The 576,716-nt window shown below is 37.1% G+C and overlaps 1 long non-coding RNA gene and 2 pseudogenes across 2 annotated transcripts; 1 reads left to right on the forward strand and 2 right to left on the reverse strand.

Annotated features, from left to right (window-relative positions):
* Positions 1 to 133,034: 133,034 nt before the first annotated feature.
* On the reverse strand, positions 133,035 to 439,158 carry LOC131478554 (uncharacterized). 2 transcript variants are annotated; one of them, XR_009244546.1, is made up of 4 exons: positions 439,053 to 439,158; positions 263,542 to 263,631; positions 171,179 to 171,251; positions 133,035 to 133,154 (listed from the first exon to the last, which is right to left on the reverse strand). It is a non-coding gene; the product is annotated as an uncharacterized LOC131478554 (long non-coding RNA). The 2 variants fall into 2 exon arrangements; XR_009244547.1 differs by having other exon boundaries at positions 133,050 to 133,149.
* Positions 335,557 to 336,243, reverse strand: LOC101529050 (adenylate kinase 4, mitochondrial-like; annotated as a pseudogene).
* A 37,534-nt stretch (positions 439,159 to 476,692) lies between the features above and the next one.
* LOC118760463 (small ribosomal subunit protein uS5-like) lies at positions 476,693 to 479,365 on the forward strand (annotated as a pseudogene).
* The last annotated feature ends 97,351 nt before the right edge of the window (positions 479,366 to 576,716 follow it).

Consider the following 576,716-nt stretch of genomic DNA (forward strand, 5'->3'; position numbering starts at 1 on the left):
ACATTCATACCACTAACAAGAATTTTATCGTGAAGTTTTTACTCATTTCCTCAAATAAGTTATTCCCAAATGCTGGCGAGAATTATTTTTTTCTTGACACATTTTTCAATATGGTTTAATGTTTAAGTAGATCAGCTTTAGAGTCAGATAGCATATGTTCAAAATCTTTTCACAGTAGTGATTGAATATATTATATCTAACCCATTTTGTCTTAGTTCTCTTATCTGCAATATAGGAATGGAGATAATACTCACTTCAAGGATAGTTATTGAGACATGACAAACATGTTGACATGTGCAATTTTTGTTTTAATGTCTGCATCATTCTAGAATTCTAGAAGCAAGGATGTTCTGCACAGATTAAAATTAACCTTTGAGTTGATAAAGGGTTTTCTTTTATATTACAATAGAAAATTATGTCTAACTGCCATTCATGGTTAATTTTTTAGTCTTCCTATTGGAAGCTGAATTGTCTTCGTTTGCAACAACCATCTCCTTTTTTTATATTTTATTATTATCATTATCATTTTATGATACAGTTCCATAGGCTCATGGCATTTCCCTTATCCCCACCAATTCCCTCCCCCCACCTAGTTCCCCTATATCATTACTATAGTCTAGTTCTTCAGACACAGTCATATGTCCATCATTGCGGGCATGGACAATGGCAGAGAGTCCAGCATCCTATTGTCAAGAAACAGTAAAACAATTTCATTGCAAGTCCACCTTTGTCTGGAAGTGAAGATGCATACTACATTGTATCCTCACATCTGGATATATTAGTCTCCATTTCACAGTTACTATACATCCCCTTAAATGAAAAGTTACAATACAAAATCAACAACAGGAAGAAAAACAGAAATTTACAATGCCATGAAGTTGAATAACATGTTACTAGATATGACAGTCTCCATTACACAGCTACTATACATCCCCTTAAATGAAAAGCCACAAAAGAAAATCAACAACAGGAAGAAAAAAGAAATTAACAACACCATGAAGTTACATAACATGCTACTGAATGACTAATGTGTTGCTGAAGAAATGAAAAAGAAAATCGAGAACCTTCTTGAAGAAAATGTTACTGTATGATCTGTGAGTCATTGAATAATTTAATCAGAAGAAACTGTTTTGAAGAGATAAAACTAACAAAAATAAAAACATCAAAATCCTTGAGATAGAGATTCTGCTGATTTTTTTAGGAAAAATGTGTCTCTACTAGACAACAAATATATGGGTTTTGTTTTTTAATACAGTCTACTAATCTATGACGTTTGATTGAGCTTAAGCCATTTACATTCAAGGTTAATATGTATGGGTGGTAATTTGGTCCTGTCATTTAGCAATGGGCTGTAAATTGATTTAGTCTTCTGTAGTCATTTTACTGGGATGTTCTTCCCATTTGCATTTGGTTTTGTTTGGTGCTATTCCTCTTCTCTGTGAAGAGAACATCTTGAAGTATCCTTTGTAGGGCAGGTTTGAAAGAGGCAAATTCTTTTAGCTGTTCTTGACTGTGGAATAATTTTATTTCATTTCCGAAGACAAAATAAAGCTTTGCTGGATATGTTATCCAAGGCCGACAATTTTTTTCCTTTTAGAATCTGGAATATGTCACTCCATTCTCTTCTTGCCTGTAGAGTTTGCTGTGAGAGCTCTCCTGTGAGTTTAATTGGCATTCCTTGATATGTCAATTGAATTTTTCACGTGCAAATGTAAGGATCTTTTCCTTATATTCAATTGGAGAGAGCTTGAAGATCATGTGTCTTGGTGAAGATTGTTTTTGATCAAGCCTGTTGGGAGTTCTGTGCCCCTCCTGGATGTTGTTTCCCAATTCTTTCTCTAGATTAAGGAAATTTTCTTCTATTATTTCATTAAATTCATTTGGAAACTCAGCTTCTCTTTCTGCACCTTCTGGGACTCCCATAACTCTTATATTTGGCCTCTTAATAGTGTGTTTCAATTCTTGAATAATTTTTTGGCCTGATCCAGCTCTGCTTGCAGCTTTTTGTTTGCTTCCCCCTGATGACAGCAAGTATCTTCCAATTCTGAGATTCTTTCTTCTGCTTGCTTCATTCTATTTTGGAGACTCTCCACTGTACTTTTAATTTGCTCTACTGTGTTCTTCATTCCTGATATATCAGCCTTGATTTGCTTTATTGCTTCCTTAAATTCTTTGAACTCTTGTATGTGCTTCTCATTATTTATCAGAAGCTTTATTAATGAGTTTTCTGAATTCTGTGTCCCCCATTTTCTCAATGTCTTGTTCATTGAATTCTGAGGTTGGCATAGGGTTTTGCTCCTTTGCAGGGGAGTTTTCGGTAATATTCATTGTGCCTTTGTCTCTTCTTTTGCTCTTGATCATTGTACTTCTGGTTCAAAGAGTCTTCTCCTTGGGGCAGGTTTCTAAGCTCTGTCACCCAACAGGTCTACAGTTCACTTTTGCTTGTTGCAGTTGGTACACAACTTCTTGCTTGCAGCCACTGTGCCACAACCTCCAGTGAGTTCCAGGTCTGGGTTTTTATGTTAGACTTCCACCGTGGTCTCCACAGCCCCAGCTCCTGGCTCACCACTCTGCAACTCCTGTGATGCCATGCTGAGGCTGCACCATTGTCTCTGTAACCTTTCTCCCACTTCTGGTTGGAGCAGGTCCCAGGATTAGAGAGACACCAGGTGTTCTATATAGCTAGGCTGTTGGTGGCACTGATCTTGCCAGAACCTGTTTGAAAATTAGGTCTGGGTGCCACACGGACCTATTTTGACTGGTATGATGCCACAGACAGTATTATTTTCCTATGGGACCAGTGCAATCCATGGAACTCAGTGAGATTTTTTTTTTAAAGATTTATTTATTTTACTACAGAGTCAGATATACAGAGACGAGGAGAGACAGAGAGGAAGATCTTCCTTCCGATGATTCACTCCCCAAGTGAGCCGCAATGGCTGGTGCTGTGCCAATCTGAAGCCAGAAACCAGGAACCAGGAACCTCTTCCGGGTCTCCCATGCAGGTGCAGGGTCCCAACGCATTGGGCCATCCTCAACTGCTTTCCCAGGCCACAAGCAGGGAGCTGGATGGGAAGTGGAGCTGCTGGGATTAGAACTGGCGCCCATATGGGATCCTGGTGGATTCAAGGCGAGGACTTTAGCCGCTAGGCCACGGCGCTGGGCCTGAAACTCAGTGTGATCTTGAGAACTCAGCACATGCGCAAGTTTCACTGTTGTCCCTTGCAGTCCTAAAGCTATTGCCACAGTGCACAAAATGGCGCCTTTTGTACCATTACTAGAGTTCATGATCTGCTGGCCATCAGGTCTGAGGGCTACCCAGGCCTGTCTTGGGTGGAACCTGTAGAATGCCACGTTGGTGCAGTTCACTCAGTTAGAAATGAATTCACTCCCAGCTCAGCATATGTTCAGTCCTTTCCCTTTCGTTTGCCTCCTTATACAAAATGGCTACCAATTTGGCTCTAAGAGGCTGACTGGGCTGTGAAATCCACGCTGTTCTCACACTGTCCATCTGGGATCTGCTTCTGTGTCTCTCCTCCTGGTCAAATCAAATGGACCAGCAGGATGGACAGTTCTTTGGGTTGACCTCCCAAGCTCCCAATGAAAGTCCCTTCTCACCTGGTTGCTGGTTGAGTTCTGGCTGCTGGTGGAGCTCAGATTGCCGTTAGCTGAATGCTGCTGGAGTATCAGTCACTACAACACCACACCATTGTGTCTGCTGCTTTCCTGTGTCTGTCAGTCTCCAGGTACCCTTTTGCTGTTGTTTTGTCTTTTCCTATTTACTGGAGTGTGTCCTACCTGCTTCATCCTGATTTAAATGTTTTTCCATTCGTTTAAATGTATCCTTACCCAATTCTGCCATCTTGATTCTCCGGCAACAACCATCTTCTAAAATGAATCCCACCCATGACTGCCATGACAATTTTTACGATACTTAAAAATTTCAGTTTGTATTAGAAATGTCTTTAATTAATTAAAACTAACTTAAGCTCTTAATTGTGATGTCATTTAGTGATTCAAAATGGTACCATAAGTTTTCATTGTGGGTCAGCTACGAAGTGCATACACGTTTCACAAATTACTAGACATATGCTATGATGTATTAATATTTTACAATTGTACCCTTGATAATATCAATTTCTCCTAAGTTGTTTGAATCAATTACAATTAAGTTAATTTAATTTGGCCTCTTGAATACATTATTTTATGTACTTTCAAAGAATCACTTTCTTTAGGTGGTCAAATTGTAGTTGCATATATTTATGGAGTACAAAGCAATGTTAGCATTCATGAATATAATAGGAAATAAATTGGTTAACATATCACCATTTCCAATACTTACCAATTTTTATAAAGACAGCATTTAAAATTTACTCTTGGTGAATTTACAAATATATTGGTACAACAGTGTGCAGTAGCTGTAAAAAATGATTTGTTCTTGCATTTCAACTGAAGTTTGTAACCTTGGATCCCATCTCTCCCATTTTCCTACCTCTAGGGTTTCTATTCTCTGTCTTGTGAATTCAGTTGTTTCAGATTTCATGTGTGACAACATGATGTATTTTATGGTGCTTATATATTTTTTGCTTAGTGTAATATCTTAACCATTTCTGCAGTTTAGACCAATATCTTATTTTCATTAGATTTTGCAATACTTGCCCAATATCCCTGTCAATATTTTAAAGCCTCACCAATTAATACTTTATAGTGTCAATGGAGTACTCTTTTAACAAATGTAAGTATGCTAGTTTTCTTTTACTTACAACTCATTGTATACTGATTGCCTCCTCTAGAAATCATCTCTTTAACAGGATCATGCCTATTCTTTATGTACTTAACACTAGTGTTTTCCTTTGAAAAATATATGGGGGAATATAACAGACCATTATTTCCTTCAAAAACTGTGTATGTATCATTATGACATCCCCAGTGCCCAATTTATTTTCTAGCACATATGACATTCAGAAATTTTCTGTTACTAACCAAATAGAGCCTTTCTGATATTTGATCTGTAGATCAAAATAAATGAGCCTCTAATTATAACTGTACTTGTTATAAACCTCTTTACCTTCGGTTATATATTCAGTAGCTAAAGTTTGTTGATTTAGGTTCTTGAATTAGATTTCAGTGAAAATCATTGCAATGTGGATGTGATTTTTATATTATCAATAAATAGAATAAAAATCTAAAATATATTCATATTGCATAGCCTGTGGTCTACACATTTCATGTAATTTCTTCTAAATATGTGATTTGTGAGCAAACAGATCAACTATGGCCTATCTAAAGTGCTTTACACTGAAGTATATGTTTTATTTTGCTTTTGGTTATATTTAGCATTCGAGGCAAGCAAGAGAGTTGTGAAGGTAGTGTCATAGACTGTATAAAGCATTACCAAGATAATGTTAGGATTTTCTTGATATATCATGAAATAGATATTGAAGAGAGTCTTGAATTCCTTTATAATTTTTTGGCAATGAATATTTGCAAGAAATATGATATAAATTTCTATAATACAATAGAAATACATTGACATGCAAGAAGTCTATTCAACGCTGCCTGCTTATTTCTTTGGGAAGTCAATGCTGTTTTGCTTGTTGATAGAGTATGGAAACTAATCTTCAGTTTCTATTTACTGGGTTTTAGGAAGTAGTCTAATTGCTGCTGTAGTTCTAAAGCATATATATTTTTTTCAGAAGCAGAAATTTCAACTCTCATCCCATTGCATTCTGTTCTGTAGTTTTGAAGTTTGAGGTAATAGTGAACCATAGTTTGCAATGGCTTATTACTGTTACCAAGATGAAGAATCATATTTACAAATTTTCATACAAATTTCTGATTTCCAAAAAACTGCTTTTCTTCTATCTGTATAAGTGTAATATCCAACTGAAACATATTTTTGACATTTCAGAGAAGCAACTTAATCTCACCTAAATTGCTAAAATTTGTGTGTGTGTGTGTGTGTGTGTGTGTGTTATCAAGATTCATATATCCAGTCAGGTTCTGTTGTAGAATAATTTGTTCTAACTATGTTGTATAATCAACGATTGCAGTTAGCTATATTGAGAAACACAATCACTGCAATCATTATTTAAATATCTACTAAATTCTTTGTGGTGTTAAATAGCTTGTTTAATGATGTGCAGAAATCTAGAGTTATTGTATTTATTTGATAACTGGTTTCCCCTAAGAAGTAAACATGTCTACTTCAGACACATTTCTATAGGCATTAAGATGAATTTGTTATTTAAGAGGAAGATGGAAGAAGGGAGGGAGGGAGGGAAGAAGGGAAGAAGAGAGAGAGAAATGAAAGAACAAGAAGAGATATAGAGAAAGGTGCCTCCCTTTCACTATCAAAATACTTTCAAGTACTGGAACTCTGATAAGAGTTAGGAGCTGTGAACCTAATCCATGTCTCTCATGTAAGTCTTAGGAAATCAATTACTTACTCATGAATATCTGGGTCTTCATTACCAGGAAGATAGAACCAAGAATAGGCATTAAACCCAGATACTCTGATTCAGTTATACTACAAGACAAGTTTAATATTGAACATTTCTGTGTTATGTCACAGCCATTCACATTAAATGCATCAGATATATCTTTTATGACAGAGATCATCTTAAATTGTAGGGTCTGAAATATAAGAAATAATTACTTAATGTCTCCTTTTACATGAAATACTTAGTTCTTCCAGCTAGCAAGGAATAGAAGCCAGGTAGTCAGGAGAGTCTCTACTGATTAAATTTACCTTCAAGAAACAAAATTTATCAGTACTGAGATATACTTCTAAGTAAGAGATAAATACAAAAGATCAATGACATACATAAATCTGACAGCATTAACATTCAAGTTTTAGCTGGCCTTCACCATGCTCTTCCTGATCTCAGTTTTGAGCAAAGATTAACAAATGAAATAAGCCAACTTTCCTACGAAAGAAGCGCAAGTAATTTACAGGAAAAATATTATCCAAAAATGTTACTCCATAAAATCACATATTTGGCAAAATATTCTATCTAAAATATATAAACTTTCATAAGTCAATAAGGAAATAAACAGCCAAATTAAAAATGAATAATTTCCATTTCAAGCTGTATAGCAGTTGGTTGTGTATAAACCAAAATTGAAATGTCAATGAAGTAGTCACAGGATGTGTTTAAGAGCTTGCATTTTCTAACGTATCAGTCACTCAATACCATATCAGTTAACTCCAAGATGTTGTAAATTGTTGTTGAAGTTGTGTTGTGACTTTTCATTGGAGGGGATAATATTCTGCTAGCTCTACTTTCAGACCATGGTCTCCCAAGGAAATTGTTGAATTGATCTGGACAATAAAATGCTGGACTCTATGCATGGTCCATGCTTGCAATGAAGGAATTTACTACTGCAACAATGTGGAGGAATTCAGTATGGGGGAGGTATTTTTATAGGGGTTGGCGGAATCCCAGCACTTATGAAACTGTGTTATAAAATGAAATAAAAAGAAAAAAATACAAAAAATAAAATAGCCAGAAAAAAGAATATACTAAATTTTAAAGTGAACACAAAGTATTTTCTCCTTCTATTTTGTTAATGTACTTGGTGTACTTTTAATATTACTCCCTCTTTAAATGTGCAATAGACTTTATCAGTAAAACTATCTGAGCTTTAATTTTATATTTTAACTTTTGATACTAAATTTAATTCACTTTATTCATGTGGGATTATTCATATTGTTATTGTGTATTAATATCTACAGAGTGTATTGTTCTAGGAACGATAATTTGAGTTATGTAATTTGCTAAACCATGATTCGAAATTGAAAATATTCTCAAATTATTATAATATCTCTTACATTCACGTGCTATTATTTTTCATTCCTGGAGTTAGTTGCCTGTTTTCTTTCATGTACTTATTTTTCCCCTTAATTGTCTTACAATTGAAGTCTATCAGTTTCATTCACCTTTTACAAGAATCTGTTTTGGGCTTTGCTACATTTTAGATTGCTTTGCTATTTTTGATTTTATCAACATTTTGTATTATATTTTCTTCCATTTTCTCTTCTTTTCATACCTTTCTAACATAGCATTTAAACATCTTAGCATCTCCTTTGTCTGAAGTGTGTATTAACCTCTTATTCTTACGCTGATGTCGTGACCTTTGTTACAAATTTGGGAATATGCAAAATAGCACTATTCATCAGGTCTTATTTGAGATTCTTTTTATCATTTCTTCAAAATGTTCATATTCACATTTACATTTTTAGCGTTTTATTTCTTTACTAAATCAAGCTGTTTCTTGTGATATGGTATGTGCACTATTGTGTGAACAGACTTTTTTGGTCCTTTGTCATAGTTGTTGCTTCATTATTGCTTTCTGCACTCATTGAGGTCATGTGAAGGTATCTCTGAGACTTCTTACCTTCCTCTGTAACTAAAGAATCCAGATTTATGCCAAGACTTCATATTTGGTAGTGACTCATGAGTTATGGAAAAATTTTACTAATCTAGATTTCTTTCCTTCACTTCTGCTTCCATGGCACTAACTAGTGCAGACCTAGAGCTAACTTTGTAAGGTTGTCACATTTTTATGCGGAAAATCTAAAAGTCTGAAGAATTCAGCTGTCTTTCAGCACAAAAGCTGCAAGCTTTTGTTTTCTATACATAGCTGACAGTCCTATGTATGTAAAAACTCTTTCCCCCAAATTTGAAACTTTGTCTCAGTAGTACTGCTTTCCAAGCCTCAGTGCTCCAGAAATGAAATCTGTGGGTTCTGAGGTCCCACACATATGTGACAGTGCTTACGCAGCTTAAGCTCAAATAGTAGTAGCCTGTATCATATATTCCTCATAATTTTACTGATGTGGCTCATTAAGTGTGAGATTTTCTTGAGGCTCACATCTTTGCTGAAGTCAATATGGCTATTTTGTTTTTTAACTAAGCTCCATGTATCCCATAACTTTTGGGGCTTCTCACTGGCTGTTTTTTGGTTTTTTGGTTTTAGTCCTTGAGACCTCTTTGCTTAAGTCCACATGTCTAGCAGTTTTCTGACGACATCTTTGATGAAATCTGAATCCCTTCCTTGTGCTTTTGCTTAGGTCTGCTTACCTATCTAGCCTCTAAAGAACTTTTTGCATACTAAAAGTCTGGATAATCTGTATTTCGATTTGACAAGTCAAACACTACTCAACCTTAGGTCAGAGCAGTTAAAAAACATAGTTCAAAACTGAAAGCCCATTAATTTTTCAAAGTATACACAGCAATAAATTTCAAAGTCAGAGACTTATGTGGCTTGTATTTTATGTGATATCACCAAAGCATAAGGTCACCCGTATGGAATTGTGAGAAACTTCAACCTCCAGGAATTTTGTTTCAAAATATCTATTCCACGGTATTACTAGATCAACAAGCTAGGACCTAAATAAGAAAAGGAAACTAGAGATCAAAGAAAAAATTTTATTTCTGAAACAGTTTATGCTGGAGAGTGTGGCTTTTTACTATACTTAACTAGGATACTAATAACTCTTTAAATATAAGAGCCTTATTATCTAATTCACTGGGACTATTAAAAGGAAATATAACATATAAACATTTTATTTTAAAATAACTAGGCTCATTTAGAATACTAGAATATGAGAAGTTAAAATACAGAACAAAATTATCAAAAATTTCAGTGTATAAAGTGCAGAGATGGGACATACAGTTCTGGGGGATTACAATGTTTTTGTGTGATTTTCATTTTGAGTGAATTACAAAAGTAGAATTTGGAAGATAGGGAATTATAATCAGTTGTGAAGACAGAGTATTATTTGTATCATCATTTTCTTTAAAAATATTGTAGAGATAAAGTGTATAATTGTGAAATTGATGGCAACACCATCAAGGGTAATGGAAGGGTGGCATGAAGATTATTGAAGTAGGACAGGAAGAGAGTTACTTTATGGATTTTAAAAGATACAGGATATTAAACAAATGTGATAAAAACATATCTGAAAAAAATAAATGAGAATCAGGGAGGATCCCCAACTTGCTTCTGTGGACCTATTAAATATACACTTCAGGGAATGACAACACATCAGTTACTAGTGATATAAGTGATTTAGTATCATGATGGAGAAACAGATTCCAGCTGGTGGGGAGGGAGGAATAGAGAAAAATTTTTACATAACAATTTGAATATGTGTGTGTGTGTGTGTGTGTGTGTGTGTGTATTCCAATAAGGAAAGCTGTTCCAATAAGGAAAGCTTAGAGCAGACAGGAAACAGTTAGCTTGGACTCATGTATACCTTACTAGGTAGGACACAAAGATTAGTTACTACTTACCAAGGTATTGAAGATTTCTCTGCACACCCCTCCTAAAACTGTTCTGCACCTCAACTGTTGATATATGCCTTGTTAGAGTTATAACCCTGTTTGGACTATCTGCCAAGTTCACACTAAAATTATGCTTCAATACAATAAACAGCTAAATACAAAAATGAAAATAGACACAAGACAGCTGAATAGTATTCTATAACAATTTTAAGGTGTATAGCAGCCGGTTGTATATAAACTAAAATTGAAATATCAATGAAGTAGTCACAGGATCTGTTTAAGAGCTTGCATTTTCTAACATATCAGTCACTCAATACCATGTCAATTAACTCCAAGATGTTGTAAATTGTTGTTGAAGTTGTGTTGTGGCTTTTCATTGGAAGGTTTGATATTCTGCCAGCTCTACATTCAGACCAGAGATGATCTCCCAAGGAAACTGTTGAATTGATCTAGACAATAAGATGCTGGACTCTATGCGTGGTCCATGCTTGCAATGAAGGAAGCATGACTGGATATGAACTGTAATACTGCTATAATATGGAGAAATCCACCATGCGGGGAGAGTACGGGGAGGGTTTGCGGGAACCTCAGAGCCTATGAAACGATGTCATAAAATTAAAATGCAATAAAAAAAGAGATAAATGCTGAGATTTCATTTTGGCTGATAGGTTAAGATTTGAATAGATAAGGAGAAAATTTCTGAATTAATATGAAAAACAAAAAGGTACTCAAGAAGGAATAAGTACACCTAGCTTTTCTTTGCAGTTAGAGTGGATATAAATGACCTTATGTATGTATATATAATACTGTATAATTTATTACCATATGGTTCTTTTTTTTCCCTTCCTCATCTCCCCCTCCTCATCTTCACTCTACTCTCTACTCCCCTTTCTGTGCCTGCTGAAAAGTACACATGCTCAAAGCTTTATCAGTAGAGGACTCATCTTAAGTGTGATCAAATATATTTCAGGAAAATTGACATAGAATCTGTAGATTAGTCATCTCAGACCAACAATGTCTGAGTATGTTATAATTAAAACCTCTGTGCTACATAAATATTTAGAGCCTAGCTCTCTGATATGGGTATGAGAAAAAGAACACTGAAAAGTATTGGGTTGATGGAATGAAGGCATGGTTTCTGGTGAAACGCATGTGTCCAAAGTAAATACTTTAGGCTAAGAATCTAAAGATTTTTTTTTTTCATGGACAGAAGTAGATTTGACCTTTGTGCAGTCAGCTGCCACTGTAATGTGATGTGTTGACCACTGCAAGGGCTTCTACAAACTGCTACCCAAATCTGTTCACTTCTTAGCACCCATTTGATATGTGCCAACTTTAGACATTAATTCTAAAATGTTCCTCCTCCTCCCATAAATTAATAAAATATGCATTGTTAGACTGTAATTTGTTTAGTGTCAATTTATCGAAGAGATCTAAACATATGATTATGGACAGGGAAAGTTTCATAGGGAAGGAAAATCCAAAAATAAAAGTAATGCCTGGGATGATTTGGTAAAGTTGTTGGAAGTTTCAACAGCCAAAACTTAAAATGAGGGATCAAGATTACCTGAAGAAATAATGTAAATTAATAGATAGTTCAGTCACTAAATGTTCTAGTACTAGGTTCTGCATTGGAATTTGAAATAAAGAAAAATTGAGTGGGATGTATAAACTAAGGTTGAAAACTGATAATAATTATCAGCTCATCAATTCATCTATACCTAATTGTAATTAATATATCTGTTGAACCATCAAAAGATAGTTTCACTTTGACCAAGTATAACTGTACTACTTACTTGACATTATGCCACATACTGAAGCCACAAAGATTAAAAAAAGGAAGAAGAAAAGAAAAATATATGTTCTCTCATAAGGGTCTTAGTGTTTGTCTCCCTGCTTTCTCTACTAACTAATAAAACATTATATTAAATGCGCTATGATTTGAACAAGTATAGTTTGCTACATGCGCACTTAATAGATATGAACAACCAAATCTTGTTTGTTCCTAAGGAATGCTTTCTGGCATAAGTTGAATTCATGAGACTTGAATAAATCATCTAGCAGATGAAGGAATAGCAAATTGATCATAACTAAATTTGAGAAATGCAGTGTTTATTTTTATAATAGATGTTGGGTTTACCTTGAGAAAAAAAACACTAGTGGCTAAAGACAGCAGTGAGTCAAGGTCATTTCTGAAGCAGCAGTGTAAGCTGAGTAATCCAGGAATATAAGCAGCTGTGGAGTAAATATTAGCCCTAACTGATTTGCAAGCAAAATTCAGCCCTACCACCATTCCAGAAATCTCAAGAAATCCTCTATGGGATAGACCAAGAAAGCCAAGTGGAAGAAATGAGTCAGTCTAATTTGGGCATAAATGTCAATGTGATTACATTTTCACCCTTATGCTCATGAGGCCGGAGGACATTCAGTTTATATAACATTGATTTTTAGCCAGGCCAGCAGGGCATTTGTGGGTCACAAAAATATCCTTCACTGCCTTTTGCCTATTTACAGCTGGGGGTTTATAATATGATAAATCATTGGTGAAAAGAGACACCAAGAGAGTGATCACCAGTTGATTGGAAAATAAAGGGGAAATGTATCAGACCCTACAGCAAGGACAGTCCAAATAAAGTACTTTACAAAGAGTTATCTATTGACATCTGACACCATTAGGCCCTTGGGACTCCTTCTGAAGCTCAAGGCTCATAACAGAGTGTAGTTGTAGCCTCTGGCTCACACATATGGACACAAGGAATAAATGCTTATTACACATGATTTTAGATACCCTGCTTATTTTAAGATCTAGACTTTCAGATCATAATTTTAAGAATAATATACTTTTTAAGCACTGGCCATATTACCCTGAAAGAATAATATACTTTTAGGTCTAAAACTAAATTGCATATCATTCAACTGTCTATAACTAAGTGCCTCAAAATACTACTATACATAATATAACAGGTAGTATTGATCATTAAAAAATTGTGTGTTTGAAAGCAGACAGAAAGAAAAAGAAAAAGATAATGAGAAAAAGAGGTCTTTACTTATTCACACCCCAAATGGCTGCAACAGGTAGTGGTCAGCCAGGCTGAAGTCATTGGCCTAGGAATTCATCTAGATCTGCCATGTTTGGTGCCATCTTCCATGTATACCTACGCACAGTATCAGGGAGCTAGATTGAAAGTAAGACAGTCTGGACTTCAGATGTGATCTTATCCTATGCTTGCATCGCAGACAGTGTCTTTTGTGTCAAACCATCGCCCCCTTTCCTCATCATTTCAGTTATCTCCATTTTGTGTACATGTAGAATTGCCCTACTGTGAGTACTTCATATTCAATTTTTTTGCTTTGTTACCAGCATTATGTGATCCAATTGGTCTGGATAAATCATAAGAATTTTTTGGTTGCTGCTGGTGTTTCTTATTGAACTTCTTGGTGGCTTCAGTATGAAAATATAAATTTTGTGTCTACAAAAGAAATCTATATGTCTTCTGTTCCTTGCTGAACCTTGAGACATCTGTAAGAGCAGAGATTGTGTCTGTGGATCAACGTTACATCTTAATATCCACTGCATTGACTGTCTGGCAGCTGTTAAGCATTTAAAATATTTGTGAAATGAACAAATAGCCATTTTAAAGGCCTATGTTCCATGGAAAATGTTTTGTAAATTACTTCTAAAATACATTAACTAAATTTGCCAAATGCCAGCTACCTGATTTTATGTTTATATTTTTATATCTAATCTGCAAAGGAGCACTATCATTTGATAAAAATGTGTATTAGTGGCACCCACAGATGCTACAAAATGTCAAGATTTAATAATGAATACTGAAATAATAGGACATTCTCTGGGAGAAATTTGTGCATAAGAATCCTGCATAATTAGACTATTCTAGCTAAACATTGACTCCAATTTTGCCTCTGGTTTGAAACATTTTTCAGTTGCTATGTGAACATAAATGATGTAGTCAAAATGCAATACAATGATTAAATGATAATTCTGCAAAATATCTTTGGGTATTGTGAAAATGAGTCTGTTTTATGTTTTAGTTGCTTCTCAAAAATAGATAAGATCTCCTGGGAAAGACACTGGTTTATAAATAAATTGCATATGCTTTCTGGATGATAGATGTTCAGTTCAGAAATCTTTTGTCACTTTTTATTGGGATCACCATCCTGTAATATACAACATGCTAGTTTGTCCTCACAGGTTTGCAAGAATCACTGCCAGTTATTGATGTGAACAGACATCAACTGCTAATCCCAAAGCCCAGTTGTTCACATAATGAAATGTAAACCCCTTAATCAAACCTCATAGCCAATTTAAAATCACCCATATCACCCATGCACACATCATGCTTTCCTTTTCCTTCCTTCCTTCCTTCCTTCCTTCCTTCCTTCCTTCCTTCCTTCCTTCCTTCCTTCCTTCCTTCCTTCCTTCCTTCTAGTGTAAGTACCTAATAGGTCCTTGATCATCTGCCCTTCTCTGGTTAGGAACTCTACCACCATGAGTGAAATGACTGTGTACATGTTCTTTTTGGCAAAGTAAATGAAGCAGATAGAGGAAATGGGTCTAGTTTTTCTTCAAACTATTTATCATGAGAATGCATCAGTACCATATTAAGTGATCTATATTTTTCTGGGAACTTTGATGAATTCAGTTTCCTTTTTCACATCATCATCCTCCACCACCGCCTCCTCATTCCCTTTCCCTTCACACCTCCTTCTTCCCCTGGCATCCCTACCATCCTCTCACTGTCTTCTCTCCTCATTGTCTTCCCATCCCGTGGTTCAAGTATTTGTGTTTCTGCTTATTTGCCTGTGTGAGTGATTCAAGCTACTTTAGAGAGCAAAATAATAGGAGCTAAGATGGCATTGACATTCGCATTGAGATTGGGACAGCATAACTGCGTATTAGAAGAATTACTGATCTGTAGAAGATATGTGGGTTTCAACTCAATTTTGTTCATAACTACCTAAAATCTAGTTAGACAAACTCTTGGAATGATCTCAATTAATTGGAAAATACTACCTTCATTAATTAAAGTGCCTATGATGGCCTTAGCATCTAATGATTTCAAACCTGTGATATTTTACTTACTTGAGTACCTTAAATGGGGCAAAAGACATATTTATTTTCAACCACCTGTAAGTCTAAAATAGTTTTCCAAATTATGAAACAGTTTTACCATTGAAAAATGCAAATCTACTGTTAGACTTATTAAAGGTAAATGTGTTGTGACAGTAAAAATATTTTGCATGTGTATAATAAAACATGAACTGGGCCCGGCGGCGTGGCCTAGCAGCTAAAGTCCTTGCCTTGAAAGCCCTGGGATCCCATATGGGCGCCGGTTCTAATCCCGGCAGCTCCACTTCCCATCCAGCTCCCTGCTTGTGGCCTGGGAAAGCAGTTGAGGACGGCCCAAGGTTTTGGGATCCTGCACCTGTGTGGGAGACCCGCTTGGGAGACCCGGAAGAGTTTCCTGGTTCCCAGCATCGGATTGGCGCGCACCAGCCCATTGTGGCTCACTTGGGGAGTGAATCATCAGATGGAAGATCTTCCTCTCTGTGTCTCCTCCTCTCTGTAAATCTGGCTTTCCAATAATAATAAAATCTTAAAAAAAACATGAATTATAAACATATTTTTATACATCTCAATCTGCAGTGTTTACTTATAATTAACCAAATACTAAGCTAAGTATGTTTAATGGACCGCTTGGAAATAGACAACAACACATAATGGTAAAAGTTGAATACCACACAGTAATAGATCATCCAGAAGTACAATAAATAGATACTGGATTTGAATATACTTTAGATGAAGTGCATAGACCTAACATACATACAGAAAATTCCATCCAATACCAACAGAATATAAACACATTCTCCTCAAATATCTGTAACCACTCTTCCAGATATATCACATTATGTTGTAAAACAAGGCTTAACAAATGAATCAAGCTTGAAATAATGTAAAATGTGTTTTTTCAGCAACATTGTTACAAAACTATAAATTGGAGAAGAAATAGAAAATTCATAAATAAATGGAAACGATGCAACATGCTTTGGAATAGCCAGTTGGTCAAAAAGAAATTTAAAAAACAAGTAAAAAATAGAAGCAGCATATGCTATTCGAAAAAATCAGTTATAAGAGAAAATTAATAGAAAAACACATGAAGAATAGTGAGATCACAAATAATCTGTTTACCCTTCAAGAAATTAAGACTAATGAAATACAAAGTCATCTCAAGGAAGTAACTAATAAAGTTTAGAGCAAAAATAAGTGAAATACACAACTAAAATGCGAAATATGAATGAAACTAGGACTTTTTCAAAAACAAAATAGCAAAGCCTTAAGCAGTGGTAATAAGAAAGCAGAGCTATAAGGAGTATAGAAATTTTCTGTGCTACTTAAAAATCTGCTTTTAAATATTTTTTAATTAAAAATTAAGGTTAGAAATAAAAAACTACAATACTTTATTTTGTTCCTTTGCCAGCAAAAATTATTCAAAATATTTAAATCACCAATTTGTGTTCTAATTTGCTTTCTGGTTATTAGAATTTGTCAATCAACAAGAACATATTTTAGTTTTCTTTGTTCCTTTTTTTATATTTTTTATATCAGTCTCTAGGAAAATAGCTACCAATTCATAAATGATGTCTCAAAGCAGACATCCAAATTTTGATAGTGTAAATGATAATCTAGATTATCTTCTGAAAATCTTTTGAAATTGAGGATGAATTACTTAATATTGAGAATGAAGGCAATGTTCTTCCCAAGTAAGGCTACAGTCAGCTTGATACCACAATATTCATATAACTATCTGAAGTCACTAACACTGCTCTACTTACTACAAACATTGATTTGCTAAAAACAGTGCCTCAAGCCACATATGAAACATACTCATTGCTTCAATACAATATATTTATATTAAAATTGTTTGTGAAAGCAAGGAAAATAAATATTGAAAACTCATAGTACACTAATTATTTTTGCAACATATCAAATGCTATCATCTCATTTAGCATTAACAGGATGAATACTCCATTAAAGATATCAACAAATAACAACAAAAAAATTTAAAACATCGAGTATTCCTCAGGAGTATAGGCAAAGGCTATATCTCATCCCTATAGATTGGAATGCCAATCTCATTCATATAGATTACATTGTGTGTGCTCTGCCTGTTAGTTTTTATGGATCAGGGGGAAATATATGATATTTGTCTTTTGGCTTATTTCACTAAGCAGAATAGTTTCCAATTGAGTACATTTAGTTGCAAAAGACAAAATTTCATTCTTTTTTATGATTGAGTAGTATTCCATACTGTATTTATTACAATGTTTGCTTTATTCATCTGTTGATGCACTAAATAGCTTAAAAATTATGAATTGAGCAGCTATAAACATGGGGTACAGATACCTCTTTTGTATATTGATTCCATTTTGTTCAAACAATTTCCCAGAACTGAGGTGGCTGGATCATGTGGAATATCTATTTTTAGAGTTCTGAGGACTCTCCATAATGTCTTCATAATGGTTGTACTGGTTTACATCCCACCAACAGTAGATGAGTGTCCCTTTTCCTCATTCTTTCCTGCATTTATTCTTTTCTGTATAATAACCTTCTAATTCGGATTACGTGAACCTACAGTGTTGTTTTCATTTGCATTTCCCTGATAGCAAGTAAACCTGAATATTTTATGTCTATTTGACACTTGAATTTCATCTTTTGGAAATTGATTGTTCATGCCCTTTGCCCATTTTCAAATTTCTATGTGAAAGACAACACTACAGAGAGAAGGGAGACATGGAGAGTGTTGTTCCACCTGCTGTTACACAGCCCAAATGCCCACAGCTGAGCCAGTCTGAAGCCAGGTACTTCTTCCCGGTATTCCACATGAATTTGAGCCATCTTCTGCTGATTTCCAAGGCCACAGACAGGGAGTTGGATTAGAAGAGCATCCAGGACACAAACTGTTGCCCATATGACGTGCTGGCACTGCAAGTGGAGGCTCAGCCTGCTATATCACAGGGCTGGACCATTTGCCCACATCTTAAATGGATTGCTTTCTTGTTGTCAAGCTGCTTGTGCTCATTATGGATCTTAGGTATCTTTGTGAAGTTTGCACATATTTTTGGGGGGGGTTGCCTCCTCACGTTGTTAGCAGTTTTCTTTGCAGTGCAAAAGGGTCTTAGCTTAATGTGATCCCGTTTTTGTTATTTTTTTTTTAATTTTTGCTTTAATTACCTATGTTTCTGCACTGCTTTATAAAAGACTTTACCTACACCAGTGTTTTGCAGTTTCTCTTATGTTTTCCTCTAGTAATTTCAAGTTAGCAGGTCATAGATTTAGATACTTAATCCATTTTGAGTTTTTTTTTTTAACAAGTGCAAGATAGGGATACTTACTCATAAATTTACTTTAAAGTTTTTATTATGAAATGTTGCATTTTATTAAATTCTTTATCTTCATCTGTTTAGATAGTCATGCTTTTTATTCTTCAGATTGTTAATGATGAATCACTTTCATTGATTTGCGTATGTTGAACAATCCCTACATAGCACAATACATTCCACTTGGGTTAGATGAATGATCTTTCTGAGTTGTCATTGGATTTAATTAGTTATTACATTATTGACAATTTTTCTGTCAATGCTCATTAGAGATGTTGGTTTGTGTTCTCCTTGTTTGCTGCACATTTTTTCTGGTTTTGCAATTAAGGTGATGCTGACCTCACAGAAGGAGTGTGGGAGGATTCCCTTTTTTTTCAATTTTTTTGAATATTTTGCAAAGAATTGGAATTAGTAGTTCTTTAAAAATTTGGTAGAATTGTGCAGTGTAAGATATGGGCTTTTTTTTAGTGGAAGGGTCTTTGTTATGGAGTCAATCTCATTAATTATTGGGCCATTTATTATGACTCAATTTAGGGAGATTTTATGTTTCTGGAAATTAATTTCTTCTTTATTTTCCAATTTGTTAGCACATAGCTATTTGTAATAAATCCTGTTCAGTTTTATATACCTGTGTTGTCTGCTGTCATATTTCTCATTTCTACTAATGATTTTATTGATTTAGGATTTGTCATTCTTTTTTTTTTTTTTTTTTTTTTTGGTTAGTTGGGCCAATGTTGTATTGATTTTTTGTTGAAGAACCCTCTTTAATTCACTGAAATTACGTATTTTTTGTTTCAATTTTGATTGTTTTCTAATTTTAATGATTTGTTTCTTGTAATTTTTCTAGGTACTTGAGATGCATTTATAGATCATTTATTTTATTTGATGCCTTTCTAGTTTTGATATAGATACTACTTGATAAGAAATTCCCTCTTAACCATACTTTGGCTCTGTCACATAAATTTTGATATATTGTGCTGGTAATTATTCGTTCCAGTGATTTTATAATTTCCCCTTTGATTTCTCCTATGACTTTTTAGTATATTCAGTAGCATGTCTTTAGTCTGCATATATTTGCATATTTTCTAGTGTTTCTTGAGATAATGATTTCCAATTTCATTCCGTAGTGGTCAGAAAAGATGTATGACTTCAGTTTTTTTTTTTTAATCTGCTAAGGCTTGCTTTATGCCATAGCATCTGGTATATCACAGAGTAGGTTCCAAGAACTGATGTGGAGTATGTATTCTGCATCCATGGACTGACATGTTCTATATATATATCTATTAAGTCCATTTGATCCATAATATAGATTAACTCTGTTTTTTCTTTGTTGATTTTCTGTCTAGTGCATCTGTCCCTTAGTGAAAGTGGGTGCTGAAGTTCCCCATATTTACACTAGTGTTGTTTATGTTTCCCTTTAGATTCAGTAACAACTGTTTTAAGTAGCTGAGTTTTCCTGGCATTGGGTGCTTATACATTTATTATAGACACTTCCTGTTGAGTTGATACCTTAATTTTAGTAATGCACTTTTTAATGTTTTAATGTTTTAATAGTTTTCTGTTTAAAAAATCTATGTTTTGTCTGATATTAGTATAGCTACACTTACTCATTTTGCCTTTCTGTTTGTGTGGAATTTCTTTTACCATCCTGTCAATTTCAGTTTGTATGTCAGTTGGTGAGGTGTATTTCTTGTAGGCAACAAATTTATGAATCTTGCTTTTTAATCCATGTAGCAGTAAGTGTTTTTTCGTTGGGGTTTATACCATTTACATTCAAACTTGTTACTGAAAATTAGCAATTTTATCCTATGCTTTCTCCATTTGCTCTGGTCTACTTTTTTACCTTTACTAGGGAATTTTCTTCCTTCACATTCCTTCATTATGGTGATTGTCATTCTCTTTTCTGTGTGTATGGCTTAATGGGTGGTAGGAAATTCTATATTTTCCATTTTGTTTTGGAAATCTTTGTTTCTACTTCATGCATAAATGAGAGATTTTCTGGGTATAGTATTCTGGGTTGGAGGTTTCTTTCTTTTAGGATCTGGACTATGTCTCTCCATTACCTCCTTAGCCTGTTGGGTTTCTCATGAAAAAATCAGCTATTGTTTTAGTTGGGGATCCTCTGGGCATAACATGACATTTCTTTCATGCACCACTTAGAATCATTTGTTTATGTTTTACTATTGATAACTGTGGTATAATATGTATTAGGAAACAATGTTTACTGCCTATAAGGAGTTCTGCTTTCTTCCTGTATTTGGATATTCCTTTCTTTTTCCACACCAAATTGGACTAATTTCTTGTTATTATTTTGTGGACTAGACCTTTTAATCCATTATGTCTTTCCAAACCTTTAGGAATTTCTGGGATATGTGTGTTTTGTTGCTTAATGGTATCTTATAAATCTTGAACAATTTTAAGCTTTGCTATTTTTTTAATCTGGTTTTTAGTCAGATTGGAATATTTCCAAGGTTTTTTTTTTCTTCCATCTTGTATATTCATTCTTCTGCTTCCCCAAGCCTGATGTTAAGGCATTCCACTGTATTTTTATTTGGCATGTTAAATGTATTATTTCAATATTACATTTGATTTTTCTTCAAAATTTAAATCTCTTTGCAAGCCTTTTCATCCATGTCACGAATAGATGTATTTCAATAATTTTTGTGTGTGTGACTTTGAGTAATTGTGTGATCATTTTTCCCATTCTTTTCAGGCATTTCATCAATCTTTTCCTCATCACTTTCGAATGTTGATAAATTGTTATGTTCCTTTTGGGGAGTCATTATGTCTTCCTTGGCTTTGTTTCTTGCATTTCTGTGTATCCATTTAGGCATTTCTGGAACAATTACTGTTTTTCACCCATTTTTTGTCTTTGAAATATGCCTCTGTTGCTTGGTGGAGTTACAGCTCCTTATATGTAGCTATCCAGAGGTATGTGCTGGTTGTGGGTAACACTCGGTCAATGCTCAAGTGACCGGGGTGAGAGTCCACAGTGGGTTGAGAGTCCAGAGTGACAACTTAATTTGTGCATGGTAGATTTCCTTTTTTAGCAGCATTGGAGCATCAAGGATCTTGACTGTTAGTGGAATCAAAGCCTCATCACCACTCTCTTAAGGTGATCAGTGCCTGAGTTTAGCTCATATTCCCTACAATCTCCAACTATACATTTTTCCATATGCCCAGCTTTCAAACTACTCTCAAATGCATTATTGTGCAGCCACAGAAGTTCCAGTTAATGCATGAAAAAGTCCCATAGTTACAGGCTGTGGAAACTCCCCTCAACCCTGTGAGTAGGCCCTGACTGTAGAGAGCAGAGCCATTTGTAGCTCCAGAATGCTCTTAGTGCTTTGCCTTCGCCTCCTGTACTGCTGAACCTCTCCTTGTGGCTTGTGTGTGTGTGTGTGTGTGTGTGTGTGTGTGTGTGTGTTTACACCTCACAACCACGGATGCATGATCAATCCTGGACAGGCCAAGAGCACCAACTCAAAATCAGTGGTGAACATGATTTTATCTCTTCAATAAGATGACCTAATCACATGCACCCACACAGAGTTGAATGGACAGCATAGGCACAGCAAACACTATAACCTTAACTGAGCTCATTCCTTGTTTTTTCACAGCAGTTCCTTGCTGCCTTCCATACTATGGCTTCTCCCCACTGGTCTGAGGCCTTTGTAAAATAATATAAGAATAATGTGTATTCATTCCCCTCAACAACCTGCTGTAGCACTTCATTCAAAAGCTATGTCACTATGATCCATGAGATTCTCAGCCAGGCAATGTCATCAGTGACTATAGCTACCACATTCTGCTCCTACTTGTTTCTCCAGATCTGTTTTGTCCCACAGTTCCTGGCATGGTTTCTCCTAGTTGAGATGGCATAGATCTCGCAGTTTACTAGTGGCACTGGCTTGCCAACACAGCTTACTGCAAGCAGCGCTTGATGAGCTCTGCCCTCAAGTCCCACAGAACTTCCATTGTTCTCCTTTGCATATGCACCAAAATCTCTATCAGACTTTTAGAAATGACATACTTCCTTCATCATTTCATATCTAAAAGCAACCCAAACTAGTGTGGCTATCCCCCTATTCAGCCATCTTGTACCTCCTGAAATGTAAGTTCAGATGCAGAAAATCAAGTTTGTTTTATTAATACTATTTGGCCCATCTTTCTGAAACCATTTGAAAGGTATAATGTGTTCAGAATTATTTCTCTAGCTACTTTCTGTTAGCTTTAATAATTATGATATGAAAAGGATAATACTGATAAGATAAAGCCAAGACATATGGTAAGGATACTGTTACTCAACAGTAGCAGGAAAATATTTGACTGTGAAATGCTCCAACTTCAATCTTGAAATAGGATACACATGTTTCTCAATATCTATATTAAGACAGGCTTCCAGACTGATATAAATACATTACGTATAAGTGGCTGATCACTCAATGTTCAACTTGCTGTATAGCTCCAGTTCTTGGGAGGGCAATAAGTATTTGTTCTTCTATTATTTTGGAGAGTGAGTTTCCAAAGGCCACCCTATATGAGCTATAGTATATATGTACAGATACACTAATGAGAAGCTTATTTCAAAATAAGTTCTATTCATATTTATATAAAATTCAAATCCTGGCCTTCTTAAATTTCTCCCACAAAGATAGCCATAAAATTTTAAAAACAATATTATGCATATTCTAGAGCCCTCTTTTGTGCAGCCACAATCTGTTCTGTCTTACCACATTTGAGTTGGTTGACTAAAATGCAGAGCCTAAGTATTAACTAGCTAAATTAATATGTACCCTGTAAAATTGCTAGGAAAACATGGGAAACTTCTAAAAGCCTTGACTGACAGGAAGATAATGCATTCCTTATTTGAAAAAGCCTTACCACTCATACTTAATATCCCACTCAGACTCAAGTGGAAAGTAATTTTTTTTCTTTTGCTTTCTGTTCGATTTTATCATTAAAGTAATTCTCAGTTCTAAGTATAGGAGAATTCAAAAGTGGTTCTCCTTGTCTATTGTAAAATTCATAGCACTTCAATTGTTTTCAGTCTCATAGGCAATTTTACAAGGTTATTCAGAAACAGAAATGAGTAATACCAGATATTCTTTGGTATATGACATAATCCCATATATAAATATTGATCATATGGCCTATATGACTTTTGAATTATCCACTGCATATTCCTGTGGGATAAAAATCAATAGTAATAATCTCAATATGAAACTTTTTCTTGCAAACATTAATACTTTGTCATACTTAGTACATTCTAATTGCTTTGTAAATAAAATTTCAGGGAAAATCAAGAAAAAACTACTTTTGTTCTTCAATGTAAGCATGCGGAAACCTATCAAAGATAATTTCACATGTGATATTGAGTTAATGTACAGAGTACCTGTATCCATCAGCTTTTCAGTTAGAATGATGTCTTCTTTGAGATATAAGCCTCTGATAAATCTGTTATAACTTATTGGGTAGTTGTGTCAGAATATTTGCACAGTGAGATAAATATTATGTAATTCATTTCATTGTATTTTTGCATTAGAGTTGAGAAAATATGTTTGTATAGATCATATTATGTAGGAATTTAATGCAATAAATTTAATGGAATAAAATGGAGCACTATTGCATACTTACTTTAGGAGAGCATTAGCTGATGGTTGTGTCTAAACTCTATACCGCTATTAAAAAAGGAAAAAAAATTATGGAAATTCCATTCTAAAATATGAACCCTTCTGTCATCACAATACTTTTATAATTCAAATGTATCACAAAGCAGCAAATATATGTCTGATTTCTTTCAGACCATGTCCTATGCTTACGAAATATCCAATGACTCATCTAGCTTATTGCCTTATGATTTTTAATTGCAAGGTCAGTGCCAATATGAAACAGGCTTATATATACATTTTACACCCAGAACATAAAAAAAAAAATTCTTGATTAAACATTGAACAAATTTCAATTAGATTTTCTGTGAAAAGAATCATTGAAGTAGTCACTTTAATGGAAATAAAGCCATATATTGATTTGCTTAAGTAAATCGATCAGAAATCTCCCATACATCCACCTAAAGTGAATCTCACCTAATTTGTATGCTCCGATACAATTGCAACAGAGGTGAAAAAGGGGTTGAGAAGGCAACAAACTGTCCATGTGGGTGCTAATTCTAATCCCAGTGGACCCACTTCCCACCCAGCTTCCTGCTGGTGACCTGGGAAAGCAGTCAAGGATGGCCTAAAGCCTTGGGACCCTGCACCCACATGGGAGATTCCAAAGAGTCTCTGGTCTCCTGGCTTCAGATCGGCTGAGCTCCAACCATTGTGGCTGCTTGGGGACTGATTCCTCGGACCAAATATCTTCCTCTCTGTCTCTCCTCCTCTCCATATATCTGACGTTGCAATAACAATAAAAATAACCCTTAAAAAGAAAGGTTAGAGTAAACCTATTAATCCTTCTATTGCTTTTTTCTTTGTGACCTTGTTCCAATTTTAAATCTATCAGTAAGCCACAATGATTTTACATCATAAATGAATCACAAACCCATACACTTTTACCTATCTTGATGACATGATTCTGTAACCATACTCTCAACATGTTTTATATTTCACCACAGTCATAATACCTGCATTATCTCTAATTCTCATCCGATTCATTCTTCATATTTTTGGGAGTGTGATATTTTAAAAATAGATGTTGCCATTTCTTAAACTCACAAATATCATGCAAGAACTTAATATTTTATTAAAAAATACAAAATTCCTAAATATATTCTATGAAACCTTTTAGAGTAAGCCCCTTACTCACTTCTCCTTAATCTCCAAGAAGTTCTTTCTCAGGGTAGGAAAATGTAAATTGTAATAGGTGAATTGACAAGTTTTAGACCTAAAATCTCCATAAGACCAGTTTCAATGTTCCTCTGAATCTCTTATGAATTCCACGTTCCCACAGCAAACATTGCTGGTTTTCAGAATTTTATATATGGAAAATAAATTATTCAATAAACGCTAATTACTGGTCTTTTAATAAAACCTAACTGACCTAGGAGAAAGTACTGATCAACTTCACATCCAAGCTTGTCTACGTAATGGGGGCAGAATTAAAAAAACAAATGTAAAGGTCACAGCCCAGTGCACTGGCTCATTTACACAAAGAGACCTAAGCATAGCCTATATAATACCTCATTCCTTTCCCACCCCCAACATGTGCCTTACTGCTACATTAACAGAACTGCTATGCAATAACAGTGGAATACAATGGGAAGAAGTTCATGTCTCCAGCCTTATTTTAAAAGTATCTGGGAACCTGAAAGATAAGAGAAGGAACTAAAGGATACTTGAAAGATATTTTAGCCTAAGACATCTATAATAATAATACTATACCCCCAACTACTAGACAGATCAGATAAACATCTCCCAAAGGACCTATTTGTGTCAGTTACCTTTATTCATTATTGCTTGTCTGATTTTAAATAAAACTCATATATAGTAAAAAGTTAAATACAAAGTTTGAGAAGACACAGCAAACTTTGGAACCAGATTTTGATATGGTACAGATATTGCAAATATCATAATATGAATTTAAGACAACTATGAGTATCATGCTGGAGGTTGTAATAGAACAAATGGACAATATGAATGAACAGATAGATTATGTAAAGAGTTAGAAATTCTAAGTACATAAGGAAATTACAGAAATAAATATTTAGAGATTAAGAGTACTGTCCATAAGAAAAAATCAACAATTTACCAAATTGAAATTGAGAAACTAATGTTAAAGAAGAAATAGAATATGTATGAACTGTGGGAAAATGTTCAAATGTATAGCAAATGAATAAGGAAATTTAGAAAGAGAGTAAGAAACAGAATAAATACTTTGAGAAATAATGACTTAGAAGAGATCCCAAATAAATCAGGTATGAAAACATATCCAGGAAGCCAAAAATAACACAAAGAAGTATAAATGCAAAATATCTACTCCTTGGCATGTTATAATTGTATAAAATTAAAATCAAAATTTTTGCATGAAGCCAAAGAGAAAAATAAAGCTTACCTTTACATGAACAGAGTTCAGAAAGGTATTTTCTGCCTCTTGCAATCATGCAATTAACAAACGAAAGACCAAACTCCACCCATCTTAGAATTCTGTATATAGATTATCCTTAACAAAGGTAAAGAAAGAAATTACAAATTAGATATGATATAGATATCAGTTCTATAATAAACATGTGATATGTTCTGTAAATATCTACAGGTAATAACATAACATTAAAATAAGTCAGTAAAAACTGGTAGAACTGAGGTGACACCTTGGCTCAACAGCCTGATCCTTTACTCTGTGGTGCTGGCATCCCATGTGGGTGCTAGTTTAGTTGCTGGATTGGATCCTGCTGCTTCACTTCCCATCAAGCTCCCTACTTATGGCCTGGGGAAACAGCAAAGAATGGCTCAAGTCATTGGGACACTGTGCCCCCACGGAAAACCTGGGAGAAGCTCCTGAGCTTGTTATCAGCTCAGCCCCAGTCGTGTAGTCATTGGAAAGGAAACCAGCAAGTTTAGCAGATAAAATGAAATAATAAATGTTAATATTTTCATCCAAGATCATAGTTCCCAGTTTATGCAAGTATCTATTGATAATATTTAGTAAAATTACAGACTTTCTCTGATTACTAAGTTGTATTTTATTTTATTCATGTGTGACAAATATCCAGTATAAAACTTTGAGAAGTAGTGTGAGTTGTGGAATGGTTTTTGTAGAGGCATAATCTAACTTTCATTATAAAACGATCTGTCTGGCCGCGTTGAATGGGCATTAGGAATATTACAGTGCAGCATGAAGATAATTAGGAGACTGTCATAATTCTAGCAATAAAAGATGGTGACTTCACATTTTGGCTCTTAATATCAACAATTTTCCACATGATCTTTAGTTTCTGTCTCATTCTCAAGGAAAGCAGGTATATATGGCTCAGGGCTTGAATTATCTTGGTATGTATGCAAAGTCCCCATTTGATTACTTTGTTATTCTTCCTTGAATTCTGGTCCTGATTTCTATCTACCATTATAAAACTATTTTGATGCTTATCCAACCTTTTCTTAAGGTAAAAATGCAGCATTCTTATGAGACTATCTTCCCTATGAGGCTTACATGTCTACTAACAAGTTCTTAGTGCCATTCCTCTATCTTCTCCCTCTCTCGCTTACTTCATATACAAGTATGTAAATGTTTGTAATCATACTGGTGATTTTATTGGTTTGTTTCTAGAAGGAAAAGATTTGTATTTGATTAGGAAGATACACATTTTTTAAAAGAAATATTTATTTATTTGTATTGGAAAGACAGATTCACAGAGAGCAAGAAAAGCAGAAAAATCTTCCATCTGCTGGTTCATTCCCCAAATGGCCTCAAACTACTATTCAAATTGGCTAGAGTTGAGCCAGTCAGAATCCAGGAGTCTTTTTTAGGGTCTCCCACATTGGCACAGGAGCTCAAGGACCTGATTGATCCTCTGCTTTTTTTGCACGCTAATTAGCAGGGATCTGGATCATATGTAGAGCAGCTAGGACATCCCATATGTGATGCCAGCACCAGCAGAGGATTAGCCTATTGAACCACAGCAACCAACCCAATGGAAGATACATCTTAAAAAATTGTATGGTTCCTTTAGCAAAGCAAACATACCACACATAAGATCCCAGGGTTTCTGTCTGTCTGTATATCTATCTATCTGTCTATCCGTCTATCCATCCATCCATCCATTCATCTAATTCAGTCCAGGCTAGTCCAGTCCAGTCCAGTCTAATCTATGTTGGTGGTGATGACTGCATGTTACTGTTTGACATTTTATATTTCAGAATAAAATTAATAAAGGTTGATGATAATTGCTAAACACTGAGGCACACTTATTGAGCTGTAGTTGTCCAGTAAACATCAGTTCCTATTCCAGATCATGACAAGATCAATTATTTCCTGTTTTTGCCTAAATTGTGTCTACGTGGTGGAAGAACCATGCATCTTCTTTAAGTTTCTTTTACTTTTCTATTTATATAAAAAAAGATTCCATGTATTTAATACGTTCATAATTTTAAGCACATACAGATAATTCTCAAGCTTTCTTCCCATCTGCTCCCTTTCTTTTGTTTTTTTTTATTCCTTTTATTTTTAGCAATAATATACTTTCAGTGTACTTTATATTCAGAGGGTTACTCCTCCACTGAATTAATAATTCAACAAGTGTAATGGAGAAAGTCCAGTGCTCTGCAGAGATTTTACCTTGTTTTCCAAAGACTAGTTGGCTGTGTATGCACAGATTAATTTCTATGGGTTTCTAATCAGTTCCATTTAAACATATGTCTATTTTTGTGCCAGTACAAATATTTTTATTGTAACTGATAAGTAACATGTCTTGAAATCTAGTGTTGTGACTCCTTTGGATTTGTATTCATTGTTTCAGAGTGAGGGAGCTAGTTGGAGTCTTTTGTGTATCATGATGAATTTTAGGGTCTTTTTTTCTATGTCAAGAATAATGTACTTGGCATTATGGTTCTAATCACATTGGCTGTAAATTTCTTTTGATAGTATGGACATTGTGATGATAATGTTTTTTCTAATTAATTAACCTGGAAGATTTCTTCATTTGGGAGGTCTTTGTTAAACGTTTCATAATTTTCTTTGTAGAGAGTCCATGTACTTGATTAAATTCATGCCAAGGTATATTTTTTGTAGCTCTTGTAAATGAGACAATTTTTAAACACTTTTCTTTCTCTGTCATGGTATTGTTTGTATATAAATGGTATTAATTTTAATATTCTGCCACTTTTAAAAATCCCCTATAAATTCCAAAAATCTGTTAATGGATTCCTTTGATTCTCCTATGTGTAGAATCATGCCATCTGTAGAGATAAATTGACTTCTCTGATTCCAGTTATGTAAGAGCACTTACCTCATTTTGATGACTCTACCCTCTGAAACTAATCACTCCCTGAATTTCTATCTCTTAAACCTGTACCACACAGAGTATGAAATCCATAAATCTGGAGGGAACATGAACCTTTAAATTTTTACTGTTCCTTTCTGCTGTTTCTTCTTCTTTTTCTCTGTTAAACATGATTCAACAGCCTTATTGATAGCAATTTATTTGAAGGACATTTCCACTGGCACGTGACTGATCCCATCCCATAATTTTTACTGCAACCTATGTTAGATCTATTATTTCCCAAAGTTGAGACTCCTCCTCAGAATTTTGGTGAGCAACATGGAAATAGTTAACAAAAGCAGGGAGTTTACTGTAATTATTCCTACCATTTGAATCTCACAAGTATTAATGAGCAAGAGATGTAAGCTTTTATTATATGAATTGAGTGAGACTTAGAACTTGTGTAACAAGTATTTGTTGATTTAGTAGAAATTGTGTTTCACTAACAGGGTCATTCATCAGCATGAGGCACTAGCAGCAGTGTATACAGGAAAATCAATTTTGTAGAAGACTCTGAGCTTACCAGAAGCCTTATTCTCTGAAGGTAGGAGATTCAGTTTGGTTCCTGATGAGTAAAAAAAGCAGACAAAAAATGATTATTTTAAACTGAAGCACATATCATCGCTGTGCTGTGTCAAGTTTTATAAGTGAAACCAGTTTAACAAAACTTTATGGATTTAGTAACCCTTTATAGTGAAAATAAATCCTTAGGGTTTTAGCAAAACTGAAAGACTCAGTGTTTCAGATGGGTTTTACAAATACAAGTCACCTTTCCCATCATCATAAGAATTTGCATCATCATTGTTGACAGTATTTTGCCTTAAAAGATAATAGAGAATCATTAACTTCTGTTTGATTAGAATTTCCATGCTTAGTCTCTATCCAATTTTTTCCACTGCATTTACTGTTAGGGACAGGATATATTACAGGTATGTTCATCCAGAGCAGAATTGTTAGTTACCACCATGTATGGTATACATCCCTGCCTTTCAGGACATTACGTTAGAGGAAATGGCAGAAGAAATAATTCTTGTTTGAGTAGACCACAACTCTGAAGGGTGGTTTATACAAATGTTTATTTACCTTGAAATGTGTTGGGATGGTGAAAATACCTGTTTCAGCACTAATTATATATGGATGCTGAATCATTTAGCATGGCATCCAGAGAAAGAAGGTCTTTTTGTGTTAGGACATTGGAAGGGACAGTACAAAAAAAAAAAAAAGAAGAAGAAGAAGAAAAAGAGAAAAAGATAACACTTAGAAATCTCTCACTTCACAATTTTCCTGAGGGCTTATGGCACAGTATATGCCTTTCGTATTGACCACGCAACAACAAAGAAGTATAAGGCTTCAAGTTAATTTGGCTTGGAAGGTATAATTAATGGCAAGGGGTCCAGCATCCTATTGTCAAGATACATTTAACAGTTTCATTGGGAGTCCATCTTCGATTTGGAAGGAAAGATACATACTGCATTGTATATTCACATCTGGATCTGATAGCCTCCATTACACAGTTACTATACATCCCCTTAAAAGAAAAACCATAAACAAAATCAGCAACAGAAGGAAAAATAGGAAATTTACAACAACATGAAGTTAAATTACATACTACTAAATAATCAAGGTATCACTGCAGAAATGAAAAATAAAAGGCCTTCCTAAAGCAAGTGATGCTGCTGTGTGATCTATGAGCCAGTAAAGAAATTAATAAGAAAAAAACTTTTTTGAAAGAATCAAAGCAAAATGATCAAAACCCATGAGATGTAGAAAAACAGTACTGAAAGAGCTATTGTTCTTGTGTTTTTCATGAATGTTGCTGTATATCAGAAAGAAAATATGATATTTATCCTTTTGGAATTGACCTATTTCACTGAGCATAATGGTCTCTAGTTGAAACCATTTGGTTGCAAATGGGAGAATTTCATTCCTTTCAATGGCTGAGTAGTATTCCATGGAGTTGTACTACAGTTTCTTATCCACTCCTCTTTTGACAGGTATCTGGGCTGTTTGCCATGCTTTGCTATTGTAGATTGTTCTCTTGTAAATATAGGATACAGATCCCTTTCTCATGCACAGATTTTGTTTACTTTGAATATATTGCTATAGGTGAGATTGCTGAGTCATATGGCGGGCCGATTTTTAGTTCTCTTAGCACTCTCTATAGTGACTTCCACAGTTTTGTTACTCATCTGCACTCCCACTAACAGTGAAGGAGGGTAACTTTCTCCCCATATCCACACTAGTAGATGTTGTAAGTAAATTTCTGAATGTATGCCAGTCTCACTGGAGTTAGGAGGAACCTCAGTGTGGTTTTCATTTTTATTTCCCTGACAGCTAGAAAGCCTGATCATTATCTGTTAGCCATTTGAATTTGTTCTTTTGAAAAAAATGTCTCTTCATTTCCTTCACCCATTTCTTCAAAGGGTTTTTTGTTGGACGACTGTTGAGTTTCTGAAGCTCTTGTAAATCCTGGATATTAGTCCCCTATCTGTTGGGTGATGTGCTAACACTTTCTCCCATTCTGTTGGTTGCTGCCTGGTTGATCATCTCCTTTGCTGTGCAGAAATATTCAATGGTTGAGAAATTGTAATTAAAGTCCCCTTAAAATAGTGGAGAGAAATCTCAAATACCTAGGAATTAACCTAACCAATGATATGGAAGATCTCTATAATGAAAATTACAAAATTTTTTTAAAAGAATTAGGAGAAGACATTAAAAGATGGAGAAACTTTACCATGTTCCTGGATAGCAGGATCAACATAATCAAAATGTCCATATTACCAAAATTAATATAGATTCAACAAAATCCCAATAAAAATCCCAACAGCATTCTTCTCAGAAATAGAAAAGAAGATATGAATGTTCATCTGGAAACACAAGAGACCACAAATAGCCAAAACTATCCTGAAGAATAAAAATCAAGCTGTAGGAATCACATTTCCAGACCTTAGGACATAATAAAGGGTCATCAGAATAGTCTGGTACAGAAACAAAGAAGCTCAATGGAACAGAATAGAAACCCCAGAAAAGAGCACACACATGTATGGCCAATTAATATTTGACAAGAAAACTGAAAACAATCCTGGGGAAAAGCCTGGTCTTTTCAACAAATGTTTTTGGAACAATTGGATGGAAGCCTACATAGGTAAGAAGCAAGACCCCCCCACCATTCACCTTATGCAAAAATCAGCTCTAGATGGATCTAGGACCTAAATCTGCACACAGAAACCATAACACTATTACAGGTAAACATAGAAAAAGCGTTCTCCAAAATACAGGAATTGGGAAAGACTTAGAAAAATTACCAAAAGCACAGTCAAAACCAAAATAAACAAATAGGACAATACCAAACTAAGAAACTTCTATGTACATACTTTGTGAAGTGTCAGTTTATAACTCCTTCTTGCGAAAGTCAGAGTTTGTTTCTCAACCTTTTAGTATGATATTAGACAAGTGATAAAATTTAGCCAATTGAACACCAATAGCAATGAAACCAGAAGATTAAAAATTCTGGCCCATTAAGTCTTGCCCTCCATTTTCATGTTTGGTATGCAATCACCAAGTTAAAGAAGCCTAGTCTACTGGATAATGAAAACTACATAACACGTTCACCCCCATTGCTACAGTTCACAAGAAGCAAACTCGTGGAAATTAAAGGCAAACTTAGGAATTATCCCAGCCTTAATAACAAGAACTATCATGGTGAAGCAGACCTACCAAATCATAAAGTAAATACATTATTTTTGTTTTAAACCACCAGTTTTGGGGGTAGCTTGTTATGTAGTAAAACAAAAATGACATAAATGAATATAAAAATCTATTACAGTATGTGTAGTGTATAGCATTGTTTATCCATCACTTGTAAATATCACTTGACTTGACCTTTCCCAATTTTTCTAATGCACGTATATGAACTTTTCCAAAATGCTGACATATCCATCATGCTCCTGCATCTCACTTGCCTACAAACATGTACCTCTCCAAAAACCCTTCTTAAAATAAATCATTAATTCAAATCATAATACTTCAACAAGGATGCCACAGAGTTTTTACTTTCAATTTTATTTTTTGATCTTCTTTTACATAAAAAATTAACATAGTCTTTTAGATGATTGTAGTATGCTTCAATAGTTGACTTATGAGTTAGCTTTGGCACAGTGAATAAATAAAGTTTATTGAGTTGTTAGAAGATACAAGACATGTGATAGATTCTGGAGACATAAAGATGAATAAGACACAGCCTTTTTCTCAAGTTATACACATTTGTAATAAAGAGAGACAAATAATCATGCAGTTTAATGTTTTGAGAGAGGTCTCTACAGTGGTGATCTAAACACAATGTTGACAGATTCAGAACACCTTTCAGGGTAACTGACATTTCAGAATACTTTCCACCACATCTGTATTTTTGTGATGAACTCTTGACAAATGGTGTGTACAAAGTTGCTAACAAAATGTCAGCTTTTGACAAACAAAACACCCTAATTTTTCTGAATATTTGCTTTTAAACTAGTATTGTTTTTCCTATTTGATCGTTAAGGGGTGTGTGTGTGTGTGTGTAGAATTGTTTTTAAAAATTGCCTAGCATCATGTTTTGTAGCTTCAAACTAGACTTTAGACATTTTCACTACAGAGATCATATAGTCATGCTGCCTTTTTTTCCCTAAAACTTTATAGAACTTGAACACCTACGGAATGAGAGATGGAAAGATGCCAGATATTCTATCCCAGGTTAAAAAGCAACTTAGTGATGTACCTTTTGTCGATATCATCTGTAGGTCCCTGAAGGAACTGTAGCCAAAGTATTTTTAAAAGTGTCTAGACTTGACTCAGTACTTCTATTTATGCCCTAGCTATACTGGACTTCTCAGTTCTTATAATGTGTCAAGGTATACCCAACAACCTTTAATCTGGTCTTTGTTTTGCCTAGAATGTTCTCCTCTTGGGTTATAGCTCACTATCTCATAGATGGAGCATCACTTCTGAACGAAGAAAATACTCAATATTCAGGTCATTCTGATAAGAACAGCAACATAATTTTGAGCGTATCTGTAATTACATATTATGTTATCTCTCAGAATAATTCCACATCCACTGCCTTGTCTCCAGTGGCAATTTGATTACAATAGGCATTCATAACATCCATCAATTCATGTAAACAGATGTGTAACTTACTAAAGGCAGTCCTCTGTAGGAATGGGCATTTTGCTCTGATACAAAACATTCCTTATGGTGTTATAATATGACTTTGAATGGAATTATGCTTAAAAAGTCTGTACACATTTTACTCAGTATACACCTGATTATTAATCATATATACAACTGCTTTCTTGATAATGAGAGATGTGACTCTGAAACGCAAAAGGTACACATCGCATACACAGTATCTGGTAGTGTATTGTGAATTCCTTGTAAGAAGTTCTTAGCTGAGTTTAGAATTGTGGGTAGTTGCTGGAAAGTCTCCTTGGGATAAACCCACGTGGAAAGGGGAAAAAAACAGAATGAAGCTACTGTGAGGAATAAACAGTGCTGGTGATACAAGTGCTTACTTCCTGAAGGTTTTCCCATTAAATTCTGCTTTATTCCATAAAGTCAGCTACACAAAATCTATCACTGGTATTTTCTGTATCTTGTATTTGAAATTTTACCTTAATACATAATTTTCACAGGGGAAATGCAATTATCCTCAGTTCTAGGCAGACTTTTATAATTAATATTATTTTCTGGTAAAATTAATATTTCAGGGAAAAGTTGACAATGACTCAGGCTTTATGTTAATGTAATATAATAAAGACCAATAAAAACATTCAAAGTTTGTTAAATACCAAAGTGCCAAATTCAAGGAATAGTTGAGTACTGAAAATGTGGCAGGACAGAGGCTGTGTGTATACTGTGCTCACAATGTGCAAATTCACACAGAATCCATCCAAAGGATCAGAAAGTCCTAAGCTGTTATCTATTTCTAGAAAAGCAATGGCAAAATATTACAGGCAGTGTATGAAGTATGAGTTTGGGTTGCATTCACAGTGGCCAAATTTCCATTGTTAAAATTCAGTAGTGAGTTCCAAATCACTAGCAAACAGTGAACACCAGAATGAAATTTTTATTTTACATATCAAATTAAGAGAAATTAACAGATTGGTAATTGCTACTGGAGATAAGAAGTGTGACATTAGTGATGAGATTTCATATTGGTACAAGTTTTCCAGAAGGAAACTTTATAATAATTCTCAAGAGTTTCTAAAATATGAATATTTGGACAGAAACCAAGATGACAGCTTTGTAAGAGGCTCTAACAATGACCTCAAATGCCCCTAAGAAAACATGAATATGAACATCCATATATCCACCAAGCCACCTTCACCAGAGCTCCATAAATTAGCTGAGAGGCCACAGTGTCTTACATTGCTGTACACTTAAGAAAAAGCACGTTGAAGAAAACAATGATAAAAATGTTCTCTGGATCATACCTAGTCCAGGTTCAAAGCTCATAGCATAGACAGGTGCCTCCTGTTTGGGAAGACAGTCAACTGAATCCCAGCACCAGGCCCACTGCAGAAAAATTCAAACTGTTAGAATTCAAATTGTGAGAGCCAGATAAATTGTAGTGGGAAAAAATCTAAAGAGCTGACAAAATCTAAAGAGCTCAGAACCTTACCTATTTGCTCAAGATGAACCTCTGGACTTGTCAGCATCACTCCTGTGCTCAGGACTCTGCTGGAAGGGAGCATTATATTCATGTTAACATATATCATTGCCAGCCTCAGGTGGGCTTGACAGATATTCCTGGGTGGTTGTTGAAACAAATGTATATGGCACCCATGTTTTTCAATCACAAGGGAACTCTTAATAGGTAAAGGGCTATGTTACTTCTTTCCTACAACCTTTGGCACATAGCAGGGGTTCATGAAACTGTCTTGGGACACAGTCCACTACTCAGTAAAGCCCAATAATAGATATATCCTTATGGCTTCCATCTCTAAGTAAGTGCTTGTGGAAATAGGATCTGCCTCCATACCAGGCATAGATCTGTACCCTAATTAGACTTGTTCTGGCAAATATTACAGCCTGCTGCTCCTGGGCTTAGTGTATCCAATCAACCCGCTTTTCATGGGCTTAGTGTATCCTTACAGTATGACTGTGAGGCATACTTGGGTAACTGAAAGACAGCCAATATCATCCATGTATAACATTGTGCAAATGGAAAAGAATCACAGACTCAGTTAAACTGGGAAGTTAATTAAATCATACTATCCAAAACTATTTGTGGATTCAATTAAATCCTGGTAAAACTCCAATTGGCATTTTCAGTGAGCTTGGGGAAAATGTTAAAATTTATATAAAACCACAAAAGGCCCCTAAATAGGCTATGACTTTAAGCAAGAAGAACAAAGCGGGAGTCATTAAACTATATGATGTCAAATACATTACAAAGCTACAGTAATTAAAACAGCATGTCATTGCCATAAGCATATCCATAGACAAATAGAACAGAGACCCTAGAAGTAAACACCACATATCTACAGCACACTAAATTTTTTTAAAAAGGTTATTTATTTAAAAGACAGAGGTAGAGTGGGAGGGGGAGAGAGATCTTCCATCTGTTGATTTGATGAGTCATTCCCCAAATGACAACAATGGCCAAGGCTAAGCTAGGACAAAACCGGTAGCCAGGAGCTTTATCTGGTTATCCTACATGGATACAGGAGCCCAGGTATTTTGTCCATCTTCAGGACCACACTTAGTAAATGGCAATTCCAGTAAGATTGTTATACTTCAGTATAATCTAGAAGGTACAATTAATTCTGAAATCATGATATTATTAATAAGTTGCCTCATATTCTGAGATTCATTCGTTTGACTATACTCATACAATATATGTTCTAATGGTTTTAGGTTAAATATCCAAAAGAGCAGATTTTTGCTCTCATGAACAACAAAATTCTTAATATGTTGTAAGATATGATTGAAAGATGTACGTGGCATCGGTGATTCTGTGGAGAAATTTACTTTTCAATACAAGTTGAATACATAGTAATGCATCTAAAGGAAAAAATGAGAAAAATAATGCTTCAGATACTTTCTCAGAACATTTTCCAAAGATATTTGAGAGTTTCTTTTAAAAGAAGCATATTTATTTCATGCTTAGTGTTATTTTTCCAATAAGAATCATTGCTTGCTTAGAATTTAGTGATCTTTTTTGAGCTAAGGTCATCATGTTTTAGTAAGCTCTGGAATAGTTTGCTAATGCTTACTACTTCCTAGGAGTTGTTGAAATAGGGAAATGAACGAGGTAACTATGAAAGTATTTTAACTTTATTATAGGGAAAGGAAACAACAAATTAGTGTTAATTGTTTCTTAATGGATTATTTGATATACAAGAAAAAGTTCTGTTACACATTTAAAAATAACAATAAAACTGTGCACTGTTATTTACCTTTACATTCGTGAAAAGCAAACAGGGTGAATATTGCCTTAGAGGTGACTTAAATATGACTTACTGATTATGAGCTTGCCAAGTGGAAATGGGCCAATGCAACATGACTGCTTAAAAGGAAAGGCATTATTTGGCAATACTTTTTGTACCCAGATAATCAAGGATTTTACATGGACATTTTCACAACTGTCCATTCCATTATTGACTAAATTAAGCAATTAGCAATTTAAAAAACCCTAAAACATGTAGTTTATAATGGACATTTTTTTTATTTTTTTTTATTGTTAATTATTTTGCATTATGTGACAGTTTCATAGGCTCTGGGTATCCCCCCCTCCCTCCCCACACCCCTCCCCCCGGTGGATTCCTCCACCTTGATGCAGTATTACAGTTCAAATTCAATCAAGATTCTTTCATTGCAAACATATACCAAGCATAGAGTCCAGCTACTTATTGTCCAGATTGGTTGAACAGTTTCTTGGGGAGACCTTTTCTGGTCTGAAGTTTGAGCTGGCAGAATATCATCACAGTCAATTAAGAGTCCCAGTATAACATCAACAGCAATTTGCAATGTTATGGAGTTGACATGGTTTTGAGTAACCAGTGTATTAAAAAGAAAAAAAATAAATAAAAAAAAAAAAAGGAAAACAAGTCCTAGCCACAACCTATGATTAGCTCATTGACATTTCAATTTAGTTCATATACAGGACCGGCTGCTCTATACCTTAAAATGGCCATAAGGCACCATTCAGCTGTTTCGTGTCCATTTCATCTTAGTATTTAGCCAGTTGTTGTGTTGAAGTAAAATTTTGCTGATCTTGGCAGATTTTAGGATAATCCAGACTGGCTTGTAACTCTAACAAGATATATGTCAACATTTTAGGTGCAGAACATTTTTTTTGGGGGGGGGGTGTGCAGGAAAATCCTCAACACCATGGTGAGGAGTAAAACTAATCTTTGTGACCCACCCAGCGAGGCATGAGCCAATCCATGCCAGCTCTTTCCTGTCAGATTTCAAGTTCTACTTTCTGTTGTTTATTTATTTTAGGTTTTTTTGTTTTTTGTTTTTTTGTTTTTTTGTTTTTTTTTAGTTTGTATGATTGTTTGTTTGCTGTGAGGGGTTTTCGAAGCGATCCCGATGGTCATTGCGAGGGAGGGGGGGTCCAGAGGTGGAGCCAGGCTCGGACCAGAGAAAGCTCTAATCCAGTATTTTTTATGGCTTTAAATCCAGCCTGTGATATGATGCTCACAGAGATAGATTTCTCACTTGTTTCCACTTTGTACAGCCACATATCCCATATGTGTAACAGAGATGCAGTTAGTTGAGCTGTCTCCTTGTATTTCAAAGGGTCCACATTAGCAGGAACTCTAATCAGGAATGCAGCCAGAACCCCACACTAGGTACTAGGACACAGGTTGCATAAATGTAGATGTAGATATAGATAGATAGATATAGAAAAATGTATTTTTCCATGATATAGTTTTGCAGGTTATAGGAATTCATCCCTCTCACTCCTCTTCCTCCATTCCCATTTTCCCCTGCTGCCATTTTTGCCCATATTATCACAATAGTATAGTCTAACAAAATAGTCCTAGCTGGTAACTATTATGATTAGTGAAGTAAACCAGTTGCAAAGGATAAATATCATATGTTCTTTTTTCTTTTTGATATGAGATAGCCAGTATTCAAAGTGCAAGTGCAAGATATGTATAATATTTGTATATATATTATGTATGTATAATATATGTGTATGTATGAACATATACACATATATTTTCATAAAAATGAACTATACAGGGGAGCATAGCATACCATACCAAGAATAAAAGCACTATGCAGTATATGTCTGTACTTCCAAATAAATGTAAGATTTTTAGCCACTATTCTAGGCACCAGCACTGTGGCACAATGGGCTAATCCTCTACCCTGTTGTGCCAGCATCCTATATGGATGCTGGTTCATGCCTCAGCTGCTCCAGTTCTGATCAGCTCTGTGATTGGATGCCTGCCACCTTGAGTAAAAGAAGCAGACTGAGTTCTGGGCACCTTACTTGGCCTAGCCCAATTCTATTTGTTGCTTGCAGTTTGGGGAGTTTCTCTCTTTCAATGTCTCTCTTTTTCAAATTAAATTAAATTAAAAAAACACCTGATTTAAAATTATGACTGGTTTTATCATTGCTTTCTCACTCCAATTGTACTGGTTCAGTGTTTTTCCCATAAAATTATCCTGCAAGAGATTCCTTTGCATGATCTGTTTTCCTGGCCTAGCTACAATGATAATTCCCCAGTTAACTGCATGACTTGCTCCTTTAGCCTCTTAGGATATTTTCTCCAGTATAAAATACTTTGTATAAAATTCTCCCTCATCATACCATTTGAAATTAAACATCTACCTCAGTACTCATTATCTCCCTACCTCACATATTTTAACCTCTGTGGAGATAAGCATCAGCATATCATAAACAAGTACCTGTAAATACATACTATGAGAAAATCTGTCCAAGGACTTCAGTTTTTTTTTACTATTTAATTTTCCAGAAACTTTTTGAGCTTACCTGATGCTTTCATTTCATACACTAGAATATAAGATTACAAATGCAAAGATTTGTCACATTTGTTTCTATATCCTCCAGATTTACAAATATATCTGGTGCATAGTGTATACTCAGAAATTAATCAAGCACATGCATACTATGCCTTTTATTTAATAAAAACTGAATAATGACTAAAATATGCCATCCCTATTACATAAAAAATCATAGAGAAAAATTCATAGCTGATCTCTCACAGGAAACTCTATAGGCCAGAAGAGAATTGAGTGACATCTTCCAGATTCTAAAAGCATAAAATTGTTGGCCCAGGATAACATATCCAGCAAAACTTTCCTTTGACTTTGAAAATGAAATAAAACTCTTCCACAGTAGAGTGAAAAGAATATGCCTCTTCCAGGCATCCCTTACAAATGATAAAGATGTTCTCTTGACAGATAAAAGGAATATCACCCACCAAAACCAAAGGCAAATGTGAAGAACATCACAGTAAAATAACAACAAAAGACTAAATTAATAAGCAACCCATTGGTAAAATGACAGGACCAAATTACCACCTATTTATATTAACCCTAGATGTAAGTGGTTTAAACCCATCAGTCCAACATTAGTAGACTGAATTAAAAAAATCTATTTGTTGCCCACAGGAGACAAATTTCACCAACAAAGATAAGCAGAAAGTATATCTCATGCATTTTCTTGCTTTTTAGTCTCATTTCTTCAAAACACTTTTTATCTCAAATTTTTCATGGACTCATAGATCATAGATCATAGCATTTTCTTCAAAAAGATTCTTGAATTTCTTTTTATTTTTTTCAGTGACAAATTAGTCATTCAGCAGCATATTTAACTTTGTGGTGTTGTAAATTTCTTTTTTTCTTCCAGTTTTTGATTTTGTTTTGTGGCTTTTCCTTTAAGGGGATTATAGTAACTGTAATGGTGGCTATCATATTCAGTAGCATGTTATTCAAGTTTATGGCATTGTAGAGTTCTGTTTTTCTTCCTGTTGATTATGTTTTTTGGCTTTCCATTTGGGGGGGATGTACGGTGACTGTGAAATGGAGACTAACATATCCAGATGTGAGGATACAATGCAGTATGCATCTCTACTTCCAGATCAAAGATGGGCTCCCAATAAAACTGTTAAATACAACTTGACGATAGGATGCTGGATTACCTACCATTTTTTATGCCTGTAACGATGTACTTATAACTGTTTATGAAGAACTATGCTATTATAATACTAGAGGGGGAACTCATTGGGAGTGTAGAGAACTTGGGGAAATCCCAGGGCCTATGGAACTGTATCATAAGATGATGATAATAGTAATAAATAAGGAATATATATATATATATATATATATATATATATATATATATATATATATATTGAAATAACTGATGCATACATAACTATTTGATGTATCATGTAAAACAAAGCCCAGGAATAAATAAAATGTTTTGGCACAGAGGTTCACAAATACTTTACACTTATTTTTACCATGTATTTTAAGATTTATTTCTTTTCATTGCACAGTCAGGAGGAGAGACATAGAGAAAGATCTTCCATCAAATGATTCACTTCCAAAGTGGCTGCAACGGCCAGAGCTCAGGCAATCTGAAGCCAGGAGGCTGGTGTCTCTTCCAGGACTCCCATGTGGGTGAAGGGTCCCAAGGCTTTGGGCTGTCCTTGACTGCTTTCCCAGGTCACAAGCAGGGAGCTGCTTAGGAAGTGGGGCACCTGGGATTAGAATCTGCACCCATATGGAATCCTGGCACATGCAAGGCAAGGACTTTAGCCACTAGGCTACCACACCAGACCCTACCATGTATTTTAAAAACTTGAGTTTTTATATTTGATAGGGAGTTACAAGAAATAAATAATTAGGCCAGGAACCCTTATCTTTTCCTTTTTAGTAACTTTAGTTTTCCTTATTATTGTTATATGAGAACAATTTAATTATGTTTTTGTACACTAGAACTACCCTTTCAGTGGATTCAATTGGCTCAGTAATTATTCCTACCAAACTATCCACTTGAATTTTTTCTTTGTTCCTTTCTTCATTTTTACTTTCAAAAAAATGTCCTAAATGCTTTGACACAGCAGATATATTTGTGTATCTATAATATTAGACCTACAATCACCTTATTTATGGACATTGCCCACAGGATTAGAAAAGCCGAGAAAGAGGAAAAAATAGTTCTTCATGTTTTGTCAGTCTTTTCACTCCTATGATATCTTCCATTGTAGGGGTACAATAAATAAATATTGTGATCTATGAATGTATCCCAAGTTAATACAAATATTAATTTTCCCTTAATTCCTGTCATATGAATAAAACTTGTTTCCAAAAATATCCAAAGGATATACATCCAACAGATGTCATCAAATATGTCATCCATGATTTCCAATAGATGATGACAATGCAATTAATGAGAATTAAAGCAAAACTAGCTTAAAAATATTTGTTTTCTCAAAACACACTGGAAATGCAATAGACCCTTAGGAATAATTTATCTTTGAATATATAATGAATCATTTAATCATAAATATGTACTAAAGAAAAAATAGAACAAATGCATTCATTGATTTCATGTTTTTCTATTTTGACTAAGTATGGTTTTTTGAAATTGTTTTTTAATTGAAAAGGCAGGTATACAGAGAGAAGGGGATACAGGGGAAAAGATCTTCCATCTGCTGGTTCACTCCCCAAATAGCTGCAGCAGCCATTCCTGAGCGTATCCAAAGCCAGAAAGCCAGGAGCCAGCAGCTTCTTCTGGGTCTCCCTCGTGGGTGCAGAGTCCCTAGGCTTTGGGCCATCCTTGACTGCTTTTCCAGGCCACAAGTAGGGAGCTGGATGGGAAACAGGAACGCCACAATTAGAACCAGCATCTGTATGGGATCCCAGTGGGTGCAAGTGAGACCTGGAAGATGCTCCTGGCTTCAGAACAGCTCAGTTCCAGCCATTGTGGTCACTTGGGGAGTGAATCAGCAAACATAAATTCTTCCTCTCTGTTTTTCCTCCTCTCCGTGTATCTGAGTTTCCCATAAAAATAAATAAATCTTTTTTAAAAATAAAGTCTAAATCACCCAATGAGCTATTTTCAGATTTTGCAGAATCTCAAAATAAAATTTTTTAGATGTACATATATCTGGTTGTGTATGCATCTGGGAAAAAATAAAGTTTTTGAAGGGTTCATAAAAATGCATATTATAAAACCCCAACGCATTGAAATAATATGACATTTTAGTTTTTTTTTCATGAATGTGTTGCAGTATCCTTGAATATACAACCTAGAGAAAGTTGGACATTGCAACATCTTATCACACATTTCAGAGTCCTTGGAAAGGACAATGCAAGGGGATGTGATTCAGGCCTCTCTTTTTTTAACATCATACCCTGAGCTTCAGAAATGAGTTTCAGGTCTTCACTCAACACTCTGACACTCTTCAGGTTTTATTTTGTTTTGTTTACTTACTGTATTTTCCTGCACCAAGGCTCTCTGCTATCAGAGGACTAATGTACCCATAACTAAATTAAGATTCCTATCTAATATTTGATAGCTGTGGCCCAACAGAAAGTCCATTTCCTTCTATTTGTGTAATCACATCTTTTATTATTTTATGAAGTATATTTGTCTTCATCCTTTTGTCTACCTTTCTGTATTATATTTTACATGTTACTTGTAAATAACAGATGGTTTGATTTAAAAAATCATTTAATTTTTAAAAGATTGAAATAAAAAGAGTGAGAAAGAGCAAGCAAGAAAGAATTTGCAAGAAAGCACTTCCATCATTGGCTTAGTCTTAAAATTGCTTCAGCAACAGCCAGGGCTAGGCCAAGACAAAACCAAGAACCAGGAATTCCAACCTAGTGTTCTACATAGGTGCCCAGGCCCAAGCACCTGAGCCATCTTATGTGGCTTCCCCACGTGCATTAGCAAGAATTGGCACTCTGACATGCCAGGAATACAAATGAAAGCATAACTTTGGTGCCAAAATACTGGCTGTAACTGGCAATTTTATATTGTAACATTTAGCATTTATTATTAATGTACTTCTGTTAATGATTTGATTTTTGCCTAAGTTTTCTAAGTTTTGGTAGCTGTGTTATAGTTGAATGAATATGATAAAATGAACTTGTGTGTATGCAAACACCTTTGATGCTAAAACCACAATCAAAATAATGTAAATATTCAGTATCTCTCAGGGTTTTCTTTTGCTTCTTTGTTGTTTTTGTTTTGTTGGGTAGTCGTAGTACTTAACAACATGAGATATACTCCTTCAAATTTTAAGGTGAGAAATACTGTTTTGTCAAGTGCAAGCACCATGTGGTTAAGAAGGTCTCTAGAATTTATTCATCTTAGAACAATTTAATCTCTTTATCCATTGAGCAACATTTTCCTTTTTCTTTCCAGACCTTGCCAGCTACTATTAAATTATCTGCTGCCATGAGTTCTGCTTTTTAAAATAATTTATACAAGTAGAATCACACAGTATTTTACTTTGTTGTTATTTCACATAACTTAATATCCTGTAGGCGCATACATATTCTAAATAAAACTTTTATCATTTTTCTAAGGCTTAATTACTCTCCAGTATATGTATACATCATACATTCCTTATCACTATATGTATGGAAACTTGGATTATTTTCACAATATGACTGTGACAAATGCTTCTTTAAACATCAAAGAGCTGATGTACCATTTAGACACTGATTTCAATTATTTGGTATCTCATCAGCTTGTGGGGGGTAGCCACTATTAAGTTCTCTGATTCCTTGACTATCATAAATGTCTAAAATGAATGAATCTAAACAAGTATGCTGTTAAGTTACTGGCTCATTTCACTTAGCATAAAGGCTCGCAGATTTGTAGAAAATAGAAAAATTTTCATGTCTTTAATCTTAATATTCCATTTTATTATATGCCATATTTTCTGTATTGATAGATACTGATGTTACTTACAAATTTATTTATTTATTGTTGTGAATAGTGCTCCAATTGATATTAGAATGCAGATACTTTATTTTTCTGGTTTGTAATTTGTATGGATCCATACTCAGAAGAGGAACTACTAGGTAATGTGATAATTACATTTTTAATTTTTGAGGAATACCTATACTATTCCATAGCTCATCTATAATTTTACATTGTCACCAACATTTTACAATGTTCTTGAAATTTCCCATATCCTCAGTAACTGTAGTTATTTACTGTAATTTAAAATAATAGTTTAACACATAAAAACAATAACTAATTCTTAGTTTGGTTTGCAATTTCCTACCGATTAATGTCATTGAGCTTCTACTTGTACACTTGCTGATTATTTGTATGTCGTCTTTGAAGGGATCTGTATTAAATCACTTTCTTCAATCTTAGAGTGATGTATATATTTTCCTATTGTATTAATTCCTTAAATATTCTGGAAAATAATTCCTTATCAGATAAAAGTTTGTAAACGTGTTTTCCATTGCATAGGTAGATTTTATCATTGTGATGAGTGTGCATCTTTTGCTGTGCAGTAGCTTCTTAGTTTGATGTAAAATCACTCATCTATTTCATTTTTGCTAACTTTGTTATTGATTGCTATATCTAAGAAAATATTGCCAAGAACTATTTCAGGAAGCTTTCCCCTGTGGCTCTTTTAGGAGTATTATTGTTTATGTTGAACTCTGTAATACATTTTTAGTTTATGGTTGTATGGAACAGGATAATAGCCCCCAGTTTTAAATTTTATTGACATGCAAATATTGAATTTTCCTACACCATTTTTTGCAAATTTTGCTCTTTTCCCTGTTCTGTGTTATTGGCACTCCTACCATAAAGCAATTTATGGCAAGTAATCAGAAAAATTGTGTATAACCAATGACTCAAAGAAGAATTCTAAAGGGAAGTAGAGAATATCTTGAGATAAAATGATAACATAAAATACTGGAATATATGGAATATTGTCAATACAGTAATAACCTGGAATTTTAGAATGAACATAAAAACCATAGTAAAAATAGAAGAAAAATATAAGCAACATAATGTTATACCTTGCTATTATTGACCTATTGGTTGCAACTTCACCCCAGGAGTTCAAATGCTGGGAGCTTGGCCATCAGTGTGGTGGTGTGAAAGGTGATGATATGTTTAAAAAGTGGAGCCCTGTAGAGATTAATTATGTTCTTGAGAGCCCTGTCCTAAGAAAGAATTGAAATAGCCATCCAGTAGCCTTGGTTAATTTCCTTAACAGTCCTTAACTTTAGTGTTACTATTAGATTTCTCTGTCTTATATACACTCTGCTATAATGCCATCCATTGTTGAGGTAGGTGGTTCTCAAGGACCACGACCATGCTGTTTGAATCTTAAGGCTCCAGAATAAAATTTAGTCTAGTTAAATAAAGTTTGGCTATTAAAAAAATAACTAAACTTGAATAGTTCATTATAGTGACAGAAAATTAATTAATTATATACTTTAATGTAGAAAGTAGAAAAAGAATAAATGAAGCCCACAGCACAAGTAAAGGAAGAAAAAATTAGGACACTAATAAATGAAATATACTAGAAAAACAGCAACAAAAATAAAACTAGAATGTGATTTTTAATAATAAAAATAAAGGTGATAAAACTTTGAAAAGGCTGAAAATAAAAGATGCAAATTTTAAAATCAGAGACAAGAAAATTTATACCACAAAAGTAAGAATTCTTACATAAATACAGTCTAAATAATGGAGATCAAAGTTTGAACCAATATATATATACTATGCATTTTTAATTGATAATCACACTTCTAACAGACATCTAGGAACACATTATTTCACTATTAAATTTTACCAAATATTTAGAGAGAAGTTACCATTAGTGCTTCTCAAACTCTCCTGAAAATTCAAAGAGGAGTAATATTTCTACCTCAATGTATAATAAGTTCAGCAGTACTCTGATTCTTAAACTCAGAAGATACTAAAATAAAAGTAATTACAATATCCCTGTTAAATATACTTGTACTAGCATGAAACAAGTTACTAGCAAATTCAATTGAAAAGCACATAAAACAGAATCAACCAGCATGCTTAAGTGGAATTTACTCTTGAAATGCAAGAATAATTCACCATATACAGCTTAGTAAATGGGATAGATTACATTAAGAAAAAGCTTTAAAAAAACCTCACAATCATCTTAATGTCAAAGCATTTAACAAGTCAATACACATTTTATTATTTGTTGTAAATGAATGTATTTTATGATATTCAATAGGCTTTTATATACACATTTATAGAAAAAAAATAGTCAACATTCTAGGGAGAAAAGGAGTGTACCTCAATATATAAAGTTATTTTAAGACTATTCCATGGCTAATATCATATTTAAGGGAAAAGAATATATCTTGTTTCAGTATTTGATAGCCTTCACCAATTCAGCCTTTTAATTTAGGGATTTTTGTTGAGAAAATTTTACCTAAGTATTCATTTTTTTAATTTTACCAATTATAGATATAGTCCTATTTGCTATTTTTTCATGCTTCTCTTGGTGGATTGTGCATTTTTAGAAAAGTTTCCATTTCATATATGCTGTGTACATTTTAGTGCAAAATTGTATAATCATATGCCTTTTTATTTTTCTAAAATTAGTCTTAGGGTTTGTAATTACCTTTCTACCTGTAAGTAAATTATGCCTTCTCTCTTTTTTCTTCGCCTATGTGTAACTTGTTAATTTTGTCGATCTTTATTTTTTTTTAAAAAAAGCAAACCTTTGGTTTTTGATGTATTGTTTTTTATGTATTTTTAGTATGTTCTATATCATTATGTTCTTTTTCTATTTAGTTGTGTAAGTTTTTCAATTAAGTTTTTTTGTTTTCTTTTTAAAAAATGTAGTGTATAATTGTATAGCTCCAAAGTCCCCCCCACACACATTATTTACATGCTATTGAATACATGTGGTATTTTTTTGTGTGTGTGTCAATATAGTTCCTAACTGCTCTTGTGATTTTTTTTTTCCTTCTGTCAACTGCTTGCTAACTCACTAAGGTCCAAATTTTCAACTTAGTGAAAACCGATATAGATGCATTAAAGTAGATGTACAGTCATATTCTAGAGCTTATGTGTATTACATAATCATTAAACATGAAAATACATTTTGCTCTATAAAGAATATTATAGGACAATGAGTATCATATAAATATAAGGTGTCCTATAAATAGTGCATTAGGCAAATATAATCTTTCATACACTGGACAATAAACCAGAAAGTGACTTTAATGGTTCTTTTGAAATCATTAAATTCAATTTAATTGGGAACTTAATTTAATTTAATTGGAAAAATATTTTCAGTGAAAAGGTTCAAAAAATTTAAAGATTTACATTTAAATTTGAAAATAATTTTCTTTAGTCTCATTTATTTTTTACACCATTTGTGTCACTTGAGAGTGTTTTAGTTTCTCATATAGAATCAGATATCATCTCGGACAGTAGTATATCCAGGAATATTACACATTTCTTCTTATGTTTTCTCAGTACATAATTTTATGTATGCCAGGTAGATGCCTCTTTAAAATAAACACAAAAACAAACAGAGATATTTCTTGTCTTTTTTACAATATTGTGAATAATTTTTGCATTTATGACATACATCAATTATTCAGGCCAACAAAGGCTGATAACATCTTTTTCTTAATTCTAATGGGAAATATTTGAAAACTAACCACTTGGGTATACACATACGAGCATTGAAATGCTTATACTTACATTGGTTGATACACATCTACTCCACTGACTTTTCTCCATCAGTGAACTCTGACAAGTAGTTTCACTATATTCTAGCATGTTCCAACAATAGCATATTTTATTTATAGCCATTTTATACCGAGAACTTATCAAATCAATAATCACATGAGACTCTCATTTTACTTGTAATATTTTCAGATGCAGAGTACACTTATATTTTATATTTTCCCTCACTGATCCTGCGGCTTGAAATGTAATATTTCAAAGGCATGCTAGCATGTCATATCAAGTGAATACATTGTTAACAACAAAAGAAAAACAGAATGTGATTTTGAATTTTCTACAATTTCAAACAATTGTAGAACTGCCTTACTCCCAAGCACACACATGACTACTTGTCAACAAATAACCACAAGTAGCAACATTTTAGTTTCTCAGGCAGCAATCAGTACTTTACAGTACATTACTATGCAATAAACATTTCCTCCATGTTCTATTATCTAAAGAATTTTTTGGGATACTTCCCGTAGAAAAATAAGTGCAAAAATTAAGTCATAACATGTCAGTAATTTTCAAAATGTTTCTTTCTTACACATAAAATAGTCACAAATCTTTTGAATTGTGAAGTTACTCTTTTTTTAATAAATGCATTTTACAAAAATAAAATGTATACACCCAACAATTAATGAATACATGGAAAAATAATCACCTAAGAGATTTGTGTGGCTGTACCATGCAGTGAAATACAGATCCTAGGTATAGAAAGGAACTTTTGAAAATGTAAATCTCCTGCCTGGTGCAACGGCTCAATAGCTAAATGCTTACCTGATGCTGATGAATAGCCATCATCAGAATTCCATATGAGCACCAGTTTGTGTGCCAGAAGCTCCACTTCCTGTCCAGCTCCCTGCTTGTGGCCTGGTGAAGCAGTCGAGGACTGCCCAAAGCCTTGGAACCTGAAAGAAACTCTTTCCTTTAGATAGGCTCAACTCTGGCTACTCAGGCCACTTGGGGAGTGCATCAATGGACAGAACATCTTTCTGTCTCTCCTTCTCTGTAAGTCTGCCTTTCCAATAAAAACAAGAAAATCTTTACAAATATTATTAAAAAGGAAAGCTTAACTAAAGCTGGTATCAGTGTTTACATTATTTTAATTTTATTTCTTTAATTTCTTATACTTTTTTTACTTTCTGGCAATAATCACAAATATGGTATTCTCAGGAACTTCATTCATATCCTTCCACCTAGAGATCATTATTGAACTACTTTGCACAAAATTAAATTGTATTTGATCCATTAATTACTTTGTTAAAAAGTATTATTTCAATTATATTCCTAGGATGATGTAAAACATGTAGATACACATATGCAAACACAATTTGGAAAAGGAGAACTTAAAACCTAAACCTTTCCAGTGTGTAGCAAGGTGACTATTAGGTAAAATGAGCAAAGACTCCCATAATGATCATCTCATTGTTCCAATGACGGAAACACTGAATTGAATTATATAAACTATAGTTGGTTGTGAATAAATGGAAGCTTCCAGAGAAAATGTTTACTCATTTCATGAGTTCACAGTTGTAAACTTTCTGAGGCAAATTCTTAGAACTGGCTAACTTGAAAACTGATACAAAAGGAAAAACACAAAACCTAAATCATGATCATTATATATGTGTGTGTGTTTATTACACACACATGCAAATATGCATATATATTATGTATATGAAATTCATGTGTATGAATTTATATGTTCACATCATGGGTAACTTCCATTTATACACTCTTACACATGAGCATGATTTATACATTTTCACTTCACCTAGGTCTACATTATTACATCTTGAACATTTCTAGTGTCTGTGTCAGAATAAAGTCATGTTATTTTTCTTGTACATTGATAGTATGATGCATAGTAAACATTTTTTAGCCTTGTCCTGATAATGAGAACCTTGGCATGAAGGTCATGCCTATTGTGGCCAATAAGCTGTGTCAAGTATTTCAAATAAGAAAACAAGGAACAGATGAGAAATAATTTTTCATACAGAAAAAATGCATATATACATTTTAGGTAAAAGCAGAGTCTTAGTCTGACGAATGAATGCAAAAAGCTAGGGCTCTCGAAGCATTGCTGGAGAACTCTGTACACAGTTAACTTATTAGTTGTTGGAATGTTTCTGTGGGGTTTGAAAGCAGAATAGCCGTAACCTACTTTCCTCAAGACAGTCCAAGACAGTCCAAAGTAATTAATTTTAATGAATTGATCACCCACTGGGTTGCTATGGGCTATGATCTATTTTTTAATGAATATGACCAGAAGTTCAAATTCACACGAAATAAGGGGAGCAAGCCATATTAGTCAGATATAACTCTTTCCTGTGGTAATTTCCACATTAAGACCATACTCATATATGTGGCCAGTGTTCTCTGACAGTATAAAGTAAATGCGGGCTTTTTTGTGACTTCTGTAATGACACTAGAAGTGCATGCTACTTATGACATATGTCAAAAAAATCACTGATGGAATAAGACACCAAAGGTTCATAGAAATGTAACTTCCTCAGTTGAATGTAGACTGCAAGATATCTGCTAGAATTATTACATTTAAAAAAATTAGGAAGATTCAGGTGCAATTTATTAAGTACAAAAACTTCTAAAGTTCAACTGAATGGCATGTTGATTGGTCACTGGGGAGTTCCAATCAGATAGTACAAATTTTCTCCTCAGGGAATCTGTGCCAAATATGTGTGTTTCCACTAGAAAGCATGTTTCTCATCACCTGTAAACTCTGGATATCTATTAGTATGAAATTTACAATGGAGATTTCTATAGGATGCAGCAGACAAAATGAATAGATTTAAACTGACTCCACAATTTCTTTTTTCATCTTTGTTTAGTATTGAGATATTTTTGCTTCTGCTCAGTTGCTTAACTTTTGTTAGAAAACCTGTCCATTTCTCCTTCCAAGTGGAATGCACGTTTCTGTTAATCATCCTAACAATGAGAGGGCCAAATCTGGACATTGCAAGAAGTATCCATATGACCTCCCAAATCTAGTGTAAAATAATTATTGTAGACTCTTAAGTCCCCTTATGAAATGTTTCTCCTGCCTTGGTATTGTCTTTGTTTCTTTGTTTTGGTATGTCAATCTAGCTAAATTGAGAACCAGTATGAGAAACATACACAGAACTCGAGTGGTAGAGCTAAAACACAAATTATCATACTCTGAAGGTTGATGCCTAGGTTTCAGATCTGTTCATGTACTCTTCTGTTGATATGTTTCGTCATTCTTGTGGAAATTCAGTTCATCCAACAACTCTTCTGTTGGACACAATATGTTTACCTTCACCTTTCCATCTTCTGAGCCAGTCTTTATTATACTGTCATTGCAACTCATTCTGCAGGTTAACTCTATTGTTGAGGACAATGATTATGAGAAAGAAATGCTGTTTTCATTTTGTTTTTATAAGTTATACTTTCTCTCTTAGAATTCGGTTTTTCCTCACAGGTTCTATTTGGTTCACACTCTCCTCTATTTGAATCCAGCTTTTCTCCCCAACTACTGGTCCTGTTGATTAAATAACTGCAACATGTCTCCATAGAGATAATTCTGACAAATTATAATGTTTCATACAAATGACTAAAATCTTTATTCTACGTAAGCCCCCTCCACCAATTCTTTAACACACTCATTCTGCATCTGTGGTTGAACCTTAACTGAAACCTGTATTAAACATAAGATACACTGTCTTTAACAGGGAGAGATTACTGACACAGTCTGTAATACTCCTGCTTTTCTGGACCATCCTGAATAATGTTATTTTATCTGTACTTTTGATAAATCAGAAACCTATGCATGGGAAATAGCTACCAAATACAAATTCTATAAGAATTGTACGTTGCTATTGTTCCATTTGGCATGTTTTTAAAATGAATATCTTACTATTTTGTAGCCCATGGCAATGCTGTGACCTTTTCAATATTCCATAATTAGATTGGCTGCAATTCTACTTTGCCTCCTGTTTACAGTCTAAGCAGCCTCTGGGAAAGGAGCAGAGTGGCCAGCTGTTCACAGTTGAAAATACTTTAAAGGTCAAAGAAATAGAGCATTTTAACTGTCTATTCTATTGAAATGCATTCAGTTGTCTTTTTTTTTTTTTTGTAAGAATCAAAAGCAACAGGAAATGTACTCACTGTAAAACAAAGATTAAATCATGAAATGTAATTTGGAAGCTTCTCAACTGATTTACTTATAAGTAACGCCTGAACAGAGAGAGAAGTGTGCTTTTCAAACTATTTTGGGTTTTGTTCCTCTTGAATAACCTCTTTTTGACTTGTAACATACCTCTTTGTATATTACCTCAAAAATAGTTTACCTTAACAAAGTTCAAAAAAAATGGTAATGATCCATCTAGTACGATGAATGATGTGCTATCCCTCTTATTAAGTAGTCATATTTCAGTCATATTTCAAGAAATGCAAATGTTAACAGATGAAATTGTTCTGGTTAACAGAATTGGAAGGGTTAACCATGATTCGTTCTGCTTGACCCTTTTTTTTTTCTAATTGAACAAATTTTCTCCTAGTGACAAATAGTGAGTAGAAACCAGGTTACCTTGACTTGATGTTCAAATAGAGCTCCTACCTAATCTACCTCAGCAAAGAATTTATAGAGAGCCTTGTTTATCGTAACTTGAGAAAAAGATTACAGGAAGAGAATGGAAAATATCCATGTTCTCTGTAAGATTCAGAATAGTTGAGAAAATCTAAAAGCATGTCACTTCAATATTATTAAACCATGCTTCTCTTTGATTAAAAGATTTTATGGCAAGAGCCATAAAAACCAAGGTCAACTTTCCACCTAGGGAAGCAAAATAGAAAAAGCAGAAGCCTTAAAAAATGTTCAATTACATAATTATAGAAGTGTCACGGAAACATGGACATACAACATTTTCAAAGTACTGCTTAAAACATAGGACTTTTAGGAGTCCTGTACACAAGGGTTGACTGTTGTGACTTTACCTGACCTGGGACAAGTATGAGTCATAATGATATTGCCCAGATGTCACCAGGACTGGACTTTGTAGGTGACTCACTCAAGAGAAAAAAATTTTATTGGGATAATGCAGAACTTGTACAGACCAACATAATACTGAAAAATTTAAACTAGTGTGTATATTATGATAGAAAGCATTTTTGTGCTTCTAGACATGTGGTTAAATAAAAAGGGAAAATAGAAAACAAGAACCGTTTTTAACAGTTCATTCATGGAAAAAGTAGCTTCTCCTGACTGGCTTGGATTTACCGAATTGCTTTTAAATGTCCATGTTGATGCTTTGGGATTCAGGCAAGTTTTGTTTTTTTTCTGGGCATAATTTCTCTGTTGGGGCTCTACCAATAATCTTACCAAGTGCATACATTGTTTTCAAATGTAATGTAAACTCAGCTTAAACAATTCAGGAATACAACCTAATATTCAGAAAGAAATACTGGGAAAATTTAAGGCAACCTCTATGGGAATAATGAAGATGCTTATGGATATTCATTGCAATAATTTATGTGAAAAATTTTATGACATGTCATTTATGTATATAGAGATCTCCCAAGGATTATTAATTTTTTATGTTTCAGAAGCATACATGGGGAAAATAAGAGAGGTACTTTTAACCCTATAAGGATTGTCCATATTGGAAAAAATACTAAATTATAGTACCGGAGTCCAGCTCCAGCCTGGGTTTCAGAACTCAGGAAGGGTGCGTGGATGAGGCGCAGAAAGAAAGAGACGGACCACTAGGATTCCATGATGATAGTGGACTATGGAATAATGCCGTCCGCTTTATTTAAGCAGAATCAGTCAAACTCTGGCTCAGACTTTCCATGTCATGGTCAAGTGGGTGTTTCTAAGGACAACCCTGCCACCTGCTTTAACCAAAAACAATAGAAATTCCTGCTACAATTCCTATCCTACAACCTAATCTTGTATCACAAAGAAAAGGAGAACCTAAAGATTAAGGAAAGAATGAAACCCTAAATACAGGCCCCTTGATTAGCATAAGGTCAATGGGGACAGCCAAAACAGTAGGAATAATAGAAGGCCCTTTTCGTAAGACATTATCATTGACATTAACCTCCAAGTTCACATTGTGTAAAAAGCCAGTCTCACAATAGCAAAAATGCCTGGACAGATTAGAATTCTTCCACAGGGTGGCCCGGTATCCATGCAAAGGAAGGTGGAGCTGCATCCAGGTGGCTGTAGATATCCACCGGGCCCTGCCTCAGAGGGAGGTTCCTTGCGGCCCTGCCAGCAATGGAACAATGTCTTCACACCCTCATGTCCCCCACATCCACTGCACGGACCCCAACATTATAGTCTGACATATATGGCATCATTTGTAAGGTAAATGGCTTGTTTACAAACGTGATAATTTATGTATGGCTTGTTATATTTAATTATATAAATATAGTGATGCATATATATAATTACACAAAATATATAATTACACAAAATATATAATTACACAAATATATAATTACATAAAATATATAATTACACAAGTATATATAGGTATCACACAAAGCTTACTGTTTTTCTATATGCTGTTACTCTCCTGCATAAGTTAAAATGATTTTAGGGTCCGGTGTGGTGGCCAAGCAGTTAAAGTCCTCTCCTTCCAAGCACCAGGATCCCATATGGGCACTGGTTCAAATCCCGGCAGCCCTGCTTCCCATTCAGCTCCCTGCTTGTGGCCTAAGAGGGCAGTCTAGAACGACCCAAAGCCTTGGGATCCTGCACCTGCATTGGAGACCTGGAAGAGGATCCTGGCTCCTGGCTTCGGATTGGTGCAGCTCCGGCCATTGCGGCTGCTTGGGGAGTGAAACATCGGATAGAAGATCTTTCTAAATCGTCTGTGCTCTGTATATCTGACTTTGCAGTAAAAGTAAATCTTCACAAAAATGATTTTAACTATTTTTAAAGTATTTAAATATGTCAACTAAGATTGTACTATACATTTTCTATCTACAACAAGAATAATATTTGAACATATAGCTTTAGGTATACATACATGGTTTATGTGTGCCATGTTATATTGTTGTATCAATTTGAATACCAAAGAAAGAGCTTATTTCCAAGTAACAAATATGGAGAGACTTCTTTCAACTTCTCCAGTGGGGAAAAAAGAAAGCTAAGGGTTTAAAAAATAGAACTTTTTTTTGTTTGTTTTTTTATTAATTACATTGCATTATGTGACAGTTACATAGGCTCTGGGTTTCCCACATACCCTCCCCATACCCTTCCCCCATGGTGGATTCCTCCACCTTGTTGCAATATTACAGTTCAAATTCAATCAGGATTCTTTCCTTGCAAACTTATGCCAAGTATAGAATCCAGCATCTTATTGTCCAGATAAGTTGAACAGTTTCTTGGTGAGACCATTTCTGGTCTGAAGGTAGAGCTGATAGAATATCGTCCCAGTCAATTAAGAGTCCCGACATAACATCAACAATGATTTACAACATTATGGAATTGACATGGTTTTGAGTAACCAATATGTTAAAAAAGCAAAAAAAATGCAAGTTCTTAGCCACATCCTGTGATTAGCTCGTTGATATTTCAATTTTAGTTTATAATAGAGCTGGCTGTTATACCCCTTAAAACGGCTATAGGGTACTATTCAGCTGTCTCATATCTATTTTCATTTTACTATTTAGCCGTTTATTGTGTTGAAGTATAATTTTGCTGAACTTGGCGGATTTTGGGATAATCTAGACTGGCTTATAACTCTAACAAGACATTTGTCAACAATTAAGGTGCAGAACAAAAAATAGAACATTTTTAATATACCTAAGAAAGCTGGTGACATTAGTTAAGTTGAAGATTGGAAAGAAAAAAAAAATCTACCATTTGTTAGAAGGAAGGAATATTTCAGAGATTAATATGTCAATAAATTCCCATATTCAGATTTACAGTCTAATAAAACGTGTATTTCAGAAAAAACTAGAATATGGGAATTCACTAGCAATATGTAATAAATTAATAAAAATAAGACATTTCAGAATTTTTGAGATGTGAGGATGATATTCCAGCCAGTATATAAAGACAAGTTAACTATTACAGGACAAGTCTGCCTATGAATTCAAACTAGCTGGATAGTGTTTGAGGCAATTTCTGTTAAATAAGTCATCAATAAAATCCAAGACAGTCTATGGGCATGTAAATTAAACTAAATCATTTCTCTTTCAATATTACCGAATATCACAATTGCCTACAGGTTTGCAAAATATGTAATTGGGACTTTGGCACTATATGATGCTGATTAAATGTGTTACAGAGAATATGATTATACTTTTTAGCAAAGTTCTTGATCACCAAAATGAGAGGATTCCAGCTATGAAATTGGAAACCCCAGAAAAGTAGACATGTAAGAAACACTATAAAATCTAGTCCCACCACAAAATCTGACATTTGGAAAATCTCAGAACCGAAAGGCAAAGATAATGAAGGTAGTCTGACAACACTGTTCGTTGATGTTGTTTATAAGACAAATGTTAATTTTGATGTACTCAAAACTATTTATCATCTGTGGCATGTAAGAAAGCGTAGCAGGGACCAGTGTTAAAGTATAATCGCTACATGCATTGCCTGCCATGCCAGCCTGTCATAAGTATGTCATCTCATGTCCCAGCTGCACCATTTCTAATCTAGTTTCCTCCTAATGGCAAAGGAAACAATATGTGTGGGGAGGGTGGCTCAAGTGGGAGACCTGAAGAAGAACCTGGCTTCTGGCTTTGGTCTGGCCCATCTATTGCTATTATGGCCATCTGGGAAGTAAACCAGAGGATGAAAGATTGTATCTCCCTCACTTTCACTCGCTTGTTCTCTAAGTCTGACTTTAAAATAAAGAAATCATTTTTTTAAAGTAGCACAAGTGCTAATAAAAATTGAGGAGATACTAAACTTAAACTCATGCAGAAGCAGTGTGGCTGTTTAAGTAGAGAAGATGGTAAATTCAAATAGGGTGCCAAGTTCCAAAATTAATAGAAAAACAAATAGAAAGTATGATGTTGTGATGTTAAAATAGTTAAAGGTTCTTACAATATCTAATTTCCTCTCTTGATATTATTTCTTTACAAAGTACATCAAACCCTATGTGTATCATACGAATTGAGTTCCATAAGAGTATCAATTTGTAACCTATACCCAAATTAATGTATTTGATTGGAAAATACTGTGGTTATTTCAATAACAGTAGTATCTATTCCTGCTACCATTATTGAGATATAGTTTGCACATGAAAGACTCAGTTGTTTAACTAAATAACTTTACTATATTTATAGATTTATGCAATCCTCATCACAAGCTAAATTTAGAACCCCCGGAAGAGATCTCATACCAAGTAATAACTATCCCCTATTCCTCAGTGCATATGATAAATAATAGTTTAATTATTGTCTGCATGACTACTGTTAAAATTATACAATGTTGCCTTTTTGACTTTGTACAACAAAATGTTTTTAAGGTATATCCATACTGTAGAACACATCAGTATTTCATAGTTTTTACTACTAAATACTATGCACTTGTGTACATTTACCACACTTAAGTGGGTTGAGCTTTTTGGCTATTATAAGCAATGTTGTTATGAGTATTTGCATATAAGTTTTTTTATATAACTTTTCATTTACCTTGGGAATCTAGTCAGGTTTTATAATTCTGATAGATATGGTAATTACCTTCTTATTATTCTATGGAACTTGCAGACTGTTTTTCAAGGTGGCTACACTGTTTTATAGTTCCATTAAGAATTTAGGAGTGCTTCAATTTCCTTATATCTCCAACACTATTGGTTGGTGTCTGTCTTTATTCCTACATACAACCTAGTGAGTATTACTTCTTTGTACTATATTGTGATTTTCTTTCTTATTTCAATAATAATGATGTTTTACACATGGGTCATTGCATGTGTTATTTTCTATTATTATCTTTCAGGAATTCTCTATTAGATATTTGCTTTTTAAAATGAGTTTTTAAATTATAATTATTTTAAATATATTCTAGATGGAAATCCTTTAACAAGAATAGTTGAAAACATTTTTCTCATTCTCTAATTTGTATTTTTATTTTCTTCATCATACTGTTTATAATACAAGGTTTTTCACTTATGTATTTTTATTTTTATGGCTTACTTCTTTTCTGTCATATCTAAGAAAACATTGTCTCCTTCCCTTCCTCCCTCCCTCCCTTTCTCCCTCTCTGTCTCTGTCTCTCTCTCTCTCTCTCTCTCCACACACACACTCACACACACACCTTGCAAGTACCACAATCCCATATGGGCACTTGTTCTTATCTCAGCTGCTCCATTTCTCACCCTGCCCCCTGCGTGTTGCTTTGCAAAGCAATAGAGGATGGCTCAAAGCCAGGGAGCCCTACACCTGCATGGGAGACCTAGAAGAAGATTCTGGCTCCTGGCTTTGGATTAGCTCAGCCATTGTGGCCATCTCTCCTCTCTTTTTCTTTCTTTTTCCCTCCTAGCCTCCCTCCCTGCCTTCTTGCCTGCCTCCCTGCCTCCCTGCCTCCCTGCCTCCCTGCCTCCCTCTCCGTCCCTCCCTCTTGTTGCACCTTGCTAAGAACAGAATACTCCGATGTGTTTCAGATTGGCTGCCATTCACTCCACTTAGTAGATAAATAAGGGAATTTTTGTCTGTGTCCACTCTGAAAAGTGAATGAATCTCCTTGTATTCTTTCTCACAAAGGTCTGGAGTTTCACTCTGACAGAGTTCCCTTGGAGCTTTGGTGTTCAGATTGCTCACACTGCATCTCCTATAGTTTGTCAACCACAGATTCCATTTTCCTACGCCAGAGTTTGTCCACATCCAGTTTTTGCTATGCTAAGTTATAAATCACTATTTATTCATTTTGAGACTGTGGTTTGCTGAATGTTCTTTTTTCTCTTACAGACTTAGCAAGAGGTGGTGCTTTTAATGTTTTTTCCAGTTTTTACTTTTTACAGAGTAATGAATTCTAAATTTTCTATTGTGGACCCGAAACTGGAAGTCCCCAGTTCCACTTTTTTCAAAATTATTATGATTTTCAACTCCAGAATTCCCACGTTTCTTTCTTTACATATCCTTATTCATGGATTCTAGTTGGAGAAATATCACCATTATACATCCCTTTAATTCTTTACACATGGCTCCCCTTAGATATTTCAATATGTTTAGAGTAGCTGCTTTGAATTCTTTGTCTGCTATATCTTACAGCTGTGCCACATAAAAGGCAGCTTTTAACCTGCTTTCAAAGTCTCTATGGGTCACAATTTCCTGTTTCTTTAAGTGGTTTATAATTTTGTTTGAAAAACTGAGCATTTTAAATAATATGTTGCGATCATTTGGGGAACTAACTGCTCATTCTTGGGACTTATTGCTGTTTGCTCTTATGCTTGTTCTTTTTTAAAATAACTGTTAGCAAAATTCCGTGAAGTCTACTCCCCTATATAGCACTCAAACTCCAGTGTGGCTCCAAAGAGCAACTAGACTTAGCTATGCCTGACAACTCCTGACTGGTTTTAGCCAGGCTTTCGTTATTGTTTCTTTCTTGCATAACTCGAGATCCTAATGGCCTATCCTCCATACATTGATAGTACACTAAGCATTTAGCTTCTACATATTGCTAGTGGCTTGCATTATTGTTTTCATCAACTCCCTGGGGCATATGTTAGTGAACACTGTGATCTTTTTAAAAATTACTCCTTGGCAAGAACTGGAATTCAAGTTTTTGAGGCCTGCTCTGATCCACCCCATCCCCAATCCAACCCCACCACTGCAGGCAGGGCATCTAAATTATAGTACAGCACCTCTGGCTCAGTAGAAATGGGAACTAGTGCCACTTACCTGGCTGTGGTCATCATTCACAGGGCTGCTCTGCCTTTCAGATCTAGAGGGGGAAGGATGTATGGATAATCCTCAACTAAGGAATCCACCCAGAACAGCTCTTACATTCCAGAAACTGGGGGGAGATGGGTGATCCCATCTCACAGCCAAGCTCACCAGAGACGATTTTTCACAACACTGGTGTTATATGGGAAAGAAAGCTTTCCCTCTTCACCAGTCGTATTCCCATAAGTGGGAAGTTGAAATAGGATAGTGGATGCTACTTGGATGATGCCACACACTACAGATAGGCTTTCTAAAACAGGTTGTAAAAGAGGAGTGTGCTGATATTCACTAAGTACTAAAGTCAGAATTGCCCTTCTGCTTCAGGTATCTTGAGATGGGATCTGCCTTGTAACTGACAAATTTGTTGAAACATATACCTCCCCCCGCCCCCAAAAAAGAGATTTGAGAACATGGAAACAGTCTTCACTTTCAAGTAAATGCCCCCCCCCCAACTGTTTATACAGAACTTGTGTAGATTTCGTTGAATAAATGCTTCTCAATTGGTTGAAAGCTCTTTGATCAAGCTCTGGAGATTTTGAAAGTTTGTTTCTGTTAATTTTGATCTGTGTAATAGATGTTTCTCTGGGGAAGAAGTTTCTCTGAGCTCTTCACAGAACTAACATTCCAGGAGTCTGTGAAAAACGCAAGGTTGACTTTCAGATTTTAAAATCCATGTATATTACTCATATATTCACAGGGTTTTATAGTCAAATAGGAATCCCAGCCTCCCAGTTTGAGTCCTGGTTGCAGCACTTCCAATCCAGCTCCCTGAGAATGTACCTGAGAAAGAAGTAGAGGATATGCTAACCAAGTCCCTGTGCCCATGTACCTGACCCGGAAGAGTTCCCAGGCTCTGGGTTTTGGATTGGCCCAGCTCTGGCCATTGCAACCATTTTGGGAATGAACCAACAGTTGGAGAACCTCTCTACCTCTGTGTCTCCCTCTCTCTCTTTGCAACTCTGTCTTCCAAATAAATAAATCTTTTAAGAAAATTGCCATTTAATTATATATAGAGAGAGAGATATATAATGCATAAGAGTATTAATATGCTAATATGTCTTTATGAATGGTCAAGAGAATGATATAATATACTCATATCCCAAACTTATATGACCAATTTACTATTTTTGTTTTTGTTTCTATTTTTATTTGCATGTTTGCTTATTTTTCACCTTTTTTGAAATAACAATTCTCTTTCTGTACATACCAAGAATTATTTTTACTTGAAAGACAGATTTTACAGAGAAAGAAAGAGGTACACAGAAAAATCTACCATGTCCTGGTTCACTCCCCCAATGTGTGCAACAGGTAGAGCTCAGCTGATCTGAAAGCAGGAGGTAGGAGCTTATTCTGCATCTCCTGTATGGGTACAGGGGTCCAAGGACTTGGTCACACTCCCCTGCTTTCCCAAACCACAGAGTGCTGAATCAGACATGGAGCAGTCAGGGCACAAATTGGCACCCTTATGGGATTCCAGCACTACAGGTAGAGGGATGAGCCAGGTCTGCTAGAGAGTTCTTGAGACTTTATTATTGAGAACACTGCTGGGAAAACATTGATTGAACGTAATACCTACCAAAACTAGTCAATTTACCTAGATCTTTCTAATATCTGAAGAACAGTTTAATATGGGAACTGTGTTCACTTGTTACAGAGCACATGCATTACCTAACTACACATCCAGACTACATAGGAGCACCTGTAGAAGCTGAAGTTGTTGTTAAAGTACAAGCTGTGAAACAGTATTTGTGGATAAATTTTGAAGTGCCAATTTCAGTTTTTAAAGTCAAAGTGTAAGGTCACACAATGGGAATAGGACACTAAATTGCATTGTCAATTAAAGGGAATAGGGGAAATCACAGCGCTTAGAGAAATGTATCATAAAATGATGATGATGATATAATAATAATGAAAAATGGGGACTAGCAAAAATTGTTAGCCAAGCTACACACCAGGTCATCTTAAGAACTAGCAATACTACAGAATTGTTTTGTCCACACAAAAGGAATGCAGCAGTGTCATTTACTGCACAAATTTACCCAAACTTTTGTCTCAAAAATGTTCTGGGGACCAGCTTCCCATGCAAACACTAGCATGCCATTTGGGTTCCGGTTTGTGACCTGGAAGCTGTAGTTTCAATCCAGTTCCCACGTATGTACAGGGGCTTGAGGATAAGTCAAGTCCTCAGGCCTCTGCACATATGTGGGAGAGCAGATATCACCTTACACCGGCTCAGCTCTGAGTATTGCAGCCATTTGAGGCATGAGCCAGTGGATCGAAGACCTTCCTCTTTTTTTTTTTTTTTAATCTCTCCTCTCCTTGCAAATCTATCTTTAAAATAAGGAATAAATTTTTTAAAATTTTGAATATATGAAATTGTTTCTAGAAATTCATGCTATTTGTGAGTAGCATGTTTTAGATGAAATAGGCTGGAATTTTAGGAATCAAAGAAAAAAACATATTATGTTGTATTACTGTATACTTCCAAGTATTTATTTACATGGGCAACATGCTTCTATCTAAACCTTGGTCTTCTCATCCATAAAATGAGGATGACGATACTTATTAGGTTAGCTTGGAAATTTAATGACAGATTAGGAACTTTCAAATGGCTTATAGAGAGCATAGTTATCACTATATTTCAACCCCTTTAAAGATTATTTCATACTAAATTTTAACTACTTTGTTTTTGATAATGCAAATGTCACAAATTCTTAGTAGCTAAAATAATATCTGGAATTTAGTTGGAATTAGCATGTTAATTTAATTGAGAGAAATATGTAAGTCAAAGAAACATTTATTGGATGACTGTTGTATATCAGGTATAAATTGTTTTCTGGGGTTTAGTCACCAGAACAGTTCTGCAGTCATAGTTATTCTCATTAATAACTGGGAATAAAAATGTTCTGAAACGGCCCAGAGCGGTAGTGTAGTGTTTAAAGTCCTCGCCTTGGACGCGCCAGGATCCCATATGGGTGCCGGTTCTAATCCTGGCAGCCTGCTTCCCATTCAGCTCCCTGCTTATGGCCTGGGAAAGCAGTGGAGGACAGCCCAAAGCCTTGGAACCCTGCACCTGCATGGGAGACTCAGAAGAAGCTCCTGGCTTCAGATTGGCTCAGCTCCAGTCATTGCAGCCACTTGGGGAGTGAACCATCAGATGGAAGATCTTCTTCTCTGTCTCTCCTCCTCTCTGCAGTCTGCCTTTCCATTTAAAATAATAAAAATAAATCTTTAAAAATGTTCTGAAACTTCCAATTTATTTCTATTCAGATAGTTAGAAGTAGAAAGAAAATATATGTCTGACTTTAAACATGTTTCCTTCTGGTATGATAAACTTGAGTACATTTCGCATATTCAAACATGCCTGGCCATATTATTATGTGACTAAATATGAAAAACTAATAGAATGTTACCAGCACAGCTTTGGAATTTGGGATATTTTTCATAATTGCAACTCGCAATTTTCATTATTTCACAAAAGCTTGATTGGGTAGAAGTTCATTATGTAAGCTTCCCTGGCTTGCCTGGTGGTAGTTATCTGTAAAGAAGCAATCAGACACTCTGTCATTCAGTATCAATATGAAAACAAAGGTCCAAAAAGACAGATCATAACACTTATGTCCATCTCAAAGTGAAGAACTATCTTGAGAGACCTATGATTTTAAGAATCTTAAAATGTTTCTAAATTAATTTTACTAAAATAATCTATATTCTTGCCAAATTAAATCAAAATTAAACCTAAATTTAATAAATAGATTTTGCTTTTTTGTACTCTGCTATTGTGACAGTGTCCTTTATGGAAAGCTTTCAAAAAAAAAAAAACCACTAAAGAATCTGATGGATGCAATCCGTGTACGCTTTTACACATTCATAAGATTGCCTTTTGTATTTGAAATGTGCTTATAGGGGGCAATTATAATGTTTTAAAAGTTATTTGTGTAAGGGTAATCAATTCCTCTCCCTGTGATTCAGAACACTGTTAATTTATCAGCACATTCGCAGTGCTGGAGGGGCAAAAAGAGTACTGTGAAAGCATTAATTAATGTAGATTGCCTGTCTAATCCAAGCAGTGATACATTTTACTTTATGGTTCTTGATGGGTATGTGTTATAAACTAATAATATGTCAAAAGTATGATTTATAATGGCTTTCATACAACATTCTCAAGGAATTACAGCCATTCCATTTAATTATTTCAAGAAACATGTACTAAATGGTAAATGTGAAATGTGTCAAATTAGAACTAAAGCAATGGTGTGCACAGCAAATTTGTTTACAATTAAAATGCACAACAACTAATCTTTTTGAAAAGCTTGCTCTCAGAATCTAGGTAATATATTTCTAAACTTCCTGGCACTTTCTATGTTTATGTGAATACTAAGCTTTACTTAGGGAAATGTGGCTAATTTAAAACAACCCCAGAGAAGAGTGAGTTTGAAATTTAGATTTTTGACTACAGAGATCAATGTTGTTTTGTTTATCCTGACTGGCCATTAAAATATGTGTACCTCTATTGCAAAATTATGTGGTGACCTGTAAATATGTGCAATTTAATGTTAGCAAATAATTGTAAATTATTTTATAATATGAGAACATGGCATCCCTTGAATTCTTCCTCACTGCTCAGAGGGGAAAGGCACATCTTTGCTTATTTTAATGTAACCATATCAACTCATAGCAGAAACCAATATTATCATATCTCCTTCCTATAAATGATAGACAAAGATTTAATTATTTGATAGATAATAGGGAATGCCTCAGATGCGTTATTCTTCCCATAATCCCTGAAGGGTGTCATATTGTGATTTTTCTTTTAGATAAGAAATACCATAAGAAAAATAGGACATTTTATAGACAATTGATAAGCCCTATATTATACAATTTGATTGTACTTTGTGATTTTGATGAATTATCGCATTTTAAAATCCAGGGGAAATTACACCTTGTCTCTTATCAAGTTATTACTTTTCATATTTCTGCATTCAATTGCACACTCTTTTCCAGTATATTTTTATCATTTCTAAATATAGGAGCAAATTTGAGGTAACAGGTTTCAAAAAATACCCAGCCATTATCAGCTAATTATTTATTCAAACACTGACTTAAAGGAAAGATTTCAGAAATATTTATGGCTTTCTATAGTACTCACTGAAACCAGTGAAAATTTGAGGCTTAACACAATTTTTTCTAACACTTCTTCCTCAGTTAACAGTGTAACATACATTAAAACAGCTACTTCTATCTAAATGAAAAACAAATGGAAAATTATGTTGATTTATTCTAACATGCTCTAAAAGTTTTTCAAGTCTTGTCCCATAATCTTGAAAAACAATACAATAAAATTCATAAACACCAGAATCCACATTAGTCCCTTTCTCAAGATTTAGAAATATTTCACATTCATGTTTTCTGGAAAATGTATACTAATGCAATGCAACATCTATGATCATTAATATAACTTTGATTTACTGATATCATGATTCTAGAGTTTCAAAAGAGAATGTCCTTTTTAGATGTGATCATCTGGACGAAAGAGGCCAGACCTCTGTAACTAAAAAGATCAAATCCTTACTTTATGGCCATAAAGCTCTCTCAAAGGGTTATAATTTGTTTTATGCTCTCATGCATATGTTCCATATTGAATGCCAGCTTTGATTGACCACTTGAAATGCCACATCAAAAATAATACTTCTCAGCTGTGTCATGACTCATTAGGAAAGGCTGATGGCGTGACTTGGCATCTGATATGAGTATAGGAAGGAGTACCAAACCTAGCTATGAGAGTTATTTCCATGCTTTAGCAATAAACACTTACATGTAAAGTTATCATGTTAAACAGGGAGAACCATTATGGTAAACGAAGAGATTATCAACAGGGAAGGACAACAGCAAAGTAATCGTCCAAACAATTCAAAAGAATGGAACTTTTCCCCCATTTCCCTCAAAACCAAAGAAAAAAGCTTCTCTGTAATTGCTTAATTGAATAGAATTACATCTTTTAAAGTCTATTTTAAACAAAGCAATTCAGAAAAACAAAATTGATTTTTTTTCATTTACATTTTGAATTTTGCTATAACCAGGTACTTTTCAGGTTAACTGACCAAATAGTAACAAGCTTTTGTAATTTAATTATGCATGGCAGTATATATTTACCTTATAAAGAAAACTAATCTTGTATTTTCTGGAGATTACAAATGTTCACCAGGTTTCTGAGAACATGGAACCAACCTAGTTACTCCTAAAGAAAGCAAGGTTTGCTTCACTTCCTGCCTCAAGTGAAAAGTCACGTTCGAGATTATTCAAATTGAGTGGATACAGTTTAATTCGAGATTATTCAAATTGAGTGGATACAGTTTAATGAACATGGTGAAAACCTGCTTTATCCTTGCCTGAAAGAGCTAACAGAGGCTTAAAAATATATGGCAGAAGAAAGTGTGTAGAAAGTATTTCATTATGACTGCTCAGGCCGTCACAGCTATGGCAAAGAGCACATTTGGGCACACAGAAATATATTCATTTGAAAGCATGATTCTGTATGTGCAGGTGATACATTACTTTTCCACAGATGCATGTACCTCCCTAACTTTGATATTTTTTCTTGAAGATTTATTTATCTTTTTATTGGAAAGGCATAATTATCGAGAGAAGGAGAAACAGAAAGATCTTTCGTTCACTGGTTCACTCCCCAAATGGCTGCAAAGAGTGGAGATGAGCCAATCTGAAGATCTAAAGCCAGGAGCTAGGAGCCAAGAGCCAGGAGCTTCCTCCGGGTCTCCCACATGGGTGCAAGGTTCCAAGGCTCTGGGCCGTCCTCGACAGCTTTCCCAGGCCACAGCAGGAAGCTGGATGGGAAGTGGAGCAGCTGGAACACAAACAAGCACCCATATGGGATTCCAGCAGATGTTAGGCAAGGATTTTAGGATTTAGCCACTAGGCTATCATGCTGGACCCTTAATATGTTTCTTTTAAAAATGTATTTTTATTTGGAAGGCAATTTTTAAATTTATTATTTTTAGTTCATTAATTACATTGTATTATGTGACACAGTTTCATATGTACTTGGATTCTCCCCACCCCTCCCCAAACCCTCCCACCATTGTGGATTCCTCCACCTTGTTGCATAACCACAGTTCAAGTTCAGTTGAGATTCCCCCATTGCAAGCTTATAACAAACATAGAGTCCAGCATCTTATTGTCCAGTCAAGTTCAACGGCTTCTTAGGTATACCCTCTCTGGTCTGAAGACAGAGCCAGCAGAGTATCATCCCGATCAATTAAAAGCTCCAACATACCATCAGCAAAAATTTACATCATTATGGAATTAATTGACATAGTAATGAGTAACCAATACGTTAAAAGTAAATGCGAGTTCTTAACCACCTTCTGTGATCACCTCATTGACATTTCAATTTTAGTTTATACACAACATATAACATACATAACATGTTATACATAACATCATATCATCTTAAATTAAGGCGAACATGTGGTATTTAACCTTTTGGGATTGGCTCATTTCCCTTAGCATTATGGTTTCCAGTTTGGCCCATTTGGCCACAAAGAACTGCATTTTGTTTTTTTTTTAATAGCTGAGTAGTATTCCATGGAGTAGATGAACCATAGCTTTCTTATCCAATCCTCTGCTGATGGGCATTTTGGCTGCTTCCATGTTTTTGCAATTACTGATTGTGCTGCTATGAACATAGGAGTGCATGTTGGTTTCTCATAAAACAAGTGTTCTGGATATATTCCTGGGAGTGCTATTGCTGGATCATACGGTATGTTGATTTTGAGTTGTTTGAATGTTCTCCATACTGATTTCCATAGAGGCTGTACCAGCCTGCAGCCCCACCAGCAGTGGAGTAGGGTTCCCTTTTCCCCGCAACCTCGCCAGCAAGTGTTGTTGGTGCTTTTATTCATGTGGGCCAGTCTTACTGGCATTAGGTGGTACCTCATTGATGTCTTCATTTGGATTTCCCTTATTGCCAGGGAACTTGAGCATTTTTTCATATGTTTATTTGCCATTTGGGTTTGTTCCTTTGTCTTGAAGTGTCTGCCCATTTCCCGTGCCCATTTCTTGAGTGGCTTGTTTGTTTTGGTGTTTTGGCTGTTTAGTAGTTCTTTCTATATTCTGGAAATTAGCCCTCTATCACCTACGTAGTGCGCAAAGATCTACCCCATTCTGTGGGCTGCTTTTTTACTTTATTGATTGTTTCCCTTGCTGTACAGAAGCTTCTTAGTTTGATGAGGTCCCATTTGTTTATTCTGGTCTTGATTTCTATTGCTTTTGGAGTCCTTTTTAGGAAGTCGGGACCTACCCCTAGATCTTGCAGAGTATTTCCAAATTTTCTTCCAAAAGTTTAAAGGTTTCTGGATGTAGGTTTAGATCTTTTATCCATTTAGATTTGATCTTAGTGTATGGTGAGAGATGTGGGTCTTTTTGTTTCTACAGGCTATCAACCAGTTGTCCCAACAGCATTTATTGAACAGACCTTCCCATTTGCCAGGATTATCATTTGTCCTTTTGTCAAAGATTATTTGGCTGTATCTGTGAGGGTTCCCGTCTGATGTTTCTATTCTGCTCCATTGATCTTCCTCTCTATCTTTGTGCCAGTACCAGGCTGTTTTGATAACCACTGCCCTATAGTATGTCCAGAGGTCTGGAACTGTGATTCCCCCTGCTAACTTCAGGATGGTTCTGCCTATTCGTGGTTTTTTGTGTTTCCAGATTAACCTTTGGATCATTGTTTCCAGTTCCGTGAAGAATGTTTTTGGCAATTTGGTTGGAATTGTGTTGAATGTATATATTGCCTTTGGCAATATAGACATTTTAATGATATTGATTTTACCTATCCAAGAGCATGGGATGTTACTCCATCTTTCGAGGTCTTGTTCAATTTCTTTTTTAAGTGGTTTGTAGTTTTCCTCAAATAGGTCTCCTACATTTTTGGTTAGGTTAATTCCCAGATACTTCATACTTTTCTCTGTTATTTTGAATGGTATTTTGCTGGTTAGATCTTTTTCCAACTTGTGGCTGTTTGCATACACTATGGCTGTTGATTTTTGTTCATTAATTTTGTACCCTACCACTCTACCAAACTCTCATATAAGTTCTAGCAGTCTCTGTACTGAGCCTCTTGGCTCTTCTATATAAAGAATCATGTTATCTGCGTATAGTGAAAGCTTGACTTCTTCATTTCCCATTTGCATTCCTTTGATTTCTTTTTCTTGTCTTATGGCCTCAGCAAGTACCCCTAGGACTATGTTGAATAGTAGTGGAGAAAGTGTACATCCTTGTCTAGTTCCACATCTCAGTGGGAAGGGTTCCAGTTTTTCTCCATTCAGTATGATGCTGGTGTTGGGTTTTTCATATATTGTTTTTATTATGTTGTGGATTTTTCCATCTATGCCTACCTTGGTTAGGGTTTTTAGCAGGAAATTGTGTTGGATTTTGTCAAACTTTTTCTGCGTCTATTGATACTATCATGTGATTCTTGCTTTTTCAGTTTTTGGATGTGGTGTATCACATTTATGGATTTCCTTATGTTGAACCACCCCTGCATTCCCTGGATGAATCCTACTTGATCCGGATGAATGATCTGTCGGATGATTTTTTGAATTCTATTGGCTAAGATTCTGTTGAGAATCTTAGCATCAATGTTCATCAAAGAGATAGGTCTGTAGTTTTCTTTCTCTGTAGGATCTCTGTCCGGTTTTGGGATTAAGGTAATGTTGGCTTCATAGAATGAGTTTGGAAGGGTTGCTTCCTTTTCTATTGTTTTGAAGAGTTTTGAAGAGTTTGTAGAGGATTGGGGTCAGTTCTGTTCAATATGTTTTGTAGAATTGTGCAGTGAAGCTGTCTGGGCCTGGGCTTTTCTTTGTTGGGAGATCTTTAATCACTGATTCAATCAGTCTAGTTGTTCTAATGTTTGTATTAGCTCTGTTGTTTCTTTGTTGAGTTTTTGTTTTGTTGATCTGTCTATAGTTGTTACCAGAATGTTAAGATCGCCCACTATTATTGTGTGTATATCTATGTCTCCCCTTAAGTCTGTAAGTAATTGCTTCACGTAGCTGGGTGCATTGGAATTAGGTGCATATATGTTCATGATTGTAATTACTTCCTGGTGGATCAATCCCTTCACCAATATATAATGTCCTTCCCTGTCCTTTTTGATGTCTGTCAGCTTGAAGTCTAGGTCATCTGACATTAGGACAGCTACGCCAGCCTTTTTTTCTCGTCCATTGGCATGAAATGTCTTTTTCCATCCCTTCACTTTAAATTTCTTAGAGACTTTTCTGGTTAGATGTGTCTCTTGTAGGCAGCACATAGTTGGGTGCTGTTTGATGATCCATTCCATTAATCTATGCCTTTTTATTGGTGAGTTTAGGCCATTTGTGTTTAGAGACAATATTGAGAGAAATTGATTTTGGGCTTCCAGGAGCACGTGTAAGTGTGCAAGTGTGTATTTGCGACTATTAGAGTTTCTGATTGGTTGACTATCCTCGTATGGATTTTAGTGGGGAGGTCTTCCCATTTGCCATCTTTGATTATGGTTTTCATTTTTTCTTTGTGGGTTTAGCACTTTCCTGAGGAGATTTTCCAGAGCTGGTTTCGTGTTGATGTATTCTTCGAGTTTCTCTTTACTGTTGAAGTATTTGATTTCATTCTCTTTGCTGGGTACATTATTCTTGGTTGGCAGTTGTTTTGTTTCAGGATTTGATAGGTTTTACCCCATTCTCTTCTTGCCTGGAGTGTTTCTTCTGAGAGATCTGCTGTGATTCTGATTTGCCTTCCTCTGAAAGTAATCTTATCCTTTTTTCTTACTTGTCTTAGAATAGGTTCCTTGTATTCACTTGAAGGTAGCTTGAGGACCACATGTCTGGGTGAGGATCTGTTTGGCTCGAATCTGCTGGGGGTTCTTTGTCCTTCCTGGATTTGTGCTGGATTTATATTTCCAGTGTTCTGGAAGTTCTCCTGTATTATCTCATTGAGCACCCGTTGCAAGCCTGTCTCCTTTTTCACTCCTTTGGGAAGGCCTATTATTCTAATATTTGATTTTTTGAGGTTGTCTTTCATTTCCTGTATGGACCTATTGGCTTTCTCCAGATTTGTCTCCAACTGTTTGATGAGCTGCTGTCTTTCATTCTGATTGTCTTCCAATTCTGATATTCTGTCCTCTGCTGTGTTCATTCTGTTGGTTAGGCTTTCAATTTTGTGCTCTATATCAAGGATTCCCTTTTTGACTTGATTTATTTCTGCAGTGATATGGTTTTGAATACCTTGGACTCTTCCCAGCGCTTCTCACTGTCTCTGATGAATTTCATCACTAGTTTCTTAAATTCCTTATTTGGTATTTCCTCTATGTCTTCATCTTGCATCTCAGATATTGAGATTAGTTTTTGGTTGTATTGGGAGGGAGTGCTTGATCTTTCTTCTGGGTCATTGCTTTTTCTGATACTTATCCTCATTGTGGTTTTGCTTCTTGTTGTTTTGGGATTTTAGCGTCTGACTTGTTTGTCCACAGCCGTTGCCCTCATTGCTGTAATCTGTAGGAGTTGTGATCTAGCTGCTGCTGTATGGGGTGCTGGCATAAGCGTTATATTTCTTACTCTATTGGGAACAGCACGTGATGGTGGGGTTGTTGTTGGGTTGCTTCGTTTGCGCCTGGGTTTATATTTCTGCCACCTGGCTCCATTGCAGCTAGTTGGTTAGGAGTTGTCCTATGTGTGCCAATAGGGGAGGAGTGTAGATGATAGAATTTGTAACCTTGGGCTTCTTGTCTTTGCTCTGGGTAGTTGTATAGCTTGAGGTTCTACACCCAGCCTAACCCTCACAAATGTTTAGCCTTGTTGGGAAGCACACTGCGGTGGCCCTGCTTGCCTGTGCTTCTTCTTGGTTCAGCAGATCTGTTGCGTGGCGCCAGCACCTCTGAGGCTCCAGCTGAGTAGAGCAGGGGGTGCTGCCTGAGTCACCAGCTGCTTGATGCGGGCTGGGTTGGAAATTTCTGTGGGCCTCAGTGCCGAACTCTGCTCTCCAGGATTCCCACTCAGAAGTGCTGCTCCGCTGAGAGGCGCAACACCGCCTCCCGCCACCAGGCAGGCAGGCTTTTCTGAGTGGGCTCCCACTCTGAGAGCCTGTCTGGCCGATTCCACTGAGTCAGCTGTGGCTCTGGTTTGGGGTCTCCGGCTGAGCCCGGCAGGGCATACTGCCTGATTCACCTGCTACTTGCTGTTCAGGGTCTGTAGATCACAGCCCCGAGCTGGGTCAGGAGGCTTTGTGGGCCAGCCCTAGTGCCAGGCCCCACCCCCTAAAGCTCCCATTCCAAGGCGTTGCCCCACTGAGATTCATTCTGCCGAGCTGCACCTCGGCTCTGGGTCACAAGCCTAGCACAGCGGGGGTTTCTGCCTCAGTGCCGAGCCGAGACTCTCCTTCAGGCCTTGAAGTTAGCACAGCAGAGGCCTCTGCTGCTCGAAACTTGAAATCCCCAACCCCGGGCTCGGTTAGAAATTTCTGCGGGCCTCAGCGCTGAACTCTGCTCTCCTGAATTCCCACTCAGAAGTGCTGCTCTGCTGAAAGGTACAACACCGCCTCCCGCCACCGGGCAGGCAGGCTTTTCTGAGTGGGCTCCTGCTGGGAGAACCTGTCTGGCTGATTCCACTGAGTCAGCTGTGGTTTGGCCTCTCCAGCTGAGCCCAGCAGGGGATTCTGCCTGAGGCAGTGGCTGTTCTCTGCTTTGAATTCACAGCCCTGGCCCCTATATGAAGCTACTTTCTCAGTTGCACTTTCTCAACAGTGGAAGCAGAGCCCTAAGAGGCACAGAGCTGTGAGGGGCACGCAGCCGTGCCCCTACTAGTTTGCTCTTCTGCCCAGGTCGTGAGGTTCTGCTGAGTGTTGCCCAGCCTCTGGAGCTCAGGCTGAGCCCAGCAATAGGATCCACTGGATTCTCTAACAGCCAGTCCACTGTTCGGAGCTAATATGGGGATTTCTGAGCCCCAGTCCCACAGCGCCACTCCAGTTCCCTCTGCACTCTCTCAAAGCTGCTGAGCAGTTGGGAGGCACGCTTCTGGTAAATCTCCCCTGCTTGTCCTCCACTTCTGCAGGGGATGATGCCCCCTATGATCAGTCCAGTAGCCTCCTCTCAGGGCTCCTGCCCTCCAGTGGACTGGTGCCCCTGTCGGTGTGGGCGCCTATCCTTCCAGCCGCCTCTGTTTTCCCTGGGACGGTTGAGACTCTGCCGCCTTCCCCCTGCCTGGGATCGTGACTCACCAAGTTTCTCGCAGCGTGCTGTATTTTCTTTCCCACTTTTTGCGGCTGTTCCTTCACGCTGTGTAGATCTTCTTGCTTTAGTGAACTCCAGTGACCTTCCAGCTCTTCTCCCTACAATTTTGTGTTTCCTGGCCTGTTTCTCTACTGGATCAGCTCCCCTCTTTCCCTACTCCACCCTACACTAGCTCTCTGCGGTCGGCCATCTTTCCCCCCGAATCTTGAAAGGCAATTTTACAGAAAGAAGGAGGGGGCGGCAAGATCTTCCATCCACTAGTTCACTCCCCAGATGGCTGCAACAGCCAAAGCTGAGCCCGTCAGAACCCAGAAACCAGGAACGTCTTTCAGGTCTCCTAACTGGACACAGGGCAACACTTGGGTCATCCTCTACTGCTTTCTAGAAGGGAAGCAGAACAGTGTAGACACAAACTGGCCCCCATATGTGATGCCAGCACTTGAAAGTAGATGATTAACATTTTGAGCTATAGTGCCAACCCTTGATATATTTTTTTCTGATTTTATTTCTTCTTCTCATAGACCTTTTTCATTGTTATGCTTGTATAGTTTGCACTTACCTAAAATAAGCTTTCAGGTGTTTAATTTATTAGTATCACATTAAAAATATGTATATGGGGCACATTCCTGAAAAAAAATTGCCTGGCTATGGTACATCTATCCCATCACATGTCGACTAGCCAGATAATGCTAGATCTGCGTATAAGCAGTCTGCAAAAGTGAAGACCAAACAGAAACATGGGAAAAATTTCATTCATTCAATGTAAGATCTGAGGTCAAAAGGTAAAAGAAGCTTTAGTTAAATTCAAAATCTGAAGAAGATAACTTCTCAAATATGTAAGTAACCATTGCTTAAGGTGCACTTTTATTTTAATTTATTGAACACATACTCTGTGCATTTTATGATAAACCTGCATGCTAATTAATATTTTTAGGGCACATTCAACAAAATGCCATCGAATAACCTTATAACAGTTCCATAATTAAATGAACAATGTAGACAATAAATTAAATATGCCACATAAGTATCACTTATATTTTCCATGATCTTATGTCTCTACCCAATCTTATACTTTAGTAGTCCATACTTATGTCTAAAATAAAAGAATTTCTCTTTGCATTTCATAACTGATTAATTCTTGAATTTTATGAAAGTGATAGACTTATGTACATTTATTTTGTAATCAAACCTTTATTCAAGTTGTCAGTTTCTGGAGAATTGTCTCATTCTTTCATTTAGAATACAGTATCCTTTTCCTTCTATCTGATTCTGTCAGTTTCTGTACATTGAGCAAGAACAATCACCTCTTCTACTCTTCTTATTACTGGCATTATGTGGAAGATTTTCACCAATCTGTCTGTTGGCCAGGGATTTTCATGTGTCTCTAAAATCTTTTCTTTTGTATAGACTTCTGTCACTAGTTTTGATGTTCCATTGGAGCTTAGATAATCCAATCAATACCTCAAGACCAGTACAAAGAAGCCAAATTTTGTTATTTAAACTGCAAAGGTTGAGGTGTGAATTTTAAGTTCCAATTTCTTCTATCTTTGTGGTAAATCTGAGCATGGTAGATCTCCCATTCTCCCTACACAAAGCTGAAGAATCTGTCTTAATAAATTTCTATATTCATATTCTCATTACACTGTCCAGTTACAGGGAGATAGTTGCTAGATATGGACATAGCTGCTAGGTATGGATCTACCTCTTTGCCTTCTGTGGTCTAGGTCCATTCATGAATGCAAAGTTCCATACATTTTCAGAGATATTGTCGTTAAGGAGATAGTCCCTTGAGTAGGAGCTATACAAATTTCAATTTGTGTATGACCAAATTCCTTCCAATTAGAAAGATTGAAAATAGATTTGTCATTGAGATGAGCTAGAGGGAACAGCTTCTGAATAGCCAAGATCTACCTGGTGGAGTAATACTGTTGAATATGTTAGCTATCCCGTGAAAGTTCATTAGAAGCCACACTGTTGAGTAGCTACAATAATGGTTTGCCATAGCCATCTTCCACAGAGAAAATATAAGCCACATGTTTCTGCTACTTTTCTGTATTGCTCCAAGTAAATGTAACCCCTGAATTTTTTTAAAGATTTATTTTATTTTTATTGGAAAGTCAGATATACAGAGAGAAGGAGAGAGAGAGAGGAAGATCTTCCGTCCGATGATTTATTCCCCAAGTGAGTGCAATGGCCGGTGCTACACCAATACGAAGCCAGGATCCAGGAACTTCTTCAGGTCTCCCACATGGGTGCAGAGTCCCAAGGTTTTGGGCTGTCCCCGACTGCTCTCCCAGGCCACAGGCAGGGAGCTGGATGGGAAGTGAAACTTCTGGGATTAGAACCGGCGCCCATATGGTTTCCCGGTGGATTCAAGGTGAGGACTTTAGCCACTAGGCCATGGTGCCAGGCCCAACCCTGAATTTTTTTTATATGTACCTATTTAATACCACTTCTTTGTTCTGTGATCTGGGGAAATTTGTACTCACCTAGTTTCTTGGTCCAGACCTGACAGTTTTTTAAATATATATTTATTTTTATTGGAAGTGCAGATTTACAAAGGAGAGTCAGAGAGAAAGCTCATCCATCCACTGGCTCACTCCACAAATGGCCACAATGGCTGAACTGAACTGACCCCAAGTTGGGAGCTTCTTCATGTCTCACATGTGTGCAGTGTCCCGTTTGGCCCATCCACTACTGCTTTTCCAGGCCATGAAACTGGTTGTGAAGTGGAGCACCTGGGACACGAATGGGTGTTCATATGGGATGCCAGCACTTGGCAGAATTAGAGAATTAGCAGTTGAGCCATTGTGCCATCCCCGGGGCTAAAACGTTTAAGATAGAATCCTTTGAGAAGTAGTTGTAGAAGTTATAGTGCTGGATGCACTGGATAAACACATTCTTGGAAGAAACACAGCTGTTCATTTGAAGTTCTTTTTTGTACAGTTCCTGAGATATGAAACTCATAATGTGTTAATGCATCAATAGGCAATTCTCTCTTTTTTTCACCCCATGGTCCAGTTAAACTTCTACATTCTCTATTCCCAGACCTACAGCATGTAATATATACGGCAATGTTTGGGAGCTATGAAAGTCAGGGAACTTAATGGTTGTACACTGGATGGTTCCTTTCACAAAGGAATATGTCACCTTCCATGGATGAGTTATCACTGGGCTAAGTCAGGAGACAAGGCTCAAGAAGTGTCTTGTTTTCAGGGTGCTGGAACATTATTATTTGTCATTGCCATTAACATTCCAGTGCAATTTGGTAGTTGGACTTCTATGTAGCTTCCAGAAGAATGTATCAAGCCAATCCTGAGGAGAAATGTGGGCATTTCATTTAACAAAATCATTTTATTTGCAAGGCAGATTGACAAAAAGAATAGGAGAAATAGAGGGATACAGAGATCTCCCATCTGCATGTTCACACCCCAAATGACTTCAACTGTCAGGGATTAACCAGTCCAAAACCAGGACCCAGGGACTGCATGATAGACTCCCACATGTTTGACAAGAGTCCAAGTACTTATGCAATCACCCACTGCCTTCCAGATGGATTAGCAAGTAACTGGACTAGAAGTACAGAAAAACCAGGACTCAAATCAGCAATGCTGCTTGGGACACTGGCCTCATGTTCAGTGACTTGATTGGCTGTCCCATGTGGCTGCATTTTTATGATTTATGTATTTTTAGTGGAAAGACAGATTACATTTATAGAGAGGAGAGACAGAAGAACCTTCTATCTGCTGTTTCACTCCTCAAATGCCCATAACAGCTGGAGCTGAGCCAATCTGAAGCCAGGATTGAGGAGGTTCTTCGTGGTCTGCCATGCGGCTACATGATCTCAAGGCTTTGTGCCATCCTCTACTGCTTTCCCAGGCCACAAGCAGGGAGCTGGATGGGAAATGAAGCAGCTGGGACATAAACCAGTGCCCATATGGGATCCTGATGCATGGAAGGCGAGGATTCAGCAACTGTGCTGTCAAACTGGGCCCGTGGCTGCATTTTAGAAACACTTTCTAACTACTGCTTCTAAGGAACTGAAACCTTTTAACATGCTTATACATCCATATAAATGTACCAAGTTTGTGTTATTGTTGTTTGGTCTAGAGAGACATGCATATGCCGGTCCGTTTCTAGGGCCAGAAGTTCTAAGATTCAGTTCCCAGGGGTAGAAGCTGTGAAAGTTGGAGTGAATGATACATAAACTCCTTTCAGGGAGGTTAATAGAGCTGGAATTATCTCTGGGGTAAGGTGACAACGTAGCCTGAAGAAGTGCCCATGTGCTTCTCAGATTCTTGGAGCAGTAATACTTATGGACCCCTTTCAACTTCCTCATGCATTTGAACAGCCGAGCTGCTTTGTATCAACTGAAAGAGTGTGTTCCTTCCAGCGAAAGATAGGGAACTGCATTTTAAGCCTCTTTCCAGTACTGTTCCCAGGAACTGAAGCCACTGGAAGTGTTTGGCCACCCTGTTAAAATTGTCACTTAATTCCTGTGCTCTAAAGACACTTATGTGTATCTAATCCCTCTGCTCAGAGATACGGGGAATTAATATCCAAACCACACAGAACAGTCGAGGTTATGTGGAATACATGAAAAAATTGTGCTTTATACTATGATATGGGATTTCTTTCACAGTATTTGGTATGGTGCCTGGTGCAGGGCCTTGCCCAAATGTGCCTCAGCTTTTCTTATTCATTCAACACAGATGTTTTTCTGTTGCTTGGTGGATAGGAATATCCCAGCTGATTTCTGGAGTTTTCTGGGGAATTGATCTATGCATAAATATTTATTCTGTGCATTAATGTTTGGAGAGAAAATCAAGAGATTCCACTCTTGTCATGTTGCTGAGGTCACTTCTATAGTATATTTCTAAATCAGCTAGTATGATTTCTCCAACTTTATTTTTTTTAAATATTTGTTTGACTCTTTGATGTCTTTTATGATTCCACATGAATTTTAGGATTTTTTTTAATGTCTGCAAAAGTGCCATTTGGCACTGGCTTTTTATTTACTATTTATTTGAAAACAGAGATGCAGAGATCTATATGCTGCTACATAATTTTCTCACACATAAATTTTATTTTTTTCTTTTTTAAAAGATTTATCTTATTTTTATTGGAAAGTCAGGTACACAGAGATGAGGAGAGACAGAAAGAAAGCTCTTTCATCTGACTCACTCCCCAAGTGGCCACAATAGCTAGAGCTGAGCCAACCTGAAGCCAGGAGCCTGGAAACTTTTCCAGGTCTCCCACATGGGTGCAGGGTTCCAAGGCTTTGGGCCATCCTCAAGTGCCTTCCCATGCCACAACAGGGACCTGGATGGGAAGCATGGCTGACAGCATTAGAACTGGTTCCCATAGGGGATCCTGGTATGTACAAACTGAGGACTTAAGCTGCTAGGCTATCTTGCCGAGCCTACACACATAAATTTTCACAAGAACTCAGCTGGACCAGGCCAAACCCAAGAGCAAGGAATTCAATGCATGTCTCCCACATGTGTGACAAGGAACTCACATGCTTGGGGTATCTTATTTTGGCATTCTAGGAGCTCTGATATGGGATGAACACATCCCTAGTAGCACAAAACTGCTAGTTATGCAATGAAATTTTAATTTGAATGCCACTGAATCTCCACATTTGTTTGACTAGTATAAACATTTAACAAAGTATGTCTTTAAGAAGTGGTTTGGAGAACACTCTACATCTAACCACATGGAAGAGAATGAAATTGGAACTTTATCCTGCAGGCTACTCAGAACTTAGCTAAAGCAAACTTGTATATCATACCCAAAAGTGTGAATGTCCCTCCTCTTTGGAAATGGCCATTTCATATTTCAATTAGCAGCTTTTTAGTGTCAAATCCAATTATTTTTGCTGTGAAATTTACCTTTTTGCACTTCCTAGTCATTTGTATAATTTTCAATATGTCCTTGTAATTCATTGATAGATCATCCATAAGAGACTTTTTGATTGCTTGCGAGTACCTGATGTTGTAAATATTCCTTTCAACACTCTTTTTGCTACATCTCATGGGCAATGCTGTTCTTGTTTTTATTGACATTTCTTTAGTGCCACATGGATCATGAGGTAGCATCAATTTCTAAAAGAAGATTTTATATTTTCTTTTTCATCACTATAGCAATGCATGGGTCAGTCTGTGGCATGTTGTTTAACATGTTGATTAAGATTTTTCTGTTTTTCTCTATTGTGGACTGTGTTCTCTGGCTCTGTATTTAAGAGGATGCAAAATTGAAGTGTAATAGAGACTGACGTGTCCAAATGTGAAGACATAGCACAGTATGTCTCTCTGCATTGAGACCAAAAATGAATACCCTGTGAAACTGTTGAATGTATCCTGAAAGAAAGAAGCTGAACTCTGACATTGTCGATGCCTACAATGTCAGGAACCATTTTAATTGTGGAATGATGGACTAATGATTTTTCATGAAGGACCACCCATTGTAATACTAGAGGGGAATCAGTGGCAGGCAGGGGGGATTTGGGAATGGGAACAGGAAATCCCAGAGCCTATGGAGCTGTATAATAAAGCAATAATTAAAAACAGAAAATACAAAAAGCATAAATATTCTAGAAGAAAAGACTTTTAGTAGCCTAAAAACCTAAGTTAGAGCTAAAAATTTATTATAATCCACTATTTATTTATATAGTGAGATAGAGTTCATGTAGAAAGTCATAGTAGTACTTTTATATAAAATTTTCAAAATGACATTTGCTTCATCATTTTATTTCAGATGTATACTCTAATGGTAATTAATTTTTATATTATCTGTATTAAACTGAGGAGTGTGAAAATATTTGATGTGGATTTATCTTTTATAAGCGATATCCTTGATGATGATCAAATTAATGCATACATGGCCAATGGGATATTTCCCAATGTTTAGTCTTGATAATTTACCAAAATTTTGTAGCTTTGTTAATGATCATATTTTCAGCCTCATATTTTCTGATTTCTATTGAAGAGTCTGCAGATTTTTCCTTGAGGGAACCAGTTACTTAGAAATGATATGGTACATCAAAATATAATTACTTTTTCAGTATTTTATCATATATTTTGGTGAATAGATTTTTAATTACAATTATAAATCTGTTCCTACTTTGCGTTTTTGCCTTTTCTATTTAGTATTACATTTAAATGATTTGCATACATGATATGAACTAAGGATTAATTTCATTTTCCCTCACAAATGTATTCCTTTTGCCTCACTTCCTAAATTCAAAAGCATTGCTTAAATTTTAAGACATGATTTTGGTTTTTGGCTTCAATATCCTCTATTAGTTAAGTACTGTTTGTTATTAAAGTTTTCCATAGAGAAGTGAAACAAAGTGATTATTTTTTCTCCGAATGTTTTTGGAAAGTCTAATCTATCAAAATTTTGTCTTCTTGAAATAATAGTCATAATCCTTATTGTATGACTTACTTGGCTTCAGTTATTTGGAACTCTTCAAAACTTCTTGTAAATTGTTTTCTGACAAATTACACTTGTCTTTATAATAACGCTGACTCTGTAGAAGTTAAATTTGATCTTAATCTATTTAGAATTCCCATAATTTCATCACCCATAGTTCTTTAATCCAGCTGTGCATAGTATATCTAATTTACTGAACATACAACTTTGATCACATATAACTTACATATTTTGCATTACCTTCCTATTAACTAATGATTCTCTTAGGTACCCCCAGTCTATCATACCTTGAGGTTCTGACTGAGTCATTAGAATTAAATAATTTTCATTTTTTCCTACTGTATTATAAACTGGTTGAATTTCATAGCTAGCCTTATATTGATGTCTAGAAACACTGGGGTTCTTAAAATTCCTCTTGACTGGCGTTTGCCATGTCTACTCTAAGTTATCTCATATGTACAGACATAAATTGAGGGTTACTTTTTTCTGGGACATAGGCCAAAATTATGTTCCCTACATAATTTTGCTACCAATGGTAAAATGAGAATAACTCAGGCTGATTATCTTTAGGCAAGAACTTTCTATGGGATAATTGATGAGTTTCCTTATGACCAGGTTGTGTTTGACAAAATGACTGAGAAAGCATATGCATGTGATTCTAAGTTCAGCTGTAATATAAGTGGACTGTTCCAGAGCAATGTCTAGGCATTTGGGGGTAATACCTGAGAAGGGTAGCCTTTTTTTTCCATTCCTCTAAATTGTAACTAAATCATAAAAGTGCTGTGGCACAGGATTAACTATAAATTGATGGAAAGGGGAAGGTTTACATGTTTAATGACAGTGCTAATGAAAATCAAGCAGAAAAATTGACCTACATGCTCATAACACAGCCTGATTTTATGGATATGCTTACTTGCTTTCTTATTGCGTTAGCCAAAAATATCCCCGTTGCTGTCCCTTCATTGAGAAACATACTCATGTTTAAGAAAATAATGATCAAGAATTGGGGAATACACTCTGCCATAGATAGTTCTCAGCTTTCCACTTGGTTAAGCATGGAGGTCAACAGTGTGCACTGAAACTGGAAAATCTGTTAGAATGGATGGTACTCACTTAATCCATGCTGCTATTACAGAGGTCCTCCCCAAACCTCCAGTTGAACTGCGTATTCTGTGACTATGATTTGGAGTTGGATTTTGAGATACAAGATGTGTCTTAAGTGTGCTGTCTTTTTTCTGTAACTCATATTCTGTTCTTAAGAGGCCCCCTTTAAAGAGACAGGGTTAGATTGGTTCTTTTATTTTAATTTAGAAATCATTCTTTTTATTTATTTTATTTTTGCTTTAATTATTTATTTCCTACCTAGCAACAAACATGTATTATGTTCTTGGTGTGTGTTGGGGTGATAGGCACGTGACAGGAATGATTAACTGACCTTACACTTAACATTGTGAACTCTAAGCAATGTATCAGCAATGTTAATGAATATATAATGAAAATACAGCACAACAGCATAATGTTTGAAGTGTTCTAACAGAGAATACAATGGAAATAGGTACCGAGCATTAATCAACTTTTTGTCATTAGAAAAGGCCTCTGACAGAGAAATTACATATATTTTCTTGCATAACCAAGAAAAAGATATGGAACTATAAATGAGAATGTAGAATGTCATGGTTATACATTGCGTGTTATCAGTAAAGGTACCGCACACAGATCAAGGAAGCGCTAAAATACAAACATGTTCTGCAATGGTTAAAGCCACAAAGAGATGTCAGTAGCATTATCTCTCAACTTTAGTACCTTTCTCACAAATGTTCACATGTGTGTGATGCACAAAGGTGAATGGAGATTAATGGTTTTTCTATCTTTTGTGCCATTTTGAATTTTAAATTTTGCTGATTCAGACATCTGTGCAACTAGCCAGCTGTTAACCTGAGCACTTTTAGAAGTTACATGAACTATAACAACAACCAGTGGCGTGCTCTTTCATGAAATCTCTCTTTCTTTCCATAAGTGATAGGCCCTGAGTCTAAAATAGAATATGAAGTATCACTTTTGAAATACCTAATTTCTGCCTTTATATTTGATGCTTGGTTTTTGTTTTCACACTTACTATTCATGATTAAGAAGTACTTGGAAGTCTGTCACTAAAACTTCACTAATGGGGGCCTGGCACGGTAGCCTGGTGGCTAAAATCCTTGCCTTGTACCCACTGGAATCCCATATGGGTGCCAGGCCTAATCCCGGCGGCCATGCTTCCCATCCCACTCCCTGCTTTTGGCCTGGGAAAGCAGTCAATGATGGCCTAAAGCCTTGGTACCCTGCACATGCATGGGAGAGCCAGAAGAGGCTCCAGGCTCCTGGCTTCAGATCAGCTCAGCTATGGCCATTGCATCCACTTGGGGAGTGAACCAGTACATGGAAGATCTTTCTATTTCTCCTCTGTATATCTTACTTTCCAATTAAAAAAAAATCATAAAAACTTCAGTAATGGAAGAGATAAGAACAGAAACCTATTTGTTTCCAAGCCTGTTATTAATCATTATCCTTAAAGTTTTTTTTTTTAAATATAGCATTGAATGTTTAAACATGAAGAGAGTAATTTGCTTGAACTTTCAAATAGAATGGCACTTTAATTTCCTGAAATGGTAGATAGATTCTTATATGGAACTCAAATAATGCTATTTAAACTAATTGTTTTTAATTTTGATTTTTCATCATACAGTTGCGTAGGCTCAGGGATTTCCCCTCCCACCCTCCTCAATGCCCCTCCTCCCACTGTTTTCCTGTTTTCCCCTATATTACAATGCATACTATATACAGTCCTTCAGTAACAGTCTCACATCCATCATTCTGCTATTTAATTGTATCGTGTCAATTTTAAATATAGACAATGGTAGACAGTCCTGCATCATATTATCAAGATATATTTAACAGTTTCATTGGGCATCCATCTTTTATTCAGAAGTAGAAATGTGTACTGTCATGTATCTTCACTTCTCAGTATGTTACTTTCCATTATACAGGTCCTCTAAGTGAATATATCTATATACATGTTTATGTTTATATCTATGGATCATTTGATTGACATGAAGGTTGCTTTATATGCGAGAGAACAGAGGATATTTGTCCTTTTGGGATTGGCTGTTTTCACTGAGTATAAGGTTCTCTAGCTGGGACCATTTTGTTGCAAATGGTAGAATGTCATTCTTTTTCATGGCTGAATAGTAGTTCATAGAGTCTACTTTTAAACCTTTTATTTGAAGAATATGCTGCATACTGCAAAGTGTACTACCCTTAAATATAAAGCTTAATAAATTATTTCACAATGTATCCAAATATGTCAGCACCATCCAGTTAAACAAAAATTTAACTTTTATTTTAAACAATTTTTGTTATTATAAGAATCTGTTTCATGTACATGTACATCATAAATGGAATTCTAAGAGAATAATCATACTTCCCTCACACTTGCAATCCCCATCATTTTTTATTTTCCTTTAATTTTTGTATTATTAATTTTAACACATGATTTAATTTACCACAAATTGTTCTGTTCAGCTTAGTTTAAGAACTGCTAATGTTAACCTTAAGTTATGGAAGTTACAAAAATGAATGATACCAGGTTATGGAAATGAGATATAATAGAACATGGACCTTAGAATAAGACATATCTCGGGTTTACTACAAATTATTCAACCACGTGGAAACTAAGTTTTCCCTTTTTATGTAAGGGAAATATCTGTGTTGTAGTGCTAAATTAATTAAATGAATAATTTTATATAATGTGTCTAGAAAGAACAATAGCTGGTACAGAACAGTTAACATTGAGGTTGTAAGTTTCTGGCAAGCAACAGTGCAAGCCACCTTGATCTAAACTGTATAAATTAAAATGGAGAGAAATAACTAATCATCTGAAGTGAGCTGTTCTGTCATATCACAGCTTAGGATGCCTAGTTGGAGCATTTAGTTTTTATTTTAATTGAACTGTACAGTTTTACAAACAACAAAACAAAGATATTTCACATACAGGCATATGAATGCAAAATAATGAAAACTAGAAAAAAGATTAAATGGAAGCATCTCAAAAGTGTCACCTTTGCTAACTGCAATCTGTGTGATACGGTTGGCCTTTGTTTCAGTTTTTAACTCCAGGTCATTAAGCTCAACCTAAAGGTTTATGAAAGTTATTATAAATTATTCAATGATGTTTCATCATTCAGTCCCCATCATTCCATCTTAAGATGAACCACAACCTGTGCACTTGACAGCAACTTCTCTCCTTTAGTGCCCACATATTTTGTTAATTTTTAACCAAACTCTGTAGCATTTGTTTACATCCTGCCTTGTATTGTCCTAATGATTCACATTTGTGAGCATTTTTCCCCCTTGTGCTCAACTTAAACCCTCTATAAGGATTCCTACAAGAGTTTTGTTATTTGTAAAGAAAAATAGTGATGATACTTGTATTGTCAAGAGGGCTTAGATAAGAAAGAATGAATATAGATGACAAAGTATATGAAAGTGCTGTGAGATAATACATTTAGGAAATGAGACTGGCTAAATTCTGTTCAGATTGTTCTGAGAAACACTTGAGGTGAGGGAGCATTTCCTGTAATACTTCAAACAACACTGGAAAAGAAAGGAGCTGTATCAGTATCAACTAAGGTGGCTAACAGAACTGTTCTTATACTCTGCTTTATTTTTACTTTGCTAATTGGGGATTTTGAATTGTACCAAGGTGGACGATTTATTATGTTTCACATAAATGAATAATAGTTAAAATCTTAGACACATTCCCCTACCTTACATTTTCCTAGTAGTTTGCTTTATGCTTTGGGATTCTGATCTCTAATCTTGCCCAACATTGAGTTGAGGGTATCAAATAAGAACTTCAACCTGCTCGAAACTAAACCTTTCCAAACCTCTACTGTCAATGTCAAACCAGCTATTATTGTGGTCTTTCCAATCTCTTGATAAGAAATACTTATGCTATTGACTTAGAGGTCCAGAAAATTAGAAATTTAGTTATTTTATATTGCCAATTCAGCTGTTAGGTGTTTCTTTTTAATGAAAGCCTCTAATGTCCTGTTTCTATGTCATACAGCATATCCTACCTGCCTACAAGTCTGTCAACTCAGTCTTCAAGTTATATCTAGGATGTAATCATATCTTAATAATCACATTGCTGTGAGCTTGAGTATTTTAATAACCAATTTTAGTCTTCCTAAATAATACCCCATACCATCTATCCTCAGCACACAACCACTCAAGTTGTTTGGTTAAAAGATTAGTAAGATCACGTTACTTCCCTGATGCAACCTGTCCAATGAACTCTCATCTCATTCAAAGCACTCAGAAAAAAAGCAAAGTTCCTGCTAAGATGTATCAAGTCCTATGTAATCTGCCTGAATTATTTCTCGGATTTCAGCTCTTCCTATTCTCCTTCTTACTCAGAATCGGTCACACTGAGTTCTTAGTAAGCCACAAATACCCTAATCATCCTCTGACCTCATTTTAATTGTACTTTTTCTCTTTAATTAAAGTATTCTTCCCCCAAATATGTACATGGCTAGCTTCTGCATTCCTCCAGACATTTACTCAAAAGTTATTTTCTTGATGAACACTCCATGATTATTCTATCAAAATGTTGACATCACTTTGATAGTAAAGTTGCTCTTCTCTGAAAGCCACATTGCTTGATTCCTTTTCTTCTTAATATCTGAATTGCCTTGTTTCTCCCAATAAGATGTAAGCTCTTTAAATAGCCAATTAATTTCCATTACCTATAAATGCAATCATAAATAAATACAGTTTTTGTTAAAGATTTATTTATTTTTACTGGAAAGTCAGAAAGGAAGAGAGACAGAGAGGACAATCTTCCATCTGTTGATTCACTCCCCAAGTAGCTGCAAGGGCCAGAGCTGAGCTGATCCAAGGCCAGGAGCCAGGAGCCTCCTGTGGGTCTCCCAAGTGGGTGCAGAATCCAAAGGCATTGGGCCATCTTTGACTGCTTTCCCAGGTTACAAGTAGGGAGCTGGATGGAAAGCGGGGCTGCTGGGATCAGAGCAAGCATCCATATGGGATCCCAATGCATGCAAAGAAAGGACCCCAGCCACCAGGCTACCATGCTCAGCCCCCAAAATACAGTTTATCAGTAAAAAAAATTAGTGAACAGAAGAAGTGAGACCATCAGTCAGCATTTATCCAATTTTCCTTTTGAAACATTTGCTAACTAAACTACAGGAAATAAATGCAGAATAATAGTAATTTTTTTAAAATCAACTGGAGATATTTTTCTGCCACCATGTGCTAGGATGAAAAAAACCAAGTCCATATATAGTAAGTGCAATTAACCTAAGTGTACCTTATATTATTAAAGATTACCTTAAAAATGATGAAAAATGTCTGAAAAATGCACAAGAGAAACTATCATTCATTTTATAGTAGAATGTGAATCTATTCTAAGTAGTAAGAATTACACAAAATGACTTGACATACAGGATGACTATGAGAGCATATCAGAACTCAGCTAAAAAATTAAAAATTTTTTAAAGTATGCAGATAAGGGAGAAGTCACAGTCTCTGTCATACAGGAAAAATTGATCTTAAGCTTTTGAGAGACATTAAATGCAATAATAGAATCATGTAAGAGACCATTTTGAGAAAAGAAGTAAAGGACTGCAACCCATCAAGTTAGTCTAGTTGGCATTTATTCTACAATCATAAATGAAGTTTATTCTCTAGCTTACCATTCCTTATAAAACTACCATAGAGGTCAAGGCATATTTAAAAATAAATCATTCATGAAATTTTAGTAATAACAATATGCAAAGCTGAAAAATTATGTCAATGCAAGCTATAAATACTGGTCTTATTTCAGACTGCTTTAATAACAGTATCACAGACGGTGAATTAAATAAGCTAAATTTATATCTCAGTTTTATAAACTGAAAAACCCAAGATCATTGTGACAACTGATTAACTCCTTTGTGACTTCCCACTTCCTGGTTAGCAGACAAATGGTTTTTTGATCTTACTTAAAATGGTAGACTAAAATCGTTTCGGTTGTGTCTCTTCCTAAAACAACAGTAAATCTTACCCTTAAGGGCTACCTTCTCATGACCTAACTGCTTCCTGTAGTCTCTATCAGCAAGTACCATGAAAATGGGGATAAAACTGAACATATCAAAGGGCAGGGAGGTCAACACAAGCATTCCATCCAAAGATTATGATGATAAACTAAATGCAAATGACCAAAATTCTTGAAAATTATCGTGAAAACATAACAGTGAAAGATGTGTGTAGGAAAAGAAGAGATGTGATAGCTAATTTTATTTTCCTATGAAAGAGGATATGATTAAATTCTTGTTGCTAAAGCCTTGAAAAGTTGAGTCTATATTTTTCGAAAATACCATACTCAAAGCAGAATATGAGCCTTCACATAAACAAACATGCAAAGAGAAAACCATCATACCAGAAAAATCAGCATAATAAAAAATTTAAAACAAAATAAGATTATTTAAAATATGATATTGATTATAAATATTTTGACTCTCTTAAAATAGACTTGAAAATGAGCAATACAAAAATAAAGTGACTCAAATATTAACAACCAAAAGCAGATAACATCAATACTATAGAAAATAGTTTGTGAAACAATAAATAAGACAAAAGATAATTGTTTCTCTCTCTCATACACACACAGTCAAAAACCCGAAGTTGAAGTGACAAAAATAGGTGATTTAAACACATAGTTTAACATTAAGATATAATACTAAGAATTAGAAGTAAGCAGTGTTATAAATTGTAACTACTCATATTACATATATAAAATTTTGCTGTAGGGCCCAGCACAGTAGCCTAGCAGCTACAGTCCTCACCTTGCAGGTTGGGATCCCATATGGGCCCTGTTCTAATCCTGGCAGCCCTGCTTCCCATCCAGCTCCCTGCTTGTGGCCTGGCAAAGTAGTCAAGGACAGCCAAAAGCCTTGGGACCCTGCACCCACGTGGCAGACATGGAAGAGGCTCTGGGTTCCTGGCTTCAGATTGGTGAGGCTCCAACCGTTGTTGCCACTTGGGGAGTGAATCATTGGATGGAAAATCTTTCTGTCTCTCCTCCTCTCTGTATATCTGATTTTCTAATGAAATAAAATATTTAATTTTTTTTTGCTGTAGAGAGAATAGTCTTCTAAAGTGCATATAAGGCATTTTATTATTGCTCATAAATTTCAAAATTGAATTTTATGTTCTTTACTCATATCCAATAGCACAATCAATTTTAAGTTTAAAATATAAATGACCTGATCAATAAAATGAATAGATAATTGTTAATTCAAAAAGTACATCAAAATTTCAATTAGCAACTCACTGAAAAATAATATAGTCCTCTGTCTTCTTTTCAATCCTTCCCTTCCTTTAACAATTCAGTCTTAAGTCTATTAGCCAGGGTTTAGGAAGATAGGCATGATGCTGATGTTGTGTGTTGAGGAGCCCAGCAGTAGAGCAGTGCTAGGTGTCCAAATCTGAGTGTAATGAAGGGATATCTCTGTTAAGGTGTGTGGCTTGGAGTCTAGTGTAATAACCCAGGCTGGAAAAAGAAGGTTGTCATAGAGGAAATGGAGGGGATTTCATCTGTCACAGCACAAACAAGGTGAGGAAGATGTTCTGAGGAGCCCTATGTGTATGAGGCACTAGAGCTAGAAGCTGCTATGGGCTATGTGTATACTGAGATGGTGCAGTGTAAGAACAGCATGTAAGAACATAAACAGGATGGATAGGGTACCTATGAGAGGGTGCTGGTGTGTGTTATTTGAACTTGAGCAAGCAGAGCATCCACGTGATGAAAATGTTTTCATTTAGAACAGCAAACTATTGAACGTGAAAATGAGTAGAAAATGGCAAAGCAATCTCCCATGAAGAGATAGAACTTACAATGCTGTGGGATGACATCTGGATCAGACACTCATGGAAGGGAAAAATGATTGGTTACTTACTGGATAATTGACTAAGTAAAGACTTATGGGAATGATAGAAATGAGTCTTTTTACTATTGGAGAAAATATTTACAAGTATGGGAAGTGAAGAATTAAAAAATTCGATTTGGAGTGGAAATTAAAGCATCAGCATACACTTGCAGTTTTCTATGTAGAGAGATGCATTGGTTTTATATGTATTTCAGAGTGTATACATTTAATACATGTATGAATATATATTCTGCACTGAACACCAACAGATTCTAGGATCAACAATACCTAATTAGCAATGAGCACATGCAGTTCCTCAGATCTTTCCTTCTTTATTAGGTTATTTAAAATTATGTGTGAGTTCACTTCAAGGCCCAACACACACACACACACACACACACACACACACACACACACACACAGAGGTGGGGAGGATATATAAATACAAACCATCAGTTGGTTTACTTAGCAAATGCCTGTAATGACAGTGACTGGGACAAACCAATGCCAGGAGCCAGAAATTCCATATATGTATCTCAGGAGGATGGCAGTGCCCCAAGCAACTGGGTAATCTGCTGTTTTTCTAGGAATATTAGCAAGGAGCTGGGTCAGAAGGGGAGAAGCTGGGAATCAAACAGTTGCTCATTTGATATGTGAATATCAATGTCACAGATGATGGCTTAACCTGTTTTGTCATGCCAGACCCCAGACTGTTCTTTCCGTGTAACAGATTTACTGAAAGAACCCAAGGTTTCTTGGAGAAACTGTTGAACCCATGGTTACAGAAAAAGTATAGATGACTGAAACATCTTGTGACAGAAAAAATGAAATACTCAAAGAATGGGGTTTCATGTGAAAAGTGCATGGAAACCACACTAATCATTAGACAAGCTGGTGACAGTATAGATACTGAAATAAATAGTGGGAATGGGATAAAACAGAAAGTCATGAGTTCATCCAGATATAATTGAAAGTTTGATGACAAAATAGGGTTGCAAAAATAACAATATGGAGAGAATATTTTAAGAAATACTAAATATAGCTTAAATTTTATAAAAGACACGAACATAATCAAGCCAAAAATCTCAAAAAATTGTATGTAAATGAAGTTAAATAGATCCATACCTAAACCCATTATTATAAAAATTTCAAAAGACCAATATAGAGAATAATGCCCTCCCCCTCAAATGAGAGGTAACTCATGGTGTGCTTGATACGATTTTTTGTTAGGTTTTTCATTAGAAATTTGGCAGGTAGCATGGTATTGGGTGGTGTATTTTAAGGGTTGAAAGACTCTCATCTTGCAAGTTGTCCTTTATGAGTTGGGTGGGAGTGGGCAGGATTTTTGTCACAGTAGGTTAAACTGCAGTTTCAGACACCCAAATCCATATCAGATACCCTTATTCAAGTGCAGGTTCCTAGGCTTCCAATGCAGTTTCCAATTAATACAGCAGAGAGGAATCATTTGATGGTGCAACTCTTGAGTCCCTCTAACCCACAGGAGATCCAGGTGCATCCTTCTGTCCTTGTTCAGTCAAGCTCCTACTGTTACAGGCATTTGGGTAGTGTACTAACAAATGGAAAACATTTCTTCATTTCTTCTCCCCCCCTTTTTTGTCTCCCCTTTTTGAATCTTTGCAAAAACATGGAGGAATTAAGACATATGCAAATAAACAATCACTTCATTAACACTATATTTACAATTTGAAACGAAAGGACGATAGACAATCACTATAGCCATATGAGGAAATAATGATCTCAGGAAAGAAAAATATATTGCAGTAAAGCTACTTTTGCTGGTGTCTTGGTGTGGTTTTCCTTTGCCAACAAAATACTTTATAATTTAGTGAGTAAAATTCTAAAGATTGGACAGTTCAACATAAAGGCAGCAGCAAATCTGGTATCTGGTGAAATCTTGCTTCTGCTTCGTAGGTGTTATCGTGTTGCAGTATTCTTGTAGGGCAGAATGAAATAGGGATCTTGCTTAAATCTCTCTTAAAATAGTATTCATTCCATAGCATATGGTTTGTCTTGGTGTCAGACATTTGTCAAGAGTTAGCCAGGGAGCTCTACTCATCATGATCACTCTGATATCCAGCTTTATAAAATCCTAATGCCAGTATGTGCTATCACAGTAATGTTAACGCGGAGAAGTCTACATAGCTGTCTTGAGAAAAATGACACAGAATTTACCATATGATTTGAGATTTTAAAAGGAAAGTAAAATTTTGGGAAATTATCATGGCAAATATGACAGCTCCCAATAATTAGAGTTTTTTGATCATGTTAATGACGTTATTAAGTAATGTTACATTTTTTATATTGCCGTAAGGAAACATTTGAACTCTTTGCTTAGATCCGCAAACAATGATCTCTAAAGAATATAACAAGTTATCCCTGGGTTAAAAAAAAAAGTATATTCAAAGTGCAAGAACCAGTCAATGGATTTTTTAAAGGATTTATTTAAAATGTGGAATGACAAAGAGGAGAGTCAGAGAGAGCTCTTTCATTTGCCAATTCAGTCCCAAATAACAGCAATGGCTGTGGTTGGGCCAGGTTGAAGTCAGAAATGTTGAGCGCTGTCTACCTCTCCCACGTGACTGGCAAAGGCCCAGGTTTTGGGGCCAACTTCTACTTCCTTTTCAGCTGCATTAACCAGGTAGCTGGATTAGAAGCAGAGCACCTAGGGGCCAGTGCAGGTGCATAGCAAACTAAACCTCTGGGTATAGCACTAGCATCCCTTATGGGCTTTGCTTCTGATGCAGCTCTGCTTGTGACCTGGGAAAGCTTCAGAGCGTGATCAAGGTTCTTGGGCCTCTGCACCTACCTGGGAGACTTGGAAGAAGCTCCTGGCTCCTACTTTCAGATGGGCTCAGCTTCAACCATTGTGGTCATTTGGGGAATGAATCAGGATGGAAGACCTCTCAATCTCGTTCTCTTCTCTCTATGAATCTGCATTTTCAGTAAATTAGGCCATACCCTAATTCACTGAAGCACAGCATCTGCCCAGATAAATGAATTTTGTGTAGCAACTACAGAAAATTCACAGATGTGAAATCACTCTTGAAATTACAACTAAACCTTAAGAAGTTGTCACTCTTTGAGTATCAGTATATCAAACAAAATAATTATGTGAAATGTTGATTAAAATTGCCCTCCATTTTCTAACTGTATAAATATTAATACAATTTTTCTCAACATATCTCAACAACTAATAAAATCACAATATATCAATTATCTTCTCTTAAACTGGTGGCTATTGATACTTAAATATCTTAATGCCGTTTTTCTCATTGTGGTTTTGTTGTATTGGAGAAAATAGTTATTTTTAATAAAAATCCTAGTGAAAATGAATACATATATTAAATTATATTTCTAACTTTAAACATCAATACACATAATCCAACACTTTTTGGGCTCCTCAATTTTTAGAAATATAAAGGGAATTCTGGACATTTGGCCTAGCAGTTGACATTTCTTGATATGTTCAGTCTGGAGACAAAGTACCTGGGTCTGAGTCCCAGGTTAGTTCCTGTTTTGTGCTTCTTGTTAACATATGCTTTGAGAGGCACAGGCAATAAAGTATTTTGTTGTTGCCGAGTTAAAGCTTGAACCAAGTTTTGCATTGTTATGCATTTAGAGAGTGAACTAGTAGATGGAAACTCTCTTTGTACCTCTTTTTCTTGCCCTTTCAAATAAGTATACTGTGAAAATAATTTCGAAATTTACATACACTAGGATTCCTGACAACAGAACGTTTTATAATTATTGAAGTAGAGAACTCTATAGTATTATTTTTGGACAACTTTGAAGACCTACTTTCACCACATGGTCATTAGGTTATTTGCATTCTTCTAGCTATGTTCAATGCAAACATAAGGACACAAATTAAATAGTAAGTTGAACTTAATTTGATTGTGGTTTTCCAAAACCAAAATAAAGACAGAGGTATTTCAAGTGTGTTAAAATTAGTGTTTATAGCAGGTGACTGCAGAACAAAATTTGGGTAATGAGCAAAAAAAAAAAACTCAAGGAGATGAGGAAATTAGATATCTGGGTATATTAACGCCTATTGGAGTGAAGATATAACCAGTGGACACATTATGGACTCATTAATTTGAAATTATGATTAGCTTTCGATTCTTGACATGGAAATCTAAGTTATGATAACTGCAATAACTATATGATGTAAACTGAAGTAAAAGATCACTGGAATATATCATCACTGTTAATGACAGAACTTCAGAAAATGTTGGAAGGAACAGATACTTGTGTATATTGAATTTACTAAAAGTGTGACAGAGTGATGTGATTCTAAAATAATTAAATTGTTGTCACGGAAGAAGTGACTCAGTAACTGGTGGATGAAACCCAAAAATAAAAAATGAAGAATGGATGCAGTCTGATGTCATGAAATTCAAAGTTTATTAATAATTCAGTGAGCAAATATCACAGTTGTTTCATAGAATGACATTGAATAATGGGGGAATGTTAGTGAGAAAGTGTATGAAATAGTTGTTCTGAGTCTGAATTATTAAAACATATAAGATTACTCTATTAAAGTATTCATGTATGTAACTACACTTGTAAATATTCTCAAGATAATGTACTCGACAACAATTCAGAATGCTAACAAAAGAAAATTTTGGTAGAGAACATGGGTCAGTAGAAATTCTCTTTCAGTACTGGTGAAAATGCAAAATGGCACAGCTAACTTGAAATACAATTTTATAACCTTTTAAAAATCTCAACATAATTTTAGGATATAATGCAGCAATAACATTCCTTGATATTTAATCAAAGCGATTGAAAACTTATGTTCACATAAAATCTAAACATAGGCATTTGCAACAGCTTTATTCATATTTGCCAACAATTGCAAGCCACCTTCAGCAGATGAGCAGATAAATAAACTGTGCTACATCCAGACTATGGACTACTACTAAAAACTCAATGGAAATGAGCTATCATGCCATGGAAAAACAAATACATACTGCTAATTGAAGGAAGGCTATCTGAAAGGCTACACACTATGTGACAGTAATCATGTCCTTAAAAAAGCAAACATCAGTAGATAACAGGTTTTCCATTAACTGAAATTAATCTAAAACTAGAAGTAATTAGAAAAGTAGGCATGTTTTATAACAGAATATAAATTATCTGGTACTATCCAAGGAAAGAGTTGTAAGATTTCTAAAGTAAACATCCCAAATATTAGGTTTGTGATTGCAAAATAACCTGTGTTCTCAAAGAAAGGCATTAAACATACTCTCCTAAAATTGAACTATGAAAGCACTTCCTAAAGTTCATGGAGCAAAAGTATTTAAAAGGTAAATCTGCATTGGTACCAAATTTTTCATCCATATATTTTATTACATATATTTCCATAATTTTTGATTGCTTAATATTAATGATCTTGTCTTCAGTTTATCAGTTATACTCTGTTCTTTGCCTGTACCAATACCACAGATAATTATATGAAGTTTTGAAATCTTGGTAAGGTAATTATATCCTCCTGATTATCTTGACCAATTATTCATAGATTTAATATTAATCAAGATCCATGAAAAACTCTGTTGGGAATTTTTAAACTTAATTGCACTGCACCTATATGAGGCATCTTCAAAAACTTTGTGATAATAAAAGATGTCTCATGTTCAGTTTAATAAACATGTGGCCATGCTTTATTAAAATCCAGGTGATTAACCATGTTTTCCTACAACATGACCAACTCTTGATTATATTTTAAACAGCTGAAAGTACATACTTGTGTGTGTGTGTGTATGTGTATGTACTGTTACAGAATACACACACATGCACAAACACAAAACCCTTGCTTTCCAAGGGTCTTATATGCTTGCATTTTAGTTAGTTGTATTCTAAAATTACCAGCTTATGAATAACACTGTTTAAGTTGCTATGATATGTTAACTATAAATAATTACACAATGTACAAACTTTGCTAAATGCTCTTCATTCCGTAAGTCTCTATGCAAATAAGAGACACAGATCTTGGTCATTAATCATACCACTTTTTCAATATTTTTTGCATATTGTTCACTGTATATCTTTTATTCAGCTTACACAGAGATAAAGGAATATATTTTGTTTCCTTCTGTCTTCCAATGATAAAACCATACACCTTTCTAATGAGAATTTATTTATCTGAAAGGCAGAGTTACAGAGAAAAAGAGGAGAGACAGAGACGTATCTTCCATCCACTGGTTCCCTACAAAAGTGCCTGCAATGGCTGAGGCTGTGCCAAGCCAAAACCAGAAGCCCAGAACTCTTTCTTGTTCTCCCACATACATAGCAGGGGTCCAAGCTGGAGTCACCTTCTGGTGATACATTAAAATGGAACTGAATGTAAAGTGGAAAAGCTAAGTATTCAACTGGTGCTCATAGGTGGTGGCTTAACCAACTGTACCACAACATCATTGCCACCCTTGTTGCATTTGATACTAAATAGATAATCATGAGGGAATAAGCAGCAAAGTTGAAAGTACAGCAAATAAATCAGAACAATGAAACTGGAGGTAAAGTATGATTAGAGGATCTGAAAATGATGACAGAAAAGGCTACCAAAAAAAAGAGATGGTGAATGTAAGAGGAAGTGATAGAAATCGGCCTGGCAGAAACTATACTGTCACTTATATAATATTCAGCTTCTTCACACACACCTACTCCTCATAGAAATGAGGAAATATGGATTTCCATAGTACATGTTTAAATCAATAGTTATTACAAACATTCAAGATTATTTTAGGGACCCCAGCACAATGACTCCATTGGCTAATCCTCCCCCTGCAAGCACTAGAATCCCTTAAGGGCACTGCTTCATGTCCTGGCTGCTCCACTTTCCATACAGCTCCATGCTTATGGCCTGCGAAAGCAGTGGAGGGTGAACCAAAGTCTTGGGACCTTGCAACCACCTAGGAGACCTGGAAGAAGCTCCTAGCTACTAGCTTCATACAGGCTCAGCTCTGGCCATTTGGGCCACATGGAGAGTAAAACCAGTGGATAGAAGATCTTTTTCTCTGTCTCTACTTCTCTCTGTAAATCTGCCTTTTTGAGAAAAATAAAATTATATGCATATATGGACATAGCAAAAGTTTTTTCCACTCTTCTACCTATTTATTTGTTATCACGCAGTCATCTACAATTCCATTTTGTTGTCTACAAATATTTATTAAACTTTTCCAGGAATTATTTTGTAGTCCACAATTAAATACAAAATTCCCCGTGGGATTCCTATTTTTTTCTTTCTTTTCCATAGGCTCAAGAAATTTTCCGTTCAACCCTCCCCATTCCCCCCCACACACCATTTTCCCCTATATTATTACAATAGTCTATTTCTTCGGCAACAGTTACAAGTCCATAATTCTGCTATTCACGTGTATCAAGACATTGTAGTCATAGATAATGTTAGAAAGCCCAGCATCCTTTTGTCAAGATACAGTTAACAGTTTCATTGAGGATCTATCATTTATTCAGGAGCAGAGATGCATACTGCAATGTATCTTTACTTCTCAGTATACTAGTCTAGTCTGAGGACACTAATTGCAAATGGAATGAATCAGTAAGTGATACAGCATAGCCTAAGATAATGCAAAATGTGAGGGAAATATTAGTAGGAAGAAGAACAACAATGATGCAGGCTGGGTGAAATTTCAAATAGCATAGATAGGGCTTACAAGGGTGAGGTGAACGGTGGTTGAAGTAAACGAGAGAAATTCTTGCAGATATCTTATGAAAAAGCGTTCCGTATAGGGAAAAGAGAAACTGCAAAGGCCCTGATAGGAAAATGTTTTTCAGAACAACAAGGAGCCAGCATATCCGAAACAGAGATATTGTAGAGTGGTGGAGGTTTATAGTTAACAATGATGTGAGAGAAATAAGGGATTAAGGTTGTAGAGAACTTTGAATTCATTGTAGAGACTTTGACTTTGACTCTGAGTCACCTGGGAAATCAATGGTTAGAATTGAGGAGTAAAAGAATCTGGGTTAGATTTGAACATGATTTCCTGAGCCTCTAAGTTAAGAACAAACCTTGGGAAGTAGTTAGAACAGAAGTGGAACCAGGAACACAAGTTAATAGGCTATTGCCATAATTCAAGAAATTCATGATGTTTTCTTGGTAGCAGTGAAAAGGAATAAACATCCAGATTGTGAATATACATTTAAGATGTAATTTGGAAATTTTTCTAAAGAATGTGAGACAAGAAAGGAGACTGACACAAGTATAGCTTCAAGGATCCTAGCATGAGTAGCTAGAAGGATGAAATTAAATGAGATGCAGAAGCCTGAAGAACAAAGTTGGAGTAGGGCAGGATCAGGACCTCAGTTTTGAAATCTAAGAACACAAATCTGATCTTGTAATTTCAAAATCATATTCTTATTACTTATAAAGCTCAAATTTCTTAGGATAATCTACAGAAGTCTGAATGATATAAATGTAATCTATGCTTTTAGGTTCTATCACTCACTATCCACTTACTAAGCCTTTCCCCACTTTCTAAGTCACAATTCTTCATTCTCTTCCTTGCCCCTATAAATTCCTGATATTAAGTCTTTTGTGGCACAAGTTTCATTATCTACATCCCATATAAAACTAATGAGCTCTATTTGAACAAGACCATAACTTACTCATTTTCACAGAAATGTCCATCATCTGTTCAACAAATATTTGTGTGATTTAGAAAGAGGAAATGAATGTATGGATAATGAGGAATGCATAATATTTATTTGAACTCAAATCTCACAAAAAATATTAGGTCAAGCAGCAGCTGTAGTTACAAGATCCACTCAAAATAGAATGATACATTTTAGATTAATGTGGAAAAATATTTTTTGACATCCTCATATACGTTTTTATAATGTTCACTTTCCATAAACTGAAGATCTTGTTAATGCATAGATTTCAATTTTTTGTCAGTATGATCCCATTAATTTTATATTCTATGTACTTAAGAACATCAGATTTAAAGTTTCACTTCAAAGACAGATTTTTCCCATGGAATCTTCAAAGTCATGAATCAAAGTGATGATCTAAAAAACAAATATAATTTTGCCTGCAGCTAGACACAAGATGTTTACAAATTAGTCCTCATCTTTTCAGCTGAATGAAGTGTTCATTGCAATCTAAAGGACTGTGTGCTTGGATCAAGGCCAGAGACATTCTCAAAGCTGATGGCTTCGTGTTACAGGGATGCTAAGATTTACTGATGCCAGATATATTCTACCTAAGGTGTGTAAATATACTAAGGCTCAAATCTGTGTGTCAAATTTAATGGCTCAGTATAAGTTCCTGCATATTTGTTGGCTGTACCTTGTTTAGATTCTTTCATGGACTGTACCCTCCTCCAATTCATATGTGGAAATTATATTCTGTAGTATCTCATAGCATGACTGTATGTGGAAATAGTGTTCTTAAGGAAATAATTTATATTAATGTAAGACCATAATCTAAAATGATCCATCTGTTTTAAGAGGAAACTAAGATGCATACAAGTGACAGGGAGATAAAATTAAGCAAAAGAGTATTTGATGATCCATTAAGTAGAATCCACAAAATGAAAACAATTGTGCTGACATCTATAAGAAGATGCTTGTTATTCATTTCATCCTTGTATGATAATTTGTTGTGGTAACACTAGCAAATACAAGAATTACTATTGCAATTCAAATTTAAATTAAAGAATATATGGGGGTTTGAATATTTCCACTACGTTTTGATGCAGACAAGCATTGGGGAGACAAGATAGTAAGGAATGTATCTACTTTGAAAGAATTGCAACGCAACATATTTTTTGTTTTAGTTCCCAGTTGTTCATGATTTCATTTTAACTAAATGAAACTTTGCATTGAGATACTGAATACAAGACTTCAACACATACCAGAATAACTTGGGGAAAAGTTAAAATTGTATATTCTAAAGCTGGAATAAGAGTCAAACTTTTCACTTAAAAAAAGTTGATGAGCCCTGCGCAGTACCTTAGTGGCTAAATCATTGCCTTCCATGTGCTGGGATCCCATATGAGCATTGGTTTGTGTCCTGACTGCTCCACTACCCTTCCAGCTACTTACTGGTGGCCTGGGAAAGCAGTGGAGGACAGCCCAAAGCCTTGACACCCACGTGGGAGACCCTGAAGAAGCTCCTGGCTTCCGGCTGTGGATCAGCTCAGCTCTGGCCTTTGTGGCACTTGGACAGTGAACCAGCAGATGGAAGATCTTTGTCTCTTCTCTGTTTAAATCTGACTTTCCAATACTAATACATTAATTTTAAAAATCACAGTTGGATATTAGTGGTCTACAGATCCTAACCACAATCACAGAAACACTGACATAGGAATTTATGAAGTAAACGCTAAACACAATGAAAACATAATTTACTAGGTTTCCCAAAGTAATGCTAAAGTATGGAGAGTATTCACATGAAGTACTTTGTTACTTAATCTTCCTATATCCCAGTGATATCCCAATGTTTGCTTGAAATTGCCCATGGTAGGGATATATGCATACAGACATAGGCCAATGCTACAACTTTAGGTACCTTTCCCCTTCACAAAATTGGTTTACCAGCACAATACAGGAAATAGGAGATGAATGTCTTTCCTTACTGATCCTGCATTTGGCCACAACCTCTACCTGAAAGGTCTTTTATGTTACTTGACCACTTCTGTGAATTAGCACATTGGACAGGGCTTTGAGTATGTCCTTTGCAAGGAAATATTGCATACAGTACTGCTATGTATTCTGTAATTCTGCAGAGATAGTTACTGAGGCTACATAGAAGTAGCAGTAAAATAAATTGCCTGCGAGCATGTTTCCTAATGGGAAGTTATATCAATAGAAGTTGGGCAGGATTCTAGACCAGTGAAGTTCCTAAGAGAAAACTTTTGAGATGGAGGAAGGCAGTACAGAGGCCATGAAACAAATCAAGTAATGCTGCTGACGATTTTATCAAGCGTAATTGAAAGTTGTCTCAAGAACTTTAGTAAGCAAATATGTACCTTTGTTTCCAATTCTTAGTAATTATGCTATCCTGCTCTGAATCCTGAGAGTTTGAACTTTTCTTCTTAGTTGTAGAAAGAACAATTCACCTTAAAATTTCTTTATAGGGCTCGGCAGCGTGGCCTGGTGGCTAAGGTCCTCGCCTTGATCCCATATGGCCGCTGGTTCTAATCCCGGCAGCTCCATTTTCTCTCTGTCTCTCCTCCTCTCAGTATATCTGACTTTGTAATAATAAAATAAAATCTCAAAAAAAAAAAAAATACAACTCTCCAATAAAAACAAATAAATCTTTAAAAAAAAATTTCTTTATAAATTTGTGTATGAGTAGATTATATAAATGTAAACAAAATACAGAAAACAAAACCCAAGCAAACACAGATAGGTGTGCTTCTATGTTAGAGAAAATGCTGCTTTTCCATAGAAATGTGTTTGTCCACCGGAAGTCCTGAAGGTAATATGCTAATGGTGAAAAGTCTCAACACCATATAGTAACTGATGAGTGATTGGTGTGGTGGTGCTTATTTCCAGGATTAGGCCAAATAATGTGATTAGACTTTAAACGCATGGAATTTTTCAAAAATGTCTTTAAAATTACTAATATTGTATGCCTAATAATGAAAACTATATTACGAAAGATTAGCTGTATAATGCAATACTTTCAAAATTAAATACATTTTAAGCTTTTTTTAAATCACAAAGGTAGTTCATAACAATATAAGAAAAATGGAAAGTCCAAAAGCAAATAAAGGGGGGAAACATAGTTTCTTCTAATGTCATAATCTAGGGCCCAGAGCAATGGCTCAATTAGCTAATCCTCCCATTGCAGTTGTCAGGATCCATATGGGTGCCAGTTCATGTCGCAACTACTCCGTTTCCAACCAATTCCCTGCTTGTGGCCTGGGAAATCAGTAGGGGACTGGCAAAAATATAGCCACATTGTGCAATAAAACTGCTTGTAAAGCATAGAAAAATTCACATATGTATAGTCAATTGGATTTCAACAATGGTGCTAAGAATACACAATGGGGTAAGGAAAGCTGCATGTGTACAGGATGGTAGGAAAACAGGTATTCATATGTAGACAAAGGAAAACTGGACTCTTCTCTCACAACACATACAAATTTCAATGTAAAAATAGATCAAAGCCTTAAAATTAAAAGATAAAACTACTAAAGGAAAACAAGAGAAATAACCTACTGCATTGTTCTGGGCAGTGACATGGGACATATGACCTAAAAATCACAGCCAACAAAAGCAAATATAGGCCAACCATTTAAACCAAATTTGAAACTTTTGCATATCAAAGGAAACATCAGAGTGAGGCGACACCTACAGACTTGAAGAAAACATTTGCAAACCATACAACTCACAAAAAGTTGGACAATGTGGCCATATTTTTGTCAATGCCATGCTATTTTCATTACTGTAGCTTTGCAATATATCTTGAAATCAGCCCGATCACTCCAGCTTTATTCTTTTGTTCAAGATAGCCTTAGTTTTCAGTGTTTATTGTACTTCCATATGAATTTTATTATGTTTCTCTCTCTCTCTCTCTCTCTCTCAAAATGTGTATCAGAGTTGTGCTAAGGATTATATTGAATCTTTACATTGCTCTGAGTAATACATTTTAACAATATTATTTTTTCTCAAATCAGGAAAATTTTTGCAGTTTATTCATGTCTTTGATTTTAAAAAAAACTTAACAGTTGTACTTTCTTGGTAAAGTCAACTCCCAAGAATTTTTTATGGGATTGTAAATGATTTTCTTAATTTTTTTCTTCATATAGTTTATTTTTAGGGTATGGAAATGCTGCTGATGCTCCTGCCATTTGGCCATTTAGGGGAACGATGCATTGTGTTTCATTGAGTTCCTTGAGTTAAGTCATAGGCTGTGACGCCAACATCCCATGTGGGCAATGGTTCAAGTCCCAGCTACTATGTTTGCAATGCAGGAAACTGCTAATATGCCTGGGAAACCAATGCAAGATTCCCCAAGTCCTTGTATGCCCATGTAGGAGATATGCATAGTGTTCCAGGATTCAATTTGTCCCAGCCCTACCCATTATGATCATATAGGAATTGAACCTGCAAATGGAACAGCACTTGCTCGCTCGCTCTCTCTCTCTCTCTCTCTCCCCCCCCTCCCTCCCGCTCGCTCGCTCCCCCTTCCTCCCTTCTTCCCTCCCTCCCTTCCTCTTTCTTCCTCCCTCCCATTCCATCCCCACTCATCCCCTTCCTCCATGTCAAACACATAATTTAATCTTAGAAAAAGTATTGCTCTGATTTCTACCATTTTCATTTTCATCTTCAATTATAATGCATTTAATATTCATTGATTTTGGAGTGGCAATAGTAGCTACATAACATCTTCATGAACAAAATTTGTCTACATTTCTAACCTTTTTAACATGTCTGCCTTCAGGTGGCCATCCTTTTCTCTTTGGCGATGGTTTCATTTATTCTGGGTAATTCTGTGAGTGCTCTTCCTAAGTTCTGCTTTGACATTTTCTGAACTCATTGCTGATGCTCAAAAAGGATGAGGGCTAATGCTGCTCTCCTGTCTGATTAATGACATGTGTTAATAATACTGATGACTCAATTCTGTCATCATTTGGCTTTTGACTATATACAGCTTGAAGCAGCATCATAAGGCAAGGATGATCTCAGGAAACAGAGGGGCAGTACAAAATAAGCTTCATACTTCTAAAGCTCCTGCTAGTCCTTAGTCATAAACCATTTTTGGCAATTCCTTCCAGACATTGGTGATCATTTAGCACAATTTTTTGGCATGTGTGATGCTTATTCATGCTGAAGTCTTCCACTTTAATCATATAAATTACTAATGATAACTAGTGGTAGGGACAGAGAGCAAGAGCTCATATTCCTTCAGGATACACAGCCTTCACATATCCTCTGTAGAGTCAACCACTTACTATATTTTTTTTCAGAATTTATTTCTCCAGACATTGCTTATTATATCAGAATTGTTAATTAGCCTCTTAATTATAGTTTGTAAAAATGTGAGCCCAAGAACTACCATATTATAAGATATTGAGACTCATAATTAAAGTTCCAGAGCTTATGCATTACATATTTTTCAACATGTCATTTTTGCACATATTGAATAAATAGTGGATTTGTTAAGTTTTCCTGAAGAAAAGAACAAGACAGGTAGATGTTACTGAGATGTGGAGAAGCGGTGGGAGTGGTGTATGTTCAGTGCCACCAGCACTTATCAACAATTATCTGAATACCGTGATCTTCCTGCTGCAAGTATAGCTGCTTTTGGAAGCAGAGATTCACCAAATGAAACTTTTTTTATGGTATCTACAAAGCTTGAGAAAATAGTTTTCTGTTCTAATTACCTCTTCCACATATTTTTTTTCCAAGCAAGGTGTCCTGAATTTTACCTAGTATATAAAAGCTGCAGTTACAGCAGGTCACAATGATCTCACCCAGCTGGAACAGGTCACAGTGATCTCTCCCAGCTTGAACAAGTCACGGTGATCTCTTACTTTTTCTGTGTACTTGCAGACCTCTGTAAGTGCTACCCAACTGGGAAATGCTTACCAACTGTCTTCATTTTTCTTGAGCTTCATTATGTGTGCAATTGTGTCTTTTAAATCTGGTCACAAACAAAAAAATTGTATGCTCTGCTCTGTTCCTCATAGAATCTAAAAATGATGATGCAATTATTTACAGGTACTCAAAAGTCTATTTATTTATTAAAATGGAACAGGAGGCTGAGACTACACAGCTCTCGGGCATGAGTTACAATTTAGGTGAATAATGTGTTAATGTGTTGCAAGTTGGACCCTGGGGAAGCAAAGCTCATGGTGGCTGCTGTCTGCAGCAGCCCTTCCTAATGTTGAATACTGTAAAGCATGTAGAAATATTTAAAAGGCATTAGCCACTTAATTCTTCCCTCAGGAACTTGGAATTGATTTGCCTTAACTGCATTTTGAGTCTGATGCAGACCAATAAAAAATTTTGTTTCTAAATTGTAGTCACAGTTGATAAATCCCAATGTATAGAAATGTGGCCTTTAATTGCCTCTTAAACATCTACTGTTTTTTATAACAGGAGTGGTTCTCTCTCCCACAATCAAAGCTCCATACTTTGAGGAAAAACAGTATCAGTAGGAATACTGTTTCTTTAAGAAGAAAAGTGATATTCCAAAGTAAAAATACATTGAAAGCTCTAACTTGTCTTTATGAAAAAAAAAATGAAGATCCAAAATGACCAGAAGTTATGCTTAGGTTTCACTATTCAAAATATTATATTGAACAAAATAATTTTTGCCTGGAATAACTGCACACATTCCTGAGACATGATAATTACTTTTCTAATAAATACAATGTATACCAACAGGTGTTACATTTTTTAAAGTCAGGGACCTTAGCCTTAATAATTAGGACAAAATTTAATATACTAATTATAAAACTAATTTGTTTCTAAAATCCAGATGGCTTTCTGCCTTCTGCCAAACTCAGTATTCTGAAGCTGAGTATTATAAAATTAATTTGTTCACTGTAGTAACACAAAAGATAAATGGGGACTTTATTCCTTTTATTTTTCTTTTTTTTTTAGCACTTAGTTAATTTTAGGTCATCTGAAAAGAATTGTGTCAGTTCTGTCATGATCATCTGTTATAAGCTCTCTAACTTTGCAACCATTTGAAATTTTAAACTGAGTTATGATATGTTTTTACTGAGGGGAATTCTATCTTGTGTTCAAAGTGACTACAGAGCTTTTCCTATGGTTTGAATATCTACACTCCCTAGTATAATTTATGTTGAAATGTAATCCCCAGTGCTAAACTATTACAGAGGGCCTTCAGGAAATACATAGGGCATGAGGGCTCGTGATTGGGAATAATAGCTTTATAATTAGTGTTCAGGTTGTCTTTCAGTCCCTTTTGCCCTTGGTAATCCTTGGGTCATCTGATGACATACAAGAGATTACACTTGTAAGGCAGAAAAAAAAAATCTACCCTGTCATTCATTCTGCTATTGTCTTGATTTTGGATTCTACAGCCTATAGAATTGTCAGATAAAAGTTTCTATTATTTGTGATTCAGCCAGTCTAACATTTTATTACACCAACCAGAATAGACTGAGAGCCGTTGTATGAGGAAGGTGTAATGTTAATAGATGTTGTTCAGTTTAAAATCATTGATTATCAAATCTGGTGACATCTTTATCAAGATTGTACACCTTCTAGAAAAGGAAAATTTAGTAAATCAGCCAAGTTTTAGAGGTGTATGGTCTAGTAGAAGAACTACCACCTTTGCTTTTAAAGATTTATTTATTTTTATTGGAAAATCAGATATACAGAATGAGGACAGACAGAGAGGAAGATCTTCCGTCTATTGATTCACTCCCCAAATGTCTGTCATAGCCAGAGCTGTGCCAATCCAAAGCCAGGATCCTGGAGCCTCATTTGGGTCTCCCACATGGATGCAGAGTCCCAAGGCTTTGGACCATCCTCAACTGCTTTCCCAGGCCACAAGCAGGGAGCCGGATGGGAAGCAGGGTTGCCGGCTTTAGAACTGGCACCCACATGGGATCCCAAAGCGTGCAAGGTGAGGACTGTAGTTGCTAGGCTACCATTCCAAGCCCTGTTGACGATTTTTAAAAGATTTATTTATTTATTTATTTATTTATTTATTTATTTATTTAGGCACAGAGTCACACATAGGAGACTCAGAGGGAGAGATAGCTTCAATTCACTGTTAACTTCCTGCATGGCTAAAATACCTGGAGCTGAGCCAGGAGCCAGGAGCTTCTTCTGGGTCTCCTACAGGCGCAGGGTCCCAAGGCTTTGGGCCATTCTTGACTGCTTTCCCAGGCCACAAGCAGGGAGCTGGATGGGAAGTGGGGCTGCCAGTATTAGAACGAGCATTCATATGGAATCCTGATGCATGCAAGGCAAAGATTTTAGCTACTAGGCTACCACGCCAGGCCCTAAAATCTGCCACCTTTTGAAACTCAGTTAAGTTCTGGAATGTTAGTTTTGAATAACTATCGTAGCCATTGATCCATTTGAATCTGAAGCAGAGGATGAAAGAGTCTCCCTCCTCCACTCTTTCTTTCACTCTGTTTCAAATCAAATAAACAAATCAAGCAAACAAGCAACAGATTCTAGCACACTGCCTGTACATGGTGGGAACATACAGCTTGGCCTTGAACCAGCATCCATACGGAACACTGGCGTTGCACGCAACACTCTGCCTACTATGCCTCAATACTGGCCCCTTGTTTTTTTCTTTTATGTTTTAGCTGCATACTTACAGTTTATTTTATCTTATCTTAACTGCCCACTGAAGAAAGAACTTAGGATGAAGTTAGTAGAATTCCTCAAGAGCCTAGACAAGGGCTGTAATCTATTTCAATAAAGAAAAGTAATGTATGTGAGATACAAATTTCATTTTGAGATTTGGAAACTTCACTTTTCAAATGTTGCCTTATGTGAAAGTAGCCTCCAATATGTCACCTCATTGTGTTTTCTGTCCTTATAATACTTGCTATACATGAATTTAGAAATTTTTATTTTCAATAACATAATAATAAAAATACTGTCCTACGATAAACCTTTAACCCTTGTTGCGTGTGTGTGTGTGTGAGTGGTTTTTTTTAATAGTTGCACATCAGGATATATGATATTGGTGTTTCTGGGACTGGCTTGTTTCAGTAAGCATAATGGTTTATACTTGGGTCCAATTTTGTTGCAGATGGTAAGATTTCATTGTTTTTATGGCTGACTGGTATTCCATGGTGAAAATGCACCACATTTTTAATCCATTCATCTGTTCTTGGGCATATGGATTGTTTCTACATCTTAGTTATTGTGAAATTATGGAGTTGCAGGTATTTCATATATAGACTTCATTTCATTTGGATATATATTCCAGGTCATATTTTTACCTGTCTGAAGTATCTCCATACTAACTTCCATAGTGGTTGTATTATTTGCATTCCCGTCAGCAGTGAATTCGGGTATCTTTTCCTTGCATCTTCGCCAGTAATTAGATTGTTGATTTCTGTGTGAAGGCCATTCTTAATGCAGGTGGAAGGAACCTCAATGTGGTTTTTATTTGCATTTCCCTGATAGCTGGAAAATCTAAGCATCTCTTCATGTGCTGGGCAGCCCTTTCAATCTCATCTTTTCAAAAATATCTGTTCAGGCCTTTTACCCATTTCTTTAGCTGGATTGTTTGCTTTGCTGCTGCTGAGTTTCTGGAGTTCATTTTAAATCCTGGATATTAGTCCTCTGTTGTGTAATTGGCAAGTATTTGCTCCCAATGTGTTGATGGTCTCTTCACTTTTATTATTTTTAAATATGTACCACAAATGTATAGATTTTTACTTTGTTGACTATGTTTTTAATTTTTATAAGGCCTAATTTATGTAATTTTATTTTGGTGTTTTTTTATTTGAACACTGTGACACTGAGTTAATCAACTTTTTTGAGAATTGACTGAAAACGATTTTTTCAAATAAACAACGTTTTGTTTCATTATTTCTATTAGTTATTGTATTATCTTCGATCTTTTTTACTTTTATTTTTCAATTGACTCATAGTAATTCTATATTTTATGGGGTACATCTTGACAATTTGGTACATGTTTAAACTTTGTAGTGACCAAAACAAGGTAACTAGTATTTCCTTTTCCTTATGCATTTATTCTTGGAGTTGGAATTCTTCAAGCTCCTATCTTCTAGCTCTTTCTAAAAATATGATAAATCATTGTCAGCTGTAGTCACCTGGATATGCTATAAAACACCATAATTTGTTCTTCTCATCAAATTGTATTTTAGTACCTAGTAATTGATTTGCTTTATTCTAACCATGTTTCATATGTCTTTGGGTTTCCTTTGTTCGACTTTCTTGTTTGTTTTTGTTTTCTTTGTTCTGGTAATGTTTGGACAGTTTTCCCTGAAATCTAGCAGGGTTTTTGTTTGTTTGTTGTTTGTTTTAATGAGGAAAACATTTCTCTCAGTTTTGTTGGGTTGATTACAGAATAGAATACTCCAAAGTTAATCAGGATATTTAAAGCTCTGTATTAGTGTTCAATTTCCAAGTGTTACTGAGCTTGGAGAGCCACTCAAAGGTAAATGTCTTGAGAGTCTTCTCAGATTTTAATATGAATATACAACAATTCCAAGGCTTGTAATAGGTTTTTCAAAATCCCTAATATATACAGCTAATTCTGAATGTCCAACCCTCCATATAAAGCACTAATTTTAACATTCTCTCCTAAGAATCAGGCTGTTAAAATTTTTACATTCTCTCCTACAAATCAGGCAGTTGAATAGATGCCTCCACTATAACATTTTACCTGAAACCCTGCAGGGTTTCCATTGTTCTTACTTTGGCTTTGAGCAAGACTGATTTATTGCCAGGTCAGATGAAACAAAAATTAATACATTGAATTATTCCTTCAGTTAACTGCTCCCATCACCACTATCATAGTAGAATAAACAAGATAACTAACGTGCAAAAAATTGTCTGTTCTTCTCATTGTAAGCCAGTTATCTGGATCCCACGCCGATAATGCAGACATACTTACTTCTGTTTCTAGACTGTCACTAAGCTATTAATAGAGCAAGAGTAGGACCATTTAAACTCACCAGGTAGTATATTTATTGTTGTTTAAAGATTTGTTTATATTTATCAGAATGAAAGATTTACAGAGAGAAAGATCTTCCATCTGTTGTTTCACTCCCCAATAGGCCCCAATGGCTGGAGCTTCCTCCTAGTCTCCCATGTGTGTGCAGGGTCCCAGTGCTTTGGGTGGTGGTCCTCAACTACTCTCTGAAGCCACTAGCAGGGAGCTGGATGGGAAGTGGAGCAGCTGGAACATGATCTAGCACCCATATGGGACTCCAGCACATGCACAGCAAGGATTTAGCCACGAGGCTATTGCACCAGTCCCAGCCTATGTAGTGTTACATTTCCTGTTTCCTGAGTGTTTGGGTGTTTATTTTAAACCTTTTATTTTAGAGTTACGACAGTCTATCTTTTTGAAGATTTGCTTAATGGAAAGACGGAGTGACGCAGAGAGAGGGAGAGATAGAGAGTCTTCCAACTGCTGCTCACTCCTCAGATAGCCACAAAAGCCCTGATATGGCCAGACTATAACTAAGGGCCAGTACTCCACCCAGATCACCATGTGAGAGAAAGGGACTCAAGAACCTGAATCAGTGCTCTTCCTACATACCCACCCAGTAGTGTCAGCAGGAAGCTGGATCAGAAGCTATGGAGCCAGGACTCAGATCAGGGCTTAGGCAGGTGCTATGGGTGTCCAGAGTGGCTGCCCAGGTGCTGCAGCACATAACTCAGCTCAGCTACACCTCTGTATTTTTCAGTGTTTGTTTACATGGGAGGACAGACATTTGGAGCTGCCTCAGTCACTATTTTGCTGGCATCATTCTGGAACTAACATCTTTAAAATTTTCTCTAATCTTACACTTGAAATGTCTGAATGTGATTCTGTGATTACCCCCACCCAGCCAAATTTTAGAGATAAAGCCAGGGAAACAATTTCATTGGTTACTTTGAGAATTCTAATGTGAGGAAAAAAAATCTGAAAATATCAATGCTATCATTCAGGGAGTAAAGTAGTTTAAGGTATTTGGGAAAGGAAATTAAGAGATTTGTTTTCATAGAGTAAATGGGCTTGCGGTGAAATATTTATATGGAAATATTAAGCAGGTAATGGAAAAAGAGTGTTGGTAACTTAGTGAAGACTTTAAGACTGGTGTCACTGCTATGACGACAGTGGGTTTAAGCCATCACCCACAGTACAGAGACAATATCTGAGTTCTAAAACTACTTAAAGATTGATATATTCTGGAGAGTTCGAGCTATGCAAATGCCATGGGAAAGATTTTTGAAAAGATAAAGGAAAAGGAATACTATAAATATTATTAGACTTGTAGTTCTAAAAGTTGGTTATGGGGAAAAAAATACGTGACAGGGCTACCAGTTAAACCCAATCATTTCTACATAACTAATGAGGAGCTATCATTTTTTCACAATATGAAACCTCTCCTTTGCAATATTTTTGGTAACACTTGGATTGATGCTGTTTGAACTCTGAATAAAATACTGCTTCAATTATTCCATTCTGATTTTTCCTCAGTGAATCACTTCTCTATTTTCACAATTGTTATTTTTCTTTTACATATGCAAACGCTGTGTCAGTATTCTTTGTTGTCCATAATTGATCCTAATTGGTTCTTCTTTCCTCCTTTTATTTTGTCTAACAAAGACTAGAATCTGTTATATATTTATGTCCTTTATTGAAATTATGAGGTAGTGTTGTCCTGCTTATCCAATCAGTTACATTACTTCCAATCTAGATACTTTGTAGCAGACAGGAAATAGTAGGTAGGTATTTATCATAAGTGGTACAAAATAATCTTACAGAAATTAGAAAAACTTTGTTTTTAGTTATGTTAGTATCATCAGCCTTCAATGCACTATCCTTTTATTCTGGCTATCTAAATTACCCCTATAGTTATGTATTTAGCTCAAACACAGTAATGAAGCATTTTCATGACCATACCCGTGTGTCCCAATTTTATCATTTCTCAAGTTTTTGGGTTAACTATTAGTTTTCATGCTTAATCACATATTTCCTAATTTTGCTGTTTAAACACATCATGGGACTTCACAAAGTTGATAGAAATGTAATTACCATGTAAGTTTATGCAAAAAATTTTAAATTCTTATAAGGTACCATCACAAAGTTCATGAGAAGTATACATTGTAAAAAAAAAAAAAAAGAGCTATGCATGCATTTCAAAAATATTTGCACCAAAATAAGTATTTGTTGCATTATGGATGTCATTTGGGAACTACAATATGAATTTTGGTTGAAGTAAATCTTACAGCAGGTTCAAACAATGCTGCTTAATAAAAATATTAAGTTCTTGAGCTAGCGGCATAAAAGTTGTTGTGTTTGGGCCCGGCAGCGTGGCCTAGCAGCTAAAGTCCTCGCCTTGAACGCCCCAGGATCCCATATGGGCGCCGGTTCTAGTCCCAGCAGCTCCACTTCCCATCCAGCTCCCTGCTTGTGGCCTGGGAAAGCAGTTGAGGACGGCCCAATGCATTGGGACCCTGCACCCATGTGGGAGACCTGGAGGAGGTTCCTGGTTCCTGGCTTCGGATCGGTGCGCACCGGCCCGTTGCGGCTCACTTGGGGAGTGAATTATCGGACAGAGGATCTTCCTCTCTGTCTCTCCTCTATGTATATCTGACTTTGTGATAAAATGAATAAATCTTTTAAAAAAAAGTTGTTGTGTTTGACATCTGCTTTGTTTAGTTTTTTTTTAATCATATAATAATGTATGATTGGTGCAGAAAGGGGAGAAAATAACTACCATCAATATTACAGCACCCTTAGGCATAATGAAGATGTTTAGGGATTTAAAATGACATTTTTAACCTACAAAGGCAAAAGAAAAAAAACTGTCTTCTATAGGATTTCATTTATAAGTTGTTCAAGTTGTCTTCTGATTGTTGCTGGTGCCTGAGTATATTGCCAATCCATTTGTGTTTCTTTCTATCCTTCTTTGGCATACAGAGTGATATGGGATGGCATCCTAGGTGGCTCTCACTATAAATTCTGCTCTCTTTGGAATTAGTTTCAGACCTGTCATGTTCTTGTGATGTTTTTTGGCAGGTCTAAGGGGTGGTAACAGTATGAATTTATACTCACTCAGTGAATGTGCCTCTTATATCAAACTTTTTCTTCTTGCAAGCTGAAATTCATTCAACAAATACCTATTCATTTCATATTTTGTCATTGTCTTTTCATTCTACATATCAGGAATCATCATAGGTATGTTTAAAACAAAATGTAATAAAACACGATTCATATACTCAAAAATTAAAATTTAGGAAATAGTTATATTTGTAATCTTAGATTCCATGATCCCATCATCCCATGAATATCAAAGAAAGGTTAGCAAAATCAATTTGATGTATTTTCGTAGTGCCTTATTCATGATTAACTTTAATCTTATTTATCACCTTAACACTTTCTATGATCTCTAGTTCTCATAAAAATACAAGGAATACAATATCTTACTCGAGCTGGTCAATGCTTATGCCCCTGCTACCATTCGATTCCAATATGAAGTGCAATACTCATTTCATGCTATGACACAGCTGATAATTTGCTGTGAACTGTGATCATAATGTTCCATTTATACTACTGCCTGAAACACTGCCCATGACACTGAGTTCAAAATTTACTGATATGTAAATGAAATTCATGCCTTAATCTTCCAAGGCACTACTAGTCTTGAACCAAACGTGTTATAAAAAGGTAATAAATTTACTCTACTTTTTTTCAATCTTCCTCATAATCCACATAATAATGAATCAAAAGTGGTAAATGAAAATGAAACAAATTCTGAGGAAAACCTAAATCTTAAAATCGACACAAGAATAGGTTTTCTGCATAGACAAATACCTAATACAGAAATTGGAATTAGAATTTAAAGCCTCCTTTTTAAAGCAATGAAATTTCACACCATGAAATTTCACATTTATTCAATTAAACATTCAAGAACAAAATAACAAAAAAATTAATAGTACAAAGAAGATACAAGGACTGGGTACTACCTGCCTCATTTAGGCGGCCAGTTTAACTCTTCTAGAATATTAAAATGATACAATAAAGTAAAATTACGAGTCAGTCTTTCATACACATGAGTGAAGAAGTACAATGCTTAGAAAATAAGTGAATCTTGTTACATATGAAAGGATAATAATTGAAAATGTAGATTCATGAGAAATTTAAGGATGGTTGGTTGAATGTCCAAATGAATATGTTTCAGTTAGAAACAAAGCAGAACACCCTAACAGGGTTTAGGTTCCCACCAAGGGGCGCGTGTGCTGGAATGGGGGCTGCGTCCTATCTAGGAAACAGTTGTAGTCACCCAAGGCACTAGTGTGGGCTGGGATTGGATGCACCAGGCCAGTTCAGACCCCAACACCATCTGGTGTCATGGAGAACCAGGGTAGATGTGGGACTGACTAGGCTGGGTCTTAATCCCCTACTGAGCCATGTGTGAGCTGTACGTGGGTATGGACGAGCCATGGCTGGGCTGAAACATCCAACAACAAGAACCAGAATGGGGTGAAAGCCAGCCAGGAAAAGCCACTGTTCCTGCTAGGACAGGAGGTGAACTGAGTAGGGTTGGCTCAAGGACCCCCTGGTATGCGCAAAATCTGGCATTGGAGGGGTTCTGATGGAGGAGCCTGGGCAACTCCTCTGGCAGGACACAGTCCCTGCAGATAAGCGCAAGAAGCATGATACGAAACAGCCCAGAATAGGCCATGGAAAGTTTCCCACTGGCACACATTCGGCATGGGTCAGGGGCAGACCAGGCTCAATCAGTTCATGTCATCCACTGGCAAATCCGAACACCAGAACAGAGTGTGGGTTGAGCTGGGTTTGGTTGCAAAAAAACCAGTACACATTATGGAATGCCAGGGCGAGGTTGCCTGTACTGGATTTGACTGTGGCACCCAACCAGCACACGTGAGATCCAGGAAGGGAGGGGCAGAGCTGGCAGGGGGCCGGACAGCTACTCCTATTGGAGAGCATGGGCTGGGATGGGGACAGACCAGACTAAGCAAGGCTGCAACACCTGTGTACTGCATGTGGACTAGATCAGGGAAAAGCCAGGCTGGGCTGATTATTCCTGCGGGTGCAAGCATAAATTAGAGCAGGTGAGGGATGTTTGGGCTTAGCCGCAGCATCAGCTGGCAGAAGCTGGCACTGGGGACTAATTCTGTCAAGTCAAATCACAGAACCACCTAAAGAGTGCATAAACTGGGACTGAGAGAGACCTGGGAGGGAAAAAGTGGGTTCCTCCTTCTTGGGTCACTACTCCTGCGGGAGGGCATGAAAACTAGGAAGGGGGCTGGGGTGGCTAGACAGAGAGGCACTCAACAACATCTGTGAGGGCTGGATAGTTGAGCTGGTTAGATGGAACTAAGCTTTAATACCCATTGACAAGTACAAGAGCCCAATGGGATGGGGGACAGACTGGTCTACTGCTACACATACTGGCAAACCAGGGTAGGGGTGGGCCTGATGGGGGTTATTGTGGGTCTCCCCGACAGGGCTGCAGCTCCCACTAGTTGATGTAAGGGCCGAGTATGTGCTGGACAGAACCAGACTGGACTGCAACACCCATTGGTTCCAGTGCAACTCGGGACTGAAAACAGAACCAACCCAGCAATTGCAACCACCAGCTGATCGGGGTGAGGGACTGTGCCGGGCCCTGTGCTTGCTAGAACATACAAGAATCTGGTCTGGGAATACCTCAAGGTTTCTTTGGAGATCTCCCCAATCAAACTGCTGGACTCAGCACTCTAACCAAGAAAAGACAGAAGACAGAACAGGTCAATCATTCATCTCAGCTATATGTTGGCAGCGAAATATGGGGCAAACGGTGACTTTATGATGGACCATATCAATCAGTGGACGACCTCATCGAACGAAACTGGCAGCGATTCATAACTGGAGAACTATCAAAACCACTTGAGCAAGGATCTCAGAGCATGCCCCACATCCGGGACTTGGGGTGGGTGGGAAACCGGGTGGGGCTTCTCCCTCAATATCCCCCTTTACCTCGGATACATGATGGAAACAATATGGACATAATAGTATTACCCACTTCCCTATGCCCCCTGAACCTTTTTTTTTTTACCGTAATTAACTATGTAAATATTTTCAACAACAATACAATAAAATAAATTAAAAAAAGAAAAAAAAACAAAGCAGAAATATCTTAGCAAAGGCAGTTAGTAAAGTCCAAAAAGTGGTAGTAATTTATTTATTTATTTTTTATTTATTTTTATTTTTTTTGAAAGATTTATTCATTTTTATTACAGCCAGATATACACAGAGGAGAGACAGAGAGGAAGAATCTTCCATCCAATGATTCACTCCCCAAGTGAGCCGCAACGGGCTGATGCGTGCCAATCCGAAGCCGGGAACCAGGAACCTCTTCCGGGTCTCCCACGCGGTGCAGGGTCCCAAGGCATTGGGCCGTCCTCAACTGCTTTCCCAGGCCACAAGCAGGGAGCTGGATGGGAAGTGGAGCTGCCGGGATTAGAACCGGCGCCCATATGGGATCCCGGGGCGTTCAAGGCGAGGACTTTAGCCGCTAGGCCACGCCGCCGGGCCCAAGTGGTAGTAATTTAAACGCTTAGAAAAATAGGAATTGTAGAGAACTGCATTACTCTGATAAAGGATATTTTTCTGAAACATAAAATGAAACTTTACATTTTGTTGTGAAATATTGGATGCTTTCCTTTGTGATTCTAAATATTGCAAGAATGCCCATTATTTTCATCTTTATATGAAATTGTGTAGAATTTCCATTCTGCAGTAACATAAGGGGTAAAAAACCTACAAAGACTGAAAAGGGATAAATTCATCTCTCTCCAAAACTGAGTGCATACTTGTAAATTCCAAAGAAGTCTAAAGATGCTGGACTAGACATGTAAATTTGGCAAGATCAGGAGATGAGGTAATACAAGTAAAAATTTGTATTTCTACCTGCCAACCACAGCATTCATATTTTATTGTGGTTGACATGTTTAACATGCCACTATCCTCCTAGCAATTTTAAATGCATAATATGATATCATTATCTCTAGTCAAGGTGTGTTACAGTGTATTTTAAGAATGTATTCATCTTCCAAAACCAAAGGTTAAAAGTTGAGAATAGTCACTTTCTACACCATCATGTCTCTAGTCTTTGGAAATAAGTATTCTTTCTAGTTGTATTCGCTTGACTATTTTAGATAACACATATCTGGAATTGTATATTACTTGCTCTTCTGATAATGGCTTGTTTCCTTAACATGTCTGAACCTTGAGTGAATTATAGTAATGATACACTTCAAGAGGTTCTCTTTTTCAGGCTGGGAAATATTCCATTGTATGAACATACCACATTGTGCATATCTAGTCAACTGTTGATAAGAATGAAAGCTACATCCACATTATGGCTATTGTGAAATGCAAATATCTTTTCAAGAATCTCATTTCAGTTCTTTAAGTTACCTAGAAGTAGGATTACTGAAACATACATGGATATCCTATTTTTACTCTTGCAGCTCCAACAAATTAGTTTTTTTAAGTAGATGAGTTTTATATAGTAACCAAGAATGTAGAAAGGTTTCAATTTTTACACAATCCTGATGACTTTTTAAATTAATTTTATTTGAATAGCAGATGGATATGGAAAGTTTTCCCATCCACTAGTTGAGTCCACAAATGTGTACAACAATCGTGTCTTGTGCAGATCGAAATCAAGAGCTTGGAACTCATTCCTGCTCTCCCACATTGGTGATATTTTTCTCAAAGTATTACAATAGTATATTCATTCACTTAACAGTAACAACCTTAACAATATTCAAAGGTATCATGACATAAGTACAGGATGGAGATAAAAATAAAATTGCATCTAATCAAGCTAAATTAAGATAGAAATGGAAAAATATATAGTTTCTAGATTTTTAATGTGTTTTGAGGTAAGGAAATGTGATGGCTCCAGTTTGTTGTTCTTTCTGAAGAACTCTGACTTTTCAGCATTAGGATTGGTTCCATATGGCCTTTAAAGATTAATTGGGATTGAGATTTTCATAATAATTATATGGAACCTGTGGACCATTTGGGGTACTGCAGATATTGCAATATCAAAATTTTATATTTTCAAACCATGAATACCATATGCGTTTCATTTACTTTGATCTTTTGAGCATTTTATCAGTACTTTATACATTTCAAAGTATTAACATTTCACCTGAAATTTATCCCTAAATATTTTATTTGGTTTAATGTTATGGTGCAGAGTATTTTTTAATGTCCTTTATGATGGGTCTGTGTTAACATACAAAAATGCAACTGATTTCTGTATGTTAATAGGTTTATTGAGGTAATAATTGGGGCCCAAATTGTACGTATTAAATGTGTACAATTTGAATGCACAGATATGTTAATTTTTGTGAACCATATGCACAAACGCATAATAAATTTATCACCGCCTAAAAGTTTCTCCTGCCCTTTATGTTGTGTTGGTTTTCTCTGTGTTTATGTATGGCAGAAACACATAGCATGTACTCTTTTTTTAAACAATGACATATACACATTTTACATGTGTATATATTACGTGAATAGAAGATTCCTAGAATGTGTTGAACTTGCATTACAGAAACAGTATGCACTGAACAAAAAGGGGTTTTCCCTTTTGTCCCCATTCCGAGGTAACCATAATTCTACTTGGTGCTTTTGAATTTGACTAGAGGAGATATCTTATATAAATAGAATAAAACACTATTTTTCCTTCTGTGACTAGTTCATTTCATGTACAATAACATTTTCAACATTTATGTTTTCACCTACAAGATTTTTTTCATTTTAAATAATAATCAATTCTATATCCCATATTTTTATTATTTGTTCTGATGTGAGTGATGCTTAAGCTGTTTCTATATCTTGACTACTGACAACAACACTATAATGAACCCGAGAGTGCAAAATCTTTCAAAAATCCTGATTATAAAAAAATCAAATTTCAAGTCTTTTGGATAAATATACTAAATTAAGATTGGTGGACCATATGGAATTTCTCTTTTTAAAGCTTTGAAAGCCAAAGTACTGTTTTCCATAGCAGCTGCACCATTTTACATTCCTGCCTCCCCCAACACTGAACACGAGCTACAATTTCTCCACATCTTTTTGTGACTGAAATATCTTACTTAGCATAATGGTTTCCAGGTTCATCCATTTTGTTGAATACGGCAGATTTTTCTTCATTTTAAGACAAAATAAGTATCAAAATGTGTTGATTTTTTTATCCTGCAAACTACTGAATTATGAGATCTCTCTTTTTTTTAATTTGTTAGGCTTTTCTATGTATGTCATGTCATGTATAAATGAGGATAAATATCTTTTTCATCACTGATGAAGGATGGCTTTCATTTGGGTACTGTGGATATTCTAGTATTTAACTTTCTTTCAATCCGTGAAAACCGTATGTCTTTCCATTTACTTTTATCTTCTTTTGAGCATTTTATCAATTGCCTAAGTGCCATAGGTGGTACTTCCAGCACCATTTGTAATAGTATTGGCAAGAGAGTGATCCTGAAGGAAAAGCTCTTGATTTTTCATCATTTATTATGTTAACTGTAGTATCTTGCAATTTCCACCTGTTGCTACCTTGTTGAGAATTGAGAATTTTAGTTCTGGAAGTTGAGATATTTGTCAGTATTTCTTTAACAGCTTTTGAGATGATCATAATTATCCATCATTGATTTAACAAGATGCATTATATTAATTGATATTCATGTTAAACCATCCTTGCATCCACTGGATAAATTGCACTTGGTTATGGCCATTGGGTTCACTTTGATAATATTTTGTTGAATTTGTACATTCACCAGGCATGTAGTTTTCTGGTTTTGATTGCTTGTTTGCTTTATTGTTTTTGTTTTTAGTTTTGTTTTGATGGTCACTGTTATCAGGATAATGCTAACCCCATACAATGCATTTGTAATTTTTCATTTCCTGTTACTTTGGAAAAGTTTGAGAAGATTTGACTAAATCTGTAAATCCATCTGGTATTTGGCATTTTATTATCAGAGGTTTCAGATTATTGATTTAGAATCAGCTAGGTGTTACATTTTTGTTACTACCAGATCTATTCTTGATAGATTGTATGTTTGTAGGAACTGATTGCTTCAAGGTTAAGTTTTCTTATGGTAGTGTCATATGGCTCTTCTTTCATTTCATACTCCCTCCTTTATTTTCCATTTGTTTGGTTATCTGTTTTATTTAAGCCTAGAAAAATATCTGCCAATTTTACTCCCCTTTTCAAAATGACCACTCTCAGATTTGTTGATCTAGTTACATTTGTTTTTCTGTCCCTATTCTGTTTATTTCTGATTTAATCCGTATTATTTTCTGGTAAAGTTAAGCTTGTATTTTTCCTCATTCTGGTTCTCTGATTCATATAGTGATAGTATCAGAGATCAGTGAAGGCATTTTTCTTTGTGTACTTCCCTCAGTAGATCTGCTTTTGCTGTACCCCATGAGGTGAGGTATATTCTTTCCATGTTCATTTGTTTCAAAAGCTTTTTTAATATATTTCTAAATTTATTTGCCTCATTAGTTGATGAACATATTGTTCCATGTGTACATTAGAAAAATGTATATTGTAAAGAGATTAGATTAAATGTTCTTTAGATGGTTGTTAGATTTCTTGGGTTTAAATCTACTCTTTATTAATTTTTGTCTGGATGTTCATAAAGAAGTGTATTACTGTCATTTGTGGTGATTCTGTTCAAATACACTGGTTTCTGGACAGTTAATAAGAATTTTAACCTACGTTAATGATTTTTTATATGTATTTTCTTTTCTTTTTTAGAGTATATGGCTACCCAGAATGAGGACTGTGAAGCTGGATCTTACTCCACAGAAAGGAATTTCTGCCAATGAAAGGAAACAAAGTAAATGTAAGTACATGCCATTCCTTTTCCATGAGCAACGTTTTACTTTGAAATCCCTGAAAGCACATAACCTATTATAATATTCTATGAGTGATTCAGAAATTACTTATTATTTATATTTTATTTCAGATAATCTCTCATTTTGAAGTAATTTTCACAAATATTTTCGTAAAGTGAGATGTGATTTTGGTCACCAAAATTTAGCATTTCTTATCATAATTTTTATGCAGTATTTGAAAGATACTTAGTTTCAACATTTCTCCTATACACAATGACTGTTAGCCTTCTTTAAAACTAGTAGGATAGTAGAAACAAATACTATCTTCTTTATGAAGATTTATTTTTAAGGCAGAGTTTAAAGAAAAGCACAGCGCTATAGATCTTCCATCCACTGATTCATTTTCAAAATGGTCACACAGCCCAGGCCTGAGCCAAGCTGCAGTCAGGAGCTTCGTCTAGGGCTGTCAAGTGGGTGCAGAGGCACAAGGGCTTGGGTTATGGTCTGCTATTTCTGAAGCTGTGTTAGCATAGGGATGGATTGGAAGAAGAGCATTCAGGACTTGAACTGGCATACATACAGAATGAATGCCAGGTGGTGGATTAACTCACTGCACCACTGAAACGGCTCTATATCACTTTCTTAGTTACGTAGGTGTTAGATGTACATAAGCATGATAGCAATCCATAATGAATAGACATTTTAAATAATTTTGATAACAAATGTTTATTACCTTGAATGCGATGTCTTTTTCAATACTCTCTCCTCTTACCCTTTATTATTTTATTAATTTGCTTTCAACATATCCCTAGTTTCTTTAGGTATCTACATCTTTTATTAATTCATTCAGGTGGAAACATTTCCTACACTACATTTCTACGTATGCAGACAGCCATAGTTGGAATGTGCCATCATTAAGACTTACAGAGAGAATGGCGTTCTACAAACTGTGAAAAGGTACCAAAAAAGTGTTAAGAAGTATGAGTTACATGGTTTTCATATGGGTTCCTGATTTTATATTAATACTATGTATAAAGTTGCAAAGACATTTCACCAAAAGAATAATACAATCTAGGTGTTATGGGGATGAAGACATAAGGATTTCTAAATTTGCTCCCTGATGACTCATTTTCCAAATAACCCAGAATTGAGTCACCTGGCCTTGAATTTGAACTCTAGCATTTAAAGGCCTGTGTATTTTAAAAAGTGAAAAATCTTTTCAGGTTATAATTAAATTATATGCATGTAATGAAAAGCAGAGTGTGAAAGTAGATGAAAAGTTAAATGGGGAAACTTCAAAAAAAAAGATAAGCTATTAAAACTCAATCTGCCTGTTGTGAAGGAGTTTGTCAAATTGTTGCTGTGAAGTTCTCAAGAGACTGACAGCAACTTAATGCCATTAATATTTCATACACTTAAGATAGAATTGTCAGTGGAGCCAGATGTTTGTTTAAGCATGAGCATGACCAGAGACTGTGCTATTATCACACTGCTAAGTAAGTAAAAATGCAATTAGAGGGCAGTTTGTGAGTACATAGTTAATTGGATGATGTGAATATTTGATGACATTGAACTAAGGTTGATGTACTCTATTCACAAAAGGCATGTATTTTCCATTAATATCTTTCATTAATTCTTGATGTGTTCAAGGAGGCAAAATTTCTGTATGATGACTTATTTTTATTCTCTAGTCCACTTTCCACAGAGGGCAAATGGTATCCAAAATTACTGCCAACAAGTAGACATGTAAAATTTATTTTCATCAGAGAAAATTTTTTTTGGTTAGAATGAGATGTATTTTTTTTTTTTAGGATTTATTTATTTTTATTGCAGAGAGGAAGATCTTCCGTCCGATGATTCACTCCCCAGGTGACTGGAACAGCTGGAGCTGCACTGATCCGAAGGCAGAAGCCAGGAACTTCCAGGTCTCCCACGTGGGTGCAGAGTCCCAAGGCATTGGGCCATCCTCGACTGCATTCCCAGGCCACAAGCAGGGAGCTGGATGGGAAGTGGAGCTGCCAGGATTAGAACCGGTGCCTGTATGGGATCCTGGTGTGTGCAAAGCGAGGCTTTTAGCTGCTAGGCTATCATGCCATGCCCAGAATGAGATATATTTTATATAAATTTTTATTATGCTGCACGATATATTCTTATTTTGAAATGAAAGAAAAAAATAATCACTGATTGTTTATTACTGAAGTATTTATTGAGCTCTCATTATGTTCCAACCATATTTTCTCTTAGCAGTGTCATCTAAGAAAGTAATTATGATTTTTCTGTTAAAAGTAAATGAAAAATAAACCTAGCTAGATGAAATAACATTACAGCAAGGATTTGTATGTAAGAGGTTTGACTATGAAATCTATAATTCAAGTGTATATTTTGGGAATCAGAAAAGACATCTGTTTGTGATAAAACAGTGATATAAATTATTAAGTCATTAATGATAGAAAATAAACTGACAGCTCCAGGTATTTTTCATTCTGTTTTGAAGTAATTGGTATTTGTGCTTTTAAATTTCTAACTCAAATATTTAAGATACTACTATTTCAACTATTGTTTGCAGTATACAAGACTTCATGATGGCTTCAGACATGAGCAAGATGTGTCCTGAATATTTACAATTAGGTAATTTGCTGTCTGTTTATATAGCTTTATCTATATAGACTAGTGTATATTTTTTTGTTCTTTAGAAGATAGACTTGGAGCCTACAAGGTTATATACACAGGTGTACAAATAGGTACACAGCTGTAATGGGATCCTACAATGCAAATATATAATCTGTCTACAGGTTGAGATAAATATATGCATACCTATATGTAGACAGAAATGGATATTAAATGTATTGTTTATAATAATATAAACTATTATATCTGTGATATTACATATAGAATATTATATAATTATGATAGAATTGCATTAACTATAATTGTATATTTTAATATATATGACAAATATATGAAATTATTGTATATTGCTATGTATGTATTAAAATAGTATATATGTCAAAATATGAAAATAACATTACATTACTATATATAATTGTTATCTAATACATAAGTTATATAATATATAATATACAATATATCAAATATACATATATAATTGATCATTGCATAATATACATATTTTAGGATGTTAAATATTTTCTATTATACATGTATATGAGTAACATGCATATAAACTTATGCACAATATATAATTTCATTGTTATACAGCTGTATATCACAAATTACATGTTCTATAGTATTCTGTATAATCTTCTGATATATAAAATATCATTAGGCATTGCTTATAATTACTAATTTATATATAATGTGAATTTAAATTTATATATTTATGAATTATGTATTTCATGCATATATCTATGCTGAGTTCATATATTTTCTAAGTCATATGCATAACGTGAATTAATGATTGTTTTATGTATAGCTATATGCTTGAAATCAATATATATAAAATATGAATGTCAGTATGTGTTCATTTATGTTCATTTACATATGTATTCTATTTTGTATATATTCCTATTTACAGTGTCAGATATATATCATGTATTGAAAATATGACATGTATAAAAAATATTTCATAGTGTTAGTATTAATATTTAACATGTGTAATTATATAATACATGTAATTATACTGTTAAGCAATATAAAATTGCATATTGTATATTATATCTATATAATGTATAATGTATATATCATTGAGTATAAGAATGAATACATATTTTTATTTGATACACATTGTCTATTGTTTCATATATACTATTGAATTTATTACATTATAATTCTACATAATATAAGCCATTAATATTCAAATACCAATGATTATGCATTATGATAAAATTGTATATATTACATATTCATATATACATATATCTAAACCTCTAGACATTATATAATTGATATGTTTATAATATATAACGATTGTATATATAACCACATTCTACTTTCTCATGTGTATTACTATATCCCAGTATATATTCCTAATACTATATAGATTACTTAATGGAATTAATTTATATGTATTAACATAATGTCACAATCTTATGATATATATTTGATACATTTTAATGTACATGTTAAAGATTTTTGTAATAAATTTTACATGCAAAATCAGTATAAAACATGTATAGTATATAATAAACTATATAGATACAATATACATAATATATAAACATTTCATATATACATATATCTACCTATACACATTTTAACATTCAAACTTACTTAAATATGCAAATATATCTAGTATTTCAATGAGATAATGGAATATACTTGAATATATTGGATACATTAGAATGTTTTTAAATTTATGTGTAATCCACATATACATTATGTATTATATACATTACATATACATAATATACATAAAATTACATATAATTCAAATAGAATATATCAAAATATATTTTGATATATTCTAAGTATGCACATACATAATATGCATATATGATATATGTATTACATCTATAGTATATAAATGTTAACATACTATGTAAAATATATGTATAAAAATTGCATATATATTTTTATATATTACATATTCATCTACACATTGCATGTAATACATGCTATATATTATATCAAATACATCATATACTAAATATATAGTATATATGATACATGTTATGCATATATTATGTAAATATATAACGTATTACTATGTGATATATACTATACATGTATATATTGTATTTTTGATTTCTGTTATATGAACCTGAAATTTATATATTGCTATGACTTATATACCTTTAAAATGTATATTTTATATTAAACACATATTTATATATTATAGAAATATATTCTAATGCAAAAAAACTTGTGTAATGCACTTTTATAACGTCCACTTATAAATTTTAAATGTATAATTATGTACTTTTATCATGTCTATATACATTAGTTTAAAATATATTTCTAAATATCTATCTGCATACATAAGCTACTAGGCCCTAGTCATGTGGATAAATATGTACATTAATACACTTGTATGTATATGTGCATATAGGTATGTTATATATTTGGACCCTATCATCTATGAATGTATCTACTTATATCTATGCCAAATACAATCATGAATAGGCTTCAAATATATAATCTACATCTATATATAGATGTATATGTATGTTACACAATAATATTCAGCTAAACTATTAATCTATGCATTCAGAAATAGTAAAATAAGCATGTAAGCACTATGTAGATTAATACATCTATGTCTATATATTTATACATAGGCATATGAACCACTATACCTGTAGCTATTATGAAATGAATAGGCATATGAACAACACTCTAAATAAATGCAGAAATGTTTATAAATATATTTAATTGGTTTCTTGTAGCCTATGTGTACATTTACATCTCTGTATATCCAGATAGATATACATATAAACATACATGTCTATAATAGGCTCCTTGGACACAAATACATATCTATAGATACATATCAATATCTATATACCAGATGGAGTATAGCTAGCTATATAAATACACAGTACATGCAATACAGTTTAAATTTGTATATATAATGTTGACATTTATAAATTGTGTATAAAATTATGTAAGTATATGATATATAATATGTATGTGTATTATATATTATAACATATGTAAGTATATGGTTATATAACAGAATAAAACTATGCATATGTGTTTATGCATACATGTGTATGATTCTGTATAGTACATTCATTCAGTACATATAAGTATGATGTATGTAATATATAACAAACTAATCTGTATTGCATATTCATATATCAGAAATAATATACATGCATATTATATAATCTGATATAAGCATATATCACATTATATATACAAATATCTGCACATATAAACTTATCTATATAGATATGTAATATTGCATCTATACATATAAACTATTTCATATGAAATATTTAATACAATTATTTTATAGTACATAATAGATATCTATACATATCAATATAATCTATGAGTGTTACATATCTATATACATGTCATTTATACCTCTACATCAGGATAGATACGCATATATTCATAACTATATATTATACACATAGTTTAGATTATATATTATACATAACGTACTATATGCAATCTGTATATCATATATGCTGTATATTTTTCATAATATAGACTATTATATAATTACACTACACATATAAACTATCCATATCTACTCTGAGATGTCTCCATTTGGAGAGAAATAGAATTACAACTCAGACCTTACCCATCATCCATGGCACCTTCATTACAAAAATACAGCAGCTAGCAACTCTCCCACAAGTAGCCATCTTCCACTACATAAAACAAAAAAAGAAACGATGGTCCTGAGAAACAGCAACACAGACAAGGAAGCAGCAAACACAGTAGGCTTTCCAGACCAAGTTTCCATTAACCTCCCTGACCTCAGTCCTCCCACTTAAGTCTTGCCCCAAATGTACCAGAAGCAAGACAAATTTGCCTTTACAGACACCAATTAAACAGGAAGCTGCTTTCTTAAGAATTTCCAGGTAATACTATCAAAACAGGTGGCCTTTGGTCTACTTACCTCCCTTTGCCATGAATCTCCTACTTTTCCATATCATTTCCCACAACCTCTCTGCTATCATTCAATTTTGTTTCATTTGCCACTGTGGGCTTCATTTGGTTATGCTCACTTTCTTCAGGAGGACTACTGACCACACATCTTGCTACTTCTATCTCTGCTTGTATCACTCCGCTCTAATACCTAATGATGAAACATTTTCCTATGGCTGCTCCTGACTACTGCCCCATGTCCTCCTGTCTAATCCCCATCCAAGACTTCCTTGCTGCACATCACTTGGACTGTATATTCACGCTCACTTTTTCACTTCTAAATCTCCTCTGTTTACACTCAATTCCATCTCACAATCTGCCTGGGGATGCTAACATCAGGGCATATCTCAGGTAATGCACAGTAGCAAATAGCATTTTCAGACACAGGACAAAGCCTCAAACATTATCCTTCAGGCCAAGTACACTGGGCCAAAAGTCCTGTTTGACAAAACACACCGATTCTCAGCTCAGTTACCACCAAAACCCTTTCCCAGGCAAAGCTCTTTTTTGCATCACAAAGACCTCTTTCCAGGGGCAACATTACCTTTGGGCATACCTCTGGAATTTTGTGAGGTAATAATCAACATCATTGGCCTGTCCAACTACTTGTCACACTTCTCTGTCTCCATTGAGGCAAAAGGCAAACTCACTGAAAAAGCCCTGTTCTCAGCTTCTCCTAGCCACTCTATATACATACCACACTAGTAACACTTTTTCGCCAGGTCCATGGATGCTGTTCTACTTATCATGGGTCGTTTCCATGGCAACCTGTATCAGCAAACTGAAAAATTACACTGCCTTTTTTTCCACATACATTCAAAAATTCTAGCAATTATTTCCTCATAGATACAAACTTTTATTCTTCATGACAATAAACCACCAAGAATGATACAATTTAATCACAATGCCTTACGTAAGCTTCTCACAAGCACCAAATTGGTGGGAACTCTCCAACTGCGAGAACAAACCAGGAACAATAAACAGACACTTGTGAGACCATCCAGGCCTACTAAGGTCTTGGCCACACCTTCAGGTGGGTGGCACCAGCATTGCCCACCCATTTTCTAATTAATTAAGAGACCACCTGTTAGAGTCCGGGCCAAAGCCCCCGGATGTCAGGGTGCGAGCTAGTCAACCCCCGGAGAACGACAGAGAGTCTCACTGGTAATGCAAACAGCAAACAGAGTTTATTGTGCCAGCATTCTGGGGTCAGACCTCACTTGGGGCACGCAGGCCAGCCAAGCTGGGCGGTCGGACCCCGAACAGCCCAAGACAGTAGCTTATGTAGGCCCTCTGGGGCTGGGAAATATATCAAAAGTAACAACCTTAGACATGTTCACTATTTTAGGGCTTCAGGCACAGGGAGCTGTTCCGTTCCCATAACCACTATCTTTATGGCTCATCCCATTCTCACACTCTTATCTTCCTCCTGTTCCTGGGACCAGAGAACTGTGCCCTTGCCTTCACAAAGTTGCAAGGCAGCAAAGAACAGATTTATCGCTAAAGCGGAATCCTCCCCAAATCCAGGCACCTCCTGGCCTAGCAAAGTAACAGTTGTTCAGTACAAAGGAATCACACTGCCCAACATATTACCCACACTCTAACACACCAATGCGGAACATCTTACCTGTAGATTCCCCGCCCAACAAGGAGGGGTCAGGGAATGCTTAAAATCCCAAGACCCTTCCTCAAACCTTGGTGTCTGTCTCTCCCTCCTCTTTCGAGAGGCACCCCACCTCCCTTCCCTGCTCACCTGGTCCCTTCGCAAATAAACTTTTCTGTCAGCGACAGATTCCTGGCTTTTTATTTCTAAACTAAGCTGAGGAAAGAACTCACCAGGCGTTTCTGGTAACAACTTGGGCATGTAAAGACCTATTTTCCATCCAACACCTTTCATATATGAATAGGAGGTCATTTTCCTTTTAGGGACCAATATTTACCTCTGTTCCTGCATTAACTGGACTGGAACTTCTACTCTCATTTTTCAGTCTCCTAATACTAACATGGTCCTTCCCAAACCAATCTGTACTAGTTCCAATGACTGCAAATACCCACCAGAAAAGAGCTGTCATTCTAATACCACTCCTAGAAGCTTGGCAATTGCTGCTGGGATGGGCATATGGATAGGAGGATTTACCACATCCCTCTACTACTATTATCAGAATCTACCTTTTTTAAAAAAATATTTATTTTCTACTAGAAAGGCAGATCAGATTTACGGAGAAGAGAAACAAAAATATCTCCCATCTGCTGGTTCATTCCCTGAACAGCTGCAACAGCTGGAGCTAAGCTAATCCAAAGCCAAGAACTTCTCCCAGATTTCTCACATGGGTCCATGGTCCCAAGCCTTTGGCCCAACCTCTACTGCTTTCCCACACCCTAAAACACAGCTGGGTGGAACATGGAGCAGCCAGGACACAAAGGAGCACCCAAATGGGATCCTGGGGTTTGCTAATTGAGGATTAAGCCACCGAACCATCAGGCCATAGTGCTGGGCCCTACCAGACCTCATCTAAAGAGATGAAAGATAATGTTTAAAAGGATATATCCAAAGGCTTTTTTTTTTTTAAGTTCAAGGCCACAACCTTGGTAGTAATAACATTACAAAACTCAGGGGACAGCAGTTAATTCCCACTATGCTAATCTCGCTAATAAAGATTACATTTTTTTGGCTGTCCACAACCTGTGTCCATACACCAGATTAATACACCATTTTTCTTGATTTTCCTGTTTGATATATTTTTAATAATAGATTTATTAACCTTGTTGCTGTGAAGCAAACTAACATGCCAGTGTAACAGCTTGACAAAAGCAAAAAAACAAAGGGGTAGGGATAGTGAATGAGAGGGGACAAGCACCTACACCTCTAAATCATTCATTAAAAATTTGAAATACATTAATTCTATGTAAGGGTTTTTTTTAATTAAAAATGAGAGCATCAGGCCTGTGAAGAACAAGAAAAGCTAGTGGCTATTTATTCTTACAGGGAAATGTTATTTTAGACCAGTTACTCTAGTCTTCACAAAATGTGAACCACAACCTGACTTACAGGATATCTAAAATTCTATAGCAAATGTCTGACTCTTGAAACAAGTGGTTTCAAAAACCATCCTGGACACGTTGGCTTGCACTCCTTTCTCACTTTCTTCCTAATAATTCGTCTTCTTGTTTCTCTTAGGGCTATGCATCTTTCATCTGCTAAAAGGATTTGTTCCCACAGTGGCCCACAAACCGGTCAAACCCATGTCAACAATATCGTGCTTCTACAAAGCCCCATATGGAGTCACTGCTCCTGCAATGTCAATCCCAGCACTTGGCAGGGAATAATCACTCCCCTAACTAGTGACTGTTCACTTCACCCTCCCCAGCCATTCTACAATCCTATTTCAGATTCCACTGCGCTGCTCTTTTACACAATCTCATACACTTGCCCCCTGCACCTTTTTCAACCCTAAAATTCTCTGAAATGAACACCTTCATGACAAAACTCTGAAAACATTATGTTCCTCAGCAGAATAAAAACTGCATATCATAAACCCTGCACCTACATCATAACTCTAAGATCAGGAATAAAACAAATATGTGTACTTTCACTACTCTTAGTCAATATAGAGATCATAGAGAAATAAGAGAAAGAAATAAAGAACGTTTAGGTATGAAATCAGATGATCAACCTCAGTATTTATAGATGATATCATGGTCTATATAGGAAAATCTAAACATTGCCCCTACAATAAACTATTACAACTGATTAACTCAAATTTCATGGTACAAGATCTATAAAATTATTTTTAAATGCCAATATTTCATTTGCATGAAATCACAGCAATTCTATTTACAAAAGTTACAGAACATAAAGTACCTAGGTATACCTTTTACTAAAAAAGTGAATGATTTCTACAAAGAAAATATAAAAACACTGATGAAATTAGCCAAAATAAACATTTAAAAATGACTACACTTCCCACATTGTGGATTAGACAAAAACATTAAGATTCCGTAATAATCAAAATGATGTAATTCTTATTAAAACCCTAATGACAAATTTTAAAATTCATATAGAACCACTGGATACCCCCAAATTGCCACAGCAATCCTGAGCAAAAAGATCAATGTTACCAGCATTGGCTGATTCAGAGATCTTTGTACACAAGGAAAAGCATTTAGTAAGTGAGGCAACTGCATCCTTATTGAAGATATCATGCAAGCATTCCAGCATGGAACTGAGAACCCAGTTTTCATTCACATTAGAGTCTTCTAATTCAGGGTCCACTGTTTTTCCTCTTCTGTGCTACTGTTCGGTGGGGAGATTTCTAGGCATGAAATTAATGAAAGATCCTTCTAGCCCCATCCCGATTCATTTAGGGCATAGAAGGAGATTCCACTAAGTTGTTCATGAGGGAGAAGAGGACTAGGATACACCTAAAAGTTTTCTTGGCATTGGGGAAGACATCTAATGTACAAATGGTGATGTCTTCTAAGCTTCTTTCCTCATTCAGCCACACAAAATTCTTATTTTTGTTTGGCAGTTCCTTTCACACATTACAGGCTAATCTTTACCTTCTTAAAGGTACATAATGCTGGGACTCATTTATAATCTTGTGTTGCTGAAGTTGGCCGAGCTGTCAAGCATTCCCTAATCTGTCATGCAAGTCTGGAGCCTGAGGCTGTGGCATCTGTCCTAGCATCAGGACCGGCTTAGAGGGTCAGTCCTTGGTATCACTCTTAAGTACTGAGCCTTCTGTGATGTGTCTGCAGCTGACTTTTACTGCCGTCAAATCCTCATAACAGCGCCTGAGCCAAAATCTAGTGAACTTTATTCTCCTTCCATCATCTGTGTGTACCTCTTTTCTGAGTGTTGCGCCTAGTGTTGAGGAGACAAAACACAGACAATGCTGTGTACCACTCAGGTAAACCTGCTCTCCTTAGCATCTGTGGAGATATGTTTACATGTAGGTAGTTATTCAACTTGAGGTTGCTGCTGCAAGATGAGAGCTTCAAACTCCTTTTCTGTCATCTGATGCAGACTCTTCAATAAATCTCTCTGTCCTTCGAACAGAAATTTGAGTAAATACCTCTGTTCTTTCTTGTAACTTACCTTCTTTTAATAAATACAATCCAGAAATCTCCAATCTAAAATTTAGGCCACATTTAAGTTTTCTTACAGTAATTTGATTTCTGACAATGTTTTTTTGTTTTTTTTTTCAACTCACATATCTATACTTATTTCTTCAACCATGTAACCAATGCATTCTGTTGTAGTTTATTACCTTTCCATTATATAAATTAATTTCCTCTAGAATAAATTCATATTCACATTATTGGATGGCCATGTTATTATTTTACATAATTTGTAACTTTTGCTTACAAAATCATTTTTAGTCAGAGCTTATTTTTTCCTTCCTATATCTCCTTCTGTATATACATATACCTGCCTTCATAATTACTCCTGCATTTGCTTTCACGTGACTTTCACATAGTCCTACAGGATCATGTAATATATTCATCTTTACAATTTTTCAAACTTGTACTGGTATTAGAAGATATTTAAAATCCTTTCTGTGGAACAGTGGTGCCTTGGTTTACACAGTAGGCCCTTATCTATTCATTATATCCATAGCCTTAGGGAAAAAAAAGCATCCCTATGTATACTGTCAACAATAGTTTATGAGAATCTAAGTTATGAAAAGGACCTATGTTAGCTCTTGGTTTCAATCAATATGATTGCTTGTAACACCCATATTTTAGCTGTAGGTCTTATTTTTTTCCTTCTGCATGAATCTGTTGTGCAGAAACCTGCAAATACAACCTCACTTGATATTTTGTCTCCATTCCCATTCTTGTCATAAACATGATACCTAATGTGGAGGGTAGCCACAGGACATCTGCTAGAGTCTCTCCATCAACAGAGGAATATCAGTTCCTCAGCTCTGCTCAGAGATGCAAATTACCTACCTAGGATCATCCTCTGGACCACAGAAAGCAAATTCCGAGGAAATGTTACAGACACCAGTATGCCTCTTCTGTTATGGTCCAGATTTTAGTGGACAGCCTCTGGCTGTCTGGCCAGATGCTCCTTTACAAGCATATGGTAGTAGTCATACTAACTAAAAAGCAACTGCTGTTACAGGCATACCCCTCATATTGCAAACCGTGTTGTAGCAGTTGTCTCCGGCTGCCTGGCCTGCCTGTCTGATACTTCCTTATAGAATGTTCAGTTGGCTCCAGTAAATTTTTTTCATTGCCTGTTATCTAGGCCTCGATGTTTTCCATTCTTGTGAAACAGGTAAGATTCTTATCTTTCAGGAAGAAAGGAATTTCAGGTATGCCTCTATGTTTCTTCCTTCATTTGGTCACACACATTTTACATGTTTCCTTCAGCCCTTCTCACACACACATACACTAGCATCTACCCCTAAGAGATGTTTGTCCTACTTTCAAAGATTATTATGCCTTTTGAAAATTTATATTGCCTATTTTTTATGAAGAAAGGCTATGTGTTTTTTAACCAGGTGTTCACCACTTTTGATTTTCATCCAAATCATTTCACAGGAAATGCCTATATGACATATATTATGTTGTTTAAGGTAATAGGCATTTTCTGTCTTATTGATTCCCAAGCTCTTGGCAGCGCTGACTGATGTTTGCAATCCTATGTGTCTTGTATTACTTTCCACTTCTAGCCTCTATTGCAGAAGTTTGTGGAAAATATATGCGTAAAAGGTTGTTTATTTTGTTTTACACATTTTTACTCATGGCATATGTGAGTACATCTGCTTTTCTACCCTCTCACTAGTTACTCCTCCAGCTCTGTTTTTGACTCCACCAAGACCTCTAAGATGTTGGGGTTCCTTAGAAAAAGAGAAAAAAAAAGCACATCTGTGTCTTCTTCTCTTCCCTATCTGTACTGTGTTGAGATTTTCCATAATTCCATGGCACCAATTACTAAGGAGAGATCTGTTCTTAGGCATGTATATCTTCAACCTAGAGGTCTTTCCTCAACTCCAGAGACTTGCACTAGATGCTTTCTTTTGTTCTCTCTTACGTGCTTCATAGGTATCTCAAGTGAAAGATTATAATTATCCTCATGATTTCTCCCAAACTTACACCCCTCTTCAATCTTACTCATCTCAGAATAGTCTTACATGAAAAACTGGAAAATATGGACTCATATGTGTCTGTATTTTTCCTCTTATTTCATGCTCATACATATGTATAAGTGCACATACATTCAACCCATCAGAAAATCCTATCTATAAAATATCTGAATTCAAAATATTCATGGTCTCATTTTAGAACAGGACATGTTGAGATCTTAAATGGGTTGACATGATACCCTTTCAAATTGTTTATTCTGCAAAACACAATCAGGATGACAGTTGTATCGTAATAGTAATTAAAATATCACATGCTTTCTCCTTAAATCCTCTAATAGTTTAAAAATGTACTTACAATAAAATTAAAAATCCTAAAATGACCTGCTTATTAACACAGATTTTCCCCATCATTACATTCTATATATGGAGTTTCTTCAAACCATAATGGAAAAATGGAACTAAAAGTTAAGTTTATTTTGGCCCAAAATTTTTCAAGACCCTTGCATACTAGTTCTAAGATATACTTTGGGGGGAGGGGAGTTTTATTTGAAATGACAGATAAACAGAGGAGAGACAGAAATCTCCTGTCCCAGCTTAAGTACCCATTCTGTCTTAACACTCAAGGCTAAAATGGGCAAAGCCAGAAGTCAGAAACTCCAAACAGGTTCTCTGTCACAGATGGTAGGGGCCCGTGCACTTGAACCACCGTTTGCTTCCCTCACTAGTACACTAAGTAAAAGCTGTATCAGAAGCAGAGCAGCTGGGACTCAAACTGACACTCCAATATAGAATGACAGAATTACAGGAGGTGGCTTTACACAGTATGCGACAACCCAAGCCTCCAGAAGATGCACTTTGTATAACTATTCTTGCCTTGATTTCCAATTTCAGTGATGGCACAAATGTTTTTAAATATCTTTAATTCCATTATCCATGAATGTTCTGGAGTGCCATATGACAATGTTTTATCATCTTTAGTTCTTGCCCCAAAATCTGCCTCCAAAGCTTATCTCCCAAGGTAGTTGCGTGATTTTTACTTCTTGTCATGCAGGTCTCAATTCACATTCCACCTCCACATAGATCCTATTCTTGGCCATTTTGAATTAGGACATAGGCATTAATCTCTCTTATAATGCTCCTTTGTTCATAACTATTTGCCAGAGGCCATTTTTATTGGATTCTACATTTGTTTATTTTTCAAATATTCCTTTCTTGTACTTAATCATTATTGGATTCTTGTTGATATCTAATATTAAAATATCTAACACCTCCTCCAGTTTGAAAGCAAGTAGCTACTGACATATTAATCAGATAGACGCAAAAAGAGACCCAGTAGGCAAGTACCATGTGACTCTCCAGGCCCTCACACAGATTCTCAGAACGGCAATATTTCCAAGTTTCTGGTACACATGCACATAGACAAAAAAATTCCACTTCACAGTCCTCTTTTGAAGGACTATGTTCTATAGAGAAGACTATTCTCATTAAAAATTTTCAAGCCATTGAACATCAGTGTCTGCATGAACAAATGCAACATGCATGGTTGGATTCAACATCATCCACTAAGCTTTGTTTGGGAAAATAATGTCCTTTGGACTAGAAAATGTATGCTTATATAACTGCTGTTATTATACATATACACACTTGACATCTCAAAGAACTAAATACAATTTCTTCTTCTAAAAGGTCCTTATAAAAACTTAATGGTACTTAACCCAGTCAACGGCTTCCCAGCATTTTGATTACTGTGATTAAAATACCTAGCACATGTGGCTTGAAGGTCAGTCAGCATCAACGCCTGAGCTGTGCAAGGGATATAGAACAGAGATCTACATATGGGCACTTTACGTTTAATTATCCTTTGAATAACATTTCAATGGCAATTGAATGGTGCAGCTGTTTGTAATCAACTTTGTACTGTGCTCTCTTGAGAACATAAGATACGTAACTGCTACTGAATTTTGCATTCAAGTTGGTCTAAATCAGGTTGGTTTCTTTTACAACCAGTGTGTTCTATAAATGCGAACTATGAATTATAAGGATGTATTCAAACTTCTTGTGATTTGGGAGCATTGTTATTCTTGAATTACTTTTTTTCCGGTCAAAACAAGTTACCTAATATCAGCTTCCATACAGCTAAAACTGATGTTAGTAATATATTATCTATAATATCCTCAGTTTTCCTGATGAAGACACTATCTTAAATGAGTTAAATATATATTCTGTAAACCTGTACTGCCTACAACCAAAAGCTTTCATTTTCTATACTCTTTGGTGTAAACAGAACTGTTAAAAATAAACATCTATAAATGAGAGCCATGACTGAGTGTGTAGGTGAATAGGGCCTTCCTCACTTATTGAAGGAAGAAACTAATGCTCATGCAACAAAAACTTCCAAAAATCTGTGACCAAGAAAAATATCCTTAGAAATTACACAGAAATCATATATGTGAGTCATTTCTTTGATTTAATAGCTGCTAGATTCCCAGTGGTCACAATAAATCTTCATTTAAAAAAATAAACTGCAAAAAAAAATTATTTGGAATATACACCAATGAAAGCTGAGAGTAGCAAACTAACTTATACAGCATAACATAACTCTAAGAGGCAAAACTAAACTGAACTAACCAGGTCAATTGACTACAAAGGTGCAACTTTGAGTGAACATACAGCATATAAGCTGCCCTCTCCCAAGCTTTTGGCAGTGCATTCTTTTTCACAAATATAAGACTAAATTGGACAATATATACAAATTATATGACAGACATGTTTGTACCACCATGGCAGCACTCAAAATGCTAACTTTAAAGATGAATGATAGTTACTGGAAAGGAAAAACACTTAGTAACTCAGTTTGTATGGAAGGAATGTGATGAAGCAATGGACACTGGGATTATGTTAATAATGTTGTTAGTGATAGAAGTGTATACAGGGGTCTCTGTTTCTCCTTTTCCTCCTGCCACTATGGCAGGGGGTAAGGGCCCTTTCTATCTCAGAGCCCCCTCCCGTCACTAGGACGGAAGTCTCCTTTCTCAACTTTTCTAATAAATCTTACTTTAAAACTAAAAAAAAGTGTATACACAACAAGAATGTTTCTCCAACATATAGAAAGATGATGTCCACATAAAGAAAGAAAAAATGATAATTAAAACTATAGTGAGGTACTATAGCTCAAATATCAGGGAACAATTAAATAACACAACACTTCATGTTTGAACTCCAAAATGTAAAAGACCTTGGGAGTTCTCACTCCATCCCTATAACAGAAAATCCTGGTAAACTGAAATCCATGGCTGTTCCAATGTGATCATTTAGAATAATTAGATTAATTCCTTAAAAGATACAAACTTTCAAGTCATATTAGGAAAGACAGATCATCTGAAAAGTTTGTATCAAGCACTTACATAAATAAATAGCAATTTACCAAAAGGATTATAGCAGGCCTAGATAGTCTCATTGGTCAATACTACCAGTAAAGGAAGAAATGATATTCACTCTTCTAAACATTCCACTTCTACAACATAGCAGGGAAACACATCTTATTTCATTCTATGAGACCTGCATTGTGTTAAAACCAAAGTCACACTGAAGACATTATCAAACATAAGCAAATTATAGGCCAATAACTCATCTGATCATACATGCAAAAACTACCAAAATACCAATTTAATCCAGTAATAAAAACAAAGAACTATAGATGAAGACTGAGAGATAGTTCCACTATCTGACTGGTTCAGTATTAGAAAATAGAGCTGAATAATCAATACGCTAAAACAAGAAAATTGATGATGCTATCTATTCTTCATATAACAAAATTCTAAAAATACCCGTAACTTATTTTTTTAAATTTTGAGAAGCAACTAGTATGGAGTAGTTCTTCTATGTGATTATCTATACGAAGCCTATGATAAATATAGTATTCAATATCAAGAGCCTGGCTGTTTTCCTCCTCAAATCAGGAACTAGACAAGAATATCCTCTCTAACCCCTCCTGTTTAGCATACCAGGAGTAAAAAAAAAAAAAAAAAAAAAAAAAGCAAATGAATTTACACTGACTAAAACAAAGAAACAAAGAAAGCACCTTGTTTTCATGCAATATGATTTTTAATGGTAAAAAATATGCAACAAAGAGGTCAGCATTATGGCTCAGTGGATAAGACCACTGCTAACAATTCCAGAATCCCATTCCAGAGCACAGATTGAAGTCCTAGCTGCTCTGCCTTCTGATCCAGCTCCCTACAAATATGCCTTGGAAAACATGATGGCTTCATTCCTTGGGCCCTTGTAACACACATGGGAGACCAGTATGGATTTCTGACCTTGGACTGGGTTGGCTTGGACCAACCCAAGCCAATTGTAGCCTACTGGGGAGATAGCCAATAGATGGAGGAGCTTTGTCTCTGTTCTTTCACTCTCTGCCACTATATCTTTCAACTAAAGAATTCTTTTAAAAAAGACTTAACAAAAATTCAATACTAGTGAAATGTTGTTGGGAAAAGATACAATAATACAGTATAGTTGCAGGAATACAAAATTAATATGTCAATGCATGTATACATGTGTACAATTAGCAGTGCAATTTGAGATGAAACTAGCAATATCATTTATGATAGCACCTAAAACTGAATACTCAGATATAATTCTAACACTGTATTTATAGGATATATATGCAGAAATCTACACAATTCTCTAGATTAAAATGGAAGACCTACATAAACTGAGGAATATTATTGTGTGTTTGTGGTCAGGAAATTCAGTACTTTTAAAGGTATGAATTCTCTACAATAAAATCTATAAGTTCAAGACAATCACAAATTCTATCAAGATAGTTTTTAGAAACTGGATAAAAGGTTCTAAAAGTTACACAGAAAGGCTAACAGCCTAAACTAAAATGGCAGGTAGAACAGTGCCCTATTTGCCCAAAGATTGAATTCCCTGTTCTAATTCACAGGAATTATAAATATGTTATATTTCATGTCAAAATGGATATTGCTAAAAATGAAATTAGGGTTACTCATAAGATGACATTACAGCTGGGAGATTATCTTGGACAATGTAACACTATGTTTTGCTATATAAAAATATTTCCTGTGAGTTTTTGCAGATTCAATACAAGTCATAGATATAATTCTAGTATAACAATTTTTATTTTTTCACTTTTCTCTGTGTCCTCTCTCTATTCTCCTTATCTCTATTTCTTAGTTTTTAAGATATTCTTAATTTATTTTATGCTAATTTATTCTCTACTAAATAAAGAATTCAATTGCAAAAGGCAAAAACAAAAGATCCTAGTTTAGCAGGAATATAGGTAAATACTATAATAATCACTTGCAAAGATGTTCATTTATTAGCCAAAGATCACTAACATTATAGTAATATAACATTCTTAACCACTCTCCTGAGAAAGAATAAAACAAAGTTAGTTTGTTTTAGACAGAGAAGTTTTATTTGTAAAGTGACTAGATGAATGTGGAAAGAAGAGAGCAAGGGAAAGCACCTCCTAAGAGAAGGCTGAGAGATGGGGTGCCTGTTGAAAGAAAAGTGGGAGAGTTACTCTAAAACAAAGTTTGAAAAAAACTATATTTTCATCACTAGCGATAAATACATGCATTTGGTTGGGGTACAGAGTCATAATTTTTTAGCTCCCAGATGCACTAGCAAAAAGCTGGACTGGAAGTCAAACAGCCAGGACATGACCCAGTGCTCACATGGTATGTGTCTCAGGAAGGAGCTTCTCATTGTTAAGGAGCTTCACTTCTTAAGAGATTTTTAAAGTTTGAAAAGGAGAACAAAAGGAATAGGAGACAGAAAGATGTGATTATGGAAACAGTAGTCAGGGAAAAGACATCATACTGCCATTTTCACTTCAAATTCCACTACTAAATGTTTTAAGATTCATAAATCTATTTATGAATTACAGTCACCATAGTATATGAAATCAAACCTAATGAAAAATGCATAATAAAACAGTACTAAAGATAGATCATAACTTATGTATCTGGTATTTCTATAATAAAATAATATTGTAGAATAAGTAGTTTTGAATGCTATATTGAAAAATTTCTATAGATATTCAGTAGTCAAAATATTATGCTATTGATAAAAAATAAGAGCATAAATAAATGAAACAAAATAAAGGCACAAACTAGACCTACACAAATTTTGTCAGTTGATTTTAGAAAAACTCACAAAAAAACCCAATTCTATAAAGCTATAATCATCTCTCAAAAATTATTTTGGGTATCCATTGCTAACAAAAACGGAACCTTACATCTTTCATGGTAGTTAACTGAAAACATCACATCACTAAATGCAAAGTGTAAATTACAAAGCATTAGAAAACATAAGATTCTTATGTCCTTGAAGTGGTTTTACATATAACATAAAAATCATAATTTATTTAATATAGTTGATGCTCGATGTTATTAAAGTTTAAACCTCCAGACTATGACAAAACACTGAGACTGAAAAGGTAGACTTGAAGGACAGATAAGTAAATCACATATATGATAGAAGATTCACAAAATACTAAAAATAATCAAAGAACTCATAAACCTTAACCATAAAAGGCTAACAAGCAGACAAAGTACCTGGTTAAATAAAGATGATGATGCACATAAAAACGTATGTTCACTATTACTTATCATTAAGATATTGCACAATAGAAGAATATACAGCAGATATTTGCATGTTGCATGTCTTATAATGTCTGCTCCATGTATCAGAGTGTGTGAGTTAAAGTCCTAGCTCTATCTCTCATTCCCATTTCCTTCTAATGCACCCCTGAAATAGCAGATGACCTTTAAAGTACTTGAGTCTCTACCACCTATGAGCTTTGGCTCGGCCCTGTCCTGGTTTTTGCAGGCATTTGAGCAGTGAACCAGAGATGAAACACACACACGCACACTCTCTTTCCCACCTTCTCTTCCTTCCCACCTCTCTCCCTCACTTACTGTTTCTCTCCCTCCCTCTACAGCTTTAAAGTAAATAAATAAAAATAAAATATATGGTGCCATTGCATACCTATTCGTGCGGCAAAATTCCTATACATCAGTAGAAAAATCAAATAACCCAACTGAAAACAGGCAAGGACACTGAGTAAGCACCTCTCCAAAGAAGATACACAAATAATCTACAAATACAAGATGCTCATTATTACTCAGTGAAACGTCATCACAACCATAATCAAGGATCACTTCAGGGCCCGGTGGCGTGGCCTAGCGGCTTAAGTCCTCGCCTTGAATGTGCCGGGATTCCATATGGGCACCAGTTCTAATCCCGGCAGTCCCACTTCCCAACCAGCTCCCTGCTTGTAGCCTGGGAAAGCAGTCGAGGACGGCCCAATGCCTTGGGACCCTGCACCCATCTGGGAGACCTGGAGGAAGTTCCTGTCTCCTGGCTTTGGATTGGCACAGCACCGGCCATTGTGTTCACTTGGGGAGTGAATCATCGGACAGAATATCTTCCTCTGTTTCTCCTCCTCTCTTTACATCTGACTTTGTAATAAAAATAAATAAATCTTTTAGAAACAAAGGATCACTTCAATCATTTAAGAATGATCGCCTAACGTGCACACAAACATACACATATTTTTGTTTCTTGTATTTCCTACCTATTGTGAATAGTCTAACAGTGAAGATGGGAATATAATATCTGTTCAACATACTGATTTCAATTCCGTTGCATATATACTCAGAAGCAGGATTGTAGGCTCAAATGTAAGCTCCACTCTTAAGCTTTTTTGAGGAACCTCCATTCTGTCTCTAGTACATCAACTTATATTCCCCAACAAGACTAAACAAAAATTTCCTTCTGTTCACATCCTTAGCACTTGCTATCATTATGAGTAGATACATTCAAAAAATTTCACAGTAGGCCCACTTCTGACAAAATAAATTCATGGAAAATTGAATTTAAAGGTAAGTTAATTTTGATGTAAAATTTTTGAAATGCATGTACATTTTTAGAATATGCATTTTCATGAACTCTTTGGAAGGCTTCTTGTACTTTGCACAATAGTACCTGCAGTTACCAGTGTTGTATTGTGGGTCAACTTGGAAGGAAAGTGAAATGGACATCTTGAGGCACAGTTGTTGTTTTTAGCCCTTTTATATACTCCTCTAGAACTCCGCTATACTTTTTCTTAACTTGTTCAACATTATGATTAGTGGTATGTCAAACCTGTTAATATAGAGTGGAAATTTTGCCCTTGCAAAAACTGAAAATTAGGAGGACTGAGTTTAGAAAGGGCGCAAGGCAAATATGCTTTTCTTCTTAGCCATGAACCTAGGAAATACATGAAGGCTGTTCTCTTTATATTAGTAAAAAATGAAAACAATGAAACTTTTTAAAAATGTATACTGGCTCCTGCCTTTGGATCAACATTGTTATGGCCATTGCACCCATTCTGAAAGTAAACCAGCAGATGGAAGATTTTTTTTCTCTATTTCTCCTCTCTGTAAATCTGATCTGCCTTTACAAAAAGAAATCTTTAAAAATATATTAAAAGTATTTATAGCGTTTTAGGATGTCAATCACACTTATATTTCCTATCTTTACTAAATGAATTGAACTAAAATAACCTAACAATACCGATTGCTGGCAGGAGTACAGAATTGTAAGTCTGCTTTTGAAGACTGTATTTTTTTTTTACAAAGCTTAATAGCCTTACTATACAAACCAGCAACCATAGTTGTGATATTTTACCAAATTGAGTTGAATATTTATGTCCACACAGAATGCATCTTAATTTCCATAGACGCCTTATTCAGAATCACCAAAACTTAGAATCCTTCAAGATATCTTAACAGGTCACTAGAAGAGCATATTGTGCTGCAGTCATGATATAATGTTCTGCAAAAAGAATGAGCTTTTGAGACTTAAAGTAATACAGATGAATAGTATATGGAAAATGCAGGTTGCAGGTGGAGCAAGTACGAAGATGGCCGACCACAGAGAGCTGGTGTAGGGCAGAGTGGGGACAGAGGGGAACTGATCCAGCAGAGAAACAAACCAGGAGAAACAGAATCGTGGGGATAGGTGTAGGAAGGTCACTGGAGTTCGCTGAAGTAAGAAAATCTACACAGTGTGGAGAGACAACCATAAAAAGGAAAAAACAGGAGACAGCATGCCACGAGAAATTTGGTGAGTCACGATCCCAGCCAGGGGGAAGGCGGCGGAATCTCAGCCGTTCCAGGGAGGACAAAGGCGGTTGGAAGGACAGGTGTCCACACCGACAGGGGCACAGACCACTGGAGTGCAGGAGACCCTAAAGGAGGCTACTGGATTGAACAAAGGGGGCATCAACACACGAAGATAAGTGGGAGGGGGGTTGCCCGGAAACGTGCCTCCCAGCAGGTCAGCAGCTTTGAGCGAGTGCAGAGGGGACTGGAGCTGCGCTCTGGGACCGGGTCACAGTAATCCCCAACTCAGCTCCGAATGGTTGACTAGCTGCAAGAGACTCCAGTGGAAACTTGCTGGGCTCAGCCTGAGCACCAGGAGTGGGGCAACACTTGGCAGAGCCTCCCTGGACAGAGGTGCAGGCTGGTGGGGGCATGGCTACATGACTCCCATGGCTCTTCTCCCAATGGCGGAACACCTTTGAGAAAGTGCAAAAAAAAAAAAAAAAAAAAAAAGAAAGAAAGAAAAGCCTTGTAAAGGGGGCAGGGCAGGACTGTGAACTGGAACAGATCCCCTGCTGTGCTCAGAACCGCAGGGCAAGTTCTCCCAGCGGATAGAAGCTGGAGGCTGCTAAACAAAGCCTGCTGGCCTGGCAGCGGAGTTGCTGTAGTACATCTCCCAGTGGGACAACTCTTTTGAGTGGGAATTCCGAGGAGAATAACTTGGCAGATCTTTCCAACCCAGCCTAGGGTGTAGATTCCAAACCACAGGAGGCAGGTGCCCAGGAGAGAGACCCCCGCAGTGTGCAGCACGGGCCCCCAACCCAAGAGGCAAGACGCAGCTGGGCAGGCCTGTGGCCTGAGGTGGCGCAGAGGCCCTGGCTACGGGCAGCTGGCCCCAAGCCCAAGAGGCAAGACGCGGCTCTGAGGACCTGTGGCCTGAGGTGGCGCAGAGGCCCTGAGACCAAGAGGCAAGACGCGGCTCTGCGGACCTGTGGCCTGAGGTGGCACAGAGGCCCCGAGCCCAAGAGGCAAGACACGGCTCTGCGGACCTGTGGCCTGAGGTGGCGCAGAGGCCCTGAGACCAAGAGGCACGACACAGCTCGGCAGAGTCAACTAACCCAGACGGAGGCGTGAAGCAGTGTGTCTCCCAGTGGGGCAACGACCTTGAGTGGGAACTGCAGGGGAAAGGCCTGGCACTAGGGCTGGGACATAGAGCCTCCTGACCCAGCTCAGGGCTGTGGTCCACAAACTCCGAGCAACAAGCAGCTGGAGTCTCAGGCAGAACGCCCTGCTGTGCTTAGCTAGAGCCCCAGAGTCAGTGGCACCACCCAACAGATCTCCTGAACTGGGATGAAACACAGGCAAGCAGGGCCGCAACAGGGTGTTTCCCAACAGGGGAATACATCTATTATGGTATAGTTGGGTGTGGAACAGCAAGCTCTACATCTACCCAGAGCAAAGAGAAGAAGCCCAAGGTTACAAACTATATCATTTACACCCTATCACATTGGCACACATAGGACAACACCCAAGCAACTAGCTACAATGGAGACAAGTGGCAGAGATATAAACCCAGGCGCAAACGAAGCCAATCAACACCCACTTCACCATCATCTGCTGTCCCCAATAGAGTAAGAAGTATACTTAGGCCAGCACTCCATATAGCAGTTGCTGGGTCACATTTCCTATAAGCTACAGCACCGAGGGCAACGGCTGTGGACAAACAAGTCAGACGCTAAAATCCCAAAACAACAAGAAGCAAAAACACAATGAGGATAAGTATCAGAAAAAGCAATGACCCAGAAGAAAGATCAAGCACTCCCTCCCAAAACAACCAAAAACTAATCTCAATATCTGAGATGCAAGATGATGAAATAGAGGAACTACCAGATAAGGAATTTAAGAAACTAGTGATGAGATTCATCAGAGACAGTGAGAAGCACTGGGAAGAGTCCAAGGAATTCGAAAACCATGTCATTGCAGAAATAAATCAAGTCAAAAAGGGAATCCTCGATATAGAGCACAAAATTGAAAGCCTAACCAACAGATTGAACACAGCAGAGGACAGAATATCAGAATTGGAAGACATTCAGAATGAAAGGCAGCAGCTCATCAAACAGTTGGAGACAAATCTGGAGAAAGCCAATAGGTCCATACAGAAAATGAAAGACAACCTCAAAAAAATCAAATATTAGAATATTAGGCCTTCCCGAAGGAGTGGAAAAGGAGACAGGCTTGCAACGGGTGCTCAATGAGATAATACAGGAGAACTTCCAGAATACCGGAAATATAAATCCAGCACAAATCCAGGAAGGACAGAGAACCCCCAATAGGTTTGACCCAAAGCGATCCTCACCCAGACATGTGGTCCTCAAACTGCCTTCAAGTGAATACAAGGAAACAATTCTAAGACAAGTAAGAAAAAAGGACAAGATTACTTTCAGAGGAAGGCAAATCAAAATCACAGCAGATCTCTCAGAAGAAACACTCCAGGCAAGAAAAGAATGGGGTAAAACCTTTCAAATCCTGAAACAAAACAACTGCCAACCAAGAATAATGTACCCAGCAAAACTCTCATTTGTATTTGAGAATGAAAATAAATATTTCAACAGCAAAGAGAAACTAGAAGAATACACCAGCACGAAACCAGCTCTAGGCAACCTCCTCAGGAAGATGCTAAACCCAGAGAGAAAAAATGAAAACCAAAATCAAAGATGGCAAATGGGAAGACCTCCCCACTAAAATCCATACGAGGATAGTCAACCAGGCAGAGATTTTAATATTCGCAAATACACACTTGCACACTTACACGTGCTCCTGGAAGCCCAAAATCAATTTCTCTCAATATTATCTCTAAACACAAATGGCCTAAACTCACCAATCAAAAGACACAGATTAACAGACTGGATCATGAAACAGGACCCAACAATCTGTTGCCTACAAGAGACACATCTAACCAGAAAAGCCTGTAAGAAATTTAAAGTAAAGGGATGGAAAAAGATATTTCATGCCAATGGATGAGAAAAAAAGGCTGGGGTAGCTATTCTAATTTCAGATGATATAGACTTCAAGCTGACAGACATCAAAAAAGACAGGGAAGGTCATTATATATTGGTGCAGGGACTGATACATCAGGAAGTAATCACCATTGTGAATATATATGCACCAAATTCCAACGCACCTAGCTACGTGAAGCAATTACTTACAGACTTAAGAGGAGACATTGATATGCACACAATAATAGTGGGTGACCTTAACACTCCGCTAACAACTATAGACAGATCAACAAAACAAAAACTCAACAAAGAAACAACAGAGTTCATACAAACAATAGAACAACTGGACTTGGTAGACATTTATAGAACTTTTTATCCTATGACCACAGATTATACATTTTTTTCAGCAGTACATGGCACCTTCTCCAGGATCGACCACATGATAGGACACAAAGCAAACCTAAATTACTTCAAAAAGATAGGAATCATACCATGTACCCTCTCAGACCACCACGGAATGAAACTGGAAACCAGCAATTCAAAATGCCCCAGGAAATACAGAAACACCTGGAGGTTGAACAATATGCCATTAAATGAACAATAGGTCAGGGAAGAAATTAAAGATGAGATCAAAAAATTTATGGAAACCAATGAAAACTCTGACACAACATTCCGAAACTTATGGAACACAGCCAAAGCAGTGCTGTGGGGTAAACTCATCGCAATTGGAGCCCATGTCATGGCCCAAGAGAGGCACCAAATACAGGAACTAAACACACACCTCCAGGAATTGGAAAAACAGCAGCAGAAGAGCCCCACACACAACAGGAAACAAGAAATCATCAAAACAAGGAAGGAAATTAATCAGATAGAAACACAAAAAAAAACTATACACAAAATCAATGAATCAAAAAGCTGTTTTTTTGAAAAGATAAACAAGAGAGACACCCCGCTGGCCCGACTGACAAAGAAAAAACAAGAAAAAGCAAGAATTAACAGCGTGAAAGATGAAAAAGCCAACATAACAATAGACATTACAACCATTAAGAACATAATCAGAAATTACTACAAAGCACTGTACTCCAACAAATCAGAAGATCACCAAGAAATGGAAAAGTTCTTAGACTCACACCACCTGCCAAAACTTTGCCCAGAGGCAACAAACAACCTGAACAAACCCATAACTGAAGTAGAGATTGAATCAGTGATTAAAGATCTCCCAACAAAGAAAAGCCCAGGCCCAGACGGCTTCACTGCAGAATTCTACAAAACATTCTGAACAGAACTGACCCCAATCCTCTACAAACTCTTCAATACAATAGAAAAAGAGGCAACTCTTCCAAACTCATTCTATGAAGCCAATATCACCTTAATCCCAAAACCCGACAGAGACCCAACTGAGAAGGAAACTACAGACCTATCTCTTTGATGAACATTGATGCTTAGATTCTCAACAAAATCCTAGCCAACAGAATTCAAAAAATCATCCAACAGATCATTCATCCAGATCAAGTAGGGTTCATCCCTGGAATGCAGGGGTGGTTCAACATAAGGAAATCCATAAATGTGATACACCACATCCAAAAATTGCAAAACAAGAACCACATGATAGTATCAATAGACGCAGAAAAAGCTTTTGACAAAATCCAACACAATTTCCTGCAAAAAACCCTAACCAAGGTAGGCATAGATGGAAAAATCCACAACATAATCAAAGCAATATATGAAAAACCCAACACCAGCATCATACTGAATGGAGAAAAACTGGAACCCTTCCCACTGAAATCTGGAACAAGACAAGGATGTCCGCTTTCTCCGCTGCTGTTCAACATAGTCCTAGAGGTACTCGTTGAGGCCATAAGACAAGAAAAAGAAATCAAAGGAATCCAAATGGGAATCGAAGAAGTCAAGCTTTCACTACACGCAGATCACATGATTCTCTACATAGAAGACCCAAGAGACTCAATACAGAGACTGCTAGAACTTGTACGAGAGTTGGAAGAGTGGCAGGGTACAAAACTAATGAACAAAAATCAACAGTCATAGTGTATGCAAATAGCCCAAAGATGGAAAAAGACCTAACCAGCAAGATACCGTTCAAAATAACTGAGAAAAGTATGAAGTATCTGGGAATAAACCTAACCAAAAATGTAGGAGACCTATTTGAGGAAAACTACAAACCACTTAAAAAAGAAATTGAACAAGACCTCGAAAGATGGAGTAACATCCCATGCTCCTGGACAGGTAAAATCAATATCATTAAAATATCTATACTGCCAAAGGCAATATATACATTCAACGCAATCCCAATCAAATCGCCCAAAACATTCTTCACAGATCTGGAAACAATGATTCAAAGGTTCATCTGGAAACACAAAAAAACCACGAATAGCTAGAACCATTCTCAAGAACAGGAAGTTAGCAGGGGGAATCACAGTCCCAGACCTCTGGACATACTATAGGGCAGTGGTTATCAAAACAGCATGGTACTGGCAAAAAAAATAATAGAGAAGAAGATCAATAGCGCAGAATAGAAACACCAGATGGGAACCCACACAGATACAGCCAAATAATCTTTGACAAAAGGACAAATGATAATCCTGGCAAATGGGAAGGTCTGTTCAATAAATGCTGTTGGGACAACTGGTTGACAGCCTGCAGAAACAAAAAGATAGACCCACATATCTCACCATACACTAAGATCAAATCCAAATGGATAAAAGATCTAAACCTACATCCAGAAACCTTCAAACTTTTGGAAGAAAATGTCGGAAATACTCTACAAGATCTAGGGGTAGGTCCCGACTTCCTAAAAAGGACACCAACAGCATTAGCAATCAAAACCAGAATAAACAAATGGGACCTCATCAAACTAAGAAGCTTCTGTACAGCAAAGGAAACAATCAACAAAGTAAAAAAACAACCCACAGAATGGGAGAAGATCTTCACGCACGACATAGGTGATAGAGGGCTAATTTCCAGAATATACAAAGAACTACAAAACAACCAAAATGTCAAAACAAACAAGCCACTCAAGAAATGGGCACGGGAAATGGGCAAACACTTCACAAAAGAACAAACCCAAATGGCAAATAAACATATGAAAAAATGCTCAAGCTCCCTGGCAATAAGGGAAATCCAAATTAAAACATCAATGAGGTACCACCTAACGCCAGTAAGACTGGCCCACATGAATAAAAGCACCAACAACACTTGTTGGCGAGGTTGTGGGGAAAAGGGAACCCTACTCCACTGCTGGTGGGGCTGCAGGCTGGTACAACCTCTATGGAAATCAGTATGGAGAACATTCAAACAACTCAAAATCAACATACCGTATGATCCAGCAATAGCACTCCTAGGAATATACCCAAAACACCTGTTTCATGAGAAGCCAACATGCACCCCTATGCTCATAGCAGCACAATCAGTCATTGCAAAAACATGGAAGCAACCGAAATGCCCATCAGCAGAAGACTGGATAAGAAAGCTATGGTTCATCTACTCCATGGAATACTACTCAGCTATTAAAAAAAACAAAATGCAGTTCTTTGTGGCCAAATGGGCCAAACTGGAAACCATAATGCTAAGGGAAATGAGCCAATCCCAAAAGGTTAGATACCACATGTTTGCATTAATTTAAGAGGATATGATGTTATGTGAAATATGTTATTTTATGTATATTATGTTATATGTTGTATATAAACTAAAACTGAATTGACAATGAGGTGATCACAGAAGATGGTTAAGAAATTGCAATTGTGTTTAACATATTGGTTACTCAATACTATAACTATTAGTTACACAACGAAGTTAATTGTTGCTGAGGGTATGTTGGAGCCTTTAATTGATCGGGTTGATAATCTGATGGTTCTGCCCTCAGACCGGACAGGGTCTCCCCAGGAAGCTGAGAAACTAGACTGGACTATAAGATGTTGGACTCTATGTTTAGTTTATGCTTGCAAAGAGGGAATCTCAACTGTACTGGATCAGTGGATATGCAACAAGGTGGAATATTCCACATGGGGGGAGGGCGTGGGGAGGGGAGGGGTGACTCCCAGTTGCAATGAAACTGTATCACATAATACAATGTAATCAATGAACAAAAAAAATAAAATAAAACTAAATTAGAAAAAAAAGAAAATGCAAAACAAGTGATCAGATAAAAGTTGTTAGCTGATCAGGAGGTATGAGGGTAAAAAGATGGTTCAGTAAGTTAAGCATAGAGTATGTTTTAGAGTAATGTCTATATCCACCACATTTCAATCATGTGTGATGCATGATATTATCTATTTGTCAAAAGCTATAAAACTTTGCAATGCAAAAGTGTGAACCTTAATTTATGCATTTCAATAAAATTAATTTAGTGGGTCAGAGGAATATAGGATATGACAAAATAATTATATTGCAAATGTGTGAAAGAGACTCATTATTGAATGGTGGGGAGAAAGTGCCAACAACTTTAAATATGAGTGGACACCAAAAAAGTAAAATATACTATACAGTGAAAAAGCCTGCATTCCTACTTCTGAGTATATATCCAAAAGAAATGAAAGAGAATTAAATCTCTGATATTTTCACCCTCACTGTTAAACTACTTGCAATAGACAAGAAATGCAAAGCACATTGTGCATAAACCCTTCAGTTGTTTCCCATGAGAATAAAGGTAGCAATTACAATATTGTAGATGTACTGTACTGGAACTGTCCTGGATCACTCAATCAAATGAATGGATGGCAGAATCTAAGTGTTCCACTATAGGAGAAAGAGGTAACAGATAATCGAGTATAAAAAGCAGTGATGAATTACAGTTAGCAATATCAGTATGAATTAATTTTTAGCTCACTATAAATATGGATTGAAAGAAATTTACTGCATATGTGTGTGTGTCTGTGTTAGTAAGACACACATTTTCCAAACTAAACCTACTGAGAAAGCCTTGAAGTAGTGATTTCCCAATAACAAGGGCATACGTAATATCAAGACATTGATTTCCAATATAACTTTTCTACAGAAGTAATTAAGAATTCTTGGAGAAATGATCATATGACTAGTGGCAAAAATATATCAGGAGATCGTGATTTGTTCCATACTGTCATGAAGTATGGAAATGCCAGTATAACAACACACAATGATGGGAATACAGCAAAGGGATTCAAGAGTCAACTTAATGACCACTCACAGGCAAAACTGGAAAAAGAATCAATGAGATAAAATTGTATTGTATTCCACAGTATAAAATAATAGTAAGTTCATACCATTATATCTAAAATAAATATATAAGGAAAAGTAGAAACTTCACATGCTCAGAAAAAAATTAAGTACTTTATATATAACTTTATACCTCAAGATGTAGAGCATAACTTTTTGGGCCCCGGGGGCAATAGCCTCGTGGCTAAATCCTTGCATAGCATCTGCCAGGAACCCATATGGGCGTACTTAATGTCTCCACTGCTCCACTTCCCTTCCAGCTGCCTACTTGTGGCCTGGGAAAGCAGTCAAGGATGGCCCAAAGCCTTGGGACCCTGTACCCGCATGGGAGAAGAAGTTCCTGACTCCTGGTTTGGATCAACTCAGCTCCTGCTGTTGTGGCTGCTTGGGTAGTGAAGCAGCAGATACAAGATCTTTGTTTCTCTCCTTCTCTCTATAAATCTGACTTTCCAATAAAAATAAATAAATCTTAAAAAGAGTGTAACTTTCTACTTCCATTTGTAGTTAGCTTTCTGCTAGTATAGCACGGAAAAGTGGCAAAAAGATATCAGTGGAGAAACCTAAAAAACAGTACTGGAGTGAACAGGTTTCTGCAGATTGAGTAAGACATGGGTCCCAAACTCATGTATATATCTTAGCCTCAAAGTCATAAGGTAAAGGCAGTAAGAAGCTGGAAATTGAATGCAGTTATGGTGTTTCACAAATGACCTTGTGAAAAAAATCTTAGGTCTTTAGGAAGATACCTTCAGAAGGTAGTTCTCACAAGAGGGTTGGTTAGGGAAGATGAATGGAGCCCAGCTTCTCTCTACCTCATTTGTCATGTCATGCCTTCTCTGTGTGTGCTTCACTGCTGTCGTCCTCTGGCCAACCAGATAGTTGAACCAAATGGACCCATCCACTCTTGGATTGGGAACTTCCAAAATGGAGAGTCAAAATAAATGTCTTTCCTTTGTAAATACCTTCTCACAGACATTTTGTTACACTTACACAAGGCTAATACAGTGACGAAGGTCAATATCAGCAACCATATGTAATGTTGATGATATGTCCCTTGAGATGATGAAAATGACACTTTATTTCCCTATTTTTCCTACCAAAACACTGTAACCAAATCTAACATGAAAAAAATATCAGACAAATTCAAACTGAAGGGAAAGCTACAAATTACTTGACCTGTTTTGTTAAAAATGTTATGATCACAGAGAACAAGCAACTTTTGAGAAAATGTCACAATATAAAGGAGCCTAAGGATATATGAATGATTTAATAGAATGTTTTACTGTAATGAGAATCCTGGAAAAGAAAAAGAACCTTAGTAAAAAAAAATAATAAAATAAAATATAGAATTATTTCATATTATGATTGGCTCGTTACTTACAAAATGGTATTAATATTAGATATTAACAGGGAAAGTGGGGTATCTAGTATATGGGAATTTTTTTGAATGTCTTCATTGTTTTTCTGTATGTATGTAATTCTTTAAAATGAAACAGTGTGTCCAAAATACAATTCATTCTGTTAGAAAGGCTAAAGGAAAATAAGGATGTATGCATAGATACCCATGTTCTGGTAAGATAATGAATTTCTATAACACTTATGAGGGAGAATTGGTTAATAAGTAACAAAAATATAATTTGTTTTTCAAAACAATTTAACATCTTAGAGTTCACCGTGAAATTGCAATCACAATACAACATTTCATATATACAAGGTATTTGCTGCAGTAGTTATAATGCATAACACTGCAAATATCTTAAGTGTCTTCCATTAAAAGAATTGTAGAATAAATTATGTTGAATACACTCAATGGGATATTATGCAACTGCAAGAAAGAATGAGAAAGAATCTAAGAGCTTAAATGGAGTGACCTCTAGGACTTAGTTAAATGAAAAATAAAGTATAAGGTATCTATGGTATACTAATTTTGTAATAAAAATGGAAAAATTATGAAATATACAAAGATCTGCAAGGTTATTTTGAGGTCAACAACTGGTATGAATTAGAATAACAATAACAGCAGCAACAAAATTACAACACCATGCAGTTGAAAAAAGTGCCACTGAATAACCAATGTATGGGCGACGAAAAGAAAACATGAAAGATCAGGAATTAAAAAAAAAGATACATGAGTCAAAACTGAAAGAATTGGTTACCTAGGGGATGTGTAGGAACAAGACAGAAATGATGAGAGATGCAAATGATTTACAATGTAGTGAGGCATTAAAAAGACCCCTCAGGATTTGCATTTCTCATTAGTTCTAATTTTTTCACCATGTTCACGGTTTACGTATTTCAAATATATATAATAAAACCACAAAAATTTAACAAGAACAAGTGAAGCTGCCAAAGAAATAACCTTAGTTTAAACATTTTGAAGGTAGGAAGGGTCATGATGACTTAGCCAAGTAGCATTGGAACATAATTTTGAAACTATATAACCTCAGATTAAAGACACAGAGAAACAGGTATGTGGCACAGTAGTTAGGTCACCTCTTGAGACAGCCTCATCCCACGTTGGGGACTTTGGTTCAAGCCCAGCCAATTCATTTTCTGGTCCAGATTCTTGGCAAGGCCCACTCTGAGTGGAAGCAATTAGTAGACTGAATAATTGAGTCTCTGCTATACATATGGGATACCCAAATTGCATTCTAGGTTCCCACTTTCAGCATAACTTCTATCTACTGAAGATATTTGGGGAGTCAGCCAGCACAAGGGAGATATCTCTATATTTGTCTCTTTTACTGCATTTGGAAGAAAGTGAAAATAGGGCCCGGTGCAGTATTCTAACAGCTAACGTCCTCACCTTGCAAGCACTGGGATCCCATATGGGGGCCAGTTCTAATCCTGGTGGTCCTGCTTCCCATCCAGCTCCCTGCTTGTAGCCTGGGAAAGCAGTTGAGGATGGCCCAAAGCCTTGGGAACCTGCACCCACGTGGGAGACCTGGAAGAGGCTCTGGGCTCCTGGTTTTAGATTGGCTCAGCTCTGGCCGTTGCAGCAACTTGGGGAGTGAATCGACGGACGGAAGATTTTCATCTCTGTCTCTCTTCCTCTCTGCCTATCTGCCTTTCCAATGAAAACAAGTAAATCTTTTTTAAAAAGTGAAAATAAATATGCAAAGAATGTTAGTTGTTAATGATATCATCATGATCAAAATTCTCTTTAGTATGTTACTGGTTTTGATTTACTGTCTTGTGTATTAACTTTCTCTCTCCAATTGTAACTTTCATAGGCAAGGTAATGTTTCTTAAGTAAAGTTAACACTGTCTGTGATTTCCAAGAGAGTGCTGGAGTCATAATACAATCCTGTCCAAGACTGGTATCAACCAACTATTTTGTTTTTCAGCTTGGACCTAGTGATTTCCACGTGTTTAGACTTATGTTAGTTCTCCCACCACTATCCAAGTAGGGCAGAGAGATACATGACTTCCCTTGTAAGAACTGGTTGATTCCCAGAGAGAAGGGAAGACTGCATAGTCTGTCTTGCATTTTATAGAAGTGCATCATCTGTGGCAAACGGTTCATCTTGGGACATCTTGACTACTAGTCCAAGACACATGGGTAAGTAAAATGTTCTTTTCAAACATCATCCTAAAACTAATATGATTAAAACACTTTTCGAAATCCGCAAAATTTCATTCCAAAGTTTTACTGGCACTTGGTTTATTCACTATTTTGAATTAGCCACATTCCTCTTGTCTAGCATGGGGTTATCCAACATGCAACAACACTACGTGCCAGCTGCCCCTCTCAGGCTGTGGCCTAGAAACCCCACCCTGGGCAGCAAGTGCTCTTATCAGAAGATGACATTTTGAACTGCAGCTCTTCTCCAGACTCACAGATTTAATTCCAACCTAACAGCTGTACTGCAGCCCATGAAATATTTACATTGTTGCTTGCTAAATTATATACATTATTTACCATATCATCTATTAAATATTTATTTCCCTTCCAAATATGTCATGTATCACACCCTAATGCTCTTGTTTCCTTTAGCATTACAGCAGAAAAGGCCAAGGCCTGCAGAAGCCTGGAGAAAAGTGATTGTGACAAACAAGAAAGCGGAGGAGGAAAAAAAAGTTAAGAAAAGCAGAAGGAAGTTCCTAGAAAAGGGAGTCGGTGTTACAGCCTCACTTTTTGCTCAGCTTTCCCTTCCTCTAGCTAGCATCGTCACTTATCTCACTTAATGAAGGTGTTTATTTTCCAGTAATTCATATATACAAACAATCTACCCAAAAATTAAAAAGAAGCTGTATTGTCTATGTGAGCTATGTTAATGGCCAGATTTATAAAATCCCTTGGTAAGCAAGGTTTAAAATGGCATCAAAAGTCAAGATACCAGTCCATCATATTAAGAACTCTTCTTGCAGTAGCAGCTTAAACTTACATCTGCTGTGCCAGAATCACATATGGGCACTCTTTTGAGTGCCAGCTGCTCCAGTTCCAATCTGGGTCCATGATAAAATGGCTAAGAAAGGAATGTGACATGGTCCAACTCCTGGCTCCCCTGCAGCCCCTTGGGATGCCTGGAAGAAGTTCCAGGACCCTGGCTTTGGTCTGGCCCACCCCGGATATTGCAGCCATTTGTGGAGAAAATCAGATGAAGAGTCAGTCAATCCCTTTCTCTCTGTTCCATTTCTCTCATTCTCTGTGACTCTGCCATTCAAATAAATCTTTAAAAAGGAACATGGAATTGAACACATTCAATCAAATCTAGTAGAATAAAAGTCAAATACATTCGAATATCCTTAAGCAATGTGATATTTCACTCTCCATGAATCATGAAAATCATTAATAAATGTGTTGTCAACAGGATGTATGTGGCACTTGCAATCAGTAAAAGCTACCAAAGTATGGACCAGTAGTAAATGACGCCAAACTCTGAAAAGCATTGGTGGTGTCAGGAAGAAAACTTATCTTAATGGTCCTCATTTAAGCAAGATTTTAACTTCTCTAATGCCCTGAAAGCAGGCACTACTGGGATTACTAGTAAACTATAACTTGTGTATTTCCCTTTCTAATGAAATGAATAGAACCTTGATATTTAGAGGGGCATACTAAACATTGAACGTACAGCTTTCCTGGCCCCTGAGGTTGGCATATGATTAAGTTTCAGCCAAAAATAAGGGGTAAGTAGCTGTACTGTGTGGAATGTCCAGAAGTTCCTCTGCTTACAGAGACTCATGCCTTCTCACCTTCTTCCAACCTACCGCTTGAAAACTGGAGATGAGTGGAGCCCAGTAGCCCATCTTGGACCATAAAGATGAAAATCATACCATAACAATCAAGCTGCAAAACGTTGGACTTGTCTGGCTGTCTGGTGACCAAAGTGCTTCTAGCCAGCCTTTACTGCCTACTTTTGCACTGTTTTACATCAGAGATATTACTCCCTGTTTTGTTTAAGCTACTCTATTTTGAGACTCTGTGTTATACAGCCAGCCTTAATCTATACAAATACAACTAAGTTCATGCACTGTTTCTGCCTTTAGCCATTTCCACATGCAGGGAAGGATGTCTGCTTGCTCTCAAATCTTTCTGAAGACAGTCTTTACAAACCCAGTGGTGCATATATAACTTTGAATTTTTGCAGATGTAGTTAACGCTGCAAAGAGTATGAAGGCTGTTTTGGTTCCTACTCATCTGAACTCAAGGGCTACCTATGTATAGTTAATTATCAACATGATAGTTTTGTTCGCTCCAATTTAGACTGCACCAGGTTATGAGTAGGTTAGTGCATCTGATGCACTAAAACATGCAACAATTATTGATGTCCACAACCCTGGAGCTGGCAAAACCTCAATAGTTAATCTTCATTGCTGGACATGAGTACTTTGTAATTATTTTGTAGATATAAATGATCAACATACTCAACTTATACATAGATTTTAATTTTTTAAAAAGAATTATTTTTTTAATTGGAAAGTCAGATATACAGAAAGGAGGAGAGAAAGAAAGATTCTCCATCTGCTGATTCACTCCCCATGTGACCACAACTGCCAGAGTGGCGCTCATCTGAAGCCAGGATCCCAGAGCTTTTTCCGGATCTCCCACATGGGTGCAGGGTCCCAAGGCTTTGGGCCATCCTTGACTGCTTTCCCAGGCCACAAGCAGGGAGCTGGATGGGAAGTGGGGCCGCTGGGAGTAGAACTGGGGCCCATATGGGATCCCGGTGTATGCAAGGCGAGGATCCCAAGCACTAGGTTACCATGCCGGGCCCTAGATATTAAATTCTTAAAACCCCATTTGTTTCACATGGAAAAAATGTTTGAAAATTCCCTTAAACTACATTTCAGGCCAACAAACATTTGTTGAGTGTTTGTCATATGTTCGGAAATAGAAAGCACACTGATTTGAGTTTCAACAAATGCAAAGAATATAAATGGACTCTCAAGAGTGAGAGAAACGCCGACAGTTTTGAAGAAAGCATTTCAATATAATTATGATGAAATGAATGGATGCTATAATTGCATTTTTGTATTATGTGTAGTCATCTAGGGCATCGATACTTTTTAAATCCTCTCTATTTTTTCTTATTTTGCTTTGATGAGATACACTGAATAACCTTGTATTGCAGCTGGGGTTTCCTGAAATCTCTATTCTTGAACAAAAAGCACTGCAGGTGTTTTTATAGGAAAAACACCGCTTAAGATGAGCTTAAATAGATCTTAGATTTGTTATTAAGCTTAATGCTTTTATAAACACTTCAAAGACTATTTCTATATCAACAAGGTCTTCAGAAAATTCAGGTGAACATCCTTGACCTTGATTATTTCAACGTATAAGGTGAAAATGACTATTATATGTCATAAATCATCATAACTTCCTGAGTTTTCACTTTCACCTTGTGAAATGAACCAAAGTGCCCCTAAGCTGGGTTGAAATGGTATACTACTATATTATTAACAAAATTTTGCAATATGAAAATGAAGGATCTGCAAAACATTGGCAAGACAATTAAAACAGAATATTGCATTGTTTTTTGATCTTTAAACCCAATGTAATTTCACTTTTTAAGCATAGTTTCTTCCTTCCCAAATATTCATTTTTTAATTAATTTGAACTTAATAAAGGATTTAATAAAAAATTTGTTACAATGGATTAATTCACTTATTAAATTAATTAAAAGACAGAGAGACAAAAGAAGAGACCAAGAGACATCTCCCACTAACTGATTCACTCTCTCCAACACCGACAATAACCGGGTATGAGCCAAATAAAACCAGGAGCCTCAAATTCAATCATGGTCTCCAAGATGGATGGCAGGGACCCAAGAAACATATTCAATATTATGTTCTGATTTCCAGGGCATGCATTAGCAGTAAATTAACAGTCAGAACTTACACCCAAGACACTCTTGACAAGAGATGCAGGCACCCCACGTGGCAGCAATAAACTGTGCCAAACACCTCCCTATTCTCCTCCTAAATAAGCGATTTGCCTGATTAATTTTACTCGCATAATCCACTTATATGATTTACTCATTTGTACCCTTTTATATTCTATATATTTTCTGGAATCCATGACTGATTCATAGGAATGGCAACTGAGTAATAAACAATTTCATGGCAATAATAGGTATTCCAATGCTACTTTATACATATGCAATATTGTATTCTAGATCACATAATTGCATATCAAAATGGGGTAATGAAAGAAATATGGGGGGGCACAGCACAGTAGCCTATTGGCTAAAGTTTTCACCTTGCATACACCAGGATCCCATTAGGCGCCAGTTGTGTCCCGTCTGCTCCAAATCCTGTCCAGCTACCTGGTTGAGCCCTGGGAAAGCAGTCGAGGGTAGCACAAAACCTTGGGACCCTGCTCCCACATGGGAGACCCAGAGGAAGCTCCAGTTTTCTGATTCTGATTGGCTCACCTGCGGCCGTGGCAGCCACTTGGGGAGTGAATCATCAGATGGAAGATCTTCCTCTCTGGCTCTCCTCCTCTCTGTATATCTGACTTTCCAACAAAAATGAATGATTACGCTCCCAGTGCAATAACAGTGGTTAAAGTCCTCACCTTGCATGCACCGGTGATCCCATATAGGCGCCGGTTCTAATCCCGGCAGCCCCGCTTCCCAACCAGCTCCCTGCTTATGGCCTGGGAAAGCAGTCAAGGATGGCCCAAAGCCTTGGGACCCTGCACCTGTGTGGGAGACCCTGGAAGAAGTTCCTGGCTCCTGGCTTCGGATTGGCTCAGCTCCAGCCATTGCAGCTGCTTGGAGAGTCAATCAACGGATGGAAGATCTTTGTCTCTGTCTCTCCTCTCTGTAGATCTGCAGCATCCTAAACCTCAGTCTGTTGCACTGGAATCCCACGTGGATGCTAACTCCTGTCACTGCTGCTTCACTTCCACTACATCTCTCTCCCAGCTTCAGATCAGTCAAGATACTCTTCTCAATCTCCCAATGTGGGTACAGGTTGCCAAGGACTTGGGACTTCCTCTGCTCCTTTCCTAGCCATAAGGAGAGAGATGTAGTGAAAGTGAGTTGCAGCTATTTGGGGAGTGAGCCAACAGATGGAAAACCTTTTCTCTCTCTCTCTCTCTCTCTCTCAAATTCTACCTTTCAAATTAATGCAAATAATTTTGATTAATACATGTGCTTAATTTTAAAAGAATATTTGATTAACATGCAAAGATTAGTATTTATGGGTACAGTGTGCTATTTTAGAACATACAATATCAATAGTGCCAGTACCATGATTTGGCAGGCTAAGCCTCTGCCTATGGTCCATCACCAGTTCAAGTCTCAGCTGTTGTAATTCCAATCTAGATCCCTGCTAATCACCTGGGAAAGCAGCCGATCAAGGCCAAGTGCTTGGATACCCTAATGGGAGACTTAGAAGAAACACTTGGTTTCAGACTAGTCCAGCTAGGGCATTGCAGCCATTTGGGGAGTGATGTAGTGGAATCAATCAATTAATTTCTCTCTCACATTCTTTCTAACTCTGCTTTTCAAATACAAAGTGAATAAATACTTAGAAAGGACATATATGGCCAAGCTTGATGGTATAACAACTACTCCTCTACCCACAAGTACCAACATCCCATACGGGTGCTGGTCCCTATCCCAGCTGCTTGACTTCCAATCCAGCTCTCTGCTTTCCGCCTAGAAAAGCACTGGAGGATGGCCCAAGGTCTTTGGTCCCTGCACTCACGTGAGATGCCCAGAAGAATTTCCTAGCTCCCAGAGTCAGATCATGTCAGCTATGGCTATTATAGTCATTTGAGGAGTGAACCAGCAGATGGAAGACTCCTTTTGTGCCAAAACATTTCTTTAAAAGTAAAATAAAACTGTAAACACATAGCATGTAATATAGAATTAATTGGCCATATAAAGGCAATTGGTATTATAATTAATATAAAATGTACTGTATGCATTCCTTAGGAACAGTAGCAATAAGACAATCCTACTTCCCTCACTCCACTGCTCCCTGCCTCCTTCCAGCATTTGCTTTTCCTTACTAGTTTGTGTGTATAATCTTGTGTAATCTTGCATCCCATTTTTTTAGTTTACTTATTTTCACTTCATGTGAAAGGCAAAGAGACAGAATATACAGAGAGGTTGATGTGTTGGGGGAAGAAATGGAGGAGAAACAGAGAAAGAGTGCATGAATGAGTGAACGCATTTCCATTTATGGGTTTGCGTCCTAAATGCCTACAGCAACTGAAATTGAGCCAGGAAAAAACAGGAGGCTGCAACTCATTCCCAATATCTTTCCTGTGGGCTGCAGTTCAAGTGCTTGAGCCAGCACATACTTCCTTCCAGGTGTACATTATTAGTAGGAAGCTGGATTGGAAGCAAAGTAGCTAGGATGTAAATCAGGAGCTCTGATGCAGGCACACCAAGTGGAATCTTAAATGTCACATGCTTATCCAGCCTGTCCTTTAATTCACTAGAAGTTAGGGAGAATCTGTATGGCCATGCTACTTGATTCTAGTTCAAATTCTGGAGTGACTTTTAAACATAAATTTGAGGTATTATTCAGCCTGCATGTGTTTATCAAAAAAAGAAGACAAAAATTCAACTTCAGAAATGCAGCTAAATGGTCATCCTCTAAAGATGAAGAGCTTTTACTTAGTATCTTCAGTTCTGATAGCATCTCTCTAAATTTCTTCCCCTGTGCATGAGCTTATTTTTCACTTGTACTTATTCAGAGTCTTGCGGGGAGAGGAGAGGTGAGGGAAAGAGGGGGAAATGGGGACAGAGAAAGAACAAAGAGGAGAGAGGAGGGATCTGAAATGAAAGGTTTTAATAGAGATTTGGGCCAGACATTCTATTCATGCTTGGCATTAGGAAAAAAAAAGGGAAATCAAATGGCATCCATTTTCATAATACTATTTTCCTTACATTCCATCCCATCTGGAAATCTTCTCAGGTCACTAATTTTTTGAACCTCCAAATTTATTTTTAAATTAGTTTTAATATTTTCTATATACAGTTTTGTATATAGACACCTCCCTTTCACTCTCCCCCTTCTAAACCTCCACCCACCCTATTTTCCTTCATATTATTACAATGTATAGTCCTTCAACAACAGTCACAAGTCCAAAATTATGATATTTAAGTAATCATGGCATAGTAGATATAGGCCATGGTAAAAAAAAATCTAGTATCATATTATCAAGGTATATTTAACGGTTTAATTGGGAGTCCTCCATTTATTTTGGAGTAGGGAAGTATACTGCAATGTATCTTTATTTTCTGGTATGCTACTCTCCATTACAAAGTTCATCTATAAGAATGTATGTATATACATGTTTACCTATAGCTCACTGTGGTTTGTGTGAATGTTGCCTTATAAGGGAGAAAATATGTGATATGTGTTCTTTTGGGATTGGCCTATTACACTGAGCATAACAGTCTTCAGTTGGAAATATTTTATTTCAAATGGTAGAATTTCATTATCTTTAAACCCAGTAATACTCCAAGGACTATATATCCCATGGTTTCTTTAAAAATATTGAAAACGGAGACTTGCAGAGAAAAGGAGGGAGAAAGAAAAATCTTTCCTCTGTTGGTTTACTTCCCAAATGCTCCCAATTGCCAGAGCTGAGTGTATCCAAAGCCAGAAGCCAGGAGCTCCCTCTAGATCTCCAATGTGGATGCAGGGTCCCAAAGATTTAGCTCATCCTCTGTTGATTTCCCAGAGCACAAACAAGGAGCTTGATGGGAAGTGGAGCAACCGGGGCATAAGCCAGAGCATGCAGGCAGAAGATTAGCAAATTGGGCTATCACAGCAGCCCCACCAGAGTTTCTTTATCCATTCCTCTTTCAATGAGCATCCAGATTGTTTCCATGTCCTCACTGTTGTGCATGTGGTGCTAGGAATATAGCACTGTAGCTTATTTTCTAATATGCAGATTTCACTTCCTTTGGATATATTCCCAGGAGTGGAATGGCTGGGTCCAATGGTAGATCAATTTTCAGTTCTCTGAGCACTTTCCCTATTGACTCCCATAGTTGCTGCACTTGCGGATACTTCCACCAGCAGTGGAGTAGGATACCTTTCTCCCCACATCCATGCTAGCAGGTGTTGTTAATAGTTTTTCTAATGTAAGCCAAGTTCACCAGAGTTAGGTAGTACCTAAATGTAACTTTTATTTGTATTTCCCTAATAGCTAGGTAGCCTCAGCACTTTTTGTATATCTATTAGACATATGAATTTGTTCTTTACTTATTAAAAACAACTATACAACAACAACTCAGAAGATCTGGAAGAAATGAATAGTTTACTGGACACATACAATTTACCAAAACTGAATTATGAGGCAATTAAACAACTATACAGACCTATAACCAGGACAGATATTGAATCAGTAATTAAATTCCTCCCACCCAAGAAAAGCTCTGGACTAGATGACTTCACTGTTGAATTCTACCTAACGTTTCAAGAAGAACTTACACTATCCACCACAAACTATTCAAAAAATTATAAATGGAGGTGATCCTTCCAAAATTTTTCTACAAAGACAATATCACCCTAATATCAAAGCCAGATAGAGACACAATAGAGAAACAGAACTACAGACCTATATCCCTGATGCATCCCATAGATGCAAAATACTAGCCAACAGAATCCAACAATACATCAGACAGATCACTCGCCTGGACCAGGTGGAATTTAGTCCTAGTATGCAGAGATGGTTTCACATATGCAAATCAACAAATCTGATACACCTCGTCAATAAAATAAAAGCCATATGATCATATCAATGGATGCAGGAAAACATTTGATGAAATTCAACACCACTTCATACTAAAAATCCAAAGCAAGATAGGCGTAGGAGCATTTCCAACCCTCTGTTGCTGATATAATATGACAGAAAGGAGTAGTGCCCTTCCTTTTCCCGCTTCAGATACAGGAGAAAAAAACCTGAAACATTTGCCCATTTGTCCGCCAACCTTCCTTAGAACTTGAACTTCTACAACCTAATCAGAGACCCATGGGTGTGCATCGATCCAAACTATGTAAGCAATATTTAAAAATTACAATTTAAAAAATAATAAAATGCATGAATTATAGCTTCCACACTAAAAAAGGGAAACTTACATAAAACAAGCAAAGGAATATATGAAAATAAAACAATGCCAGCATCACAGAGAATGGAGAAAGACTGGAAGCTTTTCCACTAAATTTGGAACTAGACAGGATATCCACCTTCATCATTGCTATTCAACATAGTATGAGAAGTCCTCACGAGACTTATCAGGCAAGGAGAAAGAACATGGGAATCTAATTGGAAATGGGGAATTAAAATCATCCCTGCTTGCAGATGACATGATTCTATACACGGGAGAACCATAAGACTCAGTAAAGACACTATTGAAACAAAATCAATACATACAACCCGATGGCCCTACTATACACAAAGAACTCCATGGCTAAAAAAGAACTTGGAAGTACAGTCCACTTTTAAAAGTGGACAACAATCTTAAACAGCACAGAATAAACCTAACCAAAGATAAGGAAGGCCTCTATGGTGAAAATTACAAAATGTTTAAAAAAGAAGGAACACTAAAAGAGAAATTTATTATGTTCCTGGATTGGTAGATTCAACACCATCAAAATGACCATATTATTGAAAATAACACACAGATTCAATGTGATCCCAAACAAAATCCCAGTAACATTCTTGTCAGAAATAGCCAAGATACAAAAGTTCATAAAAAAAAAGTTCATCTGAAAACACAAAAGCCCATGACTAGCCAAAGCTATCTTCAACAACAAACACAGAGCTGGTGGAATCACAATTCCAGATCTCAAGGCATACTACAGTGGTCTTCAAAACAGTTTGGTACAGAAATAGATGAAAATGTCAATGGAAAAACACAAAGACCCCAGAAGGGAGCCCACACATGTACAGCCAACTAACCTTCAACAAGGGAACTGAAAATAATCCAGGGGTAAATTCTGGTCTCTTCAACCAATGCTGTTGGGACAATTGGATAGCAGCCTGCAGATGTGTGAAGCAGACCCCCATCTGTCACCTTATACAAAAAAATCAGCTCTAAATGGATCATGACCTAAATCTGTACCCAGAAATCATCAAACCATTAGAGGAAAACAGGAAGCGCTCTCCAAGATACAGGAATCAGGAAAGACTTCTTGGAAAAGGCACCAAAAATACAGGTAGTCAAAGCCAAAATAAACAAATGGGACCATTTCAAACTAACAAGTTTCTGTAAAGCAAAGTGAATGACCAATAAAACAAAGAGGCAACCACCAGAACAGGAAAAAATCTTTACATACCACACAACAGATAGGGGACCAGTATCCAGGATTTACAAAGCGCTTCTGAAACTCAACGGCAGCAAAACAAACAACCCTGTTAAGAAATGGGCGAGGGAAATGAGCAGGCATTTTTTCAAAAGAAGAAATTCAGCTAATTCTAATCCATTTGAAATATATTTCCCAAATTAGCCTTTAGGATTTAAGCATTTAAATTCCAAGAAATTATTATGGGTATATAGAATTTAAGAATGAAATCAAACAAAACCCAAGTTTCATCAGTTCAGTCATTAGGAACAAACTGATTTTAAAAAAAGAAGCAAAATGCTCTTTAAAAGTGAGATTAATTCAGTTTCACCAGAGAAATAAACCAGTCCTGGCATTCAACCAATTCTGCAGGCTTCCTTAGGGGCCAAGTTCTGTCTGCACATCAATGAAACAATCAGTATTTGAGACACGAAGTAACTTTTGGCAGACATTGAAAAAGACACCAAATGGTCTCTGTCTTTGCTGTGATCAACTGTGAAATGAAAACCTACCATTTAAATCACTCCTAGTGCAACCTAACTCATTCTCCCTGATCTCAATGCAGAATAAATCTCAGTGCCCTCTGCCCCTTGGAAATGTTCTTACAATAAATGCAACAATGTAAAGGTTCTGTAGGTTGGAACATCTTTTCGATTTTCAAGTATATTTGATATTTCAACTTCAATTTGAAATTTAACCGATCAGTACAGTGTCTGGACGAAGTAATTGCCAATATCCTTTAAGTATTTGTTCTACTAGTTATGAGCTATATGGTCTTGGTCAAGTCACTTGTTTTAGCCTTACCTTTCTTCAGTTGCATATTTAAAAGTTAAATTTCTCTCAAAGTTTTTCTTTTGATTCTATGAGACTCTGAACTCAACTAGATTTAATCGTGAATTTAAAATGTCTTTCCCTCTGCCAACCATCAAACACAATTTTGCGGAATTGATGTAGCTACTTCTTTGTAAGGTAAGGGATGTCTTACATAGGTCAGGAATAGATATGTCTTTATTGGACAATATGCCATCAATTCAAACAAAAAGTTCCTCTACCGAACAGTAAGCCTCTAAAACAACTCAAACATATCTGTCTTCTACCGAACAGTAAGCCTCTAAAACAACTCAAACATATGTCTTACAAAATTTTATCCTTATGCAACCTAATAATACTCAGGTGTAGGGTTGGCAAGGATGGTGTTCTTTGATCAAAGTCATTATATTTTCACTTTGGGAGAAATGTACTTGGTTATTAAATATTATTATGCACTATAACACAAAACTCTGGTAATAATATAGGTTAAATAAGATTCTTCCTGTTAAGGTATGTGTTGTGGCTGAACTGTAAGGAATTTTAGGCATACTTCTAAATTAGGAAGGCTTCTATAAAATTTTGAGATCACGTAACGTAGGAATTCCTGTACTCTGGGGAATACCAGATGAAAGTGCTTAGGTTAACCAAATATTTACAGTGGGCACAATGCAACCACAGGGAGTTCTAAACCTTTACGGAAAACATAATTACTATTTTAATTGGGAACTTATTTTACTCCCCTAATTGATATAAACGCACATGTACATATATATACATGTGTAAATACATATGGCATATATGTATATATAGTTTCTTGCTAGCTTCTTGTTAGTTTACAATGGACAAATAGATTTGAATAGACTGAGAAAATACATTCCAATTTATAAAAATGTATTTAAAGCAACTCTCATTAGCAAAATATATTTTATTACATTAATGTATATTGGCTAATTCATCTCCTTAAGCCTTTATATTTTCTTTATGATAAGTACATTAATAATTCTGTCTTATTTTGAGTTGATTAATTATTATGAATTACTGGCATAGATAAGTTCATCTCAGAGTAAAAAAGTTTTGAGAGTTAAACTTCATTTTAAGAATATGTAGTTCCTTAGGGAGAAGTGCTTGGAGTTTCTTATGCCTCACTTCTTAGTAGGACAATTTTCCCAATATAACATAAATATATTTGATATTTTCTCATACTTATTTTTGCTGATGTTCCCTAAGTGTTTGATGTGCTAGGTTCCCACACTAACAGGAACAAGGCTTGATTTCAACTGACAGACGTTGACAGAAATTATTAATTCTTTATGAGAATCCAAAGTTAGGCAAATACACACCAACTGTTCTATAGCTTTGGAAACAGAAAAACAGTCTACCAAATTACAAAGTACACGAGTGCTGTGGAGGCAACATAAACCCACTCAATGATCTAAAATGTGATTTCTTTCATCCATCCTCATTTCCTGTTGGCTTCAGTGCCAGATGTTTGATAACTTCAAGCATTTTGACATCGTCCAAATAACTGCATGAGTAACTGAGACATATGTTGAAGCATGAAAGAGAGAGAGAGAGAGAAGAGAGAGACAGAGACAGAAAAGGCTGGTGGGGAAGCACATGTTTGTAACTCTATGTTTATCTTGGAGATGCTCTTTTATATAAATGCCTATATTCAAGTCTAAGAATATAGAACCTGAAAACAGTGGAAGGTGTTGTGCCAGGAAGGACTGGGACTGATTTTATGTATCTATCCACATTTGTTTTACCTCACATTATCAATTTTAGTGCCTCTGTTTTTTCAACTATAGATGGGAAAAAACTGGAAGGATTTCAGTTTCATAGGAATGTCTGAAAATTAATTCATGTAAAATACCTAGCATACTGCTTACAACAGAAAAAGCAGTCAATAAATAGTAGTTATAATATCAAGGAATCCTGAAAGGTTGGATTACTTTGGAGAGTTTTCAAAGGAAGAAAAAGACCAGAACAAGATATTTTCTTTATGGGTTCAATATATACCGAAATTTCCATTACTGGTGTGTATATGTGTGGATGGATGGATAGATAGATAGATAGATAAGACAATGTAGCAGTTAAGAAGTTGATCTCTTTAATCAGATATATCAGTTAAAATCCTAGCTTTATCAATTATAAATTTAAACAATGTATTTTATATTTCTGAGTTATAATGAATAATGATGAATAATGATGGTTATTTATAGTATCTATTTCGCTGTATTCTGAGCACTCAATGAGCACTGAATTCACATAATGCATTGTAAACATTGCATAGATCATACAGCAAGCAGACAATAAATGGCAATTAGCATCATTGTTGCCAGTGTTCCTTAACAAATTAGATAATAATAATGGTGGAGGAAACCTTATGATATGGTACATGAATTCAAAACCATTCTTTTACACATAGGATGATTTGTTGCAAAACCTGAAGTGACCAGTTCAAGGCCAGTTATTTGTTTACTGGCTAACCTATGATGGGATCTGGGCTTCTCATCCAAAGTTAGGACTATTTTTAGTCTATTACAGATGCCTATGCTTATAACACAAAGATTTTTTTTCAAGAAGCCTTCATAGGTTGCCATGGGTTCATTCAGACATTAAACAACACTTTGAGAATTCTTTAAATGTTATATGATCTTTTTATTCCCAGTCAAGAGACTTTTGGGGGTTTAAGTGGTAGCTAAATATTCATACCTTTCAGATGCAAAATCTAGCCAGATGTCATTTCTAAAGCTTTCAGCATCATTACTGTAGCCATTGGTTTTACTGTTTCTACTTCCCCATCCTTGATCCTAACATCTTACAACAGATATATCCTTAGCTTTATATTCATTTACTATCAATTACCTCCACCTCAATACTTTCTATTATTTTCTTATAGCAGTATTCTATATCAATATTATCTAATGTAGTAGCCATCAGTCACATATGGCTCTCAAGCTCTTGAAATATGGCTAGTGTGAATTGAAAACTAAAATTTAAACTTTGCTTCATTTTAATTTAAATAGTCACATGTGGCAAATGGCTGCCATATGAGTCTGAGCAGTACTAGAACCTAATACCAACATTTTTTTTTCAGTTCAGGCAAGATATTCTCCCTTGTTTTATGTGAAAAAAAAGCAACTAATGAAAGGGCATATCTTTCCTTGACACATTTTATGGTGAAAAGTATCTAAAATGCTACCACGTTTGAACTATACAATATGTTAAACAAGACATTTTACTGTTTCAAAATAGTTTAACTCTCCCCGTGCAGAGGATCTGAAACAATTTAGGTGAATAGGTCATATGATGTTGAGTAGAAGACTCTGGTGAACAGCAAAGGAATCAGTAGAAAACAAGTCTGAATAAAAGATTTAGATTAAACCTGCACTAACTTTTCTTGAACTAGCTCTTTTCTGTGGTAAAGACTCTATCTGATCTATCTTACAGAAGTGTTATGAAAATCTATAAAAATAACTGATTTAGAGTAATTTTAATTGAAATGCAACAATAACTAAAGCTAGAATTATCTGCATTTGATAACTCAAATTCCAAGAGTTAAATCCTGGAAAAATAAAACAAAATACCATGACATTTTATTATTAGAATCTGAATAAGAACTCACAAATATTACCCAGCATTATCACAGACTATGTATCCTAATGTCAATGTGGATGAAAGTTGTTACATAGATGCACTTTCATGATTATTTCTCTCCTGTTCAAATATAATTCAAGTCAAATGAATGCACAATAATATGCTTAACAACTATAAAAAGGCAACTAAGAATCAATACATTATGCACATGTGAATAGAGATGGTGTTAGCCAGATCCCCACTTCCAACACATTCACACTATCACTTCCTAAAACTAAATTGAAACTTTGTATACTTACAGATTTAGTTCTTAGACATTTCAAAAGTACAGATTTTATGAGTTTTTCGAAGATGTCAAATTGGTTCCCTCAACCATCACCCAGATGTAAAATTTATTTGTGATAATTCTTAAAAGATGCACCCACAGCTACAGAAGAATCATCCAAGGGAAGGAATTTATAACATACACATTCTTGACTTACACATTTCAGAAGATATTCAGGCCCTGCAAATCTGTTTTAGTGAACTTGGTCTTTGCATAGAGATTTTCTTGGTCTGCAATAAAGATAGACAGAAAAGTATAATTTATGTGAGAATTTAAGACTCCATAGTCATCTAATGATAACTCAAATGTGTTTTAATTTTAATTTTCTGTTAATTTACTGATATAACCAAATAACTGGAAAAGAGTGAAATAGTGGCAGAATCAAAACATTCAGGGTAGGCACTGTGGTACAGTAGGTCAAGCAGTGATTTGGAACTCAGACATCCTACATTACAGTGCTAACTCAAGTCCTGACTATTCCTCTTCTGTTCCACCTCCCTGACTATGTACCTTGCAGGCAGCATGTGATGGTCCAAGTTCTTGCATGGGAGACCTCAGTGGAGTTCTGGCTCCTGTCTTCTGCCAGACCTGTCTGTGGCTATTACAGTTATTGCGGGAGTAAACCATTAGATGGAAGTCTCTCTCTCTCTCCTTCTCTCCCTTCCTCCTTCCCTCCTGTCTTCCTCCTTTTCCTTTCCTCCCCTTCTCCTTCTCTCCATCTCTCATTCTGAAATGGCACATTTCCAAATTCCAGACCAAGTATATTATAAATTCTTCAATGGCTAGCACATTATTAACTTCATAAATTATCTCTCACCTACACTCTATTGCACCAAATCTCACACTGAGTCAAGGTTGAGTAGTGGACCCTAAGGAAGTGTTCATGAGAAAGGGGCCAAGTTCACATTTCACATGTATCTAAAAACAACATTTTCAACCTAAAGTTTTACCTATTAACTCTACCATCTCTTTTTTCTTCTCAAAAACTGTGATTGCATCCCAGAGCTAAACCAGATGGTGAGTTCAATAACACCGCATTATGAAGCCTGTCAACAGGTAATTCAGCAACGAAAAACTCTAGATTACATTGGGACCCACACCAGAGGAACAAATCCTGGAGAAGTTTGGGAGTATGATTTTACAAAGGTAAAACCGGGACTGTAAATACTTAATAATGTCAGAGAACACCTTCTCAGGCTGGGTGGAAATGTTTCCCACCAAGCATGAAGCCACTCAAGAAGTAGTAGAAATAAATAGATAGGTAAATAAATGAATAATTACTTCACGAAATAACTTCCCAATTTGGCCTACCACTAGCCATGCGGTCAAACAATGGGCCCACTTTCATAGTCCAGATAAACAGATTAGTTCTAAAAATTGGAGATAATTGGATGAGTTTGCTATTCCTTGCCTTGTTGAAAGCTCAGTGTGCTCCTTACATAAAAAGGACTCATCCATTTAAAATCTTGGTTGCCTACCTCCCTGTTTCTAGAATTGAGGAAGAAGGACCTCCAACAGGTCCCTAATCACACCCACCGATTTGTGTGAGGATTCCACTCCTCAAGCCCACAGTCTGGAAAGAACAGACAGTTGCTGTTTGAGCCAGGAGATCTGGTTTGCGTCTTACAACATCACCCAACCAGCCTGAATGCAGGGTGATAGGCACCTTTCACCATCAACATGATGATGCCCACAGCTGTCAAGGTAGCTGGGAAGCGACATGGGATTCCTAACAGCCAAGTGAGGAAGGACTCCACCCTGGAACCAGGTGGACAGGCAGCTATCCAGAAACTGACACCAGGACCAGCTTCACCTAAAAAAAAAAAAATCTATTCTCCTGGTCTCCATGGTTAAGTCCCTTGCTTGATGCCCTGGGCAGACCTGTTGCCCTGTTGGGTCTCACTGTATTCTATCAGGTATGACCCTCTAGACATGAATGAGTCCAACATCGGAATCTAACTAAACATCAGTGAGGAATTCCACAGCCCAGACAATAGAAAATGGTGACTGTGGGCCCGTTGTGGTAGCCTAGCAGCTAAATCCTCGCCTTGACCAAGCTGGGATCCCAAATGGAGCTGGTTCTAATCCTGGCAGTGCTGCTCCCCATGCATCTCCCTGCTTGTGGCCTGGGAAAGCAATAGAGGATGGCCCAAAGCCTTGGGACCCTGCACCTGCGTGGGAGACCTGGAAGAGGCTCTTGGCTCCTGGTTTTGGTTCGGCTCAGCTCCAGCCATTGTGGTCATTTGGGGAGTGAATCAGTGAATGTAAGATCTTTCTCTCCATCTCTCCTCCTGTGTTTATCTGACTTTGCAATAAAAATAAATCTTCTAAAAAAATGGTGACAGTAAGGCTAGGTCTTCTGAAACATTTTTGAGACATGTCCAGAACCTGAGCTTTGCCATAAACTTGGATTCTTAGAAAATCGTGAAAGAGAAGTGAGAGTGCTTATCTCATTCCAGGATGAGTTCTTTTCTTTTACAGCTCAGGCAGGAAGCAGTAAGCTGATTCACCCAAATTTTTTCTGTAAACAGAATTGGAAGGACCTGTTTACCCGGTTCTGCTGTTCCTATTGGGTGGGATGCTAGTCTTACTTAGTTGCTACTAAGTGGGATGCGGCTCTTCCTGATTGGCTAGCTTAGGGTGCACAATGCTTAAACTGATTGGGTGTACGTGTTCTGCACCCCTGTAGCTGATGGAATGATTCCCACCATATGCCAGTGTTCTCTTAGCTGATTGGAGGGTTGTTACTTAAAAACTCCTGAACACGGCTGGTTGAGGCTGCTCCCCTTTACCACATATGGTGGAATGGGGGAAGCCACTGGTCAACGTTAGCTGATGAATAAAGACTGTTGAGTTTCTTAAAACAAAACAAAAAAAACCTTTTTCCAATAATTCTAGAGAACAGGACAAATTGTGTGTGTGTGTGTGTGTGTGTGTGTGTGTGTTGTGTCAAAGTAACAGATAACAGATGTTTGAATCTTAACAAGATACCAAATGCATTTTTAAACATCCTCCTATGGCGTTTATGTAAGTTTGATTTCTGATCCTTCAAAAGCAAATCAATCCAATGATTACAATATTCCATATGATTGTGAAGCAACAGATGGAAAACCAATTTACCTCTCATCATTTCAAGTGTTTATGAGCAGAAAAATTTGTAAAAGATGTTAACTTGTACCTACATTTATCTGTTATGAATTAAATTATAGTTTCTTAAAATCAAACATATTTACTCTGCCTTCTAATTCTTCTAATTTAAATTCTTGATGTTAAACTAGTGCAGAAAAACAGTCAAGCCTTTTTAGTCCAGAATAGGACTCACCACAGCTTGGGCAGGACAAAAAAGATGACTATCTCTTTATTTGATAATGTTCCTGTTTCTTGATATCACTATACAATTATCTTCAGCTAATTCACAGCATGATAATAGATAGCTAAGATAGTTAACATGAAGGAATTAAAATATATTCTACCTATTAATGGGGAACTAGTCTAGTTTGGGAGAAAAAAACATTTCTATAACAAATATTCAACATCTGCAAGCCAATTTTCAACAAATGGCAATTCAGATAATGTCTACCCCACAAACTTCTGGAAAAAGTGTTGCTAGCTACTAAGTGTCTAGACAAACTAATCTAACACTTTCTAGGGTTTCTAACCAGGAACTTGATAACTAAATCATGACTACTGTAGATTCTGAAATCACAGTAGTGAATAAGTTAAATATAAGTTCTCACTTCATGTAATTTAGGCTACAAGTCAAACAGCGAATAAATAAAACAGGATGAGAAATATTATAAACAGGAAATGCAGGTGTTATGAAAGTTTCAACCTAGTTTTGTGGCCAGGTAAGGTCTCCCTGAGAAACCAAGGGCTCCGAGCCACAAACGAGCATAGGGATTGGTAGAATAAAATGAGACTGGAAATTAGAGTATGAGGCCGAAACAGTAAATAAAAAAATCAAAGAAGCTACAAATACACATGACTAGAAATCAGAAAAGGTGGTGAGTTTCAATATTACACCATAAAGTGCATATTAAAAGTATAAAATGGAATTGTATGTGTTTTTGTTCAGTTACCTAGAATTAATTGCAATTATTAATGCTCCAATGTATACTACTTATTCAAATTGATGATTTGTGCGATAAAAACTGCTGAATCCTTCAATGATACATCAAACAAATAAATATGGAAGTAATTTCCACATTATCTTAGTTCTAGATTCTTGTTTATTTTAATTTGAAAACAATTACAATATGTTCTGAAAGCTGTTACTCTTGGGTCTGCCAGATTTTTCAGTCAATATATTATAACAATTATTTTATAATTGAAGCCCCTCAAATTTTCAGTTTCAGAGCACAGATACAATAATATAAAATTCCTTAAGATTTTTAAAGATTAATTTATTTTTATTGGAAAGGCAGATATACAGAGAGAAGGAGATACAGCGAGAAAGATCTTCCATCTTTTGTAAAAACCCTAAATGGCTGCAATGGCCAGAGCTAAGCCAATATGAAGCCAGGAGCCAGCAGTTTCTTCTGGGTCTCCCACGCAAGCACACAGTCCTAAGGCGGCCATCCTCTACTGCTTTCCCTGGCCACAGGCAGGGAGCTGGACAGGAAATGGAGCAGCTGGAACACCAATTGGCACCACATGGGATCCTCATGCGTTCAAGGTGAGGACTTTAGCCACCAGGCTACCATGCTGGGCCAAAATTGTTTAAGGATCTAATAAACAAAATGTCAGTGCTTTAAGATACACACGATAGTGATTTCCATCCCTCATTTTGGGGACCACGTAGTAAAGCCATGAAAGCTAGCCTGTAATGATGACTGACTGCATCAATTCTACCCTACAAAAGCCATTTCAGCAGAAGTGCATTTGTGCTTCTGAACATTTTTAATGAATTAAACAGGAAAAAACTAAGTTCTATAGTATTCACCTATGCTAAAATATTGGAGAAGTAATTTATTTTGAGTAGATGATTTATGGTGTTTTTCAAAAAAAACAAGCAAGAGTATTGGGGTTCAATTTGTTTCTCATGTAACATCCAGTTGTTGTTAGGTTATCCGTGGGCCCAGATGGGGAAACAATTAAATATTTTGCACTAATTTTTAAAAATGTTTTTATTCATATATGCTGAATAAATTTGTATATTACATATATAAGTATATAAGCACATAGTTACTCTCCAACCAACATTCCCTCCTGTCCATATACATGTTCCTTTCCCTCTTCCTTACTATTTAATATTCATAACATAAATAATTTATTTTATAATCACAGGGTTACTACTCCACTAAATCAAGAATTCAGAAAGGGCCTAGAGCAGTGGCTGGATTAGCTAATCCTCCCCCTTCAAGCGCCAGGATCCCATGTGGGTGCCAGTTCTTATCCCAGCTGCTCCACTTCGCACCTAGCTCCCTGCTTATGGCCTGGAAAAGCAGACGACTGCCCACTGCCTTTGAAGCCTGCACCTGCATGAAAGACCTGGGAGATGTTCCTTGCTCCTGGCTTCGGATTGACTCAACTCTGGCCATCGTGGTCATTTGGCAAGTAAAGCAGTGGTTGGAAGACTTCTCACTTTGTCTCTATTCTCTCTATTCTGTGTGTAAAACCTGCCTTTCAAATAAAAATCTAAAAAGAATTCAACAAATATTACTTAGAAAAAACACTGCTCAAGAGTATAGACAAGGCCTGTAAGTAAGAATTGTATCTCAAAATGACAATTTCACCTAATTTTAAGCAGCAAATTACCACATAGGAACCCCAAACTAAGAATTCCAAACTCAATTGGAATGGCAATAATACGTCTGAGAAAGCTTGCTTATGACTGGAAATTCTGTGATGTTTTATCTACTGTCTTAAGCATATATAATATTCATATATAATACCAGAAATAAACCCACACATCCACAGTCAATGAATTTTTCACGAGCAAATCAAATTCAATTCAGGGAGAAAGTACAGTCTTCTCAAGAAATAGTGCTGGGAAAATTTCATCTATGTATACCGAAGTAGGAACCAAGATTCCTACCGTTACACCTTAGACATAAATTGATTCTAAATAGATGAAGGGTCTAAATCTACAATCCATTGCCATCAAGCTACCAGAGGAAAACATCATGGATTACACTGCAAGACATATGATTAGGCCAAGAGTTCATAGAAGATGCCAGGAACACAGGCAATTGAAGCAGAAACAAACAAATGGGATTACATCATGCTAGGAGCTTCTGCACAGCAAAAGAACCTTTCAACATAATAAACTACCAAGAGAAAGGGAGATAGTATGTCCAGATTATGCAACTGATAGAAAATTAACATCCAAGATCTATAAAGTGCTTCAGAAACTCAGTAATAACAAACAATCCAGTTAAAATTGAGGCAAAAGATATGAAGTCATTTTACAAAAGATGAATTTCAAATGACCGACAGACAGGAAAAACTGCTTAGATTCACTTGCATCAAAGAAAGCAAAAAAAAAAAAAAAAAAAAAAAAAAAAAAACCTCAATGAGATTTCACTTCACCCCAGTTAGAGTGGTTATCATACCGAAATCTGAAAACAATAAAAACTGACAAGGTTGTGCGGAAAAGGAATTCTAATCCACTGTTGGTGGAAATGTAAACAACCACCATTATGGAAGAGAGTAACGGAAATTCCTCAGAAATCTGAAAACAGGGCCCGGCGGCGTGGCCTAGCAGCTAAAGTCCTCGCCTTGAGAGGACGGCCCAAAGATTTGGGACCCTGCACCCCTGTGGGAGACCCGGAAGAGGTTCCTGGTTCCCGGCTTCGGATCAGCACAGCACTGTGCTGGCTCACTTGGGGAGTGAATCATCAGACGGAAGATCTTTCTCTCTGTCTCTCCTCCTCTCTGTATATCTGACTTTATAATAGAAATAAATTTTAAAAGAATTTGAAAACAGAATTACCATATGATCCAGCCATCATTCTCCTGGGAATTTATCCAAACAACATGAAATCATCCTATAACTGAGGTTATCTGTATCCTCATGTTTACAACAGCTTACTTTACAATTTATCATTCAATCAACCCAGATGTCCATCAATGGATGAATGGATAAAGAAAATGTGATTGTAGACACCATGGAATACTAATCATCCATAAAAAGAATAAAAAATTCTTTTTTTTTTACTACTAAATGGATGTAACTGGAATAGTGAAATAAGCCAACCTCAAAAGACAAATATGTTTTCATTATCTGTGATGATTAATACAAAGAATAAAAAAATTTAATCTATAAAAGAGTGAGATTGTGTTCTCTTTTACAGTTTTGTCTATACTACTGAGGAATGTTAGGGTGTTTTGTTTTTGCCACTTCTTTGTGCTGATATTTTTCCTAGTGTAGTACTAAGGATGTGATTTGATAGGAAAATGAAAATATGCTATTGCAAAAATTAGAAAAAATAAGGGAAATAAGAAGGAAGAAATGGAGTGGGGGATGCAGGCAGGATGGAAGGTAGAGTGGGAAGTGTTAGGCTGTTGTGTCTGTATCATAAAATTTAAAAATTTGCTCACTTTATATAAATATGAAGTTATAAATATATGTACTACACAGAAAATAATTACAAAGCTGCTGGAATTCATTAGTTAGACGCAAGTCATAATCATTAATTCATTTACCTCCTTTTAAATGATTGATCTGTACAGTCCTTTTCATATGATGTGTATGTTTGCTTAAAATTTCATATGAAACAGTATTGGTCTCCCATTAGCGTTCCTATAATCTTAACTCAGACTATCTAAGCCATAGTTGGAACTACAGCATCTTGTCATTGGAAAGGTGGGGGCATCTCCAATTCAATGACATAGAAACTATAAGAAACTTGGTTCATTTCAGTGCACATTAGGCACAGGCATACGAATAACTGGCTTAAGTTGGGTCGCAACTTTGTATCAGAGGAGATATGATATACTTGGTAAGCCATGGGAGCCAAATCGTAAATAAAACAAAGATAGTGAGCAACAGTCTGATTCTCAGTTTCTCTTGAGGGCATACAGCAATTACAACTCTCCTGGGGAGCCATGGTGCTAAGCAAGCCCAATAAGTTATATAGATTACAAACTCTGTACCCCAAGAGTTAGTGGGTTGAAACCTCTAACTTGTGATACCATGACTAACTCTAGAGGATATTACATAGATTACAAATTTTGTACCAAAACAGTTTACTTGTCATAACATCAGTGATGCTTGAGGGTATTATGTTGAAATAAGTTACATGGATAACAAATTATGTACCCCAAAAGTTAATGGATTGAGACGTCTTATTTATTATATCATGAGTAACTCCAGAGGATATTACATTAAATGAAATAAGCCATATACAGAGACCAATACTGCATATGATATATAACAACAACAACAACAACAAACTCACAGAAGCAGATTACAGGTGTGGCCACTTATGGTCAACAGGTAGGAGACAGATGGAGATGTTAGTCAAAGAGTATAATTTTGCAACCATAATATGAATGGTGTCTGGGAGCTAATATATAGCAGAGTAACTAAAGTTAATCATACGGTATAATTGAAATTCCCTAACAGAATAGACATTAAGCATTCTCGTCAGATACAGATAAAAACAGCGTAAGTTTGTAGTGTTATAGATATCTTAATTAACTGTAGCATTTTACAATGAGTATCTCATGCCATAAACTTTCAGCATTTACAACGTGAATTTGTCAATCGTACATACATGGAGCTACAAGAGATCAAGTAATTGTCTCTGTAATTAGAACTCTCTAGGTTTGACCAAACAAAGTTGGAGATATGATAGAAATATCAACAACTCTTGTTGGGTCAGTGTTTTTAATGAATAAGCCATGACACTCTAAATGCTTACCATGCCCAATGTTTCATGCTGTAGAAAATGGCTATTTATACAGCAGGCATAAGGCTTTTTGTGTCTGATCTTAATCATACTGATCCAACTGTTGGGAACAATGAAAAATCACTAAATCCTTGGGCAAACAGATGAATTACCAGTCCTCACTGCATACAAAAATAGTTCAAAAGAGGTGTTCCCTGTTGGACAGTAACTAAGAAACCATAAAATCAAGTATTTTCTCGTACACAGCTTAATGTGACCCATATACCTTCCTAATACTGTTTCTATTGATGCTGTCTCTTTAACTATACATCATTTTTAAATACCTAAGATATTTAGATGATAGATGATAGACAAATCAGTAATTAATAGATATCAAGTATAGATCGATGAATGTATTAGTGGGTGATTGGGTAATACACACTTGGTAGAGCTCATCTGTTGGCTAACTTCCCAAATACCAACCATGGTAGGGGCAGGGCCAGTTGGAACTGGTATCCAATCCAGTTCTTCCACTTGTGTAACAGAAACCAAACCTTGTGGGTCATAAATGTTTCCTCACAGGACCTGCATTACCAGGAAGCTGAAAGCAGGAGCCAAACCAAGGAATCCAATTCAGCAAATCTGATTATGGGATTCATGCATCCTAACCACAATTTTAACTGCTTGACAAAAAGCATCTAGGAATAACTTTTTGTCTTCCTCAGTGGCAAAATCCCAAATTGATGTCCTATTTCTACTCTATATAGCCTTCCCTGAATTTTCAGATAGGTTTAATCCCAACTTCCTTTGTCTATTGCTCTGACTTCTACAGATTCCAAATTCCTTGAAGAGAGAAAGGATTTCTTAGCTATACTTCTACTCTGATATTTAACACAGCTTTAATATATTAATACTAATTACTAAACTTTAATAAAGTATACTGTGTGCCACAAACCATTATAAACACTTAATATTGGCTCATTTAATTTTCCTAACAACACTATTACATAGTTATGGTTATTTTAGATGAAAAATGCATAGAGAGCTTAGATTTGACTGAAGTTTATGCAACACTTAAGTGACTATCAAGATCAAACTCAAGCAATCTTCTCTAAGGTTAGCATACATTCAATAAATACTTGTGGTGGGGAATACATGTAGCAATAAAAGTAGAGTTCAGAAATCACCGTGGAAGTTCTCTCTTCATAGCTGGAGAAAATGAAGCCAAAGAAATTGGCAAAAGAGAAGGTAAGCTTATTAGTAGCCAAAAGGAAATTAGGATCTGCATTTTTATGTTTGTTTGCTTTTCACTGCTCAGTATTGCTCTCCCCAAAGGCTACTGCAAGGAGGTTGAAAAGTAATTCCCAAGAACACATCAAAATGATCTCTCATTGACTAATTTTAGTACTTTTTTCCTGAGTTAAATATAACACAAAGGGTAAGGAAGGAGATCACATGTATTAGACAAAAGAGGTCTTTCTGTTATCTATAATTTATTTTGCATGGTGTTTATTCAGATGTAAGGTTGCTTTCTAAATTACAAATCCATTTTTAGTGGATCATTAAACCAACTCCTATGTATCCATATAGTGATGGATGAGGTCCATAACCCCAATTTCCCCCCATAAAACCTGTATTTTGTGTCATCTGTATTAGTGGACTCTCTACCTGACATTTCCTGTAGTCTTCGGTTGTTTCATGTATTTCCTTTCCTTGCACACCTCCCTCTCTTCTTAGACCTGCACACTCTTAAAATGCAGGTCCCAGGGACCTTGGTGATCTATTCCATCTCTTCTGAATGTAACATTTATCATCCACAGACAAAGATTCATTCCTCATGCTAAAGTGATTCAATTGATAGGAAGTTTTTCCCTTTGTGTGCAAAACTAACTGAGTGAATTATTTGTCTCCTTACACAAAAGATAGAGAATGAATGAATCTATTTGTCTTGGAAAACTATTTTTTTGATGGACACATTTCTTGTTATAGCATGGTTTCTTCTCTGAACCTGAATGTTTACGTGTAAGAACGTTTTCCTGTTATTATTAAGGTAATAACAAGATATAACCTTATTGTACTTCCGAAAGAATAATAAACCCTTCTTAAGTATTTGTAGAACAGCACAGTCAGAAGAATTCCAAACTAGATTATTTTCTTTCAAAATTACAAAGGAAAGCAAAGTAAACCAAAACATATTATAACAAACACAACAAAGCAGTTATCTTTGAAATTAAACACAAGATATATTCGAGTTTCTCAAATGGGGTGAGAGTTATATAACACTGTTGATCATCAAGTGGCTTTCTCCTACTCCCTCAGAAACAAAGCAAGACAAACACCAGAGTGACAGATTTAGATGGACAATATGCCATCTGGACCACAAAAAATCATTTTTGCTTTTTGTTCTTTAGTTTCCTGCTTACCTCAGAAACCATGCCTTTAATTGTCTCAATTGTAGTTTTACTTTCACTTTTTCTCAGCAAAATATAGATTCAGTTACCAAAAGACCTCAAGGTCTAATAAAATAGGAAAAAAGCAAGTAGCTACTTAAGCAAGCAGAAGTGCATTTTTGGAACAATGGAAATTTATCATTGAGTTTCTCTCAGCCTTCACCTTTCAAAATATATCTTTCACATAGAATACGCTGCCACAATAAATTTAGACAGTGAATATCCTAGAATAAAAATCACAACAGTGTCACTTCTCGACGTTGCTGGATAATTTGCAATGCATAGAGATCATCTGAATACATTTTCCAATGCAGAGCTAGTGAAGGAAACTCGAAAGTAGCCTGATACAGCATTGGTTAATGCTAGCCAAGTCAGGACAAAGGACCCATAGTAAACACAAAAATATTTTCCATATTCAGCTCCTAGAATCAAAATAGAAAACCTACATTGCTAAACCTCTTTTACTTGTATATACTTTCTCAAATTTTAAAATTTTATACCATAATCCATTAAAATAGCATCGAGCTTTAATTTCCAAATTTACAATTAAAGTCATCGAGAAATAGTATTGTGTCACTAGCTTATTTTTTTCCTAAAAAGTTATTTGAAAAACTGAAAAATAAACCCAAGAAGTAATTTGGTGTATCTCACTATTCCTGATCTGTGCTTTTTTTTTCTTATCTTTTATGCCAACCTCTGTAACCAATGAAAAACTTTAAATACTGCCTACTATGCAAAGATATTACCATAAATTACAAGATTTTCCTTTTTATACAAGATTTATTTATTTGGAAGGCAGAAATACAGAGTGGGAAAGAGAGAGTCATGTTTCATCTGCTGATTCACTCCCCAACGTCTACATCCACTGTGGCTGGGATAGGTCCAATCCAGGGGTCTCCAATGAATTTCCTACATGTGTGCAGGGCCCCAAGCAACTGGGCCATCTTCCATGGCTTCCCAAGACACACTAGCAGGGAGCTGGATTACAAGTGGAGCAGCTGGGACTTGAACTGCTGCTCATATGGGATGTGAGAATTACAGCCAGCCATTTAAACCTCTGTGCTATGATGCCGGCCAAAAGGTTTTATTTTTATCATTATTTTTTAGTTTACTCAATAACATTAAATAATATGCAATAACATTCAATAATAATAATAGGCTCTGCCACCCTAACTTTTTGCCAGTCATCACTTTTCTTTGTTTTAATTATGCAGAAGTATTATATTTTCCTGGATTTTCACCCCGGGGAGGGTAATTCAGACCAACTGTTGAAATATATGTACAATATATGATGCTTGAATTCAGTACAGATTTTGCTTTCACTTTTTAATGAAACAGTTCCCTAGGCAAAGGGATTTCCCTTTCTACTTCCACTTTCTCCTACCAATTTTCCCCCATATTATTGCAATATTATAGCCCTTCAGCAACAGTCACTGGTTCAACATTCTGCTATTTAAATGTATCATGGCATTGTAGGTATGGACAATGGTAGAAAGTCCAGCATCTTATTGTCAGGATATATTTAAGTTTCATTGGGAGACCTCCATTTATTCAGAGTAGATATGTATCTGCACTTTATTTTTTTAGATTCATTGAATTTTATTGTTTTTTTTTTAAGATTTATTATTATTGGAAAGCCGGATATACAAAGAGGAGGAGAGACAGAGAGGAAGATCTTCCATCTGATGCTTCACTCCCCAAGCAGCCTCAATGCCAGAGCTGTGCCGAAGCCAGGAGCCTGGAGCCTGCTCCACATCTGCCACGCGGGTGCAGGGTCCCAAGGTTTGGGGCCATCCTCAACTGCTTTCCCAGGCCACAAGCAGGGAGCTGGATGGGAAGCAGGGCTGTCGGGATTAGAACTGGTGCCCATATGGGATCCCAGTGCATGCAAGGTGAGGACTTTAGCCGCTAGGCTATAGCACCAGACCCAATGTGTCTTCACTTAAAAGGTTTTTTGTTTGTTTATTTTTAAAGGAATATATATATTACATCAGATCATGTAAATGAATACCACTCTTTTCTGTTAAAGTGCAGACACAGCACTTCCAACTATTTTGTAAGTTTTTCTAGTTTTGGTATCTTACAGTAAGAACAGTTTCAATGCAGTTGAGAACTGTCAAAAATCAGACAGTACATGATTATTCACAAATAAGGAGCCATGCATAAGTCTTAGGACATAAGGCTTTATTAAAGAATTTCAACAATGACTTTTTAGCAGATGCTCAGTACATTTAATCCTGTGGCACTGCTACTTGCCACTTCACTGGCCTAGTCTTCATCAATTCTATAAATGTAAGCTTCCTGTGAATTTCATTGACTTCCTGATAATGATGAAAATTCTGTTTCTGAAAGCTTTTCCAACGAAGTATACATTGATATTAGCACAGTTGTCCAAGCCTCCTCAGTGAATTCCAATTAATCTTCTATTCATGTATATTATTACCCCACAGTCTTTTCCGATCATTCTGTGCATGCTTCCACTAATATCCTCTGTGTTTACTTCTACTGAAGTTTGTAGTATGATGTTTGTCATATACTTTTCATAAAGTATAGCAGTAAAGAAGAATAACGTTGAACCTCCAAATAATCTGGATATAAACCAGTAATAGAAGAAACAACACCAGTAATACTAAATAGGACATATATACGTGTGTGTGTATATATGATTGATGGAATTCTTTAAAGACACAATCTTATAAGGAATCACTTTTGAAATTAATAGAAGGCCAGAATAGCAGCAGACCAGCTAAAAATTGGATTTATCAAGATATTTAGAATATCTGTATCTATAAAGAAAACCCCAAGCTCTACATGGCTTCACAGGTGAATTCTATCAAGAATATGAAAAAATAAATAATATCAATGCTGCAAAAGCTTTAAGCAAACTGAAGAAAGTAACTTCATGAGGCTAGCACTGACTTAATACCACACCACAAAATACTTTAAAAATAAAATAAATAAAAACAAACTATAAGGTGGGACAAATATTTACAAGTCTCTTAATGACAAGACAGTAATACGTAAAATATGCAAAGGCTGGTGGGCATGCAGGTGTTGCAAGTTAAGCCGTTGCACTGAATGCCTGCTTCCCATATCAGAAAGCTACTTCAAGTCCTACCTACGCTCTTCTTCCATTCCAGCCTCCTGCTACTGCCCACCATTGGAAGCAAAAGATGATTGTCCAAGTAGTTGGGTTCCTGTCAAATGTATCGGACACCCAGATGGAATTCTGGATCCCAGCTCAGCAGTTGTGGGCATTGTTGCAAAATCTTCTCCTCTTCACTCTGCTTTTTTCTGTTCTCTTATTTGAAAGGCAGATTTTCTCAGAGAAGAGAAAGAAACAGAGAAAAAGTTTCTATTCACTGGTTCACTCCCACAATGGCTGCAATAGCTGGAGCTGAGCTGTGTTGAAGCCAGGAGCAATGGATGTCTTCTTTGTCTCCCACATAGGTACAGTAGCCAAGGTTCTGAGCAATCATCCGCTGCTTACTCAAGTAAAGCCAGGGTGCTGTATCCAAAGTACTGAAGCCAGGACTAGAACTGGCACATATATGGGATGCCACTGTTATAAGGCCAATGATTATCCTGTTGAACCAACAATGCCAACCCTGTCACTCTGTTTTTCATGTAAGTAAACAAATAAATGCTTTAAAAATAATAAATAACAAAACTCGATAAAACGACATACTCTAAAAGTGAGTAAAACATATAAACCTATACTACATGAGAAATACAGATGGTAAATATGTTGATTCATATTCAGCTTCATTAGTAATTAAAGAAATTCAAATTAAAATCACAATCATTACACATCAATCAAGAGGAACAAAATTTAAAAAGTAATGGAAACATCAAATTCTGGGCAAGATGTGGAGAAAATACATGACTTAAAATAGCTGGGGAAGGGCCTGGCGGTGTGGCCTAGCAGCTAAAGTCCTTGCCTTGAAAGCCCCGGGATCCCATATGGGTGCCAGTTCTAATCCCGGCAGCTCCACTTCCCATCCAGCTCCCTGCTTGTGGCCTGGGAAAGCAGTCGAGGACAGCCCAAAGCTTTGGGACCCTGCACCCCTGTGGGAGACCCGGAAGAGGTTCCTGGTTCCCGGCATCGGATTGGTGCGTACCGGCCCGTTGCGGCTCACTTGGGGAGTGAAACATCGGAAGGAAGATCTTCCCCTCTGTCTCTCCTCCTCTCTGTATATCCGGCTTTCCAATAAAAATGAATAAAATCTAAAAAAAAAAAAATAGCTGGGGAACAGCTGTTTTTGTATAAAGGGGTATTAGGTGGTAGATCTTCGTTGTTATGGTTATATCATAGATAGCATTGAATTTCATAATTTTGCATTGTATAATGTCAAGATTCTGCTTTTTATCTTATGAATTTTGTAAACATGGAGGGAATTGGATAATGGGTAAAACAATGGGTGCAAAACAATTCTTTTACATTTTTATGACTTCCTATGAATTATCATAAATTTAAAACAAAAAGTTTAAAAACAAAATTAAAACAGAGCCCGGCGCAATGGCCTAGTGGCAGGAGATCTTGCCTCGCATGTGCCAGGATCCCATATGAGCTTCAGTTCTAATCCTGGCTTCTCTACTTCCCTTCCTACTCGTTGCTGGTGGCCTGGGAGGGCAGTCGAGGACAGCCCAAAGCCTTGGGACCCTGCATCTGTGTGGGAGACCTGGAGAAAGTTCCTGGCCCCGACTTTGGATCGGCTCAGCTCCAGCCATTGCAGCCTCTTGGGGAGTGAATCAACAGACCAAAGATCTTTCTCTCTGTCTTTCCTTCTCTCTGTATATCTCACTTTCCAATAATAAATGAATAAATAAATAGATATTTTTTAAACAAATATAATGCAATATTGGGAACAAAGACATTATAGAAACACTGTGGATCAATAATTTTTATGAATATAGGTGCAAAAACTATTAAAAATTTTAGTATAGTAAATCATAGAAAGTATTTTAAGATAATAAAATGGCACAGTCCGGTGGAATTTAGTTGAGCAACATCTGGTTTGCTTAACATTCAATATTAATCAATGTTATTAATGATACCAGAGAAAATCATCTCAACATGCACAGAAAATATTTATTTAAAAGTAATGATAATTTATGATAAAAGCTCTCAACAAATATAGAAATGGAAATGAAATTCATCAACATAATAAAGGTCATCTATGAAAAACATTGAGCTAACATCCATCATACTTAATGGTGAAAAATCGAATGCATTTTCTTTAACATTAGGAATAAAGCAAGTGTATCTGCTTACACCATTTCTACTGAATATTGTACTAAAAGTTCTAGCCAGTGCAATGAGGCGAGAATAAGAAGCCAAAGTCATTTACACTGAGGAAGAAAAAATAAAACTATTCTTATTCCCATATAATAGAATCATCTAAGTGGAAAATCAATGTGCTTTACAAAAAGTAATTCTAGAACTAATAAGTAAGTTTTGCAAGTCTGTTGGATACAGAAATTATTATAGAAATTAACTGCATTTCTACATACTAGAACAAAAGAAAATATAGTATTTATGGCAACACTCAGACATGTGAAATAATTACATAAAAATATGCAGTTATATGAAACCTAAAAGGCTGGCATAGTGCTGAGATTAAAAAAAAACTCAATGTTTGTCAAGATATACCATGTTAATAGATTAGAAAGTCTGGTGATTATCCTCACATTGATAAATAGATGTAATGGAGTCCCACTGAAAAAGCTAAACAAGGTTTTTTGATAGAAACTAACAAGCTAATTCTAAGTTGTTATGGAAATGTGAAAGATAAAATGGACAAACTATGCTGAAAAAGAATAAAGTTAAGGAAATTCTACAATGCTGAAAAACAATCAAGGTAAGGAAACTGTACTACCTTACTTAAGACTTAACGTACATCGATAGCAATGAAGATTTTCTGATACTAGTATAAAGAAAGATTTACAGCACAAATGGAAGAAAATAAAGAAATAGACCTACATGTATATGGTCAATTTATTTTTACCCAGTAATAATTTACTTTTAGTATTTAGTATTTATTTTTACTATTTAGATAGGCCAATGATAAAAGCATCTTCAGAAAAAAAAGAAGGTAGTGTAATTTCCTTAATTCTTTTTCAAGTAGTTTGTCTAATCTATATCTTTCACAAATTGTTCAAAGGACATCATTTTTCCGTGCAGTTAATACTATAAAAAAAGATTGCATTGACATGTTTAACCTCCCAGTAACCTTTGTTACATCTGGATGGACCAAATGGCTATGTTTTAAAATATGCCTTGTACTTGATGAAACTTATGCTGAGAAATATTTTATTTCAATCTTCTGATTGCATTTTATATGAATACTTTGAAGTCTTCTCAAAATTTTGCTACTGTGCCTGGTGCGGTAGCCTAGCTGCTAAAGTCCTCCTATTGCATGCACAGGGATCCTATATGGGCACCTGTTCTAATCTCAACTGCCCCGCTTCCCATCCAGCTCCCTGCTTGCGGCTTTGGAAAGCAGTTGAGGACAGCCCAAAGCCTTGGGACCTTAAACCAATGTGGGAGACCTGGAATAGTTTCCAGGGTCCTCAATTCGGGTTAGCACAGCTCTGGCATTGAGGCTGCTTGGGGAGTGAATCAATTGATGGAAGATCTTCCTCTCTGTCTCTCCTCCTCTGAGTATATCTGACTTTCCAATAAAAAATTAAAAATGAATCCTTGAAAAAAATTTTGCTGAGTTAAAGAAGCTTGACAAGAGAAAGGGTACACTGATACCCATATATGGACAAATTTTAGAAAATTCAAACAATCATTAACAAAATTTTGTCTATGTGAGGAGAAACTGTTGTGGAAGAGACACAAAAAAATAGGGAGTGGTAGTGGATAGCCATTATGATTTTCATGAATACATGTATATATGCACCAAAATTACTGAATTATACACTTTAATATTATGAAATTTACATTAATAAAGCTTTGAAATCACCATACAAAATGTTCTTAATATTTAATGTCATGCCAGCTCTTTATAGGAATGGAAATAGTCTTAACTATTTTTTCTCTTTGATAAAACTCCTGTTCAATTTTTTTTTCTACAATTAACTTACAGTTTTCTGCTCCTTGGTTCTCATCCCATTTTAGAACAATTTCTTACTTTCATTATTAATCAAAAAAGGAAGAAAATATAATAATAGAAAGTGAAGTGGTGACTTTTATGTATTTGAGGAACAGAAAAATAAGTACAGAGTTTGCATTAAAAAAAATCACTCCCTAAATTCCCACAATGGTCAATCAAGCCTGGATCAACCTGAAGCCAAAAGCCAGGAATTCATTCTAGGTGTTCAATATGGATGATAGGGACACAACTTCTTACGCCTTTAGCTTTGGGATAAGTGTGTAGCTGGAACTTAACTGAACAGTCACATTCAGTATAATAACTGCTATGTCAAATGCCTGCCCTTAAAGTGAGATTTTTTGAAGTAAAAAAATTGGGTTAGTTTCTGTCTTTATTGTTAGCTCCAAACATAGTACCTGTCAAAAAAAGAAACTATTTACACAAAAATCACACTGAATCACAAAATCACTCAAATGATGTTACTGTGGTAGACAAACCTGGAAGTAGTTATTTCATTGCTTTGGCTTACTTCCAGTCCATTATTTGCCACTCTCTTTATTACTGTAACATCCCCACAAATCTGTCTCGAATTTAGAAAAGGGCAAAAAAAAATCTCAGATCATTTTTGCTTAACTGTCCTTCTGACACTTAATCCCAATGAAGTTTTGAGGATTGAATTTGATATCTCCACGTCTCAATGTCTTCACTCTAACATAGAGACGATTATACTTCTTCTTTGGTTTTCTTAGAGTTCATGAGTTGAGGTCCTTAAATTGGCTGAGTCATAGTATGCAGCCACCAGCTTTGGGGCTCATTATTCAGGACATCTTCATCAAATTCTTCCCATTCAGTACCTCAAGTTTTCTGGCCTGGGTTCCCTCGTCAGCCAATGACTGATAGAAATTAATAAATAAATGCACAACAGGCAAACAAGCTTTCCAAGAGAATGGCATACTTGTTTAAAATTGTAGAATGGTAAATGAAACATAGCAGTATTTTTTGGGTATGGGAGTACAGGTTTAACAGGCAGACAAGAAAAACAATTTTCTCTACATGTTACACCACATGAACAGATTCATTTGAGTTCTACCTGTGCTTAAAAGCTGGCTTTGAACTCCAAACACCTCATGTTCAAATCTCTGCCTCCTACTCTAGAGCCCCTTAGTTCCAAACATCTATTTTTCTTCTCCTTGCATAGGGCAAATTCAGCTTTATTATCATTGGATGCAAATGTACAAGGGAATTTCAAAAAGTGGATGGAAATGTAATTAAAAGATAATGCATGTTTTCTATGAATATTAAGACTGTATTTTCTGTATTATTTATACTGTAAAGGAAAGACTTTTGAGAAATTTCCTGCAACATATAGTATTTGATTACTTAATCATTTGTCATTCATTTTGTTGGAAGAAAAAAATGAAGGAAGGAAAAAGAAGAAAGGAGGGAGGAAAAATTCTTATTTGTCCAGCCTCCACTGTGGCTTATCAGGCTAAACTTCCCATAGAGGTGCCAGTCAAATCCCAGGCTGCTCTATTTCTGATGCAGCTTCCTGATAATGGACTGGAAAACCAATGGAAGATGACCCAAGTGCTTTGGCACCTGAACCCACATGGGAAGCCCAGAAGATGGTCCTGAGTTCTTTCTTCAGCCTGGCCCAGCCCTGCCCATTGTAGCCATTTGTGGAGTGAACCACTGAAAGAAAGATTCTCTGTCTCTAAAATATATTTTAAAAATATATTTTTAAAAATTCTTATTCACTAGCATGTTTAGGATACCCCCATGGAAAACAAATAGGCAGTAGTTTAAAAATGAGATGACTAAAGTACAGTTTGGCCAATATAGCAATTCTAAAGCTTCTTTTAAACCCATGCCATGGCAAACAGCTAAAACAGTGACAATCAGTAATCATTGATCATGACTTCCACAGCAGCTCTGCTTAAAGTACTTCACCCGACACGTTGATTTCTCACAACATTTCTGTAGCTTAAGTACTGTTATTCTCATTTACTAGATGAGAAAATACAAGCTAAGGATCACGAGACTAAGAACTCATTAAATCAAAATTGCTAGAATGAAGCAAGGCAAGAAATTGCAGTGGTTAAAAATCTACATTCATAATCCATGTAAATAAAAGATCATTAATTATCAAAAAACTTCAATTGACCAAAATTCTACTTACTGAAACCCTTATGTGAATATTTCTTCTTTTAAGCTCATATTGTAGAATGTTTCCTTTGTATAATTTTCTGTGAATGCACAGATTTGATGATCACTATATTTACTAATGTATTAAACATAAATTGGCACCATAGAAAAATATTAGCAAAGGAGTAAACATATTTTTCTTATTCCTAACCCTCAGACAGCAGGATAGTATATTAACCAGAACAACCCCTTATCACACATCCTATTTAACTGAGGTTTTCTGATATATTGATTTTGTAATATATTTGTTTGTTAGGTGCCAACGAAGTAAAATATTAATATATAGCTACTTAATAAAAATGTTTCCATCATTTATCTGGCTAAATATAAAAGCATCGAACTTCCATTCAGAAACAAAAGACAAAAAATGTATTGCACAGTAACACAGATGGCACATTTATAATTAAATATTTTATAATAAACTACAGACTCATACACACAGACCACACACATACAAGCTTGTTCATAAAGTTGAAGGCGTCTGACAGATTAGTTAAGATGCTGACTGCAGTATTTGTATCCTATATTGGAGTGTTGATGCTAGAGTCCCAACTATACTTCTAAATTCTGCTTCCTGCTAGCACACACCCTGCAGACAGCAGCGAGTAGCTCAGATACTGAGTCCTTGTTGTCCATATGGGAGAGCCAGACTGAGTACTGGGCTCCTCAGTTCAGACTGATCCATACCCAGTTACTGTGGACATTGAGGTATCTTTCAACAGCTAGGCTGAATATTTTTCTCTGCTGAGAACCCTCTGAATTTAAATAAAACAAAGATATTTCCATAACATTTTAAATGTTTATGCAAGGTCCAGTGCAGTAGCCTAGTGGCTAAATTCTTGCCTTGCGCACCCCGGGATGCCATATGAGTGCGAGTTTGTGTCTGGGCTATTTCGCTTCCCATGCAGCTCCCTGCTTATGGCCTGGGAAAGCAGTAGAGGATGGCCCAAAGCCTTGGGATCCTGTACGCATGTGGGAGACCTGGAAGAAGCTCCTGACTCCTAGTTTCAGATCATCAGTTCAGCGCAGCTCAGCTCCGACCATTGTGGCCACTTCGGGAGTGAATCAGTGAAGACCTTCCTCTCTGTCTCTCCTTCTCTAAGAATAAACAAATCTTTAAACAAACAACAAAAAAAATAAGAATGGAAGAGGGGCGCTCTGAATGCCTCCTGGCATGTTTTTGCAAAAAAAAAAAAAAGTTTATACAAGGTGTTCGTGGGAGGGTGCAGCTCTGCTTCTAAATACAATCCGGCTGCTTGCTAATGCAACTGGTGGGCAGTGAATGACGGCCCAGTTCCTTGAGCTCCTGCCCCCCAGGTCAGAGAACTGGTTGCAGCTTGTGACTCCTGACCTGAGCATTTCCTAGCTCTGGCAACTGTGGGCATTTGAGGAAGGAAGGGCAGATGCAATCTCTCTTTCTCTGTTCCTCTCTACCTCTCGTTCCATCGCTGTCACTTTGCCATTCAAATAAACAAATTACACAATAATTTTTGTAAGGGTCATAGAAAAGTCAATGTAAAAGTTTATTCTGATGGAAACATTTTTGAAATTCATAGTTTTTTCATGATTAACATTCTCATAAAAGTGAGATAATCCTTCATATACATGGATTCTAGAATTTTTACATGAAAATAAACATCTGCATTTCATTTCCCCAACTTTATGTGTGTGCATGTTTAGGCACATAAACAATGCATGTAGACATATAACAAATCACACCTAGAGATAATGTGTGAAGTAGTTAATAGTTGCTAATGCATCCTGACGTTTTTATATTAAAACTCACATAAGCAGAAAAGAGACAATTGCTCATGTATTGGTAGAAATTAGAAAGCTCAAAGCAGATTTAGAAATATTCAGAAGAAATTTCCACAAACGAACTCTGTAATATTATATAAAGATTAATAAGCCCTCAGTGCAATAATGTGACTGTTGACACAGGTACTGCGGTGTTCAGAAATAGTAACATTGGGCTGGTAATATTAAAAAAAAAAACTTGATGTGATTAAACAATTGCCAATCAAACTAATAGGAAAATTATGGAAAAGCAACACTCTCCATTTGAAATGTATTCAATTGCCTCCCAATTCCTGTTCTATCAAGCACTGGCAGTAGACTCTAGCTGGTGGCAAAATAGCTGGTGTGTTGTCTGGAAAGTGGGAGTTGGTAAAGGCATGTTGTTTCATAACCCACACATGCACACATCAACATACCCAGTGATCTCACAAAATAGAAGTCTCAGGGCCATCACTGTGGCACAGAGTGTTAAATCAATGTCTGGAACATTCACATCCCATATTAGAAAGGCTAGTTCAAGTCCCAGGTACTGAGTATTTGGAATTCAGCTTCCCACAATGTCCCAGGGAGACAAACCTAATGGAGTTCCTGGCTTCAGCCTGGCCTAGTTCTAGCTTTTGCAGGCATTGCCAAAGTAAATCAGCACATGGTAAATTGCTGTGCACGTGTATACGTGCATATATCTGTGTCTTATTCTCTATTTCTACCTTTACAAATACATGAATTTTTAAAAATATTCCTCATGTAATGAATTTTTTAAAATGAGATTAACATGTCCAGCTTGTAAGGTTTTCACAGATGCATATCCCTTTGTGTAGTCTAATTTATCTTGCTGAGCCAGTGTATATATTTTTGTCAGCAGGCATCAATCAAGTATATCATACTATATTTCTCTGTCTCCCATCACCTTTATGTTCTTCTTCATAATGCTTTTGATTTATCCAGAAGTCATAGTTTGCATAGAATTTAGGAAGATACCTAGTTTCATTTTCTGCAGATCAATTTCCAAGTGATCCTCAACTTCATTTAAGAACATGGACTGTCGGGGCCTGGCAGCTTAGTCTAGCGGCTAAAGTCCTCGCCTTGAACGCGCCTGGGATCCCATATGGGCGCCGGTTCTAGTCCCGGCAGCTCCACTTCCCATCCAGCTCCCTGCTTGTGGCCTGGGAAAGCAGTTGAGGACGGCCCAAAGCTTTGGGACCCTGCACCCGCGTGGGAGACCCGAAAGAGGTTCCTGGTCCCGGCATCGGATTGGCGAGTACCGGCCCGTTGCGGCTCACTTGGGGAATGAAACATCAGATGGAAGATCTTCCTCTCTGTCTCTCCTCCTCTCTGTATATCCGGCTTTCCAATAATAATAATTCTTAAAAAAAAAAAAGAATATGGACTGTCTAAAATAAGGGAAAACAGCCTTTTTTACATGACATGTGTGTGCTTCCATATGTCTTCGTACCTGTGTGTAGACTTGAAGAAGCCATGCCAAGAACCACTTATCCTTATACTATGTCATTTCTTCACTGCTATTGCTTTTAAGCATATTGATTTGAGAGAAAATACGTATGTTCCGCTTAACTTTAAAAATAAGTAAAAAGCTTGCTTGCATGGACACTGAACTTTTCCCAGCAACTCAATATAATCTACAAGCATGAGTACCACTTTGTGTAATCACAGCTAGTGCATCTTCCTAGATTTCCAATGGAAATATTTTCAAAGCAGCACTCTTCTTTCCTCGGCCTTTCACATCTCAGAAAAATGCCACTGCTATATGCAATTGCTGAGACCACAAACAAGGGTGTTACCTCCCACTGAAAACATTTCAGACACATTGAAATCATCTCTGTTCTTAGAACAGTATGCTTTAAGGCTTTTATATTGCAGCCTATCTGACATATTCATATCCCAGTTCTTTATATCAGAGCCTATTATTCAATTTACAAAACTTCTTGTCTGAGATCTGTTTGACTAAGTAGCATTTTCCATAATGAAAAAATGCCTTTGAAATACATGTAAATTGTCACTATTAAAAATTCACAATCACTAGTGTGAGTACTTGATTACCATTTATCTTCTCTTACATCTCCCTTTCCCCACAGGCACTAAAACTTCATAGCCATGATAATCTGAGTCACCATTATATCCCTAATTTTCACTTCAGAGCCAAGAATGGACTAAGTTACCAACACATGTTTATTGAAGTAAAGACACTGGCAGATCTTTCATGTTTCATAGGCAAAAGGTGTCGTGAATGGAAAGTGGAAAGGAGAGGAGGGATTACAAAGTCTAAAAAAAATGAGCAGTTGTGAAATCATCCAGCTCTACTTGCAGAAAATCACTTTTCTAGACTGACTCAATCCTGTCCATCAACATCCTCAGAGACCAGTAATCCTCTGGCCTTCTAGACCCTGTAACTTCCAGAAAGTTCAACACAGAGATTCATAATTGAATCTTTCTTTAAAATAAAGACGTATCTATTTTTCTTGGAAAGGCAGATTTACAGAGAAAAGCAGAGATAGAGAGAAAGGTTTAGGTTTTCCATCCACTAGATTACTCCCCAAGTGGCCAGAAGAGCCAGAGTTGAGCCAACCTGAAGCCAGGAGCTTCTTCTGGGTCTCCCACGCGGGTGCAGGGTCCCAAGGCTTTGGGCCATCCTCCACTGCTAAAAGCTAAAAGCAGGGAGCTGCATGGGAAGTGGAGCAGCCGTGACACAAACCCAATGCTTTCAAGAGGAGGATTAACCAATTTAGCTAACAAACCATCCCATAACTGAATCTAGAAGATATGATTATAACCTTTCTTCATAATTCATTTATCCTCCAATTCCTACTTTTTCTTGTTACCCACAGTGACTTTCAAAAAGAAAATAGTTCAGAGAAGAGTAGACCTAAGCCACACAAAGCTGAGGGTGTAGGCCTGTTTCTATAAAATGAGATTTTTACTATACTGATGGTTGGTTCCTGGGCACAGGGCAATGGGCAACTTTGGTGAACATTAATTACAGAATCAGGTCCCACCACTGTTTACCCAAATATCGGGAATACATTAGATTCTGTTACTGAAAATGGAAGGCCTATGTGCATCACTCACATGCTCCAATTACAGACATGTAATTTTCAAGTATATATTTTGCTACTTTGTTTTCATAATCACTTGATAGAGAACTAACTATAATAGCACATCAAACATTGATAGGCCCAGCATGGTAGCCTAGCAGCTAAAGTCCTTGCCTTGCACACACCAGGATCTAATGTGGGCACTGGTTCTAATCCCGGTGGCCCTGCTTCCCATCCAGCTCCATGACTGTGGCCTGGGAAAGCAACTGAGCATGGCTCAAAGCCCTTGGACCCTGCACTTGTGTGGGAGACCTGGAAGAGGTTCCAGGCTCCTGGCTTCAGGTCGGTGTAGTTCTGGCAACTGTGGCCACTTGGGGAGTGAATCAACAGAGGGAAGCTCTTCCTCTCTGTCTCTCCTCCTCTCTGTGTATCTTGCTTTACAATAAAAAATTTAAACAATTATTGATATTTCAATGAGTCAGTCAAGAGTCAGTTTTCAGTGTTCCTCATATGCCATGCTCAAAACCTGCATTGTTTTCTTGAAATTTATAGGGCATTACTGCAATATTTTAACTAACAAAATGACAAGCTGACATTTTAGAATATATTTTATATAAATCTCAATATGGGAGCTATGATAAAAATAGATACAAAAAGGGCCAAACAATGATCAGGAGACTAATTTGGGACATATCTCATAATCTCATTGATAAATGATGAACGATAAACACCTAGAACTGTTCTGAAAGAGATGTAGGAGAGGAGATAAAGTTGAGGGATAATTTGAAGGTAGACTCAAGTGAACCTCTGTGCTAAAGCGTTAAGAAGCCAAGAATAACCAATATGTTAAAAAAAAAAAAAACACAAAAAACAAGTTCTTAACCACAACCTATGATTTGCTCATTGACATTTCAATTTTAGTTTATATACAGCACCGGCTGCTATATACCTTAAAATGGCTATAAGGTACCATTCAGCTGTCTCGTGTCTATTTCATTTTAGTATTTAGCCATTTGTTGTGTTGAAGTATAATTTTACTGATCTTGGCAGATTTTAGGATAATCTAGACTGGCTTGTAACTCTAACAAGACGTTTGTCAAGAATTAAGGTGCAGAACATTTTTTTTGGGGGGGGGGGTGCAGGAAAGTCCCCAACACCATGGTGAAGAGTGACTAATCTTCGTGTCCCACCCAGCGAGGCATGAGCAAATCCATGCCAGCTCTTTCCTGTCAGATTCCAAGCTACTTTTTGTTGTTTGTCTATTTATTTTAGGTTTTTTTAGTTTGTATGATTGTTTGTTTGCTATGAGGGGTTTTCGTAGCGATCCCGATGGTCATTGCAAGGGAGGGTGGGGGTCCAGAGGTGGAGCCAGGCTCGGACCAGAGAAAGCTCTCCTCCCTGGTCCCGAAGGACATTTATTGTTCTTCTGTTTCTGCGGACCACTCAGGGCTTCTGGTTGTCTTTCCGATGAAGTTGGTTTCTGCACGGTAGTGTTTGGACTTCTTCCATCTCCAGCGGAAGCTCCGGTTGGGGGTGGGTGACCTCAGAGTTCTCGGTCTCCGAGGGCATCCAATTCCCTGTGGCCTCCTTGGCAGTTGGGATATAGTCCTTGTTGCTCGTATTAATAGTTTGTGGTGAAGGTCTGGGAGTCTTCATGGTTGGGATCCAAGCTTCCTCCTTACCACCTGCTCCACTCTGGAGTGCCCCCCTGCTCCACGCACATGACCTCCTGTTAAGAGGTTGTCAGGATCACACCCGATTCCCCCCTCATGCATTGGTATAGTAGTTTTACTATTGTTTAGTGCCGCTTTGAATCTGTTGTCTATGAATTACCAGATTTGATCTTGATAGGCTATATTGTACTTTTTCCTCACTCTTTTTATGGTCCTGAAAGGCTTCCCTGCACTCCCCTGTTTTTTGTTTTTTTTTTAACATACTGGTTACGCAAAACCATGTCAATTCCATAATGTTACAAATTGCTGTTAATGTTATATTGGGACTCTTAATTGACTGGGATGATATTCTACCAGCTCTAACTTTGGACCAGAAATGGTCTCCCCAAGAAACTGTTCAACCCATCTGGACAATAAGTAGCTGGACTCTATGTTTGGTATATGTTTGCAAGGAAAGAATCTTGATTGAATTTGAACTGTAATACTGCACCAAGGTGGAGGAATCCACCAGGGGGGAGGGGAGTGGGGAGGGGTGGGGGGATTCCCAGAGCCTATGAAACTGTCACATAATGCATAATAATTAATAAAAAAAGAAGCCAAGAATAGCATCCCTTCTACATTTATCACTTAGGTAACCAGGTAACTGTTTCTCACGTGGGTGGGGTCATTTTCCTCTCATGGAAGCCCAAAGAGGAGAAATAGTTCTGGGTGAGATCGTTTTGGGTTTGTTGAATCTACTATACCTGTGAAATACAAAAGGAAAAAGATTGCTGCATGGCCTTTTGTGATTTATTACAGACCTACCCTTATAACTTTCCCCCCATGTAAATTATGGGACTACAGACTTCCACCAAGTCCAGTGAATAGAAGGACCCTGAGCAGGTGCTCAATACAGTTTTTGATTTGATTTCATTTACATATACTCTACTTCAGGTCACCCAGAACAGCCACCTGGGCCAAAAGAATGGGAAGGAAAGGGGTGTTCATCTAGTCTGACACAGAAAGGCTGTAATCTGCAAATTATCCCTGCTGTCAGCTAAATTCCTTGAGCTGCTGAACAGATGCCTGGAGAGAAGGTGGGCCTATAACCATTTGCAGAGGCGGCTTGGTTGTCATGACTGCCAATTGTGCTGCAGCAGAGCTATCTTTCCTAAACTCACTCACTTGTTTCCATCTCTGGAGCTGTGTTATGGCCAAGACACATCTGTGGCCCTGAAAGAAAAATGACTTGAGTAGGAGATGAAGGGATTAGCTATTTCTTCAGTGGAAATTTAAATAATAGGCAAAGCAGCTCTTCAATGCTATACTCAATTACAGCACAACCCAATCAGCTGCCATTTGTTGGAGTAAATGGACTATTTAGGGTGTATTTTAAAATAGGGCTTGCATCTCCTTCTAAGATTTTTTTTTACTGTATAATAGTGCCATATTGTTGCCGTATTTAAAGTACTCATTTTGAGTGTTTGGGGATTGTGACAGCAAGTTTGAAAAAACTTTTCCATTTACTACTTTATCTCACAGCCTTCGGAAGGATCCTTGCCCATTTTTGCTCACTGAATAGGAAAATGAATTCACCTATAAGCAGTTAACCCGATTTTTTATACTTTACACCCGATAACAATTGTATGTTGCCATGCTAAGTTTCATTCCTGTGGCCACTTTAAAGTTCTTCACATTGGAGTTGGTCTCTGCAGAGAACAGACACATTTCAGTTGTATTGATATGTGACCCAGGAGATGTTTTGATGCTCTGGTGCAAAACTTTGAAGAAGGCAAACCACAGCTGGAGAAATTCAATATTTACTTTGGAGTGATGGGCAATATTTAATCTCCAGATGCTACATCATTAGCAAGGCAAGATTAAGTCTCATGGATAGAATTCAAAAACCTGTAGATTAGGCTGTGAGCCTGGAGATCAAATTGAAATTCCTAAGTCCTAGATCTGGCTGTGATGTTGCCTAAACAGGGCAATCTTGGGGAGGTTCATTTAGCTCTCCATGTCTCAGTTTTCAAAGCTGTAAAATTAGGGTGCAGAAAACATTGATCTCCCTGTGTCTCCTGGAAAGAATATAGATTTTTTTTTAATTGTATGCCTGAATAGATGCCTATTTAAATGGAATGAAAAGATCTAGCAAAAAAAAACTAATCCTCCCTCTAAAGAGCCTTCCCATCAGTGTCCCATAGTTCTTATTGTTACTCCCACTAGAGTAACCTCTGAGTGAACAATGTCTCCACAAGACTTGCAATAAATTGTAAATTCTACCCCAACGCAAGAAGCGTAAGGGCATTCAGGACATGGTTTAAGGGCAGAGACTCAGGAATGCGCCATGCAGCCATCAAATCTGGAATTTCAGTTCTGACAGTTGGTGCTGTATTCTTTGAAACTGATTAAACTTTTCTGTGTTGCAATTTTTCTCACCTGAAAATTTAGGCTATTGAGACAAAGCAGCTGAATCTGTGTGAAGGCAGTACAATGACTTCACACAGCAAGTATTCAAAAAGTGTTAACAATTGTTATACTTAAGGGAGTTTAGAATATCTGAAGAATGATTGTATCACACACACAATCTAGTACCAACGTGAAATGTTAGACATTAAATTATCCTTCCCAGTAGGGTACCAAGGCCATATACACAACGCCCTGCTGGCTGCAGTATTAGATATCTATATTCCCATATCTTGCAAAATAGAAATTTAGCACTTTTTTCATTCTTTATACCTTATCCAATATTATTTTTCTTATGTATGACAAATGACACCTAAAACCCTCCTCCTCACCCATACTCCACCCTGTTCCTAACCCTTTGGTCTGTCTGATTTGCCTGACTGCCAGTACTATTAATTGTGCATTACTGAGGCAGCTTCTCTAGAATCCTTGCTCAGCAAAGACCACTGGGAGGGCCACCCGAGTAGACTGTTTTCTAAGGCACCCTCTCTGAAGGATGAGAAATGCAGAGGCCTTCTATAAATGAAGACAGGAATCCTGGTGGCCAAGCTTCCCTTTAAGTGCTATTTAAAAACGTGGCTGGTTTGAATTGCCTTACTATTCTACTGAATGAAATAATCACTTGATAAAGTGACCATGAGAATTCTCATGCACAGATTTTAAATATATTCTTTAAGTATGGTTCTGATCATGGTAATATCATTGTATTATTTATAGCAAGTCCTAACTATGAAATACTGAGAAATCTCTACTGAGTGAAACAATGAATTTCTGCTATTTTACAAACCACAGAAATTCAATCGATTTTAAAATATAATTCTGTATCTTTTCTCATATATTTCAAATACCCTGACCACAGAACATTTGCTCAGGATGCTTACACTGCAGAGCACCTGGGGATACTATAGCACACATTCAGTTTTGTTGCTAAAAAAAAATGTGACTCTAGGAAGATTTCAATTTTTTGTGTGGTATAAATTTTCAATTGCTTTCCCTTTATTTTACAAAGCAATGTGATTTAAGTAGTACTGCCCCCTGTAGGCTGCATCATGGATTTCCAAAAGTGGACTGCTCCACTCTGGATTAATTCCCAATTTGACAGCCCATTGCCTGCCCCTTTTGTTAGCATTTTAATATCTTCATTTAGATTTCCATTGAAGGAGAGAGGGGACTGAAAGGAAAAGCTCAAAGAGAGAAAACAAAGGAAGGTTGTTGGAGGAGAAGAAAATAAAATCAAAAGGTTTAAGCTAAAATAGAAAATAGAAGTGCTCTAAAAATAAAAGGCAAAGAATTCAATCTTCTTCTGGTCTATAGAAAATCGACCAAAACCTAAAATGACATTATTTGAGTCTAGGTAGGAAGGATGATTATCAAAATTACCATTTTTAGGTGATTATTTATTAGTAAGAAAATGACCTGCTATATTCAGATGAAAACTTCGAGCTCCTTTAGGGAAAGCAGTTCAGATACAAACTAATTATTAGCCTAAGCCCTTTAAAGAATTCCCAGGGCACCTGTTCTCCAAGGCTTACACATGTCTCACACACCCTTTACTTTGAAAAAAAAAACCCCAGATTATCTCCAGTTCATAGTTGTAGGAAGCTGGCAGCTGCTTAACTCCAGTGTCTTGGCCACGATTTGAGTTTTTAAAATAATATTTGCTAAATATTTGTTAAAATAATATGTATGTATGCTAAAGGATACATACTGTTAATACCTCAGACACAAGCTTCATTTATGAAAGAAATCTTAGCAGAGTGCCCTTTGGATTAGAACAGTGCTGAAAGGCTTCCTGAGTTCTAATACTCACAGGCTGGAAGAGATAAACTATATAATTATCATCTATCTGTCAATTCAAAACAGTGAAAAAAAGATAAAATAGCAGAGAATATAATTAATTAGCTCCAAATTATTATGAGATATGTGGGGTTAATTCAATACAGATATCTATAGCTTACACACAAAACTGTAAAATGTTACTAGAAACTAAAGAATTGTTACTTCAAAAAGTAAAATTTTCTTTGTTTCATTTTCATGCTACTTTGAGTTGAGATTCCCTTGGATTCTGTATGGATGAGAGCACTCTGAGAAGATGCTAATTACCTTGGGAAACCAGGTGCAGAAATCTCTTCCATCAGCTTCTATAATAGTATTTCAGGCAATTTATCATCATTTTTGAAGGGTCTCCATATTTTTCTGTGCCCCAAACTCAAGTGAGTAATGTCCTCTAAAACATCATAAAGATACTTCTTTTACAAGCAGCTACAGGGCTCGGTTGTAATGGCCCAGTGGCTAATTAATTGCTTTGCAAACATTGGGATCCCTTGTGGATGCCAGTTTGTGGTCCACGTACTCCACTTCCCTTCCAGCTTGTGGCCTGGAAAAGCCAATGGAAGATGACCCAAAGCCTTGGGACCCTTCACCCACTGGGGAATTCCAGAAGAGGCTCCTGGCTTCTGACTTTGGATTAGCTTAGCTATGGCCACTGTAGGCACTTAAGGAGTGAACCAGCAGACAGAAGATCTTTCTCTCCAGCTCTCTGGAAATTTGCCTTTCCAATAAAAACAAATCTTTTTTAAAAAGGTAGCTGTGGTATTCACTCTAATGAGCCGGATTAAAATAATAAAATAATGTATTTTAAATTTTGTCCTTTTGCCAAGGTGTATATTGTGGTAATTGGGATTTCATAAAAAATAAAGGCATACTACTATTGGATACTAGGAAATATCTGTATTGGGTTACTCGTGTCAACAAAAGAGGCAAGAGAAAAGGTTAAGTACCTTGGAAAGATGAATGGAAGCTGTGGAAAAGATGAAAAATAGCTGTAGGCCAAGTTCCATTTTAGCCAAACATTTAGAGAAGGTGGGATAGTCAGAAATATTCCTCCTCTTTTCTTATAATTCCATCTTCTTCCTTGGCCTTTCCATTGTAGATAATCTTGCACTGCCTAGAGTAGATTACTTGGGGGAACTTCCCTAAATTTTCAGGGGGTTTCTCCTAACTCCTTCTAACTAGCCCTTAAGGTCACTGTAACATACATTCCTTTTTGAAGATAAAAAATTACTTTTAACTAAGTTCTGCTTTCAAGGCCATAAATGAAAACTGCTTTCTAACAGGAATACAAATTGTGCAGTTATAAATATCCACTTATAGAATATCAAATTTTGAAGTACAGACTGGGAGATCTAGGATGGTTATGGGAGAAATTTCCTCCCATTCTAATATCCAATTCTTATTCTATATATTTACAACAATAACTTTGGTGTAGACCAAACAGTTTCTGAAAATGGTAAGCCCATAATATTTGGCAAGGTAAGTTACAGAATCTGAATTTTGGGGCTATGATGGTCTAAGATTTTGATTGACTTTCTCTTAAACAACTTCTAGATTTCTTTCTCAGGAATTCTGAGGACAAAGGGATAACACATGCTTTGTTATTGCCATTTTGTTTTCCAGTCTCATTTCTGAATAATGTCAAATGACTTTAGGATAGAGTTTCTAAAATTTCTTAACTTTAAAATGCTATAAACTAGAAAAAACAATAATCAAAGAACATAGCAGCATTCTCTATGAAAATCAAAACCATTCATTTTTGTTTCTTATATAAATCCTGAAAAGTAATTCCTCTCTGACATACAACACTAGCACATTATTCTTAGTGCAGATAATGAGGACAAGGTGTCCTTTCAGCTATTTGAATCAAGCACAGCTGATTCCTTAAACTTATTTAGTTCTGTGACTCAGAAAGAGTAACACAAAATGAGCGAAATATTAAATCACAAGAGGAAAGTTCATAGTTGTTCATCCATTTTTAAATTATCATTTTCTCAGGCTTGTCAAGTATTATCAACAATTTTTTTTCTTTCTCATTGCACTCTTCTCCCCATCCTCTTCATATATGCCTAATCAATTTTTCCCATCTTGTCCTACACTCTGAAAACATTACCCCACAAGCTTCAACTATTTACAAATACAAATAATACCTTTTTTTCCTCATCTGTATGGAGATGATAGTCTGTATATGGTGTGGCTACTTAACAAAATCTCTAGTTTGGGGAGACTCCTGCTTTCACATCGGAAGGGAGGGGTGAGGATTATTATACGGACATTTTAATGTCATAACAGAAACTCAACTCAATACTTTCATCAGTGCCTTTGGTATCTAAAGTATGAATGGATCTATTTCTTACGAATGAAGACAGAATAATTTACTACCTACTCTGGTTTCCCTTTTTTTGTTTTAATGTGTATTTATTTATTTATTTATTTATCTATGGTTTTATTATACTAAAATACTGGAGCTTTCTCCATATGATCATAAACAAAAGAATGAACAGGATGACCATGCTAATTGAACATAATGCTAGAAATTCTAGCTAGTTCAATCAAGGCAAGAAAAGTAAATAAACATGCTGATCAGCAAGGTCTGTATTTGTAGATAGCATTATTATCTACAGCAAACATCACAAGAATTATGCAAATAATGCCACAGAATAAGTGAATTCAGAAATCCATTAGACTGCAAGAACAATACAAAAACTCAATCACATTTCTCCAAACTGAATATGAACTCACCTACAAGATTCACAATTTAATGCCACTTATACTTTTAAAACTATGAATTAGTTTTAAGTCCAGCAGTAATAATTAAAACACAAGCATGTATGATTTCAAAAATTCTTGCATAAAAACAATCTTTCTTTTAATTTTTCTATGAAGTTTTGGAAGTGTTCTTGTTTATTCTAGATATGGTAAAGCATTGCTAAATAAATAAAGGACTAAATAAATAAAAGGGTTTACCTAAATCATGGAGGGGAAGATGTAACATCTCTACCTAAATGCAATTTCTACCAAATTATAGTATGGATTCGAATGGGTACTTATGAATTTCTATGAAATTTATTTGTAAATGTAAAGGTATTAAAAGAATTAAATAATGTTTAGCAAAGAAACAATGGATTTTTGAGAAATATACAAAGATATTAAGTGAAGAAATTAATATTTTCAATGATATGTGTCAGAGAAATTACACATACACAGGCAAAACACATGTATAAAGTGAGAGAGAAAGAGATATCTTTGTCTAAGTCTCATGCATAATATGAAACCACCTAAACACTGCAAAAATTTACATGCATAAACAGTTAAGAAAATCGTAACAGATATCCTACTTTAGGGAATGTATCTAAAGGAAGTGAAATCTGAATATGAGAAAGTGACCTGCAACCCTATATTAAAAGCTGTGTAATCCGCAATAGCAAAGACTTGGAAACAACCAAATACCTATTGAAAGAGAAATGGATAAAGAAACTATAGTATGTCTACTCTATGGAATACTATTCAGCCATTTAAAAAGATAAAATGCTACCATTTGCAAACAAATGATCCCAATTAAGGACCATTCTGCTTTGTGAAGTAAGTCAATCCTAAAAGAACAAAGATTATATGCTCTGTCTGATATAAGGCAACCTTCATGCAAAATACAAGATAAACAGATATATATACAGATAAACATGTATATACCTATATTTATCTAGAGTAACTGTATAATGCATGTATACTGTGTATTGCAGATATATCACAGTATGTTATCTCTCCTTCTGAATAGAAGGACACCTAATGAAATTGCTTTATATATCTTTACACTAGAATGTTGCAATTTCTGCTAGTGTCTATAACTACAATGTCAGGATACACTTAAATCGAAAAATCATGGACTTGTGACCATTGCTGAAGGATTATACTATTGTAATATTATGGAGAAAATAGTGTGGGTTGGAAGAGAAGGGTGGAAGCAGACATCCCCGAGAAAATTAGAAAAAGAAAATCATAAAATAAAATATTTAGGCCCTAGAGCTAGGCAAAAAATTCTTAGACTTGATATTGCAGAAAAGCAAAATCCACAAAAAAAATGATGAACTAAACAGTATCAAAATTCAAGACTTTTCTAGGCAAAAGAGACAAATAAAATGAAAACATAAGCTACTCAATAGTAGAAAAATTCACAAGTTGCATATCCAACAAGGGATTCCCATCCATAATAAGTATCTTTAAAATTAAAAGCAGAAAACAATCCAGTTTCACAACAAAAGAGATTATATAAATGAAAAGTTTATGAATATATGCTCAACATGATTAAGTTGTTGGAGAAGTACAAATTAGAACTACAAAAAATGCAAACTAAAGCCACACACTTAATATTATGTCTAATTGTTTTGGGGCGAAAAAGTAGTGAAAACATAAAAGTAGAAAGAGGATGGGAAGTAACTGGGTAATTAATAAAATGACCATAGCAATATGTACTACAGAGAAACTCTAGAAAATAATTTGGAAGATTTTTAGATAATTCTCCAAAAAATTATAACATTAACCAGTAACTGCATTCTTGGATATTTATCCCCCCAAAATGGAAAACTTGAGTTCAAACAAAATCCTGTAGATAGATATTCACAGTAGCTTAATTTGGAACTACCTAAAACCTAATATGTAGATGCCCTTCAGTAGGCAAATAGCTAAAATATTTTCTCTCTACACCATAATACTACCAAACAATAAGCAGCATTGAACTCTTGAAAATGCAGCATCTTCATTAAGTCTTAAAGTAACTATGCTTAGTGGGAAAAAAAACAAAGTATAAAATATTGTATATTGTGTTATTGCACTAATGCAACATTCCTGAAGAACCACAGTCAGTAAACTGGATAGCAGCATGACAAATGCAAATATTATATACAAATAAACAAATCAACAGCATACTTTTTCATTACAACCTACATTAACCCCAAATCAGGGAAGCTATATCACCAAAATGCTGAAAGAAAAACATGGCAACCCAGAATGTAAACTGCTATATATTGGTATACTTAATAATGAAATTCAAAATAATCATGGCCAGAGGATACATAAGAGATGCTAGGAATATTTTATATTAAGTGAAACTAAAAGTAGATTTAAAAAGAGATGGGATACATATAATGAATTGCTTGTGTTAGTACAGAAAGATCTAAAATACACAATCTACTATTCTCCTTTAACAAAGGAGGAAAACAGTTGCTAGGCATAGCTGAGTGTTTTAGTTACTTTTGTGCTTCTGTTTCATTCCTGGCTGTTCTCCCAATTCCAGGTTCTTGCAAATGCACACCCTGGGGGACAGGAGATGATTGCTCAAGTAATTCAGCACCTGTCACCTACATGGTACCCCTAGTTGAGTTTGAGTTCTTGGCCCCTGGCTTCAATCTTGTCCAGAGTGAGGCAACAGCATTCATTTGCAGTGAACTAGGAGACAGGTGTGTGCATTTGCTCTTTCTCCTGCTTGTAAGCGCTTGTTCACTCTCCCTTTTCCTCCTCCGCCTCACTTTATCCCAAATACTTTCAAATTTAAAAAGTTATAAAATAAAGTAGTAATTTATAAATTGGGGAAAGAACATTTCAGACAAGGCATATAAAATGAAGGCAATGATAAAAGAACAAAATCAGTAAAACTGAAAACAAATAGCAAAATTAATACCACGAAATGGAAAATTCTTCTAAAAAATAAAATATGCGTGTAATCAGGAAGATGAAGATAGAATATAAAGATCCAAATTTCAATCAGAAATGAAACATAAGACACTATCCATGCTCCAGAAACTAAAATGTACTAAAATTATACTAAGGAAAATTCTATGGCAATAAATGGGTAAAAATTCCTTTCAAACCTCAATTAAGAAATTGATATACAGAACAAATATGCTCAGCTTGCTTTTAGTTACAGTCTTTTGGTGACATTCCAGTTTTTGATCAACCCAGCTCTCATCCTTGATATCATTTGGGGAAGGATCTAGCAGATGGAAAAGCTCTCTCTCTCTGTCTCACTCTCTGCCTCACTCTCTGCCTACCTATATACCTGCCCCCTGTAATTCTGACTTTCATGTAAAATAAATCTTTTTAAAAATCTTTCACACAAGGAAGATCCAAGCCTAAATTATTTTATTGGTGATGTATAAAAAACAATTAAGGAAAAAGTAATTTCAGTGCCACAAGAACTCTTCTAGAAGAAAATATTAATTTTCAAATCATTTGCTGAAGCCAAATTCACCCTGACACTATGGGTCATAGGTAGGAAACATTGCAAGAAAAGAAAATTAGAAAGCAATATATTTCATAATCTTTGACAAATATTACCTAGCGAAAATATTAGCACATTGAGTCCAGCAATATGGAAGAAAGATAATCTGCCATAATCTAATGGGTTTATTCTTAGTACACTAGGTTATTTGAGCATTGGAAAATCAATGTAATTGATGATTTCAACAAGCACAAATCAAAAATTACATAAGATTGTCTCAATAAATACTGAAAAAGCATGTGACAAAATTAATCAGCTATTAAAAATCTAGCAATCTAACAACACAAGATTTCTGCAACATGACAAAGGATACATCTGAAATACCTTCACTTATCATCAAAATTCATGGTAAAAGATTGAATGCTTTGCTCTTCAGTTCAGAAACAAGGGAAGAATATTAAATTTGTCTTATTTAAAATTACACTCAATTTTAGCTAGTGCAATCAAGTACAAAAATGAAATTGGAAAGGAAAAACTAAACTGCATTTATTCTCAGATGACATGATTATCTATTTAGAAGACCACAAAGAATCTTCAAAAATTCACCTGCAAAATTAGTTTCAAACACAGCAAGTACTAAGAATATACTAAGATCACTGGAAAGTTTGTCTATCAGCAATGAAGCAGCAAAACTACATTGAAGAAAACAATACGTTTATAATGGGAGCAAATTATTTAAAACTCATAAATTAATCTAAAAATTGCAACTTGTATATGTTTTAAAAGTATATGATATTTCCTTGAAAAATGTAGAAAACTTTAAGTAGAACAGTAATATAGTAGATACAGATTTAAAAACTCTTCCCAGACCCAGCGTGGTAGGCTAGCAGCTAAAGTCCTCACCTTGAAAGCACCCTGGGATCCCGTATGGGCACCAATTCTAATCCCACCAGTCCCGCTTCCCATCCAGCTCCCTGCTTGTGGCCTGGGAAAGCAGTCAGGGATGGCCCAAAAACTTGGGACCCTGCACCTGCATGGGACACCCAGAAGAAGCTCTAGGCTCCTGGCTTTGGGTCGGCACAGCTCCAGCTGTTGCAGCAACTTGAGGAGTGAATCAACAGACGGAAGATCTTCCTGTCTCTCCTCTCTGTATATCTAACTTTGCACTAAAATAAATTTTTTTAAAAAAAAGCTCTTCTCAAAAGTCTATAAAATCTAGTCATTCTCCATCAATTTCCAGAAGTGTAATTTATTGTCATAAAAGTTCTGAAGATCACTGTAAATTTTATATGAGAAATAAATAACCTCGAGTAGCCTAAGTTACTTTGAAAAAGGAGACAATCTTATTACACAATTTCAAGACATGTACGTCTATAGGTTTCAAGCCCACTTGGCATTTAGAAAATTATAGACATACAGAATGGAGAATCTATAACAAATTTGCATGCAGATATTTCAATTTATTTTTTCAACAAATTACCAATATAATTCCCCATACAAAGAATACCTTTTTTTCAAAAATTGTACCAGAAACTTTATGCATCAACACATTTAAAAAACACTGTGGGCCATTTATCACACAAAAAACAAAAATTAAGCAAAATCACAACCTATATATAAGCATAATAATTCTGAAAGAAAGTCTGGGGAAGTACTTATGCTTTTGAGCCAACCAAAGACATAACAGATAGTACATATTAATATAAATCATAGAAGGAAAAATGAATTAGACATCAAAATTATAAGCCAATTATACGCAAAACAGCTTTGCAAACAAAAGTTAAGCTACAGGTAAGGAGAAAGTATTTGCCAAAAAAAATCCCTGATCAAAGTCTTGTGAAGAAATACAAAAATAACACTACAATTACATAATAAGACAAACAATAAAATTCAAACATTTGCATAGTTGCATTATTAAAGAAGATACACTAATAGCAAATAAGCATATGAAAAGATGATCAATATCATTCACTATCAGGAAATATACATTAATCCAATGTGAGATGCCACTAACTTCCAGGCTACCTAGAAGTTTTAAAACAGCAAAAGCAAGAAGGAGGAGCATACTTAATTTTCATATTTTGCCGGTGGGAATGAAAATTATATAGAGATCTTTAAAAAGATTTTGGCACTTTCTTCTAAATTAAACATACACTTATCGTATGACCCAGCTGCCTCAATACTAGTAATTTACCCAAAAGAAATGAAAACACATGTCTATACAACAAACGTTACACAAATGTTCATAACAGCTCTATTCAAAATAGACCCAAACTGAAAAGAATCCAAATGTTCATCAACTGCTGCATGGCTGAAACTGTAATACAGTTACACAGTAAGAACTATTTACAATAAAAATGGAGGCAGTAATGATACTTAGAACAGACTGAAGAATCTTCATAGTATTACTCTAAGAAACCAAGCAAAATCACCTATATCCCTCATATAATATTTTATAAAGGAAAAAATTATAAGACAGAAATCAGATCAGTGTTTTTCAGGAATTGGGAGTGTGACTCCTGATTCCATTCAAAATAAAACCGAATCTCCTTACAATTACTTACATGACCTTATGCAATCTGACATCCTCATTCACTCTGGGGCCTCATGTCCGAACACTCTCTACTCATTCACTTCATCTAAGCCACACTGGCCTCACGAGCCTTCCTCAAACACATTTAACAAATTGCCATTTCAGGGCTTTTGCACTGGTTATTTTCTCTGATGGACTCATTCATTCCCTAGATATCTGTTTATTCCCTAACCTCAAATCTTTACTTAAAATCTCACTTTCTCAGCAGGGACTACATTTTTGTTTTGTTTTGATTTGCTTTTCAATTCTTCTTTTTGACACTCCAGGCACTTAGTACCTTTGAACATATTAACCAGATACTCCTTTTGCTTATCCTTGATTGTCTTCCCCACTAGAATGTGAGCACAGAGATCTTTCATTTGTTTCCTGGATTATCCCATTACCCAAGTACAGATAACATTATTACATAAATGAATGTTATACAAATAAGAATGATCATATTTGTTGTAAGGTAATGTTTGCTTCCTCTTCTTCAAGATCTTGAATTTATATGACAATTTAGTTAACCTTAATAAGGGAATAAGACATGTAATATATACACTACTGATCGTGATTTATATATAGAAAAACAAAGCCAAAAACCTTTGAGAAAGAGGCTGGGTTTAAAGTAATAATACACTATGAAAATGGTTAATTAGTTATCAACCACTTTATCTAATTTTTTAAGAGACAGAGATCTTTTAATCTGCTGATTAACTCCCCAAATGGTCAAAATGGCTGGAGCAGGGTCTGTGAATGCAGGAACTTGGGGATTCTCCCAGGTTTCCCATGTAGGTGCAGGGCAGAAGCATTTGGCTCATCTTCTGCTATTATGCTAGGAGCATTAGCAGGAAGGTGGATTGGAAGTGTAGCAGTCAGGAGCCAAACCAGTGCATGTATGGGATGCTGGCATCCCGTGAGTTTGCAATGCAAACGCACTGGCCCCCATTCTACCAATTCTGCTTTGATTTACCTCTTGAAATAAATCTTCCTTGAACATTCCATATTCAATCTGAGTATACTCCAGCCCACATCTCCTCATCACACAGTATTTTTAGCTTATTTGATAATGTGGTCTAATTCAGTGATTATCAAATCTGGTAGATAATTAAGAAGTTTTATGAATGAGTGTTTGGTCCACATACCATATAGAATGATCTGAGTTCAAGTCCTGGCTCTGCCTCAGATTCCAACTTCCTGATAATGTTCATCCTACTAGGCAGCAGATGACTGCTCAAGTACTTGGGTTCCTGTCAACCATCTGGAAACTCAGACTGAATTCCTGTCTCCTACTTCAATCTGATCCAGTCCTGAATATTGTGTGTACATGAAGAGTGAACCTGTTCATACGATCTCCCTAATATACAAAATGTTGAAAAAAACTGAAAAAGAAACTGACTTTACAATAGACTGAAGAAATGATAACAAGGCATAGAAAACTGAGACTTGCAGTACCACAGTAATTATCTGCATCAATCAGATCATCACCAGGTTTAGAACAAATTTTACTAAAGGGCTCCTGGACATAAGTCACAATTTCACAGCTAGATTCCAAGTTTTTGAAGTTCGGTAACAAGGTCACCTATATCTACTACAAAAGACTTATCAGATACCAAGACCCATAATCAATGGGTGCATAATGAACTAGTTAATACTGTCCATGAAATCTTGGCACTTCTACTGACATACCTTAGTTTCCATAGTAACTTTTTTTGTAACTGCTCCTTTTGGTTTGTTCACAAGACTCTGTGATTGGAACTCCATCCTCTAAAATGTTTTAAACTTTTCTTCTTTAAAATAATGATTTATGAAGTTTTAGTTTATAGAAAACTAGCAGATGATCCAAAGATAGAATCATACCATATGCTTCATGAAATATAAGATTTTGAATTCCCTGGACATGTTGAAATTTCAGCAAGTAGCAAAAATCACTCAATTTAACACAACTGATGAATTAAAACAACAAATCCCATTCTACTTTTAGAAAGCATTTATAAAAATAATAATTAGATAAAATTTTGTGCCCAAAGATATTTACAATACTGTTTCAATTTGCAAATAGCTGTTATAGCTTTTAAATAACAAATTTAAACAATGTTGAAAGATACAAAGGAAAAACAATATGTCATGCAAAGATATTTCAAACAAAATTACCAATATTTACACACTGATGCATATTTTCTTATAAAATTATAATAATATATACATATCTTAGATTCTACTATTCTCAAATAGCATTAATTGCTAACATTTCCACAATGCCTTTATTTACAGATTATTTTTAGAGACAGATACAGATAATCAATCCAAACTAGGTATATATATCTATGTGTGTGCATGTATAATGTTCATATATATATACATATATATATCTCCAGATTACTGACTTTGATATTAGTATGTTGTAGAGAGAAATCACGTTAAAAGATGTTTGATACATATTACAAAATATATACTCAGAGAAGTTATGCAATTTTGTAAGCAATGAAAATGATTTTAATGTCTACTTTATGATTATTAGAAATAACAATGCATAACATGGCCAAATGTTGAAATTTTTATTTTATATATGTGTGATTTTAATATTTTCATTAGTTGGTTAATTTATACATTGCTAATATCAATCAAAGTGGTTTTTTTTACAGAAATCTCATTTATTATTTTCAGATATTTTGTTTGACAATTTCTAAATTTGATGTACTGATTTTTTTCTTTGTGCTTAATCACAATTTTTTTCTAATCAGGTATAAACTTTCCTATATTCTAGTTATCACTCCCTTTTTTCTTACTAAATATTTTTAATTCTTCAAAGAATTTTTTGTACTCTGTAATATGCTTTTTCATGTATGTCTCAGTGTCACCATTATTTATAACTTTTAAAGCCTAAAATATAAAACTTGGAAGCATTTAATATTTTTCTATAGAGAAATTTTTTAAAATTCTGATAATTACTGCAGAATGAAGTATATATATTGATCACTTAAGTACCTTAAAGGTAGAGAAAGATTCTTTGATACATTATTGAGTAAATAACAATATAGTACAATTTTTATTAACAAAACATATAAACAGTAGAAAGGAGTATACCAAAATATTAACAATCATCTATAAATCATTGGTTTAAGAGTTTTACTTTATATATGTTCTGCACTTTATAAACTACATTTAGTAAGCCTTCACTATTTAGAATTTTTATGATTTATTTATATTATTTGTACAGTAGAGACAGAGATCCTCTACCCACATTTACTCTGCCCAAATGACCATATCAACCAGGTATAAGACAGGAGCTATATGGTTGGCAGACACCCAAATAACTGACCATCTTCCACTACTTTCCTAGACACATTAGCAAGGATTTACATCTGAAGCAGAACAATCAGGACTTAGCCTAACACTTCAATACAGGAAGCTGGTGTCACAGTGGTAGTTTAATATTCTGTACCATGTTGTAGACCCCACTTATACTGCTTCTAGAATTTTTTTTAAATCAATAATCTAGTAACAGCCCAAAGTAAACTAACATGGGAAGAAATTCGTGTAAAAAATAAACTCACATGAACATGGGAATTTTAGTTGATAGCAAGATTAATATAAAGAACCATCAGCATGAACTGGCTAACCAGGCATCTACCTTAACAAAAATATGGTTATTTGTGTTATTAATATTATTAATCGCACACATTTCCATAACAGCTAGTGAGCAAAAATAATATTGCTTTTGGCTCTGTATTTGGAAAGGAACACTTACAAGCTAGAACACATTCAAATAAGTTTTTCATATTTCTTAGTGCTCTACTGCTTTGAAAATATAATTTGTGGGACTGCTGCTGTGGCTTAGCGGATAATGATGTCTCCTGCTTCCTGACATCTGGGTGGGCATTAGCTTGTGTCCTGACTGCTCCACTTCCAATCCAGCTTCCCACTAAGTTGCTTGGGAAAAGCAGTACAAGATGTCTCAAGTGCTTGAGCTACACACACTGCAGACTCTGATGAAGCACCTATTTCCTGGCTTTGCCCTGGCCCAGGTCAAGTCTAATTGACCATCTAAGGAATGAACCAACACATGAAAGATATCCCATTCTCTCTTTGTCTCTCCCTCTCTAGAACTCTGCCTTTCAAATAAACACAAACATCTTTAAATGTATATATCATTTTCTTATTTATTTATAGGCATGGGAAAATGATCAAATTAGAACAAGACTAAGAAGAAATTCATTATCTATAATTTGAAATTGTAGGCAAGGGACAGGTTTTTCTCATTCCAAAAGACAAAACTAGACTCAAAAAAGGAGACTTATAACAGTAGGTGAAAAAAACACACTCAAAAAAATCTTCATAGTTATCAGACAGGACCAATGTACAAAGAGTCCTGCTTTAAATGAAAAGGCAGATTGGAAGAACCAGTTGAGCTGGTCAGATAGAACTAAGCTCCAATACCCTTAGACGTTTACGAGAGCCCAATGGGATGTGGGGCAGACGAATCAGGCTGCCACACATGCTGGCAAATCAGGGCAGGGGCAGACCTGGTGGGGGTTATTGGGGATCTCTCTCACTAGGCTGCAGCTCCCACTGGTTGGTGTGATGGCCGAGTGGGTGATGAGCGGAACCAGGATGGACTGCGGCACTCATTGGTCCCATTAGAAGTTGAGGCTCAAGACGGAGCCAACCCAGCAATTGCAACCACCAGCCGAACGGGGAGACGGACTGTGCCAGTTCCCATACTTGCTAGTACATATAGGATTCTGGTCTGGGAACACCCCAAATTTCTCTGGGGATCCCCTCAACTGAAATAGTGGACTTAGAACCTTAATCAAGAAAAGACGCAAGATAGAACAGGTCAGTCAACCACCACAGCTATATGTTGGCAGTGAAACACTGGACAAAGGGAGACTCTGATGGACTATGTCAATCAGTAGATTATTCAACAGCTTCATCGTGTCTGGAGTGGCGAGATTGGCAGCAATGCATAACTGGTGAACTACCGAGACCACTTGAGCAAGGATCCCAGAGCATGCCCTACATCTGGGACCTGGGGTGTGTGGGAGACTGGGTGGGACTTCTCCTCAATATTCCCTTCAACCGTTGTAACTTTTTATACTACTACTAATAAAAAAACCCTTCAAATTCATCTAGGCAAACATAATTTACCATACCATATTAAATGGTCATGAAGACAAAACAAATTCAAATTTGCTTTATTCCTTCATGTGATAAATTTGCTTCTAAGCTAAAAAGTATGTTCATAGAAGGGCATATGAGCATCCTAATAATACAGAAGAATTGCTATGGAAGTAAAGAATAGAAAATATTTCCAAATTTCCTAATGATATACCCTGGAGATTTATTCAGATAATACTGTTTCAATTAAATAAGGGATATCTATTTTAATTTCATTCACAAGATACATATAAGACACCATACATGACAGAAAATAATAATTATAGCCAAAATTCACAGTATAATAGCATCATCATGCTATCAAAGACCATCACTGCTTTTATCACTCATAGAGAGAAAATATCATTATGATTTAAGAATAAAATGTCACAAGGCTTTCTTAATTTGATAAAGGATGGGTAATTACACTTCTTTAAAGACATTCAGTCTAATGACATTAAGAAATATAAAGCAAAGCAAGTGCTGTTCCAAGAGAATTTGAGTTATTTATCAACTTAAACCTTTTGTGCTCATACCAGAACTGTGCCCATTTTGTCAATGTATAGCCCAGATGACAAGTTCATTTGCAATTATTTCACTTCAACTACATATGAGCATTTCTAAATACCAACATTTATCAAAGCAACTGCAGGATCCATATATCCACATCAATCATTGTGAAAACAATAGTACTGACTAGACCAAGCTAGACACATGAATTTATCATTAAGCATCAACTATGTATTTGCTATTTGCTATCTAGAACTTAAAGTTGGTATAAAAATATACAAAATGTTATACTGGATATTAAGTCATTTACAGTATAATCAACATTGTAAGATTTACATACAAATAAATAACACAGGAAACCAAGTGATAAACAACAGAAATGAGGGAAGGCTACAGTGTACTGGGAGTTCAGAACAGAACACATTGCTTTCAAATATGGAGAAAATACATTTTTAGTTAGGCTTTAAATATTAGGATTTAGACATAGATATCAAGACAAGAAGAGATATTACTGGAGAAGGATGATGGTACAGAGAAACTACTGGCAAACATTAAGCATAGTTAGTAGGAAAATGAACATTGCTGCACAGATGAGGTGAATAGCATAAAGGAGTGCCCTGAGAAACAAGACTGGAAGAAGAAATTGGGAACAGAAGAGTAACAGGAACAGGCCAAAGTGCATTGCTAAATAATTTGAAATGTGTTTATAATGAGGAGCTTCTAACAGTTGAAAGACTAGTGACAGCAGAATGGCCTAAGTCCCCAAATAGTTTCATGGTGTACTTGACAGTAGGAGTAGATGGGAACACGCTGTTTGTCAATAGGCTCCCAACCAGTTCTGACTGGTTGCATCTATCCAAGTAGAGCCTTGGTTTTGAGGAAGCCCAGAGACTATTCAAAATATACCTACAAGTTTGTACTGAGGAAAAATCTTGTTTGCTTCTTTGAAGATCCCATCGCTTCTACTTGAGATTGCTACCCAGAATGATTATTGAGCAAAGTAATATATGTGGTCTCAGAAATTAAATACTAAAGACACCAGATTAAATACAGTGGTCAGAAAATGGAACTTTCAGCCACATAACATAGTATATTGTATTGTTTTGAATAGTACACTTTCCCATAATATCAACATCAGTTCTGTCTAATGAATATATGTACCTTCAACTGCTTATATTGATCCAGCAATAAAAGACTACCTAACTGTATCTCCATTATGCAACAGTACTCCAGCTTGAACATTTTTTTTTGCATTTGACATATGTCAATAAGCCTTTCTCACTAAAGATGCTAGAATTGATTTAGTTTTATGCAAATGCCACGACACAGCAAAAGAATAATGATAATATAAATACAGGGCCAGTAGCAGGTTGACTATCTTTAGTAAAATCATCTTGGCCACTTCTTGTCTAGCATACCATTATGAGGTACAGCAATAAATGGGATCTTAATAAATGACAATATAATTTATTGCTAAAATCAGAGTATTCCTAAGAAAAAAATGGAGTTCCTCTTAAGTTTCAATTTTATATTAAGCATAAACCAAAGTCAACCTGAGAACTCTGAAATGTATGCTCACCCTAGCTTTAGAAGATATTTTCTGATTCTTGATGGAGACGGTATGTCCAAAACTCTTACTGTGCAAAATGACATACTATCAAATACAAGAAAATGTGACTTAGAAAAAAAAATTTTGAGAGGCAATTATAATCATCAAGACACTAAAATATGAAGTTTTTGAAAATGAGAAGCCTGACTAGTGACTGAAAACAAGATAAAAGCAGATAAAGGTAGAGACGCTATAAGTCTGAGTAGTGTGGAAAGTTTGAAGTGAAGTACATTTGAGTGGGAGCCTGAGGAAGTGAACTGGACTTACATCAAATTTATTTTGGTATGGGTATCTGAATAGAACAGTTAAAGGATGGTCGAATTGGCTTCTGTTGGCTGTGCTTGCAAAGCAGGCTAAGACAGCGCTCCTTGCTTCCACTGCAAGAAAGATTTCCCGGGCCTGGCGCAATACCATAGGGGCTAAAATCTTCACCTTGAAAGCCCCGGGATCCCATATGGCCACTGGTTCTAATCCCGGCAGCCCCCCTTCCCATTCCACTCCCTGCTTGTGGCCTGGGAAAGCAGTCGAGGATGGCCCAAAGCCTTGGGACCCTGCACCCACATGGGAGATAAAGAAGAGGCTCTAGACTCCTGACTCCGGATTGGCTCAACTCCGGCTATTGTGGCCACTTTGGGAAGAATCAGTGGATGGAAGATCTTCCTCTCTGTCCCTCCTTCTCTATATATAGCTGAATTTGCAATAAAAAAAATCTTTAAAAAAAGTGATTTCCCTCTTTAGAAAGCCAATTCCAATTATGGATTTTATGCATGTCAGGCTCAATAGGCAGGGGTGTGATTACATCAGAATGTGGTATGCAGTGTGTGCACTTTAAAATTACTCAGAGAATAATATTTGCAATCTTTATGTAAATCAGTAAGCTTTTCTGGCTCTCTCACCCCCTCCCAGCATGGAAGGAAAAGTGCAAACCTCACCCATTTGCAAAGAAAATGACTGATGAAATATTAATAAAGATTACTGACGGAGTAAGCACTATGACTCAGGTTGTATAGAGCCATGGGACCTAGATGGCGAACCAATTTATTTCAGCAACAGCGCAAGTTATTCAGATGTTTTAAAGCAGATGACACGTCTATAAACTCCAAGGAGCCTTTGGTAGTGAGGCAGCAAGGGGACACAGGGAAGGAGAATTTGAAAAAAAAAGAAAGAGAGAGAGAGAAAATAATTTTATCACGATTCAACAACAGGCAAAAAGGAGAGCAAATTTAAAGGAAAATCTTACAGTACATTCACTAGCCTTCTTTTCCTCCCTATAATAGATACATTTCCCTCAGTCTTGCCATTTGGATTGTCACAAGGATTCATTCAAGCTATACATATTCCTCAGTACAAGGCTATTATACAGAGGCTTGCAAATTAGATGCACATGGGACTAGCTAACCTGGTTCTTTATTTCAAAAAAATCAATTGATGTGACTTAGATTTTGCCAATGGCAGGTTAAACTTGGTTAAGTCAGAGACAACTACACTCATTTAATCAGATTGTTGTTTTAGAGATTAACTGGTAACAGGCTATTGGGGTAAGCTCAAAAGCAATCACTGTCTCTTAAATGTAGAATGAATGAACATATATTCTACCCTCCCTAACCTTTCCTGAACTTAAGAGCTTTATTTTATATGTGGTGAGGGGAGAGAAAAGAATCATACTCTCTAAGTTGAGAGACTTCTATTTGATAGATAGGTTCAAAACAACTACCTGTTTATCATCACTGGTAACCCTTCAAGCTTTGCAAGAGTTGCTCAGGGGGTGGAGTTGTTACACATGCACCTGCAATAGCCAAGCTGAGTATTGTTGATTTACCTCTCCCTCTCCATCTAGTAAGCAACTCTCTTTACCATTATTGTATGTCTACCACACAATACACAGGCCATAAACCAAAAAAGATTCTTTTATCTGAGTAAACTGCAGTATTAATGGAGTAGTAAGAGACAGCATACATCAAACAAGACATGTACCCATTTCTGTAAGTGAGGAATTTGAAGCCTAGAGAGGCCGTTAGTGATTTATTCAAGGTCAAGAAATGAGTTACCAAGGAAACACAAAGAATAATTGAAGTCTCCTGAATCTCAGCACAGTTTCTTTTTTCAAAGGCATACTGCTGACTTGAAAGCATAAAAAACTCTCAGTATGTCTTTTGATAGGTATTTTCCTATAGGCTGGAAAGGTAACTAAGGGCATTTTATAAAGGAAGGAGAATTAAAGAAAAAGAAGACTGCAACTACTTCTCAAAGATCGTAGTTCAGTTCCATCTGTGACAGTGAATAACCCATGGAACAAGACACACAAGAGGGAGTTCAGAGGGTACACCGAGGCCATCCTAACTTCAAATTTTTCAAAAGAAAACAAGGCTTTGTTTTTGTTTTAAATGGAGATAGAGAATTGTGGTTCTGCTGCATAGTACCTGCAGATTTTAAATGTCAAAACAACAGTTGTTCTTCATGACTCTCAGGGGCTCAAAGGGAACAAGAACTGGCATGCCAACACACAAGCTTGCACTACGAAAGACTAGTTGAACTTTGAAGTAAACTGTGAGCTACTATTAACACACACACTAAGTGTATATATTTGAAATTCATTTGCTTTTACTTGTTAGTAACGCATCTTTCTTCAGTTAAATAAAGGCCTAGTTAAGTGTTCTGCAATTTATGCAATTTATGCAATTCATAAACACTGGCAGAATTCAAGGCTTTTTTTCACTTACTGACAAGCACCAAAGAATAATGAACTAAGGGGACCATCAGTTCAAACAAAGAATGAAGAGTGTCAACATCAGAAGTGCAAATATGATTGTAATTAATGAAGTTAATAATCACTCCCTCTGGTTTAGGATATTAACTCAAATCTGCTGCTTATAAAATAATAAGGTGAATATATATATACAAACATAACATTTAGTCTCAACACAAATATATACATGAGAAAATAAAACTTTCAGCAACTTCAGCCCTGGGCTGATAAATGAACAAAAAGATAACAATGAAAAATTTTTCCCATAAATTCAATGAACTAAAGTGCAATAATTTTTATGCATAGGAGTATTTCATTCCTTGTTCCAAGACACATGTTGATATATTGGTATAGCTATACGTATACCTTTTGGGATATAAGCAAACTTAACAGATCTTCATCCTCAAATTCACAGAAAATTTGAAGCAGCGAAATATAAGCTAAATCAAATAAAGAAAGTTGTCAGTCCAGGTAAGAGACAATAATGGAAAACGACATTCTTGTAGCATGCAAGAGAACCAAACTCAGAATGCACACAAGCAATCAAAGCACTGTAATGGGATTATTCAAACTACGGAGGATACATTTCAAATGCCAAACACATGATAATTTCTTATATGCCCTTACATTAAGTAGTAATATTGATTTATTTCTTCAGTCATCAAATCAAATGTCTTAAATTCTGAGATTGCATCTTCCTTTGTAATGAATTCTTATAAATACAATAGGCATTTTGCCGGTTTTCTTAAAATTTCCTTTCTTAGAAATCCAACTCTAGGTTTTCTAGAAGATCAATTATCCCCTTAATCATGCTAGATTTAAAGTAAATTACCAAATTAATATGTGTATGAGAGAAGAAATAGCAATATATAATGAGTACAGGGAAGGAAATTTTTTTAAAAGATTTACTTATTTTTTATTACAAAGTCAGAGAGGAGGAGAGAGAGAGAGGAAGATCTTTCCTCTGATGATTCACTCCCCAAGTGAGCTGCAACGGCTGGTGCTGTGCCAATCTGAAGCCGGGAACCTGGAAACTTCTGTATCTCCCATGCGGGTGCAGGGTCCCAAAGCTTTGGGCTGTCCTCGACTGCTTTCCCAGGACACAAGCAGGGAGCTGGATGGGAAGTGGAGCTGCTGGGATTAGAACCGGCACCCATATGGGATCCCGGGCCTTTCAAGGTGAGGACTTTAGCCACTAGGCCACACTGCCGGGCCCAGGGAAGGAAATTTAATATTGGTTTCCCAGAAAAACAAAAACATGACTGCGCCCAAGGTGGAAAAGAGTGATGTTCATGTGAATACTTTTACTGGGGCCTCTGCCTACACTTAAAACTTAATTTAAAAAACATTATTGACCCAGTGCAGTAGTCTAGCAGCTAAGGTCCTCACCTTGCAAGCACCAGGATCCCATGTGGGCACCGGTTTTAATCCCAGCAGCCCCTCTTCCCATCCCACTCCCTGTTTGTGGCCTGGGAAGGCAGTTGAGGATGGCCCAAAGCCTTGGGACCCTATACCTGCATGGGAGGCCTGGAAGAAGCTCTAGGTTCCTGGCTTCAGATCAGCTCAGCTCTGGCCATTGTGGCCACTTGGGGAGTGAATCAGCAGATGGAAGATCTTCCTCTCTCTCCTCTCTGTATATCTGACTTTCCAATAAAAATAAATCCCTTTTTAAAGATTTTATTTATTTTATTACAAAGTCAGATATAAGGAGAGGAGGAGAGACAGAGAGGAAGATCTTCAGTCCGATGATTCACTCCCCAAGTGAGCCGCAACAGCTGGTGCTGCGCCAATCTGAAGCCGGGAATCAGGAACCTCTTCCAGGTCTCCCACATGGGTGCACGGTCCCAAGGCTTTGGGCCGTCCTCGACTGCTTTCCCAGGACACAAGCAGGGAGCTGGATGGGAAGTGGAGCTGCCAGGATTAGAACCGGTGCCCATATGGGATCCTAGGGCGTTTAAGACCAAGGACTTTAGCCGCTAGGCCACGGCGCCAGGCCCTAAAATAAATCTTTTAAAAAAGCATTATAAAATCAAGGGAATCATGTGAAGCATAATGATTTACTGATGAAGAGTTAGAATATTGGATAAAGACAATTTAAACATCATATACAGAATGAGAACTTTCATATTTATTATACAAAATGTCCTGACCTGCAGGACATGATGCTCAAACCCTGAGGGTGGACGGTAATGCCAGGCTGCTAGCCCAAGAAACACACGGACACACGTACTTGGTGGGAAAGAGTGCCTCTCTCTTTATTTTTACTCCTCATATATATACCTTCTTCTCTAGGGGAGGGGAAGAAAGGGAGGAGTTTCCTGGGAGTAATTATCTTCATTAAAGCAGGGAAGGAACTAATCATCTATATTGAAACAGGGGAGGAACTAATTATTTGAACAGGAACAAGGGTGGAGGTTCTGTTCCGCTAGCTTTGCGCGGGATGTTTTAGCCATAATATCCTACTTGCTGTGGTCCTGTTTGCCCAAGGCAGGCTTTGCAATGCAGCAGGTAGGCCAACAGGTCTAAGTCTGCAGCTCCTAACAACAAAAAGTGTTATGTGAAAATTCATCACTGTATACAAGCATTGCCACATTCTCTTCACATCCAGAAACCATGTTTTTGTGTGTATGTTACTGTCAAACATGCTATTTTCCTGGCTAAATTCATCTCTCTCATCAGGCGAAAACATACAATGGCTGATAATATTCACCACATCATGAGCTTTCACAACCAATTTATTAGGAAATAATGTAGATCTTCTTGCCTCTACATTGCCCTAATGCCATTTATTTAATGTTGTTTACACCATCACTCATGACACTACAAAACCCATCCTGCCTTTTGTAAATAGTAGCTTCCACAGCCTCCCTGAGAGGTTATTTCTGTGCTTTCTTGATGACCACAAATGCAAGTCTTCCTCAGAGCATGCAGAAAAAAGTGGGAATTATTTTTTTTTAGCCACACTAAATTTATCATTCAGGATTTCATAGCATAAGCATAAATCCATATCTTCCAATTTTGTCCTCTTCTGAAATCTTTAGACCATAACCATGACACTCCTATTATATAATTTATTTTATTTTTAATTACATCCCTATATTCCATGCATAGAATTCAGGAGTGAGAATGGGAAAGGAGCCCAACATCACAGTAAACAGTATGGTCCCATTTGCTCAAGAAATGTCTTTCTCCTATCCAATAGAGCTAAAGACCAAAATAGCAAATGAATCCTCACATCAACCAAAGGCAAGAGAAGATATGGATTGAAATGACTCTGGCACTATAGGGCAATGGGCATACTATCCAGAGGACTTGGATCCAGTAACTTCCGTAGGACTGCCTAACACACAGCACCAAACCTGTGAAGCAGGTAGATGACAATACTGACCGCCAGCTAAGAGTTACCCCAAATCTGCATGCCAACACTCTCGGTCTAATCTCATTTGGCCTATGAAAGAGCTAATGTTAGAGCAGGGATCAAGCCATGAGTACCTAAGATAATTTCAGTGATACGAATCATCATGCTCCTCAGAGCAGCAGGTCAACCCCATACACAGACAAGTATGTATGACATTGTCTTTCAGGAACTGGGACCAGGGGGTCTCGGTGGCAACTTAAGACAATTTTTTCAATTGTCTGTGCTAGCCCTATCCAATTGCAGGTTCCAGAGGACTTAGAAAAAACTATGGGAGGGGCTGGTGCCATGGCTAAATAAGCTAATCTTCCATCTTGTGGTGCTGGCATCCTATATAGTCACCGATTTGTATCCCAACTGCTACAAATTCAATCCAGCTCCCAGCACGTGGCCTGATAAAGCAGTGGAGGATGTCCCTTGGGCCCAGGAGACCCAGAAGAGGCTCCAGGCTCCTGGCTCCTAGTTTGAATAAGCTCGGCTCTGGCCATTGTAGACATTTGGGGAGTGAACCAGCAGATGGAAGACCCTCTATCTTTCCTCTCTGTGAATCTGCCTTTCAAATAAAAATTTAAAACATTTTTTAAGTATTGGAACACTAGATTATTGAAATTCACACAGTCCTGAAGAAAACTAATAGGCTCTGTTGGCCCGGTCCTGTCCCAGTCACTGGAAGGTGATTTTCATTTTTTGAAGAAATCGTCCTAAAGTATGGAGTACTCTGAGGAATCAGCTATGGAGAAACGCCACCTGCCCCTGTCAGTTTAGTGCTGCATTGAAAACAGTATTCTGAATATTCAGGAATCAAAAAAAAAAAATGAAAGAAAAAGAAAAAGAATGAAAAATCAAGATGTGAGAAAACCAGTGAAAAATTTATGCTAGAAATCTAAAGAGACTAGATTTGAGTGAAATCATCTCAATTCTAGTCTTTTTTATGCCCATATACTACATGAGAACTTCAACATGTTCATAGAAAATAGCAACAAAATGTTTATTTTGCTGTAAATAGTATTATGATAAAGCTATACACGCATCTCAAAACGTTTGCACCAAGTAAACTTTGAAGCACTCATGTGTAAATCTATGTATTTCAATTTCATATGCTTCAATTTCTGGATTTTCTAAGCAATCAATTCTCTGATTTATAAGTATCAATATGATAGAAGATGTATCTATTCCTTTTTCTTTGTTCTCATATCTTAATTTTAGGAAATGATGCCTTTATTGCCTTCTTTAGTTTCTGCCAGTTCTTTTATCCAAGAACTCTGGCTACTCTACCGCAAGACTGCATGCATGACCTAGGATGACTAATGAGAGAACAATCGTTCCCTGATTGCAGTGATTGGCTCCAGGATGTTTATGTGAGCCAAGCTGTGCTGGTGTCCTTTTGGAATGGGTGCTAAGTGAGAAGATGTCAGGTCTGTTTCTCTGGTATGTTGAACCACCAGACTATATGACCTTAGAGGTGCTGATGACCATCTGTGCTGCCAGCTGGCTGAATCTTGTCTGAGAAAGGAAACAATGAAGAATAACATGACTGCCTGTGATAACTGTTAAAGTTAGGATGACAAGCCAGATTTGAAGACTTGTCCAAATCTTCATTCAGGAAGATTAAAATCTAAGTGACAGACATGCCTAACATTAAGATGTGTGGAAAATTTTAAATAATTATACAAAGCGTATTGGGGCACTGTTCAAATTTCACAGCAAGAGAACCTGAGAGGCCAGGCTTCAATCACATCCACCTCAGAGAATGTTTGTTCTTTGTGGATACACAATCCTTTCCCACAACATGTTGAGGTCCATAAGCTGAAACCTGTCATGTTCCACCATTTATGTATTTAAAGCTAAGCTTTACATGAAAATAAAGTATTGCCATGCTATAGATAGTCACCAGGGTCAACTTAATCCTTAGTCTTTTTTTGGTCTGTGAATTTCTTTCTTCTTTTCCCTTCCCCCTTTCCTTTCTAGAAATTCTTTATGTAAATTAATGGGTGGAGAACCTTTTCTTGCAAGAGCCATTTGAACACATATAACAACACTCACAAGCCATACAAAATTATCAAATTCAAATTAATCTGCCATAAATTTACTGAATTTCCTTCACAGCCTCATAGAGTCAGTCTACTGTATTTTTCCCCACCTCTTCATGCTATATAATTCCTTTCATATAACATAGTTGGTTGCACCCCATTTAAATTTTCAGTGAATAACTGATATAATCTTCCTCCCCATTTATGGTATTTGCCTTAAAATTTGCCTAGGGCCTGTAAATTCTGGAGCTACACTTTGTGTTCCTTGAAAGGCACAAACCCAGATAAACTCTTACTTGATTTGTTCCTTGGTTTTTCCTAAGTCAACATCTCTGCATTAAGATAAAACACATTAAACTGTGATGGAGTACATTCCTCAGTCGGATATTGACTTTGAAAAAGATTGAAAATGATTCAACATATCTCACCCAGGATTCTTAAGGACAGGCATTACCGAAGAGGCAGAGTAAGTGCCTTCATCTCAGGGATGGTCTTAAGAAACATAAAAATTAATATACGAGGTGACCAATGTGACACAGAAGAAACCATCCCTTGTTCTTTTCTTGTTTCATTTACTTTTTTCTTTTTACCTGGGTGACTGCCCAGCTCCTGAGAGACCACCACTTATAATGCTCATGTCCACTGTAGAAATGTCAAATAGAGTCCTGGCTATTCAACTTCCAATTCAACTCTACAGTATAATCACTGGCAAAGGAGCAGCTGCTGGCCTACGGATCTAAGGTCCTTGTGACCCATGAGGGAAACCTACAGGGATTTTCAGGCACCTGATTTCAGTCTGACACTCCCCAGCTACTGCCGGCATTTGCAAAGTAAAGCAACAAATGGGAAATACCTTATTCTCTCTCTCACAGACTTTCAAATAAGTAAATAAATCCATAGAAATAAATAAAACTGGCAGAATAGTAATCAATGCATTATATCTGAAAAATGTACTCAGCAAATAACTCAAGACTCCCAAAGTTTTATTCTTGCTATATAATAATTTTATTTAATGTTATCCCATGTATTTTTATAAAAAGAAAAGTTTCAGCTTTAGCTATAATTGACAGTAGAAAATCAGGAAGAAGACCTGCATAAATCTCATTCAGGACATACGATCCATGTTGTTGGTGATCAAGGCACTTTACTAACAGCTACTGCTGATGCTAATGCTCTCATTATTCAATTATCATACTATGAAGAAAATAAAAGGGTATCTGTAGGACAGATGCTTAATCTCTAAATAGAATGATGCACTATGTTGATTCTTTGTAGACTTCTGGTTGAATTGGGTGTATATTTGTACATACCAAGCTAAGATCATTGCATGCTAATAACTTACTGCTTGGGATCCTATCAAATCCAGTAAAAGAAAAATTGTACTTAAATCTATCATCTTTGCCTTGCCTTGTGCCCAAAACTCAATTTTCCTAATAACTGGGACTCCTTGCTGTGATATGTAACATTCAACTCTGGAGGGCCTATGCTACCTATAGTGTTCTCCTCTTAGAAACATTTTCTTTTTAAAATGCTCTTGTTAAGACTCAAAAATAGGATGTATCTATGGGGTTCAGTGTAAAATTTCAAGAAATATATTTGATATGTACTGGTACAATTAAGAAATTGTTACTTGAAACTTGACTCCTGCCTCTCATCTCATACGACATTCCAGTTGGAAAGCATCAAAGGCCAAAATACAATATCGGAAACAGTGAAATAAGTATGAGAAAAAGTACAGCAAATAATTCAAGACATTCATATAGGCAATAATCATAGGAATAAGACAACAAAATGTGTCAAAACCAAAAACAGATAAATAGAATTATAGAAAATAAACTTTATGCACAGCAAAGGAAATAGTAAGAAACAGGAAAGCCTGTAGAATGAAAGGAATTTTTAAAAATATTTATTATACAAATATTTCTGCTTAGATTTAACTCTCATTGCAATATTTTGGTAGAAAAACACACGTTCAAAAAGGTCGGGTGTAAGTGAAGAAAACTTTCAGTAATATTTATAAACTTAGTATCTTGTCACACTAATAAAGCAGCACATGGTCACTGTAAAAGAAACTAGGAGGGAGTAGAATGCAGGTAGAATAATGAAAACAATCAAGGACATCCAAACCTGAACACATGAAGATAATCACTATTAACTTATTTTCTTTAATGTACACAGCTTAGATGAAGAAATTGAGGCTCAGACTTAGAGTGTAGAGGTTAAGTAATTAAAAAACGTGAATAAGCAACATGCACAATGCCTAGCACACGGCTGGCACTCAGTAAATATACCTATATTTTGTCAAAGCAATTTGCTTTTTATGTCAGAATTATACCTGAAATGAAAGCGGTAGTATTAGCATTCTTATTTAGATAAATCTTATTTATAAACAGAGATTTCCATGCTCTGAATACCTGAAAGTTTCCAATCCAATGTAACCCCAAATATAGACCAGACCTGCTGTATGAGCCAATTTTTCAACACATAAATCTGGTGTAGGATCGGGTTTGAGAACTTCTGCTTCGGAGCAATCACTCAGTACCCTAATGCTTCTCCTGATAAACCTTGATGAAAACTCATAAGTCTTAACAAAGTGCACGCTGTATGGCAGTGGGCCAAGGTGATTCTGATACAATGCTTCAGTCATTGTGCGATGTCCTCATATGTACTCTAATAACTTTTACCTATGTTGTCCTCAATTCATACTTTATTAGCAGCCACAAGAGAGCAAATCTTTATTCCTGATGTAAGTATGCATCCCCACATTATTTAATATTATGTGTTGCCCTCCATCGCAGATAAATCAATGTTATTGACACACCAAATGATGGATTTGAAGCAACTTGTCAATGCTGCACTATCTATAAAGGAAATGAATGTGAAATTGATTTGTCCCCAACAACTTCCATTTTCTTAAAGTTGCTGGAACAATTAATTCTCTCTGGAGATGGTGAAGAACAACTCCTTTTACCCTATCAGCTTCTTGCTTCTCTAGCTCCTTTTAACTCTCAGTTACAAGTCTCTTGCTGATGTCGCTCTTCAGCTGGGATAATGTGGACCATTTAAGAAATTCTTGGAAGAGGGCCTAAAGAATTAACTTACCCTCTTCTTGGTAGTCCTCTGTCTCACTCACTAAAGTTCTTCTACAAGGTTCCTCTAGAAGTGCTGAAGTGACAGAATATCCAGAAGTCTCTGTAAGTTGCCAATTCTTACACTGCACTTGTTATTTTTGTGTCTCTAGAACAAGACTGCCTGGAGTAGAATGCATGCTATGATACTCATTAACTGTTTGACCTTGAAGACAAGGTTCTTACATTCTCTGCACACCCATTTTCTCATCTGCAAAACACAAAAATGTGATGGTAGGGGATAATATCAGTATCCACCTCGTAGAGCTTTTCTATGGATTGTATTTCACAATACTGGTAAAAGAACTCAGCATCGTGATGGACACATGATAGATAAGTGTTCTGTAAATGTTAAAGAGGGGTGGCAATATCATTGCAAGTGACAGAACAGTGAGAATCATGCTGCTGTCAGGACGACAACAGCTACGAATCCACACAGGGCTATACTGACAACAGAGGTCACATGGGAAATAGATTTCGAATATGGAGCACAAAACACTACAGACAGCATTTGTCAGAAAGTAGAGGCCTGGTTTCATCAGGGGGTTCTGATATATGTTCAGCAAAGACCAACCAGAGCAAGAGCATAAAGGATTATTCTTATATATGTGGAAGTGTAAAGATTGCAATCTAACATCAGTGTCTCCTCACCAAGATGTATTGTTACAAAATCCAGAACTTTTCCCTTTAACTGCTTTTTTAAAAAGAAAACACATTATTGACTTGATTTTTTTATCCTCAAAGTGGCAACTGGTACATTATGTAGCCATTTAGCTCTCCCTGTGTGGGTGTGAGGATAAAAGGCTATAATAAACTCGCAGTTGTTCTCTCCAATTGTAGGAACTACATCAATACCAGCATTCAGGGTCAATGCCATTATGCAGCATTTCTGTTAACTATAACTGTTGCATGACCTGAAAGGAATAGAGGTAGCATCAGTAATTGTCAACCACGAATTTTCCCAGTTGCATTCCTCACTCTCCCCAACACAAAGAGATCTCCTCTGTCCCCCACCCCTAGCCCTCTTTGAAAGCATCATTAAGAACAGTGCTACAGGAAGTCAATGAGGCTCTCAGTGTCTATGATCATGATCATGTTTTCCCTTCAGGCTCTCCTAGCACCTACTTCTCACTGAGAATTTGAGAAGGCACATTTTCTCCCTTCCTCGCACAGAAAGAAAATCACTAGTACATATCATCTATTTCAAAAAACATAGTGCTGAAAGATCCTTTTGTCCTATACAGCTAACCTTTGTAATCCCAACTTCTCATTGTGATTTATGCTACAGTTCCAGAATCACAGACAGAAAGAGTCCTGGACAACTATATCAAATTTCTAGTAGGTCAAACATCATATCTTTGCTCTTTTATGCTCTAGGTATATAAGTGACACTAGACTATGTTCATTTCCCCCTAGATAAAGTCACTGGGATCCTTGGAGTCCCATTAATAATTTACCCTCATCCTACTTCTCTCCTACTCCTTTCCTCACCGCTGCGAATACACACTATAAATTCTTTTCTCTGTGATGTTACTTACGTTATTTCCTCCCCTGAAATTCACTCCCTCCTCCTCTGTGCCTTACCAAGCTCTAAGTATCTTTCAACACCTAGCTCAACTTTTCTACCTCATTAATTAAGCTTCTTACGTCTTATGCTGGCTCTAGCACACACTAGTCTTAATCTTCTCTGAGTTGACATAATACTGTAAATCATGTATGTGAATGATTTCTTTATTATGAGAAAATGCATGCAAGTCACCTGTGATCATATGTATATATGTCAGTTTTATCTATATACATGTATATGTGTGTATGTGTGTATATATGTATATGTATATACCCCCAGCAAGAGTTAAAAGCCCTAGGGAACAATTTTATACTGGATACTACTATGGTTTTTTTGGATCTCCCACAAAAATATTCAGATATTGTAAAATATAGATAGATAAATAGATAAACATAGATTAAAAATATTCACTTACAGTCTCCTAGGGTCTCAGGTTGTTCATATGCAAGTGATCTCTTTCCAATATCTACTCCACAGTCTAATTTCTTTCCTTAACAAATAACTAAAATCTAGTTTCTTTCCACTTTTTAAGATGGGAAACAAAGAGAAAAGAGAACTATGATTTTTCAGGAAAACAAATTGAAAAGAGGAAAACAGAAAAGAAAAATATTTACCATTCTGTTTTATTGCTGCTTATGGCAGTAAAACTAATTCTAGACCATACTGATGTGAAAACTAATGTCATCTACCTGTTGGCCTGATTGTGTTTGCCTCAGAAGAGGAGTTTTTTAAAATTAGGTAATATCCGTTAAGAGCTTCCCAGGCTCCAATTGTTCTATACAGATTTAATTCTGGCAATTCTATGAAGAGGATTTTTTTCCACTTTACAGACAATGAAAGTGACACAAGAAATGTAAAACAACTGACTCTTATTTGTAATAATTAGGGTCTAGAGCCAGGACTTGAACCACACACTTGGCTTTACTCTAATGTCCATGTTTACAACTACTGTTCTATATGGTCTCTCAGGTTCTCAGCAGTCTCTGAGGTCCCAGGGAAGAGGAATTTATAACTTGTATCTGATCAAGACTGGGTATGTCAGGCTTTTTCAATGTATTTCAATGTATTTAATACTGTAGGCAAAGTCTTATAGGTGATGAGATATAAATGACACACTTTTGAAAGCAGCCATGCTGGATTATAGTTCCTGACTGCCACTAACTAGCTAGATGACTGAGTAACCCATTTAACCTTAATTCTGTGTTTTATTCTTGTATGAAAAATGAGATGATTGAAATAGGTGATCTTTAAGGTTCCTTCTGACTCTAATAAGTCTGTGAATTAAATACCAGAATTATTACTCCAAAAGAGACAGCTGCTTAAGAATCTGTAATTAAACCAACCAAAGGAAAAATCTGGCTCAATAGATTTAAATATACGTGTTAAGCTAAATTTAGTGTTCCAGCATTCACAGACAATTTTGCCTTGCAAGTTAATACAGAAATCAGTGGTAAAGTTTTTCTAACTTAAGGAAGAAAATATCTCATTACAATGTCATCAAAACAAATTCAGAAGTTAAAAAGGCCAAAAATGTTACAGGAATAGACATTTACATCTTTGGTAAATGAGGTTATAGTATTGAAAGTAGAGAATTCCTACGTATCTCAGACTTCAGCTGACAACTTTTCATGAATTAAACATTACGGTGGAATGTGCAGTGTATTCCTTTACTCTTCCTCAGGCTCCCAGTTCCAGGAACGCATTTCTTATCATCTCAGTGTTGATTCTCGTTGTTTCCTGCACTTAGCTTTTCTGAGCATTTAGACTCTAAGCTTCTGAAGAAAAAGCTCTTTAGAAAAGCAAAATAATCTATAGTGAGATATATAGCCATATTCCTTAACATATGATTTAGCGTAGCTTCTGTTGTAGTGGGATATCTACGGTAACCCTAAATCACAGTTTCCTCACTAGGTCACAATGTCCTGTTAGCCACTGACTTCATATTTGGTAAGGCAAAAATAAATAAATAAGAGTTCCATAACAAAAAGAATAACTCCATCTATTTGTATCTGCTTCATTAGAACTTGTTCCTACCACTCAGTACTTTCTAAATCAAGAGATCACACTTAAAGTTTGTGAAAGACAAAAGGTTAATATTAGGCAAGATTTCTATGGGAAGAGAATCTGACAAACTGCAAAATAACACACTGAAATACACACAAAACACCAGACTTCTGTCACCTTACTTCCTTGATGTTTCATCTAAATCCAAACTGAAAATGTGTCTGTGATTCTATTTTCTATGTATGTCTGTAAGATTAGGAGATAAATGAAGGAGATACAAGACAAGATGAGGGGGATACAAGTTGAAGAGAAACAGAGAAAACCAAAGCATCATATATTTGGTTCTGCTGCAAAGTATCAGAATATTCAACACCTGTCCAGCCTTAGGGACTGGTACTAATATTGTCTTTTGACTTACTCCACAGTCATTTCCATTTCCTAATAGATTTCACTTATTAAAATTTGCTTAAGCCCAAGAAATACATAAACTGTGATTATCATAATAATTCACTTATCCTTTCTCAGTGATCAACTTCATGTTATACATGTTATATAATTCTGGTCTATGGAATGAGAAAAGAAGTCTTACTCCCATAGAATGCCTCAGAAAGTTTACATTGATTGTGTTCCTTTTTCTGGTACTAGAAACTTTCATCTATAACAGAATACAGGCTTTTATTTTCCTGTGTTCCTGCTTTGAAAATCTTCATATAAGGACATGATGTTTGGAGCTATTTCAGTCACCTAGTGACCATAAGAGAAGAGCAAAAATAATTCAAGAGACCCACTCAGTGTCTTGACATCATCATTCTGGTGAATTAATCCTAGCAACAACTTCCTCCAGATTTCTCCTTCAGGGAACACTAAATGTCCTTGTGACTTAAACCACTGATAGTTTGGTTTTGTTATTTGTAGTCAAAATTATCCTCACACGTACAGGGAATTGGCCAGAAATATAACCACCTTCTAAAAAGTTGGAATAAAATCAAGTGGCCAGTAACTATTATGTTAGCATGCAAACCTCTATGTTTGGATGACTCATTTCATGCTTCAACTCAGTCTTTTCTGATTATAAGTTTATTTTCATTTATTTGAAAGGCAGACAGAGAGACAGAGATAGATAGATAGATAGATAGATAGATAGATAGATAGATAGAACGAGATAGAATGGATGGATGAATGAATAGGGATACCTACGTATCTTTCACCTGCTAGTTCATACTCCCAAATCCCACAACACCCAGGCTGAACCCAGGAGCCAGGAAGTTTCAGGTTTCTCATCTGCGGCAGGGACATAAATGTTTGGACCATCCTCTGCTTCCTTTCATCATCTGCATCCCTGTTCATCAACATGGAATTAGATTGGCACTGCATGCCAGGACTCAAAACAGCAACTTAGATATTGTGTGTAGCATCACAATTGATAACTTAATTCATTGGGCCACAATACCTGCCCTAAAAAAATACCTTCTTTCCAATCCTTTGTAAGGCCTTACATATGTTAATTTCTTATTTCTTTTTACATTGTAAATTTTTAAGAAATAATACAGAGACACATACACACACACAAACACAACTAGTCTAGGCCTATACAGGATCAGAATCATTAATATCACTGTTTTCCAGCTCCACAGCTTGGTTCACTGGAAGATATTCAGCCACGGCATTCTCCTATGACATGGAACTGTCATCGCCTATGACAACAATGCCTTCTTCAGGAACTCCTCCTGAAGGTTCAGCCTGAGGCTCCTCTTGAGGAAGTGTCACTCTTTTCAGTTACATGTCCAAGGTAGTTCTCATGATTTCCTTTTCATCATCCTCTTTTGAAGCAGTAAATTCATCATGGACATTATTTTTTCTTTTTATTGATTGCACTGCATTATGTGACACAGTTTTATAGGCACTGGGATTCCCCCATCCTACTGTATAGGAGTCCACATCTCTAAAATGATTAAGGAGCTTGTTAAGGTCAGTAAGAGTTTGTGCCAAATTCCTCAACTGTGGATTTTCTTTTTCTTTTTTTTTTTAATCTCCTCCTGCAGTTTGTCTCTTGTCTCTTCTTCAGACATGCATTTCTGTGCCGATTCCAATAATTCCTCATTAGTCAATCTTCAGGAACCAGTCTAGGAGAACTTTCCTCAACATTACCCTCCTAAATATCAAGGTTAAAGTTCTGCTTCAGTTGAATCAGTTTTGCTGATTTTTGTGCCATCCCCATCCTCAGCAAATTATGAACAGCTGAAGGTTAAGATATCATTCACATGCTCCTTGATGAGCCACTCTAGCACAAAACCTTCAGTCATGCATGTTCTAATCCTTTCAGAAAAGCATCATTGTCTTCCTTAGTTGCAGAAAGAGCCTAAACAATGGTTCTCTACAGAAAATCGGTCTTAAAAGCTACTGTAACTATTTGATCCTTGTTGGATCAAACAAGTGGCATTTGAAAGGAGAAACATGACTTTGTTATTGGGATAAAGCTTCACAATAAAAGGGAAAATGGGAGGGAACATTGTCAACAATAGTAAAAATCTTGTAAAGTATCTCATTCTCTAAATAGTCCCTTTGTTTTGCTGACACAGCAATTCAGAATTGCATTTTGAAGAGCCAAATGGGATGTGGGACAGACTGGACTAGTCTGCTACACATACTGGCAAACCAGGGTAGGGGGCGGGCCTGATGGGGGTTATTGTGGGTCATTCTGACTAGGCTGCAGCTCCCACTGGTTTATGTGAGGACCAAGTATGTGCTGGGCAGAACCAGGCTGGACTGCAGCACCCATTGGTTCCAGTGGAAGACAGGAATGGAAACAGAACCAACCCAGCAATTGCAACCACCAGCTGATTGGGACAATGGACTGTGCCAGGCCCTGTGCTTGCTAGAACACACAAGAATCTGGTCTGGGAATACCTCAAAGTTTCTTTGGGGATCTCCCCAGTCAAAATGCCAGACTCAGAACCCTAACCAGGAAAAGACAGAAGACAGAACAAGTCAATCAACCACCTCAGCTATTTGTTGACAGTGGAACACAGGGCAAATGGAGACTGTATGATGGACTATGTCAATCAGTGGATTCTTCAACGACCTCATCGTCCTTGGAGTGGCGAGACTGGCAGCGATTCATAACTGGTGAACTATCAAGACCACTTGAGCAAGTATCTCGGAGCATGCCCCACATCTGGTACTTGGGGTGGGTGGGAAACTGGGTGGGGCTTCTCCCTCAATATCCCCCTTTACCTCAGATACATGAAGGAAACAATATGGAAATAATAGTCTTACCCACTTCCCTGTAGCCCCTGAACCTTTGTACCGTAATTGACTATGTAAAGATTGTCAAAAATACAATTTTTAAAAAAGTGAAAAAAAAGGATTGCATTTTGGAGAAGTTATGTCTAATATAATCTTCTACTGCTCTTGCAGCACACTGAAAGTGTGTGCTCTTTGATACACTTGAAAGCCTAGAGTCTCACCATGCCAGATCCCAAAAGGCTTCAATTTGCAGCTTACTTAAAAGTCTTAAAACCTGGCTTTAATTTGACCTTCTGAGTGATGAAAATTCATTTTTGTATCCATTTTCAGAACAGGAAATTCATATTCAAATTGAAATTTGTTCTTGCAAGTAATTTCCTTCCATAGTTAACTTATCTATAGCTTCCAAATATTCTTTGGCTATGTTCACATCAGTTAGTCACAAACTTACCACTCACATTAGGTAATGAATAATGATTCTTGACTCGTGTAAATCGCCCTATGTTAGCATGAAATTCAGTATTATAAGTCAGATGGAGCCTTTTCTATCCATATCCCAGGCAAGCTTTTTGCTTTGGTCATTATCATCATTGTGATAAGAGGGATATGCTTCAGTATTTGGTCATCAATTCAGGTCTTTAGCAATGTCCCCATATTTGACACTGGCCTTCTTCCAATTTTTGTTAATCTCACTGCTTCCAATGAAGCAAGCTCTTTTACAGCTTCCATCACCTTTTCCTTGTTCTTCAAGATCATAACTTCGGTAGAATGGGATATGCTTCAGTGAATAAAAAATATTCATCACTGATTTTCTACCTTCATAAGTTCTAAATCAGTTTAAATTTCACTTCCAGGTCAATCACTAATTGCAGCCACTTACTGGCTGTTAACAGTGGGTTTTGCATGATTACAGGCTACAATGGGCCCAAGTCTCTCATGACATTATATTAAGCACAAAGAAAATAACATTATCAAAAAAGTCAATAACCAGGACATACCTGAGATTGTTACTGACATAAAATGAAATAGCATTTTATACTAAGTCGTTAAAATCTTTAGCCAACTTAAGAAGGAGTACAGAGAAAATAACAATAAAAGTGTAATAAATTCATAAACTAGTAAGTCATTTTTATCACTACCAAGAATTAGGTATTTCACATGATTGTAGATGCTATATTTTTATAGGACTCATAAGTGATTTACACCAGCACCACTACAAACATGTGTGCAGTTCATTTTGCCATGACATTAAGATGGTTCTGTTGTCACTAAATGATAGGAAATGTTCAGCTGCACTATAATCTTGTGGGATTGTGGCTGTTCAAGGATTCTTCCAAAAGTTCATGGAAAGTAACTTTAATTGGATTAATTTTTCGTGGAAGAAAGTTTATAACAAACCCATGTATAGGTTTTCCATAATACATATTTTCAGTAATTTTTGAAATAACCTTCATGTATGTGGTCAGTTGTTGACCAACACATTACGAAACCTACGACTAAATTTTGATTCTCTCAGACTTGCCAAAGTCAATTTGGCAATATTGTGACTTGTGGATTCTAAATAATACTCCAAGCAGCTTGAGAATGTAATAAAAGAAACCAGACAATGACATAATTACTTCATCAAATCAATTTGAAGCCTGGACTAAAAATTCAAAAGTGCTACTATTGTTTCAAATAACAGCACAACCTTCAAGTTTATGGAGAGAGTGCAATGCTTTTGAATAATTCCATGTAATTTCCCCTGGCTTTAGGACATAGGTTAATTAATTCCAAGTCAAACATGCACACACACACACATGCATATACACACACATATACACACATACTGCTTCTGTAGGTTAGTCAACATTCATGCATTCTAATGTCAGAATAACAATTTTGAGAAGAACAGGCATTTGTCCTAGTGCTTAACATGCCAGTTAGGAAGCCCATATCCCATATTAGAGTGCCTCAGTTTGATTTCTGACTCTACTTCCTGACTTCAAATTCTTGCTAGAGGCAGTGCCAATGGCTCAGATAATTAGGTTTCTGCCACTTTGATTGAGTTCCAAGTTCATGGCACTGTCAAGCTCAGCCAGGACTACTGAGAGCATTTGGAGAGCACTACAGTACACAGAAAGCAGCATCTCTCCCTCCTCCTCTCTCCAATCTCCCATTCTCCCTTTACCTTCCAAATACATTTTTCTTTCAAAATATATTTTAAGGGATTCTAGCTGACTCATACTTTTATTTCTTCTCCTAAAAATACTCGTGCTTTGCAGCTACATGAATAACTCCCAAATCTTCATCTTCGACTGAAACACTGTATTTCTGCAACCCACAAAACCATGTTGTGTGCTTATCATTCCTTAAAGTGGGCACCTGTTTCCCACCCTCTCCCCAAAATCGTCAGCAATTAAAAGTGGTGGTTTATTTTAGGGACTATTGTTTTGATGGCACTGTGTTAATCTCCTTCTAGCTATGCCAGTATGCCTTATCTGAGTGCCAGTTCAAGTCCCACATACCTCATGTCCATTCCAGTTCTGTATGAATCCATCACAGAAAGCAGAAGATGGTACAAGTAGTTGGACTGTTGCAACCCACATGAGATCCTGATGGAGTTCCTGTCTCCTGGCTTTGAACTGGCCCAGCTGTGGCCCCTGCAGTTCTTTGGGAAATGGACCAGCAGATGGAGACCCTTTTTACCTCTCTGTCTCTCCCTCCTTTGCTGTTACTTTCTCTTTGAACTAAATATATACATCTTAAAAAGTGAATTCATTTAATGATGTATCAAATTCACCAGCAGATGCTCAAATGTGTGACTTCTAAAGGGCCTTCATTTTTCCTTCACTTCTTTCCTGTCCATTCCCCCTTTCACTGTGAACACAATATTTTATATAAAAGAGTCAAAGATAGTTTCTTTTCTTGAGCAACTCTAAGATAAATTTCAGGGGAAACAGGCAATTATAATTTCAGCACCTGCACAATTCAATTCCACAGCACTTTAAACAACAGTGCTAAATTTACTAGAGAAAAGCAAATGTTTATCTTAAATATGGTTTAATCCTCTTTTCCAGGAAGCTTATGCAACAAAAAATACAGCTGGAGGCTATAGTGGGCCCATTTAGAAACATACTTTGGTTTGTTACCAGGGAACCTGTCAAAATCAGCTTAGCTTGTTTGAATGGCTCATTCTGGCTCTCTGTTTCTCCTCATTTGATTTTAGGAATTCAAACTGGCTTATTGATGCTCGCCAGAGGAAATGGATTTCTTAGTGCCAACAGGCAGGGCTGGAATAAGTGGAATAGATGGCTATCCACATGCTGTCAAGTTTGAGGGGCTGCCCATTTGTCTCTGTCTCTCTCCAGTGCTCTTTACTGAAATGGCTTTGGATTCCCTTCTCACAGTCATTACTTAGAGATACAACAAAACCTACAGCAAGCTACATATGGCATGGAAATATAACCCCTCTTGGGGAATAAGCCAGGGCGTTCAAATGGTTATGCCTCACTAGCATGAAAAAAGCTGAGAGACTCAAATTCTCAAATGCCAGCACTCAAGAGAAGTTTAGCCATGAACATTTTATTTCCTGTGTAGGAGGAAGCAGATTTGGGGTCAACCTACCACAACTAACATTACTTTCCTTTTTATTTGTTACAATTTGACACAATTAAACTCCTTACTTCTGATTTATTTCCTTACTTGTTAAGCGGGGTCATCCAATAACCTACTGTGTTTTTTTTCTAGTGCTATTTAACAAATCATGACATTATTGCAGGCTTAAAACAACATCCATTTATTAGTTCATAGCTAATAAGAAGACCAGATAAGCTTGGTAAATTTCTCCAATCTGGTCCCACTAGACTGCAATGAAATGTGTTGCCAGCCCAGGCTATTATCTGGAATACATGGGAAATACTTCTAAGGTATTTCATACCATTGGAAGATTCAACTGCTTGTACTTTTGTGACTAGGGTTTCCATTTTCTTGAAGACTGATAAGGTCCCTCTCAGTTTTGAGTGTTCTTCCCTTATGAACACTTCCATCTTCAAAACCAGCAATAGTATGTCCTTAATTCAACACACCTGTTAAATTTCCTTTCACTATGCAATGTGACATAATCATTGCATTAATAATAGAAAACTAATATACTGACCAAAAAATTCTGCCTACCATATATGCAGTTCCTTTTGTCTTAGAATAATTTCCCTTCACACAAGTCTTATTTAAAATGTCACATTTACTTAATTTTATTGCTCAATTCAAGAGTATACCTATTCTCAGGAGAATCAAGATGGCGGAATAGGGTAAAGACACGTTTATACAGACGGAAAAACATTTAATCAGGATGAAGCAGAGAGGACATATTTCAGGAAATAGGAAAGGACAGAACAACAGCAGAGGGGTACCTGGAGACTGACAGACACAGGAAAGCAGCAGACACAACGGTGTGGTGTTGCAGAGACAGATACTCCAGCACGGCCATCTGAACGCCACCAGCAGCCAGAACTCCACCAGCAACCAGGTGGGAAGGGACTTTCACTGGAAGCTAGGGTGGTGAACCCAAAGAACTGTCCGTTCTGCTGGTCCGTTTGATTTGACCAGGAGCAGAGACAGAGCAACAGATCTCAGACGGGCAGTGCGAGAACAGAGTGGATTTCACAGTCCAGCCAGCCCCCTAGAGCTGAATTGGGCGCCATTTTGCGAAAGGAGAAAAGGGCAAGGGAAAGGATGGAGCATGCGCTGAGTTGGGAGTGGCTCATTTCTGTCTCAGTGAACTGCAACGACGTGGCATTCTACGGGTTCCACCCAAGACAGGTCTGGATAGCCCTCGGATCTGACGACCAGCAGATCAAGAACCTTAGTGGTTGTACATCAGGCGCCATTTTGGGCACTGTGGCAATAGCTTTGGGACTGCAGGGAACAATAGCAAACTGCGCAAGTGCTGATCTCGCGAGATCTTGCTGAGGTCCGTGATTGCACTGGTCCCGCAAGAAAGAGTATATCTATTCTGTAAAAGCTTAATCTACAAAATACTTTCATTACTCACAACCAGATACAAAAAATAAGAATATATATAGCCCAGAAAACAGATTATTAAATATGACTGGTAAATTGACACGCTTTGTTTTGACTCTGTTACAACTCTTGTTTCAAGCACTATCATAATGCTGGATGAAGAAAATGAAAGGGAGTAATAACATTTTTAAATATTATGTTGTCATTTTTTAAAGATTTACTTTTATTGCAAAGCCAGATATACAGAGAAGAGCAGAGACAGAGAGGAAGATGTTCTGTCCACTGATTCATTCCTCAAGCAGCCACAATGGTTGAAGCTGCGCCGACCTGAAGCCAGGAGCCCAGAGCCTCTTCTGGGTCTCCCACGCGGGTGCAGGATTTCAAGGCTTTGTGCCATCCTCAACTGCTTTTCCAGGCCACAAGCAGGGAGCTGGATGGGAAGCGGGGCTGCCAGGATTGAAATCAACACCCACATGGGATTTCAGTGCTTGCAAGGCAACCATTAGCTCCTAGGCTATGGCACCGGGCCCTATTTTTCCTTTTTTTATGTGTATTATTGTTGATTTAGGTTTTTACTTATATAAGCATCAAGTTATCTGAATTTCATTTAGTGAGGATTTGGATATTTAATTTCCATTGTATATCATGAAATCAGCATATTTTTCAAAGATTCTGAGAATGAACCCAATCTTTTTTTTTCCCTATATTAACCTAAGAAAATTTCAGACATTATGTAAGAGGCAGTCAGAGTTTTCATGAGTAGACCAGAGAAAACTGCATGTTCACCAATAGCAACAAAGAAGCATTTTAGGAGGTGTGAATGGTATCTAAGTGAAGGCAGACTAGGAAACTGAGGAAGGAAAGCCAGAGTTTAGCTACTCAAACAACAATTATTTTTCCTTAATCTGAATAACTAGTAAAAAAGTAGGATAAAGTATCATGAAAAACTGATAATTTGGGGTAATAAGGAGGCTGATTTATGTGCCAACTGAGGCCAGGAATACAAGACTAATGGAAAAGAGATCTGAGTAAGAGAAAAAACACAGCGTGAAGACCTCTGGTAAATCCAAGAATACACATCATGTACAAAGTCACCACTTAGTTCCAAATAGTTATTGTTATATGATAATTCAAGACTTTTCTTTTCTTATTTTCCAATTTTTAAGTAAATATTAGAAAATAATACCTTATATTCACTTCTTGATTCATAAGCATTGGAAATTAAAGCTCTGGTTTCAACTCTGACACATGAAGCTCTAACAAGTTTTCACTCCTTCCCTCCCAATAAGAAAAAGCTAGACCAACTAAACTTAATGACCTTTTGAAGGGACCTTTTTGGGGGACCCGTTTGAGAACTTGACAGGACAAAGCATCATTCTAATATTTGGGAAATGGGGTACATCTAGAGTTACTGAACTGAGATATTCTTGCCCGAATTCTAGTGTGAGTCAAACAGGTAGGAACACTTACATGATAATTTTAATGAATTCTTTAAATTTGAGCATGGACTATAATGAGAGCAAGAAAGTTCCAGAAGCTGTAATATTAGAGAAGAGCACATGCTCAAATATATCATCCCTCCTAACTCTTACTAAATTTCCAAGATTTAGCACCCAGGAAAGACACTCTTACAACAGTGGCAGGAGGGAGAGAAATGTGACCCTTCTGACTTAGATTAACTCTGTCTCCTGCATAACAAAACCCTACTCTCTAAGGGGAAATGAATTTTCCAGGTCACAATTATGAAACCTTATCCTAAGTTGAGAAAGGAAAATTATTCTGTACTTTACTTGGATCCAGCCTTCCTAGACATCTTAAGGGGGAAAGAAAAATAGTCAATAGGGAACAGTAACTTGAGGAAACAGGGTGTCAATGCTGTATCCAGGGAAGGTAGTACGGGAGGAGAAAGAGAGAATGAAAGTTTTACTCTTGGAAGAAAGTCAAAGCAATGTCAAAGTCACAGCTCAAGGGCAGTCATTCTAAGGTGTAATCAAAAGAAAAAATATTGTCCATCTCCACACGCTACCATGACAAAAACTCAAAGAGCTGTAAGACATAGGCTTTCATTAAACAAGGGAAGCCTTCTAGAGGAGAGTAGACAAAGGAACAACAGTGAAGGAACACAGCCTCTTATATCTACGGGCACTACCTATAAACATTTGACAAACACTAATTCCTAGCTAGATTAACAGAAACATGTACTCTAAAGTCCTATTTATCTCAGTTCTGTTAACCCAAACAATATCTTATTTTCAACAAAAATTATGGTGCATACTAAGGGATAAGAAAACCATAGTCCAGAGAAGCAAAGTAATCTACAAAACCAGAAACAGACTCAGCAAAGACTTTGGAATCCTAAGACAGAAAATTAAAAATAACTATGATTGGGCCCGGCAGCGTGGCCTAGCGGCTAAAGTCCTCGCCTTGAACGCCCCGGGATCCCATATGGGCGCCGGTTCTAATCCCGGCAGCTCCACTTCCCATCCAGCTCCCTGCTTGTGGCCTGGGAAAGCAGTTGAGGACGGCCCAATGCATTGGGACCCTGCACCCGCGTGGGAGACCCGGAGGAGGTTCCAGGTTCCCGGCTTTGGATTGGCGCACACAGGCCATTGCGGCTCACTTGGGCAGTGAAACATCGGATGGAAGATCTTCCTCTCTGTATATCCGGCTTTCCAATAACAATAAAAATCTTTAAAAAAAAAATAACTATGATTCATTTGTTAAGACTCCCTGAGGTGAAAAAAAGCAGACAGACAACATGAAAGGAAAAAGTGGCCAATATTATCAGAGAAAAAAAAAATTGCAGGAAAAGGTGAAAAGGAAATACAGAAATTTAAAAATAGTAAAACAAGTGAAAAGTGCACAGTCTCAACAGGCTAATCCTCAGTCTATACTGCTGGCATCCCAATGACAGCATTTGGAGTTCTGATCCAGCTTTCTGTTCATGGCCTGAGAAAATAGTGGAGGACGACCCAAGTACTTGACCTCCTACCACCGACATGGAGACCCGGAAGAAGCCCCTGGCTCCTGGCTTTCAATCAGCTAAGCTCCAGCCATTGCAGCCATCTGGGGAGTGAACCAGTGGATGGATGATCTCTATCAATCTCTGTCTCAACTTCTCTCTGTAAACCTACTTTTCAAATAAAAATAAACCTTCCCCCCCCCCACTTTTTAAAAAAAGTGTTTTCAGGGGAATAATAGACACAACATGGAGAAGAAAAAAACAGTGAACTTCACGATAGGTCAAAAGACTTCCCAAACTGAAATACAAAGAATCAAAAGATTGAGGACGGGAAAAAAAGCAGAACAGGGGACCAATGCTGTGGCATAGTGAGTAAAGTCTCCTCTTGCAAAGCCAGCATCCCACCTGGTGACCAGTTCATGTCCTAACTGCTTCACTACCAATCCAGCTCCCTGCTGACAATCTAAAAAGGGTAACATAAGATGGCAAGAATGCTTTGGACCCTCATACCCACACTGGATACCCAAATGAATCTCCTGGCTCCTGGCTTCAGCCTGGCTCTGCCCTGATTGTTGCAACTAATATGCAAAGTAAATCAGTGAATGCAAGCATGTGTGCTCTTGCTCTTGCTCTCATGCATGCACTCTCTCCAGTCACTCCTTCTCTAACTCTTTCAAAAAAATGGGAAAATATGTTTTTTTAAGCAACAAAACAGAATTACAGGATAGTACTTTTGAGCAGGCTGGAATAAGAACAGAAGATGTGGCACTTATATAATGGGACTATAAGAATAGAAAACAGAAAATAACAGGAAAAAATGTGAAGTGTTGATGCCAATAAATTCTCAATATGAATAACAGTTATCAAATCAGACATCCAGAAGTCTCAAAGAGTGACAAGCAGGATAAAACAAAAGAAAAATATGTGCATATGTAATACACAAACTGCAAAAAAAAAAGTGAAATAGGGAGAATTTATTTAAAGAAGATGGGAGGAAATGGTTGCAGAGGAACAATTAAAATGTAGAGTAGGAATTAAAATATAGACTTCTCATCAGAAAGCATAGAAGCTATAAAGAGGAGTCAAATCTGTTAACTGGTCATGGGGAAGAACCTACTATAATTGCATCACAGCATTGTAGCCATCTACATCCAGCAAAGCAAGCTCTCAAATGTGAAGAAGTTGACAATTTCACAAAAACTGATGCCGAGGGAATTAATTACCTACAGCCCTGCGCTGCAGTTAACGTATGCGTATTAGAGAGGGCCAGGGAGTGAGAGGAAAACCGAGAACCTCCACAGACTCTTAATTTAATGCAATAATAGTTACAATGTAATATTTTCATAATGGTTAAAAAAGCAAATTCCAATTGTAAGCTGCTTATAAGAAACCCAGTGTAACTATGAAGAAAGACAAGCTAAATAGAGACAGAGAATGATTCAAGACTGTTTTTAAAATGCTTATGGAAAGGAGAAATTAACAAATAATTTCATTTTGGTGCCCAAATTTTGAAATATTAGCAGTATGTATTTTTTCATGAAATTATTAAAGACTCCCCTCAAATACCATACTACTAAATACGTGGAATACTTACATAAATAATAAGACAAAACACTATGGAATATTATAAACTCACAATTGAAACAGTCACTTCTCCATGAAGACATGACATTCCTTACTTCATGGGAAACAACAGGATACCAAAACGTATGAAGCCAATACTCACACAAAGGACATTTAAACAAACAGATACTAAAACAGAAGATTTAGAATTCCTTCTTTCATTAACTGACAGATCTACCAGGCAGAAAATCAGCAATAATATAGCCAATTCAAATAGCATAAGCAATCAAGCTGACATAATTGATATTTTGAGAATATTCCGCCCAATGAGAGCAGGTTACACATTTTTCTCATCTCACACAGAACATTCATGAAGATAAACAACATCCTGAACCATTAAACATACATCAAATTTAAAAGGTTAAAAATTATTATAAATGCTTTCAAATCACAATGAAATTAATCAACAGTGGAATAACCAAAAGATAGTTGAAAAATCACATGTACTTGGAGATGAAAGAACACACTTTTAGAAAAACCATGATTGAAAGAAGTACACACAAATTAAGTAGGCATTTTGAACCAAATGAAACTGGAAATGCATTAATCAAAATTTATAGTAAGTAGGCAAAATCATATTCAGAATGAAATTTATACAACTAAATACATATATTATAGAAAAACAGGTAAAAGTCACTATCCCAAGCAACTTACACCATAAATTTATTAGTGAATTTATTGTAAAGTTATATGGAAAGTTAAATGTCTGGAATAACCCATGAAATAATTAATCATAACATTAGGAGATCTACATTATTGGATTTTGAAATTTAATATGGATCAATATAATTAAGGTAATACAACAGAGGTAGAACAGACACAGCATAGCTTATAACAAAAAATACATAAATAAACCCACACACAGAGAGCCCATTGATTTTTTTTAAAGATTTATTTTTATTGCAAAGTCAGATATACAGAGAAGAGCAGAAACAGAGAGGAAGATCTTCTATCAGATGATTCATTCCCCAGGTGAGTGCAACGGCCGGTGCTGAGCTGACCCAAAGCCAGGAGCCAGGAACTTTCTCCAGGTCTCCACGTGGGTGCAGGGTCCCAAGGCTTCGGGCTATCCTTGACTGCTTTCCCAGGCTACAAGCAGGAAACTGGATGGGAAACGGGGCAGCTGGGATTAGAACCGGTGTCCATAAAGGATCCCGGCGTGCTCAAGGCAAGGACTTTAGCCACTAGGCTACTGTGCTGGGCCCAATTTTTTATAAAGATTTAAAAGCAACCAATGGGGAAAAGACAGTACTTTCTATACCACAATAATAGGATATCAAAATGCAAAATAAAGGAACCCAAACAGAAACCTTAGATCTTACAAAATTAATTAACTAAAAATGTTTGTCACTTAAATGTAAAAATAGAAAAGTATGAAATTACTAGAATAAAGTGTGATAGGATCTAAACATCTTTGGTTGTGGTGATGAGTTTTCAAATAGAACATTAAAATCAAGATTCATAAAGCAAAAAATTGATAAGCTTAATTTCTTTATGATTTTAATCCTTTTATTTTGTGAAACATGCTGGTAAGAGAATAAAAAACAAAGAACAGGCTAGGAAAAATTAATATTTGATAACACATTCATATTTAAAAATGTAGTTTTCTGAACTTCAACAAAAAGAAAACAAGGAATGGGCATTTAGTCCTGTAGGTTCAACTCTAAGTACCATGGTCATGTCCCGCACAGCAGTACCTGGGTTCGATACTGGCCCTGGCTCCTGCTAACGCAGAGCCTGGGAGGTTATAGGGATGGCTCTAACAGTCAGATCTCTGTCATCCATTTTAAAATCACAGATTCAACTCTCAATTCCTGGCTTTAGCCTAACCTATCCATGGCCATTTAGGGCATTTGGGAAATGAAACAGTAGAGGTGGCATGTCCATCTGTCTATGTCTAGGTCTATGTGTGTCTGTCTGTCTGTGTCTCTCACTCTCTTGGATAGTTTAAACATACAAAACCCAGCACAATTATAAATGGGTAAGAAGAAATCTGAACAGATACTTTTCCAAAGAAATGTACAGATGACAAATAAGCATCTGAAAAGATGCTCACTGAGCTGGACAATAAGACACTGGACTCTATGCATGGCACATGCTTGCATTGAAAGAAATAAGACTAGATTTGAACTGTAATACTGCAATAAGGTGGAGCAATCGACCATGGGGGGGCACGGGGAGGGGACAGGGGAACATCAGAGCCTAAGAAACACTGTTATAAAATGAAATGCAATAAAAATATATGTTTATACAGAAAAAAAAGATGCTCATAGCAGCTGGGGGGGGGGGACCCAAGAGTGGAGCAGGTGCACAGGAGTAGGCTTGTATCCCAACCCTGGAGACTCCTGGATCCTCACCAAGGACTATCAGTACGAGCACCAAGGACTACATCCCAACTGCCAAGGAGGCCATGGGAATTGGAGTGCCTTTGCAGGCCGAGAACTCTGAGGTCATCCACCCCCATTTGGATCTACTACATGGGATGCAAGAAGCCCAAATCCTTCCTCAGAGGATCCAAGGTTATTGGAACAACAGCCAGGATCCCTGAGCGGTCCGCAGAAACAAATCAGTAAACTTCCTTCGGGACTAGAGAGAGGAGTTTTCTCTGGTCCTTACTTAGTTCCAACTTTGGACCCCCGCCCTCTCTTGCAATGATCCTCAGAGTCGCTCCGCCCCCCACCCCGACAAAAAAAATTAGAATAGATATACAGAGAACAACAAGGAAAGTTTAAAACCAGACAGGAAATGGTCAGTGTGGACTCACATGTACCTTACTAGGTAGGACACAAAGATTAATTACTCCTCACTAAGGTACTGAAGATTTCTCTGCACACTCCTCCTAAAACTGTTCTGAATCCCAACTGTTGACATATGCCTTGTTAGAGTTATAAGCCAGTTTAGACTGTCCTAAAATCTGTCAGGTTCAGCAAAATTATGCTTCAACTCTATAAACTGCTAAATACTAAAATGAAAATAGCCACGAGACAGCTGAATAGTACCCTATAGCCATTTTAAGGTGCAGAGAAGCCAGTTGTATATAAACTAAAATAGAAATGTCAATGAAGTAGTCACAGGATGTGACTAAGAACTTGCATTTTTTAACATGTTGGTTATTCAATACCATGTCAATTAATTCCATAATGTTGCAAATTGTTGTTGATGTTGTGCTGGGGCTTCCAATTGATCAGGATGATACTCTGCCAGCTCTACCTTCAGACCAAAGATGGTCTCCCCAAGAAACTGTTGAATTTATCTGGACAATAAGATGCTGGACTCTATGCTTGGTATATGCTTGCAAGGAAAGAATCTTGACTGAATTTGAACTGTAATACTGCAACAAGGTATGGGCCCGGTGGCGTGGCCTAGCGGCTAAAGTCCTCACCTTGAATGCCCCGGGATCCCATATGGGCGCCGGTTCTAATCCCGGCTGCTCCACTTCCCATCCAGCTCCCTGCCTGTGGCCTGGGAAAGCAGTCGAGGACGGCCCAATGCATTGGGACCCTGCACCCGCGTGAGAGACCATGAAGAGGTTTCAGGTTCCCTGCTTTGGATCGGCGTGCACTGGCCCGTTGCGGCTCACTTGGGGAGTGAATCATCAGACAGAAGATCTTCCTCTCTGTCTCTCCTCCTCTCTGTATATCGGACTTTGTAATAAAAAAATAAATCTTAAAAAAAAAATACTGCAACAAGGTGGAGGAATCCACCATGGGGGGAGCGTTAGGAGAGGGGTGGGGGGACTCCTAGAGCCTATGAAACTGTATCACATAATGCAATGCAATTAATAATAAAAAATATGCTCATAGCAACTTTGTGGCATAACAGCTAATGTCAGCTGTACACTGCCATTCCCTATGAACTCAAGCTTGAGCCCCTGTTGTTTCCCTTCTCATCCAAGTCCTTGCTGATGTGACTGGAAAAGCAGCAAGAAATGATGCAACTGACCCATGAGGGAGATACAGATGGAGTTCCTCGTTCTTGACTTTAGTCTTACCCAACCCTGGCCATGGTGGCCATCTGGGAAGTGAACCAGCATACAGAAGATCTTTCTCTCTGTCTGTCTGTCTCTCCCTCCCTCGTTTCCTCCTCCTCCCCTTCCCTCATATGTGTGTATGTTGTGCATGTCTTCTCTGCAAGTCTTTCAAAATAAATTAAATCCTTAAACAAGATGTTCAATATCAAATGTCATTAGAGAATTATAAATTAAAACAGATACCACTCCACAACTTATGAATGGCTAAATTTTTTTAAAGGAAATGCCAACTGCTGATTAAGATTTAGAGCAGCAGAAATGCTCATCCATTACTGCTGAGAATGCAACATTGAACAGTTATTTTACAAAATAGCTTGATGATTTTCTATAAGGAAAAACATGGCCTTACCATCTAATCCAGTAATCACACTTGCAGGTATTTATATAACAGATCTGAAAGCTTATATATACAGCAAACCTTCATCATTTCCAAAGACTGAAAGGAACCAAGATGTACTTCATTAGGAGAGTAGATAAGTGAACTGTGGTAGTGTTTACTGTTCCATACAATAGAATTCTATTTTGTAATAAGAAGTAATATACTTTTAATCTGCCTGAAAATTTGGATGATTCGTAAATGCATATTGCCAAGTGAAAGACCCAAGTCTAAAAAGGCCACATTGTGTGTAACTCCATTTCATGACATACTGGATAATAAACTGACCAGAAGTTATCAGCGGTTTAAGCACAAAGGAAGGTAAAATAATTGACCCCCTAGGAAATTTTAGGGTGGCAAAACTATTCTGTTTAATACCATTGCGGAATGCACAATAATAGGATGGTCTTATCAGAACTGCAGTACATGTAAATTTTTAAAAATAATCCAAGATCAGGTGTTTCAAGAAAAAAAATCCACACTATGATAAGAGAATATAAATATGTTACAAATGTGAAGTAACTTCACTGGAGACCTCGGGGAGAAAAATGCTGACCTGAGTAATGTCTGACATAAATAGGCTCCTTGTAAAACTAAAAGCTAAAAGGACTGTACATGCACATTATACTCTAGCTAGTTTCATCCCATGGGAGGAAGACTGGCCACTCTGAGAGTGCGTCACATATATTCTGAGACATTAATATGAATTCAATTGTAGATTAAGATACAGATGATTACACATGGGAATACATAGTTATGAGTCTATTCATTGAAATATATGTGCACATTCACACATACATATTTTTCCTTGTGCAATTAACTTAGAGTGCCTTTAAGCAGTGAATCTGAAAGAAGCTGGGAAAGGAGAGTAACTTTACAATGGAGAAACTTCAAAACTACTATTTCACCTAGGTAATCAAGGTCAACATCAACAGTTGTAAGTTCTGTTGATAATACATACCATTCACATGATGTGATGAGAATGCCAATTTTTCACTTTGGTTTAATCCCCAAAACATATAAGCACAATATGATTGTAAGAAAACCATTGGAAGAATTCCAATTAAGGTTAATTTTTTAAAATTCCTGTCCAGCAGTCTTTAGAATTGCCAGTTATCAAAAGTAATGAAAATCTGAGAGAATGTCACAACCAAGAGGAGACAGGATGATTAAATATAATGTGGTGTCCTGACTGGAAACATGCACTGGAGTAATTAGGTAAAATCAAGATACTCTGAAGAAAATACTTTAGCTAATGCTAACATATCAGTATTTGCTCTTTGAAAGTGACAGAAGTATTATACTAGTATAAAATGTTAACAATAGAAAAAAAAACAGGCACATTCTTTACTAGCTTCATACTTTTCCTGTAATGTAAAATTATGCTAATGCTGAAAATCTACTTAAAGAGTCCTAGTAGTCTGTACTATAAGAATGAAAACAGCTTCCTGCGCTCCAGAATCCTGCCTCTGATACAGCATGGTCACTGACAAAGCAAAAATTCTCTCGGGTTTCTCATCAGCATGAGCTTAAACACTACAGAGCAGGTAGAGTTGAATATCCTAGGAAGAGGAGAGAAAGAAAACCCTGCGAGGGGAGGCATCTTGCTCACTACAAAGATGAGAGCAAGAAGTATCTAGTGCCTTTAAGATGGCAGGGGCATGATGTGGACGAGTGGAGAATATTTTACTACAGAAGTGCTTGGTTTAGCAAACTACTCTAGAGTGACTCAAACATGAAGAAAGCTGTCTTTGTGGTCTTAAGAAGTGGCATATTTTGTAGGTTCTGGTCAACAGAGAATTGCCGTTTGCAGGGCACTACATCTAGCAGATTGAGCTTTGAAAGTTTACAAACGAAAACAAAAGATACAAACTTTTTAGTTAAAATGCACTGAATGTAATAAAAGGAATGTGAGGGCAGCCATAACCACACAAACATTCACTGAGCAAAAATGTTTTTCCACCTCGATTGTTCATTTGGGGAGAAGTAAAACATTATCCAGGGTAAATTATTTTCTTTCATCAAAAATAATGTAGACTTCTTATGATTTTGTTTTCTAGGATACACCATGATAAGTGCCTAGTGGGGAATCAGACACATAGAACAGGAGATCTGGCACAGGAAATTAACCAACCTCACCTTTTTTTTTTAAGTCCTTTTTAGAATAGTTGCATATAACACAATCTAGGTTTAGCATAAACTCCTGGTCTTGTATTTTCTGAGTCTACTTTTAACTAATAGCTGGGCTGCTGTAAATCAATCGACTGTAGAATCAAGTATAGTTGGGTTTCAGAATAGTGTAAGAATAAAAGGTCTTATGAACCCTTCATTCAGGGTGGCTGTATTTACTCACTGACCTATGGCTATCCTTTCCTGGGGGAAAAATAAAACCATTTAATAAATATTTTTTCACCTTTGGTTTTGATCTTTACAACTGTACAAAGACAAGCATTTTTATTTCAACATTTTTATTACAAAGAAATAAATGAGAGATTGTTGGCTCAAGCCAACACAAAGCTATGACCACAGAATCACATTCCAGTTCCCTTTCAACACAGTGCTCTTTCCACTCTGCTATCAGGCCTTTCATACACAAACTAGGACCCTAGCCTAAGTGGGCTGGTACATGACCCAAGCTGCCCTAAAGGTTAAGAGAAAAGAGTTCAGATGAGCAAACAATGCATTCAGTAACTAGAACTTATAAAGAAAAGAAATAATCTAGGCAACAGACATGAAACCATATCTGATTGTTTCCTCCTCTCGGCATCACCTGTTACATGAAACAGCTCACGGCATCTCTGCTTATTGAGACCACTTTAGGAGTAAGTCACCAGTGATTTGATAGAAGGATCTGCGTAAGATACACACTCAGCCAAAAATGTCATTGGTTTTAAAGGCTTTTTTTTTTTCATTGAAGTTAAAACACCAGGAAGATTTGGCTTCAGAAAGCAGAAAGACTTAGCCAAACCAGGATATCTGTTCAACAGTTGAGTAATGAATTAATCAGACATCAGTGATCTGGTTCTTTAGGACATTTATAGGCTGCTTGATTAATTTGATCCATCCTTTTAATTGACACTTGGCACCATGGAGTACAAAAGATGGGGTACTGAGGGGAGACAGTTTCTACAAACAGGAGTAGCATAAATCATTCTAATTGCCAAATGGCTTCAGACCCCTTCTTACTCTGTCAAATAAGAGGAAAACAATATGGACAGCCAAGTCAATGATGCTATGTGAATGATGACTGAACAGAATTTAAACAGCACTTGGAGTCAAATAAAATTTTAAAAAGAAGTCCATATTTGGTCTACAGCCATACCACCCTGAACGCGCCCGATCTCATCTGATCTTGAAAGCTAAGCAGGGTCGGGCCTGGTTAATACTTGGATGGAAGAATCATCTATCTGGCATGGTATCACATCTAACTTTAATGCAGATGATGTTTAAGTATTTAATTCCACACATTTTAAGTCTTTGATGTGAACATCCCCAATATAAAGGTTAAGTTATTCGATCAACTATAGATATAACATAAAAGAAAAAATTGACATATGAATAGCGTATAGAGGCTTTTTAATTTTTAATCACCTAATCAGTTATTTAAGTATTGTGTACAATAACCAGTACAGCAATATATTTAAAAACTGTCACTTTGGCTTGTAAAATTGGAGAAAATTTTTAAAAATAAACATAACTGAGTTTTATAATTTTAATACACTAAACTACTACTTATGTAAATTTTAATGCAAAAAAATCCAATCAACAGTATGAAAACCCTTAAAGAATCCCCAAGTGAGGGTCTGGCGCAGTAGCCTAGTGACTAAAGTCCTCGCCTTGCACATGTCGGCATCCCATATGCGTGTTGGTTATAATCCCAGCAGCCCCGCTTCCCATCCAGCTCCCTGCTTCTGGCCTGGGAAAGCAGTCAAGGACGTCCCAAAGCCTTGGGACCCTGCACCTGTGTCGGAGACCTAGAGGAGGTTCCTGGCTCCTGGCTTCAGATCAGCGCAGCTCAGGCCATTGCAGCCACTTGGAAAGTGAATCAAGAAACTATATTCCTCTCTAAACTCCTCTCTGTATACCTGACTTTCCAATAAAAATAATCTAAAAAAATGCCTAGACAGATGAAACATATAGTTACAGACACACTGGATCATGCTGTTTATTGAGGATCTGAAGATCATTCAGCACAGTTAAGGAAGGGCATGATAAGTAGTGAGAGATGAGAATGGAAAGGTAAATGGTGGTTAAGTTATACAGAGCCTTGTGGAGTCCACTAGGGCATGTGGGGCTTCTAAAACCTCGAGTCAATGAATTGACTTCAAACAAGCTCATGAAACATCACTAAGTTTATTGCAATACTATCTGGAAAGGCCCCTATATTAGAATAAGTGACCGCAAGCAAGAGCCAGGTGAAAATAGAATAATAACAGGATTACATGTGACAAGGGCAGGCCAGGCACTCCAAATGGTAACTAGAACTGGGTCATCATAAATCTTGTCCTTCATCATGGGACTTTGGAATACACCAGCTCATGACTTCAGACTATACTTTCAGCTAAACTGCAATGTGCTGTCTATTGTGACAGTTTCAGAAGGTGTCAAGCAGAGCTGTCCTCCCTCTTCCTGGTATGTCCCTTTTCCCTAGATGGGACACCTTCTTTGTTTCTCTGCTTTGAGACCCGATAGCAAGGCAGCCAGCAGGGCTTCAAACATGAGAACCTAACCAGGCTTCTTTGCTGCCTGCGAGCTAACATGGCCTGAACGGAAAAGTGATATAATATTAGCATGGCTCATACTTACTTTTATTCTGCCCCCATTGACTATGATTTCAATTACACATTGACTTTGTTATCTACAAAGCCAGTTACTTTTAGCAAAAATATAGTTTCTTCCATGCAGAACATAAACTCATTCCATGAAACAAAGCAGAGCCCCATTTGGCTATAGACATTTTAAACTATAAGTTTAATCTATAATTTTTATGTCTGATTAGCAATCAACAAGGCAAAACAAGTTCTAAAACTTTGTTATCCCCCTCTCAGTTTCTGATACAGCTTTGGGGCAATAGTTACGTTGAAAGTAATACCACCTCTATTAATATATAATTTGGATTTCCACTTTGAAAACATATAAAAACTGTACAGGGTTAGTATTTCTAGAATGAAAGTAATTAAACCTTCAACTATAGTAAATGCGCCTGTCATCTGAAAGAAAGGGAAGCCAGGGATCAGAGAAAATGCAAATAATGTAAGTGAGGACATTTTGTATCTTAACTAAGAAAAAATCTTGATATAAACACAATGCATTGTGATATTGCTTACTACAGCTTGCCACCACTCACTCATGTGTAATATAAGATATCTACTTTGTGATAAAATGCAACAAAATTGGCATATGACAACTGAGTATTTGAAGGTGATTGAAGAGTTGCCACTCACAAAGAATCATTGTTTTAAGGTACCATGGCAAAGCTGAGACCTAGAATAAACTTTTTCCTGCAACTTCATATTATTTGCAGATAATATTAAAATGTCAAAGTTACATATCTAAAATGATAATGAGGTTCTGAATACAAATGAATCATGACATGAATCATAGAAACTAAGAGCAGGAAGGGATTTAAGGCTCATAAATTCAACCCCCTGCATCTGCAGTGAAGAACTTTTAACCATAGAGTGAAAGTGATTTGCCCAATGTCAAGTTTCCTTTGAGACCCACTTGCTACTCAGTTTGACTCTTATTCCCATTGATCAATTACTTTCCAATCAGTGGGTTTAGAAAAAAGATAGGAAATATAAACTTGGTAAGAAAAAAAGGAGGTGGAGATGGCATAATAAAGCCTGGGCAACAAAGAACAGTGAAAACAATTAGAAATAATACTGGAATGTGGAGTGCTACCCTGCTGAAGGAACCTAAGTAGCAGAATTTTGATTCAGAGCACTTCCAACACCTTCACGATTGAGTTACATGAAGCAGGTACAAGTGATAATTTAAAGCAAATCGGTACCTGCTGTGTTTCGACACAATCCCACTGAACAGATGTTTACCAAGTGAGGTTAGAATACATGCAACACTCCCCTCTTTTTTTCTCTGACCATATGCCCTACTCTACAGAATTTGATATCTTCCAAACTCCCCGACTATGACCACTGTGGTAAAATGCCACACTACCACCTCCTACAAAGGTTATTGCAATTGCGTCCACGAACTGTTCCTTTAAAAAATGCCAATGAGTCCATTAAAATGTAAGGTAGATCATACTGTGCTGCAACTTTAAAACTTACAAAATTCATCACAATGACCACGAAGGTCCCATCTAGCATCTTTCTCAGTTACCTGTCTGCACCTCTCTCTCATTATTCTTCATTTCCTGCAACCCTGGCTTCTGTTTTGTTCTTTGATCCACATCAAATATCCTCTCAGGAACTTGTCATATATCAACTCTGTTTGGAAAGTACTTCCTACAGATGTCTGCTTCCTTCCAAATATATCTATTCAAATGTCATTTAAAGATGTCTTGCTTAATTTATATAAAAATAGTGTTGCCATACTATTACATCCAATTCCATCCTTAGAATTCCCTTTCCTGGTTTTATATTTCTCCATTTTACTTCTTCATATCTTCTGTCCTAAGTTCTAAGTACCATAAGGTCAGGGACTTCAGTACTTTTGTTTTGTTTTGATGTGATTTGTTTGATTTGCTTTTGCTTTCACTAATGTATCATAATGCCTTAAACAAGGTCTGGCATATAGTAGGCACTCAATAAATATTTATTGGATGTATTAATGATTGAATAAGCACTTAAAATGTCAACTTTGCTTACATGACATGCACTGTGCTAAGTGCTTTGCATTTATTGTCTCAATCCTCATACATAGAAAAACAGTACGAGGAAGGTAATTTTAGTTATTCCTTTTCTGGATGAGATAGCTGAGAAATTAAGTAATTTGTCCAAGACCACAGAGCTAGTTGCACCGAAGCTAGGATTCATTAAAATTCAAGCATAGCTGGTCCCTAAAGTCTGTTTGCTTAGCTACCATGAAATATTGCTTCCTTGGTTTCCATTTAAACATCAATTTGTCTGCTTTTCTTTTATCTCTTTCCATTTCTCCTTTCAAATTTCACTGTGTTCTACAGAAATAATTGACTTTGTATACAAGAGTATTTCAAAAAGTTTAGAAAATTGGGAAAATAAATGATTAATTCATTTTAGTGCAAAAAAATGAAAGCTGTGGATAGTTTTCTCGTAATATTTTTATGAACTTTAAAAAAACCTCATATATATTATTTTCAAGAAAAAAGGGATGAGTACTGAACATTAGTCTCATACACTGATGAAATCCTAGCCAAATACCATGTGGTTTCAAAAAAAATGACCTTGAATGTTGATGAATTAACATGGAAATTACACAAATGTCAGGAATGGGCATGATGCAGAGAGACCTGAACAAAGTGGGGTGCATTTGATTTCATTGCTTATCTGAAGTTCAGTATGCTACCGGCCTTAAGAACACACCAGGAATAGCAACACAGACATAGAAAACATCAACTTTGGGTCATAAGTTTTAAATATGTATGACAAGCTGTTATTGCAGTGAACACAATTCTTACATCAATTCATGTACCTGTTGATAATATTTTCAAAAAAAGAAATCAGGCAAGAAATTATTTAATTCAAGCAAACCATCCATAGACTCTGGGAAGAAGATGCGAATGAATGGTGTCTGGAGCTTTATAAAAAGCTTTGAAGAGAGTGGGATGGCTGTTTCAAACAACAAATGCCTGTGCTTACTGCTTCTCCTGCTCTCAGTAATTGTAGTATATCAGTTGCATATTTTAACAAATATTTGGAGGGATGCGGTTGAAGAAACTGAGCTTCTGAGTGTGATGGCAAGGGAGTGGCATAGCTTGGACTGGTACCAAAATCTACCTGAGACCAGGGTTCTCTTCTTCCTATCATGTAATCTTTTTAATAATTCCCTGTGGAATCTTTGCACTACTCATACACTGGTTCCAAGCATATTTAAGTTACATAATCAAGTGCTACAAAGTTTGCTCAAAAGATACAATATAGTTAACCTCTTAATCTGGATGATAAGACAGATACTTCAAAGACCCCTGCCTTGAAATCTTACTCCTACCAATCTCACGCAAGATATATTTTTCACTATTCTGCTAAGTTATCGAAGCAGAATCACATGAAGTTGGTCATAATTGCACATAATAAATCAATAATGTATAGTCAACTTGAATATTCTAGCAATATTGTAAAGAATGTGCCATTTTACAGGTGTATTTTAATGAAGACAGCAAATAAACGAAAACAATACAGTTTTGCATAAAGAACCACAAAGAATCTAGACAGCTAGAGAACAATGTGGGAATGCACAATACATCGAGTGGGAGAAAAACCACATTATGAGATGGAGGGAGTCATCAATATGAAAGATGGAAAGAGAACGGATCCAATAGTTCAAATCACAACTGACCAATTTTGCTGTGGGTTTGCTCTGAAGGAACACAAGTTATATTTTATGTGAAACAAACTAAATGGAGTCTGTTATGGTGAAACACTATTTGTAAATACCACAAAAAAGAGGAAATGAAAGAACTAAAAACCCCTTTGTTTTCCAAGGTACTCCAGTAAGGTACCCGGGAAAGATGGAACTGGTTTCCTAGAAAGCTAACAGCTACTAAATAAAGTGTATAAACTGCAAATGATGCCAATCAGAAATATTAAGGAAAAATCATATGGCATGAAATCATACTGCATGCTGGGTTTTTCATTATGTCCCTGAATTGAATTTCCAAGCCAACTGCACCCTATTCTGCCCTCCTCCAAATAATTATATTTGTAAGAAAACACAAAAAGCTTTGGGTTAAAAATTAGCAAAATTAGCAAAATGAGTATTTCAGGAATCTTATCTTCTTCAGTTATTTTAAAAATTTCCATGCTAGTAACCATACTTGGCCAATAATTATTTTAAGTGAGGTAAAAAGAAACAAGAAATGTTGGTTGGTGTTCAAATAATTTTTGGAACACTTTGAGTAACACATTGCTGGGGTGACATTTTTATTTTGTTCTCACAATACACGTATAAACTCATTTTGAAATAAATGCTGAATCAGTTTCTTTTTGGTTGCTATAACAAAATACCTGAAAAGAGTACTTTATAGAGAGAAGTTTACCTAGGGCACAGCATCTGCTGGGCTCTGGGAGAAACTTCTGGATAACTCACAAATTAACACATGGTGTTATGGAAGGAATGCATATAAGATAGTAGTAATCACATTGCAAGACAAGAAGTCAGACAGATTCAAGGGTTGGGCTTGCTCCTTTACAACAACTTTTCTCATTGCAAATAACCCAAGTTCAATAAGACTTGTATTAATCCCTTCAAAGATGTGATTCTCAATTGCTCATCTACTTTCCACTAGGTCTCACTTCTTACAGATTTGACAACCTCTTCATTACCACACATGGATATGGAATAAGCCTCCTGCCCATGAAACTTTGAGGTACACACTCAAACTAGATCCAAACCAACCAAAAGCATTGACCCATTATCTACTGTATGATTTTAAGAGAAATTGCACTACTAATCAGAAGACTCTTGTTGACTTCTCCATCACATCCAAATGTCTGAAATTGTAACTCTTCCAGAATACACATTTTTTCCTTTGATTCTAAACTTTGGAAAATTTTTCATTATTTATTAAGTTTTTGTTGTTGCTCAGAAGTCACATCTTCTAGTCTTCCAGATTTGGACCTGCACAGATTACCTTTTATAAAGAAATGCTAATTGTTCTGTAGTGGCTACTGGGGCAATTCTTAGGTTTTTGTTTCCAGGATCAACCAGGAAGAACCTAATGATTAATGTAGCACATCCATGGCCAAAGGAGCAGCGGTCAAATATTCACCTTTTTTTCTCTAGAAAGTATTTTCAGCCTTTTAAGTGTGTGATTAAAATTAGAATAATTGCTGCTAGCAGTAGAGATAACTGCTGATGGAGTGGTATATTTAACTCATGAGTACATAAATGCAACATGTAGAAGATAAATATATGATCTACATATAAAAAACAAACTGCTAAATAGGTTTCATAATCCCTAAGTAAAATATGATGGCAATAAGATTAACACATTTTTAAAATTCACACACATAACATAAACTACTATTCTTTCGGAAATCAGCTACCTTGATACGTTTCTTAATTAAACCCTGCTTTTTATTTGGATTTAGGAATGATGCTAAATTCTTTCTTTTGGAATTTTGCACATTTCTATAAAGAAGTCTCTGGGACTACTCACATGTGAGGCAACAAAAGCAAGCAATTTGTAGTTTTCATACTTAAGCTTCACATCCAGCATCTTCATTGCAGCTGCTAAAAACTTTATGGCTTGCCTGACTGCTCACCCTCTCTAAGATGATTTGCCCATCTTGCTTAAGTTGGACTTCATGAAAACCATTCTTGCATCTATACTGCTCTTCCTGTCCTGTTCTGATGTTTACAGCTCCTCTACAACCTGATCACTGCAGGAATGGCTTGCCTTCTAATAGATAATACTTTCCATGTCGAAGTTGAAGGAGATTCTGAGGGTATCTATATGGATTTCAGGCAACTGGAGAAAATCTAAATTCAATCCTTGTGCTGATTTCTCTGATTAAAAAGTATCTAAATTATTTAAGAGATTCAAGCTTCTGTCTTCATAAGTTTCTACTCATGTTCTACATACATCTTTGTGTGAAGCAGCATGTAGCATATATCAGTGAAAGTGGGAGAGGCATCATAAGGGTTTCTAATAAACATTAAATTAGAAATGTTTCCAACCTCATTGAAAATGCATTAAAATCCATTCAAATTTACCCTCTTTTTAAAATTGCATTGGATATATGGGGGAAAATACAGAGTTAGAACTAACACGTAAGGAATTTAGCATTTTCAATGTCCACTCAAGGCTTAGATTGAAAATCATCTGCTCTATATGTATGATGCAAGACGGTAATGAATATTACTGGTTGAGATATGTAAGCCCCAAAAGTAAGGATTCCTAAGTTCAGATGCTATTACCATCGCTTAATGATGACACATCATTTCCCTTCTCAGGGTTTCTATTTTGTAATCTATGGTACAATGAGTTATATGCTGTTATCATTTGGAATTGGCTTTTTCATTTCTCAATTGACTTCAGCTTCATAGAGTTGGACTGATGATAAATTTACGTTCAAAACATGCTCACAAAGAATAAAATTGATGGACCTTTCATGTCATTTACAGTCAACTTATGTTTTCTTTTAATTTATCAAAAATATCTTTATCAGTACAAAGAAGGAAAATACAACGTAGAAAATTTGAATTGTTACATCATTCTGGCATTAGTTTTAACTTAAATTCTGAATACCTGGTGGGGTACAACCTCATCTAGCTGATCCCAAGAAAGTCGCTTACAATTTTCATTCCAGAGCTCAAGAACAAATTTTCTTTCTATAGAACTAGCATGTAAAAAAACCACAGGATTCAGACAGGCATTGCTGCTGAATGAAATAAGCAGCATGTGTATGGCCCCAATCTCTTTCCTTTTCCTTTGAATGTATTCCACTTTTGCTGTATTCTTCTGCTCTTGAAAATGTCCCCATGCACCTATGCTTCACTAACTACACCAGTTCATTCTTACGAATGACCTTAGTTACCCCATCACTCCCTTTCCAAGACAGAAATATATTTTTACTTAATTCTTCTATTTTTCTAGCCATTCATTTTCAGTCTCCTTTGCTGCTTTCTCCTTGTGGCAGACACTAGTTAGATGTTTAGTAAACCTAGCTATTTCTTCCTTGGCACACAATTTGATTAAAATTACCAGCTTTCCCTGCAGTTCATTGTAGCTTAACAGTTTTCATTAGTAAAAGATGTATATCACATATATGGTCTAATGTGAAACCTAGCTTTTGAAATGTACCCACTCATGATCCTCCATATTAACTGCCCTTCAACCAGCCTGATGCCCTATGATGAAGATTAATGTGATATAAGAATTCAGTTATGAAGGATAGTGGAACCATAGGTTTGTTCCCTTGGGTAAAATATCTATCAGAAATTACTTTGGATTTTATGTAACAGTTAACATTTTCTTAAGATGCATAGCATTTTCGGGGCTTGGCGGCGTGGCCTGGTGGCTAAGGTCCTCGCCTTGATCCCATATGGCCGCTGGTTCTTGTCCCGGCAGCTCCACTTCCTCTCTATCCCTCCTCCTCTCAGTATATCTGACTTTGTAATAAAAATAAAATAAATCTTTAAAAAAAAAAGATGCATAGCATTTTCACTTAAGAGAAACTAACCTTTTTTAACTAATGTGTGTTTTATTTTTCTAACCCTTAAAATGTGTATAAATGTATATATATGAGTTTGTGTGTATATATATGATTTTATTATATATATATGTGTGTATATGTGTGTGGGCTCTTCAAAAATTTCATGGAAAACATAAATCATGAAAAAAATATGTTTGAGTTTAACCATTTTTTTGGAACCATCATCCACTTGCTTTCATTTCCCATAATTTTTTCCTTTTTAAAATGTTAACAATTCATAAATGTATGTTTCTATCCTGGGATTCTCACCTAAAAAGACCAACACAAAAGGCTTATACCTGGCATCTCCATAGGAATTAAAATCCACCATGTCCCAAATTAAGTCTCTGACAATCCCCTAAAACACTTTCTTCACAATACTTTCCGACCTACGTTATAGTTTCTCAATCTTTCTTGTCCCAAATTCAAGCTCGGAATCATCCTGACTCCTTTCTCTTCTTAACATCTTTGCACAAAATTTGTCATCAAATCCAGGTGTGTCTTATCTTCAAAATTAATTTTAAAATCCAATCACTCACCACTTCTATCACTACTCCCTGAGATTCCCAGCCATCGTCTCTCACCTCTGATACTGGAAACGGTCTTCAAGCTGGCCTCACTACTTCCTCTTCTGGATTTCTTCAGTCAAGGCATCAGACAACAGTGTGATCATCCTAAAACAAAGTTATATATTATGCCTTCATGTAGAAAGCTATAACCTCTCTAATATGACAAATACTAAAAACCAAAATCCTCAAAATAGCCTATGGAGGCTACTTAATGTAACCTCCAATCTATTTTTCCATCTCTATCCCGTTACTTGCTCTTTTATAACCACATCGATCTTACTATTTATTTCCTGAACGCAACAAGCCCATTCATACTTGCCCAGAACTTTCTTCCCTAATATATCTGAACAGTTGCTCTCACATCGTCAGGCCTTAAAATCAGCAGTCTCAGGCCAAACCTCCCCACTCTATGGAAAAATGTAAACCTCTCAATCTACCTCTTAGATGCTCTCTTTCTCTCTGCTTTATTTTTGTCCACATCATTTATCAACATCTAAGAGAGTCGGCAATTTATTTAATGCATTTTGGTTTTATATTTTATCAACTAGAATATAAAGTTCCTAAGGGAAGGATTCTTATTCAGCACTATACTTTCAGCACCAAACACAAACACATATCAAGTTCACAACTGGTATGAGTTACAAGAATGCATTTTACATCACTATTACCGTAAATTATTTTTCTCTCCATTTCCTTAAGTTTTTTAAACCTTAATCCAGCAGAACTTCCTCCACCATCCACAGATCCGTGAGGAAACTGTAAGGTCAGAAGCCATCCCCTTCACTGTCTGTGTTTATACAGCAGGTCTGAGTCCTTCACTTGCCACGGTAGCCTAAAAGAGCTAATCCCCATGCCACTCAATTGCCACCCATCATACAGCCGCAGTATTTTCTACTCAGGATCTGGTTGAAAATAGTGTCCCCAAATAGCATAGCTTGCAAGAATCCATCTCCGTTGCCTACTAACCTTCCAGTTTATGTGAACTCAGTTACAATAGCAGGGGTTAGTAAATATCATTTGCCTGGCATTTGCAAAATGTTCTTCCTCGGGCCCAGCGGCATGGCCTAGCAGCTGAAAGTCCTCTCCTTGAACACCCCGGGATCCCATATGGGCGCCGGTTCTAATCCTGGCAGCTCCACTTCCCATCCAGCTCCCTGCTTGTGGCCTGGGAAAGCAGTCGAGGACAGCCCAAAGCTTTGGGATCCTGCACCCGTGTGGGAGACCTGGAAGAGGTTCCAGGTTCCCGGCTTCGGATTGGCGCAGCACCGGCCGTTGTGCTCACTTGGGGAGCGAGTCATCGGACAGAAGATCTTCCTCTCTGTCTCTCCTCCTCTCTATACATCTACTTTGTAATACAAAATAAATAAATCTTTTTAAAAAAAAGTTCTTCCTCCATTCTTGAGACAGAGCTACTTGAATTTAAGAGCACACTCTGGGGAGGGAGGAGATTATAGTTTTTGGTTTGTTTTTTGTTTTTCTACTCTCATTTTTACTACGTCTATCCTGTTATGCAGACATCTGTAAGTCACTCATTCATATTTTTACAGTCTTCTTTTTGGAAGTTGATCTTTCTCCTTACCTGCCCCCTTCTTCCTCATTCCTTGTGACATATTTCCACTCCAACAGACCATCAGTACAAATATCCACTTCGAGGGTTCTATTTTGAGTATGAATTAACCCAAATATTTTTTAAAAGAAAATTTTTTCAATGATCAGAGTCGAGTTCTATGCATATTATATTTAAAAGACATCTTTGTCTATAGATTCATTTTTCCAGATGGCAAAACTTAAGTCCTGAAGGGATCCAAGCTGCTACAGTAGCTTGGCATTTGCAAACTGCTTTGACAAGTATCTCCATGTTTCAATAATCCTGTAGGGTAATAACCCTTGTGTTCATTTTACATATAAGGAAACTGGGGTTCCACAAGGTGAGGGGCCTCCAAATGTCACACATAGCAGAGGCAGGACTCCTCATCTGCTCTTTCAATCACATCCTGCTACTTCCCACGCATGCTTCAGAATACAAGTAGTGTTAAGCTTTGAAATTTGTGGTACGTAAACAAGAGGGGAAAAAAAAAACGATTGTGTAGCGAACAAGCTGACCCACAGTTAAACTGATTATTTCTCCTGAAGAACAACCTGCTTCTTTGTCATGAATCTTATGACAGCTGGTGTGGTACTGATAAGTTGCCAAGGGCAGAGCCACAAAGATTAATTTAGAAAAAAAAAAGCAGCTTGGGTGAGTCCACTGGTACTTAAAGAAGACCTTGTCCCCATGCAGCCCAGCAATAACAGGTAGCAGACCCAAGTCATGGTCAAGGCGCTGCGGATAAATAAGAAACATTAAAGTATCTTTCTGTTTTTCTGTTTACTTTCTGAATTTTAAGGTCAGAGGGAGTATGTCATATTCTCTTTTCCTTTTTTTCTAAATTTCACTTTTAACACTAACATAACAAGTTTGTCATGTAAATCATGCACACATATGAGTGGCACAAATAATGATAAGTTCTGGAATAATTTGAATTCAGATTTTTTTTTAAAAAAAAAAGAAGGCTTTTACATTGCACCACTCATGACAAAACCTACTTTCAGCATACAGCCTCCAACCACTTGGTAAGGACGCCTGAAGTGCCCTGAAGAGTGGTTAGGAACATTGTAGATTTCTATTCAGTCAAATCAACTTAACTCTCCAGCTTTCACCTATTCTCAGCTCGATTCTGTAAGTCCCAAATATCTTTTGGGAGCATATCAAAGAGAATGCTGTTGAATTGTATTACATATTTATTCAAGGAACAACATTTGACTTTGGTTATTTGAATTCTTTATTTTGCCTTTGCGGCAATACCTTTGGATTATTCAGCATTTTTCACCTGTGAGCAAGTATTCAGCACATAACATCTTACCTAGAAAGAATGGGTAAAACGAAAATAGGGCTCAAGTAGGGCTCTGTCTCAAATAAGCCGTCCCCACCAGTTTATGAAAAATGATTATGAAAGTACATACATGTGTTTCGAATAAATTTGCTTGAAAGTATACATCTTAGTTTAACTTTTCCATAAACTTTCTTCACAATCACCTTACTGAGTTTTTTCAACGCTCAGTTGTGCCTTAGGAATTTCTCTGTATAATGAGATTCATATCTAAGGAAAAATATCCCTTACTGTAGCATACCAAACAAAACACAAATATTTTTATTCAATTAGCATTTGTCTCTCAGTTAAAAATGTACAAACAGAAAAAACTACAAACAAACTGGCTGGTTGTTCCTCCTTTCAGAAATAATTAGCAGAATTAGATATTAAGGCAGAAAGATACCTATCATCCTGGTTCCATAAACTTTCGAGAGAGGTACAGATGTTTAGGGCAACAGAAATCAGGAAGTTTGGGCAATTGTTATCACAGTAAATGTCTAAGAAGTGAATAGAAACTATTGAGGGCACAAGGTGCATTAAAACAGTGATATACCAAAACAGCTTTTTAGTCACCTTCCATACTCTTTCATTCCATTTCCACACTATGATTAAAGCCATTATTTCAAAGTAGAAATACAAGGAAAACACTAAACATTGTCATTCTCTTTTTAAAATCTCTTGTGCAGATGCAGGTTTCACATCGGATAAAGCACACACTTCTTGAAATGATCTCAACAACCCTGCATGATCTAAACCAAATTATCCAGCCTTGTCCAGCACTTTTTCTCCAAAAATACTCAAAAGTCCCATTTAAACCAATGGTCTCACCTTTACAAAGCAGTTACCAAGCAATAACCTTTCTACCTAGCAAACTGCCAATCAATCCTCCGCCCACACGCATGCCTTATTTCTCCTTTTGCCTTAGTGGTCCACATTTATCCTCCAATTCTAGGCTTAAAAGTTAGGAATTTCTAGACTAGGTAGCCTTGTAATCCTTCATGACATTCTGTAAATCCTATATCATAGTTCAAAATATATTGTAAGTACTTGATTTAAAGACTCACTCTGTTTTTTTTGCTAGGCTCTGAATTCCTTAAAGCCAAGGACTATTCTCACTCATTAGCAAAAGCAGTTTAAAACAGTGGCTAAGGGCCCGGCGGCATAGCCTAGCAGCTAAAGTCCTCGCCTTGAACGTGCCAGGATCCCATATGGGTGCAGGTTCTAATCCCGGCAGCTCCACTTCCCATCCAGCTCCCTGCTTGTGCCCTGGGAAAGCAGTCCAGGACGGCCCAAAGCCTTGGGACCCTGTACCCACGTGGGAGACCCGGAAGAAGTTCCTGGTTCCTGGCTTCAGATTGGCGCAGCACCGGCCGTTGCGCTCACTTGGGATCCTCTCTGTCTCTCCTCCTCTATGTGTATCTGATTTTGTAATAAAAATAAATAAATCTTTAAAAAAGAAATGAAACAGTGGCTAAGACTGAAGGCCCTGGAATGACTTCCTAAATTCAAATCTTGTCTGTCTCACCATAACCTTATTAGATTACCTGACTCAGTGTCTCCGTTTTTTTTTTTTTTAATCTACAAAGTGAGATAATAGCAACACTTATCTCTACAGGTTTTGGGTTGATTATGTGAGTTAATATATGTAATGTATTTTAAAAAGAGATATACATGTAATAAATGTTCAAAAATATTAATTGCCATTAATTTTATCTATAAATGCAACAGCACAATGAACACACTCAAAAAATTCCTGATAAATAAATTAATGAATAAATAAGTGAAAAAGGAGTAGAATTAGGAAATCTTATCACTAAACAATAAATCCTGAGTAAGAACACAGTATGTCCTTGATATGTTTGAACTGTAGTGGCTTGCCATTGTAGGTACCATGTAGTTTGCCAATTTGTATATTACTGAATTTATGAGACTAAGAGGTAAACCTGATGCAATTTATGAGTTATTGAAATTTTATTTGAACAATTTCAATGAAAACTTCAATAACAATTTTATTTCAGTAATTTCAATTATTTCAAATTTCCAAAATCACAGAATGATGTAGAACTTCAATCTCTCCCTGTGAACGATTACACTAGACATATTATTGTCATTGCAAATGGAATAGGATAATAGCTGATACTCAAAGAAATTTGCTGGCAGTACAACTCATCCTCCAAAAGAAGTAAAAATAGAAAAAGAAACCTTCACAAAATTCTCTTCCTTTTGAAAACATTAAAGTTTTACTTCCCAAGTACTACTTTCAAGTGAATACTCCTACTGATTAGCACAAGTTGGCACTGATGAAAACTGGCTTTGAAAGTTGAATTTGAACTTCCCAGCTGAGCCAGTAGCACTCAGGGGATGAGTGAGCTGAACTGTTTTCCCTTGTACAGCCATAGAAGTAAAAGATGTACAATCCTTGACACAGTCTAGAAGGCATGCAGGCTTTGAATGTGCAGCAACTATATGATCCTGCGCAAAAGCCTGTTTTCACTTATAAAATGAGAAGTACAGTAACCACATACTACACAATTGTTTTATTAATTAAAATTGTGCATGTCAAAAATGATGGGTACACAGTAGGTATTTGACAAACTGCAGGACTTTTTTTTTTTAATCATAGGCTTTAACCATTAACAGTTTAATTTGTTGACTGGATTATTTGAGCAACAGTACAGCAGTCATTCACCAAAGTGAAACTCTTAATGAGTGGTCACTGATTGCAGGACAGCCTTTCTTCATAAATAGCATAGATAGGTTCCTACATTACCATATTAGAGTAAGACATTAGCAGCTTGGCTATTCAACTTTCTAACTCTGTGATCTTGAACCAGTTACTAGTAGCTTTTATCTACGTTGGTTTCTTCTTCATATACCTTAAGGCAGAAGTGAAGTTACATGAAATTACTTATGATATCCCTTAGCAAGAGATCCAGTACAATGTACAAGCTTAACAAATGCAAGCAAAGACAAGACATAGAAGGCTCATCACTGGTCCTTGAAATATATTTGATATTTCTTTGGAGTAATGCCCTGAAGATTCACAAGGAATTACAAACAAAATCTTGAGAGTGGAAATTTCCTATGTTTTTAAAAAGCTGTTTCATTTATTAAGCAAGTGCTATATCCAAGGTACTCTTTTAGGTCCTTTACAGGTAATCCTCACGGCAATGCAGTATAATAGATATGATTAAACTTACCTTGATAACACATCAAGAAGGTATTCTAACAGAGCTGTCTAAGGCCACACAACTAAAAAATGGACTTCTAAAAAGTAGGATTGGGATCTGAGCCCCAGGTATTTCTGACATCAAAGCCTGTATTTTTTCACCATATCTTTAAATCCATTATTGTCAATCTGTTTACCAAATTAACTAGCAACTGTTGAGGAAAGAGAGCCCCTAAAGATGAAATGGAGGACAAGGAGATTCAAGAAGGAAGAACGAAACAAAACTCAAACTGTGCTTGGCTTCAGCCCCATCTTATCAAAGGCTTAAGTTTCTATATTTTTTTTTTCCACTTGCCTCTAGGTCCATAGATTTTATTTGTGCTTTTTGTCTTAGGTTTACATTAATTTCTCAACCTATGAAATCTTACTCCATATTTCAATTATTTGAATCTCCACTACACTATGTCAAATAGTATTCAAATAGTATTTTTTTGCTGTGTTTGATAACTTCATCTTTTTAATTCTTGTTTTCTCTTCACTTTTTCATTACATAGCATTTTCTGTCCCCCTCTCCCCTGACTGACCTGATTCGCACTATCTGCTCTGCTACTGATTATATCTAGAAAGTAGACATTGCGTGTGTGTGTGTGTTGAGGGATGGAAAACAACAGCATGTAAGAATACTATAAAGGTCTTCAAAATGTTTCTAGAAAATATATATCATAAAAATGTATGGATTTCACATTTTATACCAAAATTAATTTAATTTCTTTTAATTACATGTTGCACAAACTTTTTGAAGGTCCAGGATAGCATAAGAGCCATATATTATATTTTTTATTTGCCTTATTTTGTTTTTCATATTTAATCTGCTTTGCCATTAGCTTGAAACTATGTGAGAAAAATATTTCATTTCCCTTTGCTTTTTGTCCATTAGCATTCAAGGTCCACTTTTTTTTCACATTCTAAACATGTGGGCTGATTTGTGACTCATGGATATATCCAGACAGAAAACCACAAAGATATCCATACTAAATAGATACACATCGAACAAGATGCCAGAGAAAGGAAGTGACCCAGGAGGAGGCATAAAAGAAGTTCAAATATTTCTGAAATTTCTAGAGCCCAAGAGATTGAATGCTGGACTTTCTGAAGTACTTATAAGGAATCTCTCATTCATCTGAGAATCTCTGAAAACTCAAACCAAACAATAATGTGCTTTAGTAAAGCCAGGAGAAAAGCTAACAAACCATTTGAATTTTAGATTTGCTCAGTTGTAGCTTTTAACATACAGCTAAATCTCCTCCAAACCACCTCTGATGTGATCCTCAGCAGCTGCCCATACATTTCTACTTAAGGCACAATCAGAGAATGATGAGAGTTCTCAATCACTAGATTGTCCACTTCCTTTCCTAACCTGGAGTTAACTAATACAAACTGAAGTATCCATTTCATTTCTACAGGAATATCCATTTTTAATAATTATTATCCCAGAATAATAAGCCTTAATAAAAAGTAACATTGTGTTTATGCAAAGTTAAAAATTATCTTTCACAGCATAACCATAAACAGGACTGACACTGTATTTGGCAGTAGTATCCCTTGTTTGTATATGTTAGTCAACTTCATCTTCAGCCAGGATAATTTTACTGTAAAAGCTGGTGGGTCAAATACAGTCAAACAGGTCTTTCTGGCTGACTCAGAAGCCAAAACCTATCAAATATTTCTTTTCACTTTCCCAGAACTAGTTGAAAACCTGACACCAACATCCCCTGTCACCTTTCCATAGCCATACTCCCCAACTTTTCCTTTCTTTTTCTCATGCTAGAGCTAAATCCACCTTTTTTCCAACTGCACTTCCAGATTCTGAATCATGAAGAGTTTTCTGCTGGAAAATGATGACCAATGCTCCTACAGTTTAAAAAAATACCTATATGATGGATATTATTAGGCTAAAAACATCTAGAAGTAAGACCTGTGTTCCTCAACTCTACACTAATATCTACACATTCACCCAAAAGGCATTTAGGAAGTTTGTCAGTGTACTAAGATGCTGGAAACACATATATATTAAAATGGAAGCTTCAAAATCATTAAAGAAACATGAGCAGCTTACATGCCTTCCATAAAAAAAGATTTTCCACACACTTACAGAATTACCTGTACATTATAAAAAACTTGTAAAAGTGTTTTTTCCTTTTAATTTACATTTTAAGCATGCTTTCTATTTCCTCTGTGATTTAGTATTTTCTTTGGCACTGGATGATAGTGAAAGTGAAGTCACCTCTGCTCTTGCAATATATCCTGACTGCAAGAGGCAAAAGGACTCCCTCTCCTAGAACTATGTCTAGGTCAGTTTTAAGATTGTCCATATGACAGTCAGATAGATTAGTATGTGATCCTGGAATAACTACTCTGCCAGCATTTAAACTTCTAATTTTTTTTCAAAATTCATTTCAAAAGATCTGCTAACAGTGCTATCTTTATAGCTCTCCTGTAAATCTAAAAATATTTCAAAACAACAAGTTTAAAATCAACTGTCAAAAGCTCTTTATTTCATACCACTCTGGAAATACTTCTTTGGATATAGAAATGGAAATCTCCAAGTAAAACCTCTGTGCTCCTGCTTGTGCCAACAGAGCTGGAGAAAGGAGGTATGCGTCACCCAGCACTTCGCAGGAACCCAGACACAAGCGACCAACTTCTTTGCCAAAGAATTCAGTTCAGGAGCATGTCCGGCAAGAGAACTAATGATAGCACTAAAAAGCTCTTTGCAAATCTATCTGACAGAGAAAAATACCCCAAAAGCTCTAATCCATCCCTTCTGAAACACGTCTATAATTGATTTTTTCCTTTACGTTTTTTTTTTTTTTCTTAATGAACTGACTATAGAATTTGACTACAAGGCTAGCCCACTGATGGGATGAAAACATTCTGAATCACACACAAAACACAAGAAATCACAACAGTGTCCCCTCCAGGGATGCTGCAAAGAACTAATCCCCATGATATCTGATCCAAGTAGTTCAACCATGCAATTTCTGCATTTTGAAAATGTAAACTGATTCTGTGAATCATTCAAATTTACTTTATCTGATTCTTATTAATACTGAAATAAAAGGCTTAAGAATGTGAAAAATTCTTTTAAGTCTCTTCAGAGCAGCAATATGTTCATCTGCAAGGCTTTTCCTATCAACAACCAAAATTGGCCTGTCCATGTGCCTTCAGAAAAGCCCTACAGTTAATGACTATTAAATAATGGGGTCTGTCAGGGAAAAAGGACTTCATTACCATTGCAAATCATTCACTTGCAAGAAAACATTTTCCCGCTCCCTTTGCACAGTTGTTTTTTCTTAAATACCTACCCATTAATGCTCTGTATCACCAGAGACATGTTTACTTAACTCAAGGAAACAATACTTATCTTAGAGGATTAAGAAGTGTTTTCTGGGTTTTCATTGTTTCCTTGTGTGTATGATTTTTCCTTTGAAATTCAATTTTGCTCATGTTTCTCTCTTCAACCATAAATTCACTTAGAGCTGTTTGATGTGGGTATGGCATTTTGCTAATAGTTAATATTTTCTCTCTCCCTAACACTTTCTGAACCTTTACATTTAAAGACAATGAATTTGCCATACTTGGGCTCTATAAATAGAGATGGTAAATCTTAATTATACTTTCAGATTGCCATGTCTGTTTCCAGCTGTGCATATGCGTGTTTCTGATCAGGATGTATGTTCCAGTATATTTATTTTTAATCCAAAATTACATCTTTCACAAGCCAAGACTAAATGTAAAATGATAAGTTTATTTACAGACATGTGTCAACTGCTTATTAATAGTTCCATTCGAGTACCTTTCTTGACATTAGCTGCCTGAGAATGTTCCTTTGCCTGAAGTCTGGAAATACATGAGTCTGACACATATTTCACTTAAACACAGATGTGCCTATTTCGCTCCCAAATACTTTCCAAGTAAGGCACCCTAAGTTTGGCATGTGTCGGATATTTTCATTTATTTTTCTGGATCTTATCTGGAGAATCAGAAAAGATTTTGAAAAACCTGAACTATTTCAAGAAGGAAATGTAGATTTGAAAACTGAACTAGATGCACCCCCTTAGGCTATTCACAAAGATTACCAATATATGAATATAAGACTGAAAATACCTTCTAATGTGGTTTCAAGCTAATTAAAGAGAGAAAAAAAGAAAGTTGTACAATACAGATTCAATGGAACAACATGCTTAAAATTCACCCACAATATTATTTCATTTATTTGCTTCTTGTTAATAACTCACAGAGGCTAAGACCTATTTTTTCCTGTATGGTGTTTTGACTAGAGAAATTAAGTATTTGATAGTCCAAACTTTCAGCATTCTTCTTTTGAAGACTCACAGAAGAGGGTAATTGGAATATATTCATATAAATGGTTCCACAGAAAGGAGGGAAAAAAAATGAGTTTCAGACTGACCAGTAAGTAGCAATGGTGGAAATGCCATAGCATTATAAATAGCAGGACCTCAGCGATGACCTATTAATATCTTCCATAGTTTAGATAAGACTGATGGGATCAATTTGTTGATCTCTTTGCATGTTTATCAGAACTCATGTAGCTACTTTGATAAAGTGTCTCTACTTGCAAATGAATATAATTATTGTCTGACATAAAGGGGGGGAATGTTGGTATTTGCTACTATTTCATGCAGAGAGAGGCTTCTAGATGTTGCAGAGTTAACTAAGCAATCCCAGTAGCCAAAATTAAAATAAATTCAGCAATTATTCTTTTGACATTGACCATGATCTTTTTATTTTTTATATTAAATTTTAATTTTGATTATGTTTACATAGCTGAGAGGATGCACACTTTTGTGGACTACTGATTAGGGTGAGGAAGAATTAGGGGAAATTGGATGAGACTATTGTGTCCAAATTTTCTTTTTGTTTCTCTGGGGGAGTGGGGGAGATAAGAGGAGAAGCTGCTGTAGCCTGGCCCAGCCTGGGCCTGCCCCCAGTTTTAACTCATGCTGGTCCTATGAACTGGCCCAGCCTGGGCTGTCCCCAGAGTTGACCCACATGTATGCCAGCAGTATCCTGGTATACAGCCATACTGACATACAATATACTGGCATATAGTATATAGCCATATTGTATCCTGGCCTGGTCTGGGCTACACCCAGCCTTGCTTATTCCATTTACCTGCAGGGACTGGGTCCCAAGAGATAATTTCTCCAAGCTCCTTTATCAGGTCACCTCCCAATGGCAGATCTCATTCACACCATTGGGTCCTGAGCCCAGACTGACTTAGTCTACTTCCTGTCCTGGCATGAATAGTGCTCTTGCTCAGCCAGGCCACACCGATTCTGGTTCTTACTTTTGGGTGCTACAGCCCAGTCCTACCTGATCCATCCACAGACCCAGTTCTTCCAGAGTTCAGCAGGTGCAGAGATCTAGCCCAGTCCATCGTACACCCACCCTGCCTCTCATGAGCACCAGTGGGCAGCAGAGTCCAGCCCAGTTTGGCATACCCCAGACCCAGTTCAAATCCACGTCAGGGGACACTACAGTAATGTCCAGCCCAGATCATCATCCTCATTCTGGCTCAAACTCACTAGTGGGAAGCACAGCCAAGCCAGGGAATCCCCTTATTTTCCTACCAGGCTGGTCCCCAGCCAAAGATTCTGCAATGCCAGTGTTTGCTGTGACCCAGCCTGGCATAACTCATAGCCCATCGCCCATCTCGGTCTTTGCCATTAGATACTGCAACCTGGCCTGGCCTAGCCCGGCTTTCTCATAAGAGTAACAGACACACAAATACATGTAGAGATTCCCCCATTTCCTGGTTAACTCCACAAAGACCCACACTATAACTCAATGCAAGTCTGCCACATGGTGTCAGAGACTCAAATACTGGACCATCCATCTGCAATTGCATTTGGCCAAATCCGCATTTTTGCCTTAGATAAATCTATGGCTTATTCTGCTTATTTGTGTTCCATATGGTTTCTTTTCTTCCTTTGAATCACAATAAAATAATACAGGGGAAGTTCAAAAAGATGCCTTTCTCCTCCTAAAAGAATTCTCCATGCATGCATCAAACACTGGGAAGCAACCCATAGACTGACTGTGCTTATTTACTACTTGACACTGTATACTCTGACCAGACAGTTCAGATTATAGACTGGTTGCTATTAGTCCTTCTCATAAGAAAAGTACATGTCTCTCACTATTGGACTTTGGAGTAGTTTCTCCTGAGTTTGTGAACGCTATCCAGGAGGTCTTTTGGACTATAGGATCCCATAGTGTGAGATAGTCAAGCTCATTTAAAAATATTTTTATTTTCTTCTCTGGCCAAGATACTTGGATGTATTATATTGTCTGCTTTGTAACATCTGCAAAGAGTTGAGAAGGATATTCGTATGTACACAGACACTATGTTCACATATATACACATATATGAAGGATGTTCATATAGACACAGACTTTATATACAGGTACATTTTGTTTTTACAAAGTCAAAGTATTTCTTTCATATACTTCCTTCAAAGTATTTCTTTATATATTTTTGCTACCATAAAAACAGAATGCAAATCAAATTTAGTTGGTGATTTCATATATGGACAGAAATACATTAGCCCACACTGTTTTCACAGTTTGGGGTTTCAAGGTCTAAATTATGGCATAACAAGTTAGGCTTCCTTTTGCAGTACCGGCATCCCATATGGGTGCCAGTCTGAGTTCTGGAGGCCCCACGTGCAGACCTGCTCCCTGAAAATGTGCCTAGCAAAGCAGCAGAAAATGATTCAAGTGTTTGGGACTCTACATCTTGTGGGAGACCCAGAAGATGCTCTGGACTCCAACGTTAGGCCTTGTACAGCCCTGGCCTTAGCAGCCATGTAGAGTATGAAACAGTGAAGGGAAGTTCTATCTCTTCCCACTTTCTCCTCTTTGACTTTCAAATAAATATTAAAAGACTTTGTGGTTTCTCCGAAGATTAGGACTTTTGAGTAAAATGAATCATCTTATTTTCTGTTATGACAAATTAGAAGTAAAAGTATTAGATGAGTAACAATGTTCACTGTACTTCAGATGGGTGAATAGCAATGCAATTATTTGATCCAAATTATAGTATAAGTTTTGCATTATAACTGCTGTGGACACTAAAGAAAATAGGTTCTCATCGTTGTATGTTAGGGTTTTAATTTTTTCAGAGTAATTTCTATACTTAAACATAAGGTTTGAACCAAAGTTATCGACTCAAGAACCTTAAATTATCAATTATAGCGAGGTATTCCCTTCCTTATTGCCCACTGCAATCACCTCAAGCCAAGCCATGATAGGGCATATCTTAGGAGCTTGATATGTGTCATCTTGAATTATAGTGCTGTAAGGCTTCCTACATGACACATTCCAGAAAAAAAAAGCCATGGCTGCCAATGCCTACTATTGACAGAATATACAGCAAAACTATTGATAAAGACAAGAGACAGATTTCTCATGCAGGCATGTAGAGAGAAGGGTCCCCGAGGACAACAGAGGAGGTTGCATCAGGCAAAGATGCTGAGCACCACAGATCTGTCTGGGCACTCTATCAACTTCACTACCCAAAATGAATTATTCTGGCTTTGACCTCAGAGCAGCTCACCAAGAGTGTTGTAATTTCATCCACTTGCATGTCTATGCAAAAAAAAAAAAAAAAAAAAAAAAAAAAAAGTCCTTCCCTCAGCTGCTCCTTGAGTAACCCATATGTTCATATGCAGTCTTAAAGGTTTTCACCTGATTAGCATATATAGCCTCCAATCAGGGAGAGTCCCCCATTTAAAATATGCAAAAATTCTAGATACACTGTCTTCCTCAGCAAGCCATTTGGGACCTCTATCAGCTACCAGAAGCTTTTTTTTTTTTTAACTACTCCTTTGGTTTCACTTTCACTTTGACCTTCTCCTGCACTCAAGGTCATTGTCATTTGCATTTGCTCACATTTCCTTGTTTGTGTACCACATCTTTTCTGGCCACAAGACTAGGAACCAGAAGGGGAGAAAGAGCTGTAATATATAGGGCTGCAACATTTCTAATTGACAGAGACAGATTTGTAGATGATTACTGTGATTTCACCTCTGGGATTCCCCAGTGGGGGAAGCTCAGAGTGACCCATAAATGTACCCAAGGAGAAAAAGACACAGTGTTTGGATACTGACCACACCCACGTCATGAAAGAGTACTGAATAGGAGGGGAAAAAATATGAATGTGTTTGTACCAATGTTAGGTAGAAAGAAAGATAGATATTAACTTAGGTATGCAACAGGGTCCAAGGAAAGAGGGGGGAGGGGGAAACACGAACAAGCTCACTCAGCTGAATGGGGGAACAAATGCCTTGGAAGCAGCCCAGCATTCAAAAGTCAAAGTCCTGCTTAAGTCTGATAACCTTGTAGGTGGATTCCAGCCCTTCCCCAGTGACATCACAGGGGGATCTTAGCATCCCAGCACAAGGGGAGTTATTTGCCAATAAAGCTCCAGGAGAGATTTCACAATTCCCAACCCAAAAGGCCCTCTAGAAAGAGGAGAAGAGAAAGAGCTGACCTGTATACATAAAATCACCATCCTACATGCAGACTGGGCACTTTGCTAAGATGCCTGCCTGCTCTATTAGTTGTATTTGTTAGTTATTTAAAGCACTTCAAGTTCTTACGTTCTTACGTTCAGCTAACTCCTGCAGCCTAGTTCTTTCACCGTGAGCCGAAAACACCAGATGCAACGAGGTACTTTAGAAGGTTCATTCCAGCAGGACAGGAACAGGACCGAGATGGTGGAAGGGCGACGAGAAAAGAGAGAAAAAGGCGGAAGAGAGGCCGGGAAGGGAAGGTGGGAAGGGCAGAGAGCTGAGCTGCACCTGGAGGCTCTTTATGTCATTCAGGTGAGTTCACAAGGTGTGGGGAGCAGGGATTGGGAGGCACTCAGGGCAGGCCCCAGGGGATTGGTGCCAGAGACTGTCACAGGTGATTGCCTAAAGATGATTTGCAAATGGACGGGTTGGGGGAGGGGCTGGAAGATTAGGGGTGGGATTCTCAGGTGAAATGCTAGATTACATCTGACTGGTGGACAGGTGGACTGGCGCTAATCTCGTTAGCTGTGAAGAGCAGGAAATGGCGCCAGGTCCAAGGTGGGATGTTCGAATAACTCCTTACAGTATTTGCTTCATTAACTGTCTCTAGCTTGCTCACTGCTCATATCTAGATTTGAAATTGCTTTCATAAGGGAAGACAAAAGCCTGTCTTCAGCCACCTCTGGTAACAGCAATGCTATCTGAATACAAGAAGGAATTTCATCAGAATTTAGAAAATCTGAGTGACCCCATAATTCCTGTCTGTAGCAATAAATCTCTCTCCCTTCTGATGCAACAGAGGCAAAATGCATGAGCATAAAGGAAAGTGGAAAGGCAGTCACGGCACTGGATGTGTAACCTTTGACAAATTCAGTCTTTTCAAAACGTAGGCTCTTTACCTGTGAAAATGAAGGGGCTGGATCAATGCTTAATAGGAGCCTGTTCAGGTCTAGAATTATAAAACCCTATAAAATTAACAGGATGTAGAGTTTAGTTAATCCTATTTAGAAGAATTTCCAAATTTTATGGCAATCCTAAAATGCTACTCCTTTGAGTTCTATAAAAGATGTAAACTACAATTCTGTAAAGAATATTGGCAAAAAGTTACAATAGTGAAATTATTTACAACCATCCTCTAGTTTCACAATAACCATGAAATGAGAAAGTCACTACAATATGCACCTTCCTTTGTTATGCTGTGTCCCCTTAAAGCCATCTCTTTCTTCTCTTGATCTGATAGAAGACATAGGTGACCTATCTGAGCAATGACAGAATGTGTGCTCTTGGCTTTGCAAAGGTAAAGAATAATTTATCCTTTCATCCTTATCATTTGGCATTCTCCTTTTCATTGGCCTTCATGCGTCTGAGCATTTCTGTACTCATGCAGGTAACCAAGTGGATGACAGGTGTTTAGGGGAGGCCGGTGGTGAGCATGTTTGAAGCAGGTTCACTACATTTGGTAACCTTTCCCCTTGGCTTTTATTTTCTCTGGTAAATCTTGTGAGCATTAAGAGGAAAACATGTCTTAGTAAAATGCTCCTTCTCTGTTACACTGGCTCTGCTCCCTCAAGCATTGAAGAATCAAAAAACAAAGGGACCAAATAAATGATAAAATTTAAAAAGATGAAGGGAGAAGTCAGGGTGCAAAAGCAATGTTAACAGAGTTAGCCTAACGCTTAAATGCAGATAGTCTGTGCATGTGCTGGTACAAAATACATATTTTTTTTTATCCTATTTCCTGAGATACAGCTTCTAAAATCTTCAGAATCTCTGGATCGTCAAGTTTTATCTTTTGTTATAATTGAATGACTGGTGGCTGGTTCTCCCTAAGTAGCTTCAGGATAGTGGCTAGTCACCAGAAAAATCAAGGCATGATCACAGTGATGTGATTCCCTGAACTCCATGTTGGGAAAAGTAAAGATTAAGTTGATCACTAATGGCTAACCCAAAAGGATTGGACTTTGGAGACTTCCACATGCCTGATATATGGAGATGGCTGGGGATGGTACACACCAGGAGCACATCAAAGCTCTGCAACTACATAGCCAATGCCTCAACCTAGGCATCTCTTCACCCTGACTGTTCATCTGTATCATTGGTAATCACCTTTGCAATAAATCAGCATATGTGAGCTATTTGTTTCTGTGAGTTGTGAGCCACTCTCAAAGATAAACAGGACCAGAGAAGGGGGTGGTAGAAACCCCAACTGACAGCAGATCAGCCAGTAGCATATAGGTAAAACCCTGGGGCTGCTTTTACCTGTACTAGGAACAGTCTAGTCTTGTGGGAAGAAATCATCGACTATGGCACTATCTCTAGGTAGTGTCAGAAAATAATTGAATCAGGGTACTCCTTCCATGCTGGTATCCACTGGAAAATCATATTTCTAGTGATGAGAAATCCACATGTATTTATAAACAAATGTGAAACATCCTGTGCTACACTGAATGACTGTGCTTGAGACAGAAAAAAGGATTTTCCCTTGTATGTTTAACATCATTTTAAGACTGAAATACATTTTACATTTGTGCTTTTCTGCAATTTCCATATGTTCTATAGTGAGACTGCTTAAATTTACCATGCATCAAAAAATGAAGAACTTTGCTTTTTAAATTTAATAAGTATCTCCTCTGAAAATAAAATAAAAATAAACCAATAACTAGTAAAGAAACAAAGAAGATATTCTTTGTACACACCTACTCATGGAAGTAGGGAGTTAGAAGGCACATACCTCTTGGAAAGAAAACACAAACTAATGATAGCATGCCACCTCTAGAATTTTTACCATATGCTAGAATATCTCTAAACTTCTTTATATATTTAGTGGGAAAACAACACATCATGTTAATTGACTGTTGCACTGGTTTATTGTACTTCTCAAATGAATTGAGTCAGATATATTGTATTCTGTGGATAAGTTTGAGTTCTATTCCATGCATGTGCTGAAAAGAAAAAACTGGTCATTTCCCAGTGACAATCATCCTCAATTAACAAGTCCATTGAGATACCATATTAGGCTTTAAGGAAAACTCATTTGAAGAGTTTCTGAATTCCCTTTATTTTAACACAATTATAGCTGCTTAAACTATCATAGAAAACATTTCTAGTAAAACACATTTTATAGGGCTGAACATGATAGCTTATTGGCTAAATCTATTATGGGTGTCAGTTTGTGTCCTGGCTACTCCATTTCCCTTCCAGCTCCCTGCCTGTGGCCTGGGAAAGCAGTTGAGGAACAGCACAAAGCCTTGGGACCTTGCACCTGCGTGGGAGACTCAAGAAGAAGCTCCTCGCTCCTGGCTTTGGACTGGCTCAGCTCTGGTCGTTTCAGCTACTTGGGCAGTGAAGCAGCAGACAGATCTTTCCGTCTCTCCTTCTATATATCTGCCTTTCCAATAAAATAAATAAATAAATGAAATCTTTTTAAAAATACACATATTATTGTCTCCTTGGCACTGTGTTAATGCAAAAATATGTTTCCTTCTGTAAACTCAGAAGAAGACATTTAACAAGAAGATGTGAACTAAAAATCCACCGTAGCTTTCCTTAGTGAATGTCTTTTCATTTATTAGCCAAGTTCAGGTACAACTGGAGGCCTGGTTTTTCATTAGCAACTTCAATTTCAGTTACATTCTCCCCATGCATACACAGGATATTATTCATTAATTGAGATGCAACTGTTAAGTCACTTAAAATATCTAACAAATGTGTTAATTAGACCCTCTCTATGACAGTGATTACATTCACTTCCTTTAGAGACATGTTCCTGAGATGTAAGTGGACCCTGATTCCACATCTGGTTTTGTTTAAGACCTGTAAGCACAAATACTTCCCCTTTTTGCCCCACTTTGCTTGGATATGAATCTCCTTGGAGTAGCTGCGAGAATTCAGTGAAGCTGTGAATCAACAGAACTGTACCCTTGATAAACAAGAAACTCTCACTTTATCATGCTAAGAGAAATGAACCAATCCCAAAAGGTTAAATACCACATGTTTGCCTTAATCTGAGACGAAAAGATGACAACTTGGAAGATAGTACCTGTATATTGCAATATTAGTGCAATCTCTGACAACCTGTATCCAATGCAATAAGATAACACGATATAATCTACAAACCAACAATTAATGTCAGAATACTCAGGATCTACATCGAAAAACTGTAAAACCTACTATACCCTCAATACGCTATGTTAACCGGTAATAGGGAGGGAGTGCAGGGAAATCTTTCAGGACCATAAAAAGAGTGAGAAAAAAGTACAATATAGCCTATCAAGATCAAATCTGGTAATTCATAGACAACAGACTCAAAGCGGCACTAAACAATAGTAAAACTACTATACCAATGCATGAGGGGGGAATCGGGTGCGATCCTGACAACCTCTTAACAGGAGGTCATGTGCGTGGAGCAGTGGGGCACTCCAGAGTGGAGCAGGTGGTAAGGAGGAAGCTTGGATCCCAACCATGAAGACTCCCAGACCTTCACCACAAACTATTAATACGAGCAACAAGGACTATATCCCAACTGCCAAGGAGGCCACAGGGAATTGGATGCCCTCGGAGGCTGAGTACTCTGAGGTCACCCACCCCCAACCGGAGCTTCCGCAGGGGATGGAACAAGTCCAAACACTACCGTACAGAAACCAACGTCATCGGAAAGACAACCAGAAGCCCTGAGTGGTCCGCAGAAACAGAAGAACAATAAATGTCCTTCGGGACCAGGGAGGAGAGCTTTCTCTGGTCCGAGCCTGGCTCCACCTCTGGACCCCCGCCCTCCCTCGCAATGACCATCGGGATTGATTTGAAAACCCCTCACAGCAAACAATCAATCATACAAACTAAAAAAACCTAAAATAAATAGACAAACAACAGAAAGTAGAGTTTGAAATCTGACAGGAAAGAGCTGGCGTGGATTGGCTCATGCCTCGCTGGGTGGGACACAAAGATTAGTCACTCCTCACCATGGTGTTGAGGATTTTCCTGCACCCCCCCCAAAAAAAATGTGTTCTACACCTTAAATGTCGACAAAAATCTTGTTAGAGTTACAAGCCAGTCTAGATTATCCTAAAATCTGCCAAGATCAGCAAAATTATACTTCAACACAACAAATGGTTAAATACTAAAATGAAATAGACACGAGACAGCTGAATGGTACCTTATAGCCATTTTAAAGTATATAGCAGCCGGTCCTGTATATAAATTAAATTGAAATGTCAATGAGCTAATCATAGGTTGTGGTTAAGACTTGCTTTTTTTTTTTTTTTTTAACATACTGGTTACTCAAAACCATGTCAATTCCATAATATTGCAAATTGCTGTTGATGTTATATTGGGACTCTTAATTGACTGGGATGATATTCTACCAGCTCTAACTTCGGACCAGAAATGGTCTCCCCAAGAAACTGTTCAACCCATCTGGACAATAAGTAGCTGGACTCCATGCTTGGTATATGTTTGCAAGGAAAGAATCTTGATTGAATTTGAACTGTAATACTGCATCAAGGTGGAGGAATCCACCAGGGGGAGGGGTGTGGGGAGGGGTGGGGGGATTCCCAGAGCCTATGAAACTATCACATAATGCAAAATAATTAATAAAAAACAAATAACAAAAACAAATAATTTCCATAATAAGCGCTCCCGGCTTACGAGCACCTATTGGCCAACTCAACCCAGTAAACATCATTCCACAGCTCACAATCTTCCGTTTAATGCGGACGGATGCTCACTGATGTACCTCCTCTTAGTCACTGAGCACGACAAACAGATGGCCAGGTGAATGGAGAAGTTTGTCTTTTAGTCCATCTGCCTGCACATGCCTGCTTCCTCTGCCTCACGGTACTCTTTCAGTAATGTTGGATACTCTCACTACCCTTGGCTGCCCATCACGAGCCTTTCCTTCGCTATTAGTCCATGGTGTAAGCCATTCTTTTTTTTTTTTTTTTTGTCTCTTCTGTTCTTTATGTCATACAGGTAATCTTATGGACAACACCAACCATTCCTCCACTTTCAAGATACAATTCTAATGCTCACTTTTAAGCTTTGTTCATTTGAAAGAAGAGTTAGAGGGATGGGGCACAGTATGGTAGAGGGAGGTAGAGCAGAAAGATCATCTTCCTTCCATCTCTGGTGCACTCTTTAAATGCTTGCACCACCCAGCATTGGGTCAAGCTGAAATCAGAGGCCTGCAACTCCATCTAGCTCTCCTACTAGGTGATAAGGGCAATAGCATCTCAGCAAGTTACTGGTGCTTGCCCAGATTTATTAACAGGGAGCTGGATGAAAACCAAAGCAGTCAGGACTCAAACCAGCATTCATATGTGGTATGCCATCATAACATGTAGGGGCATATCCCACTGAGCCATAATGCCAGATGCTGCTTCATATTTTTTTTCTTTTCCTAGGTTCCTATTCATCCAAATTCAAAGGAGTGGTGCTAACCACAGCTTTTTGTGTGCTTGTGGTATACTAGCAAGCTTCAAAACCTACAAATCAGGATGATGCCTACTTGTTGTAGTCAAAGTGTCACGATCTCTCACTCATTTCTGTGCATCCTGTGAAGGGGTATTCTTTCTTCAACTTTTTTTTCCTAACTATAGCTGCAAAATGGCATTTAAGAGCTGAAACCCAAATTTGCAAAGCAATTTACATGGAAGGGCTGAAGGAGTTCTCCTGAACCATATGGAGTAGAAACGGCAGACAGCTTTCATCCTAAAGGTAAGCCCTGAGAGAGTGCCTTTGATACACACATCAGTTACTATCAGGCCCTGGTATTGGACAGTTTCTCAGCCTCCACTCATTAAAGTTTGCACTAACCTCTTATTGCAATTATTTCAATAAATGGAGGTAATGGTGTAGTCAAGCGCACAAGGTCTCTACTTACAAGTGTCACAAAATCATTCACTTCTTCTGTAGATAACAACATGATGTTCAATCTTGTCTTGAGTTTTTTTCCCCCAAGAATTCCAGGATCCAAGAAGAGTAACAACAGTTGATGCAATGAAGCACACTTTGCCATCACTGAAATTTCGTGAAGAATATTATATGACTGACCAATCAAAGGAATGCCACAAGCAGTATGGATGTATACCAAAGGTACACACACAACCCTGAATCACGTAATTCTTTTTGTAAGAATCTTTTTTTTTAAAGATTTATTCATTTTATTACAGCCAGATATACACAGAGGAGGAGAGGCAGAGAGGAAGAGCTTCCGTCTGATGATTCACTCCCCAAGTGAGCCGCAATGGGCCGGTGCGCACCAATCCGATGCCGGGAACCAGGAACCTCTTCCTGGTCTCCCACACAGGTGCAGTGTCCCAAAACTTTGGGCCGTCCTCAACTGCTTTCCCAGGCCACAAGCAGGGAGCTGGATGGGAAGTGGAGCTGCGGGGATTAGAACCGGCGCCCATATGGGATCCCGGGGCATTCAAGGAGAGGACTTTAGCCGCTAGGCCACGCCGCCGGGCCCTCTTTTTGTAAGAATCTTAACTCTCAAATAAGTCAAGGAACATGAAAAAGGAATGATAGCTACCTGGATCCTTGTTCTGCTCTTTGGAAATAAACACAAACCTTTTTTCTGCCAGCTCAGTGTCAGTGACTGGCTTGCCGTGCACAGGATGGGCAGATCCAGGCATTGGAATTCTAAAACAATCTGAATGGTTGATTTTGTCCTGTTGATACTAGATCTCTATTATGTAATGTTAGAAGTGATTACGGGGCCTTGTGTTGGAGAAATGGTAACAAGTTCTATCATTGAGGAGCATGCTCTGCCACTGCTATGAAAACAGGATGTAGTAGCTTGCTATCAACAGGTTTTCTGCTTTTCTTTGCATTTTATGCCAGAGATATCTGAATTAATCTGACCACTTTCTATGTGATATAATGTAAGCATAACTGGAGATTTGAATACTTTATGGCTGAAAGTACCAAGAGATGAGGCACATAGTTTTCTCTTTCTAGAAGCTGGGTTTCCAGGCAGATCAGAATTTATAACACACACACACACACACACACACACACCCTCCAACACACAAACACCCAAATAAGGAAATGTTACCTTTAGATACTGCTGGAGATGGCTTGAAACAACACCCAAATTTATAAAAATGTAACTGCCAACATTAACTTCACCTTTTCCCAGCAAAGGCAATAAATATAATTAAATGTAGCTATGTTCCATGAGCCACAGGACATGAGAAATTCTCATTAGTCATCCTGTTTGATGTTGATGACAAGATCTAATTAGCTCCTATCATACTATTGAGAATACTGAGAGGCAAGCCTAGGCCATGGATATGGTGGAATATTTTTCTGTAAAATAAAATTAAATAGAAAGATTATAGTTTAAGCAAATTTGTCAAATATAGACCCTGATAGGCAAGAGTTAAGTTCAGAAATTCAGGAAACAGAGACACTAAGATCCAAAAAGGAAAATATAACACCCTAGTGTCAAATGTTTTCTACCTCATGGGTTGACAGTTTGGCAAGTTAACACTCTAGTGAGTGTGTGTGTGACAGAGACAGATAAATCCTCTATTCACATAGAAAAACCAGTTAAACAAGTAAGAGTATCCAAATCATAAAGATTGACATACTTTAAAGATTCGCTTCCCCAGCAGTAGCCAATTGCCTAAGTTTCACTGTACCTAGGCAAGTGTTACACTTCTGGGAGAAAAGCAGCTAATAGCTGGTGGGCATTGTGGGCCTGGTTAATGCCAAATCTGTGTTAACTGTATCAGTGTGCCAGCATAGTTGCCAGAGAACCTTTTGGGACCAAACCAATGCACCACCACCTCCTCCCCCAAGTGGGAGACTTGACCTGGACTTGTTATTAACTACTATCTACTAGCACACATGAAAGCCACAAACGGAGGGGGCTGCCTGGCAGGGCTCAACCACTGTACCTACCAGTGAGTGTCAGAGCAAGGGGTGGATGATTTTAAGCTTGAACATAACACTAACCAGCACACATAAGAACTAGGTTTAGGAGCAGACTCTGTGGGGAATTGTGGGCTCACCCCTGTGGGACTGCCATACCAGTTGATATACTCAAGGGTTGTGGGTGGTGACCGACTGAGCTAGACGTGACCAAGGCTCTCACCAACACTCATAGGTACTGGGGTTTGGAACAGGCATAAGGTTGTTCCAGACTGTAGCACCTACAGGTGTACCCAAGAATTGGGTATAGGGTAGGCCAGGCCGCAACATCCACCAACACACACAAAGGCTGATACTGTGAGGCAGACTGCCAGGTAAAGGTCTAGCACTGCTGGCAAGCATGAGATCTTGTTCTGGGAGTGGACCTAGTTGGGGAACTTGGGGAACTCCCCTAGTGGGCCATTGTTCCTGCTGGTGAACATGTGAGTCAGGGATGGGTGTTGGTCAGGACAGGCAGGGCTGCTTCACTTGTTGCAGGGGTGTGGGTTAGTTGTGGGTGGGCAGTGGGTGGACCAGGCAGGACTGGGCCAAATCATAGCACACTGGCATACACAAAAGCAATGATGGGAGGATAGGCCATGCTGGGCTAGATTAGACTATCACACCTACTAGTTTGCATAAAGGTCAGGGATAGGGATAGGCTAGGTAAGGCTAGGCTACAGCACCTACCAATGAGATTTGGGACTGGGAGTAAGCCCAGCCAGGCCATATCAGGCTGCAGCATCTGATGACAGACCAGAATTGGGGATAGGCTATGCGTGATTGGGTCAGAGAAACCACCAGAACACCGAAGATCTGTGGCTGGTTGCGGAACTAACAGGACACCAATTTTGAGTTGTGGTTCCCACTGGTGAGTCTGAGCCAGAACGAGGGTGACAATGCTGTAATGCCCCTTGGCACAGGTGTGGCCTGGGTCTGGGGTATGCCAGACTGTGCTAGTCTCCAGCACCTGCTGGTGCTTGCAAAAGCCAGAGTGAATTCAGGGCAGGTTGGGCTAGGCCTCAGCACCTGTTGAACCACGCAAGAGCTGGGTCTGGCAGCAGGTCAGGCAGGGCTGGGCTGGGCTGGGCTGTAGTCCCCAACAATAACAGCTAGAATGGGTGTGGGATGGTCAGGCTAGGCTGCCATACCTGTTAGGACAGGATGTGGGCTAAGCCCGGCTGGGCCAAAAATCCACCATTGTGCATGAGATTTGCCACTGGGAGGTGACCTGATAGAGGACCTTGGGGAACTTCTCTGTCAGAATATAGTCCCTGCAGGTGAGTGCATGAACAAAGGTTAGGAGCAGCCCAGCCCAGACCAGGTTATAGGTTATAGTATCTGCCAGCATGCATATGGGTCAGGTCTGGGAGTGGGCCAGTTCATAGCACTCACTGGCAAATGTGAGAACCACGCTCACCAGTAAGGGGTGAAGGACAGGTCGGGTTGGGCTACAACATCATCTAGGTCACATTAAGGTTGGGCTGTGATCAAGCTTTGACAGCAATGGATGAATCAAGACTCTAAGGTGGACATTGTCAGCAAAGGGACCTAGTAAATATTTCCTCAACCTTGTAGCAGTGAAATCAACAGCATTTCAAAACTATCAAAACTACTTAAGCAGTTCCCTCAGAACTTGCTACACATCAGGGACCCTGGGATGACATTGGATGGCAACTGATGTGGTTGGGCTGCTGGGAGTAGCCCTGCCTCCTTATCTCCCCACTTCCCCCAGATGCACGAAGAAGCAAAGAGATGGGACATGGTTATCTCACCCACCTTCCCCCATTCCTTGACCTTAGTCAGTGATCCACATGGGTGATCATGCTTCACAACTATTAGACATCATAAAAATGGAGTTTATTTATTATTATAAAAAATATTTCCTGGGCCCGGTGGCGTGGCCTAGCAGCTGAAAGTCCTCTCCTTGAACACCCCGGGATCCCATATGGACACCGGTTCTAATCCCGGCAGCTCCACTTCCCATCCAGCTCCCTGCTTGTGGCCTGGGAAAGCAGTTGAGGACGGCTCAATGCATTGGGACACTGCACCTGCGTGGGAGACCCGGAAGAGGTTCCTGGTTCCCAGCATCGGATTGGTGCGCACCGGCCCATTGCGGCTCACTTGGGGAGTGAATCATCGGATGGAAGATCTTCCTCTGTCTCTCCTCCTCTGTATATCTGACTTTGTAATAAAATGAATAAATCTTAAAAAAAATATTTCCTACGATTCAGAATTTTCAAATGTTAATAAATGAGGGGCCAGTGCTGTTGCACAATAGGCTGAGCTGCTGTCTATGACACCTGCAGTTCGTATTGGAGTGTCAGTTCAAGCCTGGTTGCTCCATTACTGATTAATGCACCAGGTTAATGCACCTAGTAAAGCAAAAGGTGGTGGCCCAGGTATCTGAGCCTCTGCCAGTCCTGTGGAAGAGCATCAAGCATTTAGGCTTTGCCACCCATGTGGGAGACCAGGATGGTGTTCCAGGCACCTAGTTATGGCCTGGCTCAGCCCTGGCCATGAACCCCATTTGGGAAATGAAACAACAGACTGAAGATTTGTTTCTCCGTTTCTACCTGTCTATGTGGGTGTCTCTCTGCCCTTCAAATAAATTATCTATTTAAAAACTCTAAATAATGAATCAAGAAAATTGACAATAGTACATACCTTGGAAATCAAACCCTATACAAGTACATAGAAGGCAGATGTGACATACAACCAAGTTTCAGTCTTCCAGCCTCCATCCCTTAACTTGAAGACATTTTAGTGTTTCTTTCATATTTACTAATTTATCACATGGTAAAAGAAAATCACTGAATGGAGTGATGCAATTGGCCCTGTAAAATTCTCTAATAACTGGCATCTTGATGATCAGCATTATCTCTAAGTGTTTCATTTTGACAGTGGCAGGGACCTACATGTAGCCTTATATTGAAAGAAGACTAATTTTTTCCGTCAGAAAAATCTGGTTTCACTGCCCCATCAAGTAGGCCATAATCACCTTCAGCCAACCAAGAACCTGGACATTAACTGAATATTACCTATTCCCCCAACTAAAAGATCCACTGCTCATACTCCCTCAGGGAGTCTCAGAATTAAGCATTACCTGCTTGTCTCCTCAGTCTTGACTTTGCAGTAAAATCTTTCTTTCTGCTATCATCCTGATGTCACTTACTGACATTCTATGTGTCTTGTAAGTGATCCCAACTTGGAGGTTATACACCAACTTCCCCAACTAGAATTGGAGAATGTTTTCTAAAAGTTTCACTGGGCAACCAACCTAGCTTTCAATACCTTCCTTCCTCTGTCACAGTTTTAAAAATTTATTTTCAGGAAATTCCTCCTAGCTTGCATCCCGTTCCAATTATTAGATCTCAGTTCTAGGATCCACTCTTACTATTTAAAAAAAGTTCATTTATGCCAAGATACTAGATATGAGATGACATAATATGTGCTGGCTCAACACAACATTCCACCAAAACTAGAGAAGGCTAAACTGAGTGTAGTTGGAAACAAGAAAGTCAAGATCTGGGATCATTAAATAGGGAATCGTCACACTAACTTAGGCTACTCTGGAATATGAAAAGAAGAAAGGACGGACTTCATTTTCAGAAGCCACACTGACAAAATCTTTCAGCAAAGAAGCAAAAGGAAACAGATGAATTTCCTTAGTACAATAGGAACAAACTCAGACGATCTTCTGGCAATTAGCCATGTGTACCAGTCAGTGGCAAGCAGTGAGTAGTCAGCTCATTATTACCTCAAGTAAGAGAAATCACACCTGGGACTGGGGAAGAGAGCCAATCAGAAAAAAGAGGTGAAAGCAGACTGCAAATACAAAGACACTGGAAACAATTTCTGCAATAGAGTCTCAGACTATACTGTTTCTGGGTGCAGACAGGGGCCAGAGCAAGGGAAGGGATGGAGCAGGGCACTGTGGGGAAAGAGCAAACTCCTTTCTTCTATTCTAGAAAAACACCCAGAGTAGTGAGGAGAAGCTGCCATTTCGGAGGTGGCAATATATGAAAAACTCATAGCCAGCATCATATTGAATGAGGAAAATTAGAGGCATTTCCACAAAGATCTAGAACCTGACCGGGGTACCCACTCTCATCACTGCTTTATAGTCCTGGAAGTCTTAGCCAGAGCCATTAGGCAAGAAAAAGAAATGAAAGGGATCCAAATTGAAAAGGAAGTCAAGCTATCCCTGCTTGCACATGATATGATCCTATATGTAGGGCAACCAAACAATTCTACTATAAAACTATTGGAATGCATAGGAGAATTTGATAAGATTACAGAATATAAAATCAATACACACAATCAATAGTATTTGAAAATATAATGTTACGGCTGAGAAACATCTTGTAAGATCAATCCTATCCAGAATAGCTGCAAAAGAAATTTAAATATTTTGAAATAAATTTAATCCAGGATATTAGGGATTTTTATGCCCAAAGTCATGAGATGTTTAAGAAATAAGTTTTTAAAAAGACACCAAAAATGAAAACATTTCCACATTTTTGGTTTGCAAGAAATAACATCATCAAAATGTCCATCCATCTACTGAAAGGGATTTATGGATTCAATGTGATTCCAATCAAAATATTTATGACATTGTTCTCAGATCTAGAAAAACAAGATGCTGAAATTTATATAGAAACACAAGAGATCCTGAATAGTTAAAGCAACTTTAAATAACAAAGTCAAAGCTGGTGGTGCCACAATACTGGACTTAAAGACATATTAGAGAACATTTGTAATCACAACAGCATGGCACAAAAACAAACATAAAGATCAACAAAAATCCCAGAAATGAATTCACACATCTACAACTAATTCTTCAAAGGCAAACCAATATCAACACAAACAGTGTCTTCAACAAATAGTCCTTTAAAAATTGGATCTATTTGTGCACGGTTACGAAACAAGCCTCCTAGCTTATACAAAATTAACTCTAAAAGAATCAAGGAACTAAATCTATGACTTGATACTATCAAAATACAAGAAGAAGATATCTGGGCCATTATAAGACATAGACACGGGCAAACACTTCTTGGAAAAAAATGTAAAAGCGCAGTAAACTGAAATAAACAACAGGCAAATAGGGTTCCAACAATCTAAAAAGTTTCTGCACTGCAAAGCAAATCATCAACAAAATGAAGAGGCAGCCAATAGGATGTGAGGAAATATCTGCCAACTGTGTAACTGACAAAGGATTAATATCAAGGATCTATAAAGAACTCAAGAAACTCAATAACAACAAAACAGTCCAGATAAGAAATGGTTCAAGGGATTTTCAAGGATGAAATACAAATGCCCAACAAACGTAGGAAAAACATTCAGATTCACCAGCCATCAAGGAATGCAAATAAAAACTATGAGGAAGTTTCACCTTACCCCTGCTGTCATTCAGAAATCAGGAAAGAATAAATGCTGGTGAGAATGTGACAAAAAATGGTACCCTAATCCACTGTTGGTGGGGTTTTAAATTAGTGTGAAAAGAAGTATTGGTTTTCCTCAGATACATGAAATAGATTTGCCATATGAACCAGCCATCCCACTCCTTGGAATTTATCCAAATGAAATTCTATCAGCATATGGGAGGTATATGTACCCCCATGTTTATTGCAGCTCAATTTACAATAGCAAGTTATAGAAGCAACCCAGAAGTCCATTAACTGAAGACTGGATCAAGAAAATCTAGTATTTTCTTTATGGAATAATACCTATAAAATTTTGCAATCTGATAAATGCAATTGGAAGTGATTATGACTAGTGATATAAGCCAGCTCCAAAAAAGACAAATACCATGTTTCCCTGATCCATGAGAACTAATACCCAGAGTACACAAACTATAATCTATGTGAGAGTGACATTCTGAGGTTTGATTCTTGTTTTATACTTTGTCTATAGTCCTGATGAACATTTTTTTTTCCTTTTACTTGCTATGTGTTGGTGCCTTTATCTAAAGGAGTGTTAGGCTGTGATTTTGAACTGAAATGAAAATATATCATTGTATAATTCAGAAAAAAATAAGCAAGAAGGAGGGTGGATGGGAAACATGGGGAGGAGGTAGGGTAGGATGGAAAGTAACTGTATGCTCCTAAATATGTGTTGTGACACATGTGAAATTTATTCACTTTATATAAATTCAATGTATAATTTGATTATATATATGTATATTCAAAAAGAAATAAGAATTTGAAAATACAGTGCCAACATAATCTAAAAGAACAGAGATTTAGAAAAAAAAATTTTAAAAATTGTGAACAAGAAAACAAAAGCCAAGGTCAGAAAGAACAACATTAAGAATCAGGTTCCCCATGGGTCTGAAGATAAACAGACCACCCTGATAGAGCTCTTCACACAATGAACTGCAAATAGGCAAATGTGAGAAGCTCCACTGTGAGTTCTCTGGTGGTAAAGAATGCAGGAGCTAAATAAGACAGTGACAAGTGATCTTTTCCACCAAGACTCAGGGTCAGCATAGGGAAATCTGTTAAACCCAGGAAGGTCACATCCAGTGCTTTGTCCCCTTAATTGCTGCCTCACTGAATTAAAGTAAATCTTCTAAAATCCCCCAGTACTAGGAAGACTATGTTGCTTCTTCATAAAATTAAACATAAACATTATTAAGCAAGCATAAGTAAGGCCAACAACATTCCGATTTTTAAAGGTTCAATGTTACATTGATTTTATTCTGAGTTTGTAACCCATAAAAATTTTGATTTTTGTCTTGAGTAACTGAATAAAGCTTTTTTTAGGTAAAAATATCAAGGATAAAAATTTTCCTTAAAATGCTTTAGTGTTTTTTGATGCCATATCACCAATGCAGTTAGCACTCCATTTCCATGACTTCCGAATATATGGACTGACACGAGCATGGACTGAAGATGGCAGCATTGTGGTGCAGCGAGTGAAATCACCACTTGTGATGCTAGAATCCCACATGGGAATGTAAGTTTGAGTCTCAGTTGTTCTGCTTCCAATCCAGTTCTTTGCTAGTGAGCCTGGCAAAGCAGATGATGATGGCCCAGGCAATTGTCTTCTTGCCACTTATGCAAGAAGGCCTGGATGGAGTTCCTGACTCCTGGCTTCAGCCTAGCCTGCCCCTGACTATGGTGGCCATTTAAGGACTGAACCAGTATAATGCAAAATCTGTCTCTCTTGCTGTCACTCTGCCTTTCAAATAAATAAAATAAATCTAAAATTTCAAAATCAGGAAAAGGGGTTTTGGTACTAAACATATATGGATAGTTTGTTGCTATTATTGCATAAACAATACAATAAAGCAACTATTTAAATATTATGGAATTAATGTCCCAAGGACCGAGTGGAATAACTCTACTTTGGTCATCCATGTACCCTTGTATTTATTGCTTGTTGATAATTTTGTCCCTCTTCCCCCATCCATCAAGAAGCATGAGGCAGCCTCTCATTACTATGCACCCTCTTTGCTGCATTGGAGAGTCAGTATTGTTCATCTAGATTATTCAATACCTGCCAAAACTTTTCCCACACAAAGTTTAGGGCCAATATGGTTCATAACAACTGTCAGCTTTGTCTTTGGAATTGCAGGGTCCACGGAGTGGGAATGATTTAAAGGTCATGAGAATGCTAACAATAGTTAGCAGCCATGCTGAGATCAACAAGGCAAAGAAGGCAAATCTCTCCACTACCCTGCGAAACAGTCAAATGGATCTTTTGAGCCCTGCTAGGTAACCCCAGTTCCTGTTTCTAAGGCAGAGTGATAACATAGGAAGCAACACTTACTTCTCCAGATGCCTTTTCTTACTATTATATAATTAGAGGAGATTTCTTTTTTTTAAATATTATTTGTTTTTATTGCAAAATCAGATACACAGAGAGGAGGAGATACAGAGAGGAACATCTACCATCCACTGATTCACTCCCCAAATAGCCGCAAAGGTCAGAGCTGAGCTGACCTGAAGCCAGGAGCCAGAGCCTCTTCTGGGTCTCTCACATGGGTGCAGGGTCACAAGATTGCACAGTCCTCAGCTGCTTTCCCAGGCCACAAGTAGGGAGTTGGATGGGAAGTGGAGTCTCCAGGATTAGAACCAGTGCACATATGGGATCCTGGAGCATTTAAGACCAGGACTTTAGCTGCCAGGCTATCGTGCTAGGCCCCAGAAGGTAGTTCTTAAAAATAAGATTATAACTAGGGTTCATAGTGGACTGGATTTTCCCCTGCCCTACTTACCATATGGCAGAACACTGATTAAGAACATGTAGTTTAGATCACCCAGGCTTCAGTTTAGGTAACTTAAATTATTATATATTGTTTTTGTTCACCTTCCCTGCCCCCATGAGTTTGAGCATATTTTGCATGCATTGCCTTTTTCATTACCACCAAACACATAACCAGAATCTATTTGGTATGTATGCATCATAATAAAATAGCACAAACTTGTTGCTTAAACAAGCTTCTAGTCTGGAGGTTGGAGCTAGAAGTCAGAGATCTAGGTACTGGCAGCCAGCCCTCCCTCAGTGCCTTATAGATGGTAGCCCTCTCTCTGTCATAAAGCAGTCCTTTTCTCACTATGTGAGCATTCCTAATGTGTTCTGCTTGCAAGAACACCAGTGAAATCGGACTTAGGGCCATCATCCTTATGATCTCTTTTAACGTTGACTGCCTCATAAAAGGTCCTCTCCCTAAATAGTTGGCTGAGAGCTAAGACTTCAGTCCATGAATTTTGAGGGATAGAATTCAGCCCATAGTATTAATATTAATTCCCAAATTTAATCTATTACCAAGACCTGAATGTTATAAGCAATGATATGCTTCTTGAACCAACCACATTCTCCTCAAATCCACTATAGCTAGTTAGTTCATGCATTCATGATTGCCTCTTCCTGAACAAATACAATCATCTCTAAGCTGGCCATCCTTCATCTGCTCTGTTTCTCTTCTCTTCTGCTACCCAGTCAGCCAAAGCAATTACGCAAAAATACACATATGACTATATTCACACCCTCTTCAAAGTATCTCACATACTTCCTATGGTCTTAAACACGATGAACCTACCATCTGACGCTTTATTTACATCCCAGCCTTCATACACCATGGTCAAGGTTATCCTTGCGTCTCTTGTTACACTGGCCTATGTTCAAATTAGACCCCTCCAAAGAACTGCCAAGAGCATTGAATGAGATAATGAATGTAAAATGCTATATCCAGAGTCTTGCATGTACTAAATTGCTTTTTAGCATTTACCATTACTTTTGCAGTATGAGTTTCACAGCACATATTACTTTTGTTGAGCTTAGTTTCAACCTTAAATACATCATTTCTTTATCTTTTATGACATGTTATCATATCTAATAAACTGTTAATTCTCAATCACAATTGCATGCTAGTATTACTGTTATTATGTATTGATGTTATTACTGTTATGATTCTCTTCTCTATCCAGCTCTATCTTTGCCAGGTGCTAGTTGTGAAACCTTGTGCCAATTGCTTAACATTCATGATAACGATTAGGCTAACTTCAACCAAATGCTGTCAAAATTAGCCAAATAAAATTATTTGGATTGAATGACACCGGGGATCTAGTATTTCCTTTCCCTCATATTCCTTACAGAGGACTCATATCTCCCCTCACAGAGATGATGAAAGCAAAAGTCATGTTAAAAAAATATTTAGCACTCAAATAATGAAACCATTGCCTTCATTAGGGGAAAGAAAATGTCAGCATGTCTTTGAGAGTCAACATAATTCTATAGTTTTCAAATGTCAGGAGAATATAAATATATTTGTCCTCCAGCAAGGTGGCTAGGAGGGCCAAGATGAGCTTCCTATTCCCTGTTGAAAATGCACAAGCCTAACTATATGTACTTCCACTTATGATTTGCTTTTGTTTTTCCTATGCTTGGCAGCTGGACCTTCAACACTGATTGAAGCACTGATAAGATAAGCATATATAAAACCCAAATTTCAGGAACATCAATTTGAGATATTATTCTCATTAGTAGATTGTCTTGACAAAAGAATTACGCATAGATTACTTTAAACAGTGATCTCATCAAATGAATTAAAATGTTCTTTCATATATCATTAACAGAATGAGAGAAGTTGGGGCACAGTATAACCAGTTGAGAAACAACAGCAAACTGGCACACATTACACTTTTAGGAATCATGCCATGATAAAACAACTGCAAACGAAATGTAGACAACTGGGCCCAGTACAGTACCCTAGTCACTAAAGTCCTCACCTTGCATGTGCTGGAATCCCATATGGGTGCCTGTTCACATCCCAGCTGATCCACTTCCCTTCCAGCTACCTGCTTGTGGCCCAGGAAAGCAATCAAGGGCAGCCCAAAGCCTTGGGACCCTGTACGGTGTGGGAGACCTGGAGCTCCTGGCTCCTGGCTTCAGATTGGCTCAGCTTTGGCCACTGATGCCACTTGAGGCACCAGTGAACCACCGGATGGAAGATATTTTTCTCTGTCTCTACTCCTCTCTGTAAATCTGCCTTTCCAATAAAAAATAAATATATTTTTAAGTAGCAAACACTGAAATGATGATGAAACGTAGAAGAAAAGGAAATAATTTCTAAGCCCTTCATTTCTAAATAAAGAACAATGGTCTAAAAAAATCTAGATATTATGTTAGAAAGAAAGTTAGAAGACAGTGTGGGAAGCACCTTACACACCTTTGGTACTGTTTGAGAATGTGATTGCAACACAATATGTTAGAGAAGGTAGAACATGGATAGTTCTAAAGGAGGGAGAAATGAAGGAACTGTGGAATATTTTCCTTTTAATGAGCTTAGGCAGTGTCTCATATATTCAAGTAGTGTATTTTTTCCAGTACTGAATCTTCTCCAAATGGCCATAATGTTAATATGTTTATTTCCCTAAGATTTTAATGCAATTGAGTGGAAACTTGATTCAGTTATTATGTTTGAAGTTGGGAGCTCTGGGAGCTCCGGTGGCCATATAAGAGATAACAGACATGAATGTACATTCTGTCTCTTGCCATGTGATGACCTGTGCTACTTTGGAAGTCTGCAAGTGAGAAAGCCATTATTAGATGCTCAAACAAAAACCACTTGATTTTAGACTTATACTTCCAGAAACACAAGCTAAAATAAACCTCTTTATGACATAAGTGGCCTATTTCAGGTATTTAATCATAGTAACCAAAACTGTATTGGTGTAGCATTTGAAACAGCACTTAAGATGCTATGTTGGGACACCTCATGATATTGGGACACCTTATCATTTAGAGTGCCTGAGTTCAAGTACCCTCTCTACTTCCAATCCAGTTCCCTAATAATACATACACTTGGAGGTAGTAGGTAAGGATTCAAATGCCTGGATTCCTGATACCCATGTAGGAGACCTAGATTAAGTTTCAGGCTCCTCGTATTGGCCCGGCTGAGCGCTGACTGTTGCAGGCATTTGGAAATGGAAGCAGCATACGTAGGATATCACTCTCTTTTCTTTGCTCTCTCTGCCTTGCAAAAAATATAATTTTTAAAAGCTAATATAAATATAGTTAACATTATAAGTTGCCTACATTATAAGCCTCACACTTATACATTCCTTACTTGCTCTGTGATCTTTGGTAAGTTACTTAATTTCATTATCTCAGTTTCCTTGTTGGAAGACAAATAATATGTATAGAAAGGTTTGTAAGGATTAAATCTGTGTAAAGAATTTAGTGTGCTACCTAGCATATAGTCAGTACGCAGCAACAGATATTATTCATTAGCATTAAGTACTTTATGAATGTCATTAATATTAAATACAAGCTTTCTAAATGTGGAAAAGCACTCCATAATTTAAATGAAAAATGTCTATGTAAAATGTCAGCAGTGATACAGAGGCTTAGTGTGACAGAAGGCTGTAGTAGCAAAAGAACTTGCTTTTATTCTACTAGAAAATGTATTTAATAAAACAACAGCAAAGTGAATGGTAGTTACAAAAAATGAAAAAAATACATTTCGTACTGTCAAGCAGTGGAACATGAGATGTTATGTAAAAGATCTCTGAAGAAGTAAGAAATAATTTATCCATGGGGAAGGAGTATTTAATGATATTAAAGGGTGTGAAAACATAATTAAGTAAAATAATGCATGTAATAAAGTCATATGCACACTGTGATTTATCCAAATTAAAGATACCTAGACACAGATACACAATTTGTTAATTTGGAAAAGAGAAATCACACTAAATTGTTAATATAACTGCATTTGTCTGGTTGAATTGTAATCTTTAAATTTTATAATGTGCTTTTTAAAAAAAACTGCTGCAAAAGGAAATCATCTGTTTAGATGTTTCACCTCAAGCATATTCCAACTTATCAGTGAGGGTAAGGAGGAAGAAAGAATATAAACAATGTTAGATCCCCTAGTAGGAATCTAGAAAGGATACACACATCATGTATTATATACACTTATATGTACACACATACACATAAAATGTATGTGCATACATATACACATATACACATTTGAGGCAAAGATTGAAATCAATGCAGTTTATTCATGATACACATTTCCCACAAGCTTTCTGATGATCCCTTGTACACGTGTACATATGTATATTTATATAAGAACACACAATGATTTGACAAATTAAGAACCACTGTCCTGTTTTTAAAGGTCTCAGATTTACATGTCAGTTTTTAAGGCGTAATCCCAAAGTGGACAAACATGAACTAGGTGACAGCGTAATTAAACTAATCCGTTTTTTTCCTAAAAGATTAATTAATGTATAACAGATTAGATATATTTCCTTTTTTAATATACTTTTATTTTTATTGGAAAGGCAGATTTCTATAGAGAAAGAAAGAGAAAAGATTTTGCATCATCTGGTTCACTCCCAAAATAGCTTCAATGGGTAGAACTGAGCCAAACTGAAGGTAGGAGCTAGGAGCTATCCACAGATTCTGCCCCCAGAGCTGATTCTCTTGCATGCTAGTTAGTGTCATGGGCTAGCCTAACATTACCTATCCAATGTTCCAACTCTCTCTAGTAGATACTGTGATCTAACCCCAACAGGTAGGCTCCCAGCCCTAGCTTTATTGTGTGCCTGTGTCCAGTGAGGGTTGGTGCTAACTACCCCAGCTCTGGTCTCCCACATATGCTGGTGCTTTGGTTTGACCCTTAAAAGTCCTCCCGTTCCTCCCTCCAAACCACTCTGTCTCAGCCCTCTTGCTTACCTGCAAGAGGCCTTGTCTAAGGAAGTTCCTCAGTAGTCATCCCTCACCTGGAGATGAATACTCGGTCCCGACTCGCCATCTCATAGATCCCCTGTAAGCTAACACCTCCAAGCTCCCAGAGTGCACCTCTGGGTGGCCAGAGGGCTTCTTCTGGTGCCATTAGTGCCTGGGCCACCTGGAAGGGGTTTAAGCTGCATGGCTGCTCGCATACATGCCTGCACAAGAGGACCCAGGCTGGGCTGGCCTGGGCCCCACCAGGCTTCCCTGCTGCCCGGCTTCGGAGGACCTAGGCCAGGTATGTATTAAGTACTACTGAATTATACTAGGATTATTGTTGTATACAATATAGCAATAAGTCTAACTGTTTGAGTCTAGACATTGGTACTAATTGAGGTAGACACGTTAACAGGGATGAAAAAAGATAAAAATATGTTCCTGCAGAAACTACTGTCATTCTGGCATGATATTCTGCAATTTGTGTGAAATAACTTCACTGACTTTGCTTTGCAGAGAAAATAGACTTCTTTTAAGTAAGTATTCTAGAGAAAAAAGTAAATAAAAAAAAAAAGAAAAAAATCAAGCCTCAAAGAGAAGTGAGATGAATCAATATCCACAGTTTTACAATGTTAGCTCAGCCATCTAGTTTGCAAAAAAGGATTATGCTATATGTGAGTAAAAGGGAAAGTAAAATTCATATACAAGGAAAAGTTACAGGAACTGCTCTTTGTGAGAAGATCTAGATATTAAACATTAATAAGCAAAAACTGCAGTAAAAATATTAAAGGGATTAAACATCTTAAACAATATTTATTTAATGTAAACTAAATAAGTAAAGAAAGAATGAATGGTCCATGAGACACAGAAAATTAAAATACTGAATGCAATTTGAAATATATTTATAATCACATATGAATGGACTACGTACTCCACCCAAAATGAAGACTATCAGGTTGGGTTTAAAAATTAAAACAACAACAACAACAACAAAAATCTGGGGGCTGGAGCTGGCGTTAAAGCATACTAATTAAGCTACTGCCTGCAGCATCCTCATTCCATATTAAAAGTCCAGCTGCTATACTTCTGATACCAGTTCCCTGAAAATATACATGAGAAAGCAGAATATAGTTTAAGTACTTGGGCCCTTGCCACCCACAAGACCCAGATGGAGTTAATGGCTCCTGGTTCTGGCCTGGACCAGTCTTTACCATTGTGACTATTTGGCGAGTAAATCAATGAATGGCAGATCTCTGTTTCTTTCTCTCTCCCTCTCCCTCTATCACTCTCTCCCTCTCCCTTTTTCTCCATTGCTCTCCCTTACTCCCCGACTCCTTCCCTCCTTCCCCTTCTGTTACTCTGCCTTTAAGTAAGTAAAATAAGTATTAAATAACAGGACCCAATTCTATGCATTTATATTTCCCATGTGTTGCCATTATCCATAACTGGGTTAGTACTGACTGTAGGTCACTTTAGAAATAATTTGTATGGGTCATTAAATCTTTTTTATTTATATATTTTACATGGTAAACAATGATGTTATGTTATGATTTGTATATTGGGTAGTTTTTTTTGAAGCTCTTCAACTTATGAAGGGACCCCCATTTTTAAAAAGATTTATTTATTTTTATTGCAAAGTCAGATTATATAGCAAGGAGGAGAGACAGAGAGGAAGATCTTCCCTCCACTGATTTACTCCCAAAGTGACTGCAACAGCCAGAGCTGAACCAATCCAAAGCTAGGAGCCTGGAACTTGTTCCAGGTCTCCCACGCGGGTGCAGGGTCCCAAAGCTTAGGGCCGTTCTCAATTGCTTTCCCAGGCCACAAGCAGGGAGCTGGATGGGAAGTGGGGCCACCAGGATTAGAACCAGCACCCATATGGGATCCCGGCATATTCAAAGTGAGGACTTTAGCTGTTAGGCTACCGTGCCAGGCCCCAAATGACCCCCTTTTATATTTTCTGTTTCTCAGACCTTGCAGCCTAGATGCCAAACTTTAAAACTCACTCATTATTGTGTCCACCTGATAGCACAGTATGCTAACCCTCAGTCTGCAGCGTTGGCATTCCATATACACTGGGTCCAATTCAACCTGCTCCACTTCCAAGCCAGCTCTTTGCAAAGGTGCCTGGGATGAGCTTCGGAGGCTGTCTCAAGTCCTTGGATCCCAAAGGAAGCTCCTGGCTCCTTGGCTTCAATTGTGGCCATTTAAGAAGTGAATCTGCAGATGGAATATTTTTCTGTGTCTCTGACTCCTTCTTTCTGTGTAACTGCCTCTCTGACAAAAACAAATCCTTAAGCTCACACATCGTATCCCATCTCTGAATTTCTCACTTTTCCCACTCAGTATTTTGAGGTGCAATTATGTTTCTGCTATATACACGTATGTTTAAGAATGTATATATTTGTATCTGTGACTTTGTTAACCTCAAGTTTTACTAATGTTTACTGACATATAATTTGTTCAGCAATTCCTTGTTTAGTAAGGGCATTAGGCTTCCTACATATCATGAATATATTGTCTGGAACTATCTTGTTTCCTTCCTTTCATTTACTCTCTGGCTATTCCCTGCCTGTCTCATAGATTTGTGTTCTCCGTTTCTTGAAATCCCAGAAATGCTCTCGAGCCACTGAGTGTATTCACAGGGTGTGGCTCTATCATACCACTTACTACACTGCGCGATCTCCAGACCACATCTCGACACACGACACAAATGCTACTTATTTTATTATTCTATATACACCTAAAAGCATACACAATTCTCTTGCAGATTCTCAATTCTCTGTTCAATGAAGGAGATGCCAAAACACATTTCCACTTATTTATTATCATGAATATGAAATATAAACAATGTCCAAATTCAATGCTTAAAGATAACCTGGAAATACCAAACTCTGTAGAAAACGAAGTATTTCCCAAGAATAATTTAGCTTTCCTAATTCATAATCACCATATATACCAGCTTTATTGTATGTCTGAAAAATTATTTACCAAATTCAAATGGCAGAGTAAACTTTAATTTTTTTTTTTCAGTTTTAGCAGCATGGTAAGCATAGTGACTAAAGTTTTTCTCTGTCCTCAACTTGCATGCAGGGCTTTACTAATCCTGCATGCACCAGGATCCCATATGGGCACCAATTCATATCCCAGCTATTCCACTTCCCTTCCAGCTCCCTGCCTGTGGCCTGGGAAAGCAGTAGAGGATGGTTGAAAGCCTTGAGACCCCATAACCATGTAGAAGACCTAAAAGAAGCTCCTTGCTCCTGGCTTCGGATGGGCTCAGCTATGGCCATTGCAGCCACTTGGGGAGTGAACCAGTGAATAGAAGATTTTTCTCTGTCTCTCCTTCTCTCTGTAAAGCTGACTTTCCAATAAAACAAATAAAATAAATCTTAAAATTAAAAAAAAAAAAACTTTTCAGCTGAGCCCAGCTTGATGCCTCACTAGCTAAATCCTTGTCTTGCAACCATGGGGATCCCATATGGATGCCGATTCATGTCCTGGCTGCTCCACTTCCCATTCAGCTCCCTGCCTGTGTCCTGGGAAAGTGATAGAGGACGGTCCAAAGCCTTGGGTCCCTGCAGCTGCATGGGAGACCCGGAATAAGCTCCTGGTTTGGGACCTTTCTCTGTCTCTCCCTCTCTATGTAAATCTGCCTTTCCAACAAAAATAAATGAATCTTTCAAAAAAATTATCAGGTGGCTGAAACAGTAAACAAAATTATATTAGAGGATTGGTGTTACGACACAACAGGTTAAGCCACTTTCTATAATGTTAGCATTGCACATGGGTATTAGTTGCACTCTTAATCCAGATCCATGTTGTTATTTTGGGTAAGCAGCAGGATATGGCCCAATTCTTTGAGCCCCTGAATTCAAATTGGAGATCCAGATGAAGTTCCAGACTCCAATTATCAGCCTGGTCCAGCCCTGGCCATTGCAACCATTTATTAAATGCACCACCAAATGAAGAACTCTATCCTCCCTCCCTCTCTCTATTTCCAATAGATGTTTAAAAATATTTAAAATTCAACACTGTATAAGGTGCAGATCTAGAACAATATCCATAAATCTGAGAAAAATACATTTATGTGGATTTAATATAAATCCAACATGACTCTACAATGACAACTGATTATCAATATAAGCAGGTTTTGGTGCATGAGTTAAGATGCTACTTGGATCAATTGCATCCCATGGTAGAGTGCCTGGGTTTGAAGGCTAGATCTACTTATTTCAAGTTCCTGATAATTCACACCCTGGGAGGCAGCTGGTCATCATCCAATGCCCTGGCTCCTTTCCACCTGCATAGGATTACTAGACTGAGTTGGGCTCCTGGCTTACATCTGGCCAAGCTATAGTTGTTGAAGGCCTTTGGGAAATTGATCAGCATATGGAAGGTGTCTGTCTCTGCCTCCCTGCCTTTCAAATGAAATATTAAAATAAGTTTTAACTTCTTAGAAAAATTAAAATGACTTTTTAAAGTATGTAGTACAAGGCATGATGAAATGTTAATCGAAATACATTAAGAGAAATGCATATGCAAAATTAAAAGATTAATGAACATTTCTGATATTTTGTTAAACAAGCAACAGTTGAAGAAGCTAATGTTTTAAACTATCTACTATTTCTTAAAGAAAAAAAAAAAACCTATGTCCATAACATGCAACCCAGTTTATAATGAAAATGGGCTCACAGTATTTCCAAGTGTCAGTTTCCTGGCACAAAATTTCTAAAACTTTGTGCATAATTATGAAACAGATAAAAGTCTTATTGTGCTGAGCTTACAAAAAGCTATTAAGAGAATATAGTAATCCCATCTGAAGAGTAAATTAAGCATGAAATTCGTTAATATGACAATAAGCTTATCTTGCAGAGACAACTATAAGGATTTCTCAGTTCAAGCTAGTGGCTCCCAAACTCTCCCATACACTGAAATTTAATATGGGATATGTAATTTTTTAAACATGTATTTATTTTCATTGGAAAGTCAGATTTACAGAGGGGAGACACAGAGAGAAAGATCTGTCCACTGATGCACTCCCAAAGTTGCTGCAACATCCAGAGCTGAGCAGATCTGAACCCAGGAGCTTCCTCCAAGTCTCCTATGTGGGTGCAGGGTCCCAAGGCTTTGGACCATCTTCTACTGCTTTCCCAGGCCACAAGCAGGGAGCTGGATGGGAAGTAGTGCACCCAGGACATGAACTGCGGCCATATGGATCCCATCACATGCGAGGCGAGAACTTTAGCCAGTAGGCTACTATCCCAGGCCCAAGAATTTTTAAAGCACACATTATTCTAATATGCATTCAGAGTTTGGAATAACTATTTCATATTATTGTTAATTATAACAGTAATGTCTATCTTTATTGTGTATCAAGTATAAACCAAGAATATAGAGTCATTCTTTGTGGTATGATCTTGAATCCCTCCAACATAAGTATAATGATGAAAGATAAAATAAATTGAGCTAGGTGGACAGTTAGCTTAGTTAACACAGTCTCACCCTATGTTGAATACCTAGGTTCAGTTCCCACCTCTGGCTCCTGGCTTCAGGTTACTGTCAATGCAAACCATGAGAGGTAACACTGATGGCTCAAGTAACTGTATACTTCCACTCAGTTCAGATCCTGAATTATGTTCCTATCTTGTTGGTCTGGGTTACGTTGGGCTCAGTTTACTTTGGGAAGTAGACCAGTGGATGGGAGAGTGTCTTTCTCTCTCTCTCTCTCTCTCTCTCTCTCTCTCTCTCTCTCTCTCTCTCACACACACACACACACACACACACTCTCTCTCTCTCTCTCTCTCTCTCTCTCTCTCTCTCAGCCTCTCAAATATATATCTTGGATTAAATCAAAACATACAAATAAAAACTTAGCATGTATAAGGATAACCTTCTCAAGGTTATCTTTCCAGTAAATGCCAGATTTAGAATTCAAAATCAAATATATTCAATTTGATAGTGCTCTGTGTATAATGAATTATACTCCAGATAAGGTAGTAGGTGATACAGCAACTTCTCTGAAAATCCTATCTTGGTCTACTGAATGATATTTTAAATGCACCTATGAGCTTGTTATTTATAACACTGTAGTGAATACACTTTCATCTTCTACATTACTCTCGGGAACATGCTTAACAACAGTAGCTCTTGTGAAGGAGCCTTCAGGATTCAATAAACAACATGCTCAGAATGATTCAGAAAATGAGGTACAAATACCAAGACAACTAATTTAATTATTCTTATATTGTATAACAAAGTATGATATCTTGACTGAGGGAGGTGATTATTTGGGCAGTTCTGTGATCAGAATGTGCAAAAGCATAGAAAGTTTCTAGGCTCCCCATTCTCTTTTATTACTATAATAAAATACTGCTGGCTCACAATATCATATCTAAAATAAGGTCACATATTTCAAAAATTTAGTTTTATAAAAAAGCTAATATAAAGACATACAAATATATATTACTTAACACACATAGGACAAGCACCCTCTAATTAAACATTATTGCTAGAACAAATAGCTGTGAATAAACATACTTCAAATCAATAGTGAAGATTATATATACAGCTTTACATCATCTCAGGCTTTGTTGCCAAGTGATTCAGGTTAAGTCAGGTTTAATGGCCAAATAATGTGAAAATATTTTCTCCTTCAGAGTTATTTTGATTTCTAAATTATATATAAGGCAATTTCAAGCTATGTAGGCCCATAGTAATACAAACATAACTATCAGAGAAGAGAGCAGAAGAGACCTTAGCCCTAACCACAATTTCAGAGCCATAACTACACTTAATCATTTAGCTTTCTGGGTTTCCTGTAGATCACTGCCATACCTCAAACTGCTATACTTACTCATACATGTGCTTCTCAAGTTACATTAGCTTGGTGACTGCCCCACTTCTTTGCTAGCCACCACTACCAACCTTATCACGCTCCACCCTCAGAAAAGTTGCATTTACTTAAGTATGACTCTACATAATATTCTTAAACTTATTTTCTTATTCTTTCTACATGTTATGTGATATCTTAGCCTTTTCATGATATAGTATGAAATATGAGTCTTATGTTTTTAGAGGGAATAACTGCAAATATAATAAAGACACATAAAATAACGTCATTTAAAGAAACATAGAGCCTCAAGAAGAGGATATGTCAAGGAAAAACTGGCGTAGGTATCTGCTTCAGCAATAACAATTGAGATGCCTGTCCCCCACACCGCAGTGCCTGGATTTGCATGGGGGTTCTGTTTCCAATCCATTTTCCTACTGATGCACATCCTGGATGGCAGAAGGTGAGGAATTAACCATCTGGGTCCTTGCTACCCAACGGGGAGATCTGAGTTACATTTTGAGCTTCTAGCTTTGGCCTGGCCTAATCCTGGTGGCTGTGACCAGGACTTTTGAAAAGGAAAAGGACAAAACTTGTCTTCAAATAACCATGAAGATGACAGAACACAATGTTTTGTGTATCCTCAAGAAGGCAGGGCTGGGAATGATTGAGTTTACAAAGCAGATTTTGGCTCAGCAGAAGCAGAGTTTCATTCCAAAGAAGGTAGAAATATCTCCAAGAAATAAATTCTCTATTACTGAAAGTGTTTAAGTGGAAATTTGGTAATCTCTTAGGAACTTATATAGAAATTCAAATACCAATTGTGTAACCTAGACTAGATTCTGTAGCATAGAGTGTCCTACTCTAAGATACCATTATTTAGTCACTAGAATCTCAAAGTTGAAAAAAATCACAAAAGACCTTATGACACTAGTTTAAAAAGCAGTATGACTTACCCATTTTTCACTATATTAAGGATGTTTAATATAGTGAAATATACATACTGAATAAAATATTAACTTTAAAATTCTTATATTATTCCTCCAGGAAGCCTCAGTAAATTCATTCTGATATGATGTTGGATAGTGTGCACAACTCATTATTTGGGGTATATCAATGGAATTTCAAGATATTTATGGCTAAGTATTATTATTAAATCCCATGATTAGAAAAAAACAGGAAAAAATGGAGGAAAGAGGTTAGAGTTATTAGATCTGAGGGTTAGAGGCTTGGTTTTAGGGGGCAGGAGAACAAGCTGTTAAGACCTCAAGAACATTAAAGGAATCTGTATTTCTGTAGTCTTGTGCCTATAGGAAAAAAATTGTTTCCATATTTAAACCCCAGGCCTCCAATTTATCATTTTGCATTCTTGGTGGGGAAACAGCTGGTCAGAAGAATGCTACTGCTTCAGGTAAGTATGTAGAAACTCCCTAAGACACTCATGCTTGAAACTTGCAGAGGTGTATTTAGATATCTTGTGAACAGTTGTTTAATCAAGAGAAATTTGAAAGTTTAGGAAAATCTTAACTTTATTATCCTAACACATCCATTAACATTATTTTTTCTGTTTTTTATTTTCTTAATATTTTTATTTAAAATATCTAAACAGAGGCCAGTGCTATGGAGTACTAAGCTAAGCCTCCCCTCTTGAGGTGTAAGCAACTCAAATGGGTGCAGGCTTGTGACTAGGCTATTCCACTTTAGATACAGCTCCCTGCTTGTGGCCTGGGAAAGCAACAGAGGTTGGCCCAAAGCCTTGAGACCTTGCACCGGTGTGGGAGATGCAGAAGAAGCTCCTGGCTCCCAGCTTCAGACAAGCTCAACTCTGGCCACTGCACTCATTTGGGGAGCAAACCAGTGAATGGAAGACTCTCTCTCTCTCTCTCTCTCCTCTTTGTGTAACCCTGTCTTTAAATAAATATAAAAAACACCTTAAAAATCAAAAGCTTTAAATAAAGTTTACATAAGTCTTAAATTTAGTTAATAGAAAAGGGTGCTTGTTTTGTTATGCTTTATTCTTCAGTCCCATCAATGTCGAAGTTCAGAAGTAAGTATTTCTTCACCTACTCCTGCCTCATATCCTGAACATTTGTTACTATAGAATCATAGATGGTAGCTGAATGAATGGCTGTTTTCCCATGCAGTGCACTCATGTAGGTCCTCCTGATTTTGTCAAGAATACAAATGTACAAACACTTCAAACATAGGAGTGAAAATTAATGTTAATGGTAAAATCTTTTCTTAAATTTGAATAATTCAATAGAAGAGCAGGTTTTTAGTGAAACAGCAGAAAACCCAATGCAACGCTTCTCATTAAAATTCTGAGGAACCAGCATTTTTTATATGTTGACACTTAAATTAAGTTCCCTTATGAATATAACTATCTACACATAAAACTCACCCATACACACAGTCTCCTGGTCATATTAAGAAACATTTCTCCACTCACACATTTTGAGCTGGAGAGAAAATAATACATTCATTCATTTCTGAAGATAGGATTGGTCATAAACTCATTAAAAGAGACACAGGGAAATCTAAGTTGACCAACAACAACAAAAAACCTACTCACAAAGATTAATTAATAGGACAAAATTTATTTATTCAAAGGGAAAAAAGACAAAGGTAAGTGGTTGATACTGACAAACACAGGAATTGGGACAAACTATATTGACTGCCAAGCTCTATACTATAGAATTACAGCAAGCATACATAAACATAAGTAAAAAACTTGAGCACACAAGATGATAATCAAGGAAAAGAATCGTATCACATAGCAATGAATTGGTAAGTTATAAGAATTTCTGACTCGGAGATGCTGTATCATGTTAAATTTCAAAATGATTTCAGTTACATCACAGATAAGAGAAGCAATTATGTGAAAGCCACACATAGGATATATCAATCTTCCCCTACTTTGTGGTGTTGCTAAAACGGAATATCTGAGATTGGATAACTTCCAAACAACAGAATTTATTTTTTATATTTCTAGCAGTTGGGACATCCTAAATCAAGATGCTAACAGGCTTTGTGCCTGGCAAGTGCCCAGTTTCTACTTCCAAGATGGCACCTGGAGCACTGCTCACTCTAGAGGGATGGAATACCCTTTCTCAAATGCAGACAAGCTGAAGAGCTACAAAATTGTTAGGGAAGCCCAGCTTTACCCTTCTATACTTTCGCCAAGCCTCACTGAGGATGAAGGTGTTCAGAGCTCTTAAAGGTCCAACCTCTTCATACCATTACATCATTAAATTTCAACATGAAATTTTCAGGGGATCAATATCTTTGGAACACAAGAACAGTCATCTTCGGAACTGCTTGTCCTCCAAGTTATTCTCATCTGTGTGATATTCATTGCTGTTTTTGTGAACTAAAATCATGGAGTACATAGTGTTTAACAAAATTCTAGTCAATTATTCATAAGCTAATGTTTTATTATCCCATGTATCACATAAATGTCTCCAAGAGCCTTGTATAAGTTATGGTGGAAGGATTACAAAGTTAAGAAGTTCTGTATTAAAAAAAAATAGGAAGATAAAATCAATCCATAATAGAGTAAAATTTTATGAAAGGTACATGTGACATCTCTGAATACTTTAAAAATTTTCTATAAATTTTTACTAAAAATTTGAAATGTCAAAAATGAATCCACAAAGAGCTAAGATTTTTTCAAACATGAAGAAATTAACAGGAGTTTACAATAAAGGAAATCAGGATATTCTTAGATTGGAGGGAGAAATAATTTACAAATTAACCACAGTGAAACTATATATTCAATCACCATACATGAACCAAAGAAGTCTACTAGGATATTTTTCTAATTTTTACTCTAAGTAAGCAAATTTGAACTAGCTTATTTGATAGCAAGCCTTTCTAATGATCATAATATTTTTTAGAAAGTGACCATTATTTGAATTTCTGCTTCTAAGCAGACTGTTTTTGGAGGCCCATGATAAAAACAGAACACAGACTGTCCTATGCATGCAACAATTCATGATCTCCCTTCTGACATGTCCAAACCCAACTAAGTAATTACTGTGCTGCTATGTATGAGGCTGCTACACTGTTTCATAATAGCTAGGATGTAAGGAGAGGAAGTCCCCAAATCATTTATGTATTGTAAATAATGCCCCCAGGCCCACTTATAAGTTCTCTCAGAAATAGATTACCTTCTTTCATCAAAAATGAAGCTGTAGTGCAAAATTATCTTCCCCAGACAGTGGGCTCTGTCTGGCTAACTCCAATAAGCCAAACAGAAAGCTTCTCCCTTCCTCTTCACAGCTTCTTCTGAATGTCGGCTCTTTGTACCCATAATACCACCGATTCCCAAAAACACAAATGCCTTGCTTGTACGGGGGCTAGACAGGCAAGTCTGTGACTAGACAAGCCTTTAGCATATCTTGTCATTGGATTGTTTTTGTTGTGAATGCTTCCCATGAGTACTCGGGACTCTTTTTCTGTTCGTGAAAATAACTGCCAGGAGAGAATGTGTGGGGCTAGAGCGATGGGCACAGAGGAGAGATACAGCCTTCACTGTGTTGGACTGGGCCATGTTGGGGTTTCAGATTAGCTCATGACAAAAAGTTCTCTCCAGGCACCCGTGAATCAGCTGACAAGCTTGCAATCACTCCCACAGTCTTCTTAAGCCTGTCTTTAAATAAAATATTCCTTCAACCCACATCTCTTCCTCTCATATCAATTGCAGCAAGATAAATGTTACATTATATCCCATCACATACTTTCAATTAAAGAGGCTTTGGAGTATGTTGATGTAATTTGAATGCAGGCGTTTCACTGTTACTGGTTTTTTTTTCCCTAAGATGGATAAACGATAAAGGCTTGCTTCTTTGGTGTCTAATGAACAGCCTGAGTCATTAACCAGGTGAATAAAGAGGATACGGATGGGCTCCCTCCCCTCCATCCTTTTTAATTTTAACTTGCCTTATTGCGGCAAGCAATTCTGCCTCTGACTGCACATTTCCCATCCCTCCTGCCTGAGTCACCAACCGACAAGGTGAAAGTTTGCCAATTCTCAGTGTTTGTCCATACTATTAACCTGTTCCATATCTGAACTTTGCCAATTCATGACATCAGAACAAGGTTGCAAAAAGGTCATTAAAACAAAAAAATTAAAAAGGAAATCACATTAAGAAAAGAATTCATACTCCTTATAAACGACTATGCTATTGTAGCAACATGAAGAAAATCTGTCGGGGGGTGGGGGTGGTAGCTTAGGGGAGGTAATCGCAGTCTCTACGAAATTGTACCATAAAATTCAAAAATTCAAAATAAAAATTTAACACAAAAAGAAAGAAAAGGAGTCATAGGTAGAGAAAATCCAGGATGAACAAAATGCCTTTAGGGCCCAGATGGTACTGAGATTTGAGGGCACAGGACTTGGAAGGCCAGGAAGGAATCATATGTACAGTGGCCTTCCATGAAAACAGGCAAATTGTGGGAGAACTGGTTTTAAGGGGCACTTTAGAATGCCTACTCTTTCCTTAGTCATTCACTGGCTAATATGCCTTTCTCCTGACTGAGAGATCAAATGTGAAGAACCGTAGGTAACATTGCCTCTTTCATTCTTAACCTAAAACCTTCCTATCAAGAAAGTAAATAGTGCCTCTAGCTTGGAGGGAGACAAACGACCAAAGGATGTCTAAAAAGAAACTGAAGGTAGTATCAGAGAGCACCACAAGTTCAACAGACATGGGCCCTCTCAGCAGAAACTGGTCTTTCTATAGTCAATAGAATCAAGGAAGACTAACACCTATCCATGTACAGCAATGTACATTTGGAAGCTTAGCATAGCTGTGACCAAAGTCAGTGTTAAACTCTTACATTCAGCTTACCACAATGTTGGAAACAGTTCGTTCTCCAGGGACCGAATCCACTGAATGTTATAAAGTGTGCCAAAAATCAAATATCTATCTCAGTACAGAACTACATATTTTGTTCAGCAACTGAAACACTAAGCGCAAGCAACACTTTTAAAGCATTTCCAAGGTGCACCCATGAAGGTCTAAATTTACAGTGTTATCTCACAACATTGTAAGGAGACAGAGGAGTGAGCTGGAATGAAATCAGCTACACTCATGTGATTCCAGACTAAGAGAACGATACAAGAATCTAACTCATCCTTAAAGGAAGTGAATGCTTAAAGCACTGGCTCTCCAAACAGGTCCCAGCAATGAAACATTTGCTTTCTTGCATGCAAAACTGAATAATCTCTATCTGACATGGGTGATGGAAAGATTCATGGTAGATATCAAATAACATTTCTCCTGTCTTACACAAGTTTATTCTGGTAGCATGTGACAAAGAAATCAACAAGGACCAGAAGGGAGGATCAGGGACCCTGCTCTGACTCTTTGTAGAGGGAGGCCGTTAATGGGCTGTTTCTGTAAAATATGCAGGTAAGGACTTTCAGCAATGAAGGAGACTGGCAAATCACAGCTGTCTTTACAAGTTACTGAAAAAAATCTTCTAAAAAATGCTATTGGGACAGGAAGATGGAAAACATTATATATGTATAAATGAAATCCAAACATGAGGGAGAAAATCACAAAGCAAAAATATATGCATATTATACAATGGATCCAGACTCAAGAGTTCAGGAAGGATCAGAGTTATGAAACTGCTCCAGATTAAAGGAGTCTTAAGAAGCATGACAACTAAATGTAATATATGATCTTAGAATGGATTCTGGGCTACAATAGATATAGATAAGACATTAAGGAAATTATTTGGAAAACTCATTATGGCAACAGAATGTTGCCAAAATCAAATTTCCCAGTTTTGACAATGATACTGGAATTATGTAAAACAATGTGCTTTTCTTAGTAAATATATACTAAAGTTTTTAGTGTCAAGTTAGTAGGATACCTGGAACTTAGTCTGGGAAATATGCAAGTCAGAAAGTAAAGAAAATATAAGTGACTAATAATCAATATGGATAAAATCTGAATAAAAATCTGCTATTTTTCTCTAAGTTTGAAATTATAAACTCTTCAAAATATAAAATAGAATGAGATATTAAAAAAAAAAAACAATCCAGAGTTACGACAAGATAAACAACATCTGTACCTGGCCTTGTGGCTAGAAGAAAGGATCAAGGATGACTGCGCAGAGGAGCTGACATGTAAGATATGGCACGATGAATTGGTGTTTTAAAAATAACGTACTGTGCTGGGCATGGGGTGGGGGGGTGGGATGTTGGAAACTGAAGGAGTAATCTATGCACACTCCTGGAGGCAAGAAAGAGGAGTTACGACAAATTCAAGCACAGTAGCTCCCTCCTCCCTCCACGTATCTGTGCTTTCATTTCCTAGTGTTCATTTTCCAGATTCAACAAGAGTTAGCACAAGATAATATTTTGAAACAGTGAATCGCCATACTCACAGAACTTGTCACAGGATGTATGTATGTGTGTATATATCTATACATATATATACATATTACTACATACATATATTACTATATACATATATTACTATTAGTTATTGTTAGTACCTTATAGTACCTAATCCATATATCCAAATTTCATAGGTGTGTATGTGTGTGTGTAGGCAAGGAAGTATTCTATACCTGGTTGAGTACTGTCTGCAGTTCCAGGCATCCACTGAGGGTCTTGGAGAAACTGAGGGTCTTGTAGAGACTATATTAGCTAGATATAAACTAGAGACCATGCTGAACAATGAAGTGGGAAACATGGGCTGGATCCAGAGCATAGCAAGCTTTCTGGGGAATAAAGATTTGAGAGGAAGTCTAATCAAAAACTAATGGGACATAAGAAAAAGTCAGTGGTGATTTCTGCATGGTTTCCTGGGAAATGAATTTTAGGAGTTTCTGACTGGGAACTTCTGAGTGGAAGTGAGTAGCTGACATTTTCCTGAGATTGTTTCTGAAAACAACTGACTAGGTAAAGAGGATAGAGGAGATCTCAGAACAATGCTTCCCATGAAAATTCAAAATCTTTGGAAGTGAACTGTCACAAGCCACGGTACCATATCCCCACTGATAGATGTCACTGCTTTTAAGACAAATTCATCTATTCAAGAAAATCATGGACCCAACATCTAATAGAGGCTGGTAGAAAGTACAGATGGGAGATAGGCTCCTTAGCATGAATATCATTCTGGAATACAGGCTTTTATCTTTCAGGAGAGAGACCTTAGTACAGAGAATAGAACTTAGAATGGCCATGGGTGTAAGAAAAATTAGCATTTATATGTAAAGCAGATCAGATGGAAAAACAAACAAAACCAAAGCAGCCGCATAAGCAAAGACAAGATCTCAAGACTCAAATTTCTCTTGTTTCCCCTAAGTATAACCATAAAATGTGGAAACAATGTGATCATAAAATGGAACCAAAGGAGTAATCTGAAACATGTGAAAGTGGAGGTGGATCAGTGAGAGACACCATGACTGAAGAAATGTAGTGGCAGAGTATCTTAAGATACCCAATAAGAGAATGCAATCAGGCCCAGCATCTCCCACCCTGACCAAACCAGCACAAGTGATACAGGTGGGCTGGTTCATCCCTCTTCCGGATTGAGTGGCAGGTGTGCCAATCATGGCAGGTAGGCATTCCCAGTGATAGCAGCAAAAGGGATTATCAGCAAGAGTTCCACAGACACAGGAAGTGCTCGTTCATCAGGATGTACCTAATCCTTCCCGCTCATACACAGATATATGAAGCATCAGGCAACACCTTCAGGAGGAACCCTGTCAAAAGTCCGCAGGCAGCAAGTGGTCTTCAGCTCCTTCTCCCATTGTGTAGAACACCAGAATGTGGCACAGTAAGGGACATCCCATGACAGCCAGCTACCTCGTACAGTAAATAGCTGTTGTCCCTGCAGGGCCAGAGACTATCCTCACTCACCTGAAGGCAATGGGTGGCACTAGAAGGCAACACGTGCCCAGCGAGGCAAATTCTTTTTATCTCTGAAGGCCAAAGACTCCCTTTCCCCACCTAGAGAAGCTGTTGCTGTCCCTTCAGGGAGCACCAGCAGGGATTAATGGGCTCCAGACAAACCAAACAGAAAAAAAAAACATTAAACAAAACAAAAAACAGCACTACAAATTTTCAGAAATTTAAATTGTCATCAGAGATACAGTCAACGAAAGTAGGCCTTGTATGCTAAATCTAAACAGAGTGACTTCCTGCTATAATGAAAGATGAAAATAGTATTCAAAGTTTTTAACATAATTAAAAATGCCTAAAATCATATAGAAACATCACCCATCAGGCCAACAATCAGAAAAACCACAGAGCAAAATGATAATGAAATGATACACTACCATGATGCGTCAAAAGCTCTGCTCATCTAACAGGACTGTAAAAAGGCCACCTTCAAAATATTACAACAGTCACTTGTAAATCTCTTAAAACAAATATAAAAAATATAAAACAAAACATAAAAAATGTCACAAAAAGAAAAATGCTTTTAAGAAACAGAAATTTGGGAGAGTGAGGCTATTGTTAATGGGACTGATCAACAAAACAAACAATCCAGTTAATTAATGGGCAGAGGACATGAACAGAAATATTTACAAAGCATGAAATACAAATGGCCAACAGACACATTTAAAAATGCTCATCATCACTAGCCATCAGAGAAATAAATGCACTGAAAAACCACAATGAGGCTTCGCCTCACCCCAGTTAGAAGGCGTATCATTCAACAATCAAAAACCACAAAGTGCTGTCAAGGTTTGGGGGGTAGGGGTATCCTGATTCACTGTTGGTGCAAACGTAAACTTGTACAGTCACCATGGGCTACAGTCCTGGAAGGAGAGGAGAGTACCACTGAAACCTTTCCACATTTGACAAAATGTGTAAGCCTTAAGATTCAAGAGGCTAAAATGGACTCCAGAGATGGCAGATTCAAAGAAATCTATGCTATGTTGTATCATAATTCAACTTCTAAGGAGCAACTGCACAAGTAAGACTATAAATATAAATATTCTACTGAAATATACAGAGACAGTATGGAGCAGGGCAAACTGTAACTGGAGAACATTATGTCCTGGCATCCTATCTTAAGGGGCAGCATCAAGTCAGCTCCAGTTATACATACACACAGCACAAATTCACACTAGATTTCTTTGCATGTAGAATCTTAGTTTTCAATAAAACAAATTAGCTCTGTATATTTTAAACCAAACCATCAGCTTATGAACTCTAGTTTTCTAACAAGAAGTAGCTTTAACATTGTGGTTTGAGAGTTTACTGTACCACTTTGCACAAATTCATAAGCAGGCTGTGTCTCAGTGTCCTCATCTAAAAATATGTAATAAGAACTGACTCCAGCTTTCAATGTCTATTATTAATTTTCACTTTATTTGAAAAGGAGAGGGAGAAAGACACAGATCTGTTGGTTCACTCACCAAATACCTACAACAACTGAGGTTGGGTCAGGTTGCAGCCAAGAGCCTAGAACTCATACGGCAGCAGGAACCTAGAGCCTTGGTTCATCACCTGCTGCCTCCTAGCATGTTCATGGAGGGTTGAATTGAACAAGGTGCCTGGACTCAAACACAGACTCTCTGACATGTGATACTGCTGCGGGGAAACTGATGTGAAACACGGCAGCAACCTCATTTCTTATCTCACGTGAAAGAATTTCCATGTGGACAACTCTAGTTTGAAAAGCAAGAAGTATTTATGAAAGCGAGAAAGAGGGTTCCTGTCAATAATGATGGGAGGGGGCTTCAAGGGAGGAAAGGTACCCGAGAAATGGTGGAAATGGTGTCTTCTATGCACCATATCAGGGAGGGTGTTCACATGAGTCACCCAAAGGGTAGAAATGGCAGAAAAAAAAAAAAAAAACAATCACAATAGACCGCAATGTAGCACCTTGTCCAAAGCTAAAGGACATCAGAAGGGTGGGACTGGTGGCTTCCTCCTTCCATCCTGATGATAAGCTAAAAACTCAGGCACCATGCCTTTGATAGTGACCCAGAGATGAGACTAGTGTGGGCCATGTCTCCTTGCTTTTGTTTTGACAACTCTAAGGGGCAGTAATTGATAAGTTGACTTTGCACCTTTGTTCTCCCACAAGGGTGGTGGCAGGAGGGGGGAATGTTCTCCTGGAAAGGTAAGAAATGGGGAGAAGCAGAATTTTACATTTCAAAAGGCAACTTCACCAGAAAGCAGAGTCCCTGTGTATTATCCCATCTGACCCCTCACAGTACAGGCACACCAAAACAATGTCTCTACTACTGTGCCCAATGGCCACGCCCATTTTTCTTTAACTCCTGATGGCTTTTAAGTTACATCTATTCCACTTTTGTTCTACATCTGGGAAAGCTGCTAAGAAAGCCACAATGTTCCCGTCTTAGTACTAGAAGAATAAAATGATGTAAGTCCCTGTTTCTGACTAGGAACCCTGTTATATCATACTAGTCTCATCTTTTAACAACAGAAGAACTCCTGAAACAATGTGCTTCAGTCAATCTCTCAAGTCATCCTCACATCAGCTTAGGAAATTGGACCTGCTAGTGCAGAGAGAGGTTCCTTGCGTAACTGATACAACTTTTCATGACCTCGTGATGTGTGTACGCCATTATCAGCATCTAGATCTGGCCACATACTGGAATGGCAATCTATCATATCCTGAAGAGGACAACAAGTAGGAGATCTCATACCACATAAATTACCAATGAGGAATAAACAGTATACGAAACATACCCTGCACAAACAGTTGCCATTGCCATTACTAATAAAGAGAAATATTCTCCCCCCTTTCCATTCTCAAAATGTGCTCTTTCACTTCAGTGAGATGCGGGTGAGGGGGAGTAGTTGAAAGCAAGGCTAGCTTCTAGCGATTCAAATGGTTTGCTTGCTATTCTTATGTTTTCCTAATGCAAACCTTCAAACTGGCTCTACTGCACTGCTTCAGAATGCCTAAGGGAAACTTGAAATAAAACTGACCCACAGATGGTTTTTGTTGTGCCCACATATTTTCAAAATAGTTCTTATTAAGTGCCAATATTTGAAAATCAGGATATATAATTTTGTAAGCTTCCAGTTCTCTTGAAACTTTGGAATATCTATCCAACAGTGTGCTTACACTCATATTTAGCTAAATAGTAACTACTTCCTTTAGAAGGGTTTTCTCAATTTCATTTGAGTCTGCCAAATTGCACAGCATTTCCTTTCCTACGGTCCTATAACCAATTCCATATGTCATTATAGCTTCACTGCTGACTTATCAAATAATTGATGAGAATTGTATATATATATATATATATATATATATATATAAAATTTCATAACAAAAGTAAAACATGAAACATAAGTCAAGAGGGTTTTTCCAGAAATAGTAGAAAAACAGTTAAATCCAGCCTGATATGACCAGATACGATCTGCCTGCTGCTCACACTAGGACGAAACATTTGTAGATATCATTTGTAGTTGCAGTTCCTCAAATTTCCTGGTGAAGGTCATCACATTTTTCATTATTCTCTTGCGCACTGAGTTGCAGTAGATATGAATAAACTGACAGGGTTAACAAAGCCAATGATTTTTTATTATCATATTTGTTTATAATTGAAAGTCATCAGAGAAGTTCAAGCTTACTTAAGATATGTGACTAGACTCTAATTACAACTGACAAATTCTATGGAAAAACTATAAATCAGTAATATCAGGCTTTGCAAACCTTTTCTTCAGGAAGGGTCTGGTGTGGTAGCCTAACAGCTGAAGTCCTCACCTTGAACGTGTTGGAATCCCAAATGGGCACCAGTTCTAATCCTGGCTGCCCCGCTTCCCATCCAGCTCCCTGCTTGTGGCCTGGGAAGGTAACTGATGATGGCCCAAAGCCTTGGGACCCTGTACCTACATGGGAGTCCCGGAAGAGGCTCTGGGCTCCTGGCTCCTGGATTTGGATTGGCGCAGCTCTGGCTGTTGCAGCCTCTCTGTCTCTCCTCCTCTCTGTATATCTGACTTTGTAATAAAAATAAACCTGTAAAAAGATGCTGAAGGGAAGATAGACATTTCCATATAAATAAACATAGAGAACTCATCACCCCCTTGATCTGCCAGGTGGAAGTGCTAAGGGGAGTTGGATGAATCAAAACCGAAAGACATTAAGTAGCAACATAAAAGTTCAGATCGCACTAGAAAACAGAATGGCATAGGGAAATACAGAATGTAATACTGTAATGGTTGTGCATAAATCACTTCTAACATTAGCATAAAAGGTAAATGACAAAGGTATTAATAATAATTACTGGGACAGGTATTAGTTTCAAAGCTAATACACCGTTTAGGACACTTGCATCCCACAGCAGACTGCCTGGGTTCAAGTTCAGGTCTTTTTCTCTGATCCAGTTTCATCTCTGATCCAGAAGTAGATATGACTCAAGAACTTGGATTTCTGTCTCCAAAATGGCGGACGTTGATGGGGCTGTAGGCTCCTGGCCTTGACCTCACCCAATCTTTGAAAGTGAGTAAGCAAATGGAAGATATTTCCAAGATTGTGTCTCTCTCTCTTACCAAATATACGAACAATGTATCTTTAAAACGTATATAACTCACAAAAACTTAATAATTGTTACACAATATCCTTATGTAATATGATGATCTGTGCTATAACACTGAATTATATACTTAAAAGCTTATTGAAATGGTAGATCTTATATTAAGTATTCTTAATACAAAACTTAAAAATGAACAAAAATAAAGAGGGTGGAAGTACAACTTTGTAGATGATAACTGTTTATGGCCCTGACTGTGGTGATAATTGTGAGGTGTGATTGGAGTCCTGAAGATTGATAAGACCCCCATCATTTTGGACTCAGGGTCAAATTCCTCACAACCCTGTCCCCATCAATCTGCCGTAACCTCACCACACCCGTACCTGATGGCCCCATCCACCAATCCGTTTGGGCACCTCCCCCTAGTCCTTGCCCACCCCTGCAGCTATCAATCCCCTGAGGCCCCACAGTCCTATCCAGTAATCCCGTGGCCCGCCCAGGGCCCTATCTGCCAATCCCTCACAGCCCCAGGATATCTGCTTCCAGCCATAAAGTCACACTCCCACATGTGTGCCACCCCCTTCTTGCCATCTCTCTTTCTCTCTCTTCCCTTGGAGCCCCTTCTGTCACTATGGCAGGAGACCTCTTTCTCTTCCTTTGACTCTCTGCCTCCGCTCCCTTCCCCCCGGCCATCATCCCTGCTGGAATAAAGCCTCCTGCATGTTCACTGCATCTGGGGTTGCAGCTTGTGGCAGCAAACTGCAAAGAGCTTATATCGAAAAGAGATAGTGCCGAAAAGAGCTAACTATAGTTTTATGAACATACTTATCTCCAAACCTATGAAAATTATAGATCTTATTCACATTGTTATTTTATGTTAATCACAAAAACTGAGGTTTTTAAACACATACAATGAGGTATTAAGAAAATATGTCTCTTCTAATACATATTAAATCACTGTATATATAAACTCTTACGCTTCTCAGAAATATGAAAGGTCAATACATTTGCATTTCTGTGGATACATTTATGATTTCAATTTATTTAATCCATGTTCACTCCCAGAATATTTACCTATTATATTTCACTATGTTTATTTTCTATCAAATCCTGACTAGAAGAAGTGATATATTTAAAACAACTAATTTAAGGTACTTGACTTTCCAGCCCAGGGGATAAACTTTCATAGATGCGACAGAAAAGTCTGAGGGGAAGATCTGTCCAACATATGGCTGTAATGCACTGAAACCTGCATCTCAGTCTTTTCTTATGACAGAGATTACACAGAAAACATAAAGCTGATAAAGTTGGAGAACAATAAATATGCTTTCAGAAATGCATGTTAACTTTATATGGTAATGTGAGCTATCGCCGAGCATGTGTTGGATAGCAAATTTCAAATTATGAGCTAAACTAATAAAAGAGATTTGAAATATAGAATTCTGTGCTTAAGAAAATCCATGAAATTTGGGTAATCTAGTCCAGCTTCTTTCCCAATCCGGGACTTTTTTCTATAAAGCATACTTGAAATGGAACCTTCCAACCTCTAGCCTCTGAAGTCCCTTTGGCAGAAAGCCAGTTGTTTCAAGCATTAGCCTATTCTGTGGTTCTCAACTGGAATCATCAGATATGTTTTCCGCTATTGAGTCAAAATGCAGTTGTGCCCCATCACTGATTCTATTTCAAAACTGTGGTGCAATAAAGAACATGCCTCATTTAAAAATTTTTATGTAAGGACTTACATACATTTTTTAAAAAATTTAAATTAGCATGATGTTAAATTGATTGTGGGTAGTGGCCTGAAGCACATTTTCAGCAGAGAAGTGTTCCCTCACCCAATCTTGACTTTCCTTGTGATCAATCCTCAAAGCACAGAACAACGCCTTTTCTCAACGAACTCCTGAATTAGTTTGACTCGAGCACAAGTCAGACAACCAGGCAATCAAAGGACAGAGAGAAAAAGCACCAGTTTGAAATCCTAGGCTATTAACAGTTTCTGATTCTTGACTGGTTACAAGTGGTGATAATTATTCCTCCATGAACAAATCTGAGGATCAAGCAAAGCAGCTGAGATTAGAAAATGGGAAATTGCTCACGGCAATCATTATTTCATCATGATTAACCAAAAACTAATGGGGTGGGTTTTAAGTAGCACTTGGGTTTTTCTGTTGTAATTTCCTACTTAAATATAAGGATTACTGTGAAAGAATACCTGTAGGTTTATGGCCTCAGCTTACTGGAAATGCTTACCAATGACCAGTCACTGAAAGCCCTGAGCTCGGCATGAAACATCCTGCCAAGTGCCAGGAACAGCATCTTCCAATACACGTCTCTGGGTCATGCCACCAATTTCATGCTTTGTACAAGTCTCCTGGGTTTTTGTTTTGTTTTTGTTTGCTTGTTTTAACTTCTAGGTAAACTGAAAAAAATGAAAATCTATTTCCAAAAATTAAACATATTATCTGAATGTTGAATTAGGAATAAAGTATATGTGCTCTTCTTGTTTTATAAGATAAAAAGAATTAAAGGGAGAATTGGCATATGGGAATAAATCTTCTCACTGAGTGATTTTCAATCAATCTTTGTAATTCATTTTCATTTCCTGAAGGAACAGTTATTATTGACAAAAGGTGATAAACAGCAATTGCATACACACCTCCAAACTACATTTAGTAATGAAATTTTCAAAATTTGTCAAGGGATAGTATAACCAATTTCTATAGCTCCTGGATAATAGTCCAAATAGTCATTAATGTCTGGTTTCTCTAGAAGATTGTATTAAAGATTGAATCATTAGTAAGAAATAGCAAATCAACTGGGATTGGATGAGAGAAATAACTGATTGCAGTCCAACATGAAATTCAGTATATTCCATCTTATACCAGAAACAATAGCAGGAATAAATTTCTTCCACTTCTATGACTAATGGTACTTGTCTTCAGCTATTAAGTCTGTTTCTTTGTAAACTTTAAAACCACACGTTTGTCAAAGGAAAGACAAAGTTTGTCTCTAACTTACTAGCATTCATCTCCACTGTTACATTGCTACATTGAAATCATAATACTTCACTCACAAACAAGCTGAACAAGGCATCAGAAAACCAGGTCACCAGACATAGCTAGTGTGGTTGACCTTCAGCATTATGTAGTCCCGCTCTCCTGGCTTCTTCATTTTTTCAGTTTGAAAATGAATGGCGTCTCTAACTTCATTTCAAAGTTTAAGATTTTTTAGCCTTTTATGTCGAACACATATTAACCACTAGCTATGGACTAGCCTAAATCTCATAATGATTAGCAAATCTGTTTTGATCTGATTGACCTTAGTTAATCAGTTTTCAAAACCACCAACTAACTTCAATACAAAATACAAAGCTTAGTATCGATGCAATGGCTTTACTGGCTAATCCTCCACTTTCAAGTACCAGCATCCCATTGTTCCATATCCTGGGTGCTCCACTTCCAATCCAGCTCCCTACTTGTGCCCCAGGAAAGCAGTGGAGGAGTGTGTTTGGGACCCTGCATCCATATGGGAAAGCTTGAAAAGTCCCTGGCTCCTGGCTTCAGATCATCTCAGCTCTGGCCAGTGCAGCCATTTGGGAGTGAATCAGCAGATGAAAGATCTTTCTCTCTGTAAATCTGCCTTTCCAATGGGGGTGGGGGGGGGGAGCACAAAGCTTATTTGATCAAATTTATAGACCTTAGAAAAAGTACCATTTAAACTTTCATGTATACAGCAAAACTAAAACAGTTTGAATATAGAATAGAACATTTCGAAGATGACAAAAATATTTTGAAAGTTAATTTAATATACAGCTATAGTCAAGATAGTCTATTTCACCCCTAAATTCCTTTATAGTGAGACCTAAATTTGTTATCCTATTGATTGATAGGTTTAGCAAATCCCACAGGGGAAACTTCCTATGAAGGGAATTACTGGCTTGGAAAACACAGCTGTTAACCTTGAGTATCTTTAATCGTCCACCAATTAAGCATAAGCACCCTTAAGCTCCCAGTGATTAACCTTTATTACCCCAAGTTGCTCCCATAGGCTTTCCTACTTATGTAAAAACAAAATAGCAGAATGACAAGCCACAGTACTGTTAACATTTTCATAGTATATTTTGACTGTACCAAGTCAAAAAAAATATTTTATTGCTCTTGAAAATATGTTGGTTGCAACTAGTGAAGAAAAATGCTCTAAGATGTCTGAAGTATTGGATTCAAGTAGCCTAGGCAAACTAGTTTTTAGGGGAAGTGCTCTTCTGACTGGAATATTGAAAAACCAATAGATTAAGAATCAAGAGATCTGGAGTGTAGATTAGATTTGAGATGGACAGAACAACTGAGGAGTCAGCAAAGTTCTCTGGACTTCAGTTTCCTCAGGTATGAATTAAGAGCAGTTGTATTAGATAATCCCTAAAGTCCATTTCAACTGTAATATTCTGTGAGGCTGAACTTTTCCTCTGCAATGAGCTAACAGGGACTACTTTAAACAAGCCACTTTATTTGGGTACAAAATGATGAAGGGAGGTATGCTTGATTACTCTACTGACTGCATTTGGACATTAGGCAGTTTCCAGAGTATAAACTGGATCTAAAGCCCCAGAAGCTAAAGCGCAGGCACTCTGGCAACAGGGTGCTGATGCAGCTCTTAAATAGCAGCAGCCCTCACAGAATTTCTAATTTCGTTGACCTTTTACAGATGTAGATTTTATAGATATGAAAACTTTTATGGGATTTCTTTGTAGTTACTCTTTGTGCCATTTGGGAGGGGCTACCATGAAGAGCTTAGTGCCAGATGACATTCTAGTGGCATAAAAGGAAGATGAGCATTGGCTCAGAGATCACACAGCGTAAAATCTCCACCCACTGGCTCCTTTTCTATAATAGGCAAACTTTCACACAAAGAATTGATTCAATACTTCATATTGATAACAGTAACAGATCGTTTAATGTAATTGCAAGCCGCAGGCAAAACCCTTGAAAGTGCATTTGGAAGCAAATGGATAAACCAGAGATAGCATCTCCACCTTCTGATATGACAAAGGATGTGCAAAATTACTCTGAAAGCAAAGATGGGAAGTGCCATTCTATATAATGACTCTGGAAATCACGGCAGAGTCTGAACAAAGCATAGGAAGTAGGAGCAAGAGGGAAAATGGAGGCTGTTTCCATTTAAGAATTCACCTAAACCCTGGTTGTTAAGCACTCAATTTAAAACCCTTAGCATGGCCAACATGAAACATTTCTCCTTCTCAATAATGCTTCAGAAAATTTCTCGCAAGGACCATTTAAGCACCCGTATGGAAACCCAGGAAAACCAAATGAGCTCTAAATCCAATCCCATAGGAAGCAAGCATTAACAAAGACAAGCAAAGTATAAAGAAGAGAACGAAATCTAATTTTGCACCACCCTAGCATCACATCGATGTCTTTGTATGAGTTCAACAACACCATGGAGATGAAGACTATTTCATTTTACTTCTTTCTTCTTCTAAACCTGTGCTGGACTGTGTCTAAGGGGATGTATAATGGAGGTGTAGCAGAAATAAATATGTTCATAGGTAAAAACAGAGAGAAGTATACCCTATACATGCAGTACAAGAATGGACTCACAGCAAAACAACAGATAGACTCCTGCACTGTTGGGAGACACCTCAATGACAGGGTGATGGACTTCTGAGGGTACACGAAAAACACCCATTGAAAGACTGGAGGGGAGAACAATGGGGGGGGGGAAAGGGGAAACCCCAATGCCTATTAAACAGTGTCATAAAATAAGGAAAAAAACTAAACAGAAGTCAGAAATCAGATGTAGAAAAAGCAGAAAAGAAAGCATTGTCTATTTTTTTCTACTCAATTCTTCCGTTTCAAAACAGACAAAATCCGTCTTTCAGGAAAACTACCTTTCCCAAGCTTTTTGAAGCTCTGGGTTAAACATAACATTCAGGCCCACCGAAAGTGGTCACAATGGTGGTCTATGACTCAGGCCTGGCCAATGGTAATTTCCCTTGCCCTTGGGCAGAGGTTTTGACCCAGAATGACTAACAGAGTCCCAGGTAAGAGATTTTTCCTGTAAGAAATCTCAGAAGGCAGATTGGACTAGCTGTATTGGTCACTCTCTACGGGCTAACAATATGCCATGATGATTAGCAAACCAGTTTTAATCTGATTAACCTTGAACATACCTAATAAAATATTATAGTGAGGAACTTCAGTGCTTTAAGCTTTTGTGGTTTCTGCCTTGCTTGCTTGGCTAGGGGGCTGTGTGAACTCCAGGCCTGACAGCCTACGTGACAGACACCTGACAGGCAACTTAGGCAGAGCACTCCTCAGGAAGGAGGTCCCTGGTGTGCTTTTTAGATAAGACTTGCTCACTACCCCATAGCCCAGCAGTTTGGGCTATTAAAAAGTTGCTTGCTTCAAACCCACCAATAGCAGCCTGCCAACTTGCTCTTTTTAAAAGTTAACAGTTAAACTAACCAACTATGACTGTGGAGTTGTGTGGAATTAGCCTGAAGTGTATTAAAACCCTGTGCTGTCCAACCTCGGGGCTCTCTCTCTCCCCCAGTCCAGCTGGCCTGGGTGATGCTGGGAGCCCAGGCTGGCCGGAATAAACTGCCCTTATGCATTTGCATCAAATTCAAACTCCTGATGATTTCTGGGGATCTCAAAATCTGGGTACAACAATAGTTTTCAAAATAGGCAATTAGTCTTAATCGAAAACACACAATTTACAGGATGTGGTTAAGAACTTGCATTTTCTAACGTATTGGTTACTCAATACCATGTTTGTTAACTTGATGATGTTGTAAATTTCAATGTTTCTTCCTGTTGTTGAAGTTGCATAGTGACATCTCATTGGAGGGGATGATATTCTGCCAGCTCTACTTTCAGACCAAGGATGGTCTCCCAATGAAACTGTTGAATTTATCTGGACAATAAGATGCTGGACTCTCCGCATGGTCCATGCCCGCAATGAAGGAATCATGACTGGTTATGAACTGTACTACTGTAACAATATGGAGGAATTTAATATGGGGGGAGGGTGTCAGGAGGGGCTGGGGGAATCCCAGAGCCTATGAAACTGTGTCATAAAATGATATAAAAATAAATAATAATAATAAAGAAAACATAAAGCTTATTTGATCAGATTTGTGGACTTTAGAATAAGTACCATTTTAAGACTTCATGTGACAAAATCAATTTGAATACAAAACAATGGAAGAATAGAACACGTTTGTAGATGACAACACGACTATGAAAAGAAATTTACAGTTAAGATGATGCAGTTTCACCTCTAAATGCCTTTATATCCCTTGCCTAGGTACTAATTTTCATTGTTTTTGCAAGTAGAAAAATTCATTCCAAAAATCATATGCATACTCAAAGGACTTCAAATAGCCAAATCAATATACTTTTTGGGGGGAATCTCAACTGAACTTGAGCTCTGGTTATGCAACAAGGTGGAGGAATCCACCATGGTGGGAGGGTTTGGGGAGGGGTGGGGAGAACCCAAGTATCTATGTAACTGTGTCACATAATACAATGTAATTAATGAAGTTAAATAATAAATAATTTAAAAAAATGCATTATGAATCCATAATTGTTCAAAATAAATTGGTATAGCATAAAGACAAACCAGTGAGATCTGTCAAAACAAACCTTCACATATATGATTGAATGATCTTAGACTAAGCTACCAAGTTTACGTAATAGGTAGAGGAAAACATATTTAACTAATGATGTTTAGAAAACTGTGTCAGTAGCATGCAAAATAGTGACTATGGGCCCTTAATTGTATAATATGCAAAATTAAGTCAAAATGAATTAAAGGCTTGAACCTAGAGACCTAAAACTATTAAATGCCTAAAAGAATAGTTGGGAGATAAACCTGATGATATTGGATTTGTCAATGGTTCCACGGAACCATTAATAGCACAGGCAGCAACAGCAAAAGCAGACTATTAAATAGGGTTGTACCAAACTGAAAGGCCAAAAAAGTAATCAACAGAGTTAAAAAGCAGCCTAGCATGGAAGAAAGTAAAATTTGTAAAATAGTATTAAAGTCAATATCCCCCACAAACAAACAAAAACCAAACAATGGTGTGTGTGTGTATGGTTAAAACATGATCAAATTACATAAATACCCATTTTTTTTTCAAAGTGGTATGCCAACAATCCAATGAATGGAGAAATACTAATAACTAATGGATAATGATCAGTTACTTCTAATAGAGAAACACAAACAAATCAATGAGATTTTGCCTGATTCAAAAGAATAAACCAACCTACAGAATGAGAGAAAAATATTTGCAAGCCATACATTAGGGGTAACATCCAGAATTTGAAAGGAATGACCACAACTTAAAAGTGAAACAAGTAGCATAATTTAATAAGGAGGAGCCAAGTAGTTAAATGGACATTTCTCCAAAAGAAATATACAAATGGACATCAGGTTATTAAAATATATTGAAATGACTAACCATTAGAAAAAATCCAAGTTAAAATCATACTGACATATCATCTTGCAACTGTCAGGATGCCTATAATAAAGACAAAGGCAGAGCTGTGTGCATGAATGTACAGAGAAATTAAAACTTTTGTGAGCTATTGGTGAGATTATAAATTGGTACAACCACTGTAGAGAGCAATATGGGGGCATTAAGCAATTAAAACTAAAATCACCATATCATCCAGTATTCCATTTTTATAATCACCATATCATCCAGTATTCCATTTTTGTTTATATTAGCAAAAGCGTTGGAAACAGGGCCTTAGGCAGTTATTCACATATTCATGCTCACTATGAAACTACTCAGAATAACCAAAGGTGAAAGCAACCCAGTTGTCCATATATGAATGAAAGCATAGAGAAAATGTACATATTTACAATAGAGTGTTATTTAGCCTTAGAAAGGATGGAAATCTCACATCATCCTACAGAATGTATGAACCTCTGAGTGAAAAAAGCCAGTCGCTACAAGGCAACTACTGTATGATTCATGTTATAACAAAATACTTCAAAAAAGTGCATGAAAAGTTAAATTCAGATTCTCTTGTGCAATCTTTTGAAAATCCATCCATAGTTGTTTAATATGAGTTTCTGACCTTTTTATGTGCCCTCACATGAAGTTTTATAGATAGTTAAATTCATAAACAAAATAGAATAATGGATACCAGAGAATGTGGGAAGGACAAAAAGGGGAGCTATGGTTTAATAGGTAAAAATGTTTCAGGTTTGCAAGATGAAGTATGTGTAGAAATCTGTTTCAAAACATAATGCTTAACCACCTACTGAAATCTGCAAGTAAAATGGTTGAGATGAAATATTTTGTATTTGTTTTTACTACAATGAAAAAATTACCTTGCATTAAAGAAACCATGGTCATCAGCATGATAGAGAACTTTTATGGGACTTTGCATTAGTTTCTTTGGGGAGGAAATGAGTGTGTTCTCTAATTAGGAAGAAAAGATCAAGGGAATACCTGATTGGTTATAGGATCATTGAAGTCAACATACTTGTAGCTCTCCCAATATGAAAACAATCTACCATACTTCTAAAACACCCAGTACTCAAGCAGAATATTTACCATCTTGAAGCACTTAGTTTCTATTGAGGAACTCTCTCATGATTTCCGACTACATGACAGCAATTAAGGCTAATGTTTATGCACGAAGTTTACATAAGCCTAGATCCCTGAGTTTCAACAGGAAGCAAACCCCACCACTGAAATGCGTGGAAAATATAACATAAGTAATACCGTTTTTCTGCTGTATGAAATCATTAAGATTTGATGACATTACTAAGTCACCAATATTTGTTAGTATGACCTAAGTTATGATGACTAATATGGAATTATCCTATGTCTTTCATTAAGAATAACGCCTTCCAAGGTCTCCTGAGATATAGAGATCTGATAGGCTTCGCCTTTATCAAAGGAAACAGTCGATCAAGAAATGAACTTAGTCTGGAGGGAAAAGCAAAGCTCCAGCATTAGTCACACTGAAGCACACATCTAAAGGAGAATCAGAGAATTAAAAAAAAAAATGATCTTTTACCTGTCTATTATTTGTCCCACTGGCACCTCAGAGTTTAAGTACCTTAACCAAGATATCCACCCACATGTTCCTACTGAAGAAAGGGAGTTAGGCATAAAGACTGAACCCTGAGTGAAAACAAAAATAGCTATCTTGTTTCTGTGATGTTTTGATGAACCATGATTCCTGTATTTTTTCATCTTTCCAAATTAAATCTTTCTAAATTACTGTTATTTTAAATGGAAGATAGTTAACATCTATAATGATACTAAAGTTTTTCCTTGGGAATAATGTAGTTTATTCACTTTAGACATAAAACGTTAAAACTGATGATTTTTAAAAAAAGATTTATTTTTATGTGTTAATTGCAAAGGCAGATACACAGAGAGGAGATATGGAAAGATCTTCCATTCACCGGCTCACTCTCCAAGTGGACACAACAGCTAAAATGAAGCTGAATCAAAGTCAGGAGCCAGAAGCTTCTTTCAGGTCTCCCACGTGGGTTCAGGGTTCCAAGGCCTTGGTCAAACTCTACTGCTTTCCCAGACCACAAACAGGGGGCTAGATGAGAGATCGAGCAGCTTGAATATAAACCAGTGCCTATATGGGATCCCAGCAGATGCAGGGCACGTGCTTTAGCCACTAGGTTATCACGCTGGGCCCCCAAACTGATTATTTTTTAGACATGTTTTACCATTGGTAAAATACTTCAATTGTCCTGATCAGAAAAACAAGCATACATTCTAATTTTAAAACTTTTAAATTCATATAATATGAACAAATTTCATGTACTTCATATATTAATACTTAAGAGCATAATAATACTTTCCTTACTGCCCTCCCTCGTACACATGTTCCTACTCCCTTTCCCGTTCCTTATTTTTAAAAAATTCTTACAATGACATACTTTAAGTGTATTTCATAATCACAAGTTTAACCCTCCAATTCTGGAACATATATTCCTAGGCTGATCCAATACATATGCGGAGTCTTGAAACAATGTATACTATTAAAAAGCTATGCATAAGTTTCACAATGTATTATGCACCAAAATAAATTCAAAGCTTGCTCTAATATGCCTAAGAATCTATTTTGAAGCACTGAAAGAATAACACACTAGAAAGGAACCCTTTCTAAGCAATATGAGTTCTACAAAAGTTGAAACACGAACAACCACCTCCTTTGATAGAGTGACAAGGTGATAAAGTTACAGCCTGAAGTTGCAGACTACCCATATCCTTCTATGAGGAAAAAGTGAACCTTGTTTGCCACCTAAAGTGAAAAAACCCAAAAGATAATAGAATAGTCAAAGACAGACATTTCAGTTGGTTAAGTGTGCAGAACTCTGACTGAATTGGAGTGAATTTTATGCTTGATAGATTGGTTGCAGAGAACAACAGACTTTCAAGGAAATTTTTTTTTTAAAACTGGGATGAAGACCTTGAAGCACTTTCTGGAATAATTGGAACCAGAGATGAAACATGGCCTTACCAGTATAATCCGGAAGATAAAATATAATCAGAGCAATGGCTACCAAGAGGTGGAAGTGGAACAGTCAAACAAAAGCAAACTATCCCAGGGCAAAGGTCATAAATCTCTGCGCTTGCAAAATCAGTTTTCTGATTGAATTTCTGGAGGACCAAAGTAACTTCTTAGTAGGATATTTTGAAGAAGTCAAAGTCTCAGGCGAAAAAATGCCAGTAAAATCATCACCAGAGTCTTTCTCTGCCATAATTGTCCTACTCTATCATACCAAAATAAGGACAATTATCTGATATTTTCAATGGAAAGTCACTAAGCATTTACATTAAAACCGTAAGTTGGCTCCTTACGATTTCTTTCCTTAATCTTAAGGCAATCACTAAAGAGCACTGCATTGTTGCTTAACAATTTAATTTGGCACATGTAAATATGACATTCATTTCTTGAGGGATAGACTACAAGGCTGGTATTGTCACTTAGAAAAGTTCTTTCTGGAGAGATCCAAGACAGATAAATAGGTATTGGGCTCCTTTGAGACATGAAAGCGACAAAGAAAGGACTACAATGTTAAAAGTCTGACAAAAATTATCAGCAAAAAAAGAAAAAATCCATGGAACCTCTGTGTGGCATGAGGAGACAGCAGCTAGTCATAAAGTATGAGCAGACATCTTACCACAAGGTATCAAGAAATGAAGGCATTTGGAGCTGAGAGGGAAATCTACAGTCATCTATGACTTTTATTTCACCCTAGAGAATCGACTGAGTTCTGAGCACTGCTGGGTGTGGGGTAGTGGAACCTTGTTGCTTTGCTTTCCTTTCCTTCTCTCCCCCACCTGCTGAGAGCACAACACTCAGCTGCAAAAAGCCATATGGTGGTCCTCTGTACCACTGGTTCCATATCATAATCAAAGTCAGGACAATGTGTGGGGTAAAGGACTACCCTGCATCTTGCAACTATAGGAATTTGAGGGCATTAGCTCCAGAGCTATGCCCATGCACTCTACATGAATAAGGGGTATCATAGCTTTTGCAGGCCAACAATAGAAGCCCATGGAGATATGAGTTATGACCACACTACACCCTGAAACACCATTACTGAACAATTCATTCTTACTCTACCCAGAAGACATAGGGAAGCACCTACATGCATTCTGGATGTAAACTGTCAAAAGTAAAATCCCCTATATATTCTGGATTTATACTTCACGATTAAAACTGGGTCCAGGAAAGGGCTCATAATCCTAACAGTAGGGCTGTTGGTGCTATAATTCGTAGCACTGGCTGGACTCGCCTAGCAGGAATGGGAAAAGGGTCCATCCATACTGCACAGTCCCAAAGCCATAGTAACTGATGCCACAGACCAAGACATCACTCTGGTTCATCAATAGGACAAGGGGCATCCCTCAACACCAAAAAAAAAAAAAAAAAAAAAAAAAAGCGCCCCTGCTTATCAAATTCATTAAGGAGACTGACATCAAACATTCTGTGTTCTGTGTGTCAAAGATGCACACCCAAGGAAATTCCAAATCATCCAAATCATCTCAAAGCCATACCTCTATCCCTATAGAGTGTAGTACATCAGACCACTGTGTCACAGAATTCATGATTAACACAAAGAAACCAGAGAAAACGCTCCTGGAATCACCAAGAACTAAAGCCAAATCAACAGGTAAGTGATATCCTGCATTCCATCTTAACCATAAACTCTTTTACCCTAAAACTTACTGCATGAAAAAGGGAAATGTATACCAGATGCACAGTTGTCAGCTTAAGGACATAGGAGAAATGAAAAACAATGCAGTTTGAAACCTCCCAAGGAATACAACAATCCTCCAAATGTAACTATGAATGGAAGAAAATCTACGAAATATAAGAAATAGAACTCAACACAATGATTATAAGCAAACTCATTCTGATGCAAGAGAATACAGATAAACAAATTAAAGCAATGAGGAAATCCATGAGTGACATGAAAGAAAATATCACTGAACCCAAGTACCTATGAAACTGTGTCACATAATACAATGTAATTAATGAATAAATTTAAAAAAGGAAAATATCACTGAAGAGATACAAGTTATTAAGGATAGCCAAACAAAAGTTTTGGAAATGAAATCTTAATCTGTGAAAAGGAAACACTGAGAGCTATAACCACACAAGAGAACAAGCAGAACAAAGAATTTGTGAACTAGAAAGAACTTTGAAATAACCTAATCAGAAAAATTAAAGATAAAAGAATGAAAAAAAGACTACGAAGAATATGGAATACCATCAGACAACCAATATTCATGTTACATGCACTCCTTCGAGAAAAAAAAAGATAAAGGCATTTACAATCAACTGAATGAAATATTTGAAAATTCCCCAAGTCACAAAAAAGACAAGAGCATCTAGTTACAAGAAGTTCAAAGAACCCCAAGTAGACTCCATCAAAAAAATTTTCTCCAAGACATATTGTCAAATTGCCAAAAGTTAAATGCAAAGAGAAAATAACAACAGTGAGAGAAAAAAATAAAATTATAAATAAACAAAAACAATTACTCACATTATACTTCTCAGCAGAAACCCGCTAAGTCAGAAGACAATGAGATGACATACTCTAGATCTTAAAAGAAAACACTTCCCACCAAGAATATCATTTTCAGCAGAGTTAATCTCTAAAAGCAAAGGAGATGCCAGATTAAAAAAAAAAAAACTGAGAAAATTTGAATACCAGACCAACCTTGCAATAAATTACAAAGGGACTCACACACACACACGTCATCACAAAATTCACCAACAGAGCAGTTAGAATCATTATTCAATCAACAAAACTGCAGGTGTTAGTTCTTATCTACCACTACTAAGCTTCGATGCAAATGGACTTTATAATTTATAGTACTTTATAATTTAGTGTGTACAAATGACCTGATCATTTCTTTTTATTTGATTATTGTTCATAGCTGTTTTCTGTATTCACACTAAGATAATCTGTTTTTTACTTGTTAAACTTATTATTATTCGCTGAAATGTTAACACTTACTGTAGTATATCAATCTACAAATATTTTATCTTAAAGGTTAACAAAAAGAATGCTAGAAGGAGGGAGGATGGAAAGAAGGTCATTGTGTTTAGAGTTGTCTACAAATTCCCTGAATCATGTAAATACTAATTCAAAATAAATACTAAATTTTTTCTTGAATTTGATGGAACTGATGTGGAGAAATAAAACTTAAGTACTACTTTATATTTTTATTTCAGTTTTGAAAGCAGATGAAGTGACTTTCTTGCCTAATTTTACATTTGTGGAGCTTATGTATCTTTTTTTTTTTAGAAGTCAAAATGTTTTAATCCAAAATTTCCAAAAATTCTTTGGGGTGAATTCTTTGAATGAATGACCACATCTTCCTGGTTCTTTTACTGAGCAAGCTTAGTATGCCTGTCTGGATTTAATAGGTAGGTGTGACCTTGTTTGAGAAAAGCGTGTAAACATAAGGCCAGAATTTATTAGTCTCCGTCTCTGAAAACTCCCTCTCTGAAAACCACTCCTCGGCTCTTGTATAGTTCAATGATGGGCTTCGCAGCATCCTTATACCATCTTAGCCGGGCAGCAACTGCTTCAGGCTTATCATCCTCTTGTTGGACTAATGATTCACCAGTGATGTCATCAATTCATTGCACATGAGGTGGGTTGAAGTCCATGTTATACACTCTTCTGCTGGGAGGGTGAATCCAATGACGGCCGAGCCGACCTTTCAATGTCCCACACGGAATGTTCAAAGTGATCAGTAGATCCAGGTCACAAATTTTGTCTAGAGCTTCAGCCTGTACTAGTGTCGTTGGAAAACCGTCCAGAAGCCAGTGCTAGCCACTACTGCTCTCCAGTTCCGAGAGCATCAGGCGTGTGATGACATGATCTGGAACCAAATGGCTTTTCTCTAGGTATTGCTTGGCTGTATCACCAACTTCCGTGCTGGCCTTGATGTTCTCCCGCAAGAAGTGGCTGCTGGAGAGGTGCTGCAGGCCAAAGTTCTGGGCGATCACCTGGCACACGGTGCCCTTGCCTGAGCCGAGCGGCCCGAGGATGAATGACTGCTCGCAGGAGTTTGGAAGCCATTGCCTCGTAAAGGGGGCGGGCACGGCAGGAGATCCGCGAACTTTGTTGCTGGACCCCTGCCTTGGGCACTGTCTGCTAGCGAGGAAACTCGCCGGCTGCCAAGTTTATAAATCTATCAACCTTTGGTGATTCCAAGGGGTAAGCAATCAATAAGCTAATGTAATTACCACATGCAGAAGCTTTAGAAAACAGGTTGCTTTTCTTCTAATGCATTTTCTTGGAGACACACAGCACAAGTCAAAACTTAACAGCATGTAGTGGTTTGTGTCTTGAAGTCCTGGCATCCTAAATGCTTATTTTGGGGGAGAATACTGAGAGGAATAATCACAAAGATTTCACGTGGGAAAAGGTGGCAGACACACCACTGAGTACGGGAAAGAGGAAGGCAGATTGTTTTTTTTTTTACACGAGCCATCACTGAGCCCGGCAAATCCAGGAACCAAAACCTTCATCTGGGTCTCCCTCATGGGTAATGGGAGCCTAAGTACTTGAAGCATCCCCTGTTGTTTTTTCTCCAGGCCACCAGCAAAGACTGCAATGGAAGTGAATCAACCGGTACAGTGTGTCCACAGAGAATGCTAGAATTACAGGAGGCAGTTTAACTTGCTATGCTACAACTGCAGTCCCTAGTCATGGATTTTTCTTAGTTTCTGATTAAGTAAAAAATGTTTGCACTAATTTGGCTATTTGATTATCTTGTCATTTATAATTTTGCCTCATTACTTGGTTTTCTATTGAACATGTATCTATTAGTGTACCAATGTAATTCTCTTACCGTTTTTCAATTATATAGTTTAGTTACTTTCATATTGGTTGCCCTGAGGATGACAATTGGCTTATTCATTTTAACAACTCGGCTCACATGAATACTAGTTTAATATCAATTATACAATAAAAACCATTGCTTTTATATTTGTTCTTTTGTAATATAAATTATATCTTTAATATATTTTATCAACACAAAAATTGCTTTGTAGAGATGCAGCTATTAGAAAGCTGAAAACCTGCAATGCTATTTAAGTGAATCACCTCCAGTCTACCAAATGAAGTTATCATAAACCGCTCCCAAGTGGTATATCACAAAAAAGATTCTAGAACTGTCTTGTTTCATCAGCTCATTAAACTTTTTTCAAAAGATTGTAATAAGGATGTTCCTTTTTTTCTAGTTCTCTTTTCAAAAAACGATTATTATTTTCCATGGTACAATTTTACAGGTATAGGGAATCCTCCTATTCCCCCCTCCCTCCCCACCTTCCCTTCATACTATTTCCCCCCATATTATTTCAGCATTATAATTGTAAGTCCATCATTCTGAAACATTTCAGCAACAGTTACAAATTCAACAATATGCTAACCACATGCACCATGCACTGTAAATATAAGCAAAGGCAGAAATCTAAAATCGTATTACTGAGGTATATTTAACTGTCTGTTTCTGTAAAAGCTATGAAATACATTTGCCTGACCGAGAGGATCATATAGGATCGATGTTTATAATGGAAACAACTGACTATTAAATTCTAGGTGGTTACACTTAGCAAGAAAATATGGATAATCATTTGTATGTGTTATATGAGCTGTTCAATTTCATACATACCAATTTGAAGCCAGGGGAAAGTGATCATGCCAGAGCAAGGATCTACTTTCCAGCAAAACTATCTCATCAACACAAAGAGCTTAATTAAAATATATATAGATATTTGTCCCATCACTTAAAGTACAAACTGAGCTTAAATTGAAGCATTTTCTAACTGATATTCTCCTTGCCTCGAAATATTAAGGGCTGCTTGGTTTATAACTAATTTGATTAACAAACATGTTGTTTTTCAAACTTCTCCTCCTGGAAGCAAGGTGAAAACAGTCAAGAGAACGGCAGCCAGTGAAGGAAAGAGGTTGTGTTAATGACAACATGGATATCCTATTAACAAAAACTACCCAGAGCTGACTGCGCTTGAAATGTCCATATAAAAAGCCACTACTTTGAACAGCTCTTGATTTTTCTCTTTAAACAAGGAACAATTCAAGAAAGGGGCTCAAGGAGATTGGAAAAGAAATGTGTGTTGACAGATGGGTGAGCCTTGCAGTGCTATGCTGCCAGGTAAAATGAGTCAAGCGGAGCTGCGATCCGTTTCTTCTACAGCTGTGAGGCGGCTGCAGGCACATTTCACTACTTGTTAGTGCAGACCCAGTCCATTTGGAAACTGTCACGGGAAATAACAATTTGACATTTAATAATTCATTCCATGCTAAAGCCAATATTCCGGGATGGTATGTAAGGCATCCCACATCTAATAGGAAGAGCTTGAGCTATTACTGGCAAGGTCAAATATTTTACTATTTGGAATTAATAGTAAAAAAAAAAAAAAAAAGGAAAAGAACAGCTCTTTATATGCAGAGGACAACACATGGGAAATTTTGTTTCATTAAAAAAAAAAACTTAAAAGTTTCTTACTAGAGCGTACTTGTAGAGAAGGTTCATCTTACTCAAGGGATGAAGGTGAGTAAAGACCAAAAAAAAAAAAAAAAAAAAAAAAAACAAAAACAAAAATAGTCATTGGGATCAGTATTTCTTGTTATATGAATTCTCAAAACAGGCCAGTAAGCTTGGAATTACAAATGTTTCACACATAGAAAAGAAATGAGTTTATAAAAATACTAGTCTATTTGCAAAAGCCCAGAGAATAGGTAAATTCACTAGAATTAAGTCAGGTCTGTTCCACTCCAAAATTCTGCTTATCTTCTATTGCATCATGCTATTCTCCAGACATTGTCAATATAATTCAAGGTTAAGGATTACTGAATTCAATGATTAAAAAAACCAAGGGACAGAAGCAGTATCACATAAAACTCTGGCGGAATGTTACAAGCAATCAATCTACCGTTACGAATTTGTTCTAGCTACAAAAAAAAAAAAAAAAAAAAAAAAAAAAAAAAAAAAAAAAAAGCAGCAGCAGCAGCAGCATGCACTCCATGGCCCAGATTTGTCATTGCCAAAATTTGTCTCTTATATTTAAGGGTTCTTTTCTGACAAAGGGATTTAAGCTGGTTTAGAAAGACTCTGGGTTAAACAAAGTTAAACATTTTTTTTTCCACTGTTGAACTTTCAAAGCTTTTAATATGTTAATATGCACCAGTGACGTTCCAAGAGGTGCTATGGAAACGCAGGTTTTCTAAATGTATCTTCTCACAGGAACCTGTTTTACCAAATTTGTTTCACAGAACACCAGCTTGAGAAATTCTCTTCTGTGCTGTTTCAGTGACTGATGATGCCCAGTGTGAAGAAAGAAAACAGATTTGCTAAGGAAAGATGAGCAAGTGCTTGAGATCCTTGGAGTTAGGGCGATGTCTCCAAAAGCGGAAAAGGACACAGAATCTAGAATTGCTTGAAATAATCTGCTTTAAAATCTTGTTTATACTTGCCTGTGCTTGAAGCACCAAGAAAGGATGCCCTTTTGAGCCCTGACCACTCAGCACAGGTGACCAAGTCACAGAAAGCTGCTGGCACTATGCAAACGCAAAGCAACCTGCCTCACAGCTGTTGCTCCATCCACCAGTTTCAGGATTACATGAAGTAGGTGGTTGTTCAAATGACATGATTTGTGCCATTTTTCCCCAAATATCTTCCCCCTTCTCCTCCATTAGAAACCATGCTGTGTGAAATTCTTCTACTAGAGATATACACTTTGATTTGTATTATAAATATAGATTCTTTAGGTATTTTCCTCTCTGTACTTCCATTTAGAGATGCAAAAATACCCTCAGGAAGAAAAACATATAAATTCTCTTGCCACTGTTTATCAGAAATTTTCTTCTGTGCTAGAGAAATGGGGTATTTTATGTGGGAATGTGATAATAGATTTTTTGCAGGACACCAAACAAAAACTTTCCTTCTAACTTTGACTACTGGCACCAAGCCTGCAAAAATCCAATAAAAACAAATGAGAAAAATGCTTCCCTAAGTACTTTTTTCCTCTTAATAGACAGCAACATCTCTAGTTATGGGTAAAAAAATCAGACCAAGACACTTTACACTCAATGTAGAGTGTGTCACAAATTATATCCTTGACAAAAAAAAAAATCCATTTCATGATTTAAAAAATGCTATTCAAATACAAATTTTGAAAGCAGATTCATTGGATAACTAAAGGCTAAAATATGTGCTATTAACTATAAAGATAATGAGATTTTTATGGAAAAAGAATGAGCATGCTACAACAATCACAGCCAAGTACTGAAACAAAGATCTGAGCTCATGTGTTGAGTTTCCAAGCAGAGCACAAAATGCAAAGTGGTGGCTGCTCCCATGGGAACAAGCACCGCAATTGTTTTCATATCTTGTGCCAGTTCCAAACAATATATAGTGGCTGCTGGCCACCTGGAGCACAGTGCTGAGAATGATCCTGCTAAAACTGCTTCCAGGCTGGGTGCAATAGACTGCTAAGATCAATTTAGCAGTATCTGCCATGGGCTACAGCCATCTTACATGGGCATGGATGCAAGAGTTCTCTAAAGCCAATTTTTACCTAATACTAACAAAATCAAAGATCTGTATCTCACCTGCTTGCAATAATCAACAAAGTACATTCTCTACCGCTACAACATTACCATGTTTACCTCTTTTAACAAACAGGAACTACCTTGTCACATGGAAATCTTTAATTGGGGATTTAGTTGAGTTCAACCCATGTTTAATGGTTCAAAAAATAATTAACACGGGCTTAGTCTGAAGAATTATATATGCAGTGAGAATGTTAAAACACAGCCTGCTTAAATGTCTGAGAACTAAAAGGATCTATCTCGATTTGGTGCCAATTTCTGGCTCTACACCAGATGGGCCTACTAATGGCTGTGGTTCTGCGAGTTTTAAGAGGAATTGAAAGAATGGAAAACTTCTATCTTTATGCTTCCCTTCAGTACCCTCAGTCTCATTTTACTCATAAATACATCTCCTCAAAAATCAGAGGACTCTATGTTCTTTTCAGTATACCACTGGATTTTATGAATCTAAGATTATATTTAAATATATTATGTTTGGTGAGCTTTGCTTTTATCTCCAACAAATTGTCATGTTTTCCTTTAAGAGAACACTTTGCATTCTGTTGTCATAGTAACAAAATGTGCTAGTAGGCTGAAAAACTAGCATTTCCCTCATGCTTATTATTCATGATGCAGACACCATTTTCTCCATCACCTCCATCAGCACTAAGGGGTCTCTCCATTTAAATGTAAATTGGCCATACAAGGATAAGACACTTTTACTTTTACTAGCCAAGAAAGGTGTGTGTCCTCGCCATTTTTTGTTCTTTCGTCTCTACTTCTGATTTAGCACCTCCAGAAAGGAGGTGATCTTTAAATGTAGAAGGGACATTTCCTATTGTACCAAAATTCAGGAGCTTTCTAGGCCCATATTATGCAAAAAGAGTCATTTTTTTCTTATCAACAGAGGGAATAACCCTGTCTAACATCATAGACATAAACTCACACTTTTCAAAGTATTTGCACAAATGTCTCTACCAGCTGTCTCTCCTGGACTCTAGACAGGCTCAAAATGCAATGCCTTTTCTACAAGATTCAAAACAAAGGCATACGCAACCAGTCTGCTTCCGGTTTAAAAATAAGATATTCACACTTCCTTCAGGAGGAATCCATACATTTTTTTTATTTTTTTGGTGCAGTTAGGTCTCTGTGAGACCACACAGAAGGTCTGCCTCCCACAAATTGCATACCACCAGCCTTTCCTTAGACAACCTGCTCAGGGCATATTTTCTTCTTTCCAGAATATAGGATCCAATGAAGGCAAAGCTTCTGTCGATTCTGCATTATCATAGTATGAAACCTTACAAGAAAGTACATCAGTGAATGCCTGTTACTTTGCTTATTTTTACTTCTAGATATTTTAAAGAAAAAATGATTTTTCTGTTCAGTATCTATAGAATTGAATAGGACTGAGAACATGATCATTACAAATATTTATTTATTGAAAGACTAAATAATCATATGAGACTGAAAAATGGTTTCCTGAAGGCTTGTGAAAATCTTCCAAGGCTAGCCCAAACTCCATGCAATTACAATTTTAAGGTATTTTCATATCAGCTGCATAATCTTACAATTAGTCAGAAGGTTGTGTTCAGGGAAAAGAAATCTCCCCTTAAATCTAATACTAGTAAAAACTTCCTAAATTTCATGTTGTGCTTTCCTGCTTCAGTTGAGTACTTTCTTTTCCTTTTTTATTTGGTTATTCCAAATGTTGTTATTAAGGCTCTTGTAAGAGTTCATTTTCTTAAGATGTGTTTACTTGAAGTCTGAGTTTCAGAGAGAGAACAGAAGAGAAGAGAAGAGAAGAGAAGAGAAGAGAAGAGAAGAGAAGAGAAGAGAAGAGAAGAGAAGAGAAGAGAAGAGAAGAGAAGAGAAGAGAAGAGATGAGATCTTCAATTACTGGTTCACTCTCCAGATAGCCACAATGGCTTGGGCTGGCCCACACAGAATCCAACAGCTTCTTATAAGTTTCCCAGGTTATCCAAACCCACATTGAAGAGCTGGAAGAGGTTCCTGATTCTTGGCTTTGACCTTGCCCAGTTCTGGCTAAGTGAACCAGTAGATGGAAGATCACTCCTGTCTCTGCCCTCTCTTTATAACTCCATCTTACAAACACATACATATTTTAATCATTAAATACAGATTTCTGTATTCAAGCAGCTTTTTCTTGAATCTAATTGGAATCCCTGTAGCTAATATTCAAAACACTCCCTTTTTCCCTTTTCTGTCCTCTTTGATAATGAAGAACAACTACTAATTTCTATGACTGCTCTAATAACCCTGAGCACATATACAATTATATCACAGGATTCGTTGAGTATCAAATATAAAAATGGTGTTAGATTCTGGTATTCCAAAGAATTTATTCTAAAGGAGATCTTTAAAAACGAGAAGGTAAAAATGTGAAGGCTATCATGAGAATTAACATGTTCTATGTGGTCAAGACAGGGAGTGACAGATGGCCCAGAACCAAAATTATCTGGCTCCTAACCTATTGTTTCTACCATGAAATCATTCTATGAAGTAATAGCTCTATGGCACACATCTTAATTGTCTTAGTTTTGGGTTCTTGTGATGGGGAGCTTGAGATAAGAACATGAGTACAGATAGCTCATATTAGAAGTGATTAAAAAAAAGCCTAAATGAGTAAGTGAAGAGAAAGGACAGCTGGAAAAGTCAACTGAGTGTGTACTATTGAGTTAGCTACACCATGAACAGCAAAGGCTCAATTCTCTGGGAACTTTGAGTAATCATTTAGAAAGTGCCTCACGATTCACTTTCCAAAGGACTAGATAGTTGGAGCATTTATGGACTTATCTCCTATTCCACATTTTGTGAGGGTTAGACAAGAACTTAAAATTCCATCACATTCTCAGGCTGCATTTTTGTGTATGTTGAACATTTTTCCTATGCTTTGCAAAGACTGCTGACGTACAAATGCAGAAACTACAGAATAATTGAAATGAGATGAACTGTCACAGTAGTACAAAAATCAGGTCAATGCAATGTAAAGTGGTGCAATGTGCGATGGCCAGCTGTGTTATTTTTCACCAATATCTAGCTGTTTCTGCTTCCAGAGAAGTCTACATTTTTCAGTAGGGTGAGTTAAATGAAAATAAAATGTGAGCAGTGATACTCTATCCCTGCTCGTCTCAGGTAACTAAAAGCTCATATGCAATTCTCCAGTACCTTTCCCTAGCAATCATGAAGGAGAACTTCAGATGGTAAGGACAAAGCCCTCTAGTTTGTGGAGTCCTCATATAGGGGACAGCTACCATTAGGACTCATTCAGGATGCACGGGAGGCTGTTTCTAAATAAGAAACAGGCTTTGTCTTGATAAGTTATTGATATTTGAGATCTTGCTTTTATCGCCATAAACTTAGTCTACCTTGACTAGCATGGGTTCTGCCATCTGCAATTCATGGATTTACTATATTTCCAAAGTTGTAGGAATGGGCTATAGTGAGACTAGCCCAGGTCATCTTCATGTTCTTTTTGATGATTATCACTGTAATTATCTTGAGACCGATCATGATTAAGATTGAATTTCTAATGCTGGTAAAAAAAAAAAGTACAGATCAGATAGAGATACATATTCTGAACTTCACTACCATGATATGCTAATCATGAAGACAACCAGCCTCAATAAAGCTATAAATTAACTGATAAAACTGTTGTGGATTTAAAACTTTATATCCATATCTGCACTTTAAACAAGTACACCAAAAATCTGTTTTTACATATTACAATAGGTTATGTCCATTTGATGTTACTTCACTTACAACATTTAGCACAGCTTTGTCAGCCAAAATACATGCTGTTGCAGTTACTATCCCACTGATATTCCTTTACATGCTTCTCTTCTGTTCTTCTGTTGAGGGAAAACATACTTCCGTGCAGTGAGAATCAAGTCTTGACAGCTCTGAAAATACACCCACATGGAAGAGGTCCTAGTTCAAACTTCTGCTCTTACATTCATTTCTATGTAAGACCTATTGTGTTTGCTCTTGGACTTTCGCAACTCCTGTAATGATATATGTCTTTATCACTGTGCTCAAATCCGATCCAGTCTGTGAATCTACTTTCTCACCACAAGCTAGGTTGTGTTTACCTATTCCTACCCCTTCTTACCTATTTTAAACATTTCCTTTCAGCACTGGCATTAATGCAGAAAATGTATGCCACTGAAGAAAGAAACAGGCTCCCTACTGAGCATTTTAATTCTATTAAGATATCTGGAGGCTTCCCAAGTAGCTGAAAATTACACCTTGCTCCAGAAGTTTTGGTGAAGAAATTCCAATGCGCATTTGCAAATGTCATGCAAAATCATTCCAGAGATTCATGCCAGAAGATAAATGTGCCAGGATATATGCCTTTTGGTGCCATCTACTCTCAGGAATGAATTGGCCCATTTACTGCTGTCCTTTAGTGACATGAGCATGACCATTCCCACTGGGCAAAGTAAAGGAATGATGCTCAAATTTTCAACATCCTTCAAAATGATTCAGTATATTTGTGCCTAATGGTGACATTTAAGTCATGTTCTTGCCTATGCTGTAATTAAATTAACTCTAATTAGTTTCTCCCCATCTCACTTCCACCTGCACCCTAATGGTTCACATAATTGCTGTACTTTGATTTTCCATTCATCCTCTAAAAATCTGATTCATCTCATAAAGCAACTACTAACATGGTTGTTAAAAATAACACCAAAAGACACACAAAAGGGGTCAGGGAGAGGGAGGACTAGAATCATGGGATAATTTTCATTTAATTATAATGCTTTGCCATCTTACATATTTACTGGGTGTCTATTATGTGTGACAAGTGGTTCTAGGCATAGTTAGTGATATGGAATCATACAAACAAAATCTTCAGTTTCTGAATAAAAGACAATCCAGTATGTGATAAGCTATATAGAGAACTTCAGCTATAGGTGCATGCATATAGATGGATATTGAAACAATAGTAAAGAAAGAACTCTAAAAGAAATAACCTACATTTCCATTCAATCTTTGCTTTGAGAAACAAATTGTATTTTATCAGGCCCAGGCAGAATGATGGTGAAATATTTCAGACAAAGACAATCAACAGCACAAGCCAAAATATCAAAGTGGCAAATAAAAGCAAATATGAATACTTTGGTATTTCAGTTGATTGGAGCACATAACACACGAAGAAGAACGTTGCTTATAAAAACCAGACAGGCATACTTGAAGTGATATCAGAGAGCCTTAAAAAATGGACAGTTCCAACAGAGTTCAGTAAATTGTGCAATATACTGATGTTTTTGTCACTGAAAAGTCAGGTGATCAGACTTTCAGGAAAATTAACTTGAAGCTGTAGTACAATAGGTAAGAGATGAGTAGGGATGTGGAAACACATCTTTATTTTTATTGGAAAGGCAGATTTTCAGAGACAAGGAGATTAGCACACAATAAGCAGAGCTGAGCCGATCCGAAGCCAGGAGCCAGGAGCTTCTTCCCTGTCTCCCATGTGGCTACAAGGTCCCAAGCCTTTGGGCCATTCTCTACTGCCCTCCGAGGCCACAAACAGCAAGCTGGAAGGGAAGTGGAGCAGCCAGGACATGAATCCCGCTCATGCAAGGTGAGGATTTTAGCCAGTAGGCTATCGCACTGGGAATACAGACACAAAATTTATCCACCTACACTTATGTCATTATTTATAGCCAACAATAGAGGGGAAATAACTTTAAAAAAATTCTGATTTTCCCCACAATTCCACTAAGAAGCATTATGTCCTGGTGAGAGCATGGACTGGAAGTGTGACTATGCTCTTTCCTTGCCTATTCTCTCAGTTCCTGCGGAAGTCTTATAAGCATGTTGTCATGGTATGATTCTATAATTAAAATATATTCATTTTGTTTTGGTATAGCACTGCTCCTTAAGTCAAGTCAACTACTTTAGCATGAAAAGAATAATGTGTTCCAAGCCTACAGCAACTACGGGGCACACTGGATCATTTGCAATATGGTGTCAGTTTCCAAGGTGATGTATTCCTCAGAGATTCACGCTGACTTTTAGAATTTAAATTCTGAAAAACTTGTGATTCCAGTGTGTTTTAATAATGCAAGTCAGATGTAATAGGGCCTTGAATGAGTCTGATAGTATAAAAAAGGAAATAACAATGATTTTTATATCAGATATAATCTATAATAGCGGTTCAGCGATTTGAAACTTTTAAATTTGATTCATGATCAATAGGATTAATACAGAAATAATTTTGGAGAAATAGTAGATGAGGTCAGGAAACAGGAGAGATAATGAGATTGAGTCTTAAAGAAATTGAGGGGAGGGAAAATCAGCAACTTATATGTTTAACAAAAAAAAAAGTATTCAACTTCTGCTGCACATAAATCAATTGGGAATCTTTTACTAATGATGACTCTTGAGTAATACTGCACAAATCCTTGGTGTCTGCATTGTGATCTTAATGTATAAAATGTTTTGGAAAACACAATAAAAGCATTCATGGTGATCACAGTGAGATTCTTATTGAAGTTATGAGAGGGCTGACAATTATTTAGCAGCTATGGAAGGATACTAATAGAGTATCAGAGGATTCTACTTAATATCTGTGAGAAATAGATGATAAATAACCTCAGTTAAGGACGTAGCTTGTGGCTATTAACAGAACTAACTTCTGAAGTAATATCTAACAATTCAAATCATGCTGAACTACTTTTACTAGGACTTATTATTTAACATCATTACCAACATAATCATTATAAACAGCAGCAATCCCATCATCACTGTCATCACAAATATTAACCAACAGTGACTGAATGACTATTATGCACCATGCACTAGTCTGGACAAATTATAGAACATTTCATTTAATCTTCACAAAATCCTATGAGTTCCCCATTATATAAATAATTCAAACAAAGCCTAGAAAGTTTAAGTAACTTGCCCAAGAGCATATACTGGCTTAACTAGACTTGATTCCAACAATATCTGACTATAGAATATGACATTTGCATTGATGCCATATTCTAACCAGTCTGGTTTATTGCATTTAATAAGGACAGGAAAAAATTGGCATTAATTCATAAAGCATTTTAAATATTCAACTATTTTACTTGACTCATTCAGAACAAGTATTATGGCCTAGTTTTACATGTGAGAAAACTCACATGGGGAGAATTTACATAAATGCATTAAGGCCACATTTCATTAGTGGAGCCTGAGATTAGTCAACACAAATTCACAGGTCTCATACACTATCCTTGTGAAAGGCTTCCTGGACCCACCATCTCTCCCTGAGTACATGAAATGACCATATTCTATACTCCCAAAGCACTGCGTTTTACCAGCACTTATAACACTGCAACTGGATTATCAACTGTCCCCTTCACTAGACTATGAACTTGGAAAAGACTAAAATTTTGCCTCTCTTACTTGCTCTTTGCGTAAACCCTTAAAACTGCCTTGCATCTAGTAGGTGCTCAACCAAATCTGGCCAATTTATTGAACACATTGTACATGATATCATTCCCTATGTAAGCAATCTTACAATAGACTCAGTGTTACTTCTATTCCAACTGACATCAAGAAAGTAGAGAGACAAGGTCACAAGTATGGCATGCAATCACATAATTTTCCAGATTCTCAAAAGACTGAGAGGATAAACCTCCTGAGCCTCAGAACAGTATAAGTGAGGGCTTACACTGAAAATACTGATGACAAAATACTAAAAGTCATATATAACCACAAAAGGTCATGAATAGCAAAAGGACCATTAACAGTCAAAGAAATCCAGAGAAAGCAGAATAAAGTTAGACAACAGGCTTTCTAAATGTTACAAAGTGACAGTACCTAAGACAATATGATGCTTTAATTTAGAGCCCAGTTATACATTTATGTACATATAGTCAATTGGTTGTTGACAAGACTTTCAAGAATATAACCAAAAAAGTAATCACTTCAGTTAGTGGGCAGAATAGATGCCACATGCACTCAACATATTCTCCACTTGAATCCATTTTACAGTAACTGGGAGAATTTCATTCTTTTTCATGGTTGAATAATATTCCATTATATGTGTACGGCTATATCACATTCAGTTTATTCATCCATGTGATAACGGACACCTTGGTTGATTCTAAATTTTGGCCATTGTGAACAATGCTGCCATAGACATGGTGGTGTAGGTATCATTTGATGCTACATATGCATGTCTTTTGACTATATATACAGTAGTGTAATTGCTAGATCATACGGAAAATCTGTTTCTAGTTTTGATGAACTCTCCATATTATCTTCCACAGTGGTTGTGATAATTTACTTTCCCACCAACAGTGCATATGTTTTCCTCTTTCTCCACTAGTATATTCCAGATATTAATCCCATGTTGGGTAGACAGTTTACAAATATTTTTCATATTCTGATGTCTCTTCATTCTATTGATAATTACCTCTGTTGTGCAGAAGCTTCCAACTTTTATATAATCCCATTGGTGTGATTATATTTTAAAGGCTATTTTCAGAGTAAGCTGAAAGAGCTAACATAAAGTTTTAGCCTTAGTTAAAAAAAAAAAAAGCAAAATTAGACTTAGGCACTATCACTTATGGGATGCTGAAATGACATTTCAGGAAGAGCTCAAGTTCTGTGACCTGCCTTGTTGGCTTAGATACAATTTTCTGTCTGTCTGATGCTATACTCTGTTGCCAGGACACTCACCAGTCTGCAGTGGGTTTGGGTTTTGATAAGCAAAGGCAGAACATGACTGCTGGAGATTTTTGCTGGAACAATTTTTAATACTGAAATTTTGCATGTCATGATAGATCAAAATACAGAAAAATCTTCTGTTATTTTTTTAGTTTTCCCCAACAAGGTAACTCAGGACATGAACAGGCAAGGAGACAACCCTGAATGAATAGAAAGTTTTGAAGTTCAGATTCCAAGGCACTCCAAAAAAGGAAATAAGGCCAATAATTCATCATTCCATAACGGGGTCCCTCGTCCAGCGAGTGAAGCTCCGACACAGGTGCTTGCTCTTATGAGGATTTATTGAAGGACAAACTAATTACATAACATAACATAACAAGAAATCCAAGTATAATACAGAAGGGCAGTAACTACAGCATATTTACAGGCTTCCTCTTCTACTACTACTACTACTACTCTACCACTACTCCTCTTTGTTCTTCTTCTCCTTTGTGCTCTCTCAAACTTAGGTTAAAACCCTATCAACAGCCAATTGCAACAGGGCTGCTTGGCCACGCATCAAACACACCAATCACAGCCTTGATCACGCACACACACACCAATCACAACTCTGATCATGCGCACACCATGCAGACTGCATGAGACCTTGAACCAATCCTCTGCAACTTCCTAAAACTTGTTTACTGCCTTTGTGCCTTGAGAAGACAATAACAAGCGCCATCTTGGGGCAAAGTCCCGCTCTCCACAATTCCAAGGTTTTCATAGCAAAGGGTTAATCTGAGCAATTTCCTACATGATTCCAAGTACCACAAAGAAGGCATTTACACAAGCACCCTGGACCAAAAGCACTCTTTCTCACTCCACATTCTGTAAAGTATACAGTGACTTGCTACTGAAATTCAAGTTTCCAGAGGACGTTTAACACCTATAAACAGTCAGCTTCTGGGCTCTTGATTTCCGTTTGCAAAGGAACCTGAAAAATACACTTCTCCCTTCTGTCTCAGCTACCGTTTGACATTCTATTCAGTGACATAACAACTTGATCATACGGTTCCTTTGCTTTCATTATTTTGCTTAAGCAGATGCTCTCTCTCTCATCAAGACATCCTGCTTTCTTCACCCTTCCGTTATTCTTTTACAGTCAGTAAAATGAAGACCAAGATAAAGTCTTCCACTCCTATGATCCATGACTACAACTAAAAGATTCACATTTAATACAGAAAATCACAGAGCTAGGAAAATACTTCAAGGCTTATAAATTTGTGATAAATTATTCAATTGGCACTAGACACTTCCAAAATCAAGTTTCTCTAGTAAACTTCCTGCAAGGACTAGGTTTTTCTTTTCTTTTGTTAACCCACCAGATTCACCTCCCTTTTGGTAATCTCTCTTGAGGATGAATTTACCTTATATGCCATATAGAAAATAGCTCTCAGATAAACATTATCCTATGTTCTTTGTTAAATATTAAAGCTTACTTGTTTCTGTATTTACCTTCATTCCCTTCTTTCCAATTACAACAGAAAAGCGTCCTTCATGCTAAGAATGATCAAATCCTTTCAATGTGATGTGCACATCATCCCTTCCCACTTCTCTTCGGGACCTCTTTTCTCGGCTTCAGAAGTATATTTAACATCCATCTACCTGCCTGGCATTCATGCTTCTCACAAGTACCACAAGCTCAACATTTCCAGAACTGGATTATTTCTCCCTATCCCACCAAAAACATCTGCTCTGCTCCCCAGGTTTTTAATCTCTCTAAATAATACCTCCATCTACATGTTCCTCATGAATTTAAAAGAAAAACATTCAACCACCTTAGCAAGGTCCTACATTACCTACCACTGATACCCACATCTCTACCCAAGCTTCCTAACCACTGAAATGCAATCCCAACTGCTTTCAGTTCTTCAAATATATGTCAAGGCTTCAAGTATATTTCAAGAACTTTCAGTTATTCAAGTATATGTCAAGGCTTTGGTAATACTATTCCTTCTGTCTGGAATGTTCTTTTCCCCTAGCTAACTCCTACTTATTTCTTATTGACTAGTTTGCCTTTTTTAGAGTAGATTTTCTTAATTCAAATTAGATGTCTTCATATTTAAAATCTATTTCACTATGACAAGTTTACTTCATCATTATACCTAGCATAGTGCTGGTAAAAAGCTGGGATTAAATAATAAAGAAATAACAATGAAATATTTAAAATTCTCACTGTATATTATCTCATCAAGTACTAAAAATTGTGCCTAGTTGAACATTACATAATAAAGGACATTAGGATTGTAATCACTGAAAAAAACAGGTAGCAAAATTCTCAGCATTTATATTGTATTTAAAAATGTGTTAATACTCCTGTGAAAAATTAATAGTACCCTTAAGAAGGTTTAGTAACATAACTAATTTCAAATTAAATCTATAAAGTAATTTTTCCGTGCCAGATATAAAAAGAGTGATTTCAAATAGCAAGGGAAAACATGTAACAATTATAAATAATTTCAAGTTGCAGATGTCAAAGTAAATGTAACTATCAGATATTCTCTGAATGAAGCTACAAACAAAAAGGAGAATGGAAAATGGAGAAACAATTACATTATCAGGGAAGCTAAAAAACAAAAATAATCTAAACTCACAAACCATAAATAAGTTTGGCAATGCAAAGAAAATTTACCAGTTGAATGAGGAAACCAAGAGAACACAGGAGAACAGATCATTGCAAAAGCCTCAATAAAGAAGGGATGCACATCCTCAGGGGCCAAAGTCAACATTATGCTGTTATTTGAAAGGCATTCAAAATATTGTAGTTATTTCAAAGTCAGGAAATCCAAAGGCTGACCACTGTCACTATTTTTGTTAAGGACATAGTAGAAGTCCTAGAGGGCAAAATAGGCAAAAAAAAAAAAAAAAAAAAAAAATTACAGGTCTACAGCTTAAATATCAAAATAACAACTGTTATCATAGACAAATTAAATTGTTACAGAAAGTAACTTATGTTGAGAAAAATATCTTAAAGTTTACAGTTGCTCCTAAATGTGTCCATAAATTTAACTGAGATCCAAATAATGTGACTAATGGATATGTCACAGAAACTGGTAAGTTGTCTGCATAATTCATTTGGAAACAACATAGACCTTAAAACAACCTAGAAAATGTGAAAGAATAATAGTAAAGGAGAATTTGGCTTACCAGATATCTAAATTCACAATAAAATTACAGTAACTAAGAGAGTGGTTGCTGAGTCAATACTAATTCAAAAATTAGAACCAAATAGAAAGCCAAGGAATAGAGAAATACTGTTGTGACAATTTGATATATGATAGAGGTAGGACAGGTATGTCAGTGAAGGCATGATGTACTATTCAACAAATGGCTCTATATGATTAGTTATTAATTTATAAGGAATCTCCTACTCCATAAAGAAAAAGCTCCATGTGAATCAAATGTCTTAAATTTGAAAAATCCAACTGTGAAAAGATATAGAACATAAAGATTTTTTGCAACGTTAAAACAGGCCATTATTAAGAAAAATACACCATAAAAGAAACAGTCGATAAAAATGGCTACATTAAACCTAGGTATGTCACAAAACATTATAAATTTAAAAGGTAAATCATAGATACACAACAGGTATTTTCCCCATATATAAAATATATAATGGATTTGGATTGAGAATATATGTAGGATTTAAAAAATCCATAATCTTAAAAAGTCAAACAAAATGCACAAATATGAACATATATTTCACAGAATACCGAATTTAAATAGTTGTACAAAATAATGTATTAAACCATGTATAAACTAGAAAAATAGACAGCCACCTGCATAAACAGTAAATATATACTATTAGTTGGCAAGATACCTGGAAATTTATTCCTTTTAGGTTATAACTTTAAGGCACACAGACAATAATTCATAATGTTCATAACTGATAAATATATGAAAAAATGCAGATAAATCACAAAATTTCAGCAGAGAAAAGGATAAAGGAACACTTTTAGCCAGAGTTGTAATTGAGTGTCCTTAAACTATACTTAGGTAAATATGGCAATATGTTAGCATAGGTTAAATCAGAGTGGTTTCTATGCAACTTCATGGCAATCGTCTTCTGTATGAAGCATATCATAATTAAAATTACTTTAAAATTTTCTAAGTTTTAATGACTATAAGGAAACATAAATGATTATTTTTTTCTGCTTGACAGAAGGGAAGGCCTTTTCAATATAAAAGGAGATGAGAACAAATGCTCAGGATACTAGGCTTAAAGGAAATGCAAATAAAAACCATGATGAGGTTTTATTTCACCCCGATTATAAACACTTATCATTAAACTTTATTTTAAATAATAAATGCTAGCAAGGATATGGGAAAAGGTACCATAACACACTGGTGTTGGGAATGTAACCCAGTACAACTGTTAATAGAAGATACTATGGGGCCCGGCGGCGTGGTCTAGTGGCTAAAGTCCTCGCCTTGAAAGCCCCGGGATCCCATATGGGCGCCGGTTCTAATCCTGGCAGCTCCACTTCCCATCCAGCTCCCTGCCTGTGGCCTGGGAAAGCAGTCGAAGACGGCCCAAAGCTTTGGGACCCTGCACCCGCGTGGGAGACCTGGAAGAGGTTCATGGTTCCTGGCATCGGATTGGTGCCTACCGGCCCGTTGCGGCTCACTTGGGGAGTGAAACATCGGATGGAAGTTCTTCCTCTCTGTCTCTCCTCCTCTCTGTATATCTGGCTTTCCAATAATAATAAAAAATCTTTAAAAAAAAAAGATACTATGGAGATTCCTAACATCTGAAAATTAATGTATCATATATCCCAGCCATCTCCTGAGAATTTAATTCAATGAAATGACATCAGCATATGAAAGACTTATCTGTAGTTTCATGGTTATTGCAGCTCAGTTTATAATAGCTAAGTCACAGAGTCAACTCTAATGTCTATCAATAGATGACAAGATAAAGAAAATGTAACACACACGATACACTATTCAGCCATTGAAAGAACAAAATCCTGTATTTTGCAACAGAACAGATACAGATACAAATGGAAGCCATTATGATTTCTGAAACAAGCCTTGTCTTGAAATCACAAATAGCATGTTTTTTATTATATGTAATAGCTAATATACAATACAAAAATTATAGGTACTAAATATTTTTGTATTTTTGTGGAACTGTGATTATTCTATCCTTGTTTAATTTGTTCAATATCATGGTTAGTGGTGCATTAAGCCTGCTATTATAGAGTAGACTGAAACTAGATTACTTCAACATTAAAGAAAAAAGGCAGAAAGGAGAGGGATTAATGGAGGAAAAGAAGAAAGTTAAGTATGTCTATCTTCTTAGAATTGTACCTGCATGATAGCTCAACTGGCTAATCCTCCTGCTTGCAGCAATGGCATCCCATAGGGGCTAGTTTGTGTCCTGGCAGCTCTACTTCCCATCTAGCTCCCTGCTAATGGCTTGGGAGAGCAGCCGCGGATGACTTGATACCTTGGGTCCCTGCACTCATGTGAGAGACCTGGAAGAAGATTCTGGCTCCCAGATTCAGACTAGGCCAGCTGTGACCATTATGGCCATCTGGGGTAGTGAACCAGCAGATTGAAGATCTCTCTCTGCAACACTTCCAAGTAAAATTAATAAATATTTTTAAAAAGAGAAATGTACCTATGATATACATAAGATCTATTCTCTTTATACTAATACATTTTAAATACATAAAACATAAAATGGAAATGCAAATAGCAAAGGTAAAATTGGATGTGACTACATAAAATGTAAACATTGGGCCTGGCACAGTAGTCTAGTGGCTAAAGTCCTTGCCTTGCATCTTGCAGGATCCCATATGGGCATTTGTTTGTATCCCAGCTGCTCCACTTTAATATTAACATCAAGAAACTGATGATCTTCAAGGAATGAAATTATATAAATGACTTACAGTTTTTATTTTGGGTACTTTTCATTTCTAAAAACCCAGTTTATATTATTCTTTTTTTTTTCACTTTTTATTTTTTATGATGCTGTTCTATAGGTTCAGGGATGTCTCCTTCCCCCCTCACTATTCCTCTTCATCCCACTCAGTCTGCCCATATTATTACAATAGTTCAGTCCCTCAACAAGTCATAATTCCATCATTCTGCTATTTAAATGTGTCCTGACACAGTAGGCATAGAAAATGGCAGAATGTTCAGCTTACTATTGCCAATATATATTTAACAGAAATAAGCCAATCCCAAAAGGACAAATATCATATTTTCAAATATAAAGCAGCCTTCATGTTAAATGTAAGATCTATATAATATATAGGTGTATCTATAGCTATCTATAATAGGTAAATAAACATGTTTGTACATTCATCTGGAAGACCTGTATAATGGAGACTAGCATATTGAGAATTGAAGATACACTGCAGTAGGCATCTCTACTCCAGAATAAAAGATCACTCCCAATGAAATTGTATTCCTTCTTAAATTTAAAATTATAATTACATTTTCATCTAAAAGATTTCAGTAAAAACTATTTTCTTTATCTTTTGGCCTCATATGCAGCTTCTAAGAATATCTATCATTCTAAGGAAATAATTAGATATACAGAAAATATGATGTAACAGATAATCTCTATGCAAATTAAAAACTCAAATATAGATACAATTTGAATATTAAATATTAGAGTAATAATTAAATATATTATGATACACAAACATGATGTAGAATGATTTGATACTAAAAATACATTTTAGGTGCCAGTATCATGGTGCAAGGAGTTAACCCATGGATTGGTATGTCAGCAACCCACCTGGGTACCAGTTCGTACCCTAGTTGCTCCACTTCTCATCCAACTCCTGGATATTGTGCCTGGGGAAAAAAGTATGAGATGGACTAAATCCTTGGGTCCCTGCACTCATGTGAGAACCCTGAAGAGAGTTCCAGGTTTCTGGTTTCAGCCTGGCCCAAACCTAGTTGTTAGGGAGTGAGCCCACAGATGGAGATCTTTCTCTGTCTTCACCTCTACCTCTGTAACCCTGCCTTTAAAATAAATAAGCCAATCTTTTAAAAATTCACTTTTAACAATATTCATACAGGTACATGCTAACTATATAATTGCAATAAAAAGCAAAGCTCAATGACATCATTTAATGTCAATTGAGAAAGACTTTGCAATGTATTTCAAGTTGAGCAAAGAACAAGTGTTCCATAACGAAGTGATGACTATGCTGGCAGGGGTGCAGTTAGTCTATGATGATCTAGTGAAGGGTTTTGGCAGGAAAGAAGAAACTCTTACTGTGTTATATGTGCTTTTTTGTTTATTTTGTTGCTTTCAAGAATATAAAAACATCCAATGGCAGACTGCAACCTGGAGTATTGCCATGATACTCTTCTTCCACTATCCTCACCCCCAAGTAGAAGATTTGAAGATTATTTTCTTTACTAGGCAGGTGGAGTAGCTTCAACCAACAACTCATGCTGGAGACCAAGCACTCACAAAAAAGGGAGGGTGAGGGAGAGAAAGAAAAACTGACATTAACCTGGGACTTGCAAATATGTAATACAGGGATAATAAGCACAAAAAAGGGAAGGTGGGAACCTCAGGAGGCAGGAGAGACGTTATAAGGGCAGCATGACTGAAGGGAAAATAATATGATTGCATGAGGCAGAGAAAGAAATCATTGTTTTTCACACAGCAAGAGAAAAAACCCTGACGTGAAAACATCCAAGTACAGTCTGCACACCTGCAAGAGTAGGTAAACAGGACAGGAGAAAAAATATTAGGAGAGCACGGAAAAAATTTAAATGCACTGCCAATGATCATTACCCTGTAGAGCTTGAGCAGAGAACTAGAGCAAAGAACAGTTTGAACTCTTTCTGTGAGATTTTGTGAGTCACAAGACAATAACTCATATAATTAATCATATAATAATCACTCCCATTTCCACAGAAGGGCAAGGCAATCTCTATGGGATTGAGTGGAAATATGTTGAAGGGAATTTTGCAAAGAAGTGACAATATGTCACTTCCTTTCTGCCTAAACACACTACACTGACATTTCTATTTCAATACAGCAATTTCGTGGCGGCACGTAAGTCAGTCTTAAAACTTCTAAGTGTCCAAATGTAGAAGGAAACGGGCTAAAACTGATTGAGTCAGTATGTCTGCGTGCCAGGGTAGCAAAGCACAGTGAAAGAAGGCCAAGAAGATGATGCGGATTGGACAGCTGAGGCCTCAAGTGGGTGCACTTGATTGAGTTTCAGCAACTCTCCTTGATCTATAGGAGCTGAAAAGGGATTTCGGTTACTCTGAGATTACTGCCAGGCTTTCACATCTCCATTTGTCCTACCTCCAAACCATTACAAGGGATTTTCCATACAGTGTTACACAAATAGGCATATCAGCACTGGAGGCAAACTGATATTCAAGGCCATGCACTGCAAGTTACCTACTCAGACAAATCAGTGAAAGTCAGAGAGGTTTGAGCCTAAGACTGTAAAAATATTACAACCCCTAGATAGAATGAGGAAGCAAAGTGTTAAGTAGGAAGAATCTTATGGGGCCAGGTTTCAAACCAGAGATATTTTAGGTATCTTATAAGATTTATGTTTACGACAGAAAGCTGATATAAATGCAGGTTAAATCTAAAGACATTTCAACTGATGAGAAATAAAGATCATTGCACTTCCGTATATTTGAGTCTGTGACTGAAATTTTCTACTTTCTATAGTTAAGCTTTCTAGAAATGTCCAAGTGTTAAAATAAAGTTATCCAGATTTTCAAAGACAAAAACTATTGTATTTTATTTTGGAAAATTCTGGCTTTGTGGAAGGCTGAATTTACATTTACATCTAGAGGCACTATAAAAAAGGAGTTCTATAATGAAAAACAAAGTACACAAGTTCAAAGCTGAGAGAAACTTACTAAATGTATTTTAAAATGGACACATACCAAAGCTCACAGAAGTTGTTAAAATTCACATGTAAGGATGAAGAGAGAACATTTTACATCAATTAAAAGTGAAAATTGTTCATTTGATATAGTATAGTGATACCTAATACTCTGATCAAGGTATAAACAAAGTGCCGTGAGAGCAAATTCGGTGGAGCCATTATGTTCTGTGAAAGGTTCATAAATGTCTTGCAAGTTGAATCTTCCGCTTGCAAACATACAAAGTGATAAAACTGAACACTAACATTCTTTGATAAATCCCCACAATCAGCAAATGACTGATATCACAGCAAAGGGGATGTAATCAGGCATTCTTCTTGCTGTTCTGGAAAATATGCGACACTTTGAAAAGAGAGTTGTCTTTGCCCTGCCATTATCGGGGTTGCAATCTCTTGCCACTCTGACTTGGTCAACAGATATGTAGATTTTGGCTGTTTTCTTGCAAATAAACTTAAATGCCATTAAGTACATCATCTGCCCTTCAGTTCACCATTAGAACCATTTTTTTTTCCTCTTGGAATGTTAACTTTTTTTTAGCGATTAAGAATAGAAACTCAAAAGCTGAATGGCTAATCTCCTTGGAAGTGCTGGGATCCAACATGGGCACCTGTTCATGTTTCAGCTGCTCCACCTCCCATCCAGTTTCCTGCTGTGGTCTGGAAAAGCAGTCAAGGATGATCCAATGCTTTGGGAACCTGCACCCTCATGAGAAACCCAGAAGAAACTCCTTGCTCCTGGCTTTGGATCAGTTCAGCTCGGGCCATTGGGACCATTTGAGAAGAGACCGGTGGATGGAGGATCTTTGTCTCTCTCTCTCTGTGAATCAGCCTTTCAAACAAAAATGAAATCAATATTAAAAAAAAGAATAGAAACTCAAGAAGTCAGAGTACTCTAGTTGAAATCCCAGATTTACTCCTAGCCACATGAGCTTGGCAGAATGACTTCTCTATACCTGGCTTTTTCATCTCTAAGATGGGCTAATTAAGAGATGTATAAAGAACAGGTGATTTATATACATATATATGTGTGTATATATGTACATATATATATAAATTCAAATGTATTAAACATTTAAAACAGCTGAAATCTTAGCATTAGTGGCAACACTGCTGTAACTGAAAGGCAGAATGTCAAATAAAACAGGTACACCAGGAAGATAAACACTACACGATATCACTCAAAAACACAACAGAAAAATCTAATCTCATGGACACAGAAAGCAAAATAGTGGTTACTACAGGCAAAGGCGGAGGTACGGAGATTGATTAGTGGTTATAAAGTCATAGCACAGATAGGAAGCATAAATCCTCATGTTCTATCGCACAGTGGAGTTACTATATACTCCAGAGTAGTTATGGGAGGATTTTGAATCTTTTTCCAGAGAAGTGATGAGTCTTTAATATGGTAAACTAAAATATCACAAGTTGATCTCTATTTAAACATTCCACTGTATCCTAAAATATGTATAAATATAATCACTTACATTTTTAAATAAAATGAGAATAATTAGCCTAGTATGTGGTGAAAATTGAGTCAATACTTGTAAAGAGGCTAGAATAATGTTGGAAAAAGGTAGTGTTCTGTAAATGTTCAAAAAGTGCTTTTCTGCATCATGGCACCTGTAGTGATTGGGTTCATATATTTGGTAATTTTATTTCTACAGTGGATGAGTGATGGTGCACTACTCTACACCAAAGTGTTACACCCAAGTGTTCCATTAACATATTTATTGCTAAACGCACTTTGACATCATGTAATTTGTGTGATTTCTGTTTTGTCTTTCTATAAGCCATCACAATTTGACAAACATTAAAGTTTTATAAAGCACAAAGCTGAAGCAAAAATAGAACTAGATAAATTTTATTTTATTTTTTTTTTATTCATTAATTACATTGTATTATGTGACACAGTTTCATAGGTACTTGGATTCCCCCCACCCCTCCCCAAACCCTCCCACCATGGTGGATTCCTCCACCTTGTTGCATAACCACAGCTCAAGTTCAGTTGAGATTCCCTCATTGCAAGCATATACCAAACATAGAGTCCAGCAACTTATTGTCCAGTCAAGTTCAACGGCTTCTTAGGTATACCCTCTCTGGTCTGAAGACAGAGCCAGCAGAGTATCATCCCAGTCAATTAAAAGCTCCAACATACCATCAGTAAAAATTTACATCATTATGGAATTAATTGACATAGTAATGAGTAGCCAATATGTTAAAAAAAATGCTAGTTCTTAACCACCTTCTGTGACCACCTCATTGACATTTCAATTTTAGTTTATACACAACATATAACATTCATAACATAACATGTTATACATAACATCGTATCATCTTAAATTAAGGCAAACATGTGGTATCACAGTTCCGGACCTCTGGACATACTATAAGGCAGTGGTTATCGAAACAGCCTGGTACTGGCACAAAGATAGAGAGGAAGATCAATGGAGCAGAATAGAAACACCAGAAGGGAACCCACACAAATACAGCCAAATAATCTTTGACAAAAAGACAAACGACAATCCAGGCAAATGGGAAGGTCTGTTCAATAAATGCTGTTGGGACAACTGGTTGATAGCCTGCAGAAACAAAAAGATAGACCCACATCTCTCACCATACACTAAGATCAAATCTAAATGGATAACAGATCTAAACCTACATCCAGAAACCTTCAAACTTTTGGAAGAAAATGTTGGAAATACTCTGCAAGATCTAGGGGTAGGTCCCGACTTCCTAAAAAGGACACCAAAGGCAATAGCAATCAAGACCAGAATAAACAAATGGGACCTTATCAAACTAAGAAGCTTCTGTACAGCAAGGGAAATAATCAACAAAGTAAAAAAGCAACCCACAGAATGGGAGAAGATCTTCACGCACTATGTAGGTGATAGAGGGCTAATCTCCCGAATATACAAAGAGCTACAAAACAACCAAAATGTCAAAACAAACAACCCACTCAAGAAATGGGCACGGGAAATGGGCAGACACTTCACAAAGGAACAAACCCAAATGGCAAATAAACATATGAAAAAATGCTCAAGTTCCCTGGCAATAAGGGAAATCCAAATTAAAACATCAATGAGGTAGAACTACATAAATTTTAATGATTGAGAAAAGAAGTAACCATTATGGTCATTTTTTTTCAAAAACAAAAAAGGTTAGTTCATTTCTATTTTAGCACAGTAATATATAAGTGATGGAAGAACAGGAAAACCATAAATGCAACCTTTTTCTTTTATTTACAACAGCGATATTTAAAATTCAAACAAATGGACTATCTAATTCTGTGATAATACAGTCAGTTAAAGACAAGTGTAACTATCAATTTGCTACTTGTTTACAATCCCTGGGTTACACCTAATAGTAGTTTTTAACCTTTATAACTTCAAAAAAAACTTCATACTAAAATCACATCTTTCTGTAACCTAAATTAGTTGAAAAGTAGTACTGTATTGGGAAGAAATGTCACTTTTGCCACCTTTTGCTGCTTTCCCCAAGTTATTAGCAAGGGTCTGGATCTGAAATAGAGCAGTCAGGACACTAACCTTTATAGTTTAGTCCTATGGCTTGCCAATATCACACACAATAGCTTTACCCCTCTGTCAGTATCTAAATCTTTTTAAATTCTTTTGGAAACCTACTGTTTTAAGTGCTATATAGCTTTTTCTAACTTCTTGATTATTATGGAGGTGTGAATTATTCCATTTGAAATATTTTTAGGATAACAGCAGATTTTGATGAGGGTAGGAATTTGCTAATCATGTGTTTTTATTAATTGGCTTACTTTAGCTAGTGTATTTCTATTACATGCCTCAACAAGTTAATTTCTAGTATAGAAATTAATACATTCTAAGTTAATATGTTCAATATCCATGTTATCTGAGATTTGAAAAACAGGATTAAAAACTTTCAATGATAATTTAGCTTACTAAATACTTTGTTTCATACACTGAGCAAATCTACACCAGTCATCTCAGCCAGAGCAGTTTACTATGGTGCAAAAGGTTTCCATTGTGAATGTGTGAATAATTGAAAATGTCCCCCTATAGATAGGCCATTTGCTTTAAATATTATTATTTAGTATGGACCTGGTAAGGAGTGGTAAGTGTCAAAAACAGGCTTTGCTAAGACAGAACCAAGCATTGCATTTGGGAATAGAAATCAATCCTCACAAAACAATGAAGAAAGCACATGATGAGGTAATGTATTATTGGCAATATTATGTTACATATTTTTTTCAAGAAGTGAAGCAGAATTTGAAATGCAGTGACAGAAAGAGAGTTTGTAAAATTTCACATAGTTCACTAAAGAAACACTTTTGGGGTAATATTACTGCTTTTTCAAACAACCGTTGTTTCATGTCTCAAAATACAGTTGCCTTATAGTTAGATTAAGAGAATATGACAACAGAAGTTCTTGAAGAGGAGTATAAATGACTGGGGGCATGGGGGGAGAGTTGATTTCCAGGGATGAAATCATTGGAAATCTCTCATTTTCTTTCTCCCTCCCTCCCTCCCTGCTTCTCCCTTTCTCTCCCTCTCCCTCCTACTTTTCCTTCCCCTTCTCCTTCTCCCTCTATTTCTCTTTGTTCTTGTCCTTCCCTCCCTCCTCCTCTCCATTTCTTAATGACTAATGTTATTATTTTGGTGGGATAACAAAGTCACATTTTAATAACTGGGTAGGCATTTATTATGCATAAAAGAAACCTATAGGGAATAGGACACAGAAGAAATCAATCTGAGATTAAAATATAGAAGGAAATTGCACATCTGGGTGAACCAGTATGATTTGGAGTGCTAGGGAACCTGAGATGGTCTACTTAAAGTGAAAATGGAGTTCTATGATTAAGGCATTCACTGGCCAGTATGATAGTATCAGTGTAATGATCAGATTTGGAGTTGAGCTTCAACTGAAACATAACAGATAAGGTAACATACTATTAAAGGAAATTTTCAATATCACATTTGAATTACCAGTTCACCATGGTCCACAACACTACTTCCACCTTCATTGGCCCAGGGACATTGTTATCTTGTGAACTATCTTTCAAACAGCTTTTTAAAAAATCAGGAAACTCTTATCTCTTGGAAGTAAACGGATTTCACAGTTAAAGGAGTTTATGAAACTTGACAAATTCCCAGTGGCAAGGCATGACCTTTCTACGAAAGTGCACAGGTTTATCTGTTCCCTTTCATTCTGAGATAATGATGAAATAGTTTGGCTACAGTCTAATTCTCCACTGGGAAAATACACCAACGTGTCTCAGATGAGATACCATCATCAGTGAAACATGGTTCCTGCACACACTGAGGCATCAATTGACAATACATGTGTGTTGAATTAAACTGAATCTCACTTTCAATGGCAATGATGAATTTGCCCAGACTTACACACATGTGGTCAAAAGCAACCCAGTTTCGGTATTTCTAGTCGAGGTTTATGTACCTATTGTGGGCAAGAAAAAGAACAAGGAGACTTATCAATATCATTGGGGCAGAACCAGAAACTAGAAAATTAATCAGCTTTACAGTAAAACATATCTGGTTTCAAGTCCAGAATTTGACGTGTGAACTTAGAAATATTCTGATCTAAACTATGGATCTTCAAAATGAGTATTATAATACTGTCCCACTTCATATAGTTAAGATTAGATGGTAAAATCTATATCCATCAGATTGATACTTATTAGCATTAATAAGGCACTTAATTTCATGAGGCCAATATTGCTTAACAAATTTGTAAAAACACTTGAATTTGTAAAAACAGAACAAATTTGTAAAAACATTGCATTATTTAACTAGTATGGGAAACAAAATAATTATTTCCCAACGATGTCTGTGTTCTAAGTTGTGTAAGTATGTCACCTTATATGGAAAAAGGGACTTTAAAGATGTAATTAGGTTAAAGATCTTGAGTTGAATATATCATACTGCATTATATGTGTGAATCTGATGTAATTCCAAATATCCTTGTAACAGGGAAGCAAAGAAGATTAAAGGCAGAAAAAAGGAGCTATGATGCAGAAACAGATGTTTCAAACTACATGCATAAATAAGGAGAAGGGGCTGGAAAACATTAAGAAACCTTCCCTAGACCCCTCAAAAGAAATATAGTCCTAATGATGTCTAAAGTTGAAGGTTCTTACCAACAGAACTATAATAAATCAGCATTGTTTCAGTTACTAATTTTGTGGTCATTTGCTTTGGTAGCACTAAAAAACTAACAAGTCTGAAATTCATCATGTCGTCAGCATCCTCCAAAAACTTAGTTTGGGCTGGTATTATCAACTCTCTCCATAGCTTGGCACCATATCAATCACTGCCTATAAATTAGCAAATATCCTCCTGGATTCCTCTTCCAAGTCACGGTGTCATTCTGACACCCAAGCCCTTGATAGTTGTATAGATAATATTTCTTAAAACATGGTTCTAAAATGGCTAATGTTGGAAAAATTGTGTGGGACCTCTTTCATGAATAATATTTTTTCTAGGGATTCACTATAAGACAAAAAAGATGATTATTGTTCCTTTTACCTTTCAGGAAAAATGGCTCCTCTTGTTGTCCACCTGTAGCTAAGGGATGGTTTCACCTGACTGAAAGACACTGTTCTTACGAATAATATAAGCCTTGGGTTTCTGCTCAACAATGCCAAAGTGTATTTCATTCTGAGGCAACATGGGTACCACTCAGTTCTGCAGGTGTTTCATTTATATTGCTTTGGTGTGAGACAGAGACACAGGAGATCTGAACTACCTCAGAAATATGCTTGGCTAAGTGTCTGCCATTTTCCCAGGTCTGTGCCTAAGTTCAGAATAAAATGAGACATATCTGAATGTTCACTTGCACTAGATTAGGACTGTGCTGCTTTCAATTTTACAAAATCACTGAAGCATTTTGCTCAATTCTGAACCAACACCAGCTTATTTTTGAAAAAGACTATGTTATCATATAATGCATTTTAACCGTGCAAAGGATGATTTGGGATTTGGTGCCACTTTGATCGAATAGCATTTTTTAAAAGGAACATCTAATGTAAAAATCACTACAGGCACAATATTTAAATTCTTTTGCCAAGGTCAATCTATTCAGCTTTATATTAAAAAAATACAAGCTTCTGCCTTCTTAACCATTAAGATATTGGAGAAGAATATCAGATACATTCTGAAAAGACTAATCATCATGCTACTTAAAAATTATTAATGGAAATTCTGGATATCTAATAGTTAGATCATATAACTTTTATACAACTAGTAGTATTCCTGCACCCACTCCTTCCTTTTACACAAATCACCAAGATTCGAAGTAAAATTCATACACCAGAGCTCAGTAGAATGGCTGGCATTTATGCATTCCTTTATTCATTCACCCTTCCATTTACTCAACACATATTTATTGAGGATATATCTTTTGCCAGTAGAAATGGGAGCAGAAAGGTGACTAAGACAATTCCTTACTCTCATGAAGCTGAAAGTCCAAAATATAACCTAGTGGATACACATTACATGTTTCAGAAATCAATGGATGCATCAATTCCTATGAGTTCAAAAGACTGGTGTGTGTGTGTGCGTGTATGTGTGTGTGTGTGTGTGTGTGTAATCATGGTGCTTAGAACTAAAAAGAAGGACTGGGCTTGGCAGCATGGCCTAGTGGCTAAGGTCCTCGCCTTGATCCCATATGGCTGCTGGTTCTAATCCCGGCAGCTCCACTTCCTCTCTATCTCTCCTCCTCTCAGTATATCTGACTTCGTAATAAAAATAAAATAAATCTTTAAAAAAAAAAAGAACTAAAGAGAAGGAGAAAACACCATGGAGGGATAAATCCCATAAACTTAGTCTCCCACACCTGAGCCACTGATAGCTTCACTTCGAGAATATGATGACTGATGATGCTGATAACCCAGAGGTCTCAAATGATGGTCACAACATTCTTAGTAAGGTACAAAAGTTGACACATGCTTTAAACCAATGTTGGAAAAAGAGGTGTTGTATGTTTAAAACAGGTTAATTCTTTCAGTCAGTAAATACTACTAGTTTGCAAAGCAGATGAAGTATTCAGTCTATATTTGAACCTTATCTCTGCCTGAGATTCAAAACGAATGCCTCTTCAAACCTCAATTTAATGAGTAAGACAAATAAAAATATCGACTCAGTAGAGTTTCGAGGATTAAATTAAAAGTACAAGTAAATCATGTAAGACAATACAAAGCTTTTAATAACAGTACTACTAGTAGTAGTTGTTTTAGTGTTATTGTACTGATTTTTAATAGACTCAGCTAAAACCTGGCTGTTTCCTAGCTACTTGGGCATCTTAGAATTTCAAATATAACAAGAGAAAAATATTAGGAAAAATACTGATTTTCATTTTTGTCCTTGCTATCTGCCTCTCCAACTTGGTGTCTTCTTCCTCTTCAGTTATAAGTAACATTATGATCTCCTTTTCTCTATTCTCTTCTCTCCTCCCTCTTCCTCTCCCCTCCCCCCGCCACACACAAAGGAATTAAGCCAGAGGTGGCATGCTATCTGTTGATAGTTTCTGCCTGGGATAATTGTTGAGAAGAAGAATCCTGAGACTGCATTTGGAATCAACATAAAATATAGCAGCACTGATTACTAACATTTGTAGGGGGTTTGTATTAGTGATAGTCTGTATACTGTACCATCAAAGAGGTAGATAATTAACACTTTGATGTGATTTTAAGTACTTATTTTTCATTCATTATCATTGATTATATATATGTGTGTGTATTTATGGAGCACATTGTTATAATTCAATATATATATACAATGTATGATGACTTAATCAAAGTGATTAGTGCTTCCATCCTTGCAAACATAATCATTTCTAAGTGTTGTGACTGACCCTACAGAAGACACGCCTTTTAACTTTTAGTGTTTATTGTGGAATAAAAATTTTGATATCCTATTAAATTAATTTCTGGCATGAAAAAGCAAGGGAAATTTGATTGGGAGGGCAGCATTACCTTTATGGAATTACATCAGAAAGACACAATAATTTAATGGCCTGCTTTATTTTTTCATATATTGGACCTTAATTTTGTTAATTCCATAAATGTGTTGGCTATAGACAAATGCAAAACAGAATACTTTCTTTGATAAAAGTTCAAGTAATGACCTATCAAAAAAAATAACAGTATACATTGATATAATGGAATACTTGTCAGGAATTTAAAATGAATTACTGATGCATACAATAATATAAATAAATCTCACATTTTGCTGATTTTAAAAAGAGCCAAATACAAAAGGATATATAGAAGTCTTTTATGACTCTTCATATGAATTTTAAAAAATAAACATAGAACTGCTATACGCAGCAATTCTTAAACCTGAGCGTACAACAGCATCACCTGGAGAGCTTGTTAAAATACAGTTTTCTGGCCTCCAGTCCACTCCCATGATGTCTAGCTCAGTAGATCTGGAATAGGGCCTGAGAATTTGCATTTCAAATGAGTTCTTGGGCAATTCTGACACTGTTGGTTCATGGTACAAACTTTGTGAGCTGCTGATATATGATAGCATAAACCAGAAAAATGGGTACCTTGTATTTATTTGGGAGGGGTGTGGTATTGATGGGAATGCATATAAAAACTAGGAAGGATGCTATAAATATTTTATATGTTAACCTAAGTTTTGATCTTATAGATGCATACATAGGTAAAATTTTACCCAACGATTCCCTTCAGATTTGTGCCTTTTAGTATATATAAATTGTCCTCACACTAGAGGAAAGAACCTGGCCTCTGGAGTCAAACAAATCTATGTTCTTAACCATCACTTTGAAATTCTATGCTAATTATTGAATTATTTCTCTTACCCAAACTTCATTATTTTCACACATAGAATAGGGCTCATAATATTATCATCTGATTGTTGGAATTCAATATGATGAAGTCAGAATTGTGGTACAGCAGGTTAAGTTACAGGTTACAACTCTGGAATCCCATGTACAGCAACATCTTAAGTCCCATCTACTTCTGATCCAGTTCTTCACTAATGTACCTAGGAAATGGAACATAACGGCTCAAGCACTTGGGGCCCTGTGACTCAGACACAGGTCTTTGCTCCTTGTTTTTGCTTGCCTCTGATCTGTTACAGCCATTCAGGAAATGAATCAGCAAATCAAATGTCTGAGTCATTCTCTTTCTTTCTTCCCTCTCTGTCCCTCCCTGCCACTCTATATTTCAAATGAGTGAGGGCATGAATGAATGAATGATTAACACATATTTTAAAAATTAAAGATGATGATCCTCATAAGGTGCTTTGTAAGTGTTCTTATTTTGAGATGTGCATCCGAATTATAAGGATCAAGTGACACCTCTTTTTTGCTACCAGCCTCACTCCCACACCTCCACTCTATTTGCATTAGCATTCTTTGTCTCAGGAAGATACTCATTCTCTCATTCATTGATACCATCTCCACCAGTGAAGCTTCTACTGAAACAAAACTCTTTGTTTATCTGAAGACCTCAGAGTGACACAGAGAAAGAGGATCTTCCATTCCTGGTTCATTTTTCTAATGGCCATAACAGTCTGAAACAAACTGAAGCCAGGAACCAGAAATTCCATCCTAGTCTCCCACATAGGTGACAGAAGCCCAAACACTTAGGCCATCCTCCTCTGCCTTTCTAGGCACATTTGTAATCTAAGAAGTGGAACAGCCAGAATTCAAACAGCCATTCCAATATGGGAAGCTAGTGTCACAAATTATGGCTTAACCCACTGTAGCACAAGATCAGTACCCAAACTATTTATTTCCCCAGAATCATGTTACAAGTTCCAGGCCTGGAACCAGCTGTGTCCTTCATCAGCGAATAATGAGCAGCTGCATTAATCAAGACAGATGCACCTTTGTGCTCACCACAAGTACAGTGTTTTCTATGTGTTAAGTAGAGTCCTTGGACTCAGTAAACCACCCATGAAATCCAATTCAACTTAGGCAAATAGGTTATAAACATAAGTCAATGAAGACACACGTCAAAAAAAAAATCCTGCAACGGTTAGCTCCAATGACACAAACTGAAGAAAAACATGTCCAGGTCACAGACTCCATCTCTTTGGTCACTGTAGCAGTGCTGCTGCAACTTCTACCCTTTATGTTTCTTGATTTTAGGGTCTTTAAATATGGACAGTTCTCAAAAATCTTCTATCCATTGATCTGAATTACTCATTATGACTATCTCCCATTTCACAATATCAGGTTAGACTCAGCATCTGATTTGATTTGAGGAATACTGTGCAAGTCTTTGCTCTGAATCAAGTACTGTAATTCTTTATGCAGCTACAGACTAAGGTATACCTGATACCTAGTTTTGAACATTCTCTGAGTGAAGTAAGCTGTATGAAGAGTTGATGATAGATTAAATCCATGTGTATCAAGCTAATACTAGAACAAGAGAAGCTAATATAGATTTGGAAGGCAAGACACAACAAAGAATACTAAGAAATGCTTCCTGGAATAAATTACCTTTTTTAATTAACAGAATCAGATTAAGTGAACTAAAGCCAAAGGCTCATTTCAACATAAAGGAAGAAGAAATAAAATGCTGTTTGCAAGGGGATAGAAAAATAAATTTAGGACCGTATTTTATGTGAAAGCAAGTTTTAACCCCTTGGAAAAGATCAAGGAATGACGGACATGATGAGGCCTAGAAACAAACAGGAAACCAGCCATTCAGTCAAGAGAGTCAGAGATTATCCACAGTAGAATTACATCTCTTTTCTACCACACCTTTAGGTTTTTTCTACAATGAATAAATCAATTCATAAACTATGAGATTTAAACCAGCTTTCCTGGGCCTTTGACTAGAAACCTCAAGAGCATAGCTACAACTTTGAACTTGGTATCATGACGTGGTATGTGGGGATCTTAAGTACAATCTTCTTTTTTAAAAATAGATTAGTTTTATTGGAAAGTCAGAGTAACAAGACAAGGAGAAACAGAAAGATCTTCTATCAACTGATTCAATCCCAAAGTGGCCACAGTGGCCACAGCTGAACTGATCTGAAGCCTGGAGCCTAGAGCTTTTTCCAAGTTTCCTGCATGGGTGCAGGGCCCCCAAGGGTTATCCCCTACTGCTTTCCCGGACCACAAGCAGGGAGCTGGATGAGAACTGGAGCATCCAGGACACAAACTGGTCTTTGTATGAGATCCCCACACACGCAAGGTGAGAACTTTAGCCACTAGGCTACTGTGCTGGGTCCTTAAAGGAATCGTAAATGCTAGGCTAAATGCCCCACCCTCAAACTATAGTTTGGAAAGCTATAGACTCAGATAAAGCCAGAACTGATTTTTTTATGCCCTATCAACACCCAACTTAATAAAAAATAGGTACCTGGATAGTTAAGTAAATATGTAATAAAATGCATTGTCTGGGGAATGAGTATTTAGTCTTGCACACAAGATGCAAATTAAGGTGTCCATACCCCACATCACAGTAGCAAGTTCTATTTCCAGCTCCAGGCTCTGGCTATAGCTTTCTGTTGGTGCAGACCCTGGAGTCAGGAGTGATGGCTCAAATAACTGGGTTCCCATCAGCCATGTGGAAGACCTGTGTTGAGTCCCTGGTTCTCAGCATTGGGCTTCCTGGGCCAGAAGACCCTGGAGAATAAATCAGCAGATGGGAACTCACTTTGTTTGTGCATGGTCTCTGTGTGATTCTGCCTCTCAACAAATACATTTTATTGCATCAGAAGATTGATTTTGTGCTTGTTAGGGGAAAAATCAGCCTCTTTTAATTGTATAGCCCTTCAAATGCAGATTCATCACTTTTTCTCAGTGTTTTTATTAAATGAATAAAGGCATTTTGTTGCTCACAAGAATATTATGCAATTGTTGGCACATTTTTTCTACCCGTTTCCTACGGTTTTTCCTGCAGGCAGGCCTGTTATGTAACCCCAGCCCTACATAATCAATCATGTATCAAAGGTACTAACTCATCATCTTCTAAGCAAGCACGTGAAATGCCATCCCTGAAAGCTGGGGCCTCTTCTCGGGATTCTATAAGGAGGCCCATCATTTATTCTCTAGCTATGACAGTGATATCCTTCGAAAAATAGTGGCTCATAGGATCAAGCATTTTTCCCTCTTGCCTCACGTTCAAGGAGAAAAAGGCTAACTCAAATCCCATCAATGATTTATATGTAATGTAGATGATAATCAATCGACAGTAATGATACAAAACATCAACACATGAAATTGCTGGACATGTGTGTGTTTAGAGAAAAGGAGGGTTAGAGGGGGTGAGCAAACACTATGGAAAAGATACCTAAATCTTTTATCTAAATCACAAAGCAAAGGCAATCCTTTATCAACTGATAAGTTTTGTTTCAAAACAAATGAACATCCTGTGAATATCTCTAGCATTTTGGCCACCTGTGTAGCAGTGTGACCTTCAGCAACATCATTCAATTTTCTATGCTTCAGTTTCTTCATCTCTACAAAGAATGGGTAGAGAGCACTGTAAGGACCTTATAGTTGCAGTGTTTCATATCACCTTTGAATTAATGAGTCTGAGGCCTATCATTCTATGATGACTGTCCTGCCCTGATCTATAGATAATTTCCTTGCAGCACAAGGTCAACTGAACTGCTTCAGTAACTAGTTTCAGGGCTTCTGAATTCCTAAGCTCAGTTGTGGAGAGTATTATGTATGTAGGAGTTTGTATAGGTTTCTAGGCTTGGTTTTATTTTTTAGCCATAAGCTTTAACGGTATCCCTGCCAGTTGTCCCAATATACACATTCATGGCCACAAAAAGAATCAGGCATAAAGATGGGCAGTAGGTCCAACTCCAAGCACTGGTCTCTTGTTTCCTTATTTGACACTTCCTGTAATATCCACTTTCTCTACCATTATTTTGAAAACACCTTTGAATTGTAGTGTGTGTGTGTGTGTGTGTAGGGGGTGGGGACAGGAAGGACTGTTCAGCAAGTCTCTAAAGTCCTTGAGAACAGACTATATGTCACCAACCTGTTTCATGTGAGTGGCATTACGGCAAACTTAAGTATGAAGCCGGACTGTGGATTCAAGTCCTAGACTCATCACTTAAAAGACGCATGGTGATTTAGTAAATTATTTAACTTCAAGATTCAGTTTTCTAATCTCCAAAATGGTGCTGAAAATAGTTTCTATCTCATAAGGATTTGAGATATGTAAACATTCTATGAGTATCTTGTAGAGACAGTGTATGTGACGATTTACATTTGGAGCATTGCCTGAACATAGCAAACACATCATAAATATTAGCTATTATATGATCATTATCATATGAAAACTCAGAAGATGTGAAGTACATGCAGGCTAAAAGTGAATGAAGCAATCCAATACATCCTATTTTTTTTTTTTTTTTACTACTCTGTGGTTGCTACAGGAAATTTTAGTCATCTAAAAATTTTAAATTATGCAAACATCTAAAATGTAAATACGGAAAGTGGTTATTCAAGACTTCTCACCATTAGCAGCCCCATCTCTAGTCCTCACAGGTAACTCATATCCTTCCAAATTTGTTTTCCATATGCAAATAGAAATGCATACTATTTGAGATTTTAAATTTTATAAACTAAAATTGATACCATGCTATAACCACTGATATAACGGGTTATATCTTAGTAATGAATCACAAGAATATCATATACAGGGCTGTGTCCACTCATGCTCTACAAGCAGTGCATGCAAGCACATTTTCCCCAGCGTTCCCCAAGGCTAATGAGTATTTATGTCTGTTTGAAAGGCTACAATATTTGAAAGGAAATGTTTTCCACAATTGCTGACAGCAAAACACTTTGATAATGTTACCCAATTAAGCAGTCACTTCCTTGGTGCACAGAAATGGATGGGTCTGTTCCTACAAATAGATGCTGAAGGGTATATTTGATGGTGATGAAAATGTCAATGCCAATTGGATTTGATAATACTCCCATGTTCAGAAGATTATTTTCTTTCCTCTAGGAACTACAGAATTTTCTCTCTGAGACATTGTGAACATCCATTTGTCAGGATTGTGTCATCTTTACCTACAGAACTATCGTTTTTTCAGTGTTGGGTACATTTGGGTTGATTCTTCATGATGTCCTTTTAGATTTTAGTTTACCTTTTCTACTCTTCAGATATCTCTTCCTTTCAGGGACAGAGAGGTGTCAGGAACCTTTTTGGACACTTTACATAAGCAGTCCTACAAAAGCCTCGCAATAACTCCTTATTTTTAAAATATGAAACCTAAAACTGAAGTGTCAAATGGTTATATAACTCACTATCATGCAGGTAATAAGTAGAAGAGCAAGATTACAACCTTGGGCCATTTCTTTCATGTTATATACATATATTCTCATTGAAAAACTGTATAATGAAGACCAGAATACTGGGATGCAGCTCTACTCCTGAATAAAAGGTCTCCTCATGAAACGGGTAAATATGCCTTAACAACAGGATACTAGACTTTCCACTATTGTCCATACCTATAATGCCATGATACACTTAAATAGCAGAATGTTGGACTTGTGACTGTTGCTGAAAGACCATACTGCTGTAATAATATGAAGGAAAACAGTGGCAGGGGAGAATGGGGAGAAAGAAAGGGAAGTGGATGGGGTAATTCCTACACCTATAAAATGTATCATGAAAAATAATAATAAAACATAAAACTGTAATAAGCTAACACTCTATCCACAGTACCACAGAGATTTTCAATTTTCTGGAAGTACTCATTTATTTAATAACAATGGGAAATAATCTTTTATAAAATTAATTCACATACCAATTCATTCCCAGTATAGACAAAGTGTTTCTGAAGTCAGAAAGATATTCGGCAAGTGATTTCTCTTTTTGCTACAGTTTCAGCTTAGTTCACTAAGCTGGACTTTGGACTTTGTTTAGGCTGGTGAATATTCAATGATGGCCCCATGTATCACCGTTTAGAATCCAAGCGGCAGTGATTTAAAGAGGAAAAAAAATCAATGCTATAGAAACAATACTAATTGGTTGTTCTGAAATCCTATCCATCCCTGTCAAAATCAAGTGTTTCAGGTCAATGTCTAGGAAACATAAGTACAGTCAGTTTTGGACCTTTCCTGCTGTCTTTGCCTTTCCCCTCCAGGGTTGGAGACCTCCCATTCTTCAGTTAAGTAGAGCCCAAGTGTTTACATTGCCCTCCACCTTTGCTGTCACACTAACCCCCTGAGATGTTTTTGTCAGTATGTCCTCTCATTTTTTTGGCTTACATTTGAGATTGAATTCTTGACTGAATTCATGACTCCCTTAGACTACACCTTAGTAGAAAAACTAAAACTAATAGATTTCATGCCTCTCTCAAAATGCTGGAATTTTAATTTAAAAAATGATTTAAAAAAAAAACCCTTCTAAAAACTGTCATGCCTGAGGCCAAACAATAGTTTCCAATGCTAACCTAAAGTTTCCCCTTACTGTGATGAAACACAGCTACAACCAAAATGACACACCCTGCAGAAAATATAAAAGATGAAAAGAAGCTTATAGGGTCAACATCAGATTAGATTCATCACTTTGACAAATTAGGAAAGAGAGGCCCAAAGATAAAATGTGACTTCACCCAGGGACTTCCTGTGAATCTCTGCCAAAATTGAACTGAAACTCCTCTTCAGGTTATCAGTCTACTTCTTGAGAATACCAGCTCAAGACATGCATCCTATGTTGATTTTCTCCTTCTGCACATAGACAATCACAAGGCTTCACTTGATAGGTTTCAAATGATAAGCTGATGTACACATAGCAGACAATGTGCCCATTCAGTACACAGTAATTTTTTTTTGAGAAAATTACAATCAAGGAGGTCACACTAACACCCCTGCCACTCCCCTCCCTCCGACCCAGCAATGCTCATACACATAACTGTATTCCTCCCCAGTGCCTGTACATGGAGGCTTCCTTATCAGAAGAGTCAACTAAAACATTCTCAGGCATCTCTTTTGGATTTCCTTATTAGGAGTGTCAACTGAAGCACTTTACTCTGTTTTGATTCAAGCCACAAGACAGATGAAGGAGGTTTTAGTCCAGGGCTCCCCTATAATAAGAATTACCCCTGTATTAGCCGCATCTGTTTAACCCTTACCGGCAGCCATCCATTACAACCAGGAAAATAGAACACTGGGAAGTTGGCACCATTTTTGCATCTTACTGGCATTATTATAGTAAGTAAATAAAGGCTTATTTTCCTAATTGATCACCTTGACAACCGGAAGTGTGAGTCTTCTTTCTAATCTATCATTCTACTCTCCTGACTCAGAATGGTAGCAATTATTTTGAAGGAAGTCTACTTTATTGCATTTAAAAGCAACTTCATGCAGTGTAGAGAACTCTAAATTAAAAAGACACTTATGATGTTATTGATAAGTTAATTCCATATTTTAGTGGTTCTTGAACTTTTAGTAGCATCAGAATAATGTGAAGAACTTTGATAGAATATGAACTCTTTGTCTTTAAACCCAGAGATTCTGATTTAGTATATTTAAGATGGGGATCATAAATATCTTGAACAAATATTACAGTTCAATGAATACTGATTTATGAAAAATCATATTCAAAATGTGACTCTACCTGTATAAAATAATCTACTATGATGTACACACACACACATACATTCTGTACCTTGAAACAACGAGATCGGTTATGTATATTCCCAAAAGGCTTTTTAACAGGCTATCGCTTAAATCTTGGGGTTGGGAATTTACACAAAGTTTGTACAACTTTTTAATAAATTTATAGAAATACCAGGCATTATCTGGTAATTTTAGCAAGAAACTTTCCATGTAAAATATTTGTTCGGCATGTTGAACTTAGAAGAATCCAAGTTTGTTTGATACCATATTTCAGTGACAGACTCTGTTTCTGTGCATAAGAAAATGTCTGGCAGCTCAAATAAGAGCAGGAAGATGCAAAAATGGAGTAAAACCTTTCTGATGTAGAATTGATAGAGGAAATGTAAACCAATACAACCTTTATGGAAGATAATAAGAAGACTCTTCAGAAAGCTAAAAATAGATCTACTGTATGACCCAATCATCCCACTCCTGGCAATTTATCTAGACAAAATGAAATCAGCATATGACAGAGTTATCTGTACCCCATATTTACAGCAACTCAATTCACAACAGCAAAGAGACAGAATAAACCCAGATGTCAACCAGCTGATGACTGGGCAAAGACAATGAGGTATATATACACTATGGAATACTACCCAGCTATTAAAAAAAATGAAACCGTGTATTTGCAACTAAATGGATGGAACTGGCAAACCTTTATACTTTTAGAATAAGCAAATCCAAAAGGATAAACATGAAATGTTTCTCTTATCTGTGATACTAACATAGAGTGCAGGAAAATGTGGTCTATGTGAGCAAGGTTGACAGGCTTATATTCTCATATGTAGCTGTTTGCAGCCTTTGTCTATACTCCTAAAGAAATAATTTTATTTATTTATTTATTTATTTATTTATTTATTTATTTGCTATGTATTGTATTTTTACCTAATGGAGTGCTGTGTCTGTGACTATAAAGCAAAATAAAAGTATGCCAATTCAAAACATAGGAAAAAAAGGGAAAAGGAAATGAAGGAGGAGAAATATGGGAGGGACATGTAGACAGACAGGAAGGAAGACGGGGGAGAACCATCACTATGCCCCTTGATCTGTGATGTTCATTAAGTACATGAAATTTGTCCACTTTACACAAATGAATTACATAATTAAAAATAATTGGTGTAGGGCCTTAATTAAGGATGTAACCATCATTAATTCACAGCCTTTAAGAATTATCACAGAGAATGATAGCATACCCATCTGATCTTTTTCTTTTTTGTTGTTGTTTTGTTTGAAAATGAGAATGCATTTACTCTTCATTACCCAAGCACGTTGAAGAGAGTTTAAGCGTAAAATTGGGTTCTTCCACTTACTAGAAACACAAACTTTTACTGATGAAATTTAACTCTGAGTCTGTACCTTTTTAAGTAGAACATACACTAAAAGCATAGGTTATTATAGACTATTATATAATATGTAGGGAGAACTCAGTGTATACTTGAGTATAAATGATTATTAACAAGTAGTTGGCAAAATTTTAGCATCTTCACCATTATCGCCATTATTAACATCAGCAAAATCACCATCATTTACATACACACTTCTTTCAAATTGCTTCCATTTTCTTTGCCCATTTAAAACTCATTTTATTAATAAAAATTTATCTTGGTATCTTGGTGCAAAATTTTATGAAATCTATACACGGTTGTTTCAAAATCTTCATTTACATGAATTTCTGGAAACCTGTCATATAACGTGATGTTTTAAGGCATATATACACCATGAAATGGAAAAATCAGAGTAATTGGCAAAATCATCACCTCAAACATCTATCACTTCTTTGTGGTGATAATATCCAGAATCTTCTCTTTTGAATTATACAATGCATAATTATTAACTATAATCTCCATGCTGTACAATATAATGCTAGACCTCCAAGCCAAATAAATATTTGGAACTAATTAGTCAAAATCTTCCCTTTTCCTGTTCACTCCCTGCCTATCACCTGGCAATCACCATTGCACTCACTGCTTCTATGAATTCAGATGTTTTAGATGTCATAAATAAATGAGATTATACAATAATCACCTGCATGTCCCTGCTTATTTCACATGCCATGTTTTAGGTTAATCTGTGTCGGCACAAATGATAAAATTTAGTGTTTTTAAGGCTTACTAATATGTATCATGACATTTACATACCTATGCACACATGTTGTTTGCCAAGAATCCTTATTTTGGTAGATGTATACATACACATATATACATATCAATGACATATACATGCATATGTCTGTAGCCATATATATCACAAATTCCCTATCCATGCATCCATTAATGGACACTTAGGCTTATTTCATACCTTAGCTATTGTGAATAATTTTGTGATGAATTTAGGACTGTGAACATCTCTTTAGTAAACTGATCTTGGGTCTGTTGAGTGTACATGCTATAGTGGGATTTTCAGATCATATGGCTATACTTATTTTCACATTACTAACATTGTTTAAGAATTCCCTTGTCTCTACATCCTTCCCAACATTTGTGATCTCTTTGAACTCCAAAGCTGCACCAAAAATTACATATACAGATCTGTGTATGCTGCTCTTCTGCTTTAAATGCAAGTTACTCCTCGTGGCTAACTGGTATGTAGTCCTTGACTTTGATACTGGATGAAACTTTTACTCTCTCACACTTTTCACCACATACATGTCAGCTATTATATGCTTATAGTTTCTAGACATTCTTTGACCTTTCAGTTTCCTGCTAGTACTCATACTATCTCTCCTGCCTACAAAGTCCTTCTTATGAAACTGAATAATGTTTACTCATTCTTGCAGATCTGAAATGTCACTCCTTTTATAAAGCCTTCAATGAAAGAGAGAGTACTAGAGAATCTTGCTGAAATTTTCTCCTTGGGATCAGAGGAGACATCATGACTATCCTACAGAAGTCACCTAAAGGATATGCATATTTCCACCCTATGAAAACAAATTAGGCTCCCAAAAATATGCCATAATTCATATGTCCTATTGACTGTTGAAAGTGGCATTGACACTAAAGTTATTATGCTTTCTCTAAGACCATTCATTCTCCTGAACTACTTATTGTAAATTATGACATCACTGTCATCTAAGTCTTTCAGGCTCAAAGGCATTGGCTTCTCTCTTTCACTTTTCTCCCATCCCTGTGTAATATATGGCTAGTTAATCCTTATATTCTGCAGCTTCTACTTTAAAATCTCTCAAATCTATCATAGTCTTTCTCTCAATTCTTGCCTAGATCATTATAACTGCATCTTAAATAGATGTTTGTTTTCCAACATTGCCACTTCTGAAACCATTCCAGAGTAATGTTCCTAATATGCAAAACTGATCACACTACTGGTCCAAAATTCTCTAGAGTCTTCCCATTAACTCTATCATAAAGACCAAACATGTTACCAGGGCCTACAATAGCCTTTTGTAGTCACCTTAAATTACCTTTTCATGCTTGTCTTTTGAATCACTCCATGAAATGGTCATGCCAGATAAAACTAGTGTTTTATAAACACCTTAGCGTACACAGGCAACATCACCCAACCCAAACAAGTGTTTCAGAACTTGTGAATTTTTAATGTATTTTCTGTTTTTCATGCTTTATGGGCAACTCATCCAGATACTTTAATATTTACCCTATATCATTTAATTGTGTGATGCTTCAACTTTATTAACTCCACAAAGGTGAGTCAGTCCAGCATCCACTTATTTGGTCCTTTATCCATGCCTTTTAAAAACTTATTAGCATGCAATGTAATCTTCCGGTAAATCTATATTCTCCATTGAGTTAAAAGTTCCTCTAGAATAGTCATCTGCCTTTATTCAGTTTTAACACTGTTAGCGCCTAGCACAGAACTTAATATTCCAAAATATTCAAAAAGATCTAAACATTCCCAAAAGATCCCCTTTAGCACCACCTTCCTGCATTTTGTACAACTGTTACTACATAAGTGGGCACAGAAGTCAATTCTTGTGAAGTAATTACTTTTTCTGATAGTTTACAAGATGCTTCAAAATATATTTCCTTCAACAACCAAGTTATAACACATATTCCAAGTATTTGATTTTCTAGACATTGTTATTGAGCATTGAAACTTGTTTTGTTTTTGTATTTGTAATTGAATGAATGAATATGTATCCAGAAGAATTAGCACATAAAGTAACCCACAGAAAATCCATATAAATCAGTTTTAATACACGGATTCAATGTGTTCATGTGCACCTGAGGAAATGGTGTTAAACGTATGATCAGCCATGTCACGTGCCTCTCTTGCATGAAACAAAGTAACCATATAAGCAATCCATCTTGATGAAATATCAGTTCATGATTTTTTTTTCTTTTTGCTTTGTTATCCATTCACTCATTTGATTTTCACTACAACTTTGAGAAGAAGGCAGGAGGGTTTTTCCACAAATCATCATCTCCAAGATGCCACAAATTAAAAGTTAATAATTTCATATAACTATTCTGAGAAAAGTATCACTCTGAATGGATCATAAGACTTATTCAGATCTCAATAATTTTTAATGTATGAAAACAAAACATTTGCCTTAGACCTGAAGACATGAGGTGTGACTCCCTTTAGAACATGGGGAAAAAAAGAGATCTGGAAAACTAACGTGCATGCCACGTACCTATGAATTAGGTGTTTAAATGAAGGGCCTGAGTCTTTTGAAAGGTAGAATAAAAAGAAAACTCACCTATTAGATTTTACTAAAGTTTCTTCAACAGGATAGTAAACTTTTAAGAATATTAGTAAAAGAAATAAAGTTTTGGTAATTAAGACAACTTGAAAAACCATAAGTAAAAAGACATTTCTTTGCACAAATTCTCAGAGCTTTTATTGTTCTGATTAATATACACTGGAAATTTCAAAAGTAGGAGTATTCTATGCAGCTCTATACAACTGTTTTCTCCTTAAAGTATCTTGACTTGTGTTCTGTGGAACATACTTTGGAAAGTCACACTATGTCCAGATTGAATTTTATCGACCTCCCAAAGCTCTGAACCACAGTTAACCCACAGTTTGCTTTCTGCTGTATTAAAAGATTAGACAGGTTAAAGCATCAAGCCTGAGGCCCCTTTGCCTAAGCCTTGATCTCAATGTTGCTGGTATGAATGATGAGCTAAAAAGTTGCATTCAAGAAAACCTGAGAAACTATCCATGAACAAATTCGTATGCCAAAGAAATATCATTGTGGAATTAGCCATATATAGCAAGTATGACCTAGCAACAGAATTCTCTGAGGACAGCCTTCTATCAGCAATGTTTATTTGTAATTGGCACAACAGTTTTCTTGGAAATATCTAGATGCTTCACATTGGTTTTTAGCAGCACCTGAAGAAATACCTATTAGTCATTATAAACTTTGCTTTAACTCATCCAACAAACAAGTGCCAGCCCAGCGTTGTCCAGGTAGCATGCTGAGCACTGAGGGTATGATGGCAAACAGGACAGATAGACCTATGCCCTCACAATACTGACAACCTAGTCTAGGAAGTATTGATGCACAAATATTATATATATGCGCAAAATGCTTCAGAGCATGGGACAGTAGCCTACATAACACATCCCCCAAAGCCTCAGTCTGAAATACCTGAATCAGGATGTCAAAGGAGAGCCAAGGGCGTAACTTAACAGAATGATTGGCCCAGCTTTTGTTCTTACATCACTAGCAAAGGGCCGCTGTCACCTGTGCCATGTGATTTCATATACAAACAAAACTCTCTGACTTCTTCACCGATGTCATAATTGCATCTGTACTCACAGTAAAGAGACAGTTTGAAACTGCATTTATAGAGATCTACTTACCAGGTCTTGATGAACAATTTTTTTGAAAGATTGGATTTTTGAAAGACTGGATTTTTCTCCAAGTTTAGTAATCCAAGAGGCTCATCATAAGAAAATTAGAGATATAAAATACCTGCTAGACTGCTACAAATCTGTCTCTGAGCACCAGTGCCAAAAACCAACAGAAAAGCACTGAATCCCTCACAGCATTAAAGCAGGAAACACTACTTCACTGCCGGGAGCTGCCTCTTCTTTTCATTTCTATATTGCCTGAAATATTTCTCCATTTTTAAGGACACGTTAATCTAAGAACTGCCTCCATTGACAGATCTTTTCATGTCTTTTCAGCCTTAAATGAAATGCTGTAATTTTTTAAAGCATTGTTAAGCCAAGTGATATGTTTCATTTTTTATGAACTGCTTTTTGTTCTTATCCCAATGCCTTAAGTATGTATTTCATCAGTTTATTTTTTTATTTTGTTGTTAACTGACACAAATAATTGTATATATCTAAGGGGAACAAAGTGACATTTTGATACACACATACACTGTGAAATTAGAGTAAATAAGCATATTCATCACCTTAAAAATTTGCCATCTCTGTGATTAAGAACATCTGAAATCCTCTGTTATGTTGAAATCTATGATAAATTAATATTATCAAACTCTGATCACTGTGCTGTACAGTAGAACACAAGGACTTTTTCCACCTCTCCAATTGTATTTTTTTTTTGCCCATTGATCAATATCTGTTCTTTCCCTTCCAACCCTCTGGTAATCATCATTTTACGCAGTATTCATATGTGTCTGCGTCTTAAATTTCACATATTATATGACATTTGTCTCTCTGTGCCTGGTTAAGGTCCTCTAATTTCATCTATGTTGTGATAAGTGACAAAACTTCTAGGGTTTTTTTACATGCTTAATACTACTCAGTTTTTTACGTGTTTGAGGAGGGAGAGGAGGTACACAGCATTTTTTCCATTTGTACATTCACTGCTGGGCTTTTGGTTTGTTTCCATACCTTAGCTATTGAAATTTATGCTGTAATGAACAAAGACAATCGCTTCTTGTCCTTTTGGCTAAGATCAAGCATATGAACAAAGGCAGTGAAGATGTCTCCATTTTATTTCTATTTTCTCTTTTACTACTGCATTGGTTTCTCTTTCTGATTCCAGAGCCCTGAAGTTAGTACTTATAAGAGAGTATTTAGAATTTTTAGCTAGCTAGCTAGCAAGATAGATAGATAATGATTATGTATAAATATATTGTATATAATTAGAGATACTTTATTTATTTTATTTCCTTATGGTGTGCCCCTTGGATTACTAAATATACATGTGCTTCCCTAAAATCTGCCCTGGGCACTGTTTAGGTTTATGAGAATGGTTTCCAGAGAGGGCTGCTATGGTAAGACTAGCCAGACTGATCAGGCACTGGTAGAACATTATAGAGCAGTTGGGGAAAAGTCAGAGTGTGCTTTTCTCATCTCTCCTGCCACTGCCATGCTCCATTCTGTAGTATCTCTGGAAGCAGCTGCATCTTCTTCAACACAGTTATCTCTCCCTCCTTAACCCTAGATCTATCTGGACATCCTCTGGTTGTGTCTGAGCTCTAATCAGATGGCCTGGATTCTACATTTTGGAAACATGATCTTTCATTGCTCCTAGAATCTTAGGACTTCACCACCTTTTACGTCACCTGTCATTTAACCAAGCTTCTATATTAAATTTCTTCTAGCTGACTGACCTATAGTAGTTTGTTGGAAAGATCCTAAAAGATCAAGCTTTGAATTAAGCCTAGTCCTAGCATCCAGGCATGTAAATGCTACACTACCGTACTTTTTTTATAGAAGCATTGCATTCCATGGGGTTTCTCAAAAGGTCTAAAAGCCACCCAGCCTGGAAGCTACTTTCTTGAAATTAGGAGTGACCAAGAGTAGGCCGCAACTACTCCAGGACCACAGCTGGACTTTTAAATCTGTGAAACAGCAATTTTGCATATTGTATTCATTTCTATATCTGCATTATGTGACATACGGTACACGTCTGGAGTGTTGCAGATGCACAATACATATTTGTTCAATCTATCTGAAATCCCTTCATTTTCCTCTCATATAAAGCTGATAATGTCGCTTGTAATATTTGTTCAGCATAATATGAATAATATATGTACATTTATATCTTAAAAATGAATTTGGGAATCAACATTTTCAGATCCTAACTTCACCACTTATTACAAGAATTTTAAAATGACAGTTAATCTCAGAACTGCAAAAACTAACACAATATTGGGATCTATGCAACAGGGTTGTAAAAATCAAACAATATAGTATATGCAAAGTTTATAATATAAGCCTGGAACATGGTACTTGTTTTTACCGAAAGTAGATGTTTCTATTACTATTGTGCTGCTACTGTTACTTTTTACCCTAGCCACTGCTATTTTTACATTCCTTGTTTTGAAATCCTGAAAAGATCATTTCTTCAGGAGCCAGGGAACATTTTTGAATGATTGGTTATCAACAAGATGGTTTCAGCACAAGTTTTCTTCATATCTCTCAGTTCAGAAGCTGAAGTCCTCTAAGGGCACACCTCGATCCAAACTGAGACTCAACATATTACAAAATCTTCTCTATTGCATATTATCTGTCCTCAAGTAACAACCAGTGTGTCTGAGATAACCTCAGAATTACCAAGGACTCCAAGAACTTCAACTTTCTTATCACTTTCTTCTATACTTAGCCAGTATAAGTAACTAGGGTTCTGCCTCTGTTTCCTTATTTCATTTGTTTCTATGCTATAGCCACAACATGAATCTCAGATTCTTGAATAGTTTTTGCTGAAGTGGACATACTCCTCATTCCTTGCTGTCAATCAAATGGGGGTTTAGATAACCAACGCTACTATCATTTCTGCATATAGATCTACATATTGCTTTTGATATCTGGTAATCAGATTCCATAGTCAATTAATCATATTATACAACTCATACCTTTGGAGATCCATGCTGGCCAGATCTGAATAAACTATGCTGTTATGAGCACTGTTATACTAGCAGCTAGCTTGCACTGTTGGAATCCCCTGCTTAAAGGGGTTTAGTGCCACAATCCTGACCATGGTCCCTCTTGGACCATTCTCCTGCTCCACTGGACCTCTAATGTCCTTACAGGCTTTTATTATCTAATACATGGATTCAGTCCAACATTATATGCACTAAGCTACATTCTCCCCACAGACATTTAAAAGAGAATATGAGAATTCTGGTTCTACTGGACCAAAACCATTTAGCAAGGTTGACTCAGTTGGTCATTTCTACATATTCCTTCCTTCATTCTTTCCTTCAGTCACTCATTCAACAAATGTTTATTCAGCATTTCCTATGTACTCTATTAAGAACTGAGATCAGTGGTGAGTATCAAGAATCCACAACCTCAGGAAGTTTATCTTCTGTAGGGTTTGGGCTCACCATCAAAACTTCAATCAACCTTCTAGGGTTCTCTAGTTTTCTATCCTTATTAAAGATCACATATCACAGATCTACTGGCTTCCACAATGATTCTTTTCAAGGTAAGCTATTTCTGTGCTAATAACATCAGAAAGAAAAAACTGATGAGCGAATGCCCTTAACCACCCACACAGTGTGTTATCAGTATTAAAGAAAAACAATTATTCTCAATTCAACAAAAGCTCTACCTTTAAAGTGTCAAAGAACCAATACACTTATCTTTATTTAGTAATAGAAGAACTGATGGCCAAGTTAATTGCCTTCATCAAATCAGACCTTTGTCAACATTTTGCAATTTAGAAAAATAAATTCCGCATGATGTCAGACCAGCATTCGTGTCAGCACCTATCTGCTCCAACTAAGCTCACAATTTGGAATTTCCAATATAATGCAAAGTGGTTATAAAGCCCAGAAAAGTCTTCCACAAGCAAAAGACCCTACAATTTCCTTTTGTTTGTATCTTTCATTGTCAATAGGTAATTAATTACCATGTTCCATCTCAGTGCTATAGGAGTTTTTCTATGATTTATTGTAGGAATAACTAAGGAGAAAAAGCCTCCAAATGACATTATATGCACAATGTGCATTTTAATTAGAAGGCAATTTAGATATTTATTTAGGGCATGCTCATGTGCAAGTTATTTCTAGTGATGGAAAGCTGCTTTGGTGGAACTAATTATGATAAATGATTAACAGAGGTCGCAAACATCAGGTATTCAGCCAAAGTGATCAATAGACCAAAATCCATCCTTAGACATGGATGGGAATACTTTATATGAACTCTTGTGCTATCTTTTAATAAGGTCTCCCACACTTACCCTATTCTTACAAGAGAATGAGTCCTTCAAGTGTTTTAATATCCACTAAGTACTGGCAAAGTTGCCCTGACATATGAGCCCCTGGATCCTTAAACAGTACTCTGCACATTCCCATAACCATACTGAATTCTCAGAAGGACTGAGGTACCAATACAATGTTTAAATATCCCTAGTAAACTTTACTTTCTCAGACATTTGTTTTATCTTGGTACGAGAGGCACCAAGCTTGAAGGGAACAAGCTAGATGAAAATTTGATTTTGCAAATTGTTAATTTAATCCCACTTTCTCTGTCAGTGAGAAAATAAAACGGAGAAATTTTCATATAGCCACAAATCAAGTGCTACAGGAAAGTACTTATACCTATGCAAAACCCATTTTAAAATCAGTTGGACAATCGAAATTTTTGCTGCCCAAAATAATGTTACTCAAGAATGGAGCTATTTTTCTGCTTCAAACCTCATCACAAAGGCACTCTTGCTCTGTGCATCATAAAATATTTCAGAGTCAGCAGTACTTCCCACTTTTGCTTGATATTTTGAAAGCATAGATCATCATAAAAACCCAGTAATACTGACTCCCAGCACACACAGATAATGCTCTGCACACACAATTTTTGGTTGCAATTCCTTATTTAAGGGCAAACAGTAGATAATTCAAACCTTTCACATCTACCACCCATTTTTTTTTTAAAGATTTATTCATTTTATTACAGCCAGATATACAGAGAGGAGGAGAGACAGAGAGGAAGATCTCCCGTCCGATGATTCACTCCCCAAGTGAGCCGCAACGGGCCGGTGCACGCCAATCCGATGCCGGGAACCAGGAACCTCTTCCAGGTCTCCCACGCTGGTGCAGTGTCCCAATGCACTGGGCCGTCCTCAACTGCTTTCCCAGGCCACAAGCAGGTAGCTGGATGGGAAGTGGAGCTGCCGGGACTAGAACCGGCGCCCATATGGGATCCTGGGGCTTTCAAGGCGAGGACTTTAGCCGCTAGGCCACGCTGCCAGGCCCTACCACCCATTTTTATAAATTAGTCTCACAGATATAAATGAAGCTACCATGTATCTCTTCCTGTTTCTATCTCCTTTCCTTCCCAGAATCAGGCACTATTATAAATTTGATGTTTCTTAGTCCCATGCATGTTTTTAACCATTTTTCACACACATATATTCATATATGTCATTGCTTTATAATTTATGATGTAACACTATGTATTCTTAGGTTTTCCTTCACATATTCAACACTGAGGATTCTGAGATTCATCCACAGTGATGTTCAGAGCTCTGATGGAATTATTAGTGCTTCTGTATGTACTGCCACAAATATACCTGTCACAAATTCATAATTTTTTCCTGTAGATGAACATTAAGATTGTTTTCACCTTTTCATATGACAAATAAAGGCACTGGGAGCATATTTTCTGGCTCTTATGCACAAGAGTTTCTCTCAGGGGTAAACCTAGGCATGGAATAACGGAACTGTAGGATATACGCACACCTTCAGCCTTACCAGGTAGTGTCAAATTGTTTTTCAAAGTCATTTGTACTTTCCCACCAGCAGTATGGCAGGGCTTCCATTGCTTTTTTTTTCTTCAAAAACAAAAACAGGAACAAAAACAATTTTCCTCGGAAAGTCATTTCTTTGTTACCTCAGCAATGTAAGTTCAGTTTCTACAGTGCTAAGAAAAAATTTTAAAAGGAGTCTCAAACCAGTGAGGTTGATTGTCAGCAATGTCTAGCAAGTCAAATGAAACACTTCAAGCTTGTACTCACGGACTCAGTGAGTCTTGCAGCAAATTGATGAGGTAATGGATCATTCACATTTTGAATTCTACTTCTCCCTCTGTAATCTCAGCTTCCATTGATCTGATCCCTCACCTCTGAGCACAGCCACACACTTCCAATCAACATTTCTACTCTTGAGTCATTTTCATCACAACTTGCCGGAAAATCACTCACTCGTTTATTCAATCAATTATTCAACATATGTGTACTGAGTGCTTATAATGTTCCAGATATTATACGAAATATTTTTAACTGGGTCTTCTATGATGAGGCTAACAAGTAAGGAAAGTATCAGGGTAGATAAGAGTGGTAATTCTTCTGCCTATGTTCCCACCTTTGCCAGAAAGTCTTATGAATGAAATCAAGGTGCATTGGAAGAAAACAATTGAGCAGCTACTATGAGCCAATGTATTGATGACTGAACATAATATACTCATTCCTGTATGTAAAGTATTTGTACAGGAACGTGGCTACAAATTATCTGATGAATAGGAAAGTGAATAGAAAATAAGCCATCATCTACTGAGTACTGATATGCTTCAGGCACAGCGTTGTTATCTTGTTTTTAATTCTTTCACAGCACTTTGAGATAATGATTACTATTTTCCCTATTTAGTGAAATGAAAACTAAGCGACATAGAAACTCAGCAATTTGCCCAAGGACTTAAAGAGATTTATCTAGGATTCAACTCCTGATCTAAAATCCACCAATCCACAGCCTCTTATGGATAATAAATACCACACACCAGACAGGAAAAAGGCAATTTCCCATTCTAAGTCAACATACCCAGGACCAATCAGGATGTAGTTTGCTGGTGTGATTTTTGCCAAGAAATACCCAAAGAATATTTAATCATAGGGCTGAAGATCCACTGCCCTTTATAGATGGTATCTACATCGAGACAAGGTTACATTTCCCAAGTCTTGATTCACTGACTAGTCTGGCTTTGTGTCATAAGCGCTAAGGACTGTATATCTGATTTGAGGAATGTTGCAGAAAGAGGTTCCCCAGGATCTGTAGAATGAAGGGCAGTATCAAGGCATCACCGCTCACACAAGTGACCAGGAAAACTGCGTGAGTGGGAATGGCACTATGGACTCCATTACAAAGGATTAAAATTTGATAGCTGGCTGAAACCTGGTTGCCTTTGGGAGGAATCAGGAACTAAGTTTTGGAGTGACCTCTTGTTTCACCACCAGAGAATGGGCAGAAGCCTTTCTTGTGTGCTTCCACAGAACCCTGTATTTTCTCTATCATAAAACTGACCCCCTTGGCCCAGCATGGCAGCCTAGTAGCTAAATCTTCACCTTGCACCCACTGGGATGATATATGAATGTTAGTTGGGGCGGGAATAAGGGAAATCCCAGGGCCTATGCAACTGTATCATAAAATGATGATAATAATAATAATAATAATAATAACCTGCGTTCATCGCAAATATTATGAGCTCCATGACAGGAGCAATTATACTTGAAATTTCATTCTTACATATTTGTAATACTGGGCAAATTGGTTCGTATAAGACAGGCATTCAGTGTTTGTGTATTAAATAAATGAAAGAATAATAAAATGACATTAGGGCTAACAGTTCATCTTCTTTTCAGAGAAAGAGACTCAAAAGTGGTCTCACTGAAGTACTATAAGCAGCTGTTAAGTAGGATCCCACTAATCTGCAAAACATCCAGATTAATTAGCACTCATGATTTGCCAGCTATTGTTACACTTTTTAGTTGTTAGCCCACTTAACACAACAATCTTTCTCAAAGGTGATATTGCCTTCTCCCATCTAAGCAAATTTAAGCAATATTATTTACCCAATATTATAAAGTTAGGAAGCATTGGAACCGTGATTGGACTGCAATGCAGTTCCAAAATTTGTGCTCCTAAAGCACTTGAGAAAACTAAAATGTCCAAAGACCTTTTTAATTTTTTTCCTCGAGTTGATGTGCTAACTCAATGGCCATTATATTTCCAATGTCTAGGATCCACTTTTTATTTCCATAGATTAGAATGTTCTCCTCAATATGAGACTCTTTGCACTGAATTCAATATATTTAAATTATTCACCCCAAAATTATTATGCTACGCACTGTACAACAAGATGTGTGGTTGATTCATACTAACATTGCCCACTGACATATGATTTTAGCTTTGGTTCTGGCATCAGAGCAAACTGGATAAGAATACCAGATCTAACATTTGGTAATCATGAGACTTAAAAAAAAAAAAAAAGCTACGTAAGCTCTCTTAACCTCAGTGTCTCATCTGTTCAAAACACGGTATATGATAGAGTAGGGATATAGTGAATGTTTTCCAAGTGCTAGTGCTGTCAATGGTATTTATTTTCTTCTTTTAGAAAGTGGGAATCAAATGACATTTCTTGGAATTGTTGTGTACGCCTAACAGCAAGCTATGTTGCACTTCCTCTTCATTTCACTTTCTCCTCCTCCACTGCCATTCGAGCTCTGGACTTAAGACTACACTAAAACTACTCTTTAAAAGGTCACCTATAACTTCCAAAATTGTCATCTATAATGCTCTTTTCTCAAATATCAGCCTATTTTTCCTATGTACTACATTTTAAAATAATCGGTCATCCCTCCCTTAGACTGTTTCTTCCTGGGTCTTTGTAAAATTACATTTTGTTGCTATTGTTGCTTCTGCTGTTGCCAATAATGCAACACAGAGATATACCTTGAACTAGAAATTTCTCTCTTGAAGCCTTTTCAAAAGATAGTTGCAAAGCTTCTATCCCCGGCACATTGCGTTTCTCACTGAGCTCACTTTTATTGGGCAATCACATTTACTCCTGCTACTACAATAACTCACTTTCTGTGGATGAGCCCCAGATTTATAACTCTGCCCTTAACTTGAGCTGAGCTCAAGTCTTAAATCTTTGTCTTACTGAATATCAAGCTTAGCAATTTATCCTTTCTTGCTTCTTGAACCAGTCCCTCCACATATATTTCTGATCTCAGATACTGGTCATACCACTCTCCCAGGCCATCAGAGGTTGAAACCTTAGTAAACTTTTAGCATTTATTATTATGACCAAACCAAACAATAACTACCAAAAAACAAAGCAAAGCAAAGCGAACCTAAACTTCACCATAGAATTCAATGCCATTCTCTGCTGAAACATACTATGCAGGCCCTCTTTCAAAAACATTCTTAACCCAAAAGCACTCATCTTTTAAGCTTCCTTAAAATCCTCTAATCACGCAGCTAACTTAAATGACATTGGAACATTAATTTCTCTTTTCTCTGCACCTAATTTTTACTCCCTTTGGAGCTTCCCTTACTTTGCTATTATTTACATATAGATATTTCTAATGAGTTAGATGACAAGCTATTTAAGGACAAAGGGGATTCTTTGTTTTAATCTTTGAATTGTCCAAATAACAAAACACACATTATTGTGATGAGAGCTCAGGAAGATATTTTTGCTGTTTCTGTTGGTGTAAATGTAGGTGTACATGTGTACACATTGATAATAATAGTTTATATTATAATAGTTTAGAGATCTAGCTTCATGTTGGTTGTTTGTGTCCTTTAATCCCTTAGCAACATCACTTATAGATCTCCTTTTTCAAAAGTACTAGCATGAACTGGTATCACTTGATAATGCTGTAATAAAATGGCTACAGTCCAAGTAGCTTCCAACAAGCAAGAGTCCAGAAATGTTTGTGGTGCCAAAACACTAGCAACAACAAAAAAAGCAATTCATTACTTATTAGAAGCTCATATTCTGTATTACTATTGCATTTAGGAATGGACAATGTAGAAAGAATACTGAGGTTTGGTAGCTATTTGAAGTACAATGACAGGTTTGAAACCTTAGCTTGAGCAATTTCCTTTGGCAAGATATTTAACACTCATTCTCTGAAGTTTAACATAAAACAAGTAACACTCATCTGATTTTCTTGAAAACTATCAGGCTGCATTTGCAGAAAAAAACAGAACAAAACAAACCAACAACAATAAAACAAAAAAACCACTGCTATATAACAAATATTAAGTATATAGTGACAGGTATTCTAATTTTTTTTGAGCATATGGTCTAAGTCTGAAATGAATTCGATCATAATGTAGATCATTTCACACATTATCAGCTATCTGAATATCTTACCTCGAGGCATTCAGTGCAAAGCCAGTCACAAGTATCTTCCCTTTTGAGATGACAATATAGGAAGTATCAGTGAGAGTTATACTATAAGATATGATAAATGCTATGACAGAAGTTCAGAAACCTTCAAGGGTCCTGGAGATGGTAGGTTCTAAACTTAGACTTAAACAAGATTAGCCATTTCTAGGAGATCCCTTTGCAGGGGAGACAACATGAACAAAGCCCAGCTTACTTTCTCCTTATAACAAACTAGACGTCCCATCCCACAGACTCTTAGAGACTTTTAGACTCTAAGCACTTAAAGAGAAAAAAATTACACAAGACAAAACCCTTCACATTCCTGGCAGAATAACTCATACTGCTCAACCTGATATAATGAGGTGCTTGTGGCACTATCTTTGTGTTAATGAGGGTAGCAAATTATTTCATAGATTTCTGAAAGGCTATCAACACACCAAGAAAAACAATAGTTAACGGAAAAAAAATAGAAGGCTACTTCAACTAAATTCGGTGACAGGTATTTTCAACTCACTAAAAATTGGTTCTAAAAGATTTTAAGCTACATAAAGACTGGAGCTTCCTGAGAAAAGTACTACACGTTTAAATTGGGAGGATGAACTCTGTCAACTGTTGTCCAGAGACCCTGGGCTATTGAACCTGTATCAGCTCAAGTGTGGTAAGACAGCGAACATCTCTACTACTTGGTAGACCAATGGGATCTAGGGGAAGGCCAGAGTCCTGAACTATTAAATTCCAGAAGGAAGCAGCAGACTTCTTTTATTCTGGTGTGAACCGCAATATCACTCTTATGCCTTGACAAAGGGAGAACTGAGAAGCATTAGTATGGAGTTTGTCTTCTAAAGGTACACAATGCCAGCCTTCATTACATTGAGGCTATAGACGTACAGACATCACCAACCTCGTCATGATCGTCAGTGGTGTATTTACTGAAGTTAAAAGTTAAGTGTCCTGATTCTAAGAGTCATTTTTGCTGTTCCAAGTGTCTGTGAATGGGGTTACCATTTATATTACAGAGCAGATAACAAGTTCTCAGTCAAAAGCCATTATGACCATCACTAATTTTTTGGCCAATGCCACCCCTACAAAATAAGCATGTGTTAAGAGTGGGTATTCATCTGTCACAATATGAAAAGACCCCCAAGACAGTCATGCATGTTCATGAAGGCACCATGGAAAAGTTCTCCCACTTTAAATGAGAGAAAATAAGCATTCCATCTGAAAAAAAAATTATGAGAATACGCAAGAAATCTCAAAGTCCCTTTTCAACGTACCTTCTTCTCCACTTCAAACAAAACAAAAACGAACCGACCGACCTTTCCACACATAACAGTTGGGGCTCTGTTGTTCTCCAAAATCTTGTTTCAAGAGCCATTAGGGACATGCTTCATTTCTACTAGGTTACTCGGGATTTGCTGCTCTGCTGTCAGTCCAGGGCAGACTCCCAGCAGAAGCGTCCTAATTGGCTGTCAGCAAGTCACTTTTACGCACAGCATTTTCCTTAAAACCTTTTCCACCCTAGTAACATGGCCTTTCTAAAATACATCCAGAACACTTCGAGAGTGTGCCTGTGGGGATGGGAGGTGGAGAGCTGAGAATCACACTGAACTGGCGTTTCCACAGTTGTAAATATTCCCCAATGTTTACACTGTGAATGTACTTCAGTCATGTGAAGACAGTCAAAACAGTCTGACAAGTTTCTGTTTGGTGCTGGTCTTGGCTACTCTGTTCCCAACCTGATTAGCTAGTGCCTGAGGAATTGACAAGAATGGCAAATCCATCAAGACAGTTCTTCGTAAAGGGAATTTCTGGCTGTGTATTATAGTGATTAACCTTAAGTACCCCTAAGCTGTCACAACGGGCATCATAACTTCCTCAGAGCCAAGAAAATCAGAATAGTGAAATCAAACATTCTCAGCTGGCAAATATGTCTTCTCTCCAAGCATATTTCATAGCTCTTGAATATGATGTGAGTGCTACCAGTTGCTTTTAAGAATTGAACTCCAATCTTAATTCTGCCACCTAATACTTGTTTGACCCCAAGTGAGACACCTAACCTAATCTTTCTGAGTCTCATTAAGTTAACTGTTAAAACAGAATGGTCAACTTCCACTTTCCAAGATTATTATGGGGTGCAGGGTCCCAAGACTTTGTGCTGTCCCCTACCACCCTCCCAGGCCACAAGCAGGCAGCTGGATGGGAAGTGGAGCAGCCGGGCACAAACCAGCATCCATATGGGTTCCTGCAGATACAAGGTAAGGACTTTAGCTTCTAGGCTATTGTGCCAGGCTCGAGCACAGATTACTTTATATTTGTTCCTTAACCAAAACTGCTTGTTAGCATTGCTAGCACGATGCATACAACATAAAGAGGGCACTTGAGCACCAAAGTGTCTGCACTGTGCAATATACCAAAATGATATCACAAGTCTTAAAATCCTCTCTTTTGACTGGCTGAGCTGGCTGTCTCAGTGGGATGCAATCTGCCACAACATCCATCATTCATAGGAAGTTAACTTGTAAGACTTAATATTCTTTTTGGCTGCTCTTGGGCATTGATCTTGGAAGACAAGATATCTGAGCGGAATTCTTTTAATGATATATTTGCACATGCAGCACTTAGCGTTCTGAAAGGCCTCCCTGTGCTGTTACTGACTAACTCATACTCTGGCACATAAGTGCTGAAAAATGCCCTTGGTTCTTGAAATATTTTAGACTTCCAAATCATACTGCCTGGAGAGATGGAGTGCTCAGAAAGGAAATGGGGCATAACAAAAAATCATATTGAGCTCATATTTCCTCATTATTAGGATTATTATTTGTGAATTTGAGATGTTACCAGACCCTGAACCTGAGTTGAATCCTGCTTCTGTCTCCCAAATCTTCTTTTCCTTCCATTTTATGCAAGTATTTATCATATTACATTGTTATGGATCACTGAGATCCCTTAAGACAGGAATCATGGCTTCAAAATTGTCATAAACGCCACAACTTTTATAACACATTAAGGTGCTCAGCTAATATTTGTCAAATGGGAGAGCAAGTGAATGAAAGAAGAAATGTTGGCACAACAATTTACAAAGGTTTTCAGCAAGAGCTTCAAGAGCTTCATAGCTACTCTTCAACCCTCTGCTAAAATGACCAGAGAAAAATTTTGAGATAATAACCCTTTACTCTCCATCTGGAGAAAGATAAAATAAGCGCTACAGTCCTAAGATTCAAATTGAACCTACTGAATTTCATCTAAATACATAGTATAACTCTGGGAAAAACTGAAAAGGAAACTGAACAGTCATGACTCTTCTATGTGTGGCCTTTTTGGTCTCTTTCTCATGCCCTATCCTGAACAGCTATTCCAAACATGTCATTCATCTCTAAGTCTGATTTACAATGCTAGCACCATTAAGAATGACCTTCGCCAGAAACTGGGTCTGCAAGTAAACCCAAGGTTGACACCAGTTGAATGAAATAACTTTGGACCTAAAAGCTAACATCCAATGAGAACACTTTCCAAACTGAACTCAGAGCTTCAAATGACAGGTGAAATGGCTAACTAATTTACTCACCATCCTGATGAGGAAGAATGAAGTAGTCTCCATTTCAACTTACTCTCCAGTGCATTTTAAAACAGAGACCTAAAACAGAGTCACATACTACATTTGTTACGCCTGCTTCTTCACTTGTTGTTATTCCTATGAAACAATTATTAGACAAACTACAGCTGCTTCCTAACTCATTCACTTTCCCTAGCCCCTACCCAAATGCCCTCTTTTTAAAACAAGTTTTGACAATCTATTACATCTTTTCTTCTCTAAAAAGAGCCAGCATTTCATTTTTTTCCTTAAAAATGCTTCAAATCACATTGAAACAAATGAGTTTAACCAAATTATATTCAGTAACAATATCTTCATATACTATGTGCTCTTTGTGGCTACCTATATCTCTATATTCACTTCACCTGAGTTCATAATGAAGCTATCACTAGAAACACCAACTCACATTTATTTTCCATTCTTTTACACTCTGCCTGCACTTGCTCCACAAATCCCACAAACACAAAAGCTAGGCCTTCGAAACTCATGGTCACTTGGAGGAGTCTTGAGTAACCTCAGGGGAGGTCCTGATTTTCCTTCAATTAATTTTGAGTTTTCCCTTGACATGAGGCAATAGGATACATTTCTTGGCAGAGATTATTATTATACCCTGTTGAATTAATACATGGTCATTGGATAGGGAATGACTCCTTGAGTGGGTGGGTCTCAGGTAAGGATGGCTCGACTCTCCGTATCTCCCTTCCTCCACAGTAGCTATTTCTCTCACATCTGGTTTTACCCCCCAACACACCCCCAGAGAAACCTCAGTGTTAGTCTATGAGCTGCAGGCAGAACTAGGGCTGCAGGGATCTCACAGGTGATTGCCTTTCTAGGGGGGGGGAAATTCATCAAAAAAGCCAAGGAAACAGATGCTTCATCCTCTGGCTTTTCTTGTTCTGCTTGCAAAAATCAACTTTCATTAGCTAATTGTTTTTCCAATACTGCTAGCAACCAACAATACAAAAACAGGAAAATTTACTGCCTTAATGTAAGAAAGGTCATTTTAATGTAGCCTGTCATAATGTTAAAATAACCAATGAACACTTTTGAACCACAAGGGAAGATTAGTATACCTAAACTAAATGAAGGGAGAAAAGAACAATTTATAGATTAGAAAGCACCATTCAGAATCTGACCCAATACTGAATGCCATTTCATATTCAAATTAATAAAAAAGAGACTACTTAATAAAGACATTTTTTATCTCCCTGGGTGATGGCCCTATATTCCAGCAGAGTTACCTAAAGTGAAGAAACATTCCACTACTGAATAGCTCCTGACAGAAACTTACTCTAGAAGTCTCTGGAGAAGTCCAATGGAATTGAAACTATCCATGATAAAAACTGCTATAGTAGCACAAATGGCTTAGTGAACAGGGATGGAAGGAAAAAACCAAAATATATTTACTATACAAAATAATTTCACAAGACAGGTACTATTATTACTGCTATTTAGATTTGAGGAAAGAAAAATACAGTTTTGATAATAAAGTTCAATGTTACTTAATTTCTCCTACTCATTTTATAACTACAGAAAGCATAGATAAGTCAGGGAAGATGCCTGAGGTTAAATTACTACTAAGTAGCAGCATCAAGATGTAAATAATTCTCTGAGTCTAGTACTTTACCTGCTATTCTAAGTTTCTTTCCCCTCAAGCCCTAATTAAATTCATCTGCTCCAATATATTACCTGATTATTATTTCCAATGTATCTTTTGAATGTTATTTTACATTACTATCAGGCCTGGCATGGTAGCCTAGCAGCTAAAGTCCTCACCTTGCACGCACCAGGATCCTATATGGGTGCCAGTTCTAATCCCAGCGGCCCGCTTCCCATCCAGCTCCTTGCTTGTGGCCTGGGAAAGCAGTCAAGAATGGCCCAATGCTTTGGGATCCTGCACCTACATGGGAGTCCTGGAAGAGGTTCCTGGCTCCTGGCTTGAAATTGACATCTCTCCAGGCACTGCGACTGCCTTGGGAGTCAATCATCAGACAAAAGATGGTCCTCTCTATGTCTCTGACTTGCCAATAGAAATAAAATTAATCTCATAAAAACACATTTCTATCTTATATCCATTTGTTACTTTAAAAAGTATTTCTTTCTTGCGTGTTTAGTACTGTGCTAGCTATTGATCCCAGAATGGAGGATAAAATAAACAAGACAAAATTCCAGTTCTCTTGGCATTTAATGTCTAGTAAGAAATAGTTTAAATGGGCCTGGCGGCATGGCCTAGTGGCTGGAGTCCTCGCCTTGAACGCCCTGGGGTCCCATGTGGGCACCGGTTCTAGTCCCGGCAGCTCCACTTCCCATCCAGCTCTCTGCTTGTGGCCTGGGAAAGCAGTTGAGGACGGCCCAGAGCACTGGGATCCTGCACCCGTTTGGGAGACCTGGAGGAGGTTCCTGGTTCCCGGCATCGGTTTGGCGCATACTGGTCCGTTGCGGCTCACTTGGGGAGTGAATCATGAGATGGAAGGTCTTCCTCTCTGTCTCTCCTCCTCTCTGTATATCTGACTGTAATAAAATAAATAAATCTTTCAAAAAAAGAAATAGTTTAAATGATCACCAAAACCATACCAAGTATGAATTAAATAGTACTACAAAGAATATGATGAGGGCCCAGCATGATAGACTAATGGCTAAATCCTCGCCTTGCATCTGTCGGGAACCCATATGGGCAACAGTTCCTATCCTGGCTTCTCCACTTTCCATTCAGCTCTCTGCTTGTGGCCTAGGAAATCATCTGATGATGGCTCAAGGTTTTGGCGCCCTGCAGCCATGTGGGAGACCGAGAAGAACGTCCTGGCTCCTGGCTCCTGGCTTCAGATTGGCTCAACTCTGGCCATTGTGGCCACTTGGGGAGTGAATCAGCAGACAGAAGATCTTTCTGTATCTCCTTCTCTCTGTATATTACCCTTTCTAATAAAAAAAATCTTAAAAAATATGATCAGTATATAACAGTAGGAATAATTTGGTTTGGACAGAATATATTCAGGAAAGAGCCTTCAAGGGAGATGAATTTTAAACTAAGATGAAAAAAAATAATCTCAGTTCTCTTTTCTATGCATCTCTCTCTAGAAAGTCCTTGCTTGCATAGCAGTAATCTAAGTTTATATCCATTAGCCATGTATTTTAAGATAGATTAAGATCACTAAAACTACACATAGGTAAACAGAATCCAAACAGCAGCCATCTCACTCACATATTTGGCAGGCAGACTGAAAGCTGAGTTAAATTCTCATTTAAGCATAAGTTAAACTCATTTGAAATCAACACAAGGTCAATGAAAATTGTCATAGCATGAAAGGAAATGGAAAAATAGTAAAAAAAATATAAAGAAGGAACATAATTAATTCTGCTTCATACAGAAAATTCAAGGGAACTTAAAACAATCTGAAATAAGTAGATTGATTAAGAGACCAGTCACATTTAAAAATAGCTAACCAACAAATAAAAGCAAATAATGTTCTATTTTATATAGTTATTACAGAATTTTCTTTTGATATATAACAATGAACTGAGGATACTTTTCTAACTAGAAAGAATATACAAGTGTGTATAGTAGATAAAATAGATAATAGGATAATTCAAGATGACTGAACAAAGTTTATCCCACACTGAATTAAGCTGCTTTGGTTAAGAACAAACCAATGGCTATATTTGTGGGAGTCTGACTGATACTCTGTATTCCATCTAAACCATGAAATCTCAAAAAGGAATGCACCAGATAGACACCAACATAGGGACACCAGAGATGTAAAGAAACAAGGTAGTATGTTGCCTCCAAAAGAATGTTATAATCCACTATAACTAGATCCTGACCTGAAGGAAATCTAAAAATCAACAAACACAGAATTCAAAATAATGAGTGTAAAGCAAATCAAAGTAATGCAAGAGAATAAAAATGGATAGACAGATGAAAAGAAGAAAATAATGAGAGACATGAATGAAAATACTACAAAGAAGATAAAACTCACTCAGAAGAACCACATAGAAATTTTGGAGATGACATTTTTAATCAATGAAATTTTAAAAATATGACTTAGTGCTCTACCAGAATAGACCAAGTGGAAGAAAGAATTTGTGATCCAGAGGACAAAAATTTTCAAATAAGCCAATAAGACAAAAAGAAAAAAGAAGAAAATCAGATGAAGAGAGTCTATGTAAAATTGGAGTTTCATTAGAAAATCAAATATTCATATATCAAGCATTCTTTTTTGAAGGAGAAGAAAAAAATGGCATTGAGAACATGCTACATAAAATAGAAAATTTCCCAAGTCATGAAAGTAACACAGACATCCAGATAAAATAAACTCAAAGAATCCCAAGCAGAATAAACAACAACAAAAAAAGATTTTATTCAAGGAATATTGTTGAATTGTCAAAAGTTAAAAACAAGAATAGAATCCTAAATACAGAGAAAAGCAACAAGCTACAAATAAAGAAAAAACAGACTAAGATCAGATTTCCCAGTGGCAACAATATAGGCCAGAAAAGAGGAAGATACCACATGCAACGTCTTAAAGAAACAAAAAATACCTTCCAACTAAGATTATTATTTACAGTGAAGCTATCCTTTAAAAGTGAAGGAGAGAACAGTTAAGGCAGCTGAAGAGGAAAAAGACATCCTGATTTTTACTTGGGAATCTACTGAAAGGAAAGCAGAGGAAATGCATTCACATGGGGATATTCGGAGAAATGCTTTCAGTGCAAATTCTGCAGAAAGTAGAAAGACACCATGGAGAAGCACAGGCAGTATAATCATGAATCAGCAAGTAGACACACCACCTTGGGGACAAGGTTCTCTGAAGACAGAAGTGGGAACAGATCGTTACAGCCAGAATCATTGGCAACACTGCCTGACATAGAATCTCACAGATCTCATTGACTCTAGGTGTGGATTAGAGGCAGAGTGGAGGCAGGATTCTAACAGACCATCATGGGGGAGAAGCATACTTCTTTCTCTCCTTAATCCCACAAAGATCCTGACTAAAACTAATGGCCTGAAAGGTGATTTATGTGCATCTAGGACTGTAAAGTGTGTACACATCCCCATCCTTCTGTAGACTTTAGAGTGCAAGCTGCCAAGGTGGAGTACTCACAGGTAGCAGCTGGCACTGGATATGTCTCTGCTTTCTTCATGAATAGACTCATGGAGCTGAGCGGATCACCTGAATCTTGTGACTTCAGGTGTCTTATACACAAAGACAGTGAAATTGTAGAAATGCATAACATTGTATGGTACATGCTGGATCTCTGAGCAATCAAAGGGTCTGACATTACAGGCAAAGAGATTCCTGTGACCTCAAGTGAATCATTTCCAGGCTCTATATTTCCACAGAGAATTGCACAGATCTTTGTAATGATACAAGTGCTGGTGTGGGTCAGGGTTGTAGCCACTGTAATGGGATAATTCTGGGCATTGATTCATCATGAGAGAGAGAGAGGAGATAAGCCTGTGATTATGCTAATAGGGATAGTCATTGCCTGCCCATTCTGACAAAAGAAGAGATAGTGATAAGCAACTGGGATGTCATCCTGGACTCTCAACCCATACTTGAGCACTGATGAGGATATGCTGGACACATTCAGTATATATACCTCTAGATATCCAATGAAGGGGCAGCCATTCCACCAAGTTACAGAGGCATAGCTCTAAGACACAAACCATCAGAGAATAAAACCATCAAGTGCCTCCAGAAATGCCTAAAAATTAATGCAGAAATAAAAAGACATTATGACTCCCCAAGAGGAACAAAAGTCTTCAATATTAGAATGGGAAGACAGATACATAAAATGTCTGAAAATAAATTATCACAATTAATCAAATTACTGAGATAAGGAAAACCACACATGACGATGGTTTCAAAAAATTTACAAGCAAATGAAAATATTAGAAATGAATTCAATAAATTAAATGAATTCAAAATGCAGTAGAAAGCCTCAACAACAGAAATAATAGCAGAAAGCTTCCCTAATGTGGAGAAAGGGATAGCCAAGTACAGGAAATGCATAAAACTCCTAACAGACACAACCAAAACCGATTTTCACCATGACACATTGTAGCCAAACTTTGCACAGCAAAATATAATGAAAGGATTCTAAAATGTGTAAGAAAGGCCAGATTACTTCAGAGGATCTCCAGTTACAATGACAGTTGATGTTCATCAGTAACTGCAGGCTAAGACACAGTGACGAGAAACAGTCCAATGCTTAAACCCTCAACCCAGAATACTGTACTCTACAAAGCTTACATATGAAGGAAAATAAAATAAAGATCTTCAAAAACAGACAGACATTGAAATAGTTTGTCAACACTCACTCGGTGGTGCTTATGCTTAAGGGTGTACTACACATAGGAACACAAAAAGATTGTCATCATTGTTAAAGAACGTGAGTGCACAAAATCTAGTAAAGGTATAAAGAAAATACAAATCAAATAACAAGAATGTTCATGTAAAACTGCCAGGGATAAGTTATTGATTGTAAATGACCTAAATTCTCCATTTAATACATGCAGAGTGGCTAACCTTTTAGCCCATCTTTCCGATGCTGTTTGCTCCTTATGTTTTTTGTAAGTAATATCCTGTTATTCATTATTTTTAAAACAAAGTACCACATGTAATTCTGCCTTTTGTGTTCTCAAAACCCTTTTGCTAAAACCCTAAAAAAAAAGGAATATACAAGGCCAAAAAAATTGCCTTATTTGGAACATAACACAATTGAAAATTAAAGCTAAATAACGGTAATTTCCACCTATCAATTTGTTCCACTAGGCTAACATAAGAAAATGTTCAAATTATGAATATCCACATGTTTATGTCTATATTTGCTTATATTTTTAAAAGGACACAATGGAGGGGTAAATAAAAGACCAGGTTTTAATACAGTTATCCATAACATGAGAAAAAGAGAACACAATGATAGGGAAAACTAGACTACTCTTAATGTACCTTTATTTATCATTGTTGTTACTTTGGAACAATGTAAATGTTTTCACATAATTATAAAACAAAATTAAATTAGAAAAGCAACTGTTAAGAAACGAAAATAAAACGAAATAAACAAACTTAATTATATATCAAGTTGTTGGCATAACCACAAAAATAATTATTTCAACGAAGTTCTATCTGGCGTAGCTTGATTACATTTTCCTTGTGAGATAAACTAAAAGAATAAAAAAAAAACCTAAAAACTACCTCCAGAGGATTTTCAATTTGCTTTCCGTAACCACTTTGTTGGTAATAATATTGATTGCTTTCAGTAATCACTTTGCTAGCAAGACTGCATTTATATTATTGTTTTTAAAGTATACATAGTAAAAAGGCAATTACATTTGTGTAATAAGAACCCATGGTTTTCAACACAAGATGAAAAAGACATAAATGAAATTAAGTGGAATGCAGAAATAAAAATTTGACTATGAAATCATGACCTATTTGTCTAGCTTTGTGCCCTGAAAAGTTCTAAAAAGATGGTGATGATGTTCTTTTTTAAAAATTTACTTTTTTATTATTTTATGATACAGTTCCATAGCTCTAGGATTTCCCTATCCACCTCCTCACATCTCCTCCTCCCATGGTATCTCCTATATTATTACAGATAGCATCATCCTCCAAAAACAGTCGTAAGTCCATTATTCTGTTATTTAAGTGTATCCTGACATTGTAGGTATGGACCATAGCAGAGTTATCTTGACCATACGATGCTGGACCATGTTCTGAGTCCTGGATAAAACAGCAGACAAGATCTCACGTGCCTAGCAATGCCTACACATGAGCTTAACAAGAAAAAAGTAAAGAAGCAAGCACAGTTCAGAATGTGACATTCAGTGAGGTGGATATATGCTAGGTATGCAAAGTAAAATTCCTCTAAAATACAGGGTAAATGGAAATTAAAATAAAGAATAAATTAAAAATAAACTATACATAAGAATAATAAAATACGATCATTGCAATAACTAAAGAAGTGATAAAGCAAGATGCAAGAGAAAAGGAAAATTCACTAAGATGTACCCAAGGTAACAGATGGAAAAGGCTCACTAGATACCAAATTAATTTCAAGTGACTAATTCTAACATACATAAGATTTTATTTCCTCTATGGAAGAAAGTACCCATAACTTTTTGCAGGTGAAGTGAAATCGACGCAGACACAATCTCTTCAACAAATATAGCATTAGGAAGATTGGAACTATGTGTGCAAATGTATGAAACAAGAACCGTATTTTACAGCTTCTAAGAAAATCAACTCTACACGGGTCAAGTATCTAGACTGATGACCTGATACCATAAAATTACCAGAGGAAAATACCAGGGGAATTCTGCAATACATGCGTGTAGGCAAACACTTCCTCCAAAAGTCCCCAGAAGCACAAGCAATCAAAACAAAATAAACAAACAAGATGTCATCAAGCTAAGACATTTTTTGCACTGCAAAATAAACAGTCGCCAAATAAGGATGTAGCCAGCAGAATGGAAGAGAATATTGTAAAATTATACAACTATAGAGGATTAATTTCAAGTATATAAACAGTTCAAGAGGTGCAGCAAAAACCCAACAGCCCACTTAAGAAATGGGAAAAAGATATAAATGGGCAATTTTCAAAGGGTGAAATATAAATGGATAACAAACACAAGAAACAAAATGTTCAGGCTCACTAGCCATCACAGAAGTACAAATAAAAACTATAATGAGCATTCATTTCATCCCAGATAGGAGGGGATTCAAAAATCAATGAAAAACGCCACCAAGAATGTGCAGGAAAATGCATCCTAATCAACCATTGGTGGGAATATTAACAAGTACAACCATTATGGAAAACAGGATGGTGATTCCTCAGGAATATAAAAATAAATCTATCACATGACTCAGCCAGCTCACTCCTGGGAATTTACTCAAACTAAATGAAACCAGCATAAGAAAGAGCTATCTGTGGAGCTGACATAGTGGCACAGTGGACTAATACTTCACCTGTGGGCAGGTACGCTGGGACTCAGCACAAAAGCTGGGACCTAGGCTAAAAGCTGTGCCTCGGGTCGTATTCATCACAGATGGCTCAGCTTTCCTGTGTGTGAAGAACATGACTCATGACTTGGTTGGAGGGTCCTGAGAGAGAAGTATGCTTACTAGCCACTTACCGTGTCAATGTTGGGTGGGAGTCCCACCAGGACCGCTCTTCTACTGGATAAAAATGGTGTGCCTTTACTACTGTATAGTACTCAGCCATAAAAATAACAAAATCCTATGTTTCACAATAAGGACACCACAATGTTTAGCAAAATAAGCTAGTCCAAATTGTGTTCTCTTTTTCTCTCCCTCTCTCTCTCTCTCTCTCTCTGTGAGAGAGAGAGAGAGAGAGTGTGTGTGTGTGTGTGTGTGTTCTTTGATATATAGCAGCTAATACAGGACACATATCAAACAGTGGAATGAAATGGTCCTTTTGTGTGAGGATTGTCACTTTGAGCTTATGTTTATACTCCTGGGTAAGTGTGGTTTTCTGTTCTTTTTACTTGTTGAATATTATGATCAGTGAAAATTAAGCCTTTGAATATAGAGTGGATTAAAATTATGACTCTGTATGTACTGTTAAAGAGAGGGAAGAGAGGAAGGGGAATTAGGGGCAAAGCAGGGGAGTGATGAATATGTGATTGTCTTCTTGAACTGTAACTAAGGAAGGCATAAAATCTGTTCTCTTTATATCAATAAAAAGAAAATAAGAGAAAGTACGTAGACAGTTTTTCAAAAATCTATTTATCCACAAAGAAATCAGCTCTACCCCGGCCTTTTCCTTTGTAAAACCTAATGAATAGGAATGAACCATATTTACTAATATAAAACATGTGCATAAGCATAGTGGAGCAGAAACGTTAGAAGCAAAAGAATGCAGAAAGGTAAACTAGGCAAACACAAAGTGAAATCTAACTTGTCAATGTTAACATATAAGGCAAGAAATACTGAATAACACAGCAAATGTCAATATTTATTAACAACCATTTCATGACTTGGATCCTTCTGCTGAACTTTTTCCTTAACATGTTCAATAAGATGATACTGGAGAAAATAAATTATGACTAAAATATAATTTTGAATTTATCTATTCTGATAGACCAGGAGCTTAAAATACATTTGAGCTAAAACTCAATATATAAATCTTTATAAAGATAAACACAAACTTAAATGGAAAACACAAAAAAGTAAAAGACATACCATGTTTCACAATGACTAGACATATTTAAAACAAGTTAATTCTTCCCACATATGCAGCTGTAGTGCAACAATTTTTGGATAGTCACAAAATATATTTGAAGTTTTTTAGGAGGAAAAAACTGAATGAATTTGCACAACTAGAAACTTAAGCATATTACAATATTTTGACAATAGGACGAGCAGGAATAGACATATAAAAAAAAAAAAAACAATTTGGAAAGCCCAGGACCAACTAGTATATTCAAATGTCTAGTACATAATATTAAGGGCATTAAGACACACTTATGGTACTGTTACAAATGGTGAGTATTTTCTAAAAATATAAATCTAGAATTACATATTACAAAATTGAGACACAGAAACTTGGAGGATGGGGCTGCTATTATATGATCTTAAATCAGCTGTTCTATTGACAAAGCTCCAGGAATTTGGGACAAAGGTCCTGAAGCAGTTGACAGGGGAATGCAAGGGCTAGGAGCTCCCTAATCTCCACATTTACATAGCAGACCAAAAATAGATGCTGCTTCTTCCTATGCTGTTAATCATTAGAAGACCGTTAGAAGACCACACTGTTTGCTGATGGATCCCCCCTTCCTGCATACCTGTACATAATTCGCATCTTGTTTCAGACCCCCTTTCTTGCCTATGTGACTCTGTCTTTAAAATTCTGATGCTGTTAATCAATTTTGGCTATTTACCATCAGTGTATTGACCATCCTGTGTATGATTACAGGCTCTGTGCACCAAGCCCATCGTTCCCAACAGCAAACACAAAATGAAATGCATGTGAAACATTGCCATTTGAGTAGAAAAATGTAAGTCCGAAAATGAAGAACTCATACAAGGAAAGCATGACACTTTGGGTCACATACAGTTTATAGCTCCTGTATGTTTAATGACATGATAAATAAAATTTAAGAGCAAATAATTAATGGAAATATTTATAGCATATACCCATATATATCGTATGCAAAATCAAACATATAATATGATCTTACAACTCAGTAAGAAAGTATGGTGCTTACCAAAAGAAACAGGAAATGGAAATAAAACGCATTTCATAAAGTAAAAATATGTAAAACAAAATACAAATTAAAACAAGTCCAATTTGACAGGTAAAAAGTCCATATCACAATGCCTAGAGCAATAATTCTGATTGTTAGGGTAAAGTGAAATACCCAACTACAGCAAAATTAATACAACTATCAATATTATTGGTAAGAATGTAACTTGTACTATTTCAGAAGGTCAATTTGTTGCCTAACTAACATATTATCCCTCCAAACAAAAACACTCAAAACTACGCATACTATTGAATCAGCAGCCTTATTTCTAATAATTAATAGAAGATATTACTTTGTTTGAAAGCAAACTCACAGAGTGAGAAGTTAAGAAAAGTCCCCAAATAGCTGCATCAGCTGTAGCTGAGCAAATCTAAAGCCAGGAGCCAAGAACTTTTTCCATGTCTCCCACATGGGTACAGGGGCCTACTGAATTACGGTAGCTTCTGCTGCTCTCCCAAGCAACAACTACAGAGTTGGATCTGAAGTGCAGCATCCAGCACACAAACCACAAATCCCACATGGGATGCAGCACCAACAGACAGAGGTGAGCCTACTATGCATGACACTAGCACCAAAATAAATGTTCTTAAAAGAGGTGTGATATGGTTACTGAGACCAGAAAATATAAGTTATCATAATACTCAGGATTCTTTTATTGTCCATTCCTATCACAGAAACCTATAATATTTTATGGCAGAACCATATCATTACTTATCAATAATGTCCTTAAATTTAAATTGTCTAAATCTGCCAAAGAAAAGAAAGATATTTAGCTGAATGGATTAAAAAACAAAATTCATATATTTGTCTACAAGAAACATCAACAAAGACACATACAGACTGAAAGTGAAAAGCTGCAGAAAGATATCCCATGCTAGCAGAATCCAAAAATGAGCAGGCTTAGCCACCCTAATATCTGACAAAACAGACTAACACAGAAACTTAAAAAGAGACAAAGCTATTATTTAATGATTAAGAGATTAATCTAACAAGAAGATGTGACCATAGTAACAGAAAATGCACAAAATACTAGGGTGCCTAGCTATTTAAATAAATGCTAATGAAACAAAAGAATAATGGGGGTCAACAATGCCTCACTTTCATCAATGGACAAATTAGTTGGACCGAAAATCTGTAACAAAAAAAACACACATTACTCTATACCATGGGCTAACACTATCTAATTATTTACAGATACCTATAGAATATTTCATCCAAGAGTAACTGAGTACACAATGTTTTAACCAGTGCATTGGACCTTTCTCTTGGCTAGATCATATGCTACCCCATAAAACAAGATTCAGTAACAACAGAAAAAAAAAAACCTGAAATCATATCATGTATCTTTTGCAACCACAATGAAATGAACCTGAAAATTAACAACAAACTCTAGAAAATATGGAAACACGTGGAGACTGAACAACATGCTCCTGAATGAACAGCTGGTCATAGCAGAAATCAAGAGAGACACTTAAAAATGCAAAAAAATTCTGGAAACTAAGGAAGATGACAACACAATAAATCAAACCTTCTGGGAAATGGGAAAACAAAGGTGTTTAGAAAAGTTTAGAAGCCAGTGTCGTGACATAGTATGTAAAGTCATCGCCTATACCACCAGCATCACATACGGATGCCAGTTTCCATACTGACTGTTCCACTTCCACTCTATCTCCCTGTTAATCTTCCTGGGAAGGTAAGCAGACGAATGCCGAAGTGCCTGGGACCTTTGAGCTATGTGGGAGACATTGAACAACTCCTGGCATTGAATCTGCCTGTCTTTGACCACAGCAAATATTTCAGGAGAGAGGTTCACAGCAATTAAAGTTTATTTGAACAAACTGGAAAGGTATCAAAAATGATTTAACATTGCAGCTCAAGGGCCTTGAAAAACAAGAACAAGACCAACAATTAGTAAGAGGAAAGTATTAAAATTAGAATATGAACAAAAAATGGAACAAAATACAATATATTAGTAAATGAAGAGGTTATTTGGAAAACTAAATACAACTGATACATCACTGGAACTATTAACTAAAAAAAGGCCAAAATTAATAAAAATCGGAGATGAAGAACATGGTATTACAATGGACACCACAGAAATAGAATCATATGGAATTGCCAACAGCTCTATGTCAACAGATTGGAAAATGCGCAAAAACTTGGCAGAGTTCTATACATGTACAAAAATTGAGTAAAAAATACATAGAAAACTTAAATAAACCAATACCAACTTTGGACATTGAATCAGTTATAAAGATATCCACCCAAAAAGTAACAAAGCTTCTTCAGCACTGAATTATACCAGAAGAAAAACTAATTCCAATTCTCAAACTATTAAGAGCTTGAAATTAGGAATGAAGAATCCTCACAAACTCCTCTGAAGATACATAACATCACCTTAATTCCAAAACCAGAAAAAAGATACAACAAAGAGAACTTCTGGACCAATATCTGTAAAGAAAATTGAGGCAAAAAATCCTCAACAAATACCAAATGGTAAAAACCTAACAACACATTCAAAAGTTCATTCAATGAGACCAGGTGAGATTTATCCCTGGTGTGCAGGCATGGTTCAGGCATGGTCATATATTGTATTAACAGATTGAAGGAAAAAAAAATAAGATTATCTCAATAGATGCAGAGAATGCATTTAATAAAACACAACAGCCTTTTGAGAGAGAGAAAAAAAAACCTTAAGCATACTGGATATAGAAGGAACATCCCTCAACATGATCAAGGCTATATATGACACAACAGTAAACATTATACTGATTGGGAAAAGTTGGAAGTACTTCCACTGAGATATGGAACCAGCAAGTATGTTGTATGCAATAATTTTCTGGAAGTTTTAGCTAGAGTCATTAGGCAAGAAAAAGAAATCAAAGGGACACACATTGGGAAGGAGGAAATCAAATTATCTCTGTTTGTAAATGACAGTATTCTATACATAGGAGAACAATAGAACACTCCACTAAAAGATTGTTGGGACTCCAAAGAGAGTTGGGTAAAGTTACAGATATAAAATCAGCACACAAATATCATTAGCCTTTGTATATACACAGTGTAATGACTGATAAAAAAACTTGTAAGATCAGTTTCATTCACAATAGTTGCAAAAAATTAAATTTCTTGGAATAGAAGGTGAAAGATCTTTATAATAAAAATTATAAAATATTAAAGAATTAGAATATGTGCACTGAAGAAATATTATATTGTCCCTCATATCAAAAGCAATTTATAGATCCAATAAGATTCCAACAAAAATATCAATGACAATCATCTAGAAAAAACAATGATAAATTTTATTGGAAATGAAATCGTGTATAGCTAAAGCAATCTTAAACATTAAAAAAATAAGCTGGAGTGCTTGGTTTGGTAGCCTAGTTGCTAAAGCCCCCCCCCCAACACCCCCGGAATCCCATATGGGCACTGGTTCTAATCCCAAACAGCCCCGCTTCCCATCCAGCTCCCTGCTTGTGGCCTGAGAAAGCAGTCGAGGACAGCCAAAGGCCTTGGGACGCTGTACCTGTGGTGGAGACCTGGAAGAAGCTCCTGGCATCGGCTCAGCTCAGCTCTGGTCAATGCGTCCACTTGGGGAGTGAACCATCAGATAGAAGATCTTCCTCTCTGTCTCTCCTCCTCTCTGTATATCTGACTTCACAATAAAAATAAATAAATCTTTAAAAAAAAAAACCTGGAGGCATCATAGAACCAGATATTAAGACATACTACAGACAGTTACATCAAAACTGGCATAAAAAAGGACAGGTAAACCAGTTGAGTAGAACAGAATATGTACGAATTGATCCTCACATCCACAATCAATCTTTAACGAGCAAGCTAAAATAAATCCCTGGAAAAAGGACAAAACTTCACAAATGGTTGTGACAAAATTGGATCTCTGTGTGCAGCAATATGAAACAAGATCCCTACCTTACACCTTATACAAAAATAAATCAATACTTAATGGATCAAGGACAATAGTCTACAATCTGATACCATCAAATTGCTAGAGGAAAACACTGGAAAAACTCTCTAATACATTGGCAGCGGCAAAGATTTCATGAAAAAAGCAATAAAGACAAAAATAGACAATTGGGATATTATAGGATTAAAACCCCTCTGCACTGCAAAGAAACACTTCACCAAGTTATGCAGCAATCAACAGAATGGGAGAAAATACTTTCAAACTATGTAACTGATAGAGGATCAATACCCTTTATCTATATAGAGGATCTATAAAGAGCTCATGGAATACAACTACAATAAAGCACACAATTCAGTTTCCAAATGGGTAAAAGACAAGAACAGGCATCTTTCAAAAAATGAATTTCTAATGAATTTCGCATGTATCCCAGAGACACACGCGAAATGTTGAGAAACTGTAGCCACCAAGGAAATACAAATAAATATTACAATGAGATTTCAACTCACCCCACTTAAAACAGCTGTCAACAAAAATTTTTAAAAATAAATATATAAATGCTGCTGAGTATGTGGAGGGAAAAGTAACCTAATTCACTGCTGGTTGGACTGTAAACCAGCACAACCATTATGAACGACAATACAGACATTCCTCAGATCTGACAATATATTAATCATATAACCCAGACATTCCACTCCTCAAAATTTACCTAAATTAAATGAAATCAGCGCATGAGAGTTATGTGTATCCCCAAAATTATTGCACCTCAATTTTCAATTGCTCAGCAATCAACCCAGATGTCCATCAACTGATGACTGGATAAGGCAAATGTAGTAGATTTACACTGAGGAACAGTACGCAGCCACAAAAAGAACAAAGTCCTGTGTACTGCCAAAAAATAGATGCAAAAAGAAACTTATATCCTTAGAGAAATTAGCCATTCCACAAGAAAAATACTATACAATTTCTTGATACACAGCAATTATTTATAGAATAAAAGTGTAGGAACAAAAAGAACATCTTGAGAATTTATTGTTGTTTTTAGCCCTTATTTGCACTGCTGTGGAACGACAGTCTTTCTACTTTTTCTTTACTTCTTAAATAATATGATTAATTGTGCCTTCAGCCTGCCAATATAGAGTGGAAGAAAAGCTATGTCTGCAAAAACTGTTGAAGTGAGAGGAGGTAGGACTGAAGATTGTGGGGAAGGAAGTGTGATTGTGTTCTTGAAACTGTACCTATGGGATACATGAAATCTGTTCTCTTTATAGTAATCCTTCAAAAACCAATGAACTAGGGCTCGGCAGTGTGGCCTGGTGGCTAGGGTCCTCGCCTTGGTCCCATATGGCCGCTGGTTCTGATCCAGGCGGCTCCACTTCCTCTCTGTCTCTCCTCCTCTCAGTATATCTGACTTTGTAATAAAAATAAAAAAAAATCTTAAAAAAAACCCAATGAACTAATTATATCATTTACTGTTTAAAAAGAAGATTATTTAGATACAAAACAAATTTATTTTTTCAGCTCTATTTTATAGGAGAAGATTATAAAGTTTGGATAAGTGATTTGTTAAGATTAAAAGCCAGTGTAAAGCAAACACAGTCTTCAAACATAAATCCACAGAATTCTAGAACTTGGAACTCTGGAACAATCCTCCTACTATTGCAAATAACATGCTGGCTTGCAAATTATAATATATCTCTATGAAAGAGCACCATGCAGCCAGCAAAAATAATAATGCACATGAATATGATGCTAATTCACTATTAAATGAAAACCTATTTTACATTTTAGAGGATTTTTCTGTATATATTTATTTTATAATTAATTAAAGAAGAAGAGAATCAGCAGCAGAATAATAAGAGCTGCTATCTAATGTTCCATTTTTCAAATGTCCAAAACGGCTGGGACTGGGCTATAGCATAAGCTGTAAAATAGGAACCCAAAACAGGTGTCCCAGGTGGGTGGCAGGAACCTAATCACTTGAGTGATAAAGTGCTGACAACTGCAGACTGGAAGCAGAAATGGAAAGTGAACCCAGGCATACCAATATGGAAGGCAGGTACTTAAACCACAGTCTAAATATTTACTCTCTCTATATTTTATTTTATGTATTTCAGAAGGATAGAAAATAGTGGAGAAAAGGGAGAACCCTTTAATCTGCTAGGACACTTCCTAAATGTGTACAACGGCAACAGTCAACACCAAAGATGGGAAACCAGTCCAGGTCTCCCATTTAGAAAACCGAATCACTAAAGTCATCATAAGGAAGCTGAGTTAGGAGCTATATACTTGAGTATTGAAACCGGGTACTTCAATATTAGAGGCAGGTATCCCAGCCAGCATCTTAACTGCCAGGCCAAAATGCTATTCTTATGCCAACATCAAATAAAGAAAATTGTGGTATACAGATATTATACCATGGAATATTAGTCAGAAAAAATACAATCCACCACCTACAACAAAATCAATGCAAAGATGAAGGACATAATGTTGAGTAAAATAAGCTAAATACAAAAGACAAGTACAGGTCCTGGGGCAATGGTTCAATGGCTAAATCCTTGCCTTGCACACACAGGGATTCCATATGGTCACTGGTTCCTGTCCAAGCTGTTCCACTTTCTATTCAACTCCCTCCTTGTGCCCTGAGCAAACAGGAGAGGACAGTCCAAAGCCTTGGGACCCTGCACCCCTGTAAGAGACCTGAAAGAAGGTTCTGGCTCCTAACTTCAGATCAGTACAGCTTGGGCCATCAAGACAACGTGGGGAGTGAATCAGCAGACAGAGGATGTTTCTCTCTCTCCCCTTCTATCTGTAAACCTGCCCAATAAAAACAATCTAAAAAAAAAGTACCATGGGCCCGGTGGCGTGGCCTAGTGGCTAAGGTCCTTACTTTGAATGCCCCGGGATCCCATATGGTCGCCGGTTCTAATCCCGGCAGCTCCACTTCCTCTCTGTCTCTCCTCCTCTCTGTATATCTGACTTTGTAATGAAAATAAAATAAATCTTAAAAAAAAAAAAGTTACACACATTGTCTCTTATCCATGGGAGCTAAAATTAAATAATAATAGTAATAAAAAAACAGCAAAGAACCAAAACAAATTTAAACCTGTATATAAGAGTGTTGTTACAAATGCAGTTTCATCAAACTTCATTGTATATCTCCGTCAATCAGTGGTTAAGAATCATATACTACTACACTATTAATGATCTGTGATTGCTTTAAAATACACTATAAAGAAGTGAAATGCTAAGCTTTTTGTTTTATTATTGTTTATATCCCTTGCCTTTTTCCCACTGAACCTGGGTCATTTTCTTTTTACTTGTTGAGTTCTTTATTCAAGTGGTGCATTAAGCCTACACCTTAAACTAAAAAGAAAAAAATATCTCAAATACAAGGAAGAACAGGAAGGATAGAAGCTAGGTAGGAAGGAAGGAAGAGAGGAAGTGAGCGAGCAAGGAGGAGGTACACAGAGAGGGAAGAAATATTACATTAGAATTGTATCTATGAGCTACATTTGATTTGTTCTCTTTGTACTAAGTATCCCTGGATGACTGACTGATGCGTGATTTAGCAGCTGCTGCCCTTTGAAGAATTCCATGTCAGATCCTGTTTTCATGAATAAAAATGTTGACAATAAAGTACATAATTCCAAGTGTTTAAAAACACCAAGTGCCTATATCTGAGATTACCAGTATTTGCGGACAAAAAGAAAATCAACCTGCTCATTTACAGCAAGCCTGTGCTACTACACCATGCAGACAGCTATGAACTCACCATTCTGAGCAAGCAGCTGAGGACATATATGGGGTATCCCTAGGATCTCCATATACACATTATTTTTTCCTGTAACAATCTTTAGACATCATTTACCACAATCCTTCCAATGGTTATATAAGCCTAAAATATGTAGAATGCTGAGAATTCCTTCTTTCTTGAATGATCACTAAAAAAGGTTGTACACTGTTTTAAGAAACAACATTCAGTTTTCTGAGCTCTTCATTAGCAATAACTCTGCACTTTTAGTAATAAAAGTTCTGCATTAATGCAAAGGAAAAAAATTACCAGCGCTAATCAACCTTGTGAGCTTAAATACAATCAGGTCACAAAAGATGTACTTAAAATTGTTAAATTGGAGCATCTTCAGGACCCCACTCAGAGAGGAAATGGGTCTTCCTCCACTGAGGGTTTTGGTGCATTTATCTAGCTTGTTTTTAGAATTTCCATTATTATTATTTATAGGCAATTTTATTAGCTTAGAATTTAACTGGAGAGCAGATTAAGCAGAATTCAAACTAAATCAAGTTGAAATCATAGAATAAAGGGCCAAAAGGGAACAGCAGTAAGAGATTGTAATAATAATACCTTGGATTTATATAGCTCTCATCCTCCCACAAGCACAATGTGAATGCAAATAACATATGTAAATGGATGATTTAGTAAGTACACTTTTGGTTGCTCAAGCCTGGATTTGAAAAGCTCGGACAGAAGAAACTAGCAAACACCAAGTCAGGATCTTAAGACCAATTTGAAAAAGCTCCTCAAGGAAACACACTTAATAATGCGTTTGCCATTCCTGCCAAAGGGGCAGTATTCCCAAAACAAAGCCAAGATGTTTATGCCACAGAGGTGATCAAAATCAATGAACAAATAAGAGGTGATCTATTGTGGTTGTCATTCTGATACAGTCATTGAAATGCAACCTTATCCATGAAATTGCTTCAGCAACAATTGATCTCTAAAGCCCTTAAAAAGGATTTGTGTAGGATTCATGGGAGACATAGTATACTTTACACTGTGTTGGAATTATCTATGTATATTCATATCTCTCTCACCAGACCACTAGTTCCCAATGCAGTGTAATTTAGAATTACTGCAGGACTGTATTTAAAAACTATACTTGAAGGCCTTATTCTCATTCTGTTTGAGTCTTACATAGGCCCAGCTACCTGCATTTTTCATGCTCATTGTTAGTAATTTGGCATGGTTGCTTCCTAACTAGATCGCCACCTCTGTGAGAGAAGGGACCTTGCACCATGACATATATACCTAGATACCGCTGAAGCATTTTATACAACGCCATGTACACAATAACTATTCAATACATATTCATAAAATGTTTGAATAAGCATGAAATATCTAAATGACCTGCCAATCTAGTGAAAGGATAAAATAAATGTGTCTTCCACTGCCATAGAATTCAGAGTGGTAATCTTACAGATTAAGATAATGTGATTTTCCTTTTGGGGAAGATGTTCCTCAATCTGGAATCTGAAGAAAAGGGGGATACTTCTTTTTTTTCTTTTTTAAAGGTTTATTTATTTTTATCACAAAGTCAGATATACAGAGAGGAGGAGAGACAGAGAGGAAGATCTTCCGTCTGATGATTCACTCCCCAAGTGAGCTGCAACGGGCCGGTGCGCGCCGATCTGAAGCCGGGAACCTGGAACCTCTTCCGGGTCTCCCACACGGGTGCAGGGTCCCAAAGCTTTGGGCTTTCCTCAACTGCTTTCCCAGGCCACAAGCAGGGAGCTGGATGGGAAGTGGAGCTGCCGGGACTAGAACCGGCACCCATATGGGATCCCGGGGCTTTCAAGGCGAGGACTTTAGCTGCTAGGCCACACTGCTGGGCCCAAGGGGGATACTTCTAACAGAAAAACAAAAGGCAGGGAAAGCAAAGCAAGGCTGAGTAATGACACAAAGAAATGTACATAGTATATTTAAAGAACTTATTAGAAGAAATGCCTATGCCTGTATCTCTTCCCTTTAATAGTCAGGTGGTGATAAAACTCCCTTTAACTTATTATGGAATCAACAGATTTTCAAACACTCTGCTCATTTAAGAACCAAGTGACTGCCCTTTAATAACATGATTTACATAAATCTCAGTTTAAGAATTCAAATTCTGAGGCTCACGTGGTAGCACAGTAGTAATCCTCGCCCTGCCATCCCATATGGGCACTGGTTCATGTCTGGCTGCTCCACTGTGGATCCAGTTATCTGCTTATGGCCTGGGAAAGCAGTGGAGGATGGCCCAGATCTGTGGTACCCTGCACCCATGTGGGAGACCTAGAAGCTCCTGTCTGGTGGCTTGGCATCAGCTCAGCTCTTTCTGCAGGAGAATGAACCAGCAGATAGAAGATGTCGCTCTCTCTTTCTCTATAAAAAAAAAAAAATCTGCCTTTCAAATAAAAATAAATCCATTATTAAAAAATTCAAATTCTTCCTCATGACATACACATCCCTTCAGGACCAAGTTCTTGCATGTATTTTTCCTCACAAATCCGCATGTACACACGTACACACACACACACACACACTTTATACTCCTTTGCAATTTTACCAAATCATGTAAAGTTCTAGAGATACCATGTCTCTGGCTGGCTGTCTCCATCTCCTAACTTGTAACTGGAATACTCATTCAGTTCACAACAAGGATCATAAGCTAAGTGGTGCAGCGATTAAGCCTCTGTCTGGGATGCATGCATCGCACATCAGTGGGCCTGCATTGGAGCTCCGTCTCTGCTCTTGAATCCAGCCTCCTGCGAATGCACGGGGGGGGGGGGGGGCGGGGGGGGGAGGGGCAGTGGATGATGGTGCAAGTACTTGACATAGGAACTTCAACTGGATTCCCAGCTCCTGCTTTCAGCCTGACCCAACCCCTCTGACACACACTCTCTCCCTTCAGCCCCATCTCCAGTTGCCACATTTTGAGAACATTCACATCTATATGATAAACCAAAGCCTGTTAGCAATCACAAATGAAATAGTAAGACATTTTTCAAACTCCAGGAAAACTGCTATATGAGCAAGCTTTAAAGCACATTTCCAGGCACACTTAAGAGCTGCTCTGACTACTTTTCTGACCAGCAGTGTGCCTGTACCATGTCAGAGGTCTTGACTGAGAAGCAACCAGCTAAACTGTGCTGGGTTTTCTGAGCCACAGAAACCATCAGCTAAGAAATATTTGTCATTTGAAGCTGCTGCATTTTGGGTAAGTTGTGAAACAGCGATAGATAACCTGTATCCCCTTTATTTTTTTACTAATACTATTTTTGTTGCACTTTGTTTCACTTTTCTCTTAATTTTTATCAGCTTTTTTGAGATACAATTTATACACAATGCAGTTCACATTCATGTGTACAATGGAATGGTATTTCAGTATATTCAAAGTCATGCAACTATTAGCACAATTTAATAGTATTTTCTCATAAAGAAACCTAAAACTTAATACTTATAAATCTCCTATCCTCCCCTAAACCCCATTCCCCTATGTCTAAGCAAACACTATTCTATGTTCTGCCTCTATAGATTTCCCTTTGTTGGACATTACATATAAATAAGAGTCAAACTGTGACAATTTCTTTCATTTAGTGTCCTTTCAAGGTGAATTCATGCTGTAGCATCTATAAGCACTTAATACAGTTTATGGTATAATAGTTGTCCACTACTTGAATATATCACGAATTCATTTATCCATTCATCTACCAATAGGCATTCTGACAATTTCTTCTTCTATATTATGGAAATGTTATCACAAACATTCCCATAAATATGTGCTTCTGGGAACACATGTTTTCATTCTCTTGAATCCACACACCTACACACATGCACATATGTATATATTTGAGCTGCTAGGTCACATGGTAATTCTATATTTAACTGAGGAAATACTAAGCTGTTTTACAAAGTTAGTATAATAGTTTACATTCCCATAAGTGGTGTAGGAGTGTTCTATCTCCCCACATTCTCATCAGCATGTATTAACATCTACGATTTATTCTAGGCCACCCTGGTGGATATGAAGCACTATCTCATGTGCTTTTGATTTGCACTTGCTTGATGACTAAGCCATGCTGAGCATTTTATGTTAGACATTTATGTATCTACTTTGGCAGTATGCATATTAGTATCTTTTGTTCCTCTCTATGTGGGTTATATGTGTTTTTACTATTGAGTCATAAGTGTCCTTTATGTATCTGATATACGAGTCATGTATCAGATAAATGAATCATAAATATTTTTCTCCCATTCTGTGGGCTGTCCTTTTACTTTTTTGATAATTCTCTTTGAAGCATAATGTTCTAAATTTTAAAATCCAGTTATTTTATTTTGTTGGTTATGCTTTTTGTTTAGAACCAAGTCCTAACTAATGAAAACTCACTCTCCTATTTTCTTTCATGAGCTTTACAGTTTTATAACATGTCTAACACAATTTGAGGGGATGTTTTTTGCATAAATAATGTACAATAAAGGTCCAGATCCACTCTATTACTTAAAGATATCTAGTCGTTCCAAGACAGTCTATTAAAAACATCATTTTCTCCAGTTTGGTAAAAATTAGGCACCAATAGATACATGTGCTTATTTCCAGAATCTTATATTAATTTATGATCTATCCTCAAGCCTGTATCACACTATTTTCATATATAATTATGGTATAAGAAATTCCATAATTAGAAAATACAGGGCCCAGCAGCGTGGCCTAGCAGCTAAAGTCCTTGCCTTGAACGCCCTGGGATCCCATATGGGCGCCGGTTCTAATCCCGGCAGCTCCACTTCCCATCCAGCTCCCTGCTTGTGGCCTGGGAAAGCAGTCGAGGACGGCCCAAAGCTTTGGGACCCTGCACCCGTGTGGGAGACCTGGAAGAGGTTCCTGGTTCCCGGCTTCAGAATCAGTGCGCACTGGCCGTTGCAGCTCACTTGGGGAGTGAATCATCAGATGGAAGATCTTCCTCTCTGTCTCTCCTCCTCTCTGTATATCTGACTTTGTGATAAAAATAAATAAATCTTTAAAAAAAAAAAAGAAAATACAAGCTTCTCTACAATATTCTTTTCCAAAATTGTTTGTGAACAGCTGATTTTGTGGCATAGCAGGTAAAGCTGCCACTTATATGCTGGCATCCCATATGGGCACAAGTTTGAGCTAATGTTCCTGTGAAGGCAAAAGGCCTCTGCACCCATATGGGAGACCCAGAAGAAGCTTCTGGCTTCTGGTTTCAGAATGGCCAAATTCAGGCCATTGTAATCACTGGAGGAATGAACTAATGGATCAAAGCACTCTCACTCTCCACCTCTCTTTTTCTCCCCCGCTAACTCAGCTTTTCAAATAAATAAAATACATCTTTTAAAGATTCCTCTTGTTATTCTGGATCACTTACATTCCATGTAATTTAGAATCAGTCTATTTGTTTGCCAAAATGGCAGCTGGAATGTCAATAAAAACTAATCTAGCAAACAATATCTCATTTTTAAAAATTGTAACAGTATTAAGTATTCTGATGAATGAGCATGGGATATTTTCCCATTTGTTTAGATATTTATTTTAACAATGATTCACAGCATTTATACTGTGTTTATTATCTGATAAAGCTTTTATGGAGCATTTTCCTCATCTATTGTTTAAAATAAAAGCATTTCTTTAATTTTCTTGGATTGTTCCTTGCATTGTATATTGACCAAATATCCTTTAGATTGCTGATCTGGTATGCCAATTCTGATAGTTTATAAATACAATTTTATGATTTTCCAAATACAAGATCGTGTTATGTAAAAATATAGTTTTAAGTCTTTTCCAATATTTGCCTTTTATGTCTTAATCTTGCCTCATTCCTCTAGAAAATACCTCCAATACAATATTGAATAGAAGTAGGAAGAGTGTACACTTTTCTTATTCATGAACTTGACACGGAAACAGTATGTCATCGTGTAGTATGAATTATCTGTAAGGTTTTCGCAGAGGTCTTTATCATGTTGAAGAAATTCATTTCTTCACACAAAATGACTTTCTTTTCAATAATGAAAATCTGTTGGGTTTTTGTCATCTTTCCACATCTACTGAAATGATCATGTGTCTTTGGTTTTTATTTTGTTTTTAAAATTTTTATCTATTTATACTTCAATAGCAGAATGACAGAGAGAAGGAAAAAGGGAAAGTGGTACAAAAGGCTAGACTAGTCATCTGCTGGTTCATTCCCTAAACGCCTGCAATAGGTGGCTAGGCCAAAGACAAAGAATTCAATATGGATTTCCCTCATGGATGGCAGTTACTCAGATGTTTGGGCCTTCTTATCCCTTCAGAAGGAAAGATGGTAACTGAGCATGGGTTTTCTTGACCCTTTTTAAAAATGAGCTTTTCGGCTTATTTTCAATAGTACTTTTCTACTTGAAAAAAAATTTTCCACTTGAATGCTTGTTTTTTTCTTTCCCTATGCTTGCAATCAATTTACTTTGTTCTGTTTCCAATTTTTGAAGGTTTTAACTTTGATATTGATATTCTATAAGTAACTTTTCCTCTAAGCACTGCTTCAGCTGGATCCTATATACTTGGGTGTCCTATCTTCATTCATCCCAAATCAATTTTCATTTCCTTTTGAATTTCTTCTTTAGCCTCCTTGTAATTTATGAGCATGTCCTCTAAAGTACACTTACTTGTACTTTCTGTATTTGTAAATTTATTTTTTTCTAAATTAATTTTTGCCCTTGATTTCTAATTTCATGTCACACCATTTCAAATGTTGACTGCTCTGCCTCAAATCCAGCTACCACTAATACACCTGTGAAGGTAGGGGAATAATGGTGCAAAAGTCTGGACCCCTGACACTTATGAGATACCTTAATGGAGTTCAAGGTTCCTGGCTTCAGTCTGACCTAGCTCTGGCTAACGTGAACATCTAGGAAGTACACAAGTGAATTGAAGATCTCCCTCACTCCCTGGCTCCCCTTCTTTGACCATCCATCTGTCTGCCTGTTTGTCTCTCTCTCCCTCCCTGTAGATCTAGGTTTCAAAAGAGTCACTAATGTGACTAATAAAACATTAAATTCTCTAGTAATTCTTCTCACCATTTGCTTTAATTATTTCCTTAGTGGTTACATCTATGGCTTGCTATTTATGTTCACTTTAACTTCCCAAACAAGCTTCAGATATATACTAAATTCCAATGAAATAAAGGAAGTGTTTTTTCTATTCAGCTCTATTCTCTTCTCCTTTATATTACTGTATGTAGATGTTAAACAAAATGCAAAACCTATAAGCATAGTTATTAATTTATATAATTTGACATTTAAAATGTCAGAAGAGATTAAGGATATACAACGATATTTTTTTGAAAAAATAAGACTAAGCTTATTTTGTTGCAAAAATTTTGAAACTTGTGCATTTGAAGAGGCTTCAAAAACATCATAGAAAAGTGTGTATTATGGCAGAACTTTTTTTCAACAGAAAATAGGAAAAGTAATATGGATTTATATCCTGTTAAAATATGACAGAATTACCTATTCACACTTCGTTTTCACCTCTGGGTTCAAATTTCTAAGATCACTTGCTTTCAGCCAAAAATTCTTTTTGTATTGTTAGAAGGCCACTATGCAAGAAATAAGTTATGGGTCCAGCACGGTGGCCTAGTGGCTAAAGTCCTCAGCTTGCACATGCCAGGATCCCATATGGGTGCCGGTTTTAATCCTAGCGGCCCGGCTTCCCATCCACCTCCCTGCTTGTGGCATGGGAAAGCAGTTGAGGACAGTTCGAAGCCTTGGGACCCTGCACCTGCGTGGGAGGCCTGGAGGAGGTTCCTGGCTCCTGGCTTCAGACTGGCAAAGCTCTGGCTGTTGCGGTCACCTGGTGAGTGAATCATCGGACAGAAGATCTTTCTTTATGGCTCTCCTCTCTGTATATCTGACTTTGCAATAAAAATACATATTAAAAAAAAGAAACAAGTTTCAGTTTTTGTTTATATGTGAATATATTTCTTTCACCTTCATCTTTGAAGAATATCTTTATTGAAGATAGCACTCTTGATCAATGGTTATTTTTCTTTGCACACTTCGAATATGTTTTCTTACTTCCTTCTAAACTCAATTATTTCTGACAAGCAGTCAACTGTTCAACTTCCTGAGGTTTGCCTGTATGTGACAAGTCATTTCTTTTTTTCTGGCTGTTTTAAATATTTTATCCTGGCATTCACCATTCAGCATTATTATTGTTCTGTGTCTCTTCATGTTTTTGTTTTCAATTTTTGCATTTAGCCCTCTAAAAATTTGTTGTACAGATTAATGTATTCAATATTAAGTAAATGTAGGGAGTTTTCAGACACTATTTTTTTCAGTTTTTCTTTCCCTGCTGCCATCCTAACAACCATTACTCTTTTAGCCGTAGCTTCATTTGAACATATCTATAGTGATTGAGCTTAAAGATATTTTCTGTCCAGTGGGACAACTAACCACTCACAAGTTTGTCTCCTGATTGTTTTCTGCTATATAAATTACAGTGCCCTGTTTAATTGCATATTTCATAACTTTTGATTGCATATTTTAGGTAACAAAACTTAAACTGATAGTTATTATTTAGTGACCAACTGGATGCAAAAATTCTCTCTACAATGAAATTTACAAAATATTAAATAAAATAAAGGACACAAGGAATGGAAAAAATCTTCCTTGTTTTTCAGTTGGAAGAATTAATATTATCTGAACATCTATACACCCACAGTCATTTTTTACTGATTCATGGTAATCTCAATCATAGTAGAGAGAAGGGACATTCTTCCCAGATTGTGAAAAAATGATGCCACAACATATATAAGAACACAAAAGTCTGAGAGCTAAAGCAATTTCAAATAGCAAAAACAAACCTAGAGGCATCACAAGATCAGATTTCAAGATATACTACAGGACAGCCAAAACTGCCTGCTGCTGGCACACAAAAATAGTTAACAATGAAACAGATAGTAATCCCAGAAATTAAAATCAACTAATATTTGATAAATTAGCCAAAATTATTTCATAGAAAAAAGGCAACTCTTCAAAACATGCTGTTGGAAAACTGGATTTCCACATGCTGAAGACTGAAAGATCTTGAACTTCATTTAAAATTCCTCTTATGATTGAAACCATCTACATTCTAGAGGAGACAGATAAGCAAGGCTGCAAGACATTGGCCTAGGCAAAACCTCAGAAGCACAGGCAATAACATTCAAAACCACAGAAGAGATTACATGAGACTTACAAGCTTCTGTAAGGAAAGGAAACCCCCCACAAAATTTAAAAAAAAATGTGTAAACTATCAAACCGGAATTAAATGTTAATGTTTCCTTTAGAATAAAGTTATTTACAAGTGGATGAGAACTGCGGTGTTTATTCAGTCAGGAGTGTATTATCCCAGATTGAGATCACTGGTCAATGTTTAAGTTTTAACAACTGATCACAGATTGTAATAATATAGTCATTACAAAGCTTTTGTACCACATGAGAATTTGTAATTTATCTTAAAGACCCCCTTCTTTTTGGTTCCCATCACAGTTGCAATCATCTAATCTCTTCCTTCTGGTAATGCAATGTCTGCTCCAGGATGAACCTATTCTTGAATTAACTAGTTAGCAGTTCCAGAACTAAGGAGGTTCTTAAGATTTTTAAATTAAAATTCAGATAAAACTCAATATTTTAGTCATCTTAAAGTGGTTTAGTTATATTCAAAATATTATACAGCCATCACAAATATCTAATTCCAAAGCAACTTCATCACTTCAAAAGGAAACCCATGTGCAATAAGTAATCACTCTCATTCCCCAACCTCTAACCCCATGGGGCAAGCATTCACCTGCTTTCTGTCTCTTTGGAATTTCCACTCTGCGTATTTCATATAAATGAAGTCATATAATGCACAAACCTTTGTGTCTCACTTATTTAACACCTTTTCAAAGTAAATCCTTGTTATAGCCTATAATTCTTGTTTCTTTCATGGTTAGAAAACATTGCATTAAATGACTTTACTACATTAAGTTATACATTCATCAACTGTTGAACACTGGGGTCATTTCCACTTCGGATGACCACAAATAATTCTGCTGCTAGCAATTATCTACAAGCTTTGGTTTGAACACATATTTTTAACTCTTTAGGTATACAACTACGAGTAAAATTTCTGGGTCACATGGCAATTCTATGCTTAATTGTTAAGCAATTGCCAAAGTGCTTTCTACAGGAAATTTATGATTTCATATTCCCTTGACTAACAAATGAAGGCTCCAATCTCTATATCTTCCACCAACAACTCCTATTTTCCATATTTTTTAATTGTAGTCATCTTAGTGGATTTGAAGTTCTATCACACTATTATTTTAATTTGTTTTTAGCTAGTGCCTAATGATATTGACCATTATTTCACGAGTTCTTAGTCATTTGTATACCTGCTTTGAATATATGACTATTCAAGTTCTTTTTTTTTTTTTCAATCAGCTCATTCATGTTTTTTGTCACTTAGCTGTAAGAAATTATTCATGCTTCTTGGATAGAAGATAATTGTTAGGAATATGATTTACAAGTATTTTCTCTTACTCTGTCAGTGTCTTTTCATTGTCTCAATAACAATCTTAGATGCACATTTTTTTATTTTGATGAAGTTCAATTATCTGTTTCTTTTGCTGCTATTCATGCTTTAAGTATGTTTTTAAAAATGTTGCTGAATGAAAGGTCATACAGCTTTACAACTTTCCATTTTTAGTCTGTTTTTAGTTTTTACATTTATGTTTTTGATGTATTTTTAGTTAATCTATACATAGTGGTCATAGAGCGTTACAACTTTCCATTTTTAGTCTGTTTTTAGTTTTTACATTTATGTTTTTGACATATTTTTAGTTAATCTATACATAGTGGTAATAGAGCTTTACAACTTTCCATTTTTAGTCTGTTTTTAGTTTTTACATTTATGTTTTTGACATATTTTTAGTTAATCTATACATAGTCTTATGTGGCATCCCAAATCCATTTGACGTCACATCGACATTGTTTTCCCAAGAACACTTACTTAACAAAACAATACTGTCACAATGGAGCCTTTGGATCCTTTGTCAAAGATCAATTGACAATCAGTTTCAGTGTTAATTTTTGGCTTCTAAAGTTCATGCAATTTATCTCAGTATGTATTCTTATGCCAGTACCACAGTCTTTGATTAATGTAGCTTTACCTTAGCTATTGAAATTGAAAAATAAGGATATTCCCACTCTGCTTTTCTTTATAAATACTGTTTTGGATATTCTGTGTTCCCTGAAATTCTAAATTAATCTTAGAATAAATTCATCCATTTCTACAAAAAAAAAATTGTATTGGAAAATTTGATACCCACTGAATTATATCTGATAAATTTGGGGGAGTTTTTATATGTTCTAGTTCATGAATATAAGATGTATTTAATTTTAATTTTTTGTTTTTAGTTTTCAGTATTCATTTCTAATACATTACTAGTTAAATTTATTTCTCAACATTTCATTCTTTTAGATGCTATTGTATATGAAACTATTCTTCATAATTTAATCTCATGTTGGAATTGTTATCAATGCATGAAAGTACACTTCGTTTTTGTAAAATATCTGGCTTCTTGCAACTTTGCTGAATTTTTTATTAGCCCCAATAGGTTTGCCTGTGTGAGTGTGTGGTTCATTAAGATTGTCTCTTTGAGGGAACTTCACAGAATTTATGACAAATGAGATTAAAAGATACACCTTGGTGCAAAAAAAAAAAATCTTGAAGTGTAGGGTCAATGGGAATGCTTCTGTTCCACATCAGAGCCCCTGGGTTAAAGTCTAGCTCCTCCACCAATTCTAACAGAATGCAGTTAGACACCATGGAAGGCTGCAGGTGAAGTTATCAAGTAATTGCATCTTTTCCACCCACTTAGGAAACCTGGACTGAGTTCCTGCCTCTTGACTTTGGCCTATCTCAACTCTGAATCTTGTGAATATTTCAGCAATAGGCCTGTGAGTGAAAGGCTTCTCTAAGTCTTTCAAAAAGAAATTTTAATTTTTATTCAAAATGCATGCATAGGTTTTCAAAGTACACATTTTGCATAAACTTTCTAAAAAGTATGTTGAGTAGCAACTATAATCATACTTAAGTTCTACTTCTTCCTTTTTAATGTACACAGTTCTAATTCCTTTCCACCCTAATTTTCCTGAACAGAATTCTCAGTAAAATGCTGAGTAACAGTAGCATCAGCAGGCATCTTTATCTTATTCCTAATATCGAAGGGATAATGACTAGTATGATATGAACTATGAGTTTTTCCTAAATGTCCTTCATCATTATGAGGAAGCATACTTTCAATCCTAGTTTGCTGGGTTTCTTTATCCTGAAAGATTGTGGGATTTTGTCCATGACTTTCATGAACCTAGTAGGCGATCAGGTAGTATCTTTAACTTAATATACCATGTCTATTCTAGTTTTGTCGTTGCTGTTGTTTTTTAACCATGCTATAAAGAAGGTTCAGATTCAAGCATATGGGGCTACATTTAATGACAACCTTCTTATTGCCAGATTCCTGAGTTAGAATAAAGCATCAGGTGGCCAGAGAGAGGAATAACAGAGATACACCTAGCCATAATGACTTCATAACAGATCAGCTCTGGAAACAACCCATTAACTACATAAATGCATTCATTCATGAGTGTAGAAGCTAATCACCTCTTAAACTTCCACCTACTCCCACCTTTTAGGATCTCATACTGGAACTGAATTTCAACCTGATACCACCAAACTGCTTGAGGAAACCATTGAAGAAACTGCAAGACACTGGCACAGGCAGAGATTTTGGGGGAAAGTTTCAGAAGTACAGGCAATTAAAGTAAAAACAGACAATTTTAAACATTTAGTCACATTTACTTCAAATGTAAATACTACACACACTCAATTTTTTGAAAATGGTTGGATACTGATGTTAGACAATATGGGATTCATGAAAACAATCATGAAAGGAGGAGAGAAATGTATAATATTCCGTAAAGAGTATAATTCAGTTGAATCATTTATAAATATACACATATATATACACAATATTGTATGCACTCATCCTCAAAGTATCATTTCCATAAGCACATAGATTATATGTATAAGTGTATATGTGAAAGTTATGCACACATATAGCATAGCCACATACACACATATATTTTCCATACATGAGAGAAAAAGGCACCATCTGCCTTTCTGTGTGTGGCTTCTCTCAGTCAGCATAATGATCCCCAAATGTTTTCATGTCAGGATTTCATTCTTTTCTGTGGCTGAGTAATATTCCATTACATGTATGTTCCACATCATTATCTACTATCTACTGAAGGACTTCTAGATTGATTGCCTTGCAACCAAATAGAGCTGCAATCAAAATCAGAGTGTAGGTATCTCACAGGCTTAATTCATTTCCTTAGAATGTCTTCTAGGAACTGGGATATCTGGATCACTTAGATGATCTATTTTCGGTATTGTTTTAAGAATCTTCATCCTGTTGCCCAAAATGGCTGTAGTAATTTGCATCTCATGAATAGTATGTTAGAATTCATTTTTCAGGCCCAGAGGCGTGGCCTAGCAGCTAAAGTCCTTGCCTTGAAAGCCCCAGGATCCCATATGGGCGCCGGTTCTAATCCCGGCAGCTCCACTTCCCATCCAGCTCTCTGTTTGTGGCCTGGGAAAGCAGTTGAGGACGGCCCAAAGCTTTGGGACCCTGCATCCGTGTGGGAGACTCGGAAGAGGTTCCTGGTTCCCGGCATCGGTTTGGCGCGTACTGGTCCGTTGCGGCTCACTTGGGGAGTGAAACATCGGATGGAAGATCTTCCTATCTCCCTCCTCTCTGTATATCCAGCTTTCCAATAATAATAAAATCTTCAAAAAAAAATTCATTTTTCCCCTTATCAGTGTCAGTATTTGTTGTTTTTTTCACTTTTTTATGATAAGCATTCTTTTTTTTCTATTCATTTATTAATTACATTGTATTATATGACACAATTTCATAGGTACTGGGATTCTCCCCCCTTCACCCCAAACCCTTCCCCCATGGTGAGTTCCTTCACCTTGATGCATAACCACAGCTCAAGTTCTGTTGAGATTCCCTAATTACAAGCTCACACCATACAGAGTCCAGCATCCCACTGTCCAGTCAAGTTCAACGGCCTCTTAGGGAGGCCCTCTCAGGTTTGAAGGCAGATCCAGCAGAGCATCACCTCGATCAATTAGAAGCTCCAACATATCATCAGCAACAATCCAGGTACGATGAGACTGGTGCAGAGTCCACTGATTGACATAGTCCATCTTAGAGTTTCCCCTTGTCCAGTTTTTCGCTGCAGACATATAGCTCAGGTGGTTGATTGATCTACTCCATCTTCCATCTTTTCTTGGTTAATGCTTTGATTCCTCCATTTTGTTCAGGGGAATCCCCAAAGAAACTTTGAGGTGTTCCCAGTCCAGGCTCCTGCATGCACTACTAGTAAGCACAGTGCCCACCACAGTCCATCACTCCGATCAGCTGGTGGTTGTAATCCCTGGGTTGGTTCTATTCTGAGCCCCGACCTCCATTGGAACCAATGAGTATTGCAGCTCTCCCCGGCTCTGCCCATCACACACTCGTCCCTCACCTAAACCAGTGGGAGGTGTGCTGGTTGGGTGCTGCATTCCCTATTGGCACAGGCCATTTCACCTTGGCATTTGGTGTTTTGTACTGTTTTTATTGCAACCAAACCTGGCCAGGCCCACACACAGTTCCAGCACTTGGATTTGCCAGTGGATGACGTGAACTGACTCAGCCTGGTCTGCCCCCAACCCGAGCCAAATGTATGCCAGTGGGTCACTTTCCAAAGCCTCTTCTGGGTTGTTTACCTCCATACTTCCTGTGTTTATTTCTAGGGTCAGTGTCCTGTCAGAGGAACTGTTCAGATTCCTCCATCAGACCCTTTCCTGGTGTCAGGTTTCACACATACCAGCAGGTCCTTTGGCTAGCACCGCTCTTCAACCCATTCTGGTTCCTGCTGTTGAGAGTTTCAGCCCAGCCACAGCTCGTCCATACCCACATATAGCTCATATATGGCTCAGTTGGGGTTGAAACCTAGCCGAGTCTGTCCCACATCTACCCTTGTCCTCCAGAGCACCAAACTGTGTTGCGGTCTAACCCGGCATGGTGCGTCAAGTCCGAATCCATGTTTGTGCCAAGGGAGTACAACTGTGACCCGACCAGAACTCAGCCCCCTTCCAGTTCCTGCACCCCTTACTGGTAACCTCCACCCAGCCAAGGCCTCCCCCAAGCTCCCCAACCAGGCCTGTTCCCAGCCAGTGTTAAGTATGCCAGAGGTTGCTCTGGGTCAGCCCAGGGCACCCCATAGACTGTCATGCCTCCTGCATATGCTCCTCCGGCCCTTCTAAACCATCCAGTGGGGTCAGAGTTTGCACAGGGATTGATCCACACACACCTGACACATTCTAGCCCCGAGTATGGTTCTCAAATGCCAGACAATGTCATAGTCTTGCCTTCTGTGACGCCTCTGCTGATCCCTCCTCCTATCAGGTAATGGGGTACCCTGCTGCACAAGCCCGGAATTTTGCTTTTGAAGGGACTTGTGTTGGTAATCTGCACTACAAAGTGACTATAGGTTCTTCAGAGGAAGATTTACTGCTATTGAGACTCTTAAGGACTAATACACATTCTCAGAGAACTGTGGGTTCAGCATGGAGTGACTCCTGTAGCATATCAAAGGAATCAAATTCCAGAATTTCCTGGCTGGGCGGCCAGAAGGTGCAGCATAGCGCCGAATGGCGCACTGGCTGCCCGCGAGCGGCTCACCCCATGTACGTACGTACGTGGTGGTAAGCCTGGCTGTGCTAGGCTGGACTTGTGGCGGGGCACCCGAGCACCCCAGGCAGCATGGCTGCCCGAGGGTTGAGACGCTCAGGCCTCCGCCCCTATGATAATCATTCTAATGGGAGGGGGATGATATCTCATTTCAATAAAACTGTTTTTAAACATATGCAATTCTGCCACATAGTAACTGGCACTCTTAGAAAAGATGGTTAATTCATCTTAGCTTCAGTTACTTAACTGAATTAAAGAGAAAAAAATCATTTGAGATGTTTATCTGGATAATCAGACATGTGTATAAAAGTAGAGATTACACATATAGAGTTATCTAACATTCTTGGAAAATCACAATTATTCAACAAATGCCAGTTATCTTTAGTATCTCTGTTACTAAGTGCTTACAATGATGATGGTGACAATAATAATGATCTCAATTTGATCAGGAAGAGACTTGACGAATGCAGAATCCACATTCTGCGAATACTGGGGTAGAAGCAAAGAAATTTAAAGAAATGCACTGGTTTATATAGTGTATCATGAAATGTGATGTTTTTTTTTTAAGTTATCTATAATGGAAATAATGCTGAGAGCAAATTTAAGCTTGAAGAGAATATTACAGCTTATTTTAGTTATAAGTTCAAATCTCAAATTGTTAAAATCTCTAACTTGGAGAAAGGAAGTATCTCAGGTCTTCTACAGGTTTTGTAAGTTGTAATCAACAGAGACCTCAAATTTTTCACCTTGAGAGTACTTTTCAAGACCTAATATTCCTAGAATGGCTTTTTATGCTTTAGAGTCAAACCTGCTTTTTCAGAATAAAAAAATCAAAATAAAAGCCTCTTATGTTTACTTAAAATCCACAAAATGCAGGATATGGCAAATTCTTGTACATGAAACTCTTAGCAGTTTACAAACTATTTAGGTTTGAGACTGATTTTCTTTGGAAATACTTAACATGAGGTTGCCAAGCACCATCTCAAGTTACTGGAAATGTAACAAAATGTCCTAATTTTATGTTGTAATATTTTAAAATGGTTTGCCATTCAGCAGTTTTTCCAACTGCCATAAAATCAGATATAGGGAGTGAAGATGTAGAAAGAGGGAAGGACCCTTTTCAAAAGGACCTTTTCAAAAGGACCTTTTCTTAACCGATACTTTAGAAACACCACAATTAGTGTTCTACCCTACAACTAACACACAGGCAGAAAAAATGACATAAGGGATTTCAAAAGTATATTTCAAAAAGTATATTAAGAAAATTATGCATGGATTTCTAATTTTATTACACCAATATAAATTATTTAATTCAATTTTCCTCCATTTTTTAAATTAAATTCTTACATATTCTTGTAAGATCCAAATGCTGGAAGAAGGAAAAAAGTAAGAACAACACTGCAAGGCAATAAAAGAAGTTTATTTTCAGGGTAATTCCCAACATTACATGATATCCATTCTCAAGGCCTTGCCTTTATCCACAAGTTCACTTTTTTAACTCTCTTTGGTTTGACATTGAAGCATAAGCTATGCTAACAGGCAGCTGTGAGCTTGAGTATCTAACTTAAATTCCCTGGGCCTCAGCTGCTTTGCATGTAAAATGGGAGAAAATAATGGAATTCATTATACATGGCCCTTATAAGAATTCAATGAGATAATAAAGCAGTTAGAAATCACTTAAGTCTGTGTCTCATACAAAAACAAAATAAAACAAAAAAAAAACTATACTAACTTAAATATCAACTTAATTCAAAGTCCATCTGATGGATTTATGTCTTCCCCAGGTAAAGTGAGCCATGTATTTATGTGCTCTTCCCACTACCTAACATATACACATTTGAGCAGTTTTTTACTCTCTCATTAATTTGAAAGAATCAGGGGTTGGCATTGAGGAGTATTAGGTTAAGCTGCCATCTGCAAAGCCAGTCCCATATAGGCCATGGTACAAGCCCAGCTGGCCCACTTCCAATCCATCTTCCTGATAATGTACTCATGAAGATGACTTAAGTCCTTTGGCACCTGCACCCATGTGGGAGACCCAAATGAATATCCTGATTTCTGACTAGCCCAGTCCCAGCTGTTTTGGTTATTTGGGCAGCAAACCAGTGGATAGAAGATTAATTCAATCTCATTCTCCTTGTCATTCTCTCTGCATATTTTATATATATATATATACATATATATATAATATGTACATATATGTATATATAATATGTACATATATGTATATATATAATATATACATATATGTATATATACACATATCTCTGTAATTCTGCTACTCAAATAAAATGAATGTTTAATTTGGAAGAATCTAATAATAAAAATTAAAAATACAGGCTTTGGTGGGATATTGAAAGAGCAGAAAGGCCTTTGTACTTTTCTTTGACCATGAAGAAGAAATAGTAGCTAAATAAGTAGCACAGATATCCTGTCAGGGATTAAAGTTCGGTATATAAACAAGTCTATAAGCAAAACCAAGGTCCATGACGCAAACCATAAGTCCAACCCTTGGCACCAGCAGTCAATGTCAATCCAACTACATCCAATTTGTAACCTTTATGTCCTGGAAAATATTTCATACCAGTGATCTGGTATCTTGGACATCATCAAAGCTGAGACTTGGAGTGCAAATTCTGGGACACAGAAATCAAAAACTTGTTTTAAGGAAAATTCATGAATTCTAAAAACACATGAGAAACAATTCAATACTCTACTGGAAAAACTTAACTGAGGAATTGAATCAGTAAAACACAAAACAAATTTTTGAACTGAAAAGTATACAAAACAAAATTAAAACATGGTACAAGGCATCAGCCACAAAATAGATCAGAAAGAGGACCTATTCAGTGATCTCAGAGACAGGTTATTTGAAAATGCATAAAGGAAAAAAAAAGATCAAGAAGGATGAAGAAAGCGTAAAGGAAATTGGAATGAGCATTGCAAGAGCAAATATTCGGGCTACTGAGGCTCAGGAGAACTGAGGATGTCAAAGGGATACAAAGCTTATGCTCAAACACTAACAACAGTGTCTCCTAGAGACACTGTAATTGTCTCAGAGACAATTACAAAAATCCAGGTGCAGGAGTATCAAAGATCACTCAAAATATTCATTTCACTCAAGATATCCCAAGATATATTTTAATCAAACCCTCAAAAAGTAAATACAACCAGATGATTCTCAAAGTAACAAAAGAAATATCCCATAGGGTATTTCAATTTTCCTAAATGGAAATGTTTCAGAAAAGGACGAGATTTTCATAGTGCTAAAGAAAACAATCACTGCACCCAAGAATACTGTATACAGCAAAGTGACAGCTTTGAAAAGGGCACAAACACAAAAGCTGGGAGGAGTTATCACCCCCAAATATGCCCTGAAAGGAATGGTGAAGGGAGTTCTTCAAATCGAAAGAGATACCAATAAAATAAGAAAATATCAAAAGCTAGAAAACTCCAAAGGTAAACAAACTCAGAATTATCTAATTTTAAGTATGGCTCATCAGCCATTCATCTCTTTCGTATAAAGATTAAGTAATAAAATAATAACCATCTTAATATATCTAGAGATAGGCATTACGATAAGGCATAAAATAGGACATCAAAAATTCTAAATAAGGGAAAGAATTGGATGAAAGTATATAGAATTTTATCAGTATTTATATTTCTTATTTCTTTTGGTTTCTTTAAGATCTTTATGGTCATTGTCAAGTTGCTATCACTTTGAAATTCCTTGTTATAATCAAAAGATTTTTCTAAGTCTCATCGCAACCACAAAGCAACATTCTATAACAGACACATCAAAAATAATAAGGAATCAAAACACACTGCTAGAGAAAATTACTAAAATCACAAAGGAAGACTTAGAAAGGGAAAAACAAAAGTAGAGAACAAGTAACAAAATTGCACTAATAAGAGTGTATCAGTCAGTAATTACATTACATCCAAATGAACTGATTTCTCCAATTAAAAGACATGGAGTGACTAAGTGAACAGAGAACTAAAATCCAACTAAACAGCAGTTACAAAAACTCACAAAAACATGCATGGATTGAAAGTGAAGAAATGAAGATACTGAATTTGAATGATTGAAAACAAAATATGAATACATCAGATAAAATAACTATAAAGTAAAAGCAGCAAAGTCAGACCAAAAAGCATCATGTAGTGAAAAAGTGTTCAATCCAACAAAAGGAAATGGAACTTATAAATACATATGCACCAAATAGAAAGCACTCGATATATAAAACAAATACTAATAGTTAAAGGGAGCAATAGACCTCATTATATAATAGGTAGCTTTGGGCACAGCGAGATGGCCCAGCAGCTAAATCCTCACTTTGCAAGCACTGAGATGTCATCTGAGTGCCAATTTGTGTCCCAGCTGTTCCACTTCCCATCCAGCTCCCTGCTTGTGGCCTGGGAAGAAGGGGAAGATGGCCTAAGGTCTTGGGACTCTGCAACCATGTGGGAGACCCAGAAGAAGTTCCTTGCCTCTGGCTTCAGATCAGCTCAGTTCCAGCTGCTGCAGCCACTTGGGGAGTGAACAAGCACATGGAAGATCTGTCTCTCTGTATCTACTTCTTTCTATAAATCTGCCTTTCCAATAAAAATAAATCTTTTTTTAAAGGGGGGATGGGGAGCTTTCAGCAATGAAACCTCCCACTTTCAACAATGGAAAAAGGAAATCAACAGCCAAGTTAAACTGTACTTTACACCAAATGAACTTAAGACATGTACAGAACACACTACACAATGGTTCCATAATAATGCATTCTATTCAATATACATGGAACAGTCCCAGGCTTGCTTGTAGGATATGCAGCAAAGTAAGTCTAAGCAAAGTTTCAAACATTGAAATAATACTAAGTATTTTGTCTGATTATAATCCAGAAAAACTGGAAACTAATTGCAAGAAAAACTTGGAGAGCTATACAAACACATGGAAATAAAACAACTTACTCCTTAGCAATCAATTGATAAAGGAACAAAGAAGAAAATTATTAATACATTTGCTGAAAAAAACCAGAAACACAACATATCAAAACCTATAGGATTGAAATGAGTGTTGCAGCATAGCACATTAAATTAACACCTATGACACCAACATACCATATGATAATCAGTTCATGTTTCAGCTACTCCACTTCTGATCCATCTCCATGCAATGCGTCTAGGGCAGTAACTGAGAATGGCTCAAGTCTGGAACCCCTGAACCAAGTGAGAGATCTGCACAAAGTTCCAGGCTCCTGGATTTGCCATGGGCCAGCCCTGGCCGATGCAGCTATTCACATCACTCACTGGAAGATCTCTCTTTATCTCTGTCTCTGTACATAACTCTGCCTTTCAAATAATTAAGTAAATCTTGAAAAACAACTCATGGGATACCAGCAAAAACTGTACGAAGGGAAAAGTCTATAAAAATCAATGTTCACATCAACAAAGGTGAAAGATCTCAAATAAGTAACCCATGGCTTTAACCTTAAGGAACCAGAAAAATCACAACAAATGAAACTCAAAACTACTAGAAAGAGACAATGAAGATTAGAGCAGAAATAAATTGAGATAGCAAGAATGAAACTATGCAAAAGATCAACAAACACAAACTTGGTAATCCCTTGTCTAAAACAGTTGAGGGAGAAGGCCTAAATAAATAAAATCAGAGATGAAAAGGTAACTTTACAATTGACACCATACTAAGATACAGGATCATTTTTAATCAGTCACTATATACTAACAAATTTATAACCGAGAAAATGGAAAATATCTTTGACTCATGCATCACACAAAGATGAAGCCTGAAGAGAAATACCTAAACAAATAGATAATGAATGAGTAGCTGTATCAAATTCATAACAAGGAGTTTCCCAACAGACCACACAGATCGAGTTCCAGGCTTCTGGCTTCAGCCTGGCCAGTCCTAGCCGTTGTGTTTATTTAGGGGTGAACGAGCAATTGGAGCTCTCTTTTTTTTCCTCTCTCATTTTCTCACTCTATAAGGTACAATGAATAAAAAAACTTTTAAAGAGTTTTATATCAAGGAAAGTCCTAGGATTAGGTGGCTACACTAATGAATTCTACCAAATATTTACAGAAGAAAAAAAAAACTAATTCCTCTTAAATTCCCACAAAAAGTAAATGGGAGGGAACTGTACAGAGCCAATTGACAATGATACAAAAACTAGACAAGAACACAGCAAAATGGAATTCAGTAGCACATTACAAATGGTACTTCTATATCAATTCAGATTTAGGTAAATAATACAAGAACATTTTAACATGCACAAATCAACGTATTAAGCAAACTGATGATATAGCACATAATTCAATACATAACAAAAAAGCATATGTTCATCTTACATTCAGAAAATACCATGCAATACAGATACTCTACTCCTAGGAATTTACCTGAAAGAAATAAAATTGGCACATGAAAGAGTTTGCGCCATATTTATTGTAGATCAACTCAAAAATAAATAAGATATGAAATCAACCTAGATATCTTTTAGTTGCTGATGGGATAAAGAATTTTTGGTATGTATAGATATATTTCTGAGCCTTGGAAAAGAGAATATTGTTTTTTTGCAAAATAGATGCAGTTCTCTTATAGTTAGTGAAACAAGTCAGTCCCAAAAATGCAAATATCATATATCTTCCCTATCTGTGATAATATACAAAGTATAAACATATAAATTATATATGAGTGAAATTCACATTTTGAGAGTTGATCGTTGTTTACAGCCCTTGTGTATACAACATTTATGCAACTGAGAAATAGTGGCTTTACTACTTAGTTTTAACAATTAGTGGCAGGTTAAGCTTGTGGTTAAGAAGTAAATAGGATGTATAGCATTCAAAAGGTAAAAGGAAAATAAGAAAGGGAGGAGGAGGAAGGGAGGGTAAGGTGTGAAGTACCGTTATGTTTTCAAAATGGTTTATATGAAGTACATAAAACTTGATCTACTTATATAAATGAAAATATTTTAAAGGAAACTTGATAAAACTGAATAGTTCATGACAAAAGCACTTAGATTATAGAAAGAATATACCTCAACATATTAAAATTAAAAGCCACAAACACACAGCAACCATGATATAAAAAGGGTAAAACTGAAAGCTTTTGCTCTACGATTTTGCACAAGCATTTTCATCTTATCCTTCAACTTTTTACTAAAAATCCTATAAAGCAAAAGAAAACAAAGACATGTTAGAAAACAAAGTGAAATTTCAACTGCAGACGACATACTCTACATATAGAAAATCTTAGAGAACCCAACAAAAACGCTAGAACTAACAATTCAACAGTGCCTGGAATGGTAAAAGTACATAAACTCTTCACCTTCCATGCACCAGGATCCCATATGGGTGCTGGTGTGTATTCCAGCTGCTGCACTCCCCATCCAGCTCCCAGCTTGTGGACTGGGAAAGCAGTCAAAGACGGCCAAAGGTCTTGGGACCCTGCACCTGCGTGGGAGACTTGGAACAAGCTCCTGGCTCCTGGCTTTGTATCAGCTCAGCTCCAGCCACTGTGCCATTTGTGGAGTGAAAAAGTGGATGGAAGAGTTTCTCTGTCTCTCCTTTCTGTAAATCTGATTTTGCAATGAAAAAAAAAAATCTTACACAAATAAAATAAAGTCAATAAAGTTACAGGATATAAAATCTGAATTAAAGTTAATAATGCTAATGTGTGCCAGATCTTCTAGAAAAGAAATGTTAAAAAGCAGTCACACTTATAATACCTATGAAAAGGTGCCTAGTTATCAATTTAACCAAAGACATGAAATATTGCTATAATGTAAACTATGAAAAATTCATAAAAGCAACTGATGGAAGTTCATCCCATGTGCATTGACTGGAAGCATCAATAGGTTTAAAATGTCCCCATTACACAAGGTCATCAGGTTCATTCCAATCTCTAATAAAATATCAATAATATTCATCACAGAACCAAGAAGGAATCAAATTTGCATGCAACCACTAAAACAATAACAACAATACTGACTGAGCAAAGCAATCTTGATCAAAGGAAAACAGGAAATGTTTTACTGTCTTCAGAACATACTGCAAAGCTGTAATAATTTAAGATGCATGTGATAAAAATTATACCTACACCAATGAAACAGAACAGACTAGAAGTAAACCCAAGAATCTATTACCAATTGATCTTCAACAATGTTTGTAATATCATATATGAAAGAAACGAGATTCTTTTTGATAAAGGCTTGCGGAGAATTGGTTATTTACACATAGAGTAGCAAAATGAAACCTTCATCTCTTACTACCTACAAAAAGAAATTCAAAACAATCTAAAGACTTAAATGTAAAACAGAAAACTACTATAAGAAATCATAGCGGAAACATCTCAGGACATTTGAATGCTCAATGATCTTTAGGATACCACCTCAAAAGTAAAGCAATGAGAGAAAAATAATCAAATAGATTATATAAAATTCAAACAAAATCTTCACAGCAAAAGAAATGATCAACAGAATAACAATCAGCATGCAGGAATAGAAAAATATTTACAAAATTATATAAGCTTTATCAAAGACCACCTGGAGACTTTTGACACACACACCACAGAAATCCCTCCAACTTCCCCAGAAATGTCAACAAACTTACCCCAAGGGTATGGCTGTAGATGTTCTAAGCTCCAATTTGAGGATATCACTGATAAGGTGAAAAGGTGGCCACAGCTGTGCCCTCTGAAATCCCTTAAAGAATGTGAAGGGGTACCATTCAAGGACCCATTCCAGATAATCCAGAAGCCACCTTAACAGGAAGTAGACACCGTCACAGTCCCAGAATAGCTCACTGTAGACCACTCAGTAACTATTGAGATTCTAGGGATTCTTCTCCATATTTTGGTCTTGGAAAATACAGCAATTCTTCATGAAAATCCTATTTATGTTATTATACAATAGGCTTATTACAGTTATCCTTTGTGACACCATCGGAGTCTGCCCAGAGGTCCCCTGGAGATACGCAAGTGACGTGCACAGGGCTCCACTGAGAGGTCCACGAAAGATGCCAAAGAGGTGCCCTAAACTGTCAGCAACTCCTTTCATTAGAGAAAGACAGCTTTGAAGTTGCCCTCCCAGAGACCCCTAGAAACACCCCCAGCAATGTCCTCACACACCATTCCCCTGTCGTCCAAGCAGGCAACAGTAATGCCTTACAATGTACCCTGAGGACCCCTTGGGACAACCCAGAGGTGGCCACAGATATGCCTTTCCAAATCCCTGAGATATATTCTAGGGACCACCTCCACAGACTCGATTTTGAAACGCCTGAAACGTACCCTCACAGACAATCCTGAGGTCACACATATGTCCTCAAAGATACCATAAAGACCTCCCCTAGACTTGCCATCCAAGACATTGCGAGAGTTGCCTCAAAAAAAAAAAAAAAAAAAAAAAAAAAAGAGTTGCCTCCAACGAGGACCTGTCAGCAACCCCAACCGTTCCCCTGGACATTCCCCCTCTGTCTGACATATTCTGGAGGCTGCCACTGATTGTCCCTCCTGAAATCACCTAGGCATTTTTAAAGACTGCCCAGGGACTCTCTAGGGATGCGTTTCATATGCAGGCAGAGAGGCCCCAGAGCTGTCTGTGAAGATGCCATGCAGAAGCCCAAGGATGCCATAGGGACCCCATTTCTTGGAATAATCTGGCATTCCTCCAAAGCTAGAGATGCCCTCACTCCAGACTTGCTTCAAATGGCTCCAGGCAAGCACTAGTGAGGCCATCAAAGATTTCCTAGAGGTCCACTGCCCCTGCACCCCACTGCCTCTGCCTGAGAAACCCCAGAGGTGGCTACAGGTATCCCTTTCTCAATCCTTTAGGAACACTCTTGAGATGCCGGCAGAGATACTGTCTCGATGCCTCTTCTGAGCCCACAGACAGTCCCTTAACATTTCACTGAATTGCTAATATAACCCCCTGGAGATGTCTGAGCTGCCTGGAGAGATACACTCCAGGACGCATTGCAGAGGCCCCAGCAAGGCCCTAGCGGACTGCATACAGCTACCTCATAGATGACTGGAAGTGGCACAGAGATCTGCTCAGCCCCGCGAATCTTATCAAAGCTGTACTGTACACTTTATAATGGTTTTCACATAGGCACCCTGGAAGCTGCCAACATTGTCCATCCAAGACCCTGCATAATACCCTAAGGATCTATGGTGACTTTGTAATGACCTGGAATAATCTGGAGCCCTAGAGATGCACTGGAGACACATTCATCGATGCCTTCAGTGATCCCTTCTGTCCACTGAAGTCACATTAGAGCCACTTCAACAGACAACCCAGGGAAGACACAAGGACACCTGTTGGAGATACCCTACTCTCTTTGCCACCCCGATCCTCAAGAAATCCTCAAAGATCACATAGATACCTATGAGACACATGACAGATACCCTCTGAATGCCCCAGAAACAACAAACTTAACCAAGGGTATGGTTGTAGCAATGCTCAGAAAACCCAGGAGAGTCATCTTGGTATGAATCCAGTGAAGCCCTCACTGCAACTTGAGGACCCAACTGACAGTGCAAAGATGTGGCCACAGTTTATTTCCATTCAAGGATTTGATGGTTCAGCCTAAAATTGGTGTCCCCACTAGCCTGGTATCTCATGAGAGAGGTTAACCACAGAACACACAGATAGGGAACATCCATGGTGGTCCAGGAAAAAGAGCACAGCATGGAATAAAATCCCTCTTGAAACTATCATGATTCAATCACCAAGGCCTGTCTTGCCGATTTAATCTTATCTGATCTATTCCCAAAGTCTCCAACTTTAGACATCATAATTGAATCAATCGTCCAACAAATACTACAAACCCATACCTTTGGAATGTAAAAATGTTGCAATAGTTGGGCAATCAAATCCTGTTCAAACCAATGCAACAAAATTGGTAAATTTGACAAAGGGGTAATATGCAGAATATAGCTAAGGAACTGAAGCAACTCAATGGAAATAAAATTCAAATAATCCAAATAAAAATAGGCAATAAATCTAAAGAGTTAATGTGCAGAACCAGATTGCTAATGAAAAAAATGTTCAATATTACTAACCATGATTGAAATAAAAATCAAAACTACAATGAACTATCAGCTTGCTCCAGTTAGAAACAGCTATCATCAAAAGGATGAAGTGTAGTAAGTGCTACTGGAGTGTGGAGAGAACCTTTGTTAACTGTTTATGTAAATGCAAATTAATATTGGCATTATGGAAAACAGAATTTGTTTAAAGTTAAAAACAGATCTAATATATGCTCTAACAACCCCACTGCTGGCTACGCATCCAAAAAAAGTAAAATCAGTCTTTTGAAGAGATATCTGTACTCCCATGCTTACTGCAGCAGTATTCACAATAAAGAAATGCAAACAATCTATGTGTCTTAACAACTGATGAATGGCTAAAAAAATCCATGGCAGATACACACAAAGAAACATTACTTAGCCATAAAATGAATGGAATCTTGCCTTCCGTAGTAACAGATAGAAGTGGAAGTCATGCTAACTGAAATAAGTCAGGTACATAAAAAGTAAATTCAAGAAAAAGTTAATCTCTTAGAAACTAAGAGTAGAAGAATGCTCTCATGAGGCTGTGGTGGTGTAAAAAAGGTTACTTAATGGACATCTTAGTTATACTTAGATGGGAGAACTAAATTCTGCTCTACTAAACAGCAGGGTGATTATAATAATGCAATGTATCTTTCAAACCAACTGAAAGTATTTTTTAATACTTTCACCACAAAAAATGATACATGTTAGAGGAAACAAACTTGTATTAATCTGACCCTTATATTCATACCATCTCAAAAACATGTGATTCTCTACATATATGTAACTTTACATCAAAATATACATGAATAAGTAAATACATAAAGCACTGAATCATCAACAACCACACAGTAGCAACAATTTGCAGCAGTAATCTAATACTTTCTAGGCTCAATAAACTGTATCGAAAGTTTTTCCATACATTTTTCTTTAGTCCCATAGCCATTTAATGAAGAAAATAATGTTATTATACATTCTTACAGACATGATGGCTGAAGCTCAAGATGCTGCAAAGTTTGCCAAAATTCATATAAAAAGGGAATAATAAAGCTGACGTTTAAATCTAGATCATCTTGACTGCAATCTACATGCTCTTCATTATTACACAAACAGACCCTTAGGGGATCATATTTTGTCTCTCTTCTCATCAGTGATACATAATAATCTACTGAACCTTTAATGATGTAAAAATAGAGTAATTTATTAGGCTCACAGATTCTGTAGGTCTGAAATTTGGAATGATCACAGCAGCAGCTGTTTTCTTTATACTATCTGGGGCATTAGCTGAGAAAACTTAAATGGTTTAGGGATAGAACAGCTTGAGTTAGAGGATTCATTTTAAGATGGCTTTTATACTCACACATGTCTGGTAGCTAATGTTGGTTGACAGTTGGGAACTCACTTGGGGCTTTTAACCAAGGCATCTATGTGTGGCCTCTCCATTTGACCTGAACTTCCCTGATCATAGTGGCCTAAAAGTGTTTGGGTTTCTTATATAACTCTAATAGTGGCTCCCAAGACAAATGTCCTAATGGATACAGAAGAATATTCATTGACTCTTGGGACCTTCCACTGCTCTCTTTTGTTTATGGTGATGGCAATTGAGTTTCACCTGTTGAAATAGGAGTGACAAGGTTAAATGGTTGAGAAGTATGTGAAATGGGAGATACCATCTCAGTCATTTAGAAACCATAATATGCCACACTTTTCTACCTACTTCTCAGGGAAACTGCTACAATATTATTGTCAATGTCTAATCTACCTCTCAGATTCATTTCTTTGGTCCTTTATGTGTCTTGATGCATAAACAGAGACTAACGTCCTACAGAGCAAAAGTTTACCCTGTACTCTGAAAACTAGAAATGTACTTTACTTAATTCTTTGAAGGATGTAAATATTGGCTTATCTCACTCATACACCAGAAAACAATCATGATTTCAAAATATATTCTGTTTTATTGGATCGCTATATAAGCTAAGAAATTTAGCAGAAGTGAATTCTTCTTTTAGATATAGGTAATACACACAGTACTGGAACAGAAATCAGACTTCATCATTTCCCCCACGATCCTGAAAAGATGACTTGTCACAGCATTACTTTATCTAACAGTCTCTGCCCTAACAAGTGAATCCTAAAAATGACAAAAATTCATATTTTAAAATAATGAATGGTTAAATAAATCTGAAATATACTCAGTATTGGTAAGAAGTATATGTGTCTACCTCTAAACAATAAAGTAAACCAAATTTTACAGAAAACAGCCAGTGGCTAAATCACAGCATACTAGAGAGAAAGTCATGTGAAATCTCTGGAACTAATTAGGAGAGAGGGTTATATTAGTTAAGCATTCAAATATGAGTATTAATATTAACAAACTATTGCACAAAACATCTTCTTAACACTCATTAGCATACAAGAATAATTTATTCTTGTGATAATGGATCTTCAGATTAGTGAAGTATGTCTAATAGAAGTTGGATAGTATTTGGATCCAACTGTAAGCTGGATTCAGGTCTGCTCCATGAACTCTTATGTTGAACCAGTGAAGTTTTGCAGCAACTTCAATTCCTAATGAAGGCAATAGCACAAGAGGAGAAAATCTTAAAAAAGCAGTTAAGCACATTCTTAAGCCACTTGTTGTAATATGTCTTCCAATATCATATCAGCCAAAATGAGTCCTATGGCTGTCCTGGGGTCATTGTAAAATATGGGTATCACTACAAGACAGTAAACAACAAATTAAATCTAACACAGTCAAATCATGCCAACAACAGCAGTGAGTACTATAGCCTGGGTTACATGAGTATGGAGAGTGGTAAGAGTTGTGAGGAAATGAATTAACATATGACATGTAACACAAGGTTATAGTATACACTATGATTTCTTGGACATGGTGGTTTAGAAAACTTGACCTCTATAATTGCTTACTATAAAGAAAATTCTAATCACTGTGAGAAAACTAGGATTTCTATGTGTCCTAACAATTAAAAGATGGACTTAGAGAGCACAGAATGAGTATTTGGTTATTTGAGTGTAATTTCTGAAGCCTTCCTAGGACCGTAAATGAAGTAAGTCTTGGAAATGGAGCAAATTAAATAGTATCATTAGCTAACATACATATTCATGCAGATGCTGTTTATATATATGTGTGTCTTTATCATGGCTAAATAAAACACAGTACGATTTATGTGCAAATCATAACCTCTTGATTCTTCCACACTTCTAAATGATTGAAGGAAGTGTTCTTGGGCACAAATTTTCCAAGTCTCTAGGCATCATGGTGAGCCATTCAAACTGTACATTATGTTAGTGTTTAAGAAACAACTGAGAAGAGGCATAAGAGAATCCATAAAACAAGATCTGAACAAGAATTAATCAGTGGCCAAGTCACAGATATCAAGAGACCCAACTGAGAAAAACAAGACAAAAGGGAAAAGACTGGTGTTACTGTCATCCACAATAAATCAGGTACCAAGCTAGATGCTTTCTATACATTATCTCAAACAATCTTATTAATCATCTTATGAGCTATACAGTTTTGTATTCCCATTTTTCACATGAAGAAATTGAATTGCATTAAGGTAAAATGGCTTGTCTGAGTTCACATAAGCCAATGTTGCTAAACACAACTCAGTTCTCTCTGAACACATCACTTACATTCCCTGGGAAATCTGCATTGCCCAGTACCAACATGACCAGGCAAATACACAGTAGGTTTATAGGGAAAAAACAAAGCATGAAGTAGCTTGAGGTGGAAGTGAGAAATATCCATGGAATAACTTAGAAAGAAAACAAGAGAGCAAAAAAGAACTTTAAGTTTTCTTTATATCCATCTTTATGAATTAAAGAGTAATCTTGAGTGGTGCTGTCCTAAAGCCTTGAAGAGGACAAATGGAGACATAAGCCTGAGTGGTCAGCACCACTGGATGGCCAGTCAGGCATGCATTCAAAGTGTTCTCTGTTGGAGCCTCTTTCCTGATAAGGCCTTTATGGCAGTATTAGCACAACTGGCTTCTTCGGCTTTTCATACTAGTGAGTAGCTTGGGTAAATATTCAACTGGGCAGAAGTGTCATTGTTTGAACTCTATGTTTGTTCTTCTGTTGGCCCAGTGAACACTAATGTTTGCAGAAAACGGTATTTACAACTGCTTATTCTGGCCCTTTGAAGCAAAGAGCAATACAAGTCTAGTATTTGTGTTAGGAAGCTCTCCTATTGTAGCCCCGAGGAAAGGAGTATCAGATAGAGCTGCTCTTTTTCTGGAAGCTGTGATCCCTTTTGAAAAAATGTCTGAGAGAAGAAAGTAAAAAAAAGGTCAGCATAATACCAAAAGACAGAATTTACCATAAAGTTCTGGTATAGATTTGGAATTCTTGAATTAAAGGTATTGGCCAAGATAAAACCTTTTCTATTTAGTAGCAAGGCTTACAAAACATATCGGAGTCAAGGTTTCATCACTGATTACAGCTATATGCTCAATGAACCATAACATTTCATATATAGGATACAAATACTTCACAGTAAAAAGTCTTGATGCCTGTTCAAAATATAAACACCTTTAGATGGGGTACATCTTTTATCAGTTAAATCTTTTATCTGTTTTTGCTTTTCTGGACTCTTTTATTTAAGAGAGGAATTAGTAGACTTATTCTACACAGGGTCAGATACAAATGTTTTTTATTTTGTCATGACAATTCAACTCTGTTGTTGCAAAATCAGCCAGAGTGACTATAAACAAATGGGTATGAACCAATTATAAATAAAATGTTATTTACCCTCTAAAAATGTGAGTCAAATTTTGGTGAATCTTAATCTGAAAATAAAACTTCGGAACGTGCAGCTGATGTCACTAAGCAGTGGAGGCAAAAGAAACATAAGGGATCACCATCTAAAACAGCTAAGTGGGACTAGGGCCATTCTGAGTGCCATAGGACATTAAAAGTTCTCCAAATGTACAGAATTCAAAATATTTCATCATGAGAACATGAATGTATGGTGCAGGGACATGCATTTCACTGTACGAAAGGTCCCATCCTTTCATCAGGTTTTTATAAAGAATGATATCTCCATAAGGGGTGAAATCCCTAGTATAGAAGGAATCATCTTGTCCCAAATGCTTACTTTCTTCTGGCCTTCCAGTGAAGCTCAGCAGCCATTGTATCTCAACTCATATAATCCTCTACAATCTTCATAGAGAAAGCATATGCATATACATTGTATTCCCTCTAAAGTTCTTTCAGTGGCTATTTATTTACCAAAACTGCAGACAAACATATATTCACCAGTCATAGATAGAGCTTAGAATTCTACTCATTCTTAACCTGATCCTAGTTAATGAAAATAAAATGACGTGCTGATAGGTAATGTTATACCAGAGACAAAGCCTATTTTCATCATTTTATTATGGGACTAAGCTGATTCTAGACATGCAGATATGATGATCAAAAATAAGTCCTTTGAAAGATGTTGAAGCAGTGAAATCAGGGGTTGAATTAAGGCTGTCATTTGGGAATTACAAATGGAAAATGGATTCTACTTTCAAATCATACAGGGAACTTGACATTTTCCACCCTTGTCCTTAAACTAAGGAAAGGCTGGCCAAATTATGTGTCTTCAACTCATAAGAGAATTAGCACCCCAAAATGTGGAGAGACATGGGCATCCAGAATGACATAATCCTCCAACTTTGCTCACCTGGAACAGGAGCCACACATATCCTTCTGCTGATGTGGACATACAAATGATTAGGTAGTCAAATTTCTAAAGGCTAATGAGCCTGGGAAAACAGCAAATTATGGTTGAAGTATTTGCCCTTGCCACTTACATGAGGGACACAGACGAAGCTCCTTACTGGCTTCAGCCTGACCCACCTCTGGTTGTTTCAGCCGTTGAAAGTTCTATCAATGGCCCTTCGTGTCATTTTCAAATAAAAAGTACAAATATATAAGAAAAAAAGCCATTTAATGGTCAGGTGTTTAGTGTAGTGGTTAAGATGTTTGTGTCCACTCATTGGAGTATTTGAGTTTTATTCCGAGATCTAGCTCCTGACCCCATCTTCCCATTAATGCAATCTCTTTGAGAAAGCTATGACAACTCAAGAACTTGAATTCCTGATATCAACAAAAGAGAATTGGCAAGTGGTCTCTCGTCCTGGCCTCAGCCCTGGCTAGTCTAAGGTTTTGTAAATATATGGGGAATGATTCAGTTGATGAGACTGCTCTTTCCCTTTTTTCTGGCTCATCCCTTTCTCTCAAATAGATAGCTTAAAATATATACTTTGAATTAAATATAAATGGAAACATCAAAGTCAGTGAAGTTTAGCTAAGGTAATACTAAGAGGCAAATCTTCAGCATTAAATACATGTTATTTTAAAAATACATAAATTTAATATTCTAAGTTTCCACTTTGGGAAACAAGAAGAAGAAAAAATTAAACATAAAGTTATCAGAGGAGCATAAAGCATACATTTTAGATTAGAAATCAATAAAATTGAGTACAGTAAAACTATAGAAAATGACTTGATTCTCTGAACCATAAAACTGATAAGCCTATAGCCAACCTATCCAAGAAAAACAAACATAACCATAAATACAGTAAATGAAGAGTATGTCAGCACTACTAATGCCAAGGACATGAAAAGAATAAGTACAATGTACAATTTAAAAAAAAACACAGTCTGAAAACATAATTCCTTTAAAACACAAGCCACCAAAACATAATGAGTTAAAATGAAACCTAAATAGCTCTCTATCAACGAAATAAAATAAAGGTTTTGTTTGTAAACCCCCCAAAAAAGTATGTCAGGCTCAGATAATTTTATTTTCGGATTTTATGAAATACCTAATGAAGATATAATTTTGAAAATCATATTTTTCCAGAATATACAGAACCAATGAATATTCCTTAATTCATTTTACATTACCAAAATTACCTTATTACAAAAACTGGAAAAAACATCACAGGAAAGTGACAGATCATTATCTTGTGACCCTAATGTGAAAACCTTAACAGGAAGCAGATTCTCAGTGATTTGTTAAAATGTCCTTATTCCAGATCAAAATGTCCAGATTCGACCTTCACCTTATGATGGGGGCAGTAGGCGATGGCTCAAGTGATTGGGTTCTTGCCACTCATGTCATAGACATGAATTACATGTCAGCTTTTCGTTTCAAACCTGACCCAGCCCAATCATTTCGGGCATTTAGGGAGTGAACAGGTGAGAAAATATTCATTATTATTCTCTCTATATAAAGTAATGAATAAAATTGAGAATAACCACCAAATATAAACAAATCCAGTACAACCATATCTAAAAAGAATAACCCATTGTATGTAAGATTCCTTTCAGAAATGGAATTACTATGCAGCTCTAAAATCAAGACAATGCTATATTTCAAACTATAATAGTGATTAATGCACAGAGTGACACATGGAGATTATTAATATACATATCTTAGTTGTATGTATATATATATATAAAATCTGATTTTGACAGAAAAAAATTGATCAAATGGAAAAAGAATAGCCTTTTAATAGCTATTTATAAAACAATTGGAAGTTCATGTTAAAAACATGAATGCATAAATCTGGACAGTCCTAACATGTTACACAAAAAACTAAATGTAGCTCATGTACTTAAGTACACATTTCACAATTTTAAAACATCTAGAGAAAAAAAGGAGAAAATCTGAACTCTCTTATGTTTAGTGTTGAGCTTCACATACAACATCGAAAGAATGAACCATGAAATAAACACCTATTTAATTTCATTAAATAAAACCAAGCAAAACCAGAAATACCTTTGTTCTCTGAAAGATGCTAATTGGAAAATATACAGTTAGGCCATTGATTGGAGGAACATAAGTCATATACCTTCTAAGATGTTTACAAACAAAATATATAAAGTTCAGCAATTATATAAAAAGGGTCCAAAAAACAAAAACAGACCTAGTAGGTTAAACTGTCATTTGTGACACTAGTATCCCATATTAGAATGTCAGCTTGAGGGCCTGGTGCTGTGGCCCTCGCCTTGAACTTTCCGGGATCCTATATGGGCACTGGTTCTAATCCCGGCAGCCCCACTTCCCATCCAGCTCCCTGCTTGTGGCCTGGGAAAGCAGTACAGGACGGCCCAAAGCCTTGGGACCCTGCATCCGAGTGGGAGACCTGGAGGAAGTTCCTGGCTCCTGGCTTTGGATTGGTGCAGCACCGGCCACTGTGGTCACTTGGGGAGTGTATCATTGGATAAAGAGATTCCTGTCTTTCCTCCTCTCTATATGTCTGAGTTTGCAATAAAAACAAAATATCTTAAAAAAAAAAAGAATATCAGCTTGAGTCCCTTCTGCTCCACTTCTGATCCAGCTCCCTGTTAATGAGTCTAGGAAAATGGGGGAAGACAGCCCAAGTAATTGGGAGCCCAGGGTGAAGTTTTAGGCCCCTGGCTCCAACATTGGTTGTTGCAGGTACTTGCATAGTGAATCAGATTACAGAAGATGTCTCTCTGTGTTTGTCTCTCATTCTCACTTTTTCTCTCTCACTGTCTTTCAGATAAATAAATACATAGAAAATCTTTTTAAAAACTCAATCCCATTTAATCTTCCAACAGTTCATCAAAGAACATAGGCAAGAATTGAATCAGTTAAAAAAATGTCCAATGTAATTTATCTTAAACTTAAGTTGAAATAATGAGATACCAATGTACATCTCATAGAATGGCTAAAATACAGAAACCTATATAGACACACACATGCACACACACACGAAATACAACAACACAGAATACCAATGAAGATGCAAGGCTGAAAAATATCGTCACATTGGATATAATTTGGCCATTTCCTGTGTTTCCACCATGTGACCAAGTGATGATCATCTTCCCAAGCAAGCTTTCAACTGATTAGAAAACTTACTGTGCACAGAAACACCTGTGTGTAGATGGAGTTCCAAGCTCCTCATTTTGACCTTGTTCAGACCCTGCCATTTTAGTCATCTGTGGAATGCATCAGATGAAAAGATCTTTCTCTTGCTCTGTGTGTATGTACACTTTGCTCTGTCACTTATCTTTCTAACAAGTAACTAAATAAATCTTTTTAAAGATGCATATTGTAAAGTAAAACTCAGCCTGAAAAACTGCATCTCTTGCACAGTTCCAGTTTTGTAACATTCTAGAAAGCACAGATAGAGTACATTAATGAAAACAGATCTGTGAATTTGTGCTTACAAGAGATCTACACAGGGGAGAAGATTGAATTCATGAGGCACAGGTAATTTTTAGGGTCACGAAATCACTCTAGAAGATGCAGTACTAGTGAATGAAATACAGTATGCATTTGTTAAAACTCAAAGGGTTATAACAGCATAAGCACAGAATTTTCATGTATAAAAATTAATGACATATATGAGATTTGGGGAGTCACAATATAATGCAAACTGTGGTTTAAAAAATAACAAATCTACTGCAAATGTGTAACATAACCTCACCAGAGGCTACTATGGGTAAATTGCTAGCATTTGAAAATGAATGTTCTTGTCTATTCAGATAAAGAAAAAATGGCCCAAATTTAACAGTGTTTATAATAAAAAATTTTTTAATGATTATCACAGCACAAAAAAACAATATGGGAAATTTTCCTCCTTTTTCTGTGATGTGTCTTTCCTGCATTAGCCTTAACACTAAGCTACCCTACATTCATCATTTCCCCTATTTTCCTTTTTATTGCCTTTGTGAATTAGTCCAAAATGTTAGAAAATTGTCAATGTGTAAACATTCATTTCTTGTTTTACAGTGTTTAATGTGACACTGATTCATTTTATAAACTTAAAAAAATGGTTGAAAAAGCTAGATTACTATGTATTAGTGGGCACAACATAACACATTATTATGTTTATTAACTTTGAGATCCAGAAATAGATTCTTCATTCCTACTCTTCAAAATAAAAAGGTTTTATATTATTTTTGCATTTGAGGGGTCCTTTTTAAGTGACATGAAAATATGACACTGGTATAGTAGGTCATTTGCTTGTTCTACTTTACTTTGGAATTCAGTTGATAGAATAAAACAGAGAATATACATGTCAGTATCTCAATGGCAACCTACGTTTCCAGAATGTGTGGTTCTCCTGTAGTCCCTATGAAAAATAAAATTAAGAACTTGTCTCCTTGTGGCCCTCATAAACTCCAAGAATTAGTCCAGATAAATTTGTCACACAGGTTTTTGCCCGAGTTGATCCCAAATGCCACAACCAAATGTTTTATTTTACTTCTCCCTGGTTCATAACATTCCCTAAGGCCACTTCTCAGGAGAAAGAATTTTTCTTCCAAAGGAATCCTATCATCGAGACTGGTATGATGGACACCAGTGGTTAAGTGGAGCAGGTGCACCACACAGATGCTAGGGCCAGTCTGCCTGCTGATCTATTGAGTCCTGATCCTGCATGATGAGTCTGTGCCATCCTGAACAAGACCCTGTGCTGTGCTTTAGTGCTGAGAAAGGTGCCTTTGATTCACTGCTAGGATACATCTTGGGCATTCCTGATTTAAGTGTATGCTGGAATTGTAAATTGAGCTTGATTTGGAATGTTTTATTAGTCATAGGAAGAAAGTGAACAGTATTCTCTAGAAGAAATTTAGTTTTAAACATCTCTCACTGGGAGCAAGTGTTTAGAAAGCACCAAGTACATAAGAAAAACAAGTGAAAGCAGCATGGTAAAGAAACACCTTGGAAAGTATTTCAATCTAAACACTTTTGCTCTTGTTTTAAAGTCCAAACAAGGTTATGATAAATTTCACATCATGTTTATGGTTTCAATTCCTAGATCAAAGCATTTGGGAATTGTTAATCTTTGTAAACTTTTGCTTTTGTTAAAATAAATAAAACATTGAATATTTTCCTTTTTTTCTTATTATTTTCTTTTACTTCTCATTTGGAAATGCTCTCCTGTGGTTGTGGGTTCTAGTCTCCCGATCCCTTTCCCTTCTATTTAATTCAGAGTATAAATCTGCCAAGTTCTGCTCTGTTTGGGTTTTGAATGTTTAAGGTTTTCTGCCTCTGTGAGATGTCCTCTCAGCCTTCTGTCCCTTTTCATCCCATCTGCACTTCCGTGTTCCTCTAATGGTATTAACACCATGTAGTGTGTAGAATAACCTAATTTGCACTGGTAATGCATGTTACAAAAAAACTTCTTTTACTGCAGAAAGGTGCCAAATACCTTCAAAACTGAGTGAAGCCTTTAAGACTAAAGGCAAAAATAATAATTTATTAGCATTGGATTCCAGTTGAAAAAGTTGTTGCCAAAGCAAGTGTATATTAACGATTCTTAAAATTCTGTACAGTTATCAGAACTGAGAAATATGTGAATTGCTGGTGGATGTTGGGAGCTAAGATTTTCACCGTTGAAAGGTTATACATAAGACAGTAGAGACTAGAATGAGCCATGTGATAGTGAATTAAAATGTGTGACATTGATAAGAACATACGCTGAAATATTAGTAAGCATATAAAGACATACAGATTGGCACATAGACAAAATTAAATCTAGATAGATAAAAATGTATATATATATATATATACATATATGTGTGTGTGTATATATATATATACTCTCCTCCAAGAAATATACATTTCCTGGCTCTGTTAGCTGAATGGGCCTGGAACCAGTCTAAATGCAGAAGTACCATCAAGGAAAACTCATAACCAGATCTTATTTTCTAACACGATTCTCCACAAGAAGGAATATTGGGCCCTTGGAGAAATAGCTATTTTAAGAGTTGAGGTTGAAAAGATAGAGAAATACACTGCAATGCCAAAAAGTACAGAAACACACACACACACACACTGAACACACACACACTGAACACAAGGACACAGGAGCCAACTGTAACTTGCAGTGTCCACAGCTGCACCAAACTGAGCAACAAAACAAATGAGATTACTAGATTACAACACTGAGCATAAAATAAATATCCATGAGTCCATAGTGACATAAACAAATGGATACATGTATAAATCTGGGAAAACAGAGAAATTCCACCAGGTAAAAAAAAAAAATTTAACGTATATAGTTTGCCTTTATGGAGGTGGAGCATAAAATTTTTAAAACTTTTTTAAAACTTGGGCTGTGCATAGTGACTTCTTTCAAAGAGGATAATATACAAAATGGGAGAAAAGAGCAAATTTACAGTGGAGATACCTGGCAACAGGATCTCAGGCAGGTTCTCATCAATAGTGCTAACCCAGGGAACACACTACGGACTACTACCCAGCTGAAAAAGGAAAGAAAACAATGAAACCCTGGGGTTTGTTTGCAACAAAATGGATGCAACTTAAAACTGTTATGCTTAATGAAATAAGCTAGTACCCAAAACACAAAAATATTATGTTTTCTCTGATATATGATAACTAATACACAGGTACAAAACAATGTAATAAATATGACAATGTTGACATTTTAAGATTTGGTTACTGTTTATAATCCTTGTCTATACTCTTGAGAAACACTGTTCTACTTCATATTATTTATTTGGTAGAGAGCTAAAGCTCATCATTATAAAATGAAAGTATATCATTTTAAGAATCAAAAGAAAATTTAAAAAAAATGAGTAAGGAAGGTGGCAGTGAAGGAAGGTAGGATGGGAAGCATTAAGAGGTTCATAAATATGTATGTATGAAATACATGAACTTTATTCACCTCATACAAATTTCAGAAAATTAGAGGAAAAATACACACACAGGCAAGAATGGCAAGTTAACTAGGAAATTTTCCTCCCATAGTTCCAATTTAACATGAGAAAAACATCAGACAATTCCAACTGAGAAATACTGGACAGAGTATCTACACAACTAGTATTCCTCAAAGCTGTTAAGATCATCAGGAAAACACAGCCTGACAAATAATGCATGGTCTTATCCATAGGGTGCATTTCCTCCAAGAAATCAAACTCACAGAAGCAGAAAGGCTTAATGTTACACCAAATAAAGAGCTGAGATAGCAAAAACAAAGATCACGGTTCTGTAGGAATACAAAGACTATGAACAAAACATCCAGAATGTCCATTTCACTCATGTACATCAAATTTTTTGGACTCTATTAACTGCCACAAATCAGAGAAAGTTGATATTTGCCTGTTTTCTGGTTATACACTTCAGTGTATTCTATTTATCAAAGAAAGCCTGTGGAAATGCCAGAGTCAGGAATTGTGTTTGGCCCGGCACAAGTGACTAACGTCCTCTCCTTGCATGCGCTGGGATCCCATATTAGTACGGGTTCATTTCCCAGTGGCCCCACTTCCCATCCAGCTCCCTGCTTGTGGCCTGGGAAAGCAGTTGAGGACAGCCCAAAGCCTTGGGACTCTACACCTGTGTGGGAGACCCAAAAGAAGCTCCCAGTTCCTGGTTTCGTATTGGCACAGCTCCAGCCATTGTGCCACTTGGGGAGTGAATCAGTGAATGGAAGATCTTCCTCTCTGTCTAATCTCTTCTCTGTAGCTCTAACTTTTCAATAAAAATAAATAAATCTTTAAAAAATAATTTTAAGGAAATAAAGAAAATAAATACAATGTGAAATCTTGGATGGAATCCTGGTATACAAAAAAATGGTATCAGGTCAAATTAAGGATAATTCAATAAACTATGGACTTTAGTCAATAATAAATTGGTATTGGTTCACTATTTCTGACAATTTACCACACTAATGGGAAGAATATACAGAAATTCTCTAATATTTTGCAACTGTAAAAACGTTGCTTGGTCTTGAATGTTTGAAAAGTTATTTTTTACTCTGAGAGGGAAGGCACAGGTGCTTAGGGAGAGGAGAGATCTCACACTGACTGCTTCATTCCCCTGAAATGCCTGTAAAAACCAAGGTTAGACTAGAGCCAACAAGGATCCACGCACATCATCTTAGTCTCTCCCCTGGGTGGCAAGGAACCTACTTAAGCCATCTTGTGATTTAGCAGGAAGCTGAAAGCAAAGGCACCACTCCAACTCAGGCACACAGATGTGAGCTACGGCCATCCCAAACACCATCCTCATCACAAAGACAAAACGTCCATCACTGCAACTTTTTATGTCTCAGACTACATCTCTAAACTTAAGCTGAAGTTTCATTTCTAAAGGCAAGCTTCACCCCAAATAGGCAACTCCATCGCACTTTCACAGAATCTCAAGTGTCATGACAGCTATCCATTGGCTTTAACTTTTTTTGTATGAAGCAAACCTCCCTGGTTATCAGGTTGAACATTATTGTCTTCTTGTATTTTTCTCTTCAGTAGGTTGCTAACATCCCTTACAGAATGAGTCTTTTCACTGAGGAAAAAAAAAAAAAGTTACTATAGACCTGACATGGCCAGCAAGGCAAAAATGAGAATGGCACCCCCAGCAGAGGGTGTCAATCCTGAGGGTCTAGACCGTGTGCTTGTAAAAACACACAGAATGAACATAGTACACAGGAATGCAAATTGAAATGATTTCAACCTGCGCATGGAGAGGGCTTGCTGGCTCCTGCCAGCTCTTACCTCGAGGGCCTCAGCTTGATGGCATAGTACTTTTTCTAGTGGCACTCTCTGAAAGCAGTTCACAACATTGCAAATTAAAAGCAGTCTCTCCCCAGTGATTTATTACTTTAGAAACCTACACAAATCATGAGGGAATTTCGGCAGCACTTAACTGTCTATTTTGTCACAAGTTGCAGGAAGACTGGGACAAAGTGGACAGGGAGTATAGGTAATTATGGAAAGTAATACAAACCCAGATACTTTGCCTCCCAGACAGGTTCTAACTTGTGTCTGGATTCAGCTTAGCTGGGTGAAGTCTCACTCAGTCAAATCAACATGCTTGTGAAAATATCCACGTAGTTAGAGTGACAGAAATCAAATTTTATCAAGTAAATGCTGTTTTCTCGTCAGGTTCACTAACACTTTAAACCTTTTTTAGAGTCTTATCTACTGGATCTTCAGTGTGCCATTATCCCCCAACATGAGTTACAAATCTCTCATCCTCTTTCTCTAATTCCTGTCAGCCTGTTAAAGGTTAATCTGTAAATAAACACCTTAAAAATGGAGTAGAAAAATCCTACTTAAAGGTCTGCCATGGTTACTCCTTATCCTTAAGCTACAACTTCTTCTGGGTATTTCAGTTACTCTTCCCTTATGTATCTGTAGCCTTGATTTTCCTAAGCAGTGCTTGTCTGTCATCCTGTGAGTTTTCGCAGAGGTTTCTTTCTCAGGGAACACCAGACACAAAGCAAACGGGCCTTTGAAACTTACAACATCTAGTTGATCATCAGGATCTCCTGAAACCTTGGTTGAACACACAGATTTCCAGCCATGCCCCACATCACCTGAATCTGAATCCCTAAGGTAGGGCCTAGAAGGCAGCGTGCTTTACACAGCATTGCGGTTATGAATCTTCTCCAATAAGAAAAACCTCTCTAGTGGTTCTGATTGAAAACACTAGCCCAAACCCCAACTACAGCAGTTAGGATATCAGAGACCCATTGAGTGACACCATATGATTGAATATTGCTGATGGACCCAGTAGTACACTCTTAGAGGAGACCTACATTGCTAATGGCTCTTTGAATACTTTCTTTTGTGCTCTTAATGCTACAGTCTAGACGACTGCTCCAAGGTTGCCATCTATTTGTCATCACCATATGGAAAACATTTTGCTTGGCTTCAACTCAAATAAATAACCTTCCTGATTCTCAACAAAATCTTACTGCAGCCACGAGGAACCATCTAGAATCATCCCACTTTCTCTTCTTAGTCAGCCAAATAACATGGCTTCAGTACCAGATTTAAATATCCAGTCATAAACCACAAAACGAAAATAGAAACAGTCACAGGAAATACCTAGAATGTTCCAGTGTAAGGATGACTCTAAATTTAATTTGTAAAATGCCAAGAAATTGTATCACCAGGCAAAGTATCATGGTGGTTAGGACAACACAATGATTTCCTTCTTGGCCAGAAGTGGTTCCCTTACTACTTAAAAGCATATCTGAATATAACTAAGTGAATTTCAGTTTTTTTTTATATATTCTGTAATGAACATTATATTTTGAGTCAGAAAACACCTTGATACTGTCAAGGTCTATTACCCAGTTGCATCATCTTAGAGTAATCATTAATTGCTTCCTCTGAGGTTTATTTTACCTATCTACAAAAGAAAGGTACTAAGATGAATACGCTTTTAGAATAGCATCTCTAATATCTCAATTAATCCAACATGGTCATGTGTAATATAACTTCTGAACTTCTCAGGGCTCCAGTTATTTGTAAGGAATACATAATGGAACCCCAAAAGTTCCTTTAGGGTTGCTAAATCCAGCCATAGCAATCTTCCAATTTTTCCCCTGACTTGCCTTACACTGGACTCACCATTTGGCCAGTAAGCTAGCCAGCCATAAGGTAAGGGAGCAAGGGAAAACAGTCTATAAAAATTGCTTCTAAGCCCAACACACCCTGCCAGAAAACCCATGACTTTGAAAATAATTGAGTTCCATGAAGGCCAAAGGAAAACATATTAAGGGTATTATCTCAATTCAAAACCCCCAACATAAGATTAAATCCCAAGAGCCTTTTCACTGGGAGAGATTTGTTCAACTTTAGTACCACATCAGGTGATATAAAAAAGAAAGGGGACCAGGCCTATTATCTATCAAAGTAGAAAGATCAAATTAACGTAGTGAGTGGTCTGTAGGCTCTCTCAAAAACTATAGCAGAACTAGTCAATCTCTCTTTCTCTCTTCCACACTTTCTGTTTTGGTCCTTATTCTACTTGATCTCAATCTAATTACTTCTTGCCGTATATTGTTTGTCTCCAGTCCTCCAGCTATCCTCAATGGGATTATCATCTGTGCTGAAACAACCATGCTTCTGGCCACATCCAAGACACTGATTTCTGTTTGGTTCCAGAATACTGAATATTTTTCTTCTGTTTTCTCTTCAATACTTTTTTTTTCTGGTGTGATTTGGCAGCAAGAAGTGACGGTATTATTTTGGTCCCAAAACATAGCTCAAGTTTCTCACACTGTAAAGCTAACTAGCCTCATAAAACATCACGACAACATCATCACCTCTTCCACTGACAGTCTATAAATAACAGAGGCCACAGAAGTCCTTTTCTTTCAAAAGCACAGTGGGACCCACACCCAAGTTCATCACACTATTGAATGGTATAGTTAGTTTTTGATAGAAGCAGTCCATTGGGTTATGACACTAATTGCCATCATAGCTCATTATCCTTTACCTGAATAATGCATTCCCTATGACTGAGGCCACTTTTCCAGGAAACAAGTTGTTTGATTACATACAAAATCAGCACAAATCCATCACACTTGTTTTAGCAAAACGAATGGACTATTTCCCATAGGCAGTTTAAAATAGATATATAGTGTGTGACTTGATGAAGAAGAGCAGGACAGACTGTGTCTGGACTCTTGAGTTCACAGACTGCTGGTGCCAGAGACTAAGGTCAAACTTTGCAGGCAAAGGTCTGTGAGTGGACAAAAGACCAAGACCAAGGTTGAGGCCTATGGATGAGGTCCACAGATGGGCAATGGTCTAAGGCCACAGGAACATGTGTTTTAATATCCTTGAAACAGTCACATGCTGACTTCTGTGCATGCGTCACACTGTTGCTTCCTGATCCTCAAGCATCAGCTGTCTAACATCAACATGGGTTGTAGCAATCAGCGTTTGTGCTGCATCAGTTCCAGTAACTTGACTTCCCAAGCATCTCAGTAAAAGATTAAGACAGCAAGTCTTCTAAACCAACTTCCTTTCTCAGGGAAGGGTCTTCCCTCTGGTTGCCTGCTTTCACAGTTTTTATCTTCTGTCTTTATCTCCTCTTCTTTTCTCAAATGCACGTTGCCCCTTCTCCAACCCTGGTCATGCTGCACTGCACAGGGTATTATATTTTTACTGATTAGGTCACCATTGTTATCAACACCAGAAAATATGCTGGTACTAAAGGCACATATAATAGGTTCATGGGCCTTTGAATGAATGGGATGATCCTAAACATAAATTTTCTCCAAGTGCAGACTTATAATACCTGACATCTTTCCTTTATTGCCAGGACTCATAGTAAAGGGCACACCCCAAAATAGAGAATGGATATCACGTGGAAGAATATTTGTCAGTTGGATAAGATTCAGTGACTTGCAGAGCATAAACCTCTACCATGTAAATGACCAGAGAATTTGTCACATACCTAATGGAAACCGAGAATTATCAGTGCTAGTATTCTTACTTAGATCCTGGAAACAGGATGAGATATTTGTGTTTCTGACACTCTCTTTGCTCTCAGAAGCAAAAAATGCTGACACAGATTCAGAGTCCTTTGAGTCATTTGTCTACATCGGTTATTTAACCTTTCAACACAACACACAGATAGCATTAGTACTGATTTTCAACTAGCTTTTAGGTAAACTAGATGAGGATACAGTACTCATTCAGTAAATACTAATCTAGGAATTTACTGTGAAGGTTTTCTTGTAGCTATTGTGTTAGCACTTGCAATAAATGGACTTCAGGAAATTAACTTTAATAACATGAGGGCCCCTCGTTCAATTAGTAGAAAGATCTTTAAAAGGTCAAACTGAGGGCCCAGGGAAGTAGCCTAGTGTCAAAAGTCCTCACCTTGCACTTGTCAAGATCCCATATGAGGGCCAGTTCGTGTCCCAGCTGTTCCACTTTCTATCCAGCTCCCTACCCGTGGCCTGGGAAAGCAGTCAAGGATGGCCAAAAGCCTTGAGATGCTGCATCTGCATGGGAGACCCAGAAAATATTCCTGGCTCCTAGCTTTGGATTGGCTCAGCTCTGGTTGTTGGGGCTACTTGGGGAGTGAATTAGGAGATGGAAGGTCTTCCTCTCTGTCTCTCTTCTCCTCTCTATATATCTGCATTTCCAATTAAAAAAAATGAATCTCGGGGAAAAAAAGGTCAAACTGAATTATCATAGAAAAGAAATTCTGCCCCCAAATTGCAGTATCACCTCTGAGTTTCCAGCCTGCCTGCCTGCACTACACATTCAGACATGCTAGCCAACATAATCAAGTGAGCCAGTTCCCTGAATGTACGGATTTCACTAACTCTGCTCCTCTCATATATTGGGACTCAAAGTAGTTAGGCAAGTTGCTCAGGAGCAAAACAGTTAATAAGTGTTAGAAATAAACCTTGGATGTGAAGAGACTGACCTCAAGCAATATATCCCCTTCCCCTGCTTCCTCCGAAGTCTGGATCCATTTAAAAGTTTCCTGATCCCCCAAATCCCTTGTAAACACTTCAAGGACCTGTAACATTGAACACATTAGTAAGTATATTTATTGTACTGAGTAGTACTATGCTGAGAATTACACTATTTCATTGAATTACTCCCATGTTAACCATTATTCTGAACATTCTTTAATTCTCACAAGAACCACATAAAGTAGTTAGTGTTATCATTTTATAGGTCGTAAATATTGAAGCCAAAGATGCTAAATAACTTGTCCAAAGTGACACACCTAGTCAATGTCATAGCTGGTATTCAGAATCATGACTCTGTCTTATTTCATTATGCACTCCCAGAGTGCAACCCAAGACAATCACAGCACTGTAGCCAGATTCCCTCAGAAGAGGAAAAGAGAGAATGTACCCAAGATCTAAAAGAGATGAAAACATCTTTTATAACCTGATCTAAGAAGTGGTATACCTTTTCTTCTGATATGTTCAAAGAGCAGTGCTCCGAAATTCATGGGGCTCAAGCTCAGTAGCCTATGGCTAAAGTCCTCGTCTTACACATGCCAATATCCATGCACTCGCGTGGAACACCAGAAAGAGGCTCCTGGCTCCTGGCTCCAGATCAGTTCAGCTCTGGCCGTTGTGGCCACTTACGGAGTGCATTAACATACAGAAGATCTTTCTCTGTTTCTCCTCCTCTCTGTAATTTATTGCTTAATAAATTTATTAATAAAATGAATTACATAAATTATAAATAAATTGCTTAATAAATTTATTGCTTAATAAATAAATTTTCCATGAAATTATAGAATTATCTTCACTGTTGTTAGAAGACAGTCTTTACATTTAGCTTTTACTGGTAGAGAGAGGATTGTGCAAGAGACAAATCCCAGGAGCTGGGGATTTTGATGAGTCATCTTTGTAGCATAGTCTCTGACACAACCCAAAATCAAGCAACTCTTCATTTACTCCCTCCGTCATTAGCATGTTTTGCTGCCCTCCAGTATTAGAAACCCTACAAAAGCAAAGTCACACAAAACTCATGTACTAAAAATCAGACAGCAAGTCTAGCAAGTTGCTTTAGGATTTTATTGAGACTTCTATGATTTCATTAGCTTCATCTGTGAGTTAATCTACAGCTTTGGCCAGGCAGCCTTTTAAAATGCGATATGTGGGTCTGATGCTGTGGCACAGTAGGTAAAACTACTATATGAAATGCTGGCAACCCATATCAGAGTGCTAGGGGTTGGCCTGGCTACGCTACTACAAACCTAACTACCTGTGAATGTGCCTGGGAAAGCAGCAGATAATTAATTGTATCTCTGCCACCAATCTGGGAAACACAAAAGAAACTCCTAGTTTGTGGATTTGGGCTGGCCCAGCTCTGGCTGCCACAGACATCTGTTGGGTAAATCAACTAATGGAAGATTTTTTTTTCTCCCTCTTCCTGATGTTCTGCCTTCCAAATGAATAAATATTTGTAAGTATGCTATTAAACTAGATTTCTTCTTCCACAGCCAATCAGCAGCCTTCAAAACACATCTCTTGACTCAGGTCTAGGAAGATTTTCTTAGCTAATTGTGTGTAGACCAGAGCAGCAGCGGGGGGCGGGGGGGTGTCATCTTGCCTGAGACTAAACTTTAGTTTCTTTAAGGCAATACTAGAGGCAAATAAAAGCAGATTGATATGCAACCTAAAGTTTTGTCTCTGTGAGGAACCATACTGAATTAAAATGTGTCATTAGAAATTAACTGGAAGGGCCTGGCACAGTAGCCTAGTGGCTAAAGTCCTTGCCTTGATCATGCCAGGATCCCATGTGGGCACTGGTTCTAATCCTGGCAACTGCGTTTCCCATCCAGCTCCCTGATTGTGGCCTGGGAAAGCAGTCGAGGACAGCCCAAAGCTTTGGGACCCTGCACCTGTGTGGGAGACCTGGAGAAGGCTCCTGGCTCTTGACTCCTGGCTTCGGATTGGCTCAGCTACAACCATTGTAGTCACTTGGAGAGTGAATCATCAGATGGAAAACCTTTGTCTGTATATCTGACTTTGCAATAAAACTAAATCTTAATATAAAAGTAAATTAACTGGAAAACACGTTTTCTCTGTTCAGAATTATTCTAATGGTGGATTTAGAATGATGCACTGGAGTGAGAGTGTAAATATCTGCTTAACCTTTACCTCTCTTTGAAGCATATACTTCAAACAATTTGCTTCTAACATTAAATTTATAGGCAGATTTGGAACAAATGTTATTTTTACTTTTAGTATTAAATTTGTTCATTGTTTTATGATACATTTTCATAGGCTCTGGGATTTCCCTTACCCCCTCTCAAGCCTCCACTCTCCCACTGATTTCCTCCACATCATTACAATAGTGTAGCCTTCATTAGTCCACCATTCTTTTTTTCTAAAGATTTATTTTTATTGCAAAGTCAGATATACAGAGAGGAGGAGAGAGAGAGAAATATCTTCCATCCAATGATTCACTCCCCAAGTGGGTACAATGGCTGGTGCTGAGCTGACTTGAAGCCAGCACTCGGGAGCATCTTCTGTGTCTCCCTTGTTGGTGCAGGGTCCCAAGGCTTTGGGCCGTCCTCGACTGCTTTGCCAGGCCAAAAGTAGGGAGCTGGATGGGAAGCGGGGCTGCCAGGATTAGAGCCGGCACCCATGAGATTCCAGGAGTGTTCAAGGTGAGGACTTTTGTTGCTAGGCCACGGCACCAGGCCCCAAGTCCACCATTCTGATAGTTAACTGTATACTGACATCTTAGGATGGACATGGCAGAGAGTCCAGCATCCTATTGTCAAGATATATTTAACAGCTTCATTGCGAGTTCATCTTTGATTTAAAAGTGCAGATGCATACTACATTGTATCCTCACATCTGGATATGATAGTGTCTATCACATAGATACTATACATCCCCTTAAATGAAAAGCCATAAAACAAAATCAACAACAGGAGGAAAAATAGAAGATTAGCAGCATGGAGTTAAACAACATGCTACTTAACAACCAATGTGTTCATGAAGAAATGAAAAAAGAAAAATCAAAAACCTTCCTGAAGCAAATGATGTTACTATGTAACCTATAAGTCAGTGAGGAAATTAGTAAGAATAAAATTTAAATGAATGAAAATAAAACCAAAAATGTCAAACCCTCTGAAATGCAGCAAAAACAATATTTAAAAGGCTATTGATCTTATATTGTGCATGAAGGCTGCCTTGTATTATACAGAATCTAGCTGTCAGGGAAATACAAATGAAAGCCATATTGCGGTCCCACCTAACTCCAGTGATATTGACCTACATTAAGAAATCTGTTAACAACACCTGCTGGGGTAGATATGGGGAGAAAGGTATCCCAATTCACTGTTGGTGGAAATGTAAGCTAGCACAACCACTATGGAAGCTAGTAGGAAGTGTGCAAAGGCAACTGAAAATTGATCTGCTGTTTGATCCAGCTATCCCACTACAAGGAATATATCCTAAGCAAATGAAATCTGCATATGAGAAAGGAATCTGTAGCCCTATATTCACAGCAGTGCAATCTACAATAGCAAAGACATGGAAACAACCCAGATGCATACAGTGGTACATCCACTCCTTAGAATATTACTCAGCCATTAAAAAGAATGAAATCCTACCATTTGCAACCAAATGGATCCAACTAGAGACCATTTGCTCAGTGAAATAAGTCAATCTAAAAAAAGGCAGATTTTTATTTTTATGTTACCTGGAATCTATCTGTATAAATGAACACATAAATGCAAAAAAAAGGCAGGCTGTGTGTAGAATTTTTACTAGGCAGGGTTGTTGACATTTTCCTTGCCTTGAGTATTGGCATGCTTCTAGGCATGCATTTCACATAATTGACCCTTTTGAAAAGAGAGCTAGACTTACTGACAGAAAGAATATGGGGTGGAATTTTCCTCAAGGTAATTATTTACTTTAAAGCTTCCTGCGTGCTGTTCTTGGTATTTCCAATTTTCTTTTCTGGGCCTATATAGATCTCCTTTATTCTTTCCTTTTTCTGCTGAGATGCATTGCCTTCTGAAATACTCAGGATCATAGTAGCAACCTAATACTGCCTGTTGCCTCTGGTTATCTAAAACTACCTAATCAAAGGCCAACTTGAGTTTTCTTAAGCATTTTTTTTCTTCCAAACCACAGCTGTTTGGCTGGTTTCATTTTGTCCAAATAAACCACAAATACTGGTTCCTTCTGCCCATTTTTATCCTGTATCAACAGTTCCATATCATGTAAAAGTATTCTTCACATTAAGGCAATTTACTGCCTCTACCAGGAAACCAATGCCCTCAGGTAGAGATTCTTTGTTACAACTTTATCCAAATCTGTCCCCTAGGTTCTGGGTAAGACTTGTGGGTGTTGTTTATAGTTTAATTGTTCCCTCAATAGTGTCCATAGTACTCGATACATAACAAACTAATTCATGCTGATTTGTGGATCACTGGGAATACATTAAGATGCTACCTTTTTTAAAATGACCCTTTACAAAACAATCTCAACTTTTGTCATTCAACAAAAATTGCTGAGTGCAAAGTGAGTAGTTACAGAAGTGTATCTGGCACTCAACCAAAATAGTGACAATTTTACCTGGACTAGAGGGACATAACAGTGACATCCTTCAAAAGACATCTCAGGTGCTCTCCTGCTCCACTTATCCAACAGGTCAGTCCTTCATATAAAAACCTGGAATAATGGTCCTATCACTGTCATATCACAATGACCTACCAAAGTGGCTTTTACTACCATGGGTTAACTATACGAACATGCTCTTAGAAAATCAGAGATTTCTCTTTGTTAATAAGTGAAGAATGGGATACTATATGGAAAAGTTGAACAACTTATCCTATTCTCCAGACACTATTTCCTGACTTGTTTTCCTTTTCAACCTTTGAAAGCATAATTATAGCTATATGTCAAGTTCCTATAGAATATAAGATTGCCCAAAGAAATCTCAGGTGCTAAATCATCTTAATAAAAACTAGAAAAAGATCACATCTCATTTTTATATAGCATTGTTCCTAAGGTAGAGTGTGTTACAAGTTATAAAAAAAGTTGCTTGATAAACCAACTTTTGAAATTTAATCAATTTGCAAGTTAGGAACCACTATATTACATAAGTGGCAGTTTCTGAGTTTCTATGTGCTCCGATAGAAAAAAAAATCAGTTTTTATTAGCTAGAAAACTATCAAATCTTTTTCATTGTAATATTTACCTTCTTTCTCTAACATATAGTGTGAAAAAAACCACCATCTCCTAGACTGAATATGAGGATGCTTTGGGAAATCACAAAAATACTTTTGTTGGGTCAAGGCATTTTGAGTTGTAAAAGTCTCAACTATTGTCTGAATGTACACACTTTCCTTGTGAAACTGTAAATAAACCTACTTAAAAACATCAAACCAGGGACCAGCACAATAGTTCAATGGGATAATCCTCCACCTGCAAGCACCATACCCCATATGGGTTCTGGTTCATGTTCCAGCTGCTACACTTCCCATCCATCTCCCTGCTTCTGGCCTGGGAAAGCAGTTGAGGACGGCCCAAAGCCTTGGGACCCTGCACCAACAAGGGAGACACAGAAGATGCTCCCGAGTGCTGGCTTCAAATCAGCTCAGCACCAGCCATTGTGGTCACATGAGGAGTAAAGCAGTGGATGGAAGATCTTTTTCACTGCCTCTCCTCTCCGTGATTCTATCTTTCCAATAAATAAATAAATTTAAGGAAGGAAGGATGGATGGAGGGGATGGAGGGAAGGGAGGGAAGGGAGGAAAGGAGGGAGGAAAGAAAAACAAAGAGAAAATAAATATCAAACCAATGCAACATTAATGACATTTCCTTTCCAAGCAAAGGGAAGAAACAAAATCAATCCTGATTAAAGATTTAGCTAGAGATAACTCATATGAAATTTGCAAACCATGCCAACTGATTCCTACCTCCCATCCTTGGCATGGGTAGAACAGAGGCCCATCTTCTTGGCTGGACTTACACAGACCTTCACAACCAGGCCCAGACTTAGCATTCTAGGCTGTTCTCTGTCTTCCTACACATAAATTACTCATGTACACCAGATGTTCTGGTTTTTGGTCCCTAATCTTCATTGTGGATATGATTTTGTATGATCTCCCCTGCCTGATTTTTGCTGACAGCTTTTCTTTTCTAAGAGAGGGTTGCTAGTATGGTAAAAGGAGGACAGGTTTTGGAGTTAGAATGTCCTGCTTTTGCCATTTACCAATCATATGCCTCTAGACAACATTTCTTAGTTTCTCTAAACCTCAATTTCCTCACTTGAAAACTGAGGATATGAATACTGTCTCTTTCGTGGGAATATTATGTGAATCAAATTGATAATACATTCGCAACACCACACTGCTGTTACTTTTACAACAATTTAGATTTACTAATTTTTTTTTAAATTCCTAGTTCACAGCTCAACCTGCACCCAAGCCAAGACATATAGAACTCTGAACTCTGATATCTTATAGCACCTATACTATGTCTATAATCTTAATATTATTGGCTTTGTAAGATGCAAATATTTTATCTTCCTAACCACACTGAAAACTTATTTGAAGCTAGGTATATGGCAACCTTCTCATATTTGCCCAGTCTTACAGAGAACTTTCCAAAATGTTTGTGCAAGATTATAAATACAGAATCTATAATCCCTCAATGTCAGGATTACATCAGGCTTGATGGGTAATACGATTAACTAGTAAATACGGAGCTGCAGTTATCATTTTACAGAAAAATTGGCATTACTAAAAATAATACATAATGAATTTACTACATGGCAGATACCCTGCAGATATTTGATCATATCGTGCCATTTCATCATCACAATCCTGTGAAATAGGTATTATTAGCTCCATTTCACAGAAGAGAACAATAATTCTCAGAGATTATGCAAATTGTCCAAGTTTACATAATAAGTGGAGGAACCATGATTCAAACCTAGGTCATTTGACGCTGAGTTTCAAGTTCAAACCAGCAGGTCTATCACCTTATCGAGGCTTTTACTAATTTCAAAGTTTATTTCATCATCAGAGTCTGCCTAGCTAAAAAGGAAAGAACTGCATATTGGGAAAATGTTGATCAGTTGAAAAAACACAAGGGAGTTCTAGTTCATCAGCTCATCTACACACTGCATTTAATTATTAATCATCTTTGAAGTAGTGATCCAATCTCTGCGGGGGGAAAATGATCCAGGGGAGACAAATGGGCAGATGGCTGGAGGGGTGGATGGCCATGTGGGAGAGCACAAGTACTTTAAGCCTGCTGTGTCCTAGGAAGGCTTGAAGTCCATCAAGAGAAGAAACCGACTGGGGAACACTTAACATTACAATACACCAAATGGAATAAGAGCCTATTCATCCACTTGGAGCAAGAAAAAAGTAACAGTGCCCACTGCCTGTGTGGGTGGTCTTGGCCTTTTCCAGCAAGGTGTACATTTAAAAAAAGATTAGTACAATAGGGCACAAACAGTCCTATTGAAAACAGCCGCCTGCATAGACTTGGCAGATTTGTACTGTAGAACAGTTCCGTCTGACATTTAAAATGTGGCAAAACTACTTAAATCCAATTTAAAAATAAGTTTTCTATAGCCCCTTATTTTCTGCTTATAAGCATGAGTTCATTGAAGATGGCATCACAAGCTTCACATGATGCCCTTCAGAATGAATGCTTGCCAAAGACAAGAATGTGTGGCACCAAGTGATGATAAGCTGATTAGGCTGCAATGATTCCCAGGGCTTGTGCCCAAGAAGGCTGTTTCCTCAAGAAAAAAACCCGTGGGAGGCATTCAGGTTGGGATATGGAGCTCGATGTAGCACCAAACTACTGCAGCAAAGTTCACAAAATGAACATGTGATCTCTCTGCTAAAGAGCGATTCATTTTCATCAACACCTGACAAAGAATAAAGAAAATAGAGAAGGATATATTCTGTAATGTCATTGAGGGCGCTCAACAACTTTGGCCTTCAGCTTGACTTGTGGAAACTGGTTGAATTTGGTTAAAAAAAAAAAAAGATGGCAAAAACTGGCTAAATTAGTCATATGGCATTGCTACTGGCTATTCTTGTTCCACAACCGAACATCCGAAATGCCCCTCAAGGACCTTAACACACAGACAGTTTTTACACCAGTGAGTTTCTGGAGCAAAACCATGTGTCCACATCCTCCACCATACTCTCTCATTTTCTTCCTGTACTGTGGCCAGGAGCTAGAAAAATATACAATCACTCTAAAATTAAAGCTTTCTTGTTTTCAACACTGCAGAGGTAAAATTCTGCCGTTTTCTCCCAGCCTCTGCTTCTGTGTATATCCTTACCCTACAGCCGTGTGGGAAGAGAAGTTGGTATACTTATTAGTCACAGTTTCGAACTGGATCATGTCATTGTTGAACAGTTAATAGTTATTAATTCAGAACCTATGCATGACACCCTCTCAATTGTGCTTTTAGATGAGTTCTATGTCATTAGTGCAGACACGGCCACCCATACCATCTCTTCCTTCCTACCTCAGGAACAAACTTGGCAATCTTTGGTAATCTTCTTTCTAAAGCACTTCATGTAGCTGATTGGGTCAATGGGCTCAGGGTGCTTCTTGAGATCTGGGTTTTCCTGCTGTCTTCCACAAATGCCCCCACTCAAACCCTGCCCCCCAAAGGAAAATTGCACATAGGCCTGAAATTAGGATATAGCATAGACTCTATTAAGCCTTTGACTCAGTTTTACTTAAGAGTACTATACTATGCATTATTGATTACTGACTCATTTATTAAGTAGTAATTAGATTTGGTTATTGTTCTTTACACATAGTTTCCTTGATAAATAACTCTACAAATGAATTGAGAAGGTAGGAATCCAAGTTTTCAGAGTCCAGGGCTATCACACTGAAATTAGCAAAACCTTACATAAAACCCCTGTTTTAGAACTTGAAACATGTATTACCTGGATTCCTCCTCCTACTCACCCTTTCTTCCTCCCCATCCTCCCCCATATTATTACAGCAGTATAGTCCTTCAGCAACAGTCACAAGTACAACATTCTGCAAGGGTATCGTGGCATTGTAGATACTGGCATTGGTGGAAAATCAAGTATCCTATTGTCAAGATATATTTAACAGTTTCATTTGGAAGCTGCCTTTTGTTAAAGAGTAGAGATGCATAATGCAGCATATCTTTGTGTGGAAGTTCTATTTCACACACTCGCATACACACCCAAAGACTTGCACATAAAAATTTCTGTTTGATCATATTATGCACCCTGCATTTGCACATTTCAGATGTAGTAGTTAGGAATTGAAATTTATGTTCATCAACTGCTCTGTTATTGTCATTTCATGTCATCATTCTAGATTACATCCACAAGATTGAAAGGCATGAGACCTACATTTGAATTCATTAATTGGGAAAAACATAGTAAATAGGATTGCATTAGAAGCTCCCTTCTGGATGACATAAATTCACTAATTACAGTGTTTAGATCGAAGTTATATATTTTATTAGTTATGATACCACCTAACACTATGAATACCACCATCCAGTTCACATATCGGGGCTTATGATAATACCTAACATTTGTTGAGCAATTTTTATTTACCATACTAAAGTTCTTATTACATATTCTTATAAGGATTTTACATATATAAAACATACTTAACCCTCACAGAAATCCTTTGAAATAGGCAGTACTTCTTTTACATTTTACATGTCAGAAAAACTGAGACACTGAAAGATAAGGTCAACTGGCTGAGATTTCACCAGACTTGGCACAGCGATGATTTAAAACATACAAGTCTATAGCTAAAACACACATGAAATCACTACATCTACTTGTTATTGAAAAACTGCAATGGAACTAGTGTATCATAATCTAATCTTTGGTGGACATACTGATCCTGTGATCCACACAGACTTCACTTAGTGCTCAAAACCCACTTCTGTACAAATCCTCTGAGGAATTTCATTTATAGTTCATGCCAGAGGTTTCTAGACTCCAGACACCTCCTTTAAAAGAAATGAGATTATCAGTACTTCTGTGATTGCATTCAGCCAGAGATCCCCTTTAACTGGATCGATATGGTGTTTTCTGACCTATGACTAAGCAGACTTCTTGCATATCATAATTAAAAGTCAACTTCAAGAATCCCACTAAATATTTAATGAGTGTTCTTGGCAGAAAGGCAGGGAGCCTAACTAAAGTCTCAAAAATGCCTCTTTAAACCCATTCACTGAGAAAGAAAATGAAGCAGAAGACAAGAAAGTTTATATTCTAAGCAGACACTTGCAATTATCACATTGGACCACGCATCTGTCTAGCCACCTTCTGTTCACAAGATGAAATTAAAACTTCGTATGCTGGCTGCTATTCCTGTTAACTACAGTCTCTTTCTATGTGCCTGCAGGTAGGGATGCTCTGCACTGTGATTTCATTTCACGGACATTTTAAGAAAGCAGAGGGACCCTTCTGTTTTTATTTCCTTATGCCTAAAAGGTTCTGTTACCAGACTGCCCCCAGAAGAAGCTATTTATTGCTAATTCCGTTTACTGTCTTTATCGTTCCACTAACCTCTCAAACATAAACTTAATGGGAATATTTGACTGAGTAGGTGAAGAGAGTAAAGCAAAAAAGGAAACAAATTTCTAGCTTTGATTCTTTTCTATGTGAACCCTGGAAAATTCTTTACAGAAAGCTGTACAGATTTTTATTGATTTAATGAGAATTATTAACCTTAAAGTCAGAAAAGTAAATAAAAAAATTTTCAACTAGTGTGTTATAAACATTTACTATAGAATTACTTTTTTAAAGATTTCTTTTCTTTTTATTGGAAAGGCAGATCTACAGAGAGAAGTAGAGACAAAGATCTTCCATCTGCTGGTTCACTCTCCAAGTAGCTGTCACAGTTGGAGCATCTTCTGTCTCCCATATTGGTCATATTGGTACAGGGTCCCAAGGCTTTGGGCCATCCTCAACTGCTTTTCCAGGCCAGAAGCAGTGAGCTATAAGGAAAGTGGAGCAGGCAGGACTCGAACCATTGCCCATATGGAATCCCAGCACACTCAAGGTCAGGACTTGGCTATTGTGCTGGGCCCTAGAATTGCTTTTTTAAATTATGTATTGTGAGATTTTATACTCAAAAATTTTTCAGGAATTTTTCCATAATATTTCCTACATACATAAGCGTTTATTATTTAAATAAATTACAATAATCTCAATTAAATATAATTTAGACCATTAAGTGCAATTTCAATTTAAACAAGTGCTTATTGAGGACCAAATGTGTTTCAGAAACTATTATAAATTCTAAGGATAGACTGATGAGCAAAGAAAACAGTCCTGTGATATCAAGGATTAAGTCGCTTCTTGTGAAATCAGCATTTCATATCAGAGTGATGGCTTGGGTCCCAGCTCCTCAACTTCCAATACTGTTTCTGAATAATGGACCTGAGAAGGCAGCAACAGATGACTAGGTCCCTGCTACCACCACTCACTGGGGAAATCAGGATGGCATTTCTGGTTCCTGGTTTCCACCTGATTCAGTTCTGGCTGTTGGCAGCCACTTTGAGGAGTCAACCGGCAGAATGAGGATCATTCTCTCCATGTTTGTTTGTCTGTCTCTGTTATTCTTTTAAATAAATAAATAGATTTTTTTAATAAATAAATAGATTTTTCTTTTTAAGAATGTTCAGAACATTTTAGGTCAAACTTCTCCAAGTCTTGATATGAATCCAATCTAGCCATTTCCCTGCTGAAAAGCATTCAATCCTATCAGAGCTTTCAAAGTCCTACAGACCTGGCCCTTGCCTCCTTTCCAGCTTCATCTAGTACCATTTTTCTCCCTTATGTTACCGTGTTCCAGCCATACTGGCTCTCCTGCTATTGTTTCTTGTACACACTAAGGTTTTGTGCTTCACAGCATTACCAGCATTCTTTGTTCTGTATGAACTCTTCCCCTTGCTATTCATTTTCTGCTGCCTGCCCAGGATAATCAGGACTTGAACTGGCACTCTTATCTGAGATGCTAGAGCTGTAAGCACCAACTCATCCTGCTGCTACAACACCAATTTCTGTTGATCATTATTTACTCCAGTAGTTCTGAAGAACATATTCTTACTAAAAGCTTTCTTTCCTATAAAACATGTGTTAACATCTTCTGTAACAGTATCCAGTATCACACCAGGATAGGAAATACTTGTCAAGCTAGGTTGGTGAGTAAAATATCTATTTTAGAGTAGCAAGGGATGCTTGAAGTTTTTCTAAACAAGCAGATGAATATAGACAGACATGAGTAAATAGGTAGTCTTTTTGTTCCAGTTTTAGACTAAGTATTGACTATATCATAGGATAGAACTATATTTAAGGAGGAGGGAGTTATTATGTACTTATAAAATAGCCACAGTTTCTATTTTCAAACATCATTAATGATTACTGTCAAGAAGATTTCGGGCCCGGCGGTGTGGCCTTGGGCCCAGCAGTGTGGCCTAGTGGCTAAAGTCCTCGCCTTGAAAGCCCCGGGATCCCATATGGGTGCCGGTTCTAATCCCGGCAGCTCCACTTCCCATCCAGCTCCCTGCTTGTGGCCTGGGAAAGCAGTCGAGGACGGCCCAAAGCTTTGGGACCCTGCACCCGCGTGGGAGACCCGGAAGAGGTTCCAGGTTCCCGGCATCGGATCGGTGCGCACCAGCCTGTTGCGGCTCACTTGGGGAGTGAATCATTGGACGGAAGATCTTCCTCTCTGTCTCTCCTCCTCTCTGTATATCTGGCTGTAATAAAATGAATAAATCTTAAAAAAAAAAAAAAGAAGAAGAAGATTTCAACTTTACCTAGTCTGCTTAAGCTCTGTTTGTACAGGAAGAATGATTGGATCAGTACCTCTGCTTGTGTGGTTAACTTCAAGAAACTAGTCAGGAATGCACTATTTCTCTCATTTGCATTGTTCATAAGAGGATAGAAAATATGAAGTTAGTAAGAAAGGACAGCTGCACTAAGTAGAAGAAAGGGGATGCTCAACATAAATTTGTAGAGCTTCCTACACACAGATATGAGAATATTTCCATAAGTACTACGTATTCGGCCCAAGTGGAACATCAGAAGAATGGGAATTAAGAGGAACATGAGAAGGACAACGGAGAATTTATAGGAAGCATTCAAGTTGGGCAGTTAAAAGTATGAGCTTTGAAGTCAAATGTAGGTTCCAGACACAGTGCTGTCAATTACAAGCATCAAACATTTTTTTTAGTTCTGTGCAATAGAATTTTCTGCAACAGTTAATATTTTCTTCTATCCGAGCTTTCCAGTAGTTCAGCTACTAGCCACATGGGGATGTTGGGTACTTGAAATATGATTGGTGCAATTGTGGAGCTGAATTTTTAATTTAGCTTTAATTAATTTAAATTTAAAAGATCCATTCATAGCTAGTGGCTAATCTACCAGGCCGTGTAGTTCTAGGTATCCAAAATTCTGAGATGGATGAACAGAGAAATATTCGGAATTCCTCTGCACTTGGAAGCAGCAGCAAAGAGGGAAAAACAGTAGCATAAAGAGGAACCAAGATGATAAATCCCAAACAAGAACTGAGAAGAAACACTATTCTTGGTTCAATCGTCTAGTCAAAAACCACACAAGAAGATGGGTATCAGAAATGGCATTTCTTAAGAAGTTCAGGGCTAGGCCCAGGATGTATGTACCTTTATCTTAGATGTGGAACCCAAGAATTTCTCAGCTCTTCTTGACCCTATTTCTATTTCCAGCCTGCCTCATTTCCTAAAGTAATGTGTTCCATATGTTTACTACCTGCTGGATAAAGTAGTATTTTTGCTTTATTGCTTTCAAGCTACCACCTCTAGCTGAAAGTGATAGTATTTGTCTTTGATGAGTTGCAAGTGTTTTAAAGATAGTCCCAAATAACCGAATCACAAGTGAGAATGCCAAGCCTTCTGAGAGTCTTGGTTAATCTAACTGCATTAGGTCCTCAGGGCACTCAGGGTCAGAAGGGGCACTCTGTACTGCAGGGACTGTTCTCATCTGGCTTAGCCCTTGAAATCCCTGACATTAAAGTTTTCTTCTGAGTAAAATCTTTGTTATCAGAAACTATTAAAATGCAAGTATGTCATTTCTGAAGCCAAAAATAACCACTTGGCACCTTTGCTTACTTTTGTTTCCTATTATATTCTCAGAACCTCATACCATGACCATTTCGAATTGCAAAGTATATAATCATAGTTTTGAATCACTGAAAATAGGCTGTCCAGTGTGGCATCATCCAGAAACAGGAAGACAAGAAGAAGCTCATCAGACAGCACCAATCTCATCAAAATTTAAATTTTTACCTCCTACACTGAGACTCTTTTTTACTGTGCCACTGTTTCACAGTGTTTGGTACAATATAGAGTTCAGAAATAAAATATGAAGCCATAATACATTTCGGTAAAAACTGATTCAAATGCTACACTGGTGATAAGAAAAAAACTAAACAAAACAAAACACTGCTTCCCTGGACTGATACTCTTCCTGAGAACTTTATTTGGCATTTGAGTGTATACCAGTCATATTTTTATGTAGAGATTTTAATTGATTCCATGAAGCCCTCAGTTTGGCCTCTTTGACTCCATGCTCCCTGAATCTGTCAGTGAAATAGTATTGCATCATTTAGCCCCAAGACCTATATCTCATTAACGACACCAGTCTAGCAAAAACTGAGTTCAAAGATAATTAGTAGTCAAGAAATGACACTGCTTATAGAACATTATATTTTCCATTAAATTTAGCAAACATTTCTGGAGCATCTACTATGTAGGGCTCTAAAGGACCAAAGCATACATTTGGAAAGATATTCCTCATCTTTAAGATATGAGATATGGAATGTAATCTCTTCCTATTCATTTTTAATATTTATTTATCACAGTCTTTTTTAGCATTCATGGTGCCAGAAACTGTGGTACGAATTTGGTTGAGAACAGAGAAAAAGAAAGATGCATTCTCTATTCTCAAAGAGCTTTATAAGTCATGGGCATTTGTGTTTTATTTTAGTGTAAGGTTCAGACCTTCTAAGTTTACCTAGCACAACAGGCTATTTATTTAGGCATAGATCTTATGTTTCTTTTAGAAAAGCTATCAATGAAAGAAACGACGTTTAACATGATTAGAAGATTTTCACCAAATAACCATGAAAATATAGACATTCGTGTCAAAAAATATAACTAGAGTGATAGATGTGTTCAAGGTACATAAGTAATCAAGTTTGGGTAACAATAGTAGGATTCATAAATGAATAACAAAAAGCAAAGCTTGAATGTAAGGATGATAGGCTACAAATCAGAGACAGTGCCCAGACGAAAGAAGACCCAGACCTTCCAAGAATGACTACTAGTTTGAGATAAGCAAAGGTCATGCAGTTTCAGTGGCCATAGTGCACATCTGCCTCTGTGCACTCGATCACTCAATTTTATTAAAAAGGAAAAAAAAAATCTGTGTTCCTCACCAACTTTGAGTCAGGAGTGGCCGAGCAGAGGGTGGTACATGCTTCTAGGACTGTGTGGCACATACACACTCCCACCCTTCCACAAGTCCCAAGTGAAGGCTTTATTGTCCAGGCTATGAAGGTGGAGCACCTTGAGATATCTGATTCTGAGAAGGTTACTGCTCTCAGCAGTTGGGGCCAACTTGGTGGGGATAAAGGGAGTTTCTGTACCCTATGACTATGGGAGTATTGTGCACAAAAAATGTGGGAATTTTATGACTATATAATAGTGTGTGGTGTGTGACTGAGCCTCTGCACTCACAGAGAACTGCAATGATCTTTCGAGTGATTCACGTGCTGGCATAGGTAAAAGCTGTAGCCACCATGGGCTAATGTCAGGCATTGATCACCTTGAAAGGGAGGTGGTGAGGCAGTAATTCCACTAATAGTCAAAATCATCGCCTCCCTTTGCTGACAGCAGTTCCAGCATGTCCAACATAGGTGTCACCCTAGACTCTTCACCCCACACTTCAACACAGGCCAGAGTACAGTGCCCAGTCCTAGCACTCACCTGAAGATATCCACCAAAGCAGCAGTGACTTCATAGTTCAGAGAAAAAAAAATCAGAGGAGAAAAACAACAAGGGATTCCTAGAAATATCTAAGCATTATTGGAGAAGCATGAGATACATGAACAAGGGAGACAATATGACTCCCCTAAAAGAAATGAAACAGTTCAATATTAGAATGCAAAAATGAAAAAGATTGATGAAATGCCTGAGAATAGATTCAAAAAAGAGACAATATTACTGAAAAATAAGAAGTAAATACAGGAGTTAAGAAAATACATATTTGATATAGATGAAAATTTTGAAATGAGATTGAGATTTTGAAAAGAATAAAACAAATATTAGAAATGAAGAATGAAATACTGTTTGGATTTTATATGTAACTATTTAGCTTGAACTGATGCAGGCTTCAGTAAGGCCTGATTTTTAAAAGTAAATCACACTGTGTCTGGTAAGTGACTTAACCCTGCTGACCAAGACTGTATTCCTGTTTTTTAATGGTTACTTATAGGGATAAGGTTAGACTACAGGAATGCCCCACACTGATAAAAGCACCTCTCAGCAAGGATTGGATATACAGAAAACCTGCTCCTTTGTTCATATGCCATAGAGATCCTGGAGATAACAGTTAGCTGGGTAAGTCAACAGGAGGGCCAGTTATCAAACACCAAATGGCCTGGCATATAAGAATAGAGAAAAAAAAGACTCTCACTTACTAATGTATCTAGTAGATGGTCACTGACACCTTTGATATATCAGCCAGTAACCACTAATGAAAGAAAGGACCCTCAGATCTTTGTAACAACATATTTGAAGAAATGTAATAAAACCAGTGTCTGGGGCCCGGCGGCATGGCCTAGTGGCTAAAGTCCTCGCCTTGAAAGCCCCGGGATCCCATATGGGCGCCGGTTCTAATCCCAGCACCTCCACTTCCCATCCAGCTCCCTGCTTGTGGCCTGGGAAAGCAGCTGAGGACGGCCCAATGCATTGGGATACTGCACCCGTGTGGGAGACCCAGAAGAGGTTCCAGGTTCCCAGCTTCGGATCGGCGCGCACCGGCCCAGTTGCTGCTCACTTGGGGAGTGAATCATTGGACGGAAGATCTTCCTCTCTGTCTCTCCTCCTCTGTGTATATCTGGCTGTAATAAAATGAATAAATCCTTAAAAAAAAAATAAAACCAGTGTCTGGGAGTGACTCACTCACTCCCAAGTGTGTGCTGAGTTCCCAGATGCACCTATATAATCTTAAATCTTGTGTTGTCTCTGATTTTCTTTTCCACTATCTTAAATCATGTATTTCTAAGCCTTTTAGCTCCTGTTCTTTAGCCTTGTTTCTTGCAGGATTGTTGCATACTGACATATGCAACACAGTATACCAAATAAAAAACACAATGAAAACGAGTAACAACAGACTTGGTGAGGCAGAATGATATGTGAGCTGTAAGATAAATCTTTGGAAAAAGCACAATCAGACTTAAAACAAGAAACAGAAATGAGAAAAACCAAAACTGGTGTTCTAGATTTATGGGTTATCATCAAACAACGTAACTGTCTTAGAAGCTTCTAAATGCCTGGAAATACAGGCATGAAGATTATTTGGTAAATTATTGCCTAAAAATTTCCCTAATATGGAGAAACAAAGGGATATAGAAGTACAGGAAGCACATAGAATTCCACATAAACAATCTTCATCATGACAGATTAGTCAAACTTTCCACAGTAAAATAAGAAGATTCTAAAATGTACATGAGAAAAAATTCAGATTAACCTCAGAGGATCTCCAATCAGACTTAGAGGTAATTCCTCATCAGAAACCCTACCAACCAGGATAGAAAGAAGTGACCTAGCTCAGGTCCTAAAACAAAGACACTGTGAATCCAGAATAATCTACAAAGCAAAACTCTCATTATTCACAAAGGCAAAATAAGGAACACTGAAAACAAAGAGTAACAAATAATTTGCCTCCAGGCACCCAACCATACAAATGATGTTTAAGGATTCACTACACATAGAAATAGTGAATGATAATCCACCTGATTTCACTGCCATCAAGGAGGCTATCAGTTACTTCTTCCTAGGGACATTCCTCAAGTGATGAGATGCTGAAGATCCTGCTAGTGCATAAGCAGGCATGCATTGTTCAGCACACCCAGTTCAAGCCATTCATTGCCACAGGGGACGAAGGCCATGTTGGTCTGGACATGAAGTATTACAAGAAGGTAGCCAAGGCTATCCAAAGGGCCATAATCCTTGCCAAGCTGTCCATTATGCCCATGTGTAGTTGCTACTGGGCAAATAATATCAGCAAGCAAAATACATAGTGTACCATGCAAAGTGATCGGACTCTGGCTCTATGGCTCAGTACTCAACAACACTCCCTGGGACATTGGCATTGTATCGCTACCTGTTCCCCAGTGGCTGCTGATGATGTCTGGCATTAATGACTGCTATGCTTTGGCTAAGGGGTGCACCACCATCCTGGGCAACTTTGCCAATGCCACCATTGATGGCATCTGAGACCTATAGTTATCTGGCTCCTGACCTCTGCAAAGAGATCATGTTCATCAAATCTCTCTACTAGGAAATCACATGAAGTCCTACACCTGAGTGTCAGTGCCGCGGTCCCAGGCCCCATTGTGGCTACAACACAGTTTGCTACACACGGAAAGTAAAACAATTTAAACTTGGGCATGGAGAATGATAATCCTTTATAATGAAAGAATGTGAAAATAGAAAATCTGCTAGTAAAAATAAAATGGAGATGTAAAGCAAACAAGAATACTTACGGAAAATGGCAGGATCAAGTCATTACAAATGGCCTAAATTTTTTTCAATCAAAAGATATACACTGGATGAATGGGTTAAAAAGACCCATCTACTGTCCACTGCTTAAAAGAAACATACCTTACAGACAAAATAGATGTTAACAACAAAAAACTATTAAAAGATATCAATAATGGCATTACATAATGATTAAGTGATCAACTATTAAGAAGAAGTGATTGTAGTAAATTATGTGTGCTCAATGCCAGGGCACATATTTAAAAGAATTGTTAATGGATCTAAAGGTAAACATAGGATTTAATACAATAATGGGGGACTTTAATAACCTTCTTCCTTCAATATACATGTCCACTCGACAGAGATATAAGAAAGAAACAAAAGCAATCTACATTATGGAACAAATGGACCTATTGGATATCTACACAAGACGTCATCCCACAGTTGTAGAATACACATTATTTTTTTGTCCATTCATTGAACTTACTAGGATAGATCACATGCTAGGCCATAAAAGAAGCTTTGGAAATTTTACAAATAAAATGAAATCATGCCACATATCTTTTCTGACCAACATGGAACGAAGCTGAAAATCAACAACTTAAGAAACTCAAAAAAAATATCCAAATGCATGGAGACAAAAATATGCCACTTGAATGTACAATAGAGCATAAAAGAGATCAAAAGGGATTTTTAAAAAAAATCCTGAAAATGATGAAGTTGACAGCACATAGTATCAAAACTTACAGGATAGAGCAAAAGCAGTAATAAGAACTTCATAGAAATTATTGCACACATCAAAAAATCAAGTCTTTATTTACACAACAAATTCCATAGCTGAAAAAACCTTGTGACATTAAGTCACGATAGTTACAATGAAAATTATAAAACATTAAATAATAGAATATGACATCAAAACACAGAAAAACCTACCATGTTTATGATGCAGCAGGCAATGTGCAAAAAATAATAAGAGGATGACTAGATAAAGAAAGGGCAGACTATGTCCAAAATACCAAGTTTACAGAACACCCCTGCTGGTAACTGACGTCAAACGGTGCGGGCAACAGTCAAAAAGTGAGCTAAAGTGTGAGACAATAGTTGAAGCCTGCAGGCAAGGGTCCACAGATGGGTAACAATCCACGACCACAGAAATGTGTGCCTTTTTATTAAAGGTTTATTGATTTTTCACTGGAAAAGCAGATCCACATAGAGGAGGAAAAACAGAGAGAAAGACCTTCCATCTACTGTTTTATTCCCCAAATGGTCACAATAGCTGGAGTTTAGCCAATCTGAAGCCAGTAGCCTTTTCTGGGTCTCCCATGAGGGTGCAGGGTCTCAAGGATTTGGACTGTCCTCGACTGATTTTCCAGTCCACAAGCAGGGAGCTAGATGGGAAGTGGGGCAGCTAGAAAACAAACCAGTGCCCCTATGGGATTCTGATGCTTGAAGGTCGAGGTTTAGGCAGTTTAACTATTGCACCAGCTCCAAAATGTGTGCTTTAAGGTGTCTTTGAGACAGTCAGATACTGACTTCTGTACTTGGGTCATACTATTGCTTCCTGATCATTAAGCATTGGCTAGTCAGCATCAATATGGTGCATAGCTATCAAAAATTTGTGCAGCATCAATTCCTATAAACAGTTCAATAAAGATTGAGGAAGTGAGCCTTCAAGGTTTACCTGCTTCCTAAGAGAAGAGGGCTTTCCTCTGTCCCAATTTTATAATGTTTATCTTGTCTCTGTCACATTTCTAATTTTCTCAAATTTCTGCCACTCCAAATCTGTTCATGCCACTTCGGCAGTGCCTCCCTCTCTAACCCAGTTCATGAAGCTTCAGGCAGTGACATGTGGATTGGTAGGATTAATATAAGATTTCTATACAACCAAAAGCAATTTACAAAGTCAATGATCAATTAAATATACCTACAACTTTTTTTCTCAGTTCTAGAAAAACTGATACTAAAATTCATGTGGAAACACAAGAGACCCTGAATTGCTAAAGTGATCTTAAACAATAAGAATAAAGCTGGAGGCATCAAAATAACAGACTTCAAGAATACTACAGGGCAGTTGTAATCAAAACAGCCTGGTACTGGCACAAAAACAAACATGAAGATCAATGGAACAGAATAGAAATCCCAGAAATGAACCCACACACCTGTAGCCATTTAATTTTTGACAAGTGAGCCAAATCAATCCAGGGATAAAGCCATCAACAGGGGCAAACAACGCCTCAATAGATAATAGAATTCTTAGTGGGGTGCTTGAGTGTCCATGCAAAAAGGTGGTGAGACTGCATCAAGGTGGTCAGAGAGAAACCCGTCGGGCCCTGCCAAACAGCTGGAAGCTCCCCCGGGCCCTGCCAAGCAGGGGAGCTGTTCTCTTCACACCTTTATGCCATCCACGCCTACTGCATGGACCCCAGCAGTACCCAGAGGAAGAAAAGCACTCTAAGCAAAGGTCCTCACACACTAACGAAGATCGGAAACCCAAGAGGCAGAAACAAAGACAGTGTAGGTGGGGTAGAGAAGGCAAGGCAGAGATAAGAGATATAGTGAGAGGCAAAGGCAAGGGACAGGCTCATGGAAAGCGGTATATGTGGTAGTATGGAGCTTGGTTTAACTCAGATTTAAAGGGTTTTTAAAAAGTAAGCAATATGGGGCCCAGAGTGATAGCATAGTGGTTACAGTCCTCACTTTGAACACGCTGGGATTCCACATGGGCGCTGGTTCTAGTCCCAGCAGCTCCACTTCCCATCCAGCTCCCTGCTTGTGACCTGGGAAAGCAATCGAGGATGACCCAACACTTTGGGACCCTGCACCTGTGTGGGAGACCCAGAAGAGGCTCCTGGCTTCGGATTGGCACAGCACCGGCCATTGTGGTCACTTTGGGAGTGAATCATTGGACAGAAGATCTTCCTCTTCTCTGTCTCTTTCCTCTCTGTATATTTGACTTCGCAATAAAAATAAATGAATCTGGGCCTGGCGGCGTGGCCCAGCAGCTAAAGTCCTCGCCTTGAACGCCCCGGGATCCCATATGGGCACCGGTTCTAGTCCCAGCAGCTCCACTTCCCGTCCAGCTCCCTGCTTGTGGCCTGGGAAAGCAGTCAAGGATGGCCCAATGCATTGGGACACTGCACCCGCGTGTGGGAGACCCGGAACAGGTTCCTGGTTCCCGACTTCTAATCAGCACGCACTGGTCGCTGCGGCTCACTTGGGGAGTGAATCATCGGATGGCCGATCTTCCTCTCTGTCTCTCCTGCTCTCTGTATATCTAACTTTGTAATAAAATAATAAATCTTTAAAAAAAAAAAAAGAAAGACAATCACTACCCCTAAAGTAGGTAGTAATACAAACATAACTTCTATGGCCATTTTTTTAAAAAAAATAAATGAATCTTTTTAAAAAGTAAGCAATATGATTTAATTTATATTTTTGATGGGATCACTTTGACCAGTATGCTGAGATTGGATTCTAGAGGGGCAAGAGTAAAGCAAATGAACATGATTAGATTCATTGTTACTTTAAAACTGGGACACAGTAAAAAGGGAAATGCGAATCGAAAAGATCGTAAGTCAGATGTCCAACCCATCACTGGACACCCATTAACAAGAGTTAAGAATTACTCTGTTTCCAACATCAGGAAAAGAATGAAGTATAACTGAATATGCTAAAGTAAGTAGTAGTCCCCGAAAGGAAATATAGCAATACCTTAGGGAAACTGTTTTGTATATGACACAAATCTAGATGAGTTAGATGGGATCACTAATCACAAAAGGATAAATGAATCACAGCGCATTGCCTTCAAGAATCCTTTTTGATTGGGGCTGTCATTCCAATAATTATCAAGTCCTCCTTCTCTGGAGTCTTGTAGTGCATGATTTTAACTCCAGGTCTCTTCTGCCACTAGTTTTTTTTTTTTTTTTTTTTTTTTTTTGACAATCTTGACATAATTAGGGTAAAAAGGTTCAAGCACTACAGGAAGATGGGCAAGACAATTAGTTCCATATTATTTCCTTAATACGCCTAATGTAAAAGGAGATTTTAAGGGAGAAGCCCCACCCAGTCTCCCACCCACCCCAGGTCCCAGATGTGGGGCATGCTCCGAGGGTCTTGCTCAAGTGGTTTTGATAGTTCAACAGTTCTGAACTGCTGCCACTCTCACCACTCCAAGCATGATGAGGTTGTTGAAGAATCCACTGTTTGACATAGTCCATCATAGAGTCTCCGTCTGTCCAGTTTTTCATTGCCAACATATAGCTGAGGTGGTTGATTGACTTGTTCTGTCCTCTGTCTTTTGATGGTTAGGGTTCCGAGTCCGGAAGCTCAATTGGAGAATTCCCCAAAGGAACTTTGTCTGAAGTGATCCCAGACCAGATTCTTGTATGTACTAGCAAGTACAGGGCCCGGCACAGTCCATTGCCCGGATCAGCTAGTGGTTGCAATTGCTGGGTTGGCTCTGTTTCCATCCCTGTCTTCCACTGGAACCAATGGGTGTTTGCAGTCTAGCCTGGTTCTGCCCAGCACATACTCGGCCCTCACATAAACCAGTGGGAGCTGCAGCCTAGTCGGAGTGACCCACAATAACCCCCACCAGGCCTGTCCCCTACCCTGGTTTGCCAGTATGTGTGGCAGACTAGTCCAGTTTGTCCCACATCCCCTTCTGCTCTCACACATGTCAATAGGTATTAAAACCTTGTTCCATCTAACCAGCTCAGCTATCCAGCCTTCACCGATGTTGTTGGGTGTCTCTCAAGCCACTCCGGCCCCTGCCCTAGTTTTCGAGCCCTCCGTGGAGGGTGGTAACCCAAGAGGGAGGAGCCCACTATTTCCCTCCCAGGCCACTCCCACTCCCGGATTATGCACTCTCTAGGTAGTTCTGTGGTTTGACTTGACAGAACTAGCCCCCAGTGGCAACTTCTGCCAGCTGATGCTGTGGCTAAGCCCAAACAACCCTCACCCACTCTAATTGTAGATTGTACCAGTAGGAACAATCAGCCCAGCCTGGCTTTTCCCTGATCTGGTCCACATGAGGTGCACAGGTGTTGTAGCCCTGCCTAGTCTGGTCTGTCCCCATCCCAGCTCATGCTCTGCAGTGGGAGTAGCTGTCCAGCAAGGGAACCACCCCTTATTCCCCTGCCAGCTCTGCCCCCTCCCTTCCTGATTCTCACGTGTGCTGGTTGGGTGCTGTGGTCACATCTGGCACAGGCAACCTCACCTTAGCATTCCATTTTGTGCACTGCTTTTGTTGTGACCAAACCTGGCTCGACGCACACTCTGTTCCAGTGCTGGGATTTGCCAGTGGATGATGTGAACTGATTCAGCCTGGTCTGCCCTGACCCATGCCAAATGTATGCCGGTGGGACACTTTCCATGGCCTGTTCTGGGCTGTTTCCCTCCATGCTTCTTGCGCTTACCTGTAGGGTCTGTGTCCTGTCAGAGGAGTTGCCCAGGCTCCTCCATCAGAACCCCTCTGAGTGCCAGATTTCGCGCATACCAGTGGGTCTATGAGCCAGCACTACTCAGTTCACCTCCTGTCCTAGCAGGAACAGTGGCTTTTCCTAACTGGCCTTCAACCCATTCTGGTTCTTGCTGTTGGATGTTTCAGCCCAGCCACCTGCCACTAGGTTTTATGGCCTTCTTATAAATGCATACTTTCCTTAACTAGACAATTAGCTCCATAAATAACTAGCAATATAATCAGCTTGTTCACTGAAGTATTCCCACATTCTAAACAGAAATGGCACATAACAGGCATACAAAATTTGAAGAATCAATGACACAAAGCAAAAACAGTAACAAGCACCATGAGTGGAATATATAAGCTGATATGGTCATTAATTGGAAGAGTAGTATAGTTACAGCTGAGATAAATTAGATAAAAACTAGTAGATATTACCTTTGTGCTGGCATTTTAAGGTCAAGATTACTTGTGGACACAAAAGACGACATAACAAGTGTACAGTGTAAAAGGCATGGAAATGGAAAAATGCCAGGTATACTTGTTAAACTAAAAGCAACACAGTATGATCAAACAAAAACACATAAGAAGTAGTGGGTTGGAAATGCAGGTTAGAGCTAAGATCTGCAGAGCTTCAGGGATTTGATGATTTAACATCTGTTCCAATCCACTTCAACATTGAATATTCTAAGCCATGAATTCTAGTTCCAGCTCTGTCATATTTCTTCCATGTAAAATAAGGAAAGCTATTAAACTCTAGTGATCTGAGTTTGGGAATCATTGATATTATTATATTAAAAAGTGGGAAATATAGTAAGGAAAACGGCAAAGGCTCTGGGTTTATTTTTATATATTTTAAAAGATCTGAAAAAAACATTTATAGAGAGCGTGAGAGAATTAAGAGATGGAGATCTTCCACCCACTGGTTCTCTCCTGATGTCTACAATAAGCAGGACTTGGGCAAGCAGAAGCCAGGAGATTCCAGATCTCCTGTGCAAGGTACAAGGGGACCAAGCTATTGGCCATCAACAGAGTTTGATCAGAAGTGGAACAGCAGGACACAAACTGGCACTCAATGAGATGCCAGTATCACAAACAAGTGATTTCACCTATGATGTCATAATGTTTGTCCCATATTTGTCAGATTTTATGAGCCCATAGGACATCAAACTAGATATGTCCTTTGAATATTAGAGCTATTTTGAAGATTTAAAAAAAATAGGATGGAGTTTGAAATGAAATAAACTTGGTATTTTGAGATTTTTTACACACTGGTGAATACAGCTAATAGTTGACAACTGTATAATTCTACATCACTGGAAGATAGATTTGCATATGCTCTCATCACAGAAGTTGGTTGGCTCAATTTGGTCATTCTCCATTGTACTGAAAGTAATAGCTTCAATTTTTAACCCTCTAAATATATGTAGCTGCAATTTGTTAATACATAAATTTTCTTTTTTTAATACATAAATTTTCAATGAAAAAAAATAGAGATTATAAATTTGGTTGAACAGTATGAATACAAGATAAATGAACCCATCATGTTTAAATAAACAGACATTATGCAAAGCCAGTATGTGGGAAAAGATTTTGTTCAATAATGCCTGCAGTTTGTTTAGATTCAGTTCAAGGAAAAAAAAGTGAATTTGAACAAAACATTATAATTTCCCATCTGTATAAGTACAGTGTAACCAGACTAAACCTAGTCATAAAGTAACAGTTGTGAACTAAGATTATTAGAAGCTTCCTTGGAAATCTACATACAAGCCCTTCTCATCAAGAGATCTCAATCTATCACCTATGAGTAATGACAATGCCATTTACTTCACACTCACTGGCTATGAAAATGCTTTTGTAAATGCTATTTTTCTTATTTGCTATTACTAGTTAATAGTTATATTATTAACTCATGGGAAACATGTCTCAATATAATGTTTTGATGAAGATGAGCCTGCAGAAGATTTTTCGGCAGATATTTTTCCTGCTTTGCCTCACTGCAAGATAGCTACCATAGACTGTCTTCAGAAAAAAATGCACTCCGGACACTTCGGTTTAACATAATCATGAATGATAGCACAGTACAGTGGAACAGGTGTGGATTTTACTTTGATAATAATCTGGAAAATATCACTTGATTTTCAGCTATAAAATATCAAAAATTGTGAATAAAATTATTAATTCACCAGCTATTGTTGAACACTTTTAGTACATGGCCAAATAGGATTCTAGATGCTATAAAACTGAACCCAAATAGATAAAATGCCTGAACCCATGGAATTTACTGCCAATAGAGCACATATTTCAAAACATACCTAGTTTTCAGGAAATAAAAGGCATTTCCAGGGGCCAAAATAAAGGAAACTGTAAACCAGAGTGCTACTTATAACACTATGATTTCCCTAGGAAAGTTGGAGTTTCAGACACTTGTGATCAAGGGTTAGGTTTCAGAATCCATGCCTGATGTCCATGTAAAACTGGGTTTTAAATGTACTCTATGTCTAGTGAAAGCATACACAAAGAAATATCTTCTTCACAAAGCAAGTTTGCAAAGAATTGTGTTCATGTTAGCCTATGTTCCTTCGCAGAGAAAAACGTCTCACCTGAGAAATTGTAATCACAGAGCTATCCTCATGTGGCTTTGGCGTTTGTATTTTAACTCACTAACCTAGAAACATGTAAGTAAAAGTAATACCAAAAAATTGTGACCATTATTAAATGTTTCATGTAAGCAATTCTCTCATTGTGTTCTAATTGCAGAATAAGGCAGGAGTAGCAGGTTGTTAGCATCTTCATACTGTCATGGCTGGGCTGGGCTGGGCTGGGCTGGGTCGCACTAGGGATTTTCATATCTTAGAATTGTAGCACAACGAGATAGATCATGAATCTGAGTTCTTCATAATTATGGAGCCACAGAACATAAGAGAGATACATTTCTATTTTCACTATTTTTTGTCACTTGCTACTGAGCATAATACTAACTTACAGATGCATAAGCTGATGCACAGAGGTGTTAGGTTGGTCACCAAAGACCACACAGATCATGCAGAGCCAGAATTTCTCCAAGCAGTACTAGCCACAAAGCATGCAGACTTGAAAATTATGCTATGGTATCCCATAGTCACTTACATTATCAATTGTCATCCCTAAATGCCATTCTTTCAGCGTTGAGATGGAAAAATTTAACCCAGGACTAAATAGACCTATTCCTTTCTTCAAGAAGCCAGAACTCAGTCTATCCATCTGTTATTGGTGTTACCACAATATGATTTGTCAGAACAACTGAAGTAATAGGAACAGGTATTAGAACAAACTTTTTTTAGTTGCTAATTCATGGGATCACTCAAGTTTCTACTGCAGGCATCATAAGAAGAAATAAGAAGGAATGTGTCATAGTTTTAAGATTTTACTTTCTCATTTGAAAGACTGAGTTACAGAGAGGGAGGGAGCAACAAAGTAAGATCTTCCATCTGCTAATTCACTCTACAAATGGCTGCAACAGCCAGTTCCGGGGCAAGCTGAGGCCAGGAGTCTGTAATTTCATCAGGTTCTCCCATGTTGGGAAATCTTCTACTATTTCCTTACGTGTATTAGCAAGGAGCTGGATTTGAAGTGGAGTAGCCTAGACAGTAGCCATCACCCACCTGGCATGCCTGTGTCTGAGACATCAAATTCACCTGCTGCACCACAGTACAAGCCCCCAAAATATCGCCTGAACTCTTCCAAATTTGGAGGATACATTGTGAATATATATATTAAATTCAAATGCCCCTCTCTCAAAAAATATAAAAATCTGTCCCAAATAAGACTGTTATGTGGTTCTTCTGTCAGCAGAATGATTTAGTCTAGTATCTATCAATGAATGTATTAGACTAGCTCAACTGGTAGCTATAGAGAAGGATTTAGAAAACAGTTTGTTTAAAGCTGTGAAATCACTGAAATATTCAGGCAACATATCAACCTTGCTAAACCAAATACACAGAACTGCTTAAAGACATTAAGGATGATTTATGAATAATTCAGCATTATTATTACTTTCTGGGTTATTTTCCTAATGACTCAACTTTCTGCTGCACATTCACACTGCTATATGAGGGTACATTTCAGCAGCTGATTTGATAATATTTACAAATATTAAAGATTCAGCACACTGAGGAAATATCTTAGTGCAAGACAAGCTACATGAAATACAGTTACATAAAAACACTGGTCACATATTTATAAATTATATGTGATATGGAATAAATAGTTAAGTAGTGAAAACACTGGATGGTGGAGAACCCAAAAGTTGCTTGAGGAGAAAAAGGGAAAGCCAGTAACATTAGATACTTACTATGTTGCAGGCACTTGGTTTGTTTATATCCATATTATATTAATTATAGTACATATTTATCACATTGATATATTAATACACACAAAAACCATTACATAGTTATCACTATTGTCCTCAACTTAGATATGAGGATATTAAGAATGATAAATTGACATACTTAAGGGAAATAGAATTGATAAGTACTAGAGCTATACTTCAACTCAAGTAGATGGGGTACAAGATATGCTCGTAGCTACTTTTTATATTATGACAAAAATCGTAAACATTAAAAAGATTTAACAAAGTTTTACTGAGTGCCTGCTTTACTACTCTTACTGTGATGAATATCATGACAGTCAAGAGAAGCATAGAATTAAAAAGATACTAATGGTTTCTAGATGCCTTGAAGACTAGAAAAGCACCAAAGCTCAATGTGAGCATTTAAGAATGTATTGGGGTTGGGGGACATTTATTGTTTCACTTAAGCCATGACCTAGGATACCTGCATCCCATATCAGAGTACCTGGGTTTGAGTCCTGGTCCAACTGGTAATTCCAGCTTTCTTATAAGGGATACCCTGGTAGGAAGCAGACAATGCTTCAAGTTCTTGGAACCCTACATCCTATTGAGAAAACTGGATTAAGCTGTCAGGGCAATTTAGAAGTAAATCAGCAGCTGGTCTTATCCTCTCTTCCTCCCTCTAATAAATAAATGCATCATGAGAAAATTGAGGAACCAAACCCATTGTGTCTTTAACTTAGACCTCCTTGAGCTCTGTTAAAGCAACAGGATTTCATCTCATATCTGTCAGGAGGGCATGCAATGAATGTATAGCAAAAAGAACTTCCAAATAGGTTCTAAAATACTTATGTTCCTCATGGAAGTTTTCATGTTTAAATAGCACTTCAGATCATTTTATTAAAGCAGCAGTTATTTCCTATTTTTATCAAATTTGTCCCACCTAAAATTAGCCAATCTCTAAAAATGCATCAATTTCAAGCATGTTGTAGCACATACTGAGGGGTACAATCATGTACAAGACACAATCTACGTTACCCAAAAAAAGTACAATCTAGTGGGAAAACTAGAAATTTCCATTAAGCAATTACTATAAAATTATCATAAAACGTCAGGTATGAATGTCTAATAATAAATTCTTTAAAAATTACATGAGAGAAACTCAGCTGAGTTGTTCATAGATGTCATGGAGACCAGGAATTGAAGCAAGACCTTGATGGATAAAAGACTAACTGATGAGAGGGAAAGAAGCCAAGGCACCCATAGTCTGATAGAAAAGTCTTCTATTTCAAAAATATACAGTCTATGAGAACTAGACACCAAAAGTAAAAGGGGCCAAAACACTGGAGAAATAGACAGATCCAGGATTACACAGATGCAATGTATTAGAGACTTAGAGTCAAAAATATGTCCTGAGCAACTGCAAGAGAAACCCTGTACCATAAGGCAGAAAACCAGAGGATGTTTTTGTATTTCTATTTAGTAGCTTCCACAATACAGTTCTATAAATAGGGGTCCATATCTCTCTCCCTCATTTTCCCCTCCCATTATTTGCTTCAATGTTATCACAAAAGCATAGTCAATCAGTTCACGGTTACATGGTTGATTTTCTTATATTTAAATGCATCATTACATGGTAGGTATATGAATAGGTAGAAAACACTATTCACAGCATAATTCTAGATGGTAAATCAAGATGGTAGTTATCACCAACATTGATGCCATTATATCAAGCTGGATCACTATCTGTTGGGCAGATGTATGATACAGAGACCTGAACAGAAACTAGGACCATGTCAAGTCAGGGCTTCAAATAAGCCAATGTAATTTGAGCAGCAAATGTGTTATCTAAAGGCTTGAATAAATTCAGTGAGCTCAGAAGCTGAAGACTAGAGAAGGGAGGAATTATTGGCAATGAGTGAGTGCTAGCACCTACCAGGACCCACAGCTATGTGTTTTCTCACCAGAGAGCTGTATTTGAATCTACTTGCTACAAAAACCTCATGAGTTTTGTCAAGTTATCTAACTCTTCTCAGTTCATTCCTTCATCGGTTAAATGGGGATAGCAATATCTAGCACATGGTGGGGGTGCCACTGAGATTACATAAGACCACATATATGAAACTTTTTGATATTATAAAGGTGAGGCTGGTTATTGTATCACAGATTAAAACATCATCTGCAATGCTTGCATCCCGAGCATTTTGAGTACTGGCTGCTCTACTTTCATCCAACCCAGCTCCAAACTAAAGCACCTGGGAAAGCAGTAGAAGACTGCACAAGTATTTGGTCCACTAACATCCACATAGATGGTGTTCAAGCCTCTTGACTTCAGCCTGGCCCAGACATGAGCATTGCAGACATTTGTGAAATGAATCAGCTGATGTAAGACAAGCCAACCAACCAATCGACCTCCCTCCTACCTGCCTCTCTCTGCTTACCTCCTTCCTTTCTTCCATCTTTGTCATTCTTTCAGATACAATAAATAAATCTTAGAAGGAAGAAAGCAAGCTAGGAGGTAACACTTCTAATATTTTTGCTCATTTAAAAAAATACTATATAAAGGTCTACTTGAGTGCCACTTATTATAAGCTGTTGTTACATCTAGCATGGTGCCAAATCTTCTACGGTCATGAAGTCAGAAAATTTACAGTGATTCTCTATGTGGAATAAGGGTAGCTGCCTACAGAAGTGAAATAGAATCTTTGGCGATTTGTTCTTTTAAAAATATGTTTAAGAGGTCAGCACTGTGGGATAGTCAGTTTAGCTGCTGCCTCTGATACCAGTATCCCACAAGGGTGCTGGTTCATTCACAATGCAGCTTCCTGTCATTACACCTGCAAAAGCAATTAAGGATGGTCCAAGTACTGTGTCCCTGATACCCACGTGGGAGACATGGATGAAGCTCCTGGCTTCAATATGTCCCACCTTTGAGAACTGAGTCAGTGCATAGAATCTCACTCTCTAGCACCCTAATTCTGCCTTTCAAAAAATGATTATTTTTATAAAATTGAAAAGAAAAAATACATATTCTTATGATTTCAATGTTTCTTTCCTTCAAACACATTTGGATGATAATCAATACAGTAGGTATGTACTCATTCTAATTTCAATAATATCAGGTGATGAATAGTAGCTGTAGTAATGGAGACAAGTGAATACATGTGAAAGACATGAGAGAAGATGAAAAAGCAGATAGGACACATTTTTTAATTTTACTTTGAAATATTTAATTAATAAAATTGTATATATTTACAGCATATGTGATTTGATACATGCATGCATATGTAATGATTATCATATCCAAATTAACACATACATCATCATCCATTAGATAAACTTTTTCATCTTAGAAGTAAAAATTTTGTACCCTTTGACAAATACTTCCTTTTAACAGGCAGAGAGAGAAGGAGAGGGGGAGGGAAAGGGAGGGAAAATGACTCCAAGAGCCAGGGCTGAGCCAGACCAAAGCCAGGAGCCTGGAGCTCCTTCCAGGTCTTCCACATGTGTACAAGAATCCCAAGCAGGAACCTGATTGGAAGAACAGCAGCTGGGACTCAAATCAGCACTGGGCCACGGTCACAAACAGTGGCTTAATCTGAGCTGCCTCAACAGCAGTCCCACAGCTCCAAGATCTAACTGCACATATTTTGCTAAGCCAAGCCAGAATGTAAAGCTAGCTCTCTGTGACTCTGAAGTTCACTCCATTTCATCTGATTAGGTGTGAAGGACAAAAGAGAAGGATGAACAGTCACGGGTATTTTTTTAAAAGATTTTTTATTATTATTGGAAAGCCGGATATACAGAGAGGAGGAGAGACAGAGAGGAAGATCTTCCATCTGATGTTTCACTCCCCAAGTGAGCCGCAACGGGCCGGTGCTACGCCAATCCGATGCCGGGGACCAGGAACCACTTCCGGGTTTCCCACGTGGGTGCAGGGTCCCAATGCATTGGGCCGTCCTCGACTGCTTTCCCAGGCCACAAGCAGGGAGCTGGATGGGAAGTGGAGGTGCTGGGATTAGAACCGGCACCCATATGGGATCCTGGGGCGTTCAAGGCGAGGACTTTAGCTGCTAGGCCACGCTGCTGGGCCCCACGGGTATTTTTAAACTTAAAGTTGAAACAGAACAGAAATCAACAAGCTGAAAATATAAACTTAGCTAGAAGAGAATGCTGATGAGTTCTGAGTTACAAGGGATCAGAATCGCAGAATTTTCAAAACTCCAACTATTCTCCAACATACGGTAATATTCTCAGGAATTATCTTGCAAGCCAGCCCACCATCATTTGCACTCTGTGATACATACAGGCTACATTTTAGCCCTTTTGATTCTAAACAACAGTGCTTAGAGTTGATTACTCAAAAGTGATGCTGACTCTGTGGAAAGGATACCTGTTTAACCCAGGGTGCACATTTGAGGGGAGAAAGAAAAAGTGCCATCTTGACTCCATAAGAATCTACCTTTCAGGAGCAAAAAAAAAAAAACAAAAAACCTTGTCAATCCAATATTAGTAAATTAAATGCAAAATATGCAATTGCTATTATCTGAACATAGATGTCACTCCAAAATCCATGTGTGACATCATGGGAGTGGAGCCCTAACTGAATTGGGTCAGTGTCCTTATAGTAACATCCCTTGCCTCTTCTGTCACATGAAGTTACAGTGAAGACTGCAATCTAATAGTCAACACTTCATCCCAGTCACTGAGTAGCATTTCAATCATGGACTTCTCAGCCTCCAAAAAGAACTGTGACAAATAATCGTATTCTATTTATAAACCACCAAGCTTATCATATTTTTTGTTATTGTAGCTCACATGGACTGACACTGAATACCGAATTAGTAAGACAAACATTCTTTGCAGGACATTCTTTTATTTGGCTTAAATACAACTGAGTCCAGTTTGGTAAAAGTATAACTAGTGGCTTGTTATTGCTGGTTTAGTTCAGATATTTCATTATTGTTGATGAGTTTTATTTTTGTCGTTTCACTATTATTATTCAGTAGGAAAAAAGTAACCCAAGTGAACAAATTTTATGTAAATTCAAAAACCAAGTGAATGAACACAATACATTCTTTTTAAAAATTCCACTGGAAGTCTCTGTTGACCACATTACCAATATGAGCCAAATTTAAGACAAAAATAAAAATTCAATGAAATATTAGATTCATATTTACTTAGAAACATTTTTACACACATGTCATGCATCAAACACTATGTTCTGGGTGTAATAAGGAAATACATTGCAAATAAATTTTAAAAATAATAGTACTGCTGTAGCTGATTTTTTTTTATCTACATGAGATAGTAGCATAAAAATGTCAGAGAAATAGTTCTCCGTTATCAAGAGGCTCATGCTATCAATCTCTCTCTCACTTTAAATCTGGGTGTGTTTCTGAGATCTACATCACTGTGACCAAACAGCATATGTTCTTTCTATTAGAATATGGCTTTCAAACTTTCATAATCAAGGCTGCTGGTAAAAAATAGATTTTGCATCACAACCCATGAGAAACACCCACACTAATGATCCATTCATGATAAGTAGGTACATAGAATATGACTACATTGGGGCAGCTGTTATTGCACAGAAGGTTCGCCCTGCTTGAGATGCCCTCATACCATATGGAAGAAGTGGTTCAATTCCCAGCTGCTCTACTGCCAATCCAATTCCCTGCTAATGCATCAGGAAAACAGATGACCCAAATACTTGGCCCTTTGTCATCCACATGGAACATCTGAAAGGAGCTCCTTATACCCAGCTTTTGTTTAGCCCAGTGTTGGCTGTTGAGATCATTTGGGGAGTGAACCAGCAGACAAAAGATCTCTTTAATCCTCTCTCTCCAGCCCTCCTACTTGGCTCAGGCCTCCTCTCTCCCTAGCTGTTCTACTTTTTAAATTCATAAATCTTTATTTTTAAACCATTCATTTATTTGAAACAGTGAGAGAGACTATTTATTTGACAGCAAAGTTACAGAGAGAAAGAGAACGAAAAAGAGAAAGAGAGGAAAAGAGTGCTTCCATTAGCTGGTTCACTCCACAAACAACTGCAGTGTCTGGGGTTGGACCAGAGCAAAGCCTCATTCAGGTCTCCGCATGGGTCAAAAGGCCCAAACACCTGGGCCATCTTGAGCTGTTTCCCAGGTGCATTAGAAGGGAGCTACATCGGAAGTGGAACATCCAGGACTTGAATCAGTGCCCATGTGAAATGCCAGTATCACAGGCAGTCACCACACGACATGATAAATGAATCTTTATTTAAAAAGAACATAACCTGGGCCCGGCACAATAGCCTAGTGGCTAATAGTCCTTGCTTTGTACGCACCAGGATCCCATATGGGTGCCGGTTCTAATCCCGGCAGCCCCATGTCCCATCCAGCTCCCTGCTTGTGGCCTGGGAAAGCAATCGAGGAAAGCCCGACAGTGTGGGACCCTGCACCCGTGTGGGACACCAAGAAGAGGCTCCTGGCTTCGGATTGGCTCAGCTCCAACTGCTGTGGCCACTTGGGCAGTGAATTATCGGACGGAAGATCTTCCTCTCTGTCTCTCCTCCTATCTGTATATATGACTGTCCAATTTTGTGTGTGTGTATATATATGTGTGTGTGTACACACTGACATAAAAGCTTCATAAAATGTTACCATCCTATAAGCAATGAACTCTCCCATTTTCTACTATATTGTTCCACTAAGACATAAAGAGAGGGGAAAAAAGGAAAGGTGGCTCTTATCGTAATAAACGTATTTCACATATTGCTAATGAACTATGATCCACATCTTGAAAAACAGCAGTTCATCATAGTATACCATTCTCCCTACAAGATAGAGTTAGACAGAATGCAGGATGGAGCAATATCAGCCTGGGTGCAGACACTCGTCACAGGAAACCTCAAAGTAGAAAACTGAAGAAACTTACTCGCACACATTGGCTCAAAACTATTTTTTTATATTAGATTCCAAATGCTATCTTTTCTACCCTACCTGAAACCCTGGCAGAAACTTAGCAGATTTTGTCTTTACAGTCTAATATATTCAACTTGTATTCTGACACTATACTGAGATTCAGTGACATGGTTAGCTTGTGAGGGAAAAGCAAAAATCTTAATTCTCTTTTCTTTGAGGAAAAAATTCTTTTGAAATTTATTCAGAGCAGGAGGAAGGCAATGGGGAAAGAATTTATACTATAATCCTCAAAGGAGTAGAACATGAATTGAATTAATGTTTCTTCAGGATATGGGATTCTCTTCTTATGAATAAAATCTTTTGATATCAGGTAGGAAGTTGTAACCATTTTTCTCTTTTATTGCTTTTTTTCTGATAAGTTGCTTTGAATATTTGGTTTTACACTGGCAGTGAGTGATGACCAGCACACCAGTCTGATTATGTAATATCATTTTCCTGTGTAGATTCTATTCAACCGAATTTTCCCCCCAGTATGAACAGCTGTATGAACCAGCTTATTTCTGTCATAGAATTGGATTTAATCATGAAATAAAGTCCTTTGCCCACATTGGCGGCTCATGGAACCATTATGCTCATCTGTGATTCTTTGTTAGATGGAAGTTGAAAAGAGCAGTGCTCTCTAAGAGTGTACATTTACCAAGGTATGAGACCACCTGGTTAATTCAGCCAAAATCATCAGTCAAATCATTCAAAATAAATAAAATGGATATGAACTGAATTTATCCAGGACTTAATGAGAATAGGGCATAGACAACCCAGTTTGGATGGTACTCTCATTTTTGTCATTCAAATCCTTTATATTGCTTCCTATGATATTTTATTATATATACCAAACATAGACTATTCAAACTATTTATTTGCTTGGTTTTAACCAGCTGATGAAGCCTTGAACTATTATTCAATAAGCATGACGATGAACAGTGTTTGATTAAATTACTACTTTAATCATTTGACTGGCATGCCTGAAATCTGCTGTGCTGTGCTATACCAGTTTTGTCACATGACTTAATCAATTAGTATTTGTCTTATCAATAAATTGAATGAAAATTGTATTACAGTAAATAGAAAAATCCAAAGAAATTATTTTTACTGAGTTCTTCCAACTCTGTATACTCTTAGCATTTATTGATAAACACCTGAACTCTCTGTATTTCCCAAGGTTCTCCAGAGAAACAAAGTAAGAAATAGATTTAGATGGATGGGTATATACATGTATGCACACACACAGTATATGCATATATGTATGGGGGTGGTATAAGAAACTGGCACTTGCTCTTACCAACACTAAGTTAAATAACCTTTTCTCAGCAAGCTGAAGATCCAGGACCTATGTGTACTTTTTTTTGCTTTTTTTATTAATTACATTGTATTATGTGACACAGTTTCATAGGCTCTGGGATTCCCCCAACCCATCCCCCTCCCCTCTCCCCTCCCCCCATGGTGGATTCCTCCACCTTGTTGCAGTATTACAGATCAAATTCAGTTGAGAGTCTTTCATTGTAAGCATATACCAAGCAAAGAGTTCAACATCTAATTGTCCAGATAAATTCAATGGTTTCTTGGGGAGACCATCTCTGGTCTGAAGGTACAGCCGGCAGAGTATCATCTAGATCAATTAAAAGCCCCCTATGTGTACTTTTAATTAGAGAATGAGACAAGAGAGCCAGGAAATCCAGTGGTGTAAATTCTAGTCTGGAAATTGGCAAGCTCAAGAATCAAAATCCAATGTTCTAGTCCACATGTTGGAAGAAACCAACATCTTATCTCCCAGTCAGGTAGGAGGTGTTCCCTTTTTTACCAGGTTTTGGTTCTTCTAAGATCTTCAATCAATCACATGAGGTTCATTCCCATTAAGGGCTCAATCTGCTTTATACAGCTTATTTCTTAAGTGTTAACTTTTGGAAAGATCCTCACAGATACAACTAGAATTTTTATCATATTTGGGTATCTGACAAGTTGGTAAAATCAACTACCACACTCACCCTATTTTTCTGCTAAACAAAGGAGCCATTAATATTATCTTCATATATATATATATATATATATATATATATATATATATATATATATATATATATATATATGAATTGGTTTCATGTATACCTGGAGACTGTAGCAGGCTGAGTATGGTTTGATATTGGGTACAATGATATCTTCTGAAACTAAAGATTTTCCCATCTCTAACCTACCAGAGTTCCTGAAATTTCACCATTAGCACTATTCTTTGATAGGCCAGTGCAATTGACATGCAACCAATGCAAACACACAAATTCTTTATCAGAATATATATAAGCTATTTTTCCCAGTAATCAGATGAGTTAAAATAAGTCCTTTGTAAATGTGAGGTGGGAAAGAAAATTTCAAAAATGGAAATATCTAAGCCATGAGCACAGCTACAATGGATGTGTGCGTACTTTTTTTTTTGAAGGGTGGCAAGGGTGATCCTGGAATGTCTTAAGGGCAACTAAGGGCATTCAGTTATAAGCAGGAGATAGATGAAATTGAAATAACATCCAAAGGACAAATGAGAATAAAAAAAAGAATATGTACTCACTTATTACTTCTGAAACTGTTTTGAGTTTATGACAAGGTTGATCAAAACTGACTAAGAAAATATGTCAATATCATTTTCTGTGGCTCATTTTTGAGATCTGATTAAAAAAAAAAGACTGAACATCATTAGTTTGCTATTCAGGAGCTGCAGTGAAATTAGAATGGTCATTCACATACAAATTATTTTTTTTCCTAGACCCAGTCTATGCCTGCTAGCCACTCTGTCACCTCTTCCATCTTCTCCATGTTGTAACAAATCTTCCTCAGGCTCGATTTTGTGTGTTACACATCTATTTAGGCTCAGTTTCCGGATATGAGCACCCCCCCAAAAAAATCCTCTCTAGTTAATACAGACTGCCATAGCTTTGAAAAGTTCCTTCTTGGAGGGTAGACTGGGGCACACAGTGAAACTGCCAAATGCTCCTAAAATTATGCAACTTAATAGAATGAGGACGAGCTTGTTCCACTGGCTGGATATTCTCTTCCCTTAATTAATCATTGTTCAAACAGCACCATTATACAAGACCCTACAGGCATTACCCAGAAGACCTAACATGAGTAGAAATGAATTGTTCTTTCTACCTCTTTATTGCCATTTTATAATGTTTCTCAGGTGGTCAAATAATATTAATTATCTACAACAAAAGTGAGGACACTCCTAAATGAACCAAGAGACACAATTTGGCCTACTGTATTATTCAAAATGAATTCCCTGTGGGCACTAATGGTCTTTATAACTGCAGCAACAGAACCTGTCTAGGTAAATGCAGCAATTCCCTTGCGCTCAGCAGAGGGGAGCCCAGTGTGTAGAATGGGAAAAAAATCATATCCTTTATTCCAAACGACAAATGAAAAGAGTATCACAAATGGGGGTAGTGGGAGTTGGATCAGAGTAGCCACATTGAGACATTCCATGGGTGCATGTCAAAATCAACCTGGAGACCAGAGAATGTGACAAAACACTAGAAAATTTACAAACATCTGTTGACTCTCTAAAGACCAAAATTGATCAATAAGACCAAGATTATACATCGACAACAATCCTCTGGGCAAGCCTCTTCTTTCATTACATAAAGTGCAGAGTGCCTAGTTCATGATTAATTTGCAGAAGAAAAACTATCTCCTTTGTTGAGGCCATTTCTTGCTTCCAAAATACTTATTCTGCTGTGCAAGAAAAAAGGCAACTCTGGCATTCAGAAGCAGGTTTGACTCTGGTGTCACTGTCAGGAGCTGCTCTGGCAGTCACGGGTGGAAGCAGACTGTGTTGTTTTCCTGTTGGGCATGGGGAATTTCACAGAATATCAAGATCACAATAAATTGGAAAAAAAGCAAGACCTATTCATAATTTGTATTTAGGAGCAAATAAAAACATTAATATTGTCCCACAGAACAGCAAATATCTGCCTCTCTTGGTTAATATGACCGCTGCTTCTTTACCAATTAGTGCTAACTATAGTTTTAGCATGCCTTTTGTCTGCTTCCTCTCTTGCTCTAAGAATCATCAAGACACCTGATCATAGAACTACCCCAACTTCCTGATTGCATCCAAGCCAAAATTAATTCTTGCTTCCTACACTCTTCCTTCAAATAACTTAATCAATGCCAAACCCAATGATAAATGCTAACTCTTAATAGATACTATGGTCATGATTGATGTTTCCCTTCATTGTAATGAGTATTAGGCCTTGCTTATTCAGCTGATGCATATTCCCAGTGGTCTCTAAAGGACAGCACATTGTCTTTAAAAAAGAATTGAGGAGGGGCTGGCATTGCGGTACAGTGGATAAAGCTGTCATCTCTGATGCCAACATCCCACAAGAGTGCTGTGTCAAGTCCCAGTTGCTCCACTTCCAACCCAGCCTCCTGTTAACGGCCCAAGAAAAGCAGCCCCTTCTATCCATGTAGGAGAGCCAAATGAAGCTCCTCACTTTAGCCTTGCTCAGCCCAGGCCAGTGTGGGGGTTTAGGGAGTGAACGGAAGATTTTCTCTTTCTCTCTCTCTCTCTCTCACCATGACTTTCAAATAAATATAAGTCTTTTAACGAGGACCTTTGAGGGACAAAGTTTGGTACAGAGGCTAAAAGAATAAAATCTGTTCCCACTATCCATAATGTCTGGTTCAGTAAAAATCTATACAAACTTGAAGTGAAATTGAAGTGAATACCCAAACTATAAGAACTGCTTATAGATTTCTTCCAGGTAAGAACTTTTAGGCAACCTTACTGTCATTAGTTTACAGACTTTAAGTCAGTGTCCTCTTTCTGGAGCACTGGCTTCTTCAGTGGTTGTGCTTAGGGTAGTTACTTGCTATGTACAGAAAGTCTTTCCCAGTGTCTTTTCAGACAATGATTTAAATTTGTAGTTTATCTTCCAGTGAGATAAAATTAAAAAGACTTTCCTCAGAGTATTTTCTCCAAATCATCCCATTTTATTGAATCATCCCTACTGTTTACCAGGCAGAATTTCAGGCTCTGGGAACACAACAAGGAATAAGACAAAGCCTTTGCCCTCCAGAGCTTACATCCTAGTGGGACAGAAAACATACAGGCAAACGGACAATTCAAATATCAACTCCTCATTTTTCTTGACAACCCTAAGCAATTCATCTCTGCTTCCTGTAAACGTCTATAGTAATGACTACTTGTAACACAAAACTGTGTGCTTTTTTGTACATTTATGAGAGAATTATTTAAAGTACAAGATATTTTTAATGTCTCAAAAAAAGATTCCATGGTACAAAACTGATATTTTCGGTACTGTCAGTTTCAAGGTGAAGTTGGTTGTTACTTGATAAAAGCAAATGTGAGCCTTACATAATCAGTAGTCTTATTACTAAGCACATAGAATGATCTCCAGAATTGATGAGATCCTTGTTGTGTAGGTGTTCAAACAAACAGTTGTACCAGGCAACCTTCTGACTAATATGGTTTAAGACTAAACATTCAAATACAGATTTAATCAGATGTTCTTAAAAGGTTTTCCAGAATGTAAGAGCCAATGATTTTACATATTCTGTAAACACACAGATTCATTTTATTTTTGTATCTAAGCCATCCTTCTACCCCCACCCCCACTTTACTAAATGCCATTTGTTGCAAAAAAAAAAAAGGTTGTCTTTTTATTTCATACTCAAGATCTTACTGTGTATCACTCAGCTCCAGCATCACAATGGGAGCAAAATAATTAGTTCCCCCTTTAATATTCCCACCAGTAGAAGCCCACTGCTTACTGGACCGCCACCCTCTTTCAAAAGTAATGGGCAAGATCTGAGTTGAATCAGTAATTGCAAAAACATGGAAGCAGCCAAAATGCCCATCAGCAGAGGATTGGATAAGAAAGCTATGGTTCATTCTCCTCCATGGAATACTACTCAGCTATTTTTAAAAAAACCAAATGCAGTTCTTTTTGGCCAAATGGGCCAAACTGGAAACCATAATGCTAAGGGAAATGAGCCAATCCCAAAAGGTTAAATACCACATGTTTGCCTTAATTTAAGATGATATGATGTTATGTATAACATGTTATATTATGTATGTTATATGTTGTATATAAACTAAAATTGAAATGTCAATGAGGCAGTCACAGAAGGTGGTTAAGAACTCGCATTTACTTTTAACATATTGGTTACTCATTACTATGTCAATTAATTCCATAATGATGTAAATTTTTGCTGATGGTATGTTGGAGCTTTTAATTGATCGGGATGATACTCTGCTGGCTCTGCCTTCAGACCAGAGAGGGTATACCTAAGAAGCCATTGAACTTGACTGGACAATAAGATGCTGGACTCTATGTTTGGTATATGCTTGCAATGGGGGAATCTCAACTGAACTTGAACTGTGGTTATGCAACAAGGTGGAGGAATCCACCATGGTGGGAGGGTTTGGGGAGGGGTGGGGAGAACCCAAGTACCTATGAAACTGTGTCACATAATACAATGTAATTAATGAATTAAAAAAAGAATTAAAAAAAAGAAAATATAGCTTTGAAGTCATTATGCCATGCTCTTTTTCATAAGAGTATATTTTCAGAAACTCAGTGTTCCAAAATAATAGGATACATGTGTTTACATAGATTCATCATCACATTTGCACAAGTTCCAAATTTCTCCAAGTATCTCTAACTTAGATACTATTACCTTGGCCCTGACATTAGCCAGACTTCTTATTCGTTAACACCTTTTCTCAGACCTGTATTACTACTTTGCCATGCCTCCTCTATATTCCATCAGAAGATAAAAAAGCAGGTATGCACTGTAGTGACATTGATATTAAATGAAAGAGCCATCGGATTGCAGCAACATTAGGCTAGATCCTTCTCTGAGGACATCAGGCATATGTCTGCCTACTTAGCTAATTGATGAGGTATCTATTAATTAGAATCTTCAGGCGAACACTTGAGAAAAACCATGGCCCATGAACAAAGCTTGTGATTCATGATAACCTCCTTTTAATTTTATTACTATTACATCACAGAAGACCACTGTGGTAAGCTTATTAGGCACTGAAATGCCATTTAATGAGGGAGATGAAAGAGTCAGTTATGAAGAGAGACCAAAACCTCACTTGAAAAAAGGAAGTTATGGCTAAGCAAATACAAACCTGAAGCTAAACACAATAGCACAATTAAATTCAACCACGTTCCTTTCACTCTGCCTCAGAGCATCAGCTACTATCACTCTCCTTCCCTCTTATTTATTGACCTGTAATAAAATCTTGTTGGATGGGCATAACGGGAATTTGCTGAGATGAAGAACGGCACTGTGTCTGGGTACACAGATGGTAACCATATTTATTTATCTATGACCCTGAAGTCACACCTACGTGAAGATAACTACCAGACTATTAGCTTCTGTTCTGCCTCGAAATCTCAATAGCAATAAAGAGTGCCTTCCAACACTTGATCAGTCCTCGAAATGATCTTCTCACACTGTGTTTTATCTAGCCTCCTATTTTATCAAGGTTGATATTGTCTGGGAGTTCAATCCTTGAATTGAATGAGCCAAGATAAGTTGTTTTTTTTTTTTTTCTTCCTTCCAGTTTCCAATCTGGCATGTTGACAGTGAGTCAAGCAATTCAACTGATGTTCAGTGGCTTAGGGTATTGTGCTGAGTGATATTTTTTGAATATTAAAGCCTATGACTACATGCACAAATCAGGCTAGTCAAACTCAAAATACTGACTGGTTAAATTCAACTAACTAAAGGCCATGAAGTAGAAACAGGTAGGAGTTCTTTTTAATAAATGCCATAAATTCAATTTGACAGAATTCTTGAACCCAATGAGCATTTGAATTAGTGCCATACAGATAAAGTTAATGTCTGCATCATGCCTCTCTTTTCAAGACAAGAAAGACAGAAAGGAGTAAGTTGTAATTATTTTAATATAACATTTACCACAACGTTAGGCATACCAGAGGCATTCAATGAATAATTATTGACAGATTAATCTGCCAAAATCTCTCTCCAAAATAGTAGCTTAACCTGTCATATCCCTTCCCACTCCCACTTCCAGTAGTTTTTAGGGAACAGATTAGTCATGTTTCCAGGAATAGAGCCAAAGTAAAATGGACTTGGGGGTGAGGTTGTTTATTGTTTTGGAGACATTTCATTATTTCTGACAGGGTTCAGCCACTTAGTATTTCACGTCTGTACTTTTGTTAGTCTGCCTATTAGACTTTACGGAGAAACAAATAAAAGGATCAAGAATTTTCTTTGGAAAACATACACACACACACACACACCACAGGACACAATACCAATATTTTACTTCAGTAGAATCATAATTTACTGAGTCTTTAATAATGCAACTTCTGCAGAATGAAGAAGGTCAGATTTCTATCCCTAAGTCACCTTTATGAAAATGGCAATTGCTGCTATGCCCCATTCATGTGAGATAAATCCTAGCTATGCAGGGGTCAACGCTTTCACTAGTTAATGCCTGGGTAAGATTTAGATATCTTTTCCTTTGTGCCTCCTTCTTTCTTTCTTTCAGAGAGTAGCTAACGTCTCTGAGAACATGGTTATGGAAGAAAACACATTTGCAGTACACTGAGTTAGCACTCCCCTCCTTGCACTTCATACAAAAACAATCTGTAGCTAGTATGCTACCTTTAGGCATGTGAATTGTGGTGAATTAGACTTAGATCTGCAAAGTGAAAGAGAGATTAAAAATAAAATTACTACCCCCATCCCTGTACTAAGACATAGTTAAGCAAAAATAAAAATGGGTTCCACAGGCACATGCACATTTGTTTAAAGACATATTTACTTTTTAAAATATTTATTTATTTTATTGGAAATCCAGATATACAGAGAGAAGGAGAGACAGAGAGAATCTTCCAGGTCTCCCACATGGGTGCAGGGTCCCAAGGCTTTGAGCCATTCTCAACGGCTTTCCCAAGCCACCAGCAGGGAGCTGGAAGGGGAGTGAAGCAGCCAGGATATGAACCACACCCATATGGGAATCCAGTGTGTGCAATGCAAGGACTTCAGCCACTAGGCTACTGCACTGGGCCCAGTACATGAATATGTTAAGAGGCATCTAAAAACTAGGGTATCATCCAATAGCAGCCAATCAACACTGAATATCAACTACAGCAAATGTCTGTTTAACCTGTTCATATTATCACCACTCTAGTCTAACATAAATAAAGAAGCTAATTGGATGACTTCAGTTGGCAGTTCTCAAATCTGTGAATAAATATCATCAAATAGGTGTGCCAAAACGCAGAGTCCCAGCTCACCTGGAAAATAGCCCATAATCCCACAACATTAATACCACCATTCAAGTGATTTCAATGTAGCTGATCAGTAGGGTACCCTTAGAAAAACACCAGCAAACATAGTGGGCAGGTGATAACAATATTTTAGATTGCTGACCTATCACTGACACTATAAATTTTGTCATCTGAATGTTAAAACATAAGATTCCTTTAGAATACCACAGCAGTCATTATGCCAAAATACAGAATATCCTGTCCAATTACCAGCATACTTGAGTGAGAAAGTAGTATTAGATGTTTGAAAGGCAAATTCAAGTTGTCTAAAGATATTAAAATCCTGTCCAATTCTTTCCAATCAAATGTGTGCCTGCTGGAGGCATGATCACATGCAAGAAAATGTTTTCAAAAGCAATGTTTGATAGTGTGTCCATGAGACAGAATCGTCATGTGTCAGAACCACTGAGGCATTAGGAAATATGGAGTCCAAACTAATCAGTTGGTCTCGATCCCCATACTTCTACTAAGCCCTGAGATACTCCCTGGGTGATGCTTCACTATATCTAACAAACATGATTTCCTTGCTCTCATTTTAATATTTTATTTTATTTTATGCATGAGGGAGGAAATCAAGATTTTATTTGATGTAATATGGAAAAAACACACAAATATTTTCCCTTCATTTTGAAACAACGGCAATAGTACTGTTTTTATTTTTTTGTTTTAAGGATGTATTTACTGGGTCTGGCCCAATAGCTCAGTGGCTAACTCCTCGCCTTGCACATGCCAGGATCCCATATGGGTGCCAGTTCATATACTGGTTGCTCCCATCTAGCTCCCTGTTTATGCCCTGAGAAAACAGCCGAGGACGGCCCAAAGCCTTGGGACCCTGCACCAGTGTGGGAGACCCAGAAGATGCTCCTGAATCTTGATTGGCTCAGCTCTGGCCATTTGGGGCACTTTTTTAAAAAAAATATATATATATACGTGAAAGTCAGAGTTACAGAGAGAAGGAGAGACAGAGAGAGATATCTTCCATCTAGTGGTTCATCCCCAAATGGCTACCAGAGGCAAAGCTGAGTTAGGTTGAAGCCAGGAGGCAAGAACTACTTCTAGGTCTCACTCCTGGTAATATTTTATTTTAACAGGTCATTATACAGTTCATTTTAATAGTTCATATCTTGATCGCTGCCTTTGGCAAATTCCTCATTTCTACCTACTTTCCACCGTGATTTCCCATAGCATGTTTAGCTGCTGTTCACAAAATAGGTTGATCCCTGACCTATCTCACTCACTAGCCAGCAGTCTTCCGCCATTTTGCCTAATCCTCTCACGTGCTACTATAATTTTTCCTTTACTTGATACGTTTTACAAACTTCATAATATTTAATTTCCCTTGTTAAGTAAGTGAATGAAAGCAAAGGATCTCAATTCCCAAAGGGAAAATCGTTTCTGATGCAGTTGTACAGCATCCTATTGGTCCATTAGGCCATTTTCCCAAAATGCTGTTTTAACTTAAAACCACCACTAACACAGACACTTATCTCCTCTACAAAGGCCAATCAACGCTTGAAGCTCTGAGTTCCTCTTTGAGGCTACTTGACGAATCCTAGCATTAACAATGGCTGATCACTCCCTCCTCCTTGAAAAACCATTTCCCCTTTTCTTCTAGCACACACACACACAAAAAAAAAAAACGTTTTTCTGATAAAAATGAATGCCTCTGATTGAAGTAGATGTCACAGTAAAGATCCTTGAATCATGACCCCTTGAGCTTCCTACTTACTTCCTTTTACTCATAATGGCATTAGAATAATACAATATAAACTCCAAGGTCCCTAGAAAGTTGAAAAGTGTGAACCATGAGAAAAAAGAGTTTGCTAACAATTCTAAGTGACAAATCATGTTTGCATTTTACATCATCTGGAGACAAAACTGGACTATAACAATCAGAGCAGGGACTGGTGTTGTGGCATGTGGATAAAGCTGCTGCCTTCAGTGCTAGCAATCTTCTATGTGTACCAGTTTGAGACCCAGCTGCTCCATTTCCAATCAAGTTCTGTGATAATGCACATGAGAAAGCAGCATAGATTTCATGAGGGTTTGTAACCCTGTATCACATGGGAAATCTACAGAAGGCTCCTGGCTCATGACTTCAGTCTTGCCCAGTCCCAGCCATTATGGTCTTTTGTGGTCATTTGGGGTCTCAGTCTCTCTCTTTCTCTCTCTCTTTCTCTCTCTCTCTCTCTCTCTCTCTCTCTCTCTCTCTCTCTCTCTCTGCTGCATGTGTGCATTCTCATTGTTTTTCCCTCACATGTGCACTCTTGCTATGTCTCCCCCTCTTGCTGTAAATATGCCTTTCAAGTGAATAAAAAATCTTTTTTGAAAAATCTTTTTTTAAAAAATCAAATTACTGTAGCTCAAAGATTTACATGTGTCTTACACATGTACCACATTTGTTGAACAAGTTAGGAAGCACATATTATGTTGAAAGTAACAATTTTTAAAAAAACTATCATTTACTGAACAAAAACTGTGTGTCAGGCACTATTCCAGATCCCTTACTGTTCATACATCCTTTCATGCATGTAGCCTACACGAGAGAGAACCATCATTACTCCCATTTTATAGACAGTGAAACTGAAATCTGAAAGAGGACATGGGTTACTTTGCCTATCTCAACTGATAAACTTGCAGACCTCACCAAGCCGGTCTCCATTTACCACACCTGCAGCACTGAACAATGTTCTAAATACAATGTCTAAAATAGCATTTTATTGATAGTACCTATTTACTATCAGTAGATATAATGCAAAACAAGGGAACTTGAAAGCTGAGCCAAGTGAAAGTGGGTTAAAAAACTAAAAGAAGAAAAACACAACATGTTGGCTCTTTCTAAGCAGAAGAATCCAGTATGGCACAAATCCTCTCAATATTGAACCACCCAAATGCTCTCTAATCAGCAGCAGTGCACACATTTTGAGTTTCACTTTTGATATGAGTGTGAAAACTCTGGGTCTAGTATCTCAACACAGCTGTTTCAAGCCCCCTGGGGAAGGGCACTGAGAAAGAAAGCTGGGAGGGCACAGTGGAGATTTTGCCAGATGGCTTCTCTCCACATTCCACTCTCCTCAGCATATTTCGTTAGTTAACACTGTCCTGTCCGGTACTTGGCAAAACGGAATTTTATCCTAAAATTGAAATGTCAATGAGGTGGTCACAGAATGTGGTTGAGAACTCGCATTTATTTTTAACATATTGGTTACTCATTGCTATGTCAATTAATTCCATAACGATGTAAATTTTTGCTGATGGTATATTGGAAGGTCTCCCTAAGAAACCGTTGAACCAGGCTGGACAGTAAGATTCTGGACTCTATGTTTGGTATATGCTTGCAGTGAGGGAATCTCAACTGAACTTAACCTGTGGTCATGTAACAAAGTGGAGCAATCCACCATGGGGGGGGTGTGGGGAGGGGGTGGGGGAAATCCCAGTACCTATGAAACTAATACAATGTAATTAATGAATTAAAATACAATGTAAAATAAAATAAAATAATAAAAAAAAGAAAAAACAAAGCAAGTTTCCTTTAGAACATGTAAGACAGAAATGGGATACCATCATGTCATCTGATTTCATAAGCAAGAGGTCAGATTTGTTAATACCATCAGTCACTCAGCTCCTTTCCTAGCAGGATATTTGTTCCTTCAGTCTATCCCTTATTTAATTAAATGATATCTCAGCCACAATTTTCTCCCTCTCTTCTGTGTCTCTTTCCATCCCTTCCTACTTGTTTATACTTGTTCTTATTTCCTAGGGGATTTGTCTGGTTTCTAAGCTCTAAAGACTTGTCTTTCTCTCAGATCCACGTTTGTCCTCCTTCAATCTGTTTTCTTTGGTCTTGAATTCTTGAATAACTTTCCCTGACCATCCTCTTTGTAAGAAGCTACCATTCACTTGCCTATATGGTTGACTCTTAACCATGTCAACATTTCTCTCAGTGCTTAAGTTTCTATTTCATACAGCTCTCCCTATTCCTTCCTCCACCTCAATCCTTACACATATGAACAAGTATTTTTAAATGCATTTATTTGAAAGGCAGAGTCATGGGAGGGAGGAATGGGAAAGAGGAGCAGCAGGGATTGAGAGGGAGGAAAGAAAGGAGGGAGAGAGAGCGCCTTTTCACCTGCTGATCGACTCCCCAAACCCTGCAATAGAAAAGACTAGATCAAACCAAAGCCAGGAATCCAGAAATCCATCTTCTTCTCCCATGTGAATGACAAGAACTGAAGCAATTTGGTCACCATTCATAGACTTACCAGGCACAATAGGAAGGTGGATCAGAAGTGGCATCCCAATATGAGTTGCAGACTTGAGCTATTGCACCACATGGACATTAATTCCTACCCCCAGACCATCACTGACTCCTACTGTGAATACTGTGAGTGCAGTTTAACTTGTGCTAATCCTATACCCTTGTGGGATAGGAAACGTTGGGAAATCTGATCCATTTCTGTAATGCTCATATTAAAGAAAAGGCTCAGGTTCATGGCTCAGGGAAACCACCTCCCCCTCCCACTCCCAATAAGGAGGGCTTCTATCAAAGAACACAGAGTAACACTTTCATATTGTATTTGAGAGAAAGTTCCATTTGAAATAATCTGCTAAACAGATTTGAAATCCATAGATCCCCTGTTTACCATTAGCCTAGATCTAGCAACTCATCCTTTTATTTATGACTCAATCCACAAACCTGGTACTGACAGGTAACAAGCTATAAATTACTTTATGAACAAAGGACATCACATCAAGACAAGAAACACATTTGAGTTTCACACTATCAACATTTCAAAGTGTTGAGGGTTTTTTTTTCCATTTCAAAGAAAAAATGTGAGGATAAATTTGAGAATTTCTAATAAATGCTGTAACACTGGACAAAGGACAAGCTTACACTGCTTGTACATGAAATAAAATGAATGTAGTAATGGCATTAAAGATTTATCCCTATAACCAGCTAAGCACTGAAGTTTGAAAGATTGCAGAAAAGAACTGAGTGGCAATAGTATCCTAGCCATGTCATAACTTAAATTTACTTCCCCAAGTACTCTCAGAAGCCCAAGAAAGAGGAGAAGGGAGGCACAGCTTGGCAGTTGAGTACTGTGGCTTCATAATTCTTTGCAGAACAAAGCAAAGCGGAGTAGGGAGAGAATTGACTTCAGAGAAGAAAATATATGTAGCCCGTGATTTTATGAGCTTAAGAACTGAATCAGATTCCCTAAATAGTATATCTAATGCCGCCTTTGTCAGTACTCAGTAAAGACCTCAGAGCACAATATCAGGAGCATCACCATGAGGATTTCATGTGTGTGGTGTTCCTCCAGGTGGTAGATCACCGAGTCTCTTCATGAGAAATCAGTACAATTTTAGAAATTCTTCCAGCCACACAAACCAAGGATTATTCCAATCTATTTGATAGCAAATGTCTGTATTTTTTCAGGCAAAGTTGCAGAGACAGGGAATACAGAAGAGAAGGGAGGAGAGAGAAAGAGATCTTCCTAATCCTAGTTCACTTCCTAAACAGCCACAATAGCCAGCTCTGGGCCAGGCTGAAGCCAAGAGCTGGGAGCTTCATTCAGGTCTCCCACACCGGTAGCAGGGGTGCAAACGTTTGGGCTATCTTCTGTTCCTTTTTCTGGGTGATTGTCAAGGAGCTGGATCAGAGGTGGTGCAGCCAGGACAAAAACTGACACCCTTAGGTAACACCAGCATCACAGGAGGTGGTTTAACCTGCTATCCCACAGTGCCAGCGCCACAAATATTGTAATTAACATTTCATTTGGAGAAAACTGTTTTATCTATACCACCCACTTAGTAGCTGATTTGCCTGCACCTTCTCAAACTCCTTCTCAGAGTTTTTCCTTATACTCCTTAAAGGGGCTGCTCCTTCCCCTAAATATAACTAATTAAGCACAGCTTGGAAAACTAATCACAAACTGATCTTAGAGCCAAGATCTACCTTTTTATTTATGTAGTACAAGTAACATGCTGTGTAAGCTCTCTGAAATTCATTTATCTCATGTATAAAATCATTATTATAATAATAATGATAAATCCATTACATGATTAGTGTTGGATTTAAATAAGTAGTACATGTAAAATGCTAAACAAGTTATTAAGATTATTTTTCTCCAGAGACAAAAAAATATTTCATCAGTATTAGGAAAGTGCCTTGGTATTATTTTTTATTGAAATGGATTATTTGTGCTTCTGCTGTTTGCTAATTGAACGGAATGAGGTATTATCAAGAAACGTGAAATGGTCTCAATGGTTTAATAATCTACCTCGCAGATTCAAATGCTTCCAAGAGCATCATAGCGGACATCGCTGTGTGAATTGTTGAGGCTGGTAGCAAACTGGAGACTATATCGAGATTCAGGGTACTTTTTCTTATTGGGATTTGAGTTACCCAATTTTCAATATCTTTATCTCCTCAAGGTACACTTCTGCCTGATCCACAAAAAATGCCATGGTTGCCAAATGACAAGCTATTGTATGAAGAATTTTTTCTTGGTTTTCTTCTTTTTTTCTTGGATGCATTCAGCCTTTTCCGCTGAGTCCTCCTCCTCTTCAACCCCCCAGGGAAGTGGCTCGAGCTCAGTTGTAAGCTTCCCTTTTCTATATATTTCCTGCAGAAAATGTCGTGCAGTCTGATGGCAGTAAACCTGGTTTCCCCTGTCCTAACTGGATTCAGTCACGATGACCTTTGTAGTAAGCAGGCTTGTTAGGTGATTCTAAGGGAAGTCAGCTGCCATACTGTGAGCTTTGCTATGCAAAGGGCCAGGGCCATTTGAAAACAACAAAGATGAACTTCTGAAAAATATCCCCCAGAAAACAGGCGTTCAGTTCCTCACCCTGTGAAATTGTATTCCTTACATAAGAAACCTAAAATGTGAGTCCTCTCCAAGTCAATGGTTATTAAAGATTTAGCTATTTAAAAGACAGAAAAAATATTTTCCATCTGCTGGTTCAATCCCCAAATGCCACAGCAGCCAACCATGCGGCCAGGCTAAAGCTAAGATGCCAGGACTCCATCGTTCTGTCCCACATTGGGCAGCAAGAACCCAAGTACTTGTGCTATATTCCATGGCCTTCCATGGCCCATTAGCAGGAAGCTGGATCACAGCACAGAGGTCTCAAACCAATACTCCAGTATGGGATGCTGATGTCCCAAGTGACAATATCACTTGCTGTACCACAACACTGGCCCACAGCTGATCCTTAAGATGTCTGCAGCCCAGCTAACACCTTGATTATAGCTTTGAAAGACAGACATACCCAAGTAAGTCACAACTACATTCCGGACCTACAGGTACTGTGAGATAATGAAAAAGTTTTGCCTAAATGATTTTTGGAACAACATTACCCAGCAACAAATCATTAATTTTGTCTCCAAGTACATACCAGTGCCACTTCCTTTGCAGGAATTTTGTTCTAACTTCTCTCTGCATAGGCACTATGATCTTTCCCACACCTCTTTCCTGCTTTGCTAAAATGTCACTTTCTCGAAGTAGTTGTTGGCTATGATTTTGATATGATTTGAGCTTCCCCCCAGATTCCATGTGTTTAATCCCCATTGTGGAATTAAAACAGAGAAAATCTTAATCCAAGTATGTTGCTTGCAGGTGGACCTTTTATGAAATTCAATAGCATTAAGTCAAGTCACCAAGACAGCACCCGCATGGTTGAATTCTGGTTGTTTTATAACAAAAGACAGAGGCTAGGCATTCACACACACATACACCCTATCTTGTCACATGGTGCTCTCACTTTCAGACTGTGGCCACAAGAACTCTGAGTCAAATGAACTCCTTTTCCTTACAAAGAACCTGTCTCACATATTACATTGTAGTACTTTAAAATAGACTAATATACCTTCCCTAACCATTCTTTATAAAAATGGCAGCATATCTTTGTGCATCTGATATCCGAAAACTTTAATTTTAATATTTCTTATGATGTCTTTCCACATGGCAAAAGAAATGTTTATGAGAATAGTTTGTGTGCACTAGTACAATGCCAGATTCATTGGGTGCTGTGGCATTACCCATTTTGCAAATGGAATATTTCTATTACGTAGCCATTTTTCCAGCATATGTGGAACACTGCCTATATTTCTGTTGAATAAGTTTTTAGCTTCAAATACAGAACCATGGGAGGTTTTTAAAAATAATTTTCAGGCTCTTTTCAATCAAGAGCCAAGCACATATTCTCACTAAGGCTTCAGTTTCAAGGATACAAACATAACAAAATCACATTAGAAAGATAAAGTAGGGAGCTTAAGAATGGTATCTGGAGCTGGGGTGTTAGAAGTAGATATGGTTACTGGGTATAGACCCAAAAGGCTTGAATACAACGTATCAAAGACTGCCTGCACAACTATATTTATGGTAGCACAGGAAGAATTTCCTGGTTCTGGCTTCCACCTGGCCCAGCTCCAGACATTGGAACCATCTGGGGAGTGAACCAGTTGATGGAAATTCTCTGTCTGCCTCTCTGTCATGTGTGTGTGTGTGTCATAAATAAATGTATGTTTTCTCTGATAAGAGACAAACTTCCTGTAAAATATAAGATTGATATATATATACTTAACCTTATTTATTTATGTATTTATTTATCTATCTATCTATCTAGAGGATCTGTAAAATGTAGGCAAGTATACCATGACATGGAGATACATGGCAGTATGTGTCTCTACTTCTGAATAAAAGATTCTCAATGAAACTGTTAGATGTATCTTTACAGTAGACTGCTGTACTTTCTAACCATTCTCTATACCTACAGTGTCAGGATACACTTGAATAGCAGAATGATGGACTTGTGACTGTTGTTCAGGGACTAAACTACTGTCACACATGTAGGGGGAGACAGTGGGAGGAAGAGGGTGGGGAAATCCCTGAACCTACGGAACTGCATCATAAAAAATAAAGAATGCATTTTTTAAAATAGAAAGAATTAAGTAAGTCTTCATACCACTATAGTTGGGTATTTTTTTAGCTTTTTAAAAAAGTACTTACTTATTTTATGATACAGTTCCATAGGCTTTTGGATTTCCTCTCCTTCCTCCCCAAATCCCTCCCCCACCCCAACTAATTTCCCCCTTGTCATTACAATAGTATAGTTCTTCCTAAGCAGTCATAAGCCCACCAATCCACAATTTAAGTATATCCTGACATTATAGGTATGGACAATGGCACAGACCAGCATCCTATTGTCAAGATGTATTTAACAGTTTCATTGGGAGTCCATTCTTGATTTGTAAGTAGAGATGCATACTGCATTGTATCTTCACATATGATAGTCTCTATTATATAGTTACTATACATCCCCTTAAATGAGAAGCCATAAAACAAAATCAAAAACAAGAATAAAAAGAAAATTAACAACACCATGGAGTTAAATACCATGCTACTAAATGATCAATGTATCACTGAAGAACTGAAAAACAAAACCTTCTTGAAGCAAACGATGCTACTGTAGTTTTAACGAGCTGTGATTACTTTAAAGTTTACGGTGTATTGGTGAAATGTTAATTTTTTCACTCAATTGTTGTTATATCCATTGTCTATATTCTTATAAAGTCTTTTTGCCTTTTACTTGTTATACTTATTTGATGAACTATTAAGCCTGCTTATTGCAATGTAAGTTTAGAATATATTATCTCAGGCTAGGTATGATGGCTCAATTGGCTAGTCCTACCTTTACAAGCATCAGGATCACATAAGGGCACTGGTTCATGTTCCAGTTGCTCCACTTCACATCCAGCATGCTGCTTGTGGCCTGAGAAACCAAAGGTGGATGGCCCAATTGCTTGGGACCCTGCATTCATGTGGGAAACCCAGAAGAATTTCCTGGCTCCTGGCTTCAGGTCAGCTAAACTCCTGCTGTTGCAGTCACTTGGGGGGAGTCAACTAGCAGACAAAAGATCTTTCTCTCTGTATTTCCTTCTCTCTGTAAATTCACTTGTCCAATAAAAATAACTAAATCTAATATATAATCTTTTTTCAAAAGACAAAAAGTGAGAATGAAGAAGATTGGTTGAGTGATGGATGGAGGTTGGAAAATAATTTATGTTGTTAGAAATTGTATCTACAAAATCATACTGAAATTTTAAAAACTGATTAAAAATTCAAATTTAAAAATTAGAAGTGAAGTGTATGTGGTAAAGTTTATATACCAGACATATCTTGAAGGAAAAGTTGACAAGAGCTTGGTGACAAATTGAAGATTTCAGAGAGAGGGAATGAACTTAGGGATAACTCCAATGCTAAGATTGAACAGCCAATGAACAGTTATGTTGATTTCAGAGATTGGAAACATCATGAAAATATAATTTTTGTGGGGTGTAGGGCAAAAGAAAATGAAAAGTTCTGGTTTGAATATGTTAAATTTGGGGAATTTTTAGATTTCTAAATATAGGTGTTGTAATCTATAGTGTAAATCTCAGTATGATCCATGGGACTGGATGAATTCCCCTAAGTAGTGTGTATAAATAGAGGGTAGAAGCCTTAGCCCTGGAAACCCTCCAATCAGCAGAACTTTGAAAGAGAAGGAGAACTCAACAAGATTGACTAACAAATTATAAAATCAGGAGCTTGGCTATCGAGAATCCAAATGCAGAATACATGCCAAAGACAGAGGAGTACATGTGGGCTGTGGGCACAGCAATGCTGTGGAAACTGGGGTCTCCCTGGCCAGGGAATAGCTGATAGGCAACTCCAGCTTCCATATTTTTTTTGCAGCCATTATTCCATTGGCCTGGAGGCCAAGGCTATCCCACAGGCTCTTGCCAGTCAACCATAAAGTCTGGCAAAAGTTTTAGGACAGGATGTGAAGTTCTGCTGTAAGACTCCTATATGTTACTCAATGACTCTTCTGATTATCTTCCTAAATCCTACTCGTTCTTTTGCCTCATTCACAAATTTCTGACCTGGCAGCACATATTGAGCAATTCCCTGGGTTCCCCTTGTTTCCTCTTAACAGTCATAGGCACTGTGAGCTGTTTCCTTACATCTCCAGTTCCATCTTGGCATTGACTTCCTGGAGGAAATAAGCTGCCACAGAGTGATTCATTGTCACAGTGACACTGTGACAAATTTGGATGAGGAAAGGGATTCAACCATTGATGTCAACAAGGTGATGATCATTCACGATGTCAGCAAAAGCCATGTTAAAAAGATGAAAAAGTATGTGTGCATGTATCTATGTGTGTATGTAAAATGGAATGTATATAATGTATACAGATTGAAAATATTATAACATAGTATTATTTAGCCAGAGAAATAATAAAACCCTGATATTTATAATAAAATGGGTAGAACTGGAGATTGTGTTCATTGCAACTTGCCAGCACGAAAAACAAATATATTTTTCTCTCATACGTGGAAGTTTATATATACCATATTATTTGTTATATAGATGCTTACAAATGTTGTCTTAATTACAGTCCTTGCATGAGAGATACCTTTCTTAATTGTCTAACCTTTGCTATGAATTCTACATTACATAATATCAATATATAATACCTGCCATGAAATAAATATAATGTGTGTAAATATATGTGTTTATATATTAAACAAATATAACAAAATGCTAAAAAGTAAATCTCTCCATGTTCGTTAAACTTTTCTTGGTATTTTTCTGTATTTGAAGATTTTTAAAATAAAAAGACAAAATGATAATAATGTAAAACATGAATATTATAAGTTGATGTTTTCATTTCCTTCACAGAAGGAGGGTTGCTAGGGTAGAGCTAGTTGGGAGATGTAGGTCAAAATATACAAGGTAGCAAATAGGATGAACAATATCTACTGTACAGCATGAGGGATATAGGCAATAATAGTATATCATATTCAAATTTTTAAATAATTTTCATTATAGCCGCTCTTACCTGAGACAGGGTAAAATGGGAACTATGAGAGATGATGGATATTTTAATCTGTTCCAATAAAGCAGCCTTTTCACCAAATAGATGCATGTCATAAGATGTATATTTTAAACAACTATAACTTTTAAAACACAAAGATACGAGTGGAGATGAGGATCTGTTTGGAGTCTGAAATAGATACTGAGAACAGGTACCTATTTTTAGGAGCTTTGTTAAAAAGCAAGCAGAAAAATGTGATGGAGGGTAAAGAAGAATGTGGGGTCAAAAGAGGCACATTTTAAGATGTTACAAATTTAGCATGAATGTATGTGAATGGCAATAATCACTGAGAGAAATTGGATTTGATGAGAGAAAGAAGAGACAATTGCTGGAGGACATAACTAAGACTAGGGCTGAGAGGGGCTATGATAGAGTACACACCGAGAGCATGGACCTTCAGTGTAACCAGGGACAGTTCATCCATTGTAAGAAGCCATCAAAGATGGACTATTAGACTTGGTGGAGGAAGAGGATGTAAACTCCTTCTAAATGCTACTATTTTCTCAGTGAAATGCAATAATCGGCTTGGGTTGAGAGACAAAGGGGCTATTGGAAGTTTGTAAGAGAAATTTGTATCAGAGTATTTCTATGAAAATGGGAGTAGAAATAGTTTGGGGCTTTAGTTAGAACAGTACTATCCGTTCCTTTGAGATACATATCCTTAAATCCAGAGTTAATTGGGTTACTACAGTTACTTTTTTTTTTTTTTTTTTTTTTTTTTACGGACAGGTTTAGAAGCTTATATGTAATCTTCAAGTTGGTTAAGTGTTAGGTTAACCTAGAGTTGAGGTTTTCCAAGTATGATGGGGAAACATGCAACCACAGTGATAGATCATGGAAGCTGCCATTCAAATACAAAGAAATAAATCATTAAAAATAGTTGAAGAGGGCCCAGCAGCGTGGCCTAGCGGTTAAAGTCCTCACCTTGAATGCCCCGGGATCCCATATGGGCGCTGGTTCTAATCCCGGCAGCTCCACTTCCCATCCAGCTCCCTGCTTGTGGCCTGGGAAAGCAGTTGAGGACGGCCCAATGCATTGGGACACTGCACCCGTGTGGGAGACCCGGAAGAGGTTCCAGGTTCCCAGCTTCGGATCGGCGCGCACCGGCCCGTTGTGGCTCACTTTGGGAGTGAATCATTGGACCGAAGATCTTCCTCTCTGTCTCTCCTCCTCTGTGTATATCTGGCTGTAATAAAATGAATAAATCTTTTAAAAAATAAAATAAAAATAAAAATAGTTGAAGAGTCAGTGATATTGTTAACCTGGAGCTACCAGAATAACTAGTGTGATAATTAGTAGTGTTCAGAGAATAAGATACTTTAAATCAAGTTGCTGTAGAGAGATCAATTAATGACAGAGCCTAGACTCTGATCATGTAAGAGTTTTGACTGAGGTAAGGTGAAAGTGAAGACAGTTCAAGGAGATGATTTCAAGACATAGAAGTGTCAGGGAATTATGATTCCTACACAGACACTCTAGTCACAAAGAATGGTGAAAAGAGAAGTGACAGAAAATAGTAAATGAAAAGCTAGAATTTACAGTGAATTGTAGGGTAACGCTAAGGATTCAGTACTTGCTATAAAAATGAGGGGTTGGCATTCTAATGGCTGGAGTGTCATGAGTAATTAGGTTTTTGAGAAAAGAGGGAAGGACTAGAGTAGCATCAGATGTATGAGAGAAAGGAACTACCCCTTACAGGTAACAGAGTCATCTGCATCCTCAAAGAAAGACAATAATGAAGAGAATGTTCATAGAAGCAACTGAAATTGTGAAGGACACTGCTGATGACAGAACATAAGTTGAAGAGAGTGCATTAGAATGGTATAGGAGATCATGGAGGAGTAAGTAAGATATTAGACCAGATATGGAAAATTGAAGAATGAGAGATTACCTGAGACTTAGCTATCTGGGGGTGACTGAAGCAAATAGATACATAAAACATAAGAGTGGAATTGAGTTCCTCAGGAAAGTAGATAATTACAGGTCATCAAAGCTTCTTCCTAAACGATTATCTTATTGGCAGTTTGTATTGGTGAAATTGATAATATCAAGGAAAACCATTACATTAATGTCCTTAATTCTACAATGCATAGTGTTGCTACTTTATCATGGCTGGATTTTCACCAAAGCCCACAGAACTAGAGCCTCATTTACACTTAATTCTGCAGATGGAGGGAGCAAGTAGTCTTTTCAGGAATATGTGCAACTCTAAATGCCTACTTCTGAACCTTCTTTTTAAATGCATTCATTTTTACTAGGAAGTCGCATACACACAAAGGAGGAGAGAGAGGGAGGAAGATCCTCCATTCAATGATTCACTCCCTAAGTGACCGCAATGGTTGGAGCTGAACCAATCCAGAGTCAAGAGCCAGGAGCTTCTTCCGGGTCTATGGGATCCTGGCACATGCAAGGTGAGGGCTTTAGCCACTAGACTATTGCATTGGGCCCTCTGGACCCTCTTAAAGAAATTCTATAGGCTTCTTATAGATTGCAGTAAGTAATGTAAAGGATTTTTATCAGGAACTCATTGGACCTCTCTTTGCTGTTTCTAGTCATTACATTATTTCTAATTTTAACAATTATTTTCATTTCTTTGAAAGGTAGTGTTAGAGAGAGGTGGGAAATAAAACAAGAGGAAATGTGGGGGAAAGAGAGCAGAAAAAGGAGGAGGGAGGGGAGGAAGAGAAAGAAAGAGAGATCTTCCATTTGCTGGTTTACTTTCCAAATGCCCACAAAAGCCAGGCCAAAGGTAGGAGGCCAGACCTCCATCTGTGTTCCCCATACAGGTGTCAAGGACACAAACACAGAGCCATCATGTGTCCATGAGGATGTGCATCAGTAGGAAGCTAGAATCAGAAGCAGAGCTGGGACCTGAACTCAGGCACCCCAGCAGGGGATGCAGACATCCCAACCAGCATATTATCCATCACCAAACTAAGTTTGAGAAGTGCTAAACTTGGTAAGATTAAAGAAATTTCCCTTCTACATGATATGAAAGAATCCTTAGTATGATAACATGCAATGTGAAATGCATAATGGGATAAGCATGATGGGATGTACAGGTAAACAGGGATATGAGGCATAATCAGTTTTTAAAAGGCAATGGCAAATCTTGGCCTCTGAGGCTGTGCTTAAGAGATGGAACTGTAGGTACACACTGGCACCGATGCTACCAAAATTGCATAGATAAGGGGGACTTGTCTCTATTGATCCCCGTTTGTCTAGACAGTGACAGTCATTTTCTGTTTTCTAAATAATTCCCAAAGAGTAAGACCTCTCAACGCTTTAGTTTTCCTTTAAACTCCACAGTGAATCACTAAACAAACACAAATATGCATATGGAAATACAGGAACACAGGGGTGACTCACTTTGTAAAGTTAATAATGTATATTTTTCAATTTGTAAAACAAATACATCTCTTTAATTCATACAGTATGATGTACAACTTTAAATCAGAATTTACAGGAATAATAATTGATTCTGGTACAAAATTATGGGTGGAAAAACTACCAGCTGCATAATACCATCAACTCTGCTCATTTTCATGTCTTACCAATTTGATCTATTTAGATTGAAATCATCAAGAAAGATTGATGTTCCAGAGTAATATAATATAATGAGCTCATTACAAGTAAAGGCAAAAATTAAAGCTATCATCATTGCCTGTTGGTAAATATCTTCAAGCCCCATTTTATATAGTACAAAGTAAGAATTCTGGTGGGAAAATAAATCACCTGTCACTTTAAGATACCATTTTAAGTCTATTCTTTCCATAAAACAATGGCATAAAGTAGAGGTTGAAGATTTTAGTATATATTCCCTAAACAGTGATAGAACTGGATCTCTTTAATGTGGCCTTTAATTAATGCTATGTAACTTACAGGAGGAAAAGGAAATAAAAATTCAAAATACATGATGTCATTTTCTCATTATTGCCCTATTGCCATTCCATCAAACACCTACCACCTAACAGCTGATAGAAGAACTTAGTACAATGAAGAACATAAGATTTGGAAAATCTGAATTTTGCTATGCTAGGCCAGAATAAAGAAATGTGGGTTTAAAGTGTGCCAATTATCTTCAACAAGAATAACAAAATAAAACTGGTTTTGATGATGTTCTAAGAAAACAAAGAATTCTCATTATTGGACTTATTAGTTTTGTAGAAAAGTAAAAACTCAAAAACCTATTCTGGATTCCATATGATTGTGGAACATCTTTTTAAATCAGACTATACACTTTCCTACCTGAGAAATCTCAGGCTAGAAATCACTTGGAACATATGTGTGATGCCTGATTATGATATAGGGACCCAGGGCCATCAATCTGCCAATATCCTGGCAAAATACTTAGAAGTTGAGAGAAAGAGATTATCTGTATCATACTTCAGTTGTTAGGTCAGCTACTTTACATAATTGATCTCATTTGAATTCTCACAAGAACTGTATGAATTAGGAGAAGCTAAGGGACTTGTTAGCACAAAATATTAAATTAAATATATACATATTCCAGAGCATTCCGTAAGAAACTGTTTATAAAATCCTAAATATAAATCTATCTTCCTATCATTCATCTCCTTCTGTAAAATGCAAACTGTATCAAAACAGAGAGAATAAGAAAATGTGTTTAACTGTGGGACCATGTTGCCTGAACTGTTTAAACCATAATCCACAGAAATTTTTAAAACAAACTCAAAATGAAATTAAAGGAAGTATATATTCTGAAGAATGCATTGCATGTCTGTCAGTAACAAACGCTGATACAGAATCTAGTGAATACCAGGAACTGCACTGAGTACTCTATCTGTAGTGCCTGGCAGGATCCAAGTAGGTAACAGATGGCACACTCAACTGGGCTATTTGAGAGTTTAATGAAGAAACTATTCACAAAAGGTAAGCAAGATAAAAGAATGGCACAATATCCCCAGGGTAATAACAGCCAGAAGCCATCTGACATCTTTGCTGAAAGGGCAAGGGTAGGAGGTATTTACTGGGATCCAGAAATTACTCTGGCTCTAGCTGTAAGAGTGAGCCATCTGACAAGAGCTATGACCTTAGGCAGAGGAAGGCTTCGACTGTGAACTCATGACAAACTTGCAGAGGGAACCGAGGAGTAAACGCCCACATTTTCCTGGTTTATGACCTTCTGCTGGGTGATCCCAGCCAGAAGCTGAAAGGTAAGAGAGATCCTTGCTACGACCTATGTCAGCCAGACTCTGGACACAGAGCAAGGCATGGCACAGCTCCACAAGGGACAAGGGAGGCCATCTAGAACATGCTTGTTTTTGACTCCACAACATTGGCACAAGGTAACTACAATCCTCACCACATTGGCGAATGTAGTGATTTTAGGGGGAGGAACCGACCCAAATTGACAATATACATTACACCTGGAACCCAGACTCATATCTAAATCCTGCACATCTGAATCCAGAAGTGGTGATCCTAACCACTGCTCTAATCACACAAAAACCTCTCTCATTTTAAAACTGTAACCAAAAGCCATAAAAAAAGCTACTAAGTCAAAAATCTCCTTGAGACCCAAGGAATACGTAGTTGTGTAAAAGTCTATAGATGACTGTGAGTTATAACTGGAATTGAGAACCACTGGCTTTTTAAAATTTATTTCCTCAAAAGTGACTTTGGCTCAATGAATTAACTTCTCTGAGCCTCTATTTTATTATCGATAAGGAAAATACTAGCATTAAAAGGCTACAGTTCACTAGAGGTACGAATATCAAAAGCTAACATAAGTTTCTGACACATGGAAGTTGAGAAAAACCTTCCATTTTCTTCTTTGACCTCAGTCATTGGTATAATCACCCAAAAGAATTAAGATTTTATACTTCCTTAGTGCTAAAACTTTTATAATTCTGATCCCATACTCCAATCAAGTATACTATAATACTTATTCAACATTTTTATAATAAAAGTTTTTATCTTTATAACATTTTTTGAATAAACTCAGAATGGAGATGCAGAAAACACTAAATATAATAGAAAATGAATATTAAATTGCTAGTAACTTTATAAACTATGCATGATTCTGCAAGATAATACTAATTATTTCCCTTGTGAAAATGGTAAGTCTCCATCTTTCAGGTATGCCTTTAGTCCCTCTGCTCTCCCTGAATATCACCACATCTGTGCTTTTGTAACTTTCATACCACCATTTCATACAACTATGAATTAAGGCTTGAACTTTTCTCTGAGCCCTTTGAGTCGGACAAAAACACGCAAAAATACCTACTAGAACATGTACCTAGATGTTCCACATATGCCTCCTACCAATGTCTAAAACTCAACTCAGAACCTACCCAAACCATTACAACTCTACTCCCTTTCTAAGCGGATGATACCGGGAATCACTCACATTGAAACTTTATTGTTATCTCACTGAAGAATCCTATCAATTGTTTGGCTATATGACAATTGGGTTATCTCTACTCCATTTCATGAATGTTAAAGTTTTCCCAATTTTTTGATCTTACAAATGATAGTGGAATAGGCAATTCTCTACATGTATTTTCCCTTTTTTCAAAAAAGCTCTGAAACTGTGATCTTATTAATTTAGGTTGTATAATAAGTAATACATTTTATTGCTCAAATGTCCCTCCTATTCCATTCATCAACCCCTGAATAGCTGTTCTCTGCAATTATTCACATATACTTCCAAAGTGTTCTTAGGCACTTACAATTACAAAGAAATATACATATTCACTGCTACAATCCTTTTTAATATGATTTTTCTGTTAAAATAATTTTTAAAAGAAATACTATATTGTCAAAATTTCATATGCATCAATCATGGGAACGTGACTGCAGAAAATGTAAAGCCTAGAAATGAATAAGAAAAGTGAATAAAATATTTATATGCCTGGGCCAATTTCATTGACTCTTGTTAAGTGAATTTAAATATCTTCTGTCCACATTAAAAGGCCCTACAGACTTTTCAGATGCAGACAAATTAATTGTATTATCATTTCATAGAAATATACATGGAATTTTCATTATAATAGCTGTCTAAAATTTATGATTGAAAGAAGCAAGAGTAATACAGGATCCCAAAATCATTATGCATTAAGTTATGCACTACTGGCATGTGTGCTGATAGGTAATATTTCTTAATTATTCTCATTAAAGTTTTTCTTGTGAGAAAACGGTAGCCTAAGGCATAAGGACAACCTTCAGTTGATGCAGGAGTCACTTTTCTCAATATTATAGAACACACAATCTTGCAAAAGTAAAAAACTGCAATAACTTTTTTGAGAAACTCATTTGGCAAATGTATCAAATATTTGAAATGTGGTTCATGCCTTTTAATTTTGTAAACATGCAATCAGGATATAAATAAAAATTCAACAAATGGGTAACAAAAATTATTATTTTATAAGGAAAATATTTGGATATTAATGCTGATGAATGGGGTAACTAATCACTAAAAGGAGCATTATTCAGCTATTAAAAATAGTGTCTCCAGGCCTGGTGTGAGAGCGTAGAGGTTAAGGTCCTTGCCTTGAACGCACCAGGATCCCATATGGGCGCCAGTTCTAATCCCGGCAGCTCCACTTCTCATTTAGCTCCCTGCTTGTGACCTGGGAAAGCAGTTGAGGACGGCCCAAAGCCATGGGATCCTGCACCTGTATGGGAGACCTGGAGGAAGTTCCTGGCTCCTGGCTTCGGATTGGCTCAGCTCTGGCCATTGTGGTCACTTGGGGAGTTAATCAGCGGACGGAAGATCTTCCTCTCTGTCTCTCCTCCTCTGTGTATATCTGACTTTGCAATAAAAATAAATAAATCTTTAAAAAAAAAAAGTGTCTGCAAAAATGAACCTGGAGAAATTTTAATGGAAAAAAAGATTACTTTAGAGTAGCATGCTCCTAAGACCAATTAATCAATCGACTTAGAACCCAGTTTTACTGGTATGATAAATACAGGGCAATTAGTGGAATAAATACAAACAATATTTGAGTTGTTCCTAAATAGTATTATGGATTCTTACATTATCTCCACCTTAAGTTTTTAAACATTTTAAAAAGAAAAAAAGTATCACAATTAATATTTTATTACAAGCTGGTACACTGATCCACAAACCAAACTTACAAAGTGTTTTGTGACCGTTTAGGATTGCCCTTTAATTAGAGATATACATCAGTGACTATCTGGTCATAGTTCCTCCTAAGAAGAATCCTCCCAGTATAGACATTTTAATGATATTGATTTTACCTATCCAGGAGCATGGGATGTTATTCGATCTTTCGAGGTCTTGTTCAATTTCTTTTTTAAGCAGTTTGTAGTTTTCTTCAAATAGGTCTCCAACATTTTTGGTTAGGTTTATTCCCAGATACTTCATACTTTTCTCTGTTATTTTGAACGGTATCTTGCTGGTTAGGTCTTTTTCCATCTTTGGGCTATTTGCATACACTATGGCTGTTGATTTTTGTTCATTAATTTTGTATCCTGCCACTCTTACAAACTCTCGTATAAGATCTAGCAGTCTCTGTATTGAGTCTCTTGGGTCTTCTATGTAGAAAATCATGTCATCTGCATATAGTGAAAGCTTGACTTCTTCGATTCCCATTTGGATTCCTTTGATTTCTTTTTCTTGTCTTATGGCCTCAGCGAGTACCTCTAGGACTATGTTGAACAGCAACAGAGAAAGCGGACATCCTTGTCTTGTTCCAGATTTCAGTGGGAAGGGTTCCAGTTTTTCTCCATTCAGTATGATGTTGGCGTTGGGTTTTTCATATATTGCTTTGATTATGTTGTGGATTTTTCCATTTATGCCTACCTTGGTTAGGGTTTTTAGCAGGAAATTGTGTTGGATTTTGTCGAAAGCTTTTTCTGCGTCTATTGATACTATCATGTGGTTCTTGTTTTGCAATTTTTGCATGTGGTGTATCACATTTATGGATTTCCGGATGTTGAACCATGCCTGCATTCCAGGGATGAATCCTACTTGATCTGGATGAATGATCTGTTGGATGATTTTTATACTGCCAAAAGCAATATATACATTCAACGCAATCCCAATCAAATTGCCCAAAACATTCTTCACAGATCTGGAAACAATGATTCAAAGGTTCATCTGGAAACACAAAAAAACCACGAATAGCTAGAACCATTCTCAAGAACAGGAAGTTAGCAGGGGGAATCACAGTCCCAGACCTCTGGACATACTATAGGGCAATGGTTATCAAAACAGCCTGGTACTGGCAAAAAAAATAGAGAAGAAGATCAATGGAGCAGAATAGAAACACCAGAAGGGAACCCACACAAATACAGCCAAATAATCTTTGACAAAAAGACAAACGACAATCCAGGCAAATGGGAAGGTCTGTTCAATAAATGCTGTTGGGACAACTGGTTGATAGCCTGCAGAAACAAAAAGATAGACCCACATCTCTCACCATACACTAAGATCAAATCCAAATGGATAAAAGATCTAAACCTACATCCAGAAACCTTCAAACTTTTGGAAGAAAATGTCGGAAATACTCTACAAGATCTAGGGTTAGGTCCCGACTTCCTAAAAAGGACACCAACAGCATTAACAATCAAAACCAGAATAAACAAATGGGACCTCATCAACCTAAGAAGCTTCTGTACAGCGAAGGAAACAATCAACAAAGTAAAAAAGCAACGCACAGAATGGGAGAAGATCTTCGGGCACTACGTAGGTGATAGAGGGCTAATCTCCAGAATATACAAAAAACTACAAAACAACCAAAATGTCAAAACAAACAAGCCACTCAAGAAATGGGCATGGGAAATGGGCAAACACTTCACAAAAGAACAAACCCAAATGGCAAATAAACATGAAAAAATGCTCAAGTTCCCTGGCAATAAGGGAAATCCAAATTAAAACATCAATGAGGTACCACCTAACGCCAGTAAGACTGGCCCACATGAATAAAAGCACCAACAACACTTGTTGGCGAGGTTGTGGGGAAAAGGGAACCCTACTCCACTGCTGGTGGGGCTGCAGGTTGGTACAGCCTCTATGGAAATCAGTATGGAGAACAAACAACTCAAAATCGACATACCGTATGATCCAGCAATAGCACTCCTAGGAATATACCCAAAACACCTGTTTCATGAGAAGCCAACATGCACCCCTATGCTCATAGCAGCACAATCAGTCACTGCAAAAACATGGAAGCAACCGAAATGCCCATCAGCAGAAGACTGGATAAGAAAGCTATGGTTCATCTACTCCATGGAATACTACTCAGCTATTAAAAAAAACAAAATGCAGTTCTTTGTGGCCAAATGGGCCAAACTGGAAACCATTATGCTAAGGGAAATGAGCCAATTCCAAAAGGTCAGATACCACATGTTTGTGTTAATTTAAGAGGATATGGTGTTATGTAAAACATATTATTTTATGTATATTATGTTATATGTTGTGTATAAACTAAAACTGAATTGACAATGAGGTGATCACAGAAGATGGTTAAGAAATTACAATAGTTTTTAACATACTGGTTACTCAATACTATAACTATTAGTTACACAACGAAGTTAATTGTTGCTGAGGGTATGTTGGAGCCTTCAATTGATCGGGTTGATAATCTGATGGTTCTGCCCTCGGACCGGACAGGGTCTCCCCAGGAAGCTGAGGAACTAGATTGGACTATAAGATGTTGGACTCTATGTTTAGTTCATGCTTGCAAAGAGGGAATCTCAACTGTACTTGATTAGTGGATATGCAACAAGGTGGAATATTCCACATGGGGGGAGGGCGGGGGGAGGAGTGGGGTGATTCCCAGTTCCAACGAAACTGTATCACATAATACAATGTAATCAATGAATAAAAAAAAAAATAAAATATAAAAAAGGAGAATCCTCTCCTTTTAAACTCCCGCAAACCATATAGCATTGTTCTCTTTTGATCATGACCACCATCTCCAACAGAGGTGACCAGATCAGGTGAACACTTGACTCCAAAAAATTCAGGAGCTAAGATGGCAGTGTAGTGAGTGGGGTAACCCATGACTTGTCATTTTGGCATCCCATTTCGGAGTGTCAGTTTGAATCCCAGCTACTCTGCCTTTGATATGGCCTTTGCTGATTTACCTAGGAAGACAGAAGAAGGCAGCCCAAGTGCTTGGGGCCTGTCATCCCTGTGGTAGAAAAGGATGAAGTTCCTGGTTTCTGACTTCAGTCTAGCTCATCTCTACCTTTTTGAGAATCAGTGGATAGAAATGTCTCAATGCCTTTATCTGCTGCACTTTCAAATAAACTCTAAAATTAAAAAAAAAATCACCAAGATTTTTTTCTAAAGCAAAAAAATCTATTGGCTTTCCAAAAGCCAAACAAGAGTTTTTCCTGTGTCAAGAGGCCAATGTTGTGAAGTAGCAGATTAAGACATGGGTTCCAACACCAGCATTCTTATATCAGAATGCTGTTTGAGTTCCCAATGCTCTGCTTTTAAACCAGCTCCCAGATAGTAGCCTAGGAATGCAGAAAATGGTCTAAATCCTTGGATGCCTGCCACTCACATAGGAGACCTGGATGGAGGTATTGTCTTCTGATTGTAGCCTCAGTAGCTGCAGCAATTCAGGTAATAAACCCAGGATGGTTGGATGGATGGATAAATCTCTCCTTCTCTCCCTCTCTGCCTTCCTGTCCTCTCTTTCTCCCATTCTTCCCCCTAGTACTCTGCCCCTCCCTCTCTGTACCTCTTCTGCCTCACTCCTATCCCAATCTGCTTTTTTCCCTGTGTCATTCTGCATTTCAAATACATCTTTTTATAAAAAATGATTTGTGGGACTTGGACAGTGATGTAGCAAGCTAATCCTCTGCATGTGGCACCAGTATCCCATATGGTCACTGGTTTGTACCCCAACTGCTCCAATTCCAATCCAGTACTCTGATTAGGCCCTGGAAAGCAGCAGAGGATGGCTCAAGTCTTTGCGCATCAAAACCCATGTAGGAGACCTGAAAGAAACTCCTGGCTCTTGACTTCTGATCTGCCCAGCTCCAGCCATTGCAGTCATTTGCCAAGTGAACCAGTGGATGGATGATCTCTCGGTCTCACCTTCTCTGTCTGTAGCTCTGCCTTACCAACAAAAACAAATCTTTAAAAATGAATTTGAGTCAAGTGATGTAAAGGATGTAGTTGGTGATGTACTCAGTACCTGCAACACAGACAAGTTAGGAATAATGCATAGCAATACACAAGATGGGGGTGGAAGGAGAAGAAGAAAGAGAAGCAGAAATGAAAGAGGCAATTTAGCCTTTGTTTTTATCACCTATGTGCTGCAACACTTCTGCATAATAACTAGAAAGCATTAGTATCATACAGTCAAAAAAAATCCTTTTTTTGCTCTTGAATTTATATGTTGGCTGGAATGTTCTGAGGATCTGTCCTGTACTCCGTGTGCTTCATCCTGCATCCCTGGACAGCTGTGTGTTGGTGTATCATCAATGATATTAACTGGCTATTATATGTATAGTCTCAACAGAGAGAAGTTGGCTGATGTAGATGTACTGCAAGTCTCATTGACCCAGAGGCTGATGTGAACATGTTCTCATGTCATAGCCAGAGGAATGAGATAGAAAACATGCATGCAGTTTGCAACATTTTGCTTATATCATGCATGATAATATTCACTTGCCCAAAGAGCATCCAACGGACAGTGTGGAGTAAGAGTGAAAAGGAGCTTCAAAGTTAAAGTAGGAAAGATGTAGTTTTGTGAATAGCATTCATTAAAACCATTACACAATCTGCCAAAGCCCTTGAGAAATACAGTATGGCTTTGACTAAGCTCATTTCCAGCTCCACTGCCCAAGAACTGTGATTGAACTTTGGTTTCTGCATCTGTGATTTCGGCTACAATTTTCTTTGAACAAATTGCTACTTAACTGAGCTTTATTAAAGGGATGTCTGTTCTTTGTAATCAAGAGATACTTTATTAGAAGGGTCCTAAATGTAATAGAAGTAATTTAGAGATGACCAAATATTTCTGAAGAACAAAATGACAAGGAGTGGGACTAAAATAGAAGCCTGTATTCTGTTGATCAACTAAATAAAATACCTGCATCCCTAAGCACTGACAAAAAGCTGTTTTTAATTTTGCTGTGCTTTCCTTTTCTCCTAATCTGCTGAGAATTCATTAATTTTATGGTAAACCACTAAGACATGGCATATTTGACAATGCCTCTGTGATTTTTTTTTAAATTTAAGCTGTCCATACACAGACAAGCCCAATATTTCTGGTTATCTATTTCCAAGCCGCCTGTTTCAGCTTCAAGAGATATTTGGGAATATTTCACTTGCTTCAGAACTTCCATAAATATTCAATGAGCCTGAGTGACCAGAATAGATCTGTACATTTCTTCTCTTTGCAGAACATGTAAAGAGCGGAGAGACATTGTGCTGATTTCCAACTTTGATTCAGAAAATTCTTGGCTCTCAGAGCCCTGAGCATCTGTACCCGCACACCCACCTGAGCTAATCTTGAATCAGCTGCTAACACACGTCCAAGACTTTGAACACTCACATCGACTCCCTAAAAGCTCTTCATGTGGGCTCTCACCACCATCATCTCTTGCTAATGTATCATTTATCAGAGACCACTATAAGGCGACGAAACCTCCTCAACTGCTGTGAGCTATCTGAATATGATGAAGTGAATCTTCTAAGGGTTATAAATCCTAGGAAATTTTACATTTGTTATCTTTAATGAGACAGTCTCAAGTAATTGATTTGCTTGTACCCATTCAGAAACTTAAGTTCCGATGAATATTATAAACCAAAGAGAAATTAGCCTGACTGCAACACAATACTTTCTCTTCAAGTCACAGGCACTCTCACAAAAACAATCCCAGATTTGCCGCTGCCTTTATCCTTGGTCTAAAACTACAAATCTGTGGAATGCTATAGTTCCTACATTTTACGCTTGGCAATTATGCCCTGGTTTAAGAATGGTTACCCAGGGCCCAGCCGTGTGGCCTAGCGGCTAAATCCTCGCTTTGAACACCCTGGGATCCCATATGGGTGCCGGTTCTAATCCCGGCAGCTCCACTTCCCATCCAGCTCCCTGCTTGTGGCCTGGGAAAGCAGTCGAGGATGGGCCAAAGCTTTGGGACCCTGCACCTGTATGGGAGACCCAGAAGACGTTCCTGGTTCCCGGCTTTGGATGGGCACAGCGCCGGCCATTGCGCTCATTTGGGGAGTGAATCATCGGACGGAAGTTCTTCCTCTCTGTCTCTCCTCCTCTATGTATATCTGACTTTGTAATAAAAATAAATAAATCTTTAAAAAAAAAAGAATGGTTACCCAAATTCTCAGCAACATATTTCTTATGAGGAAGAAGACAAAATTGTATGGCATGGAACAGAGTGCACATAACCATCGATGTTGTACTAGAATTTATTTAAAGCATATGTGCTACCATGTTCCATTCCATTTCATTCAGACTGTCCATTTCAGTACATTGGGGAGATAATTAGAAAAACATCTCCAGGTAAAGTCACAAGACTTTAAACATATTTTAATAATATTAACAAGTCCTTGCATAATATATAAAATCTTTTGTCACCAAGATTAAACAGCACAAGAGGTAAAATACAGAAGAAATATTAGAACTTTACTATTGTCTTTTATCTTCCCTATAACTCAAAATTGTATCATGGACAATAATAAACAATAAAAAAGAAAATTTAAAAAAAAACATGATACTCCAGTTTTTACCCTCTGGAATACTTTTTATGCCACAAAATCCTAAGCCCATTTTTGTTTCTTTACCTTCATACCTGCTATTCTTCCCCCCTATTTTGCCTGTTCTCTCAGTTTATCATTTAAAAATCTACCCTTGAGAAGCCATTTAAGCAACAGCAACTATAATCAGTCCCTTGGCCTTGTTTACCAACATCTATAGATATTCTAATATATCCTAATACTGCGTTTATACACTACATAAGTGAGCTCAGTCATGAACATTTGTGTACATATACTCACACATACACATACATGTACTGGAACTGGAAGCCATTTAAATATGCACTTCATATTCTCAAGTGTCCAGAAAAATGCCTACCAAGAGTAAAGATTGAACAAGATGGTAGTATTTATGGTACTTGGGGATTGGCATGGATTTTCTTGCCTAAATGGTTTACTTTTTGTGAGTAACTGACAACTTGTGGTTATCAGATATGGTGTCCATACTAAGAATAAACTTTGAATAAAAAAGAAATGAGCAGTATATCTGACTAGTCCAGCTGGAGAACACTCCCCCCCATCCGTAACTTCAATCTTTGATACTAAGCATCTTTTTCCAAGGGAAAACTTTATCAGAATGATAAATCATTTATATGCAAATAAACAGGTCTTATCACCCCATCCCCAGGTTTCTTTGTTCATGAGACACAGACCATGGTTTTCACTAATTTCGTTATTTTAGTTCTTTTTCTAAGCTCCTTAATTCATCCCCAATTTATAGAGTTATATATGGAAATTTGGCAGATACAAAGCTTTTTGCCATGACTCAATTGGCATTTTAAATTATTTTAATTTCGAGAGAAGCAGCAGTGACACAACCATTTTTAACGACTAGCTGCTTAGAAATTTCCCTATTTAGTCAAACCCATTCTTGTAGGTAGAATGAATTTCATGATGAATTGAATCACCAATCCATGTGTCAAACTGAAGAAACTTCAGTTTCCGTTACACGGTGTTGGTATTTGGAACAGTTCGTGCATGGCTGTGGAAGCTCTACTACTGTTAAAGGAAAAACACAAAGTCAAGATTCAGCCCACACAGGATTTTTAAAAAGTTAACAAAGCTATAGTTGTGACAGCCTCCCTCATCTCAAAAGGTCTGCTGACACTGAGGAGACCCTGAAGAGCAAAGGGCATCCTGGATGGCCAGGAACCTTCTTTAACTTCAGCTCCAGAAAAGTCAGAAGACAGCAGGAACTAACTCCAAAACACTCTGTTCTACAAAGTAGTAATTTATAGTGATTTCAATGAAATAGAAACAGCATCCTCCCAGTCTTAACCACAGTCCCTGCAGGGTTAATTTAATCAATGGACACATATTTGGAAAATATATGTAACATCATCTTTTTAAACATGATTTAGGCATTCATTCATCCAAAATGCACAAGCACGCAAGCATAAGCACTTCATAAAATGAAAATTTTGCTCAATCCAAACTCCTAACTACAAAAGCAAAATAATCCTACCTGATGAATTGGAAAGGACTGACCTCCCACTTACACACTGCACTGGGAAATTCACTCAAAAACATCATGGGAAATAAAAATGCCAGTTAACAATATTTATGTCTAAGAAGAGTAGAAGGCTGACTGTTATCTTTTACTATATATTTTTGCAATGTTTATTTTTTGCAGTGATGGCCATTAATATATTATTTTTATAAGAAACAAGAAAATAAGAAAACAATGTGGTCTAAGATAGTGATTAACACATGTAGAAGAACTAGATTAGGCCAAAATTTTTCCCATGTATTCAAAATTCAGCAAACTTATAATTCTGCTATGACTTTTGAAGCAAGAAATTCTCTTTTATTGTTTTTAGCTCTTACACAACTACCAGCATCAACAGATGCTTAGCCCACCTCCCCAAATGCATTCTTACATACACATGTACATGTGCACACATTTCAACATGCATTTGCCCTTCCACAATAATGTTTCAGTTATTTTTTGAACATTTTTGAAAAAAGAGAAATTTTAGAAACTTAAGAAAACAGGGTCACCACCACAATCAAGCATCTAATTTAGAATATAATCAGTTAGCCAACTGGAATAATTGATTATATTTAAAGCCTAAGCTTTGCTGTGATTTGTTATTGCATGTCCCTGTGTGTTTTGTTTCTCAAACTAGCTTTTCTCTGCTTCTTTATAGAAGCATTCTCCTTCTGCAAAACAAACACACTCAGACACAGAGAGGACAGTGAAATTTCTTTTGAGATCCTAGAATTCAAAAGTCAAAACCACAGCATCAAAAAAGCACAAAGGATGTATCTTCAGAAGGCTTAGTTTGATATCCCAGAAATATTCATATAGATACATTTGATGTTGTACATGCTTTCCATATTCAGTAACAGAGCAGCAGGAATCATATTTCAATCTTGCAGATTCTTATTTGCAACAATTCATGCTGGCAAAACCCTACTGAGTTGTAACAACAATTCTACTGCTTCTTTTCCTAAACTACATTAAAATGGAATTCCCAATATAAAAAGCATTTCACAATTCTCCTTGCAGAAGGGGATTAATGATACTGAAATGTTATCAGGAATCATAGAAAATAAAACACAGTCTGGAGAAATGTATGCCTTTCATCACTCCCTTCATTGCATTCTACAGTCTTCTTGGACTACTCTGAAAAGAAGGAATCTACCCACTTCTTGTTTCCTTACCTTTCTTCTACCTGGAACACAATTCTCTACACTACTAACATCCTTAACTGATTTTTCCTCAACTTCAAATATCCCCCTTAAAACCGGTCTCCTTCAGAAAGCCTTCCATTTTCCTTCAATTTTGTATTCAGACCTCTTACTTCTCGGAGCAATTGATATTTGCTCTATCACAACAGTTGCTATACTTCACTGTAATCCCAATGTATGTTTATGTATGTTCTGTCACATAGGATCCTGTCATCAATTAGGTCACAGTATCTGCTACTTACTGTTATCATTGCAAGGCAAAGATATCTCCTAAATGAATTAGAAAGAATTAACATACTGAATCAATGAGCAAATGGATGAATGCAAGTATCATTGGAAGAAACCCCCAATGCAGAGTTTTCAACAGGACCAAATTAAAAAACAAACAAAACCATTTTCCCATCCTTCTACAATGAAACAAATTTCTACAATGTATCTTTTCCCCAATGCCCCAGTGATCTATAACTTTCAGTTTCCCCTGTTCAATGCCAGTGGTTGATGAAGATGTAGAGCAACACAGACAAATTCTTATATGAATATGCAGGCAGTAAGTGAAGCCCAAATGTGACTGCCTGCTTTCCATGACAAAGGTTTTCTCCCTCAAATATCATTGATCACTCACATGTTGTTGTCACAGTTTCTACACATGCTGTGGCACGTGTCTTTTTAATCTAAGGGAGGCTAATACTGCTACAAAACTTAATAGTTTTACATTCAGATGTTACAATAGTTATCTGATACTATGTTTTCACTATTTGAATCAAGCTTAGTTACTTAAACTTTAATATGTAATGCAACTGAAACAAATAGTAATGCTTTTTAGCAGTTTTAGACTCCCATTAACAGTTCAATGCCCTCTATCATCAAATAAAGAGCTTTTTGATATTATAGATGTGTCCTGATAAAATGAAAGCAATTTGCAAAACATCCCAATTCATCCTGAAGACCAATTTGTAAATGCATGGTTATTTGCTTCCCAAAAAGGTAAAAATGAAACAAAAATATATTTTTCATTGTTTTTCAAAAATATTCACAATAGCATGCTGAGAGAGTGAGTATGCCTGGGGAGTCTGAAGAAGCATTTTATCTATACTGCCCTATTTAAATGTGCATTCTTGGTGATATTGTTTGGGGTAGTTAAAAGAGCATAGGATTGGAAGATGAGATATTTTAATTTCCTTTCTTCCACTTCCCTCTCTGCCACTTAGTAGTTACGGCTATGTACACCTGAGATTCAAAAAGGTCAAATAACTCACTTAGTCCCTTCATTTGAAAAATAAGGACAATAGCAACGCCTACTTCACAGGACTGCTGTGATAATTATATTCAATAATAAAGTATTAGGGGACTGTGAATCCCATTCTTTGTAATGGCAATTTACATTCATCATTATTTTGTCCACATTTTATTTCTTATAGTTTCAACAGCAAGGTATTGAAGAGCATCGAAGAGGTTTTAATTTAGATCCCAGGCCCACTGCGCTACTAATAGACGATATGGCATTAAGCAACTCATTCAACATCACTGAGTTCTCACTTATCTACGAAATGCATTTAGTGAAACCGACCTCCTGGATGATGTTGAGAAGAATGAAGATAACATTTAAGAGGCCTATTTATCACAGTGCCTTGCACGTTGAAATTCTTCAATAAGCAGCAGCTATTATTATTCTTCTAATTACTCTCATTATTTACTCCATAATGAAGTATTCTGGTGTTGAATTATAAAAGGACATCTCAGCCAGGCCAAAACAACAACAAAATATACACAAAAACTATTTCAACCATTCATTTCAGCACCATCAGTGTGATAAAGTATTAAATTGATTCAAAGTCAATTTAATAAAACTAATGTGAAATAAAGCAAAATAAAATTATCCCTTACACCCAGTAATATTTGGGCCACAGAACAAAAAGTCAATGGAGAAGTTATTCCCATACAGTTGATTTTGTATCACAGGGAAAACCAACCATAATGTTGCCCGTCTCGTTGCTTATATTTAAATAAGAGTATATCTTTTTTGGACTGCATATTTCAATGCAGAAAGAAGCAAGCAACATGTATCAGAAAATACACAAGGATGATACATAGGAAATAAATTCACTGGGTTGAAAGCTAGTTTTGATTACCTCCAAACTCCTTCAAACTCAGATCCTGTGGCTCTCTGGAATCTCTTGCGTGACCATGACCAAGCAACTTCACCTCTCTGGATCTGGAACTCTCCATCTGTCAAATTAGGGAATTGGCTGTAACATTCTGTGTTTCTACTTTAATTATAATCACTCCACTATAGCAACAAGGCAGAAATGCTGAGACTCTTGTGACTATACTGTCAGCAAAATCAACTCCAAATAAAGCTATGGGAAAAATTCTTCCCTTTACCTTTTTCTTTTTATTGTTCTTCTCCTTGTTCAGGGCCTGAATACCTTTTTTATAGCGTCACTGTGAAGTGATTACTAATTTTCTCAACAATTGCAGGGAAGAGTAACATAAAATCCGGATTTTTTTTAAAATGCCCTTTGTTCTAACAAAGGAGTTTAATTCAGCAGCAAATTATTTTTATGGAACCTGTGCTGATAATGCAGGTGAGAACAGTTACCTTTGGCAACACTAAACTAGCATACACTTTAAATCCTCTTGATGATCAACCATGCAGCAACTTGAGACGTATGTCATAGGGTTAGTTTATGCAGAAGAAGAGCTACTGGAATTTTGACATTAAATACAATACCAGACAAAAAGGGGGCCAGATATTTTTCAGTGCTTTTATTTGATCCCCAGTAAATCTCTGCTTAATCATGACTCTACAAATACCCAGAATATTCTTGCTGCACTCTGCTGTAAGCAAAGTAAGGCCAGTTTTCTGACTTTAATCAGCACACAAATGAAGGTAATTGTTATACTGTTGATCATCTGAGCATTTTCATCAAACCAAAGAAGATAACATATAGAGAATATTATATATAGAAATTACACATCCATTACATAATATGTGTATTATATTTGAATTTTAATACTTACCGATAATACTCATTGTGCACATACTTTATTTCAGGGTTTGTGCTAAGTATTTCTCAAGCATGGTCTCATTGAAAACACCAAAGAAGGAAGCAGTCAGAACCCAGTTATGGCTCTTTGAATCCAGAAGAAAAAGGAAGGAGGGGTAGGAATGGAATCCTAGGGTCTAAATGCTCTGGCATAAAAGAGCACAGAAACCTTCAGACAACTATCACAGCAACAAAGGCCTTGAGCTTTCTTGACAACTACTCTGACAATTCTACAGAATATTGCTACAGTGACTCTTTGAGTTCCTGGACACTCCATCAGCCCCTTGAACTGTATATGCACTTCCAGAACCTTGCACTACTCCCTATTTTCTCAGTATCCATCGCCAGCCTGCTCTCACCTTACAGTGAGTGTTCATCCCATTCTTACGCAACGTAGGGGATGCACTGACAGACTATTACAGGAATCCAAGGAAAAAGGATCAAAACAAGATGGTAGGGGTAGAGTGGTATACCGAGGTGTATATTCGAGCTATATTGTGAGGAATGTAGTTCAATAAACTGGCACATTTTTTCTCTGAAGTTTTACAGTCACAACGAGTATCTAATAATTTCATCTGATTTGGCCACCTTCTTTGTCAAATCGGTAGGTTTATTTCAACATGGCAACCAAAATAATCCAGTTTGGAGACTGAATTTCTCACTTTAAAATACTTATGGTGATATATAGATACAGCATAGGATCTAACAATTCCAAGAAGAGTGGCAAAGAAGGGAACATAAATATGAGTGATAATTCAATCCTAACAGAGCAAGGAGGCTGCAGTATGCCTTTATCTAAAACTTCCCTTCATAAAATATTAATATTCTAAAATGGAATGATTACCTACAGTGCAGATTGAGTGCTACTCAAATGGCACCTGGCCAAGAAGAGAACGAATGTTTTACCACCAGTACATCAAGCACTCTATAAAAAACTGTTAACTGATGAAACCTGTGCACAGAAAATTAGAAATAGAATCAACGAAGCATACGCCTCAGCATATCCTTTTAATCAACCTCTTGCAAATATTACTTTAATTCTTACTGCTAAATTTCCAACTGTAGAATCCATTTTATTTTGCTGTATGTGCCCCCAAAGTCAGGGTGGTTGAACATTCATGGTTGGCATAAAAGTGAGGGAGTTCTGGCAAGACTGATCTGACATTAACGTGTCTGCTGATCATCAGGCATTATCACCAACTGATCTCACACAGATCACCAGTCATGTCAAAGGCAAACTTTGGCAGTGAACTCCTGGTACCCCAACAAGTTTATCAGGCTACTTCAGTGTCACATTTTGTGATATCCACCAAATAGGCTCTCTGCTGAAAACGCATCATTTCCTTCAAACTCTAATGATTTGTACCCAAAAAAAACCAAAACACTAGCAAACAGAGGAGCAGTTCTGAAACTTCTTAGGGACCATTATTCAGCCTACTCTACTACCTGGATCAAATCCACATCCCAGGGGCTCAATGAGACAAAAACAATGACAACTGTTCTTACACACTCCAAACCATTTCTCCTTCAAGTTGTTCCCCCACCCCTTTCATGAATGTTCAGATTTCCTCCTGACTCTCAAAGGGAGTATGTAACTTCATTTAAGAATTAAAATCAAATACAAAAACGAAACTCTAAAACTACACCTTTCATAAAGCTCCCTTGCTCATACACACTCCTTTTTTCAGTTTCAGCCTGTGGGCCAGCACATAAATCTGAGCTGACAAGAAAAGTTGCCATTCATGCACCCAAAGATTTTAGGCTCTTTCACTATTTTTTATCACTATCCATTGCAGAAACATTCTGAGTGGGCCGAAGCAACTCTCTCATGATGACAAATAGTCTTGTACAAGTTTGTCAAGGATAACAATAAAACAATTCCAAAGGCATATCGTTACCAAACATCCATAGAGAAAATTGCCCCTAGGATGACTTTCCTGACCCTCCTGAACTGGATTAAATCTGCTTCAGTGCTCACAGCAACCAGCGTAGCCTCACCAGCGTAGCCTCAAAAGAAGTGACATAAAGCCTCAGAGATGCACAGCATAGAGAAGAGAGAATGCATCATACGACTTTAAGCAGCATCCTACTGTCAGCCTGCACTGCCTGTGTTGTAGCAGGAAATAAATTTATAAACTCCTGTAATTATCTTATGAATAGCACAATTATATTACATTATATTCTTTGTGTAAGTTAAAAAGATTCAATGTCAAAGGAAGAATAATAAAGATATATATATATATATATCTCAAAGCTTTATTATTCCTCCTTTGACATTTCTCCATAGTTTTGTTGTTGGTTATATACTGGTGCTTCAGAATATGAAATATGCTTAAACCTCTCTCAGCCTCTGACAGATCCTGGTGGGATGCACCTCTGTGTCCTTCAACAGCTTAGCTAATTGCCTAACTGCTTTAGAGCAGAAGGCCTGACCCTGGACAACTTGAACAAACGCTGATCCCTGCACCCCATTCTCACCAATTCAAATGTCAGTGCTAGGGAAACACACCAGCAGATATAAAGTAGCCCTCAAGTGATCCTAATGTTCACTGAGGGCCCAGAGCTGCTCATCCAATAGACTAGAAATGGCTTGTAATGACCAGATCAAATCTGTTCAACTCTGGAGCCAGTAGTCATTCAGAAAATACTGACCCATCTCTTAGGGCTTCTCTACCCATAATTTTGTTACTTCCTCTGGTCTCTTATCCTTTGTGTTAAGCACTTCCTCTCTTTCCCTGATGAGCAAGTCCTTCCAACTTGGCTGTTCTTCCAAAGCACCAAGGGAATTTGTTCAACTCCAGATTCTCACACTCCTCCACACATCACTGAATCCTACCCCTTACAGTGAAGCCCGTGGATTTTTTTTTCTTTGAAAGTGCCACAGATGATTCCAACAAGCAGCTTCCTTTGAAAATGACTACCCTGCTTCATATCAACTCCCAAAAGGGACTTTCTTCCTATAAGAAGCATTTCTGAATGCATCCTACTCTCCTCCAATTCATTTTGTAACTATTTTTCTTTTCTAAATTGGGGGGAGGGAAAGAAAAATTTTCACACAGAAATTAGGCTGTAACAGTATACAATGAATCAGATCTCCCATACTTCTATAAACTACTCACCCTCTCCATGTAGCCCAGTGTAAGCATCTTGAAAACATTACTGACAAGTAATCAAGCCTGACAGCTGATAGATTGTAATGCTCAAATTTGTGCCCCCCACACGCCCCCATCAGTACTCACCAGCCCTTTCCCTGCCACCCAATTTGATCAATTTGTGCCTCTGTGCCTGAGATTAATTTGGTCTCACCAGCATTTTTTCTAAGTCTCCAATTTATTTTTAAGCTATTTTTCGTCTCTCTGTGCTAAAATTAAACACCTCTGATAAATCTTGACTACCATTCAAAACAGTGGCAATAAATTGCATGCAATTTTTCTTTGGCTCCCTAAAAGGACTACTTTTTGATAGTTTGCATTGCTTTCACAATTTTGTTTGTTTCATCTCCTAATCCCTATTCCACTAAACAAAGGAGCTTCTTTTTTGGAGGGCTTCCTTATCCAGGTTCCCTCCCTCCCACCCACTGTCATACCATCAAGGCTAATAAATATGCAATTTTTACACCTTTACATATTTTTTTGTTAGATCTGTGATTTGATGACTGTGTAAGGCCCTGCTAAGTGAACAAATTCAGTCATTTCCTCAGTTCATGCGGAAAGTAATTATATAATCAGTCACTTGAAGCCAGTGAGAATACACTTATTGGCAGTTGTACTTTATGATTAAGGCGATAAAAGGAACACCAAAGAAGAAGGGCATACCTAACATTGGGGGCAAGGAGGAGGAATAGCGTGCAGGGTGGGAGTTGGTAGGCAAACAGGAGGCTTAATGTTTGAGAGAAAATGTTACTATGTTGCTTATTTTATCTAGCTAGTTATTTATTATTCCAAAAGTTCCTTGGATTAGCAATGAAAATTAGTTCTGCCTTCAGATGCCAACCCCATTAAACCAATCTTCTAATAAGGGACTGTGCTGTCCCGTTTAGCACCTTCTGGCATACAGAAGTCCCACCCACTGTCCAGGGAGCTACTGTCTATGAGGAACGACTTTGAGAAGGAAGGTGAACAGAAGGATGTTGTTTTCCTCTTGCCAAGAACTTCATTTCTTCCCCTCTTGATCACCATGGCATGCAGTCAACAAGGTACTTGAAACACAGGGAATTTATTGAAGAATGCAAAGGTATTCTCTTTCTCCCTCCCCTTTTATCTCTGCCTCCATTATCACTTCCAAAGCTCAATATTTAAAGCTGAGACGCAATGATTTACTTTCACTTTTCATGAAGATGCATAGATTTCTTACTACAAATCATTAGAGACATGATCTCCCAACTGTCCCTGAATATTTCCCTAGATTTCAAGGAACCCCACACACCCAGGGAACTAACTACTTTTAATTTCCCCATAGACACACAAGGATCCAATCTTCTCTACCCAGTTGTGTGTCTGCAACTCTGCGTAAAGCTTGGTAGGCAGACAGCATGAGAAGGGACTATTACTTTGCAGCATACACAATATTCAAAATCATTATAAGATGCACAAATTGAAACCAGTTCATGAGAAGCCTTCAGGGAATTTGTGAAAAGCCCAAATGATAGCCTGTGAAAACTAGGAGCTTTAGAGATAATCTACCCCAGTAGTTGAAGTTCTCAAGCTTTTACTTCTCTCCTATTATTCATTCATCCATTGACTCTCTCACACACATAAGATCCAAATCAATTATTCAAAGAAAGTCTTCTATAATGTCCTACTATCTAAAATTGATTTTTAATGAAAGTGGTTGCTCAAACCGGAATAATTGGAAAGATCTAAAACCCAATGATTCATCCTTACCTTTCTCCTCCCTTGGAAGTTCCTGAGGCAATGTCATAGAACCCTAGTTTTATTGATACTGACATTGGTGTAAAATCACTGATAATCCCAATATCACAATAAAAGATTGAGGATAATGATAGGCGGTGTGATTTCTCCAAGATCACACAGAACTCACTCAGTGGTAAAGCTGGGAGCCGAACACAGTCGTTTATGGAGTTTTCTAAAAGTTTAATATTGGATTAGATAAATACATTTATTAACTTCCAGACCTTTTATTTAATTATATCGATCTGAATGCTCCCTAAGCCAAACATTATAATTACCATTAGTAAAGGATATTTTGAAGTTGTTTCCTTGCCTCCACAACTGCTTTTTTTATAAACATACTCTTAAATCTATTTCACAGTTATTTAAAGATTTATTAATTTATTTGGAGGTAGATAAGACAGATCAACCTCCTGTCCAGTAGTTCTCTACCCAAACAGATGCAAAAACTGAGGGTGGGCCAAGTCGGAGCCAGGAACCAGAAGCCAGGAGCCAGAATTCTATCCGGGTCCCCCATGTGGGCTTCAGGTACACAAGTACTTGGGTTCACTCCGCCGCTTTCCCAAGTGCAACAGTAGGGAGGTGGATCAAAAGCAGAGTAGCAAGGCCAACATCATGAAAGGGAGGATGAAGCCACTAGTTTATATGCCGGTGTTTCGTATGGGTACTGGCTTGTGTGCCATCGGATCCAGCTCCCTGCTAATGGCTTAGTAAAGCAATACAAGATGTACCAAGTCCCTGCTGCCCACATGGCAACACAGATGAGACTGCTGGAACCCATCTGTCTCAGTGCTGGCCATTGCAGCCCTATGGGGTGACCCAGCACATGAAGATTCTCTCTTTCTTCCCATAGTACTGACTTGCCACAGATTTTTAAAACTTCACTATTTTGAATTTTGCTGCTATAAACATATATTCTCAATGGAATACTACTCAGCCATAAAAAATGAAATCTTACCACTTGCAACAAAATGGTCCCAGTTGGAAACCACTATTCTTAGTGCAGTAAGCCAGTCATAAAAAGACAAATATTATATTCTAAGACAGCCAATATTCAAAGTACAATGTATATATGTATATTTACCTGTATATGAACTGCACATAAAAAACTGTATCATGGACAAAATTTAAAATTAAAAAAATTCTTAGAAAAAATGCAGAACCCTTAAAACTCAGATACACTCCAATATAGGATGACAGCATCACAAGCAAAAGCTAATTTTGTTGAGCCACACTGCTATCTATAGTTGTTTACTTTTGAATGGCCACACCTGAACTAACTGCCTCTTCTAATCTTTAAAATAAGCTATAAAATAAATTTGTCAAATCCCCTCCAAAAAATACCTTAAACATTTTGTTTGAAATTCATTGGTGAATTATATGAAAATAATTCACATTTTCAAACCATTGAGGATATCCTTATAGTTATTCTTTGTGACACAGTATATTATAAGTTGTTGCAAATTAGCCATGGCAATTATAAAATATTTGATTTTGTACAATTACATCTAAATGTTACCCCAGCTGTAGACAACTACCTAAGCTACCTTGTCCCTAGGCAAGTGTCACACTGCTAGTAGAAAAGCAGCCATCCTGGGACAGCAAAGCAGCATTCTGAGCCTGGTTAATGCCAAATATTTATTAACTCTACCACTGTGGCAGCATAGTTGCCTGTTCTCTTTTTTGAAAAAAAAGATACATGGGAAGGTGGGGAACTCCAGGCCAAGAACACCACCCCAATCCCTAGGTAGAAGAGCTGCAGATTGCCTAGGGAAGGAGGTCTGGGGATATATTGGAGTAGGAGTAGCTGAGCCTATGTCTAACAGGGAAGGAATGACTTCTGAAAACGTCCATGGACCAGGCCACAGCACTCACAGGTAGGTGAAGGAGCTGATACAGAGTAATTTCGAACAGGGAAACCAAATCACATGTTTGAGTCAGCTCAAGGGACCTGCCCACGAGGGAGACCTGGGCTGGGCTAAATAGCATCACCTTCCATGCACTGGTGCACACAACAGCTAGGGCTGGGGAGCACTCCCGATTGAGATAAACCATACTACCCACACACAAGTTTCAGACAATGGGATGAAACACACTAGGCTAGGCTACAGCACCTACCGGATCATGAGACACCTGGATCTGGAAGCAAATTCTGTAGAGGACTTATGGGCTAACCACTGTGGGACTATATCACCTGCTGGTTTACTAGGAGAGCTGGGGGTGGTGATGGCTGAGCCAGGCTAGAACACAGAACTCACCTAACAGAAACTCACCTGACACTCATGGGAGCCAGGGCTTGGAGGAAGCTGAGCTGGGACAGGCTGCAGCTTCCACTGGCACATACAAAGGCTAGGACTGAGGGCAGACCATGCCAAGCAGGGTTGCAGCACCCACTGGCATGCATGAGATCTGGGGCTAGGAGAAGACCTGGTAGGAGAACTTGGGGAAGGCCCCTACTATGTTGCAGTTCTGACTGGGTTGAGCCAGGGCTAGAGGAAGGCCAGCCTTGTCAAGGTGACAGCATCCATTGGCATACATTTGGGCTGGGTCTGGTGGTGAGTCAGACTGAGGTAAACTGCAGCACCCATGGGTGTGCATAAGAGTCAAATGGTGCAGGTGCTCTGACCTCTTTGGGCCACTTCCCATACCCCCTCAAGTCCTAGTGTGTATTAAGACCAGGGTTATGGTGGGTTGGGCTAGGCTAGGCCACAGCAACTGTCACTTCACATGAGAGATGGGGTTGGGGGATGGGGTTGGGGAATGGGACCGACCAGGAAGCTGCATCCACCAGTGTGTTAGTAGGCTGGGGCAGGTGATGGACTGAACCTGACCCTGCAGTGGTTGGCATTCACTAAAGTCAAGTCTGAGCTCACTCCAGGCATGGTATCTTGAGGATCTCCCCAACTACATCACTGGACACATATACAGCCACAGGGGAAAAAAATAAATCACAAGATATGTGTTCTGCTCTTGAGGAGCATGGATCAGCACTAACTAGGCTTCCTCAGATGCTGAAGCCTGCGCAGTGGTCAGCATGCCAAGAGGCACACAAGGGTCCTTACAGCCCACTCATTTAAGCCAGAAGAGGATTATCAAGTGTATCATCAGAGAATAGAAAGCAGAACAGGTTGGACCACCCTCCGGGGCAAGTTCTGCAGCAAATATCTGGGTGAGAGATGCACAGTGAGGTGGACTTGGCCAGCCAACAGACCTTGGAAAGATTTTTCTCAACCGTGGTGCAACAAAACCAACATCCCAGAACTACTGAGACCACTCAAGTAATACCCTGAGAACATTCTTCCCACATTGATGTCTCTAGGATGGCATCAAATGACCATCACCCATCCCTGGGCATTGATGTAGTCTGACAGAAAGAAGCAGTCCCCTCTTCTGCCAACCCCTCCAGCAGACCAGGAGAATAAAATGAAAAGAACCCAAAACATTTGTCCCACCTGTGCCTTCCTCCATACCTCATCCCTTCCCACCCTAATCAGAGTTCTACACGGGAGTGTTTCCCTCTCAACTATATAAACAATTTAAAACCAAAATGAAAAATGAAGAAAGTAAAGTCCAAATGAACTTTTCTGCAGCTAGAAAAAAATTCATAACTCAAAAACAACCATAATACTTTAGTCTTTTGTATAATTTACATATAAACATATATAGGTAAATGTAAAAGATATTTTACATACATGTATTCTAGTCTTAAAATGTATAGAAGACATTGAACATTTTGATAAATGTTTTCCCAAGTTGGTGATATTGGACAGTTAATACTGCTAAGTTTTCACTTATGTAATTGCTAAGAGTGAAAATCTGTAGGTCCTAACTTAGTTCCTTCATTTCTCCTCTGTTCTGAGAAACTAATTCTATTCTGAAGAACTCTCAGAATATACAGTTAGATCACCAGAACTTATAAAAAGAATAGGTGGTCTTTTTCTGTAATAATGCCTAGCCACATTTGGAAGACCAAATAGTATAGCCAAAAATAACAGCTTAAATGATATCACAGTTTCACATCTAGATTTATTTTGCCATGGGTACAGTAAACAGGTAACCCCTCTTTTTCACACCAAAATAAGGGAGAAACACAGTTATACTAATGACTTCAAAATTTACAGACAGTTAGGGTAAGGTGCTTATCACGCCTTTATCTTACCTAGAAAGATAACTCTTCCATGGGTACTGTCTCACCTCACAGTGTCAGAACAAACCTGAGACCACAGATATCTAGTTCAGACCACTAAAGACTTAGGGATAGGACTGAACATCCCTTGACTGGTGTCCTAAAGGCTATCTCTGGTCTACACTACCAGAGATCAAGAGGAAGGGGAGTGAGCTAGGTAGCAGGAGGCCTGTTCACATGGCGTTAAGCAGTGACCTGCTGTCATAAAGCCTCAGTAAGGCCATTCCACCCTCAAATAGCGCCTGTTTGCTGTGTGGAAAGCAGCAAAAAACATCAGGCAAGCAGCTGCCCATGACAAAGCAGGCTTCCAAGGAGCCCTGTTGGTTCTGCTAAGAACCAGCTCACTAAAAACAGAAGTGCCCCCTGCTAGCCACAGCAATCGAAGGACTTTAGGGTCAGAATTACTGTAGGTCTCAAGTTAAAAGAAGTCTTCAAACAACTTCCAACCACAACAATCTCTATGGAAGGGACTGCCTAGGGTCTGTGACCTTGCAGGTAAACCAGACATTTCCAATTCCCCTTTACTCTGTACTAACCTCCTATCAAAGCAGTTTTCCTCTTAATGCAGCCAGGTAACGGGAGTCAATAGGATTTCTCCCCTAGAAGGTGCACATTGACTCTGCTTCTCAAATTTGCAAGTCAGAGTCTGAAGGAAATGTCTAATCAATCCATTTTGGAGTATCTTCAGTCTCTCCAACAGATCCAGGACACAGTACATCCCCGAATCCTGCATCCAAGCAACACTGGCCACTTAGTCCACCTCACCACATCATCACACATCCAACCTAGGGATCTGGTTCAGACTAGAAAGTTGCAACCTAGAAGGGACCCTACACTGTCATCCTCACTCCTCCAACAGTGGTCAAAGTTGATGGAATATCTACTTGGATCCATCACTCTCATATTAAAGCTGTCAAAAATCTGGACCAGAAATGAATTATCTCACCTGGATCCAACCTGCTCAAGCTCAGACTTTCTCACTCATAAAACTGTTACTGTTATGATATCCCTTTAACTCATCTCTGGTTAATGCTTCCCCAAGTCTATGCCAATTGTGGAGATAAAGGATAGTTACAGGTCTCCACTTCTTTCTTTTCTTTTTTCTTTTCTTTTCTTTCTTCCTTTCTCTCTTTCTTTCTCTCTCTCTCTTTCTCTCTCTCTCTCTCTCTCTCTCTCCCTCTCCCTCTCCCCCCCCCCCCCCGCACAAGGGCAAAAAGAGCTGCTCCTTTAGTTACCCCTGTACTAACGAGCTGGAACTGCAGCTCTGAGAATGACTGCCTTATTTCACAGAAAAATAAGCATCACCCACTTGATAAAAGCCATTGATACTAACACATGACATTTTCAATATTCTATTCAACACCTCAGTTATCAGGTCACCTCTTTTGCTAGCATGCTTTTCCAGAACAGGAGAGGACTAGACCTCCTGCTCATGACTTAAGGTGGCCTTTGTGTCACTCTGGGAGAAACTTGATGTTTCTATACAAACCAGTCAAGAGTATTTTTTTCTTTTTTTATTGATTATATTGCATTATGTGACACAGTTTTATTAACTCACTCCAAAAGGTTAAACCAAGCTTACAGACCAACTGAAATCCACAAAAAACTAATAGGACCGGCAATTCAATTCATGACACTAATTTTGTTCCTCCTTGTTGGGATGTGTCTCATCAACCGGCTCCTGTCTTCTATCTGGGAACAAGTTACTTCCATTAAGCTTATGTATATGCATACTCAATATTATTTTTAGAAACTGTTAATGCTGGATTCCTGTATTGATAGCATAACCCTTACACCAGAACCAAGGGTTTGATCACTAACCTTGAAAAGATGGGTATGAAATAACAGGCTTGACATGAGGGACTCCATGTTGAACTGAGGTCCATCTCAGGTGAGGTACCTCAACAGTGATGAGACCATAACCCGAATGAGAAAACCGCATCCTGCTGGCTAGAATGTTCGAACCACTGCCTAGGCTGTTCAAGCATGACTAGGAGAAAAAATGAGTTTCACCTGGTACACCAAGAAAAGCTTCAACCTTACTAATTGTTTCATCCCTAAGGTAGTTCCACATTAGTTCAGTGCCCCTGAAACCCTCTCGGTTTGTGGTTTTTGCCTTTATTCTGTAGTCTAGAGTCGAGAGAGGCATGAACCCCTCTTCACTGCTGGCAGTACAGGACTTCCAAATCTTTAAAAAAAATTATTGTATCTAAATATCTAGCTATATAAAACTCAGTTTGCAATTCAAATCTTTCCATTATTCTTTTTGTCTACTAGACTTGTCCCCTATTTCAAGATATATTAAATTTACCACTCTGTTGAATATTTTTATTCATTCTTTGCTTATGTTATAGTCTCTTTAGTTATTTGGAAATAATGAACTATAGGTCTACTCTACTAATTAGTTTTTAATGTAATGAATTTTTTAGTGTAGAGATAATTAGAAAACAGTAAATAGTCAAAGAATTTTTGGAACCTTCCCCAGGTCAAAAACATGTATTATTATTTTTGATACAAACACAATACATGTAAAGCTTTAAAATAAGCTAACATTGAAAGTAGAAAATGAAAATTCAAAGTCTGACTTTGGGCCAGTTTTGTGGTTTAGTACTCAAACCACAAGCAGCAGCATAGGCATCCCATACAGGACCTGGTTCCAGACTCAGCTGCTCCACTTTCCATCCAGATTCTTGCTAATGTGCCTGGGAAAGCAGCAGCAGGTGGCCCAAGCGCTTGTGCCTCTGCACAGTATGTGAGTGATCTGTGAGAAGTTCCTGGTTCCTGAGTTCTGCATGGCTCAGCACAGGCTGCTGCACCCCTTTGCAGAGAGAATGACTGAATGGATCATTTATATTCGTATTCATACTCTCTCAAATACATAAATCTTTATTTTAAAATAATATCTGCCTCACTAAATCTTGTACTTGACAACTACTTTCGAGAAAAAAATGCTATAATGTTCATATATACGTTTACTTATACATAGATCCAAAAGACACTAACCCTGCTTGCATTTTTCAACGGCTAATATATCTCTGAACTCTTCCATCTGTGTAAATGCAGAGTGATATATTTTGACAATACAGTATTTCACTATATGAGTTCATCAACATGTATTTAGCCAGTTCTCAAGACAGATGCCCTGGCTGTTTTCAGTTTTGCTGTCATATGCTGCTATACATGCACCCACACCAAAGCAGACATATAGGATGCAATGATCATCCAGGTTAACATGTGTGAGAAACAAAATTATTGTATCAAAATGTATAAACACTATCAACATTAAACTGTATTCTAGAAAGTTACATGAGCTTATACTCCAATGAACAATACACAAATTATTCCCTTCCCAACGTCTATGTCTTCATCAGGTTTAAGTTTTTTGCTAACATAACCAGTGGCAAAATTTCAACATTTTGTCTTTCTGATGATTATGAGAAAAGCAAAATTAGTACATATGTACTTATTAGTGATTTTTATTTATCTGTTAATAAACTGCCTCTATCTTCTGTTCATTCTTGGGTTCTCCATTGTTTTCTTAATGGATCTCAAAACTTTAATTCAGCAAAATTTTTCCACCTTACATGGTACAAATCTGTTTTCCTAGTTTCCTTCTGTTTAACTTTTACCTCTGTTCATTGTGGTATTACAATCATGTAGAAGCATTTTTGTTTTCCAAAATAGGAAACTGCCTAACAGCTTCTGAGTTTCCCTTTACATTTCAATACCTCATTTTAATTTATATTTATTAATAGAAAAACTTCAGTTATTATCCACTATCTCTCCATAAACTAATGAGTTGTTTAAAATCCATGATTTCTAAGATTATCTTTTCTATTTTATATTCATATCAATTTTTGTGGAAAGCTGTTAGGTGAGTACTTTGGATTTCAACAAGTATTCTTTCTTCCATTTGTCAACTCCATTGACTTATTTTTAATACTTATACACATACACACAAAATCAAATTTTAAATTCTAACTACTCTGGAAGTCTCCTGCTGGTTACTTATTCTGTACCAAGTATGACATAATATAAAATTCAAATGGGGTGGGGCAGCATGGTAGCCTAGTGGCTAAAGTCCTCGCCTTGCATGTGTCACGACCCCATATGGGCACCGGTTCATGTCCCAGATGCTCCATTTCCCATGTAGCTCCCCACTTGTGGCCTGGGAAAGCAGTAGAGGATGGCCCAAAGCCTTGGGATTCTGCACCCACCCGGGAGACCTGGAAGAAGCTCCTGGCTTCAGATGGGCTCAGCTCCAACTGTTATGGCCACATGGGGAGTGAAGGATCTTTCTCTCTTTTTCTCCTTCTCTCTCAGTATATCTACCTTTCCAATGAAGATAAATAATTTTAAAAATTTAGAATTTTTTTAAATTAATAAAATCCAATCATATCACAATTTTCATGGGAGTATATTTTAGTGGAATATAATGAGGAGTTGAAGGATCAGTAAACAACAAAAAAATTTTAATGCCTTCAGAAGTAAATGCTGGGAAGAATACAAATCAGGCACTGAGATAAAGTTTATCAAAGGGTAGAAGACATGGTAATTTTTATTCCTCGGTTCATCTTTACTATGTCAGCTTGCTTCTATTTATTGATGCAATAACCTCTCAAATGTCAGATTGTTATTTTCTCCAAGTTATTTCCTGTTTCCTACATTAATTCTGTTTCAGTGGAGCCAAAAGTCCCAATTGTTCAGCTTAATATCCCTCTATCATGCCATGGATGTAGCAGTGTAGTGAATTTTTCATTTTCTGGTCATACTGCAATCAAGTCATGAATTAGTTCACACTGATCATTAATTAGTATTCTTCAATGACCACATGAATCATTAACTACCTTTGGTATACCTTGGCAATAGAGGTTACAGAGGGTTATGCCTGGCAATGTAGCTCTAAAATGGCTATTTAGAGGACAAAGTTTGGGTGGAAATTTTGAAAGTCAGTTATTTGCCTCACCTCATATTCCCTACCAAGTGTTTCTACACTCTTTTGGTCTAGGCTGATAAGACTTTTACAGCTGGCTGCACTCTGGAATTATGACAGTTGTCGAAGGTTAGGAAGAAAAGTTACTAGGTTAAGAAGGGAGGATATGGATGTCTCTCCCTCTCTCCCTGGAGAGGTACCCCATCTCCTGACTCCAAGAGGTGCTTTCCTTTTCCCTCTTCTTCCCATGTTCATTTGTTAATCTCGCAAATAAAATTCTGTCTGCAAGTGGAAAATAAAAAGGAAGAGGATGTGCCCCTAAATACACATGAAGTTCATAATGGATACATCTGCCATATTAGCAAATTTCCACTATTATCCCAAGCACTGTCCATATCAAGAAAGCTAGAGAAAAATGCATTCAAATTCTTAGATCAGACATCCTAAGTTCATGACTCACTCTGCCACTAATATTGTGATGTTGAGCCCATTACCTTATCTATTTGAGAACCTGCTTTCTCATTCTAAGGTGACTACCATAGTAGCTCCTTCTTCATAAATTTGTTGGTATACAACTTAATAGAAAAAAAAATTATGCAAAGTACATTATAAATTCTCAAGTCTTAAACCTTTATCCCATGATCCAACATGCAATTGCCGAAACTAAATGACTCACTCTATAAAATGATTGCAAAAATACACACTAGTCCAGAATCACATACTGTTTAGCCTTATTGGTCTTAGGACTTACACGTACAGGCTTGTCATCAGTCTTTCTAGGTCAGACTGAAAAATGACAAATTTTATCTCAAGTTACTATTTCTACAGGTATTTTATTTGGTCCAGTCTCCCTTGTGGAAAAAAATACATAATAAATGTCAAGTGTTCAGTGTTTCTATTTATCAAATCAGAATGCATGGCATAACCTTCATAAAATGCTCTACTGCATATTCTTTCTCTTAAATAAATCTAATTGCTGCTGTATTAAATATCTTCTTGTCTGTACTCTCAAAATACATCCAGTTGAATGGATAAAACATCACATGTCATCATTATTCTCAGACGACTTAAATTCTTTAAAGACTCCTAAGAATATTCTTAATTGTTGTAAGAAACACAGAAAACAAAAATATTCTAAAATAAGGAAAGAAAATATGAAAAATATTCTTCCATACTCCTAATATTCCTGCCTACATTAAGAATTTTGCATTGTTATAATAATCCTAAAAATAAAGCTGATTATCAAGTAAATTGTCATCTTCCCAATTTTATGCATTAATATCTCTGAAAATCAATTACAGTAAAATAGGAAATAAAATATTAAATGGTGAAATACTTATTAAAAATCTGTGATTTTATAGGTATACTATTTTACACATACAAAGAATAGATCATTCTCATATTATTCAAATGGTTACAAATAGCTAAAAAGGATGTTCTAACCCATTATGCGGAGTTATCATAACCCCAACTTGAGTGATGTTTTCACATTCACCTAACATACACGAGAGGTTTTGGGCCTTAGTCATAATTAAAAGAGTATCCCCTGCCTAGCATATGACAAAAATATACAAGCTATTATTTTCCATGATACACTTTGTAGCTATATGGTTTAATCCCTCCCCTTCTTCCTCCCTCGCTCCCTCCTCATTATCCACTACTCCCATCTTCCCCTGTATTATCACAGCCAATGGTTTCTCCACACAGGTGCCAAACACATACACTGGAGAAGAACAATCATTCAGTAAACAATTCTGGGAAATTGAATATCTGTTAAGGAAAATCAAATCTAGATTCCCAACACACATACACATATCCCACCCCATATGATAATTAACTTAAAATGTTTCTAAGACTTAAAGACCTGAAATAATGAAAGCACTAGAAGAAAACATAAGTGAAACATGTCAGGATTCATTATATGAATAGACTTTTTGGATTAGACCTCAAAAGCACAATGAATATAAACTAGACAAATAGAATCATATCAAACTAAGAGGCTTATTGCAGCAAAAGAAACAATCAACAGTAAAGAAACATCTTACAGAATAGGAAAGGATATTTACAAATTATTCTTTTAAAAGAATATTAACATCCAATTGTCAATATTGAACTCAAGCAGGTCAAAACCTAAAATTGCCGAACAATCGAGTCGAGAAATGGATGAAGAATCCAAATAGAGAGTTCTGAAAGGAGGAAATAAAAATATCCAAGGAATATATGAACTATTGCTCAATACGGTTATCTTCACGCAAATGCAAATCTAAATCACAAGATATTTCATTCCAGTGAGAATGGCTACCATCAAAACATAAACTGATAGTCCTGGCATACACAAATAACTCCATGGCTGAGAAGGAACTTATAAGTACAGTTTCTTTTAAGACAGCAGAGAGGAATCTTAAATATCTTGGAGTAAACATAACCAAAGAAGTGGAAAACCTCTATGATGAAAATTACAAAACATTTTTAAAAGTAGAAGAAAAATTAAAATAGAAAAATATACCATATTCCCAGATCAGTAGAATCAACATTATCAAAATGTTCATATTACCAAAAATTTTCTATAGATTCAATGCGATTGCAATCAAAATCCCAACAACATTCTTCTCAAAAATAGAAAAGATAACAGAAGAAATTCATCTGGAAACAAGACACCACAAATAGCCAAAACTATCCTGAATAACAAATAAATCTGGAAGAATCACAATTCCAGACCTCAAGATGTACTACAGGGCAAAGGTCATTGAAACCATGTGGTACTGCTATAGAAACAGATCAATGGAGCAAAATCAAAACCCCAGAAGTGAACTCACATAAACAGATATGTACAGCTGACAAGAGAACTGAAAGTAATCCAGGGAAAAAGTTCAGTCTCAACAAATGCTCTTGAGACAATTGGATAGCAGCCCACAAAAGTAAGAAGCAAGACTCCAATATGTCACCATATACAAAAATCAGATCTAAATGAATGAAGGAACCAAATCTGCACCCAGAAACCAAAGTATTAGAGAAAGACATAGGAAGCACTCTAGAAGATATAGGCATTGAGAAGGACTTCTTGGAAAAGTCACCAAAAGCACAGACAGTTAAAGCCAAAATAAACAAATGCAACCACATCAAACTAACAAGCTTATGTGAAAAAAAAATAAAAAATAAAAAATAAACGAATTGATCATCAAATCAAAGAAGCAGCCAACAGAATGGGAGAAAGATCTTTGCACCCTACAAACAGATAGGGGATAATATTCAAGATTTACAAAGAGCTTCAGAAATTCAACAATAGCAAAACAATTCTGCAAGGAAATGAGTGAAGAAAATGAGCAGGCACTTTTCAAAAGAACAATTGAAACGGCAAATAGACATGAAAAAATGCTCAGGCTCCCTAAATTTCAGGGAAATACAAACAAAAACTGAGGTTCCACCTAACTCTAGTGAGATTGGCCTACACCTAACTCTAGTGAGAAATCTGATTTCTTCTACTGGCGTGGATGTGGGGATAAAGATGTCCTGCTCCACTGTTGGTAGGAATGTGGGCTAATGCAGTCACTATGGAAGTCAGTATGGAGAGAGTTGGAACAACTGGAAATTGATCTAAAATATGATGCAGCTATCCCACTCCTGGGAATACATCCAAAGGAAACAAAATCTGCATATGAAAAAGTGACCTACAGTCTTCTATGTATAGCAGCACAATCCACAACAGCAAAGACATGCAAACAATCCATCAAAAGAAGGATGAATAAAGAAACTAATATATTTACTCCATTGAATACTACTCAGCAATTATGAAGAATGAAATGCTACAATTTGCAACAAAATAGTCCCAACTAGAAACCATTGTGCTCAGTACAATAAGCCAATACCAAGAGGAAAAATGTCCTATGTTCTTTCTGATATGAGGCAACTTGCATGCCAAATACAAGATAAATAGATATATAAGCAAACATGTATAAACACATATTTACCTAGAGGAACTGTATACTAGAGACTACCATACCAGGAAGTGAAGCTATGTTGCAGTATACATCTCTACTCCTAAATAGAAGAACTCCCAATAAAACTGTTAAATATACCTTAACAATATGGTATTAGACTATCTAAAATTGTCAATATCTACAATGCCATGATACACTCAACAGCATGATACACTAAATAGTTGGACTTGTGACTTCTTTAAGGACTATATTATTGTAACAATATGGAGCAAAACAGTGGTGAGAAGAGATGGGAGAAAGGGAGGAACCTCTTTGCTTATGGAACAGTATCATGAGAAAAAAGGCAGCATGGAGATTCCTCAGAGATCTAAAAATAGGTTTATCATATGACTCAGCCATTGCACTCCTCAGAATTTTCCCAAAATGTCAACATATGAGAGACTTATCTACAGACACATGTTTATATCAGCTCAATTCACAATAGATAAGCTATGGAATCAACCCAAAAGTTAATCAGTATCCGGATGACTGACTGAAGAAAATGTGGTGTATATATACGTATGTATGTATGTTATGGAATACTATACTACTCAGCCTTATACAAGAATGAAATCCTGACTTTTGCAACAAAATGTATGCAACTAGAACCATAATGCTTATTGAAATAAACCAGTCAAAAATGATGAATATCATATTTTCCCTGATCTATGGCAACCAAAACAGAGTGCAAAAACACACACCACACACATACACAATCTATGTGTGAAACTGATATTTTGAGATTTGTTCATCATTTAAAGTCTTCATCTACACTTTTGAGGAACAAAGTGAGTTTTCTACCTGCTATGTGTTGAATCCTTCCCCTAATGGGGTACTAAGTCTGTGATTTTGAAGGAAATTGAAAGGATATCCCTGCAAAAATTAAACAAAAAAAGGAATCAAGGAGGAACATGGCTAGAAAGTATCACTATGCTCCTAAATCTGCATTGCAAAAAAACCACAAAATTAGTTCACCTTATATAACTAAAATGATTTTTTAAAAAGTAATAAATGTTGGTGAGGGCACAAAGAAAAAAACAGACCCAGGATGATAAATACTGTGTGTGCCCTCTCTCATGAATGGAAATTGAAAAAAAAAAAAAAAGACTCAATATGAACTTAAAATAATGATTACTAGACGAAAGGAAGGGTGAGGAGGGGAAAATATAATGTTTGAAAATGGGTAGCAAAGCACAATTGTACAGAAGTAATAGTTTCTAGTGTTCCACGTCACAGTGAATAAATAAAGCTTGCCATAAAAAAACTGGAACAGAAGAGCTAGCAGGTTCCAACTACAAAGATAAGGAGATGGAAAAGCCAATTGCCTTTCTTGGCCAGTACACTGAATACACATGCATTGAAATATTATTTTGTATCCTGTGGAAATGTGTGACAGTTCACAAAAATGCTTAGTTCCCGGCATGTAGTCTACTGGCTAAAGTCCTTGCATTATATGTACCAGGATCCCATAGGGTATCAGTTCATGTCCCAGCTGCTCCATTTCCCATCCAGCTCCCCACTTGTGGCCTGGGAAAGCAGTAAGAGAATGGCCCAAAGCCTTGGGACCCCATGCCCACATGGGAGACCTGGAAGAAGCTCCTGCCTCCTGGCTTCAGATTGGCTCAGCTCCACTGATGTGGCCATGTGGGTAGTGAAATGGAGGATGTAAGATCATTCTCTCCCTCTCTCTCTCTCCTTCTCTCTATAAATATGTCTTTCCAATAAAATAAATAAATCTTTAAAATTAAAATATTCAGAAGACATTCAATAAATGATTGCCAAAGAAAAGCAAAAAAAAAAAAAAAAAAACCTTGGGCAAAACTTGTTTGTGATTATAATGTAAAATTTTAAGAAAAAGACTCATCTGGTACTACAGAAAGTAATTACGAAGTTTTCTGATTTTCAAGAATGCATCTATTGCTTAAAATCTATATATTTTATATGTCCTATCAATAAGTCAAAAAGGGCATTTTAGCAAAAATATAGTATACATTCATAAATAAGGACTATCATATTTTATCTTAACATGGTTAAATATTTCACACTTAATCATAAGATTCTGAAAATACTAGCAAACCAATAAGGACTAAAGTCGGATAGGCAATGTTTAAGAAAAATTCTGGATTTTGCAATGAGGTAAGCAGAATTATCAAAAATTAAGAAACAAAGTTTTATTTGCCACAGGTATTACTGCTTATCTGGATAGTCAACTTAAAGGCTATTATGGCTATAAATAAGATGATTATAAAATAGTCAAAAACATATCTCCCTTTATTCATTGACTAGTTATAAACCACTTGAAGTATAATTAACAAGACCAATAAACTTCAAAATACGTAGAACGATCATTTTTAAACACTTTCCAAAATGAAGACTCATTAAAGATGCTTGTTAAATGGAAATGCATACCATGTTCCTGAATGAAAACTAAAAGAACAATATACTGAAGGCAATTCATTCACAAACCAAGGGTGAGGAACCTTTTTGGTGTTAAGGGTCATTTGGCTGTTTGTAACATCATCCACAGGTTATACAAAATCCATATGATGAAACCATAATGCCCAAGATATTGATGTTACGGTAACTCCCAAAGTGCTGATGTTACAGGACGTGGCCTTTGCAAGGTGATCAGGTCAAGAGGTCCAGGCCCTTGTCATCTAGGTCCCAAGAGGCTTTTATCCAATTCCACCAGCTAAGGACATGGAGAAAAAGTTGCATCTGAGAACTAAGAGATTGACGCTCACCAGACGTTGCATTTTCCAGCACCATGATCTTAGACTGCCCAGCCTTGAGAAGTGTAAGAGATCAATTTCTCGCACTTATAACCATTCCAGTTAGTGGTATTCTGCTACACCATAATGAACTAAGGTAAATATTGAGCAAAGGAAAGCTATTTTCTATGTAATTGAATGCATTAATCTATGCTTTGTCAAGTGTGCCTCTGCTATTTATCATCCTTTGATAGCCCTTCCTCACCTCAAGACATGACTTTCCTGTAGTTTCCTCTAAAAACAAAATACACCATTCACAGAGCAATTACTATGTGACTGACACACTTCTACTCACTTCACACACACTAATTGAATAGTTGTAGTAACTCTGCAAGGTAAGAACATTTTATTATTCTCATTTTATAGATGGAGAATCTAAGGCAGGAAAAGATTAAATGACTTGGCCAAGGTCACACAGCTAATATTTTGCAGAATCAGTTTGAGTTCAGGCATTAATCTCAATTATATCATGTTATAAATGTTACTACTTAGTTTTAAATTTAAATCTTTCATTCTTTTGGAGTTCCTTAGTAATAACATGAAAACTTTATTTTGTGTTTTTCCTAAGTTTGAAAATAATTTTCCCAATGCCATTTGCTGAGTAAGTGCTCTTTAAATATAATTTAATAAAAACAAAATTCCTAAGGAATCTTGAACTGCATTCTTGCCTCTCTATTCTGCATGATAAATCTGACTTATCTAGTAGCAATACAGTCTTTAAATTACTGTATCTTCTTTAAAGAAGGCCAAACTCCAACTCTGATTTTTTTTCAACCTCGACTAAAACACTGTATTTTAATGCTTTCTTATTAACACAGAACACAAGTGATCCTTGTAATTAAACTGCAGCCTCCTCTTGGGTCCATACAACAAAGGACACTGCAGAAGGAAAAGCATAGGCTCCAGAGGCTTTTTTGCTTTAGGTTCTGCACAACACATATTTCAGCAAATGTTTCATTTAATACATAGATTTCTAAGGCCTTTTAGCAATTAGGATTCTCTTTATTCCAAAGCATAGATAACCCATATCATATTGGCTTATTCAAATGAGAATTTTGTTTTATTTATTCTTAACTGTTTGATTAACATGCAATACTTGCACCATTTTATGGAGTCCAGTGCAGTATTTCCACATGTATGTACAGCATGAGCTGCTCAAAGTAAACACTTCACCTTTGCCTTCCCTATCTCTTCCTTCTGTTTGTGACCTATAAGCTCAGATGAGGGACTCCCTGAAACCTTATTGAAACCTCCAGGGTAGATCTTACTAACTCCAAGCAGAGCTTAATGAAGGGACCGAGAAGGTATACTTAGCATGCCCATCTCAGTCTCTTGGTTTGGATCTGCTTTATTTGGAAAATCTCAATACTTGTGATAATAAAATGGCCCTGAAATTACCCGACATCCAGAGAAAAACAATTTTCACCCTCAAAATTCTTAAGGATAATTCTCATTAAGCTATTTAAATATCCTCCCAAGAACTCATCCGTGATATCAGGGTTGACTGATGGAAAAATCACTTAGAAGTAAAGTGAAAGGGATTTAATTCTACCAGGAAAAATTTCTATTTTTTTTTTTCTTTTAACAGAAGCCAGATGAAGAAACTGAAGCCCAGAGAGGATGTCTTGGCCCAGGCTAAAAGAAGAAAAGAGGAATTAGAACCTGGTACTGTTTCATGTTCCTCTTATCATGCTACATTATTTGCATAATGAATGCATCTTAACTATACAATGAAACTACAAAACCTAAATTTACATGATACCCAGTCACTCCAAGGAGAAAACATCAACTCAGATCATTCCAAAGGGAGCCAAATTCAGAGGTTTCCTTTTACTTCAGAATGTTTTCTGAGATTACTATGCCAGCAAATGTACTTAACTTTGAAAACAAAACATCCGTAGAGCCCAACTCTGCATGAGCTGGCACACATAAGAGCGAGCTCTTTCGAAAAACTCTCAGGCGAGATTTGTTAGGGGCTTCCCCAACTAGACCACTGCATTGGATCCCTGACCTCAGAGAAAAATGCATAGACACATTGTCCGACCCCAGAGCACAAGGTGCACCTTGTGTTTACCACCTCAATTGCTGACCCACAGACAAGAATGACAAATATATTCAGATACACACAAAAGACAAGCCAGCCAGGTCATCCATGCCAACAGAATATTTCGGGTACCTTACCAAAACATACAAAGAACACTCCAGGCCATGTTCCACATGTCTGCAGCGCACTGAGGTAGATAAGGACAGCCAACAGACCCTTAGAAAGAAGTTTATAACTCTCGTGTAATGAAGCCAACAACTTTTCAGAACAATCCAGACCACGTAAGTAACATCCTCACAACATTCTTCCCCACATCAGAGCCTCAATTGTGACATTAAACAACTAGGCATTGACGTAATCTGACAGCAAGGAGCCACATACTCCTCATTTCCTCTCAACAGACACAAGAGGGAAAACTGAAACATTTCTCTCACCCATCTTCCGCCCACCCCAGACCCTTTTCATAACTATAATCAGAGGGCCATCGGCACGGACCTGTATTCCCATAACTTTGTAATAAATACTGAAATAAAAACCAAAAATATTCATAGAGATCACCCAAAATGAACAAGGATAAGAACACTGGGCCATTTATTGCATAGGGTTTAAGTAAATCGGATTTAGGCATATATGTTCTTTATATATATTAGTTCTAGCTTTAAAACTGGACATGAAGAAATTTTCCAAACCAATCACATCAGTTTATAATGAATAAACCTTAATTCTTAAGGAAGAAATTAATTTGAATCAGTATCATTACTCATTTGCTCAACACCCCTGGAGTTAGTATTAATCTGCTAATCTGTAAGGCCAGGTTACATTCATAAAATGGATGTGACAATTAGATGAGGTAATATAAATAAAATTGGAACATATTAAGTGCTCATGAAACAGAAGCGTCACACCTTTCTGTTCCCTGCATCAGTTTGTACTCCGATTTCAGGATCACTGATCTATGCTGATAGATCCTCCACAGGCAGTGATTCCTATAACTTTATGTTCTCTTAGTTTATACCCACAGTGAGTAACAGACAACAGTCCACCCATAAAAACTTACACTTCCTTAGAGGTACTTCTCATTTTAAGAATCTTTTCAAAATGAAAATTCCTCTTAAAATACAATCAATCACTAATTTGTTTTCTATCTTCATATATTTTTATATTCAGACATGTAGTACTTGCATTAAATCTTACGTGAAGGGTTATCCTTTATAATCCTTCTTTCAAAGACCTTTTGCACAGAAATGGCTTCATTCCACAACCCTGTCATTTAAGGGAAATGTTCTAAATGCATTCTTACCATTTCTTTAAATAAAAACACACTCTATGAGGTGGGAAAGGCTGTAGGTCTGAGACTGGGTCAGCCACTAATGCACTGAAGTCAAAGAAATAGCCCAGATACAGCAAATAATTCAAGATGAGAGAAATATTGGTCATTAGAGCATCCCAGTGTTATGGCATTAATAAAACTTAAGGGACACTGAAATTTACACACTCAATTCACTAGTCAAGGAAAGAGTACAGCATTTCATCATCAGAAGAGGAAGGAACAGGGTTCCCCGATACATTATTATGGTGCGATTGTATAGCACAGGGCCAAAGCCCATCTGAAAGTCATTTCTTTCCATTTCATTACAGTTTACAAATTCCATGCCTAATTTTAGACATTAGCACTCCCAGTTCGATGTACAATAGCCTCTATCTAATCCTACAAGCCATTACAACACAGTTTATGGTATCATCCACAAGAGCCTGGTACAGCCACTTTCTAATTATGAAACACAGGGCTCTGAAGCGGAGAGGTGGCAGGGGAAAGCTGTCACAAAGCCACACTAAGAAAGCAGCTCCAAAGCCATGACAAGACATTAATTCATAAAAGTGAGGAATCACCATGACCTGGAAGGAAGAGAGTATTAAACCTGATTTTATGGGATTCATAACCAAAGGAAGGCTAGAGGAAAAAGTTTTGTCATACTGTGCAAAAATAGAGAAACAGTGGAAAACCAATTGTACTGAAAAATCAAACCAAATACCCATAACAATGAAATCTCTGGGCTCCCTTAACAGTTATATTTTTGGATAATAGGTACAATTTTCTCAAATTTGTACCACTGTGTAAGGTATTTAAAAATCCCACTAGAATTATCAGAAGATGGATCATGTGGTACTGCAGACAGCTAACCCACTCTGTGTTGTGCAATGATTTGGGTCTAAGCGATTCCACTTCTGACCCAACTTCTTGCCAGTGCTCCTAAGAAAATAAGGTAAAATGGCTCCAGTGCTTGGGATCCTTCTATCCATGGGGGAGACAAGACAGAATCCTGGCTTTTGGCCTCAACCTGGTACAGCCCTGGCTGTTGTGATCATTACACAGTAAACGTGTGTGTGCATGTCCTTCTGTGTTGCTCTGCCATGCCAATAAACACTCTCTTAAAAATCAATTTCAAACATATACCAAGCACAGTCAATTATGTTTGCAAGGAAAGAATCTTGATTGAATTTGAACTGTAATACTGCATCAAGGTGGAGGAATCCACCAGGGGGGAGGGGAGGGGGAGAGGTGGGGGGATTCCCAGAGCCTATGAAACTGTCACATAATGCAAAATAATTAATAAAAAAAATCAGTTTCAGAACACTCCTTGCAAATAACTGAAGCTCTAGCACTAGAGACAAATTGGACCAGAAAAGGTCAATTCAGTGAACACTGAAAAGAAAAATACACACACACACAAACGCAAGTAGTGGTGAAGATTTCTCTTCCTAAATAAACTTGCCAGTGTTGAAAAATTATCATGGATTTGGAATGCATGAATTTCTTTCAATTTCTTTAAAAATCTGGACAGATATCAAGTTATGGATTAATATCATAGAAGTATTTTTAAAACTATATTGTAAAATCACAATGGGTAGCTTAAGACAAGGCAGCACATGGAACCTACTTAAAAACATTATATATTATAACAGCATTAACTGTAATCAAATAATTGGCATTCTAATTACAAGTAATTCTTACGTTCATCAAATCAAGCTTAGCAGGACCTCTACTTCACAACACTGTTCTCAAATGTCACATAATGTTCCTTACTAAAACAAGTTTGGCATTCACCAGAGTGGCCCACATATTTGTTTCTGATATATCAAGAAGGAGAGCAAGCAAATGATATACAATGTTAAGCACACGCACGCACGCACGCACACACATGAGCAAAACAGATACACTAAACTGAAAGACTATGTAAGACTAGCAGAAATCACCAAGGATATTTTTCTTTGTGCTCCTCTTTTCTGCAGCTACTACAATGAGTTTGCAATACAACTGCAATCAAAGGGAAAGGTTTTATCAGTTATTTCAAATTGGCTCTATTCTTTCAGTCCAACTTGCACAGATTATTTTTCCTGCAATTTATCATGTCCGTCTTCTAAACAAAAAAAAAATGCTTTTAAAAATCTTTAATGCCATACCTACCTTATCTAGGAACTAAGTGTAAATTCTTCATCCCTAAACATAAAGCATCCCTCCCCCACCCCCCAATGATTCTAAATTCTTTCTAGCTTTATCTCCCATTGTTCCCTAAGGGAACCCGGCATCACAGCAAACATTCCCTGTGGCTTTCCATCCCAGGTTTTTGCTTTCACTCCTCTAGTTTAGACCTTCTGTGGATCTCTGCTTATTAAATCATAGCTATTCTCCAAAGCTTGTCTTAAACACCACAACCCACAAGAACCTTTTCATATGTAGCCTGCTACAGATGATCACCCCTCCTTCAAATTGGCATAGCGTTTTGCTAAAACAATACCTTTGTTATGGCATTTCTTACATCCTTCATGATTCTATTTGCGCAATTACTGTCTCCATAGCCAAGACTGGGAAAGCCTGGAGGACAGGACTAGATCTGATTTGTGGTTGGATTGTCCCCGGGGGCATATTAGACTGCTTTCGTGACATAGCAATGTTGGTTAAATCAAATTAAATCCAATGCTGCTGCAACAAATCTGTTGTATGAGGCTAAATTATGAGGATCCTGAGTGCAATATTTGGGCCAATAAGACAAGGTAAGACCAGGAAATAAAAATAAGAAGCTAATCTAAGTGTAGAAAGGGAAAATGATTTGTCACCCCTCTGACTTTTAATGATCCAGAGCACTGGGATAAGAACCTTACTCCCTGCTCACATGTCTTCAAGGCACGCCTATGAGCATCACCAATTAGGAATAAAGATGCGGGCCCAGCAGCGTGGCCTAGCAGCTAAAGTCCTCGCCTTGAACACCCCGGGATCCCATATGGGCGCCAGTTCTAATCCCCGCAGCTCCACTTCCCATCCAGCTCCCTGCTTGTGGCCTGGGAAAGCAGTTGAGGACGGCCCAATGCATTGGGACACTGCACCCGCGTGGGAGACCCGGAAGAGGTTCCAGGTTCCCGGCTTCGGATTGGCGCAGCACCGGCCCGTTGCGGCTCACTTGGGGAGTGAATCATCGGATAGCAGATCTTCCTCTCTGTCTCTCCTCCTCTCTGTATATCTGACTTTGTAATAAAAATAAATCTTAAAAAAAAAAAAGGAATAAAGATGCAACACTCCTCCAAGCTAAGGATCTAAAATGAAAGTTTTCACACATTTTGCTCCTCCCCCCACCAACAAGAAAAAAGAAATGAAAAAATTCTGTGTCCAAAAAATCTGAATTAAGAAAGAAAAAGAAGGGACAGCTGGTGTCTTATCTGTACGTTTTCTAAATCCCCATTTCTGAGCACAAAGCCTATCACATAAGTGCTTAATTAATGTCTTGAATTAAATTGAACTCCTACACTGACAAAAATAAAGCATATTAAGTGAAATAATCAAACACCCTTGTGGAAACAAGTGTTTACAATTTTTGTATCTAGCATTTCCTTCATATTTAGTAATGCCATTATTATTTCATAATGTACTTTCAACGTTTTATAGAGGGTTACCAGTTTATCTGTGTAAAACCACTGAAAATCTTTAACTCAAGAATTAATCAAGGCTTAACATTTTGCCTCTCAATTAAATTTGCTCTGGGCAGATTCTTCTCAAAGCCAGCATTGTGAAAGTTTGATTTCTCCAATACATTTCTTTGTTAAGTAACAGGATTTCTAAACCGAGTCCAGAGCCTTTGCAATCAAAGGCAGCATGATGGGCAGGCAGGCAGGGATTCCTAGGGCAATGTGTGTGTGGGCATAAGGGTGGGTGTGTATGTGTGTGTCTGTGTAAGGGAGAGAGATTTCTTGAAGTAGGTTATGATCTCTAAATTTCTTTTTGGATAACAAAAAGGAAAAGGTCATTTTTCTCTTTAATGAAAAGAGGAAAAATACTATTTTCTGTAGCAAAGTATGAAATGACTGAATAGCTCCAAAGTGACATGTAGTACATGATTGGGTTACATATCTCCAAATATGAATTCAGTTCTTCAAGTGTGAGAAATCCAATATTGCAGTCCAAAGTTTCTTCACATCTGTCTTCAGAAGCCAACATTTACACTTCATCAGAGAAAGTACCTTTGTGCCACAAGTAACGAAGCTTAAAATAAAACAGCATTATGGTTTATGTATCATACATGTAAAACAAATTAGCTTTCTTGATTTATTGTGGAAGAAAGTGATAGTTTTTGAAAACCAGACTCTGATGAAAATTTGACCTTTCAGTCGACAAACATACCATTTAATTTACAAGAGAAGTAAGCCCTTTTGAATTGTATTTACCCACTTACTTTAATAAAGGTTAGACCTTTCAAAAACAATTGTAAATGTGGCATTTGGCTTCTCATATTTTCCAAAGCACTACTTGAATCTGGGGATTCAAGAGAAATAGCTAAGAAAATAATACTACAGCAACGTTGGGACTCTCCCCAGAGTAAAATAAAATGTATAGTGCACAGATTAAAATTGTAGATTTAAAATTTCCTGTTTTGAGGACTCACTAGTCTCCCTGGATTTCAGAAAAAAAATGTTATTAACAGCTTTGGGGGAAAGATGGCCAATAGATTCATTAATTCATTCATAAAGCAAAGCTTATTATGGATTCACACTGATATTAGTTACTGAAAGCTGATGATTATTAAAATGCAGAAGCACCACCAGGTAATGAAAAATATAGTAATTAAAATCCAAGAGGTGAAATCTCACACTAAATCTGAAAAAGATTTTACTTGTGATTCTATTTTTTTAAAAGTCATATGTACGAATTACTGTTAAATGACTATGTCCTCAAGTATGCAGCCTTTTATTAATTTGACAATTATGTCACTGCATGCATAGGTCCCTCTTAACAAAGTGCTTTATATTTCTCTTTCTATTGAATGGCATTCAAAATATCTGAATATAATAAAATCTGCTCAAAAAACAGTTTATGATAAAAATTAATGTAAATTTTTGAAACAGGCACACACAAACTCTAACCTTAGTCCTACCATTTGATTTTTTAAGATTTATTTATTTCTCATTTATTTATTTGAAAGGCAGAGTGACAGAGGGAAGGGGAGAAACAGGATCTTCCACGTGCTATTGCAGTCCCCAATGACTGTAATAGCCATGTCTGTGCCAGGCTAATTCCCAGAGTCAGGATTTCCACCCAGGTCTCACAAAAGGGTGGCAGGGCCCAAGCAACTGGGCCATCTTTGGTCTTCCCAGCCCCATTAGCAGTACACTATGTTGGAAGTAGACGAGCTGAAACTTGAATCGGCACTTTGACAAAGGGGTGCTGGCACTGCAAACGGCAGTTTTACATTCCGTGCCACAATACCAACACCTCTGCTCTTCTCTACTTGAGTGGTTTAACCAACTACTCAGCCTCTCCAAACTTCTGACATTTTATTTCTAAAACAAAAATAACAATCTTCCCCCAACTGAGTTCCTAAGACAACAATATAGGTAAACATTATGTTTTTCTTTTTGTAAATATCCAATAAAAGTTAGGGCTTCCTATTTACGTCAATCCTTGTTCAGACTATGTAAAGCAAGCCAACATCAAATCTGTCTGATTGAAGTAGAAAGAATTAAAAATAGTGGAATTCAATGGGAAAATAAAACCTGATTATGTCATCTGGGCTTCTTAATAACTAAGTTTATTTCTGTTCTCTTAGGAAAAACTATTAAAATATACAGGAACGTTTGATGCCTTTCATTCCATCAGAACCAATGGTAAGATGCAATGACAACTGGATATTTCCCAAAAGTAATGTTCTGGAATGTTCACTCAACATTACTGCCTAAATTGGATCTGCTTCCTTCACTTCTGGGAAGACATAAGGATTAGCCAATTTACGTCTGAATATAAAACTGTCCTGGCTCATTTTGGAATAATCATCTTTTAGTGTGAATAGGCTATTTGAGAGTCAGATTTCCTCACTCTGTGATATTCAATGCATTATCTAAGACTTACAGAAAACCAGGTACAAGAACTATCTAATGATCCAAGTATCTACCTTTAGTTTATAATGGTCTTTGGCCACCAGAATATCTCAGTATTTTCAAGTGTTTCAAGGCTGAGTAGCTTGGTTAAACCGCACAGTCTGTTTCAGGATTGGTAATCAACAACAATGCATGCTACATCCAACCAGTACTATTGTTGGATCTCAAAGACTATGTACTCCATTACATGGCTTAAATTGACCTTGTAGGACTTGATCTCATTTCTGCAACTATTTCTATTATCTTCCAGATTCCTCTATTTGGCCATACTCAGCATGTAAGTATCTCATTGCCAGGCTCCTTTCCAAGTTCTGACAATCCTAACATGATCTCCTCTATATTCGTATTCTTTAGAACTGTGATTCTAAAATACTTTCAAGGCCTTTCAGAATAGGAATTATTTAACAAGTATGATGGGGACAGCAGTGGGAGGGGTAGACATACATTAGGTCATCAATGAAAGCATATTAAAGAAGAAAAATTTGGCCTAGGAAAATTAACCAGAGAATTAGGTGGCTCAATATTATTATCAGATTAATGTTAATCTTACCCTGCTTAGCTAGCAGTAAGGCAGGTTATGTGAATAAACATTGTGCCAAATTTTAAGGAAGCACAAACACCAAACTCACAGATTGTATTACCTACAAATGTTTATGAGTTTTTAAAGTTACAGTCATGGAAATAGTTTAATCTATCTGCTGCGTGTTAGGTCTGATGCTACAAATATCTCTGTATGAGTCAATGTGGAAAGGATACATTGTTCATCAGTAAAATGTTCCCAGAAATCTAGTAGGAAGTTAGGTGCTACAGACTGGCCCAAATGTAAAATTGGAATTCTCTGACAACATGCCAGTCATTTTCTCTGGAATTTTTTTTTTTCCGTGAGTTTCTCCTCAACTTTCAGCTCCCTCCCTGCTTTTCAGCTATATGCAGTTTAGTCATCTTTCCACATTTTCCTCTTTCCTAACTTGGAACGCCAGTCATTCTCAGGCTATAATCAGACAGCATTCAGAGGTTTAAAAATGCGGACCTGAAGGCCAAGTGCAGCCCTCAGATGCATTTTGTTTAGCCTATGCAGTATTGTTCTAGATTGCATATGCGAATGCTCTAAGATTGGACAGATTCTCTCTAGTTTGCATAGTTTTCACAGCTTCCTATTATAGAATCAGGCAACTTCCAACATTATGGTATCTATTAATGGCTGTTTTTGGTTTACTCTGACTACAGTCCTAGTAACAGCCACAATTCCTTCCGCAAATATCTGAATCACCACAGAACCGTCCAGCTCCCCCTGAGTGGTTTCAGTCCAGTGGATGCAGCACTCCCATTGCTATTAGTCTTCATCACCTATTCAATAAACTTCACTGAGCCTTGAGGTTAGTACTTGAGACATTGAAATAAATGAGAGATGGTGCCTAGCCTCTAATTATTTAGACAGAAATGGAAACAGGAATTTCAAGAAAGAGTGACAGTTCCTATAGCTGATTGCCTATAAACCTATTAGTAATGAGCAGGGCCTAGAAAATGGACTACAATTCAGGGAAAACTCAAAATGTGGTGGGAGAAGCAGTACTGCTCACAAAATGAAGATAGGGGCCAGTCCTGGGGGAATGTAGATGTTGGACAGGCTGCCAAGATAAGGTCTGAAGTACAGGAAATAAGACATTAATCAGAGTCAAGATACAAAGTAGGGCCTGGCTCTCCATAGGACAGTTGGCCAATTATCAGAATGGGAGGGAGAGGTCATGGCAAGCCTGGCAATAAGGAAAATTGAGGATGAGCAGAAGAATATTGGTCTGGAACTGCTGAAAATCTCTGGCAGGGATATATCCTAGGGTCAAAAGAAACTGTCCCTGCCACTGATGGGTAAATGGAGAAAGGATGGTACCCTCTTACAGAAGAAAAGAATGCAAATGAAACTGTTTACTGTATCGTGCAATAGGATGCTGGACTCTATGCCATTGTCCATGCCGGCAATGATGGACATAGGACTGTGTATGAAGAACTATACTATAGTAATGATATAAGGAAACTCAGAAAAGGGGGGGAGGGAATCAGGGAGGGGATAAGGGAAATCTCACAATCTATGGAATTGTATCATAAAACAATAGTAAAAAGCAGTAACATTTTTTAAATTTTTTTAAAAATATTTTTTTAAAAAGGCAATGATTCAAGGTTGTTTCTATTGCCTCACAGTCCAAATGGGACTGTATTACACAACATGGTAGACAAATGTAAGGTAGTTCCAAAAAAAAAAAGACTTTTCATATATAGAGTATTACAGGTAACAATGAAACAGAGCTGGAAGAGTACAGAGACTGAGGAGAACACATTAGAGAAGCAGCAGTAATTCTCTGAAATTCAATCAAATAGAATAAGGGATATGAACTTTTTTTAAAAAGTCACTATAGTATTGATTAAAATGAATATATGAACATCAGAAATCTCTCAAAATTAAAATTAGTAAAGGTCTGGAAAATTGGGTTAATCTAATTCCTATTTGATGGAATAAACGAGTTTAATGGCATGCAGGAATTTAATTGCCAAGACATGGTGAACTGAAATGATTAGTTACCCTAGAAGTATCCCATTCTGCAAAATAGTTAACAAAGTAGATAGAATTAGCAATGTGAAAAATACAAATCACTAATAATAGCGATATCATTATAATCATCCCTAGAATCCAGAAAAACGGTATAATCAGTAATTCTAGTGTATGAGATTTTATTGTTGCTATAGCAAACTACTACAATTCTAGCTGCTTAAAACACTAATTTATTACAAGTCTTGAGGTCCCAGGTCACAAATTAGTGTCAGTGGGCTAAAACTTAAGTTTCAGTAGAGCCACAGCCCTACCAGAAGTTATAGGAGAGAACTATTTCCTTGCTTTTAGATTTTTCCTGCGTTCCTTGACCTTTGGTCCTTTCTCCCATCCTTAAAGCCAGCTGCATTACATCCTCGAGAGCCCTGGGTTCCATCTTCATATTATCTTCGGTCTCTGATTTCTACTGTACCTCCCTTAAAAATTCCTGGCTCCCAGTCCCAATGTCTTTGACTTGGCCACATGTTTTACTCCTTCCATTATATAAGGTAACATTCACCAGCTCCAGGGATTAGGATGTAGACATCTGGTTAGGATTAAATGAGGGATTGGCAAACATAGCAGAGAAATGAGAAAGCAGCAGTTCCGTTGCTATGGTTCCACTCTCCTTCACCTCCATCCAATCCTTTCCATGTCACTCTAAAACTAGTAACTCTCTGATGTAGGGGAAAAGAGGAGAAAGCTAGAAGAGTAAACAACAGGGAGGATTAAAAAAGCTCTCTGAGGGCTCTCCTGCTACTTTTCAGAACACGCATATTTTATATCAACTCTAAGACTTTCTTCAAGTCTTTCCTAATTCAAGTTTCTAGACTATTAGCTAGTACATTAAAGCATTTATTTATCTTTGAACAAGCTGTACCAAAGGACTTTCTGGTAGATAATGATAGCCAGATTTTGCAGATGGGAAAACTGAGGCTGAAAAGAAAATGGATCAAAAGCTCTAAAGTACACAGTCAGAACTCAGAATAAATTGAAATTTCTTAGAACATTTGAAATGGAGCATCCTATACTACTCACACAATGGATGCTCATGGAGGAGAGTATTTGCTAATGGGCAAACACAGAAGAAAGACACACAGCAAATAACGAGCTGAGAGAGATGAGGGCAGCGACATTGCCTCCTATTCTATGAAGCCCAACTAAACGGACTTTGACTCTACTGCTTAATGTGTTTCTGCCTGACAATGAGACTTACACCATATTTAATCTAAAATAGGTTAGGAACACTGAAAGAAATTCATCATGGTTAACAGTTCCTCCTAACAAAAACCTCATGCACTCTGCTTCTTGAAGGGCCAATAAACAAGATACGTACACAACCCAGAAAATCTCCAAATATGCAAAAAGAGAGAGAGAGAGAAGATAAAGGACTCAAAGGAAGTAAACAAACACAAAGATGAGGTGCAGTTACAGGAAATGAATGACAGCCTGGTTCTGTTGAGACTGAATCTGGATAAACTGAAGCTTCAGCCTATGAGGTTGGGATCCATTAATGTCAGAAGGTCAGTTGGGGTTCATTAATCTGGAAAAGATTTTTAAGCCCTACTGTGTCCAATGCACTGGATTAAATCCTGACATGTCGATTCATTTAATCATCCTAGGAGTTCTGCAAGTACATTTTATCCTTATTTGGAAGGTAAAGAAAATTTTGGAGAAAAGCTAAATAGCTCATCCTAACTATAGTTAATAAGCAACAGGACTCTGCTTCAAAGAGCCAAGTTCTTGTTAGTACAGAACGGTTATTTAATCACACTGTTTAAAACTATAAGCTGCCTCAATTTTCATCAGTGTTACTGAAAAGGATAGGGTCTGGATAAACGTAGAGTAAAATAAGCACAAAATCTATCAGGCTGCCTTATCTTTAAGAATGCCTTATGTTCATCATAGACTCAACCCACAGAGAAACAGCTCTGATACCACATAGAAAGCTGCATTAACTGGCACCCTGCAAACAGAAAGGGACTAGGGCAGAATACCTTGGGAAAATTGTTGCTCACGGCCTTCCACCAACACCTCAGTTAATGCTCAGAAGTATCTTTACCAGGGTACAGACTGCAACTCAAGACCAAATTAATCTGAGAAATTAAGCTATAAAGTCAACATTTGTAGCTCCATGATATCTTGTTTTCTGGCTTCTTTATCCCCTTTTCTGTAAATGAGAAAATAACTCTTCTCATTCCAGAAGTGAGTACAGTAATGAGGATTAAGGGGAGAGATGGGATTCCCTATTGAATGGCAGGCCAACCTGAACAACTTTTAAAATCTGAGGCAGGTTGAATAGCAAAGATAATATATCAAAAATACTGCTTTCGGGCCCAGCAGCGTGGCCTAGCAGCTAAAGTCCTCGCCTTGAATGCCCCGGGATCCCATATGGGCGCCAGTTCTAATCCCCGCAGCTCCACTTCCCATCCAGCTCCCTGCTTGTGGCCTGGGAAAGCAGTTGAGGACGGCCCAATGCATTGGGACCCTGCACCCGCGTGGGAGACCCGGAAGAGGTTCCAGGTTCCCGGCTTCGGATTGGCGCAGCACCGGCCCGTTGCGGCTCACTTGGGGAGTGAATCATCGGATGGCAGATCTTCCTCTCTGTCTCTCCTCCTCTCTGTATATCTGACTTTGTAATAAAATAAAAAAAAATACTCCTTTCTACCCACTCCCATTCCCTCCCTATATGTCAGTTAGGCTATATTAGCTGTCAGTTAAATAAAATAAAATAAAATAAAATAACGTAACGTAACGTAACATAACATAACATAACATAACATAAAATAAAATAAAATAAAATAAAATAAAATAAAATAAAATAAAATAAAAACCTCCAAGACTTTTCCCTCTTAGACAAAGGAGAGGGATTTGGAATGAGACACTGAGCATGGAAAAATAGGTAACTTCAAATAATTCTTAATAAACTTAATAATCAGTATCCAGCTAATATATATCATCTAGTTAATTTTTCTCTTGCTTTAGCCCAAAGGAGTTTCACTAATGAGGAAATGTCAGACAATGAGATTGACTGTTTCAAGGCTGGATTTTTTTTTTAAATGCAGTTTAAATAGTGAAAGGCAATGGCTAATTGAGAACATTTCCCACATTTTAATGTTAGATTACTAGAGGGTCTTCCAAAGCTTCACTAAAAAGAAAACAAAGAAAATATTTTTGCTGGAAAAAAAGCGATGAGATTTTTCAAGCCCTAATTTGGATTTCAGTCCGCTTTCAAGGTTCCCTTGAAACATCAGACATCACAACAAAATGCTTTTTGTCCATACTAAAACCCCAAATCAGATCAAGTTTAAGATGGATTTCAAGACGAAAGCAAACATATAAATAAAATTCCCTGAACACTAAGTCACTAGTGTTGCTAATCTTTTGCCTCTAAGGACTGAAGATGTCTTTCAAGTGTGTAGTATTTAAGAGATGGAATTCATACATTTATAGGCACGTTCTTAAAGCAATCTCAGGTCTCACTGCACTGGGAAATCATCCCTGAAGGAAAAGGCCTAGGACCTAAACACTTTCGTGAACAAGTAGAAAGTGTATGATTTATTTTCTGAGTAGCATGCCTGAAGATCCCCAAGATTCTGCACAAGGAGTGTGTGTGTGTGTGTGTGTGTGTGTGTGTGTGTGTGTGTTGTGTGAAGGGTAGGCAATAAGGTTGATAGGAAGACAGACCTACTGAATATAGAAGACATAATCAAGAAAAAGGTCACAGACTTCCTTGTCTTCATGGATTTGGTCCAAGTGCTAGTGGAGGAAACTTAGAAACTTCCAAAATACCCTCCCCTTTTCATAGGATTGAGGACTCTTTCTACTGGGCTATCTGTAAAAAATGCTATTTCAGTCCAGTCATCTGTTGCCTGTTTATATGAGAAGACAGGAATAAATCCCAAAACCAATTGAAAGAGAATTTGCACTATATTTTAAACCAAGCTTCTGTCACATCATGAATCAACTGGAGAGAACAGCCTCCAACATGGAACAGCAGAATCCAGCTGGGTTAGCTATCTTATAAAACATTAGCAACTTACAATATCCTTTCCAACTAATAATTCCCAAAGAAAACACTTTTAATTATGGCTAGGGATTTAGGAATAAATCCAGACAAAAGTATTTTGAACAAACTAAGCTAATTTCAACTCTATTCACAGGATCAAAACCTGGTTGAACTTCTGTTGACTTATGCTTTAATTATGGTAAATTTTTTAAAGGAAGAACTAACTAGTATGCAAGGTAATGTCTATTTACAAACTGTCTCTGTTCTATGAGTAAAAATGGGGTCATGATGGAAAATTGGCAATTGTTACTTTCATGTTCTGTTATTTCAAGTTCCTATATTCTGAAATAAATCCTGAAAAACTCAAGAACATTTGCCTTTAATCCACTGAAACTATTTTTTTTTCTTTCCTTCCGTATGTCTCCTTTTTTTTCACTCTTTCTCCTTTTCTTCCTCCTTTTCCTCCTTTCTCCCCCTTGACATCCCTCCCTTTTCTTCTATCCCTCCATACATCTGTCTTTCTCTGACCCTCTTTCCATCTCTGGTTCACTGAACTGAAGAAGCTCAGATCTAGACTGCCAGTGTTACCTTGAGTACCTCTCTCCTGACAGAGAGCCAGGCCTCATAAATCTAATGTACTGAATCTGACATAACTATAAGAAATAAAATTGTAAAAAAAAAAAAAAAGAGAGAGAGAGAGAGACTAAGAGTAGAATTGGATGTCAATGAGTAATAAAAAAAAAACACAAAGATAGGCATGCTCTCACTGGGCTAGCAAAGGATTAACTATGATGAAAGGCCTAGGTACAATGCAACCTAAGCCATTGCCCAAAACTGGGGAATTTCATATCTCAAATATCCTGTTTCAAGAACTCCATCTAAAATGGTTTCTGATTTCCTGGTTGGGCTCTAACCCATATACTGAAGCTTTGGGCTAAATCCCAGGTGTTACACTGCTGGGAGAAAAACAGCTAATAGCTGATGGGCATCATGGGCCTGGTTAATGCCAAATCTGTGTTAGCCATACCAGTATGCCAACATAATCATTTAACCTATTCTATTATTTTTCTCCAAATATGTGTTGGGGGCGTGGGTCAGCAGGTCCTGAGTGTGAAAGGGTCCAGAGGGCCCAGAGGGCCCTGGGTCACCAGGCCTGGGTCTTTTGGCATGCCTGAATGGTGGGTCCCAGGTCCATGAGCCTCAGATGTGGGAGGTCCAGTGGTGCCTGAGTCATGTGGCCCAGGGAGCCAATGGTGCTGGGCAAAGCCCACTGACCGCCTGGTGGCCTTCTTATGGAGGCTTGGTGTGTGGGGTTGCAGAAGGTCTCCAGGATGGCACAGGTGGGAGTGTGTGGGGACATGAGGGGACATGAGGGCTCACATCCAGAATTGGTGGTCTGAATGTAGAGTGCATGCATCAGAACTGGGCCTCCTCAGTGAAAAAGAGCAGTGGATGGCATACCCAGATGCACATGGAGGATATGGCAGCCCATTGGGGCCTACAGAAGACATCTGGTAACATATCAGAGGAAGAGGAGGCAGAACAAATTGATCAACTAACAGCAAATATTTAAGCAAATGGAAACTTTAAGATAGACTATATCAGCCAATGGACATTGGAAGGATTTCTTCATCCTTGGGTTAGTGAGACTGACAACATTTCAGAACTATCAAAACCACTTAAGCAGAACTCTCAGAATATGCTCCACATCGGGGACCCTGGGTTGATATCAGGTGGCGGTCCCCCATCATGCAACACTCATGTTGCTTTTTTATAAAACAGAAACAGTTGTTCCTACCTCCCCAAGTTCTTGAGACAACTTAATTAAAAGTGTAATATGTACAATGCAT

Source organism: Ochotona princeps, chromosome X (genome assembly GCF_030435755.1).
Source record: "Ochotona princeps isolate mOchPri1 chromosome X, mOchPri1.hap1, whole genome shotgun sequence".
NCBI classification, from domain to species: domain Eukaryota; kingdom Metazoa; phylum Chordata; class Mammalia; order Lagomorpha; family Ochotonidae; genus Ochotona; species Ochotona princeps.